The sequence below is a fragment of the Lontra canadensis genome, unplaced genomic scaffold, assembly GCF_010015895.1.
Source record: "Lontra canadensis isolate GAN:19392208 unplaced genomic scaffold, GSC_riverotter_1.0 scaffold17, whole genome shotgun sequence".
Classification (NCBI taxonomy): Eukaryota; Metazoa; Chordata; class Mammalia; order Carnivora; family Mustelidae; genus Lontra; species Lontra canadensis.
In genome coordinates, this window is record NW_022631011.1 from 20,606,113 (window position 1) to 21,097,820 (window position 491,708).

The following is a 491,708-nucleotide window of genomic DNA, read 5'->3' on the forward strand; positions in this document are numbered from 1 at the left end:
AAGTAGGTGTGGCCTTTAAAAAAAAGTCTGTCCTGGGCGCCTGGGTGGCTCAGTGGGTTAAAGCCTCTGCCTTCGGCTCAGGTCATGATCCCAGGGTCCTGGGATGGAGCTCCGCATCAGGCTCTCTGCTCCGCAGGGAGTCTGCTTCCTCCTCTCTCTCTGCCTGCCTCTCTGCCTACTTGTGATCTCTGTCAAATAAATAAATGAAATCTTAAAAAAAAAAAAAAAGTCCTAAAAAAAAAAATCTGTCCTGTTACGTAATAATTTTTATGTCTCTGGTTTCAGTTCCCCAAAAAGAATGAGGCATGTAAATATCTACATCTCTCTTGAAATCAACACAGGAGGGAAGGCACTTACCATGTCCCTTAACTATTGCTGAATACAAACCACTCCCCAAATGCAGTGTCTTGCCATGGCTCAGGAGTCTCCAGATGAACTGAGTGGTTCTTCTGGTCTGGGCCACGGGAGCCTTCTTTCAGCCAGCCTTGGTTAGCCTGCATTTGCCCATGCATCTCCAATAGGCTGCTGAGTCAGCCGTTGCGGGGCTGGGGGACGAGCAGCTGCTCTAAGATGAGCTCATCTTAGAGCACGGCTTGATTCTGCTCCACGTGGTCTCTCATCCTTCATTAGTCTAGCCTGGGTGTGTGCACCTGGCAGCTGAGCAAAGTTCCAAGAGCTGGAAGAGATGTGCATGGGCCACTTGAGACCCAGGCTTGACACTGACATGGCGTCACTTCCACTGCCTATTAGCAGCAGGTTATGGGCCACAGCAAGTCCCTCTGGATGCAAAGAGCTACAACATCACGTGGCAAAGGGTGAGGCTCCAGGAAGGGATAGAAAATTGTGTCCATTTGGGCAGGCTTGCACAATGTGTAGGGAAGACAATCCAATCTTCACGACATCCCCAATTTTTGAATAGCCCTTGGGGTAGACTTTTATGATTACTACCCTCTTCTTTGGGTGACCATACCTCTCTTCATTTAAGAAAACTGTTTCTCCCTCCCAAGACAACATGGTTTGAATGGGCTGAGCCTACCTCCCTGCCATAGTGATTAGTCTGAAGGCAGAACTGACCCAAGAGGACAGCACTAGAATCTACTCTCTACTGCAAGGATTGGTCCCAAGTTATCAACACAAGATAACCACTGGGCACTCAATATTTTCCCAGATTTTTTTTTCTCATCGTTGCTAGGAGAGGCCCTTTCCCTATCTGATCAAAAACACGAGCATTCATTACCCCAGCTTGTGGAGAAGCCACGATATAAAAATGAAGTTGACATAGAGTCATTGGACTGTCTCCCACCATTGTGTTTCTGCTCTTTGGCAACAGGAACCAAGATGCTCACTTCGGTCCAGGTGGTTCAATTGTGTTTCTGTCACTTGTAACCTAAGGTAATCCTTACAGAAAGAGCCCTCCAGAACATAAGACTTCAAACAGAAAAGGCCATGTTCATACTTTCTGGGGTACTCACTAAACTAGTTTCATGAATCACTCTTCCTTTTTACATGTAGAACAGGAGTTGCAGTTCCCATGCCTGGGGAGAACCACAGGTAAATGGAGATGATGAAGGAAGGTAAGTAACCTGCCCCACTCCCATGAACTCCACACCAGCTGGCCCTACCCCTTTGGCCCTCCAAGCCTTAACTGTTGGCCATGAGACACCAGTCAGAGCTCCAAGCATTGGTCCTCAGGGATCCCAGATTCTCTTTGATTCTCTCTCATTTCTGTCTGTCTCTCATTTCTGTAGTTGCTCATTTAAGTTATTGGGCCCAGACTCTTGTCAACATCTGCTTCCTGCTCATTTGGCTTTCCAATACTTACCCACTTCTGTGTATTAAATTCCTTCTCTCTGAAATAATTAACATGGCTTCTGTTTTCTTGACTCAACCCAGACTGGTAACAAACATTAGAACCAAAAGATTACTTTGTATGCTAGGTTTCTTTTTCTGAAATTATAATGTGAAAAATAATTTCTTCAAATGCCAAGATCCTTGCTACAAGAAAGTAGTTATCAAGCAGCCACAGAAAGCTCTTCTGTAAAATAGTTTTGATTGTTCTGTTACTTAGATCAAAGCCCTCATGATTCATAAAAATACTAGACCTGGGGGCTCCTGGGTGGCTCAGTTCGTTAAGCGTCTGCTTTCATCTCAGGTCATGATCCCGGGGTCCTGGGATGGAGCCCCGCATCAGTCTCCTTGCTCAGCAGAAAGCCTGCTTCTCCCTTTCCCTCTGCTGCTCCCTCTGCTTGTGCTCACTTGCTCTCTCTCACTCTCTCTGCCAAATAAATAATATAAATCTTTAAAAGTAAAAGACTATCATAAGTGGCATTTATATCCCTACATCTGTCCTCATTCTACTTGAATCTATTTCTAAATGGGCCACCTGAAGTCAACACTTAGGAACTGAAATTTTAAGGAATGTTCTGACAATTATACCACCGGCTTTGGGTTTGGATTTAAAATGAGCTAGTAAGTATTTTAAATATTTTTAAATATGCATTTAAAAATGCTTAAAATAAAAAAATAAAAACAAAAATACTTAAATATTAAGTATTGAAGTATTTTAAATCAATTGGAAATGAATTATTTTTTATTTAAAATTTAATAAGTATTTCTAAGCTAACTCCATTTGTGAGAAGGAGACAATAATTCATCGTACTACAATAGGAGCTTTCATTTTAGGGCAAAATTCACCTGAGGAGATTGTGAGAAGTTTAGATATACAAACACTTGTTTCTAAAAAATGGAATTACATTCTTTTTCGCCCTAGAAACATCTACACCAAATAATAATTCTGTTTCTTGGGTATAGAAATTACTTTATTACAGTCTTTTCTTTTTATGATTAGTACATATTACTTTTCTTATAATGAAAAACGTATTTTAAAATTCCTCCAGGGCAAATTTAAAAGACTTGGATTTTAAAGCAAGGATTTATATTCCGGTTTTAAGGAAAATACCTAATGCATGCCTTTTCCATTAATATCTACTGAGCACCTATGGGGTGCCTAGCATCATGGTAAGAGAACCCCAGAGTAAAAGTCCTACCTCAAGGAAACTAAATCAGCAAGGTTCCTAGGCATCTTTACAGTATACTAGTAGCTAACACATGATAGACCTCTAATACACATTTGTTGAATGAATATATGAATGTTCCATCAAAAGTATTTATTTATTCCAACTCTCATCTCACAGAGGATTAGCTTGTTCTATTCATTCATCATAAATGTATCGTACTTTCTCACTTCCAAGATACATATCACTCACCTTTCAACAACTCTGAAATCAGAATGGGACTTCCTAGCAATGTGATTTTTGAAAGTATTATTTCATAGACAATTTGCAGCATTTTCTTTTATAGTGATAAATAAAATAACAGTATGTTGTACACTGTTGACATCTTTGAATGAAAAACAATTTTATATTATATTTTCTATATTTTAGAAAATACATATGCATATTTAAGCATGTTTCTGCTAGGGTTCAATCAGAAAAAGTTTCCATGGAGCCACACCATTCAATGGACCTTCAAGCCTCCAGTAATCATATGAAATACACAACTACTAATTTATGAATGTCAAAAACAATAGCTAACAAGTAACTTTATAAAAAGTTGCATATTTATGGGGATTTATTTCCTGAATTTTTGAGATTACTATTGAATGTTAAACGTGTATCTCCTATTTTGGACTTAATGCAAGGCATGAGTATATATAAAAATTAGGGACATATCTAATCATTGATGTACTTGAAGGATTTTCATATTTTAGTGTTTGAATTTAACCAAGATTTCAAAGGTCTAAGAAATATGAAAATGACTAAACTGTATAGGAACTCTGAGAAGTTACAAAAGAAACAGGAGTAAAACCTTAGAGGAGAGATGAAATTAACCAAAATCAAAATGAAATGTTATGACAAAGACAGGCAAAGAACACAAGAAGGAGGAGGAGGAGAAGGAAGAGGAGAAAGGGGAGAACAAGGAGAGGAGGAGGAGGAAGAAGAAAAATTAATAATGACAAAAAGAACAAAATGTCACCAGCCTAAGAAAATGCGACTCATCAGTAAGTACAACCTATACTCACTGCATATAAAGGAATCATTCTGAGCACTGCACACAAGTTAAAGACATCAAATAAAAACAGAAGTATATTTTATTAATAATTATTGACATCCACTAGTCCTGTGAATGTTATACCAGGTACCTCAGGTTTAATCACACAGTCCTTCTGTTAATCTCTTAGTCTTTCCCTTTCTTCCATATTTTCTCACAGAGGTTTAAGCCAACATGGAAGTTGGAAGAAGAGGGTAGGAAGGAAAGAAGGAAAGCCATCCTTTCAACCAGATGGTGATCTTGTCTGTAACTTACTCTCTCAACCTGTGTTTGCTGGGCCTCCCAGATAATGGCACAAAGGACATCTGAGAGCTACAACTACCTACTCTTCCCTCCCCACACTTCCTTCTTTTCTGGGATCAGGAACATAGAGTCTGGAGGTACACATGCCTTCCACTTTTCCATCTGGGCCCACCCTCGCTCCCTGCCTCTCAACTCAAGCCCCAACACACCTGCCCACTGATCATAACAGAGTTGCCCACCTCCAGCAAAGAGGGAATATAGCCCCTTTTTCTATTGCATATCTTAGATAAAACATCTTCAAAACTTGAGAATTTTTCATCACTATAAAATAAAAAGGGAAATTCACTTAGGCTATAAGGCTATAGCAAACCCTGAATGTAGAAAGAAAACAAGAACTCTTAATTTTCACCATCAGTGCTATATCGAGATCTAAAGACAAAGAGGAGGCAATGAGAAAGAAAGGTACAGTGATCTGTGGCTATGAGTTTACAAAAACATTGTCATCTAAATCTAACTGTACTATTATTATTCACCAGGATCATTTTCCCTTGACTTCCAGGTTCTAATCTTTTTTTTTTTTTTTAAGTTTTCAAGTGTTACAATTTTATGGACTTTCCTGGTAGAGTGGAAAGGGCAAAATGAAAGTCACATCAAATTCATGGAGGTGAGATTAAGACTAAAATTTTTATAAAGGATAAAATTACCTTTAAGAGGACATTGACCGAGTCTGTGATGGTATGGACTGCTTTTTCATAGGAAATAGTTTCAAGAAAGCCTTCTGGAAATGCTTGTGACACAAGGGATACAGAAAAGGATTGACAAAGGAATTGAGCCATTGAAGCCAAAATGTGATTTCATACCCAACTATGTGAGGACGCTGGTCTAGTGGGTAAACTGAACGAATGATTGTAAACAGCGAATAGGGAGCCCAACAAAAGGCAAAAACACCTAAGAGAATGGACAGTGACTTGGCTAATTTCCTGGCTCTGAGCAGTTCAATATGTTCCCTTTGGTGAAGACAGAGTGAATCAGAATGGGTGAGGGAAGCCATTTTGGAAGCAATTATACTGCTATTCATCTGGGCTCTTAAAGAATACAAGAGGCTGCTCTTTCTTTCATGTCTTTTCAGAGGAGCAGACGGTGCTGTTTCCTTCGGTTCCAGAAGAGATGTTCTTCGAAACAGTCTACCCGTGAGTGAGGACCCACAGTTACTGGGAGAGACAGGAGAAGTGAGTGTGGGCTGGCTTTGCCACCGACTGAGATTGCTACGTTTCCACAGGCTCCAGTAAATGTACACGTTGAAATAGGCCACGGCAAAGACTGGGACCATGAATTCAAAGAATGACGAGATGGCGAGGATGTACCATAGGGTAAAGAATCCAGGTTCACAATCCTTCTCCAAGATCCTCAAGCTGGAATTCTTCCAAGACTCTGAAATTAGAATTATTGGCCCATGCACTAAGAAGGCCAGCACCCAGACAGCCACCATCAGAGCCACGATCTTCAAGTTCCCAGTGTGCTGAGCTCTGTAAGATACCTAAAAGAGACCAAATAAATTTTTCCAATATAATGAACATGTATTGGTTGCAGAAGGCCTGTCATAGGCCTTCAGGAGTTTCAGGGCTATGCAAGAGGTAGTCAAGCTCCCTGGCCCTGGGTAACATGATATGGGCCAGGAGAGAGGGTTCAGTTCCAGAGGCAAACTTTCTTAGGGACCTTCCAGAGGAAATCTGTAACCCCCAAGATTAAGCCTCTGATATTCTAGAAAATGTTAAGATCAATATCTAAAATAAAAACGTGAAGTTTGGGGCACCTGGGTGGCTCAATGGTTTAAGCTCTTCTGCCTTTGGTTCAGGTCATGATCTCAGGGTCCTGGGATTGAGTCCCGCATTGGGCTCTCTGCTCAGCAGGGAGCCTGCTTCCCCCTCTATCTCTGCCTGCTGCTCTTCCTACTTGTGATCTCTCTCTCTCTCTCTCTGTCAAATAAATAAAATCTTTTAAAAAATAACAAAATAATAAAACGTGATGTTTCCAACTCCGTAGACACTAATGTGAATGGGCAAACTACTGAAACTATGTGCCCCCTTTCACAGTGTTTCACAATCTGCCAGCTGGGTCACAAGCGGCATTTTTCTTTTAATGAAAGAGAGTGCTCAGTGTCAGAATGCCTCACGATTGCAAGGGTCTGTATTATTTGATGACGCTTTGGCTTGGGGAATGTAGACCTACAGAAAGAGAGAGAGAAGCACGTGTACCGAACCCCAGTATTAAATGCGTTTCTCCCAGTGGTCACAGTCAAACAAGACTGAGAGCCACTGGCTTTTTTGATTCTAATATTCAGGAAGAATCTATTCTGTATTTATCCTGAGACGTCAAGGTAGTGTCAAGAAGAGAGAATTCTTACATCACTCCCAAGAAGATGACCCCACCCCAAAAAAGTCTAAACCTACTATAGAGAAATAGCGTAATATGACTGAGTATTACCAAGTCATTTCCTTCTATAAACATTTCCACTCAACAAAAATGGTGCCAAAGCTGTGCTGGCCAACCACTTTGAGAGACACGGCCAAGGCAAGCACCAAGGTCTTTTTTTAAAAAGGTAGAGAATGTTCTAGATCTGCTTGGTCACAAAGACTGGCTTCTATAAGGGAAAATGAGATTCTATGAGTAAGGATTGCTCTCAGTTCTCAGGACCCATGATCTTTGATAGATCTTGATATCTTCAAAAATATCTTCTATAAGAAATCTAGAAGTTTGGGGCACCTGGGTGGCTCAGTCGTTAAGCTTCTGCCTTCAGCTCAGGTCATGATCCCAGCGTCCTGGGATCGAGCCCCACATCGGGCTCCTTGCTCAGCAGGAAGCCTGCTTCTCCCTCTCCCTCTGCTGCTCCCCTGCTTGTGTTCCCTCTCTCGCTGTGTCTCTCTCTGTCAAATAAATAAATAAAATCTTTAAAAAAAAAAAAAAGAAATCTAGAAGTTCACCCACCCTACATGAGGGATAAACACATGAACCAAGACTTTTTTTAAGGGGACCTGGAACAGACAACCTCCCTGAGCTTCTTTTAGATCAGTAAGTATCCTTCCGGCTCATATGTTCCATATTTCTCTGATTTCCTCACTTAAGGGAAAGGAAATAATTTTCTCAAAAAACTAAAACATGCCTCTCTTTCCCCCATTGTTCATGTACTATTTTCTCTGTGAGTTCCTAATCTCATGCTACAGTGTTTTCTCATTTTTATTAAAAAGGCACAACAGTGCCCAGCACTGTCTGTCTTTGATGGATTGTGCAGGCTGGGAAGGGCTCACACCCAGTTGGCTGGAGGTAAGAGGAAGCAGGCTTTAAAAAAAAAGTTATTTTTTAAAAACTGCAGGGAAGTGGTTTTTTTTTTTCCAAATTACTGATATTTCTGAGGCTAAGCTAAAATGCATATGGTGCTGACCACAAGTTCCCAAGTACAATACGCTTTTTTGCCTTCTGCTTCTCATGCCACTAATTAATACATCTCTTGCACTAAATCTAATGATTATGAAGATGGTAACAATACCCAGATGGTCATAAAACTGCATTTAGTTTTTTAATTGCTCTGTTCAGCCTTTGTAATGGTGTGATGCAATATGCTGGAAAGCGATCTCTTTTCTATTATGCATAAGGTCAAATGGGATAATGGACATCTAAGGGAATTGAAAAGATGATGCCCACCTCTTCATCTCTGGGTAGCATTTTTGACAGAGAGCTCAAGCATTGCTTGAATCCAGGCCCCAGCCAGTTGGAGTGGCCTTCCTGATATCAATCAGTGGCCCAATCCTCCACCCATGACAGAAAATATTCATTATTCAGGAGATTGCCTCTTATCCTGCTTCCTTTCCTGCCCCAGTAAGATAGCCAAACATTCTGTCAATCAGGTTTCCTTTCTAAGGCAGAGCAGCCGCCAGGACTTGCTGGAGTTAATGAGTTGGCATTGCACGGCCATCCCAAGTGCCTGTTGCAAGTTGAATTGTGTCCTCCAAAGAGATAGGTTGAAGTCATGAGACCCGGTACCTGTGGGCATGACTTCATTTGCCAGTAGGTTCTTTGCAGACATGATCACTTTAAGATAAGGTCCTATTCAATTAGGGTGAGCCCTAATCCGGTAGGACTGGTGTCCTTATAAGAAAGACACAGACACACGGGGAGAACACCATTTGTCAAAGGAAGCAGAGACTAAAGTGACACATCTACAAGCCAAGGACCATGAAGGAATGCCAAGGATGGCTGGTAATATTAGAAGCTAAGAAAGGCATGTAACAGGCAGCCCTAGAGGCCTCAGAGAGAGCACTGCCCTGCCTCCACCTTGATTTGGGACTTTGGGTCTCCAAACATGAAATGCATTCCAGAGAAGAAGTTTCTGTGGTCTTAAGCCACCTGATGTGCAGTACTTAACTGCACTAGTCCTAGGAAACTAGCGAGTCCCCAGCAACCATATTCTTACATCATAAGAACCATAGGAAGAAGAAGAAGGAGGAGGGGGGGGGGAGAGGAGGAGGAGGAGGAGGAGGAGGAGGAGGAGGAGGAGGAGAAGAAGAAAGAAAGCACTCTCCACTCAGTACCTTAATTCTGCATACATTTGAATTCCTACTCCTTCCAACTACACTGTTCTTCCCCCACCCACTCTTGCTTCAGCCCCACGGAAATCTGCCCCTCCAGAGAAGGGGTCTGAGCATGGTAATCACGTGCTGCCATCTGCATAGGGCCTACCTTTTCCATATTATGGTCAGATTTCCATTTCCCAGGCCCAGCCCATGACTCTGCCTTATCATAAGGTCTCATCCACTTCAAACTACAGCAAGAGCTCAGCTTTGCCACAACCACTTCCTACGAGCTTCAGTGGTCTTTGAGGGCTTCCTGGCTCACACTGCTGCATTTGAACTCTTCACCAGCAGAGGCACAAGAGCTGCCTGAGCGCCCCCTGCAGCCACCATGCACTGGGGTGCGGGGCTCTTCCTGGCCACTTAACTCCATGCTGTGTACTAAGGATCTTGGTTCCAGCCGACCCAGCCCTCACCAAATTTATAGGCTGCGTGGCCAGGGGGGAATCTTCAGGTCAAGACTAGGAAACAAACCCACTCGTTTTTCTCCGTGGACATCAGTCCTCATGTCTCTGTGACTTCTACACACTTTTCCTAACTGTACAAACTGTCCCTTATCTTTGCATCCACCTAAGGTAGACCCAAGGGCTCGGACATCCAGCAAAGGGATGTCCTATAAGGAACATCCAGTGAAGACTAAAAAGAAATATTAACCCAGAAAATAAAAGGAAATGTTTCAGCACAAATGGGAAAGGTTATGAATTAGAGCACTCTTTTTTGAACATTTTGACGGACTCAAACTAAGAAATACGTTTTATATTATCACTAAGTTCCCAGACAGAAGTACTCATAAAAAATACATTTATTATGTACAAGATACTCTTGATATTTTATACTCTATTTTTATTCTGTTTAACTATGGTTTTTTTCTGTATTTTTCCACTGGAAAAAAAAAAGCGGTCGGGACACCTGGATGGCTCAGTTGGTTAAGCTGCTACCTTCCACTCAGGTTATGATCCTGGGGTCCTGGGATCGAGTCCTGCATCAGGCTCCTTGCTCAGCAGGGAGCCTGCTTCCTCCTCTCTCTCTGCCTGCCTCTCTGCCTGCTTGTGTGTACTCTCTCTCTCTCTCTGACAAATAAATAAAAATCTTTAAAAAAAAAAAAAAGCGGTCACAACCCACCGAACTGACTTCATGCCTCAATAATGGGTCACAAGTTGCAATTATAGGCATCTGAATTGTTCATCCAAGCTCATCACCGCTCTCTCTGTAGTTTGTCTAGTACCAACTGCAGCAGACTCTGGTGTCAATGATGTACCCAAGGCCAAGGGTCTGGATGTCCCAACACATTCATTCTCCCCTTCTTCCTGACAATACGGCAGCTCAGCTAGAAACCACATTTCCTAGATTTGTTGCAAGGAGATGGGAGACCATGTGACTAAATGTCACCGATAAACTGTGAGTGGAAATGATTGTATGATTCTACACTACTTGGTTAAAAGAAAATCCCTTGCCCTGGACTTTGGCCTTTTCCCCATCCTTTCTAGAACCTGGAGTGACAGAACCTAACCTTGAACATGTGGAGGAGAATAATGACCTAGTGCAGGGGTCAGCAAACTACTGTTCATGAAACAAATGTGGCCCACCACCTGTTTGGATAAATAAATTTTTATTGGAACACAATGAATGAATCATTTTTTAACATATTACGTATGGCTGTTTTTGTGTCATAATGGCAGATTTGAGCAGTTGCTATGGAGACCATATGTCCCTTTATAACAAAAGTTTGCTGAGCCCTGCCCTAGAAGGTTCAGAGTCACCCTGTTAACCTAGGTCCCTGGATGAGTTCCTGCAGCCAAGGCTTTCCTGGAATGTTCTGTGAGAGAAAAATAAATTTCTCTCTTGTTTGAGCCTCATCTTTGTCCCTACAGTTGATCCTTGCCTTGTGCAATATACCCTCCCAACCTTGTCTGCTACAAGCTGCACAGCCCTCCCAAGCCAAAGCTGTCACCATCCTCTCAAAACCTCCAACACCACACCTAGTCCACTGTACCGAACCCACCTGTTTCTGGATCCTTCTCCACATGAGCCTATTATGCTCCTCAAAAGTGGAGACTAAGGTTTCATTTCTATATCCCAGCATTTAGCAAAATCCCTTGCACACAGTCATACCCCCCAGAGATGTGGGTCCTGGGACTCAAGAATGAAGGAGGTTTCCCATTTAGGTCTCAAAGACTTCAGATTACTGCCCCATATTTCTATACCCCTGACACCCTCTGTCTCTACTTGCATCTGCCTTATTTTTCCCCTTGTTCTATTGCTCATAAAGTTAGCCTGCTTAAGAACTGTCACTAACTTGTTGATGAGCCTATTCCAAATCTTGGATCAGTATGGATTTTCTTGGCATGGCTCCTACACTGGCACTGGTATTTGACCTCCCAGGCTGGTCCCACTGTCTAAACTATAGCTTCTCTGTATACTGTTTTTTTCCTTTGGCCATTTGAGATTGATTTTCTCATGACATTCAAAAGTCTGGGCATCTTTCTACTCACCCACCAGGAAAATATTCAGGTCTTAGTTTGGGTAAGGAATGGACTTGATAAATCTACTGGGACTCATACGTCTATCCAATCTGCTGTGGACTCAGTATACTGCTTCCAACAACTTGTCTTAGGTTTTCTTTGATGGCCTTCCCATGCTAGCAGCACAAAGGGGAGTGAGTGACTTAGCCAAATCACACACAGAAATTGTTCACTAAGGACCAATGAAAACTTAGCACCAAATAACAGAAGGATTATCAGGCTCCTCTAAGGTTTGCCAACTAAACAAAAAATTACACTTAAAACAATTTCTGCTTGGGGACCCAAAATGTACAAGTATGTCATCTTCTAAAGAAGGTAAATGAAGGTTTGGACTTACAGCATTCGAGACTGACTGGTATCGATCATAGCTGATGAGAACAATGTTATACACAGACGCTGTACACAAAAGGTAGTCAACAATGAGCCAAAAGGTACAGAGTCTACTTCCAAACTCCCAATCAAACAGCGTGTGAGGGATGTACAAAGGAATGGAGATCATACCTGTATAGGGAAAAAAATAAGGCCAAAAAAAAGCGCATATCAATGAATACAAAGAGACCTAGGCATACAACACAATGGCATATCTGAATTGACAAAAGGGGGTTGATTATAATTTAGAAATTCATGGTGTTTCATTAGCAAAACTCAGGACTGATTTCTTACACATTCTTTAAATACCATTCTTACAATGGCTGTCATTAAGTATCATACGTTTCCTTATTACTTTCCAAATTAGGCTCAGATTCCTACTTGCATTTCCAACCATATAGAGAACAAGTTATCCTTTTTTTCTTTTTTTTTTTTATCTAAATTCAATTAGTCTACATATATCATTATTTTTTCATGTAGGGTTCAATGATTCATTAGTTGCATATGACACCAAGTGCTCAGCACATCACGTGCCCTCCTTAATACCCATCACCCGGTTACCGCATCCCCCAACCCTCCTCCCTTCTGCAACCCTCAGTTTGTTTCCCCCAGTCAAGAGTCTCTCATGGTTTGTCTCCCTCTCTGATTATTTCCCATTCAGTTTCCCCACCCTTTCTCTATGATCCTCTGCACTATTCCTTACACTCCACATATGCGTGAAACCAAATGATAATTGTCTTTCCCTGATTGAACAAGTCATCTTTATGTTCATAATCCAACCCAGACAGGACGGGCCAGCCTTCCCCCAAACACAGCCCACAGTTTCACATGTCCTTTGCCAATAACATTCTTTCTTCCTGGAATGGCCTCCTCTCTTTTACTGAGAAGTCTCATTACTTCCTCCTCATTCTTCTTTCACTTCACAAAAAGGATTTCTCTTTGTCGTCTTTCTTGGAACTTCCTTGGCAGAAGTGACCCCTCTGTCATCTGCATGGTGCTGGCACTTTGCTCTTCCCTCCCTCTCTCATGTACACTTTCTTTTTTTTTTTTTTCTTTCTTTTTTTTTTTTTTAAATATCTTTTCAGTGTTCCAGCATTCATTGTTTATACACCACACCCAGTGCTCCATGCAATACGTGCCTCCACAATACCCACCACCAGGCTCACCCAACCCCCACCCCACCTCCCCTCCAAAACCCTGTTTCTCAGAGTCCACTGTCTCTCACAGTTTGTCTCCCCCTCTGATTTCCCCCAACTGACTTCTCCTCTCCATCTCCCAATGTCCACCGTGTTATTCCTTATGCTCCACAAGAGAAACCATATGATAGACTCTCTCTGCTTGACTTATTTCACTCAGCGTAATCTCTTCCAGTCCCGTCCATGTTGATATAAAAGTTGGGTATTCATCCTTTCTGATGGAGGCATAATACTCCATTGTATGTGTGGACCATATCTTTATCCATTCATCTGTTGAAGGGCATCGCGGCTCTTTCCACAGTTTGGCGATTGTGGCCATTGCTGCTTTGAAGATTGGGATACAGGTGGCCCTTCTTCTCACTACCTCTGTATCTTTGGGGTAAATACCCAGTAGTGCAATTGCAGGGTCATAGGGTAGCTCTATTTTTAATTTCTTAAGGAATTTCCACACTGTTTTCCAAAGTGGCTGCCTCATCACTAGCCATCAGAGAGATATAAACACATTCTACTTCTCCTTTCTTTCATCTTTTCACTTGTTTCTCCTGAGGGTTAGGACCAGGTTGCAAGTTGATCTTTGTATTTTTCACAACATTGAGAGTTGACCAGTGGCTCCCACATTTAACTTAAATAAATTAGTAACAGCTGATATGTATTATGAAGTTACCACATGCCACACACCGTGCTCTGTCTGTTGCATGTATCATCTCATTTAATGTTCATAGACACTGTCTGAGATAGAAACTATGCTGACTTGGGGCACCTGGGTGGCTCAGTGGGTTAAGCCTCTGCCTTCGGCTCAGGTCATGGTCTCAGGGTCCTGGGATCAAGCCCCGCATCAGGCTCTCAGCTCAGCAGGGAGCCTGCTTCTCCCTTGCTCTCTGCCTGCCTCTCTGCCTGCGTGTGATCTCTCTCTCTCTCTCTCTCTCTCTCTCTCTGTCAAATAAATAAATAAATAATCTTTAAAAAAAAAAAAAAAAGAAAGAAAGAAAGAAAGAAACCATGCTGACTTAGCCGATGAAGAACCTATAGCTCAAGATGGAGATGTAATTGCCCAAGGTCCACTCAGCTAGTAAGGGGAAGACCGGCTTTTTTTTTTTTTTAAACATTTTATTTATTTATTTCACAGAGATCACAAATAGGCAGAGAGGCAGGCAGAGAGAGAGAAGGAAGCAGGCTCCCTGCTAAGCAGGGAGCCCAACATGGGACTTGATCCCAGGACTCTGGGATCATGACCTGAGCGGGAAGGCAGAGGCTTTAACCCACTGAGCCACCCAGGCTTTGAAAACTCATTGACTTTGAAACCAGGCAGTGTGATTTCAGGACTCCTGACTTGAACCACTACCTTTTACTGAGTGAACAGGTATGCAAATGGTTGGGCTCTGGGCTCCCTTTCCTTTAGCTTCGCTCGAGTTTTTCATTGTATTGACTTTTCAGACAGGTGACACTGCTCACTGAGTATGTAACCTATTAAGAGGAAGCTCAGTGAGAATCTTTTTTCTCAGGCACTTGGCAAGATTTCCTGTTTTCCTACGAAAATCGAGTTAGCCTCTCTTGAAGAACAGTAGTAAAAGCAAAAGAAAGGAGAAGGAAAGGGAAGGATGAAGGAAACCCTACATTCTCCCAAAACCAGATGATCTGAGGATATAACCAGTGGGGTGTGGTTTCAGCACCAGTGAACGGGAACACGGAATTGAGTGTTCTCTACCTAAGTTCACATACAGGTATCATCGAGATGGAAGAGTTGTGTGGTCAGTTCTTATATGTAGTTCAAATGGCCTGCTGGTTTCACGTTTGGATTATATTTTTAATAACCAAGCTTCCTTATGGGGACTTCCATCTCAAAGGGGCACCCGAGTGCCTGCACATGCATGAACACACCTGTGATATAAAATAGGTATAAACAGATAAGATAAAGTATCTGAGATAAATCAAAGTATCTTCAAAACAGAGATGTGTAGCATGTTTTGGCCCAGAGTTGTGGCTTTCATCTGATATTTCCAACATGAGTGTTACACACACACACACACACGCACGTACGCACACACTCGGTCCTGGACACACCTCGCAGCCTCATTTCCTCCACAGAATGACAAAAGGCGCAAGGCCAGTAGTCATTTGCATTACAGACACCACAGTTTATTCAAACATTAAAGACTGGGGGTGAGTTCAACAATCTTGTCCACACATTTTCTGAATTAGATGAAAGAGGAAGGGTGTGTCTGGGTGTGTTCAAATCTTTAGTGGCTGCTTGACAGAGCAGTTTAAAACAGGCTGTAGTCCTATTCCTTAGGTGTGTTTTTTTTCCTCAGGATTTTATTTATTTATCTGAGGGGTGGCGGGGTGGGTCAGAGGGAGAAGCAGATGCCCGGCTGCGCAGGGAACCCTATGCGGGCCCAGGGATCCTGACCTGAGCAGAAGGCACACGTCACAACCACTTCACCAACTGAGTCACCCAGGCACCCCACCATCACCACCACCACCATTCCTTTGGCTTTACTGAAACTCTGCTGTCACCTCATGTTCTACGTGATATTTTAGCACAAATATCACGTTTATATCTTCTGTCTTGCTGAGTGGAAATGTTTGTGGCTTATTCCAAAGGAGTTTCAAAAACTGAATCGGAAATATTTCTAGGATATACCCACTCTGCAATGTTTCTATAACTTCCACTCTGGAATCAGGCTTCTGGGTCAAACAGACTTGAGAAGTGAAACTAAGAGCTAGTTTCTTGAAAAGAGCAATAAGCCTTGGGCATGACAGATTAAGGGGGTTGGGAGTGGAGAGTAAAAGAAAACAAACTGTAGTAAGAAAAGGCAGTGAAGAAATAAGAACAAGGAGGTAAAGGAACAGGGGTTGGAGAAAAGACCTGTGGGTCGGGGAGGGGGGAACCCTGTGAGAACCCAGGCCACTTGCTCACCCCAGCCTATACCCCACCCCTACCCCGCCACCTTTCCTGTCTCACTTCCCACTACTCTCTCTGCCCGGCCTCAAATACAACACACATACACCCCTCAGATCCTCGCACTTCCCTCAGCATGAAATGCCCTTCCCTCAGAGAGCTTCTTCTAGTCACTCTGATGTGTCCTGACCAATGAGCCCTACCCCTGACATTTAAATGGCAACCTCCATCTCTAGCACCCTTTCTCTCCCTCATCCCTGCTGTTTTTCTCACTAGCAATGACTACCCTCTAAAATACTATGTAATTGTATTCACTTGTTTACACTTATCATGTTTTTCCCCACTTCCCCCCTGCTAAGTAGAAATAGAAGCACCATCCCCACCACCTCAAAGAGTGCCTGCTTCAAAACAAACCAATACTGGATGAATGAATAGATGAGAATGGGAAAGCCCAGTTTGCTTGAAAATTATCACCAACCTGGTATTACCCCTTCTTTCCAAAGCCAGCTAAGAAGCTACATCTTCCATGGGAAAATGACAATCAAAAGTTGGAGGGAGCTAAAAGCCCCAGTGAATTCTTTGGGCCAAGAGTGGAATGTGTGGATAATGGTGAATGCATAGAGGGTGTTATGGACTGAATGTTCGTGTCCCCCCAAAATTCATATGTTGAAGCTCTACCCCCCAGGGTGGCCGCACTTGGAGATAGGGCATACAAGGAGGTAAAGTTAAATGAGTCATTGGGATGGAACCCTAGCCCAACAGGATTAGTGTCCTTATAAGAAGAAACACTGGAGAACTAGCTTGCTCACTCCATACACACTCAGAGGAAAGGCCACAGGACAACACATGGAGAAGGAAGCAGCCTACAAATCAGGAAGAGAGTCCTCACCAGGAACCAAATCTGCTAGCACCTTGATCTAGGACTTCTCAGCCTCCAGAACCATGAGAAAGTCAATTGCTGTTAAGTCATGGTATTATGTTACAGCAGCCCAAGCTAACATTAGTCCTGTGATACCAATTCTATAGATATCCATATGTATCTTTTTTTTCCTGGAATAGTGTGCAGATGAGGAAAGAGAAGAGCCTCAACACAAAACTCCGAACTTGTTTTAGAAAGTTCTCAGAGGCTGCCCTAATTCTAAGAGCATCGTGGCAAATACTGTTAAGTAAGTTTACGTCTGGATGAAGCTGGCAGGGGGCATGGGAAATGCAAAGGATGAAGTGATTCTGGCTTGTGTCCGATTGCTCTCATCAGCATCAAAGCCATCTATTTTTCCATCCACATGCCAATGGCGGGGGCCCCCCAGAGCCACTGGATAACTACATCTGCAGGGACATTTCCCCAACACCCAACACATCTTTATACTGTGGTGCCCAAGCCCATGTAGGTGAGGCTGCCCTAGTCCTTCCATTGGGCCACAAATGTTCTTATCTAGTACCATCTTTGTTCAAAAGCTTCAGGCCTCAGGCTCCCCCCGTTGGGTAGAGTTGTACCCCATCCCTTCCTACCACCACTCCCTTTGAGTTAGTCAAAACACATAATCAGCGGTAAGTGCTAAGTATTATCTAAAAGTTATACAGTTCTGTGAAGAAGGCAAAGAGAGATAAATATATTCAGAGCAGAATATTCTCTGTTCGCATAAATAGAGTCATATATTTATGTCTGTTTCTGTGATTGTAGAGAATGATGTAGACGGATCTACCTCAAGTGGTTAATGTGAGTTACCTGGAGGGTCAGAATTGAGGAGAGGAATGGAGAGATTGTTGCCTTTTTTCAATACTTCTATATTGGTTCTCCACCTTCATCTCTAACTCAGTCATATCTGTGCCGTGACTCCTAAACCCATCTCTCCAACTAGAAGTTTCCTCCAGAAAGTTTATCAGCACAATATCAGAAGTATCCACTGACCTCCCAAATGCCCCCATTCCTATTAATTATGCCATATTTTTCTTGTAGCCAGAAATTAATCTTTATCTCATTTTTCTCTTTCTCCTGCCCAACCCCACCCTTGAGCTCCGCCTCCCTCCCCAACTTCCTTTCCACCCTCCCCACAGTAGCTCGGAGCCTTAACATATGACTTGGGCCTAGATTGCTGTAGGAATGTTTTTGAAGCCAAGCTGCCACCTGCTCCAGCTTCTCCCACCTGCTACGTGTCTGCTAATCCCTCTAAAGTGAAGCGTCGAGCCATCAGATATCTCACCTGCTTTAAAAATCCAGATCTCTATGCTGAGTGAAATAAGTCAAGCAGAGAGAGTCAATTATCCAATGGTTTCACTTATTTGTGGAGCATAACAAATAACATGGAAGACAGGGGGAGATGGAGAGGAGAAGGGAGCTGAGGGAAATTGGAAGGGGAGGTGAACCATGAGAGACTATGGACTCTGAAAAACAACCTGAGGGTCTTGAAGGGGCAGGGGGTGGGAGGTTGGGGGAACCAGGTGGTGGGCATTAGGGAGGGCACGTATTGCATGGAGCACTGGGTGTGGTGCAAAAACAATGAATACTATTACGCTGAAAAGAAATTAAAAATATATAAATAAATAAATATAAAAATCCAGATCTCCACGCTACCTGTTGAGTAACCACCAGTCCAGACACACTAGTATTCAAGAGTCTTCATTACATAGATTCCAACTACTCCAACTTTATCCCCTACTGATCTGATACAGCCAGCCTGGGGCTCAGACTTAGTAAGATGTACACAATGATTTTCCTACCAGCAGGTCTTTGCTGATTCTTGGAATACTCCTTTTCCATCTCTGCCTTTGGAAGTTCTACCCATCCTTTGAAGTTCATTTCAGATGCTGCTACCCACTAGCCAAACAGGCCCTCTCCCTTCTCTGAGTTCCCAATAGCACTTGGAAGGTCTCGTGGTTCTTAGGTCATACTCTATACTGTTATAGTCACTTGTTTCTCTTATCCACCCTCCTACATTGAAACCTTACCAAAGCAAGAGACTAACGTAGTCTTCTATATATCTCATTATCTAATCATACTTGGGTACTTAACTGTCCTTACACATGATAGGTAATCTACTACCAAATGTGACCTTGGTTTGAGTTGACACCTACCTGCAGAGAAATCAAAAGAGAAGAGGACTAACATTGTTGAGCAACCCTACATTCCAGGCAATAAAGTTAAGTATTCTGCGAGTTTTGTTTCACCGTAAAATAAATGAAAGCATTTATGAAGTTATAGACAATGACAAGTTAAATTATACTAGAAACTCCTATAAAGCAATATCATCAACTGACATTTCTACACATATTTATAAACCTAAACATACAAGGAAAATAATTCCAGAAACAAGTAACTCTTGGACTAGAGCAATTTTAGAACTATTCCGGACTTATTTTTATTCTGCATAAAGCAAACTGTTGTCAAATGAAAATTCTCCTACAAACCTGATTCACACATATATACCCTTCCCCTAAAATGCCATATAGCCTCCCCAGAACCTTAATTTTTAAACTTTATGTTTTTAACATCCCCAAATCTATACAGTCCCTGGAAATAACAAAAGCTTATTTAAAAAAAAAGAAGAAGAAGAAAGCTAGTTTTAAGATTTTAGAAGTAAATTATAATTAGAAAAGATTATCTGAAATAAAGATATGTAACTTACCAACGAAGAAGTCAGCAATGGCCAAGTTAAGGAAGAAGTAATTACTTCGATGTCTAAGCTTTTTGTCCACCACAAAAGCTAGAATAACTACAGCATTTCCTAGCATTATAGCAAAAGCTAGTAAGCCCATTAAAAATGCTAGAGTAACGCGAGTACTTAGTGGTAAAGTAGTTGCGTTCATGCCGTTAGAAGCTGGTATCACATTAAATGATAAAGAAGCTCAATAGAGCAAATTAATGCAGCAAGAAAATTCTGACAAGTCTGTTCTCCAATCGAATACCTAATATATATAGTCTCCTACTCACAACAATATTTTTCAAAATCTAATGCTGATCTCACTGTACTTCCTGATTCTTGATAAGGTAATCTTGTGATAACAGTTTCCCTTTAACTGACACTGAAAAAGTCTTTTCCAGAAGACAATGAGATATCTTCTTGTACACATCTGGATATGATTTAGCTATCTCCCCTTAATAGAGCAATATTACATACTATGTGTGAAATATAATTGATTCAGTGTATAGGTAAGAAATGGGGCTCCAACGAGATTTTTCCAGATGTTAGAGATCTAGTTCAAGATTCCCTTCTGACCACAAAGGAAGACCATGGGCTGAATTCACCATCCCATTTGATACAAACAAAAGAAACCGGACATAACTTATGTAAGAATGGTTTTCAAGGCACTGGACATGAGGCAGTAAAGGACAGTGATCCCTGAGAAAAGGGGAGAAAACGAGGTCAGCTCTGCAGTTGTCCCTGCTTACAGTCTTCTGTGAGCTTCCAGGCACAGAGCAGAGAGGGGACATGTAGGAGGAGCCCCTACCAGATTTCCTGCAATGGGGAGATGAAGCTGGGAGTCAGGAAGTACCCGACAGGAGTCTGCTACAGAACAGCTATGTAATGTGTATATTTTAACTGCACATAAGCCGGAAGTCTTGTGTGTAAGAAGGTGCTTGTGATTGTTTTAAAAATGTAGCTGATAAAAATAAAATACACATTACGTGGAGATTTGACTTAAGGTTGATTTGATTTGACTATTTTTCATTCATGGCATGCGAATTAATGAAAGTGATCTTTTTTAAAAACTCCAAATGATTTTCCCCATTTGCCCCTCTCCTTCATCTTTATTCTTCTTCACATTCACCCATTATTCATTCACTAACAAAAGGCATTGGGAATTTTTACATTCTTCCAGTTACAAAGTCCCTTTCCAAACTAGCCAGTTTTTATGTTTAGTCAACTTTGAAGGTCTTTCTATTAAAAAAGCCAGGCAGCACTGGTTTAATATAATTTCTTAATTCCAGTCTCTAAACTGGAGGCTCTACAGAGCATTCAGCGTGAAAGGGGAAGGAAAGAAAGGCTGATAGGCTAACCCGGTCTGTGGTAAAAGATAAGGTTCAAAAGTAAACAAGATGACGGTAAGCAGGACAGATAAAATTGTGAAGGGGCACTGAGTGAGTTGGCCCAGGAGGTCAACAAGGATTTATTTGATGGACAGAGAATGGTAATCTGGACTATTTTTTTGTAACTTTATGTGGGAAGATAAAGCAATCCAACAGACTTGGAGAGCTTGCCTTGTGGCCTTAGGTTGTGGGGAACTGCCTTCACAGAAGGGGACTGCCAGGTAGGTAACATTTGGGAAAAAGAAGAATGACAAATCATGTTGGACTACATTTCATTCTCCTTTTTTTCCCATTTATTTATTTATTTGACAGAGAGATCACAAGTAGGCAGAGAGGCAGGCAGAGAGAGAGGGGGACGCAGGCTCCCTGCTAAGCGGAGAGCCCGATGCGGAGCTCAGTCCCAGGACCCTGAGATCATGACCTGAGCCGAAAGGCAGAGGCTTAACCCACTGAGCCACCCAGGCGCCCCTACATTTCATGCTCTTAACTTGTGTGAACACAGAGTGGACTAGGTGTGTAGCTCAGAATTCTACTCCAGGTACTCTATTTGAATTTATTTAAATTTAATGGTGTCAATTTGCTATAATTTATGTGGCAAGACACTTCCTTTTCTATCACTCCTGATGTATGTCTAACTATTCTTTTTTAAGTATTTATGATACTTTAAAAATCCAAGTTCTATAAATAAAAATAAATTAAAAAAAAATACATTGTGGGGCACCAGAGTGGCTCGGTCAGTTAAGTGACCAACTCTTGGTTTTGGCTCAGGTTATAAGCTCGGGGTCATGAGATCAAGCCCTGTGTCAAACCCCACATCGGGTTCCACATTTAGAGCAGAGTCTGCTTGGGACTCTCTCTCCTTCTCATTCTGCCCCTACGGCCCTGCTTCCTTGCACGCTCTAGCTCTCTCTGTCTCTCTCAAATAAATAAATCTTTAAAAAAATAAAAAATAAATAAATCCCGTCAACTGTCTATTATCAGTAGTCTTCATAGGCATTCAGGTAGAAGTTATTCACAAAGATTGTTTTATATCATGGACTTTAACATTCAAAAAGTCATGATTAAGACCTTTTAATCAAGATTGTTAAACATCTAGAGGCTTTTATATATCAATTAGCAATGTGCTATTAAATAATTAACTTAAATAATTTATTTTATTGGACTGTGACCAGTGATTTGACATTATTTAGATCTTTTAACTTAATCCATTAATTATGCTTATATAACTAAGAACAGAAATAAATATCACCCTGCCTCATCTAGTGACTGTGAAGACATGTACATATAAAGCAATTGAATGATAAATTACAGATTCATCTTACTAATGTCAAGAGAGACACAGCAAGAATCTTAACCTTACCCATCAGAACTCTGTACCCAGGTTCCCAAAAGGTTGCATCTCCTTTAACAAACAAGAGGCTAAAACCATCACCATGCAGTTTTTCTAGCAGGTCTGCATTTAGGGATGAAGAGGAAGTAGAAGGACCAAGCTCTTTTCTTCCCGAAGCTATTCTGCATTTTCAACTGGGTGGTCTGTTGTTGAGTTTTAAGACTTCTTCATGTATTCTAGATACTAGACCCTTATCATATACAATTTGCAAATATTTACTCCCATTCTGTGTGCTGCTTTTACTTTCTAAATAATGTCCTTTGAAGCACAGAAGTTTTTAATTTTGATGAATTCCAATTTATTATTTTTAATTGCTTATGCTTTTGGTGTCACATCTAAGAAACACTATCTAATCCAGAGTCATGAGGATTTATTAGTATGTTTTCTTCTATAAATTTTATACTTTTAGCTCTTACATTTAGGTCTTTTTACATTTGAGCTAATTTTCTTTCTTTCTTTCTTTCTTTCTTTCTTTAAAAAGCAAGACATGTCAAATATACTTCAAAAAAGGTACCCTGAGGAGCAAGAGCTTGATCCAGTGTGGAGAGACAGACTTCTGGATGAGTCTGTCCTGGTCACTATGGTGTTGCTAGCATAGGTGGCCAATGAGTATTTGTTGAATGACAAAATCCCAAAGAATTTCCATGGATGGAGAGCAAGTTCCACTATTTCTGCCTTGACCCAGAAATTCAGCCCATCAACCAGCTTTGCAGGGTTTTGAGTTTAGTTCAAGGGTATTCTGGAGGCCTTGAGCTAATTTTCATATATGGTGTGAGGTAAGGGTGCAACTTCATTGTTTTGCATGCGGATATCAAGTTGACACTACTTGTCGGAAAGGCTACTTTCTACCCATTGAATTGCCTTGGAATCCTTGTAGAAAACCAACTGACCATAAATGTATGGGTTTATTTCTTGATTCTCAACTCTAGTTCATTGATCTTTATGTCTGTTCTTAAGCAAGTACCATACTCTTCTGTATTTTCTATTCAGTTTAACAATATTTTTCTATCTTAAACATCATATAAAGTCTATTTCAAGCTTGTGAAATAGAAATTTAAGGTTTAATACATAAAATCATTTAAATTTAAGACATGAAATCATTAGGGAAGCCAATATTAAGAAGAAAACTCACGAGCACTTAAGATCAATATGAAATCACATTTTAGCATTCAAATAATGTAGATTCATTTAAGCTCTCATAAAAATTTTATTTAAAAAGCACAACAGCAGAGTTGGCAGATGACAGAACTGAATATAGTCTTAAGTGTAGGATTTCATTTAAAATCTGGTCATTATGATTATATTTAAACAAGTTAGATAACATGCAAACATGATCTTGGATCTTTTGATTCCACATATAAGGAGCTTAGAATTCACTACTCTACCCTACTAAATAAAAAGCTGAACAGACTGAAAAACCAACTCTTCAGAGGGATGGACACAGGGCAAACAGCTGTCCTCAAGACTGGGAAGACAAACAAGCAAATACACAGAGTTACGAGTTATCAGAGCACGAAGTCTGAAAACAGAAAACACTAAGGAACTAGTGCCAGGGTAAGAAAACCTCAACTGTTATTGACAAATTGCTAGAGGACCAGTGCAGACAACTCAGAGTTTAAAATTCCAAGGGGTTCCAGTCAGAGGGAGGGCCCCACAATACTGTGAGATTTATTTCCAAGAGTTTGACCAAGTTCCCAGGGTAAATATCAGGAAAATCCCCTCATAATTCCAGCAAGGGGAGGGGAAAAGGAACCATTTTGAAAAATGCCAGAGCACTCTGTTCTTAATGAGGTCTGCCCTCCGGGGAAACTAATTAAGCAGAGCTTAACCTGCTGGGGTTAGATCACAGCCTAACAGCTCTAGGGGAACAGAAACACCCAACTGCAGCCCACTCTAGCCATCTTGTCCCACCTAAAGGAAGAGAGTAAGAAATATTTGTGCAGTTCACAGTCCACAGACATGGGCTTACTAAAAGACTGAGATGTAATCATAGGACTATCTCCTGACATCTCATTCCACATCACTAAAGGCATATTCACAGCAGTTCTTTATCCAATACATCGTAACTGGGTATCAAGAAAAAAAATTAGAAGGCATACCAAAAGGCAAAAAAACACTTGGAGAGATGAAGCAGGCATCAGAACCAAACATGGCAGGGATGCTGGAATTATCAGATGGGGAATTTAAAACAACTATGATGAATATGCTAAGGGTTCTAATGGATAACATAAGCAGCATGCAAGAACAGATGAACAAACACTAACTTGAAAGGATTTATGCTCCTCTGTGTTCACTGAAGCATTATTTACAATAGTGAAGACAGGGAAAAAACCTGGGTGTCCACTGATGGAGGAATGAAAAAGAAAATGTAGTGTATATACATACATATGTGTATATGTATATACATACATACAGTGGAACATCATTCAGCCATAAAAAGAATGAAATCTTGCCATTTGTGACACCATGGATGGACCTTGAGGGCATTAAGTTAAGTGAAATAAATCAGACACAAAAAGACAAATAGTATATGGTCTCACACGTATGTGGAATCTAAAAATTAAAACAACAATAACAATAACAACCAAGCACATAGATACAGAGAACAGACAGGTGGCTGCCAGAGATGGAGAATGAGAGGGGAGTATAGCCAAAATGGATAAAGGGGGTCAAAAGTTATAATCTTCTAGTTATGTAAGTCATGGGGATGTAATGTACAGCATGGCGACTATAGTTAATAATATTTGAAAGTTGCTAAGAGAGTGAGTCATGAAAGTTATCACAAGAAAAAAAGTTATGTAATTACTTATGGTAATATATATTAACTAGACTTACTGTAGTGATCATTTTGCAATATATACAAATCTCAAAGCATTATGTTGTACACCTGAAACTAACATAATGTTATATGTCATTTATATCTCAGTTTAAAAAAAAAAAGAAAAAGAAAAAGAGAATGAAAGAAAAGAACAAATGGGCAATATAAACAGAGAGGTGCAAATCCTAAGAAAGAACAACAACAAATGCTAGAGATACAAAACAAAAAACAAAAACTACTGTAACAAAAATGAAGAATGCCATTGCTGGGCTTATTAGCAAATTGGAAATAACTGAAAAAAAGAATCTTTGAGCTCAAGGGCATGGAAATGGAATCCTGGAAAACCAAAAAGCAAAAAGAACAAAGACTGAAAGAAAGAAAAGAATATCCAAGGACTGTGGGATGACTCCAAATGGTGTAACATATGCATAATGAGAATACCAGAAGGTGAAGGCACAGAGAAAGGAACAGAAGAAAATTTGAAACATCAATGACTGAGAATTTCCCCAAATGTCAGACACTAAACCATAGATCCGGGAACCTTAGAGAACACCAAGCTGGATAAAAACCCAAAAAACTACACCTAGACATATTATCTCAAACTTACAGAAAATGAAAGATAAAGTTCTGATACAATTTCAGAGGAAAAAAAAAAAAAAAACCTTACCCATAAAAGAACAAAGTCAAGAATTACATCCATGCCAACACATGCCAGCAAGATGAGAGTAGAGTGAAATATTGTTTAAGTGCTGAGAGAAAAATCCAGCAACCCAGAAACCAGCATCCTGCAAAGTTGTCCTCCAAACGTGAAGGAGAAATGGACTTCCTCAGAAAAACAAAAGTTAAGGGAATTTTTGGCCACTAGACCTGCCTTGCAAGAAATGTTAAAAGATTTTTAGAGAGAAAGAAAATACTATTGGTCAGAAACTTGCATCTACATAAGCTAAGGAAGAACACTGAAGAAAGAATAAATGAAGGTAAATTATTTTATTTTTCTAATTCTTTTTTTTTTTAAGATTTTATTTATTCGTCAGAGAGAGAGGGAGAGAGAACGAGCACAGGCAGACAGAATGGCAGGCAGAGGCAGAGAGAGAAGCAGGCTCCTCGCCGAGCAAGGAGCCCGATGTGGGACTCGATCCCAGGACGCTGGGATCATGACCTGAGCCGAAGGCAGCCGCTTAACCAACTGAGCCACCCAGGCGTCCCTATTTTTCTAATTCTTAATTGATCTCACAGATAACTGTTTAAAATAACAATGCCAATAGTATATTTGGTTATGTGTGCTTATGTAGATATCATATATATGCTTATAGATAAATGAAATGAATGACAGCAATGACACAAGGAACAGAAAGGGGGGAATTAGGATTTTTTTTTGCTATTATAGCATATTCACACTACCTATGGTTACATGAAATAGTACAGTGTTATTTGAAAGTGGACTTGCAGTAGCTCTAAATATATATTGTAAACACAGTTTTAAGACTTCACTCAGTAGTTTCAACAATGTGTCATAGATTCCATCATCAGTAGATAGGTGCCAAACAGTCATATTAGCAAAGCCAAATTTAGTTTTTCCAGTCCCTTCTAATAAAAGCCAAAAGGAAATTCAAATTATTAAGAATCAAAATAAACAAAACCCATGCTTTCTCCAGTTATTTTTTTCATCCTAATTAGAATATGTGACTAACTTGCAAACTCATAAGCCAAATGAAACAAAATTAAAGTAAAAGATAACTTTTAAAAATTGGCATACACCAATGAAATTCTGTGATATTCCAGTTTGGAAACAATGGCACCCATTTGTCATCCCTGTGTTGAGGGATGGCAAACAAGTGTATTTCAGGCAACTCACAAAAGCCTAGGAATAGGAAGACCAAGGAAACCCTCAGAAAATAAAGAAATTTTAAAAGATATATTTATGAGAGTAACAGAATATGCATCTGTGCCAGTGGCTCATTCTGTACCCAATCCATCACCAGATTCTAAATATTCTTCCTAAACGTCTTTCAAATCCATCTACATAGCTTCATCTCCATTGCCATTATCCTAATCCAAACTACCACTAACTCCTTTTTACTGCAACGACTTAAGTTCTTCCCATTAACCACTCTTGTTCATTTTCAATCTATTTTCTGCCAAGCAGCTAGAGTTCTTCTCCTAAAAGACAATGATTGTGTCACTCTTCTGCTTGAAACACTATTGTCTTTTCACATTGTTCTTTTTAAGATCTTATCAGGGTCTACAAGATCTTACCTGACTGACTCATTGTCTACTTCTGTTTCATTTCACAAGATTCTTTCTCTAGCGCACTGGCACTCTGGCGTCAAGCAAAAGTTCTCAATAAATTTAAAGTAAAATAGTGAACTATAAGCTGTAGGTCCTTCCACCAACGCAATTCTAAGTCACCCATTTCAGCTGGGGATTTTTCTTCTCACACTGATCAGACCCATCCAATGCCTTTAGACAACTTCCATCAGTTACTCCCTCTGGAGCTTTCTTCCCTTCCTGCCACATCACCTTACAACAGTTAGAACAAAGCCAAGGCTACCCTACATCATATAGGGTCTTGTAACTTTTTTTAATTGTAGCAAAAGCCACATAACTTAAGACTTACTAACTAAACCATTTTTTAAGTGTGCCATTGAGTAGTGATGAGTATACTTACATTGTGAGACAACCAGTCTCCGGAACTCTTCATCTTGCAGTAAGCTCTACTACACCCATTACCAACAATTTTCCATTTTCCTCTCTTCTCAGCCCCTGGTAACCACCATTCTACTTTCTGTCTCTATGAATTCAATGACCCCAAGTACCTCATGTAAGAAGAATTATACAGTATTTGTCCTTTTGTGACTGGCTTGTTTTACTTAGCATAATATCCTCAAGGATGATCCATTCTGTAGCAGATGTCAGTACTGGCTTCCTTTCTAAGGATAAATAATATCCCACTGAATGTATATAACATATTTTGTGTATCTATTCAACTGCTGATGGACACTTGGGTTGATTTTACCTTTTGGTTTTTGTGAATAATTCTGTTGTGAACATAGATGTACAAATATATCTTCAAGACCCTGCTTTCAATTTCTTGGGGTATATACCCAGATTTGGAATTGCTGTATCATATGGTTATTCTCCATTTAATTTTTGGAGGAATCCCCATACTGTTTTCCCTAGTGGCTGTACCACTTTACATTCCTACCAGCAGTGCACAAGGGCTGCAATATTTCCACACTTTGGCCAACAGTTGTTATTTTGGGTTTTTTCATAGTAGCTATCTCAATGGTTATGATGTGATTTCTCATTATGGTTTTGATTTGCATTTCCCTGAAGATTAATGATGTTGGCATTGGTTCATGTGCCATTTGTATGTAGTCTATGGATAAATACCTATTCAAGTACTTTGCCCAATTTTATATTGGGTGTTTTGGTTTTTTGGGGGGGTGGGGGTTGAATTTTAGGAGTTCTTTATATTCTGGATATCAACTCCTTTACCAGGTACATGATTTGCAAATATTTTCTCCCATTCCATGGGTTACCTTTTCACTCTGTTGATTGTGTTCTTTGATGTAAAGAAGTGGTCTGATTTATCTTAGTTTTACTTTCCTTGCCTGTGCTTTTGGTGTCAGATCCAGTGATTCCTATTAGTTTTTAAGCATTGTTACTACAGAATCAGACATAGATAAAACAAACAAAAAAAAATGGAAAATAGTGGGCCTAAAGGAAGAAAAAGTTTCCCCAAAGAGTCAACATTGATGCCTACTTTATCCATACTACTGTCTTAGTTCTCTAAATGTTTCATAAACCTACAGGCATTTTTCTTTTATATATTCTACAGTCTTACCTCAATAAATTGTTCAGTCCTATATCTGTTTTTGACCACTTAAACCTATTTTTCCATTTTAAATCTAAATTACCCCTTTGCGTCAGGCTGTGCTGCTGTACTTGACTCTACAGAGGAGTTTCTTGTTGAAAAGAAAAATGCTTTTGAGACTTCTGATCCACACCCTTCTACACTTCCCACTCACTGAGACCTACAGCTGAGCACAAGCCAGCGTTCTTCCTTCCTGCATTCCGCTGCTGGTTTCCTGATTCACTCTCCTGTCTTAAGCTCCAAAGAGCATCTCCACTTTGATTTGAGATCATCCCATACCCCTGGGCTCTTGGCGAAGACTCCCTGTAATAAAAAACAGATTAACAAAAGAAAAACAAGCAGAAGTTTATTAATGTTTGTGCCTCGTGTATATGTGGGAGATATCCAGGAAAAATAAATAAAACTCCCAAGATGGTCCAAGCTACTACCTTAAATAGCATCTCCAGCTGAAGACAAAAGGTGTTGTGGGGAGGAGGTAATCGACGGGCAGATGAGAGGAGGAAATGACTGGTAAGCAAAGGCTGCCTGCCCTACCTTGCAGATAAGACTCTCAGGTGAAAAAGTTGTATCTGGCAATCACTATCTTGCTGGTGCATGCCTCATTTCTAATGTAGATTTCCATTACCAAAAGGTAACTTTTACTCAGTTTTCGGATCTTCTGCTATGTCTGCAGTTTCTTGAAATAATCAGCTCAAAATAATCCTGAGGCAGAAGAGGCAGATTTCAGGGTGGCATATTCAGTACCAGTATCATTGATTTCACACTGATCTGATTTCTCTGCTTTTATAAGAAACATGCCGACCTTCATCTAGAGAGCTCTTGCTATGTGAGAAACTTTAGACTAACAACATTTCACACAGATCTCATTTCATTCCACCCTCCAAAAGCCCTGTGAGGAAGGATTATTAGCCTCATTTTACAGATGAGAAAAATAAGGCTCAAAGAAGTTAAGTAACTTGTCCAAAATGCTTCCATGTCCAAAGCATGGAACCAAAATTTAAATCCAACTCTGATTTGCAAATCTAATTCTCGTTAATCACACATAGTTGTGGTTTATCTCTTGCCTGTCAAATGACAATAATACAATTTGGTAATGAGTTTCATGTCCTTTATTCAAGGGAAAATAATGCACAGATTAGGGGAGTACAGTGCTCCACAAACAGTAGAGCATTCTTCCCAAGGGATTTTGGGCAAGAGTGAGTTTTAGAGAGCATTAGGAAAGGTGAGCAGAAACAGGGTATGGTTGACCAGGAAGTCAGAGATTCCTGAAAAGGCTAGCAGGTCTTACTTTTTAGGGTAGGGTAAGCTAGCTAAAGCTGAGTTGGAGGATTGTGATTTATTTAAGTTGGGTTTCCTCGGGACACAATTCCCACAAGTGTAGGCTGACCTATGTTTAGATTTATAACACAGGTCGTGATACTAGGGCAGCCCCCATTTTTGGCAGTCCTGATATATGAATTAACTTTATCGTGCTCCTAAACAGTACATATAACTCAAAACCAGGACTAATGGAAAACAAAACAAAACAACACAAAACACTCTTCCCTAGGTTCAGAAATCAAAATCCATCTGTAAGCTTTGTAATTTTTGACTTGCCTTTCTTTTTCTACCTGGTCTACACAGGGGCGGGGGGGGGGGGGGTTGTTTGCAAATGATGGCTCACAGACCATAGTTCCAGCTAAGAATGGTTTTTACATGTTGTGATACTTTGATTTATAATTTATTATATATTTGGTCTTTATCCCTCTTTATGGCCCAGAAGACCCAGAACCCTAGGAGTTTCCTAAGTGATAAGAGCATCTTTAATATATATAGTATTTGGCTATTTACTGAGAAAGTTCGTCAGGCTTGGTCCTTGGCTAGATTGAGCGTCTTCTATTGCATCTCCCTAACTAAGCAGTCCTTCCATATCAGCCCATGGCTTGATTAGCTCTTAATAAACTTCTCAAAACTGAATGCAGAGAAATTACATAACTTGCTCAAACTAGCAAGGCTAGCAAAAAGCAGACACCGGATTCAAACCTGACAGGCTCCAGAGAGCCATCTCAAAGCTGCTATACTCCACTGCCTCCCCAAAGGGATGGCAGAACTTCATCACCTCAAGGTCAACTTAAAATTCTAGGGACTGTCAGAATCCTCAACAATAGACTGTCTTAAGTAAGAGGACAGTTCTCCCCTAAACAGGGAGGAAAAGATAATACTTATCTAATGGCTTTATCAGATGCTTATCACATACTAAGCACCATGGAAGACATCTCATTGAATCCCCATACTATCCCAGACATGGAGGAATCATAATCCACATTTTTACAAATTAAGAAACTATGAGAAAAAAAAAAAAAAAAGATTCAGTTTTCTGATAAATTCACAGAGAATATACCAGTTGGGGGCAGTGACCGAGTATTAGAATTTACAGAATAGGTGCTCAGATATGCAAAATTGTAAAGTTAGTTCTCTATATCTAAACCAAGTTGGTAACAAGCCCCAATATTTCCATTCCTGGAAGTGGGGAAATGTGTCATTATATGATTACTCAGTCAGCTCAGGTATAAACTGCAGTAACCAAAGGTGTTCATTAGTCATCAGGGGAATGCAGATTAAGCCCACAAGGTGAAACCACTACACACCACACAGCATAATTAGATTCAAAGTCAGGTAATACCAAATGTTGATATGCAGCAACTAGAACTTTGTTCACTACACTACAGGTAGGAGTGCAAATTGGTTTAACTGTTTGGGAAGACTAATCTGTCAGTACGAGCAATGTGTGCTGGAGCTCACAAAGTGATTGTTGGGTGTTCAGGAAGTTTGCCCACCGGTAAATTTCACATGAGTGGCTCAGAATTGGACAGAATGGGAGTATTTACACCACAGAAACTGACATATGTTACTAACCAGCAAACACTCCAGATTCAGTTGTTAAAAATTCACCAGCACACCCTGGGGCAGCGTACTCTAAAGGTCCACGTATGCATATCCTGACTCCGCAAAGCCACTGCTTTAGAAAGTGTACATATGTGGACTAAAAACCATATACAAGAATATTTGTAACAGCACTGAATACAACAGCCTCAGACTGGAGACCCAAATATCCATACACAGAATTGATAAATTGCCATGTTCATTCAATGGAATATTACGCAGTGGGAAGAATAAAAGAACTGCTACATACAGCAATCCAGATGAATCTCACAAAATGTTGGAACAAAAGGAGTCCAAGCAAGGACTGTGATTCCACTTATGTGAGAGTCAAAACAGACCCAATTAATCTCTGGTGTCAGAAGTCAGGGAGGGAGGTGGTTACTTGGCAAAGGGGGAGAGCAGCTAATGTAGGATAAGACACAGGGGGGAGGTCTGTGGTGCTGGTACTGTCCTTTCTTCCAACTGAAGTGCTGGTTATATAACTGTTTACTTTGTGAAAATTCATCAGTAAGAAGTTTAATTTTAAAAAATCAATCACTTCTATAATCGGATATCCATGTGCACAAAAATGAACTGCAAATTAAAGCTTATATCTAATTAAGAATTAACTAAAAAGGCATAACAGATCTAAATGAAAAACAAAACAAAACCAAAAAACCTCTTAAACTTTAAAAAGAGAAAGGAGAAAATCTTCATGGCCTGGGGGTAGGCAACTTCTTTAGACATAACACCAGAAACATGATTAACAACAAAAAAAATGGTGAATTACATCTCTTCAAAATTAAACACTTTTACTCCGTGAAAAACACTGTCAGGGAATGAATAAAAAGACAAAAAAAGAGAGAGAGAGAGAAATAAAAGACAAGCAACAAAATGCGAGAGGATTATTTGCAAATCACATACCCAATAAAGAACTTGCAGGCAGAATGTATTTCTTGGTTTTGATAAACATACTATAGTTACGTTAGATGTTACTAGCAGGGAAAGCAGAGTATTTTTACAACTTCTAGTGAAATCTATAATTATTTCAAAACAAAAAAAATATCAATTTAAAAAAAGATAGTGGTAGTTTTATTTGCCAGAATCCCTATTTTCCCATATCTCCCATATCCTAAGAATCTTCTAACACAACACTAGTGGAGGTACCTTTTTTGGAGAGCAGTTTGGCCAAACCAGTCAAGCTATTAGAATGTATAAATGGGGAGCCTGGGTGGCTCAGATGGTTAAGCGTCTGCCTCAGGTCCTGTTCCTGGGGTCCTGGGGTTGAGTCTTGCTCAGTGGGGAGCCTGCTTCTCCCTCTGCATCTCTCTCTCTCTCTCATGAATAAATACATAAAACCTTAAAAAAAAAAAAAGGGAATGTGTAAATGTTTGATCAGGAAATTCCATTTCTAGGAATTTTTCCTAAGAAAATAATCAGAGATAAATACCAAAAAAATCTGCACATGATTTAGTTTTTCAGTTAAGTGAAAAATTTGAAAAAACTTAAAAATTGGAAACATGGGGGGACTAGTTAGTATATCATGATATACCCACAAGATAGAATACAATATAGCCATAAGAAACTAAGCCATAGAAGAATATTTATTGACATGGGAAAATGTTAACAATATACTTCTATATGAAATATGCAGGATACAAAACAGTATATACAGTTTAATACCATTTTATGGAAAGAAAAATAGCCATATATACAAAATCATGCATAGGAAAAAAATAGAAGGATGTACATAGCAAATGTTAATAATGGTTATCTCTAGAGAGTAGAATTAGAAGTGATTGTACAATTTTTCCAGTAAATTTCACCTGCCCTCCAAACAGTATCTGCTTCATGCTAGTCTTTTTTGGGTGTGATTAGCTTGATATAATTCTTTTCAAATAGATCCTGTTTCATGATACATACCTCCAAATCATACTGCTTTTCCCATTTAAAAAGTAGATGCTACTTGCTCTTACATCCTGGCATATGGAGAATATTTTTAACTAATACAATATACTATAAAATATGCCATAGCATAGATCTAGCTATAGAAAATTATTGTTTGGAGAATCTGAAAATCCTCTAATAGAGAGAAATTTTAAATAGAGAAAAGATGCTATCATTAGTTGGGGGTCCATAACGGTTGAATACAAATATAAATAACTCAGATTTCAGAATTGGAGACTTTGGGATCTCTCCCTACTAGCTAACTGCCTTTGGGCGAAGGATATTAGGTTTTTTAAACAGGAAAATGTGACTAATAATTCTGTAGAAAGAAGCGAAAATAAGCCTTTTTTTAAAATAAGGGCAAATGAGATCACAGATAAAAGGTCTTCTATCTAAAAACCTAAATAACTGTGAGATGAAACAGCAAGAAAGAAATTCAAATTTGGTGTTATAGAAAAATTAACTCAATTTTTCAGCAGCACCAAATTCTTCCTGTTTCATATCTTCTTTCACAGGTCAGACATGCCAAAATTGTGAAGTTAATGTTAATTAATGGATTTCAACTTCTTAACAGGAGCTACTTAACTTTTTGTGGAATCTGAGGTAAGTGTTCTAAATATATCTAGGACATCCTCTGATAACTACTAATCACTGGCAACATTAGACATATTTACAACAAATATGATTTGGATTTTATTTCTCAGAATCCATCCTAGCGTAAAGCCATTTACTAGATTTTTATTAAAAATACCAAATAAGGATGTTGGGTCTTTCAAAGGCAAGGCAGCAAGGGAACAGAAAAAGAGTATCTGTGTCCAATCTTCTGTGATGCTCTCCATGATGCAAGCACCATTCCAAGTTGCCTCCGAACTTCCGTTCCCTGCCCTTGGAAGAGAATCCCAGACAAATCTGCAATCAATTAATAACTTTCAATAACTGTTTGCAGATATAGCTTACTGCTATATCTCAAAGATAACTGTATTGTCTAGATGTGCAGAGGTAAAGGTCATAACTTACAGATGAAAGGAAGAACATAAAACACTGATATAAAGGGAGATCTGGTAATAACGGAAAAAAAGAGAGATTTTCTTTGTTTTTCCAGTCAAAACATTTGTTCCTTTTCTCCGCAAAGTCACGGAGTTGAGAAAGATGGCTGGAATGTAGATGAAATCATGCATCACACTTACATAACCACCGGACGACGTGCTACCCACACCAGTGTGGCTTTCCCCACCTCTATCCCCTTCTATAAATGCCCCATTAACTGCGGCAGAGCTTGTAGCGTCGTCCTAATTCCTTAATGAAGATCACGAGAAAGGTACTTCCAGGATGTTAAAAAAAAAACAGAAACAGAATATTACACTAACACATTTCAGGGACGGGAGAAAACTACTGAAACTCCCTATCTACTGCTTTACATTACAAGAATTAAACAAAAAAAGTAGAGGTTAGAAAAGTCACATTTTGAAATTTCACAATCACCAATATGCAACAGAAACAGAAGCATAACACTTATGCAAACAAATCTGGCAGATGAATTATCACTTCAGCACATAACTACAGAGGGATACTCCTGGATTTTTGCTTAATCATTACTCAATGATGAACACTATAAAATGAAAGGTGACTTACTGTGAACCAAAATCACAAGAAGAAACTCTCCCAAGATCAATCTGCCATGAGCTCCTATTCCAATAAGCCATAAAGAGCAGTCAAAGGCAATATTCATTTAACATAATGAGAATCCTGACGACAAGATACCAGGTATTTATACTCCTCTCAAGACATTTCTTCCCCACCTAACAAAGGCACTTGACAAGTACTGAAATGGACAGTTAATTCAGGTACTGCCCTGGGCAACTGTTACCTTCCTCAATTAGATGAAGTGGCAATTAAGTTCATATTAATTCTTCTGAATCAGCCTGAAATACACATGGATATATCACAAGTTCTCTATTTTTGGCAGATGATATAACCAAAGAAGCAAAGATAGCGCTGGTGTCCACAATGGTTTGGCCAACTTGAGCAGTCCAGGATCCTCTCTGCACAATATTCCCTGGTGACTGTGGAATTTGTGAACAGTGATAGGCATATTAACCTGTCGTATAATTTTACGTATTAATGTTCACTCCTCTTCTTGTCTTTTCTTACTTTTTTGTTCTTTCCCAAAGCCTTAGATGATTCCTCCTAAAAAAGACATAAATATCAATGTAGTATCTCCCCATTTATATGAAGAGACTGGCTTAGGAAACTTTAGTCTAATCATATAGAATATGTATAAGAATGAAAGTATTATTACTTCCATTTGTATCATCTTTCTGTTTTATAGGGCACTTTCACTTGTATTCTATTTTAATATTTCCAAAATAATCAAGGGTAGTCAAGGAAAACACTCACTTATCTAACAGATTTACATTTGAATAATTTGGATGTTATTTAATCTATTGTTCCTTTTCCAAAGGAAGGCAACAAACTTAAAATAAACTTGCTTATAAAATACAAAACAAAAAAATTTCAAAAAATTTTTGAATCCCAATGCATGCCAGGGGAGAGGGACACTAACAGGGAATATCAGAATTTTACACACTATTAAAGGACATCTAGTTCATTGTAGCATGAGCTACACAACCTTTCCCGGCCTCAATTTTAGAGCGTGAAAATTGGTCTTTAAGGGTTTTATAAAACTCTGTATGAATCTATGAAATTAAGGCTCCAAGAGATGAAGTGATCTACCCAAGTTCACACAACTAACAGGCTAGCCACACTGTTCTGAATAGAACCTAAGCCCACAATTTCCTAGTTCAAAGGTTTTTCCAATGCACCACAAACATTATTTCTTTTCTTTTCTTTTCTTTTTAAAGATTTTATTCATTTATTAGAGAGCGAGAAAGAACATGCATGCGCATGGGAGAGTGTGGGGGCAGAGGGAGAGGGAGAAGCAGACTCCCTGCTGAGCAGGCAGCCTGACATGGGGCTCCATCCCAGGACTCTGGCTGGGATCATGACCTAAGCTAAAGGCAGACGCTTACCAACTGAGCCACGCAGGCATCCCTCAAACATTTTGATTCATTCTTAATTTTTTCTTTTTTCTTTTTCATAGGCAGTGGTCAGAAACTCTCTATATAATCTCAATAACCACTCACCGGTGAATTTGTGTAGTTCCTCTCCACTAGTATGTTTCTGGCACAGTTGTTGATATGTTTAAAGCGATCTGGTCCTAGTAGGATTCCTCCATACCAGCGTGATACTACCACCATGACATTTCTCACATTCAAAATCTGTTATTTTCAAAAGCATAATTAGGTACACATGTAGACACGTATGAATTCAAGTTTTAAAGGAGAATGAAATGACCTGCCTACAAAATTGCACATAACATTTCCCCGTGACTTTAATGGCAGAACCCCATAAGTGAGCAGAGTGAGATTCCTAACATTCAGGTCACAGAATGTTAGAATAAGAAGGGAATTTAGAAAGCAAACACTGCTCCACAGTGTCCTCGAATTCCAAATTTGGGAGGAACCTGGTAGAGTGAAGTGGAGATCATGCAGGTAGCATTCTAGTTCTTCATAAATTCAACCAGAATAGCTCAGTTTAAGCAGCCTCTTGCCCCTAAGCCAAACAACAACCAAAACCTGCTTCTGAACAAACCACTGGAAGGGTTGCATGAATAATTGCTGGTGCCCACCAGCAAGGTCTTCCTCAGTTTGACAGCTGTCAAATGCTGCCCTTAACTTGAAACCCACCAATCTATTGGCCTGACCACACACAGAGTACCTTCCTATCAAGGGAATGGCCCTTTTTTTTTTAAGATTTTATTTATTTTATTTTTTTTTAAGATTTTTTTTTTAAATTTATTTATCTGATAGAGATCACAAATAGTCAGAGACGCAGGCAGAGAGAGAGAGGAGGAAGCAGGCTCCCCACTGAGCAGAGAGAGAGCACAAGTAAGCAGAGCAGCAGGCAAAAGGAGAGGGAGAAGCAGACTCCCCGCTAAGCAGAGCCTGAAGCGGGGCTTGATCCCAGGACGCTGAGATCATAAACTGAGCCAAAGGCAGACGCTTAACTGACTGAGCCACCCAGGTGCCCTGAATGGCCTGTCTAGAAAACAAACCTCCACATACAGTAACAGAAGAAACTATAGCAACTACCTTAAGAAAAAAACCAAATCTATTCTTAAAAATAACAGAGAATCAATGACTACCATACAGATAAAGAAAGTCCAGCAGCATGAAAGAGAAATGACAAGATAAACTAAAATGGACCAGGAAAAATTTAAGGGAGAGAACATCTTAAAAAAATAAAGAAACTCTAGCATACTCAGAAAAATTTTAGAAGATACTGTATCCATAAAGTCAAAACACTACACTATAAAAAAAGAAAAATAGAGACAAACTCTTATTTCTTTTTTTTTAATGTTTATTTGTTTATAAGTAATCTCTACACCCAACATGGGGCTCGAACCCATGACCCTAAGGTCAAGAGTCACATGCTTTTCTGACTGAGCCAGCCAGGCACCCCAAGAAAAAAGAATTCTTAAAACTTAAATACATGACTGCTAAACATTTTTAAAAATTCAATGGAAATCTTGGAAGACAGGTAAGAAAATATCTTAAAACATAAGGTGATGAGATGGACAACTTAATAAAAAAGCATTCTGGGTCTATTGGATGGTCCAATAACACCCAACTAACAGGAACTGCACAGAGACAGAACAGAGGAAATAGGGAGGACACTGTCGAGAAACAAAAAGGAGATACTTCTCTAGAGCTGAAGATAATCTTCTGTTGTCTATGTCTGACAGAGCTTCAAAGCACAGCACTTGTTACTAACGCTGTGCTTTCTGCCCCTTATCAAGTGGTTGAAAGTTTCTCTCAATCGGTATTTAAAAATTAACTACAAATTCACCCAAATAAATTTCACGTTACACAGCCTGATTTACTGATTCCCTATATGGAGTTCTGTTTCACTGAAAAGTTTTATGGTGCAGAGAACAGTACTAACAGGGTTTAACTTACACTTACCTCCATGAGATGCAGAAGACGCCCACCAGCTGCTGTCTCCCCATCATCTTCACAGTCCTGTAAGAAGGTCTGTTTATCCTCACAATATATTCTAGAAATACATAAAACAGTGTTACACTTTGAAACCCCAAAATACTGCACTAAGAGTTACACCTTCATACTTGTTGCAATCAATTTACTTCCAAAAGCAGCATATTTGTCAAAAAAAAATTCTTCTTCAGCTATAAATTAGACATATTTTCACTGATTATTCATTATCTGGTATATTTCATTGTTTGTATTTGGGAAGGCTAGGAATCAAGGATGCCTCCTTTAAATGAGAAATGCTGATTATGGGAAGGTGAGTTTACACATCTGACACTTCATTTAACCTTGAAGCTATAAGGTTACAGAGAGCAGTTACTGAGAAACATTTACTGAGAACTTATTGGATAGAAGCCTTATACATAGTAGGCACTATGAAATGATACCGAAGAGATAAGTAGCTTACTCCTATCTTCAAAGAGCCTAAGAGCTAGTGAGACAAAAAGGATATAAAAAAGACAGAGGTGACAAAATCAACATAAATGAACATTTTATACCTTTCTCACATCTTATTCTGGCCATCAAACATTTCTCTATCCTCCCCATTCTAAGAATTATAAGATTTATTCTCTCTGTAACTTTTCCCCTGGTTGGTTATCAGTATCAGAGATAAATCATGGTATTTTTACTTATTTAAATTATCTAGAAAGTTCGTATCTGGAATAATAACGTAGGGCTACACTGCAGCAGAATAAGCATGATAAGTGTGAGATATAAAAAGAAAACGGTGCCAGTTAAGGTGGATTTCTTAGGCCCCTAAGAAATGATACCATCTAGGACAAGGCAAATGCACCAAAGATATCTTATCAGCTGTGGCTATAAAAAGCCAGGTACTACCATATCTATATAGCTAGGTCAATTACAGCAAACATATTCATTTATTTATTATATATTCATATTTATTATAGCAATCATGTTCATTCATTCACTCGTTCATCCTTCAACCTATCTTTCCATTCATTCACTCAATAAGTATTTACTGCCCACCTACTATGACCAGGCTCTGTTATTATTTAGAGTTGACCTTGTTCCACGAAAACATAGTACCACTAGACAACATTTTACATGGCAAATTTAAAGCAAAAAGGAGTCAGCAGTTGGTTTATATTAGGACTGTAATTATAATCTAACACTGTAATTTTATGGAACCAATGAAGAAAATTGAAATTATAAGTCAGTACTGTTAGGTTTTTAAAAAAAGAAATCCCATGGACATTTTCGCTTTTTTCCTCACATGCCAGGAAGATAATGATGCAGTATCCCACAGCTGTGTGTGCCAGCGCTAGCGCTAGCAGCCTGAAGAGTGCCCCTTAACTCCAAAGCAGGAACACAGCCCCAGAACCCCAGAACCAGGAAGTCACCTTAAAAGGATCCTAAGCATTCAAAATACACAACGCAAAGTCCATGTACCAAATAAAGGTCCTTTATTTTATTTCCAGTGGGGTCCTTTAAGCCTCCACTTCGTGCCTCTTTACTCTTGGGTGACACACAATTCTGACAAGCTCAGCTCTTTCATTCCCAAGTGTCACAAAGGAGCGAGCTGGAGGGGCTGCTGCTGAGTAGTCATGCTGAAATTTGTGAGAAGTGATAGCTCACCATCTATTAATATGCAAAACTATAAAAATACTCATAGGAACTTAAAAACCCCAAAATGTGGGGCCTGAAATAGAATATCCAGCATATTATCTAACTTTTTAATAATTTAAGATCAACATTATGGCCAGCTATTGTTGAAGGTGCAGCCACACAGCTGTGTAGGCATAAACTAGAAAGAAATGAAATTAGTTTCTCAAACTCCGGTCTACCCCTTAACAACCATGTGATCTTGAAAAAGTTAAGCTTTCTGCAGGGGCAGAGTTGCTGAAATAATCAGAATTAACTTCTATAAAGCATTTGGCATATAGTAGGCACTCAATAAACACGTGGCATGAATGAATGAATGGCTATTAATACCTCCACAGCATATTCTAATCACTGAGAGCAAGCACACTCTAATTACTCATTTCTATACTGATGACCCTAACCCAGAAAGAAAACATCAAAATTCTGTCCACCAATACTCCAGTAAGTAGGGAATTATATAACAACTAGTCTTTTGTAAGTTTTGGCACATAAACTAATGTGACTTAGTAATATTAAAAACTCACCTATCCAAAGTGAAAGATTTTTTTTTTTTAGTTTCCTGAGTTTCAGATAGCCTAGCTCTTACCAATATTCTCGATCACATTTTAAATTTGCAGTCTCTATGTTTATATTCCGATTTTCAGTTCTGAATTCTGTTCTTCTAAGTCTGTATTAATCTGCATATTTAGAAATATACCTTTCCTCTTTTTACTAACATACCAGCAAAGATTTGTATAAAACCTTAGTATTCAAAACTAAAAGGCATATAGTAAAAAGAAGCACACTTGATTCACTGCTAATGGGAGTATAAATTGGTTTAAAAGAAAAAAAAAATTTGGCAGTATGTATCAAGAATTTCAAAAACACTCATACTTTTTGATAATTCTACTTCTAAGAATCTATTCTTTCTTCTTTTTAAATTATATGCCCATTTCATTTCAAAAAAGAATCTGAAGTAACCAACCAGAACCTATCCTGAATATCTAAAATGAATAAAAAAGGTGTTCACAGGACTATTTTTCATAATAGTGAATATGAAAAACTGAACAAAAAGTAAATGGTTAAATAAATAATGGTATAGAGCCTCAAAGAAATATTACACAGCCATTATAATAATGTTTATAAAGCAATTGTAACAACATGGAAAAATGGTTTTGTTAAGAAAGAAACAGGATAGTGGGTAATGCACTGAAAAAATAAACTTTGCATAGAAGACAGAAAGAAAATGTAACAATATATCATCAAAATATATCAAATTATTATCAGTTACATTTAACGACAGAAAATGGCTGATTTCCCCCTCCAATTCTTTTTTTTCTCTTCTGTAGCTTCCAAATATTCTATATATGATCATTAGTTTTATAAAGGAAAAAAAAATCCCACAAAGTAGTTGTTATTTTTAAAAATCATGCATCAGTTTCCCCCATTTTTTACAAATGGAACATTCCTAAAATTGTGATGATCACTCACCGGTACGCATAGATGTTGTGGGTGGCACTAGCTATTTTCTTATTCTCATACAATTTGGCAAGAACCATTTTCACCTTAAAAACAGCAGTAATATAAATAAACTACTGTATACTTTTTATTTGGTTTACAAATATATGCTAGAAAAGTATCTTAAAGTATATTGATATAAATACTCTTGTACTGAAACAGTGATTTAAAGAATCCACTATGATCTGAAAAAGCCATTTCCAAAGTTTTCTCCTCATTTTAGAGGCAGAAACTGGTACTCTTAATTGGTATAAAAATTATAGAACTGGTATTTTTTTTTTCTTCAAAGCCACAGGCAAGGCTTTACTGGAGCTGATGGAGAGGGGTCAGGCTGGCCTCCAGACCCACTATGTTTGAGCACCAAATATCAATAAATATTTGAGCACTAACCATGTCATAGGTACTTATACATGAAAATTTTTACCCATGTAAAGAATTTTAAATGTAAATATGACCATTTTTTAAAATGAGCTCTGAAAATTCACCAGGTTTAATGTATCCAATGTGACAGATACAAAATAATGGTATGATCCATATATAAAACCAAAATGCTCTCTGGGAGTCATCTAAGGTTTATAGAAGAAGTAACATGAGCCAGGTACTGAAAGATGAGCGGCAATCTCTTTTGCATCAAGAGAAGAAAGGGGTGGGGCAGGAAGAAGCCATTCCATTCAGAAGACACTGTGTGTGCAAATCTATCAGATTTAGCAAATAAAACATAAAGGATGCTCAGTTAGATTGGAATTTCAGGTAAACCACAAATAATTTTATTATTATTAGTATGACCTGTACAATAATGTTTATCTGAAATTCCAATTTAAAGGTATCCTATATTTTATCTGGTAACCCTACCAGGGACAGAAAAGAGAACGGTTCTGGAAGTGACCAATAGCTTTATGTAGAAACTGTTCAGAGTATTAATGAGATGACAAAAGACATTGTATCAGGAATGATAAAGCTAGGATCCTATAATAAAGGGCCTCGTATAATGAGTTCAGGTTTTTCCTTGTAGACAATGGAAATACTTAAAGACTCAGGGTTGGGGATAGTGACACGTGGTCAGACCTTTCAGAAAGGTAATAGGCAAAGAATACAGAAGAAATCCTGAAGGCAGGGAAAACTGAGCTGCAGCTACAGACATCAATTTGAGTCAGAAACTGTGCAGTCTTCTGTTTATCGTTTTTTAATATTTTAGGTTCTCAGATCCCTGATCAATAAAGTAGAGAATGACATCTAAGATTTATTTAAGCTCTCACAAATTATAATCCACTAAATCTAAGTCATTATAATCAGAAAAAGAAAGAGGATCGAAGATGAACAGATTCAGAACAAAATGTCTAATGAGGACCCTAGCAACAAGATTTTGGGCAACAGCCCAGGACCTTGCTGAGACAAAGAGCCAGAAGCCTGCACCAAAAGCTGTTATCTTGACCACTAGTTAATGCAGAGAAGAATTTCCTCTTCTAGATACCAGAAGAGAGTAAAAGTGAGGCCTGGTACAAAGAACTGTATCCCTGGAGGTTGGGGCTTAGAAGAGCTTACAGTAGAGGAGCTGCAGAGACCAAAGGGAAGAGACTAATGATTAAAACCTATGTTAATTAATGACACTTTTGTTGTAGTTAATTTAACTTTATAGGTTGTTACAGTTTGTGACTGAAAAGTCTCCCATTTGATATCCTTGGGTGGGAGCCAGGTCACCTAAGGTCAGGAGGCAGAAAGGAAAAGGAATTCATGTTAGGAAGACTCTGACCAGCCAGTCTGTCCACTGTCCCCTTCCCTGGGCATCAATGGAACCCACGCGGTTTTGCAGAACTCCCACAATAGGACAAATAATTCTTTTTAACAAGCCATTAAGCATCATAATTTTCCACCCAATGGGTTTTTCTTGTTTGAAAATCCACAATAGGGTTAAGCCCTAATTAGAATTTGGGTACAATTTTGAAAGTGGTGACAAATAGAAACAAATCTTCCATGATTCACAGTAACTTGGGGGTAGGAAAATAAGCAAAAAATTTTTATCTTATATGAAAATTAAAAGCAATAGCAAAAATAAGGATATTATTGCAAAACCATTACTTGAATTACTTTGGTAAAACAACATCAAAGCGAGCTGGACACAGTAACTTTACCTGTTTGGGACAAACTACTGGAGCCAAGTGCGCCTGAAAAGTACTTCTTCGGTCTGTAATAGGAATGCCATGATCAATCGGAGGTAATTCTTCTATTTCTATAAATTTAAAGAATTGTATTTTATCTTTAAAATTCTCACATTCAAATTCTGAAAAATTGACAATGGTGTGGGCAGAGGGTGGGGAAGGGAGCTGGGGAAGAGATATAAATTATATGGCAAATCAACCCCTATAACCGTTAACAGTTGTCTAAGCAAAAAGTTTCCAAATAATTATAAATAAGATTAGACTACTTGACTTAAAAATGATTTTCACCTGCCAAGGTCACCCAGAGGTGGGCTAGGACTGAAATCCTGACAAGTCTCTGATTCTTCTACACTACTAGAGACTCATTTTAGCAACAGTTGTATCCAAGGGGCGCCTGGGTGGCTCAGTGGGTTAAAGCCTCTGCCTTCGGCTCAGGTCATGATCCCAGGGTCCTGGGATCGAGCCCCACATCGGGCTCTCTGCACGGCGGGGAGCCTGCTTCTCTTCCTCTCTCTCTCTGCCTGCCTCTCTGCCTACTTATGATCTCTGTCAAATAAATAAATAAAATCTTTAAAAAAAAAAAAAAAAAAGAACCACTAATTTACTCTTCACTCGCTTGAGAAACTTATCAACCATCCTGGCTGCTACATCTTCCCCATTTAGGATCTAAAGTTATTCAGGAAAAAGAACTGAAGTTATTTTCTATTTCTATTCACTGATCTGTTGAATCTTACCTAGTCAGCTTGCCTTATAATTAATGAACTACTTCAACTAACACATGTACAAATATTTCTTGACAGCTTTAAACAGCTTGTCCAACCTCACTACACTGGTTTGTGACAGGACTAGGACAAGAAACCAAGTTTATGCGGGACTTTTGCCTTTCTTCTGAGAGTGTCCTCTTCTTGAACGAACTATGACCACTATACTAGAGCAGTACTGAGGAACCAGATACGTATCGTGATTATGATTTTTACTCTTTTTATTTTAATACTGGATCCTGTTTCCCAAAAGAAATCTTATGCCAAGTCCACAAATACATAAATGAATAAAATGTGAGACTAAAGCAGGAGTGGGAGTCCTGGGTCTTCTCCCCCACTCTTTCTCTTCCCGTGTATCCCCTTGCTAGTCCTGAAATATCATGCAAGAACTTTAAAATCTTACAGTATTATTTAAAAGCTCCTGTGTAGGGGTGCCTGGGTGGCTCAGCGGCTGATCTCAGAGTTTTAGGATGGAGTGAGCCCTCTATTGGGCTCCCTGTTCCTCTGCTTCTCTCTCTCCCTCTACTCCACGGGGAGTCTACTTCTCCTTCTGCCCCTCCCCCTGCTCATGCTCTCTCAAATAAATAAATAAAATATTTTTAAAAATAGAAAATTAATTAATTAAATAAGTAAAACCTACTGTATAATGCATAGGAAACACCTTACCTTCAATGAGAATGAATGTTTCCTCTGATCTATCATGTTTTTGTAAAAGACTTGAGAAAACTGATGCTATTATTCAAAATTTTAAGATACTAAAATGGAAGATACCTTCTGATCACAACATAGAGCTGATTTATCACATCAATCTATTCAAAGCTGACTACTACCAGATTATGGAACAAATTTGCTTAAGCAAAAACTAAAATCTTAAAGGCATTTTACTAGCTTTAATTCAGTGGTTGCACTTTCAACTATTATATTTGTGAGCACAGACTGTGACATCAGGTGACAGCTGAAAATTTCAAAATAGAAATATAAAAACAGGATGTGAATTGAAAACATTAACACAGCTTTTCTTAGTTTCAGTTTCTCCCATCATTAATTCAAAACGCTAGAAAGTCACAAAAAGGAAAAGGGTGGAGGGAAGGAGAAATTTCTTTCTTTCTCACCATTCTGACAGACCCAGCAAACACCAAAATGGCCGGCGGGCAAGAAAAAAGTAACTCAATTCTCTACAAATTAGCAACTATTTCTTAACATGTGAGAGTTTACTACATTTCTATACCATTTCAAAAACAATACATAATACTGCTATCTGACTCTTTTCTAAAGAAACTATTTAGTAACATTATACCTGTTCGATTTTCACTGATATCAAAATCCAATGCTTTAGCAGGAATTTCTGGCTGACATGCTAAAATGAGATCATCTTCACATTCTACATCTTCCTCTTCAGTTTTCTTCTTTACATCAGGGCCTATATAGATATGAGATATTATCAGTGAACTCTGAGAGTAAGGAATTCTACTTAAAAACTTGTTGGTCTTGATCTCTAAACACCATTCTTCAATAGAAGGAATCAGGACTTTTATGAGAAGTAGCTGACACCAAGGTTGGAGCAAAGAAAAGAAAAGATGAGCCTGGAATATCTTATGATTCCAGAGAGTAAAAAAAAAAGGAGAGGTGAGCTTATAAACTTATAAAAAGAATACAGGAGTTTACCTGAAGGAGATCCTAAAGGTGAAACCTAAAATAATTTGAGCAACAAAATAATGATAGAATTTTACCCCATGGAATAAAATAATATACACGCGTTCATATTGATATAAATCAGTAATCAAAAAGAGACATCTCTTCCTCACAACATAATCCAATTCAATGAAGAAGTAAAGAAGAAAATGTGACTCATCATTAGGCAAACACCACAGTAATAAATATTGGTGACAAGACACACTAACAGATACTAAAATTAGTGTGTGAAAGTTTAAGGAGGAATAGGATATTATTAGCATAGTCTCAAAGTATCTCCTTCAAGGTCCTTAGAGGAAAGATGGTAACTGTGATGGTTAATTTTATATGTCAACTTGGCTAGGCCACAGTACCCAGTATTTATTTGCTCAAACACTATTCTAGATGCTTCTATAAAGGTATTTCTTGGATGCAATTCACATTTAAAATCTGTTAACTTTGAGTAAAGCAGACTGCCTCATCCAGTTAAGGTCTTAACAGAGACAGAACTAATCTCCCCAGAGGAAGAGGGAATTCTGCCAGCAGACAGCCAGCCTTCAGACTTGAGCTGCAACATGAGTTCTTCCCTAGGTCTCCAGCCTGCCCAACTACCTTGCAGATTGCCCTCACAATCTCATGAGTCCATTCCTTAAAATAAACCAATCTCTCTCTCCTCTCGTCCTAACTTCTCCCTCCCCCTCTTGCATCCCTCCCTCCCTGTCTTTATGAACACACACACACACACACACACACACACACACACACACACACATACCCTATAGGTTCTCTGGAGAGCCCTGATTAATACCGTAATTTTACTCTGGAAACATTTGGCAGATACCACCTTAACCAAAGAATCAAGGTAAACATCACCGATAATAAAGCATATTGATACCACAAGTTCCTCGATATATGCACTGTGAAGGACACAATGTCATTTTGTGGTATTCTTGCCAAAATGCCCAATCTTGCTCCAGCTAAGAGATAACAATGGACAGACCCAAACTAAGGGACATTCTACAAAATAATCAATATTCTTCACAAGTGTCAAGTCATAAAAAGTCATAAAAGTCAAGGAAATACTGAGAAACTATTAATAGACCAGAAGAGAATAAGGAGAAAAAACAGCTAAATGCAATGTAGAATCCTGGACAGCATCCTATAACAGCAGAAAGGACATTAGCAGAAAAATCAGTGAAACTCAAATAAGCTCTTTAGTTTGGTTAATATTATAGCAATGTTAGTTTCCTATTCTTGGAAATGATACTGTGGTTATGTAAGATGTTACTAAGGGAAGCAGAGTGAGGGATAGAAAAGAGTCCTTTGTACTATTTCTGCAACTTTTCTCTAAAATAAGTCTAAAATAAGTTCAGAATTTTTAAAAATTATAAATAGTTGTATTTAATCCTTTAAAATTTAGTATTTCTATAGTAGAAAGAAACTATGAAATAGTAAATATGTACTGAAGATTAACAGTAAAATCGAAATAAATTACGTGTCAAGTGGGTGCCCTGGAGCGGAAAATTCTCATGAGATACCTTTATCATTAGCCTGCAGCCTTATTAGTTCTTCAGAACTAAAAAAACCTTCCATTTTAGTATGAAGTCTACAAAAACAATTTTGATAAGCAAAATTCTAAACAAAATTTCTAAGAAGTCTAATTATAAATTACACAACAAAAATCAATAACTCTAAAATTTGGAGAGTGGCTAACCTATATTGTGGATATAGATGGAAAATGGAAAAATATCCTTTTAAGATCTATAATTTTAAAATGTCCTGAGAGTTGTGTGATCCCAAACTTTCTGGGAGTCCTAAATTTTTACTGGTATACATTCCATATTTGCAATTATCCTACACTCTAGAATGGTAGATTGGCCAAAATCAATTGTTTTGAGACTACTTTTCCTATCAGTGCCCTAAAATGCTACAAAATCAGAACATGAATCACGAAAGTTAAAGAAAATACTTCAAAAATGTCACATGGACAGACCATCTTATCTCTTAGATGTTAACAGAAGCAGTAAAAAATAGTAAAATTTTCTGAAAAAGTATATACTACTACCAACTTTAAGTGTATACTGATTTTGCTAAGAGAGTCCTAAATAATCTGTTCGTTTTTTAAAAATCTCTTTCTCAGATTGAAAACAATTCTATCAGTGGTGACAATGAAATATGAAATAGTTCCACATTGTCATATAATGATTCAATAAAAGAATAATAGAGCAAATCAAAATCTCAATTTCAAAATATATTTTCAAAGTAAATTTTTATATTCTAAATGTCAGTTCAGTGAATTTTCCCAAGTTCTTTTTCTATAAACACTTCACTCATTTGAAGCTACTATCTAATTGATATACTCCAATAATTCATAAAGAATGTTACATGGTTCATACTACCTTAAAAGCCTAAGAAAGCAGAAATTTTAGACCCAGTTCCTTAACCATAAAATCTATGTCTGTAAGGGTATAAGATGAAACCAAAGAGGCTAAAACCATATAGAAAGAAATAACCATAATTACATGAGTAAATGAACTTTCCAGAGAAACTTGTATTTTATCACATATAAACCATAAAACAGAATAGATTTTCATTAAAAACTTCATTTAGAATATCTACATGGAAGTTTAGTTATTATTAAGTTAAAAAGAGCATTAATAGCATGTTTCAGTCCTACCTGGTTCTGTCATCTGAGATTTTTGTATTAGAACATCTCTTATTTTCTCCACCCACAGGTAAAGAATGCTTTCACCAATATTCTGTCTAAACAAAATTCAGGGGGAAAATTTGTTATTTAAGAAAATTCCTTCTCAAATTCAAGGAAATACAGACATATTTACAATCTAAGAAATCATATGCAATTTTAAAAAGAGCTTGTAAGAACAGGTTTACTAACATTTGTTGGGTGAGTATTTAATAGAGATTGTTCCTATCAATAACATTAAAAATTCCAACTGGCTCCAAAATTAACATTGCTTACTTAAAAACAAGCTGGAGAGTTGTAACCAAAGAAAGAAAAGAAAATTTCTGAACTTGAATTGGATGAAGTAGATAGACGTAAATGTGATTTAGTTTCTGTCAGCAGATACCTACAGCACTGATGTCACTGCTCATTTTTTTAAACTTTTTAAACAATTTCAAACCACTTATCTGGGAAATTTATCACTTCGTATAATTATTTCCACAAAGAAGAATGCAAAGCACTGGAGGAACTGCCTCAGAGAACAAATTTAAAAGACTTAAAAGACAATTAACAATGTTATATTCACTTTTTGTTTTTGACAAAATATTCTGTTGCCCAAATTGATTCATTTGGGTTCCAAATGTCTATCTTGGATAAATTAAATCCTCCTCAAATGGTCACTGAGAAAAAGAACATGTCGTGGCTCCCGTCCATAGAGTCATGTTAAATTATGACAACAGCAATAAAGGTCCCAGGTGTCTACTCTTTAAGGAATGACACTAATTTAGGTAAGTGTCCGTTATGTGTGTTTACACAATCACCATACTACTTCATAACAACACCTTACCTTCTTCCTCTGAAAGTTCCCCTTGAAACCACTATCTCTCTTCATCATGCTACTCATCAGTACCCACCAAAGGAAACTTTCAAAACAAGCATACAGAAGAAAACAATATTGTTCTCAAGTAATTCTGTACCCCCAAATCTTCCTCATCTCACCCATAACTCCTCAGCACTAAACAATCTCCCATGTGCTATGGTAACCTAAGATGCTTAGAGAGAAGAAAAGTCAACAGGAAAGGTTGTAAAAAATCTGAAAACGTTAGCCAAATTTCTTTTAAACAATTCCCACTTCCATCCTCTCTTCTCAATAAGAGATATAGAGTATATAGACAGAGAAAAGTAAAATGTATTGAGTACATACAAAGCACAAATTTAATTATACGTGTGAACACATTTTATGCTCATGATTATCTAATGAAGCAGGTATTATTTCCCCATTGCACAAATGAGAAAACAGATCTGGAGAGATCAATTAACTTATTTAAGACAATCTTAGAAGCAGTTAAGAAGCCCAGAGCCAGATGTGAATGCAGACTTACTCCAATGCTCAGCTTGCCCACTGCATCTTACTCTCCTATCCAGCAGCTGTGACCTTCGGCAAGCCAGCCACTTGAACTCTGAGTCTGTTTCCTCATCTATAAAATAGAGACTTAGAGTATCTCATGTTACTTTACAGAGGCAGTTTCTTTTCAAGGAAATCTTAATTCACTCAACGTAACTTTAAGGGCCTTATCTCCACACCAGCCCTGTGGGTATGGTAGTCAATGAGAAACCTCAGTCCCTCATCTCCGTGTTTGTGATTGTTAGCCTTACAAATTTATGTTTTCGTATATAGTTCTCTCCATTTACTAACCTCATTCTATTGAATTCTGCCCACCACCATCACCAAAAATAGTAATACTAGTACCTACTGTTTATCTAGTTCGAATATCTACTATACAGAAGTGGAACACACTTTGTTATCTCACTTAATCCTCTCAACCCATCCTTTAAGGCAGGAAAATCACCCCTCTGTGAATATACATTCAAATTCAGATTTATTGTTGGAGGGGTTGTGAAAACATCTTGGAAGAAATTTCACAAGTAGTAAGTAACTTTTCCAAATAATAAAGAAGAAATTAAACCTCAACTGCAAATCTCCTCTCCACTGGCCCATGCCTTCCCGCAGAAGACTATATAATAGCACTTCTGCCCAATGTCAGTTACTGAATGCTTTGTTCTTCCCTAGCATTTGACAAGACTTACTGAAATCCAGTGGAAGGAAATTGCAGTGGGTATGAAAGTTTCCTGAGGAAAATGAAAATTACTTTTTCCCTTGGAATCCCAAAATCTATCACTAATGGTGGTTTTTTTTTGTTTTGTTTTACTTGTTACTATTATTGCCATATTTGTGTGTGCTCTTATGAGGAGAAACTGTGTTTTCTCTTCGTTCTGAGATTTTAACTATCCACTAGGATTTGGTGGTTTTCAAACTCTTGCCATTGCTGTAATGAAATCTCTCACAAAATCAGAAACAACCTAAAACAGACAAAAACTGAAATCCTCCTTCCTGTGCCTATCTGCCTCACACCCCACCCCCAACTGGTCCTGGAAGAAGTTTGCTGAATCCTAAGGACACTGGCACGAAATTTTAAAAAGACTCATTACAGAGTATGATGTTAAGCTTTTATTCATGAAGTTAAATTATAGTAAAATAGCTAAATAGAAAATATCTGGAACAAAATTTGTGTCAAACGAAAGATCAACTTGGATTAAAAACTGATTTTCATAGAGATATTTTATGAGTAACTATACTTAAATGACTATTACCCATTCCAGAATGATCAAAACGAAGTCAAGTTACTCATGACTCTGTCTTTATTTGTGGCTCTAATTGTTTTATCTTTAATTTTCTAATATTTATAGTTGTTGATTGAAGGATAAAGCTACTCACTAAAATACATACTAAGTTGTGTGACCTTATACAAATCATTCAATCTGTCTGAGTTTTCATCATTCCATTTTCAAATGACAAAATCGGATGAGATAATTCTTTTAATAACAACAAAAACAGGAGTTGCTGTTATATGGTGCTAATGTACATTACACGGATTATGTCATTTTAACCTCACAACAACATTATTCTATCATCCTCATTTTATAGATGAGAAAACAGATTCAAAGAGGTCATATTATTTCAAAAACTGATTCTGGAAGCCTGACCAAGCCAGCCTTGGCTGGCAAAAGTTAGCTTGGCAAAACTAAGCTTGGCCAAACTTAGATTGGTAGAACTTCCTGACTTTAGGCCCTGACTTCCCCTTTCTTAGTACATTTTCCTTAGAAAACTTGTCATCATAAATTCTTTTGTTGCTCCTTTGGAATATATGGATGTCTTTTTAGAAGATTCTTGTCAGTTTTACAACCTAAGAGTGTCTTTCTCAAGGACCTGGGAACCATCCTTTTGAATTATAATCATCAAGGAAGACAGCATCCCTTCTCCCAGTCTCTGTGGGATTGGAGAAGCCTAACTTCTGATGAGCAACAATTAGCAAACACAGATGGCCTCACAGAGAAACACATTTGCAAACTCAAGAAATAACTTACTGTGCTTACACAGCTCATTGATAAACCTTCCCTCAATATCCTCATACTAGCCCTTACAAATTCTTCTGTTGGGAATACAAACTGGTGCAGCCACTGTGCAAAACAGTATGGAGGTTCCTCAAAAAATTACAAATAAAACTACCCTATAATCCAGGAATCACACTACTGGGTATTTACCCAAAGAATATGAGAACACTAATTTGAACGGATATATGCATCCCTATGTTTATTGCAGCATCATTTACAAGAGCTAAACTATGGAAATGACAGAATTGTCCATCAGTAGATGAATGGATAAAGGAAATGTGGCTTACATATAAAATGGAATATTCAGCTATAAAAAAAGAATGAAATCTTGCATTTGCAACAACATGAATGGATCTAGGTAGTATAATGCTAAGCAAAAGAAGCCAGTTAGAGAAACATAAATACCGTATGATTTCACTCATTCATGGAATTTAAGAAATAAAATAAATAAACAAGGTGAAAAAAAAGAGAAATCAAAAAAGAGTCTCAACTGTAGAGAACAAACAGATGGTTATTAGAGAGAAGGAAGGTGGAGGGATGGATGAAATAGGTGAGGGGGGTTAAGAGTACACTTCATGAACACTGAGTAATATATGGAACTTTGAATCATTATATTGTACGTCTGAAACTAATATAACATTTTATGTTAACCACACTGGAATTAAAATTTTAAAAATTCCCCTGGCAAGGGAAACAAAAGTAAAAATAAACTACTGTAACTACATCAAAACAAAAAGCTTTTGGACAGCAAAAAGAAACAGTCAACAAAACTAAAAGGCAGCCTATGGAATGGGAAAAAATATTTGCAAATGACACATCTGATAAAGGGTTAGTTTCCAAAATATATAAAGAACTTATAAAACTCGGGGGGCCTGGGTGGCTCAGTTGGTTAAGTAAGCATCTGTCTGCAGCTCAGATCATGCTACCAGGGTCCTGGGATCGAGCCCTGCATTTCCCTCTCCACTCCCCCTGCTGTGCTGTCTCTCTCTGTCTAATAAATAAATAAAATCTTAAAAAAAAAAATGAAAAGAAACATAAAACTCAACACTCCCAAAATAAATAATCTAATATAAAAATGGGCAGAAGACATGAACAGACATTTCTCCAAAGACATCCAGATGGCCAACAGACACATGAAAAATGCTCAACATCGCTCAGCATCAGGGAAATGCAAATCAAAACTACAATGAGATTATTACCTCACAAGTCAGAATGGCTAAAATCAACAATACAAGAAACAAGTGTTGGTGAGGGTGTGGAGAAAAAGGAACCCTCCTGCAATGCTGGTGGGAATGCAAACTGATGTAGGCACTATGGAAAACAGAACAGAGGTTCCTTAAGTAGTTAAAAATAGAACTAACCTATGATCTAGTAATCACACTACTGGGTATTTACCCAAAAAATACAAAACACTAATTCAGAGGAATATATGCACTCCTATGTTTATAGGAGCATTATTTACAATAGCCAAACTGTGGAAGCAGCCCATGTGGCCACTGATAGAAAATGGATAAAAAAAAGGTGACAGACAGACAGGTATTCCCCACTTACCCAAAGTCTGTATTACGCCCTTGCACTTTTACAAAAGACCTACGTTAGAAGCTGTTTTCACTAACCAAAAGAAACCTGAAGAGGATTTTCACTTTTATGAGAACAGCCATTACTATACCAAGGGCAGGTCTTTCATAGCAGTGAAGTGCTGTAACTTGAACATTCAGAAAGTGAGGGATACTCTTTCCTTTATGCCATTCTGGCATTTGAAAGGGTTTGAAGGAATAGTCCATTTTTAGATAGTGGAGAAAATCTGTACTACAAAAAAAAAAAAAAAAAAAAAAAAGTTAACCCATTTCCCTTTCTCTTAAACAACAGCAATTATGATGTTCTAGGTATTTTAAAATCTGTCATTTACCTTTTCCTCTATTAACATAATTATTTTCATATATTCAAAATATCCATGCAAAATACATCATTAAAATAAGGTATGATGGGGCGCCTGGGTGGCTCAGTGGGTTAAAGCCTCTGCCTTCGGCTCAGGTCATGATCCCAGGGTCCTGGGATCGAGTCCCGCATCAGGCTCTCTGCTCCGCGGGGAGTCTGCTTCCTCCTCTCTCTTTGCCTGCCTCTCTGCCTACTTGTGATCTTTGTCTGTCAAATAAATAAATAAAATCTTCAAAAAAAAAAAAAAAAGGTATGATAAGCCAATTAATCTACACGTAATCAATGACCAAATCCTAGCTTATGGTCTTCGGTATTTCCTTACCAGACCATTTTCCTCCATCCACCTTCTTGCTGCCTTCATAAAAAGACCTCCACCATCTCCCTTCTGAGTTACCAACTGCTCTTCCTGTGGTGGCCCTTCCTTCAAAACTCCTCACAGCCCATCTCTCACATGGTCACACAAATCTGATTACATCATTCCCCTGTGTAAAACTACTAGAGCCTACAAGATAATGCCCAAACTTCTTTCCCAGCTTGCAGGTTCTTTCTTCTTGTCCCTACCTAATTTGTACAGCTGGCATCTTAAACTATTTGCTAAACTCTGAAGATGCCAGGTTGCTTCACACCCACAGGATTTTGCCCATGCAGTTCCTTCTACCAGAAAACCTCTCCTCATTCAATTACCTGGCAAACACCATGTGAAGGTCTGCTTCACAATGGAACCCTCCTTTCCAACCTCATCCACATGCCCAGAGATAGTTCGTCACTAAAACCTCTAAAAAATGCTACTACAGCTCTTGGTTCAAACCTCTCAATAATTATGTCATTATATTTTATTGATACGCAATTGTCTTTATTTTTAAATCTCAAACTCCTGACAGAGTGTCAGCATATAGGAGATACTCAACAAATTCTTACTGGAAAAATTGTTAGTTTCCTGACCTCTTCCTTTTCCTAAAAGGAAACAAGCCATAGTTCATCTGCTTGACTAGGCGAAAATCAAATGTGGCATATAAAATGATGCTAGTATGAAAATCTCGATAGTGTAACAATATTTAAAATATAATGAAACTATAAACGTTAAGAACTATATTCATACATTAACCTCGTTTAATTTTCAAAGACCAATAATATTTTTCAATTTGCTGCCCCCTACTGGATTTATGGAGAAAATATTAAAGCTGTCTCACAAAACTTTTAAAAAGAGTGTTTATTTAGGGCACCTGGGTGGCTCAGTCTGTTAAGTGAGGTCAGGATCTCAGGGTTCAGGGATCCAGTCCTGCATCAGGCTCCCTGTTCATCAGGGAGTCTAATTCTGCCTCTGCCCTTCACGCTGCTCATGTTCTCTCTCTCAAATAAAATCTTTAAAAATAAATACATAAACACATAAATAAATAAATAAATATAAGAAGAGTGTTTATCTGTGTGTGAAAATAATGCCATTGGACAGGGGTTATTCAAGTAGTTTTAATAAGCAAGACAGTATAAACCATATTCTTCTGTAGAACAAAGTGTAATTTCTGACCTTTCGTAACTCTCAAATAGCTCAACTGAACCTGTTAGGTAAAATAGTAAGCTCGCTATGTCCTATGGCAAAGTATCTCTTGGTAAAAGGGGGCTATTCAGATTAAAAAAAAGGCAGATCAGAAACCATTTCTGAGTATATGCTGTTGTGCATAGGTAGGAGAAAAATCTAACTGATGAATATGATTAACATGATAGAACCCAAATAAGGGCAGATTTTCAAGAAAGAGGAACTTCAACGCCAGCAAAAGTTTCAGAGGTCAAGTAAGATAAGAACTGAAAAATGACCATAAGATGTATAATTACGACATCACTGGTGAACAAAGTTACAGTATATCTACCCTATTCTACTTTAAGGGGGGAGATAAATTGGTAAATGAGCATAAATAAAGGATTAGAGGAAGAAGTGTGTTGAGGGCATAAAAGCTGGAGTGACCATTAAGTTAGAGAAAGTTATCAGAAAACATTTAATTGAAGAAATAAATGATATTTATATGTGTAGGAATCTCTAGATGGGGTCATCCTTTATTGATACGTCCAGTTCTTGGTTACCTTTAGAGTCAAGTATGAAACTGGGGACTCAAGGAAGACCACAATTCCTCTAGGAGGGAATAAACAGAATAAATTCCATAAAGACTTACCATATTTTAATTAACTATTTTGGGAGCAAAAGAAAGCTGGCTGAGATCCCAGGGATATAAAGGGGGTACTCTCACTCTAACAAATGGGGTGGGCACTTTGAACATATAAGATAATCTTTACCAGTTCCTGGTAAACTGTTATTTCAGACCATTATTTATTTTACTAAATTAATTTATCTCACTATAATTAATTCAAATCACAGTCATCTTCTCTTGACTACTGCATTAACCCACTAACCAATTCCCCACACATCCAATCAGTTCATCACACAGAAAGGGAATGTTTTCAAAATGAGAATTTTACCACAGTGTCAGGCCACTTAAAAACCTCTGCTTCCCATGGGTCTTAGGACAAAGACAACAATCCTTAACATGGCCTACAAGACTGCGCATAACTGCCCCTGTTCACCTCACCTGTTCATTTCCTCACCGTGCTCCCTTCTCCCCTCTTCTTCCTACTTCATACTGTCAGGCTTTGTGTCTTGAAATGAGCGAAGCTCCTTGACATAGAGCCTTTGCACATGGTGTCACTTTCACCAGAGTTATCTTGACCTCACTAACCCAGCTCTGAAGTCAAATGAGCCATCCCTGACTTCCTAGACTAGGTCAGGTGTGTGAAACTCAATTTCAAATTCAATTCAACTCAGTTCAAACCCAATTCAAACTCAGTTTCAAACTCAATTAGTACTGCATACTTATACCCTTTCTTTTACAGAACTAATCAGGGCTGCAATTTTACATTCATTTTACAATGTTATGAGTAATCTCTCTCCCACCACTAAGTTCTAAATGCCATGAAACAGGGACCATTTCTGTTTTTGCTAACTATGTGTACCTAGGACCCAGTACAGTGCCTGCCATGTAGTATTTGTTGATTGAAAGAGTGAAAAATACAGTGTATCAATAGACTCTCATTCTTACACAAGGTTCTCCTATGACCAGTTTCATTCAACATAGCCTGTGAAAATATCAAAACATGAGCAGTATCTCTGCGTTAACTTTCACAATCTGGTGTTTTTATAGCTATTAGTTATGAATTATTACCATATTTTTGTATCTAAAGTAGAAGTCATATCAAATGTCTACATAAAATTATATAAGCAAACTTTCAAGGACTCTCAAATGCATCTTTTTTGGTAATAACGGAAAGTGGTTTAACAAAAAGTTTACAAAAAACTTAACATATTATAGTTCCAACAAAAGCCCACAATAAAATCACAAATAGGATTTGTTTTAATCACCTGTTACTTACATATATATTTCCTCAAGGCTATTCGATAAATCTGCACGTTCTTGCCCTTTAAGCCAAGGAGCACTAAAATTAAATAAAACACAAAGAAGAAGACTATTCAAGGATTGTGTTTATATCTCAAACAGAAATTACTGATTAAATTATAAATTATTTAACTTTTAAAAATTATCTATTGTCATTAAAAATAGATAATTAGTTATATTGTACAAATCTATACAGTTCCAGCATACTTTCATTGGCATGAACTCATTTTGTCCTTCCAGGAAACATGATGAAGATAATAACCCCAATATTATTCAATTAAAATATGGTTTAAAAAACAGGTGTGAGTTCATTGGACATTATAAGCCTGTCCAGATTTGCAGAAGTGGCAGAACAAGTTCCAGAAACCAAATTACCAGATTCACGATATTTGCTGCACTGTCAGGAGTTCCCAATTTTTTCTTAATAGTGTCTCAAGGGGCGCCTGAGTGGCTGAACCAGTTAACCGTCTGCCTTCGGCTCATGTCATGATCCCAGGGTCCTGGGATTGAGTCCTACATTGGGCTCCCTGCTCAGTAGGAAGTCTGCTTCTCCCTCTGCTTGCTGCTCCCCCTGCTTGTGTTCTCTCACTTTCTCATTCTGACAAATAATTAATTTAATAATCTTAAAAAAATAGCATCTCAAAAACTTTAACAAATACAGTGGCTGCCACATGACTGTAAAAATATATGTATTTTCTTAAAAGCAATAAAATTTGGTATTAATAATGGTTCTGTAATTTTTTTTTTTAAGATTTTATGTATTTATCTGACAGAAAGAGACAACCAGAGAGGGAACACAAGCAGGGGGAGTGGGAAAGGGAGAAGCAGGCTTCCCACGTAGCAGGGAGCCCGATGTGGGGCTCGATCCCAGGACCCTGGGATCATGACCTGAGCCGAAGGCAGACGCTTAATGACTGAGCGACCCAGAGGCCCTTATTGCTGTTTTAAAATACAAGAAATTATCCCACTGGTAGGTAAAGATTTCAATAATTGAGATTTAATGGAATTCTGTTCACACAAGTTTATACATCTTAATAGGACAAGTGGCCAAAGCTGATCAAAGATTACTTGCAATCAATAAGTCATGACTCATTAAGATTAAGCCTGGGCTGCTAAGAAGATGGTTCTTCCAAAACAAGGGGCAGGGAGAAGCACCATGGGTAATTCCTACAAGGCAAGCAGTCTTAGGCAGAGGTATGTCCAGGAACTGTGGCTAGATCAGCAGAACCAGATTAGGAGAGACTCTAGATTACCAGGTTGTCTGAAGATTTCTCTCCCTATCTCTAAAGTCAATTCAGTAGCTATATTATTCCTATGAACCCTGTGATTCTTTCTTATCTTAACCCTGTGATACTAAGTACATGCTGCAATGTGCTTTTATATAGTTTAATTTTTTATTTAAATGCTCTATACCTACCAAGTCCTGAAAGTGTTCTTAATATCTATACATATTTTGATAAGAAAGATATTTTATATAAACACAATGTATAGCATAGAGAAATAATCTTTAAAAAGACAATCTTTTGGGGCATCTGAGTGGCTCAGTGGGTTAAAGCCTCTGCCTTCGGCTCAGGTCATGATCCTAGGGTCCTGGGATCGAGCCCCACATCGGGCTCTCTGCTCAGCAGGGAGCCTGCCTCCCCCCCTCTCTCTGCCTATTTGTGATCTCTGTCTGTCAAATAAATTTTAAAAAATAGTAATAATAAAAAAATAAAAAGACAATCTTTTAATAGAAATATAAATGTAGAGGGAGCCTGGGTGGCTCAGTGGGTTAAAGCCTCTGCCTTCGGCTCAGGTCATGATCCCAGGGTCCTGGGATCGAACCCCACATCGGGCTCTCTGCTCAGCAGGGAGCCTGCTTCCCCCTCTCTCTCTCTCTGCCTGCCTCTCTGCCTACTTGTCTGTCAAATAAATAAATAAAATCTTTAAAAAAAAAAGAAAGAAAGAAATATAAATGTAGAAATATAGCTTACTTCAGTTGATAAACAGGTGGAGCTGTTCCTGGGTACTCATTCGGCAGCATCACCTGTAAAGCAGTTTAAAAACAAATCTGTTTATACTTCATCATGGCTCAAAAATACCACTTATTAAGCTAGTCACTGGACCAATTTGTTACTTGTCAAACTAAAAACCAAAACCATTGTTTTGTTCAATCTCAGGAAAGAATGCCCTCCTCATATTTATACCTACACATTAAATATGTTGTTAATGATGTCAACTTTTTAAGAAAGAGCACACTATTTGCAGAGAAAGCATAATAGCAATGAAAGTTAGGAAATAAGGATGGGGAGGAGAAAGATGAAAGGAAAAGAAAACAGAAATTGGGGCCTTATACGCTAACCCCAAATGAGTAGAGTGGCATTAGAGCATGTTCCTGGTACTCTTCTGAAGAAATACTCCCCAAAATCCTATTAAATACTGTTAAACACATTAAATAGCTAACACTTTATAAAGACCCATATACATTTGTTCTCAAATCAGTATTATTATAAAAACAAGCACTGACAGGAACCTTTATGTTGAAAGTATATGCAGTCATCACAGAATAAACATTAATACAGAAAGCCACACTCATTTTGTCACTTATTTATCTTAACCACAACTGATTCTCAGTTAATAAAGAAATAAATACCTACTTTACGAAGCCTTTTAAATTACTAACCTATTCTTCTTAAGTGTTAGCCATCTCTCCAGGTTTAGACCCTCTCCTATTAAAAGGACAGGACAATGAAATGAAATGAAACTCAAGCCTGTCACTGGTACATTAAGAATACTTAATTAGGGGCGCAGGGGTGGCTCGGGTGGTTGAGCCACTGCCTTCGGCTCGGGTCATGGTCCTTAAGTCCTGGAATCGAGTCCCATATGGGGCTTCCCCTGCTCTGCAGGGAGCCTGCTTCTCCCTCTCCCTCTGCCTGCCACTCCCCTGACTGTGCTCTCTCTCTGTCAGGTGAATAAATAAAATCTTTAAAAAAAAAAAAAAAAACACTTAATTAAAATAACTGGGATAGGAAAGATTGAGACTATCAACCGAAGCGTGTCTTGAGAGTGATCAGAGACTTAATTACCCATATGTTTAGACAATCAACCGTTAACAAAAGCCAACAACAGAAAAAGACAATTTAGAAATTGCAATAGTCATTTAGAGGAAAACAGTATTAGTCAACTGTGTAGAGTCAATGGAAGATGGCTATAGAGAAGGGGAAAAAAATACCTGCAAGCAAAGTGTCCACTTGGGGTCATCTATATCGTCGCTAATTCTAATACAAAATATTTTGGCACAGTCATCAATGACACACCATTCCTCGCCATAGATAGCTGCCATTGCTTCAATCTCCTCATTCTGAAAGAAGTTGATGGGAAGACAAGTCAATGAATGTACATGCCCTAAAGGCCTGAGTTTTCCTTCCTCCCTTACAAAGTATTCACACCTAACATTACCAGCCTGGATGAAGGATCCCTGAAAAAAAAAACACTGCCAATCTTAGCAGCAGGTCACCGTGTTCTACTCTATCTGTGGTGGCCAGATATTACCGCAACGACTGTTACCAGCCCTGCTACTCCGTCACTGTGCTTTGGGCCACCATTGAGCCAATTACATATGGACTGCCATATTCTATAGCAGGACTTACAAGCCGAAAGACATATTCTCTGCTTCACCTCTTCTAGCAGGGAATCCTCACTCCCACTTCCCAGTAGCGTTGCTACATACTAGCCCTAGGTTCCCACTCTGTTATCTCCTTCACTGTTTTTTTGTTTCGGACTGGGGCACAGGACTGGGGCACAGGACTGGGTAGTTGTTTCGTTGGTTTTTTTCGGTAATCAAACCCTAAAAACATTCCAGAAGTCATTCTTTTGGTTTGGGGTCAAAAAAATAAAATAAAATAATAGCATCTAAAGGTGAAAATGGAAAGCAAAGTATGCAACGCTGTATCCTCTCATTTTGTCCTCACAGCCCAGTAGGAAAAGCGTTAAGAGTCCCACGTGAGCCACGCACTGGGAAAAGCTCAATATCAAGACAAGAAGATCTAGGGGGCCCTTAAGGAATTCCAGGGTCTGTGTTATCATTGCCCATTTTGCAAAAGCAGAAACCGGGGATAAGTCGCTTGTCCAAGGTGACCCGGCGGCGACAGGGCAGAGAGCAGAACCCGGATTTCTGTTTCCGGCCCGGTGCTGCTCAGTCGCGTGCTGATGGTTGACGATGACACCGTCCGAGGTAGGCCGAGCCTGCCGAAGCCTCAGGAGAGGCCAGCCGGAGGGCGACCGGCGAACGAGCGCAGATAAAATGAAACGCGGTGGAGGAAACCGAGCGCCTGGCGGCCCGGATGGGGCCGGCGGGAACCGGGGGGCGGCCCCGGACAGAGGGTCCCTCAGTGGAGGCGGCCCCGGGCGGCAGGGCGAGGCCGAGCCCAGCCTGGAGGTCGGCGCCCCGCCGGGCCCTCACCTGCCTCTGGTCGCTCCCTGCGTCCCCCTCAGCCATGTGGCCCCGGGAGCGGCCGAGCGGCCGTCGCCTGCCCAGGTCCGGAGCGTGGGGGCGGGGCGCTGCGGCGGCGAGCGGAGCCCGGGCTGCGGCGCGGTGCGCCCCGGAACCGCAACCCGGGCCGCGTCGCGCAGCCTACATCTGCTTCCGGGTTGCAGGCCAGGTGATGAGGGGCCCCCTAGGCACTCGGGGCTCCCCGCCCTGGTCTTGCGTGGGTACTCAGTCCGCACCACGGCGGCGCCCGGGGAAGGCGTCCCGCGAGAGAACCGGCAGGAAGTCTTTAGGGCTGCGTGTGCTGGAAACTGTGCGACTGGGGGCTTCAGCTCGCCCACTGTGGCCGCGGTATCCCGGAGTCCCCGGGAGACGTTGGGTATCCGGGTTTACCGCCACGTCCCAGGGAGGAGCTCGACCGCACCCTACAGCCCAGACTCGTCTTTGCGTTTCAAGGCAGGGTTTTGTTTTGTTTTGTTTTTTGGGTTTTTAAAAACGTGTTTTAAGGGATTTTGTCAAGTCTGGGCAAGGATGGGTTTGATTTACCAAAAACAAAGCAGGAGAGAACAGGCGGCATTTTGAAAGCATGCGGGAAAACTTACTCACTGTTGTGATAGTTTTGGGGTTTGTTTCCGGATGTGTGTGGGGGGGGTCTTTCTCTTTTTTCTTTTATTTTTTTTCTTTCCTTTTCTTTTTTTAGGGTTCTTGGACATTTTGCCTGAAAGCAACTTTTGTACAAACGAAACGGTGACACGTGTCATTGTTTCAGTATCCAGAAAATTTGAATGCGTTTGCAGCAGTTACTCTTCACTCGGCCCCCAAACACAGTCCAGTACACTGGTCGTGAATCACATGGATGCCTTAATCAAGCCGCTTAATCTCCTCGTGCCTCACTTTCTTCACACACACAAGCAGGAACTCAAAATATTCCATCTTGCCTCTCTTTTGTCTTCCTTAACCATGGGCATGTTTCAATTCCCCTATGAAACTTACAGTGCACTGTTGAAATATTTGTCAGGAATTCTGACCAAATTACTTTGAGGGGATCTTAGTAAAGCTTGTGGATTTATTAATTCAACAGACATGTGTTAGGTTTGCAGATGCATTTGGAGATGCATTTTCAGACATCATGCATTGCCTTGGAGGAGCTAAGATGTGGAACAACTAAAGTAAATCAAGATTATAATGAACTAGAACTGTGTCCTGTTATGTTGGCATAAAGACAGACTGTCCATCCAAATTTTACTGGGCTCTTTGTTCCAGAAAATGCTTGAACTGAGTTATAAAAGAATAGGTAACAGTTAGCTAATTGAAGAAGGGGAGGGTAGTTGTTCCAGACGGTAAGAAAAATATTGGCAGGAAAGTTGTGGCCCATTTAAGGAAGCCCCGGCAGTTCATTGCCTCTGACATCAGAGCGTTTAACCACCTCTTGTCACATAGCTTGCATAACACATTTCTGATTGTCTCCATAAATCTGCGCCTAGGCATTCATTTTGGTTCCAAGGGAGGGCGTGGAGGGCTTTAGCCCTCTGTGATGTTAATCACATTTCCTATAGTTATTTGGTTTGGACGGTGTTTTTCTTCCTCTTGAGCTAAAACAGTTTCAAGCCCCTCCTTCCAACCAAGTTGGGCCCCAAAGTCCGTGATGGAGCCAGTCTATGGTGGTATTTCTCTACTAGGCGAGGAATTTGCCTGTAAGTGCTAAGGGGTTTGGCCACTATGCATCTCCAGGTTGCCTGAAACTCTGCAGTTAGCCTCCTAATACTACCTAGATGTCCATCTGTTGTTAAATAGCTTCCTTCCTTTGCTCTAAACTCTTCCTTTATTGACCTCTTCATATTTCTTATATTTTCTATTGCGTAAAATAGTGGTTTTCACAGTTAAAAAAAGCCACAGAATCCTTTCTTCAATGAAAGTTTGCGTAAAACAAGTTAGGTTGTTATGGCTGAAGTAGTGGTGATGAGCCTGAAGTTCCAATTACCTACCAACCCTTCTTCCCTCCCAGTAGCACCTCAAAGACGTTAAGCCCAAATTTGAAAAATACACAAATATAACCAAAAACAATGCACAACAAAACTTAACCTTCTCAACAAAGCACACTATGTCCAGTTTATTATACATAGTACCTCTTTTCCACCAAACATCACAGAAACCCAATTTATTTTACCTTCTACAGATTACACCCATGATTTTCTACAACAGTTGATCCTTGTACAACACAGTTTGAACTTCAGGGGTCTACTTACACACGGGCTTTTTTTGATACAGTATAGTAATGCAAATTTTTTTCTCATGATTTTCTTAGTATTTTCTCTAGCTTTATTTGTAAGGATATGATACATAATGCATATACAAAATATATATTGGTTGACTGTTGATCTTATCAGTAGGGCTTCCAGTCAATAGTAGACTACTAGTAGTTAGGTTTTGGGGGAGTTAAAAGTTAAACATAGATTTTCGTCTGTGCTGGGGCTGTGTCCCTAACCCCCACGTTTAAGGATCAACTGTAATTCCATTTCTTCTTAGCTTGAGCCTTTAATTTTTCTTTTGAGCTCAGATTCTGATCAGAAATTATTCTTTCTGCCAAAAGGAACAAAACAAAAACCTCCCTATTTCTCTGAATATTTAAGCATGTGTCCAATACAGAGAACCCAAACTTAGATATGCAAAGAGCCCTTTGGAAGAGAAGGAAAGAAGTAGTTACTGAAGTAACAAGTGTAGCAGACAACCCACACTATGTACAACACATTGGAAAAAAGCAAAACTTTATTTTGCTTCATGTGAACTTTGAACAGTTGCCTAAGCAGAGGCTGAGAATGGTCTGCAAACAGTAACACAGGCTTGGATACAAGAGGGGTCTCTAAGCCGGATTCTTCTGATTTCCACATCAGTTTGCCCAAATTGTTGGTTACTGGAGGTCTCCCTCCAGCTCAGTATGTTCAAAACTGAACTCTATCTTTCTCCCTAAACCTCCTCCCACTCCTGTTTTCCCCAGTTCAGGAATTGGCAACCCCTGCACCTCTGCATTAAAAATTGCCCAAGCATGAGATCTGGTAGACTTGTGCTCTCCCTCTCTTTTTCTTCCTTCACACCCAAACATCGAATTCAGATGATCCTGAATCCTATATCCCTTAATGTTCTTTGTATCCTCCTTCCTTGCCTTCCTGACTCCATCTAGTCCCTCTTCAAGTTATTCTCCTCTCATCTGCCAGGGTATTCATTGACAATGTTAGAGTCTGATCATTTCTTTTTCTTCCTCAAAATCCTTTACTTGCTCCCCAAAGCTTTCATGATAATGCTTCAGCAACTTAAAACACAAGGTACGTTCCTGGTGACCTCCCTGTATTCCACTTTTCAACTGAGACGAAGCTAATTTATTTAAGTTTTCTTTGATGAAAGAATTCTATGGCTTTAAAAAAAAAGTGAGAACTGCTGTTTTACACAAGAAACACTGTGTGTAGAATTAGAATTAAAGAGGTCAGTGACTGGCATGAAGGAAGAGAACAGATGTGTTTAGCAATAAATGGACAGGTATATGGTATTTAGGGTGAAAACTGCAGAAGGCTTCAGGTGACCTAGAGGAGATGCATATGACCAGATCTCACAGGACTCTCAGAAGAGAGGGGTGACTGGCTGCCCCACAGCTTCTATGTAGGATTGACTTTAGAGTGCAGCAGGGTTGGTAGGAGAAATTTGCTTGAAATTTTTTCCTTAAGATTAAGAAACAAATTGTCTGAATCACATAATTGGAGGGGAGAAGAGATGTCAGTGAGGTCACAAAGGGTCAAAGCCCTCCCTTGGTACCAAAAATGAATGCATATATAAATGTAGATATCATGCAAATGATAGAGAGAGGATTCTTAGCAGATTTTGCAAGCAGGGTGACAAGATGAGATTGACAGCTGTGATACTAGAGGCAAGAAGAATGAGTTATGTAAATGAGAAAAAAAAAAAAAAAACCCTAACCTGGGAGTGTATACATCTGACAACATCAGAGATGGCTGCCACAGTGGGTGAGGAATTCAGCCTGTGAAGGCTTCTCTATAAACATACTTGATGGTTTGTATAGGGCTTTTACAAAAATTCTCTAGGAACTTGCTAGTCCAAGTGAGGTCTGTAGAGCAACAGCATCAAATTTCCTGAAAACTTGTTAGAAGTGTAGAAACTTAGATCCCACCCAGACCTATTGACTCGGCATTTTAGTAAGCTTCCTGGGTAATTTTTATGTACATTACATTTTAAGAATCTCGTGTGGCAGCCAAGAGAAAGTGCCTCTTAGATCCTGGAAAGCAGGGAGAGTAATTGACTGACGGCCCCAGCTACTGTGCTCTGAGATCCATTACTCCATGGGCACTGAGGCTCTGCTCCCCGTGGGCTGCAATCAGCAAACCACAAAGCAGAGTCGCTCAAACTGGCCCATTCTCAGGAGACAAGAGTCCTTTGATGTGGAATCTGGGCTCCAGGGTTCCCTCCCAACACCTTGCTGAACTTTCCTAGAATTATTGCCAAATGACTTTCCTCCATCCTTCCGTCCATGTCCCCATTCACTTAGGGTCAGATATATATCCATTTGATGACTCTCTGAGCCTCTTCAGGCTCCCTTTCTATTTTCTCCCACAGGTATTTCTCCCAATAAATTTCCTGCACATTCAACCTCATTTTGGGGTCCGCCTTGCCAGGACCCAGACCAGCACAAGGTGCTTTAGGATACACTGTAACACAGGTGAATTCTGCCCATGTAGTATTGACCTATAGTAATACCTGTTTCTGAGCATTTTTTCTTGGGAAAATACGTCCTTAAAACATTTAAGAAACAAAACACAAACCACCGCGGCACAGTGTTAGTGATGAATCTCTCCCTTATTCTCTGTGCTTATCTTATGCTCCCAGCTATTGAAAGCCAGTGTGTTGGACTACAGGCCAAAAAATGCTGAAGTTGTAGGTCCTCTGTGTGCCATTTATTTGTGTTCTGCCAACAGTTTGACCAAATATGGCCAAGAAAAGCAGCAAAGGTCCAAAGGAAGATGAAAAGGCTGGATATTAAAATGTAAGTCTTATGGAGAAGTTTTGTCAAATAGTCAAGGAAGCAGAGTCAAGATTGGCAAGCAATTGGGGAAGGGAAGAAATCCTTGAATATAATGTCACCATAAGTAACACTGCAGCCTTGCAAGATTAGCTGGCAATGGTGCAGTCACCAGGAAACGGTGGTGCCAGGCATTTCTTGACTTCAGGAGATTTGAAGAGAATGCAAGGGTTATGCATAATGTGCAATGCTGGAGTCCATCCACGGCGGAACCGTGCTGGAAGGATCCCATTGGCACCAATCCAGGCAGCACTCCCATTTCTGAAATAGGAAGCCCTGTCTTCTGACAAGGTGTGCAACCACTTCAATGACCCTAGGGCAGTAGCCGCACGTGTGTGTATGCCTCAGAAATTAATCCCTCAGTATCAAGTGGTCAAGGGGAGAAGGTGTTATGTGGTCAATCAAGTTTATCATCACTGTGCTAAACACACTTCATCTGATAATTTTATGTTCGATTTTTCAGAGCCTGTTGTATTTTTCTTTTTCTTTTTTTTTTTTTTTAAGATTTTTATGTATTTATTTGACAGAGGGAGACAGGGAGAAGGGAACACAAGCAGGGGGAGTGGGAGAGGGAGAAGCAGCCTTCCCACTGAGCAGGGAGCCCGACATGGGGCTTGATTCCAGGACCCCAGGATCTTGACCTGAGCTGAAGGCAGCTGCTTAACCAACTGAACCACTGAGGCACCCCTAGCCCTTTATACTCTAACGTGAAATATAAATCTCTGGAGAGGACAGTAGTAGTCAGCTTTCCACAAAGAATTTGTCTACGGAATCCCTCCTTACCTCTCCCTCCCAACTCCCTAAAATGTTGGAGCAGTAGCATTACCACACCACTCTTTGCTAAGCACTACTCCCATTTGCATATTCCATCTCACGTAGTCCTGGTGAGAGCAGTTCAAAGCCACCATTATACCTACTTCTGTTCCGGTATTAGGAAGGACCTCAGTTCCTACTTGTCAAAAACATTAACTCTGACTTTTTGAATATTTTCTTTTCATCTTAATGAACGTGTTTCTAGGAAGGATGGCTACCAGTTCTATTGTGACTTGTATAGTAAAACCTTAGGAAGGATTGAGTTATGATCACAGAGAACAGGATCCCAGAATAGGAGTAAGCCCAGTAAGCCCAAGAAAGCCTTCCTCAGCATTGTGCACGCAGACGCTGCTTTAGTGCACGCCGTCTCCACGTTCTACTTTCTCACCTCTTTACGTGACACCTCAGATTTCTTTTCCTCTAAAAGCTTTTCTTGATTAGAAGTAGAAAATGAGAATAGAATTAGCTCCCCCATCCCAAAATCAGTGTTCAAAGGAGATGATGTACTGGAATATTAAAAATGTTGTTTAAAAATGTAAGCTTTCTGTTTTTTCTCTGATGGGAATGTTTTTCCCCCAATCTTCAAATGATTATCTATCCCCTTACCTTTTGGTTCTCAATACAACTCCACTTCATCAACTATTTCCCTGACCATCCTAACCAAAGAATTGTCGCCTCTATTAGTCAAAGACCATGTGGAACACACAGTAATCTGACAAAGTTGGGCTCTTAGATGCTCCCACCAACAAAGAAGCAAGAGATTGCACATCGTGGCAAACATGGGGCATTCTCAGAAAGTCCACAATGGGGCTTGTTAAGGCTTGGGCTTGCATTCAAGGGAGTGGGATTTATTCTGGATTGGGGGCTGTTAGGAAATGGGAGTCATTCTATGATCGGGTATCTTCATGAATTTCATCTGGGAGGCAGGAGGAGCAGAGTGTATCTAAAGTTGCAGCATTCACTCCTGGTGGCTGGGAGAGGGGCTGTTTGATCATGTTAGTCGTTTGCCTGGTGTGTTTGGTTTTTGTCTATGCTTAGACATGGTTCTAGAGTAGTCTTGTTGTTGTCGTTGTCTCATCACAATGACAGAGTGACTTTATCTTATGGCAGTGTGCCATGAAATTTTTACATTCCATGGGAGAACACCACCGTCAGGCTCTGAGTGCCCGGCCAGCTCCCACCATACAGGTGAGCTTTTTCTTTCCCACTTTATCCCATTATCTTGTGTAATTTTCTTCACCATATGAGTCAGTGCCCAATGATTATAGAACTTAACATATTTTTATTGTGTGTGTGACCTATCTTTATATATGTATGTATATATGTAAGCTCTGCGAGGGCATGGCATCATCTTCTCATTCATCACGTGTCTCCAACATCAAAAATAGCCCCCACCCAGCATATGGTCTATACTCAGTAAATATTAGTTGAATGGATGCATAAATAAGGTGCTTGGGGAAAAGGCTCCTATGGAAGTGGGGAGAGCGGACCACAAAGGGAGGCGAGATAGTGCGTATGCCTGATGCTTCAGCTATTTCAAGTCCCCTCTGCCACTGGTACCAGCCTACTACTCCCTCACTGGGAGGCCTGACTTGGGAGGCTGGGGAACTGCTAACTCTAGAATGAATTCTAACTAAAGAATCCTGAGTGACTGCAAAATGGTCAAATCTGATTCCATCTGTCCAGATGGGTACAAAAGATAGTCTAGTCCTTGCCAGTTTGGATTGTTAGTAACTTCAGGAAATGGAACCTGAAGAAACACGGTCTTTCAATCACCTTCATACAGGGGCCACCATCAAGTATCTTACCAGAACTTTTGTTTTAATATCCGGGCCCAAGCTTGCCGTACATATGAAAAGAATGTCAATGAATATAGTCCTTTTAGGCTCTTTGAAATACTATGGTATATTTGGAAATCACTCTTAAAACTTTCAAAGAAAGCATTCCAGGTAAATACTGGGTCTCCAGTATTTACTGCGGTTAAAGCCTTAAAGACTATTAGTGACCATTTTAAATTGTAGTCTTAAAAATATTCATTGACAGGCGCCTGGGTGGCTCAGTTTTTAAGTGGCTGCCTTCGGCTCAGGTCATGATCCCAGGGTCGTGGGATCGAGGCCCACGTCAGGCTCCCTGCTCAGGAAGCCTGCTTCCCCCTCTCCCACTCCCCCTGTTTGTGTTCTCTCTGTGTCTCTCTCTGCCGAATAAATTTTAAAAAATATATATTCATTGACTCATTTCCCCAAAGCTAGCAAACATTTGTATCTAGGAGACAATAATGATAATTTATGTTTATATCGACTATTTACATATTTTACTACCACCGTTTGCTTGTTTGTTTTTAATGCTTTCTGATACTTTTTCTTACAGAGCTGCTAAAAACTTACTAGTTTGGTTGAATTCAATAAATATTAAACGCCTATTTTGTGCTGTATACAAAGCACTATGCAATTCGTTTCCAAGAAGGCTAAGAAAGAATGAAGGAAATGATATAACTGTGCCCCTCCATGTATATGTGGCACACTGAATTATCCTAACTAATTTGTGCTAAAGAGATTCAAAATTATTAGCATTAGCCTCACTATGTTTAGCATATCATGTGAAGTTGATAGATACTTGAGCTGCAATTGGTACATACTTTCTTCATGTACTTTGAAAGGGCTCCAGAGCCAGAATGCTTAGGTACAAATACTGACTTTGCCAATGACTTAGCTATGTGACTTAACTTCTCTTTGCCTCAGTTTCCTTGTTCGTAAATGATAGTATCTATCATTGTCATCTGCATTTAATACTCCTATTATTTCATAGGAGTATTATGAAAATTAAATGATCTAATCTATGTAAAGAGCTTAGGGTATTGCCTGGCAAATAGTAAACACTCAAAAACATTATTTGTATTATAGGTTACATTATAATATGTTGCTATCATATCTTATTATATTCTTATCATAGAGTTTAAAGAGCTGTGTAATAAACATTTTTAGTAAACATCTCTGCAGTGTTTCATACAGAGAACAGTATGAAGTTTCTTTGTTTTTTTTTTTAAGATTTTAATGTTTTTATTTGACAGAGAGAGAGACAGCGAGAGAAGGAACACAAGCAGGAGGAGTGGGAGGGGGAGAAGCAGGCTTCCTGCTGAGCAGAGAGCCTAACATGGGGCTCAATCCCAGGACTCCGGGATCATGACCTGAGCCCAAGACAGACTCTTAACAACTGAGCCACCCAGGTGCCCCTGAAGTTTCATTCTCCACCTTAGTATTTTTTGCTGCTTGCTGTATGAAAGGTTCATTAAGGTTCCTGGAGATATGAGTATTAGTAAGACTTGGTTCTTGCCATTGAGATACTCCCATCTAAAAACTCAACAACTGTGTTTGGTGCAAAACTCTAGACCTCTCACCTACTTTTTCTAAATGTATATGGTAAACCAGTTTTTCCTCTCTCCCATCTCCTGCGACTTACATTGGTTGTCTAAAGTGATTCTTACCAGCACTGTGTAGTTCCATTAACCATGATCTTTGTACAATGCCAAGCAAATTTCTCTGTTAACTATGCATTTATATACCCATTCCCTCTCTCCTTCCCACTGCTGCCATCCTCCCAGTACACAGAGCAGGGTAGAGAAGGGCAGAGAAGAGACTGAGAGGGCAAATGGACAGTCCAGAACAGTAATCAGTCTGGGGTTTGGAGCCATGGAGAGAACATAAACAGGTGGGTAGAGTGGTATAAACCACTTCCAGTCCCATCCATAAAACCTCCAGTACCATCCCCTACGCTCTGGTTTTGCTACAGTGACTCTGGAGTCCATGCATGGACCGTGGTGATATTCACAATGGAAGAAATGTGGGTCTCTGAATGACGGTTCAGAGCAGAGCTCCATGCCGACCACGCCACACCGAGGCTTAGTCCTGCTTGTTTCAGATGCCAAATGGCGGCAGAGGGCTCAGAGGCATGAAACACACAGATGACTCCCTAATGTGCCTCCCTCCAGGTTTCCTCTCTCAAATGAGCTTCTGAGCACTTCCTCTTTCTGTAAGACATTTATTTATATTACTTATAACCTGTATAAGTGAATATTTTAGATGTCATCCTAAACTCGAAATTTCACAGCCGAATTCAAAATTTTCCCCAAACTCTCGTTTTCATATATATACACTAGTCCCTGTTATCCACGGTTTTGTTTTCCACCAATTCATTTACCCGCAGTCAGCTGTACTGCAGAAGCTGATGATCCTCCTTCTGACATAGCCTCAGAACGTCAATACTTTAGTAGCCCAATGCTAGGTCAGAGTGTCTACATCAGTCCCCTGACTTCACCACATCACGTAGGCATTTTACCATGTTCCATCTTCACAAGAAGAATGGTAAGTACAATGCAGTAAGGCATTTTGAGAGAGAGAGGCCACATATGCATAACTTTTATTACAGTGTGTTAGAATTATTATTAGTTACTGTCATTCATCTCTTCCTGTGCCGAATTTATAAATTAAACTTTATCATGGATATGCAGGTACAGGAAAAAACATAGTATACATAGGGTTGGGTGTTATCTATGGTTTCAGGCATCCACTGGGGGTCTTGGAATCTGTGTATCCTTGCACAGATAAGAGGGGACCACTCTACCCTGTCCTTTCAAGTTATTTATTCATTGAGCGGGTCATTTCAGAATATTTGGCGAGCCTGAATCTATGCCATAATCTGGGCCATATAAAGATAGAAAAATAAATAAGACATGTTTTAAGTCTATAGTCTGATGGAGGTCAACCTGTAAACAGGTAAATGAAAATGCATTCCCTGCCTGTAGTCAGTTGCTTCCTCGCCTTTACGCCACACAGTAGAGGAATCAAGCCCGTCATATCCCTCCTCACTTTCTCAGAGGGTTTATTTGAATGATCACCATGGGGCAATTTCCTTGCTGCCTCTATCCTTTCTTCCCTCATTCAAGTCCTGTTTCTGCCTTCTAGATCTGTTATTATCCACATTCTAGTCTGTTATTATCCCTTAAATGCTACTTTGTTCAGGAATATTTTAAAGTTTTATCTTTTCCTCCTGAATCAAGTCTTAGTTCTTCAGCCTGGCTTTCAGAGACAGTCAGATCAGTCCCCCTCATGAAGTTTATATCACTCTACCTACCTTGTTTGTTCTTTCCTTGGCTCCAAATCCCTGATTGATTGCTCTGGCCTATCCATTCGAGTGCTCAGTCCCTTCTGCACCCTTCTCTTCTCTGCTCCGTGTAAGGTACTGCAGGGGTATGCCTCGTAACTGCCAAGCCTGCCTTTCGTGATGCCCCCTTCCCTTCTACCCCCGCTGCTCACCCTAGTTCAGGCCTCTCATCTCACCCCAGACTACGGCAGACACTTCTGAGATGTCTTCCTGACTCCAGATGCTTCCTCTACCCATCCTCCTTCCTGCAGACAGAACTCTGCCCTCACAGTGTCCCAGGGATCATGTCGGTCCTCTGTTCCAAAGCCTTCCCATCTTCTGCCTTGCCTGTCTCAGTAAGGGCACCTCTGTATACCAACTTCCTGTGCCAGACACCTGCCACCTGCACGCTTCCTTGTCCTTCCCTATTCCATGCGGTCAGTCGGCCTGCTCTTCCTGTGCTGTCCCCTAAATCTCCCCTCAATCAGTTCGCGGCTTCTCTTCTTCATCCTCGAAAGTTCAGGCCACTGTGATCTCTTGACTGGACCACAGCCACAGCCTCCTAGCTGGTATTCTTGCCTCCAACGTCACTTTCTCTCATCCCGTCCTCCACCTCATCACCAGACTTGTCTCTTTCTGTGATAGACATCTAATACTGAGACTCTCCTTTTAGATTTTGACTCCATGGGTTTTTGTTTGTTTGTTTGTTGTTTTTGTTTTGTTTTGTTTTGTTTAAAGATTTTATTTATTTATTTGACAGACAGAGATCACAAGTAGGCAGAGAGGCAGGCAGAGAGAGAGGAGGAAACAGGCTCTCCGCAGAGCAGAGAGCCCGATGCACGGCTCGATTCCAGGACCCTGGGATTATGACCTGAACCAAAGGCAGAGGCTTTAACCCACTGAGCCACCCAGGCGCCCCTTGACTCCATGGTTTTGAGGTTGAATCTCAGTCTAGGACACCACATAAAGGACCTCGATGATGTGGCTTCCTGTTCCCTCTCCTGTCTTGTTTCTTCATCCTGACTCTGTCCATCGGCATGGTTAGCGTCTTAGACATAGCCTCACTAAACCACTTTCACTTCCCCCAGTGAGCCACAGCATTGTTTACCTACAATCCTGATGCTTGTTACTGCTTCTACTTGGAATGCTCTTTCCTCCTCCCTCCCTCCCTCCTACCACACAGTTTTGGACTTTGTCTTCTTTCTTTCTTTCTTTCTTTCTTTTTTAATATTTTATTTATTTATTTGAGGGAGATAGCTCAAGTAGACAGAGTGGTAGGCAGAGGGAGAGGGAGAAGCAGGCTCTCTGCTGAGCAGGGAGCCCGATGCAGGGCTCGATCCCAGGACCCTGAGATCATGACCAAAGCTGAAGGCAGCTGCCTAACCGACTGAGCCACCCAGACACCCTTGGACTTTGCTTTCTTGATGACAGCAACTATGCTTTTCTTTATCCTTACATTGCCACAACTATTCCAGTGCCCGGCATCTGGTGGGCACTCTATTCAGAGAAGTTACATGAATTGTTCATGGTTAGACACCTGGTTAAGTGGCAGAGGGCTAGGATTCAATCGGTTTTCTGATTCTAAATTTTGTGTATATTCTATGTCATTATACCGCCTCCCACCTTGGGTAAAACATCTTTAAAGTCCAGTTCATTCATTGATTCAACAAATATTTATTAATTTCCTAGTATGTGCTATCTGCTGTGTTAGATAAAAGGAATAAATTGGTAAACAAGACATTTCCTGCCTTCACCATACTTCTAGTCTGATGAAAGACATAGCTAAATAAAGGAGGTCTCTTGTAGCACAGTGTGATAAATGTTGACAGAGGTTGTAAGTACATAGTAAATGAGAAAACCTATAGGGGGGGCACATAATCCAGTCACAGGGAGTCCAGAAAAGTCCTTAGAGAGAAGTGATTTCTAGGCTGAGACTGCATGAAGAGTAAGCCTCAGCAGTATGAGGTAGCTGGGAGAGTTCAAAGCACAGAAAAACATGGGCAAAGGTCTGAAAGCGTCAGAGACTGTGTCAACACAGGGAACCGAAAGTTATTCACAATTGCTGAAGTGTAAAATACCACGGTGAGAAGGAGACATGAATCAGGACATCGCAGGGTTTTATGAAGCTAAGGAGTTCGGACTACACCCCAAAGCCATTACAAGGCAGAGAGGAATTTACAAGTAAAATAATTATTTGATCAGATTAAAATCTGGACATGTCCTTTGACTACAAAGTATAGCTTAGGGTTGGGTGTGGTGGGGGGAGAGGAAAAGTTAGGAAGAAGAGAATGGAGGGAAAGAGACAAAAGTGTGTGCCACTTGAGAAAGAATGAATATTAGGTGCGGGAGCAGGCTTTAGGTCAGGGGTGGGGGAAGGAGAAATTGCCCTGTTAGTTGTACTGAGTTTGATGAATTGGTGTGTGAATCAGAAGCTCAGGAGTGGTGCTGGGACACCAGTTACAGGTTTGAGCATGAGCATACAGAAGGTTAGTAAGCCATGGGAACACACGACCTCACCCAAGCGGGGTCAGAGGAGAGGGACAGTTTAGGGCAGGACTTGAAACCTTTAAGGGAAAGGCCAAGGATATGAAGTTCAGGGAAACTAAGAGAAGAAAGAATTCTCGGGAGGAAGGAAAGGGTCACTGGTATCAAATGTCGCCAAAGATCGAATAAAGTTAGGTGTAGTAAGAGTCCATTGGGTTTTGCAATCAGGAGGCCTTTGGTGTCCTTGGTGGGAACCTGCTCAGTGGAGTAGTGGGAACTTAAGCTGGAGTGCAGAGTAGCGGAGAGAGCAAGAGGAAATGGAGAGCGTCAGTACAGACCTCTGTCAAGGAGTTTCATTTCAACTGTGAAGGAGGAAAGAGAGAAATGGTACTACTCTCTGGCTGGTGGATTTGCAAAAGATGGTGCAGGCTAGAGAAGCCCCCTGCAGCAGGTGCACTGCGAGAGCACAGGAAAGTCCAGGAGAAAGGGAATGGACAGAATGAGGTGCTGAGGAGGGGAGAAGGAGGGACCACGAACACAGGTGCAGGCTCTGGCCTTAGACATGTTAGCAGAAAAGGAAATGTAAGAAAGGGGGTGGGTGCAGGTAACTTGTTGCCTCAACAATAAGAAGTCTAGGGGTTCTTTTTTTTTTTATTTTTTTAAGAGACTCTTTTTTTTTTTTTCCTTTTTAAAGATTTTATTTATTCATTTGACAGACAGAGACCACAAGGAGGCAGAGAGGCAGGCAGGGGGCGGGGGGAAGCAGGCTTCCCGCTGAGCAGAGAGCCCGATGTGGGGCTTGATCCCAGGACCCTGGGATCATGACCCGAGCCGAAGGCAGAGGCTTTTAACCCACTGAGCCACACAGGTGCCCCAGTCTAGGGGGTTCTCATCCAATGGCGTTGGTTTCTTTGGTAGCATAGGAGATGAAGTCATCTGCTGAGAGTGCAGGGGCGCTGGTGGGCAAGGGATGTGAGGAAGGGCAAGACACAAAGCTCAGCCCTGGCCCCTTTTATTCTCACTCTGTTCTTGCTCACCAGGCCTTCTCCTGCAAGCCCCCTGGCTTCAAGTGGCCTCTGCACAGATGAGCACAGGTTGGTAGCTTTAGCCCAAGCCTCACCTCTGAGCTTTCAGCCATCCTCCTATTGTCCATACTTGAGCATCTCCAAGCTTCCTTCTCTGCCCTGTCCGTCCAGTTTCAGCTCAGAGCTGCCAGCAGATGACGGGAGGCTGTTAGGCAGAGCCAAGAAGTCTATCCCTGTTTAATCTCACGCTCTTGCAGCATGACCTCCTACGTGCAAGGCCCTATGCTAGCTTGTATGCCACCCCCCGCCCCAGTTTTGCTCAGATGATCTCATCTGCCTAACAGGTCTTTTCCCCACCCATTCCCAGAGTTTTAAATCCTAGCCATTGCAATGACTTAACTTCAAAAGCCATCTCTTTGTAAAGCATTCATTGATAGCCCCAGGAGGAAAACAAAACTTTCCTCCTCTTATTCCTCCTTTATCTAAACTTTTCTTACTATTCTTATTCTCCTTCTCGTGATACACCTGCTGATTCACAAGTCTTACAGTGTTTTATTTCCATGACTAGGTTCTTAAGTTCTTAGAGTCAGGGCTGTTGTCAGAGGCATCTTTTCTTTCTCAGCCTAGAGCACGTATCTGTTCACAAAATCATGCTATTTACTAAGGCAACATGTTATTTACTGACTAATGAATGAATGAGTTAATCCATGATGAATGACACATTCTCTGCTCTAGTGAGTCTTTACACGTCATTACCCCAATCTTCTTTCCAAGGGTAATCCTGTGCCACGTCATGGATATTTGTGGGTAATTCATAAATCCGCTTCTAGCCCTAAACTCTTGTCCAAAAGAAGCTCCTGATTTTTCAGTTTCTTGCTGCCTCTTTCATATCTACTAAGCAGAATGTGCTCATTTCCTACTTCCTGGTGTTCGCTGTCTAAAGCTCAGGCTGAGTGTCAATGCCACTTCCAAATGTCTTCTCTATTCTAGTCCTTACTGATCTACTCTTCCCAAATCCTCGGGAGTGTTACTATGGCTTGTCTTTTTTTGTTTGTTTGTTAATTTTCATTGTATACTTTGCCTCCAAAATTATATTGTAAACTTCAGGAGGCCAAGAATTTGTATATAAATGTATCACGTTTATGCTGTACTCCTTCTCCCCCTCCCCCAGCCTCCTTCTGCAATCTGTCTCTTCTCTCCAATTCTCTATTAGTTGAGAAAACACTAGCTACCACTAGAGAGCAGTAGAGAGCAGAGAGACTAAAGGTGGGAGAAAAGGCCATATAATAAACCTTGACTAAGATTTCTCTACTCTTAATTAGCTTCATAGATGTAGATGTGATTTGCGTCGTTCTAGGCACTAAATTTTAAAAGAAAAGTACAAACTGTGTATCACAATGCTACGACCAGCTGGAACATGAGGACAGGCTGGAGCATCTGGGAATGGAAGCCTGGAAAAGAAAATTAAGGCAGTTCACGCTAGTGTCTTTAAATTTCTAGAAAAATAGCCTGTGAATGGATAATTAAACCTAACAGGTGTGAGCAGTGCGGAGACAGCATTTGCCTCAAGAAGCAATTCTAACAGTAAGTGCGTTGGGATGGCCCCCCAGATGCTAGATGGACTTTTAACAGTAATCCTGTTGGTGGGCGCCTGGCAATTGTTTGAGCTGCACTGGGAGACAGGAATCTGCTGAATTAGGAATTTCCCAGCCTGATGCTGGCAAAATACCTCTTCAGAATGTGGTTGAGGATGATGTGGCTTTGGGTTTGAGATGGTTGGACTAGATGATTTCTGATGGCTCTTCCAAATCTAAGATCCAGAAGTGTGTGATTTTATCTACACTTCCAGTTCAGGCCTAGAGATTGGTCTGTCCAATGCCCGTGCTGGGAGTTTTGTGTCTTTAGTAAATGAACCAATACTTCATGCTACAATAACTCGTCAAGAATAGGGCCTTTGACCTGTATGTAGCAGGTACTGAAGGGCGTCTCAGGGTCTGGAGATAGTGGAGGTTAGTGAGATTCTGGAAAGGAGATGGGTTTTAGAGTGCTCAGAAGATTAGGGGGGCAGTAGAGACCCTAAAAGAAGATGTGGCTATTGAAAAGAAAGGCTGTATTGACAGGGTTGTTTGTTAGAGATTAAGAACAAGAGAGAAGAATGCAGGAAAGGGGGTAGTGGTGACATATGAGGCTCTTTCTGGGTTCAAAGGATAGAGTGATGCTCAGGTTTCATCAGGTAAAGAGAAGGGTTTGTTGCAACAAAATAAAAAATTAAAAGCAGAAACATCTGTGTTGCTCTGAAAGCTTGGTGAAGAAAGGAAGGCAGCCACCACTTAGTCCCCTCTCACCAGGGAGCTTCACCCTTTGCTCCCTACTTCCGGCTTCCCACACTCTGGGGTCTCTCTCATTCTCTCTCCACCTTTGCTTCTACTTCTAATCATTTTTCTACTCTCCTTCTTGCTATCCCATGGTTGGTTGGTTCTCTGTCTTCACTGAACTCTGTGTCTTTCTGCATCTACCCTAGCTAAAGACTGTACTTTGTATACTTCACAGACCCAGAGAGAATTCCAGACGGTTTAATGCTACTCAGTAGAGAGCTTTTCTGTTGGGCAGAGAGTATCTACCAGATCTTTGGTAAGCCTGCTAGAAAGGTACCATTCAGGAAGGCCCTGACCCTGTGCCTTCCGCTGAGCCAAGATTAGCAGGTTGTGTAAGGAAGTTCTCAAAACAGGGCTGTGGGTGGAGCAGACTCTCTGAGACTTCTAAGAAGGGGTACTGTAATTGTCAGACTCACTGGATGAAAAAGCGGGGTGTATTCATGGTGAGTAGAGCTAAGAGCTAAAAGTGGAGCTGGAAATATTTGTCCGAGGAGCCTTGTGGGAAAAGCTATGAAGGAGAAGGGCTTGATGGAAAAACAAAAAAGAGACTGAATGGGCATATCTGTGATGGTGGCTGCCTGTCAACCATTGCCTCTTCTGGTCCTAGCACTGCACCAGGACTCGTGTGTGTGTGTGTGTGTGTGTGTGTGTGTGTGTGTGTTTAGGTGGGGAGCTACTTCTACTTCTTCTATGGAAGGTAATCTTATGGGATTGTCAGCCAAGGTGCCCTGTCCTATGAGCCCAAAGTCAGTCTCTCCCTCTCTTTCTTAATTTTGTCTCTTCTGAGGATAGTATAGGAAAATAAAAATAATCAGAACTTATTCTTATTCCTTGGAAAAGCTATAGACTAGTTTCTCCTGGTCTAATCCCTGGAAATCCAGGCCAGATTTTTCAGTTCTTTCTTTGATACTGCAATCAATTCCCTATTTGCTTCAGTTAGCCAATGTCAGTACCTAGCTGCTTGCAACCCGGAAACTTTTCAGAAAAGAGAACTTTCTGAGCTTTTTGGGTGGGGACCCAGCACAATCAATCATTGGTAGACGTTCAGTTGCTTAAGGGGGACAGGCACAGAATTAAGTCTAGCTAAAAATAATTTAATATCTGAAAGTATGCCAGCTCACTTATTTTAGCTGGGTGTAATGGCACAAATGACAAAAAAATTTTTTAGACAGTCAGCTTTCAAAAGAGAAAAATCTCTAATGACCTCAATAGCATTTATGGCCTGGAGTTAATAACTACAAAGTGCTTAATATGTAGGTATAGGGGATGGTTCATTTCCCCCAACTCAACAATTTATCTGGATTTGCCTGATGACATCTGACCTACTTTTCAGCATTCCAGGCAGTAATTACCCAAAGCCCTCCCCAAAGTCTCAGTCTATAAAATCCTCCTCTTAATAAGATTTAACAAGCCTTTAGTGTGCTCCTACAGCACTTCAAAGTCACACTGGCACCAGGGGAGTGTTTTTAAAACATACAATGCATAAAGGGCATTCTGGTGCTTTTTGGGCTTAAGATAAAACTGCAGAGACACAAACATCAGGTACCGTAAGCTGCAGGGAATCGAGATGCAGGGAGGAAAACAGTGGTGGAAAGCTGTGGGGTCCTAAATTTATTAAATCAAGCAAACAAACGAATACCAGGTGGACCTCGTCTGCACCAGGCAATGGGCAATTCTGAAGTGCTTCATGGTCTGAGGAACTGATTAATTTTCCAGTTGGGTCGGGCAATCATGGGAATGGCAAGGCAAAGGCTTAGTTACTCTCAATGCCCCTCTCCATACTCTAGAGCTCCCACTTCTGTTCCCATTTACGTGCATTGTGGATAGGGATGACATAGTTACTTTAACGTGCTCTATCTGCAAAAGTAAAATATCTACCTTCTCGTAAGCTCAGAAAAGAGTTTGGAGAAAATATTTATTAACTGTTTCTGGAAGTTTTGAGAGGTTCTCTCTCAAAAGAGAGTTTGACATGATTGGGGGAAATACAGTAGTTTCTTTGTTGTTCTAGAACAGCACTGACCAATAGGGTAGCTGCTAACCATATGTGACTATTAAAATTAAGCACAATGACCAACTGGCCTATAATAGGTTCTCTATACGTGTTTCCAAACTTGAATTGACAGAAAAACTACAGTTCCTTAGAAATGATACCTATTTATTTTTCATTACAAAAAGTTCATTAAACACATTGGAAAATACAAAAAGAAGCTCAAAAAACTTTCATATGCTCATAATTTCGTCTTTTTTAGTTATGCATAATATTTTTAAAGTTGCAATGATACTTCATGTTGTACGCTGTGTAATTATGTCCTCTGGTTAGACCTGTTGTGCAGCTAGTCTGAAGAGTTGCTCTTTCTGAAAGATTATTTGATGGGGGAGGAGGTGAAGGAACTTTTCTAAATCCTCTTTAAGCATCCTTCACTGGTACCCTATCTTATAACAGTTACACCTGAATGGCATTTTAAGACCATCCTTTGACACGTGAAAAGAAGAAGGAGTGTAGCTAATTTACACTGCCAATTAAGTCCCCACGGGCAAAATCGCAACTAAAGCAGAAAAGAAAAAATATGGGCAGCTGGTGATGTATTTGCAAATTTCCAGAGCATTAAACCGAAGCATGTGCTTCGGCCTGGCGGGCTTCCTCTCCCCGCCACAGCGCCCAAGTGTCAGGTACACTTCTGAGTCGGGGTGTGGTGGCAGGAGCACCACGCTTCGGCCCTTCTGACAGATGTTGGCGAAGCCTGGAACCCGCGCCAGTGGTCCAGGCTGGAAAGGAGCGGGCGGGGGCGGGGCGGGGCGTGCCGGGCGGAGGCGGGGCCCAGAGGCGCCAAGCGTAGGCCTGGAGGCCCGCGCGCCGGTCACGTGCCGCACGGGCCCGGCAGAAATTAATGGAGCGCGCGCCAGCGCGCGCTCGTGGGGCGAGCGGCTCGGAGGGGCGGCGCCATCTCGCGGACCGGCGCTACCTCGCAGAGGGCTGCCTGGCCGTCTCGCGCTCCGCCCAGTTCCCGGCGCCGGGACCCCGCAGACCGTCCTTCCGCAGGGCCTCAAGTCTCCGGTAGTGGTAGCCAGAGCCGGTGCCAGCCGTTTCATCGCTGTGACCTCCCACCTCTGGGAGCCCGGGTGACCGCGTAGGTCAGTTTCCGTGGCCGGTTCCTGTGTGGGCGGGTTCTCCCCCCCCCCCCCCCCCCCCAGGCCTGATGCGCGGGGAAGATCTGTCTGCCCCTGGCGGGGGGTGCGCGCGTCGCCGAGGCCGGTCAGAGTCGTGCGGTGGCGATGCTGGGCTCCCAGCCCGAGTTCGGTCTCCCCGCGGCCGCTGGCCCTCCAGCGCTGCAGCGAAGTTAGTTGTGTAAAAGTAGCAAGATGTTGGCGTTTGTGGCACTTCCACTCCCGGTGCTGCGACTTCGTGCTGGTGCCACATGCATTTCCTACCAAGTCTTCAGCTGCGTGCTAGCTCGGTACTTGGATGTGCGCCTCGTAACTTTTTTAGTTTCCCACTACCGTGAGGGGACGATTGATTCTCCGTGGAAGTCACGAGCTGCCCATGTGACCATCTCACAGTGTGCCTCGTGGTTAATTCGACAAGCGTGGAGAACTATCAAAGGGATTCAGAAACAGTATGAAAGATTGCAGCTGCACAGCAGGAACAACGATTCATTTACCCCGGGGCCCTACTGATTGGCAGAAGGCCTTGGGAGAGTCTGATTTAGTTAATACTAGTTTTTCGTTGTCCAAGTCGTTGCTTTATGCAGACTAGGTTGTGAAGTTGAGCTGTTGGCATTGTGATATTAAGTTAAATATAAGGCTGCTCCAATGTAGCAAATTTAGCTATTAGGCTCTTGTGGAGTTGATACCATAATTAGCTTTAACTTCAGTGATGCGTTTTCCCTGACAGCTTCAGCCAGCATTGTCGTAGTGCATTCTGGATAGAGTTCGGAATATCCTCACCTTTTTGCGAAGCATTTAGAAGAGAGTTTGTTGACTTACTTTGAGGGCTGGCGATGTTCGCGTACTAACCCTGAGAACAACGAATTTTACGCAGCCAGTATTGGAGGGATAATTTCTGAATCCTCCAGGTGAAATTTTCAAGATCTCTGCGTCCATTACAGGATGGTTACAAGATCCACCCTCTTCTCATCTCCTAGTTCTACGGGGGGGGGGGGGGGGGGAGGGGGAGGAGAAAGCAGTTAGTAACAGTTTTAAAATTTATCCCCTTTTTGTTTTCTCCCTGGCAGTACTGAACATTTGATATTCAAAATAGGAGTTAACTGCCGCCAAGTCGAGTAGGTTTATCTGGAGCAGTTGTTTTAATGCTGTGTAGGCTTCTGCCAAATTCTTTTTATCAGGTGACACTTACTAAACATCTCAGCAGAAATCTTATCAGCAGAAATTTGGGGTGGGTGGCTAATCCTTGTCCCTGAAGGCCTCTCAGTCTTGGAGGTATTATTCAAGCAGGACTTACACCTGTAAATCAGAGCAGCTAGAAGTTTTTTCTAAACTTCACTCCCTCCACTCTTCCTTTAAGACAGAGGGAAGGACTTGTTTCGAATCAACAAGTAGGAGAATATAGCCAGATTTTTGTTGTTGTTGTTTTTGTCTTTTTATGGATAATGTGATGCAGTGCCCGTTAAAATTTTCTACTTGTGGTTTTATTTTACAGGTACATCTGTATATTTAATCTTTTCAAGTTGGATCTCCGTAGCTCTTTCTTACCTCTTCACATTACTAAAGCTGAGCTTTTGTGCTTTCTGGGTAATCACTGAGAAAAGTAGTAAAAAGTAGAAATCAGCTTAACAAATAATATGTGAAGTAGAGAACGAGCTAGCAAGCGCACATGAGAAATTTGAAGTGGTTAGGAACTGTGTCAGTTCTTTCAAGCCAAGTCTGGTGGTGATCAGAACTTTATTCATGACTAGTAAATTCTTCCCAGTTCCTAGAAAGAAGGCAGGTGTGAGCCGTGTAGGCACCCAATTATACCAGTCTTACCAGAATTCGTTAATGAAGTGTTAGAAAAGATACCATCAGGTACTCTGTACAATTTATATTGATGATCATGGTGTCATATAAGTATCTTATAGGATGCTCTTGATTCCTAGAAATGTTGGATTTTCCCTCAGTTATCTGACTTAAGCCACTATAAGGTGGCCAAGTATAAATAGTTCCAAAGCTTTTTCACTGAAGTATAGCTGACATACAGTATTATTAGTTTCGGGTGTACATCCCAGTTACTGCACAGCTCTGTACATTAAGCTATGCTTACCATGATAAATGTAGTTACTGTCTGTCACCATAGACAATTTTAACACTTTTAGTAAGAGGAATTCCCAAGTCACTCGCTTTGAGTTCTTGTATTAGCCAGCAAATAGGAATTTCTGTGTAGTGAAAACCGCCTTTAACTGTCCATTTTCCTATCATGTGACAATGGAAAGTAACCACATGTTTTCACTTTGTGAAAGCTTTTCTTTAAAGAGAAGCTTCTGATGGTGTGGTGGATAACAGGTCAGTATTATTGTGTATACCTAATTTGATTAAGTTTGGAAGGTGATTTTCAAGTGTGAAATAATCAAAATGGAAAACATTTAAATACCTTTTATCTAAAATTTAAGGAATTTTATCATTAAAAGCTAACCAGCTCCTTGTTAGAGTGTTTTTACTATTTAGAACTGGATTTATCAAGTATGTGGAATTCTCTGCCCTTTGCTCCTACAGATCCAAACTGCTTGAAACAGTAGTTAATAGTTTTCAAAATCTATCAAGTTCAAATCCAAATCAAGGTTGCATCAAAGAGTTCTTGGTTAATGCAGCACCTAAAATGTATAGCAACCTAAGGTTACTTCAAACAATTTCCAAAGCAGGGCCAATAAGCTTACATAATTTTCACAAATTTCGATTAACACTTTCAACCAAATAACGGTAAAATAAATACACAGCTAGTAGGATTATTCTTTTACTATGTTTGTAGGGTATCCAGGTCCATGTGAGTACATAAAAAATATGAGGAAGAGAAAATAGTGTAAATATGTCAAATATAAAGTAATAATAAACATTTTTACATTGACTTTAATGGTTCACAAACTTTAGTGTGACATATTACAATTTTAGCTACTTCTCTATCATTTCTCCTCCAAAGGAGGTAATGCTGTCTATCAGGGCACAAAGGCTTATTGGAAGGAAGTTGTAAAGTTTCATTGAATAAAAATTTAAGTGACTTTTAATATTTAACTTTATATTTTTAAAAGAAGTGAGTACTTCCTGAAATAGACTTGATCATTTGTTTCCCTTAAATTGCCATATTTTGGATGTCTCATTTTAGTTAGTAAATAGCTTCTTAAAATGAAGGGATTAAGCCATAATTCAGATTTAACTTCCTTAATGCTCACAGGAACCATAACTAGAATCAGTGACCTTCAGAGGCTGAATTGAGTTTTATGAAATGTATAACTTTGACAACATTTCATTCCTTGAATGGAAGTTCTTGATTCTGGTTGTGGCTTTATCGTCATACACTTGGCAAGTAACTTTACTTTTGTACTTTTAATTTTTTTCATCTCTAAAAATAGGGTTAGGTTAAATATAAATCTGTCTACCAATGTTGAATTTCTAAAACAATGTATTTATGTAACTGTTATTAGAAATTTGTAGGTTCTTTAAGAAAGATTTTATTTATTTGACAGCACAACCAGAGGGAGCAGCAGACCTACCCTGCTGAGTAGGGTGCCTGACCTGGGGCTCAATCCCAGGGCCCTGGGATCATGCCCTGAGCCAAGGGCAGACACTTAACCGACTGAGCCACCCAGGCACCCACAAATTTATAGTTTTAGTTTTGTTTATATGTGTACGTATGTACATACATACACATGGGTATAGCATCATATTAGAGAACTCACTGATTATTTGCTAGGAGTTAGTAAGATTGAGGGCAAAATTTATTTTCTTGCTCTTGCCATGTTTTTACATAGTTACTTCAGTTTTTAATATTTTCCTCACATTAAGAGAATGTGATAATGGAGAGGAAACCCCACACCATTGAGTTGCTAACTATTTTGGAATGCAATGCTAATAACTAAGCACACTCCAGATTTTTATGTTAGGTTTAGTTTGTAAAATATGTTCATAAATTTAATTTTTCTCATTCAAATTCCTAGTATACATTGTTTCAAATATTATTGTAATAATACCAAGCATAAAAGTAGTATATATGAGAATTTTAAAAATCACAACATGTAGTCAGGCTAAGATCTCAGAGTTGTCAGGGGTATGGAATTTATCCACTATATTGAATGGGCATTCAGTGGCGTGGACTGACTATCAAGGATGGAGATCAGTTTAATTAGGTAATTTACAGTGTTTATAAAAAATATAAATTTCCTTTCTACAAAATAATTTAGAAGCCTATCTTCCTCAGTGGACCTTGGAGGAGAGGAAACAAGGCAAAATAGTCTGGAGTCTCCCAGTTTTTGAAGCTCTCAATATTTTTTTGTCTAGTTATTTCCTTGGAAACATTCTCTTGGTCATTAAAAATCTCAGTGTATTTTAAAAAGAGAGCTTGGAATTGCATGAATATGAAAAGAGCAGTTGAAAATATCCACTTGTTGATAGGCTGTGGCTCAAATCCGTTCTGATCAGCTGCATTAAGAAATCACCTTTTTTTAAACCTCAGAGACACACCCCTTTTCTGAAATAAGCTCAAGATTCCAGAAAATGTGTTTTAAAAAATCTATTCAACATCTGAATTTGGATTTTTTTTGTTTTGCTTTTTTTCCCAAAAGTTAACTATTAATCCTAGAAATTGGTTTGAGATACATTAAATTAAATAGTAATGCTGAGTAATCCTAGAATGTTTTTTTTTTTTTTTAAGTTCTCTTTTTTTTTTGGTATGATTTTAATTTCCTGTGGCATATAAGAGAAAACTTTGGGCACTGGGGTGGCTCAGTTGCTTAAGTCTCAGACTCTTGGTTTCGGCTCAGGTCATGATCTCCGGTTTGTGAGATTGAGCCCTGCATCAGGCTCCCTGCTCAGTGCTCAGGGGGGAGTCTGCTGCAGATTTTTTCTCCCTCTCCCAGCACCCACCCCCTGCCATGTGCACTTGCCCTTTCTATCTTTCTCCTCTCTCCAATAAATATTTTTTAAAAAATTAATTTTGTTATTAGGTAAAGGTGTACCGCTTATATCAAAGGCATGGCCTTTAGGCCTTTCTGTAGGGAGGCAGAATTGCTTTGTTCTCAGAGAAATAAATCTATGTCCATTCATCTGTCCATCTATTTAACATTTGATTTCCTGCTATGTTCTAGGCACCTTGCTGGGTACTGGGAATACAGGAATATAGTGGGGAATATAAGGGATGTGGGACCCTTGTCTTACTCAAGTTTACAGTGTAAGGAATTGCAAAGAAATGACATGAATCCTTACAGACTGAAATGTGGCAAATACTGTGAGGGACCTAGTTGAGGTTGGGAATGGAGAGGGCAAGTCAGACCTCCTGAGAAATGTGGATAATAACTGATTTGTATACTCCAATACTTCAGAGTTCCTCTAGTTTAAAGCCTGGTTTTTTTTTTTTTTTTTTTAAAGATTATTTATTTATTTATTTGACAGGCAGAGATCACAAGTAGGCAGAGAGGTAGGCAGAGAGAGGAAGGGAAGCAGGCTCCCCGCTGTGCAGAGAGCCCGATGCGGGGCTCGATCCCAGGACCCTGGGATCATGACCTGAGCCGAAGGCAGCGGCTTAACCCACTGAGCCACCCAGGCGCCCCTAAAGCCTGGTTTTATTCATGAATGAGCCATCAGAGTTCAGGGCAATACCTGGAATGTGGTAAGCCCTCAGTTAAGTCCCCTTGGGTGACACTAGTGATGAGGAAGGCAATAGTGTCCCTGGTGGTGGTAGGGAAGCTGCAGATTTATGTGGATGTTATGTTGGACACCTTCCTAGCCCGCGCTGATGACTACCTGGATGCTTGCTGAAGGCACATGGTTTTAGATAGTAGTGGATATTCTAAAATTCCCGTCTACATAGTCAGCCATGGATTCTTCGTTATGATTCTTAAATGGATAAGTTGTCTTGAAAGAATGGTCTGCCTTGGTTTGGAACGATTTCTTTGCAGCATAGTTGGAAGGAACATAGAGCTGATTATATTGGTCTAGTTAGTACTGCTAGCATTTTAAGAAGTTTACTCAGTTTTTAAATTATAGGTATTTTTGGAGTTGTGCAATTTTGACTGTTAGAGCTACCGAGAAATTATCTGCTATAAAATGTATTCTGTTCTCTGCTCTTAATACTTATAAAATGATTTGCTCATGGAAGTAAGTTTTAAATTTATATGTGATTTTATAAACTTGTTTCTAAGGGGAGATAAAGTGTCAGAGTCCACCCCCCCAACCTCTCCTTTCTAAAGTAATAGAAGTTTATGAAAGAAACATAGGGGAAATGCATTAGGAATTTATCTTCAAGGATATTACTTAAGTCCTAAGTTTTACAGTCAGCAAACTTCTGGAATTGACTAGGCCTTCTGATAGACTAATTTGTTTTGATCGATGTGAGGTTAAAATTGCTTTATAAATGACAGCATATCCAAGTTGCTTTAAGAATGTTTTTGAATCTAACAGGCACCTCCATTAAAACCCATGGGAGTTAGGCAGAGAACAGCAAGAGATTTTTTTTTTTTTAAGGTTTTATTTATTTATTTGACAGACAGAGATTACAAGTAGACAGAGAGGCAGGCAGAGAGAGGAAAAGGGAAGCAGGCTCTCTGCAGAGCAGAGAACCCAACTCGGGGCTCCATCCCAGGACCCTGGGATCATGACCTGAGCCCAAGGCAGACACTAAGGATTGAGCCACCCAGGCACTCCTGGGTTTTTCATCCACCAACTTTAGGCCCCTCTAGGAGCTTTTCAATCCCACATCCTTCCTTTCTCCTATATGTGAAGCTTTTTCTGTTTCTGACTTTTGCCCTACATCCTGTAAACAGGCCCAGGTATCTAATATCCTAAGACTGGAGCTATCACTAGCTCTTCAGAACAGAGTTGCTTTAAAGGAATCTGGTGCCCTCTCTCCTCTTCTGACCCCTTTGAAATTTTGTGCTCTCTTGGTTTCCGTGTTCTCCCCCTCTCCTCTCCCCTTCTCCAACCTTAGTCCTTCTCTCTGCTAGATCATAGTCACTGACCTCCTTCCCTTAAATGTTGGTCTTCTCCCTTTGAGGGATCTTCTTTACTCCTCTGACTTTAATCACCACGTTCTTGAGTTCTAGCCAAGAATGGTCTTAGCTGCTTCTGCTCAAGCTGCTGTCTGGCCCCCTCCCTGTTTCCCACAGGAGCCTCAGACTCCTCATGCCAGGATGGAATCACAGCTTCACCTGGGACTGTTCTTTCCTTATACTTGTCCGTGTTGGCAACTTTGTTCTCCCGGCTGGTCTTGGTGAACTTTCACTCTTCAAGTTCCAGCTTAAAAGTCCCTTTTTCTGTGATTCCTTCTATAACTGATACAAATGAAAAGCTCTCTCCTGTACAACCACTGCCCCTTGCACACATTACTATTCTTGGCACACGCTGGTAGGATTATGGGCACGTCTGCCCTGTTTCTGAAGGGCATAGATTGAGTGGGCCTCCTTGTGCCTCCTCCAGTGCCTGTAAGCAGCCCGTCTTTGCTAGGCATTAACAACTGCTGTGGTTAATACATTGCAGTGGACTGTTGTAGTGGCTTAGATTTATTTTTATCCTTTTTATTTCTTTCATCATGATAGGTGTACTCTTTAATCCCCATCCCTTATTTCCCCCATCCCTTTACCCCCTGCCCTCTGGTAACCATCAGGGTGTTCGCTGTAGTTAAAAGACTGTTTCTTGCTTTGCCTCTCATTTTTTCCCCCTTTGTTTGTTTTGTTTTTTAAATTCCAAATATGAGTGAGAGCATATGGTATTTGTCTTTCTTTGACTTACTTTGCCTAGTGTTATAATCTTCAGCTCCATCCATGTTCTTGTGGATAGCAAGATTTCATTTTTTATAACTGAGTAATATTCCTGTGTGTGTGTGTGTGTATGTGTACATTTCCTTTATCAGTGAACACTTGGACTGCTTCCATAGTTTGGCTCTTATTAATAATGCTGCAATAAACATAAGGATACATGTATCCCTTTGCCAGTCTTTTTGAATTTCTGGTCCAAGTACCCAGTAGTGTGATTCCTGGATTATAGGGTAGTTCTATTTTAATTTTTTTTTTTTTTTCGAGGAACCTTCATACTGTCCTTCAGATACACCAATTTCCATTCCCACCACAGTGCACGAGGGCTCTTTTTTCTCCACATCTTCACCGGCACTCGTTTCTTGTGTTGTTGATTTTAGCCATCGTGACAGGTGTGAGCTGATAACTCATTGTGGTTTTGATTTGTATCTCCCTGAGGATGAGTGATATTGAGCGTGTTTTCATGTGTCTATTGGCCATCTGGATGTCGTCTTTGGAGAGAGATCTGTTCATGTCTTCTGCCCATTTCTTAACTGGATTATTATTATTATTTTTTTGGTGTTGAGTTGTATGAGTTCTTCATATATGTTTATTTTTTTAATCACCATATCCATTGTGGGCTTGAACTCACAACCCTGAGATTGAGAGTCTCACACTTCTCCAACTGAGCCAGCCAGCCACCTCTAAGTTATGTATTTTGGATACTAACCTTTTATCAGGTGTGTCACTTTGCAAATATCTTCTCCCATTTAGTAGGTTGTCTTTTAGTTTTGCTGATTGTTTCCTTCACTGTGCAGAAGCTTTTTATTTTGATATTGTCCATGCAGTGTATTTTTTCCTTCTGTTTCTCTTGTATCAGGAGACCGATCTAGAAATAGGCCATGTTGCTATGGCCAGTGTCAGAGAAATTACTGCCTGTACTGTCGTCTAGGATTTGATGGTTTCACACCTCACAGTTAGGTGTTTAATCCATTTGGGTTTCTTTTTGTGTGTGATATAAGACGGCAGTCCAGTTTCATTCTTTCGCTGTGACTGTCCAGTTTTCCCAACACCATTTGTTGAAGAGACTCTTTTTCCCATTGCCTATTCTTGCCTTCTTTGTCAAAGATTAATTGACCACATAGTTGTGAGTATATTTCTGGGCTCTGTATTGTGTTCTGTTGTTCCATTTGTCTATTTTTGTGCCAATACCACAGTGTTTTAATTTTTAGAGCTTTGTAGTTTATGTTAAAATCTGGGGTTGTGATATCTCCAGTTTTGTTCTTTTTCAAGATTGCTTTGACTCCTTGAGGTCTTTTGTGGCTCCCTACAAATTAGGATTGTTTGTTCTAGTTCTGTGAAAAGTGTTGTTTGTATTTTGATAGGGATTGCATGGTGATTGAATGGTAGATTGCTTTGGGTAGTATGGACATTTTAATAGTATTTCTTGTTTCCATCCATGAGCATGGAATAACTTTCCCTTTGTTTTTGTCATCTTCAGTTTCTTTCATCAGTGTTTTATAGCTTCAAGAGTACAGGTCTTTCATCTTCTTGGTTAAGTTCGTTCCTAGGTATTTTATTTTTGTTGAAATTATAAATGGGATTGTTAATTTCACTTTCTGCTACCTCATTATTAGTTTATAGAAATGCAACGAATTCCTATATGATTTTGTATCCTGTGACTACTGAATTCATTAATCAGTTCTGATATTTTTTGGCGGAGTCTTTAGAGTTTAGAGTTTTCTATATATAGTATCACATCATTTGCAAATAGTGAAAGTTTTACTTCTTCCTTACCAATCTGAATGGCTTTCATTTCTTGTCTCATTGCTGTAGCTAGGACTTCCAGTACTACGTTGAATAAAAGTGCTAAGAGTGGATATCCCTGTATTGCTCCTGATTTTAGGAGGAAAAACTGTTTTTCATCATTGAGTATGATGTTAGCTGTAGGTTTTTTATATATGGCCTTTATTATGTTGGGGTGTGTCCCCTGTATGCCTACTTTACTGAGGATTTTTATGAAGAATGGGTGCTGTACTTTGTCAAATACTTTTTTTGCATGTAGTTAAAAGATAAAAACCATATGATCATTTCTCTGTTGATGTATCACTTTGATTGATTTGTGAATATTGAGCCACCCTTGCATCCCATGCATAAATCTCACTTGGTTGTGGTGTATGATTTTTTAAAATGTATTGTTGGATTTGTTTTACTAATATGTCATTGAGGATTTTTTGCATCTATGTTCCTCAGAGATATTGGGCTATAGTTGGTTTTTTTGCTTTGTTTTGTTTTGTTTTGTTTTTTTTTGGTAGTGTCATTTGGTTTTGGTATCAGGGTAATGCTGGCCTCATGGAATGAATTTGGAAGCTTTCCTTACTCTTATCTTTTGGAATAGTTTGAGAAGAATAGGCATTATTATTACTTAATGTTTGGCAGAATTCTTCTGTAAAGCCATCTGGTCCTGGACTTTTGTTTTTTGGGTTTTTTGGTTGCGGATTCTATTTCATTGCTGATAATCTGTTTAGATTTTCTGTTTCTTCTTCAGTTTTGGGGAGTTATGTGTTTCTAGGAATTTATCCATTTCTTCTGTCCAGTGTGTTGGCACTAATTTTTCATAATCTCTTACAGTCTTCTGTATTTCTGTGGTGGTGATTATTTCTCCTCTTTGACTTCCGATTTTCTAGGAGTTCTCCCTCTCTGTCTCTCTTTATGAGTCTCTGGGTAAATGTTTATCAATTATTGATCGTTAAAAAAAAAAAAAACTAGCACCTGGTTTCATTGATGTTTTTGCTATCATTTTAAATACTCAGATATCTTTTTCTGTTTTGTATTTTCATACAGTATCTTGGTTTTGTTTCAGAATATAATTTCATTTTATTTAAAATTTTCCCAACTTTTTTTTTTTTAATTTTGCCTCTTCGGTTCTAGATTCTTTCATGTTTTGGAGGTTTTATTCAGATGTCTTGTCACCCTTACTTACTGGTTTTTAATAGGAACCAGAAAGCTGATTGGAAATTGAGAAAGTAGGGGAACCCTTGACTGGCCAACTCTACTGTAAGATTCATCTGGCTCAGCCATTTGTTGGGAGCTGCTGGTGTTGTCTTGGAATATGTTATCTTTCAGAGACTGTAACCACCTTAGTCTTCTCTCAGGGGCTGGAGCCTGGCTTGTCAGCATTAGGAGTGCTTAGGGAAGAGGATTGAAGGTCATGGTGTTCACTGTGCATTGGCTACTTTTTGAAACAATCCTTCAATTGTCTTCCGTCCTCCAGTCTGTAGAATATTTCTTTTAGCCTTCCTAGAGGATTTATTTAACCACTCCCCTACTGATGAATATGGACTTAATACCCTTTTAACTGTTGTAAATCATGTAATCCTTGTGAACATGCTTACAAAATAATCTTCTGTAAGTATTTTTATAAGATAAATTCCTAGAAGTAGAGTTTCCCTGGGAAAGTAAATGGCATATGTGTATTTATTTTATAAATTATAAAATATGCATAAGATAATGCATCTTAGAAATGTCTATGTATACTTCAGTGGTATTAAATACATTAATAGTGTGTCCTACTGTTACCACCATCCAGCTTTAAAATTTTTCTTATAAAATTGAAATTCTGTACCCAATAAATAACTCCCCATTCTCCTCTCCCCGAAGTCCCTGGCAACCACCATTCCACTTTCTTTCTTTGATTTTGACTACAGTGCTCTAAGTACTTCATAGAAATGGAATCATACAGTTTTTGTCTTTCTGTGACTAGCTTATTTCACTTAGCATAATGTCCTCATAGTTAATCCGTATCTTAGCATATTGCAGAAATTTCTCCCTTTTTAAACACTGAAAAGTATATATCATATTTTGCTTTACCATTCGTCTGCCAGCGGACACTTGTTTTGCTTTCATGTTTTAGCTATTGTGAATAACGCGGCCATGAACGTAGCTGTACAAATACTTCAAGACCTCACTTTCCGTTCTTTCAGGTATATATCCAGAAGTGGAATTGCCAGATCATAGGGTAATTCTATTTTTAATTTTTTGAGAAATCCCTAATTTTTTTTACACAGTGGCAGTACCATTTTACATTCCTACCAGCCATGCACAGGATTCTAATTTTTTCATATCCTTGACAATACTTGCCTTCTGCTTTTTTTTCATAGTAGCCTTCTTAATGGGTGAGAGGTGATACCCATTGTAGTTTTAATTTGTATTTTCCTAATGATCAGTGATATGGATTGTCTTTTTGTGTCTTTATTGGTCATTTGCATATTTTCTTTTTTAAAAAGATTTTATTTATTAGAGAGAGGCAGACTTCTGCTGAGTGGTGAGCCCAATCAGGACTTGAGCTAAAGGCAGATGCTTAACCGGAAGCAGAACCATTTGGGGACCCCACCCGTTTGCATATTTTCCTTGGAGAAATATCTAAACTTCGTGTTTTTGTCGTTGTTATTGTTGTTGTTGTTTAAAGATTTTATTTATTTATTTGGCAGAGGGAGATCACAGGTAGGCAGAGAGACAGAGAGAGATGGGGAAGTAGGCTCCCTGCTGAGCAGGGAGCTGAGAGCCAAATGCGGGGCTTGATCCCAGGACCCTGAGATCATGACCCGAGCCTAAAGCAGGGGCCCAACCCCCTGAGCCACCCAGACGCCCATGTTGTTGTTTTAATGGGATTTGTTTTTAAAGATTTTAATTTATTTGAGAGAGAGAGAGAGAGCAAGAGAGAGAGCAAGGAAGCATGAGTAGGGGGGAGGGTCAGAAGGAGAAGCAGATGCTCTGCTGAGTAGGGAGCCCGTCATGGAGCTGAATTCTAGAACCCCTAGAACCCCAGGATCATGACCTGAGCTGAAAGCAGATGCTTAACCAACTGAGCCAGTCAGGTGCCCCTTGAATTGGGTTTTGAGTTCTAGACATTCTCTGTATATTTTGGATTTAATCCCTTATCAGTTACGTGATTTGCAAGTATTTTCTCCCATCCAAGTCCTAACCAGGCCCGACCCTGCTTAGCTTCTGAGATCAGATGAGATCAGGCGCATTCAGGGTGGTATGGCCATAGACTGCAAATATTCTCTAATTTTGTACTTGTCTTCTAACTGATAGTGTCTTTTGATGCACAGAATTTTAAAATTTTCATGATGTCCACTTTGTCTATTTCTTTTGTTACCCGTGCCCTTGTTCTATCCAAGAAATCATTGCCAAATCCAGTGTCATGAGGTTTTTGCCCTGTGTTTTCCTGAGTTTTGTATTAAGTCTTAAATTTAGATCTTTGATCTAGTTTGAGTTAGTTTTTGAATACAATGTTGAGTAAAGGTTCAGCTTTACTCTTTTCCATGTGGATTTTCAGTTTCCCCAGCACCATTTGTTGATGACTGTCCTTTACTCATTGAATTATCTTGACACTCTTATTAAAAATTCATTTGACCATATACACAAGGATTTATTTCTGACTTCCCTGTTCTATTCCATTGTTTTGTATGTCTTCATGCCTGTACCACAATGTTTGATTATGGTAGCTTAGTAATAAGTTTGAAATTGGCCAGTATGAATCCTCCAACATTGTTCTCCTTTTTCAAGATTGTTTTGGCTATTTAAAGTCCCTTGAAATTTCACAGGAGTTTTAGGATGGGTTTTTCTGTTTCTACAAAAAACATTTTTGGGATTTCGATAGGCATTGAAAGAATGTCTAGATTTCTTTCCATAGGACTGACATTTTAATAATGTTGAGTTTTCTAATCTGTGAATATGGGATGTGTTTCCATTTATTTATGTCTTTCATTTCTCAATATTTTGTAATTTTTATTGTATAAATATTTCATCTTTTTGGTTAATTCTTTTTGACCGTATTATAAATTGAATTATTTTTGTAATTTCCTTTTCAGATGATTTATTACTAGTGTATAGGAACACAACTGATTTTTATGTTGCTCTTGTATCCTAACACTTTCCTAAATTGGTTATTTCTAAGAGCTTTTTTTGGTTGAATCTTAATGGTTTTCTGTAAATATCCTCAACAAACCGATAATTTTACTGCTTTTTTCCCAATTTGGATGCTTTTTATTTCTTATCTAAATTATCTGCTAGAATGCCCAGTATTATGTTGACTAAAACTGGTGAAAGTGGGCATCGTCTCCTTGTTCCTAATCTTCGAGGAAAAGCTTTCCATCTTTCATCTTTGAGTATGATGTTTTCTATGGGTTTTTTACAGATGGCTATTATTACATTAAAATAGTTTCCTTTTATTTGTAGCTCTTTGGATTTTTTTTTTTAAATCATGCAAGGTGTTGAATTTTGTTAAATATGTTATTTGCATCACTTGAGAGGATTATGTATTTTTTTTATTCTGTTATGTAGTGTATTGCATTGATCAGTTTTCATATGTTGAACTATCCTTGCATTTCAGGAATAAATCCCACTGGGTCATGGTGTATATTCCTTTAATACACTGCTGAATTCAGTTTTGCTAGTATTTCATTGAGAATTTTTCCATCAGTGTACATAAGGGATATCAGTCTGTTTTTCTTTTATCTTTGTCTGTCTTTGGTATTAGTGTGATGGTGGCCTCATGGATGAGTTACAAAGTATTCTTTCCTCTTTGAATTTTTTAGAAAAAATTGAGAAGGATTAGTGTCATTCTCCAGTGAAGCAGTCAAGTTCAGGAAGATTTTCTGTGGGAGATTTTGATTTTTTTTTTTTAAAGATTTTAATTGTATTTATTTGAGAGAGTGAGTGCAAGTGAGAGCACAAGCAGGGGGAGTGGCAGAGGGAGAGAGAGAGAGAGAGAGAGAGAGAGAGGGAGGCAGGCCTCCTGGGGCGGGGGGACACAACATGGGGCTAGATCCCAGGACCCTGAGATCATGACCTGAGCTGAAGGCGGACCGTTAACCAACTGAGCCACCCAGGCACTGCTTGATCTCTTAACTAGTTGTGTATCTAGTTTACTAGTTGTGTATCAGAGTTCCCATTTCTTCATGATTTAGTCTTGGTAGGTTTTGTGTTTGTAGGAATATGTCCATGTCCTCTAGATTATCTGATTTGTTGGTGCACAATTGTTCACCATACTCTTAAAACGCTTTTTATTTTTGTAGGGTTGGTAATAATGTCCTTGTTATTTCTGATTTTAGTAATCTGATTCTCTCTTTTTCCCTTAGTCCAGCTAAATGTTTGCCAATTTTGTTGATCATTTTGAAGACTCAATGTCTGGTTTCATTGAATTTTTTTCTGTTTTTCTATTCTCTATTTTGTTGCTTTCTGCTCTAATCTTTAGTATTTTTTTCTAGCTTTAGGTTTTTTTTTCCCCTAATGTCTTAATTTGCAAAGTTAGTTGGTTGTTTTGAGGTCTTTCTTGTTTTTCAATATAAGCATTCTTAGCTGTACATTTCCCCTCTTAACATTGCTTTTGCTGTGTCTGATAAGTGTTTTGTGTTTTCATTTTTATTTATCTCTAATGTCTTCCAGTTTCCTTTGTGTTATATTTTTTGATCTGTTGGTTATTTTAAAGTATGTTTCGTTTCCACCATGTTGCGAATTTTCCCCTTTTCCTTCAGTAATTCCTAACATCATCCCTACTGAGACTTAGTCTGTGGCCTAACATGTGGTCTGTCCTGGAAAGATACTTGAGAGAAATGTATATGCTCTTGTCAGGTAGAGTGTTGTGTAAATGTTTGCTAGATTTGGTTTATTGTGTTAACTCCTCTGTTTCCTTCTGTCTAGTGTGGTCCTATCCATTATTATGAGTGGGATATTGAAGTTTCCGACTATTAGTGTTTCTTAAATTGTTTTTGTTTCTTATATTTTGCTCTATCATTGGGTTTTAAGGGCCTATTTAGCCAGAGTGGCCCCACCTCAGTTGAATAGACATTTTGTTGTTTATGCAGTAAAACTTAAATTGACCCTGCCCCCCCCCCCCTCCGCCAAGGGAAACTTATTTAAAAGCAAGTCTGGGAAACCAGTCCTAGGTAACAAAGCCCAAATACAAGGGTGGGTCAGGTCAGGTAGAGATAACAGCCTGAATGCAGGGATGAGTCGGGTCAGGTGGAGACATCCAATCAGTAAAGCATGCATACTCTCTCCTTAGCTACCAAGGAGTGTGGGCCCTGCCTTTTGGGCACCAATTCTCACCAAAGTGATAGGCTAGTTCAAATGTCTACTATAGGGTAAATTGTAATTCAATTGGCTACCTGTGTGTGACCTAGCATGACTGTGCAGCTTTCTCTGTGTGTTAGAATCTCAGTAGCCACCTGTGTGTGGCCAGGCCCTACCACATGGCCTTTGCTCTATAAAAGTTAGTCTGTGAGGCAGGGAGGGGTCGCCCTGTCTGTAAGGGGCAGCCCTGATCGGTCTGTTTGACCGTTTGACGGTTGGTTTGATTCTTTTTTTTTTTTTTTTAAGATTTTATTTATTTATTTGACAGAGAGAGATCACAAGTAGGCAGAGAGGCAGGCAGAGAGAGGGAAACAGGCTCCCCGCTGAGCAGAGAGCCCAGTGTGGGACTCGATCCCAGGACCCTGAGATCATGACCTGAGCCGAAGGCAGCAGCTTAACCCACTGAGCCACCCAGGCACCTGGTTGGTTTGATTCTTGATGCTTGGCGAGAAATAAAGCTTTGCTTGACCTTTGCTTTGTATTAATCTTGCTCCTCTGACCATGGACCCATTATTGGGGGACCTAACAGGGTGTTTGTAATTACTTTCTTCTTGCTGTATTAAATCTTTTATTAATATATAATGTCTTTCTTTGTCTCTTGGAACCTCTTTTGATTTTGAGTTTATTGTGTCTAACATTAGTATATTCACTTCTGTTTTGATTACTGTTTGCAAGGAGTAGCTCTTTCTATCCTTTAACATTCAGTCTGTTTCTCTATTTGAATCTAAAGTACATCTCCTATAGACAGCATGTAGTTGGATCATGTGTTTTTATCCATTCTGCCAATCTCTGACTTCTGTCATTTTGCTATTTTCTATATGCCTTATAGCTTTTATTTTTTTTTTTTTTTGGTCCCTCATTTACTGCATTATTGTCCTCTTTTATGTTTAGCTGTTTTTTTGTTTGTTTTTTTGTACTGAAATGTTTATTTCCTTTTTTGTGTATTTATAGCTATTTGGGGGGAATTACCCAGGAGATTACACTTAACATCCTGAAGTTATAGCACTAATTTGAATTTATATTAGCTTAACTTAAATAATACACACAAAATTCTTGCTCCTTTATGCTAACCCTTTTTGGTTACTGAGGTCACAAAATTATATCTTTATATGCTGTATACCCAAAATATAAACTAATAATTCTTTTAAATTTGCTGGTCTCTTAAATTACATAGAAAACAAGATTTGGAGTTATAAAATAAAGTTATAATAATACTAGCTTTTAAACCAGTATTTTTTTGTTTAAATGTATTACTCTTAAATCCTGTAGAAAACAAAAATTACAGCTATAAACCATTGTTATAATAACAGTAGGTGTAATTGCACATGTATTTGCCTTTATCAAGTTGTTTATTTCTCTATATAGCCTTGAGTTGTTTATTTCTCTAGTGTGCCTTTATTTTACCTTGCAGGAGTCTCTTGAGCATTTCTTTAAAAGGCAGGTCTAGTGGTAATAAACTCTCTAAGCTTTTTTTTTTTTTTTTTTTTTTTTTTTTTTTTCTGGGAATGTCTTAATTTCTCTCTCACTTTTGAAAGGCAGTTTTGCCAGATATAGCGTTCTTGGCTGAACATTTTCTTTTCATGGTTTAAATGTATTTGCCCACTGCAGTCTGTCCTCCAAAATTTCCAATGAGAAATCTGCTGATAATCTTACCCATCTGATGATTCAGCTTCTCTCTTCTGTCAAGATTTTCTCTCTTGAAAATTAGATTATATAGTGTATCTCTTTGAGTTCACCTTACTTGGCGTTCATTGACCTTCTCAGATGTCTTTTATCAAATTTAGCAAGTATTCAGCTATTAGTTCTCCAAATACTTTATCCCTTGTACTACCTCTTCTAGGACTTCCGTGATGCATGTTTATTGTGTTTTGGTGTCCTGCAGTTCACTTAAGCTTTGTTCAGATTTTGGTCTCTTTCTGTTCTCAGACTCAATAATTTCCATTGCCCTATCTTTCAGGTTCACTGAGTCTTCTGCTTATTCAAATCTGCTTTTGAATCCCTCAAGTGAATTTTTCGTTTGTTGTACTTTTCAGCTCAAGAATTTTTTTGTTTCCTTTGGGTTTTCTAATTTTTTTATTCATATTTTCATCTTGTATATAAAATTTTACTTCATCTTTTTCTTTAGATCTTTGAATTCTTTTTGATAGCCTTTGTCTAGTATATTTGCCATCAGATCTTCAGAGACAGTTTCTATTGATTTGTTTTTTCCCTTTGGGCCCTACTTTCCTGTTTCTTGGTATACTGTGTATCTTTTTTCATTGTTGAAAACTGGACATTTGAATTTAATAATGTAGTAATTCTAGATAGCAAATTCTCCTTCGCCAAGGTTTTCTAATTTGTTGTTGTGTTTTTGGATTATTGTGGGGTGTCTCTGTGCTGAGGGTTAGCCCGAGTTTTAAACTTAAGGTCTTCTCAGATCTTTGCTGAGCCTTTGGTGGTCATGAGCAGTTATGTTCTAGTTTTCCCCATATGTGCAGTTGTTTTTGAATGTCGTAGTCAATATTTTTTTTTAAGATTTTATTTATTGAGAGAGCGTGCGAGTAAACACATGAGAAGGGGGAAGGGGTGGGGAGGGGTGGGGGGAGGGAGGAAGAGGCAGACGCCCTGCTAAGCAAGGAATCTGAAGCGGGGCTTGATCCCAGGATGCTGGGATCATCACCTGAGCAGGAGGCAGATGCGCAACTGACTGAGCCACCTAGGCATCCCTGAATGTCCTCGTCCTCAGCTTCTGGCTTTTAAAGGGAAGACATCAAAAAATGAAGGGAAAAAACAAACAAGTGCTGGCCCTTTAAATCCCCTGGAAGTTCCACCCACTGGAGGGGCTTGCAGCAAGCAGTGAGAGATGCTGCATCAGCAATGGCTACTTGCCTCTTTGTCTGTATCTCTGTGATCAGAAGCAGCAATAATCAGAGCCCAACTCTCCAATGTTTGGTGTATAGGGGTCTTTTTGTTCACTCTGACTCCTGCAACCTGCTCCAGGAACACATGTACCACAGGAGATGGGTAGCTGCTGCCTTGATAGGGGCTGAAAATGACATAAATTAACCACAATTTATCTTCCAAGCTTTCCTTGGTGGTTGTAAGCCTTTAGTAGATCCCAGGGTTCCAAAATAGTTGCATTGGGCAGATTCTGCCAGTGCAATTATTGTCTGGGTGGGGAAACAGAGTCCTGGTGTTTAGTACTCTGCCATCTTAGCGGAATCGTCCACAGGTGTATGTGTATTTTGAAATTTACTTGATATTGACAAATTAGAACCCCCCCTGTGACATATATGCATTTATATTCGTATTAGCACTTTACTAGAATGCACATTTTCTATCCATGATTACATTGGGCATGTTTAATCTTATCATTTTTTAAATTGAGGTATTATTGACTTGCAATGTTATATTACTTTCAGGTGTATAAGCTTTTATTTTTGCTAATCTTGTAGGCAAAAAAATTGATTTATTTGCATTTATTTTTAGAAAGAAATTATATTCAGTGAATTGCTGTTCATAATGTCTTGACAAATGCTTTAAATTTGGTTGTATTCCACATTTGGTTTGAGGCTTGGTAAAATATGAGAGAGAAAACAAAGGAATGGTAAGTATGGTCATTCTCAGATATTTATAATGTAATTTTTTCTATCCAGTATATTTTGCACATGTTTTGAATGTGTTAATTTATACATCAGCCTCAGGATGTTTTTATAGTAATGGCCACATTTTAATTTAATGTCTAGTTTTTGTTGTAATAACTATTTGCAAAATATGTGTCTATAATATAATGTTTTAGCAGCTCATGAGGTTATTTGGAGTTGAGGAAACAGGATTTGAGAGATTAAGAAACTTAACTGAATGTCTAGTGCATTTTTTTCAATAGTAGAAAGGGCAAAGGAATCTCAGGGTCAACTTCTGGCCCTGCAACTGATTCATTTAGTCATTTCTTGTGTCTGACTTATTACCTACAAAATAAAGATGATTTTTTCCCCTTTTTCTATTACCAGATAGTATCCAAATGCACATTATGCTATTAGATAATAGCAATATTATTTTTCAATCTAGAAATGAACAGTGAAGCAGAACAACAGCTTCTCCATCATGCCAGAAATGGCAACGTTGAAGAAGTCAGACAGTTATTAGAAACCATGGAGAGAAATGAAGTAATTGCTGACATTAATTGCAAAGGTAAGTTTTGAGTGAACTTTTTAGCTTTCTCTTGTGAGTATGCGTGACTCCTGTCATTTTTTTTTAGCACTGTTTTAATCTTGCTAGAAATAAATTCTCATCCCATATTCTAGAAAGAAACTTCACAAGCGTGTGTAAAAGTTCTCTCATAGTCCTCCCTAAGTCAGAGAAATTGAAATCTAGTCTTAAGGTTTAGGATTCATGACAATTTTATTAATTATAAGATGCATGCTATATAGGGTATTATAGTTAAAGCAGCAGGTCTGAGTGTTTACTATATGGCCAGAATCCTGTGCAGTACGTTGCAGATGGTGTTAGTAGGATCCTTGCCCTCACTGAGTCTAGTATAGTAGATTAACAGATCAGACCACTCTGTACTACACAGTATATACCAGAATATGGAACCCCAGGGTGTCATGAGATCCCGTCAGAGGTATGAAACTGGAACTAGAAGGATTAACTTCTTAGAGGAAATGTTTCAAAGGCAATCTATAAGGAGTATATAAAAAGTATAAGCTATAAGGACTAACAGATGAAAATAGAAGAAGTGTTCTAACAGATGAAAATAGAAGAAGTGTTCAAGGGAGAAGATACAGCATGTGCCAAGGTCCTGAGGTGAGAGGCAGTCTAGGTGGCAAGGGCCTGCAGGCAGGAGGGGGTAAGGGATAAAGTTAGATAGATAAGCAGCATCCAAATCCTAATGCATCTTGTGTAGCAAGGTTGTAAATATTGCACTCAGGTGTGCAGAGAAATAGAATTTATTTTCTAAAATGACTGATATTTCAACAAGTACCTTCTCATTCTTGGAATATGGAAGACTTAATATAAGTCTTTGGGTACCTTAAGCTCAATTGCTTTTTGATAAATGGTCTTCCAGAACCTCTCAACTCTTCTTGCCCCATCTCACCTAAGGTGGCCTTTAAATATAAAGATGAGAGTGCCTGGGTGGCTCAGTGGGTTAAGCCTCTGCCGTTGGCTTGGATCATGATCTCAGAGTCCTGGGATCAAGTCCCACATCAGGCTCTCTGCTCAGCAGGGAGCCTGCTTCCCCTCCTTCTCTCTCTCTGCCTGCCTCTCTCCCTACTTGTGATCTTTCTCTGTCAAATAAATAAATAAAATCTTAAAAAAGAAATAAAAAATTAAATAAAAAGGTGAGCCTTGTTTTGTGTCTGTAGCCTTTGGTTCCTCAGTGACCCTTTTCTTCCTAATGCTCCTTAAGCTTTGTAGTTGAACTTGGGGACAAAGTCAAACTCATGTCTCTGTTTGTCATACAAGTGGTGGTCCTTGGCTTTCACTTTGTGGCTGCCTTGTAGGTGGGGTCTAGGGTAGGTGGCTGTTAGGGGATCTTTTCCTGCCATCCCAGATGCTACTTGCGTGTTCTTAGTGTTCTCTCAATTTATCTCCCTCTCCGGGCTCATGAGCAGGAATGCTATGTCTCTGCATTTGTGTCTCTCGCCCAGTCTTCTGTCCCCGATGCATATTTTATTCTGCTGTGTCACATTCTTCTCCTGTCCTAGGGGCACAAACTTTCTGGCTTCACCCATAGTGGGGAACGATTATTAATTTGCAACAGGGAGGAAACTGTTTTGAGCTTTCCAGAACATGAGTTGATTTTTGGTATGCTAAAGGAATTCTAAAAATCCTTCTGGTCCTTCAACAAAGACCAGTTCTTAATCTTTATCTGGGATGATATTTTGAAAGCTAAAAACATTCCTGGCATTTGAAAGTCCTAATAACATTTTATTACCTACCTTTCCCACCCTCACCTATGGTTATTTCAGGCTGATTGATGGAAAGTTGTGTATTTGGAAATGTAAAACTATGAAGCAGATGTGAATGCTTATTCAAAATTTCATTGTTACACCTGTCAGACTTTGTCTTAAGGGCAGTTTAAAGGATTTATGTAGAGGAATGGCACACCAGTTCCTTGAAGGAATGAGTAGGGAGAGGTGGGGTGGGGCATGGATAGTGTTTTCCCATGGGGATCACCTGTGCTAGGCATTTCTAGGATTTCTTTTCTATCTGATTTGTTTTTCCAAACCCTGAGAAATTGAGAAAATGGTGAAATGTACTATAATTCTTCAAGAATTAAAGCTTAACAGTCAACAGAGATGTTATTGGTTGGGAGGAATTACCAATGCCAAGTTGAAAGTGAGAGAAGGTAGCCCTAACCTGCAGTTGAAGGTTAAGGCCAGTATTTCTAGGATAGGGGTACAAAATTTTTTAGATATCCACGGTAAGTAGTAAAGAGTATAAAAGATGAAGTATTTTAATGTAGGATTTTGGAAATTCTGATTTCTTGGTCCAGAATCTTACCTATAAACACTACATGTGAGGAGACCAGTTCAGAAGCTGTTACAGAAACTTAAGGAAGACCGTTATGGGTTAACTGGGGGTGGAAGCAATGGGAATGGCAACAAGTAGATATAATTAACACTTATGAGGTAGAATCAATAGGACTAACTGAATGTGGGGGGTGAAAAAGAAAAAAAGGGGCAAGAGTGTTGCTTATGTCTGATTTCAGAAACAAGGTAAATAAGGACAATTCATTGTGAAAATAGATGTTGGGGGGGAAGAGGTAGTTTTAGTGTGTACAGCTGACCCTTGAACAACACAGGGTAAAGGGGCATCAACTGCCTGCACAGTAAAAAATCCACATAGAACTTTGACTCCCCAAAAACTTAATTGCTAATAGTCTACTTTTGCCCAGAAGCCTTACTGAAAATTATCAATTAACATATATGTTTTACATACTGTATTCTTATAATAAAGTAAGCTAGAGAAGAGAAAATCATAAGGAAAGTACATTTATAGTGTTTATCGACTAAAATCTGTATGTCAGTGAACCCACACAGTTCAGGGGTCAACAGAACATATATAAAATGACAGGTGAGCTCAGCTTTGCACTTTTTGAGCAACCAAATGAAAGTGTTTAGTAGTGAGTTGGAAAGGGAAATATGGAATTTTTTTTTTATAGAAGAAAATTTTTTTTTAATATTTTGTTTATTTATTTGACAGAGATCACAAGTAGATGGGAGAGGCAGGCAGAGAGAGAGGGAAGCAGGCTCCCCGCTGAGCAGAGAGCCTGATGTGGGACTCGATCCCAGGACCCTGAGATCAGGACCTGAGCTGAAGGCAGCGGCTTAACCCACTGAGCCACCCAGGTGCCTGGGGAAATACGGATTTTGAAGTCAGTAGTACATTAACAGTGAAATCAGTGGAAAAGGGCCAGAAGATATCATTATTGGAGATACCAGTAATGAAGGAGTTGTTGGACAGTGGAACTTGCAAAGGATCCTGAGAGAAGTGAAGAAGGAGAGAAGCAGAGAGAAATCCTATTGGGTTTCTATAACCTATAGCAGGGCTGTGGCAGCCTGGAAGGCATGTGGGGCCATGCTGTCCAGCGCTGTCTAGTGACACAGTGCTATGGCAGCTGAAAAGTGCTCCTGGGAATCAGTGACAGCGTTTGTGGATTAAAACTTGAGGCCCATTTGAATGACATGGTGGGAGATGAACCTGATCTGCCATGGGGACTAGAGGGTTGATAGGAATGAAGGGGGTGGATAGAGTAAGTGCAGGCAGAGCGGGAGGAAAGAGTAAGGAGGGCAGAATGGGATCAGAGAGGCTTTTGTTGCTCTTGCTTGTAAGACGGAAGAGACCTGAGTGTGTTTACTTCCTTCTTACTCATAAGTGAAGGGGGAGAGGTGGATGATAAAGGAGAAGAATGCCTGAGAAGAAGGGGATGGAATCCGGGATACAGGAGCTGGCTTAGTCTTAGACATCAGAAGGGAAGGATGGAAGAATGCCTGTAGATGTGGTGGTAGATCTGGCGCCAGGAAGCCCTGGGAATTCCACGAAAGCCTTTCTTCTCATTGTGAAGCTGAGAGATTGAGGCCCTTTGTTCAGGGGAGGTGTTTGGGTAAGAGGCTTAAGGAGAACAGGGGCGACTTGAAGTGCATGTTGTAGAATGTAGGAGAGACACCTGAATAGGGTAGTATAAGAAGGATTGCCAAGCAGGGTCTAGAGCCGAGCTGAAGTGGAGATCCTGAGTTAAGCTGCCATGAGTCCACAGGGTTCTGTTATTTTTCTTCCACTACTGTTCAGAAGGCTGGCTATGTTACAGAAAAATCAAGCTAGTGTGCTTATCAGGCTTTGGGGTTTTTGTAGGCTACTGCAACAGAGTTAGGGAGGGGATTGGCAAAGAAGTGTGAGAAATCAAAATGCTTGACTTATTGAAGAAAGTAAAGACGGAGGTGTTTACGTACATGAGACGTGGTTAAAGAATGAAGGGCTGATTCAGTTGAACAGGGCTGGAGGATACCTGTGTGAACAAGCTGGAAAGTGGGTAGTTTGTTACCTCAGAGATGATGATGACATCCAGGCTCTAGCCCTGGGACTGGGCATGGAACATCAAACAGAGGCAAAGTTTGTGGGAAATGAGGGAAGCTGAGAAATCGAGAGACCAGGATACCAAATAAGTAATAGGCACCTCAAGGGCAGTGGCACGGTTTGGTGGGGAAAAAGACAGTTTCCCGGAGTTACTTGGTGGGGGTGAGGTGGTGGGAGTTGGTAGATGGCAGCAAAGTGCTTAAGGTTTAATGCAGAAATTTCAAAAGAGGGGTTGTAGTGTGAGTGGAATCCTTGACTAGAGACAGCATTCGGTTTTTATGGGGAAGTTCACATGGCTTCTGTTGGGTGAGGACCACTGGAGGTGTGGGAATTATCTGGGAGGCTCCACCTGAGGGGTAAAGGAGAGTCCTTTTCATCAGGAGGAGCTAGGTTTCAGTTAAGGACAGAAGGTAAAAGAAACATTCCATGAAAAAGACTGTGGTTCTAGAATTTATTGCTTCTGAAATTACTTACAAGTGTCAGAGGGCGTACATTTTAGAGGAAATAGTTGTGGGTGTTTGGGTAAGTGGCAAACAATCACAGGACACTGTTGGTGGCAGCAGCCCTTCAGGGAGCTGTCAGAGGATTGTTGCACTGAGCCTGGTGCCTGGGGTTTCTGTTGGCTCAAACTCTGAAATCCAGGAGGTGAGGGCAGCCATTAAACCTCTAGCTCCTCCGGAGGAGTGCCCTCTCGTGGGCAGCATGCTCCTGGGCTTTGGTAGACCCTCCAGGGTGCTGGGCTTTGGAATTTGAGAGGCTGCAGGCTCTTCAGCCTGCTTCGGGATTTTGATAACCTTTTGGAGCCATCTCAGCTCCAGGGTATAGTGCTCTGTTTGTTTTTCTTCTGAATTGAACTGTATAGTACGTTTTGGTTTTTTTTTTTTTAAGATTTTATTTATTTATTTGACAGACAGAGATCACAAGTAGGTAGAGAGGCAGGCAGAGAGAGAGAGGAGGAAGCAGGCTTCCTGCTGAGCAGAGAGCCCGATGTGGGGCTCCATCCCAGGACTCTGGGATCATGACCTGAGCAGAAGGCAGAGGCTTTAACCCACTGAGCCACCCAGGAGTCCCTGTATAGTACGTTTTTGTAGCACTCAGTTATTCTGTACCTCTCCTCAGCAAGGATCCAACATTTCGTTGCTCTCAACTTTGGTTCTTATTATCTAGTTGAACTCTACCACTCTGGTAACCCAGATCCTTGTTACTTGAGATTTTATCTGGAATCAGAACTCCATCTTCTGTCACTGTTTGCAGAGCTAACAGCTTTCCAAATGCGGCAGAAAAGATTCCTTAATTCCTTCTTTCCGTCCACCCTCCTATCATGGCACAGGTGCTTTTCATGAAATACTGTGCTGAGAGAACCAGACCTTTGTTACATGATGGTGAGACGGTTAGAGGCTCAGAACCCTGGAGCCAGCTAGAGATCATCTACTTTGAATGGAACCATGATCTCTCCCTCCACCCTTCTAAGGATAAGGACATTGAGTTAGGAAGGTGGCATCAGAATTGGCCCTTGTGGGTTCTAATTATAGTATAGTAATGTTATACTTATTACATTCTGACTATGTCCTGTCTCTTGCCTCTCATTCATCAGCAGTGCGATGCGAAGGGGAGATTGACCAGTGTATGGGAGTACCTTGGTAAAGAGAAATTTTATTATAAAATTACCTAAATAACAAAAATGCCTTATTTTTCCATTTTTAGGAAGAAGTAAGTCTAATTTAGGTTGGACTCCTCTTCATCTGGCATGCTATTTTGGACATAGACAAGTGGTCCAGGATCTGTTAAAGGTATATTTATAGCTTTAATTTTTAAATGAATAAAATAAATATTGCTGTTACGGAAATTATGAAAGTCTTAGAAAAGCTGACTAACCATAATGGCTTATTTAACACTAACACACTTAATTTTTCTTTGCTAAGTACATGAATTAGGTTATTCTGATTAATTAAAATTCTATTTTTTTAATCATTTGATTTTCCTATTGACTCTTTAAAATTACAAAAGTGAATGTATGAATTAATGCAAAGATACTAGTTTTTAATGTAATAGTTGAAAAAATAACCAAACACCCTAAATAATTCAAAAATGATGCTAGAATCTCTTAATGAGCACCACATGATTTAAGATCTTATATTTTTCAATTCAGTGATAATTTTTCACATTGATATTTCTAAAATTGTGTTTTGTGTCTTAAAATTGGGCTGTATGATTAAATAGTGGGATCTTTTTCTTTACTGAAAGCTTATTAAATTGGAGAAAATTCAGAATTTCATTCAGTTTTTTCAGTGAGGGTTTTTAAAGTAGAGTGAAGGTCTATAGATTTTTGAAGGAAAATAGCTTTTTGCTCTTCTAATGTATCAGGTAGACTTTTACCTTTCAGAAGCTTTACTGTTTTTCTATGAATTGAATTGAATTTTAGTAGTGACAACCAATGAATACTAACATTATTTTAATTTTGAAATATTTAATATGTTTTGGGGTGCCTGACTACTTCATTCCGTAGAGCATGCAACTCTTGATCTTGGGGTTGTAAGTGCGAGGTCCGCGGGGTGTTGAGATTACTTAAAAATAAATTAAAAAAAATACTTAGTATCTTTTTAAGGAATTTTTTTCGCTTTTGTATATTTCTTGAGATGTGAAAGATGTCTAAAGTTTTCACGTTTGTCAGGCTGGTGCAGAAGTGAATGTATTGAACGACATGGGAGACACTCCACTTCATCGAGCTGCCTTTACAGGACGAAAGGTGAATACATTCCATGTTCAGTGTTTGCGACTGGAATATTTGTAAGAGTAGTCACATGTGTTTTATGAGCCTATGAATAGCAACTGAGGGACACAAGAAATACATAAACCAGCACTCTGGGTCAAAAGGCCACAAGCTCTTAGAATGAACAATGAGGTCAGGTACTTCCACTCTGGCATCCTGATAGGCGCTCCTTCAGTCCCTGCTCCTGTCCTCTAAGGATGGGGAAACTCCTGATTGTTTCTTCAAAAAAACAAAAACAAAAAACCCACTTCATCGAGGTACAATTTTATGTTGCATAAAACGCACCTATGGTAAGTGCACATTTCAGCGATTCTTGGTACATTTACCCAGTTACATAGCTCTGACAGTCCAGTTTTAGAACATTTCCATCAGCTTAGAAAGTTTCCTCATGCCTCTTTGTTCATTCCCTGCTTTTCTCCCATGCCTCAGGCTACCGCTGATTGGCTTTCTTTCTCTAGGATGTTTGTCTTTTCTAGAAATTTCTTGTAACTGAAATCATACAAACTTCTGTGTCTGGCTTCTTTAATTTAGAGTGATACTGTTGAAGTTTTTCCATGCTATAGCATCCATGCATCAGTCATTTTTTCCTTTTTATGGTTGAATAACATTCCGGTTTATGGCTGTGTCACATTTTTTTAATCTTTTCACTGTTTCCTGGAAGGACTCTTCTCCCATTGTGTTGTCTTGGCACCCTTGTTGAAATGAATTGACCATAAATTTCTAAACTTTCTGTTGTGTTCCTTTGATCTGTATTGTTTCATCAGTACTATACTGCCTTTATCACAGTAACTTCATAATTAAGTTTTGATATTGGGTGGTCTGAGTTTTCCAACTGTGATTTAAATTATCCTGGCTATTTGCAGTCAAAAGTTTGTATTTCCAGGGGCGCCTGGTGGCTCAGCTGGTTAAGTGTCTGACTGTTGGTTTTGGCTCAGATGGTGATCTCAGGGCCATGAGAGCCAGCCTGTCACTGAGCTCTGCACTCAGTATGCAGTCTGCTCGAGATTCTCTCTGCAAACCGCACCCCCCAATAAATATTTTTTTGAAAAGTTTGTATTTCCATATAAATTTTAGGGTCATGTTAAATTCTACAGAGACACCTATTAGCATTTTGACTGATGTTTGTGTTGTATAGAATCTATAGATGCTTTTGGAAAGAATGGCCACTTTAACAATATTGAGTCTTCCAATCCATGAATATGAAATATCTGTGCCTTTATTTAGATCTTTTATTTCTCCTGGCAATGTTTTGATGTTTTCAACATACAGATCTTCTACTCTTGTTAAATGTATTTCCAGGCATTGAATTCTTTTTTATTATATTTTGAATGAAATTTTTTTTAAATTTCCTTTTCTGATTTCTTGCTGCAACTATATAGAAAGACAAGTTGATCTTTTTTTTTCCAATATTTTATTTATTTATTTGACAGACAGAGATCACAAGTGGGCAGAGCAGCAGGCAAAGAGAGAGAGGGGGAAGCAGGCTCCCTGCTGAGCAGAGAACCTGATGCGGGGCTCGATCCCAGGACCCTGGGATCATGACCTGAGCCGAAGGCAGAGGCTTTAACCCACTGAGCCACCCAGGCGCCCCACAAGTTGATCTTTTGCTGTTGGTCTGTATCCTGTGTTCTTGCTGAACTTGTTCAGTATTCTCATAGGTTTTGTAAATTTCTTAGGGTTTTCTATACACTGGATTATATCATCTCAAGTAAAGACAAATTTACTTCTTCCTTTCCAATCTGGATTCTTTTCCCCTGTTCTTTATTTTACTAGAACCTAGTATACTGTTGAGTAAACATGGTGAGAGCAGAAATTCTTGTTTTTTGATCCTAGGGGAATAGTATTTAGTATTTTACCAATAAGTATGGTGTTTGTGGGTTTATCTCCGGTGTTCTATTTTAGGTTGAGGAAGTGTTATTCTATTTCTAGTTGGTTGAAAGTTTTTATGAATGGATGTCAGATGCTAGTCCCCTGTCTTTTGAGATGATCATGTGACTTTTTCCCTTAATCTATTAATATGGTATATTACATTAATTGATTTGGGGATATTAAGCATTCCTGTGTAAATTCCACTTGATATTGGATAATTGTTTTTATGTGTTTCTGGATTCTGTTTGTTAGTGATTTGTTAAGAATTTTTTGGGTCTGTATTCATGAGCGATACTGCTTTATAGTCTTGTTTCCTTGAGTACAAACTCAAGTACAAAAGTTTATTTGACTTTAATAACAGAGTGGTACTGGCCTTATAGAATGAGTTGGAAACTGTTCTATTCTCCTGTTTTCTGAAGTAGTTTGTGAAAGATTGGTATTATTACTTCTTTAAATCTTTGATAGAATTCACCAGGTAAACCATCTATGCTTGGGCTTTCTGTGGGGGAAGATTTTAAATTATTGAAACAATTTATTTTATGTAGGTCTGTTCTGATTTTCTGTTTCTTCCTGAGTCTACTTTGGTTATTTTGTCTTTCTGGATATTTTTCCATTTCACCTAAGTTGTCTAATTTCTTGGCATAAAGTTATTAATAATATTCTCCTGTGATTTTCATATCCGTAGGGTTGGTAATGATAGCCCCTATTTCATTTGTTCTGACCAATTTATGTAATCTTTTTGTCTTGGTTAGTTTGGCTAAAGATTTATCAATTTTGTTGCTCTTTAAGAGCTGATGTAGGATTTTATTGATATTCTTTATTTTTCTGTTTATTTCGTTAATTGCTGTTCTGATTTTATATCTCTTTTCTGCTTTTTAATTTTCTGGGCTTTTTTTCTCTTAAAATGAAGGCTGGGCTTATTGATTTGAGTCCTTTGTTCTTTTCTAGTATGGGCACTTAAAGCTAGAAACTTTTGTTTAGCTGTATACAGAGTAATACATTTTGATATATGTGTTTTTTCATTTTAAGATATTTTCTGACATTTTGTGATTTCTTCTTTGACGTATAGGGAAGTAAGGGTTATTTAGAAGTGTCTGCCACATATTTGGCCAACAATTTTAAGAAATTGTTCCAAATTTCTTTCCATGGTTGATTTCTTATTTCTCTTATGATCAGATAACATACTTTGAAATTATTTATTGAAGAATATTAAATTCTTCTAACACTTATGGGGGGATGCATAGGTGGTTCAGTCAGTTAAGTGTCTGACTCATGATTTCAGCTCAGGTCTCGATCTCAGGGTCGTGGGTTCAAGCCCCGTGTTGGGCTCTGTGCTGGACATGGGGACTACTTAAAATAATAAATTTATTAGGAATTAACTTGTGGTATAGCATTTGATATATCGAGGAGAATGTTCTTTGAGTGCTTGAAAAAGCTGTATGTTCTATTCTATAAATGTCCATTGAGTGAGTTCATAAGGTTGTTCAAATCATTTATACTTAACTGACTTTCTGTTTGTTTTATCAGATATCGAGCGTGTGATATTGAAGTCTAGCTATAATTCTGGAATTGTGTAGTTTCAATTTTGTCAGTTTTTGCTTTATAAATCTTGGGACCGGGGTGCCTGGGTGGCTCAGTGGTTAAAGCCTCTGCCTTCGGCTCAGGTCATGATCCCAGGGTCCTGGGATCGAGCCCCGCATCGGGCTCTCTGCTCAGTGCAGAGCCTGCTTCTCTCTCTCTCTCTCTCTGCCTGCTTCTCTGCCTACTTGTGTTCTCTGTCAAATAAATAAATAAAATCTTAAAAAAAAATAAATAAAAATAAATCTTGGGACCCTGTTAGGCCCATATCCATTTGTAATAGGGTTATATGGAATATATTACATAGCATATATCTTCCTCATTTATTAACTTTTTTTGTTACTACAAAATGTTTTTGCTTTTAGTAATATTACTTGTTATAAAGTTCATTTTATTTTGTGATAATATAGCTAGTCTAGCTGTTTATGGCTACTGGTTGCATTATATATCTTTTATACTTTATTTTCTTAAACATTCTTTTTTAAAATTTTGTTTATTTACTTGAGAGAGAAGATGAGAGGGAGCATGAGAAGGGGGAGAGTCAGAGGGAGAAGCCGATGCCCTTCTGAGCAGGGAGCATGATGTGGGATTTGATCCTGGGACTCTAGGATCCTGACCTGAGCTGAAGGCAGTCACTTAACCACTGAGCCACCCAGGTGCCCCTGTACATTTATTTTCAACTTCTAGCTTTGAATATAAATTCTACCTCTTGTGGACAGCATGTAATTCAATTGTGTGAAGGTTTTTTTGTTTTGTTTTAAGTAAAGTTGACACAATGTTACATGAGTTTCAGGTGGACAACTCAGTGATTTGATAAGTTTATACCTTACACTATGTTCACTGCAAGTGAGGCTACCATCTGTCCCATTACATACCTATTAGAATATCAATGACTGTATTCCTTTATGCTCTTTATATTCCAGTGACTTACTTATTCCATAACTGGAGGCATGTATCTCCCTCTCCACTTCACCCATTTACCCTTCCCAGTCCCTTCTCTGCTGGTAATCATTAGTTCTCTGTATTTATAGTTTTTTTTTTTTTAATTTTATTTATTTATTTGACAGAGAGAGATCACAAGTAGACGGAGAGGCAGGCAGAGAGAGAGAGGAAGCAGGCTCCCTGCTGAGCAGAGAGCCCGATGTGGGACTCGATCCCAGGACCCTGAGATCATGACCTGAGCCGAAGGCAGCGGCTTAACCCACTGAGCCACCCAGGCGCCCCTGTATTTATAGTTTTGGTTCTGCTTTTTGTTCATTCATTTTTTATAGACTCGACTTACAAGTGGATCATAGCATATTTGTCTTTCTCAGTCTGACTTATTTCACTTAACATAATACCCTCTAGGCCCACCATGTTGTCGCAAATGGCACGATTGCATCCTTTTTTATGGCTATGTAATACTCCACGCACATGTGCACGTGCACTTGTGTGTGTGTGTGTGTGTGTGTGAGACATCTTCCTTATCCATTCATCTGTTGATGGATGCTTACGTTGCTTTCATGTCTTGACTACTGTGAAGAACACTGCAGTAAACACAAGGCTACATCTTTTCAAATTAGTGTTTTTATTTTCCCTGGATAAATGCCCAATAGTGGAATTATTGGATCACTTGGTATTCCTATTTTTAATTTTTTGAGCTACCTCCTTAATGTTTTCCACAGTGGCTGTACCAATTTACATTACTACCAACAGTGAGTGCACGGGGGTTCCCTTTTCTCCACATCCTCGCCAACATTTATTTCTTCTTTATTTTAGTTGTTCCAACAGTTGTGAGAAGATACCTTATTGTGACTTCAATTTGCATTTCCCTGATGATGAGTGATATTGAGCATCTTTTCATGTGTCTGTTGGCCACCTCTTCAATGGTGTGTTTTTATCTAGTCTGACAATTCTGTCTTTTGGTTTAGTGTTTAGTCTATTCACACCTAATTAGTAATTTGTGATTTACATCCTTGATTTTGTATTTGTTTTCTATAGGTCTCAGGTTTTTTGTTCTTTTGTTCCTCCTTTACTACCTTCTTTTGTGTTACGCAAATATTCTTTAGTGTAAAATTTTAATTTCTCTGGATATTAAAGTTTTTAAGCAGCTTTGCACTCTTTGCACTCTTGTTCAGTTTTATACTCCTTTTTTCAGAATGACAGTTCTCTGATCTCTTCACAGCACCCTAGACAAAAATTGCTTTACCCCTTTTCCTGATTTTTTTTTCCACTTATTTGAATGATTTGAACTCTGCGAACTATGTATGATATAGGGTTTATTTGATTACTGACCATAGTTTAATATCCCTAAAGATTATTTTAAAATCCTATACTAAGATATATGTGCATTTATCGCAAGTCAGTAAATTTATTATATTATTTCACACTTACCATTCTGAGATTTAACTGATTGTATAAATTACCATGAATGAACCTTGTAAGTATGTGCTTAATAAGCATGTTGGATTTAGTGTGTTTTACACCATTACAGTCTATCTACTCATATGTTGATACTTGTGAACCAGATACAGAGTCTTGCTAAAGCTAAGAAACATGTATCTTTTATGCTAAAAAATAAAAGTAATGGGTAAATTGTTATACTTTATGGGATTGCAGAAATGAACTGCAGATGGCTTAAATTGCCTGATCCTTACAGGAACTAATTGCTCTTTCCCTTCATAGCCCTTCCCTACAGTTTTTGTTCTGTGTAAGCAAGTTCTCTGGACCATGGGGGTGAGATGGCATTCTTGACTGTGCAGCTCAGATGCTGTCTCCATAAATTCTTTCCTGACTTGCTGCAGCTAGAAGAAAGCTATGCTTTTCCAGATTTCCTGACCATATTACATCATTTTCTTTTATCTTCTACCTTGTAGTTACTGTCATTCATGTCTTTACTACTAGATTGTGTTAATCTTGCTTTCAAGGAATTAACACATTTCAGTTTTTGTATTTTTGACCAGCATACCACACGTCTTTCTGCCCATCTCTGAATACCTATATCAGACCAGCTCATTTGTCTGTACTTGGTTCTTCACATATTTGTCCGTTTCTGCTGGATTCTTGAACTTCAAGCATGAGACTATGTTAAATTAGGCTTTAGTTTAATGTGAGCATTATCATATATATCCTATTATCTCTTGTATTAGAAAATTTAGCTGAAGCTAAATTGGTACCTCACACAGGAAACTTTAAAAATTTGTTTAATATTTAAGCTTGATTGAATTTTGCAGAAAGTTTAATTTTCTAATTGTGCTCATGAAAAGAATTCAATTATCTTGTTCTGGTGTGATCCTTAACATGAATATAATTTAAAATATGGTCGTGAGATTCTGTGATTTAATAACTAGAATGAGTTGAAAAAGGATTTGGTTTGTTAAAGCACTTTACATTATTGTTCTTTGGAATATAAATCTTCCAAAATTTTGTGAGGGACCTCCGGGCTTTTCTTGGTAATTAGTGACCCCTAGTGTTAGTTAATAAAAATTAACATACCAGAATTTTAAGATATACTTAGCATTTGTTCTTTTAAGTTTTTACGTCTTTTATGATCATTATAAAATAGGGATACGATCAGTACAGTAAATAATTGGATTGTGGTACTGACCTTTGTGTTGCCTTACTGTTTTCTAGCAGAACTGAGAATATACTTAAAATGAATGCTTCCTATGTTGTGTGCCTCAGAAATTGTGTATTTATCACCTGGCATATAGAGGATACATATAATCCTGAGGTTTATGTAAGTTTATCTATCTTGTTCCTTAAATTACCATCTCTCATGCTTATGTATTAAATACCTGCTCTGTATCAGGCACTCCAAAAATGACCTGACATGTGTTTCATTTAATAGACCATGACTACCCTGAAATATAGGCAGAAACATTGCCATTTCTTACAATTCAGGCTTCCCAGGAAGCCAGCTGGGCTGGAGAAGAGTGTGCAACAGGTTAATTGCAGTGCTGTGGGATCACACTTGTGGGAAGGCAGGAGGCTAGTAGGAGTGGGTAGAGGCTGAAGTTGAGTTATGATGCACTCTCGAGGGGATATCTGAGCCAACTGGGGGGAGCTCTGCCAGTGAGGTGACCTTCAGAGCTGTCCCGGTTTGAAGTGAGAGAGCTCAACCCGGGTGATGGTCAGTCAGCAGGTACAGGCTGCCCTGGGAAGGGACGTGAACTTGTGTGAGGCAGCCCTTGTCAGCTGAGGCGATCCCTGGAATGACTAAAGGTAGTGGCTGCCTCCTGGGCACTCCCACCATCTAGGGTACTAAGTCCTTTATTCCTCAGGGCAGGGCTGGACTGTGCAGAACAGCTTCGACCACAGCCCACCCTCTATTCTGTTCACATTTGCTTCTTCATGGGCTTCTGGGTGCAGCCCCTTCAGGTTCCAGTGGGCCTCTCCCTCTAGGACAAACTTAGAGGAAGAAGGATAGTGGGACAGACTATAACCCCTGTTGCTGTAGTTGACCTTTGGGCCACCAGTGATTCCTCATCTCCCCTCCTCTACTGTTCATTCTGTTTACACCCTCCTCTTGGCTAGCACTTCCAGTCTTCATGGCTTATCCAGTGCTGTGACTCATCACTGGAGATCTGAGAATGCCATGCTCTTTCTAAGCTTGGGGTTTTCACACTGGTTAATTTATTGTCAAATTGGATGAGGGAATACTGAGAGACACCTAAGTGTACCATTTGCATGCCAGATATGCTCCTTCATGTCCCCCTTGTGTGTAGTCTTACTTTCTTCTGATCCAGTTTAGTTACCTCTGCTAAAAGGGTAACTCTTCTTGCCTCTCCTTTGATAGGGAGCTGAGTCTTCAGACACCCTTTCTCATCTCCTGGCATACGGATCGGAGCAATATTCTTAGGTGTGGATTACGCTGCTCCAGAACCTGAAGAAGCTGGTCAGGAATTGTGCTTCCTTCTCTGTTTCTGGAAGTGCAAGATGGAATAATATGTTCTTTACTTTGGAGACAATGTCCTGGCATTACCCAGATCACTGAACCTTTAAAAAGTTACTAACATGGTAACTTTTTTTTACCTGAATTCTTCCTAAGATTTATTTTCTACTCCCTGGAGCATTACGTCTTACCAAGGCTTTCAACATTCTAGTCTCTGCTTACTCATCTGGTTCTATTAACATGATGTCATGGTAAAGTAGACCAGTGTGATGGTCTGCTGGATGGCCAAATGGCACTGTAATGTAATATACTGTACTGTAATGTAGTGTACTGTTAATTTACACTTTGTCCATGAGAATACAAACTAGTTTTGGTCTTTTTTCATAATTGGAAAGGAGAAGAATTCCTTTGTCAGATTAGTTGATGTGTTCCATGTCCTCAGGTATTATTAACTTGCCCTAGCAAACATAGCTTGTTTTGCAGAGTGGTGATCATAAGGGCTGTTGAATTTATGAAAGTCCACTGTCATCTTCCACATTCTGTCTGGTTTTTGCAGTATTAGACTGGTGAAGTAAATGGAAATATGATAGGGACCATCAGCTTTACACTCTGAGGTTTTCTGTTTTCAGAGTAGGCTCCATGCCCAGTGAGGAGCCCAATGTAGGGCTTGCGCTCATGACCCTGAGATTAAGGCCTGAGCTGAGATCAGGATTCAGACATTTTAACTAGCTGAGCCACCCAGGTGCCTCTGCATTTTGAGGTTTTTAAAGATGACACTGATTTCTGCCATTCCAACCCATATGGGATATTAGTTTTGATTTTTTTCTTGGCCAGGGATGGGGGAGGGCAGTTTTGGCCCTTCCATTTGGCCCTTACCCTATAGACCAAGGAAGCCACATGAAACTTTGCCAACAGCTAAGTGTGTCTATTCTAATTATGTATTCATGGACTGGGGGTGGGTGGTGGGTGACTACTGGATGTGATTGTGGACCCAGTGCATGCACTGTGAGCCAGACCTGGGCCAGGGTTTCATTATCTCGCTCTCATATATGCCCCCTTTCTAAGTGAGGAGCCAGATGACACTTTAGGTCTCTTGGCATCAGTGTCAACTTGAACCTTATACCTAACAATTCCTGAAATGTTTGGATATTCACCTTTCCCCAGTGTAGTTACTTGAGTAAATTGTCATTTGTCCTTTTGGAAATAGTCTAGGGAATTCATGACTATGTACATTTGGTTTGCTGTTGCAAATCTTTCCTTCCAGAATCTTGTCTCTCTTTTAATAGTTTTCAGTCCAAAATTGATTCAGGTGCAGAAACTGGATCAGGTGTCATGACTTCTTCAACAACTGTCTTCCGCTTTGGACCATTCATCACTGGCTTTTTTGATGGTATGAATTGCGTTTTCACTTAGATGGTTCCTAGCAGCATATACAAAACAGTGGCCCCCTATAGGTGTCAAAATGCCAGAAATGCCAGCAGAGAGTAGATTTTAAATGAATAGCTTGCTAGATTGGACATAGTAGATAAGATCATACTGGATGATTTTGTGCCTGGCAGGGCCTAGAAGATACATCATTTACCAAAGTGGGAAGAAATGACTGGTAGAAAAGGCACCCAACATCACCGAGAACCTTTTTTTTTTTTTTTTTTAAATTAACATATAATGTGTTATTTGCTTCAGGGGCTGAGAACCTTACTGAGTATTACCCTCTGAGGTCTGCAGCTGCCATTAGGAAATGACATTGCAGACCTGGTTCACTAATGGCAGTGGGATATGCTGGGAATATATGTCATAGGAGCCTGAAATATTAGAGGCCTGGAGGTGGCACCTAAACATCAGAAGCCAGGTGGATGCAATTAGAGTGCTGAGCAGTGAGTTCAGAGGGGCAAGGTTGGAAGGACTGGCCTGCAGAGAGTTCCGGAAATGGCTAACAACATGGCATTTTTGAGGGCAAATTACATGGGCACATGGTAGCAGATACTACTTTTGTCATTTTTATATGTGTGTGTGCATGTGTGTGTAGTTTTTTTTTTTTTTCTCATTTTTGCTGGATTGAGAAGCTACTGCATCATACAAATTCTTTAGTAGCTTAATACACATTTGTTAGGCTGACATCATTCCACAGCTACTGGTGCTCAGTTCTGTTTCTTCTTTTTTCTGTCCCATTTCTCTCCCTCTCTTCACTTTTTCCTCTTAGGTCAATAGAGATTAGCCAAATATTGTCTTCAAGTTTATTGATCTTTCCTGAGCAGTGCCCTGATGTCTACTGATACAATTGAAGGCATTCCTTATTTCTGTTACTGTGATTTTTATTTCTAGCATTTTCCTTTATGTATGTAGTCCACCTTTTCCACTAGACCTTTTGATGTAATAATCATAGTTATTTTAATTTTCCTATCTGATCATTTCAACATCTTGGTCATTTCTGTGTCATTCTCTTGATCACTTTGTCTCTTGATAGTGGATCGTTCTGTGTGCGTGTGTGTGTGTGTGTGTGTGTGTGTGTGTGTGTGTCTGATAGTTTTTTATGGAATGTTAAAGAGTGTGTATAAGCTAATAGAGACAGAGGTAAATAGTATTGGGTCTAGAAATGGGCCCACCTCTTAGTATGGGAGGTTGATTCAGTCTAGTCTAGAGTAGATCTAAGCTTGGGTGTTGTTGCCATGGTTACCTTCAATGCACCACTGGCTTCAAATTTCTATTTTGAAATTCAATATTGCCTTTGCGTTAAGTTGCAGGCTGATTTTTCTGAAGGCTTTTTGTTTGTTTTTGTTTTGTTTTTGATGTTCCTTTTGATGTTCACCCTAAGTTTCCGGCCTTCCTAGTGTGCCCTGTGCCTCAGAGAGTGTTTCTCTCCATACTGTTGCTTCTCCCCCATTAATGGACTACTCTTGCTTGTTCTCAGCACTTGCTAGTCTTGGGGTAGGAGGAGGGGACAGAGTGAGTTGCATTGTCCTGGTCCAGCCTGCATTTTAGGCCTTGTGTCCCTGCTTAAGGGACAGGGGTTTCTTAGATTGTGTTTCATCAGTGATCCTGCCTCTCCTGTAACAGTAGACCTTTCATGGCATGGATCCTTGATTGTTTCCTGTCCCTCTCCTTGGTTGAAAGGATCTTCACTGAGCCCTCTGGATGAAAGATTTGCTGCCCTCTCACAGCAGTGTTATTCTTATTAACATAAGGCAGAAAGGCTTGCTTGGGGTTTTACGCCTTTTCTGCAGCAGTGGCAGCCCCTTACTCTGGCCCTGCGCCACTGAGGGTAAGGCTTTCTCCGGTCACCTGCGTGAACCTCCATCTTACCCTCCATGTTTTTTTTTGTTTTTTTTTTTTTTTTAAAGCACCAGGAGGAGTCTGCAGGAGGGTGTGAGTTTCCCTTACATGTGTGGTTCACAGAGGTTCTGTGTTCTCACGCCAGTGTTTCCGCCTGTAGCAGTTCGTTAAAAATTTCAGCTGAATTCTGTTATCTGCTTGTTTGGCAGTCCCTGTCTTATTGCTATACCTACCATAGGTGAGCCAGTGCTTATTTTGGGGCAGTTTCCTTAGATTTTACTGCAGGCACATCTCAAAGATACTGGGGGCTTGTTTCCAGGCAACTTCAATAAAGCAAATATCACAAAGTTAAGTCACATGAATTTTTTGGTATCCTAGTGCATATAAAATTTACATTTACACTGTAGTCAATTAAGTGTGCAGTAGCATTATATCTAACAAAACAATGTATATACTTTAATTAAAAATACTTTATTGCTAAAAAATGCTAACCGTCTCCTGGTCTTTTAGTGAGTCATCATCTTTTTGCTGGTGGTGGTTCTTACGTCCATGTTGATGGTGGTTGCTGAAGGTTGGGATGGCTGTGGCAGTTTCTTAAAATACAACAGAATGAATTTTCCCACACAGATGAAGTCTTCCTTTCACGAACCATTTCTCTGTAGGATGTGATGCTGTTTGGTTATGTTTTACCCACAGTAGAATTTCTTTCAAAATTAGAGCCAATCCTCTCAAATGCTGCCATCATCAACTATCATCAACTAAGTTTATGTGCTATTCTAGACCTTTTGTTCTTATTTCAACAATCTTTACAGCATCTTCCCCAGGAGTAGGTTCCATCTCAAGAAACTACTCTTTGCTCTTCCATAAGAGGCAACTCTTTATCTCTGAATATTCTACCATGAACTTGCAGCCTTGCACCTACATCTTCAGGCTCCACTTCTAATGCTGCTTCTCTTGCTGTTTCCAGCACATCCACAGTGACTTCCTCCACGGAAGTCTGGAGCCCCTCAGAGTCACCCACGAGGGTTGGAATGAACTTCTTCCAAACTTAAATTACAGTTGTTAGTATTTTGGCTTCTTCTTCTGAATCACAGATGTTCTTAGTGGCATCTAGAATGGTGAATCCTTTCCAGGTTTTCAACTTAACTCTGCTCAGATCCACCAAAGGAATCACTGTAGCAGCTATGGCCTTATGAAATGTATTTTTTAAGTCCCAAGACTTGAAAGTTGAAATTATTCCTTGATCCCTGGCCTGAATGGATGTTGTGTTAGCAGGCATGAAAACAACTTCAATTTCACTGTACATTGTCATCAAACCTCTTGGGCAACCAGGTGCCTTGTCAACGAGCAGTAATATTTTGAAAGGAATCTTTTTTTTTTTTTTTTTTTTTTCCTGAGCTGTGGATCTCAACCGTGGGTTTAAAAAATTTAGTCAACCATTTGTAAACAAACGTGGTGTCATCTAGGCTTTGGTGTTCCATTTGTAGAGCACAGGTAGAGCAGACTTAGCATAATTCTTCAGGGCCCTAGAATTGTCAGAATGGTCAATGAACATTGGCTTCCACTTAAAGTCCCCAGCTGCAGTAGCCCCTATCAAGAGAGGTAGCCTGTCCCTTGAAGCTTTGAAGCCGGGCATTGACTTCTCTTTCTAGCTGTGAAAGTCTAGATGGCATCTTCTTCCAAAATAAAACCATTTCATCTAGATTAGAAATCCGTTGTTCAGTGTAACCACCCTTGTTAATGATCTTAGCTGGAGCTTCTGGGTCACTTGAGCTTCTCTAACAGCACATGCTGCTTCACCTTCACTGTGATGTCATGGAGGCGGCTTCTTGTCTTAAACCTCACCATCCACCGTCCACCAGCTTCAGACTTCTCTCCTGCAGCTTCCTCACCTCTCTCAGCCTTCCCAGAACTGAAGAGAGTTTGGATTAGGCTTTGGCTTAAGGGAATCAAGGCTTTGGTTTGGTCTTCTATCCAGACCTGTCAAACTTTCTCCATCCCAGCAATAAGGCTTTCACTTTCTTATCATTGTGTGTTCATTGGAGTAACACTTTTAATTTCTTTCAGGAGCTTTCCTTGTTCTCACAACTTGGCTGTTTGGCCTGTCTCAGCTGTGGACCTGCCTTCCTCGCTAAATTTAATCATTTCTGACTTTTGATTTAAAATGAGAGAAGTGTGACTCTTCCTTTCACTTGAATGAACATTTGGAGGTCATTGTAGAGTTATTAATTGGCATAAATTCAGTATTATGTCTCTGGGACTAGGGAGGCCCCTGGAGAGAAAGATGGGGAATGGCTGGTCACTGGAGCAGTCAGAGCACACACAACATTTATTGATAAGTTTGCTGTTTTCTGTGGGCATGGTTCATGGTGCCCCAAAACTGATCACAGATCATTATAGCAAATAAAAAAATCATGAAAATGTTTGAAATAAGATAAGAATAAGCAAAATGTAACACAAATATAAAGTAAGCTAATGCTGTTTGGAAAAATGGTTTCAATGGACTTGTTGGATGCAGGATTGCCATGAACATTCAGTGCCATGAACATTCAGTTTGTTTTAAAAGATCTGCAAAGCCCAATAAAATGTGGTATTCCTATAGTTAGGTGCTATGCCACCTCAGTTCTCTGGTTTCAGGCAAAGTAATCATTTTATAGATTATCTGTTTTTAACTTTTTTTTTTTTTAATTAGAGGGGTGTGATAGCCTTTCCAGCTTTCTAAATCCACATGGAATGTGCAAGTCCCAGTTAATTTATGAAACAGGCTTTTCTTGTGGCAACTTCAGAGACTGTGGGGTACCTAAGTGTTCCATTGCATTGATTAACTGCTACATGTAACTACTTACATGTAGCAGTTAATGTTTAGCACATCTTAACAATCTTTAAGGGGCGCCTGGGTGGCTCAGGTAGTTGAGCATCTGACTCTTGGTTTTGGCTCGGGTCGTGATCTCCTGGTGGTGGGATTGAGCCCCACTCAGTGTGGCTCAGCATGGAGTCTGCTTGAGATTCTCTCCCTCTCTGCCCCTCCTACTTGTGCTCATGTGCTCATGTTCTCTCTCTCAAATCTTTTTTAAAAGACAAAAAAAAAAATCTTTAAGACTTTACTTTGTGAATTGCTTCTCTAAAAAAAATCTGCACGTGGCTCTGCATTTCTATTCAGTTTTATCTTTTTGGAATTCCAGGGGACCAGTTAAAAGACCTTCGTGATTGATTCTCTAATTCTTTTATCTTTTTTTCACCTATGTTCCCTCTTAGGTATCTCTACTAGACCCCCCATTTTTGGAAAGATCTCTTCAAATCCATCTTCCAGTGTTTCTACTGAATATTTAGTTTGCTGTTAATTTTTTTTTTTAAAGATTTTATTTATTTATTTAACAGACAGAGATCACAAGTAGGCAGAGAGGCAGGCAGAGAGAGAGAAAGGAGGAAGCAGGCTCCCTGCTGAGCAGTGAGCCCGATGTGGGGCTCGATCCCAGGACTCTGGGATCATGACCTGAGCCGAAGGCAGAGGCTTTAACCCACTGAGCCACCCAGGCGCCCCTAGTTTGCTGTTAATTTTTAAGAGTCCTTTATTTTTCTCTGAATGTTCCTTTTTGAAGCCTTTATTTCTTGCCTATCAAGGAAATATATTTTTCCGAGGATCTAATGGTTCTTTTTTAAGGTTTTCTTTGTTTTTGTCTCAAGTTTTTTTCCATTCTGTCTTGATCTTTGTCCTTTGTGCCAATCAGATCTCAAATCTCGGGTTGTAATTGGCTATCAATTCATGTCTAAGAATGACATTTCTCAAAACTTGTAGAGGTTCAGCAAGCATGAGTAGGACTTGCTGACTTGTGGGCTTTATTGTAGGGTGAATTTTGTTGAATTTGTGGTGTGTTTTTGTACCTTTTTCATGATGTTTTTATATAAGTGTATGTATATAGCACTTACCTCTGTGCTTCAGATTTTCCATCTTTAAAAAGAGGTGTTATAATAGTACCTACCATATAGGATCTTTGTGAAATTTTTTAAATGAGTTAATAAAAGTAAAACTTTTGGAACTGTGGTACATAGTCAATGTTAAATATTGGGTATTATGTCTTTAATTTGTTTAGAAATAATTGTTTTTTAAAACATCAAATCTAGGGGCACCTGTGTGGCTCAGTGGGTTAAGCCTCTGCCTTCGGCTCAGGTCGTGATCTCATGGTCCTGGGATCAAGCCCCGCATCGGGCTCTCTGCACATCGGGGAGCCTGCTTCCCCCTCTCTCTCTGCCTGCTTCTCTGCCTAATTGTGATCTCTGTTGAATAAATAAAGAAAAATCTTTAAAAAAATAAAAAAAAATCAAATCTAGCCTTAAATTTGCTCTAAGTTTATTATGATCTTAGGAAATCACGCATCATTTTTCAGATGTACTTCTGTTGATATTTTTCAGTAAAAATTTGGATTTTGGATGCACCTGGGTGGCTCAGTCGGGTAAAATGGCTGTCTTTGGCTCAGGTTATGATCCTGGGGCCCTGGCATGGGGCTTTGTGAATGTAAATCAGAACTCAAATCTCAGGTTGTAATTGGCTATCAATTCATGTCTAAGAATGACATTTCTTAGATGTCAATCTATGACATTGTCAAGATGTCAATCTCCCTGCTCAGAACCTGCTTCTTCCACTCCCTTTACCTGCTGCTTGGCCAACTTGTGCTATCTCTCTGTCAAATAAATGAATAAAATCTTCTTTAAAAATTTAGATTTTTGGGACTTTGTTTATTTGCCTAAGTTTGGGAAATTGTGTTTCCACATGTATGAATATTGGATAATTAAAACTTATCCTTTTAAGTCACTAGTTTTTAAAAAGAAAATAGAACTTTTTTTTTTTTTTTTAATTGAGGTAGAATTGGGGCACCTAGCTGACTTAGTTGGTGGATCATGTGACTCTTAATCTTGGGGCTGTGAGTTTGAGTCCTATGTTGGCTGTGGAGATTACCTAAAATCTTTAAAACAGTGAGGTATAATTGATTTGTAACATTAGTTTAGGTGTACAGCATAAGGACTCAATATCCATATATATTGCAAAATGATCACAGTAAGTATAGTTAACATCTGTTACCATACAGTTACATTTTTTTCTTTTAAGAACTTTTAAGATCTTTTAGCAACTTTCACATATACAGTACGGTATTAACTACAGTCACTATGCTGTACATTATATCCCCATGACTTATTTACTTCATAACTGGAAGTTTGTACCTTCTGATCACCACTCATTTTTCCCATCCCTTACCTGCTGTGTCTGGCAACCATCAGTCTTTCTATCTTTGAGTTTGGTTTTTCTTTTTTAGATTCTTATAAGTAAAATCATATAGTATTTGTCTTTCACTGTGACTTACTTAGCATAATGCCCTTGTGGTCCATCCATGTTGTTGCAAATGGCAATACTCCCCCCTTTTTTATGGCTGACTAATATTCCATTGTATATATATACCACAGTTTCTTTATCCATTCATCCACTGATGGACATTTAGGTTGTTTCCATATCTTGGCTTTTATAAATAATGCTTCAGTGAACATAGGTGTGCTGATACCTTTTGGGGTTAGTATTTTGTTTTCTACAGATAAATACTCAGAAGTGCAATTGCCTGATCATATGGTAGTTCTATTTTTAATTTTTTGAAGAACGTCCATGTTGTTTTCTATAGCTGTACCCATTCACATTCCCACCAGCAGTATGCACAAATTTCCTTTTTTCCCACATCCTCACCAACACTTGTTATTTTGGTAATTTTCATTCTCAGAGGTGTGAGGTGATATCTCATTGTGGTTCTGATTTATATTCACTGATGATTAGTGATGTTAAACATCTTTTTGTTTATGTTGGCCATCTGAATGTCTTTAGGAAAATGTCTATTTAGAGTCTCTGCTTTTTTTTTTTTTTTTTTAAAGATCTCTATTTTAGAGTGCCAGCTCAAGTCAGGGGAGGGGCAGAGGGAGAGAATCTCAAGCAAACTTATGCTGAGCATGGAACCTGATGCAGGGCTTAGTCCCACAACCCTGAAATCATAACCTGAGCTGAAACCAAGAGTTGGATGCCCAACTGACTGAGCCACCCAGGCACCCCTTCCTGCTCATCTTTTAATTGGATTATTTGTTTTTCTTCTATTGAGTTCTTTGTAGGAGTTCCTTGTGTATTTTGGATTTTTTTTTAAAGAATTTTATTTATTTGAAAGAGTGCATGCGTGCATGCAAGCAGGAGTGGGGGGGGTTTTGAGGGGGAGGCAGAGGGAGAGAGAGAAGCAGACTCCCTGCTGAACAGGGAGCCCAATGTAGAGCTCGATCCCAGGACTCTGGGATCATGACCTGAGCCAAAGGCAGATGGTTAGCTGACTGAGCCACCCAGGGTCCCCAATATTTTGGATATTAACCCCTTATCAGATACATAATTTACAGATATTTTCTTCCTTTAAGTAGATTGCCTTTTTGTTTTGTTGATAGTTCCTTTTGCTGGGTAGAAGCATTTGTTTTGTTTTGTTTTTTTACTTTTTGTTTTTAATTTTTTGCTTTTGGGGTCAAATCTAAAAAATCATCACCAGGACACATGTTAGGGCGATTACTGGCTATGTTTCTTTCTAGGAGTTTTATGGCTTCCGGGTCTTAGGTTCAAAACTTTAATCCATTTAGAGTTAATTTTTGTGCATGGTGTCATATGGTGGTCCAGTGTCATTCTTTTTCATGTGACTGTTGGCTGTCCAGTTTTCCCAGAATCATTTGAAGAGACTGTCCTTTAGCCATTGTATGTTCATGGCTCCTTTGTTGTAAATTTACCGTACATGCAGTGCAAATTTTTGATAGCTATATTTGAAGTTTTTTAACACTTCTCCCTGCTATCTCTAATACAGTGCATCAACATAGTGGAGGCCCCCTCCCCACTCCCAACCCCTCCAAAAATATTCTGGTATTTTCCTTAGAGTTGTATTAAAATTACAACTCATTGAATTAGTTTTCTTGAACTTCTCCTAAATCCTTAGAGTTCAATGAGTATAATTTATAGAAAGTATTTCTTTTTTTCTAACTTTGAAATCTGAAGCCTGCATTGAGATTGCTTTACAAGAAATAAAATTTTCATGTGGAATTTGTTAAAAGTAGATTAATTGTTTTTTAGAGAGGGAAGGGATGGGAGGGGCATAGGAGAGGAAGAGTGGGGGAGAGAGAGAATCCCAAACAGGTTCCATGCCCAGCACAGAGCCTGACACAAGACTTGACCTCACAACCCTGAGATCATGACCTGAGCTGAAAGCAGGAGTCGGATGCTTAACCAACTGAGCTACCCGGGCTCTTCTGAAGTAGATTAATTTTATAGAGAAAGAAAGCTTTAAATATCAATGTGAGAATGGTCATAGCATCATTATTCATAATAGCCCAAAGGTGGATGCAACCCAAATGTTCATTCACTCATGAGTGGTTAAAATGTGGTACAGTGGGAGTGTCATTCAGCGGTACAAAGGAACGAGTACTGATATGTGGTGAAACATAAAGGAACCCTGGAAACGTGCTGAGTGAAAGGAGCCAGACACAAAAGTCTGCCACATAATGGATAATTCTACTCATAGAAATATACAGAATAGGCAAATCCATAGAGACAGAAGATAGATTAGCAGGTTGCCAGAGGTGTAGGGGAAAGAGGATTGGGGAGAGATTAATGGGTAAGATTTCTTTTTGAGGTGACAAAATATTCTGAAGTTAGTTGTTGATGATTGTACACATCACTGTGACTATACTACCAGCCACAGAACTGTGCACTTTAATTTAAAAGGGTGAAATTTATGGTATGTGAATTATGTCCTAACGCTATTACTAAAAAATAATCTGAGTATGGACATTTTCCAAGTGTTTCGTCTGTTAGATGAGGTATTAAATAGGTTGAGAAATAACATTCCTTAACTTAAATGTGCTATGAGGTACCAGACTTGAATAGCCATAATCATTTTTAAGCAACTTTGAGATTTATTTCATACACTATATAACTTACCCATCTAAAGTATTCAGTGATTCAGGTATATTGACAGACTTCTGCAACCATCAACATAATCAATTTTGGAACACTGTCATCATCCCAAGAAGAAACCACATACCCAGGTAATTCTCTGTTACCCCTTCTCCTCACCTCCAGGCAATTACTGATCTGTCTTTATGGATTTGCCTATTCTGGACATCTCATACAATACATGGTCTTCTGTGACTGGCTTCTTTGACTTAGTGTAATATTTTCAAGGTTCATCCATGACATGGCATATATTAGTCCTTCATTCCTTTTTCTCGACAAATGTACCATTGTGTGGACATTTGGTCCACTCATCAGTTGATGGACATTTGGGTTGTTTCCAATTTTCAAATATTAGGAATAATGCGGCTCTGAACATCTATGTGTAAGATTTTGTTCAGGTCTCATTTCTCTTAGGTGTATATCTAGCAGTGGAATTGCTGCATCATACCGCATCTCAGCTTGGTATTTTGTAGAGCAGTCACTGTTTTCCAAAGTGTTTGCATCATTTTACATTCCCAGTGGCCGCGTATGAAAGTTCCAGTTTCTCTACTTCGACAACACTTGTGATTGTCACCCTTCTTAATTTTAGGCATTATAATAGTTATCAAATATTATCTCATTTGGTTTTGATGTACATTTCTGTAATGCAAATGTTGAGCATCTGTTTATGTGCTTCTTGGCCTTTCTTTGGAGAAATGTGTTTTGAAGTCCTTTACCTGTTTAAAATATATACATTTTTTATTTTGAAGACTTTTATAGAGTAGCTTCAGGTTCACAGCAAAATTGAGAAGATAGAGGTTTCTTACATGTGTCCTGTCCATACACATGCACAGCCTCCCCCATTATCAGCATCTCCCACCAGAATGGTCCATTTGTCTCATATGACGAACCTGTATTGACACAACCACGCACACACAGCCCATAGTTCACCTTAGGTTCAATCTTGTCTGTTCTTTGGGTTGTGACAAATGTCTAACAGTACGCATCTATCGTTACAGCATCTTAGAGTATTTTCACTGCCCGTCTGCTCCACCTGTTTGTTGTTCTCCCTAACCCAGCCCTGGCAACTACTGATCTTTTTTTACTGTCTATAGTTTTGCCTTTTCCAGAATGTCATATAGATGGAATCGTATAGTACGTAGCCTTTTCAGATTCTTTGCCCATTTTTTACTCAGATAGTTTGGGGGGTTTTGTTGAGTTTTAGGGGTTATTTATATATTCTGGGTATACATTTATCAGGTATATGACTTGTAAATATTTTCTCCTGTTCTCTGGATTGCCTTTCACTCTCTTGATACACCCTTTTGTGTACAAAGTTTTAAATTTTGATGTAGTCTTTTTCGATGTATTTCTTTTTTTGACTGCTTTTGATATCCTAGCTGAAAAATCTTTGCAGAATCCAATGTCTTGAAGCTTTGCAGAATCCAATGTCTTGAAGCTTTCCTGCTGTTTTCTTCTGTGATCTTTATTGTTTTAGATCTTACATTTGGGGCTTGGTCCATTTTGCTTTTTTGTATATGGAATAGGGTACAGATCTGATTTTTCTTTTTTTTAATCCAGTTTTCCCAGCACCAGTTTTTGAAATTTTCCCTTTAGAATGGTCTTGGCACCCTTGTTGAAAGTCATTTGACCATATATGTGAGAGTTTATTTCTGGAGACTCTGTTATACTCCGTTGGCCTATATGGCTGTCTTTATGCTGTTACCACAGTTTTTATTACTGTAGCTTTGAGGTAAGTTTTGAAATCAGGTAGATCTCCAACTTATTTTTTTCTCCTAATACTGTTTGCTCTTCAGGGTCCCTTGAGAGTCCATATGAATTGTAGAATGGGATTTTCTATTTCTGGAAAAAGCATCATGGGGATTTGATAGGTATTGCAATGAACCTATAGGTAGTGCTCACATCTTAAGTCTTACTGTCTGTGAGCAATGGATGTCTTTCCACTGAAGCCATTTTTAATTTCCTTCAGCCTCGTTTTATTGTTTCAGTGTACAAGTCTTTTGCCTCCATTGTTGAGTTTATTGCTAAACATTTTATTTTTCTTGATGCCATTGTAAATGGAATTGTTTTTCTTAGTTTTGTTTTCTGATTGTTCATTTTATCTTTGCCTTTTTAAAAATTGAGCTGTCTTTTTACTGAGTTGTAAAAGTTCTTTATTCTGGATACAAGTCCCTTATCTGATACATGATTTATAAGTATTTTCTATCATTCTGTATGTTGTTTTACTTCACTAGGATGAAAACATGTCTCCCAAAAATGCTACCCTAAAGAAGAGAGCAGATGCTAAGGTTTTAGAATTCACTTTATTAAAATATTAGACTTAACCATTTTTTTCTGTTTTTAAATGTGGTAATATATTTTTTAGAATAAGATTCAGCTGTGAATTGTATTATATAGACTATTATGTAGATACTATATAACACCCTAGAAAATACGTGATGTTATTAGGTGGATTAACATAACCAACTGTCATATGAATAAAATTATGTTTAAAGAAAGCCTCAGGGGTGCCTCGGTGGCTCATTCTTAATTAAGCATTGGACTCTTGGTTTTAGCTCAGATGGTGATCTCCTGGGTTGTTAGAGTAAGCCCTGAGGTGGGCTCCACACTGAGCGGGGAGTCTGCCTGAAGGTTCTCTCCCTGTGCCCTGCCCCCCACTTGCACTTTCTCTTTCCCTCTCTAAAATGAATACATAAGTCTTAAAAAGTCTCACACTTATGCATAGGAAAGTAATTAGAAAGAAATACATGGAAAATGTTTATAGTGGTCATATAATGTCTAGGACAATGAGCATTTTGTTTTCTACTTTATTTTTTAGATTGTATTTAGGCGTTCCTTAGTACAAAAAATTTTTTGGAAAACATAGGAAATTTTTTTACCTAATGTAGGTATGGAACTCATGGGAAAACATAACATGTAATGACACAGGATATCCCTTTCTGTGTATCCGTGCATCATCAACCTGACAGAATAGCACTGTGTTTCATCTGCTTTCATTCTACACAAGGGCAAGATGTGTCATCCCCATCCCGTCCCTGGGTGCTATACATTCCAGTAACATTAAACATCAGATCTCCAATAATCTCCTGCAAATCTGTGTTCTGCATTTCTATTGCCCTGTTAAGTTGTATAAATGACCTGCATGCCAGTGATACTGGACTTGCATACATTACCAATTAGCTTGAGATTTCTAAAAGCATTTAACTGCTTAGAGTAAATATGAATGATACAGTTTCTTTGTTGTGGAATATCTACTTGATGAGATCGTTTGCTTCATTACAAACCATTCTTTAGGTGGTATATCCTGTCTGTCTATATCACATCAGAAGATGATGTTCTATGTCTTAAATCAGATTTTTTTTTTTTAAATCTAGGTCTGTTGGGGAAATTATTCTTTTTCCAACAGGCATCATAGGAATAACATTAAATGAATATATTATCTCCTGTTAATTTTAATCATTATAATAACTTATACCTTTAGTTTAACCACATGAATTGATTTGGTAAAACAGATGATTTACTTAAATCAGTTATAGAAGTTGTTTGTGTTAACTGTGGGTTGACAATTATTTAGGCAACCATCAGTTATTGTAGTTAGTTGAATTGTAGTACAGTCAACCCTTGAAAAACACGGGTGAGGGTCACTGAGCCCCACACAGTTGAAAATTTACATGGAACTTTGGCTCCCCCAGAACTTAACTACTACTAGCCTACTGTTTACCGATAACATAAATAGTTAACACGCATTTTGTATATTACATGTATTATATACTCTATCTTTACAACAAAGGAAGCTAGAGAGAAGACAGTGCTACTAAGAAAATCATAGGAGAAAATACATTTACAGTAATGTTTTTATTTAGAAAATGTGCATATAAGTGGACCTGCTCTGTTCAAACCTGTGTTGTGCGAAGGTGGGCTGTACCGAGCTTACTGTAGTTGGTTACTGTATTCACCTACTGTATGTATAACTGATGTGCTTTAGATCACACATTCCTATGGTACTTGTTTCTATTATAGAAGCTTGAGAGTAATTAGTAATTTGGAAAAGAGTTATAATACAATAAAGTCCTAGTTTAATAATAGCTGAAAACAGTTTCTCTGTTTTTTTAGGAGTTGGTAATGCTGCTTTTAGAATATAATGCAGATTCTACTGTTGTTAATGGGAGTGGACAGACAGCAAAAGAAGTCACTTATGACAAAGAAATCAGAAACATGCTTGAAGGTAAATATTACTGATCTTAACATAAACAATACTTACTTTAATGATAGGCAAGGTCCAGAAATAGCTTCTGGGATGCCAAAACAGACTACCTCGGCTTATACCCTAAAGATAATGTGGAGTCCTTGATTAGACACAAAAGTATTTTGAGTTTCCTCACAGCTTTAAAACTTAAACAGATTTTTAAAACTTGCCATAATGTTGTATGATCAAAGCTTCAACAAAGTTAAAAGTAGAAAATGCGAGACATGAGCAGTATGGCTGGTGGGCTGCAGAAGCATCATAATGGAGTGCAGGACAGAGAAGCTGTGAGAGATACAGCTGTTGGGAGCCGTTTGATGCTGGGGAAGACCGTTCTGGCTGGCTCCGTTATCTTGACGCCTACATTGACGTACAGCAGCCTATAGTAATTTCTTGATGGATCAGCGTCATTTTTAGGAACTTCAAATATTAAATTGTGTTAAAGAAAATATGAGTCTGCAGTAACTCAGAGCAGTTTCTCTAAGAATTAAACAAGCATATTTTGATGCTTACACTGGGAAACTCTCATAGGTTAGGCTATCCTCTGAATGGCCACAGCTTTGCTGTAATTAATTTTGGTAGGATTTCTGTGCTAGAGAAGAGAAGATCTCTTACTTTCTACTTTATAATACAAAAGACATAGCCTGTGTTTCTTTGCTTTGCAATTCAGAGAAAGGCAAGATAATTTTGTATCTAAAGGGCATTTATTTCTTAATTATTACTATTTTTAACTATGTAAAAACCAGTATCTTTTTACTTCTTTCCAGTTGTACTTGAAAACTTAAATATTCTCTTGTTTTCCTGTTAAAATGATGTCTGCTTGTCAGACATCCTTAGGTCACTGTCTTAACTCACTCTTGGCTTTAAAATAAAACCCTTATGGGGTATCTGGGTGGCTCAGTGGGTTAAAGCTTCTGCCTTCGGCTCAGGTCATGATCCCAGGGTCCTGGGATCGAGTCCCGCATTGGGCTCTCTGCTCAGCGGGGAGCCTGCTTCCCTTCCTCTCTCTCTACCTGTGATCTCTGTCTCTCAAATAAATAAATAAAATTAAAAAAAAAAAACAACCCTTTTATTCAAAATGAATAAGCATATCAACATAAAACATCTTCTGTAAGGCTCTGTATTATGTGATTTTGGGGAGATTGCACATATTAGATGTGATCTCTGTCCTCTACTATATTGTGATCTAAGTGGGGGGATGAGGTCCTGTTCCTGACCAATCCTGTCATTTTATTATTTTTTAAAGTAATCTCTGTGCTCAACATGGGGCTCAAATTCACGACCCTGAGAAGAATTGCATGCTCTGCTGACTGAGCCAGCCCGGTGCCCTTGTCCTGTTGTTTTAATTGTAACAAAATGACAACCTGAAACTGAGGTTCTCCTGACAGAGTGGAATGTTAATTTAGCTTGACAAGTTGACATATAGTGAGGCTGATCATAAAGACATGTTCTACTGACTCCCTAAGACCCAAATCCACGAAGGACAAGGGTTTAGTTGACTTACAGACATTATGATTTGTCAGCTAATAAGGTGCTAGCCTGGGAAATGGAAGTAGAAACTTGATTGATTCCACTCTGATGAGATCACCTTGGCTAGATATAATTTGTGCATAGCACCTTAAGTGGGTCAGAGTTCAGGGAGTGCATCTAACAGCCCTCTAAGTCTATAGGTAGAACAGAAACCGTAAGGTGGGGTAATGCATTAGAAACAGGAAATGTCATAACAAAATCACACTCCAGTATCTGAAGAACTGTTACATTGTAATCTTATCTGTGACAGAACAGAGCTAGGTTGGCCCATTTGATGGAGTGCCAGGAGTTGATCTTTAGGTCCTGTATATTGTAATAATGGCTTGGGTTGCATTTCAAGGTGTAGTGAGTTCGTGTGATTGGAGTTACTGGGACAAGGGTAGATGACTACTTGTCAGACACCAGAGAGGAATACCTTTTCTACATACCATTTGTCTTTCATTTTATTTTGAGAAATTTCTAACCTACAGGAGAGTTCCAAGCATAGTACCATGAGCACTTCCAAATCCTTCACTTAAACTCACCAATCATTAACATTTTGCCACATTTGGCTTATCCTTTTATATATTATTTAATGTTATTTATTTACTTTTAATTTTTTGCAGAACTATTTGGGAATAATTTACAGACAGTAATACCTTAGCTCTAAGTATTTCAATAGGTATCTCTTAAGAACAAAGCTATCTTACATAATCACAATATAGTGATCAATTTCAGAAAATTTAACATTTTTTAAAAAAATTTAACATTTTTATAATAGTATAGTTTATATGCAGGTTTTTGTCAATTGCCCAAATAATGTCCTTTGTAGAAGTTTTCCCCCAATCCAGAATCTCTCATTGTGTTATAACATTACTTTGGTCTCCTTTATCTGGAATAATTCCTTAGCCTTTGCCCTTATAATCTTGACCTTTTTTTAAAAATTTATTTATTTATATATTTGACAGAGATCACAAGTAGGCAGGGAGGTAGGCAGAGAGAGAGGGGCGAGCAGAGAACCCAATGCGGGGCTTGATCCCAGGACTCTGCGATCATGAACTAAGCTGAAGGTAGAGGCTTTAACCCACTGAGCCACCAGCGCCCCAGTCTTGACCTTTTTGAAGAGGAAGGCAATTGTAGAATTATTTGTAGAATGTCTTTTTTTTTCTTTTCATATAATTAAATTCAGCATTTGCATTTTTGCCAGGAATGTTGAGGTGGTATCCTTTACCAATGCATCACATTAGGAGGATATGTGATATCATTTTGTTCTGTTACTGGTAATGTTATCTCTGATAACTCAGATAACATTGTCCATGGTAAAGGTACTTCCTCTCTTTTGTAAGTAGTAATCTGTGGTAAGAAAAATGTAAATTTCCTGTTTACCAATAATCTTTTTTTTTTTTTTTTACTAAATCTTTATTTTTTTAATATTTTATTTTTTTATTTGGCAGACAGAGATCACAGTTAGGCAAAGAGAGAGGAAGGGAAGCAGGCTTCCTGCTGAGCAGAGAGCCTGATGTGGGGCTCAATCCCAGGACCCCGGGATCATGACCTGAGCTGAAGGCAGAGGCTTTAACCCACTGAGCCACCCAGGTGCCCCACAAATAATCTCTTAACCAGTGATTTTTAGCATTAATAATTCTTGCTTTGAACCATTTATTACTATGGAGATTGCAAAATGGTGATTTTCTTTTGTCAGTGAAATACATTTGCCAGGTTCTTTCTGCATTTCAAATGTATTACTATATCACTTACCCTGTATATAAGTGCATCTGTATATAAGTGTGTTGTTAGGATGGAGTTGCACTTCATGATCTCAGCATCCTTATTAACTATGGATGCGATTCAAAAGAAAAACAGTATATTGTCATATTAAAATTAAAATTTATAGGACAAATAACACTTTGAGTGGAATATTTCCTTTAAAAACACATAGGTATAAAATAAATGTATAAAAGTATATATTATTAATTTACAGCTCATTGTTTTCACACACAGAACACATCAATGTAAATAGCACATGAAGAAACAGAATGTTACCTGCACTCTAGAAGCCTCATTTCCCCAACTGGAATTTTTCCTTTTCATTGACTGGATCAATAATCTTTCAATGTCCTTAAGGAGCACAGGACAAGAACATATGCAAGGTTTTCAACTCCAAATCCCCATTTTCCTTCAGTTATGAACCTACACAATGTAGAAAAAAATTTTAGGGTTCCTTTCACCTCCTTTCCCTAAAGTCTAGAACCAACATGATTAAGCACTTACTTGATTATTCAGCAAATATTTATTGGACAAATATGCATTGAGCCAGACACAGGTGTAAATGCCTAGGATACACAGAAGAGTAAGAACAGTACCTGACTGCAGGAGTCACTGAGGGGATAAACTACAGCTCTTGAGTAGTACATGAAATAGTAGAGGCATGTACAGCAGGCATAAGGATGTGGCTGTTCTCAGAGCTCACAGTCCAATAGTCAGAGCGCCAGTAAGAGGAAACATTGAAGAGTGTAAATCCCAGCAAAAGCAGAAGCCATCGAGAAGCTATGCAGAGGCTTGGGTGCCTTCCTCTGAGATGGGGAGGGAGTCTGGGTGTGGAAGTAAATATGTGAAAATAGAAGATAATGGTACGATAAGAATATTAGTCAGTTTTTTTAAACTAGTTCCAGCTATTGCTGTATTCAAGATAATATTCATAGTGTTTCCCCAGTCTCTTGGCTCCCCAACCTCCTTTTTTGTCCATGACCTGACTTCGGCCAGGAAGACCTGAGAAACCTTTTACACGGGATTTTGTGCACATGTTTAAACTGAGATTCCTGAGCCTTTCTGTGAAATTGCTTGTTTTTTTATAAGCCAGAACAGAATTAAAATTTAGCAAAAAGAGGCCTTATTGCATATTCCATTCTCTGAAATGAGATTGCCTATTGCTCTCTTTCCCTCCAAGTGTGATTTAAGAAGCAGGTTTAAGAGTAGTAACAAGCACATGGTCTCTGGAACCAGCCTGCACAAGTTCAAATCCTAGCTCCTATATTTCCAGCTGTGTGACCTTGGCTTAATTCCTTAACTACTTAGTGCCTCAGTTTCTTCATCTATACAATCAGGATAATAGTAACACCTACTTCATAGCATAGCTATGAGGATTTAGTGAATTAATGTATTTTTCCAAATTTATTTTTTGAAGTATAGTTGACCTACAATGTTATATTAGTTTCAGGTATACAACATAGTGATTTGACAATTTTATATGTTACATAGTGCTCACCATGATAAGTGTAGTTATCTGTCACCGTGTAAAGTTGTTACAATATGACTCCATTCTGTATGCTATATTTTTTCATCTCTGTGACTTATTTTATAATTGGAAGTTATTTTTAAAGTGCTTTGAGTAGCACTCGGCAGATTGTAAATTCTATAAAATTTGTTAAAATCTTGTTTTAAAAAATCTTATTTGGAAGTATATAAGTATATATAAATCTACCTATTTATATGGTTTGTATGTCTTCCTACCAGTGCTATTTCTTATTGTTACTTTTCACAGATTCTAAGGTTCTGGAAGGTATGAATGCTACTCCCAATTTATCTACCTTTCCAAGGCAGATATGTAATAGTATTTCAGCATGCAAAAGTAAGTCATAATTATTTGTGGTGGATATTGTAGTAAGATACTTAAAGACCTATGAATTGAAAACACAAGTTCATCTGAATCTGAAAGAAGTTGAACTCTGTTATCTGAAATGTAAGGCAATGAGAATAACAATAAAGTCTTTAACTACATTTGAATTATAATTCAAAACATTGTGACTTTTTCCCTACGAGACCACTTTACTCATACATCTTTGTAATGATTTGCTATAGGAATCTAACTAGAAGTAGAATAATATGTACTTTCCTTTTGCAGCTGTAGAAAGGACTCAACAAAGAAAGCTTGAAGAAGAACTTCTGGCAGCAGCGAGAGAAGGCAGAACAGCAGAACTCATAGCTCTGGTAAAATAGCAATAACAACGTGTATTCTTTACCCTTTAGGAAAATTTTAACTTAATGTTAACTTCATAATTTAGCCAAATTATGGGACCAAACTACTGGAGATTATAATAATAGTACAAAAATCCTTAAGAATCTAAAAACTCTTGGCATAATTATCATTTAAGCAGGATATATTGTAATGATTATATTTTTCTCTGAATTTACTTACATCCCCACCCCCTACTGAAAACCTGATGGATTAAGAAACTGACTTTTCAAGGCAAATACTTAATGTTCGGATAATTGTTTTTCCAGAGTAAGCCAATTTAAAATTGAAAGAATATCACAAGATCCAATAAAGGAACAAGTTTCTCTAATTTTGATAAGCAATAATTTCTGAAAGGTATGCTACACTTTTAGAAAGCAACATACAAAGAAGGGACAATATTTGTGAATATTTATATCATGTTAGAACAGACTGAAAACTTTACCCATTTTTTTTTTTCCTTTTGGAGACCTACTTTCCAGTTTCCATTTCCCACATAGTCTCATTAAACATGAAACCAAATTTGTTCTAAATTCAAGACTGAAGCATTTCCATTTGCTTTGAAGTTATTTCAGATCATTTGAAAGGCCTCTTTGGTTTCCAAGTGAAGTGCCTCAAACATTTTTTTTTAAGCTTTCTGAAATGAAGACTATATAAAGAGTTTTTAAAGCAGTCAGTTGGGAACAACAAATTCCGTAGAACTTTTAACATTTACACATTTAACATTTATGATTTTAACTCTTCTGAATGGCTGCCTATGGGAGACTGGTTTGTATTTTTGCTGTCCCCAGTGTGAATCACAAGACTGGTAGAAGGGAGCAAATCTTAGTGAAATTTTAATGTCTAGGCGTTGGTGGGGTGGTATTGGTGTAGTGCGTGGTGTCTGTGGTCATGGGAATGTGGTGACTGAGATTTCCTGGCAAACATGGGGAATGAGTGACATGGATTTACTGGTTCAGTGAGCAAGCATCCTCCGATCGTCTAGAGCTCTGGTGTTCATCAGCTTCTATAGTTTGAGGGTCCCCCTGAACATGCAGTTACACCTTAATGTGTTTCTATGGGAGAAAGTCCATCTTTGATAATGTAATTCTGCATTGCATTTTTTTTCATTCATTAGCTCAACAGGCCCAATCCTCCTGATGTTAATTGTTCGGATCAGTTAGGAAATACACCCTTGCATTGTGCAGCTTACCGGGCTCATAAGCAGTGTGCTTTAAAGCTTCTGAAAAATGGAGCAGACCCAAATCTGAAGAACAAAAATGGTAAGCATGTCAGTAAAAGCCATTGTTGGTCATTTGGAAGCTATAAAAATAAGTCAGTGCCATATAAAATTGCTTTGTTTTAATATCCAGCCTTTGTTAAACTATATGACCCCTACTTAATTTTGAACTCAAGGCATTCACACAAACGAAAGAAATGAACTTACTAATTTCCTTCCTAGTTTGAGTTAACTGTTTAATAATACCTATTCCATAGGAGGCAGTAATGATTAAAATAGATTTCCCCCCTCTCGAGGGAAGGAGAATATAGTTGATTCTCATTATTTAAGATTGTTATGTTCTGCCAAGTTGTTGTGAACAGAGAATTAATACTGAGCCATTGCTCATGGTGGGGGGGTACAGAGTTAGGTTCTTGAAAGCCTTTGGTCACAACATTTTTATACTGATTAATACATAACTTTATTTTGTGTGTATTTCTGTTTTAAAACAGCTTATTTAATATATGTTGTTAATTCAGGAACATAGAGCTTATGCCAACAGCACTATCACTCATGCCTGAGCAGAGCTCATCTAATACCATGTCTAATACATATTCTCATCTAATACATAATACATATAGCTCGTCTAATACACATTCTCCATGCAGCACATCATAGCTCTCTTGCTTTTAGGAACATTAGCTAACAATTCAGTGCCATGTTTGGTGGCCAGTTTCAACAGTGAAACCACCAACAAAAAGCACAAATACTGAAAATGTGGCAATACTAGGTAGACTGTGATAGGGACATTTGTTTACTGCATGAGAGCTGAAACAAGAAGGCAGAATGCCACCTTGTTCTACCTCAGCTGGGGACATGAGGACACTCAAATTTTTCACCACTTGGGACTTGCCTGTGAATGACGAGGAAATCGCATGAGTATTGATTTTGGGATTACAAATTTTAGCAATAGGTACATCTGCAAGTATGGAATGTACAGGTAGTGAGTTTCAGTTCTACATGCATGACAGTATCAGAGATGAGATCATATAACCACAGGAGAAGCTACAAAAGGTGTCTTGGATATTCAAAGAGGGAACATTGCATTAGGGGCATTCACTTTTAAGGATGCTTCCCTTACCTACCATCAAACCTGGATTAAGACTTGACTTGGCAGTGGTCCACCAGGGCCCTCTATTCACCTCCATTATTGCCAAAATTCTACTCTATGGTAATTGTTGACTTACGTAGCCACATCCCATGAGACTGGATTCCTAAAGGCAGAGCTAATACCTTACTGTCTGGTTTACCTGGGATCTAGAGTAATGTATAGCACATGACACCTTCTACATGTTGCATGTTTGTTGAAGGTTTAAGTAATTAGAAATGACTTCACGAAGGAGTAGGTATTTAATATAGACTGAAGTCCTTGTAGGATTTTTTTTTTTTAACCCACTGAGCCACCCAGACGCCTAGGATTTTTTTTTTTTTTTAAAGCCTTCTCTAAATACCTGTATCTCTAACAGAAGACCCCACTCATATTTTTTCTTTTTAAACATAAACAGAATATCATTAAATTTTGGCAAGTGTATTCTAAACAGAGAAGATTATGACAAAGGCAAGAAGGTAAAAATTCACATTTAGGTGGCATCTCATTTTGGTACATTGACACATGTAAAGGGGAGCAGTACTAGGTCATCTTACAAATGCAGATTAGGTTTGCATAGTGAAGAGCCTTAAGATGCCAGATCATTTTACCCCTTAATTTGGAAGTTCAGGGGACCAGGATAAAGAAATAGGTGAGCAGTGGAGAGATGAGTTACTTTGAAAAAATTAATGTGGTTATCTACTGATGTGTAGTATCGAGGATTGGTTGTGTCAGAACCAAGACTATAGGGAGGGGTCAGTAGGACCTTTGAAGTGGTCTTAGGTGAGAGGTAATTAGGGCCTGAACTTTTATTGACCTCAATGGGAGTAGAAAGGAATAAGAAAATTAATGATAGAATTTTCTGCTTTCCTCTCTTCCTTTGTCCTTTTTGCTATAGACTGGCACTAACCAACAGATACATAATGAGAGCCACATATATAATTTTAAGTTTTCTAGTAGGCACATTTAAAAAGTAAAAAGCCAATGAAATTAATTTTAATGACCTATTTTATTTAAAACCGCATATCCAAAACCCATTTCAACATGTAATCAGTGAAAAAGAGTGAGATTTTACATCTCTCTTTTTTTTTTTTTTTTTTTTAATTTATTTGACAGATCACAAGTAGGCAGAGAGGCAGGCAGAGACAGACAGGAGGATGAGGCAGGCTCCCTGCTGAGCAGAGAGCCTGATGCGGGACTCGATCCCAGGACCCTGAGATCATGACCTGAGCCGAAGGCAGAGGCTTTAACCACTGAGCCACCCAGGCGCCCTACATCTCCTTTTTGATACTAAGTCTTTGAAATCTGGTGTATATTTTGCACCTAACAGACATCTCAGCTTGAATTAGCCACATTTCATTAGCTCCATGTGATTAGTGTCTACTCTACTCCAACAGAGTCTCGGGTTGACCGTGCTGTCCCTACTCTGCGCATGCTCTTCTCCCTGCCAGAAATGCCCCTTTCATGCTCATCTGTGTTAAACCCTAGTCTTACTTTAAGAATTAGCTCAAATTGTCTTCCCCAGAAAGGCTTTCTCTGTATCTCTAGGATAGATATAGGTTCTCCCTGGAATCAAAGAAGAGAAACCAGGGGATAGAGAAGGGGAAACACTCAGGAGATGTGAGGAAAATAGCTGTTCCATGGAAGCCAAAGGAAGCGCTAAAATGTGGAGTAAAGGGGTAGGGTGTACTTGTTGTCATGCGCAACTTAGACTGAAGAAGAGAAACATTTAGACAAGGCTGTGGAATTCAGTGACTGAGTGCCCAGAGGTCCTTTCGGAAAGAGTAGTATCACTGGGTAGTTGACAACAGCGAGGTTAAGGGTTAAGGATTGACATGAGGAAGCTAAGGTAGCACTGCTCATCCACTTCTCTGCAATATTTAAGAACAGAAGGAATGGTTGCATGGCCAAGAGGAAGATTTTTTAGGCAGAGATTTAAGCATGTTTTTAAAGTTGAGGAAGATTAACACAATAGAAAAAGAGCTTGATGATTTAATTGTGACAGTTAAAAAATGTAACCTTAAAAAATGCAATGCTTTGGTAACAGCAAAAAGAGAAACATGTTCCAATTGAAGGACATAAAAGACCTAAAAATGGAGAAGCCTGTGATGTTTTTGGTGGGGAAGAAACTCAACATCAAAAAGCTAACAGTTCTCTCCAAATTAATTCAAAGCAATCCCAGCCAGAATCCTCAAAGAGTTTTCATAAGACTTGACTACCTGACTCTCATTTCTATAGAAAAGTCCAGGGCAATGAATTTTAAAATGGAAGAGAAGCGGGGGTGGGGGTAGGGGGGGTTGTCCTTCTGGATAAAAACACTAATTCTGAACCTATTGGAAGTAAAACATTCATTTATTCAACAAATACTTATTGAGGGTTTATGTGCTAGATACTATTCCAGGGACTAGGGATCTAGAGCAGTGAAAAAACAAAACAATGTAAAAACAAATCCCTGTTTTCAGAGAACTTACATTCTAATAGGAGAGAGCCAATAAAAAGCAAGCATTATGTCAGATGAGATCAGTGCCTAGGAGAAGGGAAAAAGGCAGGGTAGGAGGAATTGGGAGTGTGTTTGGTGTATAGAGGGTTGCTGCTTTGTGAAAGGTGGCAGGAAAAGCTCTGTGAGAATGATAATTAAGACTTGAAGCAGTGTCAATATGTGGGCAGTGAGAGTGGTCCTAGGCAGCAGACATGGGGAGTGTATGTGATGTGTGTCACGAAAAGCAGGGAGACCAGTTTGTCCAGAGGAGAGTGGTTGAAGGAGGTGGTTAGAGAGGCAGTGGGGACTGGATGCTGAAAGGCCTGTGGGTTATTTTGAGAATCGTGGCTCTTACTCTTTGTGAGCTGGGACTGTGTGGGCCCTCCCACATTTTAGAATGCAGCAGTGATGTGACCAGACTTAGGTTCTAAAAAATGGTCACTGATTATTATGAGAATAAATCCTAGGAAGACAAGGAGGAAAAAAGGAGGCATTTAGGCTACTGGAATAATCAGGTGAGAGAGGATATTGGCTTGGATCAGGATAGTGGTCATATAAATGTTGTAAGCGGGTGTGTGTGTATGTGTGTGTGTGTGTGTGTGTGTGTGTATAAATAATGAAGGCAGAGTAGTCAAGATTTTCTGATGGCTTGGATATGTGAGGTATGAGAAAAAGACATGAATTGAGGTTGACTTTACAGTCTTTCAGTCAAGGACCTGGAAAAAGGGAATTTCCAGTTACGGAGTAGGGTAAGACTGCAGGGAAGTGTAGGCTAGCAGTGGCTGAGAATTAGGAGTTTGGTTTTTAAGGTGTTTAAAATTTGAAATACTATTTTACAATCCAAGTGAGATGTCAGAAATAGAAGTTTGTGCTTAGGTGAGATCTCTGGATGGAGATATAAATTTGGGAATTGTCCACATATGGAGTTAGTAATGGGATGGATAAGATCATTTAGTGAGATCTTGGTATTAGTTCAGGTTAGATGAAGGTGAACAGACCAGATAGTATGGAAATGAAAACCTGTGCATATAGAAACTTGATGGATGACAAAGATGGCATGAAAAGTGGGTGAGGGAAGAACTGAGTACATTAATGCTGGGACAGTTAGCTATCCATGTAGATACATGTGTGAGATATGTAGGGTGTGTGTGTGTGTGTGTGTGTATATATATATATATATACACACACACACACACACACACATATACACATATGAGTGAATGATTATGGAGGCTGAGATCGTCCATAGTATGCTGTCTGCAAGCTGGAGAACCAAGAAAGCTGATGGTGTAATTCAGTCTGAAGACCAGAGACCAGGAAGGCCAGCAGTGCAAGTCCTCGAGTCCAAAGGCTGGAGAATCAGGAACTCCTATATCAGAGGGCAGAAAGAGAAGGGTGTCTCAGCTCACGAAATGACAGAATTCATTCTTCCTCTTCTTCTAGGCCCTCAACAGATTGGATGATCCCCACTCACAGTGGTGAAGGCAGACCTTTTTTCACTCCGTTCACTGGCTCAAAATGAGATATTAATCTCATCCAGAAACCCCCTCACAGAAACACCCAAAAATAATGTTTTATCAGCTTTCGGGGCATCATTGTAGCCTGTTTAAATTGACACACACCATCATATAACCTAATTTCAGGACTCTGTGATATGGTATAAAGATAGATATATAGACTTATAGAACAGGAGCGAGTCTAGACAACAACTTGTATATAGGGAGAATTGATTTTTGATGAAGGTGGCAAGGCAATCAGTGAGGAAAGGATTATTCATTTTTTGAATGTTGAGTTTTATAAGTTCTTTATACATTTTGGATACTGACCCTTTATCAGATATGGCGTTTGTAAATACCTTCCATTCTGTAGGTTTAGTTTTATTGATTGTTTCCTTCACTGTGCACCTTTTTATTTTGGTATAGTCCCACTAATTTATTTTGCTTTTGTTTCCATTGCCTCAGGACACATAACTAGAAGTAAGTTGCTATGGCTGAAGTCAAAGAAGTTACTGCCTTTGCTGTCTTCTAGAATTTTTATGGTTTCAGGTCTCACATTTTTTTTTTTTTAAGATTTTATTTATTTATTTATTTGGTAGAGAGAGAGATCACAAGTAGGCAGAGAGGCAGGCAGAGAGAGGTCGGGGGAGCAGGCTCCCTGCTGAGCAGAGAGCCCGATGCTGGGCTCGATCCCAGGACCCTGAGATCATGACCTGAGCTGAAGGCAGAGGCTTAACCCACTGAGCCATCCAAGGGCCCCTCAGGTCTCACGTTTAAGTCCTTAATCCATTTTGAATTTATTTTTGCATATGGTGAGAGAAAGTGGTCCCTTTTCATTCTTTTGCATGTTGCTGTCCAGTTTTCCCAATACCATTTGTTGAGGAGACATTCTTTTTCTCATTGTATATCCTTTCCTGCTTTGTGGAAGATTAATTGACCATATAATTGTGTGCTCATTTCTGGGTTTTCTATTCTGTTCTATTGATACGTGTCTGGTTTTGTGCCAGTACCATACTGTTTTGATTACTACGTCTTTGTAACTTGAAGTCCAGAATTGTGCCTCCAGCCTTTTATTTTTCCATATTGCTTTGGCTATTCAGGGTTTTTTGTGTGTCCATACAAATTTTAAGACTGTTCCAGTTCTGTGAAAAATGTTGTTGGTATTTTGACAGAGAATGCATTAAATGTGTAGATTTCTTTGGGTAATATAGACATTTTTAGCAACATTCTTCTAATCCATGAGAGCATGGAATGTCTGTTTCTTAGTGTCATCTTCAGTTTCTTTTATCAGTGTTACGTAACTTTCAGAGTACAGATCTTTCATCTCTTTCACTAGGTTTATTCCTAGATACCTTACTGCTTTTGGTGCAATTGTAAATGGGAGTGATTCCTTAATTTCTCTTTCTACTGCTTCATTATTGGTGTATAGAAATGTAACAGATTTCTGTATGTTGATTTGATACCCTACAGATTTACTGCATTTGTTTATCAGTTCTAGCAGTCTTTTTTAATAGAGTCTTTAAGGTTTTCTACATATAGTATCATGTCATCAGCAAATAGTGAAACGTTTGACTTCCTTCACAGTTTGGATGCCTTTTATTTGTTTTTGTTGTCTGATTGCTGTGGCTGGGGATTCCAAGACTATCTAAATAAGTGCTGAGAGTGGAAATCCCTGTCTTGTTTCTTACCATCAAGAAAAGCTCTCAGCATTTCCCCATTTAGAATATTAGCTGTGTGTTTTTCATATATAGCCTTTCTTATGTTGAGGTATGTTTGCTCTAAACGTACTTTGTTGAAGATTTTTATCATGAATGGATGTTGTATTTTGTCAAATCCATGAATGGATTTGTATTATTAATGTGATATATCATGTTGCTTTTGCAAATATTGAACTACCCTTGCAACCCAGGAGTAGATTCATTTGATCATGGTGAATGATTTTTTTAATGTATTGTAGGATTCACTTTGCTATTATTTTAATGAGCATTTTTTTTAAGATTTTATTTATTTATTTGACACAGAGATCACAAGTAGGCAGAGAGGCAGGCAGAGAGAGAGGAGGAAGTAGGCTTCCTGCTGAGCAGAGAGCCCAATTCGGGGCTCAATCCTGGGACCCTGAGATCATGACCCGAGCTGAAGACAGAGGCCTTAACCCACTGAGCCACCTAGGCGCCCCTAATGAGCATTTTTTAAAAAGATTTTATTTATTTATTTGACAGAGATCACAAGTAGGCAGAGAGGCAGGCAGAGAGAGAGATTGGAGGAAGCAGGCTCCCCGCTGAGCAGAGAGCCTGATGCGGGGCTCAATCCCAGGATCCTGGGATCATGACCCGAGCCAAAGGCAGAGGCTTTAACCCACTGAGCCACCCAGGTGCCCCTTTAATGAGCATTTTTATATCTGTGTTCATCAGGGATATTGGCCCCTAGGTTCTCTTTTTTAGTGATGTTTTTATGGGGTTGTGGTATCAGGGTAACACTGGTCTCATAGAATGAATTTGGAAATTTCCCTTCCTTTTCTGTGTTTTAGAATAACTTGAAAAGAATAGATAGTAACTCTTCTTTAAAGGTTTGGTAGAATTCTCCTGTAAAGCCGTCTGGTCCTGAACTTTTTTGTTTTGGGGGACTTTTTTTTTTTTTAATTTTTATTTTTTATAAACATATATTTTTATCCCCAGGGGTACAGGTCTGTGAATCGCCAGATTTACACACTTCACAGCACTCACCATAGCACATACCCTCCCCAGTGTCCATAACCCCACCCCCCAACCCCCTTCCCCCCAGCAACCCTCAGTTTGTTTTGTGAGATTGAGTCACTTATAGTTTGTCTCCCTCCCAATCCCATCTTGTTTCATTTACTCTTCTCCTACCCCCTTAACCCCCCATGTTGCATCTCCACTTCCTCATATCAGGGAGATCATGTGATAGTTATCTTTCTCCGATTGACTTATTTCGCTAAGCATGATATCCTCTAGTTCCATCCACGTCATCGCAAATGGCAAGATTTCATTTCTTTTGATGGCTGCATAGTATTCCATTGTGTATATATACCACATCTTCTTTATCCATTCGTCTGTGGATGGACATCTAGGTTCTTTCCATAGTTTGGCTATTGTAGACATTGCTGCTATAAACATTCGGGTGCACGTGCCCCTTCGGATCACTACGTTTGTATCTTTAGGGTAAATACCCAGGAGTGCAATTGCTGGGTCATAGGGTAGTTCTATTTTCAACATTTTGAGGAACCTCCATGCTGTTTTCCAGAGTGGTGGCACCAGCTTGCATTCCCACCAACAGTGTAGGAGGGTTCCCCTTTCTCCGCATCCTTGCCAGCATCTGTCATTTCCCGACTTGTTAATTTTAGCCATTCTGACTGGTGTGAGGTGATATCTCATTGTGGTTTTGATTTGTATTTCCCTGATGCCGAGTGATATGGAGCACTTTTTCATGTGTCTGTTGGCCATCTGGATGTCGTCTTTGCAGAAATATCTGTTCACGTCTTCTGCCCATTTCTTGATTGGATTATTTATTCTTTGGGTGTTGAGTTTGCTAAGTTCTTTATAGATTTTGGACACTAGCCCTTTATCTGATATGTCATTTGCAAATATCTTCTCCCATTCTGTCAGTTGTCTTTTGGTTTTGTTAACTGTTTCCTTTGCTGTGCAAAAGCTTTTGATCTTGATAAAATCCCAATAGTTCATTTTTGCCCTTGCTTCCCTTGCCTTTGGCGATGTTCCTAGGAAGATGTTGCTGCGGCTGAGGTCGAAGAGGTTGCTGCCTGTGTTCTCCTCAAGGGTTTCGATGGATTCCTTTCTCACATTGAGGTCCTTCATCCATTTTGAGTCTATTTTCATGTGTGGTGTAAGGAAATGGTCCAATTTCATTTTTCTGCATGTGGCCGTCCAATTTTCCCAACACCATTTATTGAAGAGGCTGTCTTTTTTCCATTGGACATTCTTTCCTGCTTTGTTGAAGATTAGTTGACCATATAGTTGAGGGTCTATTTCTGGGCTCTCTATTCTGTTCCATTGATCTATGTGTCTGTTTTTGTGCCAGTACCATGCTGTCTTGATGACAGCTTTGTAATAGAGCTTGAAGTTCGGAATTGTGATGCCACCAACTTTGGCTTTCTTTTTCGATATTCCTGTGGCTCTTTGAGGTCTTTTCTGGTTCCATATAAATTTTAGGATTATTTGTTCCATTTCTTTGAGAAAAATGGATCATACTTTGATAGGAATTGCATTAAATGTGTAGATTGCTTTAAGTAGCATAGACATTTTCACAATATTTGTTCTTCCAATCCAGGAGCATGGAACATTTTTCCATTTCTTTGTGTCTTCCTCAATTTCTTTCATGCGTACTTTATAGTTTTCTGAGTATAGATTCTTAGCCTCTTTGGTTAGGTTTATTCCTAGGTATCTTATATTTTTGGGTGCAATTGTAAATGGGATTGACTCCTTAATTTCTCTTTCTTTTGTCTTGTTGTTGGTGTAGAGAAATGCAACTGATTTCTGTGCATTGATTTTATATCCTGACACTTTACTGAATCCCTGTACAAGTTCTAGCAGTTTTGGACTGGAGTCTTTTGGTTTTTCCACATATAGTATCATATCATCTGTGAAGAGTGATAGTTTGACTTCTTCTTTGCTGATTTGGATGCCTTAATTTCCTTTTGTTGTCTGATTGCTGAGGCTAGGACTTCTAGTACTATGTTGAATAGCAGTGGTGATAATGGACATCCCTGCCGTGTTCCTCACCTTAGCGGAAAAGCTTTCAGTTTTTCTCCATTGAGAATGATATTTGCGGTGGGTTTTTCCTAGATGGCTTTGATAATATTGAGATATGTGCCCTCTATCCCTACACTTTGAAGAGTTTTGATCAGGAAGGGATGCTGTACTTTGTCAAATGCTTTTTCAGCATCTATGGAGAGTATCATATGGTTCTTGTTCTTTCTTTTATTAATGTGTTGTATCACATTGATTGATTTGCGGATGTTGAACCAACCTTGCAGCCCTGGAATAAATCCCACTTGGTCGTGGTGAATAATCCTTTTAATGTACTGTTGAATCCTATTGGCTAGTATTTTGGTGAGAATTTTGGCATCTGTGTTCATCAAGGATATTGGTCTGTAGTTCTCTTTTTTGATGGGATCCTTGTCTGGTTTGGGGATCAAGGTGATGCTGGCCTCATAAAATGAGTTTGGAAGTTTTCCTTCCATTTCTATTTTTTGGAACAGTTTCAGGAGAATAGGAATTAGTTCTTCTTTAAATGTTTGGTAGAATTCCCCCGGGAAGCCGTCTGGCCCTGGGCTTTTGTTTGTTTGAAAATTTTTAATGACTGTTTCAATCTCCTTACTGGTTATGGGTCTGTTCAGGCTTTCTATTTCTTCCTGGTTCAGTTGTGGTAGTTTATATGTCTCTAGGAATGCATCCATTTCTTCCAGATTGTCAAATTTGTTGGCGTAGAGTTGCTCATAGTATGTTCTTCTAATTGTCTGTATTTCTTTGGTGTTCGATGTGATCTCTCCTCTTTCATTCATGATTTTATTTATTTGGGTCCTTTCTCTTTTCTTTTTGATAAGTCTGGCCAGGGGTTTATCAATCTTATTAATTCTTTCAAAGAACCAGCTCCTAGTTTCGTTGATTTGTTCTATTGTTTTTTTGGTTTCTATTTCATTGATTTCTGCTCTGATCTTTATGATTTCTCTTCTCCTGCTGGGTTTAAGGTTTCTTTCTTGTTCTTTCTCCAGCTCCTTTAGGTGTAGGGTTAGGTTGTGTACCTGAGACCTTTCTTGTTTCTTGAGAAAGGCTTGTACCGCTATATATTTTCCTCTCAGGACTGCCTTTGTTGTGTCCCACAGATTTTGAACTGTTGTGTTTTCATTATCATTTGTTTCCATGAATTTTTTCAATTCTTTAATTTCCTGGTTGACCCATTCATTCTTTAGAAGGATGCTGTTTAGTCTCCATGTATTTGTGTTCTTTCCAAATTTCCTTTTGTGATTGAGTTCTAGCTTCAGAGCATTGTGGTCTGAAAATATGCAGGGAATGATCCCAATCTTTTGATACCAGTTGAGACCTGATTTAGGTCTCCCAGGATGTGATCTATTCTGGAGAATGTTCCATGTGCACTAGAGAAGAATGTGTATTCTGTTGCTTTGGGATGAAATGTTCTGAATATATCTGTGATGTCCATCTGGTCCAGTGTGTCATTTAAGGCCTTTATTTCCTTGTTGATCTTTTGCTTGGATGATCTGTCCATTTCAGTGAGGGGAGTGTTAAAGTCCCCTACTATTATTGTATTATTGTTGATGTGTTTCTTTGATTTTGTTATTAATTGGTTTATATAGTTGGCTGCTTCCACGTTAGGGGGATAGATATTTAAAATTATTAGATCTTCTTGTTGGACAGATCCTTTGAGTATGATATAGTGTCCTTCCTCATCTCTTATTATAGTCTTTGGCACAAAATCTAATTGATCTGATATAAGGATTGCCACTCCTGCTTTCTTCTGATGTCCATTAGCATGGTAAATTCTTTTCCACCCCCTCACTTTAAATCTGGAGGTGTCTTCGGGTTTAAAATGAGTTTCTTGTAGGCAACATATAGATGGGTTTTGTTTTTTTATCCATTCTGATACCCTGTGTCTTTTGATTGGGGCATTTAGCCCATTAACATTCAGGGTAACTATTGAGAGATATGAATTTAGTGCCATTGTATTGCCTGTAAGGTGACTGTTATTGTATATTGTCTCTGTTCCTTTCTGATCTACTACTTTTAGGCTCTCTCTTTGCTTAGAGGACCCCTTTCAATATTTCCTGTAGAGCTGGTTTGGTGTTTGCAAATTCTTTCAGTTTTTGTTTGTCCTGGAAGCTTTTATCTCTCCTTCTATTTTCAATGATAGCCTAGCTGGATATAGTATTCTTGGCTGCATGTTTTTCTTGCTTAGTGCTCTGAATATATCATGCCAGCTCTTTCTGGCCTGCCAGGTGTCTGTGGATAAGTCTGCTGCCAATCTAATATTTTTACCATTGTATGTTACAGAGTTCTTTTCCCGGGCTGCTTTCAGGATTTTCTCTTTGTTGCTAAGACTTGTAAATTTTACTATTAGGTGACGGGGTGTGGACCAATTCTTATTGATTTTGAGGGGGGTTCTCTGAACCTCCTGGATTTTGATGCTTGTTCCCTTTGCCATATTGGGGAAATTCTCTCCAATAATTCTCTCCAATATACCTTCTGCTCCCCTCTCTTTCTTCTTCTGGAATCCCAATTATTCTAATGTTGTTTCGTCTTATGGTGTCACTTATCTCTCGAATTCTCCTCTCGTGGTCCAGTAGCTGTTTGTCCCTCTTTTGCTCAGCTTCTTTATTCTCTGTCATTTGGTCTTCTATATCGCTAATTCTTTCTTCTGCCTCATTTATCCTAGCAGTGAGAGCCTCCATTTTTTATTGCACCTCATTAATAGCTTTTTTGATTTCAACTTGGTTAGATTTTAGTTCTTTTATTTCTCCAGAAAGGGCTTTTATATCTCCAGAGAGGGTTTCTCTAATATCTTTCATGCCTTTTTCGAGCCCGGCTAGAACCTTGAGAATCGTCATTCTGAACTCTAAATCTGACATATTACCAATGTCTGTATTGATTAGGTCCCTAACCTTTGGTATTGCCTCTTGTTCTTTTTTTTGTGGTGAATTTTTCCGCCTTGTCATTTTGTCCAGATAAGAGTATATGAAGGAGCAAGTAAAATACTAAAAGGGTGGCAACAACCCCAGGAAAATATGCTTTATCCAAATCAGAAGAGATCTCATATCGTGAAGGGGGAGAAAGGGGATAAAAAGAGGTTCAGAAAGAAAAAAAAAAAACCAAAAACAAAAAAAGAAAACGAATAAAGAAAAAATATAAAAAAGAAAAAAAATATATATTAGATAAACTAGTTAAAAAACGTTAAGAAAGAAAAGGGTAAAAGTCTAAAAAAATATGGCAGAAGAAGAGAAAAAAAAAATTTCAAAAGAAAAAAAAATTAACTGCAAGGCTAAAGTATCATGGGGAGAAAGCCATGAGTTCCGTGCTTTGCTTTCTCCTCCTCTGGAATTCCGCTGCTCTCCTTGGTATTGAAACTGGACTCCTTGGTAGGTGAACTTGGTCTTGGCTGGGTTTCTTGTTGATCTTCTGGGGGAGGGGCCTGTTGTAGTGATTCTCAAGTGTCTTTGCCTCAGGCGGAGTTGCACCGCCCTTACCAGGGGCTGGGCTGAGTAATCCGCTCGGGTTTGCTTTCGGGAGCTTTTGTTCCCTGAGCGCTTTCCATAGAGTCCCGGAGGACGGGAATGAAGATGGCGGCCTCCCAGTCTCCGGCCCAGAGGAGCCGAGAGCCCGGGGTCCCACTCCTCAGTGCGCCCTCAGAGAACAGCGCCCAATTACTCCCGTCACCCTGGCCTCCGGCCGCGCTCCGAGCTGACCAAGTCTGCGACCGGTTCAAGGTAACCCCGAGCTTAGAGCTCACTCCTCAGCTCTGTCTCTGTAGCCGGCTTCCCCGTTCTAATACCTGTAAGCTCCGCGACACTCAGACACCTCCGATCCTTCTGTGACCCTATGGGACCTGAGTCCACGCTGACCCCGCGTGGGCTTCACCCCCCGGTTAAGCCTCTGGAGCGATGTCCCTCAGCAGAACAGACTTTTAAGAGTCCTGATTTTGTGCTCCGTTGCTCCGCCGCTTGTCGGGAGCCGGCCCCTCCCGCCGTGGTCTATCTTCCTGTCGCTTTGGATTCATTTTTGCGCCAGTCCTACCTTTCAGAAAGTGGTTGATTTTCTGTTTCTAGAATTGCTGTTCTTCTCTTCGATCTCCCGTTGGATTTGTAGGTGTTTGCAATCTTTAGATAAGCTATCTAGCTGATCTCCCGCTACCTGAAGTAGTCTCAGCCTGCTGCTTCTCCGCCATCTTGACTCCTCCCCTGGGGGAGATTTTTGATTACTGATTCAATTTCTTTGCTGGTTACCAGTCTGTTCAAGTTTTCTATTTCTTACTGTATCAGTTTTGGTAGTTGATATGTTTTTAAGAATTTATCCATTTCTTCTCAGTTGTCTAATTTGTTGGCATATAGTTTTTCATAATCTTATAATTATATTTCTGTGTTGATGTTTATTGTTTCTCTTCTCTCATTTGTAATTTTATTCATTTTGATTCTTTTTTCTTTTTGATAAATCTGGCTAAAGGTTTATCTATTTTATTTTTTTGAAGAGCCATCTTTTTTTTTGTTTGTTTTATACATATGTATATGTACATATATATTTTAGTTTCTATATCATTTATTTCTGCTCTAATCTTTATTATTTCCTTCTTTCTGCTGGTTTTAGGCTTTGTTGTTCTTTTTCTAGCTCCTTTAGGTGTAAGGCTAGTTGTGTGATTATTACTTCTTGAGGTAGACCTGTATTGCTATATACCTCCCTTTTAGTACCACGTTTTCCACATCCCAAAGGTTTTGGACTATTGTATTTTCATTTTTATATGTTTCCATGTATTTTTTATTTCTTCTTTGATTTCCTGGTTGACCCATTCCTTATTTAGTAGCATGTTGTTTAACCTTCATGTATTTGTGGTCTTTCCAGAGACCTTTTTTGAAGGATAAACTTGTAAATGTAATGGAAGGCGGGTACAGGTATCTGGAAAGGACTTTTCTAGCAGGCTGCATGAACTACAGAGCAATAGGAACACTATGTTACATAATTTAAATTCTATCTACTAATTACTAGTTAAGAACTAAAGTTATTTTCCTAACTGGGAATTAAAGGAATCTTGAAAGTGCTATAAAAGAGTCAGCAACCTAAAATTTATGTTAACAGTATGATTCCTAGTGTCTTTACCTACTTCCCAAAGATTTGAATAGTTTTTGTAGGTGGTGGTTTATAATGGTTCTTCCTTCAAAATTTAGATTCCAAAAGCATTCCAATGTAACAAGAATTAATAGTCCCATGTGAATATCAGTCTAAACGAAAGAAATATGCCTATAAACTTCAAAAATTTGATTGTTGTTGTTTAAATATACTTTTGCCCTGTAGTTTATATTAGTAATCAAAATTGAACATTCTTGTTAAAGTGTTCTTGATAAAAGTCGCGATGGCACATTCTGAGGAAATACTTTTTTAAGTCATAATGTCTGCATTATAGGAAAAAACACAAATTATTAAAATATAATCTCTGTTTCTTTGGCATATTGTATAACTTTCTCATTTTCATACCTATTTTAGAACCTTTTTTTTTAAAAAAAAAAATTGCAAAACTAATGTTTATGTTCAAAATGAGGAAAATGAAGGCATCCACAAAGCGGAATCAGCTATGAGCCAAATATCATAAAGACTTAGCTTTTAGTTGTTAGTTATTATTCTCTGGTAGACCAAACTTTTTTTAAAAGTTTGAAATAATGGGGGTGCCTGGATGGCTCAGCCAGTGGGCATCCGACTGTTGATCTCAGCTTAGGTCTGATCTGAGGATCATGAGTTCAAGCCCTGCAGTGGGCTCCACCCTGGGTATGAAGCCTACTTAAAATCTAGTTTTAAAAAAAAAGTTGTGTTTTTGTTGTTGTTGTTGTTTAGTTTAAACTCAAGAATATGGGCAAAAGGAAGGTCATACATTATTAATGTCAGAATACATAGGTATTTTATGGTATTACAAAGCAGGCATCAGAAAGGATGGAATCAGGAACCAGGAGCTGTTAGGAATCAAGAAGGCTTCCACTCATTGTATGTGTATCCTTCTCTCACTGCTTGGTCTCTCATTTCTGTCTCTTAGCCGATCAGTTTTCCACTATACATGCTAGTAGATGACTGCCTGAACTTCATTCAGTAGACCAGGATCTCCTAACCTCAGTTTTAAATTTCAGTGGGAGATAATCCAATGGCACCCACTGTTCAGGGCCTGCCTCTGATACAGTCAGAGGGAACTCTGGGGCAGGGCCTTATGATGCAAACATGGCTGCTATGTCTCCCCCAGGGGGTGTGGAAAGAGCAGTGCTCAGACAATGGTGAAAGAATAAGGTTGGCAAATGCCTCAGAAAGTGTCTACTCCTTCTGTTTGGCTTGTAAATAGAATTGACATATTAAACTCCTCGTTTTTATCAAGTATCAACAATTTTTCCATATTGTCTCCAGAAGCCTGGTCTTCCTGGCTCACCATCTGGATAGTATTTCACATGGATATAATTTACCACCCAAAACTCCAATGATATGGACAATGATTATCTGTTTTTCTAAGACTAAATTTTCCCAGTCTTTTCTTTCCTTTTTTAAAAGTGTTTTAGATTTCTATTCAAATTTGTTGATCCTCTTCTTTGACTTCTAGACTTAAATCGAGATTTGGTAAATATTTGAATGTTTTCTCCTAGATTGTCTATAATCATATTCATTCATTAAGCAAATGCTGAGCCTCTACTATGTGCCAAGAACCATTGTAGGTGCTGGGGATCCAACAGTGAACAAAACCAGACAGCCCCCACACTCTCAGCTTATGTCCTAGTGGGAGGAGATAGACCAAATGTAAATACACATATATTGTCAGGCAGTGAGGTGCAGAAAAATAAAACAGGTTGAAAGGGATAGAGAGTGATGACATGGGGGGGTGGGGCTGTTAGTTTGGAAAGCCTGTAAGGGAAGGCCTCTGTGAGCAGCACAGAGCTGAGTTAAGGAGTGAGGCCTGAAGATATCTGGCAGAAGAGCATTGAAGACGACAGGCAAGCAGGTGTAAAAGCTCTGGGATGGGGGAGCACTTGGCGTATTTAAAGAAGAAAGCTGTCAGGTTGCCCAGGGGAGGGAAAGTTGGGGGAGGGAGGTAAAGTCAGGAAAGTAGCCAGAGGCCCAGCCCTGTTTACAGTGTTTTGAGTAAGCAGTGCTATGTGGGAGAGTGTGTTAGGATGTGAGACTTTCAAATTGCTAATCACTAATCTTTATACCCTTCATTGAGCAATCTTTCCTTTTCCGTTGTTCATGCCTTTCTCCTACCTTTTAAGATTTTATCCTCTTTTGTTTTCTATTCTCTTTCATTGCTTCATCTGTCTCTTCTTTTGCAAGTATCTCATTTTTAATGATTGCTTTTGTAATGTGTAAAGATCTGATAAGGTTTCTCTTACCCTTTTTTTGAAGATTGTCTTTGACATTCTTACCTGTTTATTCTCCCAGATGACATTTAAAATAATTTCTTTTAGGTTCTTAGTAGACATACCATTGATATGTTATTGAAATTACATTCTGTATAAATTCCTTTGAGGAATGTTGACATTATTATTTAGTGTTCTCATTAAAGGACAAATTTATATCATGTAAAAATTTAAATATTGGATCATTCCTGATTTTTATTTTGTTGTGTTTGATAAAAGATGTATAATTTTGAATTGATTGGCTATGGTGCTCATTTGGGTAAGGAGTCTTTTTCATTCAGTTCAAAAAGCATTTTTTATTTAATTCTTACTTGTACTAGGCACTTTAGGCATTCAATCTAGAAATGAAGGCTCAGTACTGGAATTTCAGCTAGTTGGCAGGGGTTCAGAATTTATTTTTGGTGTTAGGGCAGAATTCTGTGAAAGAAATCACATTGTCCTCCTCTTTGCCTGAAGGGATAATTTCTCAAAAGTGCCCTGTAGATAGAATAAAAATAACAGTTGGCAGACCTCTTTATTAGACCTCTTCCTATATGCTAGCTAGAAAACCTAAAATGGCTATTATAAATTTTTTCCCCACTAAAGAAGTAATATATAATTAGTCCAAGTTTTGCCCATCAGCAGTCCTATTAAATCTACCTTTAAAATCTGAAACCCTTAAACTTCTCTATTTTCTGCGGTCTCCATTTTTTTCTATGACTAGCTCTCTAGTCCAAACCACTATTATCTTTTTCCTAGACTATTGATATTGCTTTGTAACTATTTCTCTGCTTTTCTCTTGCCCACATTTACAAGGTATTTTCCACACTGTAACCATGGTGATCTTTTTAAAAATGTTTTTATTATAGAATTTATCAAAGCTTAAAAAATAGAATAGTATAATTAATTGATGGACTCCTCTCTCTCTATTCTCAAAACTGGCCACTCTCCTGTTACTATGTTGTGTATAAATGTTTCAGTATAGGGGCGTCTGGCTGGCTCAGTCAGTTGAGCATGTGACTCTTGATCCTCAGGGTTGTGAGTTCAAGCTCTTGTTGGGTACAAAGATTACTTAAAAATAAAATCTTTAAAAAATGTATTTCAGTATATTTATAAAAGGGCTCCTTTAGAAAAAACTATAACCATGTGATGGTTGCATAGCTCTGAATATACCAAAAACCACTGAATTAATTGTACACTTTAAATGGGTGAATTATATGGTATGTGAATTATATCTCAACAGAGCTGTTAAAAAGCATTGCTACAATAACTTTAGTAAAAATTTTACAAAATCATCAAGTAGCCAGAGTTCACATTTCCCCTATTATCCTTTTTTTTTTAAGATTTTATTTATTATTTATTTGACAGAGGGAGAGAGATCACAAGAAGGCAGAGAGGCAGGCAGAGAGAGAGGGGAAAGCAAGCTCCCTGCTGAGCAGAGAGCCCGATGCAGAGCTCGATCCCAGGACCCTGAGACCATGACTTGAGCCAAAGGCAGAGGCTTTACCCACTGGCCCCTGAGGGCCACCCAGGCACCCCTCCTATTACCCTTCTTAATACTACTTTTTTTTTTTTTTTTAAGATTTTATTTATTTATTTGAGAGAGAGAGAGAGAGAGAGAGAGAGACCGTGAGAGAGAGCATGAGTGAGGAGAAGGTCAGAGAGAGAAGCAGACTCCCTGTGGAGCCGGGAGCCCGATATGGGACTCGATCCCGGGATTCCAGGATCATGACCTGAGCCGAAGGCAGTCGTCCAACCAACTGAGCCACCCAGGCGCCCACTACTTTTTAACACATTGACAGTTTTAAACAGAAGTCAGAGCCTGTTACTCTTTTTCCTAAAGCCCTTGAATGGCTCTTCATCATACTTAAAATAACCTAAATCCCTCTGCTGACTCACAACGGAGTGACCTACGAAGCCTTGACACGATGTGGCTTCTGACGTCTATCTCTCTTGCCCAGTAAATTGATTTTAGTGTTCTGTCTGTTGGAATGCCCTTCCCCTATATTTTCTCAAGACCAGATCCTTCCTTTCAGTTTAAACACCTTTTCCTCAGAAAGGCCTGCCCTAATCAGTTGCCCAGTCACCAGTCTAAAGTGGTATCCTAGTCATTCTCTATCATATCATTCACTTAGAAAGGATCGGCATAGCATAATATATTATCTGCCATGTAATTTTTTAAAAAGATTTATTTTAGAGAGCTGGGTGGGAGGTGGGAGGGAGAGAGAAAATCTCAGACTCCCCACCGAACGCAGAGTCGGATGCAGGGCTTGATCCCAGGACACTGAGATCATGACTTGGGCCGAAATTAAGAGCTAGATGCTTAAATGACTGAGCCACCCAGGTGCCCTTTTGCCATGTAATTTTTATTAATGTACTATCTTTTTCTCTTTTTCTATGCCTACCCTGCTCTCCATTTTTTTCTGTCCTGTTCACTGCTGAATCCCCAGTGCCTAAAATATTAATTGGTGCATAGTTGATCCTTGTTAGGAGAAATTCATACAAAAGACTGCCTAACACCACAGCTGGTGTTTGGTATTTATAAAAAGATTATTTGATCAGCCATCAGAAAGAATGAAATCTTTGCCATTTGCATCATCATGAATGGAACTAGAGTGTATTATACTAAGTGAAATAAGTCAGACAAATATATCCTCAGGTGGCATTTAAGAAACAACACAGATGAATATAGGGGAAAGGAAAAGAAGGAAAAATAAAAGATAAAAACAGAGAGGGAGATAAACTATAAGAGACTCTTAACTATAGAGAACAAACAGGGTTGTGAGAGGGGACGTAGGTGGAGGGATGGGCTACATGGGTGATGGGCATTAAGGAGGGCACTTGTGACAAGCCCTGGGTGTTATATGTAAGTGATGAATCACTAACTTCTACTCCTAAAACCAATACTACACTATATTTTAACTAACTTGAATTTAATTTATTTAAAAAAAAGCTTGTTTGATAGAATATGTTACCTTTCTTAAACCAGTTAGCTACGTTACTTTGAAAGTACCATATTCTACTTCCAGGTTCAGAGATGACTATTTTTTTTTTTTTTAAGCTAGCTTGCTTCATACAGTGGTCTGCTCACTTCAAAACTCAAAAAAGTAACTTTAACAAATTCTGTTTTTGTTGTTTGGCAAAACATAGAATGCTTGCATGTATGATATTGCAGAACGTCCCATAATGCCTTACTGGTTTCATTCTCCATTATCACTTTTTGCTTTTGTCCTCAGTTGTGGACCATCATGCTTGTGAGCTTTCTCTGCTACTTGTTCTCTGGTGAAGCAGCTTAAGAGTGGCTGTGGTAGACCAAATAATGGCCCCCTTAAAGATTACTTAAGTGATTAGTTAAGATCTTGAGATAGGGAGATAATCCTGAACTATCCAGGAGGGCCCAGTATACTCACAATTGTCCTTATGAAGTGGGGGAACTCAGAACATTGAGAGAGAAAACCTAAGGATGGCAACAGCGGTTGGAGTGATGTACTTTGAAGATGGGGGGACCACATATTAACGAATGTGGAATTTATTAAAGCTTAAAAAATATAATAGTATAATTAATTGATGGACTCCTCTCTCTCCAGGTATTCTCAAAACTGGCCACTCTCCTGTTACTATGTTGTGTATAAATGTTTCAGTATAGGGACGCCTGGTTGGAATGGCCAAATGGCCTCCAGAAACTAGATAGGGGCAAGGAAATAGTTTGTTCCCTAGCCTCCAGAAAGATTGAGTCCTGTCTACACCTTGATTTTTGGCCCCAGCAAAACGGATTTTGGACCTCTGAGCTCCCCAACTATGAAAGAATTCATTCTTACTGTTTGAAGTCACTGAGTTTGTGGTACTTTGGTGTAGCAGCCATGGGAAGCTAATACAATGATTTTAAAGTAAGAAGGCTTGAAGGATCATAGAACCTGTACAGAGTGCTCTGAGGTTACTCTTGCTTGCTGGCTTAATGGTTAGCTACCAAAATGAGGGCCAGAAAGAGTTGAAATGGCAGCTTCAGGTGGGTAACTCCGCAGAAGAAGAAAAAGGTGTGGCCATTGGAATAAATAAAGAATCTTATATGTTATAATAGCATGTTTTATATACAATTAAGTTCTTGGTTTCTTTCTTTTCTTGTATTTTATACAGATCAGAAACCCCTTGACCTTGCTCAGGGTGCTGAAATGAAACACATTCTTATCGGTAATAAGGTATGTAGTAATGGACTACTTGCATATGATCCTTTTTAGAAAAGATTTTGAATTCTTGAAATATGTAGATGGCATTTTTTTATGAAAACATATTCTTAATAGGTTGTCTACAAAGTGTTGAAACGATATGAAGGCCCTCTCTGGAAGGTAGGCTGGGATTATTTTTTTATTTATAAAACCAGAAAGAATTCTCAGGGGGTCCATTTTTGAAAAAAAAAAAATAATAATAATAAATTTAAAGGGTGCCTGGTGGCTCAGCTAGTTGGGCATATGCCTTCAGCTTGGATCTTGGTCTCAGGTTCCCAGGATCAAGTCCTGCATCAGGCTCCATGCTCACTACATTTCCCTCTGCCTGCTGCTTCCCCTGCTTGTGCGCTCGCGCTCATGCTCGCACTCGTGCTCGCTCTCATGCTTTCAAATAAAATTTTTTTTCAAATTTAAAAATTATTTCTGATATAATCTGTCTTGGATCTGACAACATTGACCATTTTCTGTAGCACTGGACTTCGTTAGGCTTCCACTTATTGTAGCAATTTCTGTCCTTTGTGTTGATGGTCTGACACTTTTAGGTGATAAGCCTATACAGAACAGAGTGGGAGAACAAATTCTTTTCCTTAATCATGGAATTACAATGTTTTTGTTATAAATATTGAACTAGGGAAGACTTAATAGGAATTTAATACTTGAATTGTCACAGAGCACACATATAAAATCTGGTTCTAAGAATATCTTTGCATTTTGGAATTCAGTTATGTTCTAGAATTAACTATTTTAGGGCATGCTTTTTTTTTTTTTTGCACTTGCAAACGCTGCCTCTATATATTTATGCACAAGTATGTCTATATGGTATAAAATCAGAATACTCTTTATTCAGCATTTCATTCCAGGCTTTGTCTTTGAAGTCTACAACTGAAAATCTTCCTATAAATATCCCTGAACAATATCATTAGAACCATAGTGTTCATTGTTGATCTTATTAGTATGGCATTTCTTCTATTCCTGTCCCTCTGTTGTATTACGTTTTCATTAATGCACTGAGTACCTTAGTTCATATTTGATACTTTTTAAAATTAAAAATTATATTTATTTTTAAAAATATTTTATTTATTTATGTGAGGGAGAATGAGTGAGAGAGAGCATGAGAGAGGAGAAGGTCAGAGGGAGAAGCAGACTCCCCAAGGAGCTGGGAGCCCGATGCGGGACTCGATCCCGGAAGTCCGGGATCATGACCTGAGCCGAAGGCAGTTGCTCAACCAACTGAGCCACCCAGGCGCCCAAAATTAAAAATTTTTTTAAAAGATTTTATTTATTTGTAAGAGCACAAGCAGGAGGAAGTAACAGGCAGAGGGAGGAGAGGCATGCTCCCTGCTGAGCCAGGAGCTCAGTGCGGGGCTCCATCCCAGGACCCTGAGATCATGATATGAGCCAAAGGCAAGCGCTTAACCAACTGAGCCACCCAGGCACCCCTGATCGTTTTTTTTTCTTTAATTTCTTTTGAGAGAGAGAGCGTGTGTGTGTGTGTGAGTGTGGGGAGGAGCAGAGGGAGAAGGACAAGCAGACTCCCCACTGAGCATGGAGCCTGATGTGGGACTCCATCCCAGGACCCTGAGATCACAACCTCAGCCAAATGAAGACTCTTAACCAACTGAGCCACCCAGATGCCCCCATGTTTGATCATTTTTTAATGTTCGTTAGTACTGTCTAGATGAAAGACTACAATAGCACTGTCATAACTTAATTTTTATCAGTTAGGTATTTGAATCTGGATGAGTCATTTCAGAAAATCATTGCCAATTTTTCCCTTAGAGTTCAAGATTTTTTGGCTGGAGATTATTCTGGGTAGTGTTAGAACATGGAGTCCTTTCGTGGTATAGGAAACAGTAAGTATTATCTTTATACTTATTAAATATCATTATCTAAATTTTGAAAGATTAAAAGTTTTCACTTAACTCTTTTCCTTTTGTCTTGTTAATTTAAAATTTATTTTGAAGGCCTGATGCAGTCCGTAATATTTATCGCCAGGGATGCAAGCATCTAACTCAAGCAGTATGCACGGTAGGATGACACATGCATCTTTTGCTCAAACCATGAAGTCAGTTTTGCAAGTAAATGCCCAAAATTATTTTTATAAGCTGCCTTGTAAAATCTTGGGGGTAGAAGGCACTTGTATTTTTATTTGAGAACAAGAAAAATTGTAGAAGTTCTGTTTTAAAAATATAATCAGTTTTTATTTCCACGTATTGTGGGATGGGAGAGGAGTTACCTGAAAACACGAAGAGCCTTTAACATTTTGTTTTTGTATGTGTATGTATGTATATTCACACATACATGTGTATATACCTATGTATGTATGTCCTACATGTATGTGTGTATTTATACCTGGGTAAATTGGGATAACGGAAGTTTTTCTGGTGTTAAAAATTAAAGCCTGCTTCACAATTGGGATTCTTGGGTTCTCTGTGTTCACTTTTTATATTTTTATCAACCAGGAGAAAAAAGGAGTTTCTCCTCTGTAGAGATTAGTCTAAGACTGGAGCCTAGACATACTTCCTTATTTCCTACTTCAGATCCTTTAGGGTAGTCAACACATAGTGGCAATCCATCTGCTCTTTAGAGCACAGCACCTGCCTTTCTCAGGGCGAACACCCCCCAGAAGACCAGGTGTTCCCCTTGGGGTGTCACAGACAGGGCCCATTCCCCAGGAGTACAGCCGAATTACACAGCTGGCCCCTTCAGAGTCCTCCCACCCTGTGTTCCTTTCACATTGGGCCAGAGATCCAGGGTCTTCCTCTCATCTTACCTGTTTCATCTTGTTGTTTTCTCTTTCAGGGCAATCGTGGCCATTCTCTTCTGTCCCTGCTGTGGACACACCTACTTAATACCAAGCTTTTTCCTCAGTTGGGCCCTTTATCTGGTTCTTGGCTGCATTAGGTCAAAAAACAAAGGAGATGCTCTGCCCACGCTTTTAAAATTTCTTGCTCTTTAACTTCTGTGGGATTGGTCAGCCCTTGCTGTAATATGCCTCACCTTGTGTTATAACTTTTGTTTCTTCCGTACATGTGTGCTTAAGCCGACTTCTATGAGTCGTATATCAACACAAGCTGCTGAGCGTCCCCTGTGTGGCAGCTTTAAAGCACTCTGTCTACTTTGTAGTTTCTTAAAGTAGAAGCTGAGGATATTGATTTGAGATCTTTTTTTCTAATAGTGTTTCAACTCTCAGTTTCTTAACTTTTTTCATTGTGCAGTTCAGTAACCTTAAGTACATTTGTATTATTTTGCAGCCGTCAGCACCATTCATCTCCAGAACTCTTTGTTTTCCCAAACTAAAACTCAGTACCCTTCAGTCACTAGTTCCGTTCCTTTCTATTCCCAGGCCCCGGCAGCCACCGTTCTACTTCATGTGTCTATGAATTCGACCTTGTTAGGTACCTCGTATAAGTAAATATAGGCAATATGTGTCCTTCTGTGACTGGCTTATTTTCACTTAGTATAGTATCCTCAAGATTCATCCGTGTTACAGCACGTGTCAGAATTTCTTTCCTTTTTGAAAAAATTTAGTTGTGGTAAAACACATAACATAAAATTCACTATTTTAACCATTTTTTAAGGGTACAGTTCAGTAGCTACTGTAGCTCAAGCTACTGAACTGAACTGTGTTTACTTTGTTGGGCAACACATCTCTGGAACTTTTTCATCTTGCAAAACTGGAACTCTGTCCATTGAGCAACTAACTGCCTATTTCCCCTACCCCCAGTGCCTTGCAACCATTGTTCTAACTTTTAGTTTCTTTGAGTTTGACTACTTCGATCCTCCTGCTAGTGGAATCATACAGTTTTATGTCTTTCTATGACTGCCTTACTTCACTTTAGTCTGATATCCTCAAGAATCATCCATGCTGTAATGTATGACAGGATTTCTTTTTTTTTTCCCCCAAAGGCTAAATAATATTCCATTGTTTGTATAGGCCACATTTCTTTATGCGTTCATCTGTCAGTGGGCATTTGAATTGCTTCCACCTCTTGGTGATTGTGAATAATGCTGCAGTGAATGCGGATGTGCAAATAATCTCTTCAAGATCCTGCTTTTGGATCTAGACCTAGAAGTGGAATTGCTGAATGATATGGTAGTTCTATTTTTAACTTTATGAGGAATTTCCCTGCTGTTCTCCATAGCAGCTGGCCCATTTTATGTTCACACCGACAGTGTGCAAGGGTTCCAATTTCACTTTCTCCACATCCTCATCAGCACTCCGTTCCCTTTTTTTTTTTTAAATTGAGCATCCTAATGAGTGTGAGGTGGCATCTAATTGCAGTTTGACTTGGGTTTCTGTAATGAATGGTGATGTTGAGGATCTTCTCATGTGCTTCTTAGGCATTGTGTATTGTCTTTGGAGAAATATCTGTTTAAGTCCTTTGCCCATTTTTTAACTGAGCTGTTTGGTTTTTTTGTTGGTGTTGAGTTGTAGAAGTTCTTTGTATATTCTGGATATAAACCAGTATATGGTTTGCAAATATTTTCTCCCATTCTGTGGGTTGTCTTTACGCTCTGTTGATAGTGCTCTTTGATACACAGAAGTTTTTAATTTTGATAGTCGAATTTCTCTGTTTTTTCTTTTTTTTTTTTAAAGATTTTATTTATTTATTTGACAGAGATCACAAGCAGGCAGAGAGGCAGGCAGAGAGAGAGGAGGAAGCAGGCCCCCCGCTGAGCAGAGAGCCCGATGCGGAGAGCCTGATGCGGGGCTCGATCCCAGGACTCTGACATCATGACCTGAGCCCAAGGCAGCGGCTTAACCCACTGAGCCACCCAGGCGCCCCTCTCTGTTTTTTTTCTTTTGTCACTTGTGTTTTTGTGTCATGTCCAAGGAACCCTTTCCAAGTCCACTGCTTTGAAGCTTTCTCCCTATGTTTCCTTTATGAATTTTATAGTTTCAGCTCTGACTTGTAGGGATAGATTCCTCCCGAGGCCTCTTTCCTTGGGTTGCAGATGGCTGCCTTCTTGTCAGCTCTCCCTTGGCTTTACTTTGTGTGCATGCATCCCTGGTTTCTCTTCCTCTTATGAAGGATACCAGTCTTGCTGAATTAGGGCCCCACTCTTGTGACCTCATTTAATCTTAATTTCCTCTTTAAAGGCCCTATTTACAAATAGTCTCATTGAGGGTTGGGGCTTCCACATATGAATTTGTGGAGGACACAGTTCAGTCCACAACAATCACTGTAGTCACTCCAGCTCTCATACAGGTACTGTTTGCATTGTATATCTTTTTCCATCCTTTTGCTTTCAGCCTATTTATGTGTCTCAATCTAAAATATGTCTCTCTCTCCTTTTTTTAAAAAAAAATATTAGAATGAGAGAGAAAGCATGAGAGGGGGAAGGTCTGAGGGAGAAACAGACCCCCTGCTGAGCAGGGAACCCGATAGGGGACTCTATCCCAGGACTCCAGGATCATGGCCTAAGCTGAAGGCAGTCACTCAACCAACTGAGCCACCCAGGCATCCTAAAATAAGTCTCTTACTGAGAGCATACACTCGTATCTGGTATTTTTATCCAGTTTGACAATCTCTGCCTTGTGATAGGAATGTTTAATGAGGGATGCCTGGCTGGCTCAGTCAGTGGAGCATGTGACTTTTGATCTAGGGATTGTGAGTTTGAGCCCTATGCTGGGTATAGGGATTACTTAAAAGTAAAATCTTAGAGTGTTTAATGAATTTGTACTTAATGTTGTTATTGATATAGTTGGGTTTCTCTCTGCCATTTTGCTGTTTCTGTATTTGTTTTGTTTGTTCTTCATCTTCTACATAAGATATGTATGTCTCATATGCAATTTCCTTTTGTTTGTATTTTACTGTATTTTAAAATTATTTCTTAATAGTTGCTCTGGGTATTATAATATGCATCTTAATCCATCAAAAACTACTACTTCATTCCATACTTACTGTGCTTTAATATAGTTCCACTTCCTACCCCTTCCTTTGTCTTTATTATTGTTAATATATATCATGACTCTACATGTTTGAAAACTCAGTGATAGTGTTATATCTATTGCTTTATACAATTTGTATGTTTCTTTTAAAATATTTTTATTGAGCTTTGCCCAGTGGCAGTATTATAGCCAATGAGGTTTATCTGAGGCGCGATTGTTGCTAATTAAAATGTTTTTATTGACCTATAATTCACATCATATACAGTTCACCCACTTGAAATGATTCAGTAATTTTTTTGTATGGTCAGACACTTGTGCCAACCATGAGGAGACCATGATCCATTTTAGATCCATTTCCATAATTCCCCAAAGAAACTTCATACCCATGTGCAATCATACCCTATTGCCTGTCAGTACCACCCTCTTCTAGAACCCAGATAGCCATTGATCTCTGTATATCTATAAATTTGCCTGTTCTGGACATTTCATATAAATGGAATCATATAATATGTGGTCTTTTGTTTCTGGATTCTTTTGCTTAGCATAATATTTTCGAGGTTCATCTGTATTATAGCATGTATCATTACTTCAGTCCTTTTTATGGTTAAATAATATTCCATTGTATGGATAGACAATACTTATCCATTCATCAGTTAATGAATATTTGGGTTGTTTTTACTTTTTGTCTCTTGGGAATGCTGCTGCTGTGAGCATTAGTATATAGGTTTTTGTGTGGATGCAAGTTAATCTGTGCTTTTAAAAAAAGAAGAGAGGAGAAAAAGATTTATAGTCTTTTATTCTAATTTATGTTTTTATGATTTCTAGTTCCATTTATTTTTTTTGGTGCATGTATGGGGCCATTTCCTTGCTCTGAGATAGCTCAGTTCCTTCCTTTATCCTCTGTCCTATTATTGTCATATATATTACACCTCAGTATGTTACAAGCTCAGCCATACAATTTTACAGCTGTGTAAATTGCTTTAAATTATTTGAGAAAAGAGAAAGTCTATACTCTATTAGAATTATCTATGCAATTAACTTCTGGGTTTTTTTCCCCCCTTGTTTGATGTCACTTTATTTTAGTCTAAAGAACTTTCTTTTACTCTTTTTTTAAGGTATATGTAATGAATTGTCTGAGTCTTTTTTTAATTTGGGAGTGTATTTTACCTCCATTTTAGAATAATAGTTTTATAAAACAGAGAAATTGGGTGCCTGGGTGGCTCAGTCGGTTAAAGCCTCCGCCTTCAGCTCAGGTCATGATCCCAGGGTCCTGGGATCAAGCCCCGCATCGGGCTCTCTGCTCAGCGGGGAGCCTGCATCCTCCTCTCTCTCTGCCTGCCTCTCTGCCTACTTGTGATCTCTCTGTCAAATAAATAAATAAAATCTTTAAAAAGAAAAAAAAAAAAAGAGAAATTTTCTTTCAGCACTTTGAATATGTCATCCCCTTAACTCTGTCCTTCGTTATTTTTGATGCAAAGTCAGCTGTTAATTTTACTATGCGTCCCCTTTTCTCATTACTTTCAATATTTTCTGGTTTTTGGCTGTCAATAGTTTGACTAAGATGTATCTAGGTATGGATCTCTCTGAATTTATCCTACTTGAGTTTATTGAACTTCTTTAATGTCTAATATTTTCGCTGAACTTGGGAAATTTTCAACCATTATTTCTTTAATAATAGTTTAATAATAATTTAATAATTAATTTATTAATTAAATCAAATTATTAAATTAAATTAATAATTAATTAAATTAAATTATTAATTAAATTAATAATAATTTAATAATAATTTCTTTAATAAATAGTTCTTTAATGTCCTTATGTGTTTTTTTCAGCTTTTTTTCTCTCCTTCTGTGACTTTGTCCGTTGGTACATGTGATAATGTCCTGCATTTTTTCTCCTTTCCATCTCCGATTATCTTTTTTTTTCTTTTTTTAAGATTTTATTTATTTGACAGAGAGAGAAGCAGCAAGAGAAGAAACACAAGCATTGGGAGAGGGAGAGGGAGAAGCAGGCTTCCTGACCAGCTGAGAGCCCAATATGGGGCTTGATCCCAGGACTCTGGGATCATCACCTGAGCAGAAGGCAGAAGCTTAACAGACTGAGCCACCCAGGTGTTCCCCCTCCCCACCCCCAATCTCAGATTATCTTGAGTGAATTTTTCATTTCAGTTCTTGGAATTTTCAGATTTCCATTTGGTTCTTCTTCATAACTAGCATCTTTTTATTGATATTTTCTATTTGATGAGTTATTGTCATTATGCTTTCTTTTAATTCTTTATGATTTACTTTAGTTTCTGAACATTTTTGTGAGAGCTTTTTATTTAATTTTATTTTTATTTATTTTTTTTTTTAAATTTTATTTATTTATTTATTTGACAGATAGAGATGACAAGCAGGCAGAGAGGCAGGCAGAGAGAGGAAGGGAAGCAGGCTCCCTGCTGAGCAGAGAGCCCGATGCGGGGCTCGATCCCATGACCCTGGGATCATGACCTGAGCCGAAGGCAGAGGCTTTAACCCACTGAGCCACCCAGGTGCCCCTGTGAGAGCTTTTTAAATGTCTGGCTCTTTTGCCAGTTTGTTGCCTGGCCGAATATTTTTAGACCTCATGTTCTGTGATTTTGGCCTCTCCTGATTGTTTGCTACCAAGATTGCTATTGTTTTGAGAAAGCTATAGAATTGGATTTTTCAGAGCCCTACTCTAAAGTTAGCCCCAGTGTTTAAAGCTTGCCTCATAATGATACAGTTTGCCATAGAGAAAGGAGGAGGGGGAAATGGAGTGGACTGAGGCTAAAACAGCATCCACTGTTCTTACTGAGAGATTCAATAGATTTTTCTTGAATAAATGGCTTTTCAGTATGTTGTATGTCTTCCATCAATTTTCAGTGTTGGGGAATGGTTGTTTTGATTGGGATTGCATTAATTATATAGATTTACTTGTGGAGGGTTGTTACTTTAACGCCATCAAGACCTCTAAGCTATGAACATTATATCTCTCCTTTATTGAAATCTTCTTTAATTTCCTTTTATAATGTCATATAATTTTTAGTTAAATTTGTCCTTATGTGTTTATTTTTTGAAGCTAGCATGATGGGTTTGAAATTCTCATTTTTCTATTTTTTGCTGCTATTATATATAAATTTGTTTTAAGTCCTGTGGCCTTGCTAAACTCCTTTAATAGTTTTGGTAGCTTTTTTGCAGATTCCTCAGCATCTCCTACATGTGCAATCATGTTGTCTGCAAAAAAAACAGACAACATAGATTTTTTTTTCATAGATGCCCTTAATCTGCTTTAGGAAATTATTTTCATTACCTAATTTCCTGAGAGCCCTTATCATGAGAATCTGTTGAATTTTATTAAATACTTTTTGCATATTATTGAAATGATCATAGGGTTTTACTCATCCTATTAATATGATTAATTACACTGATAGGTCGTAGGGTGTTAATAAACCAGTCATAGTGCTGGGATAAATTTCAGTTGGTCATGATATATTATTATTATTATTTTTTAAAGATTTATTTATTTTTTTATTTATTTGTCAGAGAGAGAGAGCGCACAAGCAGGCAAAGTGCCAGGCAGAGGCAGAGAGAGAAGTAGGCTCCCCACTGAGCAAGGAGCCCGATGTGGGACTCCATCCCAGGACACTGGGATCATGACCTGAGCCGAAGGCAGCGGCTTAACCGACTGAGCCACCCAGGTGCCCATGATATATTATTATTTTAGTAAATTGTTAATATTTTGTTAAGAATTTTTGCTTCTGTGTTCCTGATGGATATTGGTTTATATTTCATGATATATTTTGTGTGGTTTTTGGAATCTGAGAAATACTGGTTTCCTGTAATGAATTAGAAAATATTTCTTTTCAGGTTTTTTGGGAAGTTTTTATAAGATTAGGTTTATTTCTTTCCTAAATGCTGATATAATTCATGGGCCAAAAAGTTGGGGGTTTTTGTTGTTGTTTTTTAAGGAAAGGATGGTAATTATAAATTTCTTCAGTTGCTAAAGGGCTAGTTCAAATTTTCTATTTCTTCTTGAGTTGGTGTTTGTAATTTTTGCCTTTCAAAAAATTTGTCCTTTTTCTTAGGTTATCAAACCTTTTGGTACTAATATTCCCTTATTATGTTTTTAATGTTTGTATGATAGGTAGTGCTGTGCTCTCTTTCATTTTTTTATATTAATAATTTGTGTCTTTTTTCTTCCCTAGATTAATCTGGCTAGCAGTTTATCAATTTTATTGATCTCTCCAAAGAACTAGTTCTTGATTTTTTTTTGAAACTTTTTGTTTTCTGTTTTCTTTTGATTTTTTTTGTTCTTTTTAAGAAATTTCTCTATGCTTCAGTTTTTTTTTTTTAAGATTTTTATTTATTGATTTGACAGACAGAGATCACAAGTAGACAGAGAGGCAGGCAGAGAGAGAGAGAGGGAAGCAGGCTCCCTGCTGAGCAGAGAGCCCGATGTGGGACTCGATCCCAGGACCCTGAGATCATGACCTGAGCTGAAGGCAGCGGCTTAACCCACTGAGCCACCCAGGCGCCCCTCTATGCTTCAGTTTTAATTAATAGTTTCTCAAGGTCAAAGGTTGGATTATTGATTAAGGTCTATTTTCTTTACTAATACAGCCATTTAAAGCTATACTTTTATCTTTGTAACCATTTTAGTTTCATGCGGCTAATTTTGGTATGTTTTCATTAGTAGTTCAAAATTTTGTCTAATTTCTATTAGAAATTAGTAGAATTTCTATTAAGGGGGACCTGGGTGGCTCAGTAGGTTGGGGCCTCTGCCTTTGGTTCAGGTCATAATCCCAGGGTCCTGGCATTGAGCCCCAAGTCAGACTCTCTGCTCAGCAGGGAGCCTGCTTCCTCCTCTCTCTCTGCCTGCCTCTCTGCCTAATTGTGATCTCTGTCAAATAAATAAATAAAATCTTCAAAAAAAAATTTCTATTCATAGAAATCTTGTCTTTGAACCAATGAATATTTAATTTTCAAGTAATTGGAAGTGTTCTTCTAAGTGATTGGGATGTTTATGATCTGTTTCTGATTTATAATTTAATTTCATTTTGGTCATTGAATGTGTCCTTTATGATTTCTGTTTTTTTCAGATGTACTGAGACTTGCTTAATGGCTCTATGAGTGGATTATCCCAGTAAATGCATTTAAAAATAATGTGTATTTTGCTACTGCTAGGTTTAGAGTCCTATAAATATCCAGTCATGGTGGTTGATAGTACTGTTCAGATCTGTGTTTTGCTGATTTTTGGCTAATTATATCAGTTGCTTAGAGGGGTATCAAAATAAGCAACTATGCTTGTGGAATTGTTCATTTCTCAGTTATTGAGCACATACATACCAATGATCTTGTCTTCTGAATAATTGACCCTTTTATTATTATATGGTGGCCCTCTTTATCTCCTGTAGTATATTTACTTTTGAAATCCATTTTGACCAATATTACCTAAGCACTCAGGCCTTATGCTCACTATTTGCATAGTATCTCTTTTTCTCTCCCATTTCCTTTTAACCTATACATCTTTATTTTCTGTCTGTGTAGATAGTATATATTTGGGTCCCTATTAACCATTCTGAAAATTTGCCTTTAATTAGACTTCTCTTGAGAATATGTTCCACTTTCTTCTTCACGTATCAGGTAATTTTGGATTGTATCCTTAATATTATGAAATGTTAAGTTCTGGGGATTCTGGGTTCTGTTATTTTTCTCTGCTAAATGTTATTTCCACTGTTTTAGCAGGTCATATTCTTGACTGGGTTTAGGTTGTAAACTCTGTTTTTTGGGTAGCAGCTCTGGTCTGCATTTAGATAGGTTGTATTTAAGAGACCGTTTTGAATCCTTTCTCAGCATCTATTAGACATGTGACAGGCAGTTTGGGGATCTCTTCTTTTTTCCCTTGGAGGATTACTCCCACTTTCTTTAGTATTTCTGCCTCCCTGGCTCTTCCTTATTAATTCTCAAAGACAGATTGTAGATTTTTCCATGTGTGCCCATGCTGCTTGTGTCCCCCTGTGGACTGTATGTCCCAGCTGAAAAACCTTGGGGTGGGAACTTATTTGCGTAGTTATTTCCTTTCCTCCAAGAGCATTCCCTATCTGAGTCTGTCAACTTTTGTTCACTCTCCAGTTCCGTCAGGCAGTTGCTTTTTTTTTTTTTTTTTAAGATTTTATTATCCATTTTGAGAGAGAGTTCCAGCGTGCATAAGCAGGGGAGGGGCAGAGGGACAGAAAGAATCTCAAGTAGAAGCCATGCCCAGCACAGAGCTCACTCTCACAACCCAAGCTGAAATCAAGAGTCAGACACCCAACTGATGCAGCACCCCCAGCACCCATCCCCCATCCTGGGCAGTTGCTTTTTATAGTTGTTTTCTGCAAGGAGGAGGGTGGTACTCTTGTAGGGTCTGGAAGTAGAAGTCTGTCTTTTTCCATTCCTTTTTTTTTTTTTTTTTTTAAAGACTTTATTAGAGAGAGAGTGTGTAAGCGAGAGAGCACAAGCAGGGGGAACACCAGAGGGAGAGGGAGAAGCAGATTCCCCACAGAACAGGGAGCCCAATGTGAGGCTTAATCTCAGGACCCTAAGATTATGATCTGAGCCAAAGGCAGCCACTTAACCGACTGAGCCACCTAGGCACCCCTATCTTTTTCCATTCTTAAATCCCCTCACTTTCCAAACATATGTTTCAATGAAACATAATTTTTTATCTTCTTTTCCTTTCCCCCTTCCTTACCAATTTCATATGTACTTACTCTTTTACACTCAGTTCAAATATTTTGTACATTCAGCTCAAACAAAACGTTCAGGAGAATGGTATGAACAAGAAATTGGGGCTCTTATATTTAAAGAATTTTATAGCCCAAGTGCATGCTAAGTTATTAAATATAAAGGACAAAACTACATACCTAATTGACTATTCAATTAGGACTGTTTACCTAATCGACTATTCAATTAGGACTATATTTTGACTATTCAAATAGAAATGAGTAACTATGAATATGAAAGCCAGATGTTATTAAAGATAAGCTGCAATGCATGTGATATCCCCAGTACATCAATTTTTCCTCCAGTTTTTACCATTTGGTATTTTAAATATTCAATTGGATATAATTAAGTTATGTTAATATTGTTATGTATTACATATACTATTATATATATATATACACACATACACACATACATATATCCTATTTTATGTGCATGAATGATATTGTCTTACTGACTTCTTTATATCCAAGGTAAAATCCACTGATAGCTGCCTCTTCTTTATTAAATGCTTTGATGACACTATTCATGGCTTCAGGGTTCCTAAGAATAGTCTTCAACAGTCAAGAGAGGTAATTTTATGGATTCATTTATCTTTCATAGAACTTAATATTTAGAAACGAAGAATATAAGATCAATAATATCTAAAATTTTGTTGACTGTACTTTTTAATGGGGGCGATTATATGAAGCTTGAAATTTGGCTTATGTATTAATTTATCAACATGTACCTGCAGATATTTTCTGTTCATAATTATCTTTATTAATTTGATTTTGTGAATCATTTTCAGAAAAAAGTCCTGAATGATTATATAGTCTGCCTCTTAATTTATAGGTGTAGAAACTGAAGCCAGTGAGATTGAAGCGCTCTCTCAAGGTCACGCAGCTTACAAGTGACAAAACCCAGCTTCAGCTTAGGTGTTCTGATTTATTACAATATAGCCTCAGCCTTCCTTTGTGGTAAATTGAACAACAGCAACAAGCAAGCAAATTGGGATTGATGTGACAGAAATTCATAGTGCAGTTTTTTAATGGACACTCCATATTCCTTTAGATCAAAGGAGTATTTGTAGACCTGTCTTGTTTTTTGTAAATTATGTAAGGGGTTAAAAGAATCTATTTCCAAAGTGGTTAACTTTGGCCCTGCAAAGAACCCTAAATGATCTAAATCCTGACTCTCTGACCATATCATAAAGTGGTAAAATTTGACCTTGAGTAATGCTGTAAGAAATGAGAAGTAACACAGATACTTTTAGGGAAAATATTCTTTTTGTGAAATCACTGATATTTTAAAAACATTAGTAAAAGCTAAAGCATCAAGGCAATTGTTGGCTTTCTTATAACTCGATTACAAGTTAGTAAAACTGTATTTCTGGACATATTAGTATACAGTAGCATATCCAACACTGTGGAAAGTCTATAATTTTAAGTGAAAAAATTTCCACCCATTACTCAGCTTTTATAATGTGTATCTTAATAGTATTGAGTATGTAAACTTATAGGTGATATTTTTTAAAGTATTAGGAAGTTTTTTTAATCCAGAAATGTCATGGATAAGAGACCTGCATCATTCTTTTGTTGTTGGTTGGTTTGGGTTTCTTTTATTTTTTTGAATCTGTAATATCTTCTCCACGTAAATTTTAACTTTCTAAATCATTGGCATATTCTCTCTTTTTTGAGTAAAAATGCATTTCACTTTTATTTCAATTCTTGGATTATTTCAGGACTGGCTGGAAGCAATAGAAGATCATTCTGCTTATAGCACTCACTACTGTTCCCAGGACCAGCTGAGTGATGACGAAGAGGAAGATGCAATTTCAGCTATAGACTTGAAGGAATCCTTAGAGGTAATAGAAAAACCAAACGACTTTTATAGCTAACTCTGTCCCCAAGAATTTTTTTTTTTCAAATGTGAGATTTTGAAATTAAGAAATCTGACAATGGAGATAATGATGTTCTTTGTCCAGTAATATTTTATGCTATTTATAATGTCTGTTATGAGGATACTGTCAAATGTCTCTGTAGATAATGCTCTAAAGATAGGATCCTATGCCCAAATATATCTTTTTCGGTTAAAATGTTTTCATTGCTGTAATCAGATTGTCATTCTGTTTGAAAACTGCCGCCAGTAGGGGGAGCGTGCAGAGCTTGACTTGCTGCCCTTTATGACTTCACTGCATATTTCAGAGTTTAAATAATGCAACCATAGTGATACCTATCCTGGCTGGTAGTTTCATTTAAAACCACTTGTAATCTGTAACTTCATTGATTAGAGGTAAGATAAAGCATCAGTAATAGAAGGACAGGCCTTTATCTGAAGTGATGTCAAAGCCTTAGCCATAGAGAAATACCAGTATGTGTTATTGAAATGAAATAGGTTTTTTTGTTTCTTTGTTTTTTGTTTTTAAATCTGGACATCAGTTTACTGGCTGTGTCTTTTAAATGGGAACGGGGTTTGGAAGAATTAGAACTACAAAAGGTTGATGGATGATGGAGTTTCAATCTAAATAATTATGTCAGAACATACAATTTGCCTACAAAATTTAATCTCTTTTTTTTTTTTCTCTAACTAAATGAAGTGGTTGCAGGATTTGAACGTTTCCAAATCAACAGCTTTAATGAAGTTAAGTTTGCTAATACCTAGGGAGTTTTATTGACTTAAGGACCTGTAAACGTAGAGATTTTGGCTCTTTTGATCCCTAGTCCTATTTTATGATAGAACATTAAAAAACTTGAGCTCTTCCATGTTTGGTTGAAGACATTGCCAGAATTTATTGACATTTGCTTTACCATTGCTACTTCTGTGTTGTTGTTTTTTTTAAGCCTAATGTATAGAGTGACAACCATAAACATAATTTTCAGATCTGTGAACTTTGCAAAAATAACATCCACCAGAGCATCTAAATAACATTAAAACCGTTCGAGTAAATAAAGTTTACATATCTACGGCCAGAATCATGTTAAACAAATGAAAAAAAAACCAAAACTGCTAAATATTTCAACTTTTAGTCAGTATTCCCTCCATGAAAAGAAGTCCTTTCCTATTTATCCTCAAAATAAGGTAAATGATAAAACGTAGAAGGACTGGGCGCCTGGGTGGCTCAGTGGGTTAAGCCGCTGCCTTCGGCTCAGGTCATGATCTCAGGGTCCTGGGATCGAGTCCCGCATCGGGCTCTCTGCTCAGCGGGGAGCCTGCTTCCCTCTCACTCTCTCTGCCTGCCTCTCTGCCTACTTGTGATCGCTCTCTGTCAAATAAATAAATAAAATCTTAAAAAAACAACAACAACAAAAAAAAACGTAGAAGGACTTAGAAAGCATACCAATTTTTCCTAGGATTATTATGGTAATTTTAAGACATTTTTAATGGAAGCTACAGGTAAAATAAAAGCATACTAACTCATGTTATCATTAAAAAAGTTTTTTTGAAAAAACTGTTTCTTTGGTATAGTTTTCAGTTTTTCATGTTATCAACTTCAACTGTACCTTTTATTTTATTCACTTGAGTATCATGCTCTTATGTTAACTTTAAAACCATTAAGTTTTTCAACTTCTAGATTTTTATAGCACCTGAAGTCGGGGAGAGTGTTTAGCACTTTCATGTTTTGTAGGTTACAAACATGTTTCTGTCCAACGGAATTTGAATGCTAATTCTGTGAATCTTGACTCTGTCTCAACTCCTGAAGTTTGGTCCAAAAATAGGTTAAAATCTGAAATGAGCTGTGAAGTATGTTAAATTGTAGCTTGTGGTAGACTGGCTCCAGAATGCCTTTGATCATTGGATTCTTAAATTGTAAGGATATTCTGGGACCTATTTGTGAAATGAAACCTATTACAGATGTTTATAGACTTTCTAAAGGGAATTAGGAACTCTAGGGTTAGAATACTCTAAAACCATCTGAACTGGCGTAAAACTAAACTTATTTCCTCAGCCTGGTTTTGGACAAGACCTTATGGGGCAGGGGAAATGTCCACACTGAAAAAAGTGGCCAGGTTATATGATGTTTTTGGTCTCCTCTTATCTCCACCCAAAATGAGGACCTCCAAAAATTGAAAATGGGTTTTCACTTATCTCTCTGTCATGCCCTGAGGTTAGGTCTCCAGAGAGAAAAGTATAAGACAAACCATAGAAATATTGGCCTTATGGTTGTTGCCTTAATGACAACTTGAAAACATTTCAAATATAAAAATAGGAAGACAAATTCAAGCACAGTGTTGGTGTAGAAATCCTGCCCAATACGGTAGCTAATAGACACATTTGGCTATTCAGACATAGAATTAAAAATTCAGCTCCTTTTAACTGAACACAGTTCAAATGCTCAGTAGTCACATGTAGCTACCACTTTGAATAGTACAGTGTAGAATGCTTCTATCGTTGTAGAGCGTACTATGGGACAAAACTGGGATAGGCTCTTAGATTCGGGGTGGCACAAGGAAAGTGAGGGTTTCATTTGTTGATGATATCTTGATTCTATAGGATCTGAAAGTCAGTGTTATAAGGATTTAATGAGCAGAAGATGCTAAATTTTAGTCAAATGAGAAAGTGATATAATACTTTCCGGATTTAAAGGTGAGTGATGTCTATTATTCAAATGAATGTGCAGGAAGATGAATGTACATCAACATAGGGCTGATAAATATAAGATTGGTACATTCAATACAAGAATGAGTCAGATTTATATATATTGATGTATCTAAGATTTATGGTTACGTGAAAAGGGCAAGGTAGAAAATGATGTATCTAATATGCTACTATTTGGGAGAAGAAGCAGGGTCTTACACACACATTTGTGTGTAGGCTTAGGTCATCCCTGGCAAGATGAGAAATTATTAACAGTGGTTGCTTTGAGGCTGGTAAAGGGGGAAAATAGGGACTCTAGGACTGATATGTGAGAGAGAACTGCCTTTTTCTCTCTATATCCTTTCATTTAAGTTTTTTTATTTTGTGTGAATATCTACTGCAAAATAGCACATTAGGAAGATTACACAGCCATGATGATCCCCAGGTACCAAGAAGAATAAATGTGCTACCTATTGACTTAGATTGAGGGGAGATGGATTTGGCTGGAGGTAGGGAGCCTTGGAGGTGAGCCTTGGGGCACCAGTACTCACAATCCTGGCTGTTTTCTGCAAAGAGGAATGTCATCAGAGTTATATTACATATATGCATATATATATATAATATAATCTCTAAAAAGTTTCTGTACAATAAAGTGAATGCATTTTATGTCTTCAGTTTGACATGTTCTGACAAATGTATATACCCTTTGTAACCACCACTTCTCTCAAGATAGAGACATTTTCTTTTTTTCTTTTTTTTTTTTTTTATAAAGATTTTATTTTATTTATTTGACAGACAGAGATCACAAGCAGGCAGAGAGGCAGGCAGAGAGAGAGGAGGAAGCAGGCTCCCCGCTGAGCAGAGAGCCCGATGCGGGGCTCGATCCCAGGACTCTGAGATCATGACCTGAGCCGAAGGCAGCGGCTTAACCCACTGAGCCACCCAGGCGCCCCAAGATAGAGACATTTTCATCATCTCAGAAAGTTCCCTAGGGCCTCTTCCCTAGCAATGCACTTCACCTCCATCTCAGGCAACCACTGATCTGCTTTCTGTCCTTATAGGTATCACTTTTGCCTGTTCTAGAATTGTGTGGAATTGGAATCATACTGTATGTGCTCATTGGAACCTGTCTTCTTTCATTCACTATGTCGTATCTGTAGTTTGTCCCTTTGAATTGCTTGAGTAGAGGCAGTCTGCTTCTGTTCTTAATTAACCGAATGTGGGTTGTAGCAAAGAGCCTGGAATTTATGACCTCTCCCCTACCCTATTCAGTCCTCCTGAGCCCTTGATAATACATATTTGAGCTGTTTTTCTAGGCCAGGAATAATAAAGTGGTTTAACATCAACTTAAACGCAAGAGCCAGTATCTGGGTGGGCAGAAGTAGGAGCAGGAGGCCTGCGTTGGGAACATGCTCAGCTGCTCACCTGGGTGCTTCTGCCCTCTAGGCCCTGAGTCTGTGGATGCCACTCTGTTCTTGAGTTCTGTGCCCAGATAACTTTGGTTTAAAATATCGTCATGCGGGGTGCCTGGGTGGCTCAGTTGGTTGAGCAGCTGCCTTCAGCTCAGGTCATGATCCCGGACTTCTAGGATCGAGTCCCGCATCGGGCTCCCAGCTCCTTGGGGAGTCTGCTTCTCCCTCTGACCTTCTCCTCTCTCATGCTTTCTCTCACTCATTCTCCCTCAAATAAATAAATAAATAAAATCTTAAAAAAAAAAATATCGTCATGCTTGGGCATTTGGTCATTGCTTAAGAGTTGTTTATGTAGAATTAAAAAAAAAAAACCTAAAAACAATGCCTGACATAAGGTGAATGGCTTAGAAGTTAAGAATGGGACACCATGCTGGGCTTTGCAAAGAACTCCTGAACAGTAACCTTTCTAAATAGATTTCTAGGTTTACCTAATATAACCGGTAGCTGCTAAGGGGGAAATTATAGCAAATTGGAGGATGTGAACATATTATTTGTATTAATAACCTCTTTCCATTCGTTTTACCTTCAAAACCACACCGACTGTTTAGAAGAGAAGACACATTATACCTAATTATAAAGCAGAATGTGTAGAGATCAGATCTTTTCCAGCTGACCTAATACGTACCTTTTATTAAAACAGGTAAATCCTCCATCAGGGAAGCTCTTTTTTGTAACTGTCCGTCAGGTAGATATGTTAGGGGAAGAGGAATGGGATTCAGGTATTTGAGGGTGATGTTATGGAGAATGTTCTTGTCTTTATAACCCCAGGAGCCCTAGCCTGTTCATTACGGATTCTCAGGAGATGAAGCCAGTGCTTGCTCTTACGCATCCAGCTCACTTTCACCATAGAAAGGAAAAGAGAAGATGGTAGCATTGACTTGCATGTGGGCAGGAGGATTAACTATAGAGTAGAAATGACAATTTTCTTTTAATCAATCATAAGTGATACATTTGGTTGCAATGCCTGTTTCAGGTTCTTCAGATCAACCTCTTCTCTGCTTTCAACCTGTATTTATGGGCTGTGTCCACAAAAGTGACCCAGGACACCATTTCCCTTTCTGTGGTGTTGTTAAATTGTGTAGTGTTAGGTATCTTCCCTCCTCAAAAAAAAAAAAAAAAAATTATTATATTTTTTATGTTGTTAGAGCTCTCAACACAGAGTAATGTAGATTTTAAAGAGAACATTTCCTGTCACTAATGTGGTACCATGAATAATCCTGCTGTGGTGGAGCTGAGCATCATAAGCACTGAAAATTTTATAAGGCGAAAAGGAGAAAAGCCTGGTTACCTGTGCCCTTTGTCATGTCGGACTGATTTGGGAGGAGCAAAAATGTTTAGTGATGAGCCAGTTGGGATTAGGAGTACAAAGTGGGGAATTCATAAGAATAAGCAGTACTCTGCCTACAACAATGTGATTCTGATATTAGACTCAAGGTTATCAGAATAGACATTTTTCATTGCCATAACCAACTGACTTCACAATGATAATTTTCTTGCTTATTCTTCCTACTTCTTGAAAGTAAAACTAACATCAAAATTACATTGTTAATCAATTTGATTACCCGACTTTTCATTTTAGACTTCTAAATCTTGACTAAGATGGGATGGAACTTGTGTCATTAAACACTGGGGATCTAAAATTAAGCTTTGATTTACTAAGAAAATATCCTTACTGGTCTGCTTATGTGGACTTAGATGGCTGAACGAAAATCAGCTGTGGTTTCTAAATACTACTACCATCTAGTTTTTTAAAAAAAATATATTCTTAAGGAATGCATTTTATAATTCCCTGGTGAATTTAATCAAGTCTTCAAAAAGGATTAATTGGGAGAAATCTAACTCCTATGTATAAGGAATAATGAGTTCTCAGAAACCGTGAGTCCAGTTGTATATTGTGTACATGACAAATGTTGAATGTATTTACAATTTAGAAAGATTTATTTTTTTAAATCTGTATTTGATTATATGTAATATTCAATTTCTAAGGAAATTTTCTCTCATGCTTTTCTCTCTTAAGATGTATCTTAATTATTGTGGTATATCAACATATGAACTAAAAGTTTTGAAAGAAACAGTAAAGCATATGTACTTTAAAAATCCTTTATTAATAAGTTTTAATTTTGCTTTTTGTTTTTGTTTTCCCAGAAAGCACAGACATGCCAACAGAAACTAGATAGGGAAATTTCTACCTTTCTGAAAATGATTAAGGAGTGTGACATGGCTAAAGGTAAAAAAAAAAGTTGGGGGTTAAACTATGAAATAACACCTGCTATTTAACACAACCCATTATCCTAAATGTTGATCCTTTGTAGTTTTGTTTGCTATACATGTAGATAATTTTCAGATTTGAATTCAAAATTATGTTGGATAAGACTATTTAGCAGTTTTTAAAAAGCCACTTAAAATTTCTACTCATGGGGGAGACATGGTTTGTAGATTAATATTTTATTCTTTAAAGAAAAAGTTAAAGTTAACATTTTGGGCCTACAGATTTATTTTGCCTGCATAATGAGACTCCTACTTATGAATTCAGAAGACTTGAATTTTAAACTGCCTTGGGTTTGAATTCTTGTTCTGCCACTTACCAGCTGTTACTTTGAACAGTACGTGTAACTTCTCTGAGCCTGTTTCCCCATATGTTAATGAATGGGTTGGTTGTTCTCAGGTCTTAGCCTTTTATGATTCTATGAATGTCTACATGACCTTTAGTGTCTAATGGTTAATCTGCCTTTCAGTGGTAACTTTTTATTTCTTCAGCCTCCACTGATTATGAATCATCAAGAGTTGACTATAACTATTCCAAAAATCAAAATAACATATAATACAAAATCAAAAATCCAATAAAAAATTATATATCTAGAAAAAAGTATTACTTTGTAAATTAAAAACTGTGTTTCTTAGACTTTAGACTCCTCACCATTGCTTTAGATTTCAGCTATGATGGGTTTGTAAATAACGTCACTGAAATTTAATTGATTCAGTTGTCTATGAGTTTAACTATCAGTTTTAATCACAAACTAGTTTCCCTCTATGAACTTCTCAGTCTAGTTTATATATGCCCAGGGAATGCAAAGAAAAGCTAATATTAGAATAAACTGAACACAGGTATTTTATATCTGTCCAGATGTACCTTGGGCCTCCCTTTGTCAGTTCCATAAACATTTATTTGTATTAACGGTGATAGCTTTGAGAAGGATAGCAGTTAAGTCATTTTGATTATTGTGGGCTGGAATATTATATTACTTAGCAGTCTTCATCCTCAGTGAACTTTTTAAATAAGAGCAGCTTCATTAGATATAATTCACAATCTAAAATGTATCCACGTGAAGTATACCCTTCAGTGGTTTTTAATATACTTAGAGTTACGCACCTGTGACCATCAAAGAGCTTTTAAAACACCATCTTCAAGAACCATCAAAAGTAAGAAGAGATACTGGGGCGCCTGGGTGGCTCAGTGGGTTAAGGCTCTGCCTTCGGCTCGGGTCACGATCTCAGGGTCCTGGGATCGAGTCCCGCATTGGGTTCTCTATTCAGCTGGGAGCCTGCTTCTCCCTCTCTCTCTGCCTGCCTCTCTGCCTACTTGTGATCTCTGTTTGTCAAATAAATAAATAAAATCTTAAAAAAAAAAAAAAGTAAAAAGATACTAATGACATTTAAAAGATGTAGGAAATGTCCAGAGTTAGATGAAATATAAGGATTAATTCCTTTAACATGGAACAAAGAAAGAAATTACATCAGAACTACAACCAAATTAAGTTTTTTTTTTAAACTTTGAGTGAGATCTCTTCATTCAGATTATCTGTATGACCTGTCACTCATAACGATGGTATGCATCGTTTGCGTTTTTAGAGATATGCATAATATTCAATATTACAAAAGAGCTATTTCAGACAGTGCCCTCTGGAAAACTTTGAGAGGTCTGATGATGATCTGACAAGGCTATTTCATATATCTACAATGAAATTCAATAGATTTATACACAAACAACTGTAAGCATTATTTTCTGCAGGTGTAGATAGATAAATATGCATGTTATATAAATAGTAAATGGGGTTAAGATGATTTCATGAGTGGAATTAAAGAGTTGAAGATAACTGTTACCTTAATGCCGAGGGATTGTGCAGAGTAATCTTGCAACATGTGTTTTGTTGCTCTTAGATAGTAGCTGATAAATACACATCCTGCTCCATACCATCTACACAGTTTGCCAGTAACTTCTCAAAATGAAGAACCACAGTGTTCCTGGATAAAATCTAGACCTTGTGGTTGTGATTGTTAGTTGTCTTACATTGTAATACAAAATTATGTGAACTTGAAGACTCCTTTCTTAACGTCTTATTCCAACTTCTGCCATACTGGTTTGGCTCCGTGTCCCGTCAAATCCAGGTCACTGCAACAGCCTCCCCTGTGGTCTTCCTGCCTTCTGGGACCCTATGCGTTCCATTCCTAAAGGGAATCCAAGCTTTTAAGAAACTCTTACATCTCAAATTCTGTGAAAATACTGCATTATTCCTTCTAGATTAATTTTAGAATAGTACTTTTTGATCATAATATTTTTTCCCATTGGGGGAAAAAAAAGTTTAATGTGTCTTTGAAATTATAGAATAAAATACAGACTGTTTATCTTGTCATTTCAGAACTGTCAGAGCCCAATCACAAACGCATTTTTCAGTTTATTTACACTTATAGATCTTCCTCAACTTAATAATGGGGTTATGTCCTCATAAGCCCATTGTAAATTGAAAATCTCATAAGTCAAAAATGCATTTAATATATCTGACCTACAGAACATCATAACTTAGCCTAGCCTGCCTTAAACATGCTCTGTACACATCCATTAGCCAATAGTTGGGGAAAATCATCCATTTTTTTTTTTTTAAAGAATATATGTATGTATGCATGTATGTATTTATTTTGGAGAGCACACAAGCATGTGCTCTCCTGTGAGCACAAGTGTGCGGGGTGGGGAGAGGAACAGAGTGGGAGGGTGAGGGAAAGGGAGAAAATCCCAAGCCGACTCCATGGTGAGCACAGAGCCGAATGTGGGGCTGGATCCCATGACCCTGAGATAAAGACCTGAGGCAGAACCAAGAGGCTGACGCTTAACCAGCTGAGCCACCCAGGTGCCCCCAAAGCCAGTTTTATATTAAAGTGTTAAATGTCATGTAATTTATCAACTCCCATACTGAAAGTGAAAACAGAATGTCTGAGTACAGAACAGTGGTTTACTCTGGTGATGGTGTGGCTGACTGGAAGCTGTGGCTCCTGCCGCACATCACGAGATGTCATCATACTGCATACTGCTGACCTAGACAAAGATCAAAATTCAAAATTTGAAATATGGTCTCTACCGAACTTGTTTTGTGTTCATAGCATCATTCAGTCAAAAAATTTTAAGTCAAACCACTCTAAGTCAGGGACCATCTATATTCATTCTATTTTGGTCCAAAATATCCTCTATTTAAATAGTACTTTATTTACTTAAACCTAATTTCTGTTTGGATGAATGCCCAAATTTATGCATCTGGCATTGGCAACAAACATATCCTTCAAGGTTCAGTGAATGCAGTGCTAAAACCTCTACCATTTTATCCTTATCAAGAGCATGATTACAAACACAAAGAAAATTAACCAAACTAATACAACTTTTTGAAGATTTCCTAAAGGCCAGTAGTCTTTTCTTCCATTAAAACCTAAATTTACCTATATGTAGTAACCAGTTTTTGGCTGTTATGAATAATTATTGTACACTTAAATTTGATCACATCACTTTATTACCATAAGATTCTTAGAAGTGGAATTAACGGATGAAAGCATATTAACATATGTGTACCTATTGCTACATTGCTAAATTACTTTCTAAAAAGACTATACCTTATATGCCAACTTTAATGGATAACACTTTATTGCATGTTACTAAATGCAGATAGAGAATCCCTGGCTAAAGAAATTGGAATGATTTCAGTTATTTAAATGAAAAAAAAAATCTTAAAGGAAAAGCACATTGTTCAACCTACTTAAAACTCTGCTCAAAAATCTCAGCTTTGAGTAACACACTTCCTGCCTCCTTCACTGTTGTCACCGAGGCCCAGACCATCATTGTCTTTCACATGGGGTTGAAACAGCCTCCTAACTGGCCCCTCACATTCTGCCCTTGCCCTTCCAGTCGCTGCCCCAAGGACCCTTCTAAAACACCAGCGTATAATGTTCTTTGCTCAAAACATCTGGTAGATTCCAGGTTATCTCACTAAGAATGAAAAACAAAGTCTGTCTAATAACCCTCAAACTCTTCCATTTCTATTTGGCTTCCCTCTTCTCATCTCCTAATTACCCCTGGTTGCTCCTCTTCCAGCCTCACTGGCCTTCTGGCTGCCCATCGGAGAGGCTGGACTTTTTCCTGCCTCAGCCTGGGCTGAGCTGGCCCGCTGCCTGGAAGTCTTTTCTCCAGGATACTCACATCCTCACCTGCCCAGATCTTAACTCAAAGAGAACCTTCTGGCTACAGACTACAAACTCCATTACTGGGGCTTACTTGTGCTCAGATTTCTGATTGGACTCAGCAAAAGGGAGACCCTGTCAGGGGACTGGTGGAGAGGGTGAGAGCAGGCAGGCATTTTCCTCCCTCCCTCCACCTGGGCTGTGTGGAGTGTAACAGCCCTTGGCTGAAGCCCCCCACCTGTGATTCCAGCTTCTGCTGGCCTTAGCAACACTGTCCTTTCCTTTGCCTCTCTGTTCCAGGGTGGCAACTGTCCTGCATTGCCAGTCTGTTAGTTCACTTATCTCCCCCCTCCACCCCACCTTGTGTGTCCTCTTTTTTACAAGAAGTTTTCAGGTGCCACTTCAGTTTGCCAGCCAGTTCCTTTCAGGACTGGACCATCATCCTGTCCAAACTTGCAACTCCCCTCGACACTTGCTATTTCCCTACCTTGCTTTGTTTTTTCTCTCTCATTTACCAAATTTCCTTTTATATATATAAAAGGAAATTTGGTAAATTTATATATATAATAAACTTATAATATATCAACTACTGTGTATATATATAATACATTATAGTATGTATCACTATCAGCTACTATGTGTATATATATAAATATGTACACATAGTAGTTGATAGTCTGCCTCTCCTTTTAGCATATAAACTCCATCAAGGCAAGAATTTCTGTTTCGTTTGTCAGCTGTCTTCAGCACCTTAACAGTGCACGGCACCCATGGGCACTTGACATATACAGTTGATCCTTGAACAACAAGGGTTTGAACTGTATGGGTCCACTTATATGTGGCTTTTTTTTTTTTTAAATAAATACAGCACAGTACTGTGAATATAATTCCTATTTCTTATGATTTTCTTAACACTTTTTCTCTAGAATATTTGTTATTGTAAGGCTTCCAGTCAACAGTAGGTGCTTGCTTAGTAGTTAAGTTTCAGGGGAATCAAGGATTATATATGGATTTTGAATTGCAAAGCAGTCGCTGCCCCACCTTCCATGTTGTTCAGGGGTCAACTATGTAAGTTTTGAGTGAATAAAATGAATGACCTTATCTAGCTTATAAATTTATAACTCCCTTCTTTTGAACTTGGAAATAAGTACTAAATTTGTTTTGTCAAGTTAGTGTATAGATTCTACAAGTCAGCACCGAACCTGCCATGGGTTGGCCATGCAGCCAGTGGTGGATACAGACAGAGCCTCTCGCCTTTCTGGAGTTCCCCTTGAGCACAGTTCTGCTACAGTCTTCTCAGGACTGATGGTTTCTGTACTATCTGAAAATAATAGTTGTAGATATTTTAGGTTGTTTGCTTTATTGGACATTATATTTAGCAATAAAAATATTGTTCAAGATCCAACTCAAATCCCAGCTCTTCTCAGACTCTACCCCATTACTCCATCCCATAATGATTATTCCTTTCTCTGAATTAATGTTTTTTAAATGCATGATTTATTTGTGTCTACATCTTAAAACATCCTTGATACCTTTTTTCATTTAACTCCTACTATAGCTCATTTAACACACGCCGTTTTGAACTTCATATTCTCCGTTGCAGCTAGTGCAGATTATATAGATATAGACAGAATGGTTTAGTAGTAGTAGTTCAGTGGGTGGTTGTTCATGCTACTTATTTTAATTCGAACAGCCAAAATTTCTATTCTTCTATAGGGACCTCTTTTTTTTTTTTTTTTTCCAAATTACAGTTTTATGTAAAAGTTTTTAGAAGATTGGTTGATTTTTATATGCAGATATCTTTTTCTCCTGTTTGGAGGAGAGATTACTCATTTTCTTGAGGCATTTATATAATTACGATTAGGTGTAAAAGTCTGTTAAAATGCATTTTTGGGGATGCCTGGGTGGCTCAGTGGGTTAAGCCTCTGCCTTTGGCTCAGGTCATGATCCCAGGGTGCTGGGATTGAGTCCCACATCGGGCTCTCTGCTCAGTGGGAAGCCTGCTTCTCCCTCTGCCTGCCTCTCTGCCTACTTGTGATCTCTCTCTCTCTGATAAATAAATAAATAAAATCTTAAAAAAAAAAAAAAAAGTCTTTGCATGCAGGTTAGATCATGTCTCTTAGGTACATGGAGGCATTGCTGTTTTTTCAACAACAAAAAAAAACCCCCAAACCGAAGAGAATGGCATTTGAATTTGGCCTTGAACAAAAGAGGTTTATGTGGAGAAACTTCTGAATATGAATAATTATTATTTCCAATATTCAGGGAAGAGGAAGCATCTTAAAAAAAAGGTTGGGAGGCAGTAAAGTAAAAGAGTATTTCTAGGAAAACAAGTATTTCCAGGAAAACAGTCTGGCTGAAACTGATTCAGTTTATAGACTGTCTTAAATGTCGGCTAATGAGTGTGGACTGTTTCTGTATTAGGAGAACAATGGAGGTCATCTGTACTAGGTTTAGTTTGCCAATATAACAGGAAATAAGTATTTCCCCAATAGTTTTAAAACATACCCAATTAAAAATTGTACATGTTATCATGAAAATGACAGATTGTGAGCTTTTTATATATGTCTCTAAGCTTTTTTCATAAGATCTTCTAGCATCTTTCCTGAGTTCAAAAATATTTATAGTACAAAAAATGACATTTTTCTTCAAAATTGTGTCCAGTTCTTATAATAGGTCAAATAGGGTTACATACTAGCCTTTTTACATTCGTTGATTACAACTCAGTTTCTAAATACTAATGGCTAAGATATATTTGCAGTGATTCTCAGTTGGTAACTTTTCTAGGAGCCTTGCGGTTTTATTTTTTTAATAACAATATGCAAACATTCTCATACATGAAGCCTGGCTCCCGATGCACAGCCCTAGCGCTAGAGGGTCAGTTCTCATGCAGACCTCCTGCACAACTTGGTGTGAATTTCAGAATCATTCTTGAAGACCAGACTGTCAGAGAAATTAGGTAACTTTTGACTCTGTTTTGGACAAAAGAATTTGACACACTCTCAATAATGGGTTCTTAAAAGTCAATATATGTTTCTTGGAGTATCTTTTAAAAGGTTCTAGAATCAGTTTTACTTAAAATCTTGACGTTCATACAAATTTATTTTGACACATAATGTTTTATGCTAATCAACAGTATATAAAGTATTAAATATCTAAACACAAAATTGTAGGTGGTTAAGCATGTGGTGGTATTTAATAAAAGAAATATACCCATGAATGACTGTTTTCCCATATTCTTACCATTTGTGCCATGAAAATTGGAAAATTACTAGATTACCCAGAGCATTTATGGAAGGGAGAGGCTGCGCCTGATTTTTTTGGTACATCCCCTCACTGTACTCAGTCCACAGCTCTGTGTGAGACATCTGTTGAGGTACTATTTAAGTCCTGTGGCATCTGGCATACGGTATTCTTTTCTGCTATTTAGCAACTAAGTAAAGAATAAATCTTCACAATGTGTATCAAAGATTCAAATGAAAAAGTATGTAAAGTCAAATTTATATTAGGATATAGTAGTTTTCAATTGTTTGGGTGTTAAGAATAGCTAACACTGGGAAACTGTATTCCATAAAAAGAAAAATATGATAAAATGACATTTGGTATTTATATCCAGATAATAATGAAGGTTGTTCATACCTCCATTTGCTCTGACCTTTTCCTTTTGTTACCCCCCTTAGCCTAACGAGTTTTGAGAAGTAATTTTTCAAAGAAAATGACTTTTCTTTGCTGGAATCACATTCCTATAGAAATTGTGGAAAATTAGAGAAAAGAATGAAGACTAATAATTACAATGTTATCACCTAGGAATAATGACTAAATAATTTGTTACATGTTCTTCATAGATTTTATTTTCCTTTCCACTTCCCATTTGAAAATGTTTTGTTTCTTGAAGAGACCCAGTGTTTTATGGCCTGATAATTGCAAATTGCTGGCATTTGGATTGGATTGCTTTTGCTTATTGACCTTGTTTACCATGTTTTAAGAACCCTGTTCTAAGTGAATCAGGATTATTTAAAAGACAGAGGGTGGTATATATTTGTTTCTCTTCTTTTAAGTTATTTTTAGATGAAAAGCTTTCTTAATCTTATTTTTGTTTGATTGAAGAGACACATTTAAGGGATCTTACTTTATAATTACTATAATTACTATATAATTAACATGAAGTCCAAAACTATATGAACTAAGAGTATTTCTCCAGCCTTAATTTAGACAGATTATGGCATTTTACTTCCTTTTTAAATGTGTGTGCATTTGCCAGTTTTCTCTTGTCAGCATTCTAGCTTTTGTTTTGGGTGTTGTAGGTTTTTGTTTTTGTTTTTGTTTTTTTTTGTAATGAGTAAGTGGATTAAGATTTCCTTAGGGAACTGGAGATGGTGGTGATACTACTATTTCTTTGTTCCCAATTTATATTCTGAAAGATACTGGACCCCAGAGGGACACATTCGTAAGACTGAAAAGACCTATTCCATGCTAGACATTTATCCAGTAAGCACCAGAGAAAGTTGTGTTAATGCCACCTTTAGATAGGTTAGCCATCATGTAAACGACAGTATTATTTTTAGCTCTTTTTAGCAGTTGGCTTTTGAATAAAATTACTTATCTAGCATAGACTATCATGAAAGGAAATGTTAATGAGCTGCTTTCCTTAAACATTACATTATCCCTATAATTTTTGTTTGTTTTTAGTTGTGACTCTTCTCCTTGCAGAATATAGGCCTTCCTAGGACAAGGCTTCATCTTTACTGTACCAGTTTATGCACCCTGCATACAGTAGGTGCTAATAATATTGCTCAAGGAATATACTATATGCTTTGTTTAAGGCAGCCAGCTGGAAGGAAACATGAAGTCAGTAGACATAAAAATGTCTGTGGTGCCTGACTGGGTCAGTTGGTAGAGCATGCAACTCTTAATTTTGGGGGTCCTGAGTTCAAGCTCCATGGTGGGTATTTTCTTTAAAAAAAAAAAAAGTAATTTAAAAGTGCTTGTGGTCTTAAAATCCCACTAATTTTATTTATTTTTATTTATAGACATGCTTCCATCATTTCTTCAGAAAGCTGAAGTTGTCTCTGAAGCTTCTAGAGAAACTTGTGTAGCTTTGAGTGATTGCCTTAATCTCTTCACTAAACAAGAAGGGGTAGGTAGTTTGTAATTTAATTTTTCAATAATTTAGTGTCACATACTGGATCATTCAATAAATCTCTGCTTTCAAATTGACCAAAGGTAGGAGAAAATAGTCTTAATAAAGAAAATGAAGAGTTGATTTTCACTAAAATTTAGAACTTCTTCATTCTTGATTAAGCCAGATGATTCCGATATAACTTGTGTTCAAATCTAATTTACTTATACAGCTGTATTTATTGACCACGGTTTAAAGTTCTTCTCAGAGTTCTTGTGGCATTTCAACAAGAGTGTTGTGAAAATATTGTGGAAACCAAAGGTTTTATATGAAAAACACATATTTTTCTTTAGAAAATAAAGAGCTATTACATTTACCCATGTGAGTTGAGCTCAGTGGATTAAATATCTTATGTTCTTTTCCCCTTGCTCTCTCCCATTCACTTTTCTAAATATTAAGAGTGGTAAGTTTATCCATTAATAATTATTTTTCTGAGGACTGAAAAGTTGTAAAATGTGTTTTGGTTGTCTGCACTAGGGTTTTTCTTGTTTTAATTTTTTCATGATGTGAAATGCAAGCTAAGCAGCCATAGGCTTTCTCTTCCATTTTGTTAAATTCTCCATATATGTTCAGTCTTCAGCTTTTTAGAATAAGACACCAGATTTCTCATTCTGGTTACAATTTATTTGTACCTTTTAATTAGATATTAGGTTTTGGTAAAACAAGATAGATGAAAATGGTTTTGTATGTTTCTCTCACATGTAAAGATCTAAAATTTTATTTTCTTGTGATTACAGTGGAAGCCCTGTGAATTCAGATAAAAAACTTTTTAAACACCAGCTTTGTTATGTACACCACAAATTCCATATTTTATTTGGAGAAAAAAATGTGAGTGATCTGAAATTCATTTAAAACAAACTTACAGAAAGTCTTTCAATAACTATCACAGGGAAACATAATTTTTCATTAAACATTTTAAATGGTTAATTCTTCCAGTACTGTTTGAAAGCATCCCCTCTCAGCATTTCTATTTTTGGTGATTTCATATTCTAGGTTATTTAAATGAGGCATGATTTAGTGATCTAAATAAAGCTAAATATCATTGTTCAACATTTCTGAAATGAACAAATTGTGGTGTCTAGTAATTCAGGTAATATTTAATACATTATAAAACTAAATCTCATTAATGTCTCTTATGTGGTACCTGATGGATGTATCAATAATGTCTCTGTTTTAGTTATGTATTGTTTTAAGGTAAATTCTAGATTAGAAGCAATTTAATTTCTGGAGAAAAGCCAGCCTATGCTAATTTTTAAACTGTTGCTTAAAAATATAGTCTAGGTGGGGCGCCTGGGTGGCTTAGTGGGTTAAAGCCTCTGCCTTCAGCTCAGGTCATGATCCCAGGATCCTGGGATTGAGTCCCGCATCCGGGCTCTCTACTCAGCAGGGAGCCTGCTTCTCCATCTCTCTCGGCCTTCCTCTCTGCCTACTTGTGATCTCTGTCAAATAAATAAATAAAATAATAAAAACAAAAACAAAAACAAAAATACAGTCTAGGTAATTACCTCTCTGAAAATCCAGATGTGCAAGAGTATATTAGCCTCAAGTTTAGACTAATCAGACTTTTAAATCTGTCGTGAGGATTAAATAACATAATGTAAGCAAAATACTTAGCATAGATCCTGATACATAGTAAGCCCTTTTGAGTAAAAATCAACAGTTACTATAGGATGCTATCTAATTAACACTTGTGACCCCTTTTCTCTGATGGCATTTTGGAGCTTTTGTGTCTTTAGCTATTTAACTCATTTTGGGAGGAGGTGGTATTATCTAAAGAAAATTTGAGTGTTTGTGGAATGATTGTGTTCTTTTCATCCTTACTATGTATTATTCAAGTGTCAAAGGGCTACTGAAGTTCTCTGAACCTTGGTATTTCCATCTTTCAAATAAAGGAGACCATACTGTAAGTCATTAACAGGCACTGGTCTGAAAGTCTAATGGACCTTTTTAAAATCTTAAGTCTTTTTCCTAACCAACCATGGGCAAGTTTCTGTAAAATGAAAATGTATAAACAGTTCAGTGTCAGATGTGGGGGTCAAATGTATATAGATGAATAAGAACTGTGTGGCACACGGTACTCATTTAGGAAATAGCATTTATTGCTTCAAATTTGCAAAGTAGCTTTAAGATTCTTTTCCAGTAATGCTATAAAATAGCAATTCTGTGAGGTTCTTTGGATTTCTCTCTGGGAAATAGGATTGTAGACAATGGAAAGGGCCCCCAAGTATTTAAAAGACAAATGGCATCATTGAAGGTAGTTTTTCATATGGCCAAGACCTACAACATAGGAATTTAATAGTGTACTTGAGGTCATCACAGCATAACTAGGTATTATAATGCTTTATTTATCTGGAATCATAAACTGTATTTCTGCTATCTAGAAATTTGTTAAAAGAACAATCATAAGCTTTGAACTCACAGAGACCTGGGTCTAATTCCATGTTCTGCTCCTTAATCTCTCTTTGCCACAGTTTTCATATACAATTACCTTTTCAAAGTGGCAATCAACCAAAAAAGAGTGTTTTGAAAAGTATGTATGATCATCTTGGCAAAAAACCTTGTATACTACCTGGCATGTAACGAGGATCCGGTAGATCTAAGTGATCCCAGCCCCTGTTGCCACAAAACTATTTTTATTCTAATATTTGTGATGACAGTTCTTTTTTTTTAAGATTTTATTTATTTATTTGACAAAGAGAAAGATCACAAGTAGATAGAGAGGCAGTCAGAGAGAGGGGGAAGCAGGCTTCCCACCGAGCAGAGAGCCCAATATAGGGCTCGATCCCAGGACCCCAAGATCACACGACCCGAGCCGAAGGCAGAGGCTTAACCCACTGAGCCAACCAGGCACCCCTGTGATGACAGTTCTTTTAAATGTTATGCATTTACATCTTCTACTGAATTTTTAACACTTCATTTTATCTTTTCTGGGGGCCTCAGCATTGTCCTTTTGTCCATGTTGTATGTCCATAATTACTCTGATTCTTAATGCAGAGATGCCTTCAGAGGATAATGTTCATAGAACTCTGTATTTTGACTAAATTGCCCAGTCCTGCTAATGCTCTTGAATTCACTTTGCTCTTTATGGGTTTTAAAATTTTTTTCTCTTGATTTTTTAGCTTGGCTGTGTGCCTGTCTGTAGCAGTGGAATACTGATCCCTTCTGGTTGACTCCTTTCTAATGTTGTTTATGAAAAAAGAAAACCAGATTACCAGACTTGGTCAAATTCTGTCCACAGTAAGAGCAAGCTGGCTCTGGATGAGAAACTTAGGGGTTTACAATGAGGACAGGCCTTAGTGCCTGGATTTGGGGCTTTCTATTTCTACGGTATGTGAGTGTACTTTGTTTATTTGGGGATGCTCTGATATGACCCAGATACTCAAGGTTTCCATAGACCTCTATAAATGGGGTGCGTTATGTAGGCATATTTTACTTGTAAATAACACTGTGTTGTTGAAAAAAACCTGCAAAATATAAAGCAAGCTGTAAAGCTTGTGATTGATTTACTAAAAGGAAACTTATTAGGTGTTTTTATAATATAGGGGAGACATTAGAGAATGTGAATGCCGTAATTTGTATTTAACCTTGTTTGAGAGTTCTATTCAAAAGGCTAATGGGGTGCCTGGCTGGCTCAGTTGGTAGAGCACAGGGCTCTTAATCTCAGGGCCATGAGTTCAAGCCTCATGCTGGGTGTGGAGCCTATTTAAAAAAAAAAAAAATTCTAAAGGCTAGAAACTGGCTTCATGAATTATTTTTGTTTCTGCAGTTTACCTTACTGTGTCATAGTGGCTAAAATGTCACACATTAGCATCAGTGGTCCCCTTCTTGTTCTGTGTATCATCGAGCTCCCTTTGATATTAATCAAACCAGTTTTTCTGAAGTAGGAACTTGCTTAAAATTAGTGTAAGTTCACTCATAAAATATTTTATGCTTCTATGTTAAATTTCCTTACTGCTCAAGAGCTATAACCCAAAAGTATGATTGGGATGATAGTGACACTAAGTTTGTGGTGTAATGGAGAGATCTGGACCTTATATTGGACCAACCAAAAGGTATTGCTACTTTGGACCAGCTGCTGATATCTTTGGAGAGAAACCATGCCCTCCTTTGAGCTTCCAGCTCTATAATGTCGAGGTCTCTAATATTCATTAGTTTCCTTGGCTGTTCAAAAGCCTTTACTCATGTTGTCTTTCATTTCATTTCTTTGTCTTTCATTTCATTTCTTCATGGTTATACCTTTTGGGCGCTTATCTCTCTGTCATCTCTTCAGTCTCCTCCTCTCCCTCTGCTCTCAGCAAAATTCTTTGTTAAACATACATGGAGGCAGTGACTATATTTGCTGCCAGTTCCATGCCACTTCCAACCCCCAGTCTCTATCTTTTTTCTTTCCTTTCATTGGCATCTGTCTCCTTCTATCCTGCTCGAAAACAGCTTCTCTTTTCTTTTGAATCTTCTACTCCCTTACAGCTTCTGTCTCCCTATATTCCTTTCCAATTCTATTTTGGAAAATGTGATAATTTCTGTTTCTACTCTATTCCTCAACTAGCCCACTGAAACCATTCTTGCCAATAATCTCCTTACTGCTAAATCAGAGGATATCCTTAAATTACCTTGCTCGTCCTGTGATGGATCTGGCATTTGACCACTACTTGCTTTTTGGAGTTCTTCTCAGTGATTTCCATGGTGCCTACCTCTTCTCGCTTCTCTTTTCCTTAGAGCAGCTCCTCCTCAGTTTTCTTCTGAAGCATCTTTTCTTCTGCCTGTGCCTTGAATGTTGGTGTCCCTGGTTTCTATGGATGGCCTTTTCACTCAGCATTCTCCTTGGATGATCTTAGCCATTCCTTCAAACAGAAATCCATGATGACTGTGAAATCGCCACCTTAGATCTTAGAGCTATGAACCAGTATATCCAGCTGCCTTTTCAACATTAGCATATGATTATAGCACAGGCATTTCAAGACCAGTGTGTCTAAAGCTGCATTATCCATTCAACTCAGAGACAGAATTGCCACGTATCCGGAACCCAAGCCAAGATCATGGAAGCTGTCCTTAGTTCATCTTTCTTCCTTATTCCCCCACGCTTAATCAAATTCTGTCATTTTTCCTTCCTGTCTTTCAGCTGTCTGTCTCCCTGTCCTCCCTCTCCTCCTACCTAACACTCAGATCCCCCACTGCCACTCTGTGAGGATAAAGCTCTCAGGATTGCTCTGTTGGATGACTGCCACTATTTCCTCATCCCAGGTTCCACCCTTAAGAACTGGCTTAGATACCCCTCCTAGTCTAGGGGTCTTTGCTATTGTAGCACTCACCACATTGTATCATTACATATTTACTTGTCTGATTATATATTTACTAAAGAGCCCCTTAAGTAAGCAAGTGTATCATAGTTATTTTTGTAGCATCTGTGTCTGCTATAGTACTTGACCTGGAGTAGACCTTTAATGTCTGAATGAGTTTGAGGACAGGTTTATAATGTTTAATGTCAGAACAAAAAGTATGTGTACTCCACCCCCACCAGAGCTTGATAGTTAGCTAGAAATTTCATTAGCCTGAACATCCCACTTAAGTGTAGTATTTAGGAGGTGGGTTTTACTGTCCTTTGAGTCTTCATCTACCCTTCAAGCCTGGCTGGAGTAAGAAACCATCTCTTCCATATAAATAGCTTTTACAGTAGTAGGATTAATGCCATTGTTTTCCTCATTGCTCAAAATGGTAGCCTAGAAAATGCATAAAAAATAAATACATGAAAAAAAAATACATAAAGTCCAGTTCTGTCTTTGTTGTGGAATTGAAACCTCCACTCCTAAGTGTAAGCCTGAGTAAGGGTCAGTTCTCTTCGAGGCGCAAGGGTCCAAAGTGGATTCCTCTGCTTTTCCCTGGGGGCGGGCTGGCCATTTAGAAGTTGTCAGGGCCGGCGTCGCCAGGAGAGGGCTTGAGCACACAGCCCGCTCTAGGACCTCGCAGGAGCCTCCGCGGGATGCAAGCAGAGCACGAGTAGCAGTTTCCTTACTTCCTTCCCGAGAATTGCGGGCCAGCAGTCCGCTCCCTCCTTTGGAGGGGCTGTGTGCTGGCTCTCGAGGTCCCAGGCAGGTCCCCACCTGCGCCTCGGAGGAGCGGGCCCCGCGGGAGGCAGGCGGGGAGAGGAGGGACTGGACGACGACCGCGGCCCCGCGGAGCCGCCTGCTGCAGGCCATTCAGCGCGCGGCTCGCACTCTCCTGGGCGAGCCCTGGAGGAGGGCGGCTCTGGCTCTGCGGCCGAGGGGCGCTGCACCGACCTCTGGTGGCCCGAGGGCCGGCGCGGAGTCTTGGGCCGTGGGCGGCCAGGCTGCGCCTCTCCTTGACCTCGGTGGAGCCGGGGCGGGCGGAGGAAAGGTGACTTAGGGAGACCTTGCGGTGCCGCCCTGGGTCGCGCCTCCGGGCTGGGCTGGAGGGGAGGCGGAGGAACAGGCCGAGCGCATTTGTGCTGGAGCTGGCAGAGGAGCGCAGGGCGGAGCGCGCCCGCGGGGATCCCCAGATCCGGCCCAGGTGGGTGAGTGTGTGTGCCCGCTGGGGTCTTTGCGAGGTCAGCCTCGGGACTGCAGAGGACACGGGCGGGGGCGGGGGGCGGGGTACGGCGGAGGAAGGGGGAGGGCGGCCAGACGAGATCTAGGGATGTGAGTAGATCCAAGAATAGTTGGACTCCTTAGTGTGGAGCGGAGTGCGGCGGCGGGCGAGTGGGGAGGGGTGCGTGAAGCCGGGGGACCCTGCTCTCCCAGCCTGGCCAGGGTCTTTCTGCCGGCACGGTACTTGCGTCGGGTTCCCACAAGAAGAGCCACTGAGGGGAAGAGACTGGACAGGTTTTTTTGGTTTTGTTTTTGTTTTTTTTCGGCTAAATATTGGTAGTAGGTCAAGTGGGGCCGGAGTGGGAGGAGTAAGGCAGTGAAAGACATTATTGTCCTAAATAACCTTCCAAGTTAGTGATTTTTTGCATGTCTCTGCTCTGGCTGACATTGAGATGAACTTACCATCCGCTGTTCCGAGGCCGCTAAAATTCCAAGGAAATGCATGAGTGGATTAAAGAGAGAAAGGGAAATTATACTGGGGCTGGGGAGTCCGGAGGGAGGTAGCTTTGAACTTTGTTTTGATTAAGGATTTTTGATTACTCATAGGCTTTCTTTGTAGCCTAAACCAGTGAGAATCACGTTCCCCAGCACTCAGAGCATGTGGCCAGTTGTTTTGTGTTTTTTTGTTGTGCTGGTTTTTTCTGGATTTGGAGGGAGGGTAGTAGGAAAGGAAAGATGCCAGGGAAGAGCTTAGTACAGCGTTTGAGAGTTATTAAAGCTATTAAAAGTTTCTCAATTTTAATTAGGTTCAAAGACAGAATGAGGCATTTTGATTTAAAGATATAGGTTATTTTAGCAGGAATCTTTTTCACAAGAGAAAAAAATGCTTGAAATGCGTGTTGGTGGAGGAATGTGTAGGCTAGAATATGGGTATCTAAGTGTAAATTTTCTTCTCAGTTTGAGGGCACACCGAAGTTAATCTCTGGTCCAGATAATATTTGATTTCAGCCATGAAGCTGATGACTTTGGTAGGTTAGCTCGGTTTTGATTGAGTAGATATTTAATATGAGCATGATGACTGGGGAGCTTTATCAGCCTTTGTTCTAGTACTACTTTTACTAGACTGGGATCTTAAAGGAATTTTGTTTCACTGTGAATATGATTTCAGTACTCTAGTCTCCCCTCTTTAGAACCTCTGTAAAGGTTAATTTCAGGGATTTTCATTGAGGGTCAGTGTGACCCACATAATTTCTGTACTCTCGGTTGTACACCTTGCATAATTAGGGAAAATTTAAAAGTTCATTAGATTTTCCATAATAAAAGCACATGTGTGTACTACAGGGTAGTATATAAATAAAGTCAAACACGTTTAGAATACTGTACATAAAATAATCATATAAAATAATTATGTAATAGCATGCTCTAAGCTATGTAAAGAATTTATAACATTTGCCATCTATATTCTTTAAAAAGCTTTTATAAATTTATTCGTATCTTGGCATTCAAATATATAATTGTGTTTATAAGCTCTGTGAGAATTATAAGAATTTTTAATTCCTTTAAAAATTTGAAATTTAGGGACACCTGGGTGGCTCAGTCGGTTAAGCAGATGCCTTCTGCTCAGGTCATGATCCCAGCGTCCTGGCATTGAGTCCCCCATTGGGCTCCTTGCTCGGCAGGGAGCCTGCTTCTCCCTCTGCCTCTGCCTGCCTGTGCTCTCTCTCTGACAAATAAATAAAATCTTTAAAAAAATTGAAATTTAGATTTTTTTACTTGGTCCACATTATTCTACATTATTCCTAAACTTTTAGTTTGTAGTAAAGTCAGGAAATACATTGCAGATTGATCTTGGAAGCAGGAAGGACATAAGTTAAATGTTTTTAATGTTTTTAAATGTATTTAATAGGAAGTTTATGTAGCATGAAGCTACATAAGGTTTTCATCTTGATAATTTGTGAAGTATTTGAACAAAAATACATAAGGTTGTAATTATTTCAGCAATAAGAAAGGGAGAGGGAGTGTGTGTGTGTGTGTGTGTGTGTGTGTGTGTGTCTTTGTGTGTTATTAGCATTGTCATGCTTGGTATGGACCCAGGATCTTTTCCTAAGTTTTTGTATCACAGTAGTACCAAGCCTGTAACCTGCCTGCAATTGTATTTATCTTATATTTCTATTAGAGAGTGCAGTGCCTGATTTATATTCTGTCTGACGAATTTCAAATGAAGTATAGCAGATATAATTTTCTTCTCATTTTAATGTAAGAGTGGTAAGGATATAACCCTTATACATTTTTATAATGGTCCACCATTGATTTGATACCTGTTATTTAATGTAACATTTTTTTCTTAATTCAGTAAGTATTTACAGAGTGTTTACCTTGTCAGATACTTTGCTAAACTAGTCAAGGCTAGATGAATAGAAGAGGGTTTTCTTAAAAGGTTTTATCAAATATCCCTAAAGAGTTTGAATATTATCTTGGGCTGTTAGAATCACTGAAAGATTTTAATCAAGAGACATTTAATCAGATTTGCTCCTTATGAGAAGGATTAGAGGAAAGCCTCAAAACAGGGTGACCAGGTGCAGGAATTCAAGAGAAAGATAATCAGAGTCTGAACCAAGTTGTTGGCTACCAAAAGGAAAGGAGGATACAGAGCAGACAGACTTCAAAGATAACCTACTAGGAGCTGATAATAGTTGAATTTGAGGAACGAAGAAGATGGAGTTGTAGATGACCCCCACACTTATGGCATATACATCATTGGATGGAAGGTGACTGAAGAAGGGAGTAAAGGGAGTGGGGGGAGAATGAGTTCACTTTTGGACATGATGACATCCAAGTAAGGGTTTCCTTATTCATCCAATAAAAATTTATGAGTTATTAGTATTGGAAGTCACCTCAATAAGCAGGGAGCTTGAATAAAGAATATCACATAGGAGACCTATAGCTTGAAAAAGTTTGAAATCAAAGGATTGAATACTGATATTAAAAGGCAAGTGGGAGCAAAGGAAGCCAGTGGACAGTGCTGAGAAGCAGCAGCCAGAGAGGCAGGAAAAGTCCAGAATATTGGAGGCCATCGGGGACAGTCAGGTCAAGAAGTTGAGGTAACAACTGAAATGTGTTCATTATTGGTCTTGGATGAAGGAAGTTCTAGAAGCATGACCCAGGAAGAAGCTAGATGGTAATGAGCAGCAGAGTACATTGGAAGAGAGAAAGTAGAAATAATGAAGATAGACTGATTTGGTTTCTATAGATAGTCATAATCTATGAACAATTAGAGTTTTACTCCTTTCTTTCCAATTCTTACATCTCATTTATTTTTCATGTTCCTAATGTACTGGCCAGGGCTCTCAGAACAATGCTGAATAGAAGCTGAGATGGGGGAATCTATCCTTGGTTTTGAAAAAAGACACACTTCTAACAACACATTATTAAGTGTGATATTTAGTAAATACCATTTATCAGATAAAAGTTCTTTTTCATTCTTATATTGTTGAGGGTTTTTTTTTTTTTCTCAATCATGAAAGGGTGCTGCATTTTCTCAGATTCTTTCTGCATTTTGTAAGGGAATCATAGGCTTTTCTTTATTAAGGTAGCGAATTATGTATTTTTTAAATTATATTTTTAGACTTTTTCTAATGATAAGCCATCTTTCTGTACCTGGGATAAACCTAATTTGGTCATTATATATTACCTTTAACATTCTCCTTGATTTGGTTTCTTTTGGATTTTAGTATCCGTTTATGAATGAGATTGGCTGATAATTTCTTTTTTCTTTTTTTTTTGTTCTGTCCTCATCAGGGTTTACTATCCAGGTTATGCTGGCTTCATAAAATGAGTTTGGAAGTTTTCTCTCTTTTGCTGTTCCCTGGAAGAGCAAATTAAAATGGTCTGTTCCTCCTTATAAAAATCATCTTCCTGAGATTTTTTTAAAAACTATTAAGTAGACATAGTTATGGTCATAGGACTATTTTAGTTTTCTCTTTCTTTTGGGGTCAATTATTTGACCCCAAAGTTACTTAGTTCCAGAAATTTATTCTGTTCATTTAAGTTACAAAATTTATTGTTATAAGATCGTCTTTTATTATCTTCTTTATTTATTTTGGATCTGTAATTATTTTTTTCCTAATGTTTTCCACTTTTTCCCCTAATATTTATCTGGATAGTTCTAATAAATTTCTCCTTAAAAATCAGTCTCAGTAACTCTTTGATTGTTTCTCAAAGAACTCTTCGGCTGTTATTTGTTACATCTTTTTCTTTTAAATTAATTTTTATGGTTACATCTATCACTTTTCTTTGAGTTTATTTTTTTCCCTAGTATCTATATATTTATTATCCTCTGTCTCGTGGAAGTGGATATTTTCAAAAATAATGATCTTTTCCAGATTTCAAGTTGTATGTTTCATCATTCTAGTATTTTATAATTTAGGGACTATATTCCTGCCAGTTTTATCCGTTACTTGATTTTATAGACTCTAATAATGTATTTCTTAGACTTCAGCTTTCCAGACTGAAGACTGCTAACATATGTAGAGTACTTCCCTTCTAATACTTAAAACATGTGAAACTTTTGCCCAGGTTTTAACTACTTTCCTTTTTTTTTTTCCTCTTACGTGACTCCTTATTTTCATTGGTTGGCATTTCTATTTCTCTTCCCAACTTGCTTCTCACCTTCTTCGTTTTTCCTTCACCCTCACAACTTCTTTTTTGCCTCTCGACAGTCTGTGTAGTGGAAGAATGATCATCATTCCGTTGACTTCTCTCTTTTTTCAACTGTCTTTCCAGTTTTCTACCCCCACACTTGGAGGGTTTTTTGGTGTTCTGGTCAGCGTATTCCATCTTGCTCTTTCCTTCTCCTCACAGCCTTGGCTCCAGCACCAAAGAAGATAAAGCAAATAACCTGTATCTGATTTTCTTTGGATGCTCCAGGGTTCATGCTTATTTACCACATGATCTTTGTTATTCCTCACACATGCAGTCTATCCAGCTGCTGCTGATGAAGTCCTGGCACTTTGGGCAAAAGCCTAGCAAGACGGCACAGATGGTAGAATAGGGACCTGCTCTTATTTGGAATCCTGAGGCCCAGATGCCAGTATTAATGACCCTCTTCTTCCTGTATGACTCTGGGTAGCTTATTCCAAGTCCTCGTGTTCCTCCGCTGTAACACAGAATTATTAACACAGCCCCCTTCCCTCTACTTCAGGAGTTGCTGTGAGACTTAAATAAGGATAAATCCATGAGCTTTATAAGAGACAGTCTTCCCACACTTTATTTTCAGAAAAATATCTTGAAAGGATTTTGTGCTCAATTCAGGGGCAGAGAAGTGGAGCGAAAGTGGTTTGTGGCATGGGGTGCTAGATCAAAAAAACCCTGCTGGGAGGCAGTAGGTGTCCAAGGAATGAGAGGAAGCATAGAAGCTGTGCTCAGTGGTTGAGATTCGGGGAGGTGTCTGTCCTCTGGTCAACGGGAACTAAGATATAGACATGTCATTATACCTGGTGGCTGGATACTGTCCTTTAGAGACATCATTACCTTTTTATTGTTTGTTCTATTCAGGATACTGCCTTTTGAGCTTATGTGAGAAATCACCCTTCACTACAGTAATGTTTCTACAAAGGAGATTTTGTTGTTGTTAATTAAAAATTAAGTTTGTGAACTCTCCTTAGTAAAATGAGGCACTTGGGGTAGAAATGATTTAGTTTTGAATATTTTCCTCATTTACTTTTGTTTGTGTTATGGATTAGTTGTTTAAAATCCTAGAGTCATGGACTCAGATTTTAAAGCATCTAGTCTGCTGATCCTCAAAGATGTCACTGGGGTCTGGGGCAGGTCCATAAGATGTATGCTCTACAGAAGACAGACACAAGTAAAAGCACCTCCTTATTCACTAAGGTACCTTCGTAAAACATAGTTTGAAATGGTGATATAATTGGTCTGTTCACCTTTGTATTACAGATGAGGAGAGTAAGGCCTGGAGAGAGAGACAGCTACTTCCCCAAGTCTACATAGCTAAAAAGTGGGTGGGAGCTGCACTTAGAGCTAAATCCAGTATTCTGCATCCAATCTAGTTAGGAAGAACAGCCTCACTGTACCACACACAGCCTGAATTAGGAAAATTCATGCATTAGAGAAGAGAGTCTACTTTGTTTCAAAGCTGATGTGGCCATCTACTAGCTAATATCTTAATTTGACAAAAGAATACCAGCCTTAGAAATAAGCAGATGGCCAAGAATATTGCAATGTCTTCAGATTTTGCACAGAATACCTGTATTCCAGGCTCTCAGCAGGAAATGCTGTCTTTTTTGTGACAACTTTACTTGATAGAGGTCACATTTTTAGAAAATACTGAATTCATCCATTTCTCTGGATAATCTGTATTTTATCCTAAAATTAGACTATCAGAATGCTACAGCCTGGGATATACTTTCTTGATTTTCTGAAAAATAGCCCTTGCTGAGTTGTGAATTGGAATTACAACTTCAATTTCTACTGAGGAGCGTCCCCCCCCCCCAAAAAAAAATAGCTTTAATGAAATTATTGATTATTTTGCCCTTGAATACTCTTAATCCCCTATACATAACCCTGAAAAAAAAAATTAGGGCTAAGGACAAAGAGGGAGTTTGTTTTCCCTAAAGAACTGATAATTTTTTTTTTCCTTGTGGACAATTAAAAGGGCATAATTGTATTTCTCTGTCTGTTTTGGCCTTGAGAGAATTCAGAGCCAGATTGGTGGCTTGTCCACGGTATCTGTGTAGGCTCCATCGCTTGGAGGTCCTACACTACTTGCCCTGGCAGTAACTGTATTTTCATAGCCTCCCAAGTTGAAAATCACTGGATTTACATCATTTTCTTGTGAATTACTTGAATGTGATTGTGCCCCAGAGTCCATTCAAGTATGATGATTCTATTTTAGGATTTTTCTGCAAGTAGTAAACACTAAATAAATGGTTGTTACAGTGTTAGAAACAGATTTGTACTTTATACTGTGGTTTTACTTCATGTTGAGATATATGCATTTTGATATTAATTGACTTTGTAATAGATAACTTCAAGGATCTAAGTTAAAGTATATGGCAAATGTTATAATTGGACCCCCCCCCTTTTTTTTCCCCATACTAAGGCAAATCAAACTCTATGTATTTTTGACCAGTTGGAAAAAAAGGTTTTCCTTCTTATTTTTATTTGTGGTAAAATACAGAGAGCATAACATTTATCATTGCTGTGTAAACGCATAGTTTAGAGGCATTAGGTACCTTCCCAGTGTTGTGCAGCCATTGCCACCATCATCTCCAGAGCTCTCTTCATCTTGTAGTTTCATATAAACTGAAATTCTATACCCATTAAACAGTAATTCCTCATTCCCATCTTCCCCCAGCCCTTGGCAGCCATGATTCAACTTGCGGTCTCCATGATTTCGACTACTTTAGGAACCTCCCGCAGATGGAATTACTCAATATCTGTTGTTTTGTGCCTGGTGTTCTTCTCACTTACCATAAAGCCTTAAGGGTTCACCCATGTTGTGTAGCAGGTGTCAGATTTCCTTTTTCTTTAATGCTGAGTGATACTCCATTTTGTGTATATACGCATTTTCCTTCACCATTCACCCATCATCGATGTTGCACTTGTGTTGATTCCGCCTTTTATCTGCTGTGAATAGTGTGGCTATCAACAGGAGTGTACAGGTACGTTTTGGTGTCTCTACTTTCAGTTCCTGTGATTAGGGACTCAGAAGTGGAATTTCTGGATCATATGATAGTTGTCTTTTTCATTTTTTGAGGACTTGCCATACTACTTTTCATAACACCATTTTCACATTTCTACCAACAGTGCATAAGGATATTACTTGTTCTACAGCCTATCCAATACTTGTTTTCTCTTGCCATTGTTTCCATATAGTAGCCATCCCAATGGGTGTGAAATGTGGAAAAAATTTTTTCAATAAGTAGAGTTAATCACTTTTTGATCCAAAGGTCAACCTTTGGATTGGTTTGACAGATGGTCTCTTCCTACATTGTCCCATAAATGCCCTGCAGAGCCATGATTTTCCTTTATTTTTCAAACCATTAAAAAGTTGCCCTTGTTGAAGTGTGGTGGAAGGCACACACCCCTAAGTCTCCCTGGTGTCCCCTTCTTTTTTCCCTCCAGTTAGTGAAAAAGCAGCTGCACAAAACAAGGGTGATTCTTGGTTTCCGTGGACTTAAGACTTGGCTTAGGTCTAAATATCCATATTCACCTTTATTTTATCTTTCTGTACTTTAGATAGCAAATGTTTCCTTTCCATTATACTTTGAAAGATCATTGCTTAATGGATCTTTTTATCTTGTTTACAGAGTCAGCATAGGAAAATGAAAGTTAAGATATATTTGAATCATCACAGATATAAAATACGAAACAAGGAATTGATATACTTAAGAAAAGTCAAGCCTATCTTCGCTTGTCCATAGGAACAAATAAAGTAAAATATCAAAACCAGAAAATGATTAACCTGAGCATTTGAATTGAACAGGGAATTTAACATATTCTATAGGGAAATTATTTGATAGTTAGCTGTATTTAGGAGGACAAAATTTCTATAAACCTTGAAGTCAAAGGAAAATTTTAAAATAGATAGAAAATTGGGGAAAATGTAACCACAAAAGGATCTTAGAGGGTCATCAGATTTTCCTCCATTTGTAAGAATCCTCTCTTCAGCTTCCTGCCCAGTTAGACAGTCATTTTACATGCTCATGAACACTGTCATCAATGGATAGACAGGCAGTGTACTCCAGTCCTTACGAGCTTGATGCCTGACTCACACAGACCTGGGTTTGAATACCAGCTCTGTCACTTAATAGTTATGTGATCCTAGGCCAATCATGTAATCTCAATAAGCTTGTGTTTCATCATTGTTAATAACACCTACCTCACAGGATTGTGGGAAGATTATTTGAGATAGTATGCCAAGTATTTATCATGATTTTGACATATGGTAAACACACCTAGATGTTAGCTCCTGCTCTTCCTGCTGATGACATTATTATTATACATGAGTTTTCTCTTAGGATCACCCATTCCACTGTAGGAAAGCTAAGGATACTAGAAGGTTAAACGTTCCATTAAGGTGTAGCTTTTTCTATTTTTCTTTTATTTCATGTCTGTACTTTGCAACACCACAAAAACCTGTGTTCTGTCTCCTGTGACAATACCTCCATTATTTGGAGCAAGCAGTAAATTCTGTTCTCCCAGGCCAGACATCTCCAAGTTCCTTCAACTGTCAGGCTTTCCAGATCCTTCCTTTTCTTACTCTTCAGCAATCTCCCTGTGTTTCTAAAACTGTGTCACCCAGAAACAAAGCTGATATTCCATGTGAAGTTTGGGCGTGGAACATGGCGTGTGTTTCTCAGTTGGCTTTCTATCCTGCTGGAGGGAAAGAGTCTCACCCCGTGGGAAGGGCCCTGCTGCCCTACCTCTCAGCCTCTCTTGTGCTTAATACCCTCCCCGCTCCTACCTGCTTTGTTCTGTGGACTGCGGGGGAGGGGGGTGGCCCTCCTATCCCACAGACTTGGGAGCCTCTTCCTGCTCAGAATGTTCCTTTTTCGTCTTCCTGGAACACATTTCTCCCAGGTTCTTGCCTGGTTCTCTCCCTTACTTTTGTCAGCCTTTAACTCAGTTGGCACCTGATCACTGAGTTCTCTGGTCCTCCTGTCTCCAGGACTTTCTTTCCCCTTCCCAGCTTCATTTTTCCTTTCAGAGTTTTCTAACACACTAAACGTTTCCCCCCCAGTAGACCGTAAGTTCTCTGAGTGCAGGTATTTTTGTCTGTTCTGTTCATTGCCAGTCCTCTGCAGCCTGTAATGCCTGGAATGGTGTAGGTGGTTGGCGAGTATTTGTGGCTTGAAAAGCACGACTCTTCTTTGCTTAGAAGTTGTACCATACTGGGCTTGGAAAGGACACTTGGGCACCAGTTCACAGTCATGGGTCAATTTTTTTAGATTTTGAAAAGAAGGAAATTTTTTTTTTTATGATGTTATTGTTAGAGCGAAAGCACCAGCCAGGGGAGGAGCAGAGGGAAAGGCAGATGCAGACTCCTTGCTGAGTGCAGAGCCCGATGAGATGCCACCCTGAGATCATGACCTGAGCTGAAGGCAGACACTTAACCAACAGAGTCACCCAGGAACCCCCGGAACAGAAAAAAATTTTAAGTGCTTCACTTGATGGGAAAATAAGCCACATTCATTGTTTTAGGACTTTAGGATTTTCAAATCGTTTTGTTTGCTTCATCGTTTTACATACTGATGTGATTTCATCTTATGTGCTCATAAGATTTTTATGTTCTGTAAAAACCAGTGTAAGTTTTTAGAATAAGAATGTCTGTTCTTTAAATCTTAACAGAGCTTCCCGGGTAGAGCGCTTAAGATAAATTACCTTTCCAACTTAGAATGGCCAGACTCCCAAACCAGGTGCTTGGTTTCTTCCATGCGCCCTGCAAAGATTGTTTTCTCTTTGCGCCAGGACTTGAAAACTTGGAAAGCACTGCTTGAAGATATTTAAAATGTTGTCTTCAGATGGAGTTACAACCCACTGAATTGTGATTCTGTTTTATGTTTTTGTCCTGGGTTGAGAACTATGAAAAGACTTTGTAAAACAATAAAACATCAAAATTCTGTAAAAACAAAGTTATGATCTTTCTGGACTTAACAGTGTTCCACATGTACAGAAAGGTATTTCCAGAGACTGAAGGCATTAGAAAAAAAGTTGGACATCAAGGTTTAGCTGTATAGTGGAATGGTCAGCAGCAGCAGAGAGAGCTGCTTGTACTCACAACGATGTGAGGGATTCTGAAAAACATTGTGCTTAGTGAAAGAAGCCAGACACAAAAGATTGTATTGTACATGATTCCATTTATTTGAAATCAGGAATAGACCAACCTAAAGCATGGTTCTAGGAATCAGAGCAGTGGTTGCTGATCTGGGGGTGGGGAGAACAGGAGAGTGACTGTAATGGAGCACCAGAGAATTGGGGGTGGGGAGACTAGAAATATTCTTTATCTTTGTAATGGTGCTAGTTACATGGGGTATATATTTGTGAAAATTCACGAACTATACATTTAAAATGGATTTTACTGTATATAAATTTTTTAACTATATAAATTTTAAAAATTCACTTAAAATAGACTTGGTAGGTATTACATTTATATATAACTTTTTGTAGTTATTTTCATCAACAGAACTCTCAACTACAGAGGACTTGAATAACTCTTGAAAGTAAGCTTTGTTTAGATTATGATTAAACTTCTGTGCTTTTAAAAATGATTGTTTATACCTCTTGTGGCCTGTCTCGAAAAAAGAAATTTATTTCAAGGATACATAAAATATATAAATCTGTGGTGAGTGATTATATAAAAGTAAGCTATTTTTAGGTAGAAGCTTTGCAACCATAAGAGACAGGAGTGTGCTTAACAGAATCTCAGTGGGGATTTTCATACTAGATGCCTCAGAAGGCTATGCATTCTGCACTGTTGGAAAGTACCTTTCAAACCTTTTCTATTTGAGGGAATGCCAGTTTTTGCAAATTTGATGCAAACATCAATTCTTGAGTAGACCTATTTAAAGATATTTTTCTAATTATAAAGTTATGAGAGATATATGGAAGATACACAGGAGTATACAGAAAGCTATTTTCTGTTAAATATGGAGAGACAATATAAAAACCAGAGCCCAGCAAACCACTGGTGGGATTTTGGTATATCTTTGTTTATGCATATTTGCATACACACAAATACAGGATACATTACTGTTTTCTATCCTACATTATTTTCAGTGGTATCAGAGTGAATATTTTTCTTTTTCAGACCTACTCTTTGAAAACATGTCTGCATAAGAAGTGAATTATTTTAACTCCCATTATCAGTAGAGGAGTGGTCTTTTTACTATGCCCTTACTCTTACCCAATATTGTTTTTACAATTTTATTGAGGTATAACTGATGTACAGTAAACAACATATTTAAAGTGTAACTTAGTTTTGATGTATGTTTCAGTAGTGAAACCATCAACCCAATCAAGATAAAGACTATTTCTGTTACTTCCAGAAGTTTGTTCTTGCCGTTTGTAATAGCTCCCACTTTCCCACCTCCCCCAATACACAGGCACTATTGATCAACTTTCTGTCACTGGGGTTCAATAAGCATTTTCTGGAATTTTATGTAAATGGAATCATTGGAGGTGTAGGAGGTTTGGCTTCTTTAATTCAGCATAATTATTCTGAGATTCATCCATGTTGTTGCATGTACCGATAGTTTGTTCCTTTTCATTGCTGAGTAGTTGTCCATGTTGTGGTGTCCCACAACTTTTCCCCCTGTTGGTAGACATATGGTGTTGTTTCCAGATTTTGGCTCTTGCAGATAAAGCTATTAGTATTTGTGTACAAGTCTCCTACGGACATAATATTTCGTTTCATTTAGGTAAATACGTAGGAATAAGTAGAATGGCCAGGTCATACGGGGAATGAATGTTTGTGGGGCTTTTTATTTATTTATTTTTTTGTTTTGATTTTTTAAAAACTTGAAGTAGGATTCATAAAACATAAAAATAACTATTTTGAGGGTGTAATACAGTGGCATTTAGTAAGTCACAGTGTTGTGCAACCGTTACCTCTGTCTCCTTGCAAAACAGTTTTCATCACTTCAGAAGGGAACCTTGTACCCAAGAAGCCATCACTCCCCATCCCCTAAAATGACTAATCTCTATTTTGTCCCTATGGAGTTCCTGTTTGGAACATTTCACATAAATGAATCCTATGATATGTGAACTTTTGATGTCTGGCTTTTCACTTACATATTGTTTTCAGTCTTCATGCACATAGTAGCAGGTTTCAGTACTTCGTTCCTTTTTATAGCTGAAGAGTTTTCCATTGTACGTATATAACACATTTTATTTATTCATTTGTTTATGGACATTTGGGTTGTTTCTAGCTTTTGGTGGTTGGGAATAGTGCTGCTTTCAACATTTTTTACAAGTATTTGTTTGAACACATATAAGCTCTTTTGGGAGTATGCATAGGAACAAATTTCCTGGGCTAGGTGGTGGGTCTAGGTTTAGCTTTATGTGGAAGCACCGAACTGTTTCCCACAGCATGTGCACCATTTTGTGTCCCCACCAGCAGTGTACAAGGCTTCATTTTCTCTATAACCTTGTCAACACTTGTTATTTTCATTTTTAAAAATTTTAAAAGATTTATTTATTTTAAAGAGAGAGCATGAACATGAGGGGGGAGAGGAAAACTCAGAGTCCATGCTGAGTGCATGATGTGGGGCTGGATCTCATAAAAATGAGATCACGACCTGAGCTGAAACGAAGAGTCAGATGCTCAACTGACTGTGCCACGTAGGTGCCTCTGTTATTTTCCTTTAAAAAAATAAGTCATTCTAGTGGGTGTAAAGTGCTATCTGAATATTGTAATGATTTGCATTCCCTAATGACTGAAGGTGTTGAACATCTTTTCATATACTTGTTGGCCATTTGTATGTTTAGAGAAATGTCTGTTCAAGTTGTTTGCACATTTTTAAATCATGTTGTCATTCTGTTGCTGAGTTATAGGAGTTCCTTATACAGTCTCAATACAAATCCTTTATTGGATATGTGGTTTACAAATATTTTCTCCCAGACTCCCAGTCTCTTGCTTGCCTTTCTCTTAACATTATCTTTTGAAAAGCAAAAGTTTTGATATTGATGATGTGCAAGTTCCGTGTGTGTGTGTGTGTGTGTGTGTGTGTGTGTGTGTGTATAGCTTTTTGCTACCTAATTAAGAAATCTTTGCTAAGCTCACGGTTGCTAAGACTTTCTCCTGTGTTTTCTTCCAGAAGTGTTCTAATTTTAGCTTTACATTTGGGTCTGTAATCCATTAAGAGTTAGATTTTGTTTTTGTTTTTGTTCTCTTTTTGATATATTGAGAGAAACTAGAGTCCAAAATAAACAGATATCCTTATTTGTATCAGAAGACGCAATATTGTTAAGAAGTCTGGTCTCCCCAAATTGATTTATACAGTCAAAGTAATCCCAGAAAGAATTCCAGCAGGGTTTTTGTTTTTTATTTATTTATTTTTGGGGGGTAGAAATTGACAAACTGATTCTAAAATTTATATGGAAATGCAAAGGACCTGTAGTAGCCAAACCAATTTTGAAAGAGAACAGAGTTACAGGATTTAGACTACCTAACTACCTGATTTCAACACTTTCTATAAAGTTATAGAATTGAGAAATTGAGAAAATATGGTATTAATACGGTGTAAAAACATACGAATCAGTGCAACAGATTAGGGAGTCGAGAAATGACCCCACACATATCTGGTTAACTGATTTTTTTTTTTTTTTTTGAGAGAGAGGGAGCAAGCAGGGAATGGCAGAGAGAGAGAATCTCAAGTAGACTCCTCACTGAGCGTGGTGTGACATAGGACTCATAGGACCCTGAGATCTCAACCTGAGCTGAAGTCAGGAGTCAGATGCTTCACTGACTGAGTCACCCAGGCGCCCTGCATCCTTAGTTTTATCTTTAATCTGAAGTTCCTTTGCAGTGGCTTTTATGATAATGGGTATATTATCGAGGTTAATATAGTCCATAAATCTTCATAACCAAGCTCTCATAATCTGCAGTATTAACACAATATCCTGAAGGTACCGTACCTCCTGCACTTTACCCTTAGCCATGTGGAACGTGGACCATGTGAAGACACAGTCATCAGTCTCTATATATCCTGTGTAGGTATATCATATATTTTTTTTTTTTTTTACAAATATAGAAGACTTTCTAATTCATGGGTACACACACTTCATTTGGAGACTAACCAAAGGCAATAAAGAGCCACTGAAAAGCTTTGAGAAGTATTGCTAGATTTGCATTTTTAACATATGAGCAGGATAGGAATGTGAAGTGTCTTTTTCACACTACAATCTCAGACTATAATCTCTCTATGGTTTAACCAATCTCTTACTGTACTTTGTATCCCTAGCACGCACTTTGAAAGAGTAGTAGGTGTTCAGTGAAAAAAAAATTTTTTTTAGGATTTTACTTATTTGACAGAGCACAGGCAGGGGTAGTGGCAGGCAGAAGGAGAGGGAGAAGTAGGCTTCCCGCAGATCAGGGAGTCCCATGTGGGGCTCCATCCCAGGACCCTGGGATCATGACCCAAGCCGAAGGCTGTCACTTAACCAACCGAGCCACGCAGGTGCCCCCCAATTTTTTTTTTTTTAAACTACGTGGAAGTTCTCCTAAGTCAGTTAATTCTTATCCAAGGTTCACATCAGAATGATCTGTAGTGCTTTGGAAAAAAAACATTATATGTATTACTGTTAGGATTAGCGTTAAAGAAATAGGAAACTCCAAATCACCTAATAATTAGCTTAAGTAAGTTAGAGACTCTTTTTCCACCTTAAAGTAGATAGGACGTAGGAAGTCTGGGCCTATCTGGGCCTGACATAGCAGTTTCAGATGTTACGGGCTGTTCCATATATCAAATTATGGTCGGTAGGAAGGAGCAGAGAGAAAAATTGGAGTGTGCCCTTCCCTTTAAGGAAATATGGTGAGTTCCTCACAATGCTTCCATTCTTCGTGGGCGGAACTTAGTCATATGGCCTGAGCTGCCAGAGAAACTGAGAAATAATCTTTGAGCTGGAGGGCAATAATGTAGCCACGTAACAAAATCAGGATTCTCCCAGATGGTAGGAGAAATTAGCAACTTCTGTAACAGTACACAAGCCTTGTTCATTCTTGAGAGGCTTGATTCAGTAGGTCTAGGCTAAGACTGGGCCTTCTAATTAAAAAAAAAACAAAAAAAAACAGATCCTATAGCTGATCTAGATATATTCTTCATGATGGAGAACCTTGGCTCTAAGCCAGGTTTTGAACAGGACAGATCTACTCATTCTTGTAATAAGAAATCTTTCTGCTGGAGGGTATGGATTCAGCCAGGTTTCTAATCTGCTTTTTATGACTTTGCCGTTTGACAGTGGTGTAATCACTGACGGGGGTCCAAGTGATGGTTTTAACAAATAATTTTGCTGTAATCCAGCATACCCCGCCCCCATTTTCCTGGTCCACCAAACCTGTAACCGTTACCTTCCTGGACAACAGCTGTCCCCTGCCCCCCCGCCCCCGCTCCACACCCCATCTCGCCAAAGTGAAACCTTCTGCTTCTAGACTTACATTTCCATCAACAGTGTTCTTGCCACAGCATGGATTGGAAAGCTTATGGGATTTGAAGTTAAAAGATGTTGGTTTCAGTTCTTATTCCTCTGCTAACCTATGACAAGGAGCTTAAACTTGATGATCTTCAGTTTATATATACACACACCTCCCCGCCCCATATATTCCTTATAGGGTTGTTAGGATTTAATGAACTAATGGTATGTAAAAGTGCCTTTTAAACTGTAAAATGCTATGCATATACTTTATCAGTGGTAGATATAAAATTAACCCTGTGTACACAGAATCATAGTCTATACAAGTGCTTATGAAATTGTCTTTTTTTTTTTTTTTCCTAAATAAACTCATACTGAAGTTAAAATAATGAGATTTTTAGGATTTCTGCTTAGGGTCCTGCACTTAAATTATTTCTTGGTAAACCTTAAAATATAAATAGTAGTTGAAGAGATCATATCCAAAAAATTATTTTTTAAAATAAGTCTTTTTAGCCACATACTTATTATTTCTGGTGTTCTTCATTCCTTTGTATAGATGAATATTTCCATCTGGTATCATTTTTCTTCTGCTTGAAAGGCTTAAATGTTTTTTCTCACAGTGTAGGCCTGCAGGTGATGGCTTCTTTCAGATTTTGAATGTCTGCACACATCTTCATCTTCAGTCAAAAAAATTATTTTGCTTTGCTTCAGGGCCCCTTTACCTCTCTTATTACTATGTAACTTAATGTTTATTTAAAAATAATTTCAGTGCTTATTTTTAAGCGTGTTCCAGGAACCATTCATTCTGAATAGTAGGGAATTCAATTTTCAATGGATACTTGATGGAGTTAAAAAGACATGATTAAAAAAATACTTAAAAAAATTTCAGAATCTTTATTATAGGCTGATTTAGAATTTTACCATTTTTATACAGCCAACACCAATTTATTACATTACATTGAAAGTTGTTTAAAGTGTGTTTAATATATACCATTACATGTGTCAGTTCAGCATTTTTTTGTGTACGTGATACATGAAAACTTTTTGAAACTTTTAATACATTATACTATGAAGTAGAATAATATATATAGGAAATTATGCATTGAAATCTGCATAGTGCTTTTAGGAATATAATCCTATAACTGCTACTTCTGGAATATAAAGTAAACATACTTGTGGAAACTTTAATTTAGTGTAAATGTACCTTATAGAAGTGTTATAATCCTAGTCAAATGATTCAGTTTTGGAATTGGAAAATTTTTATGAGCTCTTACTTATACCAAATTATTTTAAATGCCAGAACCACTGAGCAAGGCAGAGGAATAAATATGTATTGAATCTACTGTTGGTCGTACACTGTGGACGTAAATAGTTCAACATTGTTCTATTGTTTGTATATATTACTAGTTTTACTGATTTTATTTCTTTGGGATACTATTTTTAAATAAGTCTGACAAAAAGTATTAAATATTCCGAGTTTATATTCTTCCAAGTATCGTTATCATCTTGCTCTTATAAACCTCCACGTATTTGCCAGATATTTCTTCAGTGCCTGTTTATTGGGCTCTGTCCTACACCTAGGAGTAGCCAGTTATCCCCCAAATTCCTTCTTGAATTAAATGTCTGAAGATATACTTGGAAATAATTGACTTTACTAGATTATTAGCAGAAACCATTAGCAGTTTAACAAGCTCTGTTGAGGTCTTTTTACCTAGAGTATGTCACTAAGTTAGAAACGAAGTACAGGCCCTCTTCATCTTTCTTAAGGCAGAACCTAAGGGCAGAGAGGCACAGAGGTAATTCTCAATGGGATTTCCTTTTCTCTTGGCTTGAGCTGGGTTGAGGAAGATGGCAATGCCAGTAAGAAAAGGACATTTTTTTAGTGATGCCTAGAGCCAGTGACCGTTGACTGTAAACAACAGGAAAATGAACAGCTCTCATGTTTTGGGGTGACCAGGTTAGTGAGAATGAGGCTTCGGAAGGCTTGGAAATTATCTCATTTTTAATCTCAGGGCAGATTCTTATGTTGTGTATAATGTTAAGAGATAGAGTTTTCTTACTGCGTCACATGCTGGGATCTGTAAGTTGATGACCTCTTTTGTTTCTTATTCGCTGTATTTCGCATATGCATGTTGAGGCAAAAGCAATTAGGAGAAAACTTTATTACCCATACCTACCCATCTAAATCTGTGCATCTACGCTGCCTTTTCTCTTGAAACTAAGGTTGAACTTTCTGTGCCCTGACAAGGGTACACTTGTGGATTAGATCCCATTTTTAGCAAACTCAAGAACATCATTCTAGCAATTCTCTCCTCTCTCTACCTCATCATTAATTTAAGCCCCCCTCTATTGAATCTTTGATCAGTTCAGAAACATTCTGGTTGTCTTCTGTACGAAAGCCTTATTGACTCTCCTGTCCCCTTCCAGCGTGCTCCAGTTGTCTTCTTTCCTTTTAGCAAAACTTCTTAGGAATGGGCCATACTCTCTTGAGTTTCCTTCTCTCATTTTTCTTGACCCACTCCACTCAGGTCTTTGCCTTCAGCATCCTCTCAACACTCCACTGAAACTACTTGTGTTAAGTTCACCATCGATCTCATCACCAAATCCAGAGGTCCTTTTTTCCTAGTTCCCATATTATTTTTATCATTGGTGTTTGACATGGTTGATCACTTATTCCTCTTTGAAATACTTCTCAGAGGCTTACAGGACACCACACACTCCTGGTATTCCTTCTGTCTCTCTTCCTCTCTTTTTTGGTTTCCTTGTGCTGGTTCTTTCACTTCTCCAATCAGAAGAAAATATAAGTCTTTGGTTTTCTTCCTGTTTACACCTCGCTTTCTCCCTCAATGATTCTTTCTACTGTTACAGCTTGTAATATATTTTGCAGAGGACTCCCAGAGTCCAACCTGGACCTCTTCCTTGGACACCTCATTTGATGTCTACTTGACACCTACACTTGGATGTCTGGTAGCATCTCACACTTAACATATACGAAATGAAGTTCCCGATTGTCCCTGTTCCTTCTGCAGTCTTTCCCATTTTAGGTAACGATGGCTCTATCTTTAGTTGCTTAGGCCAGAACTGTGAAATCATCCTTAATTTTTTTTTGTTTTTTTTTTTCTTGCATCTCCTACATAGGCAGTCTGTCAGCAAATCATTTAGGCCTTCCTACAAAGAGTGTTCAGAATCTCACTACATAGGGGCACCTTCATTGTTCTTTCACATCTCCTACCTGGGCTGTTGCGGCAGCCTCTGAAAGGATCTTGCTGATTCTGCTCTTCACCTCCCCCTGGTTCTCCACAAGGTCAGCCAGAGAGGTCGTATTCAGATATAAATCAGATGAGGTTACTCCTCTGTACAGACCCCTCCATCAGTTTCCCTTCAGTCAGAATCAAAGCCAAAGATTGTAAGGCCATCTGCAAGCTTTATGCAGTCCTTCTTCCCCCACCACAACTGCCTTGCTTATCCTGCCTCCATCTTCATAGTCTCTTATCAGACAGATCTGCTTTGGTCACTGAGGCATAGTTGTTTTTGAATAAGTGTCTTTTTCAAAAGGACTGAAGAAAAGGCCTTCAGGAACATAAGGAAGTCCTTTTTCTTTCTTTCTTTTTTTCATATATATTTTTTTATTTTTTAATAAGCATATAATGTATTATTAGCCCCAGGGGTACAGGTCTGTGAATCGCCAGCTTTACACACTTCACAGCACTCACCATAGCACATACTCTCCCCAGTGTCCATAACCTCACCACCCTCTCCCAACCCCCTTCCTCCGGGCCACCCTCAGCTTGTTTTGTGACATTAAGTGTCTCTTATGGTTTGTCTCCCTCCCAATCCCATCTTGTTTCATTTATTCTTTTCCTACTCCCCAAGCCCCCCACGTTGCATCTCCACTTCCTCATATCAGGGAGATCATATGATAGTTGTCTTTCTCCGATTGACTTATTTCGCTAAGCATAATACCCTCTAGTAAGGAAGTCCTTTTTCAAAAGGACTGAAGAAAAGGCCTTCAGGAACATAAGGAAATGCATTACACGGAGAGCATAGAAGGCCATGATGGGATAGTATAGAAGGGCATTAGAATCGGTGAAAACTTGGGAGGTATAATGTGTGTAAAGATGCTTTGTAAATCTTTAAAACAAAGTAAATATATCCTGTGGTCATGAGGATATATATTACTACACTTGATTGTGCCTCAGACAGGGATCAGACCTTAATTTTCCTGGGCCTGGAGATGAGGGTGTGATTCATCCTGGCGGTGGATTTAGAAGTAACTCTGTCATTCACACAAGGGCTCTATCCTCGTACACCAAAACAGTTAGGTAGCCTTCCAGGAGCAGAAGAGCCCTTACCAGCTCTAAAGGACCAGCCAGACCCACTGTAACAGCTGTGGCCATAGCAGAGAATCATCTAAAGCACACATCTCTTAAGAAGTTTTGAAATCAATATAGTGTTGATCCTATAACCACAAAAATAATTGTCAGTGTAATTCCTTACCTGAGAGAAGAAACTAGATGTTTTAAATTCAAGGTCTAGAGTATTTCAGTGTTAAGCGAAAACATTCTGTGTTATCGTAGCCATGCACCCAATGATGAGTAAGCTAATGCTATTTCGCTGATGGGAGTGTGGCCAGTTGAAAGAGTTTTATGAGACTGATCAAGACCAGAATCTCACCTAACCTGTAATTGGGTAATTGGACACAATATTCTGTGAATACTCATCACCTACTCCTCACTTAGTAGTGTGTTTTTGCCAGATGTAATCATTGTCTCCACCCAACTTAACCTCCGTGGAACATGGGGAAATAGCAGGGTACTTTATAGAATGAGAGTAGATAAAATATGTGTGCACGGGCTAGCACGTAACTTTTTAAAACTCTTGATTCTTCAGCCGGCATCTGCTCACTGTGTGAAGAACACTTTGGAAGTGTTCATTGTGAATTTCCACCTGCCAGCATGAAATGGAGTAAAATGTAAGATGATCGTGTTGCTGTGGTTTGAGGCGATGAGTGGAAAGGCTTTATTTGCGTTAGTCTAAAGTGGTACAGACGTGGAGCATGTATATTTTTATTAAGAGAGTGTGATGGTTTGGTCCTTAAATTATTCCTAATAAGTTTGACATTTACGTTCACTTTGTTATATGTTAATTTTAGTTATGGAAAAGTTAGAGGGCTGAGGGTACATCACTGTACCTGATGAAAGAAATTGCTGTTTTGTGTGTAATTTTCGAGGAAGGGATCTTCAGTGCAGAAGATCCTGTTATGCTTGAAACAAGGACAAGTGCAGTCAGGTCAATGAGATAAAAACAAGGTAAGAGCTAGAATAGTGGTGAGAGCTTCTTCTCCTGCTTCTGCTTCTCACCCTTTTCACTCCTCTTAAGAACAAGTGAGAACATATGTCCAAAGTAGCAGAAATGAAGTGGTGCTTATTTTAGATGGATAAAGGGGTAAATTGGATTTTGAATAAGATTTTGTTGAGGGAACATGGTATTTGGGGGCCTCAGTCATTTATTTTGCCACTATTCTGAAGTCTAGATGAATGTAGGTATAAAGCTAATGTATTTGTGAAGTAGAAGGGTTAATTTAGTTGATTCATATATTGAAAGGTTCAGTTTCAACAGTGCATTTGCATTTTGATATTTGAAAAGCTGTAAGGATAAAGCTAAAGGGAGCCAGGTGGGCAGGGTTGAAGGAGCTTGGATCCTCCTACAGTGGTATTTCTGGAATCTAGATATTTAACAGTGCTGTAGAGATCTTTTCCATTTGAAGAAAGGATAATTTTGGACATTGTGCTCAATTTTGTAGTCCTTGTTTACAGATAAATGAGTTGTCTTACTCATGAAATGGAGGGAGAACAATTTGGGGTTGTTGTTGTCGTTGTTGTTGTTGTTGCTTTAAGTTGACTCCAGCCGTAATAAGAGTACTTCCTCCTCTGGAGATAAATTGTAGATTGTAGGAATATTTACAAGTATTTTGCACTTTCTTACAAACTGTAACTATAGAAGTACTTAACTTTTTTCCAATTTTGTATGCCCTTGTTGATTTACCATTTATTGCTATTCTTATTTCATGATCACAGCTCTAATAATAATCTCATTGCTGTAATGATAAACACTAAGGTGCCTGAAGACTAGAACTATTCCCAAGATAATAAAAGTTTTATTCTGTTTCTTCTGTGAACATAGCATTTCATTAAGGCTGTATTTTTAAGTTCTGTCCAGGGCTCTCCGTGTTGAACCTGATGTGTGGCTCTCAGCAACTCAGGGCTGAGGAACCCTGGAGTCTGGAGGACTCTGGAGTCAGAACCACAGGGAGGAGAAGGTGCCAGGGAGCGTCAGGAGGTCTGAAAGGGTGAGATTCAACAGAGAGACTAATTCAGAGAGCAGGCTGAGTTCTGTGGCTCCCAGGACCCATCAGAGCTTCCGCCTGGGGGAGGTGTTGGAGTCACCCTGCCCAGTGCTTTTCAAACTGTTGGAATAGTCCCCACTTTGGATGAAGGGGAGGGAAAGCTGTAGTGCTCCTGGTTGTGCCAGTGTCAGCCAGCACAGCTTTCTGAAACATCTGCTTCCTGTGTTGGGGTTATTTTTGAGAAAGGTTCTGCTTTGCTAAAGTAAAAAAAAAAATTAAAAAAAAATATATGGTTGAAGACTACTGATAGAGAATTCCACTATTATCTAATAATCTAATTTTTAGATGAGGCAGCTAGGGAACATGAGGCTTCTGAGATTGCACCTTGGTAACGGTAGATCTCTTTTCTGGAAGTTGAGGGAGATTACAGAATAGTTTTGATTCCTAGAGTCCTGATATCAAGACAGGTGAAACTGTCCGCAGCAAATCTAGCACCTGCTGTTTTGTAGGAGGGTCAGCTTGCTTAAATTTTGGGAGGTGTTCGTTAACTGCGAAGTTTGAAATGCTCTTGAATTAGGTAGGAGGAATTGATCATTTCATTAAAAGATGAAAAATGAAACCAGTCTTTGCCTTTGTTATAATCTCTTTTTGTTGTTGTTATTAGTGTGCTAAATTCATGGTAAAATATGGAACCGTAACCAAAATATGGAATTGAAAAATTAAGTCAAATTGTCAATTGCTTGGCCACTCGTTCCCTTTCATATATCAGCTATTTTGAAAGTAAGCTGGAGGATTATATCTTATGCTTTATTTATTATTATTATTATTATTATATTTAGAGAGAGTGCAAGTGGGATGGGTAGGCAGAGAGGGAGAGAGAATCTCGAGCAGACTCCCCACTGAGTGTGAGCCCAGCTCGGGGCTTGATTCCACCACCCTGAGATCTTGACCTGAGCCAAAATCAAGAGTCCAATGCTTAACCCGACTGAGCCACCCAGTGGCCCCGATCATAACGTACATGTTTTAATATTCAGAATTGTTTTAATTATTTTGTTCGAAAGCTGGCTTAATTTCATGATTAATGATGAGAGAGGGAGTCTGTTTTTAAAAAAGTTTTATCTGATTTCTGAATCGGCCTCTGTTCTTACACTAGAATCTTGGTCCTTTGAGCCAAATTTGCTAGTCCTAATCTGTTTTCATTAGCTAGAGCTGTTGTAAGAAAAGGCCCCACGGGAAGAATAGAATTGGCTTAGTAAGTGTGCTCATTCATCTGTGCATGTATATAACACGGCTGTTTTCATTTCTGATGTTGCGGTTGAACTGGATGAAAAGCAAATAAATTTTACATCTTTCACGCGTAAGACTGTGGCTCCTGCCACTCTGAAGTCTTTTCATGTTTCTCTCTTCTCTTCTAGGTGAGGAATTTTAAATTGGAACAGGAGCAAGAAAAAAACAAAATTTTGTCAGAAGCACTGGAGACTCTGGCCACCGAGCATCATGAATTAGAGCGGTCTCTGGTTGAAGGCTCCCCACCTTGCAGCATCCTCAGTGAGGACGAGTTCTATGATGCGCTGTCAGGTAACTCTAGCATCCCGCCACCCGTGGTGCCGGTGAACTGAAGCCCACCACCTAAATGTCTGTGAGGGTCAATGTCATCTGCAGCGTCCTGGACCTGGTAGCTGAGACGCAGCGCTACCGCTCCCCAAACGGTCTGCCTTTCATGTGGTGTTACTGAGGCAGGAGCCTGAAAGTCGAGAATGAGGCTGCCGACACTGGTGGCGTATGCTAAGCTGGAGAGGGGGCGCTGCTAAAATTCAACAAATTTTATTTCTTTTTCCTTCATTCAGGGACCATTAAATACCTCCTAGTTCCGGGTGCTGTTATGTGTCTCAGGCTAGAGCAAGGAACAGTTTCTGTCATCAGAGAGTACTCTGTATCCTCAGAGGGTTCAGATGAGGGATGTGGTTAGCGTACAGTATGCTGAGTGCCAGAGTAGCGGTGACCCCTCGGTGGGCTGGAGCAGAGAGAAGTGCTTACTTCTGCCTCAGAAATACATGCCAAAAACCTGACAAACTGATGTGCATGGACTCCATTGTCTAAATTGGAATCCTGCCTCTGACATTGGCCGGCCGTGTGACCGTGGACAAGGTCTGTGACCTCTCAGGTTCTGTGTTGACACGTATTTAAAATGGGGATAAGTATATCCATTTCCACAGGCTGAGTCAGGATTAAATGAGTTCTTGTGTTTAAACTTTGTTTAGGACGGGGCCTGATACATACTAGGTAATCCAAAAACAGATGTATGTGGGGAGCTAAATGACTTGGGAGGGGATGGCCCACTAAGCAGTTTTGACCTTTGAAGAATTTATTTCAGAGTTTCTGAGGTGGGTGTGTGTCAGACAGTGGCTGGAGATGAGTGAGGGTGAGAACAGCTCTCGTGAGGAAATCAAGTTCTTAACAGAATAGATGGATGTACGCAATTACTGTTCTTATTGAACTTGACCATGAAAGCAGGAGATCCCGGTGGATAGGGAATGAAAGGACCACATTCAAAGTAGGAGATTAAAGGAAGCACTGTGAGAGGTAATAGAAATGAGAACTAAAGAAGATGAGGTTGAGGAAATTAAAATGGTGATCATCTAAGACAGGGAAAATGATTGTTTGGTGGGATTTTGGCAAAGAGATTCATTATGTGAGATAAACAGAGCAAATAGGACTTTTATTGTGGGAAGTATGATATAATGAAAAGAATGAGAAATAATTTTAATAGCCAGATTTTGGAATCATTAGAGAAAAGATTATACTGATGATGATGTTGTCTTAGATAAGGCATTAGTGAAAGGAGTGACTCACTGGGGAGAGAAAGTGAAGCTAGGATTTGAAAGCAGTGGGATGAGTGGCAGGGCAAAGGAAGTATTTAACATGAGTGAGAGAAGTGGGAAGGGAGGAGGAATGACATTGGAGGCTACAAACATTTTTTCACACCTACCCTGTGCCAAGTCCCATAGTGTTATCTTCTGTATTCCTTTCGTTTGGGGCATCCAAAAGGGAAAGTCGCTAGAGGGATCATAGGATTAAATGCAAGGAGGTCTGAATATACAAGAGCCCAGACACTTCAGCTCATCTTTTATGGTCTTTTTTTTTTTTTTTAAAGAGAGAAAAAATTTAATGTTCATTAAGAAAAATTGTTATAAATGACTCAGTATGAAAATGCGTGCAGGGACGCCTGGGTGGCTCAGTGGGTTAAGCCTCTGCCTTCAGCTCAGGTCATGATTCTCAGAGTCCTGGGAGCGAGCTCTGCATCAGGCTCCTTGTTCAGTGGGGAGCCTGCTCCCACCTCTCTCTCTGCCTGCCTCTTAGCCTACTTGTGATCTCTCTCTCTCTCCCTCTGTCAAATAAATAAATAAAATCTTAAAAAAGAAAGAAAGAAAAAAGAACGTGCATTACCCAGTGAAGTTTTCTGTTCATCCCTTATCCTAGTTATGTACTCTTCCTTGTAAGTTCTTACTGACAGCCTGATCCATTCTCTTCCAGGCCTTTTTAAAGCAGTCCCCTGCGTATGTCTACATGTTCATATGGCTTCGTTTGTTGCAAATCAGGAGTGGAAGTGGCTGATGATCTTTCTGGATCTGCAGTTTCATGTAACAACATAACTTGGAAATCTTTCCCTTCAGTAGTACAACTCTAGCTCATTCTTTTTAAAGGTTGTGTAAAAGTCCGGAATATGATTCACCACTGTTTTCTTGATCATTCTCTTCTTGATAGACATTTAGCAGCTACTGTCATCTTTCTGCTTCTCATATTTTAGCACCCAAAACACTCTCCCAGATCATCTCCTCTGGGAGGAAGAGATAAAAAGGACTTTAGTCCCCAGGTGAGGACTGGCAAATAACAACACAGCCCAAGTGCCAATTCAGACTGGTCTGCAGTACTTGTTGCTTTATGGTTTGCTGTGTTGAGGAGTATCGTGAGCCTGAGTGCAAGTGTCTACGTCAATCAGCATGTTCTACTGTGGTTGTAGAAATGAAGGAGAGGGACAGGTGCCATGTCTTTGCTCCTTCCTGCCCTGAATGACTCACCTGAGTTGTGTTGCATTTGCCTGAAGAGAGTACTTTCTGTGGCCACCCCTACTATTTCCTACTAGAAATCTTGAAAATCATTTGATGCGTGTATAACTGCATTAAGGTTAAGAGTCCAGTGCCCGGGGTTCAAGCTGTGGGCTGCTGATGACCTAGCCATATATTCACTGATATCATAAAAGCCATCATTTGGGAATGACTTCATCTCTTCACTGCACATCAACCTCCCCTCCTGCTTCCTTCGTCCTCTCTGTTAAAAAAGAAATGTCCCTCCTCAGTGAAAGCCATCCCCTCTTCATTTGTTCATGTCCCCATCTCCTTGTACCTTCTCAAGAACTGCTGTTTGGTTATTGTTTTTTTACCTTCCCTTTCAATACCACATCATTTTAAATACTAACTTAAAATTCCTGTAGTAGTTTCCTGTTGCTACTATAGCAGATTACCACAAATGTGCTTGAACAGCGCAGATTTATTTTCTTACAGTGCTGGAGGTCAGAAGTCCCAAAATCAAGGTCTTGGTTAGAGCTGTGTTTCTTCTGGAGGCTCTGGGGGAGCATCTATTTCCTTGCCTTTTTTAATTTCTAGAGACCACCTGCATCTGTTGACTTGAGGCGCCATCCTCCATCCTCAAAGCTAGCAGTGTGACATCTTCCAGATGCTCTCTCTGACTCTGACTTTTCTCTCTCACTTTTTTAAAGGACCTTAGGGATATCAAGGGACCCACCCAGGGTAACCGCTCCATCTCAGGGTCCCAGCCACATCTGCAGAGTCCTCTTACTATGTAAGGTAATATAGCCACAGGTTCTGGAGGTTAGAATATGGACATGTTTGGGGGACCATTAGTCTGACCACCACAGTCCCCAGATTTATATCTCTAACCCTGACCTCTTGTTAGAGACTTATATACTCAACTATCAGGTGGATAAGCAAATGAGTTTTTTATCTTTCTCTTAGATCTTCCACCTCCTCCTCCTCCTAGAGTTTACCTCATTTTAGTAAATGGCATCTCTTTCCTCTTCTAAAGCCAGACACCGACACCTCAGAGTGGTTTGTGACATTGATGTGCCCATCCATGAAACCCAGCCCAAAGCTTGTTCATTCTATCTTAAAATCGTACCTCAAAGCCATGCATGTTCTATTACTCTAGGGTTAAAGGTAGGTGCTGGGGCTGGAGGCTGTTGATAAATTATGACTCTGCTAATTCCTATATCCTTTGGAAAGTTACTTCGCTTTTCTGTACCTCATTTCTTCATCTGCAAGTGGGTCATGAGTTTACTGTGATAAACATGTACACTTAAAACGGCATCCAGGACACTGAGCTGTCACCTGTGCCATACCCACTCCCACTCTTGTCCAGCCTCTTAACTACCATGCTTCTGACCTTGCCCTCCTAAAGTTCACTCTCTATACACCACCCACAATGACACTTTGTAGATGGCCACCTCATTGAATTCCCCTGCCTAAAATCCTGTGGTGGCTTCTCATGGCACTGAGATAAAAATCAGACTCCATAACATGCCTTCAAGGCTCCTGACATGATCCCCATCCTGCCTGTGTCCTCAAATCAGTCTTGTCCCCTTACTCCCTTCATTTAACTGCATTAGCCACCCTAGCCTTCCTCCAGCCCTGCAGCGTGGTAGTGACAGCAGGCTACTAGGTATGGAGTTAAATAAGACCAAGAAAAAGTATGCAAACCTATATACTTCGTTTAAAGTTTTTTTTTTTAAAGCTGATTTTTAATTGCTGACTCCTAATAAAAGATTAAATCAAGCTACTATTTAAAAGATGTAAAAAGATTTTTAAAGATTCTTCTCTTGAAATAGTTGTAAATTATTTTGACTCAATATTTAATCTTTAAAAGTTGCTTTTACAACTTCTTTTACTTCCTTTAGGATAATTTTATTTGTTTAGACTTAAAGGCCATGTGACTTCCTGTTTTCTCTCCGCTACTTTTCTCTTATGTCCCTTTAGGTTTTGCAGATAAGCAGGATCAATGAGAATCTAATATAGCGGGTGAGACAAGACCTTGATGCAAGCATACAGTATAGACTAATTTTTCCAGTGCTGTGGGATCGCTTGGTCATTTTTACATTATTTTTCAAGTATGCTTGGTAACTAAAGATTTTGTGAAAAATTCGTGAAGCAAATAGATTTCTTATTCACAATTTGGTTGAATTTTGTGTAACATGATTTAAATGGAGCAACATCTAATTGTGTGTGTGTGTGTGTGTTTAAGAAAAGAAGTAGTGTGTGTGTGTGTGTGTGTGTGTGTGTGTGTTTAAGAAAAGAAGTAAAATGGTTATGTTGAGTGAAATTGCTGATCTTCCTATAAAGTGACCCCTTCCTGGTACAGGGGCTAAGCCAGTCATGCACACTGAAGCAACAAGATATAAAGAGAAACGAAAGGAAAACTGGTTCTCTGGAAAAAACTGTTCTGCAAGCAAATGAAGTGTGGAAATAATAGAAAGAACCACTTTAGGGAAGAAGAGTGTGGGTCCTTGTTCGTATTCCTACCCTTTCCGTTCCAGTTTTTCTGTATTCTACCCTCTGCTCCTACCAGAGCTCTCAAATATCACTAACTTACCTCCTCCCCGGAGTAGTCTTTGCTGACTCCCCATAGCAGAATTAATCATTTCTTGTTTTGCGTTCCCTCACTGACACCTCTTCATGGGACTGTACTGGTGGTCTCTGTATGATCACAATTACCCTATCTTCCTAAATCCCTGAGTTCTTCTCTAAATGTTGAATGTAGGTTTTGAACAAATGCCACTGGTATTTCTGTCCTCCCTAAAAATATATTGGTATTCAATACAAGCACAAGAGAATCAGTAGTGCTTACTGATTTCATACAGTCTGCACGCCCCAGTGTGGATTCCGTGTAGGAGAGGACGGATGGCAGACAAGGAGTGAGCCGGGGTGAGGTGGTTCTAAGAGATAAAATTTGTTCTTGAGGAATTTACAATCCAGTTGGGGCTATGAGACCTGCTCACAGAGAGCACGGTGTGGGGAGATGGAAATAGTAGCAAGGGTGGGGACAGTTCAGGGTGCTTGACTTTGTGAATCTCTGATCATCTTCTAAGGAATTATTTTTGAAACGTTTGTTACCAGTTAAATAATTTTGTGGCTGTTATTGTTTAGAACTGGTATGATGGAACTAGCAGTTTCACCAAAATTCCTGCCTTTTGGATATTATAACTTCAAAATATATTGGTTTTCTTACTGTCTGTTCATTTTCCTTTTTAGAAACATGTTGAGATCAGTTCCTGAAGAAAGGCTTTCTTGCTAGGTTTTCCTCTTAATGCTATTTTGGTTGAAATGTGCATGAATAATGCATACAATCCAATAGTGTAGACTGGCAAAACCAATAGATGGTTATGTCATGAAATTGAAGCCAGTTTTAGCATTTCTCAGCAGTTCCAAGGGTGGTACTCGTGTCTTTTTAAGTCAAAACTTTCAAAACGGAAAGTGGTAATATAACGATTTTGGTTTCTTCTGGAGGAGAGTAATACAGGACCAGTTATGACCTATGTCAGAGTTTAATCCAGTAAGTGCTCGAGGTCCTAGTGGAGAACACGTGATACCATCCCCACTGACATCTTCCATCTAGAAGACACGGGATCTGATCACCATGGTCACTGTTGCTCCTTCTACAGTTTATTTTTGAAGTAGCTGTCCGTTTCTTATCTGGCCTTGTTCCGTTTGTCTTTACTGTCGTCTGCCCCTGCCTAGTGCCTGGCGTTACCACCTCCCTCTGTATTCCTAGCACTCTCTTCTCTCTTGGTCCCCCCTCCCCTTTTTCTGGGAATTAGCCATACTGCCTTATTCTTGCCGTTTTCTCGTTATGTAACTTTCTGTGCATTCCTTCCTTATCTCTATATCCTTATCACTGATATTCCTTATCACTATATTTCCCTTAAGGGTAGAGACCTTGTCATATTAACTTTTGTATTTTCTCTACTGCCCAGTACAAAACATATTAATTAATTGATGTGATAGACAGCAAATTGAGTACCACAGAATATGGCTGTCATTAAACACCTTCCATTTGTACCATGAAGAAACATTCTGGAGAAAATCCGATGAGTGGCAGGGGCTCTTCATCTAGTTTTAGTTTTGTAATATTAAACAACTATCCAGCAGCTTACTTATATTCTCTACGTGTTGTCAGTAAATTTGCTGAGTGTAATTTATCTTTTAGGATTTGGCTTGACCTTCTGGGTCCATCTTCGTTTTCTGAAATGTTGTTACTGACTAAATTGATGTCTCCATTAAATATTTACTGTAAGTTGCATGCATTTTGTACTGTCCTTAGCACTGAGAGGATTTCACTAAGCAGACACAACTGTTGAGTGCCTACTGTGTGCCATGTGCTTTGTTAGGCACAGCTATACCAAGATAGCTAAGACCCGGTCCTTCAATCTGGGGGGCTCGCATTCGGTCCAAGACAGTAGATGAATGCATGGAGAGCCAGTGTCAGTGCAAGGGATCCAGCCCTCCAGCCCACCCTAGCTGCTCGCTCTGACACGGGGCCTTCAAGTTTGCCTTTCTCAGAACTATGTCAATACTGTCCTCTCTGTTTGGTATGGGCCACAGTTTGACACTTGTCTCCTGTCTTTGGACCCACTCTCTCAGAAACCTTGATCCCAACATTGTTTTGACTGCACCACGTCACCTCCATTTTTTAAAAAAGGTTTTATTTTTTTACTTATGTGAGAGAGAGAGCGAGAGAGCTCATGAGTGGAGAGGAAGGAGAGGGAGAAGCAGACTCTCCTGAGCAGGGAGCCTGATATGAAGCTGGATCTTAGGACCCAGAGATCATGACCTGAGCCGAAGGCAGATGCTTCGTCAACTGAGCCACACAGGTGCCCCACATCATCTCCCATCTTTATACCACCCCTCACTCCACGTGTGCCCTCCTGTCCCTCCTTTGAGGCCTAGCTTGCTTGGGGCAACACGGGATCAGTTGCCTGCCTTTCTCTCCTTGCGTTGTACTCAGCTGGCAGAATGCTGCACCATCCCTCTATGCTGCACCATCCCTCTTCACCCCCTTCCAGCCCCAGTCCTCAAGGGACTAGGTGAGGCTGGAGATGTATCTAGGGCCACACCATTGGGTCTAGCTAAATCTTCATGGCTGCTAAAGTCCATGTTGTGCTCTTTGGCAGCCCAGCAGTCCTACTCCTTGTCTGTAGTCCATTGCTTTCACATTCTGCTTTCATGCTTATGTCAGCTACAACTTCTCATGCCTTCTTCTCCATCCTGTGCCATCTGAAGCCATTGTTTATGTCACCAAGAGACTCATGATTCCACTGTTGAAGCTGTCACACACCTGGCTGTGTCTATACATGTGCGTGTTCTGCCTTCTCTGCTTTGCATTGATGAGTGTTGTGTCCCTAACTGAAACCACTCCCTCCATTTGTGCCTGGGATCCCCCCCACTCCTCACTGGACCTACAGAAGGACATCTGTGCATCTCCTCCTCTTTCCCAGGTAATTCTTGTTCCCATCAACTGTCTCATCCTTACAGTGCTAAATCGTATAAAAATACCTTTGGGGCTCCTGGGTAGGTCAGTTGGTGAAGCATCTGCCTTCAGCTCAGGTCATGATTCCAGAGTTCTGGGATCGAGCCCCATGTCGGGCTCTCTGCTCAGCAGGGAGTCGGCTTCTCTCCTGCTCTCTGTATCTCTGTCACTATCTCTGCCTCTCTCAAATAAGTGAAATTAAAAAAAAAAAACAAAACACCTTTGATCCCACATTGCTTTCCATTCTGACCATCTGTCTTGAACACCCTGTTTGCCCTAGTGCTCTGGAGCAGGTCACCACTGCACTGCACTCAGCTAACTGTGTGGTTCTTTCTCGGTTCTCCTCTTTCTTGACCTCTCACCAGCACTTAGAGTTGTTGGTTACACCCTCCTTTTTAGAACATTGTCTTTCCTTAGCTTCCAGACTTCATTTTCTTTCTCAGTTTCCTTTGCCAGTCGTTTTACATCCTTCCAACTTCTGATATTAGAGTGTCGCAGGGGCAGGCAGGTAACCTTTTTTCTGTCCACACTTAGCTCTAGGTCCTTTATACTCCCAGGTGTGGTCTGAGGGTAGGCATAAGCATCACCTGGGAGCTTGTTGGAAATGTAGAACCTAAGGCCTCAGTTCAGACCTAGTGAATAAAAATAATGCATTTTTTTCCCAAATCTGTAGGTGATTCATACGGATATTAAAGCTTGAGCAACATGGCCTTAAGTGGGCTCATGGTAGTCCTGTGCCTTTAAATATTGTCTGTATTCTGATAAATCCATAACTTTGTATTTCCAGCCTTTGTCTTCCCCCTGAATTTCAGACTCATGTCTGTCTACTTGGCAAATTCACTTTAATGTCTAAGAGAGCTCCTACATGTCTTAAAGGGTCCTGCAGAGAACTCTTGCTTTCTACTCAAAGCCTGCCCCTTTTGCAGTCTACTGCATTTTGGTAGATGGAAGGATCTGTCTTTCCAGATGCTTTGGCCAACCTTTGACCTTTGACTCTGGCAACCTTTGACTTCTCCATCATAGACAGTTTTATTTTTGTGCGTCACATCCACCTTCAGTCAATCAATGAATTCTATTAGGTGGACCTTCAGAATACATCAGGGGCACCTGGATGGCTTAGTCGGTTAAGCATCTGACTCTTGGTTTTGGCTCAGGTATGATCTTGGTTTTGGCTCAGGGCTGTGGGATTAAGTCTATATCAGGCTCTGCACTGAGCGTAGAACCTGCTTGTGATTCATTCTCTGCCTCTCCTTCTGCCCTTCCTGCTCCCCTCCCAGCTTGTGCTCTCCCCTTAAAAATGAAATAAAATGAAATAATGAAATGAAATCTGGTCACTTGCCATATGAGAATCTTATCACCCAGACCTGCACCCCCACCTTCTCTGGCCTGGGTGGTCACAGTGGTTTTCTGACTGCTCTCTCTGCCTGCAGCCTTATCTCCAGAAGTGTTCTTAACCCAGCATTCACAGCAATCATTCTGAAACATGAATCCATTCATGTCAGTTCTCTGCACTGAATCCTCCAGTGACTTTGCTTCTTGGCTGGAATAAAAGCCAAAGCCCAACATGATCTGGCCCTCGGCCACCATTCCGAAGTCTGCCTCTGTACTCCTCACTCTGTCCCTCTGACCTCAGTTCTTGTTCTATAGCGTGCCAAGCATGCTCTCCCTTAGGCCTCTTTTTTCTTAGATTCAAGTTAGTTAACATATAGTGTAGTATTGGTTTCAGGAGTAGAATTTAGTGATTTTCGCTTATATACAACACCCGGGACTCATCACAACAAGTGCCTTTTTTTTTTTTTTTTAAGATTTTATTTATTTATTTGACAGAGATCACAAGTAGGCAGAGAGGCAGGCAGAGAGAGAGAGGGGGAAGCAGGCTCCCCGCTGAGCAGAGAGCCCGATGTGGGGCTTGATCCCAGGACCCTGGGATCATGACCTGAGCCAAAGGCAGAGGCTCAACCCCCTGAGCCAGCCAGGCGCCCCCACAAGTGCCTTTCTTAATGCCCATCGCCCACTAACCCATCCCCTCTACTCCCCTCCAGTAACCCTCATTTTGTTCTCTATCTTTTAAGAGTTTTTTATGGTTTTCCTCACTCTCTGCTTTTATCTTATTTTATTTTTCCTTCTCTTACCCCTGTGTTCATCTGTTTTGTTTTTCAAATTCCACATGAGTGAAATCATACGGTACTTGTCTTTCTCCAACTGACTTATTTCGCTTAGCATAATACTTTCTAGTTCCATCTACATTATTGCATATAGCAAGATTTCATTCTTCTTATGGCTGAGTAATTTTCCATTGTGTGTATATGTATGTATATATGTGTGTGTGTATATATCACATCTTCTTTTTCTATTCATCTGTCAGTGGACATCCAGGCTCTTTCCATAGTTGGCTATTGTGGACATTGCTACTATAAACATTGGGTTGCATGTGCCCCTTCGAATCACTCTTTATATCCTTTGGGTAAATATCTAGTAGTAGAGTCACTGGGTCATAGGGTAGCTCCACTTTCAGCTTTTTGAGGAGCCTCCGTACAGTTTTCCAGAGTGGCTATGCCAGTTTGCATTCCCACCAACAGTGTAAGAGGCTTCCTTTTCTCCACATCCTTGCCAACATCTGTCATTTCCCGACTTGTTAATTTTAGCCATTCTGACCAGTGTGAGGTGATACCTTATTGTGGTTTCGATTTGTATTTCCCTGAAGCTGAGTTATGTTGAACATTTTTTCATGTGTCTGTTAGCCATTTGTATGTCTTTGGAAAAGTGTCTCCTACCAGATCTCTCAATGAATTTCTCAAATTCATGAAAAGTGTCTATTCATGTCTTCCCATTTCTTAACTGGATTATTTATTTTTTGGGTGTTGAGTATGGTAAGTTCTTTATAGATTCTGGATACTATCTCTTTATCTGATATGTCATTTGCAAATATTTTCTCCCATTCTGTTGGTTGCCTTTTAGTTTTGTTGTTTCCTTCACAGTGCAGAAGCTTTTTATTTTGATGAGATCCCAATAGTTCATTTTTGCTTTTGTTTCCCTTGCCTCCAGAGACATGTCTTGTAAGAAGTTGCTGTGGCCTAGGTCAGAGAGGTTGCTACTTGTTTTCTCCTCTAGGATTTTGTTAGCTTGCTGTCTCCCATTTAGGTCTTTCATCCATTTCAAATTTATTTTCTGTATGGTGTAAGAAAACGGTCCAGTTTCATTTTTCTGCATATGGCTGTCCAGTTTTCCTAATGTTTGTTGAAGAAACCATCTTTTTTTCTATTGGGTATTCTTTCCTGCTTTGTTGAAGAGGAGTTGACCATATAGTTTGCATTTCTGGGGTCTCTGTTCCATTGATCTGTTGTCTGTTCTTGTGCCAGTACCATACTGTCTGGATGATTATGGCTTTGTAATAGAGCCTGAAGTCCAAAATAGTGATTCCTTCAGCTTTAGTTTTCTTTTTCAACATTAGTTTGACTATTCAGGGATTTTCTGGTTCCATACAAATTTTAGGATTGTTTGTTTCTTCTCTGTGAAAAATGCTGATGGTATTTGGATTGGGATTGCAATGAATATGTAGACTGCTTTGGGTAGCATAGACATTTTAATAATACTTGTTTTTCCAGTCCATGGGCATGGAATATTTTTCCATTTCTTTGTGTCTTCTTCAATTTCTTTCATAAGTGCTCTATAGTTTTCAGCATTCAGATCTTTTACCTTCTTGGTTAGCTTTATTCCTAGGTGTCTAACTGTTTTAGGTGCAGTTGTAAATGGGATTGATTCCTTGATTTCTCTTTCTGCTGCTTCATTACTGGTATATAGAAATGCAACAGATTTCTGTACATTGATTTTATATCCTGCGACTTTGCTGTGTTCATGAATCAGTTCTACCAATTTTTTTGTGGTCTTTTGGGTTTTCTACACAGAGCATCATGTCATCTACGAATAGTGAAAGTTTGACTTCTTCGTTGCCAGTTTAGATGCCTTTTATGTCTTTGTGTTGTCTGATTGCTGTGGCTAGGACTCTCTGTGCTATGTTGAACAGCAGTGGTGAGACTGGACACCTGTGTCGTGTTCCTGACCATAGGGGAAAAGCTGTCAATTTTTCCCCCATTGAGGATGATATTAGCTGTAGGTCTTTTGATTATGGCCTCTATGATGTTGAGGTATGCTCCTTCTGTCCCTACTTTCTTGAGGGTTTTTATCAAGAAAGGATGCTGTATTTTGTCACGTGCTATTTCTGCATGTATTGGGAAGATCCTCTCACATGGTTCTGAGCCTTTCTTTTATTAGTTTGGTGTATCATACCAGTTGTTTTGTGGATATGGAACCACTCGGAAGCCCAGGAATAAATCTCACTTGATCATGGTGAATAGTTATCCTTTTTTCTTTTTTCTTTTTTTTTTTTTTTAAGATTTTTATTTTATTTATTTCTTTGTCAGAGAGTGAGAGAGAGAGAGCATAAGCAGAGTGGCAGGCAGAGGCAGAGAGAGAAGCAGGCTCCCCACTGAGCAATACTGGACTTGATCCCAGGACCCTGGGGTCATGACCTGAGCCAAAGACAGCAGCTTAACCGATTGAGCCACACAGGTGTCCCAGTGAATAATCCTTTTTAATGTACTGTTGGATTTGATTAGTATCTTGTTGAGAATTTTTGCATCCATGTTTATCGGGAATATTGGTCTGTAATTCTCCTTTTTAGTGGGGTCTTTGTCTGGTTTTGGAGTCAAGGTAATGCTGGCCTCATAGAGTAGATTGGAAGTTATCCTTTTATTTCAATTTTTTTTTTTGGACAGCTTCAGAAGAATAGGTATTAATTCTTCTTTAAATGTTTAGTAGAATTCCCCTGGGAAGCCATCAGGCCCTAGACTCTTCTTGAGAGATTTTTGTTAATTTTTGATTAAATTTCTTTGCTCGCTTTGGGTCAGTCCAAATTTTCTATTTCTTCCTGTTTCAGTTTTGGTAGTTTATATGTTTTTAGGAATTTATTCATTTCTTCCAGATTGCCCAGTTTGCTGGCCTATAGTTGTTCATAATATTCTCTCACAGTTGTTTGCATTTCTGCAGTGTTGGTTATGATCGCTCCCCTTTCAATTTGTGATTTTATTTATTTGGGTCCTTTCTCTTTTCTTTTTGGTAAGTCTGGCTAGGATTTACCAATTTTGTTAATTATTTCAAAGAACCAGCTCCTAGTTTCATTGATCTGTTCTACTGTTGTTTTTTTTTTAATTTCTATATCACTTATTTCTGCTCTGATCTTAATTATTTCCCTTCTTCTGGTTTTTAGGCTTTATTTGCTGTTCTTTTTGCAGCTCCTTTAGGTGTAAGCTTAGGTTATGTATTTGAGAATTTTCCTGCTTCTTGAGGAAGGCCTGTATTGCTATGTACTTCCCTCCTGTGACTGCCTTTGCTGTGTCCCAAAGGTTTTAGACTGTCATGTTATCATTTTCATTTGCTTCCATGTATTTTTTTAATTTCTCTCTTAATTTCCTGGTTAATCCATTCCATTATTTAATGGTATGTTCTTTAACCTCCCTGTATTTGCAGTCTTTCCAAATTTTTTCTTATGATTGTCTTCAAGTTTCATAGCATTGTGGTCTGAAAATATGCATGGTATGGTATCAGTCTTTTTGTACTGGTTAGACCTTTGCTTTTCATTATTTCTTCTGCCTGAATACCTTATCCCAGATACCTATAGTACTTGTTCCCTCACTTCATTCTTCTGCTCAGAAGGACCTTCAGTGTATCAGTTTTTACCCCCTTCCCTCTTTTGCCCTTAAAAAAAAAAAACGCATTTCATATAATATTTGTTTGTTGATCTGCAATTAGAATGTAGGCTCCTCAGTAAAAGTGGGATTTTGTCTTGTTCACTGATATATTCCCAGCCTCTAGGATAGCACTAAACAAAGAAAGGGGTGCTCGATAAATATTTGTTGAGCAAATTAATGAATACTACCAAATGGTATGTCAGGAGGGTTACAGAAATTCAGGGAGGCTGCTAACCGCTTGAGAAAGTTGGACAAAGCATTACATTTGAGAAGTATTTTTGAAGAGTCAGTAAGGAGTTCTCCAGACAGATATGACAGGGTAGAATATTCTTTGTGTAAAAGGACAGCACTTGGAAAGATAAATAGTTTTCAGAAACCTCATGAGATGGTGTGGCCAAAGCAGGGGTGAATGTTTAGGGTGCTGAGAGGTAGTGACAAGATGAAGCCAAGAAGGTAATTTAGGACCAGCTGGTAATGAGTCTTATGATAATTTTTTGCTGAAGAATTTGAATTTTAGCATATAGATAGTGGGAAGCCAACAGACATAATTATTCAAGGATCATTGGATTAGTGTCTTATCAAGATTCATATTTTTTTAAGTGAACATTGTAGAATTCTTATGATTGCATTATACTAAGAATTGGGAATTCAAAGAGAAAAAGACGTGGTCCCTACTCAGAAGTGCACATTCTAGTAGAGTATTTGTGTTGTAGGAGTAAAGACTGATGATTCAGGGTTCTGGTATCCTAGATGAGAGATGACAAGTTTTAATACAAGCAATTTAAGTGAGAATGGAAAGATTAAGTTCTCTCCCTTTATTGCTTTAGTGAACACATATCCTTCTGATCTTTGCTCAGGGGTCAAGGGCTTCCTTAGGGAAGCATGGTAGACTTTATTGACTTGATCACATCCCCACTTGCAGGCTCCCTGCACCATTTTCCCGTAGTTGAAATTCTGTAGAAGTATTTGGTTTTTGTTAACTCTGTCCATCCACCAGATAGTACATTCCATGAGGAACTCTGCATCCTTGGCAGCTACCATCGAGTCTGGCATGTATTAGGAGTTCAGATATTTGAGTGAATGAAATTTTGGGATATATTTTTAAAGCCAAAATGACTGCACTTGAAGACTAGCTGGTTGCAGAGAATAAGGATATATTTAGGATTCTCCTCTCTTTTGGAACCTTGTTCTGCCCCCTTCTACATTCCTCATCTTTGTGAACAGCATCATCATCTTCCCACTGTGAAAACTACAAATGTGGAAGTCCTCTTTTTTCCTTTGGCTTGCCCCTCCCCCAGTCTTCCCTGACAGTGCCTTAGTTCACCTCCCCCTCCCTTGGGCCCCAGAGAACAGGATGGTACTCATCTAACAGGTTTGGCTGCTTCTAGCCTTTGTCCCCACCAGCTGTCACTCAGGTGGCATATTGTCAGGTGTGGGAGGCTGAAAAGTGCCTTGACGCCGCCCTCCCCCCCCCCACCCCCGTGGAAAGTTTCGCCTTCTAATCCTGGGAACCTGTAACTTTTTTTTTGGAAAAAGATCTTGGCCAATGTAATTAAGGATTTTGAGATGAGGAGATGATCATAGATGATCTATCTGGGTGGGACCCAAATGTCAGCAGGATATTTCTGCCGTAGAGTGATGTGGCCATAGGTGCAGGAGTACACACAGACCCCAGAGCTGGAAGACACCAGGAATGTGTTCTCCCTTACTTCCCCCAGAAGGACAGTGGTCCTGCCAACACTGTGCCTTTGGTCCAGTGAAGGTGAGTTTGGATTTCTGGTTTCCAAAATTATGAAGGACTAAATTTTTGTTGTTTTAAGCTACCAAGTTCATGGCAATTGTTAGAATGGCCAGGGGACACTGATAGATCAGAGCTATCTGTAAAGTCTAAAACTGATCTCATCGCTCCCTAGAAAAACATGCTGATGACTACAGGTTAAGTCCGACTTCTGTGATCTGATTCACTTTAAAGCTTCAGCTCTGATGACCCCATCTTTTCCCTCTGGCCACCCTCGTCTCTCGCTCTGCTGAGTATTCTTGGACACACACTTGTTCTTTCAGGTTTGAGGGCTGTTTGTTATTTCCTTTGTACCTGTTACTCTCTTTTTCTGCCTTAAACTGGTCTTCATCATTGCAGCTCAGATGTCATCTCTGCTTGGAAATATACCCTGATTCCCTTATAAGAGACTTCTTCCACTGTTCCCACAAATGCTTTGTGTAAACATATGTTTACTGATGTATCTTACTTATTGGACTTCGAATACTTGGAGGGAACCAGTCTTGTCTCCTTAATCTTCCTGCACTAATTTTTCAGCTAGCTCTTTACGTGGTGTGTGGGAGATATCTGGTAAACATTGATTTCTTAAGTTGAAGTAACAAGAAAATATTTTGTTTTATAACTATGGATTATTCTACAATGAGTCTTAGTTCTAGAATTATTTTCTTTGTAGAGTGAATGCATATGTGACCTTCTCAAAAATAATTTTAAGGGTGTCTGCAGGACAAACTGGGACGCTCTATATTTAATCATCTAGAGTGCGTACACATAAGATAACCAGTAGTTTACACACTGTGGTTTGTGGAATTCTTCATCTTCAATTACATGTGCGGATTTTGCAAGTTGTGGAAAATAGGAGTAGCTTTAGTTGCTTGGGGACAAGCCCATACTTTAAAGAAACTCTGTCATAAGAAACACTATACCATTTGCCTGATTTTGACCTTGGACATCTCTCAGGGATGATATGTCTAGAATGTCTCTCACTCTTAAAGCTTGCTGTCCAGGCTTCATTTCAAGCTTATGTCACTTCCTTAGTAAATTATTGTAGTAGCCTCTTGGCAGCCCTTTCTGGATCCATTCTTACTTTCAGTTTATAATTTATTTTAAATGTGGTTGGTTTTTATTTATTTTCTTTGTGTTCTTTATATTTACCATGTTGTTTCTGAGTTTACACGATTGTACCTTAAAGCGAAATTAAAATTCGACATGAGTATTTTAAGCTTGGGTTACTTTGGACATTTTTAGAATATTCCCAGTATGTGGGAAGCCAACAATAAAAGTATTAAATTGAATGTGTGTATCTCCTGACCATTTCCTTTTACCTTAAGTAACAGGGGAAAGGTTATTTGGACCTCATCCACGGTTCTTCCACATCTTGGTCCTTTGTACTGTTTGTTCTCAAGCTTGTTTTCAAAGGTCATACAAAAAAAAAAAAAAGTTGATCAGGATAACGTAAGAATTGTTGGCATGTTTGCATTGTAAACTTCATGACCTCTTCTCTCTGTCTTTTAATAGTAGGAAATACTCAAAAAAGAAAGAGTTAATGATCCTCTTAAAATCTGAAGGTTTTTTTTTTTTCAAACTGCTTTATTGAGATATGATTGATACACAAAAATCTGTACATTTTAATGTATAACATGTGATGAGGAATGTTTTAAAGTCATGTTAATAACACCCCAACACCCACCCACCCCCCCCCCCCCCCCCCCCCCCCCCGCCCACAGCTGTTGGTTTCCATACTATTTGAATGCGAAAGAAGAGATTGTAAAGTGAAAGGAGATTGTATTCAAAATAATTCTGAGTCCTAATGCGGACAGAACTTTCAAGATCTAGGCCTTCGGAAATTTGCCACATTAAAAGAGACTTTATATTAACATTGCTGTTTTCCTTGAGAAAATAATCAGGCAGAGTTTCTATTCAAATGCTTGCCTGTAGGCCAAGGCATTTATCTTCTAAAATATAGTCTTTGTTCTTCAAAGTTTTATTCTGTCAGTTTTTCTATAAAATGCAATTATCAATTAAGCCACCATCCTTTTATGATGAGGTGGAGAGTAGACAAAGAGCCACAAATAAGGCCACTCGAGGTTTTCCCTTTCTCATCATTACTTGGCACTGCACCAGTTTCCCTAGTTGCCCATCAGAAGTTCAGTAAATAGCATAGGGCTGTTTCATAAATTCTCTTACCCGGTTTCTCAGAGGGTGATAAAGTAACCTGAAAATTTGGGGCGGCTTTACTTATTACAGAAGCACATATGGTTGCAAGGGAAAATGCCATGGGAAATAGCATGGTGAAGGGCTGGCTCTGCCTGAAATCGCTCTATGTGTATCTCTCAGGTACATACTCGTTTGCTGCCTTTGGAAATATATCTGCAGGAAAATCAACCTGTCTTGCTTCTGTGCGGTTTTGTTTTTCAGTGGCATTGAGGTGAGAGATAACAGGACCAGAATAGAGTTCGTGCATCTGGCAGGCTAGATCTGTGGCTTGACAGGTTTTTGTGTGTTTATTTGTTTGGGTTTTGTTTCATTTTTGTTTTCATTGTGGCAGTGTATACATAACGTCAAACTTGCCATGTTTCTGTTCAGTGGCATTGAGTGCATTCACATTGTTGTGCCACTGTGACCACCCCCCATCTCCAGAGTTCTCTCATCATCCCAGACTGAAACTGAAACTCCCAGTTCTGTACACAGTGAAGACGGACTCCCTGTCTGCTGCCTTGTTTCTCTTTAAAGCACGAGTATGGTGGCCTTACGCTATTATGAGAGCCCTGTAAGCACCACAGGGCAGGCATCAAGCACTCCCTCCAAGTCCGTTATGCTATCCACCAAGATATGACTGTATTGCCCGTTAACACTGGATGATAGATAGGTTTGGTTTATTTGGTATTTATATGTCTGGGCAACACTGAAAAACCTGAAGTTTTAAGATTGAGATTTAAGATCTCAGACGTGCTTAGATCCCTTCCTGATATATTAGTACAAGGAGATTTGAAGATTACTTCTATGGGCAGGCTTTACCTTGCTCAGTAAACCTCCACGGTGGCTGTGACATTTTCGGTATTTAGCTAAACATGTGTGAAGGTAAATATATCTAGAACTATGGGTCTCCTTATGCTGTGATGCTCTCCTGAAGACAGGTTAGTGTGACTAATGCTGTGAAAACAGAGTCTATTAAGAATGACCTCCTTTTGCCGTTAAAGTAAATCCAAGCTTTGTCACACTAAATATTAGACATCTCTCTGTTGATAGTACTAGAAGTAGTGAGCTTTTGTTAAGCAGCTGGTTAGTTTTTATCTCAAGAGCACCATAAATCACGTTGATCATGTTTCCTGTTCTACCTGTGAAGTTGGAATGCTGAGGCAAGTCTGTGATTGACATGTAGCACGGATACAGAACCTCCTGGCATGCACTGGGGTGCTACCTCCTTCCTTGCTTTCATTTATTATTCTCGTCGTCCCATTGCCTGCCTTGCTTATTTATCTTAGATAGTCAGCTTCACAAGCGATTCACCGATTCATTTCCATGCAGTCACTCCTACTACCACTCCTCTGTTTTGTCTTCTGGTCCCATCTTCCCAAGAACCTCATTCCTGTCTGTGTTGGGTCATGCTGTTGTTTGCTTGGAACAAGTCCTCTGTTGTCACTCTCTGCCCACCCCCACTCTTATTTTGTCACCTAATGGCTTAATCATCAGTCACAGTCCTTTCTAAATAATTTGTCCTTTGCCCTGTAAAACTACTGATCCCTGTATGTGGCCTACTGTCCCCATTCAAACTTCTGTTATTGTACCTAGAAAAATGCACTGAACTCAGGTGTTCACAAAACAGTCCACCTCTGCTAGACCCTGGGCAGGGACCAGATCTTACTGTTCTTCAACTCCAGGTGCCTGCACTTGATAAGGGGAGGGGAGGAATGAATGAAGCAGTGTCAGATACTGTGGATGAGTCAATAATTCTTTAAGAATTGCAAAATGACCGTTGGACTTTGCAGTGTGCAGGTAATTGATGTCCTTTGGTAGAGCCCTCCAGGGAAAGGGTGGGGATAGCCTGTTTGTAGTAAAGAGGGAAGGTGGTTGGGAGGAATGATTGGGGGAGGGGAGAGGTAGAACAACTGGGCGAAAGAGTGTAAGACAGGCCGGCTAGGAGGGGGCAGAGAGGGAGTCAGGTTGTACCACCAGCCACGGAGGACCCACGTCTGTACCGCCATCTAACCATGTATCTCTGGGGGTGAGCTTGGCGGGCAGTAGTGTGGGTGAAGGTGGTAGGTCTTGAGCTTATGTTCACTAAGTTCAAGTCTTGTTTTGGAAAAAGTCTCTTTGCTTCATAGAAGCTCTTAACTGCTGTATCTCTTGTTTGGTGTTTACCAAATACCTGCTTTTTGTTAATTTCCTTTGTAGGTGAACACAGGTCTTCTGATTGGTAGCTGTTGAATAGCAAACACATTGTCCTGTTTTTAGTGCCATTTAGTAAATGCCTGAAGTTTGCTCCAATGCTTTTTGGTTTTCATGACATCTGAATTATGAAATCCTCATGCGTCTTAAATAATACTAACCAATACAGACAAAAGTGTTTTGTTTGACTCTGCAAATTCTTAATTTTTTTTCGTATGAAACAAATTTGAAAATGTAGGTGTGAAAGATCCACCTGCAGCTCCAGACCAGTTGTCATCTTTGATACAGGATTTGCTTGGGCGGCTTCCACTGAACGACGCTCTTCCCTCCACCTGAGCACCGGCTTCTTTCTGTGAAGATTTTCCTGAGGCACCACCTCTCCCACATAGTCTTTCCTCATACCCATCTTTGTAGCCCAGAAAATTGACCGATCCCCTTACTTCGGTGTGCCCCAGACAGACTTCTGTGATTTTATTGCTCTCGTCTGTATGTACTTCTGAACCAGCCTGGTCTTTCTTTAAAAAAGAGTCAAGTTATTTTTTTTGCTCTATGTTTTAGAGTTGCAAAATGGTATCCTGATTATTTTTGTCTTAGCAGTTTGTTAAAAGCATTTTTTTGTTTTACTAAGTTGTTTTTATAAATGCAATTTTAACAACTAATTTCATCTAATGGGCAGCTGTTCTTTGTTATTGGCTATTCAGGTCGTCTTTAATTTTTTTTCAATAAAAGATTGTGACTGCCTGCTAAAACTGACAATGAAAAATAAGTCTTTTTAAATTTATCATTAAAGTATCTGTTTCTTTGTTATAAAGTATAGGACTGAGCAAAGATATATTTTTGGAAATTCCAGTAAAATTATATTTACAAAAAATAAAAATAACTTAACCGGCATTGAAAGACTTTCTCCAAGTAACTAACCACCATTCAGAGGGTCCAGAGTTCAGAGCTCAAGATGTGTTGTCCAACCTGCAATTTTATTTGTCCAACAGTTGTTCCTGTGGTGGTCCCTTCCTTGCAGTGATTCATCTTAGGATTTTCCTTCTCACTTTATGGTGATGTGAGAGCGATACAAAATCAGTTAAAAACCATACGTCCATGGGGCGCCTGGGTGGCTCAGTGGGTTGAAGCCTCTGCCTTCGGCTTGGGTCGTGATCCCAGGGTGCTGGGATCGAGCCCCGCGTCGGGCTCTCTGCTCAGCGGGGAGCCTGCTTCCTCCTCTCTCAGCCTACCTCTCTGCCTGCTTGTGATCTCTGTCAAATAAATAAAATCTTTAAAAACAAACAAACAAAAAAACCCGTACATCCAACTTTGAATTTGGATCTTTCCCAGAGTACCAGGCCAGGGTGGTATGAGAGCCACATAGTCACGAGGGTAGACAGCTGATAGGCTGGCAAACGTTCTATACCCAGACAACCATTTTGTTTTTCAGTACAGCATTCAGTAAATTACATGAGATTTTCAACACTTTATTATAAAATAGGCTTTGTGTCAGGTGATTTTGCCCAGTTGTCGGCTAATGTAAGTGAGCACATTTAAGTAGTCTAGGCTAAGCTGAGATGTTGGGTAGGTTGGGTGTATTAAATGCATTTTTGACTTAATATTTTAAACTGATGATGAGTTAATTGGGATATAACCCCATTGTAAGTCAAGGGAGATCTGTAATTAGCCTGATGTGATAAAAATAAGGTTCCTTAATGTTGGCTGAGTTACAGAATGCTGCGGAGGGAAAAGAAAGCACTAACAAATTTGATATCCTGAATAGGTTAGCAGTAATATAAGCAGATGGCCAGTAAATTCGCTTAAGGAAGTTTGCTTGAATGTGTGTAAGAGTGCTTGCCTAGAGCTGAGGACGGTTGAGTATGTATGGTCTTCTGCTTAAGTAGGGGAGTTAGAAGTTCCCTTGAGTTATATTTTAATAGAAATGTGGGTACAATGTAGAGTTTTGGGGAGGTTGCTGTATTGAGCTGAAATCTATAGAGCATTAAACGAGTCAGAAGACCTGGGTTCAAATCCTGGTTCATCTGACTCACAAACCCATGAGACCACCAGCACATTGGTTAAGCAGTAGTCCTGCCTTGCTGTCACCAAGGCACCCTGGAAGTGTGAAAAGGAGATGACAAATAGGATCATGCCTGGAAACTATAATGTGTTGTATAAAAATAAGTTGTCTTAGTATTCCCAAACAGGCAGATGGCTCTGCCCGGAATACATAGCCAATTAGGAACATGGTATTTCTAGCTTAAAAATGCCTGCCTGATAATTGGATTTTATATGGACACTTTGAGCTTTAGCTCTTGAGGATTTAAATAATGTCATAGCAGAAGAAGTATTTTTTGAAGGCTTTTAAAATTACCTTTGCTTTTGTGTCTACAGTATCAGCTATAATTTAAACTTCCCACAAGTACAACCACTATAGCTTTTTCTTATACGTGAATTTTAAAATGAATGCTTTGTTGGTAAGTTATGCTTAAGATGCTTTGAGAGGGAATGTAAAAATAGAAATTTCGGGGGGAACTACTGAGTATGATTTCTGAAAGAATTGGGTAATCTCTGGAAATCTCTTGTAATGTGTAAAATCTGTTTAACTGTAAGTTTATATAAGCCTATACCTGTTTCATAAACCCACTTCAGCCTTATTGGGTGCAGGTTCTCAGAAATCCCCCGAGGAGGTGGTTAACGGATGGATTGTTAAAGGACAAAGTAGGCTGCTTAAGTTTCAAAGCCTAATGCGTTAGGGGAGATATCCATTGTTACTAAAGCCTTGCACCCAAGTTCAGTTCGCTGACTATGAACCTGCTCTGCCACAGAGTCCGAGTCCGAGCGGTCCCTGAGTCGACTGGAAGCCATAACGGCGTGCTCCTTGGAAGAGGAAGGAGAGCCCCTGAGCAGCAGAAAACACAGAATGTCAGAAGGAAAAGACTGTGGTGGTGGAGATGCTCTCTCCAATGGCATCAAAAAACACAGGTAGGATGGCCTTTAATGGTTACCGTTGCTAACTCTTATAAGATACTTCTGGTTCATGAAGAAAAGCACGCCTTCTCTTTGTTTTTCCCGCCCTGTGTTTATATTGCTGTTAGGACTTGATGCATTTAAGAGAAGAGCATCATCTGTACTTGTAGGAACAAAGCATACAACGCGATGTTAGCAACCATGGTTTCGGGGACATAAATCCTCTAGCTGACAATTTAGCTAGGCTCTTCAGAACTGCCTTTTGCCATTGATGCTGAGCTCCTCTTTTCATCATACATGTTTTATGACTTTGCCTCCCCGTGCTATTTTAGTTTCTGGTCATTCGATCTGCTTGTTGGTTTTATTAAGAGTGGACTGTAATATTGCCTGCCTGTTGATATAATTTAGTTACATTTAAACAAAGACTTTTATTAAGCTCCAGGCTTTGTCGAACAGATCCGTTTTACACTGTCTAATAACATTAGTATCTTTTTATTCCCTTGATGATTTCATCCTAGAGATGGTCCCAAATTCCTGAGATGTAGCAGACACCGGAACTCCCTTGTCTCTGCTCGAGTGTGCACACGCAGTGGCTCGAGTGCCTGCTGCTATTTGTAAAATATTGATCAAATTACAGTTTAAGGGTAGATCCTGGTGTAAAAAGCACTTTGGGGGTAAGAACTTATTAACAGTTAATTTCTACGAGATAGTTTTTGTTTGTTTAGTACTTGTAGGTTGTGTAACTCTCACTCCATTTCTGCGCCACGATTCTGGTCCCAGTTGGTCTCAATTATTGTTCTCCCAGGGAAAAATGCCCATATCACTTCTGATTTATGTGTATTTGCCTCTTGCTAACAATACGGTCTTAGTGTGTGCTTATTTTGAAAACATCAGTGAGTTACAGGTAACGAACTAACTAAAACCAGAAGGTGTCCTCCAAACGCACTCACCGATGGAGTATACCGTTGCACATTATGTGGCGAGCAGTGAGTGAATGTGTTTCCCGATTGCCTTCTGCAGTTTCTGCCCACTCCTTTGGGAGTCCAGGGCTAATAAGTTCTGTGTAGGATATGAAATCCCTAACAGGAATCCTGGCAGGCCTACCAATCATACATCCTGATGGTCTGGTGAGAACACAGGTGAAATCTTCTGATGTGAGAAACCTGCAAATAGCTTAAATTGTTAGAATAGCAGAAAGAGCCACTGTGCTCAGACGCTCTCCTAGCCAGGGGTGGGAGACACATTTCTCTAGTGCTCTTCTGGGCTCGGGGGCCTTGGTGTGTGTGCTTTCATCCTATCAGTAGTTACTGTGCACTTGACAAATACATTCTACTATATTCATATATTCTGTGTTGCATCTTAATTAGTCAAACCCAGAATGGTAAGATGAGAAAGTTAAGGTGAAATTGTTAAAAAATGAAATCAGGGCAGGTCACTAAGAAAAATTACAAAGGAATGCAGCTCTAGGTAGTGACCTCACCAGAAAAGTTAAAGTGATAAATGAACTGCAATTTATTAGGCTTATAAATGTGATAAAATATTCTTTAGTTATTTAAAAGTAGGCAGGTTAGGAAATTGTCAGCAATCAGATGTATGGGGAAAACATAACCACTTCCTATTTTAAAAAGTAATTGTTATTATTATTTTTTTTTTGCATGAAGTTCTTTCTGATCAAATAAACAGAGCATATGCCATAAATAATTTAAAAGTTTCATTTCAGAATAGAAAAGTAGAGTAATCAATGTTATCAAATCCATCTTGCCTGTGCCCTCCATTGTGTTATAAATAATCTGCATTTATAATGGGCAATTATTTTGATGATATGAAGAATAATTTGAATCAGTAGTAATTTTGGTGATGGCTTTAGAAAAGCATCTAGAGAGTGCCGGGGTGGCTCAGTCAGTTTAGCATCTGACCCTTGACTTGTGCTCCAGTCATGATCTCAGGGTGGTGAGATTGAGCCCTGAGTTGAGCTCCGTTTTCAGCACAGAGTCCGCTTGTCCCGCTCACTTTTCCACTTCCCTGCTTATGCTCATTTGTCTCTCATTTGTGGGAGGGAAGGAGGGAGACTGCGAACAATGGAGCAAGTGAGTGGGGGGCAGGGGGTGGTTTGAGTTGCTTTGTGGAAAATTAGCCTACACTATGCTATAGTCAGGTTTTTATTTACAGGGCTTCTTGTCATCTTGGCTGTGTTCCATAGGATCAGTTCTCTCCTCTTAGACTAATTTATGACATGTATTCAGAGCTCTAATCTTTTAACTTGTCAGCAGTTTGACCCAAGTTGTTACATTTGATCAAAATGTGGATATTTATTTCATCGTGTCTCTGGATATGGTATAAAAGATACTAATGTAGAATAGATTAGAGTGTGAAACAATGGATCCATGTCATGATTCCATAAGTGTTATTTACTGTATTAATAGCATTAATAAATAAAAGGAGAAAAACATACCATCATCCTAATAGATAAAAAGCAGGGGCACCTGAGTGGCTCACTTGGTTGAGGGTTGGACTTCTGATTTTGGCTCCGGTCACAATTTCATATGTCATGAGATCGAGCCCCATGTTGGGCTCTATGGTCACCATGGAGTCTGCTTCAGATTCTCCTCCCTCTGCCCCTCCCCCTGCTCGCTCTCTCTAATAAGAAATAAATTAAAAAAAAAAGTCATTCATGATTAATAAATATCTTAACAAACCACAAATAGAAGAGAACCTCTCTGATCTAGTTAAGTTACAAGGAACAAATTACTTAATGAGATATTAAGCACAGCAATTATAGTATCAGGAATAAGACGAGGTTGTCTGCTATCATCTTTGCTATTCAGCATTATTCAGAGGCCATAGTCCTAGATCTTATATACCCAGAGATCTAGAAATAAACAGAACCATAAGTATCTACAGACAAATTGGTAGAAGTGGGAGAGAAGTTTGGCAAGGTTGCTTTTATACAAAATCAGCTTTTTCCACTTCTGTGTACTGTCAACAGACAAACTGCAGCTAAAACTGGGAGGGTGCATATTAAGAGTGTCTATTAAAAAGTCTCTTACCTAGGAATAAATCTTAGCAAAAAATGTAATATTAAAACTGACCGAAAGACCTAAAACTTACTGAAAAGGCAAGTACAGTGTCATAAAGATGTTTTCGCCAAGTTGATCTGCAGATTCAATGTAGTATTAATTAAAATCTCAATATCATTTTCCTTGGAAGTTGAAACATGGATTCCGAAATATGTATTTAAGTACATAGGGCTTTGAAGAGCCAAGATACTGCTTGAGAACCAGGTTGGAGGAAAGGAAGGCATTTGTTCCACCACATATCAAAACTGATGGTAAATCTTTAGTGCAGAATTGTGCTGCAGGCAGACTGACCTGTAGGATTGAAGTAGAAGGTCCCAAGACCGACCCATCTAGGCAACCTGGTGTATGGAGTGGAGCTAGCATAGCAGGTAAGCGGGGGGAGAATGGATTGTTTGGTACATGGTCCTGAGATAGTCATTTAATGGGCATCCTCCAGAAAACCCAAGAAAGGAAACAGATCCTTACTTCATTTACACAAATATAAATAAATTTGGATGAACTAAATGCTTTAATTTGAAAAAGCAAAATTTAAGAACTCTTGAAAGGAAATATAAAGTATCCGCAGTTTTGAAATAGGGAAGAATTTCTTACAACAGAAATGTGATAGGGACTAAGTTTGTATCTGATTCTAGTTAATGTAGTTGTTATATTGATATATTTACTTGAATAAAGCCTTCTATAGTAAATGTGGCTACGAATCACAAAGGTTTATTTTGCTGAAATGGCAGATTAGGACTGCAGATAATCACTTTGCTTACCCTTTATTTATCCTTCGTAACTGCTTTAGAATTGAATTATTAGGTCTCCAGATAACAGCTGTCTTCTGTTTAGAAGAAGTCATACAAAGAATATGCTTTCAAGTTGAAGTCAAACCTTAATTTCAAGAGATTGAGAACACAAGCAAAGACAGTAACTTCTGAGACTGAGAAAATGTTTTTAGTGGTAAGAAATTATTCAACTTTGAATACATCTAATCATTAGAATAAAACCATCTTGGTTTTGAAATCTCCCTGCAGATACAGGACAGATTATCTGCTTTCAGACTTGATTAGGTCAGGGCACAGAGTTAGTAACAAGTCACCCCCCCTCCTTCCCTGCCCCAGATGTCCTTTGGTGCCCTGCACTGAAGAAAATACTCCTGTCTGTCAGGAATGTTTAGGGTAACTCCTATGGTCATATAGTGATCAGGGTCATATTAGCAGGAGTCCAGGTGCATCTCTGATTTTCAAAAGACCGAAGAATCGTGGAAGAAAGAGCAAGAGACTACCCAGAATTACTCAGATTTGTGGTAGGGCCTGTGAGGCTGGAGGGACCAGCAGGTTCCAAGGACACAGTGACTCTACACACTCAGCCTTCACTTTGTCCCAGAGTACTTATTTACTCTTGGAAGCAGAGAGCAGAATTTGGGCCAGGGTACCGCTGAGTGTGTGAGAGGCAGACCTGGCAGTCCTAGAGCTGCAGCTGGCTACTGAGGGGAGGGGACAGTGGAGGGGGGCCCCTGGGACTCATCGGCAGGTTGGATGCCCTCGGGCCACTCCAACTACATGGGACCCCCACCTCTCCAACAAAAACACATTTGGGGATTCCTGGACTAATAAGAACTTGACAAGTGGGAGCTAGGCACCCAACAAAAAAGGTTCAAATTAAAAAAGCTTGTCTAGGGGTGCCTGGGTGGCTCAGTCTGTTAAGCGGCTGTTTTCAGTTCAGGTCATGATCTCAAGGTCCTAGGATCCAGCCTCACATCAGGCTCCCTGCTTAGTGGGAACCCTGCTTCTCCCTCTCCCTCAGCCTGCCGCTCTGCCTACTTGTGCTCTCTCTCTGTCTCTCTGTCAAATAAATAAAATCTTTAAAAAAGAAAAAGGAAAAAAAAAAAAGAGAGATTATCTAGAACTACCAAGTTGTTAGGCCAGGGAGTCACTTGGGGTATATTAGAAAGGAAAAGGCAAAGACCATTAGGGTCTAGATTCATGATAATCACCTTCCTAAAACTTATTCTCCGAAATTACTCTAGGAAAGCTGAGACATCTTTTCACAGAATTCACCTCTTTCAGCCTTAGTTTAAAGAGCAGAAGAGTAGTTGTTTTAAAAGTGGGTGCTGAGGCCCATAGGACCACCTCCTTGTTTTGCCCTGACCCCTAAAACACCTCTTTTGCACTTGGGGCTCTTTAAAACACTGTTGGCAAAACAAAATCTTTCTAGTTGTAGCATTCTGTAAGCAAATGATAGTGAGATATACTTTTATCTGACTGTAAGGGCTCATTCAAATCTGTTCTAGATCAGTGATTTTTTGTGGGCAGATGAGAGTAGTTTTCTAGGGCAGCGCCATAATCTGCAGAGCTAGGCTTGAGTGAGCAAAATAACAAATAGCTAATGTTGTGTTGTTTGCCTTGATATGAAGAAGAGTAAAGATTGCATTTTCCGGCACATAATTGCGTTTTAGAAACTATATTACAGGAGTTTTCAAACCCATATGCAAGTAGAATCATATATAACGAACCCCACATACCCATCATTCATCTTCGGTATCTATCATGTGCCCCATTTTGTTTTATCTCCATACCCCCCTCCCACTGCCTATACTTTCAGAAATTATCTTAAAAATTATATCAAATCTGAAATACAGTTTCATATTTAATTTAGTGTGAATCTTTAAAACACTGCGACTCTTATTTTCTAAAACCACAGTACCATTATGATACCTAAAAACCAGTGTCTCAGATCATCAAATAGTATTCATTTTTTCCTGATTGTCTCATAAATGCCACTTAGTAATTAGATCTAAAATATCATTTACTAATTCAAATCCAGAATTAGTTTGGTTTATATGTATGCATTTGGTTTATATGTATCTTCAGTCTCTTTTAACCTCTAGACTTCTCTTCCTCATTCTTTTCTTGCCAGTTATTTGCAGAAGAAACGTGGTCATTTGTCCTGTAGAGTAACCCACGATTCAGATATTGCTGGTTGCATTCCCATGGTGTCACTTAACATATTCTTTTACTCCTGAATTGCCTTTAAACAGATGGTTATATAGAGAGGCTCAGCCAGATTTAGGTTTGGACTGTTTGGCACAAAATACTTCATAGGTGTACCTGCTGTTAGGTCCATTGGGGAGCACATGCTGTCTGGTTTTCCTTTTTATAACATTGAGATTGATGTCCTGTGGTATCAGGTATTGTCAGTCTGACACATCCATGATAGAGTTGTCCAACAGCCTTGAACCTGATGATTTTTCACAGCCACTATTGGTCAGTGTCAACATCCTTGTTTTATTAGGGTCTGTAAAATGGTTGTATTACATTTCTGTCATTCCTTCTACTTAGGTAGGACCATTTTGTAAAGAAAAAACTATTTTCAGAATATGTTCGTTCCCTAACATCCTCCAGAGGTGATATAAGAAAGTATGGATTGGGCTGCATAAATCTCCTATGGCTATTTTTTCCATCTTTGGTCAAAGAGAGACCCTCTGTGTCCTTCTGACAGGACCCCAGGTAGTTATTTTTTTAGGTATAATTTTATATTTATTTATTTTTTAAAGATTTTATTTATTTGACAGAGATCACAAGTAGGCAGAGAGGCAGGTGGAGAGAGAGAGGAGGAAGCAGGGTCCCTGCTGAGCAGAGAACCCGTTGCGGGGCTTGATCCCAGGAGCCTGAGATCATGACCTGAGCTGAAGGCAGAGGCTTAACCCGCTGAGCCACCTAGGTGCCCCTAGGTATAATTTTAATACAGTAATTTAGTTGTCTCTGTGATAGCTGCTTTGCTTTCTGATACAAAGAGATGTTTCAGGCTTATCTGGTATGCTTCCTGCCCCAGATCTAGAGTCGGCTTTTTCTCTAAGGAGCCACATTTCATTTTAGCAGGAAATAATATTTAGGTGTAATAATTCCTATAGTAAGAATGTTCTGTACTACTGGTTTGGCCACAGTTCTCAGTCCTTTTCAGGAGAGGTGAGCCCCTGCTCCTTGTAAGGAAAAGTGCTTCATGAGTTCTTCCCAAGATATTTGTAGTTAAAATTTTGGATTCTAGGGTTTTCCTTCTAATTCCTTTGATTTTATTTGCAATATATGGTTCCTAATGACATTTATATAATTACCTATTTTCTTTAATACATTAGTTTCTCTCTCTCTCTCTCTCTCTCTCTCACACACACACACACACACACACACACACACACACACACAGACATAGAAATATTGTTACCAACAGTGTGGTTGCTGAAAAGAATTTCAGCTTCCTTTGTAGTTCCTTTTAATATATTCCTTCTGGGATGTAAAGTAGTATTGTGTTTGAAGGTCACATTCTGTGTAGTTAAACTACTAACTTGTTACATAGATAGATTTCATTTGTTTCACATGCTTTCAGGTTTTAGAGATTCCCTTTGACTCAGGGTTTTTTTTTTTCAGGTTAAGTGAAATAGTTACATGATTTCAAAGTCAAAAATACAAAACAAGGTATGTTTAGAAAAATCTAGTTTCCATTCTTAACCCCTCACTGTTGTTTCCCTCCTCCCCCTAAATGTAATCATTATTACAGTCTCCTAGTTTTTAATATAAGCAGTGTTAAGATATGTTCATATTCATTTTTTAATTATAAAAGATAAACTGTATGACTTTGCTCTTTTTTTTCCACTTAATATAGGCTGATTCCAATTCTTTTGGTCTCACATTCCTTGATACTAATCATTTGGGTTACTTGTCTACAACCCTTAAAAATTGCACGTATGTGGGGCGCCTGGGTGGCTCAGTGGGTTAAGCCTCTGCCTTCGGCTCAGGTCATGATCCCAGAGTCCTGGGATCGAGCCCCGCATCGGGCTCTCTGCTCAGCGGGGAGCCTGCTTCCTCCTCTCTCTCTGCCTGCCTCTCTGCCTACCTGTGGTCTCTGTCTGTCAAATAAATAAATAAAATCTTTAAAAGAAAAATTGCACGTATGTGTGCCTATATGTCATATTTAGAGTAGAAATTATTCTCCTTAAAATTTTTAACTGGTGATACATGCATGTGCTTCAAAGTTCAGAAGTGTAATAGGGCATATTTCACAAATTTTAACACTCACTTTTTAAACTAGCCATGCTCCCTCCTTTCCCCAAATGTAGTCATTATTCCTGCAAATCCTATTGTCTCTTCATACAAATGATAGAAAATGCATACATACAGTTCTTGACCCTGCTTTTCAATATATATATATATATATATATATAGTTATTCAACAAATCTGTTTTGAATAATTTTCCCTATTCAAGAAGCTGAAGTTACTTTTCAAACAAAGTCCTTATGTCTGTGGAGTGTCCATTTCTGCGCTGAGGGTTGTTTAGCATCTTTTTGTATTTCTTTTTCCATGAATTGCTCATATCCTTTTCCCATTTTTCTGTAGGAATGTTAAACTCACCAATTTTCAGTGCTCTATAGTATCTTTGGAGAAACTAGATTTTAAATGTTACATGAACTGAAAATATTTTTTTCCGGATTTGCCAATCGGGAAGATAATTCTCGGAATTTTTAATTCTTAACACATAGTGGAAAATACATCTACTCAAAAGCTTTAATAAATGACACTTTAATCCTATTTTTGTTTCTGAATTTTTCACATGAATATATGTCCTTTGGAAAAATATTTAAGTGAATTAGATCGATGTAGTCATTAAGAACTACCTGGGTTTGAATCCCATATCTACCACTTTTCTGACCTAAGCAAGTTATAATTTTTTTGAAACTCAACTTCTTCATCTGTAAAATGGATGTGATAATAAGGCCTACCTTATTGGCTATGATAATTAAAACAATAACTTGTGTAAAGCGGCTTTGTCTAATTAAATGTCAGGTACTGTTTAGGGAGAAAACTGATAAACCCTTGGCAAAAAGAGATTAAGTAGAATTGTTTTCTTCCTTTCTTTTAACTTAAAAGGTCTTTGGATGAGTTTTGGAAGTCTATTTGTGATCTCTGCCTGTCAAATAAATAAATAAAATCTTTAAAAAAACAAACTGAAAATTGGGAAAGAGGTAGCTGAAATGAAAGTGTTGATCTTGGAATAACACTGTTACCTTTAATAAATGTGAAATAAGGAAAATTGCCCCCACATTAAATGTCTTCTGTGGTTGATTTCCGTTATATTTTTTAAAGATACAGTTAAATTGAAACATGGCTTTTCTTTCTGTTGTGAGTGGAAGGGTGTGCCTGGCCTCAGCAAAGCTAGCTGTAAACTTACATTGTCAGAAGTGTAAACAAGAGGTGACTGGAGGCTTAAAGCTCTGTTATTCATTCCTTGGTCCTTGGAGATTACTTTCCCCATACAGAGGTCTCATTACTTTTCCTTTTGATCCCTAGGCTTTTTGAATCTCCTAGGTAAATATCTAATTTCTATTTCAAGTTTGCTTTATATATACTTAAAACCTCAGAATATCAAAGGGAAGAAGTTAAATATTAATAAAACGGACATTCTTGCTCGGCATCTTGCTCTAATTTGTACATATACCCTCCGGATGAAAACAGGGTTTTGAGTGCCTAGAAAATCTCTGTCAGGATCACTTGGTCTTTTAATGCCCTGCCTTTTTCTACTTACTCTGTCCATTTCTTAATTCCAGTGATTCATATGTTGGGCATCTTGACTTCCGATGGCATGTGGGATTTGGTCTTTACAAATACATTGAGGTATCTCCTTCCTGTTGGAGCTGATGCTAATCTAAATTTTGCCTGAAGGAGAAAACTGCCTCTGGGGACAGACAGCTTTTCAGTATTGTTTGCTTTGCTTGTTAGCTTAGGAGGAATATACCTCTTTCAGAAAACACCATATATAATAATAATAATAATGATTTCCAAAGTCAATAAAATCAAGAAATGACTTTTTTTTAAAGATTTTATTTACTTATTTGACAGAGAAATCTCAAGTAAGCAGAGAGGCAGGCAGAGAGAGAGGGGGAAGTAGGCTCCCTGCTGAGCAGCGAACCCAACACGGAGCTTGATCCCAGGACCCTGAGATCATGACCTAAGCTGAAGGTAGAGGCTTAACCCAGTGAGTCATCCAGGTGCTCCAAGAAGTGACTGTTTTAAAAACATAGAGTTCCTTTAACAGTTTGCTGCTTTGTGCCTTTAAATCTTCATAAAAATTTGGTTTTTATACAACTTTTTCTGGGACGCCTGGGTGGCTCAGTCGGTTAAGTGTCTGCCTTCAGGTCAGGTCATGATCCCGGGGTCCTGAGATTGAGTCCCGCATCGGGCTCCCTGCTCAGTGGGAAGCCTGCTTCTCCTTCTGCCTGCCTCTCCCCCCACTTGAGTGCTCTCTCTCTCTCTCTCTCTGATAAATAAATCTTAAAAAAAAAAAACAACCCTTTTGAAACCTATTGACTGCATAAAACATAATATACCCTAATTGTGCAATATAACCTGCGTTGAATCGTGTTGTTATAACACCATGTTGAGGCAGGATTTGAAACCTTAGGATGAAATTCCATGTTGTCATTGTAAGTATTTTAAAGCCAATTCCTTGTTAATGCAGCCGTGACTCCCATTAATTACACATCCTGGTTAACCAGGAAGCGTTGTGCCACTGCATCTGACAAATGTGGAAAATGTAAATAATTCAGCAGGAACGCGTACCGTTATGATGGAGTAAGATGTGATGTTTGGTACAGCAGGGTACAGCCAGCTTTTAGGAAGAGGTGGGAGAGAGGGAGAGTGAGCGCATGACTGCATACCAGTGCTGAAGTAAAATAGTGTCCTTGCTGGACCCTGAGAGCACATTTGAGTCCGTTAACTGGTCTCAGCAAAACAGGTGTCTGTAGGTGAGCCATAGTAGATAGTTAGTAACCATAGAGTCTTCACAGTGTTGTTTCGCTTCTGTGCTTTGGCATTTTCAGTCTCTTCCTATTCATACTGCCATGAATTCTAGTATGTGGAAGTGTAACATGATCAGAAGGTGACTGAGAACCATCAACTTAATTAATGTGCTTTCTCTTCCCTTCTGGGTTTCGTTCTGGCTCAGTGACTTAATATAACTATTTGGTTTTAGTAAGCATGTAATCTGTCCGCACCTTAGCTGCTTCCTCTCTAAAATGGCCAGTGCCCTACAGAAGTACAGTCCAGTAGCAAGATGGCTAGAACCTAGGTCTGCTGGTTTCTGAAGCTGCTGTCTTCCAGATGTACTGGAACCCAGGGCAGTTTACAGTATCGTGCATAATATGAAGGGCCGCAGTTTACATCTGGATTACAAACTGACGTAATAATGTACTTCGACAAACTCCATAGCTTCTGATTCTCAAATATCTTTCAGTTAGATGGAGGGCAGGTATTATCATATCCTCAATTCTACAAATGAGGAAGTTGAACCACCGAAGGTTTAACTGACTTGCCCCCAGTCATTGAGCCAATAAATGATAGGACCTGCATTCAAACCAGGTTTTCTGATTTCAGAGCCTTTGTGCTTTTCTTAAAATTTGGGGTCTTTTTAGATATTTAGAAAAACAAAGATTTATATACCTAGACAAAGGCTTCATATTCTGAAATTTAAGATAATTTGTCCCAGTCTTTAATTCAGTTCTGTTTGTTTCTTTTACATGATAATTTACTGTGAAATAACAACATAGTTCCAAAGCCTTTATTAAGCATGCATCTGCTGTTGGCTCAGTGCTGGGCAGTATTACAGATTAAAGTGGACATGCAGCTAGTCTCTGGGCCTTCATAAGCTTCCACTGGTGTAAACATGAGCCTACCCAAGGAACACATGAACATGTTGAAAGTTCTCCCAATTTTAAACAGATCTGGTATCTGTTCTTAAACAATCCTAAAGTGGGGAAAATCATTTTACTTTCCTATAATCTCCACTATCCACCAAGATCCTCCCAAAGTAGATCACTCCAAAGGATGCAGGAATAATTACAGGTATAATGTTTTTTATAGAAATTACTTGTTTTTCCTCAGTAATTATGCATTCTCATGTTATTAAAAACCAAGCTTTTGGGCTATTTTCCTTCAGTATATGACTGACATAATCTATCAAAAAGAACAAGAAAATCTCAGAAGGCCGGGTATACTACTTGGATCTGATTGTACATTTTAGGACACTGTGTAGTCTGTCTTAGCAGAAGAAACCTTAGAAAAGAGGAAGAATGCTGTCCTTTGCAGTACAGGTATTTCACTGTGCTCAAAGCAATCAGAAAGGAAACCGAAGGGAAACTAACATACATGTTTGATATCACCGTGGCAGTATTATGTGTCATGGAGTAGGAAGGAACTAGAAATTCAGCTCTCCCTAGAAATTCTATCTGTCTTGATGGTAAGCCGTCAGAAGCACCTCAGATCATTTAAAAAGGAAGTTAAATCAGGCTGTTGAACTGGCCAAAGCAGATCACAAACAAATTGTTAACATTCATTCTGAAAGAGTAGGTGTGGTTTATAGGGAAATAAGCCTAAAAGGTCCAGAGCTGGAGTGGTATTGGCACCGCTATCATTCAGTCCATCTCTGCTTCTCTTTGTGTCTTCTCTTGTTACCTGTTTTTTGCATAGCCCCCAAACTCTGGTTTCAGGGATCCAGAGCCCTGGTCCTCAATGTTCGGGTAACATATAGCCGGTTAAACACAGTCTTGATCCAGAGTTGCATTCAGGGATCAACAGTGGCCATCAGGTACTCAGATCTGCTCGAGGGTCTCACCATACCTTGCACTGCCTATCCAGCTGGAGCATATTCAGGTTCCAAGACAGGACATTTCTTCGCATAGAGTCTAAGAAAATTCTTATTTATTTATTTATTTATTTATGTTTTTTAAAGAAAATTCTGATAGAGTCAGGAAAGTCTTCTTTTCCCTCCCCTGCCAACAAAATTGCTAGCAATAAAACGGCCTCAGATCCTTTCTGGAATGTGGTGGGGGGCGGGGTATTAGTAGAAGATTCTGCTCATCATCTTGATGCCTTTCTGCTCCTTAGCTGCCCACACTATGAGGCTTAGGTAAGTAAACCCTTGTGTGAGACAGGGAGGAAGATCACTGGCTCCGTTCTGTGCCATACACACCATGCATTTCATCAGTTTCCATGTCATTAAAACCACTTCCTTTAGGTCAAAACAGCCTTACCATGATCTACTCACTCGGCTTCATTTCAGTTACTTCACATCTATTCTAGCTCCCATAGCCTGAAATCTAGTTACTCTTAGAGATAAGGGTGAGCTCCCTGTCCCTAGGTGAAGGTCTGTTTCTCTGTCCCACATTCCTCTCAACTAATGCTGAGCACTGTGAAGTAGGCCTAAAGTGAGGGGTCCAGCTGCCCAAAAGGACATCATCTTTCTAAACCAAAAGACTAGTTCATAGGTACAATAGTGCCCCTTTTCTGCAGGGGGTACCTTCTAAAACCCCCCGTGGATGCCTGAAACCACAGATAGTACCAAACCCTATGTACATTGTTCTTTCCTATACATACACACCTATAAAGTTTAATTTATAAATTAGGCACAGGAAAAGATGAGCAATAATAAAGTAGAAAATTATAACAGTATACCGTGATGAAGGCTATGTGAATGTGTTCTTTGTGCCAGGATATCTTACAAAACTGTATTCACCCATCTCATGATGATGTGAGATGATGAAATGCCTACCTGAGAGGTGAGGTGAATGACTTAGTCATTGTGACATTAGCATTAGGTTACTGTTGACTTTGTAACAGTAAATCAGAAGGGAGATCTTTGCTTCCAGACCGTGGAGCTGCAGAAAGCAAAACCACGAATAAGGGGGGACTGTTGTATGTTCTTATCAGTTTGTTTTGGCTTGGAAGTGTGATGGTTTTCTAGGCTCTCCTGTTAGTCCAGTAATGATGGTAAACTAACAGGAGTAGGAAGTACACTTGCTATGTTACTGAACTGGTCAATGAATCCTAAGTTTTAGAAAGCCAGTATGAAAATAGTTTGAAATTCTGAATATGCAGTTTTGACTTATTAAAATCAAAGCATGTAAAACAAATATAACCACCTGACCTCTTTGCTATGCAGAGCCAGATTTACCAAGATTTATTATTCATAGATAATTTCTAAATTAAAAGATCAAAAATGAAAAATCTCGTTAGAAAAATATACAGCAAAACCAGATAGTAATGTTCAATAATTACATGAAATTATCCCACTAAGCTTAAAATAAACCAAGTTGTTAGATTTTTTTTAAAAGATGTGCAGTAACTAGAAAGGCATATGACTAGTCTTAAAGCTCTCCTCTTAGACTTGTACCAACTTGCTTCCAAGACTCTAGGCTAATTTTAGTTGAAGATGTCTCAGAGCAGGTTAAACAGACAGCTGTCATCTAACCCTAAGTCACGGCACTGGCTGATAATCCACTTCAGAATGGCATCCGAGTTATGCAGAGAGAACTTGCAGTTCCTGTGTTGTCTGGATTCAAACCTGAAAGTTGGTAGAAGGTACATTACAATACCAGTCATGCGAGAAAAGAACTGTAAGTTAGTCTATTTTTTAAGACCTGTTGAAGCTCACTTTTATTAAAATGAAAATAGGTAGATTTGGAGATCTAACTGCCCTGTGTAGGTAAATTTTAGGTATTTTAATTATGTTGATTTCAATATATTAGCTTATAGAGTATTTCCTTTACAAGATGCTTTCAAAGACCTTTTTCCCCCCAAAGATCTTAAATCTCTTTCTGTATTACAACTACAGTTTCAATTAATGTTACATGACTAAGGAATAACAGTATTTTTAAGACTGTGGAAATAATTCTTAACAATTTTGGAGGGAAAACCTTTTTTTTCCCAATTATATGACAGTATAATTTTCATAATGGTAAGATCAGATTGAAGCAATTTAAGCTGACATTCTTTGAGTTGAATGACCAAAGAAATTAGTTTACTCCTACAGTTAAATGTTAAGATAATATGAAAAACTGTTTCCATTTTTTAGGCAGTCAGGTAAACTATTGTAGATGAATTGTGTTTGGAAATTTTTAGTTTTACCTTATTAAGATAAGATTTAATACCGCTTTCAAATATCTTAATGATTTCAAATCTCTAAAACTAGATGAAGAAGTGCCAACTTTTAAAGCAGAATCCAGAAAATGACACTGTTCCTGTGTGTGTGTGTGTGTGTGTGTGTGTGTGTGTGTGTGTGTTTTAAGAGGGAGAGAGAAAGGATGGAGGAAAGGGTAGACGGAGAGGGATAGAATCTTAAGCAGGCTCCATGCCCAGCTCAGAGCCCAACTTGGGGCTTGATCTCACGACCCTGATCATGGCCTGAGCCGAAATTGAGAGCGGTATGCTTAACCCACAGAGCCATGCAGTTGCCCCTAGAAAAATGACATTTTGGAACAGAAGTACCTCAGCTATATACATTCTTGAATATTTTATTGATCCTGCCTCCTGTTATCATCAAAACTAGTCATAGTAGTTGGAATTCAATGAATATTTGTGAAATGAATATTTGTAGAATTTTATTTTTACTTGATAACTTTAAAAAAATTATTATTGAAGTATAGTTGACATACAATATTATATTAGTCTTAGGTGGACAACAAGGATTCAGCATTTCTGTGCGTTACACAGTGCTCTCCATGGTATATGTAGTTACCATCACCATACGACATGATTACAGTATATTGACTGTATTCCTTATGCTTACTTCTCATCCCTGCAGATGATTTATTTTTTAACTGGAAGTGTATACCTCTTAATCATCTTCTCCTATTTTGCCCACCCTCCACCTCCCTCTTCTCTGGCAACCACCAGTTTGTCCTCTACATCTATGACTGTGTTTCTGTTTTGTTTGTTCATTTGTTGCAAGTGAAATTAGACAGTATTTCTGACTCCTTTCACTTAGCATAATATGCTGTAGGCCCATCCACATGGTCACAAACAGATCTCATTTTTTTATGAGTAATATTCCATTGTATATATATACCATATCTTCTTCTTCTTTTTGTTTTTTTAAAGATCTTATTTATTTGATAGAGATCACAAGTAGGCAGAGAAGCCGGCAGAGAGAGGAGGAAGCAGGCTCCCTGCTGAGCAGAGAGCCCCACCCGGGGCTCAATCCCAGGACCCTGGGATCATGACCCAAGCCGAAGGCAGAGGCTTAACCCACTGAGCCACCCAGGTGCCCCACATCTTCTTTATCCATTCATGTATCAGTGGACTTTTGTTGCTTCCATATCTTGGCTGTTGTAATAATGCTGCAGTGAACATAGGGGTGCATTTACCTTTGAATTAGTGTTTTGGTTTCTTCAGAAAAATACCCAGAAGTGAATTGCTGGCTCATGTGGTAGTCCTGTTTTTAATTTTTTGAGGAACCTCTCATTGGTTACCACCAACCAACAGTGCATGAGGGGTTCCCTGTTCTCCACATGCTTGCCTACATGTGTCATTTCTTGTCTTTTTGATAATAGGCATTCTGATATGTGTGAGGTGATATCTCATTTTTGTTTTTATTTGCATTTTTTGATAAATGGTGTTGATTTAATATCTTTCATGAGTCTGTTAACCATCTGTATGTCTTCTTTGGAAAAGTATTCAGGTCTTCTGCCCACTTTTGTTCGGACCTTTTTTTTAGTGTGGAGTTGTATAAGTTCTTTGTATATTTTGAATATTAACCCCTTACCAGATAATATCATTTGTAAATATCTTCTTATGTAGTAGGTTGCCTTTTCATTTTGTTGATGGTTTCCTTTGTTCTGCAAAAGCTTTTTATTTTAATGTAGTCCCAATAGTTTATTTTTGCTTTTATTGCCCTAGCCTGAGGGGACCTATCCAAAAAAATATTGCTGAGACTGATGTCTAAGAGTTTACTACTGGTGTATTCTTCTAGGAGTTTTATGGTTTCCCATCTCCTATTTAAGGCCTTTAATCCAGTTTGTCTTTGTACGTGGTATAAGGAAGTGGTCGTGTATGTAGCTGTTCGGTTTTCCCAGCACCATTTATTCAGGAGACTTTCTTTTCCCCATTGTATGTTCTTGCCTCCTTCATGGTAGATTAATTGACTAAGTAGGCATGGTTTATTTCTTGGCTCTCTTTTTCTGTTCCATTGATTTTGGTCTTTTTATGCCAGTATGATAGTATTTTGATTACTGTTGCATTTGTGGTATATTTTGAAATCAGGGAGCATGATACCTACCTCTAGCTTTAGTCTTTTTTCTCAATATTGCTTTGGCTGTTTTGGGTCTTTTGTGGTTCCAAGAAAATATCAGGATTATTTATTATAGTTCTGTGAAGCATGTCATTGATATTTTAATAGAGATTGCTTTAAATCTGTAGATTGCTTTGGGTATTATAGACATTTTGACAACATTAAATTTTTTCAGTCTATGAACATGGAGTGTATTTCCATTTACATTTACTTGTGTCATTGTCAGTTTCCTTCATCAGTATCTTACATTTTTCAGAGCACAAGTCTTTTACCAAATTTGTTAAATTTATTCCTAGGTATTTTTGGTTTTTTTTGATGCAATTACAAATGAAATTGTTTTCTTAATTTCTCTTTCTGCTACTTCATTATTAGTATAGAAATAAGACATATTTCTGTATATTTTGTACCCTGCAACTTGATTAAATTTATCAGTTCTAATAGTATTATTTTGATAGAGTTTTTAGGGTTTTCTCTATATAGTATCAGGTCATCTGCAGATGGTGAGAATTTTACTTCTTCTTTAACCAACTGGATGACTTTTTTTTTGGTCTGATTGCTGTGGCTAGGACTCACAGTACAGTGAAAGTGGCGAGAGTGGGCATTTATTTTGTTTCTGATTTTAAAGCTTCCAGCTTTTCACCATGGAATATGGTGTTAGCTGTGGGTTTGTCATATATGGCTTTTATCATGTTAAGGTGTGATTCCTGTATACCACTTTGTTGAGGGTTTTTATCATAAATGGATGTTGAATTTTGTCAAATGTTCTTCCTGAATCTATTGAGATAAGCATATGATTTTTACCCTTCTTTTTGTTTATGTAGTATATCATGTTGATTGATTCGTGGATATTGAAATGTCCTGCATCCCTGCAATAAATCCCACTTGATCATGGTGTATGACCCTTTTAATGTATTGTTGAATTTGGCTTGCTAATACTTTGTTGCATTTATCAGGGTTATTGGACTATAATTTTCTTTCTTTTTTTTTTTTTTTTTGTAGTGTCTTTGTCTGGTTTTGGTATCAGGGTAATTCTGGCCTCATAGAACAAACTTGGAAATGTTCCTTCCTCATCCATTTTTTAGAATTGTTTGAGATTGCTTTAAATCTGTAGATTGCTTTGGGTATTATAGACATTTTGACAACATTAAATTTTTTCAGTCTATGTGGTATTAATTCTTCTTCACATGTTTTTTTCAGTCTATGTGGTATTAATTCTTCTTCACATGTTTTGTAGAATTCACTGTGAATTCATCTGGTCCTGGAATTTTGTTTTGGTTTGGTTTGGAGTTTGGTTACTAATTCAGTTTTTTACTAGTAATCTGTTTGTTCAGATTTTCTATTTCTGATTCAGTCTTGGAAGTTTCTTCTAGAGTATTCAGTTTCTTTTTATTATTTTTTTTAAGATTTTATTTATTTATTTGACCGAGAGAGATCATAAGTAGACAGAGAGGCAGGCAGAGAGAGAGACAGAGAGGGAAGCAGGCTCCTTGCTGAGCAGAGAGCCCGATGTGGGACTCGATCCCAGGACCCTGAGATCATGACCTGAGCCGAAGGCAGCGGCTTAACCCACTGAGCCACCCAGGTGCCCTAGAGTATTCAGTTTCTTGGCAGATAACTGTTCATTATAGTCTCTTCTTACAACCTTTTATATTTCTGTGGTGGTGTAATTTTCCTCTTTCATTTCTAATTTTATTTCGGGGGACATTCTTTTTTTCTTGATGAGTCTGGCTAAAGATTTATTAATTTTGTTTGTCTTTTCAAAGAACCATCTCTCATTTTCATTGATCTTTTCTCTTTTCCTGGTTTCTGTTTCATTTATTACCACTCTGATGTTCATTATTTTTTGCTTATGCTAACTTTGGGCTTCATTCTTTCTATAGTTCCTTTAGGTGTAAGGTTAGATTATTTGATATATTTCTTTCTGAGGTAGACCTTCATCACTATAAACTTCCCTCTTAGAACTGCTTATGCTCTAGTCCTAGATTTTGGAATGTTGTGTTTCCATTTTTATTTGTCTCAACATAATTTTTTATTTCCTGTTTGATTTCTTTGTTGACCTTTGGTTGTTTAGTAGCGTGTTGTTACCCTTCATGTATTTTGTTTTTCCTTCTTGTCAATAATCTCTAGTTTCATACTGTTACAGTCATGGGGCACCTGGGTGGCACAGTCAGTTAAGCAGTCGACTCTTGGTTTCAGCTCAGGTCGTGATCTCAGGGTCATGAGATCGAGCCTGCATCAGGCTCTGTGCTGAGCACAGTCTGCTTAAGACTCTCTCTCCCTCTCCCTCTGCCCCCCACCCATGCTTTCTCTCTCTCAAATAAGTAAATCCTAATTTAAAAAATCTTCATACTGTTATAGTCACAAAAGATGCTTGGTATGGTTTGTCTTAAATCTTGTTTTGTGGCCTAGCACGTGACCTACCTGGAGGGTGTTGCATGTGCACCCAAAAAGAATGTATATTCTGCTATTTGGGGATGGAATGTTCTGTACATATCTGTTAAGCCCATATGTCTAATATATCATTAGGCCACTGTGTTCTCTTTGATAAATATATCTATATCTCTCTCTCTCTCTCTCTCTATATATATATGTGTGTGTGTGTGTGTGTGTGTGTTTGTGTGTGTGTTTGGGGTTTTTTTTTTTTTTTTGGTCTGGATAATCTATCATTATGCCACTGTTACTTGTTTTTATTTTGGAAAATGAAAATGAAAAAATGAAAATGAAAAAAAATAATTATTTTTTCATAAAAAATGTCAATATATTGGATATACTGTTATTAAATGAATTAGTAAGTAAAAAGTTAGTGCTTTGGGTTTTTTTTTCCCTAACATAGTAAATAGTGGCAGTTATAACCCACAGTAAAAGAGAACTAACTCTTTGGATCCTCAATTTTTACAAGTTAAATCAATCTTCAGAACAAAAAGTTTGAGTAATGCTGATCTATACCAATAAATACGTTATAGGTTCTTTCTGTTTCTTTGTTGAAGTAAAATGTATATATAGTGAAATTCACAGATCTTAAGTATATAATTTAAAGAGTTTTGGCAAATGCATCTATCCATGTAACTAACACCCTAGTCAAGATGTAAACCTTTCCATCACTCCAGAAATTTCCCTCTAACTGCCTTCTGCTCAGTTCTCACCCTTCATAGATCATCACTGTTCTGATTCCTGTTATTGTAGATCAGTCTTGTCTATTCTTTTTTTTTTTTTTTAAGATTTTATTTATTTGACAGACAGAAATCACAAGTAGGCAGAGAGAGAGGAGGAAGCAGGCTCCCCGCTGAGTAGAGAGCCCGATGTGGGGCTCGATCCCAGGACCCTGGGATCATGACCTGAGCCGAAGGCAGAGGCTTTAACCCACTGAGCCACCCAGGCGCCCCTAGCTAGTCTTGTCTATTCTTGAAGTGCATTATAAATGGAGTCATTACATATTTCCTTTCAGTCTGGCTTTAATCACTCAATATAATGTCATTGAGATTCATCCCTGTTGTCTAAATCAGTGTTCATTGCTTTTTTGATTGCTGTGTGGTTGACAATGCCACTATTTGCTTATCTGCACCACTGTTGACAGACATCTGGGGTGTTTCCAGTTTGCAGTTGTTACGAATAAAGCTGCTCTAAATGTTCTTACGTGTGTCTTTTTATGGACATATTTTCATTGTCTTTGTTATGTAGGAACCAAGTTTTAGGAGCCCTCGGGCAGGTGTATGTTTAAGTTTATAAAATGTAACTGGACTGTTTTCCAGAGTCCCTGCACCATTTCTCAACACTACATGACACTTCAGGTGCTCCATACACTTGCTAACATTAGTAGTTTTATGGGCATGACAAAGTATTTCACTGCGGCTTTAGTTTTACATTTCCTAATTGATTTTGTGTGCTTGTTCATGTTTATTAGCCATTTTTATATCTTTTGTGAAGTATCAGATTTGCCTAAATTGGATTGTGTGTCTTTGTATTACTAATTTGTAGTAATTCTATTTATATTCTGGATATAATCCTTTATCAAATATATAGAGCATGAATATTTTCTCGTCATTTGAAACTTGCCTTTCCATTTGTTTAAAATGAACAGATGTTTTTAATATCTTACTTGCACTGAAGTTTTTAATTTTCCTGAGATCCACTTTGTCATTTTCTCCTTCACCTTAAGGCTTTTTTGTTCTTTTCTAGGAATCTTATCTATCCCAGACTTTGCGCCACTACCTTTGGCACACTCTAGTGTCACCAAAGATGTGTGTTGTTCAGGTCAACTTCCTCAGTCTCTCAAAGTACACAAATAGCTTTTTAGAATCGTTGTAATTATGGAAGAATTATTTTATATTAAAAATGCACTGTGGGACAGTTTACTCAACACAGATTCCTAATTAATAGAAAACCAACTGGCATAAAGTTTCTCTCGGCAATATTGATGATCTTCTGTCTTCTAACTGCAGGTTCAGCAGAGCTTAGAATTTAAAGGTAATAAGAATTTAAGTAGGAGTGCCTGGGTGGCTCAGTCGGTTAAGCATCTGCTTTCATCTTAAGTCATGATTTCAGCGTCCTGGGATCAAGACCTGCATCAGGCTCCCTGCTCCGTGGGAAGCCAGCTGCTTCTTCTCCCTCTGCTTGTGCTCGCTCCCTCTCTGTCAAGTAAATAAAAATATTAAAAAAAAAAAAAAAAAAGCTGCAGCAACACCCTTCCATGTTCTCAAGAAGTAAGTGGAGAGGTGAATAAGAGTGTGTGTAGAAATTTATCCTTTCAGATAGAATGAGTTTTACCTCCTATAGTTCTTTGTCCTAACCAGGAGCTGAAGAGCTAACGGGTAGAGAGGAGTAGTCCATTTCCAAAAATGAAACTTGATACCTTTCACATGACTTGATACCTTTCACCTTCACATAAATAAGAATATGTTCACCCAATGAGGAGAATATATTTACCCATGTGATGAGGCTTCTTAGGACATCACTTGCTTTCACCCTTTTTAAAAGAGATTTGTGAACTGTATTCCACATGGACTATGTAAAGATTGTTTCAAGTAAGATTATCCATAGTTTGTGAAAATGAAGTGACTTTTTCTTACAGCCATAATTGGCTCCTGTAACATTGTTTTAAAATCTAATCTTTAATTTTGTGAGTGTAATTTTATGGTTTATTTCCAGTGGTTTCCTACTTTAGAAAACTTTTTCAATTTGCATGATTAATAAGCATCAATAGTATAATAGAAATTAAAGACTGTTAGATTCAAATCCAGGTTTTGTTCATTAGAATTGTACATTTGACCCTTGAATAACATGAGTTTAAACTGTGTGGGTCCATTTATTTGTGAATTTTTTCAGTCAGTACAGTACAGTACTGTAAATGTACTTTCTCTTCCTTATTTTACTCTTATTGACATTTTTTTGTCTAGCTGACTTTATTGTAAGAATATAGTATATAATATACATAACATAGACAATACATGTTAATCAGACAATTTGTGTTATCCGTAAGGTTTCTGGTCCAGTAATGGACTATTAGCAGTTAAGTCTTAGGGAGTTAAAAGTTACACACAGACCTTCAAGTACCTAGTGGGGGTCAGCATCCCTAACCCCTGTGTTGTTCAAAGGTCATGGTATTTAAATTGGGACTTGGGGAAGAAAGGATTTGGGTTGGGGTAGAAGAATTCTGGTAGTTGAGAAGAGACATAGTAAGTACATTCTGCAAATAGATGAAGACACAAAAGTTCAAAATATAATAATATATGTATACATACACAATTTCAGTATTACAATTTAAGATGTATTAAAGTCACTCTGTAATGATTTTCTTAGGTACTTAGTTCATGATTTGATCTTGAATCAAAGGTAAGAATTGGGTGGGTTTTGTTTTTTTGTTTGTTTTGGTTTTTTTGCTTTTCTAAATATCCAAATGAATATTCTACTTAAATTTATTATTCCTTCGGAATATTTAACATGAACAAGTACTTAATTGTTAAGTAGAAGTGAAAATATGTGTTGAGAAATTTGGTTTTGAAAATGTTTTCTTAAGAAGTGACTTAGAGACAAAATTTGTGTTCTTTATACCTCACTTGCTACTTATCCTAAATCATTTTTTCACTGATTTTCTTTAACCTATTTTTAACTTGAGATATTAGGGAAAACCATTTATTTTAAAACACTGAGCATGTGGTACATGCAAAATACTCTGTACTGTGAGGGATGCAGAGGAAGGTAAGATATAATCCCTAATCTCGGGAAGATTACGCTTCAGTGAGTAGAAGATATGTACACAGATAATGGGATAAATGAAGATAGGGAAAGTAAAGACTTATGATATTTAAGCAGAGTGTGGAACACTAGACTACCTCAGTGTTTTAAATTTAAATGTTAGAGCTGCTTTTAAAATCCCATTGCTGACAGACAGCATGTTTGAGTTCTAGATGGTTCCCCAAGTAGGTACTGAGGAGAAACCGGAATGGAGGAGCCATGCTTAAAGTCTTACCCCAGTGATGTATTTGGTGAAAGGAAGTACCTTCTAGCCTGAAGATAGGAATCCGTTTTTTTTTTTTTTTTTTTTAAATGTCCCTCTGCCCGCTGGTATCCTCTCACAAGGGAGACCACTGGCTCAACCAGTCATTATCCTCTGTGCGTAAAAGCCTTACAATGGGGAGGTAACATGTCTGTCAAAACCATCTCACAGTCTGCTTTTCTCTAAGGTGACAACATACTTAGCTATTTCTCTGTGCAAAACTTTATATAGTTATGAATATTGTTCAATAAACAGATATTTCTTAGATCTTTTAATATTGTAATTAGTAAATTATTCATCCAGAAAGTATTAGTAGTTTTACTTTTTTTTTTTTTTTAAGATTTTATTTATTTATTTGACACAGAGAGAGAGAGAGAGAGATCACAAGTAGGCAGAGAGGCAGGCAGAGAGAGAGGGGGAAGCAGGCTCCCTGCTGAGCAGAAAACCTGATGTGGGACTCGATCCCCAGGACCCTGAGATCATGACCTGAGCCGAAGGCAGAGGCTTAACCCACTGAGCCACCCAGGCGCCCCGTATTTTTTTTTTTTAAGATTTTATTTATTTATTTGACAGACACAGCAAGAAAGGGAACATAAGCAGGGGGAGTGGGAGAGAGGGAAGCAGGCTTCCCGCTGAGCAGGGAGCCTGATGGAGGACTCTGTTCCAGGACCCTGGGATCATGACCTGAGCTGAAAGCAGGTGCTTAAAAACTGAGCCACCCAGGCGCCCCAGCAGTTTTAAATCTGTCACAACTCAGACGGAAAAATGAGATGGTTTTTCCCTGAAATAATTAATAATATCAGTATCCACTCTATATTGAGTTTCTATTTGCCAGGCACTGGGATAAATGTTCTATATCACTAGCCAAATCTCATAATAAAAAATAATACATACTTTTAAGATTTCTGACCCCATCATATAGGTATATAAATGTGTATGTGTGCATTATTGGAACAGCTAGTTATATGAAACATTACATTGAGTTTACAAACCACCAATGAATTAGACTATAAGTTTTTTAAAAACTCCACTGTATACACATTGTCTATTGGAACCTCACCATGATATGAAATTTTATGTCTGTGGATTTACGTATATATATTTCTAAACGGAAACACTGAGGCTTGGAATAGCTAGTTACTTGGAGTTTGCCCAAATCAGGTGGTGGCCAGGGCTCTGAAGTTGAAGAATCCTAGTTCTGCCTCTTTTAGATGTGTGAGCACGGACAAAGTTATTCACAGAGTGCTTAGTTTATCACCTTACCTTGACGATTAAGTGAGGCGATGCATGTTAAGTGGTTACCACAGGATCTAAGATGGAGTAAATAGTCACTAAATGTTAGCTATTAGTTCTCAAGCACTTTGTCTTGGTAGAACCAGTTAGAGTCAGCTCAGTGATAGTGTGGTGTCAGAGCATTTGTGAAATGTTGCTTGTAAAACAAAACAAAACTGACCTTTTCCTGTTCTCCCTGAAGCATATGGATCAATGATCAGAGGTGTTTTTAAACAATAAAAGGTAGAAGGAAGCTAAATAAAAATGCACACTATAAAGATTCCTGGAAGTGTGGGTGAAGGAAATGTTGGAGAGAGAACTCATGTGTACTTGCGAGGGGGACCTGGGTGACTTCATAGGTCCCATTGCAAAAGGCATAGAGTGCGCTCGGATCTTACGTCAGGAGTGGTCAACAGTGAACAAGCAAGGACTCACCCTAAATGTCCTGAGCTATTTTTGTGTAAAGATAGGGGCTTAAGATGCACATGTAATTTTTGGTCATTTAAAGAGTTAAAACATCAGTAAAAACTCTGGAGTGAAGGAAGCCTTCTTAGACCAAGATACAAAAGCTAAAAGCTATTTTCAAAAAACCCATAAAAGACATATTTGTGCAGGGTTTTTTTTTTCCTTTAACTTGCAAGCAATTTTCTTCGCAGTCTACAGGATAAAAGATTACTATCTGTTACATACAACAAATTCTTAAAAATTGACAAAAAATTCAATGGTATAAATGATGTAAATAGGCAGTTTACATATGTATAAGTTTAAAGGACTATTAAACATGAAAAGATACTCTGACTCACTACTAGTCAAAGAAGAAAGCAGTAATTATGATTTTCTAATAGACCGACAAAGCTTGGGTAAGAACACTTTACTGACACTGATCACTGCTGGTGGAGAGAGTAGGGGAAAGTCCTCCCATCGATTGGTGGTAAAATAGAAATTGTTAAACCCTTGCAGAAAGCAGTCTGGTAACATTTGGGGAGATGTAAAATAGGTGTTCTTTCTGACCCAGCAAGCTTATGTTTAGTTCTCTGTCCCAGAGAAATGAAAACATCAGATTTAAAAAGAAAGATAATGTATTAAGATGTTTTTTCTTCATCGTTGGGGCAAAAGAATGAGAACAGAGAACACCTGTCATGCCTGTTAGGAAAATGGCAAAATGTATTTTCCTGTACAGTATTCTTGTTGTAGATTGTGATTCACTCATTTAACTTGAATAAATTTCCACAAAATATGGAATGGGAAAAGCACACCATAGACAAATGTGTGTAACTAGTATTCTGGTTTGGAATCTTTCAGTCAGAAATCCCCTTTGTGTGCACACATGCTCTATTTGTGACTATTTGGCAAAATGTAGAAAAGTATAGAAAAATACCTATTATGTAAGAACAAAATGAGAAAGGACTGCATTAAAAATAAAACCAGCGGGGCATCTGGGTGTCTTAGTCAGTTGAGCGTTTGACTCTTGATTTTGGCTCAGGTCATGGTCTCGTTTGGTGAGATCCAAGTCCTGTCAGCTCCATTCTCAGTGAGGAGTCTGCTTTGGATATTCTCTCTCCCTCTGCCCCACCCCAGTAGATAATCTTAAAAAAAAAAAATAAATAAAACCAGCATGCACAATATGGTACTGATACAAAGTTACACATGTGCATGTGTTCCTGTGCACAAAGATATTAGAAAGGTACACTTACATCTATCAACTTGGAGGGTGCCCCTGATATATTTAGTGAAAAAAACATTGTGATCTATAGGCTAATAGTTCAGGAAAAGAATATACACTTGTATATGCAGATTTCTGCAAAGAGAAGAGTATGGAAGGGAGCCCTCCAGGCGGTTATATTGGTACTGGAGGTAGGACAAGATGACTGGTTTGTTCATGCATGGATTGTTTCAGTATATAGCATATGACTTTATAAATTGAGAAATGTACTGTATACTTTTTTCTCATTATGTTTTACTTTTACTTGGTAAATGCTGGAGATAATCTTTGTTGTTGTAGGTTATGCCGGTTTTGATATAGAACTTGAATGTCTGAAAATTTAAGATTATAAAACTTTATGAATTAAAGAATTTACCCTTTTTTTCTGCAGTGATTAATAATAGAATGGTGAAGTGTTTTTATCTTGTCCATAGAGAAAATATTGAATGGTAGCTATTTAAGTTTCAAATATAGATTATGATCTAACACATATAGCCTCCCCAGACTTGGCTTGGCAAATTATACTATAAACGGAATCAGAAGACCAGTGATAGACTTGAAAAAAGTTTTCTGCAATGTAGGTGGTGAGTGGAATATTTATGATACATGGAAAGCTCATACAAATTGAGAAGATAATTTAGTGAGGAGATGATATCACCAATGACTATGAATGTTTTTATCTAAATATATGTGTACTTTATAAAAATAACAAAGAATTTTTAAAATTCTTGAAGACTGATGAACAGGTAAGAGACTTGAGACTTGGCTGCCGCGAGGCTCCAGTTGCCCTGTGCATCACGCGGTTCTCAGGACAGATCTAGCTGCCAAGTGAGGTGAAAGTACAGCCGTGCAGGCGGGGCGTGGAGGTGTGTCCCGGGTTGTGCAAGTGGGCTGTGGAAAGAGTGTGCGCTGTGGCCCTGGTTCACAACCCATGATTCTTTTATATTCTCTGTGAAAAAGAGCCCATACCCAAGGATAACACTGTTTCAGTAGAGTAGACATGTGCCCATGCACAGGCCCTGTGTGGCTCGTGGGGCCTCATGAAAGCAGCAGACTGAAAATCAGGAAACCCCTGACATCTCCTTCCAGCCACAGCTTCATTTTTCCTGCCTTCATTTTATAATCTTTTTCTACCTTTTTCAAAGAGTCTCATAGAATTGGGACGCCTGGGTGGCTCAGTTGTTCAGCGTCTGCCTTTGGCTCAGGTCATGATCCTGGGGTCCTGGCATCGAGTCCTGCATTGAGCTCCCTGCTCGGCGAGGAGTCTGTTTTCCCACAGCCTGCAGGTCCTCCTGCTCATGCGCGTGCTCTCTCTCTCTCCCCTGCTCCCTCTCTGTCTCTGACAAGTAAACAAAATCTTAAATTTAAAAAAAAAAAAAAAAATCTCCGTGAGCAAAGTGTGCCCTGCGTTGACTAGAGTTGTGCCGTGGAGCAAGCGCAGGATGCAGTGGGCCTGGTGTCCTGCAGGTAGATCCGCAGTGTGTGTGCGGCTCCCGGGATTTGAGAGGCTCTGTCAGGCTGAGCCTCCCATGCAGTTTCTGCCATCTGAAACTACCTTAAAGGTTTTGGGGGATAGTGATCTCCTGAACTTGAACAGTTTTTGGTTTTTTTTCTTTTTTTCTTTTTTTTTTTCCCTGAATAAGGGGGATTCTAGCACAGCATCTGTTAGTCACACTTGGTGAACTAATTTGGTTCTGTCTGGGGTCTGACCATAGCCTGGGTAAGGGGAATAATGCCCGAGTGACACACTGAGCCGTTGGCATCACACAGATAAAACAACTGTGGTGGGACTTCTCACTCAAAACCACTTATTGTGTTGTTGTGCAGATCGTCGTAATGTCATCTGTATGGTTGAAAATAGAACCAGGACATATCGCTCTCAGTCCCTGGTACAGGGTGTTTTCTCTCTGTGTGAAGAAAAAAAGGAAGCATAGAATTCAGGATATAATGACTCTCAGACAAACTCCAAGGGAAGAGAATAATCGATCTATGGTTTCAGCCTGAAAATTCTGAGTGCTACTCTCCTCTCTTCTTACTTCTGCGTGGAGTAATACCTCCTTCATCCAACATCAGGAGGAATTTTTTTTTGTCCTGGTGGGGGCAGTGGAATTTTTAAATATAGAAACATCCTTTTCAGTATAAATCATTTAAAAAGTTTTAAATCCACTACCTAATTATTAAAAAAAATTATTCCCTCTGGTTTAAATAATACTGCAGAATATTTAGCATTTTTTCATTAGATTATGGACAGTCTCTCATTGATTTAGACTCCTATATTTGAGTGATTTTTAATTCTTCCCACAGACTTAGAGCAGCACTATCCTTGTGTTTTCAGAAGTAGCCACTAGTCACCTGTGGTTTTTGAGCACTTGAAACGGAGCTAGTGTGATGGAGACAATTTTTAGTCTTAATAAGTATAAGTTTAAATTATAAAAAATGAAGCTATTTTTTCATTGTCTGCCATTTTACTGTTTTGGTAAGGTTAGGCTTCACCTTAACTGTTGAAAATTGAGCTAAATTGAGATGTGCTCCAAGTGTAAAATACACATTGGATTTTAAAGACTTAAGATGGGAATAAATGTAAAGTATCTCAATTTTTTTATGTTCATTACATGTTGACATGCAGATATTTTGGATATATTGTGCTAAATACATTTTTATCTCCCCCTCTGATTTCCTCCAGCTCACTCCTCCTCTCCCTCTCCCAATGTCCTCCATGTTATTCCTTATGCTTCACAAGTAAGTGAATCCATATGATAATTGACTCTCTCTGCTTGACTTATTTCACTCAGCATAATCTCTTCCAGTCCCGTCCATGTTGATATAAAACTTGGGTATTCATCCTTTCTGATGGAGGCATAATACTCCATTATATATATGGACCATATCTTCTTTATCCATTCATCCTTTGAAGGGCATCTTGGTTCTTTCCACAGTTTGGCGACTGTGGCCATTGCTGCTATAAATATTGGGGTACAGATGGCCCTTCTTTCACTACATCTGTATCTTTGGGATAAATACCCAATAGTGCAATTGCAGGGTCATAGGGTAGCTCTATTTTTAATTTCTTAAGGAATGTCCACACTGTTTTCCAAAGTGGCTGTACCAACTTGCATTCCCACCAACAGTGTAAGAGGGTTCCCCTTTCTCCACATCCTCTCCAACACTTGTTGTTTCCTGTCTTGTTGATTTTGGCCATTCTGACTGGTGTAAAGTGGTATCTCAATGTGGTTTTGATTTGAATCTCCCTGATGGCTAATGATGCTGAACATTTTTTCATGTGTCTGTTAGCCATTTGTACATCTTCTTTGGAGAAGTGTCTGTTCATGTCTTCTGCCCATTTTTTGATGTGATTACCTGTTTTTTATGTGTTGAGTTTGTGGAGTTCTTTATAGATCTTGGGTATCAGCCCTTTGTCTGTAGTGTCTTTTGCGAATATCTGCTCCCATTCTGGGGGTTGCCTCTTTGTTTTGTTGACTGTTTCCTTTGCTGTGCAGAAGCTTTTGATCTTGATGAAGTCCTAAAAGTTCATTTTTGCTTTTGTTTCCTTTGCCTTTGGAGACATATCTTGAAATAAGTTGCTGTGGCCAGTGTCGAAGAGTTTACTGCCTATGTTTTCCTCTAGGATTTTGATAGATTCCTGCTTCACTTTGAGGTCTTTTATCCATTTCGACTTTATCTTTGAGTATAGTGTGAGAGAATGGTCGAGTTTCATTCTTCTACATGTAGCTATCCAATTTTCCCAGCACCATTTATTGAAGAGACTGTCTTTTTCCCACTGTATATTTTTTCCTGCTTTGTCGAAGATTATTTGACCATAGAATTGTGAGTCCATATCTGGGCTCTCTACTCTGTTCCACTGGTCTCTGTGTCTGTTTTTGTGCCAGTACCATGTTGTTTTGGTAATCACAGCTTTGTAGTAAAGCTTGAAATCAGGCAACATGATATTCCCAGTTTTTTTCTTTTTCAACATTTCCTTAGCAATTCGGGGTCTCTTCTGGTTCCATACAAATTTTAGGATTGTTGTTCCAGCTCTTTGAAAAATGCTGGTGGAATTTTGATCAGGATGGCCATGAGAGAGTATGGACTCCAAGAAACAAACTGAGGGTTTTGGAGGGGAGGGGGGTGGGGTGATGGATGAGCCTGGTGGTGGGTATTAAGGAGGGCACATATTGCATGGAGCACTGAGTGTAGTGCATAAACAATGAATCTTGGAACACTGAAAAAAAATTTTAATTTAAATAAATAAAAATACAATATATTTTTAATAATACAATATTGCTGGGGTGCCTGGGTGGCTCAGTTGTTTAAGCGACTGCCTTTGGCTCAGGTCGTGATCCTGGAGTCCTGGTATCAAATCCTACATTGGGCTCCCTGCTCAGCAGGGAGTCTGCTTCTCCCTCTGGCCCTCCCCCTTCTCATGCTCTCTCTCTCTCATATTCTCGCTCTCTCTCAAATAAATAAATAAAATCTTTGAAAAAAATAATAATACAATATTGCCTATATTTATTCTTCTGTCCATTAGATCTCCACGGCTTATTTACTACTCATTGCAGGTTCGTACCCTTAAGTACCAACAGTTTTATCCCCCCAGTCCCTAGAAACCACCACTTTACTTTCTTTGTTATAGGTTTAGTGGTTTTAGATTCTGTATATAAGTCGTACCATCCAGTACTTGTCTCTGACTTATCTCACTTAGTATCAACTATTCAAAGTCCATCTGTGTTGCAAATTAGAAAAATATCTTTTCTTGTGACTATTCCTCCATTGTGTATATGTACCACATCTTTTTTTTATCCATTCGTCCATTGATGGGCATTTGGGTTGTTTCTACATGTTGGCTCTTATAAATAAAACTGTAGTAAACATGGGAGTGCATGTATCTTATCAAAATCCTGTTTTCATTTCCTTTGGGTATATACCTAGAAATGGAATTGCTAGATCGTATCGTGGATCTATTTTTTCTTTTTTGAGGAGCTTCCATGTTTTCCATAGTGGTTGGACCAATGTACGTTCCCGCCAACAATGTATAAGGGTTCCCTTTCACCATATTCTACCAGCTCCTGTTGTCTTTTGTTTTCTTGATGATAGCCATTCCAACAAGTGTGAGGTGATAGCTCATTGTGGCTTTGATTTGCATTTCCCTGATGATTAGTGATGTTGAGCATCTTTTCATTTGTCTCCTCATTTTGATTTGGAGGAACATTTATTTAGTTCTTCCTATTTTTTAATTGGACTATTTTTTGTTACTTTTTTAAAAAAGATTTTATTTATTTGACAGAGATCATAAGTAGGCAGAGAGGCAGGCAGGCAGAGAGAGAGGAGGAAGCAGACTCCCTGCTGAGCAGAGAGCCCGATGCGGGACTCGATCCCAGGACCCTGAGATCATGACCTACGTCAAAGGCAGAGGCTTAATCCACTGAGCCACCCAGGCAACCTATTTTTTGTTACTAAGTTGACTGAGTTCTTGATATTTTTTGGACATTATCTCCTTATCTTATATGTAATTTGCAGAATTTTTCCTTTGTACGTTGTTTATTCATTTTGTTGTTTCTTTTGCTGTCCAAAGCTTTTGAGTTTGATATTGGTCCCATTTATTGCTTTTTTCTTTTATTGTTTGTGCTTTTGACATCCCGCCTCCAAAATCATTGCCAAGACCAATACTGATGAGCTTTTTTCCTATATTTTCTTATAGGAGTTATGGTACTATCTCTTAGGTTGAAGTATTTGATCCATTTCTAGTTAATTTTTGTGAGTGATGTGAGATTGGTGTCCAGTTGCACTGTTCTGCATGTGTGTGTCCAGTTTTTCTTAGCACCATTTGTTGAAGAGACTCCTTTCTCCATTGAGTATTCTTGGCTTTCCTGTTGAATAGTAGTTGACCAGATATGCTAGGGTTTAACTTTCTATTCTTTCTATTCTGTTCCATTGGTCGATGTATCTATTTTTAGGTATGTGTTAGCTGTGGTAGCTGTGTTAATATCAGCTTGAGTTTGTCACATATGGCTTTCTGTTTTGTTTTTGTTTTTGTTTTTATTTAATTATTTATTTATTTGACAGAGAGCAAAAGCAGGGGGAGTGGCAGTCAGAGAGAGAGGGAGAAGCAGGCCTCCCTGCCAAGCAGTGAGCCCAATGTGGGGCTCGATCTCAGAACTCTGGGATCATGACCTAAGCTGAAAGCAGACACTTAACTGAACGAACCACCCAGGTGCCCCAGGCTTTCTGTTCTGTTCCATTGATCCACGTGTCTATTTTTGTGCCACTACCATACTGTTTTTTATTACTATGGCTTTATAGTATAGTTTGAAATCCAGAAGTATGATACCTCCAGCTTTGTTCTTTTTTCTTAGTATTACCTTGACTATCCAGGCTCTTTTATGGTTCCACACAAATTTTAGGATTGTTTCTTCTATTTCTGTGAAGAATGTCTTTGATATTTTGATATGTATTACGTTGAATCTGTAGATTGCTTTGGGTAGTATGGACATATTAACAGTAGTCTCCTCATCTATGAATATGGATGTCTTGCCATTTGTGACTTTGATTTCTTTCAGCAAAGTTTTGTAGTTTTCATTGTATGGATTTTTCACATCCTTGGTTAAGGTTCTTAAGTGTTTTATTATTTTTGATGTTATTGTGAATAGGATGGTTTTATCTTTTTCAGTTGCTTCATCATTAGTGTAAAGTAGTGTAATTGATTTCTGTCTGTTGATTTTGCATCCTGCCACTTTACTGAAATTGTTGATTAGTTCCGACAGTTTTGTGTGTGTGTGTGTGTGTGTGTGTGTTTACTGATTCTTTGGCGTTTTCTATACTGATCTTTCTCAGTTTGCAATGGGGTTATGTCCCGATAAATCCATCATTAAGTTGAAAATATCGTAAGTCAAAAATGCATTTAATACACCTAACCTACCCAACATCACATCACAGCTTAGCCTAGTCCATCTTTATAGTAGCATACAGTTAGGCAAAACCATCTAATACAAAGTCTGTTTTATAAAAAGTGTTGAATATCTCCTGTAATTTATTGAACCAAATGGTTGAATGGGTGCAGAGTGGTTCTGAGTGTATTGATTGTTTACCCTTGTAGTTGTGTGGCTGACTGGGGGCTGCAGCTGCCACTGCGTGGCATAATGAGAGAGCATCATACATGTGCTTAGCCCAGGAAAAAATCTAAAATCAAAATTTGAAATGTGGTCTCTACTGAATGCATATCACTTTCACACCATCATAATGGATGCCTTTTATTTCTTTGCTTCACTAAATTTCTCCAGCTAGGACTTCCAGTATTGTATTAGATCTGAGTGGTGAGAGTAGGCATCCTTGCCTTGTTCTTGATCTTAGAGGAAACGTTTTCAGTTTCCTTTCCATGAAGTATAATGTTAGTTTTGAGTTTGTCAGATATGCCTTTATTATGTCAAGGTATGTTCCTTCCATACCCAATCTGTTAAGGAGATCATGAAAGGATGAATTTTGTCAAATGCTTTTCCTGCATCTACTGAGATGGTCCTGTGATTTTTATTTTTCATTTTATTGATGTTACCTTTTACATTTATTAATCTGTGTGTATTGAGCTATACTCACATCCCAGGGATAAATCCCACTTGGACATGGTGTGTAGTCTTTTAATGTGTTCTTCAGTTCAGTTTGCTAATATTTTGTTGAGAATTTTCACATCTGTATTCATAGGGATATTGGTTGATAGTTTTCCTATGGTGTCCTTATCCGGTTTGAGTATCATAGTAATGCTAGCTTCACAGATTGAGTTTGGAAGTGTTCCTTCCTCCTCGATATTTCCTGAGGTTGAGGAAGGTTGGTGCTAATTCTTCTTTAAATGTTGGTAGATTATTCAGTGAAACTGTCTGGTCTGGGAGTTTTCTGTGTTGGAAGTTTTTCTAATTACTTGTTCAATTTCTTTCCTCCTTATTGGTCTGCTCAGATTTTCTATTCTTGATTCACAGTGTTGATAGGTTATGTGTTCTAGAAATGTATGTTTCTTCTATGTTATATAATTTGTTGGCATATAATTGTTCATAGTAGTCTGTTATGATTCAATGTATTTTTATAGTATCAGTTGTAATGTCTTTTTTTCATTTCTAATTTGGAGGGTTTTTCTTAGTCTAGCTAAAGGTTTGTCGATTTTGTTTATATTTTCGAAGAACCAGATCCTTGTTTCATTTATCCTTTCTATTGTTTTTCTGCTATTTTATTTATTTATAGTTTCATCATCATTATTTCCTTCCTTCTGCTAACTTCGGGCTTAATTTTTTCTTTTTCTGGTTCCTTGAGGTATAAAGTTAGGTTGTTCATTTGAGATCTAATTTCTTAACATAACGCATTTATTGCTGTTCCCCTCAGAACTGCTTTGTTGCCTCCCACAATACTTGATCTGTTGTGTTTTCATCTGATTAGTTTCAAGATAATTTTTTATTTCCTTTTGGTTTCTTTTTTAACCCATTGGTTGTTTAGAAGAATGTTTAGTTTCCACATATTTTTATATCTACTCACTTCCTCTCACTGATTACTATTTCATGCATTGTGATCAGATAAGATACCCGGTGTGACTTCCATCTTCTTGAATTTGCTAAGATTTGTGATCTATCCTATACCTATCCTGGAGAATGTTCCAGGTGCACTTGTGGAGAATGTGTATTCTGCTGCTGCTGGATAGCAGGTTCTGTAAATGTCTGTTAATTCCATCTATCCTAAGGTGTGATGTGATTTTATCTTTCTTTGGACAATCTATCAGTTTCAGTTTCTTCCTTAAGATCTATTTTTTTTAATTATTTATTTTTGCAAGAGAGAGCAAGCACGCACAAGCAGGGAGAGGGGCAGAGGGAAGGGGAGAAGCAGACTCCCTGCCCAGCAAGGAAGCCGGACATAGGACTCAGTCCCAGAACCCTGAAATCATGACCTGAGCTAAAGGCGGACGCTTAACCAACTGAACTACCCAGGTGCCACCCCCGAAAGATCTATTATGGGTTGTTTAATATATGTTCAGCGCTCCGTTGTCGAGACTGTATATATTTATGATTGTAATATCTTCTTGATATATCGACACACCCCTTATCATTTATATAATGACCTTCTTTGTACCCCTTTTGGCTTGAAATCTATGTTGCCCAATACGAGTATGGTTACGCCAAACTTTTTTCTTTTTTGGCTTGCAGTATTGTCATCCATTCTTTCATGTAGAGCCTATGAATGTCTTTAGAGCTCCTATTAAGCAGCACATAGTTGGCTCTTGTGTGTGTGTGTTGTGTGTTTTAAGATTTGTTTTTTTATAAATAAAGAGATATATAATAAGATATATAATAGAAAAAAACATATATATTTAGAAATAGATATATAATAGAAAAAATATATATATGATAATATATATTTTATTTATAGATATATAATATAAAATAGATCATGTACACGAGCTGGGGCTTGAGGGGTTGCAGGGAGGGGCAGAGAGGGAATCTCAGACCCACCCCCACCCACCCAACCCAGCCTAGAGTGCAGAGCTGTTGTGGCGCTTGATCTCAGGACCGGAGTTCATTACCTGAGCCAAACCAAGAGCTGGACACTTAACCAAGTGAGCCACCCAGTGCCTGGCTCTTGTTTTTTTTTTTAATCCACCCTGTTACTTTGCCTTTTGATTGGTGAGTTCAGTCCATTTACATTCAAGGTGATTATTGTTATGTGAGGACTAACTACTGCCATTTTATCATGGTCTTTTGGTTATTTTATCTCTCCATTGTTTCTTTTTTCTTGTTTCTACCTTTGTAAATTGGTCGTTTTCCATAGTGATTTGCTCAGTCTCCCCCTTTTTTATGTTTTGTGCCTCCGCTCTAGATTTTCGCTTCATGGTAACCATGAGGTTTACATAAAACATCTCACAAAGTAGTCCTTTTTCTGCTGATAGCACTCTGTCTTCATTCACCACAAAGGTTTTATCCTTTGCTGTTACAAATTATCTATTTTTGGCGGGGGGGGGGGGGGGGGGTACCAAATACTTTGAAGGAATGGTACAAATGAAAGAAGTAGATGTTTTGGTACAACTTACAGAAAAGGTAAAGGTAAATTATCTCTTTTTATGCTATGATTTTGTTACCAAGTTACAGTACCTATAGTTACTTTCAGTGCTCTTTTCCTTTATGCTCTAATGCGAGTTTAATATAGTATTCTTAAAAAAAAGTTATAGTAAAGCAGTTATAGCATTATTACTTGCCTGGTTAATCAGATGGAATTTTGCGTACTTTCATCTTTTCATTTCTTTGCTTGAAGAGTTCCCTCCAATACTTCTGTTAAGGCAGGTCTAGTAGTGGTGAACTCTTTTAGCTTTTGTTTGTTAGGGAAAGCCTTTGTTTCTCCTTCATATCTGCAAGATAGCTTTGCCAGGTAGAGTATTCTTAGCTGGCAGTTGTTATCTTTCAGTATTTTGAATATGTCATTCATCTCTCTCCTGACCTATAGAGTTTCTGCCGAGAAATCTGCTAATAGCCTACTGGGGGACCTTTGAAGGTTACTGTATATTTTTTTCCTGGGTAGCTTTAAAATTCCCTCTTTATTATTGACTTTTTTTTTTTTTTTTTCCTTAAAGATAGATAGATTGATTTGAGAGTGAGTGCAGACTCGCACAAGCAGGGAGACTTTCTGGCAGGCAGAGGGGGAGGGAGAAGCAGGCTCTCCGTGGAGCAGGGAGCCAGATGCAGGGCTCAATCCCAGGATTTTGGGATCATGACCTGAGCCAAAGTCAGACACCCAACTGATTGAGCCATCCAGGCGCCCCTATTACTGACTTTTGACAATGTTAATATAATGTATCTTGGAGAAGGTCCCTTTGCCTTGAGACAAGAAGGTGTTCTGTTAGCTTCGTGGACTTATATATCCAGTTGCTTCCTCAGGTTTGGGAAGTTCTCACCTATTATTTAAATGCACTCTCTGCTGCCTTCTCTCTCTCTTCCCTTCTAAGATACTCATTCTCTTATTGGCATTTCTGATGGAGTCAGATAGTTCTCATAGGTTATTTTCACTTTTTTAAATTCTTCTGTCTCTTCCATCTGAATCATTTCTATATTTCTGTTCTCAAGCTTGCTAATCCTCTCTTCCATATGATCAGCTGCATTTCCAGCACATTCTAATGCATTTTTCATCCCATTTATTGAGTTCTTCAGCTCCAGAATTTATTTCTATTTTAGAATTTCAGTCTCTCTGATAAAGCACTTATATTTGTTAATTTTATTCCTGTGATCACCATATTGCCATTTAGAGTTTTCTTACAGTTCTTTGAATTTCATCATAGCTGCTATTTTAAATTACCAGTTAGATTGTAATATTCCATATCTTTGGGTTCCATTGCTGGAATTATTCTTTTATGATACCATATTCCAGTGATTTTTCATGGTGTTTGATGAGACGTGCCCCTGCCTCCACATTTGAAGTCGTGAACACTTCTTATTTAGCCAAGGCTTTGTTTACTTTGATTCTAACAGTTCAACAGGGTGGTAGATGGGGGGTTTTCCTTTTGTTTTCCAGAAGATGGGGCTATAGCACAACTCTTTGATTTTTGTTACCAGCACTGACTTCCTGCTAAGGGTTGGGAGCATGAAAAAAGCAGAGGAGTGGCAAAGTGGGGCGGGGGGGCAGCGGGGTGTGGGGGGGAGGTATGTACTTAGCACTTGGGGCTTTGGGTGTACCCATGGCCAGGTGGGGGGATCTTCAAGTGGGAAGGGTTCCAGAGGTTTGTGGGCCAGGCTTTTGCCTCTTGCCCCTTGGGGCATAGAGAAGGAGATGCTTTCCTTCAGTTCTCTTTGTCTGCCTACTTCCCTTTCCTTCTCTCCCTCCAGCCACTGGGGTCTTTTCTCAGGGTACCTGGTCCCTCCAGCTGCAGCGCCTGTTGTCAGGCAGACCGCCCCCCACTCGCTGCCTTACCCCTCTACCTCCTCTTCCAGAAAGGTTGTGCTGGCTCACTGCAGGCCCAGCTGCTGCCTTCGCTGCCATCCCTGGCCACCGCTGCCAGCTCCCCCGCCTCTTCCACGGTCTGGTCCACCCACTTTAGGGAACACAGATGGAGGCATTTCTTGGGCATCCTGGTACCAACGCAGTGCAGAGGCGCTGTGTCGTTTTTTTGTTGTTGTTGTTGCTTTTCCCCCTTCCGGGGTATGTATGTCCAGTTAGTTGTAAAACAGAGGGAACAGAAGAGGAATGACTCACAGCACCATGATGCCGACATCACTCCCAAATAAAATTTGTTATGAAAATGAATTTATCTTTTTTAATGTAGCCCTGCAAAATTTAAACTTGTATATGAAGCTTTCATATTTCTGTGGGAGGTTTTTCAACTTTGGCCCCACTAATACTTAAAGCTGATAATTCTTTGTGTGGGCGTCCATCTTCCTCCCTAGAGGATGTTTAGTGACATCCCTGGCCTAGCTCTTCTAAATCAGCTTCCCACCCAGTGCAGGAGTGCCTTTTTGGGCCATGACAGAAAGGGATCATTCAGCCTCTGTTTGAAACCTTTACCTAATAAGAATCTCTTCTTTATCGTTTTTGTATTCTGTATTATAACTGTGAGACAGACTTTTATATCAGCATTCTCTAACTTCCACCAGTGGTTCTAGTCCTCATCATTTGTGTAGTATAGATTAAACCAAGTTCTTTTTCTTTTTAAGATTTTATTTATTTGACAAATTTTTTTATTTGACAGAGATCACACGTGGTGGGGGGGCAGGGGAGGGTGGGAAGACGCAGGCTCCCTGCTGAGCCGAAAGCTCGAGGCGGAGGCGGGGCTTGATCCCAGTACCCTGGGAGATAACTACCCTAGCCTAAAGCAGAGGCCTTAACCCACTGAGCCACCCAGGCATCCAAAACCAAGTTCTTTATGAAAAAGTTAATGCATGCTACATTTTTCCAGGAGCATGGAACATTGTAGCATGTTCCATGCTCCTGGATTGGAAGAATAAATATTGTGAAAATGTCTATGCTACCTAAAGCAATCTACACATTTAATGCAATTCCTATCAAAGTACGATCCATTTTTCTCAAAGAAATGGAACAAATAATCCTAAAATTTATATGGAACCAGAAAAGACCTCGAATAGCCAAAGGAATATTGAAAAAGAAAGCCAAAGTTGGTGGCATCACAATTCTGGACTTCAAGCTCTATTACAAAGCTGTCATCATCAAGACAGCATGGTACTGGCACAAAAACAGACACATAGATCAATGGAACAGAATAGAGAGCCCAGAAATAGACCCTCAACTCTATGGTCAACTAATCTTCGACAAAGCAGGAAAGAATGTCCAGTGGAAAAAAGACAGCCTCTTCAATAAATGGTGTTGGGAAAATTGGACGGCCACATGCAGAAAAATGAAATTGGACCATTTCCTTACACCACACATGAAAATAGACTCAAAATGGATGAAGGACCTCAATGTGAGAAAGGAATCCATCAAAACCCTTGAGGAGAACACAGGCAGCAACGTCTTCGACCTCAGCCACAGCAACATCTTCCTAGGAACATCACCAAAGGCAATGGAAGCAAGGGCAAAAATGAACTATTGGGATTTTATCAAGATCAAAAGCTTTTGCACAGCAAAAGAAACCGTGAACAAAACCAAAAGACAACTGACAGAATGGGAGAAGATATTTGCAAATGACATATCAGATAAAGGGCTAGTGTCCAAAATCTAAAAAGAACTTAGCAAACTCAACACCCAAAGAACAAATAATCCAATCAAGAAAAGGGCAGAAGACATGAACAGACATTTCTGCAAAGAAGACATCCAGATGGCCAATAGACACATGAAAAAGTGCTCCATATCACTCGGCATCAGGGAAATACAAATCAAAACCACAATGAGATATCACCTCACACCAGTCAGAATGGCTAAAATGAACAAGTCAGGAAATGACAGATGCTGGCGAGGATGCGGAGGAAGAGGAACCCTCCTACACTGCTGGTGGGAATGCAAGCTGGTGCAACCACTCTGGAAAACAGCATGGAGGTTCCTCAAAATGTTGAAAATAGAACTACCCTATGACCCAGCAATTGCACTCCTGGGTATTTACCCTAAAGATACAAACGTAGTGATCCGAAGAGGCACGTGCACCCAAATGTTTATAGCAGCAATGTCTACAATAGCCAAACTATGGAAAGAACCTAGATGTCCATCCACAGATGAATGGATAAAGAAGATGTGGTATATATACACAATGGAATACTATGCATCCATCAAAAGAAATGAAATCTTGCCATTTGCGACGACGTGGATGGAACTAGAGGGTATCATGCTTAGTGAAATAAGTCAATCGGAGAAAGACAACTATCATATGATCTCCCTGATATGAGGAAGTGGAGATGCAACATGGTGGGTTAAGGGGGTAGGAGAAGAGTAAATGACACAAAATGGGATTGGGAGGGAGACAAACCATAAGTGACTCTTAATCTCACAAAACAAACTGAGGGTTGCTGGGGGCAAGGGGGTGGGGAGGGGGGTGGGGTTATAGACATTGGGGAGGGTATGTGCTATGGTGAGTGCTGTGAAGTGTGTAAACCTGGCGATTCACAGACCTGTACCCCTGGGGATAAAAATATATGTTTATAAAAAATAAAATAAAAAAAAATCATTTCTAACAACAACAAAAAAAGTTAATGCATGCTAATAGGCCTTATCCATTCTAGAGTTCATTCAACAATTACTTAAACTCCTCCTTTGTGTTAGGCAACAGGAATAAGCAGTGGATGAAACATGAGTTCTCTGGGAGTGTGCATAACATTTTGGGGGATGCAGTTAATACTCAGGAGCCTACAGTGATATGTCACGTGTTGATCAGTGCTGTGAAGAATACCGAAGTAGTCAAAGGTGCTTAGGGAAGGCTCTTGTTGGCAGGGTGGGGTGTGGGGCCGCTATTACTCTTAGCCCTTTCCTCTAAAACCCCAAGACCTCTGTCATGCCTACTGTTCCCCAGACCTCCAGTTTCTTTTGTTTCTTCTGGAATGCACTTTGCCTTCATCCATTGCTTGTAAGAAATGTTTTCCGGACACCTTTGCCTAGCCTCTGATAATTCTTCCTGAGTGGAAGTGTTAAGGTTCCTTTTAAAAGTGGCACATGGAGCTGAATCCTGGCTCTGGTCTGATCATTGCAGAGTTGTCCTTAGGAATGTTCTAGCTACTGTTCTTTTGGCAGTCAGAGATTGCACCTGCTTTTTTGGCAGCCTCGTTGTGCTCTTGACTCAGATTACAGTCAACAACCCTGAGGTCTTTTACTGTGCTACAACTTCCACATTCTGTACTTGTCCTGAAGGCCAGTGGTTCTCTTGCTGCCTTTGATCAGCTTATTGCACAGGATGTGATCTGAAGGAGTTCGCTTCTATGTGTTTTACACAAGAAAAATACCTGGGCTTTGTGATGGCCTGTTACCGAAATCCCTTTTACCTCTGCTTTCTGATTGTGCTCTAGAATAGATAACATTGCAGATAACCTGACCTCCAGGTGAATGAGTAACTACTGCAGTTTCCTAAAACATCATAATGAGTTATGTGGGTAAAAATGAATGCGGAATATTCCCAGGTGGGATTCTTGGCTGGTGGTCCTGTAATGATTTCAAAATTTAAAATTAAAAAAAAAAAAAAAAAAAGCGCCTTGGATGTCTTTTATCTTCTTGCTTCCAGAATATTTCTTATTCTTCTTGCCTTTAATCCAAATAGTAATACATACCTGTACACTCAATGTAACCGTTGGTTGGGAGGAATTACAGGCCCTCATTCCATCTTCACAAAGATTTTAGCATCTGTTCCATTTCTGGCTTTTTCATAGCCAAAGGCTAGAAAATATGGTTGACCCCTGAATACTATACCTCCCAGGGAGTCAAAAACCCATGTGTAATTTTTGACCTCTCAAAAACTTAACTCCTAACAGCCTACTATTGCTGGGAAGCCTTACCGATAACATAAAACCAACAATTAACAGATACTTTGTGTGTCATACGTATTATGTGTAATACCTTACAGTGAGCTAAAACAAAATGTTACTTAGAAAATCATAAGGAAGAGAAAATACATTTACAGTACTGTGCTGTATATAAAAACCCACATACAAGTGGGCTGGTGCAGTTCAAACCCCATGTTTCTCAGGGGCCAAATACACATCTGTAAAACAGCATTGTACATGTGAATGGTACATAATGGCAGGGAATCTGTCCCTCGGTTCCCGTGTTCATGTCACAGGGATTCACAGTCCTGGATTGTGGAGAATGTGATTTAAATACCATCTGTGGCTACTTATCTAGCAGACTGGTTCGATGACAGATCTGCCAAATGAGCAGTGTGTGTTTCTAAAAAAGAAAAAGATTAGCAGAAGAATTTTACCCTGGAGGATTTTAAAATATTATCTATTTTAAAATTATATTAACTTCTACAATTCAAATTAATTTAGTTTACAGAGTAATTATTCTTTAGAAGGTAATTATTTTGCTTACTATTTTCTTTAGTATTTTTAGTTACAGAGGTATGTTTTAAATGGCAACTGCTAAGCCAGCATCCCTTGCCATAAGGTAAGATAACCAGAAAGAATGTACTATCTTAACAGCGTTTCAGAAAGTTGGTCTGGGCACCTCTCACTGCTCCCCTTGGTAGTGTGCAATCATTGTGATTTGTGAAAGTGGGGCGGTTCTGGCCAGCCAGGCCCGACTTCAGGATGCCTGAGCCTCTGAGAGGTTCCACCAGGCCACAGACCCTTTGCCATGGACGTCCACCATCCTTCTGGTTGCCTCCAAACCCATGCAGGGGCTTTGAAAATGCTCCTTCTGTAGATGCTAAATTTTGTTCAATGTCAGCGTCTTTGGGGGAAGTACTAATGTATAATGCCAGGCCTAAATTTGGCTTTGGCTTTGTAGTTCATTTGCTTTTTTCCACTTAATTTCTTAAAAACCTTAAACTAAGCCCTGTGATGGCATATTGTTTACATTGTTTAGAAGCTAGAGTAAAATAATATATGAAGTATCAAGATAGGGTAGGTGTGTCGTGAACCCAACGACTGTTTTCTTCAGTGTGCCAGCGCACAGAAGGAACATGGACCTCTGAGGTGGTGCACACAGCTGGACACCCAGTGGGAGGAGCTGGGATCACCAGGATCAGAATAACACTTCACAGTGTAACCCTGCGACACTTCACAGGGACCAGCATAGCAGTGATCAGGACTACAACCCCAGACGGACCCCATCTGTCCATAACCAAGCACATTTTTACAGCGTCTATACCCACGTGCCTGTGATGTTCATATTAATGGCAATAGCTTTTCCTTCCTAGTGCCAATGGCACTAAAATTAACCGTTTATTTTTCTTTTCTTCTTTCAGAACAAGCTTGCCTTCTCCTATGTTTTCCAGAAATGACTTCAGCATCTGGAGCATCCTGAGAAAATGTATTGGAATGGTAAATGAACTCTCAATTTTATAATATAACATAAAGTAGATATAGGTTTCCCTGCATATCCTTTGGAAGGGAATCTTCATGTTGGCATAAATATGATGTACAACAAAGTTTATGGAAACTTGAGAGAATCAGAAATTGGAAAAAGTCTTAGGTCTGCCTGACAGAATTTGAACCACTCTTTATGCCATTGCAGTAGGATTTTAATGTGACTTTTCACTCTAAAAAAATAAAGAAAATGCTCTTTTCCTGTTGTAATACAACATTTGTATTTCCCTATAAAATTACCCAAAAATTCTCTCAGAGAGCACAGATTCGCCAACGTGTAGAAGGTAGAAATTTCATGGACACTTCTTTGCATGAGCTCGTTGTTTTGTACTTCGAATTTTAAGTGTGATGTATTAGATACTTGGAGTGTGTCTCTCCTTAGCTGTGCAGGTCGATTTGATTTGGGGGGAGGGCGGCAGATGGCAAAATTTACTATTCCATAAATCCTTTGATTCTCTTTAAAACAGTGGTTCACAGCACCATCCTGACATCAGTTAGGCTAGAATTCTAAGTAAAGTTATCTTAACTCTTCCAGCATGACCTTTGACCAACTAGAATGATAAAAATTTTAAAACACGTGAGTCCTAAGCTGCTAGAGAATCTACCTGGACATTCCTTTTTGTAATTTTGCAAATTTAATGTGCATTCTGGGAGTCCTCCAAGAATTTTCCCTGCACCAAGAAGTATATTCACTTTGTTTTCATTCTGGTGCTTGAAATCCTTGCAGCTTCTGATGTTCCCACTTGGGCATTTTTCTAACGTCCCTATTCTCTGTATGGGGTCCTCTCATCTGAGGCTTTCCAAATGTGACTTCCCAGGAGCTAATCCCAGAAACATTCATTTTAAACAAGTATTTTCTGATTCTGCTATGTAGAGAGTAATTCAGCTAAGCTCTACAGTCGGATAATGGGATTTATCCCAGCCTTGCTGTTTCCTGTCTGAGATCCGGGGTAAGCCACCTTACCACCCCTGATCGGGTTTCCTCCTGTGTAAAGTCAGGAGACTAATTTGTACCTACTAGGTGTATTGAGAGATAAATAACATAACTTATGTAAATTATCTAGGAAGTCCCTGGTTTAGCATAATGCTCAATATTATTAGCAGCAGTTAATCCCATTTGAGAATCAGAGCACCTTCCTCTCATCCTATTTTGATTATATTAAGATTCATCAGGACAAACCAAATGTATATATTCTCAAGATGTTACACATACTACTGTCTTTGGATCTGAAATTTTCCAGACAAAAAATTAATATTTGTATCCTGTAGAGTCATTATTTCTCAAACCCTTAGTAAACATATTTACCATTATGATTTAGTATACAAATAGGCATATATGTGTGTGTTTAAAACCAGGTTCACAAAAGGAATGTTCATCATAAAAATAGTCATCATATTTCCCATTACATTAAATTAATGATGATTCCAGCTCACTGTATTGATTACACAGTCTCTAATGGATGAAACTCCCTGTAGAATGGGTGCCACATCTGTCAAAGACTATTTGGTCAACAGAATTTGTATGCAAACTTCAGATGTGGTTGAGTCTTTTTGGACATCGTGGAAAATACAGTTTTCTATATTTGTCTTACTTCAGTTTGTCTGCTACCATGTCCTGTCTCTCAAGTGTCATATTTAGTGGTTGAGGTCATGAATTTGTTCAGGCTAGTGACCAGCATTTGTCTAGTTTATATCTAAAGCAAGCATTCTGTCCAGCTAGAGAATAAGCATTCTTTTAGAAGATAGGACATAATGTTTTGTTGGATCCTACCTGTTACACTTTGAAAGATACTCTATTTCTCTGGAAGAATGGTTTTACTTTTATTTTTTAGGTGTAGAACTACTTGTAAATGAACAGTCTCTGTTGAGTTTATAAAATAACAGTTCTTAGAGGAACATTCATTAATGTGGATTAAAAGGAAATTAGCATTTGGAAGTGCTGTTCTTTGGGCACTGTCCTAGGGATCCCCCTCTCACAGGCAATAGAAACAATCAAAAGGTGTTAAGTGTTGGCCAACAATAGATTTAAAGTACTGTGTATCTTGAAAGAGAAATGCAAATATCATTGCTAGACTAAATTTTTTTAAAAGGTTTATTTATTTGACAGAGATCACAAGTAGGCAGAGAGGCAGGCAGAGAGAGAGGAGGAAGCAGACTCCCTACTGAGCAGAGAGCCCAATGCGGGGCTCCATCCCGGGACCCCGGGATCATGACCTGAGCCGAAGGCAGAGGCTTTAACCCATTGAGCCACCCAGGCGCCCCAGACTAAATTTTTAAAAGTAATTTTTCATATTGACTCCTCCAACATAAACCTCCTTCTATCTTCCAAAAGAAAATAGTCCAAAACAAAAAAAAAATGTAATGTCTGTAGCCTTTATTGCACTGAAGTCAAAATGAAGACTTTTTTTTAAATCCTGCATTGTATTTCTGTGATTCTGTTACACTTAATCCACTCACTTGAGTTCCTTACTCTGTGGGTAAATCTGTTACAAAAACCATGCACATTTCTTTCAGCCAGCTCTTCCCCAAAGCTTCACAGTCTCAGTTTCTCAGTTTTATAACAATAAGTCTTAAAAGTAGCGGAGGATATATGGTGTCAAACCAGAGTGTTTTCATGATGTCTCTGTAAATTGAGGCGCATACCAGATGAGAGTGTGAACATCCACAGTTCTACTCTGAACTGGGGTCCAGTCCCAACTTTTTTTAAAAAGAATGCCCCTTATGGTGGTATAGTGTCGTTATTCACAGGACATGGTTTCGGGGCACCTGGCTGGCTCAGTCGGTGGAGCGTGCAACTTTGATCTCAGGTTGTGAGTTCAGGCCCCACTTTGGGTGTAGAGATTATATAAAAATTAAAAACTTTAAAACAAAAAACAAAAATACCTGGCTTTTATGAACTCGTGAGAGATGCTTATCTGTTAGGTATTGTCTAGGTATAATTTGTCTTCATCAGGAAGAAAGTCAGAGTATCTTCTCCAGACCTTTGCCGTTCTGGACCACCGTGCCCTGCAGCCCCTTCCCCAGCCGGGCTCACTTTGACCCTATCCTCCACTTCCAGAGACGCACACAGTCTGCTTTGCTTCTTTCTGAAAAGAACATAGACACTTAGATTTCCAAACTAATTGACATCCTTCCTTATACTTCTAGTCTGTTTTGGACAGGATTATGTTACCAACTGCTGGATTATACTACATGAAATGAATACTTTACATAACTGGTACTCCATTCCCAGCTCAGAATCCGTTCTGATACTGGTTAGTCTGAAGCCTTACTTCCTTATTCCCATTGTCCTTTTATTGGAGGGCTCTAATCTCATAATCCTATTGTCCTGTGCTTTCCTTGTTTTCTTCCTCCTCTTCTCTCTCCTCCCTTTAGGGTTCCTCAGTGGGACTCACCCAGAGGTTAGGTCACCGTGTTTACACTTAGTGACTTTTGGAACCAGGGCTGGCACCAGGATGAGGCAAGTGGGGTATATAGGCACAAAAGTGGAGCGGGCATCTGTGCTCATGGCTTTGCGGGTGCCAACCCTGTGTTTGTTAAATGTCCTGGAGTCCTAGAATTTTAGTATTTCGATTATTATCAGAGATGAAAAAGTCCTGATGTATTTATAAAAACTGACCTTTAAAAATGTTACATCACTCTTTTAAATATTGTCCAGTGGAACCAAATACCGTAGAGGCTTGAATGCAAGAGCAAGCTGTTCCTTAAGAGTTGAAAAGTTTATAGTCTATTTGCTCCTTTAACTCATATTTCCATTCCATATTTCTTATGGAATATTATCCTTAATTTTTTTATCTTTGAAGTTCTTTTATTGATTATCATACTTTGCTATCTCAAAAATACATACAAAAATAGAAATTTGATAGCATATATCCCATAACCATAAGATTTTAATAATGAAAGTTTCTCTGCATCGAGTTATTCTTCAGAGTATTAATATATGAGTGATCAAAATAACAAGCATTGCCAAATTTATGAAAATATTAATATAGAATGTAAAATGTTACTCATAAAATGAAATTTTTTCAGTTGGGTTTAGATATCAGAGAATGTCCCCTATTGTTAGATTGTGACAGGATTTTCAGTAATGATTATTATTTTTTAATAGATTTAAGGATTAAGAAACCTTGCTCATATTAATAGACAGATGGGAGTAGGAGTTTGGTGGGTTTTGTTTTTTTTGTTTTGTTTTTTTTTTTTTAGCATCTAGCAGTATCCTTCAGTTTTTTGACCGTTTCCCAACTGTGTACCAAAATTCAGATAGCAATGTATTATCAAAAATATTTTTTATGATCCGTAAGTTGACAACTCAATTAGGACGTCTTCAGTGTCACCACAAACAAAAATTTGGAAAACTTTAACTTGTGAAACATCTTGTTAGCCTCCACTGACGTCCTAGGTGTCTTGGTCTTTGGGAAAGGTAGCCAGAGCAGCTTTCCCAGGGCATGTAATTCTTGCTTCACGTAGCTCTTTCCTCTTACATACACTTTGTAACAATGTGAAGGGGCTGAGAAAATGGAAATATTTTTCGCTGAAACACCTGTGTCAATATAATAACTTTCATCTTAGCATGAGCTGTAAAATGTTTCTCTCAAAGCCACAGATTCAGCTCGTTTGCTTGATGGGAGGGTCTGCCACACGGCCATGGAGCCAGACGGCGCTCGGACACAGCCCAGGTCAGCTGTCAGGAGTGTGATGTTATTTTGGGGGTCAGATAAATATGTTAGTATATGTCACTGCAACAGCTGTCCTACTCTTGAGTTCTAAATCTAAGATTGATACAGACCTAGATACAATCTGGAGCGTTGCCACAGCTGGTGCATTGTTAACACTGCCTTGAGAGACTGGGATCAGGAACAGCAAAGTAGTTAAACAAAACCTAGCATCTTTACCACCTCATTTGGCGATGATCTGAAGTCAGAATACCCCAATATGGTAGAAACGGCTAGAAGGCCCCATTTCTGATGTCAGGTCTTTGCCTTAACTGAAACAGAAAAAAGTCATGGAGCCCATGGAGTTCAGACTAATGGGGCCTCAGTTAAAAGTGGCTTCCCTGACCCCAGTACTGTACTTCTAACCTTCCCTTCATTTGGCAGCCTGCGGAGTTATACATTTTAGGGCAAGAATCCTATACTATGATTCAAGGTGGTGGGGGGTGTCCTCCCCCACCCCTCATCGCAGAAGGGTAGTTGGGAAAGGGGAAGTGGGAAAAGAGAAACAGCGTGACATCCAGTGCAGGTGTCTGCTTGGGCCTGCCACCGTTAAGGTAAGAGTGCCTGTGGAGGCCCAGCACCTGGAAATGGGTTTCCTTCAAGCATGTGGCCCATGGGGCTAAGGGACAGTCTCTGTGACTTCACCTCTAGGGAATACAGCGTGAAGACGGAGATCAGTTCCAGCTTCAGCCAGTGCGTCTGTCGTCCTTCCATGTTCCTGCATAGTGGCTGTCCATCCAAGTCTGCAAAGACTCAGCTACTAGACAGGAAGAATGGGAAAGGAAGATCTTTCTGTTTGTTGTTCTCCTCCTAGCTTTCCTGGTCTTTTTGTTTTCCCCATTGGTTTGCACCAAGGTTCACAGAGTGTGGTTCAGTTCATACACAAAGATACACCTGTTTCCTGCCCCATAGTTCCTTCATTTCTGGCTGTGTTATCTTCCACTCGTTCCCCTATTGCGTTCCCCTTGGCCTGGTCTGTGAGAGTTGAGGAACAGGGCTGTAAGCAGCAGTGGGCGGTATGAGGGCAGCAGGCTTTTTCCAGACCACTCATCCAGATAGTCCCAAGGGAACTCTCTTGTGGGTTCTTCGTGTGACTGCTTTGGGCTAATTGGTGGTATTCAGACAGCAAGAACCTCTCGTGCAAGATAACCTAGTAGATGGTAGACATCTTATGGAGGGAGGGGACCGAGCAGCAGCAGATGTGAAAGAGACCTTTGACCCTCCAAAGCCCTTAGATGTAAGAGGGATGAATTTTTACCCGTTGGTAGCTATGGGAGGTCTGTGTGGGGATGGGGGTGGGAGGGTGTTGTGAAGGAAAAATCCAGTCCCAGCTTCATCTTGCAGAAGGCACATCCAAGGAACAGAGCCAGGACTGCAGCTAGCACTTGACCATCACTGAAGAGTCTAGAAACCCACTTGGTGCTCGGGTCACACTCCTGGGTGAGGACTCTGCCTGCAAGCTGGCCACTTGGGCAAATGAGCAGACAGGTTTAGCCTAAGACCTAAATTAAGTTTCTCTGGGTAACCCAGGTCTTAAATATTTGCACATGTGGTTGTTACAGTGTTAGACTTTATGTACATATAATGTTTTCCATTTTAGTTGGGATCAAACTTGGCCTTGCCTTCAGGTTGTTTAATTAGTGCTTAAGTGATGAAGCCTCCTTCTAGCTCCCTTTTTTTTTTTTTTTTAATTCTCAGTTTGTCAGCTGATGAGAAATTGCAATTAAGAGTTTCTTCAGTTTCATCATTGGTTGCTATTAATTTGCATGGATAAATTTAAACTTTGTTTTTAGCTGGGTCACAGGGTGGAACTGCCTGGCATAAATATTTAATTTTTCCAGCTGACTGATGCTCCCAGTGATAAAAGTAGTCCAGCTAATGTTTCTGCCTGAAACTTGACCCTCATATTGTGTGTTTCTTTTCCTGTTGTTGGAATCTACACAATACTAATTAGTTGCATACAGTATCAAGAGAGTCCAATACCAGACTATTATATGGGAAGTAAAAATTTCCAAGACAGAACAAAATATAGTTTGCGTCACTTGAGTTTTTCATTACATATCTAGGGAACTGTAGATTTTAACCATTAAAATTAATGTAAGGTTACTTTAAAATAATTTGACTAATAGAAACAAGTTATACGTCCATTGCTATATTTTAAAATAGCTTTTTATACTCCTCTGAGGGGGTGAGGGTGTTATCTTGGACTTGATTTATGTGTATATGTTCTCCGGGGTCTTTTTCTTTCCTTCATACTCCTCCTCTGTTAGTTGGGCCCAGATGTTGGCCCTTTTTGGTTCCTTAAATGCATACATTCTGAGTTATTAAAAGAAGTAGGAAGAAGGTGCTTAAGTCATTCTGGATTGCAACACTGGATTTAAAGAAGCTTATTTAAGAATTTTAGGAGCTTTTCAAATGATTAAAAATAATCCACCGTTGAATTGATGATAAACCATATCCCTTGTGCCTTGGTCTCCGGTCTGTAGTGCACCCTCTCTCAGTGGCTCGCTAACTCCTGTGAAGCCTGGCCAGCTGTGTTGAGCGGCCAGCAGGCCCTTGCCCTCCCATCCTTGCCTGGGTATTTTCCCTGGGAGAATATATGTGAAGAGATGCAGCGCACCTAGTGTTGCTTTCGAGATGAAAGATTAAGCCCCTAGGCCAGGATTCTCATCCGATCTTCTGTAACACAGCACAGGCAAACATGCTGTCGCCTCGAACACATCTGCCTCAGGGAGTATTTTGTCCTTCTAGAGCTGTTTGGGGTTAAAAGAAAAATGCAGAATCCAGCTTAGTGCTAAAGTTCTTCCTTCCTGTAATGAAGTCTCACCCTGCTGTTGTACATGATAGAGTGAAATGTGGAGAGCACGAACAGCACGGTGTGGGTCACACACTCGTCGAAGGAGAGGGCTCGAGTCGTCCCCCTGATGAACCTTGTCTTCTTGGTGACTGGATGGAGCAGCCAGCCAGCCGAGCCTTCCCACAGGACTGCAGCCATCCGTCCTGGCTGGGGCTCCAGGAGGTGTCCTCTCCTTCACTCTCTCCCCCGTCGAAAACCAGAACTCAGAAGACAGGATGCACCTGGGTGGCTCAATCGGTTAAGCCTCTGACTCTTGATTTCGGCTCAGGTGGTGATCTCAGGGTCGTGAAATAGAGCCCTGTGTGGGACTCTACTCTGGTCATGGAATCAGCTTAAGAGTCTCTCCCTTTCCTTCTGTCCTTCCCCCTGCTCACTTGTACTATTTCTAAAATAAATAAAATCTTTAAAAACAGAACAAAACAAAACTTGGAAGCCATACTGCCTTCTGAGTAGCTTTTCTGCAGCTCAGTGTCCCCAGTGACAGGGCGAAGTATCCTACTCTTTGAGGCCCCCTTGCCTCTGTGCATCTTGGAGGACCTGGCATCCTCACATGTGTTCTTAATGATAATTGCTAACGTTTATTGCGCACTTACTGTACGCCTGCTGCTCTTCTAAGTGTCCTATATGAATTAACCTTTACAAGCCCTGTGAGGCACACAATGAAATGCCTATTTGGGGAGAGGTGAGGGACTTACTCGGGGTGACACAAGCATGAGGTAGCAAGGGGCCTTTGATCTCAGAGCCCATTCATAAAATGTACCATCTTAACCATTTCTGAGCATGCCGTTCAGTGGAGTTCGTGCCTTCACTCTGTTGCGCAGCTGTCCCCACCTACCAGCCAGCCTTTCCAGAAGGGACACTTCATACCAGTGTCACCTGTAGCTCCCCTGCCCCCCGGCAGCCACCATGCTGCTTTCTGTTCAGGATTCACTCTTCAAACCACATTAGTGTCGCCACTTAGGACTGGACTAACCTGAGCAGATTTTGTTGCTCTTTTTCCCTTCTGCCGCTTAGATCTCGTTTCTCTCTTGTGCATTTTATGACTAGCGGGTCAGCGTGTGTGTTGTAAGGTGGTCCCAGTTGCCGCGGCGCAAGCTTGTTCGCTTCCTTTTGCCAGGCTGAAAGTACTAGACTTTGAAATAAATCTCCTGCTTGACTGCTGATTAAAAGAGCAATGCGTGTCCATTGTAGGAAACTCAGAGAACACAGAAAAGCGTGAAGAAGTAATTCAGATCCCCTGTACTGCCCACTCCTCGAGGTAACAGCTGTTAACTAGTTGGTGCCGTGACCCTCTGGCATTTGTTTCTAGGTCTATAAAACCTGCTGAACATGTTGCTTTGTAACCTCCCTTTTCTCACGTTTTGCCGTGGGAACTGTTGTGCATCATTAAAAAGAGGGTTTGACTTCAAGGAGCTTGTATCCCAGTGAAGGAGTCAGGAAGCCTAGCGCATTGTGATAAATGCCTGAATAGTCATGAGGTCGGTGGGCACGGGGACTACAGAGCAGCGTGTGGGGTAGGGGCTCCGGCAGGGTGTGGCGTCTAAGGCACTCTCCTCCCCCCAGGAACTGTATTACTGCAGAGTTAGCAAGACGAGCAGACACAGCAGCAGGAAGTCTCCCACGAGATCAGGGGCTAAATGGTGAGATCTAGGGTCTGGTCCTCCGGGAGCTGGAGGAAGCGAGAAATCAATGAGCCCTAGAATGGTTGAAGGGGAGAGACTTGGGCTGGGCCTTTAAATATGGGTAGGATGTACAAGAGTTGAGGGATGAGAGCAGGGCATTCCAGGTCAGAGTTGGCCCTCCAGGTCTTTGAACCCAGTGCCTAAAACAGTGTCTGGCACCTAGTAGATGCTATATAAGATTCAAAGATCTGCTGAAAAAAATTAATTTCTAATGCATATTCTGTAGTAAGTTTGCTGAAGAAGAGATTTTCTTTGAGGGGTAGCTGACAAAATAGCAAGATATTGAAAGTATACGTCAAGGTGATTGGATATGGTATACATTGTGAAAGGATCCCCTTGAGTTAATTAACACGTGAGTCACCTCGGTACTTTTTTCCTGTGAGAACATTTAAATTCTCTACTCTTACCAAATTTTGTTTATGCAAAACAGGGTTAATCAACTATAGTTGCTATGTTACATACTAGACCTTCAGATCTGATTCATCTTATAACTGTAAGATTGTGCTGTTTTACCAATCTTTCCTGATACTTCCTATCCACAGCCCCTGGCAATCACCTCCCTACTGTGTTTCTGGAGTTTGCCCTTTTTCATATTTTTGTTTTTGTTGTTTTGTTTTCCACATATCAGTGATACTATGGAGTTATTTGTCTTTCTGTCTGGCTTATTTCACTTAGCATAATGCCCTCCAGGTTCATCCATGTTATCACAAACGGCAAGATTGTCTTCTTTTGTAAGGTCAAATAATATTCCTGTGTGTGTGTGTGTGTGTGTGTGTGTGTGTGTGGTTTTCTTGTCCACAGTAATCACATTTTCTCGATCCATTTATCTTTTGCTGGACACTTCGGTTGTTTCCATATTAGCTATTATAAATACTGCTCTAATGAGCATGGGGGGTGCAGATGTCTTTTTAAGTTAGTGTTTTCATTTCTTTGGGTAAATATCCAGAAGTGGAATTGCTGGGTCATATGGCAGTTCTATTTTTAAGTTCTTGAACCTCCACTGTGCTTTCCATAGTGTCTGTACCACTTTACAGTCCCACCGGTAGTGCATAAGGGATCCCTTTTCTCTGCATCACTGCCAGCCATTCATCTCTTTTATAGACGTAAAACAGATGTCATGTGGTGTCTCACTATAGTTTTGATTTGCATTTCCCTGATGAGTAGTCATATTGGGCACCTTTTGTGTATCTATGGGCCGTTTGAACGTCATCTTTTTTCTATTGAGTTGGAAGATATATGTATATATACATACACATACGCATATGTATATATACACACACATGTGTGTGTGTGTGTGTATATGTATCTTGGATACTACCCTCTTATCAGGTACATGATTTATATATATTTTCTCCCATTCTGTAGGTTGCCATTTCATGTTGTTGATGATTTTCTTTGCTGTGTAGAAGCTTTTCCGTTTGATATAGTCCCAGTTCTTTGTTTTTGCTTTTGTTACTTTTGCTTTTGGTGTCAGATTTAAAAAAAAAAAAAAAGTCATGAGGCCTATGACAAGGAGTTTACCCCTTGTATTTTCATCTAGTTTTATGGTGTCAGTTCTTATGTTAGTGTCTTTAATCCATTTTGAGTTGACTCTTACGAAGGGTGTAAGATAGTCATCTAGTGTCATTCCTTTGCCTGTGGCTGTCCAGTTTTCCTAGCATCATGTATTGAGGAAATTATTCTCCGTTGTATATTCTTGGCTCCTTTGTCAAAAATCAATCCATATATGTGTGGATTTATTTCTGGGCTCTTTGTTGTATTCTGTTTACCTAGGAAGCAAGATGTTAGCTGTGGGCTTGTCATAAACAGCCTTTATTATGTTGAGGTATATTCCCTCTCTACCCACTTTGTTGAGAGTTTCTGTAGTGAAAGGATATGGAATTTTGTCACATGCGTTGTTTGTATCTATTGAGATGATCATATGATCTTAATCATTGATTTTGTTAATATGGTGTATCACATTGATTTTTGGTGTTGAACCATCCTGCATCCCAGGAATAAATCCCACATGATCATGCTATATGATCCTTTTAATGTACTTTTGCATTTGGTTTGCTAATATTTTGTTGAGGTCTTTTGCATCTGTGCTCATAAGAGATACTGCTCTACGATTTTCTTTTCATTGTGGTATCCTTGTCTGGTTTTGGTATTGGGATAATGCTGCCTTCATAAAATGTGTTTGGAAGTGTTTCCTCAGTTTTTTTTAAAGAGTTTGAGAAGTACAGTCTGTCAGGATTTACCAGTGAAGTCATGGGGCCCTGGATTTTTGTTTGTTGGCAGGTTTTTGGTTACTGCTTCAATGTCCTTACGGGTAATTTGTTCAGATTTTCTCTTAATTTGTGATTCAGTCTTCATAGATTATATATTTCTAGGAATTTATCAATTTCTTTTAGGTTTTCTCATTTGTGTTGGCATGTAATTGCTCGTAGTAGTTTCTTATTTTTCCATGTGTGTGGGGGAGGTTTTTTTTCACAGATTGATTGACTGATTGATTGATTGATTTTAGAAAGAGCACAAGTAGAGGGGAGGAGCAGAGGAAGAGGGAGAGAGAGAATCTCAAGCAGACTCCAGACTAAGTGTGGAGCCCAGAGTGGGGCCCAGTCTCATGACCCTGAAATCATAACGTGAGCCGAAATCAAGAGTTAGATGCTTAACTGACGGAGACACCCAGGCTTCTTTTCATGTATTTTTTTTTTTTAATTGAACTGTAGTTGATACACAGTGTTGCATTGGTTTTAGGTGTACAACATAATGATCCAGCAAGTCTGTATTGTGCTATGCTCACCACAAATGTAGCTATGATCTCTCATGGTGCTATTACATTGATATATTGCCTTTGTTGTACCTTTTACCCTCATGACTTACCCATTCCATAACTGGAAGCCTCTGTCTCCCACTCTCCTTCACCTGTTTTGCCTATATGATCCTTTGTATTTTTATGGCATCAGTTGTAATGTCTCTCCATTTATAATTTTTGAGTCTTTTCTCTTTTTTCTTGATGAGTCTAGTTAAAGGTTTGTCTACTTATCTTTTCAAAAGTACCAGCTCTTAGTTTCATTGATCCTTTCTATTATCTTTTTAGTTTTATTTCATTCATTTCCGTTCTGATCTTTGTTATATCCTTTCTTCCAGTAACTTTGGGCTTACTTTGTCTTTTTCTAGTTCCTTCATGTATAAGGTTAGGCTTTTTATGTGAGATCTTTCTTGTTTCTTCAGGTAGGCATTTATTACTATGATCTTCCCTCTCAGAATTGCTTCTGCTGCATCCCACAAGTTTTGGCATATTGTATTTCCATTTTCATTTGCCCCACTCAAGATATTGATTTTTTTCCCTTTTTTTTTTTTTTAAAGATTTTATTTATTTATTTGACAGAGATCACAAGTAGACAGAGAGGCAGGCAGAGAGAGAGAGAGGGAAGCAGGCTCCCTGCTGAGCAGAGAGCCCGATGCGGGACTCGATCCCAGGACCCCGAGATCATGACCTGAGCCGAAGGCAGCGGCTTAACCCACTGAGCCACCCAGGCGCCCCGATTTTTTCCCTTTTAATTATTCTTTGACCCATTTGTTCTGTAGTATGTTTTATATCTCACATATTTGTATATTTTTCCATTTTTTTCTTGTTCATTTCTTGTCTTTTTTTTTTTTTTTAAGATTTTACTTATTTATTTGTCAGAGCACAAACAGGGGAAGCAGCAGGCAGAGGGAGAAGCAGGCTCCCTGCTGAGCAAGTAGCCTGATGCTGGGTTCAATCCCACGACCCCAGGATCATGACCTGAGCTGAAGGCAGATGCTTAAGCGACTGAGTCACCCAGATGGCCCTCTTGTAGTTCACCTCTAATATCATACTCTCTTGATGAGAAAAGTTGCTTGATCTCATCTGAATCTTCTTAAATTTACTGAGACTTATTTTGTTCCTAGTGTATAATCTGTCCTGGAGAATGTTCCGTGAGCCTTTGAAAAGAATGTATATTTTGCTACTATCCAGTGGAATGAATGTTCTATATATGTCTCTGGGATCTGTCTGGTTTAACACAGTATTTAAGTCCATTGTTTCCCTTTTGTCTATCTGGATGGTCTGTCCATTGTTAAATGTAGATATTGATGTTCCCTGTGTTAAGTACATAGCAGTGCATCCCACACTGTTGATTTGCTTTGTCTCTGGGGGAAGGAGCATTTTCATGTTTTTACTTCCTTCTTGTTAAATTTTATACCTAGAGTTACACATTCCTCTATTAGTGTTTTGGTTTGTCTTGTTTTATTAAAGAAAATAACCAGGAAAGGTATTTTTTCAGAGAAGGAAGAGAGCCTTAGCCATCGCAATAAGATAAACTCTGGTAGTCCCAGTTTTCTGACCTGCGTACAACAGTGAAGTTCTGGAGTTAATGAGATCTCAAAGTACACATAGTGCAGCCTTCTTTTCTTGATCTCTTTCTAGATTCTTATTCCCCCTGGTTTCCCCAGAATTAGAAACCTACTGTTTAATCAGATTGACCTGCTACATGCCTGTCTATTCTGCAGTATTTTATGGTAATGAATGAGCTTCTGCACTCCAGTTGTAGTATTGTGAAGGTTACATTATTTTTAATGGTGCAGGTCAGTAAGAATGTGGATGTTGAGGGGTAAAAAGTCAGAGGTAAGACAGGTGGTAATCAAGCTTTGGGAATGGTCACATGACCCACATAGGTTTAGTCACCAGACTTTTTATGAAAGACCTGATTTCCAAACAAAAAGTAAATAATGGTAGGTGGAAGGTTGGGAAGATCAGCAGAATATTCTAGAGAATACCAAGATAAATTTGTTACCTAGTGATTTTTTTTTAAAGATTTTATTTATTTGTCAGCGCACGCATAAGCAGGCAGAGCGGCAGGCAGAGGCAGAGAAGCAGGCTCCCCTCTGAGCAAGGAGCCTGATGTGGGACTCGATCCCAGGACCCCAGGGTCATGACCTGAGCCGAAGGCAATGGCTTAACCCACTGAGCCACTCAGGCATCCCCCTAAAATTTTTTAAAGACCTAATGTTGCAGTTGTTTGCTGGCAGGATGGGGTAAACAGAGCTGAACATTCAAGTCAGAGACACGCCCCCACCCCAGTCATTACATTATGTTTGGAAGTCTGTTGTGATTCTGTCATTCTAGCAGATAGAATTTAAAACCTGTTCTATAAAATGCATTATAGCCTTCTAGAACCGAGTCCACAAAGTGCAGTAGATATGAGTGCTCAGGAAACCTCAGTGTTGTTCAAAAACAGTCTGAAATTTCTTTTGGAAAATCAGCACAAAAATGGCATATCACTGATCATTAGCTCACTGTGAAGATCTTTGTTTTTTGTGTCCACACCACCTTTCTATCCCATTTCCTAATTCTGTCTAAGGCAGATTTATTACTACTCATCATCTAATGCTCAGCAGATTGTTGGCGCCTCGAAGTCGAGGAGAATGTTTGGGTGGTCTGTGTGTTTCCTTCCATGCCTGGAACAATATACTCCATATTGTTCAGTGCTCTGGAAAGATTTGTGACATTGAATGGATAGTAATTAAATTCCATGGGCTGTTGTTTTCTATCACTTCCTTCCCAGGAACAGGTTAGGTAAATACGGCAGCAGGTAAGTTTGCCAAGTCTGTGGGACATCACTGTTTGCATTTTCTTGTGAAATAGGAACTGTCCAAGATCACCATGCCGGTTATATTTAATGAGCCTCTGAGCTTCCTGCAGCGACTCACCGAGTACATGGAGCACACATACCTCATCCATAAGGCCAGTTCGTTCTCCGATTCTGTGGAAAGGATGCAGGTATGTGTTAAACACACACTGAACGGGTGTGAGATGAGAGACTTCTCGGCTACCTCCACCCCCAAAAACACAAACAATTTGTGTTCAGTCCAGTGGGAGTTTGGGAAATGTGCTTCCCAGAGAGTGTTTGGAGTGTTCTCTGCATTCCCTCCCCTGCCACCCTCCAGCCAGAGTGCCACCACGGTGGAAAGACCAGTGACAATTGCAAGAGAAGCAGGAGATGGTCTGTGACCAAATCTGGATGTTAGTGAGCTGAGTCTCCATTTTAGAAAATGGTATGGCGTTGGGGGAAATAGCTTAATTTTTCTTTTTTCAGATTTTCTTAGACTGTTTTCCAAAAAGGAACAAACACACACACACACACACACACACACACACACACACACACACACATAAATACATATATGTGCTTACGTATGTAAGAAATATACACACTGTCACAGGTTAAACAAATGACAACAAGGAATTGCACTTCTTAATTTTGTTTTTGGTACAAGGTGCTTCCGTGGTGTGTGTGGATGGGTCAGGTACATGCGGAACAGAATAGACACGCTGTTCTCCTTCGGGCAAAGCCATGGCATTCTAAAGGGAATCTTTCTGTTCTTTCGTTTCTATCAGTCGGCTTTTCCCAGCCTTATGAGACTTGATACCAGTGTTCAGTTATGTCTCATTTTCCCTATCCTAAAAATGTTGTACTTTTTAGAAATTTTAAGAGAATTAAAAGTGATTTGGGGTTTGAGGGTTTTTAAAAAGTTCTTGAGAGAATTTGTAGCACTCTTAGGGTGTTATAAAAACCATATGGCTCGGAATGACTAGAGCAAGAGACTCGGTAATTTTCGTTTTGAATGCCCACACTGGCATATTAAGTTGCTAGAGCTGTATTAAAAATCCAAACAACTAAGCTCCTCAAAATAATTTTGTAAATTACACTCTTCAGCAAAATTTCTGGTCCTAAAAGAATGGGGAGCAAGCTAGGCTATTTATAACTTCTAATGCTCCGTTCCACAGTGTGTAGCTGCATTTGCCGTGTCTGCTGTTGCGTCTCAGTGGGAACGCACTGGAAAGCCTTTCAACCCACTTCTGGGAGAGACCTATGAATTAGTTCGGTAAAGATCTTTCACTTTTTGAGATGGGTTTTATATGATTTATATAGCTTTTGAGATGAACAGGGAAAAAATGTATATATTTTTAACATTACCAACATTTTGCATTACTGGAGCAAGTTAACAGTGTAGATGTTTGTTCTGTTTTATAGACTATATAAAAAATGTGGACACGTATATGAAATGCACCATTACAACAAGGATTTCGGGATTTCTGGTCATGTGGGATTAGGGATTCTTTTCTCCTTTTGTAGATCATAAAATATGATTGGAGTTTTTTTAATACCCATTTAATATATATTAACAAATTTATACTGTTGGCATAAAGGCAGTGAATGCGTCTACAGGTAGAATTCTCTGTGCCTGCTGTATGCCTACTGTAGCCTGCTTCTTTACCCACAATTAGGGAATCCATTTGGCCTTAGTTTTGCTGAATCCTTTTCATCTCTGCATAAGTCTTGATATCATTTGTATTGTAGCTGTTTGAAAGGCCAGGGACACGTTAGATTCCCCTTTCTTAATATCAATGGAATAAGTTTTAAATTTGCATGGCTAATATTGTCAATTCTTGCAAGTTGCCCAAATTCATGTGCCTATCCTTTGATATGTTCAAGTAGCTAGAACCTGTTTAAAACTGTAATACCACCTTTTGACTGAGTTGACAGTAATGTACACATTGCGTGGCAAGAGTTAATTATAATGCTGCTGCTTCTTTTTATTTATTTTTTTTATCTTAAGAGATGACCTTGGTTTCAGACTCATCTCCGAGCAGGTCAGCCATCACCCACCCATTAGTGCATTTCACGCTGAAGGATTAAACAATGATTTCATCTTTCATGGTTCAATCTACCCCAAACTGAAGTTCTGGGGCAAGAGTGTGGAAGCAGAACCCAAAGGAACCATCACTTTGGAGCTCCTTGAGTGAGTTGAAATATAACCATTAAACTCTTTTCATGTATGCCTACTCATAAGTATATATACCTGCACACAGACTTAACAGTGTTGTTCTAAAGCTGGAGAAAAACAGCTTTTATACAGCATAAACTATCCACCTTTCTGTAAAAGAATTAGGAAGCACTGCAGTAGCCATTGTTTATCAATTTAGGAATGTATGAAAAATTGAGCGTGATGTTTGACTATGGTATTTGTGTTTATTTTAAGTGAGAATGGAGTCAGTTACTCCATGATAGGTCTTAAGAGACACTTTCTTTAGATCAAGGCAATGTTTTCTTTAATGTCTTTCAAAATGAATTCACTTTGAGAACTACTGAAATAATATTTGACATTAGGTAAATTTGAAAGTCCTCCTCTTTTGCAGTAGGAAAAAAAAAGATTAGCATGGAATATCTTTTCATTTATTTATGTCTTCTTCAGTTTCTTTCACTAATATCTTGTAGTTTTCAGCGTACAGGTCTTTCACTTCCTCGGCTAAATTTATTCCTAGGTATTTTATTCTTTTTGATGCAGTTATAAATGGGATTGTTTTCTTAATTCCATGCTCATGGATTATAAGAGTTAATCCTATTGGTATATCTGTAGGATATACCAATAGTTTCAGTGTAATTCCTATCTACAGTTTCAGTGTAATTCCTATCAAAATTCCAATGATGTTTTCCACAGAAACAGAACAAACAATTTTAAAATTTTTATGGAACCACAAAAGATACTAAAAAGCCAAAGCAATCTTGAGAATGAACACAGCTAGAGGCATTACACTTCTTGATTTCAAACTATACCAAAAAGCTATGGTAACGAAAACAGTATGGTATAGGCATAAAAAACAAACACATAAGATGGATGGAGCAGAACAGAAATCCCAGAAACAAACCCATGCCTATATGGCCAGTTTATGAAAAAGGAGGAAAGGACAGTCTCTTCTAATAGTGCTGGACAGCTAGCCACATGCAAAAGAATGAAACTGGACCACTGTCTTACACCACACACAAGTTAGCTCAAAACGGATTAAAGATTTGAATGTAGGACTGTAAATTTCCTAGAAGAAAATATAGGTGATGAGGTCCTTAACGTAGGTGTTGGTGAGGATTTTTTAAGTCTAACACCAGAAGACAAAGCAAAACAGCATGGGGGAAAGAAAAGGAAAAAAAAAGGAAAGCAGCGTCAAACCAGAAAGCTTCTGCACAGCAAAGGAAACCCATCGACAAAATGAAAACAACCTACAGAATGGGAGAAAAATTTTGCAAATCTGTATCTGATAAGGGGCTAATATCCAAAATATACAAAGAACTCCTCCAACTCAATGGCAGAAAAGCTAACAGTCCAATTTAAAATGGGCAGAAGATCTGAACAGACTTTGTTCCAAAGAAGACATAAACAGTTTCCCATCAGGTACATGTAAAAGTGCTCAGCATCCCCAATCCTCAGGGAAATGCAAATCAAAACCACGAGATACCACCTTACCCTACCGAATGACTGTTCTCAAAAAGCCTAGAAATAACAAGTATTGGTGAGGAGAAAAGGGAACATTCTTGGCACTGTTGGTGGAATGCAAACTGGCGTAGCCTCTGTGGAAAACAGTGTGTGGAGGTTCCTCAGGGAATTAAAAACAGAACTGCCACACTATCCAGCAATTCTCTTTCTGGATATTTACCCAAAGAAAATGGAAACGCTAACTTGAATAGACATATACCACCCCTCCATGTTCCCTGCAGCATTATTTACGATAGCTGGCATTTGGAAACGGCCTAAGTGTCCATCCATGGATGAGTAAAGAACATGTGGTGTATATATACAATGGAGTATTATTCAGCCATAAAGACAAATGTCTTGCCATTTGCCACGATATGGATGGACTCTGAGGGACATTATGCTAAGTGAAATAAGAGAAAGAGAAATACCATATTTCTCTTTCAGATAAGACGTACTATATCTTATATGTCTTATTCAAATAAGACCTATTTCCACATGTTTTACATGTGGAAACAAGTAAATAATAAAAAGTAAAAATTAAAAAACAAAACCACCTCATAGATAAAGAAAACAAATCGGTGGTTACCAGGAGTAGGAAGGAGGAGATGGAAGAAATGAGTGAATTGTTGTTTTTTATTTAAGTAAATTGAATTAAATTTTTAAAGAAAAAAATTAGATTTAAATTCAAAAGGTCCTATTCTAGTTAAAATGGAGCGAGCACCGTGTAGTCCTGTGGATTACAGCCATCCAGAAGACAGAGAGCACCTATCTGAGGACTCTGAAGAAGAAAGAATGACAGATTGATTGGGGAGAGATACTGACATCTGCATCAAAGACTTTAAAGCAGCTCTTAAAACTGTGCTTCAGGAGCTGCTCCATGAAGATGAACACTCTTCAAATGAATAGAAAGACATTCCAGCAAAGAAATTGAAGTATTTTTGGAAACCTTAATACTGAAAATTACAGTAACGGACAAAAACCGGGATCGGCTCAGTAGCAGAGTGAAGATTGATAAAGTACGTACAGGCTCTGTTTGCCGAACACTACACGAAACTGAGGAAAACAAACAACAGTTGAGTAATGGAAGGCAGGCTGTGTTTCAGTATATTTGAAGCCTTAATATAGTTAAGATGTCAGTTCTCCCCTAACTGATCTTAAGTGACCTATATTAACACAATCCAGATAAAAAGTTCCAGGATGATTTATAGTATAGAGAAGCTGATTCTAACATTTACACAGAAAGGCAAATGAAGTAGAACAGTCAGAACAGTTTTGAAAAGGGAGAACAGAACTGATGGACTCCCACTTCCCATTTCTACGACTTAACTCTAAAAACCAAGAGATCAAGAAAGTGTGGTAATGGCAAAAGGGTAGACACATACATCACTGGAACAGAGGAAGAGAGTCCAGAAATTACTCTGTAGAAGTACGGTCACTTGATTTGTAACAGAGGTGCAAACACAATTCAGGGAAGGAGAGTCCTTCCTACAAATGGTATGGGAACAATTGGACAGGGACATCTTAAAAATGAACCTTAATTTCTGTCTCACACCTTATACAAAAATGAACTCAAAGTCGTAGACTAAAATCAAATGTACAGCTATGTAAAGCTTTCGGAAGAAAACATAGAAAATTTTTCTGGTTTTGGATTAGACAGTGGCATCTTACAGATACATACCAAAATAATCCAGAAAAGACAAATTTGATAAATTAGATTTTATCAAAATGAAAAACTTTTGCTCTGTGAAAGACACTCTTCAGAAAATGAAGAAGGAAGCTGTAGGTGGGTAAACATTACTTGCAAATCATATATCCAACAAGGACTTGTAGCCAGAATATATAAAAAATTCTCAAAATTTAGCAGTTAAAAAATGGAACAATTCAATAAGAAATTGGGCAAATGATGCAGATACTTCACCAAAAGATATAGAGAGATGGCAAATAAACACATGAGATGATCTCAATAGCATTAGTCATTAGAGAAATACAAAATTATAATCACAGCGAGATACCACTACACACCTATTAGAATGGCTAAAATCAAAATAATTTGTAAAACTGATAATACCAACTGCTGACCAGGATGCACCATAACTAGAAATATTGTAGGTGGGAATATAAAATAGTAGAGTCACTCTGGAGAGCAGTATGGCAGTTTCTTAAAAGTTAACTGTAGGTTTACCATACAACTCAGCAGTCCCCACCTAGATGTTTATCTAGAGGAATGAACATTTACATTGTCACAAACACTTGTCCACAGATGTTTATAGCAATAGTATTTAAAATCACCCAAAAGTGGAGGTTCCTCAAAAAATTAAAAATAAAACCACTGTATGATCCAGAAGTTGCACTACTGGGTATTTACCCAAAGAATAGAAAAATACTAATTCAGAAGACTGTCTGAGCTTTCACTGAGTCCTAATCACTGATCACAGATCACCATGGCATATATAATAATAATGAAAACTTTGATGTACTGTAAGGATTACCACAGTGAGATGCAGAGACACAAAGTGAGCGAATGCTGTGGGAAAAATAGTGCCAGTAGACTTGCTGGATGCAGGGCTGCCACAGATCTTCAGTTTGTATTTAAAAAAAAAAAAAAAAAAAAGGCAGTATCTGCAAAATACAATTACACCAGATAGACTGGTATATACATAGTTCATTGGTAATTTGGTGAAAGTGTAGGCTTTTCTCTTAAGCTTCTGATCCTTTTAAGAAATAACAAGAGGGGCACCTGGGTGGCTCAGTGGGTTAAGCCTCTGCCTTCGGCTCAGGTCATGATCTCGGGGTCCTGGGATCGAGCCCCGCATCGGGTTCTCTGCTCGGCAGTGAGCCTGCTTCCCCCTCTCTCTGCCTGCCTCTCTGTCTACTTGTGCTCTCTCTCTCTCTGTCAAATAAATAAATAAAATCTTTAAAAAAAAAAAAAAAAAAGAAATAACAAGAAAAGTCAGACAATAGCCTATTTTATTGTGAGTTAGCATCAGTAGAGGTTTTGAAGTCTTAGAGCTTAGGTATGTGCAGCCTTCTGATTTGTTATCCTGAGCAATGGCATTTGAGACAAATGCACTTTTAAAACAAAATAACATTTCTCTCTCTCTTTTTTTTTTTTTTCCCCCTGGGTTTTTGGTTTTTGTTTTCCAGACACGGGGAAGCATACACGTGGACAAATCCTACATGCTGTGTGCATAACATCATTGTGGGTAAACTCTGGATTGAGCAGTATGGCAATGTGGAAATCACAAACCACAAGTAAGATGCGTTAGGGTTCTTATCTATCCCTTCAACTGTCACTAACCCATGCCAGTGGACTTCTTTTTTTTTTTTTAAAGCCCTAGTAAAGCTCTATGATAATTTAAGAACCAGGCAGTGGGGCTTTTGGGCAAATAGAAGCTCATTGGTGTAATGAGTGGAGTTCACTAAAGTTTCTGATTAGGGAAGACTGGGTGAACTCTTGAGTTTTCACAGATGAAACCATAATTTCATCCTCAGCTCATTGTGTTTATAATACTTGGTTTGTATTATTCACAGAGGGGCATGAGTTGGGAAGACCATGGAAGTTAAAAAGAGCTGGGTTCAAATCCAACTTTGTGCCCTTAGTCAGGAGTCTTACTCGTCTTGGGCTGCGCTAACAGATCACGACGGACTGGGCGGCTTAAACAGTAGAAATTTCTTTCTCCCCGTTCTGGAGGCTAAGAAGTCCAGGGTCAGGGTGCTGGCAGCCTTGAGGTTGGGTGGAGGCTATCTCCCTCGTTCGCAGCAGCCGTCTCTTCATCTCCTCACATGGCGGCCGCAGAGCTCATGTCTCGTGTCTCTGTAGAAGCGCAGTAGTCTCACTTACGAGGACTCCATCCTCGTGACTGAATTACCTCCAGGTACCATCGCGTTGAGAGTGAGGGCTTCAGCGCATGATCAGTTCCGCGGCAGCATTGCTTCCCTTGCCTCTTGCTCTTCACGAGCCTTGCTCACCTTTTCTTGACGGTGAGTCCAGCACTAACGGAGGATCAGTCACGATAACCTCTGGGTGGGGCCTGGCGTGTAGAGTAGCTGCTCTAGAAAGGCCACCTTCCGCATGCTTCTCTGCCGCTGCTTCCGTGGTGAATGGTCAGCTGAGCTTAGTATCTTCTTCACAGGACTGGAGACAAGTGTGTGTTGAATTTTAAGCCGTGCGGCCTTTTTGGTAAGGAGTTACACAAAGTCGAAGGCTACATTCAAGATAAAAGGTAAAGTTTCCATTCTAAACGTTGAGTAGTTAGTGTAGGTGTCCTCTGCTAAATAAAATGTCAGTATTAAAATCTGCCATAACCTAAGAAACAAGCATTTCAGTGAGTTGAAAATTTTTTCTTCTACGGAAATGTGTTTCTTTAAAGAATCTGATTCATAACCATCTTCATAGTAAGATTCGATTACAGCGAAACACTGGTTTAATTGTTGGCTGAATGTCAATTTCTCTTGACAGCAAAAAGAAGCTCTGTGCCCTCTATGGCAAGTGGACCGAATGTTTATACAGTGTTGACCCGGCCACTTTTGATGCCTACAAAAAAAATGATAAGAAAAATACTGAAGAGAAGAAAAACAGCAAACAGGTGAACACCCTGTTAAGGCGGTGTGGAAGGAATCACTGGGCTCTTGAATTTGTACTAATCCTTTTAGAGGTGGCCTATTATGGGTCATAGTTTGCACTTTTTTTTTTTTTTTAACTTGGTGCTAATGCACATAACTTTTCTGCCTGCATCATCTTTGTTTAATTGAGATATAGTTGCAGTGCAGCCTTGAATCTTTGTAACAAACAGCCCTGGTAGCAACTGTTTGCCGTTACCTTCCACGGAGCCTGGGCGCCCGCCACTTCCGTTGCTATGCGCAGGGGGTTGGTGATTGGAGTCACATCATGTTGGGAAATGGGTGTTCACCTTGGACAAATGATCTCTTCCTTTGTGTTTACCTGCCTTAGAAGCTGAGATCACTTGAGTGTTTAAAACTGCCTCCCAAATTGTTTCCTACATTTTCACACCTGTTAGCTGTTTTGTTGCGTGCTCACACTCTCTCATGTGTACACCACCGAACTGATGACCAGCACAGTAGGGGGAGTCATTGCTGGTGCGACCTCCGTGAGACCGTTGGCTCTGCACATGCGAGGTGCACGGCCACCTGCCGCAGGCCCCCGGGAGCCTTGTACTGAGTGCACCGCTGTCCCTCTGCCCTGTGCAGGGGAGGGTGGTTTCGGGGCAGGGGGGCCTGTTGGGACAGGAGGTATCCACAGGCTGGTTACTCCCCAGGAGCTGGCACCGTGGTTAAGAACACAAACTGTCGGAAGGAGTCCTCTCCACCATTGAAGGGGGAGAGTCTCGGGTTTCCCACCTTCACTCTGGCACCTTCAGCGCCTTCATTTGTAAAATGGGGACCATCATAGGACATAGTATGTGAAATGAGTTGACTGTTGTAAGGGGCACGGGGTGCTCTGCTCAGAGTGAACGCTCCTCCGGCCCAGCCGCCTGGCCTCCCGGCTCCCCTGAGAAACCGGCTTGTCTTTAAAAATAGGCGTATTTATGAGGGGCTTCCTTTGTAAATCAAGTGAACCAGGGTCCTTTCCGAGGCAAAGGAAAGGAGTTTTATTAAACTCCTGCAAACACACTGCTCTGCCCGGTTCCGGTTCCTTCCCCGCATCCCTCTGCATGCAACGCTGCTCTCCCCCCATGCTCCTCACCCACCTGCTTTCTCTTCCCGGGGCAGGTGCACCGACCCTGCCCTGCAGCAGGGACAGAACAGATGGGCCCCGAGAAGGACACATGCCAGGGTGCTGGGAGCCTGACATGAGCTTTTGGCAGCCGCACCAGCCAGAGCAAGGCCACCCTGGCAATGACAGCCTCACACACACACGTGGTGTCCGCCCCCTTACAGAGTTGGCGAGGTCCCAGGAAATGTCCATCTTGTCCTGTCAACCTGGTCAGTCTTTGTAGACAAGTGGCCTTCCCCCTGAGAGAGAGAGAGATGCCTCCCCCTCATTCACTCCTTGTCCAGTCCCCTTGTCTGTGTGCACAGAGCTGCTGTTGGCTGCCGAGGTCCCTGTGTGCATTCGGATGCTGCGGCAAGCTTGTCGCCGTGGCGCTGTCGCCTCTCTGCCGCTGAAGCAGCGCACCCAGTGCTTCCACGTTTGCTGACCCTGCTGGTCTTGTGTCATTGCTACGTGTAGCTCACTGCCCAGTTAACGTGCCACTGAGTTATTTTGTCTTCAAGAAAAAAAAAAAAAGCTTTAAAAACACAAAGACCCTGTAGTAAAGAGCAGTGATGACAGTCATCATGCCTCAAGTGCGGTGGCCCCAAGGGACACTGTGCTGGCAGCTGCTGGCCCCTGGTCCCTAGGTGCGAGGCAGCTCCGTGCGCCGTGCGGGGCCGACGGGAAGAGCGAGCGAGCGAGGCGGGCGCGCAGCGCGGACGCGGGGGCTGCTGCGCGTCTTGCGGGCGGGTCCTTTCTCAGCTGCTGTAGTCGGGTGGGTCTGTCGGCTCTTGTAGGTGAGCACTTCTGAGGAGTCGGACGAGATGCCGATGCCAGATTCTGAAAGCGTGTTTGTGATCCCTGGCAGTGTTCTCCTGTGGCGAATAGCCCCTCGGCCTCCCAATTCTGCCCAGGTGAGATCGCGCTCCGCGAAGGGGGCCTGTGAGCACCCCGCACTCTGTCCCCGGCTCTCGTCCCCACGGCTGTGCCTCTGCGGGCTCCCCCGCGCCCGGTCCCTTGTGCCCGAGAGTCCGTGCCCCGTGCTGGCCATCCCTGCTGGTGTCCGTCGGGGTGCGACTCTGGGAGGCTTCTTCGGGAATAACCGAGGAGTAAGACTGGCTGTCAGCGGACACGGGGTGATGCAGACACTTGAGGCTTGAGCCCCCCACATCCAGCAAGTCGGATTTTAATGATGTACAAAAAGAATGTTGCTTTTGCTTATAGTTCTACTTCAGGTTGACGGGGATAGAGGATACTTCTCTGTGTGGCCTGCTTTGAGATCTCTCTGAGACGAACACTCATGGGTGGTGCAGACCTCACTGAGAACATTAGCCGGGTGGTCCGAGAAGGCTGGTGGTTGTCCCCACAAGACGGAGGGAGGTCATTGTCAAGTGCTGCTGTCTTCAGGGGTTCTCAGCGTGCGTTATGCCTTGCTACATGTTAATTCAGACATTTTGCTGCCTTTCAGATGTATAATTTTACTAGCTTTGCAATGGTTTTGAATGAAGTAGACAAGGACATGGAGGGCGTGATTCCAAAGACAGACTGCAGGTTGCGGCCTGACATCAGAGCCATGGAGAACGGAGAGATAGGTAACATGAGCGGTCATGGTGAAGCCTCCCTTGGGGGGAAAGGAGTTTCATGAGTGTTTGCATCTTGTGGTACAAGTATTTGTCGTCTCTCTCTGGGAGATTGTTTTAATTAAAATTCCATCTAAATTCGTAGCTTACATTTAGATTCATTATTTCAGTGATCATCCCTGACAATTTAATATACTCCATATGGCCAGAGACAGATCTTAAATGTCAGAGGGGAATTTGAGAAAAGAATAGCATCATTATCAACTTAAAACTATATACTAATTAGTTCACTGTATTATTTCAGAACTTAAATACTACCTTGTGAGCCTCAAAGAAGAGCATGGCCTTGGTTAATTACGACATTTTTAACTGGTGTTACATTTCTTCTAATTCAGTGGTTCTCAAAAGGGAAGCCGTTTTTACCCCCAGGGGACATGTGGCTGTGTCTGGAGAGTTTGTCATGGCTGGGGACTGCTGCTGGCATCTAGTGGTCGGAGGCCGGGATGCTGCCAGAGGTCTTCCAGCACCTGGGATGGCCTCACAGAGAATCAGGTGGCACGAGGTGTGGGAACACTGAGGTCGAGAGTCCCTGTCTCAGTACCTTGGTGCTCCCTTTGAGTGATCAGGATCAGTGAGACAGCGCGCCAGGATTTTGAAAAACTGTTTGAATTTCTTATGACGGAACATGAAGGAGCTCTGTGAGGTCTCACCAAGGATTAAGAAAAATTTCACATTTATTCACCAATTTTTCATTGAAGCTTTGTAACATAATTTTTTTGGCCTTAAGAATAAGCAGGTTTGGGGCGCCTGGGTGGCTCAGTGGATTAAGCCTCTGCCTTCGGCTCAGGTCTTGATCTCAGGGTCCTGGGATCGAGCCCCGCATCAGGATCCCTGCTCAGCGGGGAGCCTGCTTCCCCCTCTCCCTCTGCCTGCATCTCTACCTACTTATGATCTGTCAAATAAATAAGTAAATCTTAAAAAAAAAAATAAGCAGGTTCTTTGATAAGTACAAAGGTTGTTCAGGGTGAGACTGTAGAAGGAGACGACTAGGTCTTGAGTGCCCACTCTGCCTCTTCCTACCTTGGGTCCGTGTTAAAATTTTAACGTAATATTGGTTTTCTAATAAAACAGAGAGCTCATGTGAATGCGTGTGGGTGATGCTTATCTGTAGCGTTACTGAGCCCGGCAGTCTCTACCTGTAGGATGACTGGTTTCCACCCATGTTTGTACCTTAGATCAAGCTAGTGAAGAAAAAAAACGACTGGAGGAAAAGCAAAGAGCAGCCCGCAAGAACAGGTCCAAGTCGGAGGAGGACTGGAAAACGAGGTGCGTGCGGCTGTGCAGGGCTTGGCAGGCGTGGGGCTGCAGAGCATTCCCAGGCCTGGAGTGAACAGCTAGTTCCCCTGGGTACTCAAGCTGCAAGACTTGCATGTGTGACAAAGGAAAAGGGCTATTTGGAAATTAAGGTTTAAATATCCCCACACGATTATTGTAGGTAAGTGGTTTAAGCAAACCGTCTACCTTCCATGTCTGGAGAAGTCCTGTCTTTTTCTTGTTGTAAGAGGGAAAGGAAAGTAAAATCCAGAATGACACATTTGGGCATGAAAATAGGTTCAGAGCCATTTGCTACTGTGTGTATCCATTGCCATTACTCTTCCAAACACGGGATTTGACATGCACCTGAAATACGAGTTGTATAAAGTAACATCTTGGATTCCATTCAGAAATAGAAAGTGGGCCATAAAATTTCTTAGTTTTGGAAATTTTGTTTTTTTAAGAGTCAGGAGTTGCATAGTGACTTTATTGAGTAATAGAATCACTTGTAAACAGGAATAGGATAAAAACATTTTCTAAATTTATATCACATAGTAGAAACCATTGTAATTCAAAGTCATTAAATAAATTGTAGAGGCTATAGGGACATACTTCTGCAAGCATTCGGACATTATTTGATAGCCCTTTTGCATCTTAGGAAAACATAATTGCAATTGAAAATGACCTTAGATTTCATTTAATCTCGTGGTTTTGGGGCTTGGTTAGCGTTAAAAATCTCTTTTGCCAGTGAACGCATAAAGAATCTGCAAATACAGAACTCATGGGGGCAGAGCTGCTGCGGTGGGGCTGGGGGGTGGTCGGGACACGGCCGGTCCTCACCTTCTCCCACTCTGTATGGACCCCGGCTCCCTAGACCTCTGTGGAATACTGTTTGAAAGTGGTCTGGAAATCCCTTTGTTGTTGAGAGGAAAACAAATGCTGTTGTATTTCATTTTGGGGATTTGCTTGAGGATACACAGCTAGTGAGCCCAAGCCCTGTGACTGGAGCCTCCACTGCCATCAGTCCTTCAGGCAAAGCTACAAGCTGCCCTCCGATCCCCTTGAAAAGATTGGATTCATTTTATCATTATTTCTAATCTCTTTTGCAGAAGCCCACTTTTGTACCATATTTCTAATTCGTAGCTCCTGTATTTTTCTGGTCACATTTTCAGGTGTACAAAGTAAGTGCAAAGTCCACTGAGAATTTTTACTGTCAGGGTCTTAGCGTTCGGAGAGCAGTGGGCTCCAGACAGCAGTGTGGCAGCCTGAAAGCCAGACCAGGTGCCACCCTGAGTCACCACCTCAGGCCTCTCCTCCACGGGTGCTCCTTTGTGCCTGTGTGAATATACATGGTTTTGAAATGATCCTACTGGCTCTTTGTCAAAAGAATCTGCTTTGAGCTCTTTTGTAAGGAGAGTTCACGTTCTCGGACTGGGTTCTTCTCAGGATTGATGACGTGTTTGAGTGGCGTGGTTCAGCTGGAGGTGAGGCAGGGAGGTTTGTGTAGGAACGTTTTCTGCTCGTTAGAGCTAACTGGCCTTCAGAGAATTCAGACCCAGAGACCTCTTCGAATCTGTCCTAAATTCCTCCACACTCGGAGCTGGCATTCCGCTAACAGAGGAGTCGCTCGAAGAGAGTATAGGCTCCACAGACTTTTTCAGGCTGTAATGACAGTCCCTGCATCTGAAAATGGCGGCTTGTAATCCTGACCTGTTTTCCTAGAGGGCTCCTCACTGGGTGAGGTACGAGGAGGGAGTGGAGGGACAGGTGAGGGACAGAATATGAAGTGGCGGCGGGCGGGGGTGGGGAGAGGCGGGTGGGTGACGCGTTGAGGCAGGAATGTTGGCGGTGTGTCTCCCGGACAGTCTGAGCAACGCGCAGAATTCACACTTGATAGTCTGCTATTTCACTGACACGGGCCCACAGACTCTGGAGACCCAAAATACTGAATAAAAGGTGGTAGCAGGGAAATCTTACGCTCCTCTTCCTGTTACTGGTGCTTGTCTCAAATGTGAGTTTAGAAAGACAAATCACCTGGACTTTCTGTGTATATGGGAGGTGTAGGATGATAACAGCAGAGGTTTCCAGACACCAGTGCTCAAAATTAGGAGAACTAGCAGTTGAAGGAAACTCTGGTCCTGTGCATCAGACCATCGGCTCTGTGGTGCTCCCCTCTAGTGCAGTGTTTGGACTCCCTCTGAGGGCACGCGGCCTCCAAAGAGAGGCTGTGGTTGCAGACATGGTCTTTAGAGAACTTTGCCTACGCCGTGGCACATGACCTGAGGCTTAGTTCATTTTCTTAATTATTTTTTATTACCTTGAGTTTGATGTGTCTGCTTTTCTGAAACGCTTGACTTTGCTAAGCTTAACTACAAAAGTGCTATTACTGCTTGGACTTTGGGGACTGAAAGGAGTATAACTATATACTTTATATTATTAGACAGAATTTTGACTTTGATCAAATAATTTTTTTAATTTTTTAATTTTATTATTTTTTAAAGATTTTATTTATTTGACAGAGAAATCACAAGGAGGCAGACAGGAGGCAGGCGGAGTCGGGGGAGCAGGCTCCCTGCTGAGCAGAGCCCCCCCTGATGCAGGGCTCATTCCCAGGACCCTGAGATCAAGACCTGAGCCGAAGGCAGAGGTTTAACCCACTGAGCCACCCAGGCGCCCCCCCAAATAATGGTTTTTAAATATATTTTCAGTCTGGTTAACCAGATCTGATATATCCTGATCATTTAAAGTAGACTTAAATTTTCTAATTGGGAAAAAGTCCCAAAAGCTAAATAGAGAATTTAGAGATTAATATTCTAGGAAATGTGGTCTAATGGGCATTTATGATGTGATCCTTCAAGGAATTTGCCTGATCTGAAGCTTTTTTTTCCTGTAAGAGCGTTTTGTGCTGCTGTAGGGATAATAGGAGCATTGGGGAATTACCAAACACATCTAACCTCATTTTAATAGTTAAATTGCTTCTTACATTTTTTTTTAGAAAGACCTGTGAAACTTTTTCACAATGTGTTACTCTAAAAACAAAATCATACTTAGAAAAATGTGACACAGGGGTGCCTGGGTGGCTCAGTGGGTTAAGCCGCTGCCTTCGGCTCAGGTCATGATCTCAGGGTCCTGGGATCGAGCCCCGCATCGGGCTCTCTGCTCAGCAGGGAGCCTGCTTCCTCCTCTCTCTCTGCCTGCCTCTCTGCCTGCTTGTGATCTCTCTCTGTCAAATAAATGAATAAAATCTTTAAAAAAAAAAAATGTGACACAAATTTAATTGTGAACCTTTTTGAGCAAGTAATTTTACATTTCCCTAGCCTGAAGGGAGCTGGGACTGTGGGAACTAGGTGGTGTTTTAAAGGGCAAGGAAATGATTAAAGCAGCTCTATGCAGGATTAAAGAGCAATCGGGATGTTAACGGAGAGGTGCAACCTAAGAAGCTGTATTAGCATGAGGAAAATGGAGACCCAGGAAGATTAGGAGTAATTTCAGTGGATTTGGTGTAGCACAGTATATTTAAAAATCATGGACTTTAAAATCAAATTTAAGTTCGATACCAGTTATTAGCTTGCACAAGTTATATAGCTTCTCTGACATTCCACTCCCTCTTCGAGTTTAAGGGCATTAACTCTGAATCCTGTACTATAGGTATGTTGTAGAGGTTCGTTTCCTTACCGTAATTCCTTCCCCCAAAAATGCCTTCTGGTGGAAGATAAGGAATGGGGCTAGAGGACCATCAGACCCATAGATTTGTTCTTACACCCCTACTAGACAGAAGGTCCTACTTCTGCTGAGTACTCTGCCAAATGCTATGGAAAAATCCGTAAACCTTTTGTGTGATGTCACTACATCTTTTGGAATATTATTCTACCTAGGTTCTCTCTAAAAATGGCAGGACTTCTTTAAAAGTCTCTTTGGAAATTCCTAACTCAAGAGTGAGGGGAAACGCTGCAGGCGCTAGTGTAGTGGCAGGAGCTCTGTGGTTTCTGTTCCCACCAATCTTGTCTTTTCTCTTTAAACAGGTGGTTCCATCAAGGTCCTAACCCCTACAATGGAGCACAGGACTGGCTTTACTCGGGCAGCTACTGGGACAGAAACTACTTCAATTTGCCTGACATTTATTAAAGTGCAGACAAGTCAGGGTGTTTGGCTAATCTACAAATAAGTCTTAAACCTATGTTTTTAAATTTTTTCCTTGGTTTCTACTCATCTTTTAAGAAAACAAAAAACCCGCTCATGAGATAACTTGCATTTCACCCAACAAATGTAGGGCATAAGGTAATATTGGTGATGAAAGTCAGGAAAAATGGGTAATTTTGCTATCCAAATAGACTTACTGATTTGAAATACTGTTTTATAGAGGTAAGAGAAACAGTGTGGAGAATATGCTTTTTATGGTTGTTGTTGCCATATTTATGGAAGGTTTATACCCAACTGTAACTTCAGCTTTATGGAATTATATAGTAATCCCAAATCAAGTTATTTTGAATATTTTTATGCCGTCATGCTTGAATGTTTTAGATGTAACTTTGAAATGTTTAGAACTCTTCTATACAATGTTTATGTGCTCAAATGCAGAGAAGGTTATGTCATTTTGTAAAGATTATGTTTAAAAGATGGCTTTTCTTCATACTAATCCTCTCCGGTTTCCCCCTTCCCACCTCGGAAAAGAAAAAGTACCTGAATATTCAGGACAGATGTTCCTGATTTGAACTTGAAAAGGTATTTCACTTATTTCTCTAAATTTACTTTTATAATTTTCTGTAATCTGGGTCCTTAGAATTAAAACGTGTTTGAACTGAAAATTTGTATAAAATCTAGCAGTACACAAAAATGCCCTAGAAATAGATTCTAATCACCCTCATTACATAATGACAAACCTTTTTAAATGCTTCGACTTTGTGGCAAATGCCACCAGAGACATTAAGTTGCACTCATGTATTATAAGTACCAAACTATATAAAAGGAGGTCTTGTGCATTTCAAGTTTGCAAGGCACCCATGTACTTAAAATATGTACGGAGACCTACTGTACAGTAGTTTTGCCCCTTTAATTGGGGTACATTAATCTTATGGTATTTATCCACCCAACCCCAGACTGATATCTTGCTCCAAGGGGCTTTAAGTAGCTGCCAGTAAATTATTTTAATTGCTGTCTTGAAGTTAACAAGTGTTATAATGAAATAATCTACCTGATGCTAAATAAAGGCTTTAGAATGTTCCCAGAAAGCGTGGTTTCTTAATCTGATCCGCAGTCCCCGAGTGTCCTTACCAAGCCGGCCCTGTGCCGCCCTCTGCAGGGCCTGGAGCCAGCCCAGCAGCTTGCACTAGCCGCAGTACTGGTGTTCTGGGGCGGGAGTGGGGGAAAGACCCGCCTAGAAAGCCCAGTAGCTCTGCTAGTAGAGTGGAGTTGTTTTCAAGGCTCCACAAGTCTGAAAAGATTTAAGGCCTTTTGTAATCGATTGTCCTAAGTTACAAAATAAGAGCACCGGGTTTTATGCTTGCAGGAAGTTTATTGACAAGGTACGCTCGGTGGCAGACTCCACCTTGAATGTTGGCTCAAACGGCATCATTTCCAGCATCTGTTAGGAATGCAAACAGTGAGTTGTTTCATCACGAAACCGAGCATGTAAAATGAGTGGCAGAACAGAAATGTGAGGTCTACCCTCCCCTTACTAAATTCTTGTCTAATCATGTAGCTGTCTGTAATTTGCACTGCAATAGCCCAGCATTTCATGCTAAAAACAGCCATTCTGACTGTTCCACTGAAAGTCTACAAAGGGGGTGAATGAGAAGGGAACATAGACCTAAGATTTGATAACAGAGTAATCTCCTGAAAGAACTTAAACCTGCCTGTGAAGGAAATCTAGCTTTTGCCTGTGAGGTATTCAGCATGAAATTCCCAGTGAAATATCTCAACTCTTTGGTGTATGGCTTTGACCTTGCATTGTATCATCTTGTCTCCCTGCTTCCTCTAGTGACCTCCTCCTGCCTTCTAGGTTTGTCATTCTTCTGACTTCCTGTTGAGCTGTCAACCCCAGTGTCTGTCCTACGGATCCAGGGCCCTGAATCCTGGGGTTCCCCCCCTTCACAGCTCCAGCATCCTCTTAGGTGCCGTCCCCAGCTCCTTCCCACCAGTTTTATTTTGGCCTCCTTGCTATGGCTGAGTCTGCTCTTTCCTGCCCTAGCCCTGGTCTTTAGGCTCTCTGCAAGGCTGGTTCCTTCTTGGGCCTCAGGGGTCAGATGACATCCGGCCCTGAACACCCTAATAAAGGAGGGTCATTGTTGCCCTTACTGTACTTCACATGGTGTCGTGAGCTCTCCGTCTGTTCCCCCATTGAGGGGGTAGGTCTAGGCCAGGCTCTGCCCACACACAGGGAAGGTGGGACGAGCATGGGACAGAGTATTAGGTACTAGTGGGATGAAGAACTTAAAGATGATTTGTGAGTAAATGGTCTGATCCAGTTCATGTCAGTTATTTAGGTCCTTCAGCTGTTTTCCAGCCTGCCCAGTCTGTAAATCTTCACTCTCGAAGGGAACAAGCCTCCTACAGTGACAAGGTGCTCCACGGCATCTCTGACCTGTCACCCCTCTCTCCGGTTGGCCCTAGTGCTTGCATCTGGCCTCTGCCTCAACCCACCCTTTCACCTGCCAGTTATACAAAGTTCCTACCTAATATCTTTTTTCTTGTAAAGTCATCCCTTTTTAGCATCTTCCATGGGGTTAGCTGAAGAACCAGGTATTCAAAGGTGATTGAGTGGATTGGTTCATGTCTCGGGCCCTGAGTCCTCTATGTGAGTCATCATGGTGCAGCGCACCTACTCTGCATTTCTTAGTAATCCGGGGTAATGAACTTGGGAGATAATAACCACATCACATTTGAGTGTACCCCAACTCTTTGCATATCTCAATTCAATTTCTGTAAATACCTCTATCTCCAGGTCAACAAATCAAAGTACTAGTGTGTTAAGGCCCACATATTATGGTAGGAAGATTCACCTACCAGTTTTAGGTTTCTGCTCTGTGAACATGGGCAGTAGTCACGGTTATTTCTCCAGCAATACCGTAACTTCCAAAGGGAGTACGTTTGTCACCAGATCCTGAACCTTTTTTGGCTACATCTTCTACTGGGAATGCAACAGAAAGAAAAACTGGGCTTTGTGGCCTGGGGACATCTTGTCCACTTGGAGGAGAACTACCATTCTGGGGATTTGGGGTATGTTTCTGGAATTTCTGATCTGCAGGAACAGCAATGGGTACTTGGACTGCAGCGTATCTCTTCAAGCCATCTGACTGAGAAACAACAGCATGTCCAGGAAGAGGTTTCCAATCCTGAGCTTCCTGAACATTCGAGCCTACTAAAATAAAAGGTGGGGCACTGGTCTTCTTGCTGTCGTCCATCATCACGTAAGTTGGAGAAGTAACTTTCGGTGGCTGCTGCAGAAACTGTGGATCCTTAGGATTAGATAAATAGAGGGTTGCTTGGGGGAAAGGCCCAGGTGCAGGTGGCGGTGATGGGCGACTTTGTTGATTCATATCAGTTAGACAATAAAGGGTCCACATGTTAGAGTATGGTGGTGGTTGTCCTGCTTCGCTTGCTGCTATGGCTAAAAAAAAAAAAAAAATTTGCAGGCATTAAAGGTCGGTCTCTGTATCAGGCACTATGCACAGAAATGTCTTTGTAAATTTTCTTTACATATAAACAAACAGCTGTCGTAGTAACATGTGCCATAAAGCATGCTATAGAGAGGGCTAAATCATGTTTGGTAATGTGAAAGACGTGAGGCTCTCTACCACTGGAAAGTGAGAACAGGGTCGTGCTAGCAGGTGACAGGGGCACTCGAGTTGTGGCTGAAGCTGCAAAGCTCCTCCGAAGCCGCCAGTCCCAGAGCCACCATCTTGAGACGTGGCCGCCACAGCGCCTGCACACAGGGCGTGGAGCGTCCACATTTGGGGCTTTACCAAAAAAGAATCGATTGAAGTGTGTGTGAAGCCAGTGACAAAGCGTTATTGCATCTTCATCGTGAGTTTTTCTTTACTAAAGAAGTCCACATGGGGCCTCCTCTTTTGGTCATATTATCTGGCCCTTGACAGGCCCCATAATCTCACATTAATTGGTCACCACACACAGTGTGGTGTCACAATGTCTAGGACTCAGAACCCCAGAGAGCACCCCCTTTAGGCAAGGCTTGAAATCATAGGTGCTAGGTGGCAGTAAAAGGTGGGTTGGGCCCAGAGGGGCTCTTTAAGGGGAAATAAAGACGTCTGGGAGTGCCATCCGTCTGCTTAACACCACAGCATCTATGATGGCAAGTTTAACTGGCCTAATGAAGACTGGACTGTCTTGGAGAACTAAGTCCTAGAAGATGGGATGGAGGTGAAACTTCCTCCTGAGGGAGAAGTGGCATCGGACCCAAATTGTACTGTGTTCCCTGTTTGAACACGGGGCCTCGTATCCCCGGTGCAGCTCTTCTTCCCCAGAAAAGAACAGAACACTATGCACATGATTAAGCTGGTGAGTTTTCAGAGGCTTCAGATGCAGTCACTGGATCCTTCTGCAAGCCAGTTAGGAAACACGTACAAGCTAGCCTTCCATTTGCAGTCTCCACGTGGTGCTTTAGAAAAAGGGCAAGGCACTGGGGAGCCGGGACTTGGGGTGTCACTGCTGCTCCCGCCACAAGGGTTGTGCACGTCCTGCATGCTAGCTCCCGATGCTGCCCTCAGCCTTTTCAGTGGTGCAGATCCCTGTCATACTGCCAGACAGAATTTGATCCCAAAACACCTGCTTTGGTAACACTTGACCTTTCCGGCTCTGGGAAGAGTCAGTGTGGAAGAGGACTTCTGCAAAAGGGAGCGGGGAAGTCAGCTCCATCTAGCCCTCAAGGGGCGGAGACAGAAGAGGGCAGACCCAAGTCCATAGTTAGAGGGAGGGAGAGATCAAGCCATGTCTGTGTCACAGGCAAGCCCAGGCAATGGCCAGCAGCACAGCCCGCGGTGGGGATTTTCACACGTTGGGGGAGCTGATGAGAGGAGACCAGTCCTCTTAGCGGCTCAAGCGGATGGCCAGCCTTTCTGCTGCTGCTGCCTCTGCACTCACCCGTGGGACAGAAGTGTGGCCGAACCGTCCTGTCCGTCCAGCTCTGGAGCTGCCCCCGTGGCTGCAGGAGCCCCCTGGCAGAGAGACAGGGTCCCGCGGGCTCCCCGCACCCTCTTGCAGAGCCCCCCAACTGCAGGGCGAAAGCAGGGGCGACACACCACCATGTCTCTCATGGGCCACGGGCTGCACCTTGGACGGCGTTGTGTGGTTGGAGTTTACACTCACAAGTGAGCAATTTCAGACCAACATCCCCTGGCTGACATCTGCAACAGCAGATCCAGATCCCAGATTTTGTGCCTGCCTAGGGTTTTTCACTCCGTGGGCCATGTCCAAAAGTGCTAGGTGACCCAACTCGGAGGCCAGACTGGGGGATGTCACTTTAAAATCACTCATCTCGTAAGAGTAAAATCTCAAGTACAACAAAGCCTTTACGGAGTTTTGCCATCTTAAAACCTATTGAAAATCGAGCCTTTTGACCAACCTGGAGGGAGCCCACGTCCGTGGTTACCGGCAATACAGAGATCACCTGAAAATATAATCGGTAATGTTGTAAGTACCTGATTTTCTTACCTGGCTCCATCAAACCTTGTTCAAGTGCTGCTTCCCGCTGTGGTTCGGGGTCTGGCTCAGTAAGACCTTCTGGAGCAGTAGGGGGGGCACCACCCGCTGCCCTTCCCTGCGCAGCCGAGAGCACTGCTGTGGCAGCTTCCCCAGAGAGCACGAGTTTGACCTCCATCTCCTGGGCTGCAGAGTTTGCCCAGGACTCCTGCCCAGGGTTGTCAGGGACTAGGGCAGTGAACTCCATTGCAACGCGCAGAGGTTTTTCAGAGCCTACTGCTTGGGTGGGGCCCTCTGCCTCCGGGAGCTGTGCAGGCTGACCTTCCAAAGAGGTGTCAGGGAGCAGAACTGTTGCTTCTGCCTCCATATGGACTGAGGAATTCTCCTCCTCCAGCTGTTTTACGGAACGCACAGCTTTCTCAGACATGCCCGTGGCGGGGGCTATAGGTATGGGACTAAGTGTTGGCTCATGTTCTTTAAGAGAAGCAACGCGATCAGTAAAAGGGATAACTATGTGTTCTGGTATTTGCTCCACGTAAGTGACTCCTTCAATCACAGGCTCATTGTTATAGATAGATGATATGTGAACGAAGGAGGTGACCTCAATATCAGCCTGCAAAGGGACCTTGGGAGCTTGGTCGTAAGCAGGAGGATCTTGTTCATCCTGCAAGGGGAAGGAGGAAGCCGCTGCTGGTTCAGCTTCATCGTCTTTAGGTTTAGAACCCAAATCTACACGGACAGCTGTTTGGCTCAGAACCTGCAGGACTGACCCCTCTGCAGAACACGCAGCAGGAGTGGCCGCCCCAGCGTCTTCGACAGCCTCTGAGCTCAGCGCCTCGTCGGAAAACACAGGCATACTCGTGGCCACGTCCACCATTAACACGTCAGACTGATCAGAATGAACAGATGCACCTTTACCTAACATCTGAGCAGCAAACTGAGCTGGGTCTGCTGGGATGTAAGCGAACTCTGGTGACACAGCTGCAGGAGGTGGTGATGACGGTGGGGTCGTCATCTTAGGGGTAGACACTTTCGAAGTGGAACCACGAGCTGCTTCAGGGCTCTCCTCGGGCTCCTGGAGCACCTCCGAGTGAACTGATGGGAACTGAGTGGTTTTGTTCATAAACAGTGGTCCAGTGATATTGTCCTCTTCTGTGTCCGTGGATTTCTCCATCCGTGTAGGTTCTTGGGAAACTATAGATGTTCCTACCTTTTCTTTCATACATTCTGCTTTCTTCTCTTGTGTCATTCCTTCTGACCACTTCTCTACTAAAAAAGCCACATGGGTTAATAAGCAGATGTCCCTCCCCACCCCGATTTTAAAGCAGTAACAGGTTGAACACTCGGTTGTCAATACACACACAAGCATGGAGCAGTTTTGCTCAGTTTCCCAGCACCTGTGGTTTAGAATGGGTGCACACTTCCCTGCCCTTACCCGCTCAGAAGACACCTCAGTTCGTCTCCAAAATCAGTGACTCTGTGTAGCACAGTGACAAAACGAGGAAGCAGGTACCACCTTCAGCTGGTCTGCGTAACTGCCGAGAACTAAGGAAGCTAGAAACCTCCATGGATAAAGCTCCTGATCCAAACTTCTACACAAAAACTCTGGGAAGTGTAGGGGGTGAGGGCAGGGGGGTTCCACCTGACCAGTAAGTGATCTAATCTTCAGCTGACATAATGGGTTCTTAATGAAACAAATGCTGTCATGTCAATAAAGGCAGTCCTCAACGTAAGAAAACTGGTATATAGAATTTAACAGTGAATGGGACAACGGGGCCTATAAAATATTTTGAGATTAGGAAACGTCATCTAGTCTAACCTAAAAATGGTAGCACTTGCTGGTGAGGTGTGAGAACGCAGCAGCTAAAGTCGAATTGACCCAGAGAGGCAGAAAGAGAACTCTGGATCCATCAGTGGCTGCAGTGGCGACTCAGGCATGAGGGCATTCCCCTGGCTTGGGGGGGTCGAGACAGCTAATGACCTAGAAGAGCTCCTAGGTTAGGGGAACCCTTTCCTCTGCTCAGCACCTTCCCGTCCCCCACACCCCTTCCTTATCGCACGCTTTCACAGCTGCTTGTTCTACTGAGGCTTTTCGCTTGGGGAAGCATTTCCCTCATATAATGAAATCGGCAGGAAAGGCAGAAAGTGGGTGTGTTTCAGCTTTGTTCTTACTCCTAGCACACTGTCTGTATTCCTCGGCTGTGACCTTCTTGGGGTCTCATTGCATATCAGGGCCTCACAAGCCTCTTCATATTGGCTGGGCCCAAGCCCACGGCCCCCCACTTCTGATATCCCCACTCCGCGTCTATTCTCCCACCAGCTCCTCCCTGCTAAGCCTCAAGCCATCCTCCACACACAGGCAGCTCAGGGAGTTGGCCAACAACCCAAAGGAAATGGATTTGCAGACTTTGGGGGGGATCCTTCCCTGCAAACACCCCCTCTCTGATACTTTGTTGCCCAAATCCCAGCCATAGTAGTAGCCCCAAACTCTGCTGCTCCATTTTCTCTTCCCAGACATACTTACACTCTGTGCTTGGCTTCGCTTTCCTGGTGCAAGAAATTGGAAAATGCTGCTAGGGTGATGAGGGGGCTCACTTTCTGTGAATCTCATCTCCCAGGGATCCAGGCACTGGACTTTGTTTTATAGAATTGCTCCAGCTTTTATGATGGTTGAGGATAGGAGGCTAGGTGTGCCAGCATCCCCTTCGTCATGGCTGAAACTGAAATCTCTCTCCCTCCACTGACTTTCACCTAGCTCAGTGTCTGGCAATGGGCAGGAATTTAAAGATTTGTTAAATAAAATAATGAACTGGACTTTACAGACAGGTGGGATTTGAAAGGTACCCGGCAGCTCCTGGAGAAGGAAGGAGCATAAACCAAAAATCGGGCAATAACAAGCTGTCTGGTGCATGGAGAGGGAGATGACGGCAAAGGTAGGAGGGATTCAGATCATAGAAAGCTTTCTTTGCACGGCCTGGTCTTGGAAAGGGATCAAAATTTACACACTATGACAGACATGCCAGAAAGCATTACTTTACTTTCTCTATTTGCATTAAAATGCTTGTTTCCAAATGGTAAAATGTACCTGATCTAGGTTAAAAATATTAAAATATTAAAAATATTTAGTCTCTTTTGGCTAATTAAGTCAGCCTTTTAGGGGTACTTAGCAAAGGTTCTCCCACTCCTAAAGAAGGAAACAAAATGCTGGAGTAAGCGCCGGCTCTGATCCATGTTGCTCTTTGCCGACTCTTGGTGGCCTTGAGGAGAGCCACCACTCCTACTGCTTGGGCCCTGCGTGTTAGTCCCTGACTTGGCCATATTCGCTGAAGGATTTCCACTTTGTGGGAAATGTAGCTTGTTATTTCCTGGGAGATCCCTTTCCTAATTTAATTTGTTCCTCTTTAGCATCAGAGGCCCAGCTGCCAGTTTTTATTTAGCCCCAGCTTGAACATTACGTGCTGCAGCTCTCTGCTGGCCGGGCGAGTAACTTCGCTGTGTCCCAGCCCGATTCCCTGCTAGTCAGCACTCGGGGACCACTGGGACACAGCTGGACCAACTACAGCCACATGCAGGCCCTGGGACACCAGAAATCTTACCTCTGGCCCAGCTGAGACAGACCCCCCATGATTTCTAACCTACAGCTTCAAATTTATTCTTTCAGTAATTACGGACTGAACGTCTGAGCATGACAATTACAGTGTGGGTGCTAAACGGAGCACGGGTTATGTTAGACGCAGTGTCACGCTAACCATGCAGCCGCTCTTGAGAGGCACCCAGGAAAGCAAAGCACAAGCCTTATGTTCGGATTTTAGAGAATTCCAGTCAGAGATTCTCCCCCATCTTCCTTACAACGACTTCCAGTCTCAGCTAGCACTTCATGTCCACTGCCCACGGCCTGGACCACAGTCCCACGCCAGGAAGGACTTCCTGTTTCCCAACCCTTCGCAGCAGGAAAGGAGCTTATATATATCCTATGGCATATATAAAATAAAAACTTGGGTGCCTGGGTGGCTCAGTGGCTTAAGCCTCTGCCTTCGGCTCAGGTCATGATCTCAGAATCCTGGGATCGAGTCCCGCATCAGGCTCTCTGCTTGGCAGGGAGCCTGCTTCCTCCTCTCTCTCTCTGCCTGCCTCTCTGCCTGCTTGTGATTTCTGTCAAATAAATAAAATCTTAAAAAAAAAAAAAAAAAAAACCTTGATTCTGGTATCTTGGGCTCTTAAAAGTCAGCTCTGCAAATTCCAAGAAAATCTTCCTCAACGAAAACAGGCTCCTGAAAAACTCCAAAGTTGTTTCTTACTATGAACTTTGGAAACTCACTACTGAGTAAAATGGCTTCCAAACTATATTCGCTTTTTCCCCTAAAGCAAGTGAACGCGTCAATGGGTAGAGATGAACAGAGCGAAGATGAACAATGGGAGGCTATCTGAAATCAATGTACACTAGCTTAATGTGTTTCAGAAGTATCCCTGTGACACTGAAGGGTTTGGATTTTGTGAAAAACAGGGCGCTGTCAACGTTCCTGGACTGCAGAGAGCTACAGTTAGCTGCTCAGGTCCAAGATGTTCTTCCTGCCCATACTGACTCTTGTGTCCTAGTGTCCCTGACCCCCTTGTCCTCATTTTCCTGGTCTGCTGTATCTGCTTCCTCTCTTACTCCTAATCATGTATTTCTGCCCTAGGCTGCCAATCTGACCCCAACTCTTGACAATACCATTGACTGGGTCCATGATTTATTCTTCTTCTTTAGTATGGACTATTCCCCAATTGATTAATCTTACCACAATGGAAAAGCATAAAACACCCAAGTCTCCCTCCCAGTATCACAACCAGATAATCATTTGAACCTTTTTTAAACTTAATGAAATTCTTACCTGTGTACAAATCACCACCCTGTCTAGGCAAATATGAGACTTCAAGAAATACAAAGGATCATTTTGGCACAGTACATCCCCGCTTAGGGAATCAGTATAGCCTTACATAAAAAAATGCCCAGGAAAGTGCAGAGTAGCACCAGAGCTTCACAAAATTTAGTATAGATTGTTCTGAAATTGATACATATCTCATTTATTTAATAAGAGAGAATGGCCACAAGTATGTGTAACCAACTGTGAAAATAATGTATAAAAACAGAATTTGGCGTAAGAATTAAACTAAAAACATTATGAAAATTTAATATGAATAAATAAGACATTTAATGGTATGCATAGCTGCTATGGCGCTGCATAGAAATTGAAATTGGGCATGATTATCATTACTATTTTACGGCCAAGCCAAGAAAGTCCAGGATCAGTAAGAAAAGTTAATGGGTTGGGGCGCCTGGGTGGCTCAGTCGGTTAAGTGTCTGCCTTCAACCTGGGTCATGTTCCCAGGGCCCTGAGATAGAGCCCCACATCAGGCTCCCTCTCCCCACTTGTGCTCTCTCTCACTATCTCTGTCACTATCTGTCTCTCTCAAATAAACAAAATCTTTAAAAAAAAAAAAAAAGTTAACAGGTTAACTCAGTTGGGCTAGGCTTTCTTGATTCTTCCAAAGAGTTAGCTATTTCCTGCCTTTGGGAGCAGGAGAGGGCGGATACTAAAAACTAGACTCCGTAAAGCTGAAGGGGATGGAAGGTGATGGTGTTGAAATTTCATTTGCCACTCCACATGGGGAAACCACTGCTCGCTTCTCACTGAGTGGTGAAAAAGTGAGAACTAGCACAATCTGGCTTCAGGCTCTACACAAGAAAGTGACCACAGAGGAAGTGGAAGAGGAGGAGATACTATGGGGAAAGGGAGCTGAAGACCCTTTCCACTTTCAGTTCAAGAATTTAAAGTTTTTCCAGAGGGATCAGAGAATGTTATTTACTATGGAAAGAGTATGAGTTACGCTGCTAGGAAGATCTAAGTTTCGATCCTAACCCTGGCAATTAATTTTTAGAAGCTTACAAGTTTTTTAATCATGCCCGAGCATCAGATTTCTACATAAAATTGTAATGATGTTACCTTATAAAGTTGCCTTAATTGACAAAATATATGTAAGGACCTAGGATAAAATATCTCACTTCATTTTACTTCACAAATACACCTTTTTCCCCCGCTACAGATTGAAGCTTTGTGGCAGCCCTATGTCAATCTAGGATGACTGGCTGTTCCCCCATCTTTCTCCCTCTCCTGGAACCTCCCTAATTCCCAGAGACAACAATATTGAAATTAGGCCAAAGAATAACCCTATAATGGCCTCTAAGTGTTCAAGTGAAAGGAAGAGAAAGCCAAATGTCTTGCATCTCAAATCAAAAGCTAGAAATGATTAAGCTTAGTGAGGAAGGCATTTGAAAACTAAGGCCAAAAGCGAGGCCTCTTATGCCAACCAGTTAGAGAAGTTGTGAATGCAAAGGAAAAGTTCTTAAAGGAAAACTGAAAGTGAACACACAAATGATAAGCAAAACAGCCTTACTGCTGAGATGGAGAAGGTCTGAGTGGTCTGGATAGGCCAAACCAGCCACAACATTCCCTTAAGCCAAAGCCTAGTCCAGAGCCAGGTTCTGACTCTCTTCAGTTCTGGGAAGGCTGAGAGAGGTGAGGCAGCTGCAGGAGAGAAGTCTGAAGCTGGTGGATGGTGGATGGTGAGGTTTAAGGCAAGAAGCTGCCTCCATGACGTCACAGTGCAAGGTGAAGCAGCATGTGCGGATGGAGAAGCTGCAAGTGACCCAGAAGCTCTAAGATCTAAGGTGACTACACTAAACAATAGATTTTCAATGTAGATGAAACATTCTTACAGTAAAAGATGATATCTAGGACTTTGATGGCTAGACAGGAAAAGGCAATGCCTGGCTTCAAGGCTTCAAAGCTTCAAAGCACAGGCTGACTGTCTTGTTAGGGTTACTGCAGTTGGGGACTTCAAGTTGAAGCCAAAGCTCCTTTGCCATTCAGACAGTCCTAGGGCCCTGAAGAATTATGCTAAATCTGCCCTGCCTGTGCTCTAGAAATGAACAATAAAGCCTAGATGACATCATGTCTGTTTATACCGTGGTTTACTGAAGACTTTAAGCCCACCGTTGAGACTTGTTTCTCAGAAAAAAAGATTCCTTTCAAAATAGTACAGCTCTCTGACAATGCACCTGGTGACCCGAGAGCTCTAATGGAGATGTACAATGAGCTGAATGTGGTTTTCATGCCCGCTAATACATCAGCGCTGCAGTCCATGAACCAAGAAGTCATTTCAACTTTCAAGTCTCATTATTTAAGAAATACCTTTCATAAGGCTATCATTGTAAAAGATAAGGATTCCTTGGATGGATCTCGGTGATGTCAGATTAAAACCTTCTGGGAAGGATTCACCATTCTAATTGCCATTAAAAACATTTATGATTCATAGGATGAGGTCAAAATATCACATTATTAGGAGTCTGGAAGAAGTTGACTTCAACCACTTGGAGGGGTTCCAGACTTCCATGGAGGAAGTCCCTGAAGATGCGGCTGCATGGCTGCAAGTTCACAATCAAACTTGAACAGATGAGGAGTTGCTTCTAATGGATGAGCAAGGAAGGTCCTTTCCTGAGATGGAATCTACAATCCTGGTGAAGATGCTGTAACAATTGTTGAAATGACAACAACGGATATATGGTATTCTATAAACTTAGTTGATCAAGCAGCAGCAGGGTTGAGATTGACTCTAATTTTGAAAAAAGTTCTAGGCATAAATGCTATCAAACAGTATCACATGCTACAGAGAAATCATTCATGAAAGGAAGCATCATTCAGTGCAGCAAACTTCACTCAAGTCTTATTTTAAGAAACTGCCACAGATACCCCAACCTTCAGAAACCACCACCCTGATCAGTCAGCAGCCGCCAACATCAAGGAATCTCTCTGGAAGCTCAGATGGTAGTTAGCATTTTTTAGCAATTAAGTATTTTTTTAATTAAGATACGTACACTGGTTTCTTTTTTAGACATGTTATTGCACACTTGACTATAGTATAAACATAACTTCTATAGGCACCAGGAAACCAAAAGAGTTCATTTAACTGGCGTTATTGCAATATTCGCTTTATGGTGATCTGGACCTGAACCCACAGCATCTCCAAGGTATGCCTGTACTTGCTAATTCCATTCCTCTTTCCCTTCTTTTCCTACCTGTGACATAGTAAGTGGTAGAACTTAAGAGACAACTCTTTTGCCTTAAAAGATCACCTGAGTTTCGGGGCACCTGGGTGGCTCAGTGGGTTAAGCCTCTGCCTTCAGCTCCGGTCATGATCTCAGGGTCCTGGGATCGAGCCCACACTGGGCTCTAGCCCGCATTGGGCTCTCTGCCTAGCAGGGAATCTGCTTTCTCCTCTCTCTGCCTACTTGCGATCTTTGTCTGTCAAATAAATAAAATCTTTAAAAAAAAAAAATCCCCTCAGTTAACGATTCAGTACTATTTAATGAAGAAACTCTCCTGAGAAGGCTGAAAAATGGGGGCACTTTCACTGATTCACATGGTAGTGAGATCTGTTTCATCCAACTGCAGAAAAACAAGAGGATCTACGGAAGTGTTCTGCAGCATGAACCACTTTGGAAATAGGCATATGCCACAAGGGATCCCAGACAGAGCCAGGGACCATCCTAAAGGTCTTAGGCTTTGGAAAATGGTGGAAACGATGAGAGAACAGAGAAGAAAAGTTTGCTCTCATGTCTGGTTCTTTTCCTCCTCCCTCTTCCATTACCTGAGTTTACATGAGTTTTTAAAGGTGCAGGGAGACGGGTAAGCACTACTGGTCCTATAAAGAAGCCTGCCAAATATGGGCTTCCTTCCGAGAAAAATCCAGAATAAAGTGTTCAAATAAAACAAATGATATGTGCAGGGATGTACTGTGGATATAAAACAAATGTCTTTAATGCTCACGTCTAATACCTGGGAGTTAAATGGGGACAAATGCACCAGGGATGAGAGTGAGACTCTGCCCCACCTTACCAAGTGCTAATACCTGATGCTGCCTTCAGGTTGACCTTGTCGCATGCTGAAGAGACTGAAGACCAGAATAAGGGTCAGCTGACATAGTCCTCAAAGAATGGTCCATGTTCCCATATTACAAATCATGGAAAGCCTGGGAGAGCCACAATCCCTGGGACCAGCAGAGCATGTAGGATCTTACAGGCACCACCATCCATACCTGGCACTGGGATCCACATAAGGGAAGTGTATATAAAGGAAAAGATGTGGGGCGCGTGGGTGGCTCAGTGGATTAAAGCCTCTGCCTTCGGCTCAGGTCATGATCTCAGGGTCCTGGGATTAAGCCCTGCTTCGGGCTCTCTGCTCAGCAGGGAGACTGCTTCCCCCTCTCTCTCTGCCTGCCTCTCTGCCTGCTTGTGATCTCTTGTCTGTCAAATGAATAAATAAAAAAAAAATCTTAAAAAAAAAAAAAAAAGGAAAAGATGCCACTTGTTCTATTCACATTTTCCTTGTAGAGAACCAAACCACCATGCAGCAAATTTGCTTGGCACTCGCACAGGAATAGCAGTTGAGGAATTAAACCAGTTAGAAGATAGGAGGATGTCATTTGGGAGAAAATGCCCTACCAAATGGAAACCTTAAGATGTATATCCGTAGATAGTCCCTCTTCAGCCCAGAGTGATGCTTTCCTGGATTTAGATGGAGTCGTGCAGTATCTATGATACAACCTAAGTTAATGGATACTTTGCCAATAAGAAATCAGTTGATAGGACAATAAAAGTCAGATAAATGAGCCAAACTGGTTTTAGATAGTAGCAAAGAGCTCTGTATTTTCTAGTCATACCTTCATGTTACCTTCTCATCTCCCTGGTAAACTAGAACACACAATGTTCATTTTATTCTACTACCCAAAAGCAATCTGTATCTACAGACATACAGTGAGCTCACTTTTAGGATTATTTGCATGTTATGTAAATTGCCTTGGTATCTGTAGTTACTGGAGGAGAAAAGCATTTATCTCCCTTTTCTTACCTCTACAGGAAGTATAGCTATTCCATTAGCCCAGTCTGTTAATTAAACTAATCCACATTAGTTTAGTCCACTTGCTAAACTGAATGGTGGGTAAGTTTCTCAGTAAACAAATCGGTCTCAAAAGCTACCAGTTAATTACCTCCCCTCATAAAGATTCACCAGCTTTACCACCCTTCTCAAACATAGGAAGCCTGCTCACTCCTAAGGCTCTCAAACATAGCTCCTGGTGTAGAGGGCATGAGTATAAGCCTGTCATTACCTTGACTTCTTGGGAAACCAGCCTAATAGGGAAGGGGAGAATGGTCAGTGTTCTAGCGCTTGTTTGAATCCTGCTGGTGGCAAGCAAAGCCCAGACCTACGTCCCATGGTAAGCTGAGATGCCATCAGGACCCTGCAGGGAAGCAGTCAGACTCGAGAGCAAATATTCCAGAACCACAGCGCTTCACTCTCCTGCCCCTTCACAAATGCTGATTCTTCCTGGTTTTAGTCTTGGTTCTGTTGTGGGTATATCTTTCACTGCAGATCCAAATCCTCAATTTTTACATTTTCCTAGGTTCTACTCCTGACTTCTCCCTAGCTTGACTAGGTTACGTATTGGCATCACCAAACTGGCAGAGTATAAAAGTAGCTCAGCCTCACCTGATCCTACCTTTTCTTTACAGTCATTCCAAAATACTGGCTAGCAAATGCAGCAAAAATTATTTATTTCCCTCACTGACCACAAGTCTCTATTTTCCCCACAGAATTCTGCCAAAAGCTGCTTCTTACCATTCTTTTAGATGTGTATGCCTGTCCTTGGGATGACCAATTTATCCCCTTTTGCTTTGATCCTCCCACCATGTAAACTGTGCCTCTTTTTTTTTTTAATTTCCTTTTCTTTTTTTTTTAAAGATTTTATTTATTTACATGACAGAGATCACAAGTAGGCAGAGAGGTAGGCAGAGAGAGAGGAGGAAGCAGGCTCCTTGCCGAGTAGAGAGCCCGATGTGGGGCTCAATGTGGGGCTCGATCCCAGGACCCTGGGACCATGACCTGAGCCAAAAGCAGAGGCTTTAACCCACTGAGCCACCCAGGTGCCCCTGCCTTTCTCTTTATTCATTGCTCTTTTGTCAACGCAATTTCATGCGGTCACGTTCACATAGGCATTTACACATACACACATAAAACACAACTTCTCTTCTAAGCAGAGGGATGGCCCTAGGCCACAGAGACGGCTGGAGAAGACCACTTTCTAGGAAAAGCTTCTCTTCACTATCTAGAGACTCTTAGAACAGAAAAGGTGGTCAGTAACACCTAATTGATCCCCTGCCCTCCAACTGGACTGCAGGTAACCTATCACAGGGAGGAAAAAAGAAAAAAGGATGTTTCTTTGTTGAATAAAAAAATCTTCCAAGAATGTTTATACAACTTTCCTATATAGTATATCTCATTATCATGTAGTCTTTATTACTACAACATCCAATTTTCTTCAAAGTTCAGTGTACTTCCTTTAAGATGGGGGCATTGAAAAGGGTTTCGGGGCTCCTGGGTGGCTCAGTGGGTTAAAGCCTCTGCCTTCTGCTCAGGTCATGATCTCAGGGTCCTGGGATCGAGCCCCACATCGGGCTCTCTGCTCAGCGGGGAGCCTGCTTCCCCCTTTCTCTCTGCCTGCCTCTCTGCCTACTTGTGATCTCTGTCAAATAAATAAAATCTTTAAAAAAAAAAAAAAAAGGGTTTCACTCATAGATTATCCACACTGTTTGAGGTCTCATTGTACCGAATGGTTTGAAGGTTGAGTCTTTCCTATTTTTGTCTTTTAAAGATTTAAAATCCTCCAGACTATCTCCAGATTTTTTAAAAAATGGATCAAATAATTAAACAATCACATGGATGGTTTATTTTTCAAAACATCAGAGTGATTAAACAAAAAATATTTATGGGCACCACTCTTAAACATATGGTGGTAATGATGCAATAATTTATAACTAGGATTAGTCAACTGTTACCACTTGTGTTACTTACCTTTAATCTGATGAAATTGTTTAACAAGATCTTTTATATCCAAAGAAGTATTCCCTGAAGGAATAAATACAGGAAATTAGATACATAAAAGGCCCAATTTAAAATGCCTTCCTTTTCAACGCAACACGTATATAATCTAAAGGAATAACAAACCTTCTCTAAACACAATAAGTTCTTTAAAATAAACTGCTGCGAACTGGGTGATGTTTGGCGGATTGGTTTTCAGAACGGCTCTGCTGACTCCTTCAAGCAGAGTCTTGAGGCCATAAGGTACGACAAGTCTGGGCTTTGAAGAAATCATTTTGGCAGGATGTCTGTAATCTCAACTGTAATGAAGAAAAACAAAGTCTTATAGTATATATTTTTTACTGAAATATTCATGAGATAACTGTAGTTTCTAAGAATACACCTATCTCCTATTGAAATTATTAGCTTGAGTTTAATCTCTAGGCATTTATTCTAACAAAAATGAGCTAATTACACACACACACACACACACACACACACACTCCCAGTAGATTATGTGCAGATGAGTGATATGGTACTATTAAAGAAACCCATGGGAAAAGCCCTGCCAAGAACTCTAGGATCATACTAAAAACAAAGAAGGAAAAATCAACCAACCAAACAAAACTTGTTCCTGTAAAATTCAGTAAGTATTTTGTACAGAATTTCCAGAAAGATAAATTAAGGTCATGTGTCTGTGTACAAACAAGATCCTTCCAAACTACATAGGGGCACTGGCTTTTCTGTGCCTTCATCAAATAGAATTGTAGAATAGGGTTTTTCTACAAGAAAATCTCTTTTTCCTCCTTTTTCTAAATCTACCCCTGGACACATCGATCAGCTTTCAGTATACAATTTTTAGCTTTAAATTTAATTTTGCCTTAACACTAATCAGAATAGGAATAAGTTACTTGTGGTATCATACCACCCACCGCCATATGCCTCTCTTTCTCATATCCTCCCTTAACCTCTGCCCTTGTTGTCCCCTCACTCCCCCCCCTCCTCCCTTTCTGGATTTTAAGTGGTACCAAGGGTATTGCATAGTCTAACCTGCAATGCTCAAGAGTTGCAGAGGTTGCCATTCTAAACTGTGTGTGTGTGTGTGTGTGTGTGTGTGTATTGTTTCATTGTAGAAAATGATTTAAGGTTTATAAAAGAACAAAATTATTTAAGGAAATGACTTCAGTGGTAAGGGCAAAATTATGGTAGAAAAGATATGATGAAGCTACAGGTAAGGTTATATCCCAAGACAAGCCATAGGCCCTACACTTTCATAGAGATGGAGTGTCAGATCAGCCCTTGAGCTACCCAACAGACATTACAAAATAGGAAACCTTTGGTTAAATGATTTGTCTTTCCTGAGATAAAAAAAACAAATCAGCTGCCTGGGAGAATCACAGGTACTGTGAACAATGAGACCCAGGAGAAATTTCTCCTATGGGTCCTTATAAAGGGGAAAATACTGCGAGATAATGAATCATGTCAACAACACCCCTACAATAAAGAGAGTAATGAGTTTCATGGGGCTAAGCTGCACAGTTACAGCAATTATACAAGGAGCCAACCTCTAATAAAAAGTAATGTGTCATAGCAAAGTGCTGAATATTTAAAAGCGCATTTTGTCTTCCCAAAGGTCAGGAGAGAAAATGAATCTCTATTGGCCAAAGCAAACCCTTTGAGGATATCATTAAGTGTACTGAATCCTTTAATGAAAACCTACTCTTAGAGTGTAAGTCAATGGGACCTTTACTAAATTAAACCATCTTTTAAAAAAAAAAAAATACTGGCGCAGCTTTGGCAAGCCCACATGCTAAACGTCAAGGGCCATAGGCAGTAATTTTATGTATGATCCATGTATATACTTACACTCTATTTGTCTGTACATGTGTGTGTATGATTTTTTCAAGTACACCCTTGGCACTCCAGTGAGAGTAGGTAAGTCGTGTTTGGAAACGTGGCTTACTAACAGCCGTGGTGGAGCTACCGGAACACCCTTCCTGCAGGCAGTTAGCAGCTGATGTCACCAACCGTGGAGAGAATGGCAGTACAGTGATCCTACTGGTTCTCAGCGCAGGTGCTAGCCGCGCCCCCACCCACACCAGCCTCTGGGACCTGGGATGCCCAGCGTCCTACAACACAGTCCCATGCAAAAAACCTTCCTGAGCAAGTTGAGAAATACTGCCTGGGACAGGAAGCAAGATTACATCCACGGGTACTCACACACACCTACACTGAAGAACGCTTAACAGTGACCGTGTAACTGTTCCCACAACTCTCCTTTAAAAAAATATTTGTTAAATACCAGTTTTAGGACCCCAGACCCCCATGCTGAACCATGAGCTCCCAGTTTACCCACTCCCCCAGGGCTAACGCCTGAGCAGGAGGCAGAGGACGCGTGAGTGGGGGCTTCGGGGCCACTGGAAACGTTCAACAGGACACACCACTCTTTCGCTCAAGACCTACGCCGGGGTCTGGGCTCGGTTTGCCGTTGGATTTGTTTGGTGACAAGGGCACCGAAATGGAGAGCGGGTCCGGGTTCCGCGTCCACTAGCTCTAGAGGTGCACGTGGCAGACTCTCCTCCCAGATCCGGCACCTCCGCCACACTCGCCGGTTGGGCCTGCCCTTCCCCACGGGGCTCCCCTTCCGGAGGCCCTCCGCCTTCCCCCACACTGGAAGAACTGTCCCCCGAGCCCACTGCGCAGGCGCCCCGAGGGCCTAACTGCCTCCCGGCCACACGGTGGGGGGCCTTTTCCCCAGATTCGCCCCACCTTCTCCTTTCCGGCTGTGCTCTAAAGAGCTTCCTCGTTGCCCCCTTGCCGGCGGCTCCTGTAGGAATCGGAGCTCCGTGCGGAGCTTTTATACCCCCTGATGACGTCAGGCCGTGTGTCACAAAGCCCCTCCCTCCCTCCGAGGGCTCCCAGCCAATGGGGAGCGGAGGGGGAGCCGAAGGGAACGAAGGCTGGAACTCCGCGAGCAGAGCCGGGGAGTCGCCTCGCCTTTTCTGACAGAATACGAACGGGCGTAGGGAAACTGGCGTTTTCAAACGGCCAGGAGTCGGTCAAGGCGACGGCCTCTTCTCTTTTGGTCGCACAATATAAAAAAAGAGCTGCTGTAGAAGGAAAGAGAAACAGATTTACGGCAGTTCTCGCCGTCACCACCGCGCCTCCACACCACTCCCCCACCTCACCTGTTAACTCTTCTCAGTCACCTTTCCGAAGACTAATTTGTCACGTTATACATAACTACTATAAAGTTCTCTTTATAGTTACTACTGTAAAGAGAAAGAATAATTTCCCGCAACACAGTACTATCCCTCTTGAGACAATCCCCTGTGGAGAGAACTTGGTATTAACCCTTAAGATTCCAGTTTCCCTTAATAACGGTCTTGCAATACCTGAGGCACAACCCATCCTCCCACAACCGCCCTGGCAGCCGCCGGCGGCAGTGCAGACCAAGGACAGGGAAGGCTGCGTCCTTTCAAAAACCTGTTCACTCACCATTCTGGCTCCCAGGTTTGTACCGAGCCTTAACCTCCGTCATAACCATGAAGACCAAATTCCAAACAGGCTTCATTGTAATCCATTTTCATATATTTAAAAAACATGAACTGCTGGAAATCAACCATGAAATAATATCTTCAGGGCATCCATCAGATAAAACCTTTTTTTTTTTTTTTAAACTCAAAGAGTTAAGGCTTCCAGAGCTCTTTAAAATAAAAGAGGTAATGCTGAGGCTCTGGTCTATACCTATGCTGCAAGAGCACTTCCTACAGATATTAATTCATCCATATAATTATTACTGAATGCCCCTTATGTGGCAGGCTCCCTCTTCTCATGAAGATTATATTTTAAAAGGAGAAAAGCTAATTTTAGACTTTGAGTGTGATGACAGGTCTGCAGATGGTACATTTTTTTTTTGTCCATCACTACCCTCCAGCCCCACTTTGGTAGAGAAAAGTTAAATGAAGCGGTCATGATTTCTGATGGTTCACAATATATTTAACCATCAAAGATAGAAAATGACCTACTAAAACCCCCTAAGTACAAACCCCATTTATGGTGTCTTCGGGAATTAAGAGACATTTATGCTTATGTAGCCGAACCTTGACAGGCCATCTGTACAGTACCTAACACACAGGTGTTAGGTACTGTACAGAATATCTGAGACTCACGTCAAGCCCTTACTCTTTCCACAGTTCTTCAATACCTGTTTTGTCCAAGCCCTCTAAAATGCAAATTTTTACAGTGAAAACATTTAACCAAAAATTTTCAAACCACCATTTGCTGCTTTGATTTCTAGAACTAATGATTTCATCTGGTTTTACAATCTTGTCTTCCCATCCTGTCACTAAGGATCTAAAGGCAAAATGCAAATCTACTTTGTTTTCCATTGCTCCCTGCTCCCCACCCTTACTTTACAGAAGCTCAAGGTTCTTGGTGGGGCCTCTGCATAATTCAAATCTCATTTAGTCCATTTTTACCGGACTACATCCTTCTTTAAATCTCAGCTGGCAGGGAGCCTGGGTGGCTCATGGCTCAGATGGTTAAGCGTCTGCCTTCAACTCGGGTCATAATTTCCAGTTCCTGGGATCCAGCCCCACCTTGGGTTCCCAGCTCAGCAGGGTGTCTTCTTCCTTTCCTTTCCCCCTGTTTGTGCTCTCTCAAATGAATAAATAAAATCTTGAAAAAATAAATAAAACTCAGTTCAGGAATATCCTACTTTAGAAAGCCAGTTAGTTAGAAGCATTTCCTCAGTGGCCCCATAATATACTGTATGAACACAGCCTTGTTATAGAATTGTTTGTGTTGGTCTCCTCTCAGCTTTACAAAACACTTAACGAAAGGTAACGTAGGGCAGTGTTTCTCTAATTTACGCCACCTGAATTAGAATCATTTTTAGGAGCTTGCTAAAAATGCCTTCCTAAGCCTCAACTAGCACCTACAGAATCAGATTCTCAAAAGACGGTTAATGTATAAAACTAGAATTTGTAAACCACTGGCCTATGTTTGGAGAAAGTGAGCTCACCCAGGTTATAATATTCCCTGGCAACTAGGAGCTACAACTCAAACCCCTTACTAGTTTTCACAAGAAACCCAAGTACAATGTGCACTGGGTGATTTACACTTCACTGAAGAAGGGGCACATCTTCTGTGGACTGACTTTCCATTCTCCTGCACCCACCCCATCCCCTGCTGTCCTTTTCCTAGCTTCTAAGTCTCTTAGCTTCTAAGTCTCCTTCCTCTACTAGGTGTCTTAGGATGATCTGAGCTTAACCATTTTTTTTTCTACAAAATATACCAAAAGGATTCTTAAGAATGTAAGAAATACCAAACAATACATCATGACTGGTGAATGTGTATCTTCATAGGTGCAAAGCCATATTTGTATACTTGCCACCACCGTTCGCTTAAGGAAGCAATCGACTAAGAAAGTTATACAGCAAAGAAATACACACGTGTGTGTATTTCAGAAATCAGATAGGCACTGTCCTTTTAGTTGGCAGAAGTTTAAAAGTGCAAATTCCATAAATAATCGACTTGTACTATACGCAACAATAAATTCCTACTTTTCTGTGACATCTGAAATACTTCTTCACTTGGTCATGTACTTAGCTATCGTGTGCTAAAATCAAAAGACACCTAACCTAATTTTAAAAAATCTTAAATATTTTAACCACAAAGGTACATACATTATTAGACCATGCCTCCAAAGTGCGTCAGATCATAAATGTGTCCAGAGTAATAAATATACATTGAGATGTCTTCCACCATCGGCAAAATCTAATACAAAAATACATTTGACACTCATAAATTAGAAGATCTGTGGAAAAGAATGGGGAAGGAGTGCGTGATGCCAACAAACCACACGCAGATGCAAACCGTTCGGGTTATAGGATTATTTTCTTCATCCACGAGGGGTAAAGAGCAGTTTATACCAAGCTCAGTTTCCAGGCAGATCACAGTTCACTGGTTGGATAACTCATGGCACGCAGGCCAGAAACAGGTCATGAATTACTCAACTCCAAAGTGTACTCAGATTTCCGTCAATCTAATGGTACCATACGCCTGCACTGTGGTTTGGTTATTTTGGAGACTTCAGAATCATCATCTACCCCATCTCCATACTCTACCACCCTGCTAACACCCATAAACCACAGGGGCTGTCCTGTACCAAATGCAGGATCAGTTTATAATCAAACCTACTCTCTATTAAAGGGACATGGTAAAGTTGTCTATTCAGTGAACTGGTTATTTGAAATCCTGCAATCTTTCTGGAGAGATACAAACACATTTTTACAGCAATTAGGATAGGAATCACTTTTTATTTTAAAGTACAGGGCTTTATGTAATCTTTGAGCAGTAAATAATAGTTCAAACAATATTTGAACTGAAAATTCAACTAAGTACGAACTGAACCAAGAACTTCCTGATTCAGAATGCCCTACAATCATAACTGGGAAGTTTGCCTCATCTGCTATAGCCTAAGAGAACAAAATGGCCAAGAGCCATATTTTACCAATTCATAACCTTCTTCCCTTAAGCCTTGATGAAATTAGGTATCCAATATTTTTAACACCAATTTTTCTCTTCAGAAAGCATCTACATGGCTTCTGGATCGACTCATTCACTGAATGTAAGATAGCAATCTTTTCTCTCTGGCTAGTGTCAAAAATCCATGCAGGATTCACACCAGAAAGAAAGTCAATATGAATAAACATTTTGGAAGTAAGGAATCATGAATATAGTTTAGTCAAAGTCAGTGAGGAATAATTAATTCTTTCAAGGAAATTATCATTCCCTCAAAACCAGATTAAGAAGATTAAAGCTGTCAACATTCTAGCTGCTCCTCCTATGTTTTATTTGGAAAAGAAATATTAAAGTATTAAGATCACAGGAGAACATGCTTCAGCTAAAAGGATATGTAAATGACACCCCAAGATGATACTCTGTAACTCAATATAAATTTTAAAAAGTCTAACCTTAAGCCTGAGCCATGTTAGTCACACAACTATGGCAGAAATTCTTAAGTGGCTGAGGTATTTAGACTCTTCCAAACCACAGGTGTGCAGTACTGGACAAAGAGGTAAATTAAATGACAATAAAAAATTAGCGATGAAGGATTAAAAATTAACTCTGGACTCCTTATACAGAATAACCTGAGCTGAGGAGAAAATGATTAAACCCTGGCAACAGACAGCCCAGCAAATCCTTCAGCAGCAAATATTCTGAGGCAAAAAAAAACCAAAACCCTACATTCACTCAAGAATAACCTTTTTGAGAAATTTGTTAAAAGACTTCCAAAAGTTGGTAATTAGACAATTTATCACAAAAAAAAAAGGAAACTCCTAAAATGTAGGTATTATTTATCTAGCCTATAGACTAGGCTTTCTAATACACTAGCAAAATAGTTCTACTTTTGGTTGTAAAACTATCTATTAGGCCTACCTGGTTGGCTTTCAAAGGAAAAAAAAGGGTTCATTACTCTGAAACATTTTGTAGACAATCTGAAGAAAAGCATTTTTTGATGACACAACGTCAGCTGAAGAGCATTTGTGTTTTAATAAGGAAACAAAATTCTGGGTTATTAACATTTTTTAAACAAAAATATTCTATCTGTGATCAGGAGATCCGCGTTCTAGTCATCATTCCACTACTAACAGGAATCATCAAATGGGACAAGTCAATTCGCCTTTTTGTGCCTGAGTTTCATTGTCTAGACAATGGGGATAAGAATATCTGTGTTGTGCTGTGCTACTCACAGGTTAGAGGATAAAGTAAAACACTAGAAAGCACTTTTATTTATTTTTTTTTCAAAACACAATATAAACGCTGTCATAATACTGTTGATAATTTTACATGTACCTCCTAGCGTACCCAGTCAGATGTGTGCTTAAGGTAGGCATTCCTAGAAGATCACAGGTTGAATATTTAGTTTGATTTTATTTTAAAAATAATAAATCACAAAACTAAAATGTATGAACAAGGTCACTTAGCCCTCTCCCCAGGTGGTTAGTTATAATTACTAGGATCATCATTATCATTACTTCTTAGCTATATGTTTAAAAGAGGAGATCTTGAATATGTCAGCCTAACTAGGAAAGTGTGTCCCTGGCACAGGTGGTTTTCAGAAGAAAAGCCGATCTTCGGAAGAGCTGTGTCCTCTTGCTTTTATTTTAAAGTGCAGAACCTGGTGGGGAGGGACAGAGCAGGAACCCCGTGTCGTCATTGAGGCACCAATTCCCTCAGAGAGGCCAGAGCAGCATGGATGCGGACATGCAATCTGTTTTCAAAGTCGTAGCCAGAAAAATCCTCCTGTAGGACCAAAGAAAGAGGTTTATGGACTCTCTTAGCTAAGCTTTCTGAAATACTGCAGACCACATGGCTTGGTGCATCCCAACGTAAAACCCCTAAAACTCCTACCAATGGCTTCCCATCCAGTCGACTTTGTTATTCCACAAAACCTCAAACTTTGGGATCATGTTTAACATCCAGGGGAATGTCATTAATGCCGTCTCTGGAAATTTTTCTTCATATTATCCCTGAAACGGTAGTCTTAAATCATGCTCAATCAAGTTGCTGTTAGAAATTCTTCACTCAAGCCTGTAGTTATGAAAATGAAAGCTATTTTCCCACTCAAACAAGAAGTGTGTTTATAAAGCAGGATGGGCAATTTCATGAGTTTTTTAGGAGACTGGTAAATTTCACTTAAAAATCAAGTGATCATGGGGCACCTGGGTGGCTCAGTTGGTTGGGTATCTGACTATTGGTTTTGGCTCAGGTCATGATCTCAGGGTTGTGAGATCAGGTTCTGCTCTGAGCTTCACATTCAACAGGGAATCTGCTCTAAATTCTCTCCCTCCTCTCCTTCTGCCCCTTCCCTCCCACTCTCTCTCCCATGCTCTTGTACTCTCTCTCCAGAATAAATAAATCTTTTTTTTTTTAAAGATTTTATTTATTTATTTGACAGAGAGAGATCACAAGTAGGGTTAGGCTAGACGGAGAGGCAGGCAGAGAGAGAGAGAGGGAAGCAGGCTCCCTGCTGAGCAGAGAGCCCGATGCGGGACTCGATCCCAGGAACCTGAGATCATGACCTGAGCCGAAGGCAGCGGACTAACCCACTGAGCCACCCAGGCGCCCAAGAATAAATAAATCTTAAAAGAAAAAAAAATCAAGTGATCACTGAATCAATTAGTTATTACTTTTACTTTCCAGAAATATCCATCAGAACAATCATCTAACAAAGCTTCTTGAATTCAGACTCAAGACGACACAATAGAGGGCAAGAAGCGCCCTGGAAAGAGGTAGTAGGTATAGTATTTTTACCTTTGCTTGAAGAAGTAGAGTTCTGCCTCTTGCTACGGTCTATGAATGTAAGAAAAACATTATCTCTTAATAGCTACACTGATACATACTCAAGCAGAAAATGCTATAAGAGGACAGGTTAATTAAAACAATTCTCAGTAGACACAGAGGTGAGTCAGCTGCTCATTCAAGTTTAATGACTCCATTTTTCTTTAATGATGCTTATAAATTCTCATCAAGGCACTGTTAAGTAATTATGCCTAATCCTCACTATTCTATAAGAGAGAACAACTTAGAAAAATTATTATAGCTTAAGATCTTACTTAAGCTATACAGTAAGCTTACTTAAGCTTACTGACAATTAAAAAGTTTACTTGGCCTCAGTAAGTTAGGTCTCCTTTTGAAGGCATCAACTTTAGTTTTCAAGAAACAGACCAGCCTTGTCATATTTTAAGTATGTATCTTAAGGCTACCTTAAGAGTACAAATTTTCTTAAAATAAAGAATATAGTGTTAGGTTTTTCTACCAAAAGTCACCAAACACCTTTTTCTATTTTGGTAAAATGAGAATTTCAAATAAAAAGACTTCCAATCAAAAGTCTATCTTTGGTGAGCTAGGGTACCTGTTTAAGGGTTAGGCTAGAATCATGTTTCTATTGATGTAGCTCAACTTTTATGAAGTCCATATATTTGAAAGTGGAATTGAACTTAATAAAAATTAGAATTTTATAAAGCTAGTATTATGTAACTGAACTTCTAAAAGAAAGTATCAAGCAAATCCAGTAGCTTTTTTTCTTTTTTAACAAAACTGCCCCATTGTACTTAAATATGCAAAGTAAATGTCAACATAAATTTATAGGATATTCCAAAAAATTTTGAAGCAATCATCACATCATCCTCATTAATCTCACCATAATCTCTATTAACTTGCATGGCAGGTATTTTTTATCCTGTTTTAATTATTAGGAGGAAGGTATGAGGTTAACCAGCATCCCACACTGAGTTAAACAGAGAACTGGAACCATAATGCAATTCGAAGTTCTTCTGTATAAGCCACACCACACCATGTCATACCATCCTAAAAAAGGCAATGACTTTCCTCTCAAATGAGTTTGGCTCTAAAAAGTTACATTTATACTTCTAATTCCAAAAAAAAGTTACTTCCTTCAACACAGTAAGACAGGATTAGTAGCTTCTTGGATTCATCCTACATGAAATCAAGGAAAGCCAAACCAAAAACAACCCTGCTATGTTCAATCAATTGACTTGAAATGAAGGACGGATGCTTTGTGCCTGCTCAGTTGCACATTTTTGGGGGCGCTGAGGAACATCACTTAAGCAACTACATAAGATCTTACCTCTGGTTTGTCTAACAGAAGACAGCCAAGTTCATAGCAGGCATATGGCTGAACGTATAAGTTATTCTGACGACACAACTCATCTTTAACAGCTCGCTGGAAGAACTGAAAGTAATACAAGTGGTATCAGAATTAACTCATTTCCCTAAAGTTTCATCACATCTTCAGGAGGCAGAAAGGGGGATTTCTCTTATTTCTGTACTCTAGACCAGATTTTCTTTTTTCTTTGCATCCTTATTTCTTTGCATCCTTCCTCATCCATCTCTCAGAAGTCCCCTCCTCGCTTACACCTCCAAAGCTCTGCCACCCAGCAATCAGCCCTATTTGTGCTTGTTTTTCCAGCTGATACACTAGCCTCTGTTGACGGTGCTGCAAAAACATTTTTATCTGCATCTCCAAGTCTGAACCTATCATTTTAGTACTGAAAACAGAAAGCCCACAAGCCAAGAACCATCCCTTAGTATGTGTCTTGCTGATACCTAAGCATGTGATCCAAAACAGGCCATTCAGAGCCGTATAATAACTATGATGACCCCACAGAGTAAAATTTAAAAATTTAATACAAGGGCATCAACTCCCTAGGATTTAAAAGTCAAAGGCCTCTACTACTGCACATAAACTCTTTCAAAAGGTAATCAAAAGAACACTGGGGTAAACTTCAAAACAGCCAACCACACAAAAACTTCAGAAAAATCCTTCCAACTATATTTGAAAATAATGAATCGCTCTTTTCCATATACCGTGTACCCCAAAGAATGAGCACGTTTCCAGACCTCACCTCCAGGGCTGCGTCCATCATCTGCTGTTGCAGAGACAAGAAAGGTAAACACGGGGGCACACCTGATCATTTTTGTATTTCCTAACTGTGAAGCTTCATTCTGTCCCTTTAAAACTGTCTGCATCCTCATTTCCTTCTCCTATGAGGCTGTCATCTTAACAGGAAGCTAGTGGCAGAAAAGAAGCCTGTCTGTAAAGAAGTATTCTAAGAATCTGGAGTTACATGAAGAACTAGGATGTACCGTGATCTTCTGGCATCTGCAATGACCTGAATCAGTGTGGTGGATAAAGCTCTGGCTGCAGTGGGAGGTCGGTTCTGCTGAATACATTTCTCATTTTGCTTTTTCCTACACGACAGCAGCATGAATGGTTTACCTGAACAGCATCTTCTGAGTTTCCTAGACATTTGTGTATGGCACCAAGAAGCAAATACTTTAATCCGACGACAGATGAATCATCCACCGCGTGGCAAGCTTAAAGAGAAGTGAAAACAGCAAGAAGAAGCATATACGGTCTCTTAATCGCTTAAATACCACCAAGAGTTAAGTGTTTCATTGTTCAGTGACTACGTCATAGTTCATGATCCCGCCCACTGGCGCTCAGAAGGCTCCTGTTCCTCATCTGGTTGTGAATAACCTTATTCAAAGGAAAGCAAAGATATCAAACGTCACAGCAACAGGAAGATTCGACATTACCTCCTATTGTTACTAAGAACAAGAAACCAATCTGGAAAGGTTACGTACTATGTGATTCCAACTATACGACATTCTGGAAAAGGCAAAATTACGGAGGCAATACAAAAGATCAGAGGTCTGGGTGGGGGTGGGGAGGAACAGATGGAGGACAGTGAAACTATTTGGTTTGATACTACCTATAAGAGTGGATACATGTCATTACACATGTGTCAAATCACATGGAATGTACCAAACAAAGAATGGCCCCAATGGAAAACTACACCTAATGACACGTCAGTGTTGGCTCACCCGCTGTAACCGATCCAGCGACCAGGTGGGGGATGCTGGCGGCCGGGGAGACTGAGCACAGCGGGCAGGGAGGGGTGTGACAGATGGAAACTCTGCATTTTTCTGCTAAGTTTTGCTCTGAACCTAAAACTACTCTAAAAAATACTTCAAAACACCTCCATATTAATGTCCTAAGCCATACAGTGGGCACCTCTGAATGTCTGTACTGATGCCCTGCACTGGCCACAGAGGGGGGCTCAGATGTGATCCCCCACTTCAAGAAGCTTGCCAACTCCTGGGCAGGACATGCACACATGGGGGAGGAGGTTCAGAGAGTTTTCCAAGGACGTGAGAAACACAGTGGAGCCAACAGAGCAGGAAAGGAAGTAGTTGTTTCTACGGACCACCAGAGACCCTGAGATTTGGTAAGGTTTTATAGACACATACACATACATATGTACATATATGTATCCGCACAATCATATGTATGTGTGTGTATAGATGCATGTACATTTATATACACACAAAAGTTCCAGAACAAAGTAATTGAAAGAGTTTGGCAGAGTAGCAACAAGGTAACTGTGAACAACAGACTCTGAACCTACAGAAGTAGGAGTTGTCTCAAAAAGCTAGGCTGGGAATACCTCCACATAAAAAAAAGTCCTTGGCGGCTCCTGGATGGTGCAGTTAGTTAAGCGTCCGACTCTTGGTTTCAGCTCAGGTCACGATCTCAGGCTCAAGGGATGGAGCCCCATGTCTGGCTCTGCACTCAGCACAGAACCCACTTAAGATTCTCTCTCCCTCTGCCCCAACCCCCTCTAAACAAAACTTTAAAAAAAGATTTTAAGGCAACAGTGTCAAGGAAACGGGAACACAAGTCATGGGCTCATTCAATATTTACTGAAAATCTACTATGTGCTAGGCAGTTCTAGATGCTTAGAATACAGCAGTGACAAACTAGAAGCAATTCCTGCCTTAAAAAACTAACATTTCGTGGAAAAGCTAGATGATACAAAGGACAAACTGGTAAAACAAACAAACAAACAAAACATATGTTAAAGAAGTGTCAGTGCTAAGGTAAAAAATTAAGTCAGGAAGGGGGATGGAGGTATGCATGTGTGTCAGAAAGGTACCAATTTAAGCCTCAATGTAAAGGTAATATTTGACTAAAGACCTGAAGGAAATGAGTGAAGGAGCCATGTGGATATTTAGAAGAACATTTGCAGGTAGAAAGAAGAGAAAGTGCAAAGGCACCGGGGTCGGCATGTGCCTGGTGTGTTCAAGAACACTAAGAAGTATGACTAGAGCCCGGTAACAAGGGGGGAGGGCAGTGAGAGGCAACAGGGTGGGGGAAGAGGGGCAGCTGGCGGACAGATCACAGAACACTGGAGGCCTTGGACATTTACTGAATGGACTTGGACATTTACCTTAAATAAGATGAAACCACAGAGGATTCTGAGCTGCATAATGACTGGGACTTTGTTTAATAGGATCACTCTGAGTTCTGTGCTGAGGACATACAGAAACATCTTTACAATGCAAAGGAAGAATGCAGTGCATAAGGGAGGGTGGGTGGGGGAAGGGCTATGTGTGAAACCACAAGACAAGGATGTAAAAGTCCAAGCACATGTACTGTGGGGAGGGAGCTGCAAACAGAGACTTGGGAGAAGCTGAAGGCACAAAGCTGGGGAGGAGCATTTAATTAATCACAGACTACCAGTTTTTTCTGAAACTCACTATTTCTCTATAAAGATCTGCTCTGGGGACGCCTGGGTGGCTCAGTTGGTTGGACGACTGCCTTCGGCTCAGGTCATGATCCCGGAGTCCCGGGATCGAGTCCCGCATCGGGCTCCCAGCTCCACGGGGAGTCCGCTTCTCCCTCTGACCTTCTCCTCGCTCATGCTCTCTCTCACTGCCTCTCTCTCAGATAAATAAATAAAATCTTTAAAAAAAAATAAAAAAAAAAAAAAAAGATCTGCTCTGTACTCTACACAGCTGAAGAGATTTGGATCATTACTGCTTAACACTGGGGAATGACAGAAGCTAATTAATCGATCTTAAAACTGCACTAATCTTTAACAAAGATGTTAAAGAATTAAATCGCATTTACTCAAGAGCCTCCCTTTCCCCATAACCACATCTTTGCTATTTATTTTGATACCTGGAAAGGGGTCCCGAGAACAATTCGTCACATTAAGTGATAATCGTTCTTGTGCCTGCTGATTACAGCCTATTTTATATTTGCATTTGTGTCTGAATTCTCTCTACAGGATCTTGTATTTATGCGTTACAAAGAAGAATTAAAATTCTGTATTGTTCCTTTGAATTAGACATTCGTAGATATTCTAGACTTGCGTCAACAACTAGGGATGGGTTTAAAATTATGCATATCCTTTTGCAATGGACATAGCAGAACTTATTCACCCAAGAAAATTTTCTTTCAACCAATCCCCCTTGGGAGGGCTACACACTCTAATTACAGGGCCTCTGCACACAACTTATTTTGGAGTTGTATTGCTTTGATCTCTGGAATATCAACACTGACAAAAGCTTTTTTACTTTTGAGGGGGGACTTTTTTTTTTTTTTTGGAAATAAGCAAAAGGTGCCTGCAAGGAAGTCTGATGATAAAAGCATGTGATACAATGGATAATTCTATATTTGATCCAAAAGTGTGATTATACAGAAATCTGACAAATTTCCTTCAATGACTAACAAACCAGTTTTGAGTAAGTCCAAATATCAGTATTAAGCCTCTTTTGAAAAAGGGCAGCATGAGTGTGAATAAGGATACATTTCTATAAAACCATCCTTCTGGATGTATGCGTTATTTTGATGTAACAGTCTCACGGTGCAATCGTGCTTCTAGCTACGGGACGTAAACCTCACCATGCTCCCAGGAGATGAAGCTGTAGGAAAGCTACTCACTGAGCTGTCCTCAGACCAGGGGCAGGGAGGGACACCTGTCCAGATGGGAGCTGGCCATGTCACTGAGCTCTTCTGAGCGCTAGTCTCTTCATGCATAAAATGGCTCTGATGATATTGTCTTTCCTACTTACACAGAAAGCAGGATAGAGCAAACTAAACAATTTGCCAAGTTAGAGAGCATCCAATGTCTGCCATTAAGTTTTTAAAAAATACTATGATATTTCTTTAATCACCAATAAAGCTTTATTTTATTTAAAGACATAGTTTATTCTTCCTGTGAACTTTTCCTAACTGCTATAATAAAAATGACTTTATGAAGACACTACCATAACCTACAGTCCTATGGTTTTTTCTTTTTCTTTTTTTTTTTTTCCAGATTTTATTTATTTGGGAGAGAAACAGAGAGAGAGAGAGCATGGGGTGGGGGCGTACAGGGAGAAGGAGACTCCCAGCTGAGGGCAGAGCCTAACACAGGGCTCGATACCAGGACCCAGACAGCAATCATGACCTGAGCCGAAGTCAGACACTTAACCAACTGAGACACCCGAGTGCCCTGGTCCTATTTTTTTTTTTTTTTTAAATACATGAATGAAAAAATCTAGGCTTCTAGTTACATTCCTAGGTATTTACTCCAGAGAAATGAGCATGGGATGTCTGCAGAAAAGACAAGTACACTTATGTTGTCTACTTAGTGTAGCAGCTTTGCTCAGGATAGCTCAAAACCCAGAAACAAATCAAATGTTCATTACTCGGAGAAAGAGTAAACACACAGTGGTACAGATGGAGCCAGAGGACGGAGGGCCACTCAGAGAGTCAAAGGCATGGACCATGGACACCGGCGGCAACACACATCACTCCCACGGAGCCTACGCTGGACAACGGAAGCCAAGCAATAAAAAGTACACACGGTCTGAACTTACATGAAGTTCAAGGATGGGCAAAACTAATCTGTGGAGGGACAAGTCAGAACTGTAGCTGCCTTCAAGGGGGAGGGGCACCCAAGAAAGTGCCTAGGGGAAATTACAAGGCTGGTGGAAACGGTCTGGATCTTCACCGTGGTGCTGGTGGGAGGACAGCATGTACATATCTGCCAAAACTCAATGAACCTTACACTCAGTATCTGTGCATGTTAATACATGTGAATCAAACCTATATGAAACAAAGGGCTATTGTTGGGGAAAAAAAATGTATGCTTTCAGCAACCCCCAGGGCCACAGAATCAGCGACGCCTGGAGTCTGTGCCTCCCCACACGCTGCTAACAATGCAAACGTGTCCGCACGCTCCTGCGCTGCCCACGCCTATCACCTAAGCCACTGACCGTCCTTCATCACTACACCATCCCTCCAAGAAAGACAGATCTGTACTCCCTGAATCAGGTAACATTAATGAGACACTGAAGGAACCAGGTACGTCGCTTTGTTTTTACCTTGACTCATCCTCTGCAGGTTGGGGAGGGAGCAGTTGGGAAGTGCTTTCCACAGGTACAACACTTCGATGGAGGCCAGCACGCACAGCGCTTTGGTCGGAGCCTGCTTCCGAAATCTCTCTGCCTGCAAGCGGTTAGAAGGATCGGGCTGAGTTTGTGCCAACAAATTCAAATAAAAACATATACTCTGGAGATAGCCAAAAATGCATGGTTCGTGTTTGACATGAACAACCTCCTCCAACAAAGCTAAAAATGAGAACGTCTCTCTCTCTCTCTCTCAAAAATTTGTTTGCTTTCTAATTTTTAATGGATTGGTAGATCTGCCTTTCAGTCATTCTTCAACTCAATCCACTATCAGGATCCGGGGTGCACTCAGAAAATGTGGGGAGCAAACTAGATTCATTTCAGCTTAAATCAAAGGCATTTGTAAAAGCTGAGTGACAATAATGGACAGGTTTACATGGAAAATGTAACACTCGATGCCTTTTAGTTATGGTTTTACTGACTTTTTAATTTTCTCCTTAGTCCCAGTAGTCTTGGGGGCATTCCACATTACAATCTAGTTTGTGTTCAGACTAAGTCATTAATGTTCATTCGTTAGAAACAAACTAAAATCATGCAAAATTCAGGATATGACCAGTTGTCATGTAACCTACAGTAATTCGGCTAACTTTGATTCTTTAAAGGTGTAGACCGAATAAATTAGGAACTTTATCCCTACAGTGCTGGGCCCTTTCTGCTGGTAAATCTGAAGTATACTTCTGTTGTTTATTAGGTCAAAATGTGATGTGCTCACTAGGTTGACAACCAATAGTCTAGATCTCTTGCCTAGATTCTGCCCATTTCTATTCTTCTAAATCACTTAACTCTTTAGACGATGCTTTCCTTCTCCAGATAGGCCCATTAGCTCTGCATGGTCTGTAACACATCTACCCACTCAAACAAATAACTCCTTTAATTATACGCAGCAAAGCAAGCACTTTCCACTCAGAGAAGAAGTGGGACCACGGGAGTATATTTTCTCCCCGGTGGTGAAGCCCATTCTACATGGCCAGTCAGTCGCCGGCTGGGATTAGGATTTCCTCAAACTCGTCTGAGGTGGTATCAGTTACGGATGCTCATTGTAAACACCACACTGGACCCAGAGACTCCAACATACCTTTTTCACTGAGAACTGTTCAATCTGGTTGTTTTTCCTTTTGAAGAGTTTCTGAACTTCTCTGAAGACTATCTGTGCCCCATCCACGTCACCAGTGGCTCCCTGACAAACTGTAAGAAACCAATGTTGCACTCCTTAAGTATCGGGGGTGGGGAGAGATAGCATGGAAAGACACCGAGGTTGATGGTACTTGGAAAATGTTACCAAAGCAAAAATGGGAGCACATATTTTTAAAGACTGTTACACAAAGGCCTACGCCATCCTGTTGACTGTCACGCCATTGATTCAACAACTATTTCCCACCTAACTGGGTTCCCAGAGCTTTGTGGGGACATAAAGGAAGACCAGTCTTAGTCCTCTTGTCGGGTGCTAGTCTCGGATGAGATATAATTCCCAGCTATTGTCACAGTATACAGTCTAGCTAGAGCCCACATGCTCAGAAAGTGGAATAAAAGAGAATTTAAGGAAGAAAGAACAGTAAGAGGATCATGAAGCTTCCTGATGGAAGGAGGCTACCCCTATGCCTGGAAAGAAAGTCATGAAATTAGTCTTACACGTGTTCATTGGCTACCTACCACCTACAAGCCACCAGCAAGAACGTAAAGAAGAAAAACATGCTTAACCCAGAAAGAGATGTAAATTTCAGCTGGAGAAATAAGACCCACACATAGTCCCAAAGTTACAATGTATATGGTGAGAAGAGCTTTGGGAAAAGTTCAGGAAGAGAAGGGATCATTTCTCTTTGGAGTGATCAGGAAAACTTTTGAGGAGCTAGGAGTCAGGCTGAGCCTTGGAGGAGGATAAGACTGATAGTCTGTACACAATTTTTACCCCATCCCAATTCCCAGGCAAAGACTTAATCATATTTCCTTCCTTCATCTTTTTTTTTTTTTTAAAGATTTTATTTATTTATTTGACAGAGATCACAAGCAGGCAGAGAGGCAGGCAGAGAGAGAGGAAGGGAAGCAGGCTCCCTGTTGAGCAGAGAGCCCGATGCGGGACTCGATCCCAGGACCCTGAGATCATGACCCGAGCCGAAGGCAGCGGCTTAACCCACTGAGCCACCCAGGCGCCCTCCTTCCTTCATCTTTGAAGGTGAAACTTTACCAGCTTCTCAATTCCAATAGCACTGAATCCGTTTTCAATTTTCTCTTAGATGTTGTCTTTGGCACATGTTGTTTTTCAATCCCCAGCTAGAGGACCTGGTTTCTCCTCCTCTATTTGAGTGCTCCTAAAAGTAGGTGGTCCTCTACTCACAGTTTGGGGCTTGGCCAAGCAGAGCACAGGGCCATCGCATGTCAGAGAATGGACAGCTTTTGGCCAGGCCAAACCAGCAAAAGCACCAAGACTCACAGAAGGCTGTGGGCATCAAGGTGATGGGAGAGGCAGAAGATTTTCTACTGGGAGTAGAAGGGATTAGGCTCAATGTTTGGTTCCCCTCCACCCACTTTAAATCTGGAGGTGTCTTTGGGTCTAAAAAGAGTCTCTTGAAGACAGCATTTGATGGGTTTTGTTTTGTTTTTCCATTCTAATACACTGTGTCTTTTGATTGGGGCCTTTAGCCCATTTATGTTCAGGGTAACTATTGAAAGATATGAATTTAGTGGCACTGTATTGCTTGTAAGATGACTGTTACTGTATATTGTCTCTGTTCCTTTCTGGTCTATGTTAATTTTAGGCTCTCTCTTTGCTTAGAGGACCCCTTTCAATATTTCCTATAGGGCTCGTTTGTGTTCGTAAATTCTTTTATTTTTTGTTTGTCCTAGAAGCTTTTTATCTCTCCTTCTATTTCCAGTGACCGCCTAGCTGGATATAGTATTCTTGGCTGCATATTTTTTTTGTTTAGTGCTCTGAATATATCATGCCAGCTCTTTCTGGACTGCCAGGTCTCTGTGGGTAAGTCTGCTGCCAATCTAATATGTCTCCTGTTATAGGTTACAGACCTCTTGTCCTGAACTGCTTTAAGGATTTTCTCTTTGTCTCTGAGACTTTAAGTTCTACTATTAGATGATGGGGTGTGGATCTATTTTTATTTGAGGGGGGTTCTCTGTGTCTCCTGGATTTTGATGCCTGTTTCCTTCCCCAGATTAGGGAAGTTCTCCTCAATAATTTGTTCCAATATACCTTCTACACTTCTTTCTCTCTTCCTTTTTCTTGGATCCCAATGATTCTAACACTGTTTTGTCTTATGATATCACTTATCTCTTGAATTCTCCACTCATGATCCAGTAGTTGCTTATGTCTTTTTTTCCAGCTTCTTTATTCTCCATCATTTGGTCTTCTAGATCACTAATTCTTTCTTCTGCCTCATTTGTCCTAGCAGTTAGAGCCTCCATTTTTTATTATACCTCATTAACAGCCTTTTTTATTTCCACTTGGTTATATTTATTTCTCCAGAAACAACTTTCCAGTATCTTCTATGCTTCTTTCAAGCCCAGCTAGTATTTTTACAATCATCATTCTGAACTCTAATTCTGACATCTTACTAATGTCTATATTGATTAGGTCCCTGGCAGTAGGTACTGTCTCTTAATTTTTTTTTTTTTTTTGAGGTGAGTTTTTCTGTTTTGTCATTTTGTCCAAAGAAGAGATGAATGAGAGAACAAAATGCTAAAAGGGTAACAATGACCGCCCCCCAAAATATACACCAAACAAATCAGAAGAGACCTTCCAGAAGTGGTTGCTTTTCTGTTCATAGAATTGCTGCTATTGTTTTCTTCAATCTCCTGTTGAGTCTATAGGTGTTCAGAATGGTTTGATAATATCTAGCTGAATTCCTGGGACCAGATGAAATTTAGGTCTCCTACTCCTCCACCATCTTGCTCCTCTCTCGCAGCATTTCAAAACCAGAAGGAAATGCAATGATTGTTTTGCCAAACCTATCAGGCTACAGATCAGAGGATGTAAAGTTCCAAGATAGTTAAAAGACTTGCCTAAGCCTAACCCACAGTAAGCCACTGAAAAAGAGTAATGTCTGTTTTAGCTATGCCTGAGGTGCTCCTCGGATCATTCATAACATTTCTACAGTGTCACAGAATTTAAATAAGAGACAGACTGCGTAACAAGGTTGCTGTACGTAATGCCACTGAACTGAATGCTTCAACATTGGTAAAATGGTAGATTCTATGCTATGTATGTTTTACAACTGAACTATACCAAAAACAAAGCCCCTGGTGGCAGCGTTTCTGGTCCAAGTGCCCCTCCTCTCTAGCTCAGCCTGTCGATAGGTACCTGTCCTTCAGGGCCAACTCCAATGGCAGCTTGCAGGATAGAAGTGATCTGCCCCTTTCCTGGGAACTCCTGACACAACTTACCATCTGCGTAAAACCCCTTTGCAAAAGCAGAGATGAGGCTTTCATGCTTTACCAGCTCCTACAAGCTGTTATAATCCTGGTATTTCCAGTATTTGGAGAGTAAATGCTCCCATACACAGCCACACTGTACATTTATTTCTTTGTGTTCTATGCTCAATGAAGATTAAAAAAGAAACAGCTCCCCACAACTGACTGTGTGAATCCATAACACATTAACAACTGATGGCTGGGTTGTTGTGAAGACCTCCGCTTTTCAGTTTACCCACTCCTCAACGTGCCGGGCACACATTGGAGGCCACTCTGTAGATGGCTGCTACTGTCCTCTGAGAGGCCTGTGAGTCCCATACAACAACTCTTATGGTGTGAGACACAGTATCCTAACCAGTATAATGAAAATAATCCCATTCAAAAGTCCATGCCAGCTCATTCAAACATCAGCGACAGAGCTATACAAAAAGGTATGCACGACGGGGACTGCGGTAAAGAATGTGGGTGTAAAGGGATTTCATACTTGGTCCTAGTGAGCTCCACTTTCTAAACCTCCAGGACATGCATACTGGCCACTGTTAATTCTCTTACTTTAAATAGATCAGTTAATGGACTGGAATGACAGTCCAAATCCAAACAGAGAAATAGAGATACCTAAAAATTTAAAATTATGTTTGGATTAGTCTTGCGCTTTAAGTAAAAGAATCACTTAAATGGCTGGTTAAGGAGAGGTCGTCAGCATTAGAGGCAGAAAACGCACTGGGTTTCTTGGGGTCCCACCTTCGCGACAGTGTTTTATGTCCCACAGGGCACAGACAACCCTGTGTCCACAAGGTGGCAGCACATCTTTATCTCCTGATGGGAGGACAAAAAAAGTCCATGCCAGCTCATGCAGCTCAGCAATGACAGGTGTTCCTGCTTAACAATGGGCAGTGTTCAAAAACCTCTTGCTCTGCAAAATCAAACTGTAAACAAGCTTAATAGGTAAAACAGGTTTGGAGCAGACGACTCAAAATCTGCACAACTTTGTAACCAGGGCACGAACACTCCAAGCAGAAATACAAGCCCAATTTAAGACATGTTCAATTCTCTCAAAACTGTTTAAATTCTTAAAGACTAAAAACCATATTGTAGAAAGCAAAGGATAAGAGTAAGGGTCAGCTGAGGCTGCTGAGGGCAGAATGCAGAGAAACCATCATCATAACGAGCATTTCCAGGACAGAGCCGGCGACCAACACAGCCCAGAGGGGGAGCTGGTGCACAGGCCTGCAGGGTCCCGCTGAGTCAGTGAACACCGCAGCATGCAGTAGTACAACACATGAGCATTCTGGGGAAAAGTGAGGAAATGAACGCCATGCCCTCCCGCCCGCCAGTGCGTGTGGGAGACAGAACTCACCGAAGTGGGCTACTCACCCGCAGTTAAGTAGGCATAATAGCACTGGGACCACCTGGATTCGTTTTTCAGCCTCTCAAAGGAATCAAATGCATCCTTGAAGTTCAGCTCGATCATGCTGCACCAACCTAGGAAAGAAATATTTTTAGTGGGGGACCCTCAAGTCGTGATTTATACCCCATCCTTAAGCCAGAAATCTGATACTGCTGATGATCACTGTCTGGGTTTCGCATGTACACCACCCCTGAAAACCCAAAGATGATCTTTTGTCCCTTAAATATTTTCAGTGTCAATTTTTTTTTCTTTTTAATATAATTTTTTTTAATAAACATATAATGTATTTTTATCCCCAGGGATACAGGTCTGTGAATCGCCAGGTTTACGCACTTCACAGCACTCACCATAGCACATGCCCTCCCCAGTGTCCATAACCCCAACCCCTTCTCCCTACCCCCCTCCCCCCAGCAACTTCAGTGTGACATTTTGAGTAAGACAAGGCACTTGTGATTTCACAGCCCATGAAGCCGTTTAGAAGCAGTAGAGTGAGGGGCGCCTCGGGGGCAGTTGGTTGAGCATCCAACTCTTGGTTTCGGCTCAGGTGGTGATCTCAGGGTTGGGAGATGGAGCCCCGCCTTGGCCTCTTCTTAAGAATCTCTCTCCCTCTCCCTCTGCCCCCCACCAACAAATAAATAATTTTTTTTTTTTTTTTTTAAGATTTTACCTATTTGAGAGAGTGGAAGAGAGATAATGAGAGAGCACAAGCAGGGAGGAAAAGGAGAAGCAGGGTCCTGGCTCAGCAAGAGCCCCATCTGGGGCTCGATCCCAGGACCCTGGTTTCATGACCTGAGCCAAAGGCAGCTGCTTAACCAACTGAGCCACCCAGGTGACTCCCCCTTTTTTAAAGCAATATAGAGGGACGTAAAGATTTCTATGAAAATACTCTGATTTGTATCCTGCACTCCGGTTTGGTTGTGAGATGAATTTGAAGCCCAGCAGTACTTCTCCAAGAGCAGCCCCAGACACAGAAAAAGCAGCAGTGAAGTGACTACCTCAAAAAGCCTTCACGCACTCATGGCTCCTTAATGATTACTATTAATTCTCAAACCCTTGTGGGAAGTGGAAATAAGCCAGTCAGAAATTAAGTACTTGCCCACCTTCCTTCTGCAGGTTGGCAGCAGGGCTGAGAACGATCCCTGTCTTTCCCTGATCACAACACGAGACAGGCATTCTGGTAAGCAGCAGCAGCAGCCACGAAAACGTGAGGAATTCTATCCTCGTTTTTAGAAATGTACCTCCCACTGCCTGAGCCCAGCACCTGGGTATAATTCTAATTCTACTAGGGGCTTCCTAAGCTGGCGGATGGCATCCTCATTTTACCAAGGAGAAAATCTAAGGCATGGAGAGGCTGGTGACTTGGTCAAGGCCACAGAGCTAGTGAGAGGATAGTGAAGGCCATTGCTCTCTCCTGTCCACAGCATCCCCTCCGTAATCAATTCTGGTATCTTGTGTCATCTCAGATCTGCCTTTGAAGTACAAGGATGACAGGGATCCACACTTCTAGAAAATCCAGTGTCAGATTCTATGGGATAGGATAGAAAGTCGACATAGTTTCCAGTAAAAATTGGGGCAAATCATGTCCATCCTAGATGATGGGAGTTAAATGCAAAGTAGGCTTGGAAGGAGCACTGAGTATGAGTAAGAAGCCAGAGTTACAATTGTGCTACTTTTTCTTGGGTTAACCTTCCTAAGCCTTTGGGGTTACGCTTCAATGATCTCCAAGCCTCCTTCAGGTCTAACCCTCCATTCTGCCACAGACCTTGAAACGGTGCACCAAGACGGGCCATCCTAATCACTTTGTAATACATGGACTTATCAAGTCATTATGTCATACAACTTAGACTAATACATTTTATGTCACTTATATCTCAATAAAAGTGGAAGGAAAAAAAAAAAGGGCAGCAGTATCTTAAGACCAAAAATGGCCACAAAATCTAGTTGTTAATTCAAGGTCTTTGAAATACATCCCATCCTACCTTATGGCTACTTGCCAGAGCTCCAGCAGGGTAGAAGACATAAAAATATATTTTGCATTGGATTATACTTCAGCTCCTTTCCCTAAACCATAAGAGGTACTTAAAACACAGTATTATTTTACTGGGAAGTTTCCAATCTTTTAGTGTGTATTTTTCTTTAAGAAGATTTAAAATTATCCAAGACAACAACTAAGTCCACAGCAGATAAACAAGTGGCAAGCATCATACGGTCTGGACCTGATGGGTAGTAAATGCTACCTGAGCATTCCCCATTTCTTCGTCCCCTCTCTGCAGAGGACCTTGGAGTTCTGATTTTCCCTGTTGATCCCATCATGACCTCATCACTTCTCTGCTCCCTGACTTCTTCATTCCCTTTCTAGGTGCCGTATGACGTGACTTTGTCATACTGGACCGAAGCCCTAACCACATGAGCCCCTTATTACATTGTGTCATTGTTGTTTCAACTGTTGTGCTAATTCTCCTGAGCCCCACAGAGCAACTGCTACAGAAACGATTATGAAATTGCTAAACAGCAGGACAGGAAAATTTTAGTGCATCAGCAAAAAACTCATAGTAACAACTTTGGCACAGGAGGGAGAAAGCAGGAAGCAAAGAAATTTTTCCATGTCTGCTTAGAAATTTGTCTGCAGGAGGAGAGAAGCAGAAGGCAGGCACTCGCACATGCGGGGAGGGCTGATGCCCACTGAAATCTCACTCTCCTGACCACTGAGGGCAGGCACCACCACACTCAAGGCAACCATGAGGTTTCCACAACTCTTCCCAGGTCTCCAAGCTAGTCGGGGGAAGGGCTAGGATTGGGGCTCCCATGCCCAACTCTCTCCCAGACCCTATTTTTTCATTCCCAGGTTAAAAAAAAAAAAAAAAAAAAAAAAGATTCCCTTGGGTGTGAGGGAAGGAAACATAGTTTAGATTCTAATGTGCAGTCAGATAAAGTAGTTACAAAAGAGTTTCAGTCCATTCTTTTAACATGACCTAATATCCTAAAATCAGAATGTTATAAAGAATAAATTCTAAAGCAGCAAAGGACAATCCCTGAGATAAGTATCATCGCTTGTGCTATGGTAACAAGGTCTGATTCTCATAAAAGGCAGCAAGCATTTTACAAAGACCCAAACCGAAGAGCATGAAAAAGGCGGACCTGCATAAGAGGCATTAAGGTTCGCCACCAGAAGCTGGCCGTCCAGCCGGACGCAAGTGGAACGCATTCACGCCATGCCGTGACAAGAAGCTGGACAGACAGCTCATATTTACCTATTTCATACAGACAGACGTGTTGGATTTCTCGCTGATCTATCGCAAGCTCCAAAGCGGTATGGAAAGAAGTCAAGGCACTGTTGATTTGACACTGAAGAGAAAAATGAAAACAGAGTTACTGGCTAAAATCTGTCATTAACATTACAATCATCTTCATTCCAAAACATCTTCTTCCTTAATAGTTATTTTAAACAGATTAAACAGCATAGAAGAGAATGACCTCAAAATTTCTGGAACATTCCAATTTGCTTGTGAGTTGTGAGATGAACCTCAGCACAGAGCACTTCTTTTGCTCTGGCGGGAAACTCCCCCTGTGTATACCACCTGTGTATACAACAGGCAGAATTGGAGATAACCATAGGTTCGGTTCCACACCACAACAAGCGAATATTGCGATAAAGAGAGTTGGAGGAATGTTCTGGTTTCCCAGTGCATACTAAAGTTACGCTTATACTATCCTGCAGTCCATTAAGGTGCAACAGCATTGTGTCTAAAGAACAATATACACGCCTTAATTTAAAAATACTTTGTTGCTTAAAAACTGCTAAACATCTTCCGAGCTTCCGGCAAGTTGTAATCACAGATCACCATTCACAAATATAACAATAACCAAAAGAGTTTGAAATACTGTGAAAATAACCAAACTGTGATACAGAGGCATGAAGTGAGCAAATGTTGTTGGAAAAATGGGTTGCCACAAACCTTCAATTCATTAAAAACAAAAAAACAAAAAAACAAAACAAACCTGGTATCTGCAAAGTGCAATAAAGTGTACTGAAAGGAGACGGGGTGTGTCTGGACCCGGCCCAGGCCAAAGAGACCCCGTCATTCCTGAGTGACTGCCTGAAGCCTCCTTTAGGCCTGCCCTTAGCACGCTGTCCTTGCTGGGACCAAATGACTCTGTCATACAAGTCCCTAGTATGGTTCCGTGTCCGAAATGCTTTGTCTGACTGCTGCTGGTCCTTCTCATCTCCTCCACTGATACTCTGTTCTGACTTTTGCATTTATTTAACCCAATGGACTCTCCAATGACTGTTCTCACTCCTAAGTAAATACATTGTGTTTCTTTCCACTAAAGACCCTCTCAAAGCCTGCCAACCTCATGCAGAATGCCTGATATGAGCACTTAAAAAGCATCAAATTCAATCCTAAATACAGCATTTAATCCTACATACAGCGATGACTGTTGTTAATAAATATAAATCCTAAATGCGCTAAAAATTTGGTACAGCCTGAGCTCAGTGATACGTGCCCCGGGCCATACCCTGCCCCAACAGGTGCCACTGGGCTCCCTCTGCTGCGCATCCAGCCCTCCCTGGGCTTCCTGATGCTACCCCCTCTGCTGCTCCTTGGCTACCCCCTTTCCAGTGCCCCTTCTGCCTCTCCCCCTCAGACACAGCCATCCAGGGGCAGAAAGGATCACAGAAAAAAGGCTACCCCATTCCTTGGCTCCTTCAGTGATGCATGGTCACTGTGCGAGGCTTCTTGGACACCACGGGCCACACAGATGAGTCAGGGAGGTCCTTAGGACATCCTGTGACTCAGCAGCTCCATAAGCCAAATGACTCATCAGCCAAGGCCTTGGCTCCATCAATAACTTCATGCCCCATAGTAATGTTTCACTTTGCCAGGATGGTTCCAACTGCAGTGTTCAATCCCTCGTCTCCATCCACAAAGCCTAAGAGGGGACACACATCCCCACCCCAGAGATTCCTGGTCTCAAGGAGGTTAACATCCAGTTGGAGGGACCCTCTCAGGAGATGTTCACACTGAGCTATAAGCACACAGCACACAGCCCACAGCCACCAAGGTCCATAGAGATGTTAAAAAAAATTTTTTTTATTTAAAAATCAACTTTGTATGCAGTGTGTGTGCGTGTGCACAGGTGTGTTACAGAGTAAGCTAGTGGGACACTCATTAAGCCCACTCCTAACTTTTTTCTTTCTGAATCAACCATTCTTTCCCTGCTTCATACGCGCACTCGGTTTAGCACACTGGCAAGAAACCACAGTGCTGCGGGTTCTGCTTTGCATGTGTCTCCCCAGTTTGCTAAGCTCCTGACACTTAACCGTTGCACATAGGATATTTCCAGAGGAATCATTGCTTCCAAGCCGTGTCCAGCTGCGGACACCCTGCTTGACGATGCAATGCCACACCACCCTGCAGAAGACCAACGACTCGTGAACATTAATTAATGGGCAACTACTAAGTGCCTGGGATCGTATTGGCTTAAGCCACAAAGACAAATCACAACAAAGCTTTAAAAGCAAGTTTAGAGAAAAAAACAAACCGAGCAATATTTCAATCAACACTGTTTCTCTTAGCCCTTTCAAAAAAAAAAAAGGTCTGACATTGGCATGTATGAGTTCTATTTTCAGAAGGAGAAACCAGAGTTCAAAGAGGTGAAGTGGCATGGTTAAGGTCAACAAGACAGCAATAGGGTAGTACTCCCTTGGCTGATTGCCTGCAGAGTGTGCGTTCTTCAGGCAGAGCTCACAGAGGCATGATTAAATTAAGGGCTTTGTGATGGGGAGATTATCCTGGATTAATGGGGTGGACCCTCAATGCAATCCCAAGTGTCCTGATAACAGGCAGGCAGAGAGAGCTGACAAGTGGGGGTGGGGGTGCTAATAGGGGTGCTTTTACTACTATAAATGATAATAACCACAACATAACAGAGAAAGAATTATCATCCTCAATCTGATACCTGGTTCACAGAGTCATTTTTTTTTTAGGAAATATACATATGCTGAGCTGAAGAGAACACAGAAACCAGGCTAGAATGAAACAGCCATGAAGCCAAGAATCTGAGGTCAGGTACCATCTAAGCGTATGTCCCATGAATTCGGCACAGATGCTTCGTATCAAAGAAACTACCTGATGTCTCAGTTTCCTCACTGGTAAACTGAGGAGATAATGCTGGCCAGCACTACCTCCTTCCAGAGAAAGCAGTGGAGAAGAAAGGCACAAGTCTTTGCCAAATTAAATGGAGCCTATCTGTTGCCAAATTAAAACCAGCACCATGTACAACTATTGCTTCATCTCCCCAGAGATATGACATGTTTTTCCAGTTATTGAGGATGCCTTTCTTGATACCTGTATTCCTTTGTTTTTTCCTTTTTAAAGATTTTTTTTTTTTTTTTAGGATTTTTATTTTTTAATTTATTTGACAGAGATCACATGTAGGCAGAGGCAGGCAGAGAGAGAGGGAAGCAGGTTCCCCGCCGAGCAGAGAGCCAGATGCCTGGGGCTTGATCCCAGGACTCTGAGAATCATGACCTGAGCTGAACACAGAGGCTTAACCCACTGAGCCACCCAGGCGCCCCCCTGTATTCCTTTCTTGATAGCATTTTATACTTGTGAGGCAACTGTCCATGGGCTTTGTTCCTCCATTTGACTCTGCATGAATGCTGCCAGTGTGTAGGGGAAACTTGGGATTTTTGCAAGTCAATTTTGCATATGTTACCTTATATTCATGAACTCTCATGACTTTTTTTAAAGCTTTTTCTCTTGGATTTTCTTGGAGAGATATTCAAATCATATGCAAATAATGATGGTCTCGTCTCTTCCTGTAGAAGGGACCCCTCTGATTGGTGAGAACCACTGGTACAGATACTATTAGCAAGCAAGCTCCCCTCCTTGCTTTATTCCCATCTTCAGTGAGGCTGTTGCACCATTAAATATAGTTTGCGGGACATTTTCAGCAGATGCCATCGTTACCAAACAAAGAAATTCCCTTTCTATTTCTAATTTACTAATAGTTTGTTTGGTTTTCGAAGTGGATTTCATTAAATGCCATCTGGGCACCTAGTGATAGGACTATGTGGTTTTAACAATTACTTCCTTCATGCAGGTTATAACGGGAAGACATTTTCTGAGGCTGAACCATGCTTGCTTTTGAAATAAGTCCTACTAAGGTCATAATGGGGCATTTAAAAAATACATTGCTGGATTTGACTTAATACTTATTTAGAGTTTCTGTATTCAGAATGAAGTTGACCTACAGTTTTCTGATCACTGTTCTAGTTTTGGTATCAGGATAATGTCAGAATTTGCAGACTTGCAGGAAACATTTTCATATTTTCTATGTTCTGGAACTACATAAACAACTAGTTCACTATAAAGGCATACCTTTTAACTGAATAATCCATTCACTTAAAATGTTTAAAATATGGGGGCACCTGGGTGGCTCAGCTGGTTAAGTGTCCAACTCTTGGTTTCAGCTCAGGTCATGATCTCAGAGAGAGGAGACTGAGCCCCACATCCGGCTCTGAGCTCAGCAGGGAGTCTGCTTGTCCCTCTTCCCTTTCCTGCCCCCATGCCTCAATCATGCTCTCTCTCAAATAAATAAATCTTTAAAATGTTTAAAATACCATAATTTAAATTTTTTCTTTTAATGGACATACAACATGACAGAGAATATTAAACTTTAGTCAACAGTACTAGATTTCCTAGCCAACTTCATAACCAACAGAATTTTGGAACTTGGGAAATTATTTGTTTCATTTATAAATCTCAGGAGATGTTGAGATAAATGATTTAATGCACACAAAATGCTCTTAGGGAAGGTATACTGTCCATAAAATTAGACATAGGCTACCTGTTAATGGTGCCGGGAGATAAATCACAATATTATCTTCCAACATTTAGAAAGATTTGCAAAAAGCAGCAATTAAGTTTCTATTTTCTTTAGACCACTGGAAGAAATTCTAGATTCTTTTTTGCAGACATAATTTAGAGCTGATTGGGTTAAGATTCTAGAACAAATATCTAAGTGTGTATTCTTGCCTAACCCAAACACGCACAGACCTGAAGAGACAGGGGACAAAGAGAAAGGAAACATGTAAGGGACCACAAATCATATTCTCCAATTTTAAAAATGTAAAATATTTCCACAACAGTATATTTTTAAAGCCCTTTAGAAAGTGAGTATGAAGACACAAGAAATCTGAATAATTTTCAGAGTCAGCACAATAAGCTTGGAGTTACTAATGTTACATCCTGTTCTACAGAATACCCCCACTAGCTATACCAAGCTGGGAGGATACAGTAAATTCAGCTACTGAGCAAAAGATTCCCTCTCTAGAACTGAAAAAAGAAAAAATGAAAAATGGAAAATGGAAATGGAAACAAAGCCAAGTCCTTTTGGGGGCCTGACACAGACTCTAGTGCCAAAAGGACATCAAGTTCCAGACTTTCCTGAATCTCTAAAGCAAGATTCCACTTCCAGGCAGTTTCCTCTGGTGCCCCCTCTGAATCGCATTTAGCATCAAAGGGCAGCTCTAGCTCACACAAAAGGGTCTCAGCTCAGAGCCAGTCTACTGGCTTTCAAACAATGTTGTCATCACCCCATTCTGCTGCGTTCCACACCAGGGAGTAGATCACTGCTGCGGTAGCAAATCAAAGAACATGGTCCCCGTGGGCTTAAGCTGCAAGGAGAGGGTAATGCCCACACAGAACACTCTAATAATCACTGGAGAATTTCCAGCTCGGTGAGTACAGACGTTTGTAAGACATCAGTACATTGTTTCGAGAGGTTTAAGTAACCAAGTAAGCAGAGTTTTAGATTTGGGCAGAATTCCTGAGGTGAGTCAAGAACGTAGGTGCTCTGCAACAAGACAGCCTGTGTTTGTGTGTGTTAGGGCACTAAAGGGCCTCGAGGTCTCTAATATTCATGAGGCACCCGGGTACTAAACACACAGGAGACTAAATATGCAAAAAGCACAAAGTTTTCAGAACACTAAATATGCATGAAAAGTTAATACCTTAATTTGGCCTTAATTCAACCATCCACTGGTGGCACCCATTCTGGCACCATGTGTCCTCTACCCAAGAAACACTAATAAAACCCTGAGGGTCCACTGTTTTAGCTGTGGTCAGTGAAGCAAGATGTAACATACTGTGTTCCCCAACACCTAGGTAGCACGGCTTTTCCCCCTGCCCCTGCACACTATCCTAAGAGCGTTAACCTTTTCCCCTTGCTTCTTGCTGTGTTTTACACTGATTTAGTAAACCGTGTGATTCAAGCCTATTTTAAGTTAGCAAGGGAATCTTCCCATTTTGAGACCTCTGGGGGAACTTGCTGGGCTCTGTACTCGAGACTACCAGGCTATCAGGGGCGTCTATGTGAAAAGAAAGGAAAACCTCAAGTGCCCGTAAGGAGACACTAGTTAACACTGACAGCTGTCTGGGGCTGACTTGTGTCCCCACCCCCAAATTCATATGTTGAGGTCCTAATCCCTACTATTTCAGAATGTAACTGTATTTAGAGGTAAGTTCTCTAAGGCGGTAATTACATTAAAATGAGGTCTTTAAGGCAGGCCCTAATCCACTATAACTGGCAGGCTTAGAGAAGAAGGGGACATGGGCATGTGTACACACACACACACACACACACACACACACACACGAAGACCACATGAAAGCAGAGGGAGCAGGCGGCTATCTACAAGCTGAGGAGAAATGGCTCAGGGGAAAAAAAAAATCAACTGGCTGACACCTTGGTCGGATTTTTAACCTCAGGACTATAAGAAAACTAATTTCTGTACCTGCTCTGTGGTTCCTTGTTAGGGCAGCCCAAGGAGATTAACACATCACATGTCAGACGTATCCTTTCCTTGGGGAGCCATTGTCCTATGTGATGGGAAGGGGACGGGTCCTGCCTCTCTGGAAAAGCTTTCTGGTCTGAGCAAGGGCAGGAGTACCTGACCTAAGCAGATCACAGTACCTCCTCCTCCCTCCCACTCAGAATCTGCTCCTGGAGTTTTTTCAGAGGAGATAAATGTGGGCAGGTTTGGTCTCTGTCTGCATGCACGTGTGTGTGTGTGTGTGTGTGTGTGTGTGTGTGTCTTCCAAAGCGTGTGCATGCATTTATGGGCCGTCTAAGTTATTCCCTATACGAACTGGGTAGTTTGTATAAATACTAGACCAGTCGTCCCAAAGCTTTTATCAATGTACTTATGTACCAACAGTCTAGAAGAGGGCTATTTCCCTAAACCTTTTCCCAACAGGGGATATTTTCAGTATCTGCCAATTATTTTCCCCCTTGCTTTAATCTGCATCTCATAAATTCTATTATGAAGGCCACAGGGTACTGACCATTTGTGTATCTTTTGGCTTGTCTATTTTTAGATGTTGTCGCTATTTTTCTTTCTGTATGTTTATCCTTTTGCTATGTTCCAAGTTTCTAAGAGTTCTTACTACGTTAAGGATGCTAATTATAGCTTTATTCTTCATTTTTTAAAAACTTTATGAGCTAATTCTAGCTTTATTCTTCATTTTTTCAACTTTGTTTACAATATTTTGTAATATAGAAGTTCATTTTTATGTCCCTTCTCCTAATATTTTGATCCATGTATGATCAATTCTATCTTACTGTTTTGGTTTCAGAGTTCTCTTTGTCCTTGGTGAGGGAGAATGGAGCTTTTAATACCACTGCACACATGGAATCTATGAATTATGCAGAATAAGGGGAACTTTTCAAAATTCCATAGATAAGGCTGCTTTCATTCTGACAAAAATCCAGGGGTTATAGAAAGAGAACTATCATCCCAGCACAACCAAGAGAGGCACAGGGCAAGAGGCCAGAGTATGCACTCAATGTTCGCATGCGCATGCGCATGCGCACACACACACATATATACTCACTCACTCTCTCTCTCTCTCTCTCTCTCTCTCTCTCTGAGTCCTGCTGTCTGGGATCCCAGCACTGGTCAAGGCATCTGAAATACGCAGTGACCCAGACAAAGTCTCTACCTCATGGAGCCTGCATCTCATTCTGATGGGGATAGACGGACAATGAGCCAACAAGAAACGCACTTTGCTCTCTTTGTGTCCAGTGAACAGGAGTGTCTGGGCAGAAATGAGGAGGGGTGGTGAAGGAGACAGGGAGACCAGCGGCAGGCATGAGGCCAACGTGTCCAATACTACAGTCATGAAAGATCTCCCCCAGGAGGGGGCGAACAAAGTCATAGGAGGTGAAAAAGTGGCTCTCTCCTCCCCCAGGCCCCACCGCCTCTGACAGTCCTTCCCAGTCCTCTCCACCCACAGTGACCACAGGCTCATTGGGCACTTTTTTTTAATCACCTTTCATGCATTCAGCGTTGCTATTCATAGTTAGATTATAAATTTCTTTTGGGGCAGGGGCTTTTGCTAGCCCTGGGCATCCCCCAGAAGGCCTTTTACAACAGAGGCAACAAATCTCCGATTATGCCCAAGAAATGGAATATGGCAGATCTATTTTCAGCACCTCCACATGGACGGCAATCCCCTTGAGAAAGGAGTTACGTAACTGAATCCGGTGCTAATGAATGGTAGGACTGAATAACGCACTGGTGACGACATTTCCTCGGTGTCTCAACAATTACACACAAGATGTCAACAAAATCTGCGATGGAAAGTGCTTTATACTGGGTCTACAGCCCAGATGCAATTCTGTCTTAAGAGGAAAAGCCCTGACCAAGCACCGTGTGCTTAGCGCTATGCCACAGCCACATGACATTATTGAAGGCTGGCATGGGAGGCACTGTCCTCTTTCTACACGCAAGGACACAGCCTCAGAATGCTCAGCCAGTCCAGAAGTGGAAGAGCCCATTCTGAGCTGAGCCCGATGCTTTTTCAGCCGTGCCATGCTGCCTTTTAAAAGAACAGGGAATTTGTGTGAAAAACAGTAGTAAATGTAAAAGAAATGTGTTTAATGATGCTATCAAAGAACCAAAATTAACAGTGCAGAAGACAATGTAAAGAATTAACTCAGGAAAGCAAAGACTGTGGAAATACAGATATCCTAATCTACAAAAAGTCACACTACTCGGAAGGCAGCAATTTAAGATAAACAAACACACCTGAGTACAGGTGGAGACGATCCACTACGCACAGACAATGGTATAAGAGACAGAGGAGCTGCAATCAGGAAAGCAACTTTGAGAAGTTTTCCTACACTGAATGGCACTCTCTGTAAAGGATGGCAAATGGGCAAGCTCCTATGTTTTTCCCCCAAAGAGGAACTAAAGACAAGCTGTAGAAAGTGGAGGCAAACCTAGGTAGTTTGTTCTGAAGATTAAAGAACCATAAAAGATTTTTTATGACAGCTTTGTTGAGAGGTACTTCACATCCTAAAAGACTCATCCTTTTAAAATATACAATTAAGTGGCTTTTAGATTTGAAAGCTGGGGAAAAAAAACAAACAAACCTTAAAAATGATGTAGTCTCATGTTTCTCAAAGTGTATTCTACAGAACCATTCAAGTCTCACAGGCTACCATGTAAAAATGAATTTTCCTGGTCAAACGAGTTGGGCAAACACAGACGGCATACCTGCATACGCCAGCTCTCTCTCAGCGAGAAAGTAGAGTCTCCAAGCAGGCCGGGCATATCCGGATTTGCCTGACATGAACCTCTTTCCATGGAGCACATCCAAACTAGTCCATCAAATCTGGGTTCCAGGGCAGATGCTTTGGAAATACCCTAGTTTTCCAGGTGAAGGAACAGAGCCAGAGAAGGCTGACTGGTTTAACGGAAGCCTTATAGCGCTTTCAAGCAGTACCGTCTGTGAGCAACCACTGGGAAGGAGACCATGTCTTTACTGTTCATGACAGAGCCAAGCCCTCTTCAGACTTAGTCCAGTGCTTTCTACACGGCAAACCCTGAAGCCCCCAAGCAACAGGACAACAGACTCCCAGAGCTGGCAAGCCTGCTCTCAGACACTGTGGAGAAACGAAGATCATTACCACCCAACAAATCAGGGCACGGATTCAAGGACTCCATGTACCCACGTGTTTAAGAGCCCGAAGTTATAAAGAAAAACAGGAAAGCTCAAGACAACGTTATGAGAAAATACAAGATTTCCCACAAGAGCTCTGCATGTAGGGTAAGGTAAAAGGGAGAAATGCTCTTTCCTAAAACCAGACTCGGTCACCCCTCAAGGAGTTTACTGTCTTCTCCTCAGCAACGAGAGTGAGGGACAAAAGACTGGGACACTGTATGGATACGTGGGCCCGCAGTTAAAACAGGAGATAAACAAGTGAAACATTAAACTCCTCTGCTTCAATCTGGTATTAAAGAAAAACCTATTCAAAAATGGGTGAGCAGAAATGAAAACAAGAACAATCCGCACAACCCGGAAGGGCAGAGGAAAACAAATATGAACGAGGAACTCCTCTGAGAGAAAGGAGATCTGGGTTGAGAAACAAAATCAAATGGTCCCTTGTTTCCCTAGCTACGCCTGTTCTACCCAACTCTCTCCACCAAATGGTCCAGCCAGATTGAGCCTGGACCTCCCAGTATGTTGTCTCTTCTTGGCTCTGGCCTTGAAGTTAGGCTAGTCCCGCAAGCTCTTACCTCTACCTTCAAACTCTCACAGAGGCTTCAGTAGCCTGGCAAACACTCCCACTTCTGTGTTGTCTTTCCCAGCTGTGAGGGCGGCACCTTGGGTAAGCCACACCTGGCCTGACCTTCCAGTAGGTCTGTGTGCATGTTGCTCAGAGCCTGGCTACATCTTCATCAGCTTGTGGCCTGCCTGCCATGCAGCACGGCTCTCTATAGCACAAGAGCCCTGCCCCTGTCCCCACAGCCCTGCAGCCTTCACAGCACTCCCTCATCATCCCCGCAGCCAATGAAGACTAGCACTCACTCAGAGCTCCATGAGCAGCAGCACAGGCCTCCCAGATGACCATCTCCCTGGATCTTTTTTTTTTTTTTTTTTTTTTAAGATTGTATCAATTTATTTGTCAGAGAGACAAAGAGAGGGCACAAGCAGGGGAGCAGCAGGCGGAGGAAGAGGGAGAAGCAGGCTCTCCTCTGAGCAGGGAGCCTGATGCGGGGCTCCATCCCAGGATCCCGGGACTGTGACCTGAGCCAAAGGCTGACGCTTCACAGGACTGAGCCCCCCAGGCGCCCCACCACCTCACTGAATCTTAACAGCAAAACTATGCCCTAGGTTCCCTTGGGATGGGGGGCACTGTCTGCAGACAATGAGAGTCACACAGAGACTCAAAAAAGTACCAGACAGCAGGCCTCAACACACAATTTACATAATAAATGAGATTAATCATAACAACAAAAGACATGGGGCAATGAACATTTTAGAGAACTAAACCTTCAGGCAGGACCCAGGGAAACACTTTACCTGTTACTACTGGTTCATTATAAAGGATACACATTAACAGCCAGAGAAAGAGGTAGGTACAGAGGACGAGGTCCAAAAGGGTCCAGAACACAGAAACTTCTGTCCCTTGGGAGTTTGAGATGTGCCAACCTTCCAGCAGATGGATGAATTAACCCATCTGGAAGCTCTCTGAACCCTGTCATTTAGGATTTTAATGAAGGATCCACTAGTTAGGCTTGGCTGATTAAATCACTGCTCTGGGTGACTAATTCAGTCTCCAGCTCCCCCGCATCCCAGGAGGTTGGTGGTAAGAAGTGCTACGGAAAGTTCCAGCCCTCTGGTCACACCACACAGCCCCCATCCTGCAGCCACCTAGGAGCTACTGGTCAACTCATTAACAGAAATTCAGGGTAAAGTTGAGAAGGGCTTATTAGGAATAACACACTCTTCTATCACCTCTCACTTAAAAATTCCAGGATTTTAGGGCTCTATGCCAGGAACTAGGGACAAAGACCAAATACAAATCTTATGATAGCACAGTATTACAGCCCTCAAGCCCTCTCAAGTAAAACAATATGCAAGTATAATCCCTCCCTCCATAAGAACATTAATATTTCACTCTTAAGAGAGGTATAAGGTGTTTTGTTTTTTTTTTTTAATTTTATGTATTTGAGAGAGAGAGAATGAGAGAGAGTAAGCGAGCATGGGGTGGTAGCTGGGAGGAGCGTGGGTCAGGAGAAGCAGACTCCCTGCTGAGAGGAAGCCCCCATGTGGGACTGATCCCTGGACTCCAGAATCATGACATGAGCCAAAGACCATCACTTAACCAACTGAGCTACCCAGGTGCCCAGAGAGGTATAAAGTTTTAAAAAATGAATTCTAAAACAAGCCAAATTAAGGAAAGCTAGAAATAAAATGGAAGTAAAAAATAAAGTGTTAAAAAAAATCATATCCAGGGGCACCTGGGTGGCTCGGTGGGTTAAGGCCTCTGCCTTCGGCTCAGGTCATGATCCCAGGGTCCTGGGATGGAGTCCCGCATCGGGCTCTCTGCTCGGCGGGGAGCCTGCTTCCCCCTCTCTCTCTGCTGACTCTCTGCCTACTTGTGATCTCTCTCTCTGTGTCAAATGGGTAAATAAAATCTTAAAATAAATAAATAAATAAATAAATATCATATCCAAAAGCCAGTATAATCTTAAAGCCCAATCACAAAATAAACACAAATTTATACAATACCACAAAAAAACACAAAAAATACCACAAATAAAAGGTAACACAACATTTTTACATATCTACTAGTAGTATTGGCATTTCTTTTTTAAGGAGGTTCCATACCCAGCATGAAGCCCAACCCAGGGCTTGAACTCACAACCCTGAGATCAAGACCTGAGCTGAGATCAAGATTTGGACACTTAAGTGACTAAGCCCCCTGGGGGCCCCAGTATTGGCATACGTTTTAAAATATATATTTATATATATTTTTTTTAAAGATTTTCTTTATTTTTATTTGAGAAAGAGAGTGAGAGAGAACACGAGAGGGGAGAAGGTAGAGGGAGATAGAGGGAGAAGCAGACTCCCCATGGAGCTGGGAGTCTGTCGTGGGACTTGATCCCAGGATGCCGAGATCATGACCCGAGCCGAAGGTAGTTGCTTAACCAACTGTGCCACCCAGGCGCCCCATTATTGGCATACTTTTAAAAGTAGTAAGTGGAAATTAAACAAGTACAATAGAAAACTAAAATGCACATAATGTTTTATGTTAAAACATTATTGAAGAAATATATATATATATGAGAAAAGTAGATAAAAACACTAAATCATTATTTTTTTAAAGATTTATTTATTTTTTGGGGGGAGAGGAAGAGAGAGCAAGAGAAACCACAAGCAGACTCCCCACTGAGTGCAGAGAGTGATGCAGAGCTCGGTCTCATGACCCTGAGATCATAACCTGAGCCAAAACAAAAGTCAAATGCTTAACAAACTGAGGCACCCAAGCACCCCACTAAGTATTTTTAAGGTAATGGTGATAATGTTGTTCAAAACATGATAAAATCATAATTACCAAAGTTAAGGAACCTTCATTTAAAAACATCTATAAAAGGTGGAATATAAAGGCATCTCAAGAACAGATTCCATCTGTATCTTTTCTGACCACAACACCATGAAACTAGAAATCAACCAGAAGAATAAATCTGGAAAGAGCACAAATACATGGAGGTTAAATAACATATTCCTAAGCAATGAATGGGTCCACCAAGAAATCAAAATTTACATGGAAACAAATGAAAATGAAATCACAACAGTCCAAAATCTCTGGGACACAACAAAAATGGTTCTAAGAGAGAAGTTTATAAGCAATGCAGGCCCACCTCAAGGAGCAAGAAAGATCTCAAACGACCTAACCTGACACCCCTCAAGGAGCTAGAAAAAGAACTTAAACTCAGTAGAAGGGAGGAAATAATAAAGATTAAATACAAAGAAATGACATAGAAACTAAAAAAACAGTAGAACAGATGGATAAAACCAGGAGCTGGTTCTTTGGGAAGATGAACAAAAGTGATAATCCTTTAGCCACACTCATAAAAAAACAAACAAAAGCAAAATCACTAATGAAAGAGAAAAATAACAACTACCACCACAGAAATACAAACAATTCTAACAGAGTATCATGAAAATCTTTATGCCAACAAATTGGACAACAGAAAAGAAATGGATAACTTATTAGAAACATACAACCTACTAAACTAAAGCAGAAAGAAACAGAAAATTTGAACAGACCAATCACTAGCAATGAAATGAACTGGTAATGAAAAAACTCTCAAAACACAAAAGTCCAAGATCAGATGGCTTACAAGGGAATTGTACCAAACATTTAAGAAGAGGTAATAGCTATTCTTCTCAAATTATTCCAAAAACTACAAGAGGAAAGAAAACCTCCAAATTCACTCTATGAGGCTAGTATTATCTAGACACCAAATCTAGATGAAGACCCCCCAAAAAAGAGAATTATAGACTAATACCTCTCATGACTACAAACGTCAAGATCCTCAACAAAATACTAGCAAAAAGAATCCAACAATATGTTAAAAAAAAGATCATACACCACAAACAAGTGGGATATATTCCCAAGATGCAAGGGTGGTCCAATATTTGCAAAACTATCAACATGATATATTGCATCAGTAAGACAAAGAATGAAAACCATATGATCATTTCAACAGATGAAAAAAAAGCAATGGCAAAGTATAACATCCATTCATGATAAAATCCTCTGCAAAGTGGGTCTAGAGGGAGCATGTCTCAACATAACAAAAGCCTTACATGAAAAGCCCACAACCAAAATTGTACTCAGTTGTGAAAAACTGAGAGCTTGGGCGCCTGGGTGGCTCAGTGGGTTAAGCCTCTGCCTTCGGCTCAGGTCATGATCTCAGGGTCCTGGGATCAAGGCCTGCATCGGGCTCTCTGCTCAGCGGGGAGCCTGCTTTCTCCTCTCTCTCTCTATGCCTGCCTCTCTGCATACTTGTGATCTCTCTCTCTCTGTTGCAAATAAATAAATAAAATCTTAAAAAAAAAAAAAAAAAAAACAAAACTGAGAGCTTAAGGAAAGGACCAAGACAAAGATGTCCATTCTCCCCACTTTTATTCAACACAGTCTTCGAGGTCCTAAGCCCGGCAATCATTAACAAAGAGAAATAAAAGGCATCCAAATTGGCAAGAAAAAAGTAAAACTCTACCTGCAAATGACATGATACTATATATAGAAAACCCTAAAGATTCCACCAACAAACTACTAGAATTGATAAATGCACTTGGTAAAGTTGCAGGGTACAAAAATCAAAGTACAGAAATCCGTTGCGTTACTATCCACCAACATTGAAGCCACAGAGAATGAAATTAAGAAAACAATCGCACTTACAATTGCATCAAATACAGAAAAATACCTAGGAATAACCTTAACCAAATAAACTTAACCAAAGACCAGTGTCTTAACTTGGAAAGAAATTCAAGATGACACAAAGAAATAGAAAGACATTCCATGCTCATGGGTTGGAAGAGTAAATCTTGTTAAAATGTCTATACTATCCAAAGCAATCTACATATTTAATGCAATGCCTATCAAAATATCAAAGTATTTTTCACAGAACTAGAACAAATAATCCTAAAATTTGTATGGAACAACAAAAGACCTCAAATAGCAAAAGTAATCTAAAAAAAAAACAAAACAAAAAACAAAAAAACTGAAGATATCATAATTCCGGATTTCAAGTTATATTATAAAGCAGTAGTAATTAAAACAGCATGGTATTGGCATAAAAACAAACACGCAGGGACGCCTGGGTGGCTCAGTTGGTTGGACGACTGCCTTCGGCTCAGGTCATGACCCCGGAGTCCCGGGATCGAGTCCCGCATCGGGCTCCCAGCTCCACGGGGAGTCTGCTTCTCTCTCTGACCTTCTCCTCGCTCATGCTCTCTCTCACTGTGTCTCTCTCAAATAAATAAATAAAATATTAAAAAAAAAAAAAAACAACACAAACACGCAGAGTGATGGGATAGAACGGAAAACCCAGAAAGAGACTCATAGTCACATGCCCAACTATTCTTTGGCAAAGCAGGAAAGAATATGCAATGGGAAAAAGACCATCTCCTCTTCAACAAATGGTGTTGGGAAAACAGGACAGCCACATGTGAAAGAACGAAACTGGACCCCTGTCTTTCACCATACACACAAACTCAAAATGGATTAGCGACCTAAATGTGAGACCTGAAACCATAAAAATCCTTGAAGGGAACACAGACAGTAATTTCTCTGACAGTGCCATTGCAGCATTTTCTAGACAGGTCTCCTGAGACAAGGGAAATAAAGAAATAAACTCCTGAAACATCAAAATACGGTGCCTGGGTGGCTCAGTAGGTTAAGCACCTGCCCTTGGCTCAGGTCATGATCCCAGGGGCCTGGGACTGAACCTCACATCAGGACCCCCACTCAGCAGGGAGTAGGTTTCCCTCTGCTCCTCCCTCTGCTCAGATTCCCTCTGACAAACAAATAAAATCTTAAAAAAAACCCCACCAAAATAAAAAGTAAGCAACAGTCTACTATCTGCCTCTACCGATTTGCCTGTTCTGGAGACTTTGTATCAATGGAATCATACAATATATGCTCTTTTGTGGTTGGCTTTTTTCCCTTAACATGCTTTCTAGGTTTCACCCCCCCTGGTAGCATGTATCAGGACTTCGTTTCTTTATGTTGCTGAATATAATTATCCATTGTATGGACGCACATTTTGTTTATCCATTCATCAACTGGTGGATATTTGAGTTGTTTCCAGTCTTTGCTTTATGAGTAGTAATATGGACATATGTTTTCATTTCTCTTGGGTGTATTCCTAGGAATGGGATTTCTGGGTCATACGGTAAGTCCATGTTCACCATCTGGAGGAATTGCCCAACTTTTCCATAGTGGCTGTGCCATTTTACATCCCTACTAGCAACGAATGAGGTTTCCAATAACACCACATGCTCGTCCGCACTTGCTACTGGCAGATACGAAATGGCGTCTCACTCGGTTTTGATTTGCATTTCTTCATAATGATTTTTGATGCGGAACATCTTTTCATGTGCTTAATGGTCATCTGCATATTTTCTCCAGACAGAGATCTCTTCAGAGCCTTTGCCTATTTTTTTTAATTGGGATATTTGTCTCTTAATTGAGTTGTTAAGAGTTCTTTACATATTCTGGATAAAGTCCCTTGTCCTATCTATAACTCGCAAATATTCTTTCCCATTCTATGGGCTACTCACTTTGATATTCTTTGTAGCAACAAAGTGTTTCATTTTGACGTAGTTCAATTTACCAGTTTTTCTTTTGTTGTTGTGCCTTTGACATCATATCTAAGAAGCCATGGCCTAACCCCAGAGTTGAATGGTTTTTAGCTCTTATATTTAGGTCTAGGATCCATCTGCATCCATTCTTCCGTACAGGGTGACGTAAGGGTTCAACTGCATTTATCTGCATGTGGGTATTTAGTTGTCCCAGAACCCTGTGTTGAAAAGACTCTTCTTTGCCTATCGATTTACTCTTGTCAAAAGTTAGCTGATTCGTGAATGTAGTTTATTTTCTTGACTCTCACTAACTATAGGTCTATTCTTATGCCATACCACATGGTCTTGATTACGTTGTACTAAGTTTGAGATTAGGAAATAGGAATCTTCAACATTGTTCTTCCTTTTCAAGATTGTTGTGGCTGTTCCTGGTTCCTTAGGTTTAGAATTAGTTGATCAACTTTGCAAAAAAAAAAAAAAAAAAAAAAAAAAAAAAAAGCAAGCTGTGATTTTGAGAGGGATAGTATTCAATCTGGTAACCCAATTACGGGAGTCCTGCCATCTTAACAATACTGAGTCTTCTGATACAAGAACATGAGATGTCTTATCAGTAATATTTTAAGAACTGAGTTCAGGGCACCTGAGTGGCTCAGTGGGTTAAGCTGCTCCCTTCGGCTCAGGTCATGATCTCAGGGTCCTGGGATCGAGTCCCCGCATCGGGCTCTCTGCTCGGCAGGGAGCCTGCTTCCCTCCCTCTCTCTCTGCCTGCCTCTCTGTCTACTTGTGATCTCTCTCTGTCAAATAAATAAATAAAATCTTAAAAAAAAAAAAAAAAGAACTGAGTTCAAACTGCTTTCATTTGCCTCCTTATGGAAATAAAAAGAAAACCATGCAGCAGTACAGGCTGCTGAGACCATGCACAAAATAATGAACGATTATACTCCAGCCTAATATTTCTTGAGTATAATCTCTTACCAGGTAGCAGGAGCTACGGAACAGTTTCTACTCTTTGATTCTAATAATGACACCACTGGAACTATACCCAAAGAAATAACTTAAAAAAAAAAAAATGCTAGCTATCGAAGTACTTACTATCATAGTGAAATACTGGGCAACAATACAGAAGCAATAATCAAATATCCCAACAATTTCCCAACAAGGAAATATCAAATTATTAACACAACAGAAATCTAAATGGTCTGCATACTGGTTACTTAAAAAAACAAACTAGTTTAAAACAGATCTGTAAATGAAACTGCATAAAGTCTCATGTGTGTATTAAAGATCACAAAATAATTTGAAAACAGCTTATTTATATTACTGGATTATTTTTTACGAAGTTGCTTAACATCTTAAACTATTATACACATGTTTTAAAAGGAGAGGCCTTGCTTGTCACCTGCAGCATGCAGGAGGGAAGACGCTGTGACAACCCACTTATTACTTCTTGTGATTCAGCATTCATGCTGCTGACCCGCAGAATCCGTTTAGCAATACGGTTATCAAGGACACCTAACAATAGATTGCGCTTTTAACCCCTACTCTTAGGACTAGGGCTAATGTAGGCAAGGGAAAGCTCATCCTCTTATGCATATTTAGTGAGCTCAGGGATAAAATTCATTAACTTTCTACTTGTTTTTCAGCCCAACAGCCTGTAATGATAGTTGAAAGAACAGCATATGTATTTAACCTATTAGCAATTTGGGTTACTATCCTTTTCTCATTTCAGTGAACAGAGTTATTGAACCACATGATACAGATTTATCTTTTTATTTATTTATTTATTTATTTGCCAGACGGAGATCACAGAGAGGCAGGCAGAGGAGAGAGGCAGAAGCAGGCTCCCTGCTGAGTAGAGAGCCTGACGTGGGGCTCAAGCCCAGGACCCTGAGATCACCACCTGAGCCCAAGGCAGAGGCTTTAACCCACTGAGCCACCCAGGTGCCCCGATACAGATTTATCTTGCTGGAAAATGGAGACAAATATATACCCCCCCCCCCTTCTCTCCTACAGCAGCTTGAACCAATCCCTTGGTCTGTGTTCTTCTAAGAATAAATGGCAACTCTATTTTTCAGCTCCTGAGGTAATAAAGAGAACCCACGTAGGATGGAGGAAGAGAAGACTACAATTAACAGAACTTCAGGGAATTATTTTTCTTCCTGCATTGCCTTTTTCCTGATCCTATAAATAACAGCATGACATCATGCTGGCCAGGCCCACTGTTCAAATACAAGAGGCAGACTTGCTCGGCGACAGATGCAAAGAAACGAAAGAAACGCTGCTAAGGAACAGCTCCAATCCTGTCACATGCCCCAGAGACGAGCGTGAGCTAGGACCCAGGCCCTCCGTGGTGGGCAGCACCTCTGGGCTGGCCCCTGCGGACCTCCTGTCTCTTTCCTCTAGCTGATAAATTAATCACCAAAGGGATCAAGCTCCACTTTTCTGTCCCTGTCACAATCATGAACGGATGGGCTAAAAAGCAACACAGACCTCCCACTGACTCTGGGGAGCGCCAGTGAAAAATGTCACTTCATCTTAATAAAAGTACGGGAAGAAAGCACTACAGTCCATTTTTTAAAAGGGGACTCAGCTGAAGTCACCTGAAATAACGGGCAGGAGGAAGGTCTACAGACAGGACGCACACTGGCGCAGATGTGTGCGACCCTTTCCCATAGAACTTCGTAGCCCGCTGACGCAGAGGAACCCCAACCCTCTTAGAAGGAGAGAGGATGGCAGGTTGATGTGAATATGGTGGAGGGAAGGTCAACCATCAAAGAAGCCCTGAAGGGCTCTGTTCTGGGAAAGAAGCCACAACCTCTTATGGGCCTTCTCAGAAGGAAGGGGAGGAGGACAAGTACAAAACAGGGGAGCAGACTGTAGTGACAAGGCTGCATTTCTCAGAACAAACAAAGCAGCTTCAAATAAGAGAGGGGAGATGATTGGGACACACACACACACACACACACACGAAAGGTAGGGCTCATCAAAACTTCTTCAGTGTGGCCTCTATGAGGCCTTGCACAAACTTCCTTTTGTCCTCACAAAGCAGTACTGTGATTGTAATGGTCTGAAAGGCAGCTACAGTCAAGGGCCTCACAGGCTGAATGGTTGGGGGAGATGAGGAGGGTGGGTACTGGGGCTCACGTCCGCTCATTTGGGCGCTCATCACCATAAAGAGAGACTTCATTTCAATCCAATCACTTTTTACCTCATTTATTCAATTCACTTCTTCAGAGTCAGACCCGTCCAGCCAACACGTCAGCATTTAACTATCTGGTTCTGTACCTTCCTTAGGAAGACAATTTGTTAATTCAATTGTGAAGGCAGTTTTGCATCTCCTTCAGGACTGGTCTCAGGAACAGGCGTAGGTGCTTGATAACCAACTTTTTCTTCACAAAGATAGGACATCAGTCCCACTGATTAGTGGATTTCTCACAGATCGACAGACTCATCTATTCAATCAAGAAACATACACTGGGAGCTGGTCTTGTGCAAGCCCCTGACTGCTGTTCCCCAAATCCAAGTCCAACGTTTTAAAATGCTAGCATTCAGGGTCAAATAGTAGGAGTTCCAGCTTAGAAGACAGTTTCAAAATAAGAATTCTCAAAATGCTCGAATAACAACCTCCGTTGTTAGAATGTTTATCACTTTCATTCATTCAGATATTAAAAATTAGCTTCATTACTAGTCATGATATAGTGTATATATGAAAATGTATATCTGTAAAATCAAATACATATATATATATTACATACTAAGTAAATGGTTAAAACTGAAGCGGAGGGAAGTTGTGCAAATCTATTGTTTAAGGGAAAAAGAGGGACTAGAAAAAAAATAAAAACAAGCAATTAAAATGTAGACTTGTCTCAATACTTTTTAAATAACCAAGAAAAACACTCATTTATCACTTGTAGCTTAATGGACATCATTACCATAGGTTTACTGAAAAGTACAAAAATTTGAAACTAGAGCTATAAATTCACATTTTAAAATTGAGATTACTATACAACATCCAGGACCAACTTAAGGGAAAAGCAAATACAGGTGCCATTTGGTACCTGTAGCCCTTCTCCATACATGCCCTGACTTTGCCAACTACGGGCCCAGTTTTACTGATGGCTTTCCACAGCAAAACAATTTTTGTTCCTCTTAAAAAGGAGAAAAGAAAAAAATCTGGCAAACCTACTTCCTAGGCGTAGGCACTCAGAGTAATACCCATCACACACTAGGCTCTGCTTAGCCCATGCTAAGTAACACAGGAACCCATCTGTGCCTCCCAGCAGCAATGACAAGTCACACAGAGAAGTCAGCAGAGACTGGACAGTAGTGAGAACACAGGAGCGGGGAGAAGGCTGGAGCGGGGAGCACACAGCCATGCAGTGGGGAGGAGCAAAGGCGGCAGAGAGAAGATTCCTTCTATGGTCTGGCTGAGCTTTTTGCTTCCGCAGCCCCAAAGAGCACAGGGGCACCCCATTCTGACGCACCCCATGTACCACCAAAGGTGTCGAACTCCACGGCTAGGTCAAGTTAGGCCATAACAGCAGGAAATCATGAAACCATGACAGCAAGGGTCATCAAGGGTCAGGACGGGGTGGCTGTGTCGAAGACCCTCCCCCCGACCCCCCAGAGGCAGTCCAAATTGTCCTGGGCGCACGTCAACAGTTGTTCATGAGATTAAAGAGAGCGGGCAAGTGCACAGGATTTGAAAATAACGTGTGCAGAAAATGGAAACTAACCAGCACGGACTGAGCTTGTCACCCAGTGACAGCGAGCTTATACAAAAGCAGCTATTCAAATTATTTTGTGGATTGACTCACTGAACAAACTTTGTATCCCATGAAGCATCTGCCAGAGTTAAGGCCTGCAGACATGTTCTGTCAGTATTTGTTGATAAAAAGATCTCGGGGGTCCTATCTCTAGCCTAAATGCTGACTGAAAATTGAAAAGAAAAGAAAATTTAAAAAGAAAAAAAAAATTCTCTGCAAGCAGATGTGTCAGCAGAGCCCATGTTTTTCAGCAACCAGGTCTGGGGCGTTACAGGCCTTAAGGGAAGCCTCCTACCAGAGTGATAAAACCCTTCTGGGCTGTCCCTCCCCTACAAAGCCTTCCCCACCTCACCTCCACCTCTGACAGCTTCCTTGGGGTCGCCTGGGAAGACAAATGAAATGCTGGTGTCTGGGCATTGTGAGGGTGATACCAGTAATATTCCAAGCTAGCCCCAAATCCTGTCCTCTTCTGGGCCTTTGGGAAGGACCAAACAGAAAAAACCGGCACTTTCCTTGGCCCCGAGGCTACAGCGCACTCATCAGCAACAGAAACAGATCTTTTGGTCTTTTTTTTTTTTTTTGAAAACCAAGCACCAGTTCGGCAAGCAAGCTGCTTCACGGTGAAGTAGTCCTAACATCCACCACCCACACTCGGATCACACTCTCCCCCCTAGAAGAGCCGGAATGCTTGCCACGAACTGTGTCATGCCAGCTACACACCTCTCCAAACAGCCTCTAGAAGGGTCTGATGGCTGTGGCATCCTCTTCACTAGGAGCATCCCAGCAGCCGTGAATAACTACTCACAGGAATGAACCGTGGCACAGACTAAAACCAACCCCAATTAAGTGTCTGAGGTTGGGGGCGGGGGGGTCATCAGGTTAGCTAAAAGTGAAGCTCTTTTGTTTTAAAATAAAAAAGGTACTAAAATGGCTGGCTTACTTTTACATTTCTATCAAACAGCTCTGAAATGCAAGTTAGGGCATTCATTGATCTGGGGGAGTAACCAGAGAAATCTAAATAATGCCCAGTGCTAAGGTGCCTTATTGCTGTGCTGCACACAATTACAAATTCTGGCTCTCACCCCTGGTGGTAAAATTGTTCAACACTGAACCTAGTCTCTTCATGTTCAGAGTTATTCAAAATATATAATGCCTGCCCTTTAAGAAATGGGCATTTAATGGGGGCACCTGGGTGACTGAATTGGTTAAGCGGCCAACTCTTGGTTTCCACTCAGGTCATGATCTCAGGGTCATGAGTTCGAGCCCCACATCAGGCTCCATGCTGGCGGGGAATCTGCTTGAGATTCTCTCTTTCCCTCTGCCCCTCCCCTACTCATTCTCATTCTCTCTCTCAAAATAAATAAATCTTTAAAAAGAAAAGGACATTTAAGAAAACACTGACCCTGTAACTCAACTTCCATGAAAAAATGGTCACTGAAGTGAGAAGGCTTAGTCAGCTTAAAATGCTTTTAGACAGTGCGATTCTGTCCTGCACAAACCCAAGGGAGCAGAGGAACTTTAGTAAACTAAACTTCCTTCCCTATGTGGAAGACCATAACCCTGAGAGACGGGGCTGCACAGGAAACTGACCGGAACTATGTTTCTAAGACTAAGGGGGAAAATGGGAGACACAGGCCGGAAGGCTCACAAGCCTGACTCCAAAGAAAAACCGTTTCAAGATAATGAGGAAAAAACCAGTTCAGACATAAGTGTAAATAATTCAGATCCTGGTGAGCTTTTTGTACTATGTTTCAATTATAAATCACCAGTAGAGTCTCTAAAATACAACTTCCACATGTAAAGGTGAGAAGTCCTCGGCTTTAAGGAGGCACTTCATGAGAGAAAGGAATTTTTCACGAAGTAATATATACTCTGTTGCCCACAACAACAACAATAATAAATTAATAAACAAATCATCCCTGTGCTCGCAAAAGCATTCCTGGGCAAAAATCTTCAGATGCACCCATGGCGGTTCCTGGGGCCTGACTTCTAGAATCAACTGTGCTACAGGGCACCCAGTTAATGGGGGGACTGAGGTCATGGAAACCTTGCTATGATTCCCTGCAAGCTGCTGGTGCACCTGGCATAATGACCACCTGCTTCCATGGTACAATTTTTTTTTATCATATAAATACTTTTCTCTTCAAATCCTCATGCCCCCAAGCAAGCAGACACACACACACACACACACACACACACACACGAAGAAAAAGAGATATAAAGGAGAAGCAGAGACCCTCCAAAGACCAGGTGTGTTCTGCTTCTAGAAGGAGACAGCCTGGCCTCGTTCACTGCATGAGCCTGGGAAGTTCCTTGAAACCCTCCTCAATCCCTTTTTCTTTTCTTTTCTTTTTTTTTTTTTTTTTTTTTTAGAATTTTTTTTTATTGGGAGGGAGGGGAGCAAAAGTGGGGTGGGAGGCGGGGGGGGGGTGGGGGGGGGGGGGAGAAGCAGGGTCCCTGCTGAGCAGAGAGCTCGATGTAGGGCTCGATCCCAGGACCCCAAAACCATGAACTGAGCTGAAGGCAGAGGCTTTAGCCCACTGAGCCACCCAGGCGCCCCTGGATCCCTTTTTCTATGAAATGCAGATGACATTTTGTATCTATGTCCTAGGTTTGCTCTGGGGATTAAATGGGATATCACGAATAAAGCGCCTGGCAGAGGACCGGCCCAAAGGAAGCCCATGAAAAGGCAACAAAAGCTACTACTGTTTCAAAGCTGATGGCGTCCTTGACATTTCACCCAATAACTTGTGCATAAATCAGTCCTTAACCAAAACGAAAATTTAGAAACAGATTATCAGTAACCCCAGCAAAAAAAAAAAAAAAAAAAAGGATCATATCTTGTGTTCTTCACGGAAGACATGTGCTATGCTCCTGTGTCTTCGGCTGAGAGCACACCAATCTCGTCTCATTACCCACGAGAGCGCTCACCCGTGCCCCGCCCACGTCTCCCCAACAGAAGGTTACTGACTAACATCCTGGGTTCCTGGAAGAGGCTTTTGTAGCAACAATGCAGCGAAAAGCACAAGAACGAAACGTTCCTTGGCCCAGTGACATTTGGGCTCGTTCTGATAGGAGCCCCCCGGGGGCGGGGGAGTTGCAGAGCCGCTCCACAGAAGGCTTTATGTAAAAACAAGAGGAAGGCACGGTACCTCTAATCGTTGTATGCGTCCCTTGAAAAACATGAAGAGGGAGGAATTTGGATAAGCAGCTTCTTTTTTGAGAAGAATTTCCTTGGCTTCATCCAGGCCTGCTTTGTTATCACTGCCATCCAAGGCAAAAAACGGGCGGACTACAGTATGATACCAGAGCAGAGCCAATCTAAAGAAGAGGGAGAGAAACATTGAGCAAGACTTTTCGTATAGCAGTTCCACTTTTTAAAAACTTCAGAGCACTGTCCTTCCAAAAGGCTTACTGCGCAGTCTTTGAAGAAATAAATTCAGAGTATCTTTCCCCGTATTAATTTTATCAATATTTGGAAAACTGAAACTTTGGCACAGCATATATATAGATCAGCACACTCCTATCAGGTGAGAGGAGAACAATAGGATAAAAGCATTTAGCTTGTCCGAGGCTTCCAGATGGCTCTTGAAGGTATGGACTGACGTAAATCTCTAAATTCTCCAATTCACTCATCAATACACCAGTCAGAAACAGTAACTGGTTATCATGAATTTACTGTCCCCTCATAATAAAAGCATTACTTTTTTGCAAAAGAAAATGCTATTTTCTCCTGTGTTCGCAAAGTTAGGGTGTAAGCCTCAGAATCCAAATTTAAATATGGGAAACACAAACACAAACTCTATTCGAATGGGTTAAAATAATTGAGAGAACAGAAAAAAGGCTCTTTCTCTGGCCTTTGAGGATGCTCAATTCAAAAAAACAATTATTTAAAAGTCCCTTACTTCAAACTCATCCTTTCAAGAAAAATACCATGTTAAATAAACTAGGTAAATAAAATAGATTCATTAGAATCTGCTTTAATGAACAAAAATCTTGTACCAACACATGAAATATTTTTCTTAAAATGTACACTTCTAGCATTGTTTATAAAATTGGTTCTTTTCTGGAGATCAGACTTATTTACATTACTAATTCATTTCTTTCTAGTACTAAGATATAAATAAGCAAATTATCACATGTTACAAAAATGTTAAACCAAATTAATGAAATACCACTGTTTATGCAATTTAATGACTTTGGGGAGGCACATTTTCAAAATGAAAATTTAATGATATTTTTATAGCTACCAACTAATTAAGAGTGAGTATCCAAATTCCTCAACACTGATAGGAGTTGAAACAGAGCTCACTACAGTTCTCTGTGGCATCAACATTTTTTGAAAAAACTGGTAAGTAGTATAATGTCAATGGACATTTAGTGTCTGATAAAATTACTCAAATTGCACATGGTAGATATTTACCAGAATGGAAAAAAAAATCATAGTTTTTAACTGATGGAGGAATGGGTGAATCCTTGCTCTGGATAGTTATACCAGCTTCTCCACATTCCTGTGTAAATAAATCTCATTTTGGTTTACTCAACAGGACTCAATTTAGTTGACCAGCACAAAATATCCAAGCCACATAGGAGAGACTAATGAACCAACCAGGATCAAAGAAAATTACCCAGTATCAAGGTTCTCCGTAAGGATAAAAATTTCAAAATATATATATATATGTTTATAAAAAATAAAATTAAAAAAAAATTTCAGACTCACTGAAATTCTTATTCCTTAAAAATTCAAAAATTAGGATCAGGAATCTCAGTGACTGTGATCAAGGTCACAAAAACGCCTTATCAAATCATTGGAGGTTGAAAATAGGCGATCATTTTACCTGTTTAAAATAATACAAGACTCGGGAGAGTCAAGAACAATGTCCTGCTCTCTAACATCCGCTCCAAAGTCAGCTTACAAATAACCACCAGAAATGCAGTTCTTGGCCTTGCATTAAAAGACATAAGGTGTGGCATCATGTCAACCAACCAAGCTATTTACCTGCAGTTTCCTTTAAAGGCTTTGATTGTCGTTTACTTACTTTCAACACTATATTATCTACCAAAGCATTGCAATACAGCTACTCACGTAGCTAAAGGGGCCTTCATGTCCTTACTTTCGCTTGCATACATCAGTGAAGAAAGCCCTTGCAGGCGGTCTCCAGGAAAACCCAGCAGGTTGATGATTTTGAGCAGGTTGGGGGGCACCATGGATATGCAAAGGTGAAAAAGGCCATATCCAAAGCTAACAGCACCTTTCAGTCTGTTTAGAGACTCCTCAGACACCCCTTCAGCCACAATGTGATTATCATTTGCAGCATCAGAAGTCAAAGTCTCTTCAGTTAGCTTCTTCTGATACAGCTCCTGAAGGGCATTGATGTCCAGATAGCATTTATTATAAATCTTCCAGGCTTTCCTAAGGATCCACCCACCTTTTATATAGGCTACAGAGAAGGGAAGAAAGCAGGAGAAAAACAAGCATTCAAAATAATTTTACTGTAATGATAAGGGACATTGAAGAATTACCTGAAATTCAAGCAAAAATTTAAAAAACAAAAACAAGAAAAATGACCATCATCTCCCATTGCATCTTGTTTTCTGCGGAGGGCTCCTTATTTGCTGCCCTTTACTACACTGGATGACCACTCGGCAAGAACCACGTATTTTTCCTCACCGTTCTACGAAGTCCCTCGCACATGAGCTGGGACGTAGTAGCTGACACTCGCTGCAAGGCTCAGTGCGTGACTGCCAGCACGCAAGCGTCCCATGAACCTGACTTTTGTTCCACACGCTCCGTGAAACACGGACCTCCACCGCGTTTCTGAACTACCACGGCAACTTTGCCGATAAACCTCTTTCAGGACTCCTCATGTTTGTCTACTCTGTGTCTCATTCCTCCAGAAGTTTTAAGTCTAATTCACTGCTAAAAGTACACCCGAGCATTAAGCATGGCAACTTGCCAAAAAAATAAAACAAACCAACAAAAAGGATGAATTTGTACTTATTGGGTGAACAAATGGGCAGTTCACTAAGGTATAAGTCATTGGTGTTCAGTGCAGCAATGCAAACCATCCCCCATTCATCTGTGTCTAATGCCTACTGCGTGGCTTCAGCTCACCTTACTAGGATGCCAATATTTGGTCTATGAGGATGATGCTCAGCCCCTACCCCCTCCTACATGCAGAAAGATCCAGGGAAGGCAGGTGGCAGAAAGAAGCTACGTCACACCAGAGGTGAGAAGATGTTATTTATGAAGCTGCTTCCACTATTTCCTGTCAGACCAATTTTTAACACAGTCCTCATCTCTGAAAGAGATTTCACAGACACAACATGGGATTTGCCCAGTTCCAGGGCCCACTAGCCCCTCTCACACAAGCCCACGGGTCCTGCCTCACCCTCTTCTCCTGTGAACACTTACACATCTTCTGATGGGAGAGGGAAGGGGGAGCTGACTTATCTGTGCTTATCTGAGTGTATCAACGCCATACTTCTCAGCAAAGGTCTTCTATAAGGGATTTTCTACAGAAAAGAGCTGATACGCTCAGCCCAGTTACCAATATGGCACCAGTCATCTGACCCCAGTGCACCAATGGAAAACAAGATGAGCTGTCCTGGGCTTCTGGGCCCTTTAGAACAGTGGAAAAAGAAGTTCGTAAGAAGTTATTTTTAAACTACAGAAAATATGTAACATAAAATCTGACTTTAAAAAGTCTAATCCAAAAGTGATCTAAGAACACATGGTCTATACAGAAAAGAGCCATCAGAGCAGGCCTACTGCTAGCCTTTGAAAGGCCCACTTACTAGATTGGCCCACGGTTGGGGCTGTGAACTTGGACTTGGGAGGGTTTCCAGCACTCTCAGAAAGGATACGAGTAGCTCACTGTGCCTGCCACCCTGCTTAAAGAAGTAGTATGTTTTACGTTGAACACCTGCTTTCCCCCTGGGGACCTGGAATTTGGGTACGTGCAAGACAGGGTGTATCTACGCATGGTCAGCCCCCAACAAAAGTCTGGGTGCTGGGTCCCTAACGCTTCCCAATTGATAACAAACCTCACTGGCCAGAGAATTAAGCATGTCCTATGCGACTCCACTGGGAGAAAATTTGGGGCCGCTTGTGCCTGGGTCTTCCTGGACTTCATCCCATGCACTGTTTCCCTTTGGTCATTTTGCTTTGTATCTTTTGCTGTAACAACTCACAGCCATGAGCCTGATTATATACAGAGCCTTCCTGGGAAATCACTGCATCTGAGGGTCTTAAGGACCCCCGATCCATGGAATCAAGCTAATATTTTACTTCACTGTATCCATTTCTTGACAAATGATAACCACATCTCCTATGGGATGACCATTCAAAACACAACCAACCCATAAGTTCCAAGTTCTAGATTGTTGCCATCCTGTAGATTAAGTCCACTTAAAAGAATAGTTACTGTAAGAGAGGATGAACAAACAAAATGAAAGCTTTATTTTTAAGGAAACTATTTTTATAACTTTATAGTTATAAAAGTAATACACATTTGAAACAACTCATTTAGTTCAATTTAGAAAAAAAAAAAAATTTTTTTTTAACCAACTGAGCCACCCAAGCACTCCAATGTAACAAAAATATTTACTGAATAAATATTACATTTCAGGCACAGTTCTAGGAGAATCAAAGGGAAGTAAGACACAGATCCCGCCTATCAGAGGCACAATGACTCTTCCCTTCTAAATGGAAGTACCGCAAGAAAATGAAAGGTCGGAGAAAACCCTGAAACCTATGGACTAACAAAGCACTCTGATTGATCCTGTACCCCCACAAACAGGATACTCAATTAGGACCCAAAAAGCCCACGTTTGAGTGGAAAAACAGAAAAAGAAAAAAGGAACACAAAACCAACTGGGATCCAATAAAAAGGAAAACACTGGCTACAGATTTAAAAAATGAAAAAAAAAAAAAAGAAAATGTGCAAATCCCTAAAACTGTTCATTAGCTATTGTGTTCCTATTATGTGCCTAGCACCTTGCCTGGCAACCGAGGGATATAAAAAAACCAGAAGACATAATCTCAGCCCTTCGAATGCCCACAATAGAACTGGAAAATAGAACAAATGAAAAAAAAAAAGTGCATAACATAAGACTATATATAGCTCTATGTGCTTGTTTATGTGCCCCACTAGGGTCATATGGAGAAAAATGAAAACAAATCATGTTGAGATGATGGGTGAGTTGTTCCTTATTTCCTTTTTGCCACTAAACTTTTCTATGTAATAAATATATAAATGAATTACTGCAGAATAAGTATGGCAGGATTTCAGTAGAAAACTTCACTCCTTCCTCCCCCCAGGCCTAACTGGAAATCTTAAGAAAAAGGGTTAATTCCATTTACTCCTGCATTTCTGGGCTGCTATGGCTTCACTCAGGAAGCAGAGCTTCCATCTTGGGAAACGTAGCATTCCAGGAGCGAGGAAAACGACTGTGGGAGTCTAAAGGAGCAGGTGGGCAAGCCGTTCAGAGCCAGAGTCAAACAGGGGACACAGAGACCAAAGGGGACAGGGATGGCGTACGTGGGTTACGGGGCCCCCTGATGTCCCACTAAGGGCCTGCACAGAAGCAGCAGGCTACTTCTAGGACTGGGGGGAGGAGACCGCCCGTGTTAGAGAAATGCACTGTAGTAATCCAGATCTCAGGTGAAGAGTCGTAGCGAAGGATGGTAGGAATGGAAACGTCAAAATCCATCAGTGCCAACTGCACAGACCCAGTCAACAAAAAAAAATGACAATGGTAAAAACCCTGTTTTTGTAAAATAAAACATAATTCAACAGGTCTTTCATTTCCTGCCTAAGAGAGGAGTTTAGGCATCCGTGTTTAAAAGCATATATTAAAATATGTAGTAACAAGTTTTAATGCCTTCAGAACCCAAAGTTTTGACTAAGTCAAAGACTATAATCTGTGCAAGACAAAGTTAATGAGAAAGATGTAGAGGCAGATTTTGTCTTTGCTACTCTCTGAGCTCATGGCAGAGAAACAGCTTCCCCAGGACTCTCACCCTACTTCCCTGTCCCCAGTGCTGGAACCAAAACATGTGGGCACAGCCAGACTGGGTCTAGAGAACAAAGGCCCAGTGAGGAGCCGGCAGAGCCGGCCACATGCTCCACGGAGACCGCAATGCAGTTCCCGCTGGAGGGACCCCCCAGCCGCCCTGAAGCTACAGCAATGCAGCTCATGAGCACACATTTTCCCAAAAGGCACAGAAACCGTACTGAAGAGCCCCACATCCTGCACAGCCCTCCCTATGGCTCCTCCAAAAGGTCAAATATAAATCATTCAACCACTGCTCTCGGTGCCTCTGAAGGAAGACACACACAGCAGAAAACCACAAACCATTTGCCTTCCCCTATTCAGACCAGCCTCAGTCAGCTGGGTGTAGCGAGAGAGGAAAGTTGGTCCCCATTAAGGGAAGGGTGGCACGGGGGCGGCGGGAGGCAGGCAGCGGGAGTCCTTCCCAGGAAAGGACAAGAATTGTCTAGAAAGTGAAAATACCAACTCATACTAATTGATGTTGGGATACATCTTAGAGATTTTTCATGGGATCGTAACTGGTGGGACCCCCCCACCACAGCATTCTGTCGGTTCACTTATCCTATGTGAGGCTGTTTAAAAATGGTTTTGTTTTCACTTCCAAAATACTTCTAAAAGACTCACTTTTCCAAGCTCAACTCTTCTTGGGGTTCAGCGGTGTGCCGCTCCTTTCTGAATGGCATCACCCTTCCTTCGTCCCTTCAATTCACACATGACACACCCACCGTGCGCGAGGGAACAGCACAGCGGGTGCCAAGGACATAGAGGGGGAAAAGGGACTTCCGTTCTTCTCACCCTGCTCAGGATCTTGCTTGCTCTGCCCCAGGCAGTTTCCCAGCGGCTCACGCCCTGTGCGCCTGATCTGTGACTGACTTACACGTCCGGTGGGTAGAGTATCCCCTGAATTAGAAAGGACGCGCTCCTCTCTCCCCTACCAAGCCGGATGTTCCCTCAGGGCAAGAGCTGCATCCCACTCCTCTCTAGAGCCCTGGCACCCATCACCCCACAGTGCGGGGGGCAAAGCAGGGGCTCCGTAAGCGTGGGCAAAAAAGCAGGCAGACATCGCTGCTGCCCTCAAGATTTCAGTCAAATACTGTGGACAGACACGTGCCCAAAATTTTGTGCTGCTTTGTGACGAACTCTCTGACTGGGCACAGAAGTCATGTAGGACAGCAAAGGGCAGATGACGAAGTGAGGAAAGAAGGCTGGAAGGAAGCTGGCCTGGGACGTCCTGGAGAGGCGAGAGAACCATAAAGGGGCTGAGGGTCTTCCACACTGAGAGGGCAGCAAGCACAAAGGCAGGGGCAGCACAGGGCGTTCAGGGAAGCACCGGGAGCTCGGCTTAGCAGGCTGCTGGGAAGGCAAGCAGGCAGGTTCGTACAGGCCACTTGAGGAAGGAATTCAAACTTTCCCTGCAGGAGATGTAGAAGAGCCAAGTGCTTAAAGCACAGGTCTAACGAGTTTTAGGAAGATGGCTCCCAGGGCAACACAGAGAATGGGGTCTGGAGAAGCAGGGGACTCAACAATAGGCTGTCCCCCGTGCCAGGGGCTAGGGCCATAGGATACGAGCAACCACGGCTGGGTTTCTGGGCCTCTCGGAGGGCAGAGGCCCGTGGAACCAGGCTAAGGTGACAGTGGAAAATGGTGAGGACACTAGGAATTCAGGTATGAAACAAGAAACCCAGGGCTCAGGCCCGGGTTCTGTCCTCACTAACAAGGTCTGTCAACTCAGCCTCATCGAAGTCACGCAGCCTCAACTGCCTCACCCGTGAAAGAAAGCAAACTCAGCTGAGGAAAATTTATCAAGCCTCTATTATGCCAAGAACACAGAGGTGAGTACAACATAGGGCCTATCCTCAAGTCTAAAAGGAAGGAAAGGGGCGCCTGAGTGGCTCGGTGGGTTAAGCCACTGCCTTCAGCCCCCGTCATGATCTCAGGGTCCTGGGATCGAGCCCTGCATTGGGTTCTCTGCTCAGCAGGGAGCCTGCTTCCCCCTCCCTCTCTGCCTACTTGTGATCTCTCTCTGTCAAATAAATAAGTAAAATCTTTAAAATAAATAAAATAAAAGGAAGGAAAGGAAACAAAATAAGGTGGCAAGTACCATAAAACAGGTTTTAAAAATAGCTTCTTTGTGTTATGAAAGTAATGAATATCTGCTCATTGGGGGAAAAAAAAAAAAACGAGACAAGCAGCCCTGGATAACAGAGTCCATTAAAAAGGTATTTATAAAGTAGCATATAAAATGAAGAGAGATGATGGGATAATCCATTACAAAGAAGTTCAAATGGGAGAAAACACAAGAGTTCTTTTAAAGTATGAAGCATTTAAAAATTCACAGATTCATCCCTACTTGGAGCTCAGACGAGAGTGTGCACACACCCGGCCCCCACTCCAGCACCACCCACTCGAGGTGGGGGAGGGGCACTATAACAAATATCTCCAAGAAGGCAGCTTTTCCGCAAGAAAATTATCCATCAAAAAAGTTTTCTAAGAGGAGTGCCTGGGTGGCTCAGTGGGTTGAAGCCTCTGCCTTCAGCTCAGGTCATGTTCTCAGGGTCCTGGGATCAAGCCAGGCCTCAGGCTCCCTGCTCAGGGGGGAGCCTACTTCTCCCTCTCCTTTTGCTCCTTGGCTCATGCTCTCTCTCAGATGAATAAATAAAAGCTTTAAAAAAAAATGGATTCCAACAAAGTAAGTTTTTTATAGTTTAATAACCCAGTGGACTTGTAAAAGGCTATTGAAGAACATTTTTGGTTGTTTGTTTGAAACAAATAAGGAGATATTCATAAAGCAAATGACCACTGTGTCCATTTATGTCTGTCAGAATTTCATTTCAAGATCAATATCTGTTCAATAAATTATATAGCTTTAGGCAAAACGGAGAGCACTGTTCAAAATCTGTGATAAATGGGATTAAATAATTGATTAATATCAACCTAGTAGGAGAATGGGAAAAGGCAAAGAAGCCAATTTATGAAAGAAATACAGTTTATTAATAAAATATAAAAATACACTGACCTAATAACCAGAAAAGGAAAAAAAAAAAAAAAGGCAAAGCAAAGAACACCTAAATGTCCAAAAGTAATTGGTTAAATAAATCATGGTACATTCATATGAAAAACTACTGTTACTATTTAATAGTTTGAAACTGAGTAACAGGGAAATACGTAAACATGTAAAATACAATCTAAGGGAAATACGTAAAATACAATCTAAGAGGGAAAAGTTGGGTACAAAGCACTATAGATTCCATTTTATAAAAGAAGTATGGAGAAACACAGAACATTAAAGAGTGATTTCTCCAAGTGGTAAGATAAGACATGACTTGCTTTCTTTTTCACCCTTCTCTATTTTCCAAGTTTTCTGTAACAATGCTCAGTAATTTTTAACCAGGATAATGATTTTAGAAATCAACAGCATGAATCGATGTCTCTGTTTCATGAGGGTAAGGAGCATCGCCTGTGCTGCTCACGTAGCACAGGGTTTATCAGCACATCATATGTATTCATTAATTATTTGTCAAACAGACCCATGAATGAGCCAATAAAGGATATACCAACTTTTGGAAATTTTATACACTTCCAGACTAACAAAAGAGTTATAAGATTAACACAAAGAATTCCCAGATACCCTTTACTCTGATTCCCCAAACATTATACTACACTGGATTTATCCTTCTCTCTAGACAGGTATTTTCTCCTAATGGCTAAAATTAGCTCCTCTAAAAAGTCCTTCTTGAGTGTCAGAAAAAAGGAAGTACAAATGCCAGAGATCCTATCTTGACCTGAGAAGTCTAACAGCTCTGCTGCTTTTAATATAGACATGAATGGAGGGCTTCAAGTGGGGGGATTTGTACTGATGTATCCCAGAAATTTCACACGAGCTATGAGCCCTCAACCATGTATCAGGCAAGTCCCAAGAGGAGGATTAGAGAGAAAAACATAGAACAGCAGAACCAAAGCAAAAGGCCAACACATTTTAAAAGAAGGATAAATTCTAGCTAGTCCAAATCTTGGAGGTCAAAATAAAAGTTCCATTTCTGACTTGAGCCAAACAGAAACAAAGCATCCTCAAGAATGAGCCAGAGGAAAGAGACAGGAGAAGGGAGAGGAAAAATCGGTGACTGGCAGTTGAGAGAGAATAGTGTACGTTACAACTCAGCTGCAACAGCCCCTGCTTCATTTAAGGTTTGGAAGGAAATGCTTTTGTGGTTGTGAGTTTTAGCTTATTTCCTTTCGGAATTTTCATTTTTTTCCGAGTAAATCCTATCTGCCAAAGCAGCAAATTTCTCCTGGCAGGATCAGACCGATACTCACATAAGCTGAAGACTTGGTGTCTGTGTTAGAGTCTTCCAGAAGCTGTCAAAGACTCAATTTGAGTCTATAGCTCTCAAGATATCAAAGCTACAGAACCCTGGAAAACAACGGTCTTGGGACAAACTAAGACATTCGTTCATAGTCCTTACTCGAGGTTGTTCAAATGTAGGTCATTCAAATATTTTAGGAAATATTTGGTACCCACTCAGGCCCTCAATTAACAACTTCCTGAAAATTTTAACCTAAACCAGTTATATTTCACTTTAAAGATTATTCACAACTTGATTCTCATAAAGGAAAAGCATGATCTATCTGGCACTAGCAATTTCTCTAACTATGACAGAATTATCTTGAGACAAGAGGATGAAACACTGACTTCAAGTCTAAAACCACTCCCCTAAACACACATTAGGCACTCATGGTTTCAATTTCCTAAGTAAAACTCAGTATCATGCCCCAAAGATGTGCCACATATTTTCAAAGGCTAAAATACAAGGCACTGTAAAAATGGGGCGGGGTGGGGAGGGGGGAGGATTACTTCTTGTGTCCACTGAATTTTGAAAGCCATTAAAAATAATGCTTTGGTGGGACGCCTGGGTGGCTCAGTTGGTTAAGCCGCTGCCTTCGGCTCAGGTCATGATCCCAGCATCCTGGGATCGAGTCCCACATCGGGCTCCTTGCTCAGCGGGAGCCTGCTTCTCCATCTGCCTCTGCCTGCCACTCTGTCTGCCTGTGCTCATTCTGACAAATAAATAAATAAAATCTTTAAAAAATAATAATAATAATAATGCTTTGGGGATGCCTGGGTGGCTCGGTCATAACGCATTCGAATCAGCTCAGGTCACGATCCCAGGTGCTGGGATAGAGCTCCACATCGGGCTCCCTGTTCAGCGGGAGACCTGTTTCTCCCTCTCCCACTCACCCTGCTGGTGTTCCCTCTCTTGCTGTCTCTGTCAAACAAATAAAATCTTAAAAAAAATAGTTAAAAAAATTGATAATGCTTTGACATACCTGACAATTCTTGTTTCACAAACGAGAGCACAGCCAGATAGACCTGACAGTCGGCTATGATTATTTGCCTCTGAAGCCGATCAACCATAGAGGGGGCAGATTTTCGGACGTCAACCTGTTGGGTGGAAAGAAAGTACATGCTGACGAATCACACACAAGAACAGGACTCCATCCAAACCCCCATTACTTGACTGTGCAAAATAATTTCACACAGGAACTGGGAAGCAGGGCATGGAAAGCCAAGACCAGATTTATACCATATTCCCATGAGATCTGGCTGTTTCGTTAACCATACGATGCAGAACATTGTAACAAAAACAAAAAACATTGCAACTCAAAGACAAGTTCTAAGCGAGAACAGTGAAGTTGGTGGACACCAGGAAAGTCAACACAAAAGTTCAGAGGTTTACCTTCTTTGAAACGAGTTCTTACTTATCCAAAATAAAAACCACTAAAGGTAGAAAACATATTCCCCAAAACAGATAAACCGAAAAGCCGCTCTGCAGCCATCTACCTTCGTTCATGTAGGACGAACAGGGTGGGTCATAACTTCAGTGCACACAACTGAGATGTGAGGGTTGAAAACTGACTACATTTTAGTTAAGGAGAAAATAGGTTTGAATGAACCACAAACTGAACTCGGAATTAGGCTATACCTCTAAGATGACTACCTCGATGAAAGAAGCAAAACATAAAACAAAAAAAACCCCAGACTTTTCATAAAATGTTGGTCCTTATTGTAAAGAATGTTTGTAAGTGGAAAAAACTTATCCCCAAATAGAATACTGCTTTTTTTTTTTTTTAATTTGTCAGAGAGAGTGAGCACAGACAGAGAGGCAGGCAGAGGGAGAAGCAGGCTCCCTGCTGAGCAAGGAGCCTGATATGGGACTCGATCCCAGAACCCATGGGATCATGACCTGAGCCGAAGGCAGCCGCTTAACCAACTGAGCCACCCAGGCATCCCAGAATACTGCATTCTTAATGCAAAGTGAACCTGAACAAGATACGCCAAATACTTTTCATCAGCTTTCACAGTAATATAAGATATGCTAGGATCTTTACAAATATGACAATAGCATATATAGTAGACACAAAACAATGAACTGTTTTCCTTTTTTACATTAGCATAATCTATTCTGGTCACTATTGTTGCAAGTGTAGTCCCAGAACTCATTACTTTGCTTAGGCAAATGTCAGTCTATTGATGCTCCCAGTTCTTTGTAATAACATCTACTGTGTGGGGTTGTTGGAAGGTCTAATGAGGTACTGTATGTGAAAACGCTTTTTTCAATTGCAAAGACCCATTATCAATGTTAATCCCTAACATATGTGGTTAGGCATGGAATTAGAATCAGAAGACACACATAAATAACTTAGGGTCTCATGAGGGAACGCTGACCTCGTTACCAGGTAATGTAGGTCAGTGCTCTGAAGGGTCGAGTGTACTATAGGGACAAGAAGGAAACCTACTCAGCACGGCTCTGGGGCTCGGGCAAGAGTCCTTAGAGAAAATGATCTAGGAAGAACTCAAGAAGGAGTAGGAACCAGGTCCAGAGGGAGGAGAATATTCTAGGCAGAGGGAAAGGAAATGCCAAGTCAGCCACAGTAAGGAGTTGGCAAGGAGCAATGGAATGGTAACAGTGGGGGTAAGGACACCGAAAACGAAGCCAGCAACTGACTATTTACATTCTAAAGACTGTATTATGGAGAATGAATTTGAGGCCCGTGAGGCTTGTTGCCGGCAAATGGGGATGGTGGCTGACCTAAGGACATGGCTGGGGTGGAGAGAGAGGTGGATGAACTCCGGAGGCACTTTAGAAAGAGAGCGACAGAACTCGGTCACTGATGAGATGCGGGGTTTGCAGAAGGAGCCAGCAAGGAAAGCTCTGGTCCTTCTGCGGCGTCAAGAGGCTTCCTCGTGGTGGACCCCATCCTCAAGAGCAGAGGTGAAGCAACCTGGACATGAACGAAGATGGGCAGCTTTTGAGGACTATAACCCAAAGACGGGTTTGTCAGTTCAACAGGTAACACAGGTGAGACCCCTGGGCCATCCAGAAACACCAGGGGGTAAGGAGGATGCCTCCCCAAAGACCAGACTGCCACACTGAAAGGTGAAAGCAAAATCAGGAAAAGTGAACTACAATGTTGTTAGGGGAAAAACTAGGTAAATAGCTGAATTCTTCAATAATGCCAAAATGCAACATATTTGAATTATACATTCACACGAAAGCCCCATTACAAACGCTCTTAGCATGTGGCCCATTATGGAAGAAGATAATCTTAAAATAGCAAAAGAATTAATGCACTGAATGGCTTTAAAGACTGACAGGGCAGGTGGGGGTGGGTCCTATTATTCAAAAAAATGTATTTTACATAATCAAAAGCTGTAAGAAGCACATAGTGCTTTCAGTCATATCCAAAATTTCGGAAACCAAGTAAAGGAGCAATGCCCGGCGTCAGCGGCACCCCGTTCACAGCCTCAAGACAGAACTTACATTCTTCTTAATTTTATTCTTGATGGTTTCAATTACTCCAGCCTCTTCGCTTTCACACAGTTTTTCTGTTGTCTTTAAGTCATCACACGCCAACTGCATTTTTTCCTCCTCAAATGTCATCATGGCATTCTTCCAAGAAAGAAATAAGGAAAGAATGAATGAATGAGTCAGTCTCTGGAAATTGAGGCGATTTAATACAACAAAATCCCAAACGAGGACCGCCCCCCCAAATTCAAATTTTATTTGTTGCAAATAAAAGAATTAGAATGTTATAGCCTACCTCAATCATTTCCAAGAACTATAATCTCAATATGAAATAATATACCTCTATCACAACTACATGAAAAAATATAGGGTAGTAAACATTCTCACAGTTACCATTCTAGGATCTTTTTCATTGTTACTGAACGCAGTAACCAAAGCCCTGTGTAATTTCTGATCGGTCCACTTCGTTCAGTTTTTATCGACATCTCACTGAAAAGTTCATTCTCCCCATACATAGACCCCACACATTACCCCGTCAAGACATGCTAACGAAATGTCAGCGACTAGGTTTGCCTTAAAAAGCGTCAGTCTTTTCAGGGACAGCAATTCAAATGGGCTCCTTTACTTGGAACTCGTATTACACTGTCCATAGTGAAAAATTCCACTGGCAGCCTGGTCGGTTTTTCCAGGCCACAATGGACTAGGTAGGGGCAATCCCTTCTCTGCTGAAAACCTGCTACTTTCACCAGTGACACAGAGGTTTCTGAGGTTATGAATGGGCTGTAGGGGCAGAGACCAGACACTTGGTTCTTGGAAGGACCTAATGAGCTCATCGCAGCTAGCACTCTATCATGCCCTATCCATTCAGCGAGCCCTCTCCCCGCTTGGCATTCTAGGCCTCCTTGGTAGGATTCCAGTATACTCTCCCCTTATAGCAAAACCAGGCCACAGCCACCTTTCCCAAGCCCCCTGCCACACTTTCTTTCCAAGCAGACCCCAGCCCTGCTACAACCTCCCTCCCCACCTTCCTCCTCCCAGCCAAGCCTTTGGCTGCATCTCCCTCCCTGCCTTTGTAGTGAGGTGGGTCCTCATGCTGTGATTCCGAGGGTACCACTGTCCTTAAAGTCGGATGCTATGTTTTATTGTAAATGTCAAGCCTTAAAAATTTGTGTTGTATTCCCTGGCAAGAGGAGGAAATAAATAGCCTGAGTGAAAATCCATGTCACCAGAAGCTGGTCTGATGCCTGCAGTGGGGCACCGAGAACAGGCACAGGACACACCAGTCTGCAGAGATCTTCTTAGATCTGAAATTATTTTAACGCTTTCTTTATTTTACTTCACTCGGTCTCTACACATACTGATTATAAATGTGTACACACACACACACACACACACACACATATTTGCTATTATACCATTCTATGATAGTTTGGTTTTTTTTTTTAAGATTTTATTTATTTAACACAGAGAGAGATCACAAGCAGGCAGAGAGTCAGGCAGAGAGAGAGGGGGGAAGCAGGCGCCCTGCTGAGCAGAGAGCCCGATGCGGGGCTCGATCCCAGGACCCTGAGATCATGATCTGAGCCGAAGGCAGCGGCTTAATCCACTGAGCCACTCAGGCACCCCCGATAGTTTCTTTTTAAATTATGTATTTGAAAGTGGTTTGTGTTATATTATACATATTTCTGGGGAAAAAAGCACCCAACTTTCTACATTGCCAAATTTTCTTCAAACACCTAACTGCAACCTATTCCTTCAATTCCTAAATACTAATATTTAAAAATGTAATAGTAACTAATAAGTTTCAACTCTGCTAATTTAACTTGCTTCCCAGTCCACATTTATTCAATATAATTTTAAAGCAAGCCTTTAGTATCCAAAGTCTGACCTTTTTTGTTTTTTAATCCCTAATGCAATTTTTTGGAAGGGTCTTTGCAATTTTATTTTTATTTAAAAAAAAAATTTTATTGGGAAAAACAGAATACTTTGGAAGGTATAAGCATTTAATTTTTTAAATAAAGGGAAAGAGAATATCTCATAGATGCTGGCTAATAGGCAAAACTTTATCATACTTTTAAATGCTAAAAAGATCTGTATCTACAAGGGCACCTGGATGGCTCAGTCAGTTAAGCATCTAACTCTTGATTTCGACACAGGTCATGATCTCAGGGTCGTGAGACTGAGCCCCTTATCAGGCTCTGCATTCAGTGGGGTCTGCCTCAGATTCTCTTTCTCCCTCTCCCTCTGCCCTGCACCCCCCACCCTGTGCATATGCCTGCTCTCTAAAATAAATAAATAAATCTTTAAAAAATTTTAAAAAGTAAAAGATCTGTTATCTATACAGCTAGTAACTTTAAGACATACTTTATATACTTGTTTCCTTCATGCCAATAGCTCTTCCCATACCAACTTACCAAAAAACTGACGAAGCTGGCTCCAAAACTCATTAACGGGCTATGATTTCTGTTAAGAAAACAAAATAAAATTATTTTTAATGTATACTTTTATAAATATTTGATATATTAGGATTACTACATATTCCTAATAATTGGACTGATAAGTAAAGTCTTAAAGGTGATTCAATTTTCCTAAGAAAGGGGCTCCTGGGTGGCTCAGTCAGTTAAGTGCCTGACTACTGATTTCGGTTCAGGTCATGATCTCAGGGTTGTGAGATCAACCCCCATGCCAGGCTCTAAGCTGGGAGTGGAACCTGCTTGAGGCTCTCTCCCTCCCCCTCTCCCCCTACCCTCTTCTCACCCCACTTGTCTCAATTAAAAAAAAAAAAAAATTATCCTAAGAAAAAAGTTGGAGGCAAGGAGGTTCACAGATCTGTCTGCTAAAATAGAACTGCCCAATTCTTCAAAGCAAGGCAAACAAGAAAATCAAATTATAACAGAGACTGCTTTAGTAAACCAACCTGACATCTGCAAACATGTGGCCAACGAAGATGATCGATATTCACTTCAAAAAATGCAAAACATGGGGCACCTGGGTGGCTCAGTGGGTTAAAGCTTCTGCCTTCCGCTCTGCCTCCTGGGATCGAGCCCCACATCGGGCTCTCTGCTCAGCAGCGAGCCTGCTTCCTCCTCTCTCTCTGCCTGCCTCTCTGCCTACTTGTGATCTCTCTCTCCATCAAATAAATAAGTAAAATCTTTTTTAAAAAAATGCAAAACATGTTTGAAACTTTACACACATAAAATATCATTTTTGAAATAGATCAAAGGTTTTTTTGTTTTTGTTTTTTAAACCATGGAGCCAACCTTGAAAGTTCACTCATTCCATCAGAACTTTAAGAATGCCTCCCTAGGGTAACACTCTTGGGTCCTCTCCCTCCTCAGGAGCTTTGTGTTATCACTCTGTTACCGCTCAATAAACCTTGCTTTGCTGCCCAACAAAAAAAGAAAAAAAAAAAAAAAAGAAGAAGAAGAAGAAGAAGGCCTCCTTCGAGTCAGGCACTCCACCACTGTAATAGTAATACAATTACATATGTAAGCCAAAGAGAAACTAAATCAAACTAATACGAATTCAACGAATAAAGGAGTATAAACTTTCCACTTCAAATACACAACCAGTGCAAAATCCAAATGTCTGTACATTTCACTAGAAGAGAAAACAAGTGGTAATTGCCTTCTTAAAGTAAAATAACTTTGCTGATTTTTTAATTATGTAAGATAACATATGGTCATTCTAAAAAAAGGAGAGAACAATGCATTTAGTCAATCCCCTACAGGAAATTTAGTTTGTGTCCAAAGAGAATGTGTGTTTGGGGGTGGGGGGTGGGGAGCATGAGCACCGGTGTGTGTGTGTGTGTGTGTGTGTGTGTGTGTACGTACACGCATATAGCCAATGCGTGTATCAGATGAACGTCTTGTCTTGTACCTATGTATTTTCAGGCAAATCAATATATTCTTGGGATATATTGCTAGAGATAGCTTTACTGAGTCAAACAGTATGTATACCCATTTTCCTCTTTTGCGGGGAGTGAGTGGAGGAAGCAAGGAGAGGGAGGAAGGTAGGAGAAAGAGGAAGGGCAGCAAGGAACCCGATTTATTTGGAATATCTAGGTTCTGCTACATTTCCCCCCCATCTATTTAGTACTCACTCAAATTCTACAATGAACAACAATTTGTTTACCCCCACCTAAGAGGATCCTAAACCAACAAGAAAAATTGTAGGAAGGTCAACTCATTCGTGAAGAATCCCCCACAAGCCTTCACATCCCTAAACCCAGCTCGAGCAGCACATCTGGAGCCCAGTGCCACGCCTGCCACCCCTCCACCACGAGGCAGAGCAGATGGCAATTCTCCCAGCCTGTGGCTCTGCGTGGATATACCATTACAGGCTCCCAACCTAATTTGGTTTGCTTATGAGCGCCCCCTCTAAAACACTATTTTCTGCCTCTTAGCCCTTATCATGCCTTACACACAACGGGCTTCCAACAAATGCGAACCAGTGAAGGAATGGAAGGCAGAGACCCCTGCCTTTCAGGAACAAACAGGTCTCAATCATGGGGTCCAGTGCCTCCCCTTTCCTTGCCGACACGTTAGCCACCTTGACGCCCAGAAGATGAAAGAAGCTGAAACTAGGGCCTGGTGTTGCTACATGTGCTCCTTGCTCTGGACTAAAATTAGGTTTCTGAGAGCCAAGGCTATTAATTATTCATGGTGCCCTAGCCTGGCCCTCGGCACTTCACATACCATCACAGGGGAAAAGCCAGCCCCATGGGAATGCTCTTCCCTCCCTGATGCAAAGTTTCCACAAACCCATAGCATCTGGGACATTAGACCTTGTACCCAGCGCAATAAGCAGACCACTAAACACACACCCCACCCCACCCCCACCAGGCTGCACAAGACCTGTCGTTTTAGGACTTTAACAAGGTTCACTTGACTTTTAAAGCTCCATTAATTTACCTCATCTTGGTCATTTTGGCCCAGAAATGTGTTTCTACATAAAACTCACTCACTCGGGGGATTTGGAAGTGTTCCCTAAGAGTACAAGTCTCATTACTTTAAAACTATAGCTAAGGAAGCAGAAGGAAGAGGCTCCTCGCTCATCACAATATGCTCACACTGGGAACCAATGAACAACGACCCAAACTCGAAGGGAGTGAGGATATTATGTAAAGACTGAGTATAAAGGTAAGCATTAGAACCAAAACACAAACCTTCCTAAATACCAGGAAATCTACAAGAGCAGAGGTGAGGACAAGCGAAATAGACCACCTGGTAAAAACCCTCCTTATTTAAAAGAAGGAAGGATAGGGGTGCCTGGGTGGCTCAGTGGGTTAAGCCTCTGCCTTCAGCTCAGGTCATGATCTCAGGGTCCTGGGATTGAGCCCCGCATCGGGCTCTCTGCTCTGCGGGGAGTCTGTTTCCTCCTCTCTCTCTGCCTCTCTGCCAACTTGTGATCTCTGTCTGTCAGATAAATAAATAAAAATAAAAAATAAAAGAAGGGAGGATATAAGTATAAAAACATATACATATTTGTTAATATTGAAAAACAATGGTGGAATAACCTATAATTTTTTAAAAAATGGATACCTACAAGGTGAGAGAAGGAACAGGGAAGAAGAAACAAGGATAGAAACAAAGCTTCTCTGTAGATTAAACATTGGAACCATGTAAATATTGCGTATCATAACACATTTTAATAACACAACCCCTAAAAAGTAAAATTAATGCAAATCCAGTTGGTAAAATAACCACACAGAATTATTCCAAGTGATGTTAGAACATAATAGTCTAACAGTGCATTTTTATTATGAAATACCCTTAAAAACAGACCTCAGAAGATGGCAAAAAAAAAAAAAAATTGTTTTCACTAATCATATCCTCACCAGTCAACTTGGTATTGTCCTTCTAAGGCTGCTGGGGCTGTAGTTTGTGATAAAGTAACATGGAGGTATGTCAATGTTTGTTGGGACTCAGGGCTTTGTGCACAGGGAAAAAAACGAAGTTAATTAAAAATCTTATAGCCTAGAATAGGAACTCATCTTTAAAAAAATACTTATTTTCTGTCTACTGAAGAAGCCTAGAAATAACACTGCCAGTAGCACTGAGAATGCTTAGTACCTTCTCTAAATACATTCAGAAAAAGAGCCCGTGGCTCCTTGAAGAAATGACTGATTCCAGGGCAGGGATAAGAAATGTTCAGGAAGAGCCTGGAATAGCTTATTATAGCAGAAAGCAAGGAAACTTAAAAGCTATATTAGCATCTTGAAGAGGTTCCCACTATGCAAACATGGGACAATTTAATTCCTAATGAAGGTAAAAACAGCAATGGATTGAAATATCAAATATGAATAAACGCTAGGTCCATAATGGTACTTTTAATTAAAAACAAAACAACAACAACAAAATCCCTCTGGTTGTTTATGGAAGATCCTAAGGAACAAACTCATTATTTTGGAAACAGATTTAAAAGAAGAGAACAGGGGCTCCTGGGTGGCTCAGTGGGTTAAGCCTCTGCCTCCGGCTCAGGTCATGATCTCGGGATCCTGGGATCGAGCCCCATGTCAGGCTCTCTGCTCAGCCGGGAGCCTGCTTCTCTCTCCCTCTCTGCCTGCTGCTCTGCCTACTTGTGATCTCTCTCTGTCAAATAAATAAATTTTTTTTTAAAGATTTTATTTATTTTACTTGACAGAGATAACAAGTAGGCAGAGAGGCAGGCAGAGAGAGAGAGAGGAGGAAGCAGGCTCCCTGCCAAGCAGAGAGCCCGATGCGGGGCTCGATCCCAGGACCCTGGGATCATGACCCAAGCCGAAGGCAGAGGCCTCAACCCACTGAGCCACTCAGGCGCCCCAATAAATAAAATCTTTTTTAAAAAAATAAAAGAAGAGAACAAACAAGCATGTACCCTGTTTTTTCTCTAGGGACTAAGACTAATGAATTAGCTGGGTGGGAGGGCAGTCTTTTTACAAAAATATCCTGGGATAATAAATGAAAAGCAAAAGATAGAATCAGTGTTTCAGGGACGCCTGGGTGGCTCAGTTGGTTAAGCAGCTGCCTTCGGCTCAGGTCATGATCCCAGCATCCTGGGATCGAGTCCTGCATCCGGCTCCTTGCTCTGCAGGGAGCCTGCTTCTCCCTCTGCCTCTGCCTGCCATTCTGTCTGTGCTCGCTCTCTCTCCCTCTCTCTCTGACAAATAAATAAAATCTTTAAAAAAAAAAAAAAAAAGAATCAGTGTTTCATTTTGCAGCTCCTAATGAAGTAATGGACCTGGGAAATGAATGTAGAGACAAGGGAACATATTAAACAGCACCACGCTGATATGATCAGCAATAGCCAAGCTGTGGAAAACTCTGCAGGACAAAAATCCTAGTTTCCTCAATGACAATAAAAAAGTACATAAGGAGAGGGAAGAAATGGAAAGGGACTCTCCAAAATAAAAGGTATAGAATACCACAATTAAAGACAGAGACACATCAAATACACACACACACACACACACACACACCCCAATTCGAATAGGAAAGGAAAATCAAAATAGCACCAAGCCACTAAGAATCTAAGGATAAATCTAACAGAGATGTGCAGTACTGCCACACTGAAAACTCAAAACGTTACTAAAAAAAAAAAAAAAAAATAATAATAATAATAATAAAGACCTAAACCAGGGTTTCTTTTCTTTTCTTTTTTTTTTTTTTAAGATTTGATTTATTTATTTGACAGAGAGAGGTCACAAGTAGGCAGAGAGGCAGCAGGGGTGGGGGGCGAGGGAGCAGGCTCCCTGCTGAGCAGAGAACCCGATGCTGGGCTCAATCCCAGGACCCCAGGATCACGACCTTAGCCAAACAGAGGCTTAACCCACTGAGACACCCAGGTGCCCTAACTAGGGTTTCTTAACATTTTGGGTCAGGTAATTTTTTTATTGTGGGGGCTGTCCTAGGAGTTGTAGGATGTTGGGCGGGATCCCTATTCTTGGTCTACAAGATGCCAGTAACACACAGCCACTCTTCCACCATAAATGTGACAAGAATGTCTCCAGACTTTGCCAAATGTCCTCAGGGAGCAAATCGACCCAGCCTGAGAACCACTAATCTCAATACAGAGATATACAGCTCATATGGGTTGGAATTCAACATTGCTACAATGTTAATTTCTCTTAAACTGAACTATAACTTCAATGCAAGCTAAAGCAAAATCCCTGGTGTGTGTTTGTGCTGTGTACGTGTGTGTTGTACCTGCTGTGTGTGTATTAAAAAGTTGAATCTAAAAATCTACATGGAAAAGAAAAATACTTGCAATGGCCAAACCAAATCTGAAGAACAACGATAAAGCTGGAGACCTGATATCAAAACTTAATTAAAATTAAGAATTTCATTCACTCAGAGATTTAAAAAGTCACAGAGTAGGAGAAGACAGTTAAATACATTTATCCAACAAAAAGCTCATCCTCAGAATATGTAAAGAATTCCCACGTATCAGTAAAAAACCACACCACCAGTAAAAACAGCAAAAGTCTTTACTAGGCCCTTCACAAAAGAGGATATCTTAAAGTCAATAAGCATATTAGAAAGTGCTGAACAGCACTGGTTATCAGGGAAATACAAATTAAAATCACAATGAGATTCTACCATGCTCTCATCAGACTGGCCATACTTGCAAGGACTAACACTACCAAGCGTTAATGAGAATGTGGAGCAACTGGAACTCTCATACACCATTTAGCAGTATCTACTAAAGGTAAAACACATGCCTACTCTGTGATCCAGTAACTTCACTGCTCGATATATGTATCATATACATATGTATATATACACACACACACGTGTATATATGTGTATTATAAATGCATATATGACACATATATGTACGTGTGTACACACCCCAGAACTGAATTATTACTATGCCCGCAAAAGATATGTATGGCACGGTAATAGTACTATTCACAGTAGCCTCAAAGTGGAACAAATAATTGCAGTATATTCATTCAATGAAACAGAATAGTTCCTAGCTAACAAACTCCTGCTAAATATAATAACATGAATCAGTTTCATAGATAATGTTGAGTGAAAAAAGCCAGACACAAGATTATAGGATTCCATTGATATGAAGTTCAAAACTACTGTTCTGACCTCTGTCATCAGAGGGCAGAGTTACTCACTGAGGAGGAGCTCAAGGGAAGATGCTGGAATGCTGGAAACATCCTATAACTTTATCTGGGCTTAAGTAGTTATACTGCAGTGTTTACCTACATATACATTCTTCACTGTATGTAAGCTTTTCCTTATGAAAAAGAAAAAAAGAGAAAAAAAAATCAGATAAATAATCACTGAAGGCATTTGATTAGATCAATGAATTATTAATTTATTAAGTATGGCTACATTTTCAAAACTATTTTTTAGAGATGTATACAAAAGTATTTACAGATGAAATGATGACTGGGACTTGCCTCAAATACAAATTGAGGTAAGAGTATTAAAAGTGAGCAGAAGTACTGATTGGCCATGACTTAATTCCTAAGGCTGGCTGACCAAAACATGGCAATTAATGATTTTTATGTACTTAAGAAGATATAGGATATTTTCAAAATAAAAAGTTAAAAAGCAAACACAAATCAAAAATCCTCTGCAGAAGAGGTCTTTTAGAATTTTTTTTTTTTTAAGATCTTATGTATTTGAGGAGAGGATGAGCGGGGAGGACGGGCGGGGAGCAGAGAGAGAGGGAGAAGCAGGCTTCCCACTGAGCAGGGAGCCCCAATATGGGACTTGATCCTAGTACCCTGGGATCATGACCTGAGCCTAAGTCAGATACTTAACCTACTGAGCCACCCAGGTGCCCCTGGAATCCTTTTTGATGAGAAGTCTTATTATGGTCATTGCCATTGTTTGCTTTTTGAAAATGAACCACCAGTAGAAATAAAACGGCTCTAGATTTTTCTCTCTGTATATGGAGTCTCCCAAAGGCAGAAACCCTGTTGCAAATACCGAGGAACAACTGATGATCTTTTCCTCAATTCATCAACAATGTCAAAGTTTAAAACACATTTTTCTAGGATATTAAAACCCAGGATAATGAAAATTCCTGAAATTCAGCAGAAGATAATATATGCACTTGATTTTCAAAGGAGCATTTTTTCCATTTAATAAATGGGCATAATTATTATCAGTCAGGCCCTAACAGAATATGCTTTTTCAAAGTGGCTGGAATTTTCAATTTTCATTTTTCAGGTGGCTGGAATTTTTTAAACTTCTGATATTTGTGAAAATGTTCTATATTTATAGGATGTTGAGTTCTTAGAAGGATTCCCCAAAAGGACTTTTCTCCCCTTCAGATGTGCAGGGAGATTGGACTTTGTGCATTAAAAAGATGATCCAGGGGACGCCTGGGTGGCTCAGTTGGTTAAGCAGCTGCCTTCAGCTCAGGTCATGATCCCAGCGTCCTGGGATCGAGTCTCACATTGGGCTCCTTGCTTAGCAGGGAGCCTGCTTCTCCCTCTTCCTCTGCCTGCCACTCTGCCTGTGCTTGCTCTCGCTCCTCTCTCTCTCTGACAAATAAATAAATAAAATCTTAAAAAAAAAAAAAAAAAAGATGATCCAGGGCCACCTGAAGCTAATCAGCCATGGCAATCAAACTCACCTTTTGCAGCAGCCCCGAGATCCCAGATTGAGGATCAAAGAAATAATCATAAATTCACTCCGTGCTGCTCTTCAAGGAGGCTATGCCTTTTCTGCGACCCAGGCTGCTCATGGGACCCATGATGTTTTAAAAATCACAGGTCCTTAGGGTGCCTGGCTGACCCAGCTGGTTAAGTCTCTGACTCTAGATTTCAGCTCAGGTCAGGAGATCAGGCCGCTTGCTGGGCTCCATGCTGGGTGTGGAGCCTGCTTAAGATTCTCTCTCCCTCTGCCTCTGCCCTTCCTCCCTCTTCTTCCCCACCCCTTAAAAAAAAAAAAAAATCACAGTTCCAGAGCACGATAGGAGCAATTAAGGTACTGAATGCTTGCATAGATGTCACTCTCCTTGCCTTCAGAAACAAAACTTTTGCTAACAAGACAAGTGATATCCTGTGCTGTCTCGTGTCTCTATGTGCTCTAAATGGGACAAAACTGTCAGTACTGTCAGTACTTCATTTTTCTCTGAAAGTAAACAGTGCCAACAGAAGAAAAAAGCTAAGTGCATGAAGCCACTCACTGCAGCATTATCCAGGACAGAGAAAACCTAAAAAAGTGTCCACATGAGGGGGAAAAGCTTCATGACACTGGATCTGAAATGATTTCTTGGATAGGACACCAAAGACACAGGCAGCAAAAGTAAAAAAAAAAAAAAAAAAAAAAGTAAAAATAAAAACTGGACTGTACCAAAATAAAACCTGTCCATCAAAGACATGATCAACAGTGAAAAGGCAACTGCAACCCACAGAATAGGAGAAAATATTTGCAAATTATCTGGTAAGGGGTTAATATCCAAACTATATAAGTAACTCCTATGACTCAATAACAATCAAAGATTACCTAATTAAAAGACATTTCTCCAAAGAAGATATACAAACAGCCAAAAAGCACATGAAAAGATGCTCAATATCACTGATCACTGGAGAAATGCAAATCAGAATCATGATGAAATGCCACCTTTCGTCCATTTGGATGGCTGTGATGAGAGGAAGGAAAGAAAATGAAAGTGTTAATGAGGATGTGGACAAATGGGAACGCTTGGGCACTGCAGGAGGGGATGTAAAATTGTGCAGCCTTGTAGAAAACAGCACAGCAGTTCCTTAAAACATCAGACATGAAATTTTCCTGTGGCCCAGCAATTCCACCCCTGCATATATGCCCCAAAGCACTGAAATCAGGAACTCCAACAGATGACTGTATGCCCATGTTCCAGCACCGTTACTCAGAAGAGCCACTAAGGAAGATAAATGGATAAACAAAATGCACACAAAATGAGGTATACGTGTATAATGGAATATTATTCAGCCTTAAAAAGGAAGGAAACTCTGGCTCATGCCGCAACGTAGATGAGTCATGAGGACATTATGCTACATGAAACAGGGCAGTCTCAAGAAAGTACTGCATGAGTCCACATACATGAGGTACCCTCAGGAGTCCAATTCAGAGAGAGAGGGAGTAGGATGGTGGTTGCCAGTGGCTGGGGGCAGGGAGGAATGAGAAGCTGTTTAGTGGGCACAGAGTTTCAGTTTTGCAAGATGAGTTCTGGCAATGGTTCGAACCACAATGTCAATGTATTTAACTAAATGGCATCCTTAAAAGTGGTTCAAATGGAAAATACCATGGTATGTATATTTTATCACAATCAAAAAATTTCCGAAAATGGACAGAAAGCCTGCAAGAGAGTAACCTAGAATAACCTAGAAAAATGCCTGAGACAGAATATAATGTAAAAACAAAAGTTCTGTGTTCACTATGTTCCAATACGTACAATTAAAAGAAAATGAAAATACTTGTTGTGGGGGAGGGCAGTAAGATTAATGGTGATTTGAGTCAATGTTAAGTGTATAAACGTGGGATGATAAACAGTCACGACAAAAGCTGCACTAATCATCTGTTTCAATAACGTCATCGTAGACACACTCCCTACATTTAGACACCTTTTAGAGAGGGAAAAAAAAAAATGCATCATTTAAGTCAATTTACTTGTTCTAAACACTCCACGATTCAGTTGTTGCTTTGATACAATTTCTCAACAGAACAGAGCATCCAGCCAACCAAACAGAATAACAGGGCGATTCAAGAGCAAGACAGACAAGGCTTGCGTGGGACTGAGCTATTCACTGGGCAAGCCCGTGCCCAGCTGTGGCCCAGGGTACTGTGAGCCTGGGGCAAGGAGACAAACGGTCGAAATGGGGAGAGATCCGTACAGGAGGTGACGCCCCGAAACGGTCTGATGGTTTTCCAAAAATGAATGCAAATGATTTGGAGATTGCTTTTCATAGTATCTATGTAAGTAACGTAAATAAGATTTTTAAATGCATCTCCTTCAAAATATTAAAAAAAAAAAAAAAAGGAAGCCAGCCAATAAGCCAACTAGAGTCACAGAGTTCTTGCCTTTTTTTTTTTTTAAAGTATTTTTTTTTTTTTTAAGATTTTATTTATTTGTCAGAGAGAGAGGGAAAGAGAGCGAGCACAGGCAGACAGAATGGCAGGCAGAGGCAGAGAGAGAAGCAGGCTCCCCGCCGAGCAAGGAGCCCGATGTGGGACTCGATCCCAGGACGCTGGGATCATGACCCGAGCTGAAGGCAGCCGCTTAACCAACTGAGCCACCCAGGCGTCCCAAGTTCTTGCTTTTTGAACTAATTATTTTATTGAAAATTTTTCTCCATTTTTAACAGGGAAATCTTCCCTCTATCATGCTGACTTCTCCCACCCTGCCAAGAAAAAAAATAAGAAACTCCTCATTACGAAGCCTTCTAGCAAAAGGAGAGTTAAAAACTGAAGTATGCCAAAGTCAGTACAAAATAGGTAAAGCTTGGGGCTGTCTCAATCTCACAGGACACTGGCCACCCGCACGTAGACCTGGTAACTTGTCCTCGCAGATCCTGGCCTATTCCCTCAATTTCACTGTCCTGTATTTCGAGTCCTCTCTTGAGTACATGGTGTTAACTATCAATAGAGAAGATTTAATGGACTCTTCTGCAATGAACTACGTTTTCCAAATAGACTGAACTTACTTTTCGACACCACTCCGCAATGGGAAGCCACTACGGTGAGCTGGTTGAAGGGCTCCATCTTGATCTGAAGACAGCCGCAACGATAGAGAAAGGAATGCCTGGCCTGCCAGAGCCAAAAAGCGGGATGGTTTTTATCACTCCCCAGCTAAAGAGACGAGAAGATTCATCTAGGCTTCTACTATGCCAGTGACCAAGAACAGCAACGTTTCCAGCCCTTGTTCTTGTGGCATTTTCTCAACAAATGGGCTTGCGTAACAGCGCCTGCCTCCTGTGCAGGAAGACCAAAGGTGCCTCCATAGTGATGAGGGAAAGGCTCCAGCCCATGGATCTAGCAAGAAAAGTGCTCTCTTCCCTCAGATGGCAGCCGTGGAAAATAAAGGTGACAAAGTTCATTTGAAAGGTTTTTCTTGACGTGATTTATAATAGTTGTTAAGAACATTTCTAGGGGCGCCTGGGTGGCTCAGTGGGTTGGGCCACTGCCTTCGGCTCGGGTCATGATCTTAGGGTCCTGGGATCGAGTCCCGCATCGGGCTCTCTGCTCAGCAGGGAGCCTGCTTCCTCCTCTCTCTCTGCCTGCCTCTCTGCCTACTTGTGATCTCTCTCTGTCAAATAAATAAATAAAATCTTAAAAAAAAAAAAAAGAACATTTCTCAAAACAGAAAAATATAATTGATTCTGAAAGTATCTTAGTTAAGAAGTCCTACAAAGGCTTCCTTCATGTAGGACACATAGCATCCCTAGAGGTCTCCCATACGAATGGAGAGCACTGGTACAAAGTTCCCTTTTGAAGCCTGTTACAAATCAGATTATAATATAAATTAATTAACTCTCAGGTACCAGCCTGTTAAACATCCAACTCTGGATTTGGTCATGATCTTGGGGTTGTGAGACTGAGCCCCATGTCGGGCACCATGCTGGGTATGCAGCCTGCCTGGGATTCCCTCTCTCCCTCTGCCCTTCCCCTTCACCCCCATCCCTGCACCCCAGGTTCATGCTTGCTCTCTTAAAAAAATAAAAAAAGGAATAGCAGTGGATCTATCCCATTCACGGTTCATTCTCCAGGTCCATGCACCCCTCTGCTCCACATGTCGTAAGTCTCCGGGATAAATTTCCAATTTTAAAGCACCTTCCTGGAGTGTGTGGCCAACTCTGAGCCTGTTCAGTGAAGGGTTGAACTGTCAATCCTATCCACGTCAAACAAGTATGAGAGTGATGAACAAATCAGGCCCAACCACAAACTATACAATTTACTATCAAAGTCAAATAATAGATGGCTTTCCACATCACTCCTTTCAATTCTTCAACAATTTAGATTGAGAACCATAAATTTTATTTTCAAAAAATGAAAGTATGTTTTAAAAAAGCAGGATATTTACAGATGCCTGGGTGGCTCAGTCTTAAGCGCCTGCCTTCAGCTCAGGTCCTGGGATCGAGTCCTGTATCGGGCTCCCTGCTCAGCAGGGAGCCTGCTTCTCCCTCTCCCTTTGCCCCTCCCCCTGCTTGTGTTCTCTCTCTGACAAAATCTTTTTAAAAAGCAGGATATTTGGAGCACCTTGGTGGGTTAAAGCCTCTGCCTTCGGCTGAGGTCATGATCCCAGGGTCCTGGGATCGAGTCCCCCATCGGGCTCTCTGCTCAGTGGAAGCCCGCTTCCTCCTCGCTCTCTGCCTACTTGTGATCTCCATCTGTCAAATAAATAAATAAAATCTTAAAAAAAAAAAGCAGGATATTTAATTATAAAATCACATAGCCATTATCTTAACCAGATAATGTTCTGCAGTTTAAAAGAAAGTAAATGAGAAGTGATGTCTTCTCTACATTAGGCTGAAAGAAGAACTCTTAACAAATCTACTTTTGTTTTGTTCATCCACTCAGAATATACTCACTGTATACCAAGTATACAGTAGGCACTGTGCTATGCAGCTAAGAAACAAAGATGAATGAGACCATGCAAGTTCTTTACGGAAGCTAAAAAGTCCAGTCCAGCTGCTGGAAACACTCCAGTAATAATAAATGGTGCTGCAAAATGGGCAGATGATTGCTACTTTCACACAAAGTCATCCTGCATCACCCCATTTTTTGTGGATGAACAAGGCTCCCTGTAACACCATATCTGAGGAAATCCATAAGCAGCTACTTGCCATCTCTGATTCCCTCTTTTCTTGTGCTTTTTAAAAGGACATATTAATAAACCTCCAATCACCCTCTTCCATATCTCTATATTTTAAATCTCTGCAGAGAAATATTTGGTATTTGCCCCGCTACTTGTTTTCATAAATATAAGCCCCGAGAGCAGACATACCATCTCTGCCCTGTGTCCCTGTCCTGACCGCGCAGGACAGAACCTGGAGTATGAACAGGCCCCTGCCACAGATCTGTTAGCGAACCAACCATCTCCCGCAGAATCCACGCTTCACGGCATTTCCTCTAACGGACCTGCCTCCACAGGTGCCACAACATTACAGGATATAAGGCTGTCCTCAACCTGAGCCCAGAAAAACTGCTTTCGCTAACAAAAAATAAAGGTGCTTGCTTCCTTTATCAGAAAGGAGCAGTAGGGGAATTTCATGAAAAGGCTCTATTCTTACTTTTCAAGCACAGTTCAAAGCATGATCCTTGGGGAACTTTCTATCTGAAGGACAGCAAGTGTCTGGAAACCCTGATCATCAGTCACTGCGTTTATGACACAGTGTCTGGAATAGGTCTAGTCTTCTGTTCAGACTTGTGCTATGGGGGAACCACTCTTCTTGGGCGACGGGAGCCTGAAGCACACCACCAGCTGGCCGCTGGCTACTCCACTTATGATCAGGGACACCTCCAGACCCCGGGATTGCTGGTCCCCAGGGAGCGGCCACTCCTGTGTTTGCAGCAATGTCCACACTCATGGCCCCTGGAGCGTCTTTCCACTTGCTGTTGTTAGAGGAAGCAGCCTTGCCTCTTGTCAGAAAAAGACTTTGTAAGTGGCCAGCGGGTGCCATGGATTCAGGAAAGACTCTACTGTAAGTGGGGAAGCCGTCAGCTGTGGCAAGCACGGGGGCACCTGGGGGGCGGGCGGAGGCGACGCTGCAGCAGGGAGACCCAAGCAGAGGTCTTGGGCATTCCCTACACCTTGACCTAGTTAATTATCTACGAGCATATAATTAATAAGACACTCTACCCGGCACTGGAAAAAAGTAACCAGGCCCTGGATCCTTCCATCCTATGGACCACTGCTCTGATGGATGCCTTTCCGGACATACGTTCATGAAGGATACATCTCCTGCTTAGGTCAAGATGCCCTTCAAAGCCACTGTGGTGTTTTAAAAGATAAAGAGCTTCTGTAAGTGCACAGCAAAATCAGAATTGCACTTTCCAGGCTTGTCTCTGGCATCCCTGCAAAGGAAAAGCTAGCAGCAGATTCAGGGGTATGCCTCTGAACTTGGGGAGGAGGGTGATTTGGGGAACCACCACAAAGGAGAAATGGTGAGCAGGGCAGAGGACACAGAGGTTTCAGCTGGATTGGAGGCTGGGGAGTCTGAGGCCGGACTGCTGAGAGCACCTCCCTCAGAGCCCCAAATGGTGGCCCAGCACTCAGCTGGCAAGGCCCATGAGATGAGAGGAGGAAAGCCTGCAAAAGGGGAAAAAAAAAAAAAAGCTAAATAAGAGCCAGAGACACCAATCTGGCCCTGAGTCCCCATCTTTTAATTTCCAAATGCTTTCCTGAGTTAGAATTAATATGACAGACTATTTAGGAAGCTGATATTTAGAAAATAAAAAGAAAGTTTGTCTTGCAACATGCAAAACAACAAAACCAGGCCGCTTTGTTATACCGTACACAAAAATAAACTCAAAATGGACTAAAGACCTAAATGTAAGACCTGAAACCATTAAACTCCTCGAAGAAAATATAGGCAGTAATCTTTAGGCCTTTGCAATATTTTTCTGGCTCAGTCGCCTCAGGCTATGAAAACAAAAGCAAAAATAAACAACTGGGACTACACCAAAATAAGAAAAGAAAACCATCGGCAAACAAAAAGGCAACCTACTTAAGGGGAGAAGATATTTGCAAAGGTTACATCCAATAAGGGGTGAATAGCAAAAATATATAAAGAACTCCTACAACTCAACACCAAAAAAATAAATAATAATCCAAATAAAAAATGGACAGAGACTCTGGATATTTTTCAAAGAGCACAAAGGGCCAAGAGAGACACATGAAAAGATGCTCAACATAACTAACCATCCGGGAAACGCAAATCAAAACCACAGTGAGAGCTCACCACACACTAGTCAGAATGGCTAATATCAAAAAGAAAACACAAGTGTCAGCAGGGATGTGGATAAATGGGAACCCCTGTGCACTGCTGGTGGGAACATAAATTGGTGCAGCCACAGTGGAAAACAGTATGGCGGTTCCCCAAAAAATTAAAAAGAGAAATACCATACAACCCAGTAACTCCACTTCTTGGTATTTATCCAGATAAAACAAAAGCACCAATTCAAGAGTTACGTGCGCTCCTATTTTTACTGCAGCACTACTGACAATAGCCCAGATATGGAAGCAACTAACCTGAGTGCCCACTGACAGGTGAGTGAATAAGGAAGATGTGGCATGTGCATGCGTGCGTGCACACACACACACACACACACACACACACACATACACATGGAATATGACTCAGCTATAAAAAAGAATGAGATCTCGCCATGTGCAAGATGAATCCAGAAAACATTACACTAAGTGAGATAAATCAGACAGAAAAAAAAATACCATATGATTTCACTCATATGTGGAATCTGAAGAACAAAACAAATGGACAAACAGAACAAATTCTCAAATACAGAGAACAAACCGGTGGTCGCCAGAGGGGAGGGCAGTGGAGGCGTAAGTGAAGGGGAGTAAGAGGAAAAAATGAACAGTTCTAACGTAAGCCACAGGAATAAAAAGTACAGCACAGGAAATACAGCCAACAATATTGTCTGGTGACAGGTGATTTATCATTTATCATGGTGAGCACTTCAAAAATATATATATATAGTTGTTGAATCACTACATTCTCCACCTGAAATATAATACTGAACATCAAATATACTTCAACAAAAGCATTTTGTCTTGAGACAAGACAGGGGAAATACAAAAGGTTCCCATTTTATTTCCTTTTCCATTATTACTTTATCCTGTAAAATTTCCAAGTCAAAATGCAAACAATGAGAAGGGAAGATCATGTTCTCTTGCTGTGGGCTTTGGCACACGGGGTTCCCCCGCATGAGTCACTGACCTTCTACCTCTGTCCTCACTGAGCAACTGCTCATCCTCCAGGCTTTGGTCCAAAAAGTACTGGTTGCAGACCTCCCTTCCTGGTCCCTCACATCAGGCTGGAGCCTTCCAGCTCTGGGCGCGTGCTGCTGCTTGGCCTTCGCCCCCAGAGCACTGCTCACACACTATTGCTGCTTTTCACACCTGAATGGTGCCCAGCACAGAGGATGGCATCCAGAATGCCCTCGAGGCATACTTGAATGAATGAATGAGAGAGAGAATGAATGGGTGGCAGGACAAAGGAGCAACTAAAAGGTGGCAGAGAGAGTGGCTGTGTGATAGGTGAGATTACTTCTTTTTATGTTGTAAAGCTATTCTACTGAATGAAGAAATTAAGTAGTGCCTACCATAGAGCAGGTAAAAGATGAATATTTACTGAACGAAGTTAACAAATAATGAATTAGTCTAGATAAAGAAAAAACCTTTTCCATGCCTAAGAAGTTACTTCTGAAAACAGCATTAACTGTTGCATAGTTTCAGGAGTATACAAAATGCTTAAAGTAATTTGCTTATTGTTAATTCTCCTTAAAAAAATCGTTCTACAAGTGTATTTCTTGAAACGTTCACCTGTAGGATTCTGCGAATTGTTTATGGTGGCATTATAAAGGCATGGTTTTTTTGTTTGTTTTTGTTTTTTAAAAAACAAAGTACTACTTTTATTTGGCTCACGTCTTCATTTATTAGAATTACCACATTTGGAGAGGCACAAAGCACTTTAAGTTTTACATGACTACAAAGTTATCACAAATCGCAAACTTTTTAGCCAGGGATATTTCACTTACTCCGTTTAAAGAAAAAGCTTTCAAAACTTTTGAGTTAGCTTGGACACAGAGACCCTGAATGTATGGGAACTACAGGTTTTTAAACGCTTGCGCTTCCTGTTCTAACAATGTCTTCTTTAAATGGAATCCAGCATAAAAGGGATTGAAATACGTAAGGTCATGATGCAAATGCTGTGGGTAGACCGTGAAATTCATCCGAGCAACTCAGTGAAAGCCGTCGCGCGCTCACTGGGCCATCTGCGCCTCCATGACCTGCGCTGCCCACTCGGGCGCCGTCTGACTGATCTTCTCCAGCAGGTTATTCACTTGGAAACAAAGGGACTGGATCTGTTTGTCCCACGTTGGCAGGGCTTCCCGTGTTTCAAAATGAACTATTCCATCAATCTGATCAATAAATCCATTCATACGTCCTTCTGTTATCATTTGTGATGCTATTTTTTCTGCCTTAGCTGCAGGGATCTCTAAAAGAGCTCCAAGTTCTTCAAAGGTGATATTATTATATAATTTGCTTGCAGACAACAAATTATGTTCAATAACAGCTCTGTCCAAGATGCTAGAACCATCAGCGGTAGTGGCTTTTTGGTGAGGCATTAACATGGCAGCAAACTCTTGAAGTTGATTTCCTCTGATGATCCTGTCTAGGTACATTTTCTCTAGGATCCCATAAGCAGGAAGTTGCTGGCACCTTTCATCCTTAAAAAGAGTGGCTAGCATCCGAGAACGCTGCTGTTCTGCTGATGCCAAGATGGTACAGTGCCAAGCATGTTTTAAGGCCTCTAGTCTTTCACTTTCGTGCACTATTGTCTTGTAAGAGAGCTCATTGTACCTTTGAGCAGCTTCAATGAATTTTCTTCTATAATCGAGAACACGTGCATAGCATACCTTATAGTGTATCTGTAACTGCTCATTGGTGGATTCATTCTGAAGCAATGATGCTCGATTTATGTAAGCCTCTGCCTGGACGGGATTGTCATCTTCCAGATACAGCCTCGTGATCTTCAGGTAAGTCTCCAGTTTATAATCTACATTGTACTGCTTTTGTCCTGTTTCCAAAGGAATTCCCAGCAACACTTGGGCTGCATTTCTCCAATCTTCTTCTTTCTCATATACGGATGCAAGATGCTGTCTTATTGACGCAACCTGCTCCTCAAATGAAATGACTCTAGGCTGGATCTTTTCCAAGATGAAATGATAGATTTCTTTGGCTGTGCTGTCAGGCGGGTTAGGGAGATGTGTCCAGAAATCAGTTAGCAACTGTCGAGAGATCACGAGACTGACATTCTCATTTACCATTGCTTCCACAAAAGCTTTCAAAGCTTCTAGTTGTTCTGCCCCAGATAACTGAACGGCTTTTTCCAGGATCTGACGGTACTTGCCCGCCAGATCTTTGTGAGAGCCGCTCGAATTCATGAGCTGGGCTAAGTCCTGCCGCATGGCTGCCGCCATCTTTCTTCCAGCTCAGCCTAAAGGCATGGTTTTTATTGAACTTCAGAATCCTCATTTTTATTTTTATTATTTATTTATTAACATATAATGTATTATCTGCTTCAGGGGTACAGGTCTGTGAATCACCAGTCTTACACAATTCACAGCACCCACCATAGCACATATCCTCCCCAGTGTCCATCACCCAGCCACACTTTCCCTCCCCCTGGCAACCCTCAGTTTGTTTCCTGACATTAAGAGTCTCTTATGGTTTGTCTCTCTCTCTGGTTTCATCTTGTTGCATTGTTCCCTCCCTTCCTTTATGATCTTGTGTCTTGTTTCTCAAATTCCTCATATCAGCGAGATCATATGAGACAATGTGATAATTGTCTTTCTCTGATTGACTTACTTTGCTTAGCAAAATACCCTCTAGTTCCATCCACATCGTTGCAAATGGCAAGATTTCGGCAGGCTGTTTTTTTTTTTTTTTGATGACTACATAATAGTCCATTGTGTGGACTATACATACATATATACATACACATACATATATACCAGCATCTTCTTTATTAAAAGCAGCTTTTTAWWWWAAAKAATTTATTTATTTATTTGACAGAGAGATCACAACTAGACAGAGAGGCAGGCAGAGAGAGAGAGAGAGAGGGAAGCAGGCTCCCTGCTGAGCAGAGAGCCTGATGTGGGACTCGATCCCAGGAMCCTGRRATCATGACCYGAGCYGAARGCAGMRGCTTTAACCCACTGAGCCACCCAGGYGCCCGASTWAAWKYWKYTTCTTAAGTGGACTTTCAGATGCAGGGAAYTCYTTTTAKWMYRKRATCGACTRWAAKTWTCCCKTSAGTKGGMAAAYAKMTTKRKWAYTWYMTAATTRTGSWTTKWCATGAATWYATTYTACAASTAKWTTAAATTTTWAATWATTWAAAATTTAAAWYASTTGTARAATRWATTCATGWMAAWSCAYAATTAKRWARTWMYMAAKMTRTTTKCCAMCTCAAGRSAWAMTTWYAGTCGATYMYRKWMTAAAARGARTTCCCTGCATCTGAAAGTCCACTTAAGAARMWRMWTTWACTSGGGCRCCTGGGTGGCTCAGTGGGTTAAAGCYKCTGCYTTCRGCTCRGGTCATGATYYCAGGKTCCTGGGATCGAGTCCCACATCAGGCTCTCTGCTCAGCAGGGAGCCTGCTTCCCTCTCTCTCTCTCTCTCTGCCTGCCTCTCTGTCTAGTTGTGATCTCTCTGTCAAATAAATAAATAAATTAYTTTWWWWAAAAAGCTGCTTTTAATAAAGAAGATGCTGGTATATATGTATGTGTATGTATATATGTATGTATAGTCCACACAATGGACTATTATGTAGTCATCAAAAAAAAAAAAAACAGCTTGCCGAAATCTTGCCATTTGCAACGATGTGGATGGAACTAGAGGGTATTTTGCTAAGCAAAGTAAGTCAATCAGAGAAAGACAATTATAGTTTTTAACAAAAACTTTACATTTAATTCAAATACTATCACATCACTCTTTTTAAAATAAGTAATTCAAATCAGAATGGTCAAGACCTTCAATTTCCCACTCCTATCAGTATGACTGCCTAGAGACTATATGCCCCTTGCATAAATGAAGAAGGGCAGCAAATAGAAACATATCTATTTAATGAAGTCAGAAACAGATAACTCAACTGAATTTAACAAAAGCTAGTCACACAAGTTCTTAAATGCTTAGGCAACTATCAAGTGTCTGAGAGTTTATCAAGTATTTCAAAATCACAACATGATAGAACATATTTGGGAAAGTAGACATATCAAGCTCACGGACTTCTTTGTCTCGCACAAATTATCCAACTATAAAGCTGCATTCATTTCTATTCCAGTAGAGACATTATCAGATCACAAAACCACAGATATACATCACAGATCAAACCTATGTACAAGAGATTCTGTTCAGTGGAATGAAATGTTTTTTCTGCCAGATTAATGTTGCTGTGAGGATACCTGGGAAAGCTACAGTGCAGATAAAACAAGCAGGCAATGTATCCAATGAACATGGCTAAATGAATAAGCTCCTGTTCTATCGTTTCTTTACCTTCCTTTAATGGTCCTGTCTGCAATATAGAGCTATTATATTTTACAACGATCTGTTATGATTCCAAATATTAACACCAGGAGATATTTCCTTCTTCAGCTGTTCTCTTAAGTACCAAATATTTCCTTTAAGTCCAGTATTGGAACTAATTATGGAAATAGCTAGTGACCCCCCGCTCCAGATTTTCTGAAGAAAGGCAGTGTATAAAATATTGATCAATTGCTTTTCTAAGAATATGGGTCTTATTACCAAAAAAAGGTATCAAATCAAGCTACATATACGCAAGAGTTCGTTTGATTTTGCTGCTGTTGTGGTAACATAGGCTTTCCTCTGCACCATCTGTCTTCCTGCTACAAAAAGAAATAACGAAGGGAAGAAGGGAGGGGGAGAATACTGTAAGTCTAAGAACGATACAGATGCCATGACTTCTGAGAAGAAAAAAGGTATTACATACATACTAAAGTTGAATATGAGAAACTCAAAAACTCATAAAAACTCATAAAAAACTCACAATTTAAGAAAAGAATTCTGAGCTCAACACATTTTAAACTGTGAAATTTATTAAGCTAAAGCTATGAGTAGGACAGTATGAATGTTATGCTAAAATTCTATGTCATTTAGAAGCTGACATTGAAACAGCTAAATATTTCAGATAGCCACTAAATTTTGAGACACAAAATTCAAACTATTTAAAATTAAAACACATTCAAATGGATTTTTCCTGAAGTAGTATGGTGCACATATTACTTTGCTCACAGGCATTCAAACACACATTACAGTGGCTGATGGGAACGAAAACTGGTGCAAACCTTTCAGAAAGTTCTCCATCTTTCAAGAAAATTAAAAATAGCTCTGAGAGTCTACTCTATGAAAAATGAAATGCAGAAAAGTAATTTTACATAAAGATGTCTGCTGTAGTATTATATATAGTGTTGTCATTAGCAAGACCCACTGACTCCTGAACTCAGGAATGACCTCCTGAACTCAGGAAACTCCTAGAAGCTTCTGCATAACTGTCCATTTCACCTTTTAGAAACTAACGAATTGCTAGACAGGAAAAGAAACATTTGAGGACGGAAAGCTCCTCAGGGTTACTTCAGCTTCACTATAATGTTAAAATCCACTCTATTCATCCTGAGCTCCCCCAACCCTGAACCCTGCTTACCCCTGGGTTAGACCCATGTGGTCTCCTTATTTGTGCAAATAAAGATGACTTTGTGAGGGAACACCACCGGGTGTTTGTACCTCTAGTCTTTGTAGCTCACCAAGGGGAGCACCCACCTTGGTCTGCTAACAGAATCAAGAAATAAGAATACTGGAATGCTGACCAATAAAAAATGTTAGACAAAATTACAATATATCCACCTAACAAAATATCATTTTATGCACCCCCCCCTAAAAGTCATAACCAAAATGCTCACTCCTGTGTGCATGAGAAAAGCAGGGACTTCAGAAAATGGCCCATTAAAAATGTGAATTTGATCAAGGACTGGAAGTGTGACATCAAGCAGGATATATGAACTTTTAGCCTACGCTTCATTATTTAAAATTCTGATACGCCTTACATGGGCATAATAAGTATCTAAAATGCCTCGTTTCGGGGCACCTGGGTGGCTCAGAGGGTTAAAGCCTCTGCCTTCAGCTCAGGTCATGATCTCAGGGTCCTGGGATCGAGCCCCACATCGGGCTCTCTGCTCGGCAGGGAGCCTGCTTCCCCCTCTCTCTCTGCCTGCCTCTGCCTACTTGTGATCTCTCTATGTCAAATAAATAAATAAAATCTTAAAATAAAATAAAATAAAATAAAATGCCTCGTTTGAAACTTGGTACACAGTAACCACAATAAACCAGAGACTCTGTCATGACAGGTGAAAAAGCAGAATTCCAAGGAGTGTGTGCTAATTAACTGTGTAAAAACATTCACAAAAACCCTACAATGTTATCTGTGAGTAATGGGAATTAAAGTGATTTTTCTTGTTCCTACTTTTCTTTCTTGTCTAAATTATCAGTAAATAAGCATGTATATCCTCTGCAATCTGAAAACTTTTAATTTAATCAACATATGGCATGGTTTTAAAATGTGCATATAAAAGTAATCTAAAATTCCATTATTAATTAATATCCATCCATATACATTTTCAAAACATTACAAGTATCTTCTGACCACCTGTATGTGCCAAACACATGAGGCTGATGTTCCAGAGTGGAAAGACTGAGCACAGATATGGATTTATCACTAAATCATTGGTTCTAGAACTGATCCTATAAGTACTTTTAAAATGGTATTCTTGGCATTTATTACACACTTGGAGAAAAACAAAACTTTTCATAAAAATTTAAGTCACTTTTTTTTTTTTTAAGTCACAATTAGACTGTGTTGGAGCAGTGTTTTTTTCCCATGCATTCGAATGCCCCCTTTAAAATGCAGACTCCCATTCAGGTGTTCTGGGGTGAGGCCTGAGATGCTGCTACCTTGTAACAGGTGGCAGCTAAATGATACCAATGCTGTTGGGTCCATAACCACATTTTTTGTAGAAAAGTCAGAGGGACATGGTGAGGACTTCTTTTTCAAGAAAGTGCTTAGTTGTTAATGCTGGCAGAGAGTTTTACTAATTAGTATACCCTATATTCTAATGTAAGCCTTTTGGAAAGGAAAATTTGAAGACATTGCCAATATTTTTCTACCTGAAACAATAAAAATCCTTGTATTTATTAAGGCCAGCTTTGCGGAGCCAAATTTAGGATCCCATTCCCCAAAGTATTTCTGTCTTGCTACTACGATCACTAGCACCGCATCCTCTCAGAGGTGTCTGGAAGCAGAGGGTCCCGTCTTTTCCTTTTCTTCCCTGTTTCCATCACATCAGCCTCCACCTCGGTCCTCACCTCTCATGTCTGGCCTCCCCCAGACTCCAGTCCGCACCAAAATGCCAGGAAAGCAGTGCTGCCTGGGAGACTCTTCCAGGAGCCGTCTGTCCTTGACCAGTGCCTCTTCCCACCGCACAGGACAAACCATTGCTGTTCTCAGGCTGTTCTCACACCACCACCCATCGGGCCCTCCCTGGCTTTAGTTCTCATTTCTTCTTCCAAGGGGCCCTGCTCCAGCTCTGCCCGTCTGCAAGGCCTTAACCACTCCACAACGGCTGATCTCCTCCTCTCAGACTCCGCATGTTCTCCTCACCCCTCTTCACACCCCCAATCCAAATCCTGAAAAAAATCCTACTTCCTCCAGGAAGCCTCTCTGGGAGGTGTACCCACACTGTCTGTGACCAAGGCCAAAACCAGGTTCTTGACTTCCCACCACGGAACTGGCAAGATGGGTTATTAGCCTCATACACAGACACACTGAACTACCCTTCTGTCAACCTCTGATACAGGACAGGAGTCTCACCCCATAGGTCAAAGGGGATAGGTAAAAATACCCACAAGTAAAAAAAATCCCACAGCCGGAGATCAAAGACTTTTGGCCAGAAGTGACACCATCCTGACCTAGGAGATGCTGAAACGTAGAGGCTGGGGCAACACAAGCCTGGGGAGGGGGTTCCAGAAGGTGCTGTGCAGAGGCTCAGTGGCTTCTTCAACCCTGAGCCTGCCGTCAGCTCTGAGTAGGAGATGGAGGGCAGGAAACGTGAAAGTGCTGAGTGTGGCACCACGTGGGACGCCCCTATGTGCGTGGCTTCGTGCTGAGCAGCCACGGTCCAAACTGGTGGACTGGCAGCTGTCCGTGACACATCCAGAGTCCCTGGTCTCCCCCCTACAAACCCCACCTTGGTCCCCGTGTCTCCAGCTCAGTCCACGCTCAGAAGGCTCTGGGGTTTTTCCACCCTCGTGTTTTCCAGTGTTTTGACTAGGTGCTCTAATAATAACTTGTTTCTCTAAATATCCAGGGCTACGGTGGACAGGAGGGGGTAGGAAGAAAAAACTAGTGTCACCCAGTAGTTTTTGATTTCACTCTTTGCCAACATACACGGCTCCCATTTCATTTTCAAGCTAGTTCTGTGAGTTATATTTCCCACTCCTCTCGGTTTGCTTCATCAACGTCTATCTTTCCTACATGCAAGTTGTAGAACCCCAGCTAGACTCTTATATTTCTTGAGGACAGACACCATGCCTCATTTCATCCATAGAATTTATTTTCTCACTGACATACTGCCCCGCAGGCGCTGCATACATGAACCTTCGAGAGGCTTGGTACCTGCTTGCCGGGTTGCTCACAGGAGCTCCCCCAATGCCTCGGCGCACGGGAGATGCTCGATACGTGACTGGCTAAATGACAAATCCCCGAAACCCTACATGTCATTAGGCATGCTCCTCATTTATACCACATCCATATAAAAAGTATTTTTGCTTTTTCAATCTTTTTTAGGTCTTAAAATCAAAATGATATTCTATATGGGGAAGGAGAGGCAGTTAAAGAGAAATCTGTAAGCCCCTGTAAAGCTCCCAGGAGAGAGATCTGGCAATACACTGCTCCCTTCCAAACAATTCCACCTCTAGACATATTATATGTTTTTGCATGGGTAGGGTGTATGCAAAGCTGTTCACTAAAGCACTGTTAAGGACCCTAAGGAAATGGAACTCACCCAAATAGTTACTGGGAATGAATCAGTACATCATCTGTATCTATGATGAAACGCTAGGTGGACAGTTGAAATGATTATACTTAATTTACATAGCTATATTAACATGGGTAGACTCCCAAAATTTAAAAATTGGGTGAAAAATGCAAAAAATACTCATGATGGACATTTAAAAACACAAACCTATATGTTGTTCATGGAGAGAGATGTGTAATAAGTGTGTAAATGTGGATAGCAGAGACCCATGACAACTTGAGGACAGTCGAATTGCCTCTGGGGAGGGAAAGAGGGAAACCGGAATTAGGCTGGAACACAGAGGGGATCCTAACTGTATCTGTCATGTTTCCTCTCTCTAAAACAAATCTGAAGTGAATACAGCAAATATTAATATTGGTTAACTCTGAGTGTGAAGGACATCAACATTTTTATAGTACGCTGTATTTTTTCCTATGTTTAAAACACTCAGTGATTTAAAGAGAGAAAACAGTATCACATTTCCACTAAAATTATTAAAAGGTTTAATTTCCCTCCCTGCTGTAATAACTAAAGCAAAGCAGGGAAACAGAAGAGGGGAAAAGTCACTAACACATTTCACAATTACTAGCTATTCCTAACCTAGTAACAACAAAGGCCAAGACTCTCGTTGGACTGTGCATCAGAGAACTTGTCGCACCTACATTTGCTTGGCCTCTTTTGAGCTAGCAAAAGCACTCCTGCACCTTCTCCCACGCTGTTCCACTCTGCTAAGCCGCTAGCTGGATGCTTTCTATACTGCTCAGCCATTATTAGAGCCCCATCACACACAGGCTCTCAGCAAAGTGGAGCCGAGTGCTCTCCAAAGCCAACAGCGTTCTTTTCCCTGCTAGCTAATCAATGCTAATCCCGTCATCCAGGGAAATAACCGAGTTTTTGCTATAATGGACTACAGTGCAGACTGTTAGAAGCTACAATTAGCCGTGCTTTTAGCCCTGCCAGAAAGTTGGTGGGCTAATTTTGCAGCAATGATCATTTTAACGGATGGTCTTAAGAATCAAACAAGTCATCAATTATGAAATGACAGCTATAAATCGAAATTTCCTTTTCCAAAAGAATTACTTCTGCTCTTCCCTCTCTGGGTAATTTGACAGTCCCTCAGCTCTCCCCCATTTTTTCTTGAACTCCATTCACTGCATTTCGCTACTATATTTAATGAGAATTCCACTAACATCAGTTTTGCATAGCGCTTCCTACAACCTACATTTCCTTTTTAACAGCCCTAAACAATCAGAAATTTAGAATGTAGCCCAGAAAAATAAGGTACTACTATTTCAAATTGCTGTCTAAAATTGTTTTATACACATGCGTGCCCACAAAATACACAACATAGTAGAAACTCCACCAATCTCCAGATTAACCAACATCAGAGGCGCAAACACAGATGCCCCCTCCCACCTACTGAACACTCAAGCTAGGGGGCTCTCGTCTCGTGCCTACTGAGATTCGCTGGGGGACTGTTTCTAAACACGTTTGTACCTACTGATTTTATTACTGCAGTGATATAATTCATTGCAATCATGCAAATAGATGAAATAAGGGCACGAAAGAAGTATGACATGGATGAAAAATAATTTAATGTTTTTGAAAAGACTGATGAAGGCAGAGGACTATAAAGATTCCTCTTGAAAAAAAAAAAAAAAGACAAAGATTCCTCTTGGATTAATGAGTGTGAGGTAATAACCACTTGAAAAACTAAGGAGCGTCCACCCAGATCCCTGGGGCTTCAATGTCTGGCTCTACTTCTAAAGCCCCTGATACTGAAAATCACAGGAATGCATTTGAGGTGTAGTTTTGGCAAGAAAGCCAATTTGAATCAGTAGTAGCCCAATCACAGTGGATAAGAGGCCACCCCTATAGTCAACTAGCTACCTCAAGTCCTTTTCCAATATTCAATACCACACACATTGCTTTCCCAAGAGAGTTAAAACATTTGGAGTAACATTTCCCAATTTATAACAGTTTCTTTACCAATCTGGCATATTACTTAATCCTTCCAGTGTGTTCCTCTTTCTCTATTCCTACTCTCTCAATGACAGCACCATGTAGCTAATGACCCCAAACATTCTCAATGGTCTCAACAACCAAAAATTAAACCAAAGCCAGATGGTCCCATTGATTATACCTCCTAAAACCTCTCACCTGTATCATCACAGTCTGGACAGCCCCCACATGGTCTACAACGAGGACTGCTACCTCACTTGTTTTCTGACCTCCAGATTTAGTGTATGCCCCAGAATTAGTTTTCTAAAACAAAATCTTGTCACTCTTCTGCTCAAAAACCATCAATGGCTCCCTATTGCCCAAGAGGCAGGGCTAAAATTCAATGGTTCCACCTACTTTACTGGCATCAGCTTCCAGCACTGCTTTTAATACACATCTCTATGTGTGGCTAGGGGGCAGCCCGCCCTGGGGTATGAAGCATGCTGAGTCAGCGGCTACTCCTCATCTGAGAGCCCCAGGCTACTTCCCTCCTTATCCTCAAGGCACCTCCCCTGACACTTCCCTAATTCCAGGGCCCTGGGTTCAAACTCTACCCTGCCAAGTGAGTGGGCTTAAAAAACGATCCGTCTCGGGGCACCTGGGTGGCTCAGTGGGTTAAACCCTCTGCCTTCGGCTTAGGTCATGATCCCAGGGTCCTGGAATCAAGTGCCCCCCCCCCCCGCCCAATCAGGCTCCTTGCTCAGCAGGGAGCCAGCTTCTCCCTCTGCCTGCTCTGCCTGCCTCTCCCACATCCTTGTGCTGACAAATAAGTAAAATCTTCAAAAAAAAAAAAAAAAAAAAAAAGACTGAACAACACATTCAACATAGTACCAGAAGGCATCCAAAATAGGGATAAGTGAAATTATCCTTAGTGTGTAGAAAATCCCCAAAATACCACAAAAATGTTAGAATAAAATTCTGCAAAGTATCAGGATACTGAATCAACACATAAAAGTCAGCTGCATATCTATATATTAACAATGAACAATCTGAAAAGGAAATTACAAAAATAATTCCACTTACCATGGCATCAGACAGAATAAAATATTTAGGAATAAACTTAACCAAGGAGGTCAGGAATTCCATACTAAAACCTACAAAACATCCTAAAAGAAACTGAAGACAACCAAGTAATGGAAAGGCATCCTTCATCATGAATTATATTGCTGAGATGTCAATACCACCCAAAGCTATCTACAGATTCCATGCCCTCTCCATTAAAATCCCAATGATGTTTTTCAAACAGAAAATTTCACCTTAAAATTCACAAGGAAAAGTCAGTGGATCCTGAATAGCTAAAATGATCTGGAAAAAGAATAAAGTTGGAGGTCTCATACTGCTGATTCCGAAACTTACTACAAAGCTACAATAATCAAAACAACATGGTACTGGCACAATGACAGACCTATAGACTGCTGGAATAAAACACACCAGAAATAAACCCTCCTGTATATGGTCGAGTGATTTTCAACAAGTGTGACAAGACCATTCAATCAGAAACGAGTCTTTTCAAGAATCAATACTGGAAAAAACTAGATAGTTACAAGCAAAAAAAAACGAAAAAAAAAAAAAAGTAGTTGAATGGCTTACCTTACACCATACATAAAAATTAACTCAAACTGGATATAAGTTTAAGAGCTAAAACCATGAAACTCTTAGGGAAGAAAAACACTGGGAGAAAGCTACATATCATTAGATTTGGCAAGGATTTCTAGGATGTAAACAGCAAAAGCACAAATGATTAAACAAAAAATAAACCAACTATGTCAAAATTAAACATTCCTCCATCAAAGGCCACCATCAACGGAGTGAAAAGGCAACTGGAACCCACTGATTAGGAGAAAACGTTTGCAAATCATAGCTGGTAAGGATTAATATCCAGAATATACAAAGAATTCCTATAATTCAACAAAAAAACCAAACAGCTGGATTAAAAAATGGGCAAAGGACTTGAATAGATATTTCACCAAAGAAGATGTACAAGTGACCAACAAACACTTGAAAAGAAGCTCAACATCAGAATCATTAGGGAAATGCAAATTAAAGCTACAAAATGAGATACCACCTTACACCCATTAAGATGGCTATTACCAAAAAAAGAAAGAACAAGTGTTGGCAAAGATGCAGAGAACTTAGAGTCCTTGGGCACTGTTGGTGGGGATGTGAAATGGTGCAGCCACTACGAAAAACAGCACGGCCGTTTCTAGAAATAGAATTATCATATGATTCAGAAATTCTACTTCTGAGTGTATACCCAAAAGAACAAATCAGGACCTCAAACCCATGTTTGCATGTCCATATTTTAGCAGCATTATTCACGATAATCAAAAGGTAGAGGCAGCCCAAGTGTCCATCAATAGATGGATACACAAAATGTGGTACATACATAGGCCATACATATGTACAAAATGTAGTACACACATACAGTGGAATTTTTTTTTAAAGATTTTATTTATTTACCTAACAGAGCACACAAGCAGGGGGAGCAGCAGGCAGAGGGAGAAGCAGGACCCTGCTGAGCAAGGAGCATGATGCAGGACTCAATCCCAGGACCCTAGGATCATGACCTGAGCCAGAGGCAGATGCTTTACCGCTGAGCCACCCAGGCAAACCCATACAATGGAATATTATTCAGCCTTAAAGAGTAAGGAAATCCGGATGCATGCTACAACATGGAGGATCCTTGAGGATATTATGCTAAGTGAAATAAGCCAGTCACAAAACAACAAATACTGTATGATTCCGTTTACACAAGGTACCTAGAGTAGTCAAATTCAGGGAGAATAGAAGTAGAATGGTGGCTACTGGGGGTGAGGGAAGAAAGGAACAGGGAGTTAGTGTTTAATGGATACAGAGTTTCAGTTTAGAAGATGAAAAAAGTTCTGGAGATGGACTGTGGTTACAGTTGTACAAGATAATTATACTTAATACCACTAAGTTATACACTTTAAAGATGGTTAAAATGGTAAATTTTTTCCTATGTTTCATAATTAAAGAATAATTTTAAAACATTTAAAATATTACAAATATATACAGAAATGAAAAAAAAAACAGTAAAACCAATTTAACAGGCTATCAATTACTTCTTTGTAAAAACCTATCAAGAATATCTGAACAGCACTTGCCTTCTTGTCATGTAACTTCTGCTACACATTGAGCTTTTTTGCTGTGCCTTGGTGAATTGTCATACTCCTAAGTGTGAATGAACATTTTAGTCTTTGGTGTGAAATGCCTGAGCCTTTAATGTGAAATTTTTTGCCTGCATCACCAACTCTGGGACATCTTCATCTTTTTCTTTCCATGGCTCTCCTCCTTTGTGTTGGTAAGAATGCCTTCACTAGGGGTGCCTGGGTGGCTCGGTTGGTTAAGCAGCTGCCTTCGGCTCAGGTCATGACCCCCGGGTCCTGGGATAGGCCCTGCATCGGGTTCCCTGCTCAGCTTCTCCCTCTCCCTCTGTCCGTCCCCACTGCTCCTGCTCTATCTCAAATAAACAAAATCTTAATTTAAAAAAAAGAAAAATACAGAAAGAATGCCTTCACTGGGCGCCCCATGGCTGCATGTGTCCTCTCGTGAAAGGTGTCAGGGACATTCTCACATTAGCTTTTCCTTCTAGAGCTCCATTTATGTTTGATCCAATTTCAACTCCAACTTCATCGTTTTTTGCAGCTCTTTCATCTTTGTTGGGCAATTCCCTCTTCTGGTCATCCAATTTAGTAAAATGTCATGTGGGTTTGTAGCTATGAGATGAAGAGTCCACATGAGGACCTATTCTGCGGTAATAGGTGGGAACCGAGGATCACAGGCAGACTCAGAAGTGACGCGGTTGCTGGTCATGACATGTGTCTGTCACACCTGTGGCGGGCTGTGGAGATAGCAGCTTATAACACTGCCACTCAGTCCAAACACAGACCCAACTGAAATCTGAATCCTGTTCCTTGGTCTTCTTTAACTCAACTCTGGTAACTGAAACCCAGGCATATCAGAACCAAGCAAAGCGAATGCTATTTCTGTATAATTACAAACCGAGAGAAGACGACCAGAGGAAAGGAACAGGATTCTTAGAGAACCTTGGAGAATCTGAAAGACGACTACAGTGGTTAAAGGTCAAAGAGGAAGGAAACAGCGCCACACTCAAGAGAAGGCTCTAGAAGGATACCACTGGCCAAAGCACCAATACGCTAAACAAAGGTTAATATGGATTCTAAAGCTTAAGACCAAAACCACTGTCAATTTAAAGCTACTTTACTTTTCCATGTTTAGATAAAGCATCCTATGAAAAAAGGAGCTAGGAGTTGACTTTGCAGCATGAGCTTACTTCGCTTTGTACAGCTATAGCCTATGAGGAACAAAACAAAATATTTTAAAATATAAGAAAATAAAAACGTCAGTCTGTACAAACCATGCAGAGCCAAGCCACACCAGAGCTCCTGTCAGAGGTTCTGGTCCTAACCCTGAGAGCAGGGGTAGGCTGTAGTAGTTTCCTGGGGCTGCTGTAACAAGTCACCACAAACCCGGTGGCTTAAAATGATAGAAATTTCTCTCTCCCAGTTCTGGAGGCCAGAAGCCTGAACTCGGGTTCGCTGGGCTGAAGTAAGCTGCGGGCAAGGCTGCACCCCCAGCCCCCCGGAGGCATTAGGGGAGAATCCACTCCCTGACTACTCCAGCTTCCGATGACTGCTGCCTCCCTGGGCTTAGGGTGGCCACCAACTCCAATCTTAAGACCAGCATCTCCAAATTTTTCTCCCCGCTCCCGTTTTCATACTGCCTTCTGCATGAAAAATGCCCCCTTGCCTCCGTCTTGCAAGGATATGCATGAGTGCATCGATGTCATCTGGTGAACCGGAGATCCACCTAGACGGTCTTCCCATCTTAAGCTTTAACTTCTCACACCTGCAAAGACTTCCTCTTGGAGGCTGCTAGATTAGGTAACACTCTGAAGTTCCAGGGACTCAGACATGGGTAGTCTTTTTATTTTCTTTGTTTTAATTTAAATTCAATTAATTAACATATAATGTATTACTGGTTTCAGAGGTGGAGGGCAGCGACTCCTTAGTCTTACATAATACCCAGGGCTCATTATATCACGTGCCCTCCTTAATAAGACCTACTTACGTATTCTTTGGGGGACCATTTTTCAGCCGACCACAGAGGCAACATAGTTAAACTCACACATTGAAAAGATCACCACGGTGGGGGTGGAGGAGGAACAGGGGATATAATGAAGACAGCTGGACTACTGCAGTGATCCGAGCCAGAGGTGGCTCGGACTAACTAGGTGGTTGGTGGTAGAGGTGGGGATGAAGAGAAGTGAATGGGAAGAGATACTCAGACATGAAGGTGAGTAAGAGGGAGGTGTCACGAGGGCCTCCTAGACTTCTGGCGTGCATAAGCTTGTTTCAAGTGGTGCCATGCACTGAGCCTGGGAGCACCAGTAGGCCGAACATGTAGGAGACCATCAAGCTTAAGAAGGGACGTGCAAGGTGCTGGGTAATGCTACAGACAGTAACAAGAAAGTTTCTTCTGGAGGAAGCGAAGGAAATAGCATACTCTGGGGATGGGGCCAGATCTTCCACTCAGTCTTTTTAACTTGGGCTCTATGAGCCTTTATGTGGTTACATACAAAGGGATAACCCTACTAGTTATCCTCAGGGCCTTGGAGAGAATTGGGATTAAGAAAGAAATTCGCATGACTCAGTGCACATTAACAGGAAGCACTGGTCACGCGCTTGATTACCACTGGCTGATTACCACCTGATTATCATTCTCTGTTGCTCTCTGCCTGCATGGCGGTAATGCAAAGACCAAGACTTGCATGATTACAAGACTGTAATACATCTAACTTTGTTCTGATTCTTCTCTAGCTTTGCTAATTCATATTCACTTATTGCTCAAGGTCTGATGCTCATTTAGGGTTACTGATACATTCTGAAAATAACTCTTCAGGCTAAATAAAGTCAACTTTTTTAGTTTTCCTAATTTTGTCATTAATGTGTATCGAATATCTTCCTAACTCATTAGCATTGGTTCCTGCTCTATCTTAAATCAAACAATTCAACCATGTCCATGCTATACCAATAGAGATCACCCAGACACATTTTATCAATTACCAAAAAAGCCTTTCCAACCAATCCTGAAAGAGGGGTTATTCTTAAAGTAACAAAATTGTTTTATTTTCTCATCTTTAAGCTATAATACGGTCCCTTTATTATGTGTGGCAATAATCCACAAACTGCATGAATACTTCAATTTAAGATTAAACATACTCAGCTGTTTCTACAAGCAATTCAAACACTATTTTACGTAATCAGAAATTTTAGATTTCTCTATTAAGAGACATTTCAAAGTAAAACTAGAGACTTACTCCTCATAATAAAGTTCTAGTAAACTAGTTCTTATTAAACAACTCTGAACTTCATATAAAAGTGTGGGCCACTCACCAAGGCAACTATATCTTCCTTCAGTTTTTAGTAGAGCCATTGGTCAAGAAAACTTCATTTGTGTTTTCTTCATCATTCCTAAGCATCCTTAACTATAAATTTAGGCTTGCACAGAAAGCTCTCTGATGAGGTCTGGTTTTATTTTACTCAGATAAAACTCAACATTCTTCTATGAAGAGAAAAGCTCACAGTTTTCAAGTTAGACGCAATTACTCTCTCTTATCAGCCAAACCCAGATCTGAGATGCCACACAAGGGCTATGGAGAAACACACAAACCATTCTCTCATTTCTTGCCCTTTTTATAATAGCAATGTCACCAGAACAAGAATCTCTAAGAATTCCAACATGACAGGTCTTGACAGTTGGCTAAACGACTTTAGACAGCCATTTCCCCTCTCCCATGGCCCTTTTTTTCTGTGCTACTTCAAGAGGAATAATTTCTAGCTCAATGTGTAATTTTGATAATTCAAAGTAATGAGTGTCTTGTCAATCATCAGTCCGAAAACCATTTAGATCTAGGTGGTTGACAGCTGAAGCGAATGGCGTTCCAGATAGAAACAAAACTTTCCTGGGCAATTAAACTGACAGACTTTGCTATAATGTGGAGGGGAAAGGCAGAAACCCAATTACTCCAACAACTGCAGGGCTGCAAAAAAGCAGCCCCATTCTTGCCTTGAACAGTTCAAGAGTCACAAGTATGCAGGTGAATTCAACCTGTTTCTTATAGACATAAAGAGGGCGAGCATAATTTACAAGATGCAAAGGTAAAGTCCTTTCTTGCAACAGAGGTCAATGGCAAAACATAACTTGAGATTTTGCAATTCAGTGTTTAGCATGGGGGGTGGGGAGCACTTGAAGGCTTGACAGTGACTCATTATACCAGGAACAATCCTAAAGAGGTCATGAAGCATGACCTTCGTTTAATCCAATTGTTTCTCAAAACCCGAATCTCTGTCATTTAGCAAATTCAGCTTGGATTCAGATACAAAACATCATTTTCCCTCATTTCCTGTCCTGTTAGGATAGCACCATAATTTTTACATGTGATAAAGAGAAAATGATACAGACGTTTACAAAATCTATTAATCTGGTGACGGTTACTTTACGGGATGAAAATCCCCACGGAGTAAAAACCTGGGGGGCTGCTGCAGAGGAGGCAAGAAAGCACAATGACAAGGCAAAACGCCTCTATCGACATGGCGAGATGGCCAAAGCAGGAAAGGCAGATCGTGCCGTGAACTGTCAGAGCTCAGAGACGCGCATCACCGTCAGACTCCAGGTCTCCCGGAGCCACACCCAGCAAGGAACAGGATGGGGCGATCGAGCATGTAGGGACAGGCTCAACTGACATGTATTATGGGATGCAGCTGACATCGCAGTGGAGGGTGGGACCGGGGAGAAAGCTCCATCTGTGTATTGAGGCACCTTATCTATGTGGCACACCACTAAATGGTACATGTGTGTTTCCTACTCGCTGCTTCTAAGTACAATGGAACAGAAAACCGTCATGAAGCACTCTGCCCTACTTCCTCCCCCTTGAGAAGAATCACTTCTGTGGTCTCCCTGGCCATGAAACTTCGGGGTAACTGCACCCTGACTTGTGGGGATTTGGCCCTTCTGTGTGTGTGTATGAGTGACCTACTTAGCAAAAACTTGTTCACTTCCTAGGAAGGATGTGAACCACAGACTGGTTTAGACCTGGGGATTAAACGTTAGAAAGACCTGGGTGGGGACGGGGCAGACCGAGTAGGGCTCTGAAATAGAGTCACCTAAGGCTGGAAAGGCACAGGTCCTGCAAGCTGGCCCCACTGTAAAGGGGTTCCTGGGGTTCTGCAAACCTACACGGAGAGAGGCAGAAAAACCAGCACTAGGATTCCTTCCTAGATCTCTCTGGGCCCTAGAAACAGATGTGTGTGTACACACGAGTGGAAAAGTGGGTGGGTAAGAGCAGTCACCCCAGGGGCCCAGCACCGGAGGAAAACCACCCCGGGGCTCTGCCCTGGCACCCGCGGTCACAGAAGCAATGGAGGCCCTGCCTTCTCCACCACGCTCCTCCAGCGGCAGCCATACCGGCTGGGGCAGCCACTCTTCAGCTATCAGCAGAGAGACCTCACCCCTGCACTGCTCCCTGCAGCCCCAGGATGCCAGTAGCAGAGCCCAAACTTTGTCTCAAGCCTCAGCCGCCGCAGCTCAGCGCCTCTCCACAGAGGGGTTTTGGAAATCCATGGGGCCATCTGGGGCTGCGGCAATGACAAGAGCGCAAGGGGCGGTGGACGTGAGGCAGCCGGAAACATGGGAGAGGCCCGCACAGGGTGCCATGTCCCACACAACTCCTGAACCCTACTTCCATGGGCACAAGAAGTACAAAGTCATGCGGCACGGTTTAAATAGGAGATTCGGTCACAATTTTAGAGAATTATGTCACCAGCAGAAGCACCACATGTGGCCCTGGGGCTGCCAGCCGGCGACAGCTACCCCAGCCTGAGTGTGTGCCTACCACAGGCCAAAACATAGCAGGGATGCTGAGCACTCCTATAAGCGTCCTGAAAGCCGAGCAGTTCTGAAGAGCCAGGAAATCCTGGATACCAAATATTTTTGTCAATATATTTCATTTTTCCCATCCTGTATTAAGAATCTGTCACACAGGTGCCTGGGTGGCTCAGTGGGTTAAAGCCTCTGCCTTCAGCTCAGGTCATGATCTCAGGGTCCTGGGATCGAGTCCCACATAGGGCTCCCTGCTCAGCAAGGAGCCTGCTTCTCCCCCCCTCTCTCTCTGCCTGCCTCTCTGCCTACTTATGATATCTGTCCAATAAATAAATAAAATCTTTAAAAAAAAAAAGAATCTGTCACACACTGAGATTTATCGCAAAGACTACATAAATGATTTGGGGTTTTATCCTTATTTTTCCATCCTACTCCAATACAGTCCTCAGGGGAAGCCCATCACACCCCAACTTCCCTGTAAGCTTTTTAAATTCATCCTCTAATCCTGGACTTCTGTTAAAGGTCTTGGTCTTCAAAGTACTTGACTTGGCAAGGGATTTAAAGACGGGAGACCTATTTTCTAAGACACATTGTCAGCACACATCCCATGTCCTAATGCAGGAAACTAATTATTCAGATGCTACCCTGACACAGGCAGCCCGGCTCATTGCAAAAATGTCACCCTTCCTCATTTGCTCGACTTCAACAGTGTTTGGCCTTGGCGTATTATCCCAGCTTCAATTAAGGTATTTTYCCCACTTTCTCTTAACATATACAGAGAAGTCTGGTCTATTACTTCTTTGATTTCAAACTTTACCTGCTCTCTCATTTTTCTTTTTCTTTTGTTTTTTAAGATTTGAATTTATTTATTATTCGACAGAGAAAGAGAGTGAGAGAGGAAATATAAGCAGGGGGAATGGGAGAGAGAGAAGCAGGCTTCCCACGGAGCAGGGAGCCCAATGCGGGACTCGATCCCAGGACCTGGGATCATGACCTGAGCCAAAGGCAGACGCTTAACAACTGAGCCACCCAGGGGCCCCTATCATTTTTCTACTATGGAATGGCTTCTGAACTTTTCTTAAATCCAAATGTATTCATTACAAACAGGTGCCAGCACTCACTTCATCATCTGATGCAGGCATAGTGAGCATTTTGAAACATATGTAGTTTATGCTTTTTATACTTCTCCTTTATAATATGGACCTTTAGACATTGTGTGAACAGGTCACCTGTCAATTTTATTTTAGGATCATAGGAGGGGAATTACAACACAGTTCTTATAAAAAGAAGGCATTAGATCTGATACAGTTGAGAGCCCCTGCTCTAGAACGTTTCCCTTCCCAGCCACCAAGTTCTTCCAAAGACAGTTCTTCCTGAAATTCAGGACAGGGATTTTGGGGTGGGGAAGCTGGAGTTCTGCCTTTTCATGCCATAGAGGCAAATAACACCAGAACATGGCATGCCACCACCACCCAGGGGTAGCCCAGAGCCTTGCAGGCGACTGATAAAACACCACAAAGATTGGCCAGTTAGGCTAGGCCAACTCTCAAGCACACATGACACTGAGCTGGGGACAGGGCACGCCAAGGACCACGATCCCCAGAGCTGCCGCTGCTTGGCCAAGCACAGCTGACACCTGGGGTCACTTCAGAATCAGCAGACCTCATCAGAGCCCTCCGCATTCCCTTTGATTGCCCCTGCCAGGACGAGTGTGCTCAGCGGCAGCTCTGCTCCCCACTGCGCACACACTAAGCACTGGGCAGCCCGGATGCACCGGAGGCAAGAGGCTGGAAGGCCAGACGGGTGTTCTGTGACCTGGTTCTAAGATGCAGAGCGTCAACTCAGGGGGCATGCTGGAGCACCTCCACGGGGTCAAGGGACATCAGGGCGGGAGCGAGGATAAATAATCAAGTTTTCCGAGCTCCTAAAGGGCACTGCCCCTGGGCTATACTTGCTGACTGGCAAATAAAGGGGTGCTGATATGCCCCTAAGACCCCTTGGACCTCACATTACTCCAGCGACCTCTGAAAGGCCAGGAACCTCAGATTGGGATGTGCACCAATCTCTACAATCTCAGCTCGCGCATAAGGACAGGCGACCATGGAAACACTGTGCAGACTTCACCAGTGCTGGAGAAAGAGACAGAAAGAGCCTGTAGGGCCACTGAGGTCTCCTACCACCTTGGATCAGTCAGAACAAATCAGCTTATACAAAATACCCCAGCATGATGGTGGGGAGGGGACAAAGGAGGAGTCAGGGAAGCAGACAGGTCAGACTACAGACATCCTATGCCAAGCCGGGACCCTTATCCTATAGAAGACTCAGAGCCACAAAGTGCCAAAAGCTCTGGGAGTCTCATTCTCTGGAGACAGACTCCCCGGTGGCTCATTGGGTGGCCTCTGGGCTTGAGGGTGTGGTCTGCATATTGCTGTCCTCCCACCCCCAAAATGGCTTTAGCAGCACACAGGCCAACCTCTCATATTGTAGAAGTTACAGAAGAACGACAGTATATTGTAGTGGGGAAACACACAGACCCTGGAGTCTGATGGTCTCGGGTCACACCCCGTAATTCCATTTCTCCATGTGACCTTGGACAGGTCGTTCAACATAACTGTGCCTCCCCGCACCCCGTGAGAGGGAGATAACAAGAGCACCCTGTCACAGAGCTGCAGCAGGATAAAATAAAGATTCAAGTCCCAGGAGCGGTGGCACGCGGCCTGGCATCCGGGAAGCACCAACTACTGTTTACCTCGAGGGGCTTACTTGGATGTGTATTAGGGAAAGTCAGCTACCCAAGCCAGTGATTTCACAGCTATTACAGCTGTGGACAAGACTAAGTGAAAAAGTGACTGTTTCTGAGGTCCACTGAAAGATAGTTAAGTAAGCAATAGCACCTTGAAGGACCTGCTTCTACCTTGGGTGTCCCACACATGGCAGATGCTGTGTAGGGGTTTTCTCCGTAATAACAGATCACCTTCCTGTAAGACAGGAGTAACTACCTGTTGTGTATATATATATTTCTTGTGTTCTGAAATCCTCGAGCAAGAAGGAGGAGATAGAGAAAGCAACCCCAGCTGAGGAAAAGGACTGAGACAGCAAACCATCAACCACCTTTACACACAAAACAAACAAAAAGCCCCTATTTCAATCTCTAAATCAGATGCCAGGAAGTCAGGACTTTCTCTTCTGTGGCAGCAAATTTATGGATAGTTTTATACAAAAATATGTTTTTGTAACTATGTATGGTGAGGGATGTCAACTAGACTCACTGTAGTGATTATTTCACAATAGATACAAATCATTTATGTTGCACACCTGAAACTAACATCTATGTCAATTACATTAAAAAAATTAAAAAAAAAAAAAAACCCACCATGCAGGCAAAGTCCTCAAAAACCAGGATGCATTTCTCCCATAATAAAAAGGCTTTCAGTGGTGACTATGTACCCAGGTTTGCGCACAAAGGCAATTCAATCCCAAATTGGACCTATGTACTGGCTGCACAGCACACTAAGAATTCGGGAAACAGAGTCAGTGGTGGAAAAGGTATAAGGCAGAGTTGGGTCCCCCTGCCCCCACCCAACCACAGCCCTGGCACGAGGCAATTTTGAAATAACAGGAAAACTCTTTGCTACACAGCCATCGACTTTCTGTATGCCTTTATACTTCTCAAGCCCTTCTCAGCGTTAGCCTTTTGAAAGTCCCACTGTTTTTGCTGGGGAAGGACAGTGACCATGGCAAGGAGCCCAAGGTACAAAAAAATGGGCCTACAAGAGCCTGAGCAAAAAGGCCTACACCTCTGAAATACGATGATGTGTTTGGGGATCTCCAAGTGGTTTCATGTAACTAGAACAGGAAGTGTTCTGCGCTTCAGGATTCATGCTCTCTTCCTTTATGCCTTCTTACCTTCACCCAAACTTCATTTCACTCAGTACAAGTCCTCGAACTAGGGTGGGGACAAATCTCCCAGCACTACCTTTTAACGCAGCCTGCGGGACCCAGAGCACACAGATTCTTCTAAGTGTTCATATCTTTAACTTTGTGGGCTTGTGGTTGCACGTGTGCGCGCGCGCGCGCACACACACACACCCTGCAGTATACATACTCATTTTTCCTATTAATTTCCTATATATAAACTCTCCAATTAGTCTACTGGCAGTTGCATTTTTAAAAGGATCCCAATTAAACAAAATGAACCTTTAATGAATCAGGACTTTTCCAGAAAACGCAATGATTGGGGGGAAAAAAATATGAGCTTTTTTTTTTTTTAAACACATACAGCCCTAAGTTGAGAAGGATGCAAAAAGGCAACAGAGGAGCTTCCTGTCTTTCCTGCCAGTTCCCTTACATCATTTCTGCTTTTCATTGCTTCTCCTTTTCTTCCATTTCTGCACCAATGGACTCTCCAGAAATTCCAGCAACAAGACACAAACATGCTCCTATGTAGGAACAGCCAGACATGCAGAAAAGACAGGCGGCCTACAAGCTCTTCCCATCCTCTAAAGCACCTGCCACAGCTTTGGGCAAAGAGGCTCAGGTACCTATTGGTCCAGGTCTCTTACACAGGCCTTTTGAGTTTTTCCAGCCAGAACTCTGGTTTGTATCAAGGGTCAATGATTTTTTTTCTGCAAAGGACCGGAGAGTAAATATTTTAGGCTCTGTAGGCTACATGGTTTGTCACAGCTATTCATTACTGTTGCTGTATTGCACAACAGCCACAGAAAAGACAAAATCAAGTGACTGTGTCCCAATAAAACTTTATTTACAAAAACAGCCGGCCAGATCTGGCCCAGAGGCCACCGCCGGCAATCCCTGGATTATACTGAGCCAGCTCTATGACAAAACTGGCTCTGTAATCAACATGCTCACAAATGAGACGCAGGTCATAAGGCTTTGTCATATAAGCATTAATCGTATTAAAGGATTTAGGATCCAAATTTTCATTTTAAACATAAACATATTACCAACCATGAATTTTTCTTGCCTTTTAATAAATTTTGGCCATCTTTAGAATTTAAAATGCTTAAGAAAAACATAACCCATATAATACCAACTACCAATTCTATAGCAAATCCATATTTATTTATGGATATTTATCCTCAATGAACATGCTTTAGAGCCACTACAGGCTTCCTGTTTAAGCGGACCGTGATTTTTTAATTATGACTTTTTAATAACACCTACAGCCAGAAATTGGTGGTAGTGTTGGCAGGGGAAGAACGGCCTGTGTTGTAAGGTCAGAAAGAACACCAGGAGTTAAAGCAGGAGGAGATGGTGGCGGCACCAGGGAGAGGAGGGAGATAAACGTCCAGCCTGGGAAAGAAGGACGACATATTTCAGTTTGGGCAGGAGCTCCAGAGGTCTCCGGTCTTCCAGCTCAATGTGCTTCCCCTCTCCCGCTAGTTCTCCAATTAAAAATATTGCAAGTCAAAAAGAGAAAAAGGCACCAAGAGTTAATTACGGACATGAGGGCCACGGTGAGGAACACCACGGGGAGGAACACGGTGGTCACACAACATGAGCTGACGGGACGACCAGCAGCAAAATAACCCCAGAAACCAGAGCTCTCAGGAAACACGGACCGACCAGAGATCCGAGACAATGCCAAGTGTGGAACCAGCCATCCAACAGGACAATGTAATCACACCAACTGGTTTGCAGCATTCACCCATTTCACAGCTCCATGTGGGTTTTCCACAGTTTCCTGGACTTCACTTCCACCTGCCACAAACTCCTCCCAACTCCTCCCCTACAGTGATGCCCAGACAGCATTTCCTCCACAAAAGTTTCCTTCCTGCTGAGTTAGTCCTCCTGCTCTCCACTCCCACAGGACACAGCGGGACCCAGGGAACATCTCCCGTTCCCCACACCCCTGCCAATTGTACCTATACCACAGCACCTGAAATCCAGGGCCTGTTCCTTGTGCACGTAACGATCCCCTATTTTATCATGTGTCCGAGTACCTAAAGCTCTGAGTCTCTGTCGCACTCGTGGAACATCATTTGGGGGCCGGGGGCAGAAGGGGAGTGAGCGCTGCTGCTTTAGATCACTAAGCCCAAAGACCAACGCCAGGAATTTGGTATCAGGCAGTCAGTATCATGAAGGTACCAAGTTGTGACCTTAGGCTCAAAGCAGAAAGGCCCCACGGCAGCATGCATCCGTCTCGACCTCTGGAAACACATCCCCAAGTGCATGATGGGGTCTCAGCACCAACAATAGGGCACCTTGTTACATTATTACTACAGTACACAATAGAAGGGACAGTTATATTCTGAAATCCCAACTAAGGAGCCTCTTACAGCTCAAAAGAAAGACTCTGCTGTGCATATATTTCTAATTCCTATACGTCGGGTATCTAAAAGACACAATCCAGGCTCTTCATTAATTCAGAATGTCCTTCATAATAGGTTTCTATAAAGTAACCATTTCTCCTCATTCCATAGCTGTTGATGAAACTTTTATCAGGCTAGTGAGGCGGCATGAGAAAATGACCTTCTTGCTTTAATACAAACGTTATTGTTACATGAGATGCAAAATACGTTTCTACTGTTAAACCAGGAGGATAAGCTTCTGGAAGGTTTACTCCTAGGGAAAAGATGGTCTTCTGTGACAAAACAATCCTAAGAAAGGAGAAAGACAAACAGCTTTCTCTTCTGTAAACAGAGCAGAGAAGTGTTCCTAGAATACTTTTAATAAAGTCACTAACTTTCCCAGCAAAGCCATTCAACTCTGGAACACAAGACACTTTTCCCAGTACAGAGCAGGATCTAAATCTTTCATACGCTCTATGCGAAGTTCACCTTAAATCTAAAAGCTACCTGCACACAGGATGTTTCTCCCTTCTGCTCAAACTATGCCATCAAGAAGCAAGCACAATAGTGGGGAAGGCATCATGTATACAGCTAGCTAGCGTTTACTGAGGGTTTACGGCGGGCCAGCTACCACGGAGTCTTTCTTTTAATCCTAACAACCACATTAAGATGTACACTACTCCCATTTTATAAGTGAGGAAGCAAATTTTGGGTAACCAAAGTCAGCAGCCACAATAAGTAGCAAAACTACGATTGTAAGCCTGGTTACAGGATCCTGGTCCACAGCCACACCTCTACACAACCCTGTCTGCCAAAATACGGATCAGCAGCACACTTGGGAGGTGGCAAGAATGCCAGGCCGTCCCACATCACGAACAAATTAGATGGATCAAGGGAGAGCTCATGGCATATCGCTACCACTTCTCCCCCTTAAGAAAGTCTGAATTACTGGAAAATAAGGTCAGAAAGCAAATCCTAAAATACAGTTGATCCTTGAACAGTGTGGGGGTCAGGGGCACCAACCACATGCAACTTTTCACTCCCCAAAAACTTAACTGCTAGTGGCCAACTGTTGACCAGAGCCTTACCGAAAATATTTTATTGTATTACATACTATATTCCTATAATAAAGTAAACTAGAGGAAAATTTGTTAAGAAAATCACAAGGAAGAGAACCGTGGGTGGCTCAATCAGTTAAGCATCTGCCTTCGGCTCAGTTCGCGATCCCAGGGTCCTGGGATCAAGCCCCACATCGGGCTCTTTGCTCAGTGGGGAACCTGCTTCTTTGCCTGCTGTTTGCCCTGTTTGTGCTCTCCCTGTCGGACAAATAAATTCTTTAAAAAAAAAAAAAAAAATCACAAGGAAGCAAAAATACATTTACAGTACTATTAAAAAAATCCACATGAAAGTAAATCCATGCTGTTCAAACCCATGTTGGTCAAGGGTCAACTGTATAATAATTTTAGTGAGACAAGCAGAATGAAATAATGAAAACAGCCCTGACTTAGAACGGCTAGACCTGTGTCCTGGTCCATGCTAAACACGGAGACTCAAGCCCCTCATGATAAAATTGTATAATACAGTTCACCCTTTTGTTGTCATCAGAATAGTGAGAATAAAAGTGATAATATGCCAGCACTGTGCCAGGCAGAAAACGGATACTACAATAGTTTATTTCATTTTTTATTTTCAAAACACAAGTAGGGGCACCTGGGGGTGCTCAGCCGGTTGAGTGGCAAACTCTTGATTTCAGCTCAGGCTATGATCTCAGGGTCATGGAACTTGGGTGCCCTGGCTCAGTGGGGAGTCTGCTTCTCTCCTTCTCCCTCTGCCCTTCCCCCTGCCTGTCCGCTCTAAAATAAAATGAATCTTTAAAACACACACACATGTAGACAGCTCCTGTCTATACTATAAATCCTCCCTGGACACCTCTCCCTCCTCTACCCTCAATATACTCACCCACAGAGAAACTCCTTTTAGGTACATCTGTTTCTGTGAAAACATCATTCTCCTATCACTCATAATCTGCCCGCTTTTAACAGCACATACGATTGCCTAGATAACAGTATTTTTGCCTTATTTCAGGCTTTCAATATACAGAAATCACAAGGTACTATTTAAGTACATGAAAGCAGTTTAGAAAAAAATGTTAAAACAAGTAATATAGCAATTCAAAAGCAAGAAGCATTGAAATAGACAAGCACTGTATTTTGATCAGCAACTAAAGAGTAAATTTGACTCAGGCTTTCTCCAGTCTTCTCTCAGACAACACAAACTGGTAATCTAAAATAATAATAATGGGGCACCTGGGTGGCTCAGTGGGTTAAAGCCTCTGCCTTCGGCTCAGGTCATGATCCCAGAGTCCTGGGATGGAGCCCGCATCGGGCTCTCTGCTCAGCAGGAAGCCTGCTTCTTCCTCTCTCTCTCTCTCTGCCTGCCTCTCTGACTACTTGTGATCTGTCAAATAAGTAAATAAATATTTTTAAAATAAATAAATAAATAATAATAATAAATTAGCACTGTACCAAACACTCATGTCTGCTTTGCTTCATGAGGTACATTCTCAGACTGAAATCAGCTTGTAGCCTTTAAAAACAAAGTGGACTGAGTAAAGCTAAGATGTTTCCACTTTCAGTTTTTGTGATTTTTTTTTTAACAAACTGATTTAAGAGTCAGCTGTCTATAGTGAAGAGTTCATAGTTCCGAGATACTGTTTTGCCACTGAAAAGCGAAAGCTCCAACCAAAGAACCAGCAATCTCTGAAGTCGGAGTAAGTCAGGCGTCTCTACCTCCCCAATCCCTCTCATTTCCTTACAGACTGTGGCTCTAGATCACAGATGCACAACGGTCCCTTCATTCCTACCAAACCACCCAGGTCTGAAAAAGTGTGAAGCATGTGTCCCTTAGCCACCTACAGGGAAGTCGCTAATCAACACCCTGGAGACGCCTCACCACTGGAAGGACAAATCACAAACTCCGTTTCCTAAACCAGAAAGCAGATGCTTCTGGTCCCCAGTGAAACTGAAGGCTCCTCCCACTCACAGAAGAACGTTAACCAGGTTTCAGTTCTTTCGATTCATTTGTTTTTAAAGACGCATTTTTAAAAAGCAATTAACTGAGCACACGTGTTCCTCCTTCCCCCCTTACATATATTTACAGTCCCTCCATTTTCTTCAAGTTAGAGAGGTCCATGTACGTCCACTCGCTCGAAAGGCATTAGGAACTCATTTGGAGGACTGAGTTCTAGAAGACTGGCCGAGAGAGAGGTGAGCAAGCCGAGTTCGGTCGGCTGAGTTTTCTTTTTCATTCCAGCACTACCAGGCAATTACGCATGTTTCCAAACAAGAAAAGCGTTTGGAATGCACAACGATGCAAAGTAATGCGAGGCACAAGAAACGGGCACGATGCAGCTGGTGTGCTCCGTGTCACAAAGGCTGCTTGGGCACAGCACGGCGAGTCTGAGGCTTCCAGCTGCCTCCCATCGCATCCGGTCCCAGGTCCCCAAAACCAACGGGCTCCGGACCGGTGAGAGAGAAGCAGACAAGCACTGGGCGCCCCTCTCGAGGGACGAAAAAGTGAGGGGAGACCTGGGGGAGGTACGGGTAGCGGGGTCCCGCGGAGCCAAAGGACAACGGCACGGGGCTGGAACGGGGCGATGTGACAAAGGCGCAGAAACGCCGGCTGCAGCGCAGGCCGAGGGAGGCGACCTGGGCACAGGGGCCAGGGATTAGGGACCGACGGGAGGGGGAGGAGGCTGCTTGGGCCCGCGGCAGACCGCGGCGCGTGAGCCGGCCTGGAGGGGCGCGTGGCCGGGGCGGGGGAAGCAGAGCGCGTCGGTCACCTGTATTGTTTGAAAAGCTGGTCCGACTCCCTGAAGCCGTTGTTGAGCAGCATGTTGATGCCAGCCAGGGCCAGCTCCGCGTCCTGCAGTGGCGCCGCCGCCGCCGCCGCCGCCGCTTCTCCGTCGTCCTGCTGCCGCGGCCGCTGCTGCTCCGAGCCCGCCATGGGCGCGCGAGGCTATGCGCAGGGCCGAGGCGAGGTGGGGCGGCAGCTGCTTCGGCCCCCGCGCGATCGGAGCCCGGCTCTACCTGCCCGGAGCGGCGCGCAGCCGAGCCGGGCGGGGGAGGGGCTGGGCGGGCCGGGGCGGGCCGGGCGGGGGGTGCGGGGGGAGGAGCCGGGCGGGCTGCAGCGCGGCGGGGGACGTGAGCGCCCAGGCCGCCACCTCCCGCCGCGGCGGGGATTACTCAGCAGCCGCCCGCCCGCCTGCTCCTCCCGCTCCCTCCGAGACGCCCCCTTCGCGCGGGCACCCAAGTGGAATCTGTTTCCGGGTGTCTCTCACCCCGACGAGCCGGGGCCCGAGCGGCCGCCGCCCCTGCTGCCTGCAGCCCCCACCCCCCCGGCCCGGATCCCCACCCCGCCGCCCTGGGCCGGCGCGCCGAGCCTGCTCGGACACTCGCGAGCCTCCGAGGCCCGGACTCTGGACTCTTTCCTCCGAAAGAGCCGAACCCGGGGGTCAGCGGAGAAACAAGCGGGCTTGAAAGGGGGACAGAGAACGCCAGCCGGGGCGCAGCGAGAGCGCGCGGCTGGAGACCACCTGGCCGCACGATACCCTGGCAGGCAACGCCTGAAACCCAGAGACCACCTGGCCGCACGATACCCAGGCAGGCAACGCCTGAAACTCGAACGTTATCCCGACCTTGGGGCCGACTCCCGAGCCCAAGATAGCCAATCCCCGAGGAGGTGAGAGGAGAGGGCGGGGCCCGAGGGCACCTGCGGGACAGCTGCGGGAGCCCTGCGCGGAGGAATTGGATCAGAGAGAATCCGGGATCCTGGTACGCACCCTTTCCGGCCGCCACCAACATTTTTGCCCCATGGGGCAAGAGGACAAATGGAGGCCAATGTGACATACACCTAAATATTTAAAGTTTATAAATTAAGCTCTTCAAGTGTTTTATTACCCTGACAATTACACTTTCATGCCAATGAAACAGGAAAATAAGTATAAAGCTATGGTTTATCATATGACCAAGTATAAGGAAAATGTCAAAGATGACCGAACTCAGTCATTGTTGCATATGTCTGACTGTTCTAATGATGGGCTGGTAATGTCTGCGTGGGTAACACTATGGAGTCAATTCACAAGTGATTTTTATGTTTTTCAATAATTTAAATTTTTCACCTTTATTTTAGCAAAATCACTAAATCCGTTGTGACAATCAAGACTAATGTCAGATCAGACCACCTTTCGTAAGTCACTGTCGTTCTTAGAGTGTGGTTTTTAAATTTCGGTTTGGAGAAATGGCTCGGCTGAAGCACTTAGAACTGAAACTGTTTTTAAAAATTAAAAAGCTGTTTTGGTTTAGAGATTCACCCGTTCACATACAGCATTATAACGAGATCCATATGATAAATTAGCACAGAAATACTTCAAAAATAATTTTATTTCATCATACAAGTTGCTATCACTCCTTGTGTGATTTGTGCCATGCCTTACAAGAATATCTAAACCCATGTAGTATTTCCAACATTCATATATTTAAGAGTAATGTGACCTGCGAGGTTAGCCAGGTTTTTTATCCAAGTACTCTTGGATGTAAAATAGTGTTAGATTCAAACATACTAATAATAAATAAAAAAGATTCCAGTATCAGCAGTGCCACAGATCTACATGGCATTCGTAGGCTGTAACCTTTGTTTTTCAGATATTGAGCAAGAGGTAAGCCTCATTGCCTTCGGGTCTGAACAATGTTCATCGTGAGAATGGGTGTTCAGGGTTCTAAATTCCCTGAAGCCAGCCCCAAGTGCCAGCTCCTGAGTGACAGAAGTGTCCTTGTGTTCTTTAACAAATTTTTGTGTCTGTGTCTTTCTCTTAGGTACTGTACTGGCCATGGGACTCTTGCCAGAAAGTATTCCCTGGTCACACATTGCCAGTGCTGACAACACGCCCAGTATATAAGCTTTCTGAACTTTGGATCTGTGGAACCATCTACCCCATAATCCTGAAACAATCTGGTCAACAAGGGAGAGAAGCCAAGAGGGCAATGCCAAACCTAGCACAGAGCCTGTACCTCACCTCCCCCCACACACCTGGAGAAGGCAGCCAAACCCAGTTCTCCATGTCTCTGACAAGGGGAGCCAAGGAATTGATGGCCCCATGGGCATTAACAAGTTGGATCTGGGACCCTGCTGCTCAGAATTTGTGGGGGGGGGATAAGCAAAATCAAATCAATCTGTCTCAGAAACCTAGCACAAATGCTTACACAGACTTAGTGAAATTTAGCTGTTGAGCAATTGGGGCAAGATCCAGTGCACTTGCCCAGCACCCCATAATAGGTGATATGGATAGAGGCTGACTCTGCCATGTAATTTACACCAGATATGTGCTGAATTGGATCTAGCCAAATGCCACGATTAGATTAGCAGCAGCATCTTGGATGGACATTTTCAAATATTTGCTCTGCAATGAGGGATTCAAAGAGGATTCAAAAACGGGGCTCACAACCCAGAATCGAGGCAATACATGACCCAGTAATTAGACCTGTGACAGCTGTAGTTGGCATTGACACCTCCCCAAGTTTCACCTGATAGGCAGGGAACGAAGGCTGCCGTGTTTTCTTCACTAGATAACAACAGCAGATAATGATGGCTGTTTAAGAGGTCATGGTATATATTACTTATAAAAGGAAGGAAAAAATCTAGATTACCAACACGTTACGGTGCCATACACCTGAAATGATGAGACTCTCAGCACCCTTTCGTAGCACTAAGGCACTCTTCAGTGCACTTGGCCACAGGCTAATAGGATTTACCCAGTGTTCCCTTTGGCAGGAGGAAGGAGCAAAGAAGAAGGAGGGAGAGGAAGAGGAAAAGAAAAGCTCTCAAATGGAGAGAAAAAGTGATTTCCTTTCTACATACCTCTTGTGGTATGTATCAGTATTTTGTGGATTTCATGAGAATTCATTGTGAAAATGAAACGCCAAGTCTAAATATTTATGAAAAGTTTTAGGTGTGTCTTATTTTTTACATGGTAGATTTTTTTTAAGTTAAGACATCTTGATTGCAAATAACAAACAAACAAACAAAAAAATCTGATCCAAATGGCCCAGAAAAGCAAATGTATTAGTTCACCAAGGGGACTTCCCCAAAGGAGGCTGGGCCAGGGCTGCAAAACTGTGAGTTGGACCCAGTTTCTCCAACTTTCTACCCCAGGGTTCTGCCACTTGGGTGCTTGGTTGGTCTATTCTTAGGCCTTTCTGTTCTGGTACCCAAACAGCTAGAAGTTTCCCAGGGCTACCTGCTTGCTTTTTCACATCCAGTAGCAAGGCATTACATTTTCAACACTTAATCCCAAATCCCCTAATTGAATCTCATTGGCTTTCAGATGCTTTTTTTTTTTTTTTTAATTTGAGAGAGACAGAGCAGGGGGCGGGCCAGAAAGGAAGGGAGAGAAGCAGACTCCCAGCTGAGCACGGAGCCCAGTAAGGGGCGCAGTTCCAGGACCCTGAGATCATGACCTAAGCCAAAATCAAGAGTACAAGGCTCTACCCAACGGAGCCACCCAGGTACTCATACTTGAACCAATCAATCTGGTTAAAAGGAGGGGGTTCACTATGACTGGATTAAGCCAATCAGAGCCTGGTCCCGGATCTGGGAAGTGGAACCAATTCCCCTGGCTGGAAAATTCTAGGTCCACTAAGAAAAGGAAGGTAGGAAATGGATGTCAGAGGGACAGCAAGCAACATTTCCTACTCTTGTCTTCCTAAACATGTTTTGAGGGTTTGGAATGGTTTTTTAAATGCATTTAGAGAATATGCTACCTTAAGAAATCTTGTTTTATGTGCTTAGGTCATATTAACATTTTTTAGGAATGCTGGTAACCATGCCTTGATGTATCTTTCTGGAAACCTGCACCATCCGTTGAAATAAATATAGGTTCGCAGAATGTCTGGAACTCTAAAATGGGGGAGGGCTGGGAAATTAATGTCACTGCATTTTCATGGTATGCTAGCTTTGCTATCAAACTCAGCCCTGTCACTCTACTGAAGGTGAGGGAAGATTGAGTTAACGGCTTTTAATTAGAAAGCACATCAGGGCAAGGGTTGGCATGTAAAACTGTAGAGCAGGCTCCGTCCTTTTCTATTCACAGGTGGGCCTCGGACTGACCTCTGAGTAGAGGAGCACGTGGTGGGCCCAAGGGAATCCAGCTGGCTGTTTCTCCAGCAGGTGGATGCCTCCAACAGGATGGACCACAGTGGGGACCACGAAGTAGGAGCTATATCCCCTTCAGACTGGATGCCTTCTCATCTGCTTTTCCCCAAACCGAATACCCAATGGACATAATATAGGTTGGAACAGGTATTTATTAGAGTTGAGATCATTGCTCTGCTGCGGTAGAGATCTGGGGTACAGCCGGGGAAGGCATCGTGTCCTTCCTCCAGAGGCTCAGCTCCCCCCGGGTAGCTCAAACAGTGAGGCCTCCTGCCCAAGTTGGGACTGCAAGGTGTTTGAGTGGGAGTTCAGCTCCTCTCTTGGTCTTCACAGAGTTTATCTCTTTCCCTCTCTTTCTCCGTTCCCATTCCTTTACGTTTCCTTCCGCATCCCCTGCCTTTAACTACCTCCTTGTTTTTCACTGACAGTTGCTGCTCCCTGGGTCTATTGCCCTCACTGCTCTTTGCAGAAATAATCAAGTCTCCCTCTCCCTTAGTACCTTTTCATGATTTGCACACTTTACAGCCTCTGGTCCACGTCTGTGACTTCTCTGTCCACTGATTGCTACTCCGTAAAGGAAGAAGTAGTCACTGCTTTCAAGGTCTGGGTTGGCTGAGTCCCCGGAGTGGGAAGCAAATGTGCTCAGGGCCTGTGGGGGAGGGCAGGGAAAGGTATCAAAAAGAGGTTTCATTTAGTACACTGGTGGACTTTCTCCTGGCATATCTGAAACCAAACTTACTGGGGCGCCTGAGTGGCTCAGTGGGTTAAGCATCTGTCTTTGGCTCAGGTCATGATCCCAGAATCCTGGGATCAAGCCCCGAATCAGGTATCCCTGCTCAGTGGGGAGTCTGCTTCCCCCTCTCCTTCTGTCCCTCTCCCTGTTCACAAGTACTCTCCTTCAAATAGAATCTTTAAGAAGAAATCAAAATTATCTTGCCACTATGATTAATTTCAATCTGGAATTTCCATTTTTATTTTAAAAAATTATTTTCCTTCTATCCATGTAACTTTACCTTATTGTTAACAATCCTGGCCTTATTATGCTAAGATGTTATTAAACCTTTCCCACATTAACTAATAACAAATGTCATATCCCAGTTCTTCTAACCACCAGGCTTCTCCCTGATTGAAGGAGAAAGGAATAGATACCTTTCAGTTCACCTAACCACATATGTGAATCTATTTTGGGTGGAAGCAGCAGCCTTGACATTTGCTTCTCGGAGTGGATTTGTTTCCAGATCTTAAAGTGTAGTCAGATTCCTAGGACTGTCTAGGGCACGTAATAGGTGCTCAACACCTGTTTGTTAGCTATGAACGGAATGAGTTGGAAGTACAGGGGGAAGGAGATTGTGCCAGGAGTCTAAATCGGAGATTATAATTCTGATTCTGCAGAACCATTAACTTTGTGACCTAGGGCAATTGGACTTAACCTCTTCTAAGGCTTAGTTCTCCCATTTGTAATATGAAGACAATCAGTACCTTCGAGGCAAGTAAATGAAATAGTGGATAGTGAATAGTGCATGCTGTAATGGCAAGATATTATCTGCATCCATACAATTAGTATTCTAATATAAATTAAAGCCAATTGATCCTTCTGTTTATATATTTACTTGTCAACGGTATTATCTTGAAATATCCAGCTACAAAAAAGTCTGTGCAAATAACCAGAGGTATCACATGGAGATGATTAATTTAAACCATTTCTACTGTAAAAAAAAATACATTTTTGCTGTTATTAATGCAGCCTGAGGAGGACATGCAGATTTTCTTCTGAATGTATAAAACATAGAAAGTAAAAATATCCAGGTTTTAGGGCACCTGGGTGGCTCAGTGGGTTAAGCTTCTGCCTTCAGCTCAGGTCATGATCTCAGGGACCTGGGATCGAGTCCTGCATTGGGCTCTCTGCTCAGCAGGGAGCCTGCTTCCCCCTCTCTCTCTGCCTGCCTCTCTGCCTACTTGTGATCTCTGCCTACTTGTGACCTCTCTCTCTGTCAAATAAATAAATAAAATCTTAAAAAAAAAAAAAAGAAAAGAAAAAAATACCCAGGTTTTAGACTTCTTCATTTGGATCTGAATTATCTCTGTTGAATAATCCATTAATATGTTTCTGACATGCCCTGAAGGGTTGGACAAGGAAATCAATATTTGGCATGAAGTTTTTAAAAATCCGTCTTCTGTGTCCTGTGTGTATCACATGTTTTGCAGTCAGTTCTTACCTTTGCAAGGAGGGATGCATTGTTAATATAAAATAATGCCTTATATATAAGTCACATGGGTTGTGCTCTGGGGTTCCAATAGCAATCCAGGTGTTCCAACCCATAACTCAGCACCACTGAATTCACCACATTATCTTTAGGAACTAGTTGAAGAAAAAGTTTTCTAGCAGTACAGGTAATCCATACAAGTACTATCTGTGCAAATTTCTGGACATCAGGGAGCTGAGTGCCCTGAATCTCTGTTTTCTCAAAGGGCGCTTGCTGAGTGTTCCCACTGGGCCAGAACACGGGTGAGTGCTGGCAACACTGAGACATACATACTAGCCTTCTCATTACAGAAGATGAGACAGGAAGCCTGATACACATTGACAGCCCAGTATGGTAAGTACCCTTGTAGACCTTGGTACAAAGTTTGTTAGAATCCATTTAATTCCGGGCTTTACTCCTTAAATGAGCACAAAAGATGTGCACTTTATAAACTGATAGATGCTGATTTTTCTGTTAATTTGTTGACTTTTGTTGACTCTTTACATCTTTAGAATTAGCATATGGACCACACCAGAACAGCTGTCTCACTCATTTATAGCCAGTTCCTGGTCTTTGAGTCCCAAATAGTATTAGCCAGTTTGAGTTCCCCCATTAGTCATTAAGGGGAGCTAATCACCACTTTTTAAAAAATATTTTATTTATTTATTTGACAGACAGAGATCACAAGAAGGCAGAGAGATAGGAGGAAGCAGGCTCCCTGCTGAGCCTGATATGGGGCTCGATCCCAGGACCCTGGGATCATGACCTGAGCTGAAGGCAGAGGCTTTAACCCACTGAGCCACCCAGGTGCCCCTAATCACCACTTTTGATCCCTTTCACATCTATCTTCGAAAGGAGATCCATCACAACTGCAGATATTTAAAAAAATGGGAATAAAATTTTGAAGACGATTCCAGAAAAGGAATTCAAAAGATGAAAAAAATAATATCTTAAAAAAGAAGGTATTTGTAGTCTCCCAAGGTAAGTAAAGGGAGATATGTCTGCTACACTGTATAATATTGTATAGTTTCTTTAAAAGAGTCTATTAAAAGAGCTGCTTCCCTAACACACACACACACACACACACAACTCATGCGTGTGCAAAACTCTTCTTGAAAACGTTCTAAAATTATATAGTGGTGATGATTGCACAACTTTGTAAATATACTAAAAACCACTGTACACTGTAAATGGTGAATTTTTCAGTATGTAAGTCATAATAAAGCTGTTAATATAAAATTTTAAAAAATCATTCTAAACCACAGGGTGCAAGACAGAGGGAGAAGGGAGTTCATGGTTTGCTTCCTTTATTTCACATACCTGAGGCAGAAAAACATAGTTAATGATGAAAAATAAACCCTCAGGGGCGCCTGGGTGGCTCAGTGGGTTAAAGCCTCTGCCTTCAGCTCAGGTCATGATCTCAGGGTCCTGGGATCGAGCCCCGCATCGGGCTCTCTGCTCAGCGGGAAGCCTGCTTCCTCCTCTCTCTCTCTCTCTGCCTCTCTGTCTACTTGTGATTTCTGTCTGTCAAATAAATAAATAAAATCTTAAAAAAAAAAAAAAATAAAAAATAAACCCTCATCTTGAAGAGTCCCCATAAATCAGAAATGGCCGTTGGTTGCCATCAATACATGTCTCCTACTAGATTAAGACTTTACATATGTTGTTCTATTTAATTCTCCAAGTAAGCCTGTGAGGTGGGCTTTATCCCAAGTTTACAGATGTGAACATAAATATGAAGAAGCTGGATAATTTTCCCAATGCCAGGCAGCCAGTGAGGGTTGAAGTAAGGACTGACTATAGGCCTCATTGCATGTAGGGAGGAAGTCCTAGTTATTAAAGTAAAACCTAGTATTTTCTGGAGGCCTGACTGAGAGAGTACAGAAACACATGCCCTTAAGAATTTTATGTGATCATCATTACCTCTTCCTAAAAGTAAGAAAGAATATCACTTCCCTTTAGAAGGTATTTTGAAGACAGGTAGACATGTGATCTCATATATGATCTGAGTCATTGAAACTGAGGTGGGGTCCAGGATCTACATTTTACTCTGAACCCCAGGCAGGTCAAATGTCAGCAAACCTCATACAGCCCCATGAAAAAGAGCTGTCAAGATGGAAACTCCTAGAAAGCAGAGCGCCTATGGCTCATGTCTGTATCCATGGCCTGATTTCTTAGCCTCAGTGTATGTTACAGAAATAGTTCATCAATAAATGAGTTGAAAGTACAACCTAGGATGTGATTTCAATGATAAATCATTTTTAAATTGTTGGATATGAACAGTTGTATCATTAAACTGAGGATAAAGGTGTTTATTTAGGCCTCTAAATAGAAGGGATTTTATATAACATCTTAAAAAACTGTGTGCATTCCACTGGCTAGTGATTTATACATCCGGAGTTGAAAGTGACACGATACAGAGGGTAACCAGGCAGAAGAAGACAGGCCCTCATTAAGGAGGGAAGAGGATGTGGACACTAAGAGATCACTTAAAGCCTAACTCTTGACGTTTATTTTTAAATGTGGTTGTAAGACTCAGAACATTCAGCTGTGTCATGGCTAAAAATACACATTTCTTCACTTCTCTTCACCCTCCTCACCCTGCCATCTTCCTGGAGACAGAAACAGTGAAAACAAGGAGATCTGGGAGACAGCAAAGAGAAAATGAGAACACAGATTACATCCCCAGATAGGGAACTGCAGGCCCAGACACCACAAGGATTGGTTTCATCATTTCCAAAACCAGACCAAAAAAACACTAGTTTTCTGGGCTCAGGAGCAGCCTGACTTCCCTTACCTCTCTGAAAAGAAAATGACCTCTGGTGGGCAACCCCTCACTCCTGCCTAAGAGCAATGGTACTGTTTCTGCAACCCCACTCCACCATACTTGCCTAGGAAGCTAACATTGCTTTGTATAAGAACAAACAAACAAACACTTTCATTCCTCCACACCTAAGATAGCAGTTCTATTGTTTTCCTTTGTTCAATTAAGTAATTGAAGCGAATTTTAGAATTATTTGCCTGTATAGAATGTGTCATACTGAAACAGTAGGATAAGCAAGAGGGACATAACTCCTTTCTATAAAGCCATTCATCAGAGGCAGGAGTTAAAAGTTTCCATACATTTAGAGACAAATCCTTCCTTCTGGGAAAGTGATCAAATGAGAGATAACAGTCATCCCGGAGTCATGTTTGCCTGGGCAAAATTAGAAGTAACAATTTAAAGCCTGCTTCTACCAGTCTTTCTATTTTCCAGAAGCCCTAAAAGCACGTCGACCATGGAGAAAGGCATCCTGTGATTGTCTTGTGTCCACTGAAGAGTTAGGATCACAGGATAATGACCGTGGGACTGAAGGATGCCTGGCCGTTCCCAGCCCCTCACCCTTTGGAAAAGTGCCTTTAGAAGCCCGGCACACTGCCTCTTCGGAGAATGACATTCCTCTTTCTTGCTGGCTCCTTTGTATACAAGCTATCTCTGATAAACTGCCTGCTTTCTTTCTTTCAAGTTCAGTGTTCATTTCTATGAGATTGAGACTCAGGAACCTAGTCTTCAGGATCTAGGAACAATACAAGTGGTCACAGGTACACTAGTGGTTCACTCCAAGAATGATACATTACATAATTTACAGGTTAACCTTGTTGTTGCCCAGGATGACTTAATTATCAGATATGTCAGAAAGACTATTATATTTTACCTATATATAACAAGGTCCAGTTCAGTTCAATGATTTTTTTTTTTTCAAGGACTGCCACATGCCGACCACTGTAGGCTGGATACTGCAGAAGACAAGACTGAAGAAAGTACAACCCCTGAATCTGAGACCCTTCTAATCTAGTGGACGACATAGACACACCAACAGATACTCTAACATTAAATGGTCATAAGATAGAGATATATGTTGTGTGCTACGGGAGCACAGAGGGGGGCAATATAGTCCACCTGGGGCTTCCTGGATGGTTTCCTGGAAGGGTTATGATAATAAGCCGAATCTGGAAAAAGGGAAGTAGGAAATACATCCCTGGTAAAGGAACTGGCATGTGTACTGTCTTGAACATTGAAACAGCTGAAATCTGCAAACACAGCGGTTGTGCTAGAGTGTAGGAAGTGTCAAGGGCTGAGGCTGGGGATGTGGGTTGGAGTCAGGGCACAAGAACCTTCCATGCTTTGCGAAGGAGTACACAGGCAATGAGGAGCTGGTAAGGAATTTAGGCATGAGAATGACACAGTCACATTTGTGGGTAGATGGAAGTCTCACCTGATTTCATATGAAGGGTTAATTTAATGTGAATTTAATTTAGTGTGATTTAATGTGAATTTAACGTGAAGAAGACTAGAGGACTTATGAGAACCAATTGCAGAGAACCAGAGAACTTGTTACTCCCTAGTGTGTGAAACTGTGAATTCTGTCAAACGGGCTTGAATGGAAGAGGGGCAGCCCGAGATTGGATCTCCAGTATCTGAGGGCTTGACACATGTGTTTGCTTGCAGACACCAGGACTCTACGCCTCTTTACGGGTTGGCGTTTTTCTCTCCTGCAGTGAGAGAGCAGGTAACAGGGACAATTCTTCATTTGGTAGGACTGTCCACTACATTGCAAGAGTCTAGCATTCCTGCTTCCCAATGCTAAAAGCATCTCCCAACATTATAATGACCCAGAAATCCTCACACATTAAAAAGAGAAAGAAAGAAAATGTCCCGGGACTGGTACTACTCTCCACTTTGAGCCATCACTCTAGGTTATGAGCAATTCAAGGCCCTTATTGGCCAGATTTCCATTTTCTCTAATACCCTTGGCCCTTATAACTCTAAATGACTGCTGGTCTACTCGATTTCTGTGGCTCTATGAACTAGTAACCAACAAAAAAGATCTTCTCAAGCAGTAGTCTCTGAATCAAGATCCCACTCCCTGCTTGTGTTTTTTTTCTATGAGCATTGGTCTCCATGCTCACTCACTCCCACAGGAAGTGAGACCTACTCTCTTCAGCTTCTACATGCCCATTGCCAAGGATGATTCTGATTGGTGTTGCTTGAGTCACATAGCAATTCCTGACGCAATTGTTAGAAGATAGGACACTCTGATTGGCCAGCATAGGTCATATGCGGAGGCAGCAGAGGGGTAGGGCACCCCTATCAGTCCCACCGGGCACACACGGAATGGGGAAGAAGTTCTTTCCAAAGAAACAAATGTCAGCATAAACTCGTATCTACCTCAGAGGATGACTAAACAACAAAATATAATTACGGGACACCTCACCCTAATGATGTTCCATTTTGTGGTAAAGAAAATTTTTTTAAAAAATCCAAACCTCTTTCTACCTCTTCCAAACATTTTTGTGGATTTGGAAAAGGATCTGTTTGCTTGGAATCCAAGAGTACATTAAGGGAAAATTTATTCAATGTTTCTTTAAGACACTGGTTATATAACTGACTTGAAGATCTCCAGGGTATGTTGGTGATGCTGGGGACAGAGCTGTGAAGAAATGCATTGACTATTAGAAAATGATAGTAGAACAGGGCTGCGGGAAAAGGCAGGAACATCAAAGGAATGTCAAGGGACCAAGTTCATTGGCCTGCCGGAAAAGCACCAGTCACATAAGGACAGAGAGACAGAATGAACATAGACCAGGAAAGATGATGAAACTCCATGGACACAGATGGGAAAGGTTGGTTTGTCTGAAAGACCAAGAGGCTGAATATCTAGAGCCAAGGAAGAGGATCATCAATTGGTTCTCGAAGATATTTTTCTAGGTCCTTGACCAAGGGCACCATCAAGTGGCCTGAGGTCCTCAGTTTCTGTCTGAAACTGATCAAACTCTGCTTCTTCAGAAATGTGATATCTAACCAATAAATTAGAAAAAGTAGAGTAGAGATGACCAGCAAACAAAGACAGTACCATCAGTTGAGGCTGGTAGAAGAACTTCTTAACTAGGAGTTAACTAGGAGGCCAGGGATATTGAGGGCCGTGGAGAAGATACCAAGCCTGGTTTCACATGTTCTGTGTTAGCCAAGACCATAGAGTGAAGGCAGAGCAACCATGCCAAGGTTTAAGCTCCAAATTTTCTGTTTTTGGATGAGTTCTAGAGTTGCAGAATCTCAAAATTGGATGGAACACAGAGGTCACTGCATCAGAAACCTCAATTCCTGATCAAATCTGGGTAGCTCTGTTGGCCTTGGTCCAGCTGCTCATTCTCTTTGAGCTTTAGTTTTTTTCACTAAACAATGCAGGTATTGAGAAGGTCCCTGTTTACCTGACAGTTGTACTCCGATAACCAGATGATGGGATCTGCTACAAAATTAGTAGGGCCCTGTGCAAAATGAAAACGTGGGGTTCCTCCTTAAAACTATTAAGACTTTTAAGATGGCGAAAGCAGACCATTAAATGGAGTGCCAGGTGCTTCTGAGAGCAGAGCACTGCGTGACTGTACAGGTCTCCTGCCACGAAGTCAGCCCTGCCACTAGGATGATGAGCATCAAAGCATTTAGCAATCTACAAAGAGTTCAACAGACCCCTGAGGGTTTTCCTCTTCCCTTGGCTCTCCAGCATTATATTAGTTTGCTAGGGCTGCCATCAAAAAAGAACCACAAACTGGGTAGCTTACAGAACTGAAATTTACTATCTCATGGTTCTAGAAGCCAGAGTCCACACTCAAGGTGCCAGCAGGGCTGGTTCCTCTTGAGGACGATGCTTGATCTATAAGACCCACTCTTCAGTCCCTTAAAGCTCTTACTTGTATACCCAATAAATTCCTTTCTGGCTTAAGAAAACCAGAGTACGTTCCTGTGGCTTGCAACCAAGAACAGTAACTGATACTCAAATGTTACATTAGAATTGGAAAGGATTTTTGTATTGGACTGGAGTTCTTTGCCTCTCCAGACTGGCTAGGCACCATCTGTCTCTTGGGCCCTGGCATCTTGCTCATGAGGAGCCCTAGTGTCCCACGGTGGCCTTATCTCTGCCACCCTCCACAGACACAGCCTCCCCACCGTGAGGGCCAAGAGTTACGGCACAGAAGCCATAGCAGCTTGGCTGTCCGGGTACTACTGAGGAGACCTGAAGGGGCACTGGTTCTTCTCAGTGCTCCCATGAAGCACCTTGCCACCTTGCTGGGGGCAGAGAACATGGCTGCCACACGGCTGCTTGGAGGAGCCAGGTGACACCCCAGAACTGAGGGGTGGCTGAATCCCTGTGGGACCAGCTCTGAACAAACAATGAGTCAGGAGATGGAAGGAACTGGCAGGTAAGTTCTCCCTTCCTCCCTGATGACTAATGATTCCAACCTGTGGTGGTTCCATTTGGCTTCCCCATGGAGTCCCGCTGCCTCAGCACTGGGTGTGGTTTTTGTGGCCCTTGGCCATCATTGTCGCTCATCACCTTGCACTTGCTCCCATTCTCTCTTCCCCTCACTCTTTTGCTCCCAGATAGAGTCTTTCACACAGCCCAAGCTTTGCCTCAGACTATTTTCTATGGAGCTTGTTTTCCTCTCCAAAGTCGAGGAGCCTTGGAGGAAGCCTTGGGTATAGATCCCCGGAAGGGATAAGAGGAACCCAGTTCATCACACCCACGGGTCTGTTTGTCAACTTACCTGAGGCTCAAAGACACGAGATGGCAGGCAACCAGGAATTACGAACAACGAAAGCAGGCATATTATGAAACACCGATTATGTCAAAGCTGCTCAGAGAACTGAGGCAATCATCAGAGAGGTTTCAGAACGTCAGCTGGAGCACAGAAGAGCTTCCACCTGGACCAGCCTTATAAAGGTAGCTGTGTCAATGGAGGCCAGGACACCAAGTGTGTGTTTAAAGGGCACGGCTTGGGGCACCTGGGTGGCTCCGTCGTTTAAGTGTCTGCCTTTGGCTCAGGTCATTGTCCCAAGGTCCTAGGATCGAGCCCCGCATCGGGCTCCGTGCCCAGTGAAGAGTGCTTCTCCATCTTCCCCTTCCCTTGCTCATGTTCCCTCCAGCTCTCTTTCATGCATGCTCTCTCCCAAATAAATAGATAAAATCTTAAAAAGTAATATGAAAAAAATAAAGGGCATGGCTTCTCTGCCCTTGATTACAGGCTCCCGAATAGCAGGATGGAAATAACTTTTAACCCTGTAAAAGTTAGACCACGACTTCAGGGCTCCCAAGGGCTGCACTCTCTCCAGCAGCGTGACTTCACAGTTCCGGTTACAGTACCACTCCAGAAAATTAGAAAGACGGTCTCAGTGTGGCATCGATGTCTGTTGCACAAATGGTGACCAGTTAGGCTAGCCAGGGCCATGTAAATATATTCATATATTCTTTTTTTAAAGTGAGGTTCGGATGCCTGGGTGGCTCAGTCGTTAAGCGTCTGCCTTCAGCTCAGGTCATGAGCCCAGGGTCCTGGGATTGAGCCCCGCATCGGGCTCTCTGCTCAGCGAGGAGCCTGCTCCCCTGCCCCCCCCCTGCCTATTTGTGCTCTCTCTGTATCTCTCTGTCCAATAAATAAATAAAATATTTAAAAAATAAAAAATAATTAAAGTGAGGTTCAAGTAGGTCTGCTAAAACAAACAAAAAACGGGAGTTTGGGTCATCCAAGGACAAAAATAAAGGGAAATTCCAGAAAGAAAAATAGTTCAGTCATCTCCTAGCTTTATAACCTTGGGCAAAGAACCAGACCTCTCTGAGCCTCAGTTTCCTCTTCAACAAGATGGAGAACATAATAACCCCTTTCTATGTTATTATAAGAATTAAGGGAGCTAGGGTGCAGGAGAAACCTAGAGCATGATTAGTGCTCCATAAATATTAGTTATTATTATCATTATAGATTACTATTCATGATTGCTTCTCAGCATAGAGGTATGATAAGCGAGAATGACTTTTGGAAGACCAGTTTGCAAGTAGGCAAGCACCCTGTCCTAGCTCTCTCTGTCCCCTGCAACCTTTTCAAAGATTTATTTATTTATTCGATTTTTTTTAAGATTTTATTTATTTATTTGACAGAGAGAGAGATCACAAGTAGGCAGAGAGGCAGGCAGAGAAAGAGGGGGAAGCAGGCTCCCTGCCAAGCAGAGAGCCCAATGCGGGGCTCGATCCCAGGACCCTGGGATCATGACCTGAGCCAAAGGCAGAGGCTTAACCCACTGAGCCACCCAGGCACCCCTATTTATTTATTTGAAAGAGAGAGAACATGCACATGCAAGTCGGGGGGAGGTATACAGCGAGAGAGAGAATCTCAAGCAGACTCCCCACTGAGCAGGGAGCCCGACACAGAACTCAATCTGATGACCCTGAGATCATGATCTGAGCTAAAAGCAAGAGTCAGCCACTTAACCGACTGAGCCACCCAGGTGCCCCTGTTTCCTACTTTCTGAAGGAGCACACAAGTTCTCTGCCCTCAAAGTGGCTCAGGTCATGATCTCAGGGTCCTGGAATCGAGTCCCACATCAGGCTCCCTGCTCAGCAATGAGGTAGGACTCTGGTCCACATTTCCAGAATTAACTTCTGGAATTCTCAGATGCTCTCTCAGCTCTGGGGTGAGTATATGCAAACAACCTGAGCTCCCACAAAATGCTTCCAGTTCCCTTGCCTTGAACTGTAGGCACGTTTAATTAGCTAGTCCTGCCCCACCCCCAGACCTATTTTAATGTTAGCACTGGTGCAACAGCTCAAGTTTAGAGTACACCTACATAGAGAGGTTATGACAAGGCAGTGCATACCAAACTTAGCTGCATATGAGTAGCATCTGGGGAATCTTTTAAATTTATTTATTTTATAGAGAAAGAAAGAGCGCATTCGTGTGAACTAGGCGTGGGGGTGGGGGACAGAGGGAGGTAAAGAGGGAGAAGCAGACTTCTCAGTGGACATGGAGCCCAAGGACTCAGGGCTCCAAGCCACAACCCTGAGATCATGATGTGAGCTGAAATCAAGAACTGTATGCCTAGCCAACTGAGCCACCCAGGTGTCCCTGGGGAAACTTTTAAATGCCACCTCTCTCATGCCCAAATCTGATTAGAAAATGAACAAAAGACATGAAGAAACATTTCACTGAGGAGGATATACAGATGGCAAATAAGCACATGACATCACTAGCCGTGAAACAAATGAAAATTAAACCACCATGAGGTATCACCATATACCCGTTGGAATGGCTAAAATAAAACAGTGATAATACCAAATGCTGACATATAGGTAGGGGAACTAGATCTCTTATACATTACTGGTGGGAATGTGAATGGGTACAGCTAATTTGGAAAATAATTTGGCATATACACTTAACATATGACCTAGCAATTACACTCATAACATTTATTCTGGAGAAACGGAAACTCATGTTCACACAAAAACATTTTATACAAATGTTCATGGTAGCTTTATTTTTATTTGAGCATAGTTGACATACAATGTTACATTAGTTTCAGATGAACAACAGTGATTCAACAAGCTTATACATTATGCTGTGTTCATCACAAGTGTAGCTGCCATCTGTCACCATACATCCCTATTACGATATCACTGACTATATTTCTTATGCTGTGCCTTTTCCTCCTGTGAATCTCCCACTCCCCTTCACTCATTTTGCCTATCCTCCTCCCCTTCTCTGTCCGACAACCACCAGTTTGTTCTCTGTATTTGTAGGTCTGATTCTGCTTTTTGTTTATTTAGGTTTTTGTGGGGGTTTTTAGATTCCACATATGAGTGAAATCATATGGTATTCATCTTTCTTCTTCTGACTTCTTTCACTTAGCATAGTATCTTCTAGGTCCATTCATATTTTCACAAGTGGTGTGATCTCATCCCTTCTTGTGGCCAAATAATATTTTACACACACACACCCCCCACGTCTTCCTTATCCACTCACCTATTGATGGACACTTAGGTTGGTTCCATATTTTGGCTGTTGTAAATAATGCTGCAATAAACATAGGAGTGCATATATCTTTTCAAATTAGTATTTTAATTTTCTGGGCATAAATACCCAGTAGGAGAATTATTGGGTCACATGGTAGTTCTATTTCTAATTTTTTGAGGAACAAAGAATTGTTCTCTGTCTTTCACAATGGCTGCACCAATTTACATTCCTATCAATAGTGCAGAAGGGTTCCATTTTCCCTATGTCATTGTCAGCCCTTGTTATTTCTTTTCTTTTTTAAGTATAGGTTTTTATTTTTATTATTATTTTTAAAGATTTTATTTATTTATTTGACAGACAGAGATCACAAGTAGGCAGAGAGGCAGGCAGAGAGAGAAAGGAGGAAGCAGGCTCCCTGCTGAGCAGAGAGCCCAATGCGAGGCTTGATCCCAAGACCCTGGGATTATGACCTGAACCGAAGGCAGAGGCTTTAACCCACTGAGCCACACAGGTGCCCCTTATTTTTATTATTTTTAAGATTTTATTTATTTATTTGAAAGAGATCAAGAGAGATCACAGAAGGGAGAGGGAGAAGGAGAACCAGACTCACCACTGAGTGGAGAGCGCAAAGCAGGGCTCAATCCCAGGACTACGAGATCATGACCTGAGCTGAAGGCAGATGCTTAACCAAATGAGCCACCCAAGTGGCCCAGGACATGTTATTTCTTTTCTTTATTTAAGAAATAAATAGCCATTCTGACAAGTGTGAGGTGATAACTCACTGTGGTTTTGATTTGTGTTTCCCTGATGGTGAATGATGGTGAGCAGCGTTAGTGTGTCTATTGGCTGTCTGGATGTCTTCTCTGGAAAAATATCTCTGTAGGTCCTCTCCTCATTTTTTTAAATCAATTTAGTTCTTTGGTGTTGGGTTGATGAGTTCTTTATGTATTTTGAGTATTAACCCTTTATTGGCTTTATCATTTGCAAATACTTTCTCCCATTCAGTAGGTTGCCTTTTTGTTTTGTTAATGGTTTCCTTAGCTGTGCAGAAGCTTTTTATTTTAACATAGTTCTAACAGTTTATTTTTGCTTTGGTTTCCCTTTCCTGACAGCTTTCTTTGTGATAGCCCCAAACTATAAACAATCCAAATGTCCCATAATAGGTGCAATAAACAAACTGTGGTACTTCCACACCATGGGATGCTACTTAGGAATAAAAAGGCAAGAACTACTGAGACACACAATGACTTGAATGGGTCTCAAGAACATTATGCTGAGTGAAAAAACCAATCTCAAAAGGCTACACACTATATCATTCCATTAATATACATGTCCTGAAATGACAAAATTAAAAAGATGGAGAATAGAATAGTGTTTGTTGGAATAGGAGGGAGAAGGGGATATGTGATACTATAAAGGCGTGAGTACAAGGGTGATCTTTTTGGTGATGACACAGTTCTGTATCTTAAGTCCAGTGATGGTTACAGGAATCTACAGGTGTAAGAGAATGGCACAGAATAGGCACACACGTTGTACCAATGCTGATTTCCTGAATTTGATATTGTAACTACACTTATGTACCATGTAATCATTGAGGAAACTTCCTTCACAACTTCCTGTGAATCTATAATTTTGTAAAAAGAAAAAGAAAGAAAAAGTCCTGATACTCAGCATGCCCTCCTGTCCCCCGATCAACAAAATAACAATCTTGAGGTGGGGAGCCTTCCACAGATCAGCATGTTTCAAAGCTGTCAGGTGATAGCTGAGTGTAGTGGAAGTAGAGGTCTACTGTAACTGGCATTTCATAGCTTCTACAGCCGCTAGATTTTCTGCTGAGCGCCATAATCAGTAAAACAGTCATCCAACACACAGCAAAGCTCTGAGTGCCAACATGGGTTGCATAGTGATGAGGCTTTTTGAAAGACTTGAACCTAGTGTAGCTGATAATATTCCCTGAGGAAGGGGCACCTGGGTGGCTCAGTGGGTTAAAGCCTCTGTCTTTGGCTCAGGTCATAATCTCAGGGTCCTGGGATCAAGCCCTGCATCGGGTTCTCTGCTCAGAAGGGAGCCTGCTTCTTTTCCCTCTTTCTCTGCCTGCCTCTCTGCCTACTTGTGATCTCTCTCTCTCTCTGTCAAATAATAAATAAAACATATATATATATATATATATATATATATATATATATATATATATATTCCCTGAGGAATCCGCATGTGGGGATGAGCTCCAGCAATGGGGATGTTTGGGATGGGGGCCCATGGTGTTTAACCTAGACTAAGGAAGACCCTGGGTTTCTTTACCCTTTGTTCCTCCAGATTTCTGGACAAATGCAAAATGCTCTCTTAGATTTCCGTTTTGAAGGTCATGACAGATTTGCCGAACGTTTTTAAAACATCTGCCTGCCGACCACACTGGTGGGCTCTGAGATGCAGGCTGGTTTCCTCTGGCGACTACAATGGATTTCATCTCCATAATTGTCTTCTCTATCATCTTACTGTAAACAAATGAAAGCCAGTGCACCAAATAAAGTCATGGTTTTTTTGAGGGGAGGCATGTTTATATATTTTTCTTTTTGGATCTTTGGTTGAAGTATCGAAGGGCTGATCATAAAAGTAAAAGAACAGCTTTTGCACTGATCATTTACCCCATTTTTAGCTTTCACTGATTTCTTGCTATTTTATTGCTACAGTTTCAAATTGTCTCAGAACCTCCTGTTCCTGATGCTTCTAAATGCTTCCAAAAATGAATTTCTCCAGCTGCATCTCAGATGTGAAAGCTTTGTTAATTGTAACAGTTCATTTATGATTAATATGAAGCTTTCTGGTTGATTGTTGGTGATGTCCCATGAACTCCCTAAATGTCTAATGCCAAATGGTATCCTTTCCCACTGTGTTTCTCGATATAATTAAACTGCTGTATCATTTTTAAAAGATGGATATTTGGTTTATAATATGCGTAGTATCTTTGAATAATTACCCAGAATGGTATTGCTAATTGTGACCTTACTGAAATATTTATGAAAAGAGAACCTTGATCTGCTATTTCACTCATAGTAGTTCAAAGATGGTGAAAGATGAGAGTCCAAACCTCACAGCCGGAGGGCTACATTTTACTCTTTATACAAGCTTCAGCTGATACTCATAGTGACTTTTTGGGTCGTTTTTACATGTTCTCAACCAAGTAAATATAAGAACTATAAATGGGGGTCTACTAAATTATTTGATATCAAAAAGAGGCCACTAACATTATAATAGTTGTTACAAATGCTGTGGGCATTTACTGATCTAGTATGTATCTTGTCTGTGCAGACACGGTAGTAGACGTTTTCTGCTAACCTGACGTTAACACATGTCTTTTCACCTAACTCTCCGTGGGAGACCATGGAAATGCTTTAACATCTGGTATTGGTTCAAATATTAGCAGAGATTTTAAGAATGACATTGAGGAAGTCTTATCATACTTTCTGAAGTCTACTCTGAAAGCATCTTTTTCCCCCACCATACTTCTTGTCTATTTCATAGCAAAAGGCCTTTTACTGCATCCTCAAGGGCAGCAGTGTTTCAACATCAAAGCTGAATTGACCGGTGCGGTGAGATGCGTGATCAAAACATAAAATGACAGAAGGGATTCTTCTTACCACCTCTGTGGCCTCATGAAGCCACTTTCCACAAAAGAGACTTAGGATTTTTAGGAGCGAGACAGTTCTTCCCAGTGACACTAAGTGTAGCCGTAGGACTTACTAGGTGTTCAGAAGGGACCAGAGAGGAACCCAGAAATAAATTCCAAATTCTGCCACTCTGGGAACAAATGTCTCTTTCCTTCCTCAGCTTTGCTCAGAACCCACTTAGGGGACTGTGGCTCCCCTGATGTGTAGGAGACATTAAAAAGACAGATGCATCCTGGACAGTCTTTTCTGTCCTGAGTCCCCAGGAGCACAGCCTGTCTGCTGGAAGTGGCCAGCGGCAGGCTAGTCCCTGTGTCCGTGCAGTGGGCTAGCCTACCTGCCCATTACTCAGTGGGTACGTTGAGGGAGATGTGGGCCATGCTTGTCAAACCGGTTGATGCACTCTGAGCGCAGAAATGTCAAGTGCGTGTTAATTACTGCTAATTTGAAAACACACAAAAGCATGATTAAGGGGGCAGTGAAGCAATGCCTTTCCTGTTTCTGGAGAGAACTGAAATTACAGCCAGGAAGTACTGTAAGCTTTCTCTGCCACCTTGCATACACACCTCTTTTTTGTTTATTACGATGTGTAATGACATATTTATTTTTTGATCTACCCTTTCCCCATAGCCTTCCCAAAGGCAGAGACCATATGTCTGTTTTGTCTGCCATTATACACACCCAGGGCAGTGTAGGAACTCAGCAACTGTTTCATGAACAGATGACCATAGTAGTACTTCATTTGTGGGAAAGAACTTCCAAATACAGGCCCCCGCATTCATCCCCACCGCCCCTTATTCAACCATGTTAATTGGACACTCAACATAACGTCCACATTGTTTATGTTGAATTCTTGGGCCATACATGGAAGATTGCCTTAGTGGCCTAATGATGTTTTATGTAAAGCATGATGGCCATGAAACTTGATCATAAAAAGGACAAGGACGTTAGTTAGCTGATAATCTTTTCCATTTCTTTGTCTGTTGGAAGATCTGTCCTTCTCTCACGCTGTAGAGCCATATTCTGTGTCCAAATGATAAAGACTTCTTAGAAAGAGTTCACTGCTTCCTGTAATTTATTCTAATGCTTACCAGTCTTAAAGATGACACTTCACTGTTGACACATAACAGATGTTAAATAAATATTATTGTTTTTGTGAAATTGCAGCTACTGATTATTTAGTGTGAGCTACAGCAGTTGTCTTTAATCTCTGGTTTTAGTTCAGCTATGTTTGCATGAGTTAAATTGCCTTCCTTCTAGTACCCGAGAGCTACGTGTGGCTTTTCCACCAGAGGCATGCATTTTCCCCGCCATTTTTGATTTTGCCCTGCTCAGCATTTCAAGGTAGATGGCTCCAGGCATACATCAGATCTCCAGCCCCTGGCTGCAACATTGTTCTCAAGACCCTGTGGCGGGTAGGGTTTACGAAGTCATTCCTTGGTTTTCTTCTGTGTGTTTGAAAGAAATACATGCTCTCGCCAACAGCAGTGCTTCATAGAAATCACCTCTTAAATATAACTTATTGGAAAAATCACATTTAACAGTTCCTTGGTTAGTAAATTTTTAGACCCACATAAGTATAGGCACGAAGTAGTATTGCTACACACACTTCCTATGAGCCAGGGGCTAGAACCACAGCTATTATTATGATTAAAGCATTTGCTCATCTCTTGGCTTACCTCCAGAAGTGAAGGTGATGTCGCTTCCTCTGCAGAGAATTATATAGAAGTCATCTTGTTCAAGGACAAGGGCTAGAAGGTAGAGTATTATTTGTGAATAATTTTTAGCTTAGTCTTTTTTTAAAAAATCTTGATTTAGCTATAACTAACATATATTGCACATTAAAAATGAACTATTTGAAAAGTTTTGACATAGGTACAAACCAGCGAAACCATCACCACCAATCCAGATAGTGAACACATCCATCACCCCCAAAAGTTTCTTCGTCATCCCTGCCCCCAACCCCTCCAGGCCCCAAACACTCCTTAGATAACCACTTATCTGTTTTCTATCATTATAAATTAGTTTGCATTTTCCAGAATTCCATGTAGATGCAATCTTATAGTATGTAGTTTTTGGCTTTTTTCACTCAGCATAACCATGTTGTGATTTACCCAAGTCAGCGTAAATTAATAGTTCATTCCTGTTTGTTGCTGAGTAGCATTCCACTGCACAAAGATAGCACTGTTAATTTATTTGTGGATAGAAATTTGGGTTCTTTCTAGTTTCTCTCTTAAAAATAAAGCCACAGGGGCGCCTGGGTGGCTCAGTGGGTTAAGCCGCTGCCTTCGGCTCAGGTCATGGTCTCGGGGTCCTGGGATCGAGCCCCACGTCGGGCTCTCTGCTCCGCAGGGAGCCTGCTTCCGCCTCACTCTCTGCCTGCTCCTCTGCCTACTTGTGATCTCTCTCTCTCTGTGTCAAATAAATAAATAAAATATTTAAAAAAATTAAATAAAGCCACAACTATAAAAAAAAAAAAATAAAGCCACAATGAGCGTTCATGCACATGGATATGTTCATAGACACATATTCCCTCTCCTCCTAACGAAACACCTAGAAACAAATGGCTGGATTATAGGCTAGGTATATGTTTAAGTTTTAAAGGATTTGTCAGTTGTCTTCCTAAGGGTCTGTACCATTTTCCATTCCCAACAGCAGTATACAAGAGCCCTGGTTCTCCCACATCCTCGCCTACACTCAGCATCATTAATTTTTTACTTTTAGTCATTCCAATGGGTTTGTAGTGGTTTCTCACTGTGGTTTTAATTTGTATTTCCCTAATGGACAATGATGTTGAATGCCTTTTCATGTACTTGTTATCAATCTATTTTCTTTGGTGAAGTGTCTGTCAAAATCTTTTGCCCAAAGTTTCTGTTGACTCATTCCTTTTCTTATAATATAGTTTCAGGAGGTTTTTTTTTTAATATATTCTGGATACAATTCATTTATCAGGCATATGATTTGCAAGTATTTTCACCCAGGTTGTGGTCTTTTTGTTTTTTTGGAAGACCAGAAGTTTTTCATTTTGATGAAATCTAACTTATCAATTTGTTATTTGGGGGGCTGTATTGTCAGCGTTGCTTCTATGAAATCTTTGTGTAACCAAGGTCAAAAGGTTTTTTTCTTATGTTTTCTTATAGAAGTTGTGTAATTGTAATGTTCACATTTAGGTCTATAACCCATTTTGAGTTAATTTTTGTATATAACGCACAGATATGAATCAAAGTCCTTTTTTTTCTTTGCATATGGATAGCTAATTGTTCTAGCCCCATTTGCTGAAGAGACTATCCTTTCTCCACTAATTGCCTTTGTGCTTTTGCAAAAATCTGTTGCCCAGGTTTTTATTTCTAGTTCTGGACTCTCTATTTTCTTTCATTTCACCGTTTATCTATCTTTACTCCCATACCACCTCTTTTGACTACCGTGCCTTTATAATAAGTCTTGAAATTGGGTGACATTAGTCCTACAACTTTCCAAGTTTTTTTTTCAAAATTGTTTAGACAATCCTAAGTCCCTTGCATTTTGGAATCAGCTTGCCAATTTCTATAAAACTCAGCCTTCTGGTATTTCAGCTAACAGTGAGTTGAATCTATAGATCAACTTGGAGAGAATGAAATCTTAATAATACTGATTCTTCTGACCCACAAAGATGCTATATCTCTTCATTTATTTATTATATATATGATATGTATATTATATATAATATATATTATCAATATGTATAATATCTATTATTATATATATTATTATTATAATTCCTATAAACAATGTTTTATAGTTTTCAATGTAAAAGATTTTCACATCTTGTGTCAGATATATCTCAAACTATTTCATATATTTGATATACTGTAAATGGCATTTTTTTAAATCTCAATTTCCAATTGTTTGCTGCTAATAGAAATACAGTTGATTATTTTATTTATTTTATATCCCATGACATTAGTTAACTCATTTATTAGTTCTAGCGTCTTTGTAGATTCCCTCACATTGACTACATAGACAATCATATTGTCTGAATAAACAGAGCCAACTTTACAAGCAATATTGATTGTAGTTTTCTTCTAATTTCTACCTTAGGTTTTATTAACAGGGTAATTCTTGCCTCACCAAGTGATCTTTCAGTACATTTAGAGATACTATTGCGTTGTCTTCTCACTTGCATTGTTTCTACAAAAAAATGTGCTGCTTCCTTGTTTATTGCTCTGTGTTTTTTCCCCCATCTGGCTACTTTTAAGATTTCTCTTTCTCTCTTTATTATCAAACTTAAATTTTTTTAGTATTATCGAACATTTTAATTTTTTTAAGATTTATTTATTTATTTGCAAGAGAGTGAGAGAGCAGGGGGGAAGGGCAGAGAAAGAGGGAGATAAGCAGACTTCCTGCTGAGTGAGGAGCCCAAAACTGGTCTCAGTCCCAGGACCCTGAGCTTATGACCTGAGCCGAAACCAAGAGTTGGACGCTTAACTGACTGAGCCATGCAGGCGCCCTCTGAGCAATTTATGAGGTGCCTTGATGTTGCCTTACTTATGTTTCTTGAATTTAGAGTTCACTGATTTTTCTTTTTTAAAGATTTTATTTATTTGTTTGACAGACAGAGATCACAGGTAGGCAGAGAGGCAGGCAGAGAGAGAGGAAGGGAAGCAGGCTCCATCCCAGGACTCTGGGATCATGACCTGAGTTGAAGGCAGAGGCTTTAACCCACTGAGCCACCCAGGCACCCCTGGAGTTCACTGATCTTATTGGATTTGTGGTTTTATAGTTGTACCCAATTTGGAAATGTTTTGGTCATTATTTCTTCAAACTTTTTTCTCTATACTTCTATCTTTGTCCTCTTTCAAGGACTACAATTACACATATATTGGCCCAGCTGAAATTGTCTCATAGCTCACAGATACTCTGTTTGTTACAAAAATTCTCCCTTCTTTGTTTCATTTTGAATAGCTTCTATTTCTATGTCTTCAAGGTCACTAATCTTTCCATCTACAGTATCTAATTTGCTGTAAGAAAGAGGAGGAGGGATAGTAAAATATCCTCCGGACTGACAAGGCACTTTGAGACCGACAAATGACACTTGATAACCATTTACACAGAGTTTTATTCAGGTTAACTTACTGATGGGGGGATCTCATGAACAACAGTTCAAGTGTCATACAGCTCCTCTCCATAAAATCCAGATCTTACCCCACAGATTTTATAGAGCAAGCGTAGTTATCTAATGTGACCTCATCTATAGAGCAGACAGGGGGCACCTGGGTGGCTCAGCTTTTGAACATCTGCCTTTGGTTCAGGTCCTAGGGTTGAGTCTTGCATCAGGCTCTGTTCAGCAGGAAGCCTGCTTCTCCCTCTCCCACTCTCTCTACTTGTGCTCTCTCTTTGTCAAATAAATAAAAATAAAATCTTAAAAAATATATATATTATATATATAAAATATATATATTATTAAAATATATATACATATATGTGTATATGTATGTGTGTGTGTGTGTGTGTGTGTAGCAGATGGACAATCAGAACAAGGCTTTCTGCATCATGGTCAGGGCATATATTAACTTACAAGAGACCAGGAACATGGAGTCCCCAAGGGAAATTCCTGCACAGACAGGAACAAGATGAAGGGCTAAAGATAGAGTCAGTTTTGTCAGCACTCCTACAACCATTAATATTATTAATTGTACTTAACATCTCACACAATATAGTTTTCATCTCTAAATGTTTGATATGGAGATTTTATTTTTTAAGATTTTTTTTTTAAATAAAAAAAAAATTTTTTTGACACAAAGAGAGTGAGGAAACACAAACAGGGGTAGCAGTAGAGGGAGAGGGAGAAGCAGACTCCCCATTGAGCAGGGAGCCCAATGCAGGACTCAATCCCAGGACCCTAAGATCATGACCTAAGTCATAGACGCTTAACCAATGAGCCACCCAGGCGTCCTGATACAGATCTTTTTTTTTTTTTTTTTTAAGATTTATTTATTTATTTGGAGAGAGAGAGAGCGAGCTCAGGGTGGGGAAGCGCAGAGGGAGAGAGAGAGAGAACCTCAGGCAGACTCTGTGGTGAGCACAGAGCCCAATGTGGGGCTTGATTTCATGACTCTAAGACCACGACCTGATCTGAAACCGAGAGTCAGACGCCTAACCGACTCCCCCACCCAGGTGTCCCAAGAGAGAATCTTTCAAGCAGATTCCCTGCTGAATGAGGAGCCTGATGCAGGACTCAATCCCTCACCGTAAGATCATGACCTGCCCCCAAACCAAGAGTTGGTTGCTCCACCGATTGAGCCATCCAGGGGCCCAGATTTAGACCTTTTTTTAATATCTTCCATGTATCTACTTTAATTTTTTTGAACATACAGAATACTGTTACAACTATTTTTTTAAAAGTTTTTAAAATTTATTTTTCTTAGTAATCTCTCTACCCAACATGGGGCTCGAACTCACAATCCTGAGATCTGGAGTCACATGCTCTTCCAACTGAGCCAGCCAGGAACCCCCTGCTATAACTATTTTAATATCATTGTCTACTAACTCTAACATTGATGTCAGTTCTGAGTTAGTTCAATGCATTGATTTTTTTCCTTATCATGAGTCATACTTTCCTGCTTCTTGCATGTCTGAGACAAACAAAATTTGTGAAACAAAGTGAGAAGCAATTCGACATCAGGCAACCAAGAATTATGGTCTTGGGACAGGAAACAAATGAGGTGAGCCTAGGATTTTTTTTTTTAGTAATTTTTTTTTTTCTGGATTCCAGACATTGTGGCTTTTATCTTCTTGGGCTCTGGATATTTTTGTATTTCTATAAATATTGTTCTGGAATGCAAAGAAGTTACTTAAAAATAAATTGATCTTTTTAGGTCTTGCTTTTAAGAACCATTAGGTGGGTCTGGAGGAATGCTCAGTCCGGGGTTAAATAATTATTCCTCACAATTCAGCCAAAGTCTTTTGTACTTTACCAGTGGCCTGAGAACCATGAGGTTTGCTGTCTGGCTGATGGGGACAGAGGCTATTCCTGGGCCTTTATGAGCAGTGAGCACTGTTACTTCTCATCCCTTAAAGAGTTTTTTCCCTGGCCCCCGCTAGTCTTCTCACTTACATGCACTAAACAGTATTTAGCTGAATACTTGAGGGGGTTCCTCTTCAGATCACTGGAGTTTTTCCTCCCTGCATAGGCATCTCTTCTTCAGGACCCTGTCCTGTGAACTCTAGGCACGTTGGTCTCGCCTGACTCAGTTTCACCTCTTCAACTCACAGAATCTGCTGTTGTCTACCTGGGATTCCCATCACTGTGCTGTGGCCTGGAAACCCTCTTAAGGCAATCCTGGGCTCACCTCATTTGTTTCCTGTCCCTCCGAGACCATAATTCTTGGTTGCCTGATGTTGAATTGCTTCTCACTTTGTTTCACAAATTTTGTGCATCTCAGTGATAGTAAATCCGGTCCTGGTGGCTCCATTTGGGTCAGAAACGAGTCTTAAAATGCTCTGAGTCTCTGAACTTTAAGCCTAAATGGCTAGTTTTTTTTTTTTAATATTTTATTTATTTATTTGAGAGAGAGAGAGAGAGAGACAGTGAGAGAGAGCATGAGCGAGGAGAAGGTCAGAGGGAGAAGCAGACTCCCTGTGGAGCTGGGAGCCTGATGCGGCACTCGATCCCGGGACTCCAGGATCATGACCTGAGCTGAAGGCAGTCGCTTAACCAACTGAGCCAACCAGACGCCCCTAAATGGCTAGTTTTATCTTGGCCTTTCAAATGCCATTGCCCTAAACTCATCATGTGACATGGTATTTGGATTTATCGCTTGACTGTGTTTCTTAGAAAAGTATGGATTGCTGTGATAGTGTTTATTACGGATGCTGTTCCAAACAGAGTTGGGCAAGAGTCATGTTAATTGGCAGAATAGCTATTTCAGATAATAGCAAAATGTTAACATTGTTACTAAATAGTTATCCTTTTTAGTAAGTATTCCTTGAGCCCCCACTCTAAGCTGGGCATTCTGCCAGACTGAAGATACAGTAAAGAATAAACATGACCCCACCTTCAAGGAACTGATGCTCTAAGGAGGGAGCCGATGGGTAACCTGGCAGAGTGGTCCCCAAGTGCAAGGGCCCTGTGCTGAGACTGGTTCTTCATAGTTCACACTTTAGGAGAGAAACATACTCTTGCCAAACAATATCTTCAAATGTGAGTCGCGTGGTGGTAGGATTTGATGATGATCTTAACAACAGCTAATGTTTACTGAGTTGACATAATGTGTCAGTCACCGCTTCATGAGTTTTCTCATTTAATCATCAAAACGACTCCATGAGGGGTAAGGACTGTCATCATCCCCTTTTTAATAGATGAGGAAACTGAGAACAGTTAAGTAATAAGGCCAAGGCCACACTCATTGATTTGCTCTGGTGAAAGGGCAAACTCACTTAAACTCATCCTTTGACCACACATCCAGTAACCCTCCAGCACACTTGGCAGCAGCAGACCGTTCCTTCTGAAGAGTCAGACACATAATATATAGGGTACAAACCAAGTAATCCATACCTGAAAACTTAGCCCACAATCTTTTTCTTCCTAGAACACCTTCCGGAAAAAGGTCCATTCTCAGATGTTTCTATTTCTATTCCAGTTTCCTTTTCTCTGTGTTAAAGCAAAGGTTACCCTTCACTTTCACTGAGTAGTTAGTCCTCTGATTTTTCTCTAGCTATGTTACTGGAATAATGACTGACTTCAGTTCCCCCCTCAGAATTTTCCTTTAGAATCTTGGATCTGCTCTGAAAAATGCTAAATTTTAGAGAATCAGGGATTTTACAAACCTCCAGAATTTTATTAAGTGTTTGCATTTCACTTGGAGAGTGCAGTTTGTTTCAAAAGACTTGTAATTTCATTATTAATGCACAATGTTTTATTGAGTGATTACGATGTGCCTGGCACCAATGGAGAAGTGCACAACATAAAAAAATAAAGCATTTCCATATGGAGCTTACGTTTGTGTGTGGGGTGGGGGGTGGAGGGCATACAAACCACAAAAAATTAAAATATAGTAGGTAAAATGAAAAGTACAAAAAACAGAACCATCGAATGCAGTGTGTATAGTGCCTTCTTATATGCCTATAGTTCTTTCATTGTAACCAACAGCCATACATTAATTCGGACTTCTCCTGATCTCATATCTAGTTTAGGTGATCCAAATGACAATGTTTGAGAAATCTGTTTCTGGTAATGTTCTCTATTTGATTTACCTTAACATTTACCTTTATATTCTTATTTACCTTATAATGTTTTGTCAAAAACATTTTATAGACTCTTTTTTGCTAAGTTCCCACCATCAGTGTAAAATACGGTGTTTGCTTTACAAATATATAATTGAAGACGAATTGCCCATAGATCACTGCAATGCCGGGATACTTTTATCTATATCTGACGGGTCACTTGAATAGCAATTTTCAAGTCGCAATTCAGTTGAGGGTGGTCTGACACTTACTTTGAGGATGTTCCCTTCTTGAAGAAAAAGATCAAGACTAAAAAAGAGTCATAAATATGAATGTATTTAACCATCCACTTTGGCTATGCAAAGACTAAGTCTTCTTGGTTAAAGGAATCAGCTACTTGAAGTAGTCATCTAAAGAAATTCCACTAATATTTGTACTGTTTCAAAAAATGACATAAAACAACAATAACAACAATAACAACAACAAGCATTCACTGCTGGGCAGAGGAAGGAACCCAGACATGAAGTTAGTGGTTTGTGGAATTTGTTTTTGATATTCTCCGTATCTGTCTCTCTGGCCATGCCCAGAGCCTGCCGTCTGCCCCCAGGGCATGAAAGGGCATCTGTGTTATGGCTACAGGGGAGAGGAGAAGGTATAATTCTATCCCTTGCCCATCTGTGACTGATACCCAAGAAGCCCACTTACTGAATCTCTGCTACGTAGGGACTACGATTTCAAGCAATAACAAGAATATTAATAGCTAGTTCTCACACGGTACGTGGAGGGTCCCAGCTGAAGTACTTTACGAATGTTAATCCTTTCAATGATCACTACACCCTATGAGGTAGCTACCGTTATCTCCATTTTACAGAGGTGGAAACTGAGGCAGAGTTAGCAACTAAGCGGAAGAGTTTGGAGTTTTACTCAGGCAGTCTGGCTACGGAGTCCTACCCTCACTGGGCTATACTGTCCTTCAGACCGAAGGGCTAGTGAGACACCATTGCTGCCTTGGAGGCAGACCCGTCCTGTGGGGAAGATTTGCGCACTTACTCATAGGTTTCTTCCTTTAGTCCATGTTTATGACGTCTCTGCTCTACATCGAGAGCTATGCTAGCTGGGAGCTTGGCATACCCCTTGTCCCTTTTGAACTCACAAGCGTACAACCTATTGTAAAATGTGGCACATGCAAGATGGAGAAATCACAGAGTATTATGGGAGCCCCAACTGGAAGCCGCTGACACCGTCATTGCAGGGTAGGGACAGCTTGCAAGAAGGTGAGCTTCATTTCTAAGGATGGATTTTACATCTCCTGTTTAAAATATAACTCCTAGGAGAACTAATGTCTGGAATTGGATCGTTTCACAACTGTTTGGATGAATTCTTCTTTTCTGATGCACAGAGGGTGAAGACAACAAGTGAGTGGTGGGTCAGAAAGGAATATTTCTGCCTTTGGCAGCTGGGGTCAGGGAGAGGGGTCCCACTGGATGGAGGGGGAGAGGCAGAAACTTCTGAAAGGGACTTCTCTTGCTTCTCAATTTCCCATTTCTAACTCCTTCTCCAGCTCCAATGCTCCCCTGCCCTGAGAATGGCTGGAGTTCCAGAGTCTTTATTCTTGGTCAGATTCTCAGTTCCTGAATGAGAAACCCACTCCTGTAAATCCGTATGCGTTTATTTAAAAGTAGTCTGTTCTGCAGATGTGATCATCCCTTTGAAATCAGAGTTCTTTTTCAGAGTTCTAACTATAAAAAGGTAGAAGTTACTGAAGACACCATCTGTATTTTACTCCAAGCTGTCCATGGGTTGGGGACTTAGGCTGCCTGGAATATTCTTACTTTCTAAGGAAGAAGACACTGACATGGGGAGTCACCTGCTTGCATAACACATGTGGTCTGTCTCTTACAGGAAAGTATAGGAAACACAGTTCTCTCTCCTGTGAAAAGAGAGCATGTGGGTTGTTATATGGCGCTTACATTCTTTATATCCCAGAAGGGCTAAAAGTAGACTTTTTAAACATCAGAATATTTGATATAAAATTAGGTAGTTAATAAGTAGGAGGAAAAGAATACTAAATATTATATATAATATATATTATAAGCTATATTATATATATTCTATATTATATATAGAATATTAAATATTATAATTATTAACACCCTTACAAATAAAGGGTAAGGGATGACAGATAGGCAGGGTGCAATTTTGTGTGGTGTGGACAGGTGGTATAGGCAGGAGAGTACTTTCTGGGGGGGAGTGGACACTGAAGCAGAGCCTTGCATGAGGTCAGAGAGCACAGCCGTCGCCAAGATATGAGAGTGGAAGGCTGGGTCAGGCCAGGCCCAGGGTGGAGTCCCACTTGGTGTGGGCCCAGGACCAGAGTAAGGCTGGTCTGTGTCACTTTGCCTGAGGACAGAAACCACCTTCTCAGAGAGCTACCATCTTAGTCGGTTGCCATCCCTTCTTTTTCTGCCCATCACCACTCTGGGGTCTGCAGGCAGACATCAGGGCCTGGAGGCCAGTTGCTGGGACACAGGACAGGCTGATTTGGAGAAGGAAATGTTGCCAATGCAACCCAACCTGACTCATGAAAGGTGGCCACAGTTCTGGACCCTGGGCAGGTTCTGAAACACAATGAAGAGATGGGAGAGCAATGAAGAGAAGCTGTACATATTTCACAACTTTTCCAGATTCAGGAGCAGAGCTTCCCTCCCTACCTTCCTCCTCCCTCTCTCTGTCCACCTCTCCTTCCCTGTCTTTCCCTTAGGGACCCAAGCTTATGTATGTCCTAACTCTTTCTCATAACACAGTCTCACCACTGGTCTATGCAGTGTCTTGGAGCAGAGCATTTTAAAGCCTGGGGATTTCCCTGCTCCTCGCCTGGAGGATCTTGAGTCCATTCAGCTGGAGGCCCTCGGTTACCTGAAGCTGAGGGCAGGCTTTGCAGCAGTGCCTAGTGACTGTGGATGGGGGCGGGAGACGCAGAGACAGATTCCAGGCATTGGATTCCGTGCAGACCCTAAGTCTCCTTTGGACAACCTGTGGTTTTAGAGCCCACGCTCTCTACAGACGTGCTATATTGAGCAGGGAGAGGAGGGGTCGGGTGCTGCAGTGAGGAAGCCTGGGCCTCATTGAGGGCTCCCCTTGGGCAACTTTGTCCATCACTAATGCAGAGCAGCGGTTGGCCAGAGAGCGAGCCCCGCAGATAGCTGCCCGCCAGATCAACTCCAAGAGTCCCAGGTCACCTAGGCATTAGGGCTGAGCCCAGCTAGCTGCTGCCCAGCCCACTATTTATAGACCTCCCTCTGATACTGCAGATACATGGACACGAGAGGATTTCAGTGCTGGAGCTAGGTTTCCTATCACTTACGGCTTCCAGCAGCCCTTTGCTATTAATCCTGCAGGAGACTATGACCTGCCCTTTTTCAGACTTTAGCAGGACAACAAGTAGTTATTAGAAAAGAAACATCAAGGTGCTAGGGGATCAGTTATACAGCTAAACTCTTGGCACTGTCTGCCAGTGGACTGGCCACGATCTCTCCCAATCCACTCTGCCTTATGAATTACACACAGCTCCCTCAGAGGGTTAGAATACCATTAGAGATGCACTAACATACTCTTGAGGATATGAAAATGGAAAGAAGGTGAGTAATTAGACAAGTGTGTATTGTATAGACATACTTAGTAGGACCTGCAAAGCTCCCTGTGGGGAGATTTTGATGATAGTAAGGGTTGCTTTTTTTTAGAGAGAGAGCACTCATGAATGGCTTTGAGGGTTGAGGGAGGGGCGGGGCTGGAGAGAAAGAGAATCTTAAGTAGGCTCCAGTGCAGAGCCTGACGTGGGGCTTGATCCTACAACTCTGAGATCATGACCTGAGCTGAAATCAAGAGTCAGATGGTTAACCAACTGAGCCATCCAGGCGCCCTCATAGTGTTTTTTATAATATAGATGATATTATAGGGGTGACGTAGGTAATATTATTTCCTTACTGATACCAATTTAATAAATGTAGTGGTACTAACACTGATTAGTATTAGTAATACCAATACAGGTAGTGATAATAGGTAATAAAAATACAGGTAATATTATTTCCTTAACAGTATCAATTTCATCACCAGGCAATGCAGACTAAGACATTTTCAAAAAGATCTTAGCTTATTAAGATAGCTGAGCTCTATTTCATTTTAACAATGTTTAAGGTATTAAATTCCTTCCAAATAGCATAAATCATGGTGACAACATTAAGAAATAATCAATAAAATACATAATTAAAAAATGATCACATAATCTTGAATTACCAGAAGCCAAGAACATATAAATTATTCATTTGAGAAAGGTACAGGTTTATTACAACTTACAAATTTGCCTAGAAGACTGCAGTTTCAAGAATTTAACTGCCCTTGAATCCATTCCAGAGTCATTGAAGACTTAGTATATGGGTGCAATGGGATGGGGAATACGAGAAATATGAAGGTTAGTAAAGAGGATATCCATTATCTTCGTTTGGGTGTCCCATAAACAACTCTGGAGACAAGGACTTGGCTATTTGGAATTATCCTGGGAAGTAGGAGTTAGGGAGTGGAGAGACACAAAGAAGAAGGGAAAAAAACCAGTATAAGTGCACATTATTAAGGGGATAAAGTGTATTTTTATCAGTTGGAGTTCGTGGTTAGCTATTAACACGACACAATGTAGCACAGTTCAGCTGCATTATCTGACAGTTTTGCAGAGCGGAAGTCCAACTGAGGTCTCAGTGGGATAAGATCAAAGCTTTGGCAGGGCTGTATTCCTTCCTGGAGGCTCTAGGGGATGATTCTTTTCCCTTCCTTTTCATTTCTAGAAGCTGCTGTCATTCCTTGGCTTGTGGCCCTTTCCCCCATCTTCAAAGCTAGCCACATCACATCTCCCTGACTCCTCCTCTGTCATCAAGGCTCATTCTGAGCACAGCCAGGAAAAATTCTCTGCTTTCGAGGACCCATGGGATTAGACTGGGTCCACCAGGGTTATCCAGGACACTCTCCTCAACTCCAGGTCCTCCACTTAATCCCATCTGCAAAGTCAGGAAAGGGAACATTCTCAGGTTCTGGGGTTTAAGCATGGACATCTTTGGGGTCATTATGCTGCTTCCAGCCTCAACAGGAGGCAATTGGCCCTAGGAAGGGTGGGGGTAGAAGGGGCGGGGTGGGGAGGCCTCTCTTCCACTGGTACTCGGAGGAGCATGCAGAAGGCCAGATCAGTCCACCTGAAGTCGAGGCTGGGGAATTAATCCACCAGCTCCCGCGCCCCATCACCTGAGGCCTTCTCTTGGGGGTAACGTACTACACCTCCAGCTGCCCCCGGATGGTACAGTTGGGTTCTGGTGTGCTGGGGCACAGAGGTCCTGGAGACCAGTGAGGAGAGCTGGCAAGGAAGGGTCTCCCACAGTTGCTCTGAAAACAGAGGTTGCTGAGAGGATGCAAATGGGACAGTGGGCAATGGCTACATCTAGGGAATAATGGCACTGTTGGCCTAAGCCTCACTTGGGTCTGCAACTTGGATACTGGAGCTCAAACCAAGCCCCATCACTCACTCTGAAGCCCTCACAGGTGTTAACCCTTCCCCATAAGCCCTAGTTCTTCCTTTCTGTCAGAAGGGAGATCACTAAGGACCACACGGAGCAGTGATGGGTATTAAATGCACTAATAGACGCAAAACAGCTGATGTGTGGTAACAGGTCATACACACGGTAGCAGAAATTTTCACTCATCTACCCAAAGACACATATGTTGGTTGCCAGGCACCGGGGGTGCATTTGTGAATGAGACTGGCAAAGTCCCTGCCCTCAGGCAGCTTCCCTTCGGGGGGTGGGGTGCGCATCGGCAATAGACAAGTAAATAAATAAATATGCAGGGCCTTCCGGGTGACAGCTGCTGCAGTAGAGGACATGAATAGGGTGACAGTATAGAAAGTAAAGGGTAAGGATGAAACTGACAACAGAAACTTGCAGGCCTCCAATAATTGCTTGTTAGCAAAGAGTCTGAGGACTCCTTTTTCATGGGAAGATGAGGCCTGGAGCTATAAAGCCTTTTACAACCAGTTAATTGTTAAGGGGAAAGACTTGCAATATTAGTAGGATACTGGACTTGGAAATCTTTAGATTTCCTAATCTACGTTGGGGTAAATGCCCCATTGTGTCTGATTGACTTGTTATGTATTTGGTTGTCATGAAAATGTCTTGGTCAGTCTATAAGAATTATGTTGAAGACATCAAGACTTTAAAAGTGTAATATACGATCTCCTTTAGAATGAAACCATCAATCTTAAAGCGACATAGTAATTGATTGGCATAGAAAATTACACTCAGCCCACTGTTTATAATTCCTTAGGGACATGCTTTCTTCTTTTAAATCTTGGTTTGTTTGTTTTTGTAAGAAAGTATCAAGACTGCAGCTCTCTCCCTTCTGGCCTGATTGAAATAAATTACTTTAACATGTTTATTGTAATAAGGATCTCTAACATTTATTTCTTAAAAGAGAATTCTCTTGATGGGTTTATCTGTGTGGTGTGTTACCAAAAATCACTCAGGCCACAATGGGCAGAATAATTTGTAAGGAGTCAGAGCTGATACAAGATGATACAGGATGCCCAGTGAGGAGGGTATCCCAATAACCCGGGAGAAAGCCTGACAGCCTGACCCGGGGGCACAGTGAAGACACAAACATGTGGACAGATCTGAGGTGTGTGTGGGAGGAGGAACCAAAACGGCAGGCTGAAGGGACCAAGGATGATTCATAGGGTTTTGGCTTGAGCACTGAGGTAGACAGTGATACTATTTACTGAAATTGGGACATTCGGGAGACGAATCGTTTTGGGTGAATAAGAAGTATTTAGTTTCAGGCATATTTCAGCTCAAGGTGCCTAGTTTGTTATCCAAGGGGGGCTACGAAGTTGGAGGAACATAAGCCTGGGGTTCTGTGCAGAAGACAGTCTGTGCCCAGAGAAGGGATCTCAGGTGGGGCTCCAGGGGCAGGCCAGGATTTGCAAAAGTAACACCACCCCCATTTACAGGTAGGGAGTAATCTGTTAGTAAAAAGAATAATGCCCACAGATTTTTCCGGCTCAATCTTCTGGAAGCCCCACAGATTCGAGATGTGCTTTAGGCATATAGCCTATGGGAGAAACTGCAGCTCCATCTTTCCCGAAAGACCCTCTGCCAGTTACTTAGGGACACATAACGGAAGCTCACGCTGGCAGTGAGGACCCAGTGTCCACTGAGGACAGCAAAGCCCTATTAACTGTGTGACTCAGAGCGTTGAAAGCTAGCTCTATCTTGGGTGACTAAGACTCCTTTGAAAAGCACTCCTTTGAAAGCAGATGTGGTGCTTGGCGGATGTTTCAGTAGTTGGATGTTGGAGTGCTCTGTGCCTTTTCTATTCACGTGCAGAAGTCACTTGGAGCAAGAGAGGAAGAGCAGGAGGAGGGCTGTGCTGAAGCCTGGGAGCTCAGCCCTGTGCTAGCTGCTTTTCCTAAACGTGGGACTGGGCAGAGATCAGCTCCAGCAAATGGACGGTCCTGTGTGTGTCCTCCCAGAACAGTGAGGCAGGAAACAGGCTGAATCAAGTTATCTTGGTGATTAATTCCTGCTTTCAACGCAGTCTTTGGCTTAATGATCTGTTCTAAGTATGCTAATTTGGCCAGCTGTCCCTAGGTAGCTAACTTTACCCTGAAGTTAAAAGCTTCATCTGGCATGGAAGAGCACTTCTGGAGGAGGTAAGAAGGCCCACCCCCCAGAGGGAAGGAGGACTGTTTGGTCTCATGTTCTCAGCCTTTTCTAGCCCACTCTTGATGCATGTGCAAATCAAGACCCCCAGATATTCTGCCACTTTCGTTCCCTGTCACCGCAATGCCATTGTCACCATCACTCAGCAGGAAATGGAAGGCCGCTCGGGGGGTCTAGAAGGGTTACTGGGTTAGACTAGTGGTCCTTCATGTCCTGGAAGGCTTTCTTTTGTCTTGGAACATACCAATCCTACTAATAAATAAGATGGGATGTTTCGCCTTCTATGTTTCAGCTTTCATGACTCAGGTTAGTGCAGGGGTGACCCCAGGTGTGTGTATGAAAATGTAGGTCTTATTACTTTTCAGATATGGTGAGATCAGATCAGGAGACAATGGCCTTTGAAAGCTTAGCTTGTTACACTCATAGATCCCAAAAGGAGGGGACACACTAGGCTGTGAGGGGGCAGGGGAGCCCATGAGGAGGCATCAAGGTCAGTGAGGAGGCAGGACCAAGGGGTACAGATGGGGGCAAGAGCCTTCCTTGTGGTTTCTGTGAAAGAAACAAGTAAGGCAGGGTAAGCAGGGTGCAGAGAGGATGATTTGAATAATTTCAATGGACTTGGGGGCCATAGGGCTTCTCCCTAGCTATCTGGTACCTGACCCAGAGAGATAATGGTCCTGAGCTTGAGAGCCACAGGGGAGGTGCTGGGGTATGGGCTTTGGATTGGGGTGGGGGGCCTATGTAGGGCATGTGCTCACAGGGGATTCTTTGACCGTCTGTGCGAATTAGCTAACCCTGGGACATGCTGCCCCACCAGCATGAGCAAGCCTGCCCTCCCCCGCAGCCCCCGCCCCCCATGCTGGAGCATCCGAAGCACAGGGTTAATACAATGTGAATCACCGTCCTGTAAGGACTGACCTGCTTCTGATCTTTGACAGGGACGAATTGGGACTGCAGAGCACCTTGGGATAACCTTGGCGCTTAATCCCAGAGTCTTAGTTTCTTCCTGTTCTAAACAGAGGAGTAATACCTGACTCTTAAGGTAGCTGTTGAGATTAAAGGAGATTGTGTAGTCAGGAGGTTAGTATAGCGTCTGGTACTTGCCACGTGCTCAATAAATGGTACATGTGCTTTTTGTTTTTTAATTAACAGTCAGATCCTGAGCTCTGGTCAGAAGCCTGACTTGTTCTGGTTAGAGAAACTCTCAGGCTGCTATGTTCTTACAACATCTGATTCTCCTTGTCGGAAGGCAGTTCGTATCAGGACCCATGGGATTCTTTTCTCTTTTCAATTATTTTAAATGCCCTAAGAGCTGCTTTGCGCGTAGGTGATGGTGTCACTTTGATGGATCCATAGGCTGAACTGAATCCACTTACCTGGGGAAATGTTGGGCCCAGGAGAGGAAGTGGTTCCCTTAATTTTCACCCAATAGTTGAATAGCCAAGCCATTTCAGAGTCTTCCACTGATTAACAGATCAATTTCCCATTAACCTTTAGTAATAGAACACGTGATGCTATTGAGAACGGGGTTTGGGAATCTTCACATTTTAGTTTATCTCCCACTTG

The 491,708-nt window shown here is 40.5% G+C and overlaps 6 protein-coding genes and 1 pseudogene across 14 annotated transcripts; 2 read left to right on the plus strand and 5 right to left on the minus strand.

Annotated features, from left to right (window-relative positions):
- Positions 1–4,715: 4,715 nt before the first annotated feature.
- On the minus strand, positions 4,716–19,844 carry HRH4 (histamine receptor H4). The gene is made up of 3 exons (XM_032859737.1): positions 19,588–19,844; positions 11,838–12,001; positions 4,716–5,890 (listed from the first exon to the last, which is right to left on the minus strand). The coding sequence occupies exons 1-3, from the start codon at positions 19,766–19,768 to the stop codon at positions 5,060–5,062; spliced, it is 1,176 nt and encodes a 391-aa protein (XP_032715628.1). The 5' UTR covers positions 19,769–19,844; the 3' UTR covers positions 4,716–5,059.
- A 13,714-nt stretch (positions 19,845–33,558) lies between these two features.
- IMPACT (impact RWD domain protein) lies at positions 33,559–62,842 on the minus strand. 3 transcript variants are annotated; one of them, XM_032859739.1, is made up of 11 exons: positions 62,695–62,842; positions 61,465–61,593; positions 60,227–60,279; positions 58,231–58,293; positions 49,417–49,502; positions 46,366–46,488; positions 44,281–44,333; positions 42,125–42,198; positions 38,948–39,038; positions 37,067–37,201; positions 33,559–36,110 (listed from the first exon to the last, which is right to left on the minus strand). In XM_032859739.1, the coding sequence occupies exons 1-11, from the start codon at positions 62,728–62,730 to the stop codon at positions 36,042–36,044; spliced, it is 912 nt and encodes a 303-aa protein (XP_032715630.1). In that variant the 5' UTR covers positions 62,731–62,842; the 3' UTR covers positions 33,559–36,041. The 3 variants fall into 3 exon arrangements, with proteins under 3 accessions (XP_032715630.1, XP_032715629.1, XP_032715631.1); XM_032859738.1 differs by having other exon boundaries at positions 44,281–44,378; positions 62,695–62,841; XM_032859740.1 differs by lacking the exon at positions 62,695–62,842 and adding an exon at positions 61,682–61,702 and having other exon boundaries at positions 44,281–44,378.
- Positions 62,843–82,749: 19,907 nt separating this feature from the next.
- Positions 82,750–322,360, plus strand: OSBPL1A (oxysterol binding protein like 1A). 3 transcript variants are annotated; one of them, XM_032859742.1, is made up of 28 exons: positions 82,750–82,769; positions 102,752–102,874; positions 108,968–109,053; positions 109,935–110,009; positions 133,745–133,856; positions 139,285–139,370; positions 140,513–140,657; positions 161,965–162,026; positions 162,129–162,173; positions 163,833–163,906; positions 164,018–164,081; positions 175,187–175,285; positions 176,437–176,559; positions 182,888–182,969; positions 192,211–192,317; positions 222,812–222,974; positions 245,711–245,867; positions 289,836–289,911; positions 304,861–304,995; positions 306,004–306,101; positions 306,837–307,019; positions 311,670–311,777; positions 312,659–312,748; positions 312,985–313,111; positions 315,036–315,152; positions 315,707–315,830; positions 317,054–317,144; positions 321,155–322,360. In XM_032859742.1, the coding sequence occupies exons 2-28, from the start codon at positions 102,754–102,756 to the stop codon at positions 321,255–321,257; spliced, it is 2,853 nt and encodes a 950-aa protein (XP_032715633.1). In that variant the 5' UTR covers positions 82,750–82,769; positions 102,752–102,753; the 3' UTR covers positions 321,258–322,360. The 3 variants fall into 3 exon arrangements, with proteins under 3 accessions (XP_032715633.1, XP_032715634.1, XP_032715635.1); XM_032859743.1 differs by lacking the exon at positions 175,187–175,285; XM_032859744.1 differs by lacking the exons at positions 82,750–82,769; positions 102,752–102,874; positions 108,968–109,053; ... (10 more) ...; positions 182,888–182,969; positions 192,211–192,317 and adding an exon at positions 198,742–198,884.
- On the plus strand, positions 168,113–168,273 carry LOC116868998 (annotated as a pseudogene).
- Positions 322,361–322,626: 266 nt separating the features above from the next.
- Positions 322,627–341,590, minus strand: CABYR (calcium binding tyrosine phosphorylation regulated). Of its 4 annotated transcripts, none has more exons than XM_032859748.1 (6): positions 341,510–341,590; positions 338,888–339,060; positions 338,735–338,788; positions 327,705–328,055; positions 324,135–324,738; positions 322,627–322,713 (listed from the first exon to the last, which is right to left on the minus strand). In XM_032859748.1, exons 2-5 carry the CDS (start codon positions 339,033–339,035, stop codon positions 324,140–324,142), a joined length of 1,152 nt encoding a protein of 383 aa, XP_032715639.1. In that variant the 5' UTR covers positions 339,036–339,060; positions 341,510–341,590; the 3' UTR covers positions 322,627–322,713; positions 324,135–324,139. The 4 variants fall into 4 exon arrangements, with proteins under 4 accessions (XP_032715639.1, XP_032715636.1, XP_032715637.1 ...); XM_032859745.1 differs by having other exon boundaries at positions 326,799–328,055; XM_032859746.1 differs by lacking the exon at positions 341,510–341,590 and adding an exon at positions 341,204–341,486 and having other exon boundaries at positions 326,799–328,055.
- A 4,691-nt stretch (positions 341,591–346,281) lies between these two features.
- TTC39C (tetratricopeptide repeat domain 39C) lies at positions 346,282–452,340 on the minus strand. The gene is made up of 14 exons (XM_032859749.1): positions 452,098–452,340; positions 405,617–405,665; positions 403,218–403,346; positions 400,723–400,837; positions 391,427–391,781; positions 389,493–389,661; positions 364,652–364,745; positions 361,367–361,474; positions 356,652–356,761; positions 355,493–355,616; positions 350,553–350,650; positions 349,401–349,505; positions 348,065–348,103; positions 346,282–347,053 (listed from the first exon to the last, which is right to left on the minus strand). The coding sequence occupies exons 1-14, from the start codon at positions 452,259–452,261 to the stop codon at positions 346,964–346,966; spliced, it is 1,749 nt and encodes a 582-aa protein (XP_032715640.1). The 5' UTR covers positions 452,262–452,340; the 3' UTR covers positions 346,282–346,963.
- On the minus strand, positions 422,786–424,370 carry LOC116868931 (COP9 signalosome complex subunit 4-like). Of its 2 annotated transcripts, XM_032859752.1 has the most exons (2): positions 423,359–424,370; positions 423,217–423,285 (listed from the first exon to the last, which is right to left on the minus strand). In XM_032859752.1, the coding sequence occupies exons 1-2, from the start codon at positions 424,358–424,360 to the stop codon at positions 423,217–423,219; spliced, it is 1,071 nt and encodes a 356-aa protein (XP_032715643.1). In that variant the 5' UTR covers positions 424,361–424,370. The 2 variants fall into 2 exon arrangements, with proteins under 2 accessions (XP_032715642.1, XP_032715643.1); XM_032859751.1 differs by having other exon boundaries at positions 422,786–424,370.
- Positions 452,341–491,708: the final 39,368 nt, after the last annotated feature.

What these genes read in the sequence shown, in the direction of transcription:
- HRH4 (XM_032859737.1), bottom strand. Translation starts at nt 19,768, where the DNA reads ATGAACGCAACTACTTTACCACTAAGTACTCGCGTTACTCTAGCATTT. An exon ending in CATTGCTGACTTCTTCGTTG is followed by an intron (nt 12,002 to 19,587) that starts GTAAGTTACATA and finishes TTCCCTATACAG; the next exon opens with GTATGATCTCCATTCCTTTG. An exon ending in ACCAGTCAGTCTCGAATGCT is followed by an intron (nt 5,891 to 11,837) that starts GTAAGTCCAAAC and finishes GGTCTCTTTTAG; the next exon opens with GTATCTTACAGAGCTCAGCA.
- IMPACT (XM_032859738.1), bottom strand. Translation starts at nt 62,730, where the DNA reads ATGGCTGAGGGGGACGCAGGGAGCGACCAGAGGCAG. An exon ending in CAGGGAGCGACCAGAGGCAG is followed by an intron (nt 61,594 to 62,694) that starts GTGAGGGCCCGG and finishes AACTTCTTTCAG; the next exon opens with AATGAGGAGATTGAAGCAAT. An exon ending in ATCTCAGATGACAGAACCAG is followed by an intron (nt 46,489 to 49,416) that starts GTAGGACTGAAA and finishes ATATCTATATAG; the next exon opens with GCCCTGATGTAAAGAAGAAA.
- OSBPL1A (XM_032859742.1), top strand. Translation starts at nt 102,754, where the DNA reads ATGAACAGTGAAGCAGAACAACAGCTTCTCCATCATGCCAGAAATGGC. An exon ending in ACTTGAAGGAATCCTTAGAG is followed by an intron (nt 176,560 to 182,887) that starts GTAATAGAAAAA and finishes TTGTTTTCCCAG; the next exon opens with AAAGCACAGACATGCCAACA. An exon ending in GTGGAAATCACAAACCACAA is followed by an intron (nt 311,778 to 312,658) that starts GTAAGATGCGTT and finishes TCTTCTTCACAG; the next exon opens with GACTGGAGACAAGTGTGTGT.
- CABYR (XM_032859745.1), bottom strand. Translation starts at nt 339,035, where the DNA reads ATGATTTCTTCAAAGCCCAGACTTGTCGTACCTTATGGCCTCAAGACT. An exon ending in ACAATTTCATCAGATTAAAG is followed by an intron (nt 328,056 to 338,734) that starts GTAAGTAACACA and finishes TGGCTTTTTTAG; the next exon opens with TAGAGAAGTGGTCAGAAGGA. An exon ending in ACAAGGTTTGATGGAGCCAG is followed by an intron (nt 324,739 to 326,798) that starts GTAAGAAAATCA and finishes TTTTTTTTTTAG; the next exon opens with CCATAGCAGCAAGCGAAGCA.
- LOC116868931 (XM_032859751.1), bottom strand. Translation starts at nt 424,360, where the DNA reads ATGGCGGCAGCCATGCGGCAGGACTTAGCCCAGCTCATGAATTCGAGC.
- TTC39C (XM_032859749.1), bottom strand. Translation starts at nt 452,261, where the DNA reads ATGGCGGGCTCGGAGCAGCAGCGGCCGCGGCAGCAGGACGACGGAGAA. An exon ending in CGTCTGTCTGTATGAAATAG is followed by an intron (nt 361,475 to 364,651) that starts GTAAATATGAGC and finishes TTTCTTTCCTAG; the next exon opens with GTTGGTGCAGCATGATCGAG. An exon ending in ACTCAGAAGATGCTGTTCAG is followed by an intron (nt 349,506 to 350,552) that starts GTAAACCATTCA and finishes TATTACTTTCAG; the next exon opens with TTCTTCCAGCGAGCTGTTAA.